A 496,260-nucleotide genomic window follows, 5' to 3' on the forward strand; every position below is an offset into this window, starting at 1 on the left:
ATATAAGAAATACAGAGAGAACATGGAACATAATCTTTGATGGAAACACCGTGGCAGCTGAAAGAACTTGGAAAATATTCCTGAAGACATGGGATTTGAGCTGAGACTTAAAGGAAGCCTGGGAAACTAAAAGGCCCAAGTGAAGGTACCCAGAGATGGGAGATGGAGTGCTGGGAGTGCCTAAAAGCAAGTAGACCACTGTAGCTGAATTGTAGTGTAGTGGAAACACTATAAAGATAGAAAAGGCCTGGATTTTAAAGAGCTTTAAATCTCAAACAAGGAAGTATATATTTGGTCCTTGGGGAAGATATTGAAATTTACCTAGTGGGTAGGGGAGGGGGTTGAGGAGAGCCATGATTAGAACTCAGGAAAATCACTACGGCATCTTAGCAGAAGATGAACTGGATTGGAAAGAGACTTAAGGAAGGGAGACCAATCAGGAGACATTTGTAGTAATCCAGCAAGAAATGTTTAGAGTCCTATCCAGGATGATAGCTGTGTGAACACAGAGAAGGGGAAGGGTATCAGAGCAGTTGTGAAGGGAGGAAAGGCAAGATTTGGCAACTGACTGGCTATGTGGGATGAGTGAAAGTGAGAAGTCAGGGATGCCAATGAGGTAATGAACATGGGTGAATGGAGAACAGTCAGGACATATGTAGCAATAATGAAGTATAGAAGAGAGGAAGGCCAATTGAATGAGTTCTGTTTTAGACATGATGAGTTTGAGAGATCGACAAGACCCTGAGTTTAAAATGTCTAAAAGGCATTTGATGATACAAGCCTGTAGTTTAGGAGAGAGATAACTTTGAGGTCCAACCTTTGAAGAAGAAGTGAGAAAATAAGCAATAGGCAAATACAAAATGAGAAGAAGACAAATCACTGAAGATCTCAGGAGGAAGGAAACTCAGTTCAAAACTTTGAGCATAAGGAGATAATTCATCAGGGAAGATGTTAAAACAAAAGTAAAGATAGCCTCCAGGTATCTAAATGAATTCAAACATCTCTGAACAAATATTTCAAGATGCATGGAAAGGAATCAATATCTGATGAGAAACAGGAACCTATGGCTTCCCAAAAACCATGGTACCACAGCAGTATTGTAACAAATAGTTCAAAAGAGAAATAAGAAATGTGGAAGCAGATTTTATGGATTACAGATGGGAAAAAGACAATAAAAACTCACCTTGAATGCACAGGAATGAGATTTTCCAAAGCAAAGAATGGATTGGGAATACAAATATATGGAAGTGAAGAACAATCTTGAAGAAGAGAAACAGAAAAACAATAATCCTTTTAAAAAATGTACCTGATCTCTATGCAAGCAAAATATTATATTTTAAAGATAGCGTGGATATGGACAAGAGCTATATGAAAAAAATTATAATGATGAAACAATAAACTTAAATTTCTAGGTGAGTGGTGAATTAGATCCCTAATAATACACTTCATCAGAACTGAAAAGGAGAGAATTAATGATATGAATATTCACTTTAACAATTAAAAATGCAATAAATATCCCAATATAAGCACAAAAGAGAAAAATAGACAAGTTGGAAACACATAAGAATAGAGAAAGAATAAACAGAACTAAAATAAACAAATGCTCTTTTTTTAAAAAGACTAACAAAATTGATAAATCTTTAGCAAATCTGATTTTAAAAGAGGAGAGCAGAAAACCAAATCAACAAAATAACAAAGGAATAAAGTGAAATCATAATTGGAAGATATAAAACTAATCTTGAGAACCTACAAAGCACATATATAAGCTAACAAAATAAAGAGATTAATACCTTCAAACATATAAAAAACTCGAATTAACAGAAGATCAAATAGAGTTCTTACATAATTCAGTCTCAGAAAAAGAAAGTGAACTCAATGTAAAGGAAGAAAGAAAAAAATTTTCCTGATTTTGATAAATTTACAGAAGAATTCTACCAAGCCTTTAAAGAATGAGCAATACTGCTACTACAAAAACAATTCTCAAAAACTGAAAAGAAAACATTAATCAGACCCCATCGATGATGTAAATATAGTCTTCATACCCAAACTAATGAAAGATAAAGCAAAGAAGAACTATGGACTACTAGCATTGAGGAATATCAAATCATCAAAAATCAACACATCAAAAAATCAAATTAAACAAAATCCTATCAAAAAGAGTACTGCAATTGTTCTAGGAAACCATGCTTTATGATTAAGATGAATTTTATATCAGGGACCCAAGTATGATTCAACACTAGGAAAATAATTATCATAATTAACCATATTAAAATGAAAAACATTCAATCCCAGGTGATTATGAAAATCTTTAACAAAATATGACTTACTTCTACTAAAATTCATACAAAGAATAGACATAGAGGGACCTTTTTAATATCATAGCAAGGATCCATCTAAAACCAAAAGTAAACATAATATACAATGGGTGTACACTAGAAGATTTCCAGAGAAATGCAGCAAGGAAGCAAAGATGCCCACTCTCCCTGCTATTATTTTATATAGTTTCAGACATGCTAGCAAAAGCAGTAAGAAAAGAAAAAGAAAACACAAGTGTGAAGGCATTCAAAGAAGGAACAAAATTATCCCTATTTACTATAATACATTGTTTTCTTTGGAAAATACTAGGCAATCTAGAAATATATTAAGATAATACCTTCAACAAATTTGTAGGCTACAAAATAAATACTCAAAAATCAGTATCATTTCTATATATAAATGACAAATCCAAGAGGCAATAACAGCACAAAGAGAGATTCCATTAGAAATAACTAAAACACACATAAGATGTTTGGGGATCAGTCTACAAAAACATGCAAAATATTGCCTAGATTCAATTATAAAGTCTTTCTTAATGAAAAAAAGAATAAAGGTCAACTTAACTGAATATGTCTTCAGTGATCGTGTTAATATAATAAAAATGACTGTACTACCAAAGTTTAATTACAGTTTTAATGTGGTACCAATTAAACTATCAAATAGATATTTTAATGAATTTGACAAAATGATAATGAAAATCATTTGGAGGAACAAAATATCTAAAATATTAAGAGAAATAATGAAAAAGGTAAGAATGGAGGAGGAGCATTCCAGATATCAAAGTATATCAAAACAGAATCCATAAAACCTTTTAGTATTAGTTTAAATAAAGGAGCAGATCAATATAACAGACTAGACAAGGGAGAACCAGAAACACTGGGACCAACAATCTGGTGTTTGATAAATCCTAAAAGAAAAATTGCTTAGGAAAGAACAATTTTGAACAAACCTTCATACTGTAATCCACAATAAGTTAAAAAATGGATATGTGACCTTAATAATAGATAATCATAATAGAAAAATGAAAGGGAAGCCAATCATAAGCTTTTCACAGCTATGGATAGGAAATGTATTTCTAAAAGTAGAGTTTGAGTAAAAAAAGATTAAATAGATCATTTTCACTGCAAGAAGTTGAAAAACTCCTACATAAACAATTTATAAATATGTATAAATATATGTACATGTGCAAATACATGCAAATATGTGACATTTGACCATGCACACATACAACATACAACATACACACATATGTATGTGTGTATATGTGTATGCATGTTTAGATACACAGATATTTAAAATAGTGCACCTAGGTGGTGCAACCACATGAAAAAAATATTCCAAAGCATTAATAATCAAAGACATGTAAATCAAAATAACCTTCAGTTTTTACCTCACACTCAGTCAATTGACAAAGATAATAAAAGAACTACTCAGCGTTGAAGGGGTTATAGTACAGTCCTGCCTTGGTGGAGCTGTGAATCAGTACAACCATTCTGGAAAGCAATTAGGAATTGTGCAAATGAAGTGAATATACTATCCATACTCTTTCACCCTGAGATTTCACTAATGGTCCTGTATTTCAAAGAGGGCACTGAAAAGAGAAAAGTCCCTATATATATATATATATGTATATATATACACCAAAATATTCATGGCAGTACTTGTTGTAGAGCCAAAGAATTGGAAACAAACATAGATTTCCATCAATTAGGGAATGGCTGAACAAATTTTGACATGAAAATGCAAAGGAATGTTACTATGCTGTAAGAAATGACAAACACATTGAATAAAGTAAAACATGGAAAGACTTATAGGAACAGATGCAGGGTAAAGTTAGCATAACCAAGAAAACAATATACATAGTGACTATAATAATAGAAGTGGAAGGAACAGCCATAAAAAAACAAAAAGTGAATGCTGCAAAATTACAAACAACAAACGTGATCCTAAAGAAGAGATATGGGAGGATACCTTCAACTCAGTCTTTTGCAGTGGTGATAGGTTATTGTGTGCAGAACACTGCATTCCCAACCTTATTACCCACCCCCTGACACTAGTACTTTTCAAGTTCTGCTTATTTTTCCCCTTCATCCTCTTTTTATTTGTTGTAACACATGAGCCTCTGAGGGATAGGGAAGGAAAGCATGCTGGGATAAATTTGAAAACAACATGTAAAAACAACATAAAACAAAATATTTATTAGAAAAAAAAAAACAAGCAAAGAAAAAAAGAAGAATCCTCCAAGATTACTGAAGGCATTGACGAATGTGCACAAAATCTCACCATAAAGTTTGAGGCAGGTTTTTCCTGAGACTGTTTCGACACCAAAGATGTTAAAGATGCATAAATAGCATCCCTCATCCTCAACTGCAGTTCTCAAGAAGGTGATGGTCGATTCACTGAGCCCTGGTTGGGTCATTTCTATTTTATCCTTGTAAGCTGATTGAATAACTATTCCATGTTGTTTGCTGAAGGTGGCCATATTTTCTGGTCTTCCATTAATGAGTTTCTGCCATGTGACTATTATGATCTCTTGAACAGTCTGCAGAGAACACTTTAATGACGCAGGCCTCTCCAGCATCACTGTCTCATTCTCAGTAACCACTTTCCCTGCAGAATCAGAAGAGTTTGTTTTTCTTTTTGGCATGAAATAAATATCACTTTGATTCACCATTACCTCTGTGAATCCTTCTCTATAAATTCATGCCTGGAGGGTGTCTTCTATTGCTATAGCCCTTTTATATCTAAAAATTGCTTCCAATTAGGAATAGATTTTTTTCTTAACTGAAAGAAAATAAGAAAGAGAAAGAAAAATCTAGTCTGTTCCATCTCCTACACCCCCAATTGTGAATCTATAGTTTTGGTAGCAAACAGCACCACAGCACAAAATCAAACAGCAAATAAAACAGAATGGAAACATTAAGCTAAAAGAATCTTAGACTCCAAAGTGCATATCTATAGTTCATCTGGCCTAGTATATACCATTTTAGAATTATGACCCTTAATCTCAACCTCTGGCTATTGAAATCTAAATCATTTTCTCACGTTTTATCCACAAAAGAGATAATATTCACAGTTCCACTTTAATGCAATGCACTCTCCACATATTATCACATTTTATCCTTTCACAATTTTGTGAGGAAAATGCTATTATTTTCTCCATTTGACAGACAAAGAAAATGAGGTTCAGAGAGGTTACTTTATTAGAATTATGAAGCTAGCAAATATGTGAGGGAGAATTTGAACTCAGGTCTTCCTCACTTGAGGTCCAACATTCTATCCACTAGGTGATACTACTTCTCTGATATATAGTTCATGATCATCATTTGTGCCTCTATCCCTCAGGTCCTTGAAAACCACATGTTGCCCTTCAATATCCTGTTCTCCCAGGAAAAAAAGAAAGTGAATTCATTTCATCTTTCCATATCAGTGTTGTTTTACTTCTATTCCATTTGGATTACTTGAAAATTCACTGAGTGCTCCTGCTCTAGTATTCATGTAAATAGAGGAATTATACCATCTAGACTCAAATATTTGAAGGGTTGGCATACAGAAAACGTCTTTACCTGTTTTGAGGAGCTCCAGGAAGATCCATAGAATTAGGCATAGCAGATCAAAGTTCTTTTGATCAATTTAAAGACAAAAATTTCTAATTTCTATCCATTAGGGATCCCTAAAGGGATCCCAAACCTAAATGGTTTGTCTTGATGCTAGTGTTCAAGGAGAAGGCAGATGACCATGAGTTAGGGACGGTATTTTTTTTTTTAAAGTGTGACAGTTTAGATGAGCTGATCTTTAAATTCCTTTCAAGTTCCCCCATCCCTGACCTCAGCGTAAGGAAAGAAATAAAAATTTATTGAGTATCTATTATGTGCCTTGCACATAGTAGGGCATTACAAATATTGTCTCATTTTATCTTCACAATGACCATGGAAGGTAGGTACTTTATGATCCTCATATTACAACTGAGGAAACTGAGACAGACAGAGGTTAATGGACTTAGCCAGTGTCATCTAGCTAATAAGTGTCTGAGGCTGGATCTGAACTCAAGTCTTCCTGATGCTGGGCATAGGTGACACAGTAGATAGAATGTCAGGTCTGGAGTCAGGAAGACCTGAGTTCAAATGTGTCCTCAAACACCTACTAGGTATGTGACCCTGGGTAAGTCACATAACCTTATTTTCCTCAGTTTTCTCAGTTGTACAATGAGCCACAGAAGGAAATAACAAACCACTCCACTATCTTTGTGAAGAAAACTCCAAATGGGGTCACAAAGATCCTGATACAGCTGAAATGACTAACCACAACAACTTCCCTACTCCATTCCCTCTTCTGTACCACTTAGCCTTCTGAATAAAAACTTGAGGAATTACATTGAATTGAATTAACTCTAAAACTTCTAGTGCTCTACATCACTGATGAAAACACAAAATTGTCCCACATCTATGAGTAATGAAGTATTGTGGCTCTACCACTAACAAGCTGAATCATCTTGGGCAAGTCACCTAATTTCTCTGAGCCTTTTTTTTCTGCAAAATGAGAGTATGATTTCTAAATTTCTCTCCATTTCTAACATTCTGAATCTACAACTGACCTAGGGCTATCACCAATCATCCTGACCTATGTCTTGCCACTCAATTCTCATGACTCTGGAGGAGGGGGTGAGGCTGGTGACCTCGCACAGCTCTGCCTCCTTAATTCCAATTCACTTGTAAATCAAGACATTGCCCTCCTGATGTCATTGGTCCTTCTCAAGAATGAAGGACAACCCACAACAACTGCTAGGAGTAGTACAATCACCAAGAGTTATAATTTTCTAGTATCATTTCCCTCCCAGTACAAATCTGAGCCATTGGGAACATTCAGTGTTTTTCCCCTTTGCTGTCTAATAACTGAAATAACCTGTGCTCACTTTCAATCATTTTCTCCTTTTCTATCTTCAGTGAAATTGGACAAATAGTTGAAGACTCATATTGTCTTTCTTTATCTTATCTTCCATTCCAAGTTAACCTATTTCCATTCCCTCTCCTGTGAATCTTCTAGAAATTCTCCATATTTCCCATAAAACTTGAAGTCTGTCTCTTCTCAAACAAGGTCAAGTCAAGGTCTGCACTGTACATTAATTTAACCACCAACAGATCGTGTACCAAACAGCAGAATGGGTCATTGAGCTGGTTCAATTCCATTGATTAGTTAGGAACTAAGTCACACTATTTGTGGGGCAGGTCTATCACTAGTCTTAATGATTTTACTGGATCTGCCATCTGGAAATTCAGTCTAATGCTCAGTTCTCAAGGACTATAATGACTAAAAACAAAAATTCTTCCCAAAAACATTCAAAGTGGTGAGCCACACAGACACAGTCTACAACATGGAACACAAAATAGTACCCAGGAACCTAGCTGCCCTGTTTCAGTGCTGACAGCTGCTAAAAACAGCAGGCAATTATGCATCTTTACCTTGTGCCCAGCACTGCATCACAAGAGACATGCTCCAAATCAGACTGCATGTGAAACTATGAGAGAAGAATTTTTCATGCACCTGGAGATAAAAAAGAAAATTCAGATGAAGCTTTGGGTTTCAGCAAAGTCACAATATCCTGTTTATGACAGGAGTTGTTTCAGGGAATGTTACACATATCACGCAATGACTAGTTTGCCACAGAACGTTGTTTGATTTTTGTGGCCAGTGTACCAGAGACCATGACTGCAGTGAAACACACTAACTGTAGCTTCAAAAAAACCTGCTCCAATGTAAAGACAGGTGAGGGACAAGAGTCCACCATGCACAGAGTAGTCAGTGACTATTTGTGAATGGCACATTATACCCCAGAAAATTTTACACGATTTTCAATTTTTTCTTTTTACCAGAAATCTGAGAGGCTGCTATTATTTGGAGAGTAATCTAGTAACAACCCTCCAACCTGACCCTTGAGATCTAACAAGCCCAGGATGCAATTAAGGACTTGCATAAATGCTGTAATATCAGTCATGTGTGACCACTTTCCTCATCTCTTAACCTTCACCTTTCTCACATTCCCAAATAGACTATTGAACCTGGAAGGGGATGTGAAAACTATCTAGTCCAATCCCCTCATTTTACAAATCATGAAACTCCAGTGACCTTCACACAATGACACAGCTGAAATTAATGGCTCTATCTCAGCAGTGACCTTGAAAGAAGCTGAGAGTTCTGTAAAGCTGGCTTCCCACAGGACTTAGGTCCTCTTTCTCTGAGATGAATAAGAATCATTTCAGCTTAAACACATTTAAATTTAAGAACATCTTTTCATTCAAAATCATTTCCTTCTACACTTCCACACTTGTGTCATTCTCCTAATCACCCAGACACCCATTTATGTTTGATATCTAGTCAATCAAAAGTCCAGTGCTGCTAGGTGGTACAGTGGATAGAACCCCAGGCCTAAGATTCAGAAAGACTCATTTTTCTGACTTCAAATCTGGCCTCAGAGACTTACCAGCTGTGTAACCCTGTGCAACTCATTCAGTTTCCTCATGCACAAAATGATCTGGAGAAGGAAATGGTAAAGCACTCCAACATCTCTGCCAAGAAAACCCTAAATGGGTTCATGAAGAGTTGGACATCACTAAAAGGACTGAACGCCATCACAAAGTCCTATTGTTTCCTTCCATCTCTATTACCTCTTATCACTTCAATTCAATGATTCAATTAAACAAATATTTGCTAGCCACACACTGTGTTCATGATGCAATGTAAAGAACACCAGATTTGGACTTACAAGACATGGATTCAGATCCCTGCTATGTACTAGCCATCATTTAACCTCTGGAGACTGCAACTTCCTCATGTAAAAATGAGAGTAATGGATTAGACAGCCTCTAAGATCCAGTTGCAGGGCCTATTATACTGTGACTGTCTGATTTGTTCATAATTCCTGATTTCTAAGGTCTATGATCACTCCTTTAATGTGTAAGATTATGATTTTCATTTTCAGGATTTTGTTACTGGACATAGTATCTTCCCTACTCTCCAGATTGTAAATAGATCAGTATGCAAAAACATTTATACGTAGTTATTTTCACTAATAGGGCTTTTATGCCCGTTGCTCCTTAGGATCTTTGTATTAGGAGGTTATTCATCCTGTATACTCTAGGTTAGCATTTTCACTGTAGAATACCAAGGCAAAAGAAAACCTCTATGAGATCTTTGTGTTCACAAGTGGAGATGTGCTTTTAAAGTAAAAACTAAATTTGCTTTTTAAACATGAAAGCAAATTTCACTGGACCTGGAAAAAAAAACTCCCTCTTGACTCATATTTTAAGAGCACTCTCTCTAAAAAGCACAGAAAACTTTTTTTATTTTGTTTTTCATTTTTAACACAGTTCATATCACATAAAATAATTCCAACTTCTGGTCAGGTAATACTTCTTTTAAAGAATATAGACCACAAAAGAATTTTTTTAAAACATTAATCAACTGAGACACAAATAATATTTATGTATGCTACCTTCACAAGCCCTTAACCTAATTGTCTTCACAGTATTACTAAGAATTAAAGGACCCTACCTTATTGTTGTTAGTCTAAAGTCCTAAGCTTAATAGCTTAATTTTAGACTTAACCTCGGATGTTCCCCTACCAACAATCTATAATTCAATAGATCTGGTATTAAGATTACAAACCTTTTGACTACAGTAAATTACCACTAAGAGTAGGGACATTGCAGGGAACCAATATCTTCCCAACATCCTGTCAGTTCCAGGCAGGATTAGACTGTCAACTTGCATTCAGTCAGGCTTAAAGTCTGCCAGGTGTCAGTGGGGAAATTGAGTCAGGAGAATCCTACCTCAGCCCAGGCTGAACAGCTGTTCTCCCACCCTTCCCATGAGATCACCTTTTGCAGTTCATACCAGCCTCTCACATGCTTACTGGCATCATAGATTGGAGGCTCAGAGTGCCTTTCTTCCTATCCATAGCTGCAATTAGATTCAGAAGAACAGTCACTTCATAGTCCCATAGCATCTTAAAATAGCAAGTGCCAATAACCAGGTTTCAGATATGCCTATAATTTCACTTTGGCTAAGGAACATCTTTTGAGACAAGTCTTAAGTGGCTCAGATGCCTTTCTACACATGCTCTAGTTCCTGATTAAATAACAATCATAAAATCAAATTTGCCATTAAAACCTTAACTTTTCAATCAATGCCAAATTTTACCCGAGGTTTCCTGCCTCTAGGAAATTTAGACTAAAATTCTATTCTCCAAACTAAAGATGTCTTTGATTTATTCTCAGTGATTAATTCAGTCAATTGTTTTAATACCAATTGCTTTTACATCACTCTATAACAATTTTTCTCCCTATCTCTACCCTCCCCCTACCCCAAAATACCTTGCATTCTGATTACCCCTTCCCTCAATGTAGCCTTCCTTCTATCACACCCCACCCTGCTCTTATCTCCACCTTCTCTCTTTTCTTGTAGGGTAAGATTAAATTCTATACCCCAATCCCTGTATTTCTTATTTCCTGTTCATATGCAATAAAAATTCTCAACATTCGTTTCTAATACTTTGAATTCCAACTTCTCTCCCTCCCTCCCTCCTTACCCATCCCCACTGAGAAGGCAAGCAATTCAATACAGACTAAATATGTGTCGTTTTGTAAAAGACTTCCATAGTAATCATGTTGTGTAATACTAAATATATATTGCCCTCTATCCTACTCTATTTTGCCCTTATTTTTTTATTCCCTCATTTGACCTTGTCCCTTCCCAAAACTGTTTATTTCAGTTACTCCCTTCTCCCATTTGCCCTCCCTTCTATCATTCTCCTCACTCCACTTGTTGCCTCCTCCTCCACTTTCCTCTAGTGTAAGATAGATTTTCGTACCAAATTTAGTGAGCATGTTATTCCCTCCTTCAGCCATATGTGGAGAGAGCAGCTTCACTTTTCCCCTCTCCCCTTCTCCCTTTTCTCCTCCATTGAACAAGATTTTTCTTATCTCTTTTATGAGTTATAGCCTGTCCCATTCCATTTCTCTCTTTCTCCTCCCAGTATTTTCCTCCCTCACCCCTTAATTTTTATTTTATTTTATTTTTTGTGTGCATATCATCTCTTCTGATTCAACACAACCTGTATTCTCTGTCAGAAAACATTTTAAAATACTATCAATAACTCTCAGTAAATAAGCTGCGTAATCATGAGAAAAATAAAACTTTTGATTTGTTGTTTCAAATCTACAATTTATAAGTTTGCTAAATTCCTGGAGGTAAAGATCTTTTGGCCCAACATTGTATATATACAATGTTGGGCCAAAAGGTCTACATATATATATATATATATATATATATATATATATATATATATATATATATATATATATATATATGTAGAGAGACAGAGAGAGGGACAGAGAGATAGATACACACACAAACATACACACATATTTCTCAGAACCAATCCACGGTCTGGTGTGTATTAATACTGTCCTTTAAAACAATGAACAAGTATCTATTAAGAAATTATCTACTAAGGTAGATATGGAGGACACCCTGGTGATATCTTAAATGTTAATTCTTCCAAAATAAACAAACTGATTTTAACAGAAAGCACATGCCAGATAGAAACATATTCATGTTTTTTAAAAATTGCACCTTTTATCTCCTGAGACTCAGAAACTCTGACTTCTATGGATTGGAAGAGCATTGCCACACATGCACACAAACACACACATGCAAGTGCACACACATTATCTACACACACACACACACACACACACACACACACACACACACATATATATACATATATTTAAGCATGGGAGATGGAGACAAAAGGAATTGCAAGTAACCAATATACAAAAAAATGCAGATTCAAAAAAGATGTCGATAAACTGAATATTTTCTTTGTCTTGTTTTTTGTGTGAGACAAAATGTCATAATGTGCCTTGCTTCCCTATTGTGTGAAAATATAGAGAGAGAATAGATGAACAATTTATGAATAAAAAAGAGACAGGGAGGAGTGTGATGTGTAAAATGGATGATTTCAATTACATTAAATTAAAAAGGATTTGTAGGAATAAAGCAAATGTAGCCAAGATCAGAAGGGAAGCAGAAAATGGGGGGGAGGGGGATTTATAGACAGATGATCAGATAAAGAACTTTTCAAAATCTTTAAGAATGAATCATTAACCAATTGACAAATGGTCAAAGGATATGAATATGCAGTTTTCTAATGAAGAAATAAAAATAAATTATAGCCATACGCAAAGAATGCTCAAAATTATTATTGATTAGAGAAATGTCAATTAAAACAACCTTGAGATATCATTTCATACCTATCAGATTGGCGAAAATGATCAAAGGAGAAAGCATCAAATGTCAGAGAAGACGTGGAAACATTGGGACACTAAGTAATGGCAGAACTGTGAACTGATCCAAACATTTTGGAGAGCAATCAGGAATTACACCCAAAGCGTTATTAAACTGTCTGTACCCTTTGACCCAGCAATACCACTACTAGGTCTGGTTCCCAAGATGACTGGGGAAAAAGGGAACGAACCTATATGTTGCAAAATATTTATAGCAACTCTTTACAGTGGTAGAGAATTGGAAATTCCAAAGATACCCCTCAACTGGGGACTGGCTGAACAAGTTGTGGAATACCACTGTGCTATAAGAAACCATGAATCTTATGATCTTAGAAAAAAAAGAGACTTGCACAAAATAATGCAGTGAAATGAGCAGAACTGAGAGAATACTGTATTCAGTAACAACAATAGTGTTTTAGAAAAAACTTTGAGGGACTAAGCCTTTTTGACTATTATAAATACAGAAGTTAGCTGCAAAGAACATATGAAGGAAGATGCTATCTACATCCAGAGAAAGAATTCATAAAGAGAAGAAAGTTGGGAATAGTTTTACATATACACAGGCACATTTATGTCTATTGGTAACAATCTAGGGGGAGGGAAAGAAAAAAGAAATGTACATGACAACTACTATATCTTTACAAGGAAAAGCAAATTGCACATAAGAGTTTTGCAGGGTCGTATCTGATAATCTTTTTTTTTCTATTCTATGTTACGGAAATGCTTGTTTTATTTCAGAATAAAATGAATGAATTTTTTTAAAAAGAGAAAATATAGAGAAATATATTCAGTAACTGCTGATCATGTTTTCATTATTTCCCTGGATTAAGTTCTTGTACTCTCTTGCAAATCAATTGTTTTAAAGGATCGGAATGGTTTAGGTTCATGAAGTCAATGTAAATTTTTTCCGCATTTACAAGTTTCTATTTTTTTACTAAAATTTTTACTAAATATTGTTTTCCACAACAACAAAAATTTCCAAATCAGGCTCTCTCTGCTCTCTACCAGAGACTGCTTTTGGGAAGCTGGGAAAGCCACTCACTCCCCTTTAGCCTCCAGGTTTCTCATATGTAAATTAGACGAATTCGGTTTTCTCCCCCAGCTCTAACATGGGGTTTATGCTGCTCGGTGGGGCGATCTTCAATCCTCTCTCCCCAGAGCTAATTAGTCGTCCCCCCTTCTCCGCCACACGCAGCAAAAACAGAAGCCTGCAATCTGCTTTACAACCATCTCTGCCTCCACTCCCCTATCCTAGGTCCCCACCCAGCCCAGCGCCCATCTTTTTCATCCCTGCATTAGAGTGGTCTTACCCGCTGCTCCATCAGCCAGAGGAGGGAAGCCCCCTACCCTCCAGTCTCGGTGGCTCCGGGGACTTCCAGACTAAAGAATTCGGGGGAGCAATCTCCAACGTACAGCGTGAGAGAAAATTTTTTTTTTTAAGAAAAAGCAAACATGGAGAGCTGCAGTGAGGGACTGACGCCAGGACTGGATGCAGATCTGTGATTGGTTATGAGCTAATAGAATCAGAGATGAAGCAAGGCTGGAAGCTCACATTGTTATACAACAAGGTACTAGAAAAGCAAGCCACACAATAAGCCAAGACAAAGAAAATTGAGGGAATAAGCAAAGGCAGTGAGGAAACAAAGCTATTACTTTTTGCAGATGATACGATGCCTTACTTATAGAGCCCTGGAGAATTAACTAAAAAACTCGTCAAAATATTTAGCAGCTTTAGCAACCTTGCAGGATATACGTTTCTAACAGTTGCCACCTATTCTTGTAGACTGGTATTTTACTGCTGCTATCTTTCCCACCTGCATTTGCAGGGCTGATTCTCAATCTATCAACCAAAAGAAAAGAAAGATGGAAATTGTGAAGCGGTTGTAGGAAGTCAGGTAAACTGATGCATTAAAAAAGAAAATAAATTTGTAGAATAAAACAAGCATTTCCATACCATACTATATTAAAAGAAAACATGATCACACGAAACTGCAAATCTAGTATGTACAACTTACTATTCCTTTTAAATACATAATACTCATGTAAAATTCTTTCCTTCTTGCCTTCCCAGATGACTACCATTAGAGACACACACACACATATGTACAACCATTGCATACACACTTCTGAGTTCTTTCTCTGAATGCAGATAGCATCTTCCTTCATAGGTGCTTTATAGTTTATTTGGGTACTTAAAATATTCAAAAGGACTTAGTCACTGAAATTTGTTCTTAAAACAATATTGCTGACATAACATACAATATTCTCTTGGTTCTGCTCATTTCACTCATTATTTTATGCAACATCTAGCCATGCTTTTCTAAGATCACCAAGCTCATCATTTCTTACAGCACAACAGTATGCCATCACAATCATATACCACAACTTGTTCAGCCATTTCCCAATTGATAGGAATCCCTGCAATTTCTAGTTCTTTGCCACCAAAAAGACAGCTGCTATATATATCTTTTCTTTTTTCCCCAGTCCTTTTGGGAAATAGATGTAGTAGTGATTGTCTGGATCAAAAGGTACAGGCAGTGTAATAACTCTTAATAACCAGATTGCTCTCTAAAAAGGGTGGATCAGTTCACAAGTCTACCAACAATGAATTAGGATCTCAATTTCTCTATATCCCTTCTGGCATTAGTCACTTCAATCATTTTAACCAGTCTGTTAGATGTAAAATAATATTTCAAAGTTGTTTCAATTTGCTTTTCTCTAAGTAATAATAATTTAGAGAATTTTTTTCATATAGCTATGAATTATAGAAATTTCTTCTGGAACTTGCCTATTCATGTCCTTTGACCAGTTATCAGATGGGTAATAATTCATATTCTTATTGATTCAACAAAGTGCTTTCCATTTGAGATGGGACCTTGATCTGAGAATATGTCTATAAAAGCCCAACCCTCCATTTTCTGCTTTCCTTTTGCACTTGGGTAATTTTGTTTTATTTGTCCAAAAACATTTAATATAATGGAAATTATCCATTTTATATCTCATACAGCTTTCTCTTTATTCATAAATTGTTGACCTCTCCACAAGTCTGTAAGTAATATGTTCTGTGTTCTTCAAACTATCCTACACTATCTCTCTTAAATCTAGGTCATAGATCCATTTTGACTTATCTTGGCAAATGATGAAAGATATTTGTTTAACTCCAGTTTCTGCCATACTACTTTGCAATTTTCCAAACAATTTTTACCAAATAATGAATACTTTTCCCAATATTCTTGTCTTTACACTTGTCAAATAAAACACTGCTATATTTATTTGCTGCTATAAATTATATGTCTACTCTGTTCCATTGATCCACCTTTCTATTTCTTTGCCTTTTAATATAGTTTAAGATCTGGTGCCACTAAACCTCCTTCCTTTCCATTATTAAAGTTAGTTCCTTTGATATTATTGACTTCTGTTTCTTTTTCTTTTCTTATTGTTATTTCCTGGATTTCGTAGAAAACACTGAATAGTATTGTTGACAGTGGGCATACTTACTTCACCCCAGATCTGACTGGGAAGGCTTATAGCTTATCTCCATTACAAATAAGGCTTGCTGATGGTTTTGGAGAAATACTTCTTTTTTCAATTTAAGGAAAAATCCATTTATACCTATACTGGAGTATTGTACTGAATCCTGCATTTCTTGATATTATCATGTAGTATTTTTAAATGTTTATTATTGATATAATCATAATGTTAATAGATTTCTTTATGTTACCATTCCTCATATAAATCCTATTGATCATAATGTCCAGTCTTTGTAATATATTCCTATAATCCTTTAGGTAACATTTTATTTAGGATTTTTGCATCCATATTCAATAATGAAATTGGTGTATAATTTTCTTTCTCTATTTTTTCTCTTCCTCATTTAGGTACCAATATTATATTTGTTTCATAAAAGGAGTTGGTAGTTCTTTGATCATTATTCCAAATAAATTATTTAGTGTTGGAATTAGCTGTTTTTTAAATGGTTGATAGAATTCACTTGTAAATCCATTTCATCTTGGTGCTTGTTGTCTATTTTTTTCACTTCTGTTTTTTTTTAATTTTTAGTTTTCAACATTCATTTCCACAAGATTTTGAGTTCCAAATGTTCTCCCCATCTCTCCCCTGCAACCACCCTAAGACAACATGCGTTCTAATACCTCCTTCCCCCAATCAGGCCTCCCTTCTATCACACCCTTCCCTTCTCTTATCCCCACAGCCTCTATATTTTTGGAGGACGAGACAGATTTCTATACTCCATTGCCTGTATATCTTATTCCCCAGTTGCATGTAAAAACAGTTTTTAACATTCATTTTTAAAATGTTGAGTTCCACCTTCTCTCCCTTCCTCCCACTGCATCCATCCCTACTGAGAAAGCAAGAAAATCTATAGAAGTTATACATGTATAGTTATGAAAAAAATTTCCATAAAAGTTATGTTGTGAAAGACTAACTATATTTCTCTCCAGCCTATCCTGCCCCCATTTATCCTATATTCTCTTTTGACCCTATCCCTTCTCCCATTTGCCCTCCCTTCTATCATCCCCCTAACCTCCACTTATCCCCTTCTCCCCTACTTTCCTGTAGTGTAGTGTAATATAGTTTCATAGCAAAATGAATATGCATGTTATTCCCTCCTTAAGCCAAATGTGATAAGAGTAAGGTTCACTTTTTCGCCCCTCACCTCCCCTCTCTTACCTTGCACTGAAAAAAAGATTTTTCTTGTCTCTTTTATGTCAGCGATAATTTGGCCCATTCTATTTTTCCCTTTCTCTTCCAAATATATTTCTCTCTCATTCCCTAATTTTATTTTTTTATATATCATCCCTTCCAATGCAACTCATCCTGTGCCCTCTGCCTATATGCACATAATCCCTCCAACTACCCTAGTACTGAGAAAAATCTCAAGAGTTATAAATACTATCTGTCCATGTAGGAATCTAATCAGTTCAACATTAGTAAGTCCCTTGTGATTTCTCTTTCCTGGTTACCTTTTCATGCTTCTCTTGATTGTTGTGTTTGAAAATCAAATTTTCTTCTCAGCTCTGGTCTTTTCATCAAGAATACTTCAAAGTCCTCTATTTCATTGAATGACCATTTCTTACCCTGAAGTATTATACTCAGTTTTGCTGAGCAGGTGATCCTTGATTTTAATCCCCATTCCTTTGACTTCTGGAATATCATATTCCAAGCCCTTATATCCCTTAATGTAGAAGCTGCTGGATCATGTGTTATCCTTATTGTATTTCCACAATACTAGAATTGTTTCTTTCTGGCTGCTTGCAATATTTTCTCCTAGACCTAGGAGCTCTGGAATTGGGCTACAATATTCCTAGGAATTTTCATTTGGGGATCTCTTTCAGGAGGTGATTGAAGGATTCTTTCAATATTTATTTTACCTATGGTTCTGGAATGTCCGGGCAGTTTTCCATGATAATTTTATGAAAGATGCTGTTTAGACTCTTTTTTTGATCATGGATTTTGGGTAGTCCAATGAGGTTTAAATTGTCTCTCCTGGATCTGTTTTCCAGGTCAGTTGTTTTTCCAATGAGATATTTCACGTTTTCTGCTATTTTTTTATTCCTTTGGCTTTGTTTTATAATGTCTTGATTTTTCATAAAGTCATTAGCTTCCATATGATCTATTCTAATCATTAAGGAATTATTTTCTTCACTGAGCTTTTGGATCTCCTTTTCCATCTGGCCAATTCTACTTTTTAGGGCATTCTTCCCTTCGTTGACTTTTTGGATAGCTTTTCTTATTTGAGTTAGTCTATTTTTAACACTGTTGTTTTCTTCAGCATTTTTTGGGTCTCCTTTAGCCAGCACTTGACACATTTTTCATAATTTTCTTGCATCACTCTCCTTTCTTTTCCCAATTTTTACTCTACTTCTCTTACTTGATTTTCAAAATCCTTTTTGTATTATTTCATATCCTGACACCAATTCTTATTTTTCTTGGAGGCTTTGGATGTAGGAGCTTCTGTTTTGTTTTCTTCTATTTGCATATTTTGGTCTTCCTTGTCCCCAAAGTAAGATTCTGTAGTCTGATTCTTTTTCTGTTTTTCCTCATTTCCCCAGCCATTTATTTGACTTTTGAGCTCTTTGTCAAGCTAGATTTGTGCTTCCAGTGTGGGTAGGGGTGTACTGTCATCTGCTCAATTCCCCCACAATCTGTGGGCTTAGAGATCCAGAACCAGTAGCTGTTTCTGCCCCAACAGCTGCTGTGGCTGCTGTGGGTGCCTCCTCCCACTTCCCCCTCTGCCACCCTGGGGCTCTGCCCAGACTACTCCATTCTCCCATACTGATGCCACAGGTTTTTTCCACTGATCTTCCAATTTGTCCTTTGCCTTTTGGAGTCCTGAAGTCTGGAAATTGACACACGTGTGAGAAATTCAGTCTCTCCAAGGCCTGTTTAGGTCCTGTCATTGCCTGCACAGCCCATATTGGACTGTGCCCTGCCCTCTGTGTGACCCAATAGACACTTCCCTGCGACCTTGCACACTGTCTTGGGCTGGAGATTTGCTTCACTCCATCATTCTGTGGGTTCTGGAACTCCAGAATTTGTTTATAGCCATTTTTTAAAGGTATTTGGCTGAGCTTGGGGCAGCACTCCAGAAAGTGCATGCTGTTACTCTGTCATCTTCTGTTTTCGTTTCCTTAAGAAGCTTATTTATGGTCTCTTCAAATTCTTTTTTCTGAAGTAGGCCTACTTAGATATTTTATTTCCTCTTCTGCTAATCTAGAAAAATTATGTTTTCATAAGTATTCTCCTATTTCACTTAAATTTTCAAATTTTTGGCCTATAATTAGGCAAAATAGCTCTTTTTAATTGCTTTAATTTCATCTTTGTTCATATTTGAAACTAATGATTTTCTTTTTTTTTTCAAAAAATCCATTTTTAAAAATGGATTGGTGCCTACAACACAAAAGAATGAAATTTTAAACAACAAACATACAATGAAATTAGAGTTCCTGTAAATTTAATCCATCATCTCTCTGACAAGAGGTGGGGAGTATTGATTGTCATCATACACATTTTTACATATTTTACAATTGTTTTCCTTACAATATTAAAATTATTGTATAAATTGTTCACCTGGTTCTACTCCAGTCTACATAAAATAATAGAAATCCTACCAAGTTTTTCTTCCCTCAGCCTTTTCATTATTTCTTAAAGCAGAATAATATTTTAACATATTCATATACTATAATTTGCTCACCCAGTCTCCAATTTATGGATACCCATTTTGTTTCCAGTTACTTGTTACAAAGAGAAGCTGCTTCAGTAAATATTTTAGAACACACTTAGGACAGCCCGTATTTAACCTTCATCATGAAATGAAGAAAAGCAAAACAATTTATATGATGACCACGATAATATAAAGAAAGAAAGTGTACAGAATTCTGGTCAATATAATGACCAGTTATGACTTGGGAAGAATTATGATCAAGCATGACAGAGAGGTAAATGACTACAGGTACAGAAAGAGATACATTCTTATACATAATCCCCATATTACATTTGTGACTGGAGTGCTTAAGAGAGTATAGCACTCTCTCCTCACTGGTGGAGGACAATATCACTAATCCATAGGAGGAGTGGGGAGAGCCAGTAAGAGCAAGAGAGGGGAATGTTTTGAGCATCTTAAGCTCTTGAGACTTGTCAACATTCTCAAAGTCACTTTGGGTTCTGCACTGTCTTCAAGGCACTTCAGGCTTCCAGTTTTGAGATAGAAGATTGGCAATGTCAACAACAGTGCTTTAGGTCACTAAAGGGAAAACAAGACTCTGCAAGCTGACATGAGAAGAGCTTTGCATCATGCCCTTAATCCTATTTTGCTACACTAGAAATTTGAGGGCATTTCCCCTCAGGTGAGATTTGGGGCTCTTATCTTGGTTGAGATGAGTTACCTCATTCCCAACAGGAAAGTTCCTACACACTGTATTGTCTACTATGTATATACATATATACATACACATACATATATTTATAGATTTTATTTATTTATTTATTAATAATACATAGATAAATAATGGAAATATTTATATTTACTTATACATATATTCTCCTATGTACCTTTTCCTCTGATTTCATTTTGCTATTGATCTGGAAAAATTATTTTCTTTGCTAATTGTTACTTGTATACATTATGGAAATGGTAGTTAGAGGCAAGAGAGACAAACCTTAGTTATAAAATATTTTCCTCTCCTTAAGAAATAGTAATCAGAAGTTCAGCTTCAGCCTGAAAGTACATCTTCTAGATCAGGGCTTCTTAAACTTTTTCTATTTATGACCCTTTCAATGCTTCTTAAACTCTGAGTGGTGGCCCTGTATGGGAGGTGGTGACTCACATTGTAAGAAGCACTGTTCTATATAAAGGAGAAAAGAGATATAATTCTAGCCCTATGTCTCTCTTTCTCTGAGGAGAGCAGAGTGGCAAAGCTTCTAGCTGCAGCGTCCTATTCTTTCTCCTGGCAAGAAATTAAGTTGCCCTTGGAGAAAAGGGTATGGGGAAAAGAAACAAAAGATTTCTGCTCTGTCTCCCTTTCAGCCACAAAAGGACACTCTCACATGCTGCCTGTGGGAAAAAACCCTGATATACATTGTTTTACTGGAATACATTCATTACATGGGATGGTTTCTGTGTGGAGAGAAGGATGTTAGTGGGTAGTGATAAGATAAAGAGAAAGAAATGAAAGAAAATCATCAACAAGCAATTTGAAAATGCATAGAAGAAAAAAGAAAGAAACTAAGAATGGAATAAAAACAAGGTAACATTGTTAGTACTGTGTTAAATTTGATACGTGCTTCTTTTTATAATGTACTGCAAAAAACTGGAGTTTACAGTTTCATATGCAATTTGCTTTTTTGTTCTTCTGATTCAAGGTATATCCTCCCCACAAAAGAATAAGACTCATAATCTGACCTGATATGAACTGGTTTCAGTCCTGGGTTTGAGGTTATCAAAAGTTTCTGGCTTTTTTTATAACCTTATTCTCAAGGTCAAATCCAGGGAAATTCTCTAAAATAAACCCTAGAGCTGTTTCTACAAAACCTACTCAATAAAGTAGACATAAGGTAGAGATGTCACAGAGTTGATAGAATTCCAGACCTGGAGTAAGAAGACTCATCTTCTTGAGTTTAAATCTGACCTCAGATACTTTCTAGCTGGATGACCCTGAGCATGCCACTACACCTCTGTTTGCCTCAGTTTTCTCATCTGTAAAAAGAGATAATAATAACACCTATCTCATGGTCAAAGCAGATAAAAATCAGAAGTCCCTGACATGCAGTAAGTGGCATATTAATATTAATTATTTTTATCAGTCTTATCACTCATATAACACTTAAGAGCTTCAAAGTTCTTTCACATCCATTATCTGACTTGATCCTCACAAAACTTTCATGAGAGTCAGGCAGTATTAGTATAATCTTAACCATTCTATCCAATCAAAAGATTCCATAAGGGGGGTTGAGCCAAGATGGCTGAGAGAAACAAGAAGTTGCCTGTGCTCTCCCCATTTTCCTGAGAAACCCCATCAAATCAAGCCTCTAAAATAATTCTAGAGTGCCAAAATCCACAAAAAGACAGAGCAAAATAATTTTCCATCCCAAGATAACTGAGAAAGATTTCAGGAAAGGTCTGTCTCACTTGGGTAAAAGGGGAGTGTACCCCAGTTTAGTTGGTTTTCAGGCAAACAAGCAGGAGGCTCTTAGCCACAATACAGATCACCAAGCAAAGCCCCACAATCTAGGATCGGAAGGCCAGTAGCACAGCAGGCCAGTTGTGAAGACTCCAGCCTAAGTGCAGCAGACAAACTGACACCCAGGACACAACAGGCACAATTAGGCTGGGCCAACCTAGTGCAATGCGCAAACCACCATCCCCAGAGGCTCCCATGCAGAAAGTCAGGGACCATGATAGGGTGCTTGGGTGCCTGTGCTGGGGCCCCAATTCTAAAATCACATTTCTCTCTAAAGATCACATTTCTCCCTAGTCTCAAAACACTATCCCGGGAGTTTTCTCCCCAGCCAAAGGACAGCCTGCCCTAGATTTCTCTCCCTGATACAGTAGCCAGTTGTACCAAGACAATTTATTAGTTTGAACCACTTGTGTACTGACTGAACTGGTTCTGTACTAGGTTATAAAGATATTTACTACGCACTGAGCAATCATATGTGTCTTAGACTTAGACATGTCTATACTGCCTTTCATTTATCTTGTCTAACAATACATTGATGGGGGTAGGCTGGGTGTTTCTCAGTCAACCCCGACCATTAGTTGAATTATTGACATTTCAAGCCTAAAACCATATCTCCAGGTAGTCCCCCACTTTGGATTATTTCCAAAAGAACTCTGGATAAAATACCTACACAGAAGATACTAAAAGTGCATGGTCCTTTAACAACTAACTATTCCTTAACCATTCACTAATGCCACCCTGAACCACCTAGTTAGCATTTTTGGCACATGTTTTACTATGGACTATCCTATATAAACTTTAACTGTACCCCTCCAAGTTTGCAGGTTCCTTAAGAGCTTTTGCCTGTTGAGAAGCTTAAGAAGTCTTTACCAACTTGACCTCAAGAATGCTGGAGTCTGCAAATTCTTTTCTAGACAGTCCATGTAGGGAACTTCAGTCTTGGGGGTTCATGCATCATTCCAGCCCTCATCAACCAGACCCCTGGCCTTGTGTGCAAGAAGCTTAGGATACTGCACCCTGTTCCCCAGGAGCACAGATCATCGTTAATAAAATAGGCAAAAATCTGAAAAGAACCCTGATCATAGAAAGCTACTACGGCAATAGGAAAGATAAAAAAACAAACTCAGCAATGTCAGAATGTTTACATGAAAAGTATCAAAGGGAAAAATTTTTCTCAAGCCCAAAAAGTCCTGTTAGAGGAGCTCCAAAAGGATGTTAAAAATCAAGAAAGAGAGGTGGAAGTAAAGTTGGGAAAAGAAATGAGAGTAATGCAAAAGAATTATGAAAAAAAAGTCGAGAGCTTGGAAAGGAAGCACAAAAATTGACTCAAGAAAAGAACTCCTTAAAAAATCAAATTGGTCAAATGGATAAATCTATCCACTGAAGAAAACAACTCCTTTCTGAGTAGAGTTCACTAGGAGAGGACTCTGGGAAAACAGCAGAATAGGCCAGAAAATTTCAAACTCTCAAGATTTTCCTCCACAAAAGAGATAAAATTGCACCTCTGGGAAGATATAGAGTTGTGAAAACAAATAAGAGTAGGGGGAGAATAGGGTCCTCTTCTGGCAATCAGAGAAGAGTAGATTATCTCCCTGTGAAGAATAAATACTTACAGGATAAGGTCTATTGTAACAGAAAGCCAGCAAGTTCTGGGGTTAGTTGGGTTAGAAGGTTCCCTAAGCCAGCCACAGGAACTTATACCTCTGGGACAGTGAGAAGAGATGGGCAGCTAACCTGGGAAAGATTAAGGGAACCTCTGCTGACAAGGTATGTCACACTCAACTGTGCTGCAAAGAGGGGCAGAGGTGAGAAGGAACCAGCACATGTCTGGTGAGTACAGAAGCAGTGGGGTGGGGAAGAAGATAATGTGGGCACTTATAAGAGATTGGAGTTTTTGTTTTGAGTTCAATGTCAGAGGGGAAAATTGAAGAGGATCAGAAGCCAGAGGCACCATCCCCCATACCCCAGAACTAAAGTTGATTATAAAAACTAAATTATTACAACAAGAAAATGCATAAGCAAACAAGAAAGACTACAACCATATAGAGCTACTATGGGATTAGAGAAGACTGGAGATCATCTTCAGAGAAGGGAACTGAAACAAAGAAACACTCTTCTATTCCAAAGAGTAATGTCAAATCGTCACCAAAAGAATTCACAGAAGAATTTCAAAGACTTTAAAAATTAAATTAGAGATTGAGGAACAATGAAAAATAAAAATAGTAGAAGAAAAACAAGATTATAACAGGAAAATCAACCCATTACAATAGGAGATCAAGAATCTTATGAAAGAAAAGAATTCTTGAAAATCAGAATTGGTCAAGAAGTCAGCAAACTTTTGAGGGATGAAGAAAGTAATATGTATATATATATATATATATATATATATACACACACATATAAATATATGAACACACACATATATAAATATACATATATGTATGTATATGGAAACAGAGGGAATGAAAAAAATGAAAGAATATGAAGCATTTGAGAATAAATGAACTACCTGAAAGTTCTGATCAAAAAAAAGAATCTTGACACAATAATAGAAGAAATAAAGACAATTGCCTCGAAGCATTAGAAAAAAGGGGGCAAAGCATAAATTTTCTATTTTTTTCTAAACCCACCCACCACCTATTGAAAGAAATCTGACAAGGAAAACTCACAGGAATATTATAGCTGAATTCTCAAAGCCCTAAATCAAGGACAAAAATATTATGAGCAACAGGAAAAAGCAGTTTACATATGATGGCACCACAATTGAAATCACACAAGATCCAGCATTGGCAACACAAAAATATGGCAGGTTTTAGAACAGTATATGTTGAATAGCAAAAGAACTGGGTGTTCAGCTGAAAATATCATACCTAACAAAACTAAACATCATTTTAAATGGAAAAAAATGAACATTTGATTGCCTTTCAGACTCAGGTCTCTTAAACAAATAAGTAACCCTGAACTCAATAGATGATTTGACATACAAGAGTCTAGATGAATATAAAGTATGTACCAATGACTAATTATTATAAGCTCCCCAACTCAATAAGGGTAGAATGTTCACTTCTTATGTATGGAAAATGTAGAACCTATATCTAAAATGCTTATTACCAATTAGGTAACTTATAAGAAATATTGGAGCAGACCTGAGTATGATATGACTTAAAAATGTAACACCATTAGAGAACAGCTAAAAGAGTAATTATCTTATACAAATGAGGTGCAAAAGCAAGAACCAATAGAGAGGAATTAGATTAGAGAGGGGGTTGTTAGCTGTGGAAACCTATTTCATAGGGAATGGGATTAAGGGGAGAACATATATATCTATAATATGTATGAGTATAAAAGTCTTCTAGATTAAAAAAAACAAACTTGAAGGAGATAGGGAGGGGGAGAATATAATAGAGGGATCTTTAAAGGGGAAGGTGAGGGTATAGGTTAAAAGGGAAGTATAGAAGAGTGTTTAGATTTAGGGGAATGGGAGGGTAAGAGAGATTGCTGGAGTGGAAGTAGGTTAAATAATAGAAGGACAAGGGAGCAGGTAGAAGTAAAGTAAAGCAGTTAGGAGAAATAGGAAAAGAGATGCGCAATCATAGAAAAAATTAGGAGTAAAATCTCTTAGGGTAAGTATATGTTTATATATATAAGAATGTGTATATATGGGTATGAATATATCAATACCTATACATAAATATATCCATGCTCATTTGTAGCATTGGTGTGGTGGGTGGAGGAAGGAAGGAGCAGAGGTAGGAGTAGAGTTAACCAAATGGAAAAGTAAGTAAAAAAGCTAACTGAAGAAAATAATTTCTTAAAAATTAGCACTGGCCAAATGGAAACCAATGATTCTGTGAGACATCAAGAATCAGTCAAACAAAATTAAAGAATGAAAAAATGAAAGAAAATGTAAATACTTCATTGGAGAAAACAGCTGGCCTGGAAACTACAAAACAGGAGAGAGAATTCAAGAATTATTCAGCTACCTAAAAGTCATGATCACAGAAAGAAATTGGATAGCATCTTGCAAGAAATTATTAAGTAAAACTTCCCTGATATCCTAGAACCACAGGGTCAAATACTCACCAAAAGAATTCACTGATTACCTCCTGAAAGAGATCCTAAAATGAAAACTATAAGAAATACTGTAGATGAATTCTGGAATTATCAAGTCAAGGAGAATACAGTGCAAAAAACCAAAACCAATTCAAATATCAAGGTGCCCCAGTCAAGATTACATGGGACTTAGCAGCTTCTACTTTAGAGGACTGGAGGGTTTGGAATATGATATTCTAGAAGGCAAAGGAGCTTGGATTACATCGAAGAATCAACTAGCCCCCAAAACTGAGCATTATCTTTCAGGAGAAAAGATGGATATTAAACGACATAGGGGACTTTCAAACTTTCCCAATGAAAAGATCAGAGCTGAAGAGAAAAGGTGATTTTCAAATAGAAGACTTAAGAGAAGCATAAACAGGTAAACTGTAAAAAATAATATTACTAAATAAGGGCAAACTTTTTACATCCCTACATGGATAGGGATACTTGTAACTCTTAAGAACTGTACCTCGATTAGGGCAGTTATAAGGATTATACTTAGAAGGGATGAATTGACTTTGATTTGATGACAAAATAATTAAGGGTAAAAAAGAATTTTGTCGAGAGAAGGAAAAAGGGGAGACAAAATGGGGCAAATTATACGACATGAAGAGGCATATTACAGTAGAGGGAAAGAAGGAAGGCAGTGAACATTGTTTGAATCTGATTCTCATTGGATCCTCTCAAAGAGGAAATAGTACACTCACTCATTTGGGTAAAAAACTCCATCTTCCCCTATATGGAAGAAGGGGAAAGGGAAAAGAAAAGGGGGAGACTGATGGAAGGGAAGGTTGAATGAGGTAGGTGGCAGTTAAAAGCAAAACACTGGTGAGGAGGGACAGAGTGAAAAGAGATAGAGAGAAAAGTAAAATCGGATGAATGGAAATACAGTCAACAATTATATCTGTGAATAGGATGAACTCTTCCATAAAACAATAGTAGACAGCAGAGTGGATTAGAAACCAAAATCCTGCATTATGTTTTTACACGAAACCCCTTTAAAGCAGCTAGATACATTCAGAGTAGGTATAAAGGACCAGAGCAGAATATATTATGCTTCAGCTGAAGTACAAAACAAAAGAAAACAAAACAGGGATAGGAATTGTGATATTAGACAAAGCAAAATAAAAACAGATCTAATTAACAGAGATAATGAAAGAAAATACATTCTCTTCAAAGATACCATAGACACTGAAGTAATATCAATACTAAAGAGATATGCACCGAGTAGTATAGCATGTAAATTCTTAGAGAAGTTAAGTGAGTTACAGAAAGAAATAGACAGCAAAATTGTACTACAGGGGGACTTCTACCTCCCCCTCTCAGAACTAGATAAACCTAACTACAAAATAAACAAGTTAAGAGAGTGAATAGAATTTTAGAAAAAATAAATATGATTGACCTTTGGAAAAAAATTGAATGGGGACATATATATATATATGAACCTTTTTTTCTCAGTGGTTCATGGCACTAAAACAAAAACTGACCATGTCATAAACACCACATAATCAAAAGCAGAATGGCAGAAGTACTAAATGCATCGTTTTCAGATCATGATTCAATGAAAATTATATCAAATGAGGGTTGTGGAAAAATTGATTAAAAATTAATTGGGAACTAAATGACATAATCCTAAGGAATCAGTGAGTCAGAAAACAAATAATACAAACAATCGAAAAAATGTATTGAAGTAAATGACAATAAAACCACATGCAAAATTTTATGGGATGCAGCCAAAGCAGTACTTAAAGAAGATTTTATATCTCTAAATGTATATGTGAATAAAATAAAGAAAGAAGGATCAATGAACTGAGCATGCAATTTGAAAAGATAAGAAAAGAATGAATAAAAAATCCCCAATTAAACATGAAATCAGAAATTCTGAAACTCAAAGGAGAGATTAATAAATTTGAACATAAGAAAACTATTGAACTAATGAATACAATTAAGAACTGGTTCTATAAATAATAGATAAAACTTTGGTTGATTTGATTTTTATAAACAAAGAAAACCAAATCAGCAGTACAAAAAGTGAAAAGCATGAATTCACCACCAATGAAAAGGAAATTAAAGCAATAGCTAGGGGCTATTTTGCTCAACTGTATATCAATAAATCTGGTCATCTGAGCAAAATAGATGAATATAAATACAACAAAAATATAATTGGCCCTGATTAACAGAAGAGGAAATAAAGTACTTAAATAACTCCACTGTAGAAAAAGCAACTGAACAAACCATTTAATGAATTCCCTGAGAAAAAAATCTCCATGCACAGATGGACTCACAAGTGAATTCTACCAAGTATTTAAAGAACAATTAATTCCAATAGTATACAAACTACTTGGGAAAATATGCAAAGAAGGAATCCTATCAACTTCCTTTTATAACACAAATGTTGTCCTGATACCTAAACCAGGAAGAGCCAAAACAGAGAAAGAAAATAATAGACCAATTTTCTTAATGAATGTTGAGACAAAAATTTTTAATAAAATATTAGCAAAGAAGCTTACAGTAATTTATCATGGACAGTAAACTATGATGACGTAGGATTTATACCAGGAATGCAGAGCTGGTTCAGTGTCAGGAAAACTATTAGCATAACTGACCATATCAATAAGAAATTTAACAGATGTCACATGATTATCTCAGATGCAGAAAAAGCTTCTGAGAAAAGAGAGCACCTAGTTCTATCAAAAACTTTAATCATACTAGTAAAGACAGTTTTCCTTCAAATGATAGGTAGTATCTATCTAAAATTATCAGCAACCATTATTGTGAGTGTGGATAAGTTAGAAACCTTCCCACTAAGATCGGGGATGAAACAAGGATGCCCACTTTGACCACTATTATTCAATATTGTGCTAGAATTTTGTATTTAGCAATAAGAAAAAGAAATTGAAGGAATTAGAATAGGCAATGAGGAAACAAAATTACCACTCATGATTTCACAAAAACTGCTGGGGAAAGCTGGAAAATAGTATGACAGAAACTAGACATAGACCAGAATCTCACAGAGTATAAAAAGATGATATCAAAATGGGTACATAATTTAAACATAAAGGGTGATACCTTAAAAAAATTAGGAGTGTAAAGAACTATTTACCTGTGAGATCTACAAAGAAGGGAAGAGATTGTAAATGAACAAGAAGTACATAAGATCATGAAATGCATAAACGATGCTTTTGATTATATTAAATTAAAAATATTTTGTGGATTTCTTGTTCTGGGAGCCAATGGCAGAGTGATCATTGATTGCTGTCTCCCTCCCCTTGCTCCCCTTAAAGACCTCAGAGAATATATCTCTGGGAAAAACCCTGGGACAGTGGGAGCAGCTGAGGGGGTAAACAGACTTTTAGCATGTGAGGGTAGGAAGAGAGCTAAGAAGGGTCCCTCTTACCCTGGCTTAAGGGGACCAGTGCAGGATCAGAGCAGTCCTAGACAGCCCCACCTCAAAAAACCAGGAGAAAACTCTGAATCCCAGTGGGGTGAAGCCAACAACTATCAACACCAGGATCCAGGCATGCCTCAGAAACCAAGGGGAATGGGGAAGACATTAGCACAGATGGGGTCACCAATGCTGAGCCTACCTATGCTCTAGCTCAGCAGAGGAGACCTCCTGTGGCCAGATCACCCCTCCCCCACACTTAATGAGCTAGCTACAGGATAACTGTGGGGACACATAAAAATACCTCAGCTAGCCTCTGCTTTACAACAGCAGCCAGTTCAGCAGCAGGTGAGCTGCAGCATTTTGGCTTCTAGCTGAAAGAGCCAGAGGCCACAACACACAAAGCATCAAGTTTTAGGCACATGAACTGTGGGACAGAGGCCCCTGTGCCCCAGACACAGGGATCTGCTTTGAAAGCCAGGAAAAGGGTAAATATCATCAGTAAGAAGCAAATCAGAAAAAACAAGACCATGGAATCTTTCCATGGGGACAAGGACCAAAACACAAATTCCAAAGAGGTCAGCATTGAGACTATACTCCCATCTGAAACTTATTCAGAAGAGAATATGAAATGGTCTGAAGCACAAAGAGATTTCTTGGAAAGGCTCAGGAAGGATTTTAAAAGCCAAATTACAGAAATAGAAGAAAAATGACCAACGGCTCTAAACACATGAAAAAAGAAATCACGCAAGAATTTAAAAGGACAATTGGACAAATGGAAAAGGAAGTACAACACTTAAGTGGTGAAAATAACTCCTTAAAAGGAAGAATTGGATGGAAGATGGAAAAAGAGATGCAAAAATTAACTGAAGAAAACAGTTTGATAATAATTAGAACAGGGCAAGTAGAAGCTAATGAATCTGTGAGACATCAAGCATCAGTCAAACAGAATCTAAAGAATAAAAGATAGAAGAAAATATAAAACATCTAATTGGAAAAACAACTGATCTGGAAAAGAGATCCAGGAGGGAAAAATCTAAGGATTATTGGTCTACCAGAAAGCCATGAGGAAAAAAGAGCCTGGACAATATCATGCAGGAAATCATCAAGGAAAATTGCCCAGAAGTCCTAGATCTAGAGAGCAAAATAGTCATTGAAAGAATCCATCCTTTAACTCCTGAATGGGACCACAAACTAAAAACACCAATCAGTATTGCTGCCAAATTCCAGAACTGTCAAGTAAAGGAGAAAATACTGCAGGCAGCCAGAAAGAAACAATTCAAATATCGAGGAGCTACAGTCAGGATCACACAGCACCTAACAGTTTCTACATTAAAAGATCAACGGAATTGGAATACGATATTCCATAAGGCAAAGGAGCTGACACTACAACCAAAGATTAATTACCCAGCAAAGTTGAGCATAATATTTCAGGCAAGGAGATGGACATTCAATGAAATTAGGGATTTGTAGACTTTCCTGGTGAAAATGCCAGAACTCCATAGAAAATCTGATCCTCAAACACAGGTCTCAAGAGAGGCATAAAAAGGTAAACACGGGGGAAAATATCAAACTTCTTACTCAATATGACTAAAATGTTTACATCTCTATAAGGGAAGATTATACTTGTTAATCTTCAGAATTGTATAGTTATTATGAAATATAAAAGGGATATATATATATATATATATATATATATATATATATATATATATATATATATATATATATATAGCTAGAGGGAGTGGGTATAAATTAAATGATGTAATGATAACAAATGTGATTTAAGGGTGGAAAGGGACTGAAATGGGAGATGTGAAAAGGAAGAGGCAAAAAAAATAAATTCCATCACAGGAAGAGGCACAAAAATATATGACAGAAGAGGGAAAGAGGAGAGGGAGATGAGCATTGTTTGATAGGTACTTCCTTCTGATTTTCATTCAAGGAGGGTGCAACAAACTCAGTTAAGTATAGAAATGCAAAGCTCTATAGGCAGTAGAAGGGGAAGGGGGAAAGAAAAAAAAAGATGAATCTAAAAGGGAGGGAAGAAGTAGTAAGGGGAATAAAAGGGCAGGGGGTTGAAAGAAGGGAGGCAGTGGTCAAAAATTAAAACTGTGTTGTGGAGGGGAAGGGAGAAAAGAGAACTAAAAGCATAAATGAGGGGAAAGGGGATGGAGGGAAAGATACAGATAGTAAAAATAACTGTGAATGTGAGTGGGATGAACTCTCCCATAAAATGGAGATAGATAGTAAAATGGATTAAAAGCCATAATGCAACAATATGTTATTTACAAGAAACATATTTGAAATGGGGGCATACACCTAGGGTAAAGGTAACAGGTTGGAGCAGAATATTTTGTGTTTCAGCTGTTGTAAATACAGCAGAGGTAGCAATCCTAATCTCAGAGAAAGCAAAAGAAGAAATAGATCTAATCAAAACACATGAGGAGGGAAACAATATCCTGCTAAAAGGCACCATGAACAACAAAGAAATTTCATTACTAAACATATATGTTCCAAGTGGTATAGCATTCAGATTCTTAGAGGAAAAGTTAAGGGAGTAACAGAAAGAAATAGACAGGAAAACTAAACTAATGGGGGACCTCAACCTCATCCTCTCTGATCTTGATAAATCTAACCTCACAATAAACAAGAAAGAAGTAAAGGAGCTGAATAAAACTCTGGAGAAGGTAGATATGATAGATCTCTGGAGAAAATTGAATGGGGATAGAAATATACCTTTTTCACAACAGTACATGGCACATATGCAAAAACTGACCATATGCTCAACGATAAAAACATCACAATCCAGTGCAGAAAGGCAGAGATAGTCAATGCATCCTTCTCAGTCCATAATGCAATAAAAATTATATTTAATCAAAAGCCATGGAATTATAAACCAAAAACTTAATTGAAAACTAAACCATCTAATCCTACAGAATGAGTGGGTTAAACAATAGATTATACAAACAATCAACGGTTTCATTCAAGAGAATGACATTAATGAGACAACCTACCAAATCTTATGGGATACTGCAAAAGGAATACTCAGGGGAAGTTTTATATCTTTGAATGCTTACATGAATAAAATAGAAAAACAGGAAATCAATGAATTGGGCATTCAGTTGAAAAAGCTCAAAAAAGAACAAATTGACTGTCCCCAAATAAATGCCAAATTAGAATTACTGAAAACCAAGGGAGAGATTAATGAAACTGAAATTAAGAAAACTGTTGAACTAATGAATAAAACTAAGAGTTGGTTTTATGAAAAAAAAACAATAAAACTGATAAACCTTTGGTCAAACTGATTTAAAAAAAAGAAAGAAGAAAACCAACTAGCAATATTAAAAATGAAGAGCGTGAACTAGCCTCTAATGAAGAAGAAATTAAAATAATAATTAGAAGTTAGTTTGCTCATAAATTTGGCAATCAAAATGAGACAGATGATTATTTTAAAAAATATAAATTGCCCAGGAAATTGAGTACTTAAATAACCCCATCTCAGAAAAGGAAATTGAACAAGCCATCAGTGTACTCCCTAGGAAAAAATCTGCAGGGCCAGAAGGATTTACAAGTGAATTCTATCAAACATTTAAAGAACAGTTAATTCCAATACTATATAGACTATTTGGGAAAATTGCCAAAGGAGTCCTACAAAATTCTTCTTATGATACAAATATGGTTCTGATACCTAAACCAGGAAGAGCCAAAGCAGAGAAAGAAAATTATAGACCAATTTCTCTAATGAATGTAGAGAAAAAAATTTTAAATAAGATATTAGCGAAAAGAATACAGCAACTTATTATGAGAATAATACATTATGATCAGTTAGGATTTATACCAGGAATGCAGGGTTGGTTCACTATTAGAAAAACTATTAGCATTACTGATCATATCAACAACAATAGATGCAGAAAAAGCTTTTGACAAAATACAAAACCCATTCCTATCAAAAAACATGGAAAGCACAGGAATAAATGGAACTTTCCACAAAATAATAAGCAGTATCTACCCAAAATCATCAACAAGCATTTTATGCAATGGGGACAAGCTACATGTATTCCCAATAAGATCAGGGGTGAAACAAGGATGTCCATTATCACCACTATTATTCAACATGGTACTAAAAATATTAGCTGTAGCAGCTAGAGAAGAAAAAGAAATTGAAAGAATTAGAATGGGCAAAGTAGAAACTACCTTATCACTCTTATCAAATGATAGGATGATATACTTAGAGAATCCCAGAAAATCAAGTAAAAAACTACTCGAAATAATAAACAATTTTGGCAAAGTTGCAGCTTACAAGATAAAACCACATAAATCATCTGCATTTCTATATATTATTAATAAAGCCCAACAGCAAGAGATAAAAAAAGAAGTCCCATTTAAAGTCACTTAGCAGCCTCCTGGTCAACAATTAGAAAGTGAGGTGATGCCCACCAACTGGGAAATGACTGAACAAGTTGTGGCATATGAATGTAGTGGAATACTACTGTGCTATAAGAAATGATGAGAAGATGAATTTCAGAAAAACTTGCAAAGTCTTACATGAATTTAGTGAAGTGAGTAGAACCAGGAGAATACTGTACAGGAAAGGTAGCATTGTATGATGATCACCTATGATTGACTTAGCTCTTCTCAGCAAACAATGATCCAAGACAATTCCAAGTCTCATCATAGAAAATGGAATCCACATCCAGAGAAAGAACTACATTGCCCAAATGAAGATCAAAGCATTCTATTTTCATTTTTTTGGTGGCTTTTCCCTTTTGATCTATTTCTTCTTTCATAACATGATTTATAAGGAAATATGTTCCCATGATTAAATATGTACAACCTGTTTCAGATTGCTTGCCATGTTGGGAAGGGGGGGGGGCAAGAAGAAAAATTTGGAACTCAAAATCCTATAAAAATGAAAGTTGACAACCATCTTTACATGTAATTAAAAGAAAATGCTATTTACATTAAAAAAAGAATAAAATAAAGTGATAACACCCTCCCCTCCACCTGAAGATTCCCTGATATACAGAAAACTACTCATCCTTCCCTATCCCTCAGCTTCCTCATATGTAAATGGAAAAAAAAACTGAATAGAATGAATTTCATGGTCCTCACCCACAGCTCTAAAATTCCAAGTTGTTAGTCCTTCCTATTCCATGTGGGCCAATGACATCACAGGGTGATGTCTCAACACCGCACCAGAATTGGAGTTAAATGAGGCTGTGCTGCTCTGTGATGTGGTAGTCAGTCCAGTATTTCCAGAGCTAATTAATCATCTTTTATTATTCCCCACATTGCAAAAACCCAAGCAGGGTCTCAGGTCCCAAACGCAGTCCTCCTAGAGCATTCCCCAGAAGCAAGCATCTAGTCTAACGATTATTTAATGCAGAGCAAAGAGTGGAGAGCAATCTGCCTTTAAACCCTAGAACTGTATGCCCATGAAAAGCTAGAGAAGTTCCAAGATCTCTCAGCTCTGCTCAGTGGTCTTTTTTGGGCTATCCCCTCTGCAGGTCACAGCTCTGCCAGCATTATGCTATCTCCATCTCCCACTTCACCTCTTCAATATCTGTCGCTCTTCAGTCAGACCTTCCATTTTTTAGGGTGTCAGAGGCCGTCGACATTGCTAGACGGCCAAGTTCAGGAGAAGCAACTCCATGCAATTTATAGCTCAGCCATAACCGAAAAAAGTTCGTTACAGATGGTTTATTGAATCTCTTCACATGTTCAAGTAGAGTGGTTATGGGCATGGTTCTTCAGAAGCGCAGGCAGATTATCATGTGCTTTTTCTTGTCTTTGTCCAAACTAATCTTTCTCAAACTAATATGTGTAAAGTGAACTCCAGAGTTGTTTTCATTTGAATTTCTCCTTTCAGGCATACTTTAGGGTTGTCAGTTCATCAGTTTTCAGAGGAAGAAATCAAAGCTATCAACAGTCATATGAGAAAAATATTCTAAATCTACATAATATTAGAAAAATGCAGCTTAAAAGAGCTCTTAGCTACCACCTCACAAATACTAGATTGACTAAGATGACAGAAAAGGAAAATAAATGCTGGAGGGGCTGTGGCAGAATAGGTACTCTAAATAAGCTGTTTATTGGTGGAGCTGTGAGCTAGCCCCACCATTCTAAAGAGCAATTTGTAACTGCTCCCCCAAAACTGCACTTTTCATTTGACTTAGCAGTACCAATCCCAGGACTATACACACCAAAGCAGCCAAATAAAAAGGAAGAGGACCCCTTTGCATAACAATATTTATCATAGCTCTTTCAGTGGAGGTAAAGAAATGGAAACAGAAGAATGACTGGACAAGTTATAGTATATGAATTGGTGGCATGCTATTGAAGTATGAGAAATTATGAAGGGAATAGATTCAGGAAAACCTGGGAATTAAGTATATAAAGTAATGCAAAGTGAGGTGAGCAGAACCAGGGGAAGTATTTACATAGCAACAACGGTATTATAAAGGTAATAAACTGTGAAAGACTTAGTAACTAATAAAATATAATGATCCACCATAATTCAAAAACACTCACAATGGAAAATGTTGTTTGCATGTTTTCTCCTCCATTAAACTTGGACACCTATGTAGTACTTACTTGGTCTAAAAAACCTCTGTGAAGGATTTTGAATGGCTTTAATTCCTCTATTGATATTTTTTTGTGTCCCCTGCTTGGGTGGTTGAATTGTTAAGCTTTACAGTGACTCAGGAGGCTCACAAGGATTGCTTCACGCTGCCATCTAGTGAAGCACATACTAATTCTTCATTACCACGTTGCCCTCTGGACTTCATCATGCCCCAGAAACCTTCCCTGGAAGCACACTCCAGCCCTGTGATCCTTACCTCACAAGGACACTTTTTTCCTGTTGACCACTCCCTTCGATTACATGGTTTCTTCTAAAATCTCCATTTCAGGAGGATTTCCAGGCCAGCAATCTCTTAATTTCTCATGAGGCTCCACTAGGTCTTCCCAAACATACCAGGTGCTAAGTACCTTCTCTTCCCCCTTTTTTCCGTTTTTTTTATGCATTCCCCCACCCATTAGAATGTAAAATCCTTAAAATCAGGGTCAGTGCTTTTTGCTTATATTTATATTCTCAGGTTTTAAATCAAAGTTTGTTGATTGACTAATATTAGAGTGTAAAGGGGAAAGTTGGCCTGTTAGATGAAATCTGCCAAATGTTTAATGCAGGGGTGTGGAACCTGTGGCCTGAGGGCTACGTGTGGCCCTCTGGGTCCTCAAGCAAGGCCTTTTGACTGAATCCAAACTTTAGATAATGTTTTGTAATATATGTGAGGAATGGAATTTACGGTGTGTGGTGGAATATATTATAATGACCATTCCCTCTTATTAGTTTCTTTCCCAATGCTTTTGTCTAGGGTCCTCCTCTTTTTCTTCTACATAATCTCTCTTGATCACCTCCTAAATTTTTATGGTTTAACTGTCATTTTAGGTTCATCACCCTCAGAAGTGTATATCCAGCCCAACTTTTCCCCCAATTCCCACTGAGCTTCAGTTCTATATCAGTTGTATATTAGATGTTTCAAACTGGATGTCCTAGATGCATCGAAACTCAACATGTCCAAACTTTAATCCACTACCTTTTTTCCCTAAACTTTCTCTCACTCTCTCTAAACTTCCCTGACATTCAAGGCATCTCTAGCCTCCTACTCTCACAGGTTTGTATCTTCGGCATTGTACTGGACTGTTCACTCTTTCTGACACCACACAGCCAACCAGTGGTCAAAATGTGCCATTTCTGCCATCATAAAATCTCTTACATACAGGCCATTCTCTCCCTATTCCATTTTACCCTTCATCCCTCCACCAAAGTAATTTTCCTTACATACTATATTTCATCATGTGATTCCCTTCCCATTCATTCAGCTTTAATAGATTCCTTTTGCCTTGAGTAAAAGATAAACTCTGTTTAGCTTCTAATGCCTCATACAATGTAATCTCAACCTATCTCTCTAGCCTTTTTGCTGCACCCTTCCCCATTCTGAAATCTAGTTAAATTGGTATTCTCTCTCTTTCTCAAACACGGATATTCCATTTTCTGCCCTGCCTTTTCTCTGAGTATTCCCCATGTTCGGAATGTATTTTCGGCTTTTCACTATTTCATAAAATCTCCTCTTCCCTTAAGCTACAATTTAAGCATCCCAGTCTGCATGAAACCTTACTTGACACCCAGCATCTAACTCACTGCCTGGTACATAGTGGCTGTTAATAAATATCTTTTGACTTACTGATTCTGATCTTGTTTTGCTTTTAGTATCATACATTGTATGGAAGACATATTTTAGGATGTTTACTAAATTAGAAAACAAAATTACTACAAATAATCATTGTTGATAACGAATGAGTAACCTACTTAAAAAAGGTGCTTTTCAGCACCTTTCTGGTTTCTGGAATGATTGTGTTCTAAGTGGCACATCTGACTACAATCTAGACCAGACAGATGTAGAGAAACAATATTAAAGATTAAGGAAGTAAGTCCTTACAGAGATTATGGCAATACTCTCCTGAAACTCCACTCCTCTTCTATTTTTCCCTCCCTTGGAGGATAAAACACCTATCTGGTTGACCAATGTCTTCATATTATACTTTGGGAATTGTGTGAAGAAATATTACATTGATAATAATTTACTTCCAACCAAGGAAAGATTAAAAGAAATTAGGCTCCAAGATATTAAGTATGTCTTAAGCAGAAACTCTTAACCTTTTTTTTGCAAAAGACCCTTGTGGCAATCTTGTGACTCTATGGATACTTTCTCAGAACAATGTTTATAAATTCCTAAAATACAAAATATTCCAAAAGCAGCTAATCATATCAAATACAGTTTATCTATCTATCCATCTACCTATGTTCACAGAACAGAGGTTAGAAACTGATAGTCTACGGACTTCTCTAGCTATCTACAAATGTAATTAACAAAGGGTGTGAAAAGATGTTACTGACTGAGGACGAGTCACAAATTCAAGGACAGGAAGTCCACCTCCAAGAAGTCCTTTAAAATATCATCAGGCCGTTATGGATCCTACCCAAAGTGTTATCTCATAAAAATGACTAAAAAAGAGAGAAAAGATAGCATTTCCACAAAACCAAACAACACCTCAGCCATGTCTTCCAGTATATGCCATATTTCAAACTCGTAGTAATCCCTTCTATGAAGAGAAAAGAAAACAAAATCTTGTTCATGTTTCTCCAGGGATAGTCTTAACCAGCATAACTGCATAACATTCAGTATTTTTTTTTCTTTTCATTCACATGATGTCATAGTAATTAGGTGTATTGTTTTGCTAGTTCTTCTTTACACAATATCAATTTATCTAAGTCTTCTAATTCTTCTGACTTTTTTATATTTCTCTGATTGTATTTTAAAATTATCCATTTTATATCCTGTGACGCTCTCTGTTTCTTATTTGGTCACAAATCCTTTCCTTATTCATAAATCTGACAGGTAAAATATTCCCTGCTCTCCTAATTTGCTTATGTCTTTATGTCTACTAAATCATGTACTCATCTTGATCTTATCTTTGCAGACAGAGTAAGGTGCTGGTTATTGCCAAGTTTTTCCCAAATTGCTTTTCAAATTTCCCAACAACTTTTGTCAAATAGTGAGTTCTTATCCTGAAATTCTTGGTCCTTGCATTTATCAAACACTAGTTTACCACAGTTATTGTAACTGTAATGGGCATGGCTACTGTATTTTGTGTACCTAATCTATTCTTCTGATTCACCAGTCTATATCTTAGCCAGGACCAAATTGTTCTGATGATTTCCATTTGGAAATATGGTTTGAGATCTGCTGGAGCTAGGCCAACTTCCTGATTCCATGGATATTGTTGACATTTTGTTTTTCCAGTTGAATTTTGTTGTTTTTTTTCTAGCTCTACAAAATAAACTATTGGCATTTTATTTAATGATAATAAATAAGCAAATTAATTTAGATAGAATCGTCACTTTTACTATATTAAATCAGCCTATACATAAGCAGTTAATTTCCTCCCCTTCCCCTCATTGTTTAGATCTAACTTTATTTGGGTGAAAAGTATATTGTGATTTTGTTCACATAGTTCATGGAATCATCTTGGCCTGTAGACTCCAAGTGTGTTACATTGTCTCCACCTATTTTAAATGGAATTTCTCTTTCTCTCTCTTGCTGCTGAACTTCATTGAGAACACATAGAAATGCTGATGACTATGTTGGTTTCTTTTATATCCTGCAACTTTGATAAAGTTGTTAATAATTTCAACTAGTTTTTTAGTTGATTCTGTAGGATCCTCCAAGTATATCATCGTACTAAACGCAATGACTGGTAATTTTGTTTCTTAATTATCTCCTCAAATTCCTTTTTCTTAGTTTATTTTTCTAACTTTATTTATTTATCTAGCATTTCTAGTACAATATTGAATATTAGTGGTGATGATGGACATCCTTGCTTCCCCTGTCATCTTTTTGGAAAGTCTTCGAGCTTATACCCATTAGAGATAATGCTTGCTTTAAGATTTAGATAGATTCTGCTTATCATTTTAAGGAAACCTCCCTTTATTTGTATGTTTTCTATAGTTTTTAATAGAAATGACTATTGCTTTTTGTCAAAAGCTTTTTCTGCATCTATTGAGATGATCATATTTTTTTTATTGATATGGTCAATTCCACCAATAATTTTCCTAATACACATCCAGCCCTGAATTACTGGAAGGAGACCTATCTGATCATTCTATATGACCTTTTTGATATATTACTGTAATCTCCTTGCTAGTATTTTATGTAAAATAAAACCCCAAGGTTTACTCCATCCTACTATGACTGGATGCTCTTCATTCTCTAAGAGGACCAAAGTGACATCACTCTGCTACAGTCAAGTTTCAATGTGTCCTACCATGTCTGACCAGACCAGTAGGAGCTTAGAATGCTCTACCAAAGGTGAGGCACAAATAGTCCCTGCGAGCATTTGGGATGGATACTCTGCATTTGTGAATCCTGTGTTTCCTTTGAACTGTTTCAATTCTGCTTTGCACATAGAGCACAGCAACTTTTCTAATGTGGACATGCCATGCTGAGCACCCAGAATTCATGACTTCGTTTCTACTAACCAAAGTGTATGCAACTTAAATGGAAATGTTCATGTGTTACTTTCTTTTTGTCTTAATTTTTTAAGGAGGAAAATTGCCTAAATGCACTCTGAGAGTAACTTTTGCTAAATTTCTCATTTAAGTAGAAGTTATCCTTTCTTAATATATTTTTTTTAAATATTAGCTGATGTGTTTCTAGAGAAGCAGGTACTTAGTGCATAGTATATTGTCAGTAATCCTGTACCTGAAGAGCAAAACAATGCCATTTCTAGAATGGGTTCCTCTCCTTTTGATTATTTGTAATGCTAGTTAATACTTTCCAAAGGGAAACTTGTAAATTATGATTTAGTTCCGATTTTCCACCACTATTAATTGACCATTATGTATCATTTACTTTCCTTGAAATGCTTTGATAAAATATTTTTTACCACCTACATAGGGGGAAAAAACTCAAATTAACCAATGGTTTATTTATCTTGTGGATCTTTTTTCGAAAATCAGCTCCTAATTTTATTTATTGGCTCAACAGTTTTCTTACTTTAAGATTATTAATCTTTTTGATTTTTAGGATTTTCAATTTGTTGTTCAATTGAGGGTTTTTAATTTACTTTTTTTCTGGTTTTTTTTTTTTTTAGTTGCGTGCCCAATTCATCGATCTGACCTTATTCTATTTTACTGAGGTATGCATTTAGATATAAATTTTCCTGTAAGTACTGCTTTGGCTGCATCCCATAAATTTTGGCATGCTGCTTGCATCATTGTTGTCATTCTACTTCGTGAAATTATTTATTGTTTCTATGATTTCTTCTTTGACCAAGTCATTCTTTAAAAGTAGAATGTTTAGTTTCCACATAATTTTTAATCTGTTTTCACAGCATTTCATTGAATGTAGTTTCTATTCCATTGTCATCTGAAAAGGATACACTTACTATTCCTGCTTTTCTGTATTTAACTGTGAGCATTTTATGTCCTGATACATGGTCAATTTTTTAGTATTCTATTCCCATTTCTATTTTCTATTCCCATTCTATTCCCATTCAATCTTCCACAGAGATCTGTCATATCTAACCTTTCTAAAATTATATTCATTTCCTTAACTTCTTTAATTTTTTGCTTAGATTTTTTTAGTTCTGAGAAGGGAAAGTTGAAGCCCCCTACTCCTATAGTTTTACTGTTTATTTCTTCCTTTGCTTTAAACATTTCCTTGAAGAATCTGGATGCTGTGCCATTTGTTGCATATATGTTTAGTACTGATATTGCTTCACTATCTTTTAGGAAAATATAGTTTGCCTCACTTTTCACTTTAATGTGCTTCATTACAATTTTCTCCATCACTTTCTTAAGTCAACACCATCAACAAAGCAATGAATCAAATTCTGATTGGTATAACATTTCCAGTTTTTAAGGTAAATTGCTCAAACTAAAACCTTAACAGTGGTGTCTCTGAAACTGAAATAAGCTGCGTCCACCACACCCTTGCTGACAGTAATCAATCAATCAATCAATACTACAGCAGTGGAAGTAAAGTCAACATGGAACGACAACAAAATGCTGGTAAAATACAAAATCAATGACAGTAGAGGTGGTGGTGAGAAAACACATCAATTCTTTCTGATAATATTAAATTAACCATCTGTTTGGGAGCATTCTATGAGGAGTTTTATTTGGATTTTTTGGGGGGAAGCATGCTCCAATTTATGGAGCACTTTATTTACATTATTTCCTTTGAGTCTTAAAAAAATTTCATGAAGTAGGTATTACAAATATTAATATCTTTATTTTACAGAAGAAAATACTGAATTTCAGTTAGGTAAAGGGCCTTGGCTATGCTCATATTTAGAAAATATGAGAAGCAGAACTGGAATCCAATCTTCCTTGTCTCCAAATCTAGCAATCAATCTACTATGTCAAATAAATAGTCTACTTCCTCCTAGTTTTGGGGGGAGGGATTGATTCAAATGCGTGGTTTGGTTTGGTTTTTTTTTTGAACACTCACATTTGTCTTTATTTATAAAAACAAAATTTTAATTGTCTTTTTTTACTTCACTAAAGCTTTCCCCTACATCCCTCCCTTTCCACCTCCCAGAGAATCATATAAAACCATATATCATTTAACCATACAGAACTATATACTACATACAAAAAGTATTTTAAGACATAAAAAGGGATAAAATCCTCATTTCTAAAATATATACAGAACTGAGTTAAATTAAGAATAATACAATTATTCTCCAATTGATACATGATTAAGGAATATGAATAGGTAGGTTTCAGATGAACAAATTAAAGCTTTGTACAGTTATATGAAAAAATGTTCTAAATCTGTGCTGATTGTAGAAATAAAAATTAAAATAACTCTGAGGTACCACCTCACACCTATAAGACTGACTAATATGACAAAAAACCAAAATTATAAATGTTGGGGAAGATGTGGAAAAATTGGAACACTAATGCATTGCTGGTGCAATTGTGAACTGATCCAACCATTCTGGAAAGCAATTTAGAACTACACACAAAAAAACACAAATCTGTACATATTTTTTGACCCAACAATATTATTTCTAGTTCTGTATCCCAAAGAGATCATAAAAATGGGGAAAAGGACCCATAAGTACAAAAATATTTATATTAAAAAATACAAAAATGGTGACTGAGAATTGGAAGTTGAAGGGATGCCCAAATTGGGGAATGGCTGAACAAGTTGTGGTGTACAAATGTGATAGAATACTATTGTTCCACAGGAAATGATGAGCAGGCAGACTTCAGAAAAACCTGGAAAGACATACATAAACTGATTTTGAGTGAAGTGAGCAGAACCAGGAATAGTAGCACAAGACTACATGATGATCCACTTTGATAGACTTAGCTCTTTTGAGCACTGCAATGATCTAAGACAATCCCAAAAGACTTGTGATGGACAATGCTATCTACATCCAGACAAAGAACTGTGGAGTCTGAGTGCAGATAGAATCATACTATTTTCTCCTTTTTTCTTTCTCATGGTTTTCCCCTTTAGTTCTGATTCTTCCTTCATAACATGACTAATGTGGAAATATATACATATGCATCTGTGTGTGTGCATGTGTGTATATATCTACATCTGTATGTATATAGATTTGTATAACGATACATGTCCTATTTCAGAGTCCTTGCTGTCGTGGGGACAGAGGTAGAAAAAAATGAAACCAAAATCAGCGGAAAGATGGGATGCAATAGTTTTGCATTTTTTTTAGTTCAAGAAGCTAGGGGGATTAAGAGGAAATGTCTCTCTTGCTGTGGTTAAAGAGAACCAGTACAGGATAGGAGGCATTCTAGCAAGCCAGCAGCAAGCTCCGCCTCAGTGAACCAACTGGAGATCCTGAGCCCCAGGGTGGTGGAACCTGCAAGGGCCAACACCAGGACGCCTTTGCACAACCAGACGGACACTGGTGCGGATGGGAGCCCACTAGCAGCTCAGTCTACCTTTCCTCTATCACTGCCCCAGGAGAGGAAGAAACCTCCAGTAGCCAGAACAACCTTCCCCACACTCATGCTGACACAGCTTCCTTCTGTGATTTCTTATTTTCCATACTTCTTATACATGTTCTTTTTAAGCTTGTTTCATTCTGTTTTTCCATTACTGCTTGAAAGCCTATAGAATTTGTCATGCTTTTTAAAATTTTATTTTTACTTATTTACCATTACTGCCAAATAATTATTCACTTGCTCTTTCTCTTTCTAGTTTTCTTCTTTCCTTCTAAGTTTCAACGTGCATGCCTTTCTGAAATGAAAAGAAAACATAAGGAAATGTTAATGAATGCAGTTGATCACTTATGAGCGATTTAGTTTTCAAAAAAAAGCAATTATTTTAAACTAAAATTTTTAATAATTTCTCAAATTTGCTATTGGTTTGTTTCCTTGCTAAATCTCCTACTCATTTTATATTTTCAAATATTCATTTAATATATAGTGAAATGGCCTAAATATCTCTTTGTATTTAGATTTTTAGTTCTCAAAATGTAAACTTGAGATACAAAATGACTAAGATGCTGCTCCATTTTAATTTTTATTAATTTATTATGAAATGAAAGTTACGTAGCACATTTTATCTTGACTGATTTCATTTGGTGATTTCTTTCCTATGACAGTAATTCATTGATTTACTTCAAGATATAAAGCAATTTCTCCTATTTTTATGTCAAATTCCCTCCCCCTACCCCCATTAAGGAAATGAGTCCAACAAAAAAATAATTTGTTTGTTTTGAAGGAATCACTGAATTATTGAATAAAGATATGTATTATGTAAGGGATGTCAGTGTCAAGCACTGGAGTATAATGAGACAAAGCAGAGCAGAAGGATCTGAATCAGACCTAAACTAGCCCATTGGAGCAGCATAGTAACCTTATGTTTTAACAGCAATGTCTAGGTCAGAGTCCGGGCTGTCAGATTAAACTGGAGGATATTAGCAAGCTTTGAAGTCAAATTAGGCTTGATTTGGTGATTAAAGGCCACGTTTCACTTGGACAGTACACAGAAATTCAAACAGGACAAAAAAATCCTGGAAAAATGGAGCCAGCAGAAAGATGGGGTGCAGCAGTTTGGTTTTTTTTTTTTAGTTCAGGGGATTGAGAGGAAGTGTTTCTCTTGCTGTGGTTAAAGAGAACCAGTAGGCGATAGGAGACATTCTAGCAAGCCAGCAGCAAGCCCCGCCTCAGTGAACCAACTGGAGGTCCTGAGCCCCAGGCTGGTGAAGCCTGCAAGGGCCAGCACCAGGACCCCAGGCGTGCCTTTGCACAGCCAGGGGACTTGACAGACTCCAGTGTGAATGGGAGCCCACTAGCAGCTCAGTCTAACAGTCCTCTAGCACTGCTCCAGGAGGGGGAGATACCTCCAGTAGCCAGACCACCCCTCCCCCACACTTAAGCTGAGAGTTTCAGTGCAACCCCAATGCAGAAAGACCTCACCTGGCCTTGGCACATACCAGCCACTTCCAGCTCAGCACCAAGTAAGTTTGAGCATTATATAGCTTCCAGCTGCCAGAATCTGAAGCCACAGCACAAAAAGCCAGAAACCAGCCTCCTAGCATGGGACAGAGCCCCCTGAGCCCCAGAAGCAGAGACCCACATGAAAAGCCAGGAAAAAGGTGATCACAAGGAGCAAAATGCAACTTACAAAAGCAAAGACCGTAGATTCTTACTATGGGGACAGGAGAGATCAAAATATGAATTCAGAAGAGGACAGCATTGACACTATACCCTTATCTGAAAACTTGAAAAGGAATATTCACTGAGTCTCAGACCTAAAAAGCATTCTTGGAAGGGTTTGTAATGCCAGTGTGATACCCACAGCAGCCACTATAGATAGGCATCAATATTTCCAAGGTAAATATGCAAAATATAAACTCTCTTCCTCAAAGATGAGACCAAAATATTTATTCAGATACCATGCTAACAATGAAGTTTGTATACATTGCCAATAAAGGTAGCACGGCCATCCCCAAGCATTTCCTCTGCTAGGCCTCCACACAAACAAGCTCCCCTAGGCCAAAATTCCCCCCTCTCCCACTCCCCCAAGCTGCTCTGACTCAGCTCTGCCTTGCTCTCTTTTACCTCCACCCTTCCTGTTCCAATCATTCAGCAAGCTCCTCCCACCCTGGCTAGGCCAGAGCTCAAAGCAGCTCACATGGTCCTGTTAAGGGGCAGGGAAAATCTTCAAATTCCCTTAACATTACAGAGCTCAGGAAGGATTTTAAAAGTCAAATTAGAGAGGTAGAAAAAGAAATTGATCAATTCGTTTAAAAATATAATCAATAAAATGGGGAAAAAAATCACTAACTACTCCCTAATCTCACCCTGAATGACACAGTTCACATGTTTTTGCACGTTTTACTACAGAATATCCTATATAAACTTTACCTGTGCCCCTTTCAAATTGTAGGTTCCCTAAGGACTCTTGCTCACTGAAAAGCATAATAGATCTTTACCCTGACCTCAAGAATATTTGAGTCTAAGAATTCATTCCAGGCAACCTGCCCCTGTGCTCTGGTCTTTGTTGGGATCTCATCTTCCCCAGGACCCCACCTTCAGCCCTCATCAAAATGACATCTACTTTCCAATCCCCTATCAGTGCTTGAAATGATCTTAGGGACCATCTAAGAACAACTCTTTTTTTAAATTAAGTTTTATTTTATGTTCAGTTGCAAATCCTCTGTCTCTCTCCCATTCTCCACCCCCACTTATTGAGAGGGAAAGAAAAATAAAACCCATTTCAAAAATAGACAAGCAAAACATATGACCATATTGGCCATGTAATAAGAGGACAAAAAGAACTTTTATTTTAAAGAGGAAGAAATTAAGATCCTCAAATAAAGGAAGGCATTTGCTCAAGCTCACAGAAGCAGACTCATGAACTCTCCTCCTGTCCAGTGCCCCTACTGCTACATTGTCCTCAGGGCCCTGGTTTCTCTATTGAAACACCGAATTCAAACTTCACAGAACAAATCTCCTTAATTAAAGGATTTGGTCAGTAAAACTTGGACTCAGTCAAAGGGCTGCACTCAGGGATCTGGAAGGCCATATGTACCCTAGTGGCAGCAAGTCCCCCACCTCTGGCCTAGCACTTAGTGGTAAAGGAGAAAATTGGGTCTTGAGGGGAACAGAAGATTTAAAGTTTAATAACTGAAATCTACAAATAAGAAGTGACTTCACATCACCGGATCATAGATTTTAGAGCACAGAGTGGGCCATTTAATACAATATCCTCATTTTAGAGGTGAAGAAACCAAGGCCCACAGAGGTTAAGAAACTTGCCCAAGGTCACACTGAGAGGAAGTAGAAAAGGCAGAATTCAAGCCCAGGTCCTTTGACTCCCAAGGCAGTGCTTTTCCTACTAAACTTTGTTGTCTCCCTCTATAGCTCACATGGATAATAAGGTGTAGACAAACACTGTTTGATGTTGAGCCCAGCAATCTTTCCACCTTCTTAGACAGCTGTATAATCTACTTACTTTAAGGTAAGCTTACTCCCACAGGCTCTTTTCTCTGCACCCTTAAGCCCCAGATCCTTCCATTTGATACCCTTTTCCATAGTTTTGCTGACTGCAAGACTTTGGTTCTTTTCTTTCCTTTTATCTAGTTATCTAATTCTTCCCCTCTTTTTCTCTCTCAGGTATTAATTAAAATCTTCTTCTCCTCCCCTTCAATATTTTCCATTTTTCATTTTCTATATTTTTTATTCCTAAAATGGATTTTGCCTTCATTCTTTCCATTACTGCACTTCAATTTCTTTCCATTCTGAAATTTAAAGCAGGCCTGCACAACTTGTGGCTCTTGCACCATGTCCTTGGGCTGCTTGTCAAAAGATTTCCAAAGCCTATAAGAAAAATTTGGAGGTAAACAACCTTAGTAAGCAGAGGAAATTCTTTGGTTTGTCACAAGTAGCTCAAGGGCCTTAAGCTGTCCACCTGCTTGTAAGTTGTGCAGGTATGATTTAGGCAGTGGTAGAAAGCCCACTTGCTCATCCTTTGGTCACTGACTGGCTGAGAGTGAGTGAAAATGGCAATTGTTTCTGTTTTGGCCAGAAAACCTGAGTGTCTTCTTCTCTCAGATTGATATTTTTTCCATCTAGGAGGTAAAAAAGTCATTCTTTGGCTCATTTCTTACCTAGACTTAATTACTGAATGGCCACTGCCTTAGTCAAACTGAGACCTGTTAAAGACCTTAGCTTGAAAACACCAAGGCCTCTCACTGCATCCAAGGCCATCTCCACTCATCTTGATCTATATCTTGTTGCTGGACCCAGATGGCTCCAGAGGATAGAGTGAGGATGGTGACTTTGCACAGCCCTTCCTCACTCAAATCCAGTTCACTTGCATGTCACATCATCACCTCCCTAATGTCACGATGCTCTTCAAGAACGAACGACAAACAGTTACAACAATTGTCTATCCTTATACTTAAGTAAAGGACGGACAGAGTAGTTATGCTGTTTGGTACCACAGAATTCAAGGTGGGGGTGGGAGGGAGTGACCTCAGGGACAAGGCAGGTTGACAGAAGCTAACCCCACAACAAGGACATTGGTGAGTGGATCCAAGAACACCAGCCTGTGGTTCAGGTTGTGTCACCATGCCAGAGCATGGTGACTAGTGGGAGGAAAAGACCCTCAAATGAGCATGCTCAGTAGTCAAGGTTAGCCTATTCTGCAGTTAGCTTATTGAATTGTTTCATGGTTAAATTTCTTGGTGTTTTGGCTTGTGGAGAATTTTATTTAGTTTCCTGAATATAGTTCTTATTTGGGGTAGTTTTATGGGTTCATGGGGACTGGAGCAAATGTCTAGTCTTCCATCATATGACCCAGAAGTCTCATTGAAATAATTTGAAATGAATACATAAAACATAACTCTGCCATCTCCTCAATATCTAATAGCATGCTCCCCCAACAACCTGAGAAGACAGCTTGGCTCTCCATTGTTTCCCACTGTCTCCTTCTTTTCTACAACCCCTCCCCCCACAACTCACCTCCACTCTGCTGGAGATATTTCCAGTACAGTAAGATAAGAATCAGGATGAGCAGGATCATTACAGGCACAAGAATACCCACAAATAAAGCCATTGAAAGGCTATGGCCTGTGGGGAAGCAGGGAGGGATGGAGGGAGAAGAAAATAAACAAGAGATACATGCTCAAAAAAACCTGGAGAAAGATACACATGAATGCATGAATGAATGGCTTTAATTTTATTGGAAACACTTCCTTCCTCACCATGTGTCTGTCTTCTAACTGAATATATTTCTGTGTGTGTATATATATATATAAGGTATATGTATATATGTGTATACATGCATATATATATGCTCACCCATGCACATGCATATATGTACCCATATGGATATATACATAAATACACATATACTTATATTTGAGATCTATTTCTATTTCAAATTTTAAATTTCTTGAGAACAAGATACAATTCAAGAACTCTTGTATGTAAAGATATTTTTCTATGGTCTTACTCTAAAACTATTTGACTGAGAAGACTAAAGGGGACACTCTACACTGCCCAGCTCTAATACTCTGCTTTGAACCTGAATGAAATATGGCAAAATTTTTATCCTTAACCATTTCGAAGTAAGTGAAGCTGAGGGATTTTCTGAGTGATATTCCAGGATGTCAAGGTCACTCACCATGAAAACTAGAAATGAGTCCTACCATGCTTCCATCACTTGCTAGTTATGTGACCTTGGACAAATCACTTATCTCTCCTAGGACTATTTGCTTGTCTGTAAAATGGGGGTGGAGGGACAATCCTTTCCAGTACTATGCATGCCTATGAATAGAGGCTCTATGGGAATCTTGTTCCAAATTTTATAATTTGAAACAAAACAGAAAGCTCTGTATTCATGTAAAGATACAGAATGAACAGAGGATCTTTTGGGGCATTAGTTCTAATTGCCAAAAATCCTGTGTTTTTGCTCTAGGGACTTCCCTGGGATCAAGGAAGAGGAGAATCATGAATAGACCCTGTAAGGGATACAGTCTGAAAGTTTAAAGGGGTCCCTCTGAAACTTAGCTTTTGGTTGACTCCCCCCTGTTCCTTGGAGAAGTCCTTAGCAGTGTTTGGTTTGGAAGAGGATCCTGAGTCTACACCTGGTGCTGTTTTCTGTGGAGAGAGGCTTACATCTCCTTCCAGGGCATGTCATTAGTGATGGGGTCTAGGTACATGGTCTATTTCACCAAATGGGGTGCAAGACAGAGTGAAATAGGTCAAAATAAAAGTCCTCCCAGCATCAGCTCAGGAGAACTAGGGATATGTGTGGGGAGGATGCCATTTGGCTGCTGCATTAGAGATATCTCTTTCTTCCCTCTTAGAATAGCAAATTTCCTTCAAAGCCCACCTCAGGTACCATTCATTGTCTGTGAGAGGCTTTATGATCCACCAGGTCCTAGAACCTCCCCCTTCAAATTACTTTGCATTTAATTTGCATATAATTGATATATACTTGTAGATGTCTATCATATCTCTCCTTGAGAGACTGTTACAAAAAGTAATATGAACTTTCTTACCTTTTTGGAATCAAAGATGGTTCAGTGGACAAAGTGCTGGGCCTGGAGTCAGGAATATCTGAGTTCAAATCCAGCCTCAGACATTTACTAGGTTTGTGACACTGGACAAATTACTTTACCCTCTTTGCCTCAGTTTCCTCATCTGTAAAATGAGCTGAAGAAGGAAATGGCAAAACTTTCCAGTTTCTCAGCCATGAAAACTCCAAATGGGGTCATGAAGACTTGCACAGGACTGACAACACCAGAAGTTCAGTAGTGTCTGGCATAATGCTCACACATGATTAAAGTATCTCGAAAGTGTCTTGTCATGCTCCCTCATCTTCTTACCTATCTCTTTGCTTTTCTGTGAGGGATACAGGCAAAAAGAATGACACTGCCTGGTTATGGGCCACAAAAACATCAGAAAAGGCATCTTTACCTGAGCCATCTTTGGTTGGGACCACACTATATTCCATGATGGTGTCCATGTGCTCCACATTACAGAATATCCTTTTCCCCACATGGTTCTCAGAGTCTGATGTGGAGGATGCTAGTGACTGATGTGGTACCATTTGGATGAGTGATGCTCTCAGTGCTATTCATCACCTCTGGCTCGATCTTCCAAGAGATTACAGGGTGTGGCCGTGTAGTGGCAGAGCAGGTGACATTCAGGTAGCCTTCAGAGAACTGGTAGTTCAGGAAAACTATAGGCTGTACTGAAACAAAAACTAATAATGATCTTTCATCCAAATGGATTCAGCATCTCTGTGCACAGTACTGTAAGGAATTTTTTTTTAAAGTATCAGAAATGGAGAAATAGGTTGATTCCTCAGAAAATAATAATGATGACTTGCATTTATATAGTGTGTCAAAGAATAAAACATGATTTTGCTGGTTATCTCATTTTACCCTCACAGCCTTGTGAGGGAGAAGCTATTATCAAAACTGAAAAGCAGAGAATTAATGATATGAATATTCACTTTAAAATTGAGAATACAATAAATATCTCAATATGAGCACAAAAGGGGAGACAATGAAAAATAGACAAGTTGGAGACACATAATAAAGAAAGAATAAACAAAACTGAAATAAAAAAAAGCTATTTTCTTTAGAGAAAAAAAGACTTACAAACTTGATAAATCTGTAGCAAATCTGACTTTAAAAGAGGAGGGCAGAAAACCAACAAAATCACAAAGGAACAAAGTGAAATCATAATTGGAAGATCAAAACTAATTTTGAGAACCTACAATGTTCATATAAAAGCTAACAAAATGAGAAGAGAAAAGAAAAGATTAATGCCTTCAAACATATAAACGATTCAAATTAACAGAAGATCAAATAGAGCTCTTAGATAATTCAGTCTCAGAAAAGGAAAGTGAACTGGATATAAAGGAAGGAAGCAAAAAATTGTGATTCTGATAAATTTACAGAGGAATTCTATCAAGCCCTTAAAAAATGTGTAATATTGATATTACAAAAATCATGCTCAAAAATTGAAAACAAAACATCAGACTCCTTTTATGATGTAAATATAGTCTTCATACCTAAACTAATGAAAGATAAAGCATGAACAAGTATGGATTATTATTATCAGGGAATCCAAATTTTCCAAAATCAATATATCAAAAAATCAATATAAATAGCATCCATTCAGAAAGACTATTGCAATTCTCTAGGAAACCATGCTTTATAACCAAGGTGAATTTATATCAGGGATTCAAGTATGATTGAACATTAGGGAAATAATCATCTTCATTAATCATATATGCCCACATGATTATGAAAAAGACTTTAACAAAATATAACTTATCTACACTAAAATTCATACAACATATACACATAGAGGCATATTTTTAATATCAGAACAAGGATCCATCTAAAACCAAAAGTAAGCATAATTTACCATGGGTGTACACTAGATGATTTCCAGATAAATGCAGCAAGGAAGCAAAGATGTCCACTCTCCCGGCTATTATTTTATATAGTCCTAGACATGCTAGCAAAAGCAATAAGATAATAAAAAGAAAATACAAGTGTGAAGACATTCAAAGAAGGGTCAAAACTATCCCTATATGCAATGATATATTGTTTTATTTGGAAAACTATAGGCAATCGATAAATATATTAAGAAAATAGCTTCAGCAATTTGTAGGCTGTAAAATAAGCCTTTAAAAAGCAGTATGATTTCTATATAAAAATGACAAATTCAAGAGACAATAACAACATAAAGAGAGATCCCACCACAAATAACTATAACACACAAAAGACGTTTGAGGATCAATCTACAAAATCATACAAAATATTGCAGAGATTAAATTATGAAGTTTTCCTTAATGAAGAAAAGACCCACTTAAAAAACTGAATACATGTTCAATGATCATGACTTTGACATGTAATATAATAAAAATAACAATACTACCAAAGTTTAATTACAGTTTCAGTTTCCTGGTGATACTAATTAAACTACCAAATGGATATTTTAAAGAATTTGATGAAATTCTTTTGGAGTAACAAAATATCTAAAATATTAACAGAAATAATTAAAAAGGTAAAAATGGAGGAGGAGCATTCCAGACTTCACAGTATACCAAAAGCAGCATCCATAAAACCTTTCAGCATTTGTTTAAATAAAGGAGTAGATCAGCATAATAGACTAGACGAGGGAGAACCAGAAACAGTGGAACTCAACAACCTGGTGTTTGATAAATCTCAAAAGAAAAATTGCTTAGGAAAGAGCAATTTTGTGCATAATCTAATACTATAATCCACAATAAGTTAAAAAATGGATTGATAATCATAACACAGAAAAATGAAAGAGAAGCAAATCATAAACTTTTCACAGTTATGGATAGGAAATGTATTTCTAAAAGCAGACTTTGAGAAAAAACATAAAATAGGTCATTTTGACTAAAAGCAATTGAAAAACTTCAGCAGAAAATATATAAATATGCATAAAGACATGCAGATACGCACATATAAAGATACGGATATATGACCTTTGACCATACACACACACAACATACACACATATGTATGTGTGTATCTCTGTATGCATGCTTAGATACATATATATTTATAACAGTGCAGCTAGGTGGTGCAACCACATGAAAAAATACTCCAAATCACTAACAATCAAAGAAGTGGAAATCAAAATAACTTTGACGTTTCACCTCACACCTAGTTAATTGGCAAAGATAACAAAAGAAATACTCAGTGTTGAAGGTGTTATAGGTATGTCCTTGGTGGAGTTGTGAATCAGTACAACCATTTTAGAAAGCAATATGGAATTATGCAAATGAAGTGACTATTCTGTCCATAGTCTTTCACCCTGAGATTCTACTAATGGTCCTATACTTTAAAGAGGGAACTGATAAGAGAAAAGTCCCTATACATGTATATACCAAAATATTCATGGCAGCACTTTTTGTAGTATCAAAGAATTCAAAACAAAGGTAGATTCCTATCAAATAGGGAATGGCTGAACAAATTTTGATGTGAAAATGGAATGGAATGCTCCTACGCTGTAAGAAATGACAAACACATTGAATAAAGTAAAACATGGAAAGACTTATAGGAACAGATACAAAGTAAAGTTACCATAACCAAGAAAACATTATATATAGTGACTATAATAATATAAATGGAAGCAACAGCCATAAAACAACAAAAAGTAAATGCTGCAAAATTACAAAGAACAAATGTGATCCCAAAGAAGAGATATGAGAAGATACCCTCAACTCCTTCTTCTACAGCGGTGATAGGTTAATGTACTTGGAGCAGTGCATTCCCCACTCCCTTCTCCATCCTCTGCCACTACCATTCTTTCAATGTATTGATGAATTTTGCTTACTTTTCACCTTCTTCTTCTTGTTCTTTTTTAAAAAATATTATTTCTTATGACATATGAACCTCTGAGGAATATGGGAGGAAAGCATGCTGGAAGAAATTTTAAAACAACATGTAAAAACAACATAAAACAGAATATTTATTTAAATAAAACAACAAGCAAAGAAAAAAAGAAGAATTCCCCACGATTACTGAAGGTATGCATGAATGTGCACAAAATCTCACCATAAAGTTTGAGGCAGATTTTTCCTGAGACTGTTCTGACACCAAAGATGTTAAAGATGCATAAATAGCATCCCTCATCCTCAACTGCAGTTCTCAAGAAGGTGATGGTCGATTCGTTGAGCCCTGGTTGGGTCATTTCTATTTTATCCTTGTAAGCTGATTGAATAAGTACTCTATGTTGGCTGAAAGTTGCTATATTCTCTGGTCTTCCATTAATGAGTTTCTGCCATGTGATTATCATGATCTTTTGAACAGGCTGCAGAGAACATTTTAATGACACAGGTCTGTCCAGCATCACTGTCTCATTCTCAGTGACCACTTTCCCTGCAGAATCAGAAGAGTTTGTTTTTCTTTTTGGAGTGAAACAAATATCACTTTGATTCACAGTTATTTTTGTGAATCCTCTATAAATTCATGCCTGGAGGGGATCTTCTATTGCTATAGCCCTTTTATATACAAAAATTGCTTCCAGTTAATAATAAATTTTTCTTAACTGAAAGGAATTGAGAAAGAGATAGAAAAATTTAGCCTCTTTCATCTCCTACACCCTCAACTGTGAATTTAAAGTTTGGTAGCAAACAGCACCATAGTAAAAAATGAAACAACAGATAAAATAGAATGGAAACCTTAGGCTAAAAGAATCTTAGGTTCCAAAATCATTTTCACAGTTCATCTAGCCTATTATATGCAATTTAAGATTATGACCGTAAATCTCTTATTCATTTTCTCATGTTTTAGCCACACAAAAGATAATAACATTCACAGTTCTACTTCAATGCAATGCACTCTCCATATATTATGTCATTGGATCCTTTCATAACTTTGTGAGGTAAATTCTATTATTACCTCCATTTGATAGACGAAGAAAATGAGGTTCAGAGAGGTTACTTTCTTAGAATTACAAAGCTAGCAAATGTCTGAGGGAGGATTTGAACTCAGGTCTTCCTCACTTGAGATCCAACATTCTATCCACTAGGTGATACTACTTCTCTGATGAATAATTCATGATCATCATTTTTGCCTCTATCCCTCATGTCCTTGAAAAACACATGTTGCCTTTCAGTCTCCTGTTCTCCAAGAGTAAAAGAAGCTGAATTCATTTCCTCTTTCAATCTCAATGTTGTTTTATTTCTATTCCATTTGGAAAATTTGAAAATTCATTGAGTGTTCCTGCTCTAACAGTCATGTAAATAGGGGAATTATAACAACTAGACTCAAATATTTGAAGGGTTGGCACACAGAAAACAGATTTACCTGTTTTGAGGAGCTCCAGGAAGGACTGATCCCTCCAATTAGGCACAGCAGATCAAAGTTCTTTTGAACAATTTAAAGACAAAAATGTCTAGTTTCTATCAATTAGGGATCCCGAAAGTGCAATGGTCTTTCCTGATGTTAGTGTTCAAGAAGGCAGATGACCATGAGTCAGGGATATTATTTTAAAAAAACAACTGTGTGACAGTTTAGATGAGCTTTAAATTCCTTTCAAGTTTTCTCATTCCCTGTCTCAGAGTAAGGAAGGAAATAAGCATTTATTAAGTATCGACTATGTAGTTTGCACATACTAGGGCATTACAAATAGTATCTCATTTCATCTTATCTGAGAATCTGTCTGTAAAAGCCCACATTCCCATTTTCTGCTTTCCTTTTGTTCTTGGGTAATGTTGTTTTATTTGTACAAAAATATTTAAATTTAATGTAATTGAAATTATCCATACCTTACATGGCTTTCTATTTACTCATAAATTATTGACCTATCTATACATAAGTCTTATAAAAATATGATCCATGTTCTTCAAACATTCCTACAATAACTCTCTTTATATCTAGGTCATATATCCATTTTGACTTACCTTGGCAAATAATGTAAGATGCTGGTTTATGCTCAGTTTCTGCCATACTACTTTGCAATTTTCCAAATAGTTTTCACCAAATAATAAATCCTTATCCCAATGTTGTTGTCTTTATACTTGTCAAATGCAATATTACTGTAGTTAGTTGCTGCTATAAACTTTATGTGTGCTCCGTTCCATTGATCTACCTTTCTATTTCTTTGCTTTACAAAATAGTTTAAGATATGGTTCCACTAAACCAATTTCCTTTACACTTTTAAAACTAGTTCCTTTGATATTATTGATTTTTTGTTACTCCAAATACATTTTATTATTTTTTCTAATTCAGTAAAATAATTTTTTGGTAATCTGGCTGGTATGCCATTGAACATATAAATTAGTTTAGATATAATTGTCATTTTTATTTTATTGGCTCTGCCTACTCATGAACAATGAATATTTTTTCAATTATTTAAATCACTTTATTTGCATAAAAAGATTTTTAAAAATAATTTTGTTTGTACAGTTCCTGGAATTGTTTTGAAAGTTGCAATCCCAGGTATTTTGCCTAGAATTATTTTCAATGGAGTACCGTTTCTTGCTGGGTTTTGTTTGTGATATTTAGAGGAATAATGATGATTTGTGTGGATTTACTTTATATCCCACTACTTTGCTAAAATTGTTGTTGCAACTAAGTTTTTAGTTGAGACAGGGATTTCCCAAGTACATCATCATATTGTCTGCAAAAAGAGATAATTTTGTTATCTCATTCCCTATTCTGATTTCTTCTGTTTCTTTTTCTTTTCTTATTGCTATTTCTAGGATTTCCAATAAAATATTCAATAGTATTGGTGACAGTGGCCATAATTACTTCACCCCAGATCGTACTGGGAAGACTTATACCTTATCCCCATTATTCATAATGCTCACTGATAGTTTGAAATACTTTTTTTTATCCTTTAATTTAAGGAAAAATCCATTTATGCCTACACTTTCAATTGTATTTAATAGAAAGGAGGGTTGTACTGTATCAAAAGCTTTTTCTGCATTTATTGAAATAATCTTGTAGTATTTTTCAAGGTTCATTATTGATATAATTATTATGTTAATAGTTTTCTTTATGTTACCATTCCTCGTATAAATCCCACCTGGTCATAATGTACAATCTTTGTAATATGTTCCTGTAATCTTTTACCTAACATTTTATTTAGGATTTTTGAATCCATATTCAATAAAGAAATTGGTTTATAAATTTTTACTTTGTTTATTCTCTTCCTGGTTTAAGTATCACTATCATATTTATTTCATAAAAGGAGTTTGGTAGGAGTTAGGTAGTTCTTTGCTAATTATTCCAAATAATTTATTTGATATTGGAATTAGTTGATTGTTAAATGTTTGATAGAATTCACTTGTAAATCCATATGATCCTGGTGCTTTTTTTCCCTTAAGAAGTTCATTTATGGTCTCTTCTAATTCTTTTTCTAAAGTAGGTCTGTTTAGATATTCTATTTCCTCTCTTGCTAATCTAGGAAAATTATATTTTCATAAATATTCTTCCATTTCACTTAAATTGTTAAATTTGTTTGCATATAATTGAGCAAAATAGTTCCTTATAATTGCTTTAATTTCATCTTTGTTAGCATTATAATCACCCTTTTCATTTTCCATGCTAATGATTTGCTTTTATTCTCTTTTCTAAAAAATCAAATTAACCATCTGTAAGCTCTTTCACCAAGTGGGCATTTGCTTCCCCCTCCTGCCTCCAGGTGTGAGCAGTCTAAGTACGTTGAAGGCAAACATCCCCCATTCTACAGTGTGTCTTCAGGAGTCTTATTGTACATTTGTTTGTTGTTTTTGTTAAATTGTCATCGCAAATATTGTATAATGCATTGGTACAGAGTTACATGCCTCTGTGAAGGCTGTCCTCTACAAGAGCAAAGGACCAAAATAACAAAAATCCAGATGGGGAGGGGGGGGAGGAAAGGTATTAGTATTGCTTTACATGTAAATTATATAATTCTTGAAAAAAAAACTTTTTGTATCTTCTGCCTTAATACTTTTTCCTTTTTTAAAAATTATCAGCCATATTGAATGGCTCCCCAAATTCCCTCCCTGCCCCCAACATAAACGTGAATGAAGACTTTACAGTTTCCCTTCAAGTTTTATGAGATGGGTGCCAGTACTTGGGGGAGGGGAGGAATTTTACCTGTGTACTGATTTAAGACCAATTCAAATAAAATTGCACATGTTAAAGAAAAAAATCAAATTAATCAAAAGTTAATCTATTTTATTATATTTTTCATAATACCAATTCCTAGCTTTACTTATTAATCCAATAGTTGTATTAACACACAATTTTATTAATCTCATTTTAATTTTTAGGATTTCTGATTTAATTTTTAATTGGGGATTTTTAGCTTGTTTTTTTCTAGTTTTTATAATTGCATACTCAACTCAGTTACACTGATATGAGCACTTAGGGATATAACTTTTCCTCTGATCTCCGCTTTTTCTGTATCCCATAGGTTTTGATATTTTGTCTCACTATTGTCATTCTCTTTAATGAAATTAATGATTGTTTCTATGATTTTTTCTTTAACGCATTCATTCTTTAAGATTAGGTTGTTTACTCTCCAATTGGTTTTAACCTGTTTCTGTGGTTCTTTATTAAATATAATTTTAATGCATTTTAATCTGAAAAAAAGATACTTTTGATGTTTCTGCTTTTCTGCTTTTACCTATGAAAATTTTATGTCCTAATATATGGTCAGCTTTTGTAAAGGTACCATGAAATTCTGAGAAAAAGGTATATTCTTTTCTATTTTCATTCAATTTTCTCTAGTAATCTATCAATATCTAGTGTATCTAAAATTCTATTCACTTCCCTGACTTCTTCTTATTTATCCTTTTGGTTAGACTTATCTAGTTTTGAGATGGGAAGATCAAAGTCCCCCCACTATTAAAGTTCTACTGTCTATCTCTACCTGTGTAATTCACTTAACTTTTCTTTAAACAATTTAGATTCTATAGTATTTGGTACATATAGGTTCAGTATGAAGTTTGCTTCATTATCTATAGTACTTAAATTTAGTACATATGGTAGCTATATTTACCAAAATGTAGTTACTTTATCTCCTTTAATTAAATCCATTATAGCCATAACTTTTTCTGAGATCTTAACTGCTACTGTCTTTTTTTTGCATCAGCTGAATCATAATAAATTCTACTCCACTCCTTCATTTTAACTCTGTATATAGATCTCATTCTATTTCTTGTAAACAGTATAGTGTTGGATTCTGATTTTTAATCCATTCTGCTATCCATTCCCATTTTGTGGGTGAGTTCATCCTATTCATGTTCAATGTTAAAAATTAATATTTGTGAATCTCCCTCTGTTGCACTTTTCCTATCATCCTTCTCAGCCTCTTTTTACCCTATCCCTGTTACCTTATCTTCTCATTTTATTATCCTACTCCTGATTCTACCCATTCCTTGAAGAGTCCTTCCCTTTTCTTTAACCACTACCTTCCTAAATCTTAAACTACACACCCTCAAACACTACAGTTTGTTCAGCCACTCTTTGATTAGTGAGCAGTTTGTTTCCAATTCTTTGCTATAATTAAAACATTTTAATATATTTAAAGTACAAACAAAAGGAAGAAAATGTATGAGTCCCTGGGACACAGAAGAATGAAAATTTTAAACCACAAGTAAGGAATGAAATCAGAGTTCCTGCAAATTCAGTGCATCACCTCTATGACAAGAGGTGGGGAGCATTGATTAAATATATATGTGTGTGTGTGTGTGTGTGCATATGTGTGTATACATATATGTGTGTGCATCTTTTACAATTGTTTTCTTTATAATAGTAAAATTATTGTATAAATTGTTCACCTAGTTGTTCTCACTTCACTCTACATAAAATTATACAAGTCCTATGAAGTTTCTCTTAGTATACTCTTTCCATTATTTCTCATGGCAGAATAATATTTTAATATATTCATACACTATAATTTGTTCATCCAGTCTCCAACTTATGGATGCCCACTTTGTTTCCAGTTCCTTGCCACAAAGAAAAGCTGCTTCAATAAATATTTTATCAGCTACTGTTGGGGGGCAGAACCAAGATGGCAGAGTGAGAGCAACTACTCACCTAAGCTCTTAGACAAACTCCTCTAAAAAGGATACCTCTAAAAAAAAGAATCTGACCAAATTTTGGAGGGGCAGAATCCAACAGGAGACAGACTGTGCCAGATTCACAGCCCAGGACAGACTGGAAGATTGACAGGAAGGTTCCGTTCTGCAGGGGTGGAGGAGTACACAGCACAGCTACATCCCTACTGTGGCAGGACTGAGCAGGAAGCCTTGGGGTGAACTGAAGCAGCCACAGTACCATGAAATCTCAGGCACAACAGCCCAGAATAGGATTCCAGCAGAACCAAGCCAATGAGAGTCATGGAGCCCCAGGTATCTGCAGCAACTGCTCCTGAGACTATAAGCCCACGGATTAAATGTCTGTAAGTAACCTACTTGAACTTCCAGGATCCAAAATGGTGGAGTGATTGACAAATGCTCTCTTCCCCTCCCATTGTTGACTTTGAAAGAGCCATAAAATACTTCCCCAAGAAAATCCTGGATCAGTGGGATCGGCAGAAGGGCAAACAATCTCGTAGCATATGAGGCTAGGAAAATAGATAAGGAGGATTCCCCTCTGCTGTGATGGAAGGGGAACAGCGTCCCAAACAGCCCCACCTCAGTGAACTAGAAGGAGATTCAGAGCCCCAGTGGGAGGAAGCCTCACAACCACCAACACCAAGACCCCAGGTGTGCCTTGAACCCCCAGGGGAAAAGGGAAGACATGAGGGCAGCCAGGATCATCAACCACTGAACTTGCCTTTGCTGTAGCTCAGCTGAGGAGACCTCCCCTGTCCAGATCACCATCCCGCACACTTAACAAGCTAGCTCCAGGGCAATTCCAGGGAAACACAAAAAGATTTCACCTGGCCTTTGCTTAGCACCAGGTTCTTTAACTTCTAGCTAAAAGAAACAGAGGCCACAACACACAAACCCTCTCATCATAAGTAAAAAGCAAAGCAGGAAAGAAAAGACCATAAAATATTTCTATAGGAACAAGGACCAAAAAGCGAATACCAAAGAGATCAGCACTGAGACTGTACTCCCATCTGAAACTTCAGAAGGGACTATGAACTGGTCACAAGCACAAAGAGCACTCTTGTAAGAGTTAAAGAAGGATTTTAAAGGACAAATTAGAGAAATAGAAGAAAAACTGGCCGATGATTGTAAAAGTATGAAAAAAAGAATTCACTGAAGAGAATAGCTCCTTACAAAGGAAAAAGGAAAAATAGAAAAGGAAGTCCAAATACCAACTGGAGAAAATAACTCCTTAGAAGGAATAATTAGAGAGATGGAAAAGGAGATGCAAAACTTAACTGAAGAAAACAATTTGATAAAAATTAGAATTGGGAAAGTAGAAGCTATGAGACATCAAGACTCTATGAGACATCACTCAATCAAAGAATCACTCAAACAAAATCTAAAGAGTGGAAAGATAGAAGAAAATGTAAAATATCTAATTGAAAAAACAACTGACCTGGAAAATAGATCCAGGAGAGAAAATCTAAGAATTATTGTCCTGCCAGAAAGCCAAGATGAGAAAAAGAGCCTGGACAATATCTTCCAAGAAAAAATCAAGGAAAACTGCTCAGAAGTCCTAAATCCAGAGGGTAAAATAGTCACTGAAAGAATCCACTGTTCACCTCCCAAAAGGGATCCCAAACTAAAAACACTGAGGAATATCATTGCCAAGTTCCAGAACTATCAAGTGAAGGACAAAATACTACAGGCAGCCAGAAAGAAACCATTTGAGGAGCTACTGTCAGGATCAAACAGGATCTTGCAGCTTCTACATTAAAATATTGAAGGAATTGGAATATGATATTCCATAAGGCAAAGGAGCTGGGACTACAACCAAGGATCAATTACCCAGCAAAGTTAAGTAGAATATTTCAGGCAAGGAAATGGACATTCAATAAATAAAGGAATTTTCAGACCTTCCTAATAAAAAGGCCAAAACTCAATAAAAAATTTGATCTTCAAATGCACATCTCAAAAGAGGCATAAACAGGTAAACAAGGGAAAAGAAAAACTTGTTACTCACTATGGGCAAACTCTTTACTTCCATATAAGGGAAGATGATATTTGTTAATCTTGAGAACTGTATGTTTATTGTGAAATATAAAAAGGATATACATAGATAGAAGGAGCGAGTATAAGTGACAGGATGATAAAAATGTGATTGAAGAGATTGTTACAGGAGTTGTGAAAAAGAGGAGGCTGAAAGTGGTAGATGCCATCACAGGAAGAGGCACAAAATTATATTACAGTAGAGGTAAAGAGGGGAGGAAGATGAGCATTGTTTGAGAGGTATTGTCATTTGATTTGGTTCAAGGAGGGAACAACAAACTTAATTAAGTATATAAATCTAACTAGCTCTATAAGCAGTAGGAGGGGAAGTGGGAAAGAAATGGGAAGGGAGGCTAAAAGGGAGGGAAGAAGTAGTAGAAATAAAGAGGAGTAAAAGGGAAGGGGGCTGAAAGAAGTAAGGGAAGACTGCGGGAGGTAGTGGTAAAAAATTAAAACTCTACTGTGGAAGGGAAGGGAGAAGAAAGAACTTAAAGCACAAATGGTAGAAAAGAGGATGAAGGGAAAGACACAAAGAGTAATCATAACTGTGAATGTGAATGAGATGAACTTTCCCATAAAATGGTGACAGATAGCAGAATTGATTAAAAACCATAATCCAACAATATGTTGTTTAGAAGAAACACAGCGAAAATGAGGGGATAATCATAGGGTAAAGGTAAAAAGTTTGAGCAAAATATATTGTGTTTCATCTGATGTAAAAAAAAGCATCAATAACAATCCTAATCTCAGAAAAAGTAAAAGCAGACATAAATCTAATCAAAAGAGATAAGAAAGAAATTATATCCTGATAAAAGGTACCACAGATAACGAAGCAATATCATTACTAAATATACATGCTCTAAGTGCTATAGAATCCAGATTCTTAGAGGAGAGTTTAAGGGAGTTACAGGAAGAAATAAAAAGGAAAACTATACTGGTGAGGGACCTCAACCTCACCCTCTCTGAATTTGATACATCTAACCTCAAAATAAACAAGAAAGAAGTTAAGGAGGTGAATAAAACTCTGGACAAGGTAGATATGATAGATCTCTGGAAAAAAATTGTATGGGGATAGAAAGAGATATACCTTTTTTCCAGCGGTCCATGTCACATATACAAAAATTGACCATGTACTAGGGCATAAAAAACTCATAATACAGTCCATAATGGCAGAGATAGTCAATGCATTCTTCTCAGATTACAATGCAATAAAAAGTATATGTAATAAAAAGCCATGGAAAGATAGAACAAAATTTCATTGGAAACTAAATAATCTAATCCTAAAGAAGGAATGGATTAAACAACAAATCATAGAAACAACCAACAGCTTCATTTAAGAGAATGACAGTAATGAGATAAGCTACCAAATCTTATGGGATATGGCAAAAGCAATTCTTAGGGGAAGTTTTATATCTTTGAATGCCTACATGAATAAAATAGAGAAAGAGGAGATCAATTAATTGGGCATGCAGCTGAAAAAGCTTGAAAAATAACAAATTGAAAATCTCCAAGTACATATCAAATTAGAAATGCTGAAAACCCAAAGAGAGATTAATAAAATTGAAATTAAGAATACTATTGATCTAATACATAAAACTAAGAGTTGGTTTTATAAAAAAAAAAAAAAACAAGAAAATTGATAAACCTTTGGTCAATTTGATTTAAAAAAGGAAGAAGAAGAAAACCAAATCACCAATATCAAAAATGAAAAGGGTGAACTCATCTCCAATGAGGAGTAAAATAAAACAATAATAAGAAATAACTTTTTCCAACTGTATGCCCATAAATTCAACAATCTAAATGAGATAGATGATTATTTTAAAAAATATAAATTGCCCAGATTTACAAAATACAGATACTTAAATAACCCCATCTCAGAAAATGAAATTGAACAAGCCACAATGAACTCCCTAGGAAAGAATCTCCAGGGGCAGATGGATTTACAAGCGAATTCTATCAAACATTTAAAGAACAGTTAATTCCAATACCATATAGACTATCTGGAAAAACTGGGGAAGAAGGAGTCCTCCCAAATTCTTTTTATGATACAAATATGGTTTTGATACCTAAACCAGGAAGAGCCAAAATGGAGAAAGAAAATTATAGACCAATTATCATGAGAATAATACACTATGATCAGGTAGGATTTATATCAGGAATGCAGGGCTGGTTCAATATTAGGAAAACTATTAGCATTATTCATTATATCAACAACAAAACTAACAGAAAACACATGATTTTCTCAATAGATGCAGAAAAATTTTTTGACAAAATACAACACCCATTTCTAATGAAAACATTGGAAAGCATAGGAATAAATGAAACTTTCCATAAAATAATAAGCAGAATCTACCTAAAACCATCAGCAAGTATTATATGCAATGGGGCCAAGCTAGATGCATTTCCAATAAGATCAGGGGTAAAACAAGGATGTCCATTATCACCACTATTATTCAATATGGTACTAGAAACATTAGCTGTAGCAATAAGAGAAGAAAAAGAAACTGAAGGAATTAGAATAGGCAAAGAAGAAACTAAGTTATTACTCTTTGTAGATGATATCATGCTATACTTAGAGAGTCCCAGAGATTCAAGTAAAAAACTACTTGAAATAATAAACAACTTTGGCAAAGTTGCAGGTTACAAAATAAACACACACATCCAATTAGAATAGGAGATCAAGAATCTTAAGGAAGAAAAGGACTCCATGAAAATGATAATTGGGCAAGGGGTAGCCAGAGAAGGTATAAGAGATGAAGAAAGTAATATATGTATGTATATATATATATATATATATATATATATATATATATATATATATATATATATATATATATATATATATATATATATATATATGTATGTATGTATATGTAGAGAGAGAGAATGAAAAAATAAAGGAGAATGTGAAGCATTTCAAAAGAAACAATGAACCTAGAGAACAGATCAAGAAGAGAAAACATGAAAATAATTGAACTACCTGAAAGTTCTGATCAAAAAAAGAATCCTGATACAATAATAGATGATATAAAGAAAATTGCCCTGAAGCAACAAGAGGGTAAAGTAGAAATAGAAAAAATCCACTGAACACCTCCTGCAAGAGATCTCACAAGAAAAACTCACAGGAATATTATAGTTAAATTCTTAAACCCACAAACAAAGGACAAAAATATTATGAGCAACAGGAAAAACACAATTTACTTATGATGGTACTATAATTGAAATCATACAAGACCTAGCACTGGCAACAATAAAAGGTCACAGGTCTTGGAACATGATATGTTGAAGAGCAAAAGGACTGGGCCTTCAGATGTAAATATCATATCTAACAAAGTTAAGCATAATTTTGAATGGAAAAAAATGAACACTTGATCAACTGTGAGACTTTCAGTACTCTTAAAAAAAAAAAACCCTAAACTCAATAGATTTCACAGAATCAAGAGGGATATAAAGTATATACAAATGACCAATAATTATAAGCTTCCTGAATCAATAAGGGTAGAATGTTAATCCTTTACGTATGGAAAATGTAGAACCAAATCTAAAATTGTTATTAGCCATTAGGTAGCTTATTAGAAAGGTTGGGGTAGACCTGAGACTGATATGAATTTAAACAGTAAAACCATTCAAGAACACCTAAAAGAGTAATTATCTTATACAAATAAGGTGCAAGAGGAAGAAGCACAAGAGAAGAATTAGACAGGAGAGGGGACTTTCATAGGCAATGGGATTGAGGGGAAAATACATATACATACGTATATATGTATATATATGTATGTATACATATATATGAGTATATAAGTCTTCTAAATTAAAACAATAAAATTTGAAGGGAATAGGGAGGGGGAGAAGATAAAGGAGGGATCTTTAAAGGGGAAGGTGAGGGAATAGGTTAAAAGGGAGGTGTAGAAGAATGTTTAGATTTAGAAGAATGGGAGGGTTAGAGGGACTGCTGAAGTGGAAGTAAGTTAAATAATAGAAGGACAAGGTAGCAGGTTAAAGTAAAGTAGAGGAGTTAAGAGAAATAGGAGAAGAGATATGCACAATCATAGAAGATTAGGAGTAAAATCTCTTAGGGAAAGTATATGTTTATATATGTATGTATGGGTATATATCTGTATGTACATATCAATACCTATACATAAATATATCCATGTTCAATTGTAGCCTTTAAAATTAGCATTGGTCAAATGTAAGCTAATGATTCAGTTAGGCATCATGAATCAGTCAAAAAGAATCAAAAGAATGAAAAAAATAGAAGAAAACATAAATACTTCATTAGAAGAAAGAAGTGACCTGAAAACTAGATCTAGGAGAGAGAATTTAAGAATTATTCAACTACCTGAAAGCCATGATCACAGAAGTTAGATAGCGTCTTTCAAGAAATTATTAAGTAAAACTGCCCTGATATCCTAGAACAAGAGGATAAAATACTCATCACAATAATTCACTGATTACCTCCTAAAAGAGATCCCAAAATGAAAATTATAAGGAATATTTTAGACAAATTCTGGAACTGTCAAGTCAAGGAGAAAACAGTGCAAAAATCCAGAAACAATTCAAATATTAAGATGCCACAGTCAAGATTACATGAGACTTATGAGCATCTACGTCAAAGGACTGGAGGGCTTGGAATATGATATTTTAGAAAGCAAAGGAGCTTAGATTACAACCAAGGATGAACTAGCCCCCAAAGCTGAGCACAAACTTTCAGCAGAAAAGGTGGACATTCAATGAAATAGGAGACTTTCAAATTTTCCCAATGAAAAGACCAGACCTGAACTGAAAATGTGATCTTCAAATACAAGACCCAAGAGAAGCATAAACTGGTTAAATGTTATTCAAAGAGAACAAAGTGTTTGCATCCCTACATGGAAAGCTGATACTTGTAACTCTTAAGAACTATATCTCTATTAGGGCAGATAAAAGGATTATACTTAGAGGGGATGAATTGACTTTGATACGATGACAAAAAAATTAAGGGGTAAAAAAAGAATTGTTTTGGGAGAAAAGGGGAGACAAAATGGGGACAAAGACCAAAACAGGAATACCAAAAAAGTCAGCATTGAAACTGTACTCCCATCTGAAACTTCAGAAGGGACTATGAACTTGTCACAAGCACAAAGAGCATTCTTGGAAGAGCTGAAGAAGGATTTTAAAAGCCAAATTGGAAAAATAGAAGAAAAACTGGCCAATGATTTTAAAAGTATAAAAAAAGGATTCAATGAAGAGAACAGCTCCTTAAAAAGGAAAATTGGACAAATGGAAAAGGAACCAGAAAACCTAACTGGGAAAATTGGACAAATCAAAAAGGAAGTACAAAAACTAACTGGAGAAAATAACTCCTTAAAATGAATAATTGGAAAGATGGAAAAGAAGATGCAAAACTTAACTGAAGAAAACAATTTGATAAAAATTAGAATTGGGAAAGTAGAACCTAATGACTCTATGAGACATCAGGAATCAGTGAAACAAAATCTAAAGAATGGAAAGATAGAACAATATGTAAAATATCTAGTTGAAAAAACAACTGACCTGAAAAATAGATTCAGGAGAGAAAAATCTAAAAACCTAAGAATAACTACCAGAAAACCATGATGAAAAAAAGAGCCTGAATAATACTTCCAAGAAACCATCAAGGAAAACTGCCCAGAAGTCCTAGATCCAGAGGGCAAAATAGTCTTCAAAAGAATCCACCATTTACCTCCAGAAAGGGATCCCAAACTCAAAACACCAAGGAATATCATTGCCAAATTCCAGAACTATCAAGTGAAGGAAAAAATACTTCAGGCAGCCAGAAAGAAATCATTCAAATATTGAGGAGCTACAGTCAGGATGGACCTTGCAGCTTTTACATTAAAAGATCAAAGGAATTGGAATACAATATTCTGTAAGGCAAAGGAGCTGGGACTACAACCAAAGACTAATTACCCAGCAAAGTTGAGAATAATATTTCAGGCAAGGAGATGAGCATTCAATGAAATAAGGGATTTCCAGACATTCCTGATGAAAAGGCCAGAACGCAACAGAAAATTTGATCTTCAAACTCAGGTCTCAAGAGAAGCATAAAAAGGTAAACGGGGGAAAAAAATCTTGTTACACAATATGGGCAAACTGTTTATATCCCTATAAGGGAAGATGATACTTGTTAATCTTGAGAACTGTGTATTCATTATGAAATGTAAAAGGGATAATATAGACAGAGGGAGTGGGTATAAATTAAATGATGTGATGATAGCAAACATGATTTAAGGGTGTGAAGGGATTGTAATGGGAGATGTGAAAAGGAGGAGGCAGGAAAAAAATAAATTCCATCACAGGAAGAGGCACAAAAATATATTACAGTAGAGGGAGAGAGGGGAGGGAGATGAGTATTATTTAGAGGTACTCTCATCTGATTGGATTCAAGGAGGGTACAACAAATTCAGTTAAGTACAGAAATATAACTAGCTCTATAGGCTATAGGAGGGGAAGGGGGTAAGAAAAGGGAGGGGAGTCAAAAATGGAGTAAAGAAGTAGTAAAGGAAAAGGGGATTAAAAGGGAGAGGGGTTGAAAAAAGGGAGGGAAGACTGAGGTAGGCAGTGGTCAAAAATTAAAACTCTATTGGGGAGGTGATGGGAGAACTAAAAGCATATGCAAGAGGACAGGGGATAGAGGGAAAGACACAAATAGTAATCATAATTGTGAATGTGAATGGGACAAACTATCCCATAAAATGGAGATGGATAGCAGAATGGATTAAAAACCATAATCCAACAATATGTTGTTTACAAGAAACACATTTGAAAAGGGGAGATACACATAGGGTAAAGGTAAAAGGTTGGAGCTGGATTTATTGTGCTTCAACTGATGTAAAAAAAGCAGGGGTAGCAATTCTAATCTCAGACAAAGCAAAAGCATGAATAGATCTAATCACAAAAGAGATAAGGAGGGAAACTATATCCTACTACAAGGCACCATAGACATCAAATCAATTTCATCAGTAAATATATATGCTCAAAGTGGTATAGCATCCAAATTCTTAGAGGAGAAGTTAAGGGAGCTACAGGAAGAAATAGACAGCAAAATTATGCTAGTGTGGGACCTCAACCTCCCCCTCTCTGAACTTGATAAATCTGACCTCAAAATAAACAAGAAAGAAGCTAAGCATGTGAATAAAACTCTGGATAAGGTAGATATGATAGATCTCTGGAGAAAATGGAATAGGGATAGAAAGGGATGTACCTTTTCCTCAGTGGTACATGGTACATACACAAAAATTGGCCATGTAGTAGGGCACAAAAACCTCACAGTTCACTACAGAAAGGCAGAGATAGTGAATGCACCCTTCTCAGATCATAATGCAATAAAAATTATACGTAAGACATGGAAAGATAGACCAAAAGTTAATTGGAAACTAAATAATCTAATTCTAAAGAATGAATGGGTTAAACAACAAATCACAGAAACAATCAGCAACTTCATTCAAGGGAATGACAATAATGAGACAACCTACCAAATCTTATGGGATACTGCAAAAGCAGTTCTTAGAGGAAGCTTTATGTCTTTGAATGCCTACATGAATAAAAAAGAGAAAGAGGAGATCAATGAATTGTGCATGCAGCTGAAAAAGCTGGAAAAAGAACAAATTGAAAATCCTCAAGTAAATATCAAATTAGAAATACTGAAAACCAAAGGAGAGATTAATGAAACTGAAATTAAGAAAATTATCGAACTAATAAATATAACTAAGAGTTGGTTTTATGAAAAAATGAATAAAAATGATAAACCTTTGGTCAATTTGATTTAAAAAAAGAAAACCAAATTACCATTATCAAAAATGAAAAGGGTGAACTCACCTCCAGTGGAGGAAATTAAAACAATAATTAGAAATTAATTTGCCCAACGGTTTGCCCATAAATTTGACAATCTAAATGGGATGGATGATTATTTTAAAAAATATGAATTGCCCAGATTAACAGAAGAGGAAGTTGAATACTTAAATAATCCCATTTAAGAAAAAGAAATTGAACAAGCCATCAATGAATTTCCTGGGAAAAAATCTCCAGGGTCAGATGGATTCATAAGTGATTTCTATCAAATATTTACAGAATAGTTAATTCCAATACTATATAGATTATTTGGGACAATTGAGGAAGAAGGAGTCCTCCCAAATTCTTTTTATGATACAAATATGGTTTTGATTCCTAAACCAAAACAGAGAAAGAAAATTATAGACCAATTTCTCTAATGAAGAGAGATTTTAAAAAAGATTTTAGCAAAAAGAATACAACAACTTATCATGAGAATAATACACAGTGATGAGGTAGGATTTATACCAGGAATGCAGGGCTAGTTCAATATTAGTAAATATCTATTCATTGTCTGATTTATTGGCATGAATTTTGGCAAAATAAATCCTGATAATTGCTTTAATTTCATCTGCTTTGGGAGTAATTTTACCGTTTTCATTTTTCATACTGTTAATTTGTCTTTCTTTCTTTAAAAAATATCAGTCCTTCCTCCAAGTTTAGTAGCAGTTCTCCAGTAGAGTCAAGATGTGATTGAAATTAAGTCATCAGATGTTATATGTCTTATCATGCACTACTTGAAGGAATATAGCCTTAGCCTTACAAGCCTTAGCCACTTTGCAAGAGATAATTGTGTCACTGAATACTGTGGACAGCATAGAGAGTTTTGTAGCAGATCTTAATGGTCATTGGGATACCATTTTACAAGCTATACTGTCCCTGAATTGCCAGACAAAACACTGATTGAACTCTATGAACAAGTTGTCCTAGAATTGATAGAATTTCATGAATTGGGTGTTGCAAGATCTCTTCTGAGACAGACTGGACCCATGATCATGTTAAAATAAACTCAGTCAGATAGATACATTCACCTTGAAAACCTCTTAGCCAGGTCCTATTTTGATTCTTGGGAAGCACATCCAGATGGGAGCAGCAAAGAGACAAGAAGAGCAGTGATTACACAGGCTTTACCTGGAGAAGTCAGTATTGTACCTACCACTGTTGGGACAGGCTTTGAAATAGCAGCAACACCAATGTTTGCTCCCCCCTGGTATGATTGGTTGTTGTACTTCATTCTCAAAGAGGACCAAAATCACATCACTGCGCTACAGTCAAGTTTCAATGTGTCCAGCTGTGGCTGACCAGCACAATACGAACTTGGAATGCTCTACCACAAGTCAGGTGCAAATAGTCCATATGAATATTTGGGATGGATACTCCAAATTTGTGCATCCTGTGTTTCCTTTGAGCTGTTTCAATTCTGCTTTTCTCATAGATCACAGCACCTTTTCTGATGTGGGTATGCCATGCTGAGCAGTCCTGTGCTCATGTTTCCCATGTCAAACAATCAATTCCAAAGTTCTTTAGGGAGACTTTGAGAGTGTCCTTGTATCACTCCTTCCGAACACCATGTGAATGCTTGCCCTGTGTAAGTTCTCCATTAAACCGTCTTTTGGGGAAGCATATGTTTTGCATTCAAACAACATGGCCATGCTTTTGAATGCCATTAAGCTCCTTTCATGTGGCAAAGCACCTGGTGTTGATTCTATTCCATCTGAGATTTAGAAGTTAGGGGGTCCATTGCTCATACAAAAACTGACTGAAATTTTCCAGGTTATATAGCAAGAGGAGATTTTCCACCAGGAGTTTAAGGATGCCTCCACTATTTATCTCTATAAAGGTAAAGGAAATAGATTATACTGTGACAATCACAGAGGGGGTCTCTGTCTTAGTCATTACTGGCAAGATTCTTGCCAGAGCCCTCCTTAATAAACAGATTCTTCACCTGGAAGACGGCCATCTACCTAAGACTCAGTGTGGCTTCAGAAAGGGCCGAGGAACAGTCACTATGGTATTTGCCGCCAGGCAACTCTAGGAGAAATGTCAGGAGCAGAACAGAGCTCCGTACACAATGTTTGTAGATCTGACCAAGGCTTTTGATACTGTTCGTTGTGACAGTTAACAGCAAGAAAACACAGGTGCTCCATCAGTCACCACCACACCATCCAGATGTGGAACCATCAGTTACAGCAAATGGAGAAGTTCTGAATGATGTGGATAAGTTCACTTACCTTGGTAGTTATATTTTCCAGGGATGTACTCACTGATAATGATGTTGATGCACTAGCTAAGTGCTAAGGACTAGCTAAGTGTTTGGGAGGCTCTGAAAGAAAGTATAGGAGAGAAGAGGTATTAGACTGACTACCAAACTGAAGATCTGCAGAGTTGATATGCTGACCTCATTGTTGTGTTCCTGTGAAACCTGTATAATAAACCAGTGCCATGCCAAGAAACTGAATTGCTTCCATTTGAATTGTCTTAGGAAGATTCTGAAGATCTCCTGTCAGGATAAGGTACCAGACACTGAGGTCCTTATTCAAACTAAACTGCCAAGTATTCACCCTCTGCTTCAGGGAGCCCAAGTCCAATGAGCCTGGTATGACTATTGATTTTTTCAGAGGTAAAGCAGCTGTAAAAGATGCGGAAGATGAGAAGTTTCCTACATAGTTAAATAGACACATTAAATCTGGCCAGAAATCACATGTGGAATGTGATCTCCAGATGGCCAGTGTCTTGTCACTGACTCTGTTGACAGATTCACTGAAGTGTAGAACTTTCCAAATGGAAAGATTGGGAAGTATCTCAAGTACCAGGCACAAGACAATTTTATGATGATGTTGTACTATTTATGTGTTTCAGCAGAGATATAGAAATGTTAGCACCTGGGGTCAAGATGGGAGAATGAAATTGTGAAAGATGCAGAGTGGACAATGTTTACAGAGATTTGAAAGGGCACATAGTAAAGGTGTCACTACCTCAGCTTCTCTAAGGACAGCAGTTAGATCCTTAGTGCATCCTTTGATGAGACAATCAGAATTCTCAGCTTAAAATCTGGGAAAACCATGAAGGAATTTTGTGATCACTATTCATTTGATAAGGAAGCCACTTTTACTCAAGACGGTCATTATATAATTAGTGCGTCATGTGATGACACTGTGAAGATTTGGAATATGAAGACCACACAAAGAAGACCATGCCATCATAGAAATCATGACATGACTTGCACTTGATAATTTCTCTGATGGCGTGGTCTTCTTTGGCAACGAAGGACAAAAACAGTCCTGTGAGTAGACACGGCTGGTTGAATGGGGATCCAGCTAGCTAGGTAACTCAGTTCCTCCTCTCCTGTCAGTCTCCCCGTCTCCTTCCTCCTCCTCTCCAAAGGAAGGTAAATTTGGATGGCCCAAAGATACCCAGTTGACTGGGTTTTACTGGCTAGTTCCTTTCCTCTCCTCTTCTCTACTCTTCTCTCCTCTCCTTTCCTCTGCTCTGCTCTCCCAAAGACTTAAACCTGTTGCACTCTGAAGCTGGCATGCCAATGGGCCCCTGCCTACAGACTCTTTTGGACACTCCTAGCTATAGAGTGATTATCAACAGTAATTGTTGCTGTTTTCCTCCCAGCCTGATGTCTTTCTTTTTCTTGGCGTCATTAAAGGGGCCATGCCCTGGCTACCTCTTAAACAGTCCTATTCAATGAATGGGCATTGCCTCACCCTAAGTGAGTACCTGCAACACTTTGGTCTAAAGGGGCCAAGGTCTCCCAGTGCATTGTAGGTCATCTCCAGTCATCCTGATGAATATCTGGTCACTAGATTCAGATGACTGGAGGACAAATGAGGCTGGTGACCTGCACAGCCCTCCCTCACTCAAAACAAAGTCAAGTGCAAGTCATATCATCATTTCTCTGATGGCATGGTCTTCTTCAGCAATGAAGGATGAACACAGTCCTGTGAGTAGACAAATCTCTTGGCAGCATTGCAGGAACAGACATCACAGTTGACACCTTTCCTTCTTCCTAAAAATCCTGAACACTTTGTTGTGTGTAACAGATCAAATACAGTAGTCATCGTGAACATGCAAGGCCGGATTGTCAGGAGTTTCAGCTCTGCTAAGAGAGAAGGTGGTGATTTCATATGTTGTGCTCTCTCAACATGTAGTGAATGGATCTACTGTGTAGGTGAAGATTTTCTGCTGTACTATTTCAGCACAGTAACTGGAAAACTGGAACAAACTTTGACAGTTCATGGAAAGGAAGTGATTGGCGTTGCTCACCATCCCCACCAGAATCTGATTGTACCTAGAGTGAAGATGAGTTCTTAAAAGTCTTGAAACTGATTTCATGACTTTATTTCTACTACTCTAAGTGTATGCAACTTAAATGGAGACATTCATGTGTTACTTCTTTTCTTTTTCTTTTTTAAGGAGGAAAATTGCCTAAATGTGCCCTGAGAGTAATTTTTGTTAGATTTCTCACTTAAGTAGAAGATCTCCTTTTTTTAATTTTTTAAAAATATTAGTTGATCTTCTAGAAAAGCAGCAATTCTGTGAAACAATGACATTTCTAGAATGGGCTCCACTACTTTTGATTATTTGTAATGGTAGTTAATATGTACTTTCCAAAGTGAAACCTGTAAATAATGCATAAGCTCTGATTTTCCATCACCATTAATTAACCATTCTGTTTCATTTTATTTCTTTGAAATACTTTGATAGAATGTTTTACCGCCTGCATAGGGAAAAAAACAAATTAACCAATGGTTTATTGATTTTATTGATTTTTTTCATAAATCAGCCTCTAATGTTATTTATTGGTTCAATAGTGTTCTTACTTTCAGTTTACTAATCTCTTTGATTTTTAGGATTTTCAATTTGTTGTTTAATTGATGGTTTTTAATTTGCTTTTTCTGGTTTTTTTTTAGCTGCATCCTAACTTTACTGCTCTGCTCTTACTCTATTTTATTGATGTAAGCATTTAGATACAAATTTTCCTGTAAGTACTGCTTTGGCTGCATCCCATAACTTTTGGTATGCTGCCTGCATCATTGGTGTCATTCTATTTAATGAAATTATTCATTGTTTCTATGATTTCTTCTTTGATGACTCATTCTTTAAAAGTAGAATGTTTAGTTTCCAGGTAATTTTTAATCTGTTTCCAAAGCATTTTATTGGATGTAGTTTTTGGTGCATTGTCATCTGAAAAGGATACACTTCATATTTCTGATGTTCTGTATTTGACTGTGAGCATTTATGCCCTCATACATGTTCAGTTTTTGAGTAGGTGTCATGCACATTTCTATTCCCATTCAGTTTTCTCCAGAGATCAGTCATATCTAACCTTTCTAAAATTGAATTTACTTCCTTAACTTGTTTATTTTTGGGGGGGTAGATTTTTCTAGTTCTGAGAAAAGAAAGTTGAGTTTCCCTGCTACTATACTTTTACTATTTATTTCATCCTTTAATTTACACTTTTCCTTTAAGAATTTGGGTGCTGTGCTATTTGTTGCATATATGTTTAGTATTGATATTACTTCATTGTCTTTTAGTAAAATGTAGTTTCTCTCACTTTTAACTTCAATCTGCTTCATTAACATTTTCTCCATCATTGTCTTAAGTCAAGACAATCAACAAAGCAATGAATCAAATTCTGATTTAAATAGCATTCACCAGTTTCTAAGGTGAAAAGCTCAAACTAAAACTTTAACATTTGTCTCTCCAGCTGATATGAGCTGGCTCCAGCACACCCTGCTGAAAGCAATCAATCACTCAATACTACAGCAATGGAAGTAAAGTCAACATGGAATGACAACAAAATGCTGGTAAAATACAACTATCAATGATAGTAGTGTTGGTGGCAAGAGAACACATCACTTCTTTCTCACAATAATAAATTAACCATTTGTTTGGAAACATTCTTTAAGGAGATTTATTTGGATTTTTTGGAAGCACATTAAAATTTGTGAATCACTTTACCTACCTTATTTTGAGTCTGAAAAAAATTTTGTGAAGTTGTTACTGCAGCTATTAATATCTTCATTTTATAGCAGAATGCACTGAATTTCAATTTCAAGGTAAAGGGCATTGGCTATGCTCATATTTAGAAAGTATGAGAAGCAGAATTGGAATCCAAATTCCTTGACTCCAAATCTGGAAATCAATCCACTATATCATACAGTCTACTTCCTTCTAGTTTCTTTGGGGAAGGATTGATTCAATGCTTGCTTTCTTGGTTTGGATTTTTTTCTTTGAACACTCATATTTGTCTTTATTTATAAAAACAAAATTTTAAAGATGCCTTTTTGTTTTACTTTACTATAGCTTTTCCCAATATCCCTCTCTTTCCACCTCCCAGAGAAACATGTAAAACAATATCTCATTGAACCATATAGAACTGTACATTACATACAAAAAGTATTTTAAGTGATAAAAAGGGATACAAGTCTCATTTCTAAAATATATAGAGAACTGAGTTAAATTAATAATAATATAACTATTTTCCAGTTGATAAATGATCAAAGGATATGAATAGGCAGGTTTCAGAAGAAGTAATTAGCTTTCTATAGTTATATGAAGAAAAGACTCTAAATCACTGTTGATTATAGAAACAGAAATTAAAATAACTCTGAGGTACTACCTCACACCCATCATATTGGCTAACATGACAAAAACAAACAGGAAAATTATAAATGTTGCAGAAGATGTGGGAATAGTGGAACACTAATGCAGTGCTGGTGGAAATGTGAACTGATCCAACCATTCTGGAGGGCAAGTTGGAACTACACACAAAAAGCTATAAAACTGTGCATACTTAGCAATACCACTTCTAGGTCTGTATCCCAAAGAGATCATAAGATGGGGAAAAGGACCTATATGTAAAAAATATTTATAGCAGCTCTTTTTGTGGTGGCTAAGAATTGGAAGTTAAGGGGACACCCAAACTGGGGAATGACTGAACAAGTTGTGGTATATAAATGTGATGGAATACTATTGTTCCATAAGAAATGATGAGCAGGCAGACTTCAGAGAGACCTGGAAAGACTTACATGAACTGATGCTGAATGAAGTGAGCAGTACCAGGAGAACATTGTACACAGTAACAGCAAGATTGTGTGATGATCAACTTTGATAGACTTAGCTCTTCTGAGCAATACTAACGCAGCTTCTTGCTTATGGAGGGGCATAAAAGGCACAGCCACACAGAACCTAGTTCTTTCAGACTTAGCAAGTGCCTCAGACCTCTCAAGTCTCCCTACTCTGTAGACCTGCCGATCAGATGCATTACTATGGGGAGATGAGGGAGGCTACATCTACCAAAGCCACAGATAGATGCCCACAGTATCTTTCTGTACTATGATAAGGCAATCTAATTTTAAATGATCAATGACTTATGAGTGCCTCGTTTCATCCACAAATCAAACCTGAACTAAGAGATTGCTGGTGTTAATAGCTCTGCCTTTAATACTGGGCATTTCGCCATTCAGCAGCCTCAGTCTCTGTCCCCAAACAGTTTCTAGGAAGGTAGAACTAGTACAAGTTGGCTTATGGAGTTTTCCTTCAGGCTTAGTGGGGAATCACACCAACACATCCACATGTCCTGACTAAATTCCTTCTATTTTTCAGTTTTCTGGATGGGCTCATTTCTGGTACAGGGCATTAGAACATTTTACTTACTCCACCAATGCCTGAACAAATTTATGCTCTTTGGATCTCTGAGGCAGCTGAGACAAAGGTAAGAGAGTGTAGAGCTGAGTTGAATTCTGTTGTAAACCTATGTATTTGTGCAGCCTTGTTCCTGTAGCATGGTGGGAGATAAGGGAAGAATGCTGAGTGAGTAGTTAGGTACAGGGTTGGGGAACATGCCACCTCGAGGTCACATGTGGCCCTCTAGGTCCTCAAGTGCAGCCCTTTGACTGAACCTAAACTTCACAGAACAAATCCCCTTAACAAAAGATTTATTCTATAAAACGTGGATTTAATCAAAAGGCCACACTTGAGGATCTAGAAGGTCACATATTGCCTTGAGGCTGCAGGTTCTCCACCTTTACACTGCAAGGAATTAAGGATTATTGCATTAGTTCAATGGGTTTTTGCTTCATTTGAGTTGTTGGTTTTCTAGGCTGTGGAGAGTTGAACTTGTTTTCCCTTGTGCATCATTCCTAATTTGGAGAAGTTTAAGAAATCATGAAGATCAGAGAAAATGTCCAGTTCTCCATCTTGTTGATCACATGACCCAAAAAAATAAAGTCATAATTTTTCATTGATGATTACATTGGTCTTTTCAGGGTATGTTCTTTTGTGGGTACATGCTAATCTTCTTTACTTTTTTTAGAATATCATATTTTAGTTACTTCGCTGATTTATCACACATGAAGAATTATTCTGGGCATTTTCATAATCCAAATGCATTTTCCTTGATAGTTGAAGGCCTGTCTTTAAGTGGCCTACAATATTTGTTGTTTGATCTTGAATTTTGAAACTAAATGGTTAGATTTCTTGGTGATGGAAATTGCAATCTTTATCACTGATCTTGTTGTTTGTTCAGTAGTTTCAGTCATTTCTGACTCTTGCAAAGATACAGGAGTGGTTTGCCATTTCCTTCTCCAGCTCATTTTACAAATGAGGAAATTGAGACCAACAGAGTTAAGTAACTTGTGCAGGGTCACAGAGCTACTAAGTGTCTGAGGCCAGATTTGAACTCACTTCTTCCTGACTCCAAGCCCTGCACTTGATTCACTGCACAACCTAGCTCCCTTATCAGTGATCTTAGATTCTTCTAGAAAGCACTTTGCCCTCTAGTTTTAATATATTTGGGGCCATTTTTTTTTTTTTTTTTTTTTACTATTTACTACTGTATTGGTCTTAGGCTTTTAAATTTGTCATGATTTTTCCTCCCATGATTTCTTCAGTCCTTAAATTATTTCGGAACATCCTGTCTTCAAGGTCAGTAACTTTGGTTTGCACATAATGTAAGTACTTCTCCAACGCTACTATATTTTTTGGTTATTTTTTTTAAATGTTCTTTCACTTTTCTATTTTTGAGTTTTAAATATGTTATTCTCTTTTTTCAGAGTATTCTTTTGGAGAGATAGTCCATCATGTATTCTAAAATTTCTACTCTCATTTATCTTACTGATTTTTTCCCTAAATTTCTTATTTTCCATAATTCCTTTACATGTTCTTTTTAAACTTTTCCACAGTTTTGTTCTGTTATTCCATTTCTTCTTGAAATCCCATAGAATTTATTGCCATGCTTCATTTTTCATAGTTATTTTACTTACTTCACATCACTGCAAAATAATTACACATTACGCTCTTTCCCTTTCTAGATTTACTCATTTTTTCTTCTAAGTTTCATTTCTCACATGCTTTTCTGAAATGAAAAGAAAAAAAGCAAATATTAATGGATCCAGTTGAGCAATTATAAGCAATTTAGATTTCAAAAAACCAACTATTTTAAAGTAAAATTTTTAATAATTTCTCAAATTTATCATTGGCTTGTTTCTTTGCTAAATCTCCTGTTCATTTTATATTTTAAAAATATTCATTTAAAATTTAGTAAAATGTCCTAAACCCCTTCTTTGTATTTATATTTGCTTTTAGTTCTCAAACTGTAAACTTTAGATATGAAATGACTAATATATTACTCTAATAAACTCCATTTTAATTTTTATTATTTTATTATGAAATGAAAGTTAAGCAGTACATTTTACCATAACTGATTTAATTTCATGACTTCTTTCCTGTGACAGTAAGTCATTGATTTACTTCTTGATATAAAGCAATTCCCTCTCTTTTTTTATCTATCAAATTCCTCCCCTCCATCAAGGAACTCACTCCAAAAATACAATAAATGATTTATATTTGTTTTGAAGGAATTATGGAATAAAGATTTGCATTTTGTAAGGGATGTCAGCATCAAGCTGTGGGCTACAATGAGACAAAGCAGACCAGAAGGACCAGGATCAGACCTAAACTGGCCCATTAGGGCAGTATAGTAACCTTATGATCTAACAGCAATGTCTAGGTCAGAGTCCAGACTGTCAGATTAAATTGGAGAGTATTGGAAATCTTTGAAGTCAAATTAGGCTATCATGAATTGGTGATTAAAGGCTGTGTTTTGCATGAACAGTACCCAGAAGTTCAAACAGGACAAGAAAAATCCTGGAACAGTGGAGTCAGCGGAAAGATGGGGTGCAGTGGTTTTTGGTTGGGGGTTTCTTTTTTTTGTTGTTGTTGTTTTTAGCTCATGAGGCTAGGGGGATTAAGAGGAAAGGTCCTTCTTGCTGTGGTTAAAGAGAACTAGTATAGGATAGGAGGCATTCTAGCAAGTCAGCAGCAAGCTCAACCTCAGTGAACCAATGGGAGATCCTGAGCCCTCAGTGGTGGACCTGCAAGGGCTAACACCAGGAGCCCTTTGCTCAATCAGAGGATTTGGTAGACTCCAGTGTGAATGAGCTTCTACCACAGGCTTAGTCTGTCCGTCCTCTAGTGCAGCCCCAGGGGAAGAGGAAACCTCCAATAGCCAGACCACCACTCCCCCACACTCATGCTGAGAGCGTCAGTGTAACCCCAGGAGAAATGCAGAAAGATCTCACTTGGTCTTGACACATACCAGACAGCTCCAGCTTAGTAGCAAGTAAGCTAGAGCATTATATAGCTTCCAGCTGCCAGAACCAGAGGCCAAAGCAAACAAAGCCAGATATCAGCTTCCTAACATGGGATAGAGCCCTCTGTACCCCAGAAGCAGAGATTCACTTTAAAAGCCAGGAAAAAGGTGATCACAATGAGCAAAAAGCAACTTAGAAAAGCAAAGACCATAGATTCTTACTATGGGGACAGGAGAGATCAAAATATGAATTCAGAAGAGGACAGCATTGACACTATAGTCATATCTAAAACCTTGAAAGGGAATATGAACTGGTCTCAAGGCCAAAAAGCATTCTTGGAAGAGCTTGTAATGCCAATGCAATACCCACAGCAGTTACTATGGATATCCATGCATATTTCCAGGGTAAATATGCAAAATATAAACTCTCTTCCTCAAAGATGAGACCAAAATATTTATTCAGATACCAGAAAGCCAATTCCACCATGGTAGTAATGAAATTTGTATACATTACTAATAAGGGTAGCACAGCCATCTCCAAGCCTTCCTCTGCTAGGCCTCCCCACAAACAAGCTCCCCTAGGCCAAAATTCCACCCTCTCTCACTCACCCTAGCTCTGCCTCAGCTCTGCCTTGATCTCTTTTAGCTTTACCCTTCCTACTCCACCCATTCAGCAAACTCCTCCCACCATCAGCTCCATGTGACTCAAGCTGTGGGCTAGGCTAGACCTCAAAGCAGCTCTCATGAGCCTGTTAAGGGGCAGGGAAGATCTTCAAATTCCCTTGACATTACAGAACTCAAGAAGAATTTTAAAAGTCAAATTAAAGAGGTAGAAGAAAACTTGATCAATTCCTTTAAAAATACAATTGATAAAGTGGAAAAAGAAATCACTGAAAAAAACAACTCCTTAAAAATAAAATTGGCTAAATGAAAAGGGAGGTACAAAAGCTAACTGAAGAAAGCAATTTATTAAAAATTAGAATTGGGCAAGTAGAAGCTAATAACCCTATGAAGCATCAAGAATCAGTCAAACAAAATCAAAAGAATGAAAAAATAGAAAAATATGTAAAATATATCATTGAAAAAAAAAGTGACCTTGAAAATAGTTCCAGAAGACATAATTGAAGAATTATTGGTCTTCTGGAAAGGCATGATGAAAAAAAAAGCCTGGACAGTACCTTCCAAGAAATCATCAAGGAAAACTGCCCCAAAGTCCTAGAATCAGATGGTAAAATAATCATCAAAAGAATCCACAGATCACCTCCCATTGATCAAATCTCAATCCTCATCCCCCACTTCCTTGAGTTTACTTTTATTGTTATATTCTTTTTTTCTTACCCATTCCTTTACCATATCAGATGAGTATGATACCCATTCTTCCCTGCCACTCTGAACTCTAGGATCAAATATCCTAGAGTGACCTGTCACTCTGTCCTCTAGAACTGTCACTCTGAACTCTAGGATCAAATATAAACTTCATTTTTTGGCATTTTCATAACCTGGCCCCAAAATAACTTTTCAATCTCAACATACATTAGTTTCTTCCTCTCATTTTCTGGATCCACCAAAGTGGCCTTCATGTTATTTTTCACACATCCTATACATCTCCAAACTTCATATGTCTGCAATATATCTCCTATATGCCTGGAATGCACTGACTCCTCACCACTGCATCTTGGAATCTCTGACTTCCTTAAGTTCAGTTCAAGCACAACTTTCTGTAAGAGTACTAACAGAACCTGAAAAGACCTTAACCTAAAAAAGACCAGGGTTTCCCATTATATCCTGGGCCGTCTCCTGTCATCCTGGTAAATATGTGGCCACTGGACCCAGATGGTTCTGGAGGAGAAAGTGAGGCTGGTGACCTTGCACCACCTTCCCTCACTCAAGTGCAAGTCAACTGCAAGTCTTGTCATCATTTCTCTTATGACATGGTCCTCTTCTAGAATGAATGACAAACACACAAACCTGATCCTTACCTGAAGCTACAAGTGCCTCACTTCCCTTCCCCACTCCAAAGTTATGATATATCTCATTTTGTATTTTACATATGGCTATATATGGTGATGTTATCTCCTCTGTTAAAATGTAAGATCCTTGAAAGCAGGGACTAATTTCCTTTTGTCTTTGTACTTCCAGGGCCTATCACAGAATCTGATAGGTAGCAGGCACTTAGTAACTGCTTCTCCATTAAATGATTGTCCTAGCTTACCTCATGTATTCTCTTCATTTCAATGTCATTAATCATCCCTTCTCCAAGAAATGTCTTTATTCTGACCCTTCTTACTCCTTTCCACTCACTGCTGGGAGACTCTAGACTGAGGATCTATGAACTTTTTTGTTTTTTAAACTATTTTGATAACCACATTTCAATATAATTTTCCTTTGTGCTCCTATGTATTTTACTGCCAAAGTAATTCATGATTAAAAAAATAATTGAAAAAGTCTTTTCTCTAACAGCTTTTCAGGAATGCTAATTTTTGACAGAGACCAAAGAATACAAACAGAAATGCTGTGTGAGCCAAGACAAGAGAATGTGATCTTGTTCTTGGCTTTTCCCCTCATTGCTTATCTTTTTTTGTGGCCATGCCTTCTCCTCTTTGAATGTAACATGCCCTACCTGTTCTACCTTCTCTAACCATGCCAGGGGATACCTCCTCCCTCCAGTGGGAAGGATAACAAGAAGTATAACTCTGGCTTGGAACAATTGTTTCTCTGAAGTGAGTATACTTCCTGCAGACATCTCTGTAAGATGTTATCCCCTTTTCCCTTACCTAGTGTCCCTCCCCTCACCTGCAAATTGTCTCATAAAGCTGCTACATATTCTCTTTTTGTTGAAGGCCAGCTGACAATCTGCTCCTGCGTGGAATTGACATGAAATTAGGGAGATGTTGTTTCCCTGCGATGTCCCTACTCTTATTGGCAATTTTCTATGATCAAAAGTTTCATAAAATACCAGATCTATTAAATAATAGACATGCTGATAGGGGAACATCTGAGATTAAGTCCAAAAATTAAGCTATTAGGCTTAGGACTTTAGACCAACAACAATAAGGGAGGGTCCTTTAATTCTTAGTGATAGAATAGAGACAAATCAGGTCAAGGGTTCGTAAGGTTAGCACAAATAGTTGTTATTATTTTGGATCAGCTGGTTAATGTTAAATTAATGTTAAAAGAGAAATGGTTTGTGGTCTATATTGTAAATGTTTTAAAACAAACATCACATGACCAGAAGTTGGAATTGTCTTATGATGTGATATGTATTGCATTAAAAATGATTATTTATTGTATTTCTGTGAGTACCAGAGCCTGGTATTGATTCCTTAGTGAAATCTCATCTTCCTGATGTGGAAAATGAATAGTGAATTAATGTAAAATGTAAAAACTGGGTTCTAATGTGAATTTCTTAAACATGACAATTGGTCAAAGTTCCAATTTTGATTTTATAAGAGTGATAAGTATATAAAGCTTAGGACTGGTCATCTAAAATGGTATTAAGGTCAGTTTTGTAGGAGAGTGGACATCTGGATTTCTACAAGATAAAGGAAAGAAGATGCTGAGATGTTGTGCTGAAGATGGCTTGAACAAGCATCCAGACCAGAAAACTGCATCATATGATGTTCCTCCTCAGCCTGCTGTATGAGATGAAGCCTCTGAATGGACTATTCATGAATTTACCCTTTCCTTTTGAATTTCTATATCTGTACTTATGAAAGGGGACTACCCCCTTGTAATCTGTCAATATGTCAGTCAACTTTGCTCCCTTCCCATATACATATGAAAGGGGGATAGATGAAGGGAAGAGTTCATAAGGGAAAGAATGTCAGGAGATATTTATTGGATTTAGGTGTGGAAACATAAATTTTAATAAAGAAAAAAAGGGGGGGATTTTGTGGGAGGCAAGAAAGTTCTGTTGTCCACATTTCTAGGTGATAAGGTGTGTGACCTAGCATGGATAGGTTAGAGGTCAGAAACTAATGCACAGGCCCAAGGAGCTACGTGAAGAAGGGCCTATCAGAGAGAACATAAAGTCACATGGCCAGGGTACGGTGTCACGGAAGATCCAAAGTTCAGAAAACAGTATAAGGAGTCCCATCTTTCTGTACATGTTGTAGTCATCCTGTCACCTTACTGGGGAGGCTACTCCTCCATTTAGCGGGAATAGACATAAAGATTAATAAAGACTTTCCTGATTTCACAACAGGCATTGTTCTTTATTTAAAGTGAGCATGTTTCTCACTGTTGGGGGCCTGTTAAATAGGCTCACTTCTAACAAAAGCAAACAACTTCTTTAGGTCTGGTTTCTTCTTAGGCATATTTTGAATGTCTCTTTTTATTGGAAATCCATTTTTTTCGTTAACGGTGAGGCATTTATGGTAAGGCAAGTCAATTTGCAAATCACCTTGAGTTGTATCTTGAGCTCCTTTGCTCTCCAGAATATTTTATTCCTTCCATTCCCGAGTAGTCTAGCGTTATTTGAATTTCCTTTCCCGTACATTTGAAAGTCTTTCTCCTGGTTGCTCGTAGGATTTATTGTTTGTTAGTGACACTGTTGAATTTTACTACATTATGTCTCAGATGCTGTTACTGTGTACAATGTTCTCTTGGTTCTGTCCATTTTGTTCATCATCATTTTGTGCAAATATTTCCATGCTTTTCTAAGATCATTGAGATCATCATTATCTAGAGCACAGTAGTATTTCATCACAATCATAGAACACAACTTGTTTCACCATTCCTATGGCTCACTTTCTGATTCCCTCACTTCTAATGGCAATTTTCTTGGGGACTGAATCTCAAAGCTGTCTCAACTTCCTCCCGCGTTGGACAATTTACTTTCTTTGGTCTTTGCCTCAAGTAACTTCTGGGGAGGTTGCGTAGGGGGGGCAGAATTGTGCCCGCTGGATGCTGGGCACTTTCCCTCAGTCTAGTGGAGTGACAGCACAGCCTCATACATGGATTCTTCCCAGTTTCCCATGTTCCTGAGTTCTCTAGCTCATCATCTTTAGAACATAGAACACTCCTTACTTGCACTCCTCTATCTTTGATGCTTTCATAGCCTGAGCAACTTTCTGCTATGTGGATTTTCAAGGCACTGAGAGGAAAGATGGGTTGTAGAACTGCATCGCAAGCTCTTGGGTTGCCTTGTGCAGCTCTGTTGCAACAGTTTGGTGAGGAATAGGATTCTGAGTGATCTCACTAAGGGTTAAGGAAGCATTGTATTAGTACATCATGTTTTTATCCTCTTGGGGGCTTTTGGTGTCTAATGGTTTTTGTTGTCCTTTCAGTTGTGTCCTACTCTACATGAACCCATTCAGGGTTTTCTTGGCAAAGACACTAGAGTGGTTTACCATTTCCTTCTCCATCACCATTTCCTTCTCCATGACCATTTCCTTCTCCAAGTATTGTATTAATTCATCATGTTTTAATTTGATTGAGTTCTTGGTATCTAGTAACATCAAACTCAAATAGAGAAGAATCCCTTAGGAACACACCTTGACTTAGAAAGTCACATGTTAACATTGTCCATGTGGTTGGTTGTTTGGTTTTTTTTGCATTTTTATTTATTTTGTTAAATCTTTTTCAATTACATTTTAATCTAGTTCAGGCCACACTTGGTAATGTTGTGGGTCACATGAGGCCCATGAGGCTCATGTTCAACACTTCTGTACTCAGTCATGGAGACAGCTTAACATGCTTTATCTCATATATAATTCCATAATTTTTAATAATTCTGAGAGTTCAGAAAGATTAGAGAAAATACTCAGTCCTCAGGCTTATTGGTAGCATAACCCATAAGTGTCAGATCAGAATTCTTAAGTCTTTAAAAGATCTTTGTCTTTACAATAATGTTGTTACTGCATAAAATGTTCTTTTTGCTCTGTTCACTTCACCTGGCACCCATTCATAAAAGTTTTAGATTTCTCTGAAACTACCTCCCCCATTTCTTGTAGCATAATAGTATCCCATAATATTGATATACTATAATTCATTTAGCCATTCTTTAATAATTATAAACATGAAAAAATCTCATGTTATCCTATTTACTTGTCTTTAGTATGCCAAAGGATTTCTTCTTTGCTGCCTTCAAAATTGGCTGAAAATGATGAAAATAAAGAATTCATAAAGGCAGAGTTGTGTGTGTGTATACATGTACATGTGTGAGTGTGTACTCATGCAGAATAAAGTAAGCACATACATAATGATTATAACAATGTAAATGGAAATAACTAAAAATGGAATCAAAGCATTGGAAAAATATAATGACTGTGATTTGTCCAAGAGAAAAGTTGAGAAAATGTATCTCTCTTCTTCCTTTTGTAAGGAATAATGTTTATGGAATGTCACATATCTGTTTGACATGGTTCATACCCTTTTAAAAGAAATATTCGTTTAGTTTGGTTTTCTCTTTATTCCTATCCCAGCTATCCACATCTAGATGATTCTGAACCATTCTTAATTCTATTCTCCAAGAGTTCACCATGTTTTTCAAGAGACTATTCACATCTAATCTTGATAAAAGTACAGCTCTACTCCCTGCTGTCTCTTGCTTCCCATCTCCCCACTTTATCTTCTTCTTTTAATGTTCTTATCAAAAACAATTCTTTTGTTGTGTCTTCCAATTGCTCTTAGATCTAATTTTTGCTTGCTGTTCCATACTGCTTCCTGTTTTTTAGTTGAAGATATTTTAGAATTATTCTCTTCTTTAGAACTGATAGAATTCACAGGGTATTGGACAGATTCTGAATGGAGCAAGAGGCTAGGATACCATCTCACTCCAGGACCAATATGCTGTCAGCATGCTCTAGGTCTTTGGAGGGATATTAGCCTCCAAGGCCAGAATCTCCTTCAGTACAGGGGACAAGGGTTGAGGGAGCTGAGCGGGCAGGGGAAAGTCTCCTCCTCTGGTAGAATAAAGAAACAGGGGGTCAGAGTTGTAGCCTGACTCCAAGGGACCTGTGTGGGGGGCTTCATTGGGGGGATTTCATCATAGCCTTGTAACGTGATAAGTAATTGACTGAATGACTTAAATTTGGGATTCATCCCTGTAGTATCCTGTGAATTCTGTCAATTTGACAACTTTTTCAATATATTGAGAAAAAAAACACTTATATTATTTCCTTTAATATAGTAGCCAGGTGCTTTTCTTTTTCAGTTTTTGACAAACCTAAAATATTTCATTATGTTGCTTACATGCCTCCTTTACATTTTCAAAGTATTGCATTTCATTACAGTATCTTGAGATTTCTTAGTTATATGAGTTCCTTCTTTATTCCACCCTTTACTAATTTTTAAAATTACGTACTTCCTTAAATGTTTTCATCGTGATCCTTTTCCATTTGATTGTATCTTGATGTAGCAATTCACATGCAGTTATTGGTGACATTTTACAGTATATTCTACTTTCCTTGTCCATGTTTCTTTTATTCCAAATTTTTAATTATGTCAAAAATCTCTTTTGTTTCTTTTCTTCTTTGAATAATTTCTTTCAATTTTTGTTTTTGAGTCATTTCACTTGTGTCTGACTCTTTGTGACCCCATCTGGGCTATTTTTGGCAAAGATGCTGCAATGGGGACGGAGCCAAGATGGCAGAATAGAAGGACAGACCTGTAAAACCCTCCCCCATAGCCTATAAAATACCTGCAAAAAATAACTCTAAACAAATTCTAGAACAGCAGAAGCCACAAAAGGACAGAGTGAAAGAGATTTTATAGCCCAAAACAGTCTGGAAGGCCGACAAGAAAGGTCTATCTCACTAGGCATAGGGTGGAGTACAGTCCACCTTTGGCCTCACAGTGTGGCAGGGACAGGACCAGAGCAGGCTTCAGGAGGTGGAATCCCTGGCAGCAGCTGCAGTTCCCAGATTGCTCAACCCACAAATACCAAAGACAGCTTCAAAGGTCAGTGAGAAAGCTTTTTTCCCTGAGTGACAAGGAAACAGGGTCCCTGGCCCAAGGAGGAGGCATCTATATCCATTTTTGGAGTCCACCACCTAAAGACCCTGGAGGAATCAAGCTGCCAATCTGGATATCAGCCCTGAGTCATGACCCTGGGGTGAGAAGGAGTGCTGGCATGGTGGAACTGGAGGCAGTTGAGGAGAGGAAATTCTACTCACAGATCCTGGGAAGAAAAATTTTTGGTTGCTCCTAGACCAGAGCACAGGCCAGAAGAGGAGTAAATTCCTCTCCCTTGATTGTGCCACCTTGGAGGGACTGAGAACTTACAGATCCCTAGAGTATACTCTCCTCTTGACAAAGAACTCAAAAGGCTGGGAAAATGCCAAAAAGGGGGGAAAATAAGACAATGAAAGGTTACTTTCTTAGTGAACAGGTATTTTCTTCCATCCTTTTGGATGAGGAAGGATAATGCACACTATTAGAGGAAGACATAAAAGTCAAGGCTTCTACATCTAAAACCTCCAAAATAAATATGCAATGGTCACAGGCCATGGAAGAGCTCAAAAAGGATTTTGAAAACCAAGTAAGAGAGGTGTAGGAAAAATTGGGAAGAGAAATGAGAGCAATGCAAGAAAATCATGAAAACCAAGTCAACATCTTGCTAAAGGAGACCCAAAAAATGCTGAAGAAAATAACACCCTTAAAAATAGACTAACTCAAATGGCAAAAGTGGTCCAAAAAGCCAATGAGGAGAAGAATGCTCTAAAAAGCAAAATTAGTGAAATGGAAAAGGAAGTACAAGACCTCACTGAAGAAAATTGTTCTTTAAAAATTAGAATCAAGCAGATGGAAGCTAATGACTTTATGAGAAACCAAGAAATTACAAAACAAAACCAAAAGAATGAAAAAATAGAAGACTGTGAAATATCTTATTGGAAAAACAACTGACTTGGAAAATAGATCCAGGACAGACAATTTAAAAATTATGGGACTACCTGAAAGCCATGATCAAAAAAAGAGCCTAGATATCATCTTTCATGAAATTATCAAGGAAAGTTGCTCTGATATTCTAGAACCAGAGGGTGAAATAAATATTGAAAGAATCCACCCATCACCTCCTGAAAGAGATCTGAAAAAAAAAAACTCCTAGAAATATTGTAGCAAAATTCCAGAGTTCTCAGGTCAAGGAGAAAATATTGCAAGCATCCAGAAAGAAACAATTTGAGTATTGTGGAAATAAAATCAGGATAACACAAGATCAAGCAGCTTCTACATTAAGGGACTGAAGGACTTGGAATATGATATTCCAGAAGTCAAAGGAATTAGGATTAAAACCAAGAATCACCTACCCAGCAAAACTGAGTATAATACTTCAGGGGAAAAAATGGCTATTCAATGAAATAGAGGACTTTCAAGCATTCTTGATGGAAAGACCAGAACTGAATAGAAAATTTGACTTTCAAACACAAGAATCAAGAGAAACATGAAAAGGTGAACAGGCAAGACAAATCCTAAGGGAATTACTGAAGTTGAACTGCTTACATTTCTACATGGAAAGATCATATTTGAAACTTTTCTCAATATTTAGGTAGTTGGAGGGATTACACACACACACACACACACACACACACACACACACACACACATATATATAATCATACATATATATGTATATATGTAGACAGAGGGCATAGAGTGAATTGAATAGGAAGGGATGATATCTAAAAAAAATAAAATTAAGGAATAAGAGAGGATTATATTGAGAGGAGAAAGGGAGAAATGGAATGGGGCAAACTATCTTTCATAAAAGAGGAAAGAAAAAGCTTTTTCAATGGAGGAAAAAAGGGGGAAGGTTAGAGGGAAAAAGTGAAGCTTACTCTTACTATATGTGGCTTAAGGAGGGAATAACATGCACACTCAATTTGGTATGAAAATCTCTTTTACACTACAGGAAAGTAGGGGGAAAGGGGATAAGTGGGATGAGGGGGATGATAGAAGGGAGGGCAAATGGGAGGAGGGAGTAATTAGAAGTAAATACTTTTGGGGAGGGACAAGGTCAAAAGAGAGAATAGAAAAAATGGGGGGGTAGGATAGAATAGAGGGAAATAAAGTTAGTCTTACACAACATAACTATTAAGGAAATCTTTTGCAAAGCTACACATATATAGCCTATATTGAATTGCTTGTCTTCATAGTGGGGATGGGTGGGGAGGGAGGAAGGGAGAGAAGTTGGAACTCAAAGTTTTAGGAATGAATGCTAAGAATTGTTTTTGCATGCAGATGGGAAATAAGAAATACAGGTAATGGGGTATAGAAATCTATCTTGCCCTACAAGAAAAGAGAGAAGACAGGGATAAGGGAAGGGAGGGGTGTGATAGAAGGAAGGGCAGATTGGGGAAAGGGGTAATCAGAGTGCACAGTGTTTGGGGGTTGAGGGGAGGGGAGAGATGGGGACAAAATTTTGAACTCAAAATTTTGTGGAAATTTGAACATTGAAAACTAAAAATAAATAAATAGACATCTTAAAAATATTGGAATGATTTGACCTTTCTTTTTCCAGTTCATTTTACAGATGAGGAAACTGAGACAAACAGAATTAAATGACTTGCCCAAGGTCACACAGATTTGGACTCAGAAAGATGAATCACCCTGCCTTCAGACCTAGAAAGCTATCCACTGTGTCACCTAGCTGGATATTTCTTAGGAATTTATTTCTCATTGATGCTTCAATATCTTTTTTTTTCCTAAGGAGGATATTGAAGAGATGGACTCTCTTGGGATCTCCATCTCTTCTTTATTCTGAGAAATCTGTGTTTAGAGAATTTCAAGATTCTCTAAGAATATTCAAAAGTGGAAGGGAACACAAGGAGTTGCAAAAGTATTAACAACTGAGGAGATTAAGATTGATCTTGTATTATTTATTTATTCATCCTTTTTATAAATTAATTTTGTTCTGTGACTGCTTATGTCATGGTTCTCTGTCTTTGAACTTAGTTCAGAATTAGCTGATCTGTAATGAGTTAAGTCCAGAAGTTCTGCTCTCCTGCTAGTCACTACTCTATTCTTGCCTTAAGGAATTTAATTTATCTTAAAGAACGCATGTGAACATGAAGGCATCAGGCCTGATATAATTACATCACCGAGCTATCCTTCAAGGATATCTAGTTTGCTGTCCAAAATTCTGGGCCACTGTCTTGTACTTTCATTTAAATAATGAGCACTTCTTAGTCTCATGAGAAAAGAAGAGGGCTTCATAGCTAGTCTCCCACACCAAACTTCCAATCAATCACATTGCTCCCTGTGCCTCAGCTTTTAACCAATTATGTTGCCCTCAACTATATGATGTCACCTATCCTATTCTTTATTTTGTTCTATTCTTTTTTTGTATTCCCCCAAACCTATAAAAGGAAACTGTCCTTTGGTTTGGGGTTTTTGGCATAAATGGAGACAAGTCACTGACTCTTTATAGATAGGCAGTCTGTCTCTGTTAATAAATTTCATCTTTCTCCAAGAATGGTCTCAGTTTAAAATTGTTAAAATTGCTAAAATTTAAATGCAACACAAATATCCTAAGGAACGCTGTGTAAGCACTAAATAAATATAAAACAAAAATGAAATCTTAATAAATGTTATTTAATTTATATTTTTAACATTTATGCATTTACCATGGGTTGGACCATACCAAACAAATTAGATGTGGCATGTTAACCAATGAGTACAAGATCTATTTCATTATTATTTAACTTATTTTTTTCTTAAAGTCAAAAGTCAGCTGATAAGTGGTGATGAAGTCCAATTTTCATCATTTCCCTATCCCGTGTCTCCTCTTGTCTACATCTTAAAAATTTTCTCTCCTTGATGAACTATACTAAAATTTTTTGGAAAAAAAATTATCAAAAGTTCAGAGACTGTATAGATAGAATTCCATTTCCTGAGGATGTCCTGGGGAAGTCAGAGGTAGATAGGAGGCTCTCAGGAATGAAATTTCAATGATAAAAAAGTAACAATTTTGATGGGGGAGTGGAAGGGTGAGAAATTTAAAGGTACTTATGTTAGTGTACCAAAATGTTACTTAACGAAATCTGATTTTTTTATTTTTAAATATTATTTTATGTTTTATTTTTGTGATTTTGGGTCTTGCTTTTGTTTTCTTTTAGTTCTCAAATGCCAGAACTCAAATACAGAATAAAGGGGAAGAAAGCATATCACAAACTTAAATGTTGAAACTTAAATACAAAGTAAGGAAAGAAAAAAAGCATGTCAGATGCATAGCAGTACATAAGAGAAGATTCAAAACATGTAGCAATGAATTTTATTTCAAGAAAGTTTGTATGATCAATACATTGTGTTGAGAGCTATCTATCTTTGCTTCTTTGTAAGTTATTTTTTTTTGTTCACTCCTGTGCTCTTTTTACTTTGTTCTTTCCCTATCACTCCCCAAAGGTTACAATTAACTGTGGATATATTAATATATAGATATATACACATATATACATACATACATATGTACATATATAAAGACATACTTTCCCTAACAAATTCTACTCCCCATCTTTGTTTTTATGTTTGTGCATCTCTCCTATTTCCTATCCCTCCTGACTCTTCTACTTTACTTCTACCTGTTATCTTATCCTATTACTTAACCTACTCCACTCCAAGGATCCTTCCCTTATCCTCTCATTCCCATAAATCTAAACCCCATTCTATAGCTCCCTATAACCTATTCCCTCACCCGCCCTGCCAAAGATCCTTCCCTTATTCTCTTCCCCCTTCCTATCCCTTTACTGTTTTATTTTCTCTGAATTTAGCAGCCTTTTATACTCAGGTCTACCCCAATCTTTCTTACAAATTACCTATCTGCTAATGACAATCTTAGACATCCATTTTATACTTTACATACATAAAAGGTAAACAGTCTCCTTATTGAATATCTTGTAATCAGTCTTTGGTATGTACTTTATGTTTCTCTTGAATCTTGTATATCTAATCTTCTATTAAGTTAATTTTTTTAAACAAAGTTCTGGAAGTTTGACTTGATCAAATGTCCATTTTTTTTATTCAGGATTATGCTTAACTTTACTGGGAATGATATTTTTGGCTGGAGCCCCAGTTCTTTTGCTCTTCAGTATAGTGTTCTAAGACCTGTGGTCCTTTAGTGTCTCTGCTGCTAGGTCTTGTGTGATTCTAATTGTGGCATCGTCAAATTTAAATTGGTTTTCTTCTTGTTGTTCTTAATATTTTATTCTTGAGCTAGGGGTTTCAGAATTTGATTATAATATTCATATGAGTTTTCCTCACAGGATCTCATTCAAATGGTTATAAATGGCCTTTTTTTCTATTTCTACTTTCCCCCTTGTTCTAATGCTTCAGGACAATTTTCTTTAATTATTTCTTGTATTATTGTATCAAGATTCTTTTTTTTATCATAGCTTTCATTTAATCTGATTATTCTTATGTTTTCTCTTCTTGATCTATTCTCCAAATCAATTGTTTTTCTTATAAGATGTTTCACTTTCCATTTTTTCATTCTTTCCATTTTGTTGATCTCATAACTTCACTGGCTTCCCCTTGCCCAATTCTAATTTTCAAATAATCATTTTCATCCTTAAGATTCTGGATCTCCTTTATTAATTGGTGGACTTTCTTTTCATAATCCTCTTGTTTTTCTTGGCTTGTTCTTTTTTTCAAATTTTTCCAAAATCTCTCTCATTTGATTTTTAAAGTTTTTTTTAAAGTTCTTCTATAAATTCTTTTTAGGCAGGTGACTATTTGACATTCTTCTTTAGTGTAGAACAGGGTTTCTTTGCTTCAATATCCTCCTCTGAAGATGAATCCCAGTCTTCTCTATTCCCATAATAACCTTCTATGGTTGCTTTCTTTCTCCTTTGCCTGTGCATAACTTAATTTTTATACTCACCTCTGGTCCTGGAGTCCTGGGGTCCTCACCAGCCCATGGGGGATGGTGCTTCTGGCGTTAGATCTTCAGCTCTTCCCTCTAGCCTCTAACCAAAGCCAAATCTCTAGCCTGCTGTAAGTGCCCACAGCCAGGGGCACCTCCCCACCTGCTTCCATACTCACCAAGCGTGTGCTGATTCCTTCTTGCCTCACCCCTCTTCACAGCACAGCTAGGTCTGGCATTCCATGTCAGCAGAGGTTTCCTTGATCTTCCCTGGCTCAAACACACTTCTCCCACCACTGTCCCACAGATAAAAGTTCCTGTGGCTGAGGCCAAAGCAGCCTCCCAACCCAGTTAAGCCTGGAGATGTTTACTCTTCACAGGGATAAAACCGCATACAGGGATTTTCCTTCAGGTCTTCTTGGATTGTCCCAGGAGGACCCCTATTGTACCCCTATTCTTATTTATTTCACACACACACAGAGTTTGTTCACCCTGAGGTGCTTTTGTGGGGGAAAATCTTGAGAGCTTGGAATTTTCTGACCTACTCCACCATCTTCCCAGAATCCTCTCCCAAACTCTGATTTTTTAAAAGGTATATACGAAGTTAGATACTGTAGACAAATACAATGGAATGGCATAATCCTATGCAAAATAGGAAGAGACTAAAGCTCAGAAACATTTGAGACATGGTAAATGCTAAGAACTGGTTTTAGAAGTTATATTGGGGGAAGATGGGGTTTAAAAAGAGGAAATAGTATGAACTTTTGGGGTTTGGATGGGAAGATTTGCCATTACTCTGGGACTGAAGGGAGTTTCTTTGCTTCAATATCCTCCTCTGAAGATGAACCCCAGTCTTCTCTATTCTTTCTCCATTGCCTGTGCATTTTTTTAGTAATAGCTTAATTTTTGTAATTATCTCTAGCCTTGGGGTACGGGGAGTGCTCTCTGGCCTCAGATCTTCAGTTCTCCCCTCCAGCCACTCATCGAAGCCAACCCTGCTCAATACGTATGTAAAGTGCCAGCCATGTCGGAGCAAAGGCACCAAGATTGAAGAAGATTGGGAAAGTCTTCTTAGCTGGGTCTTAAAGGAAGCCCAGGAAGGCAGGAGGAAGAGAGGAGGAGGAAGAGCATTTCAGGAGCATCCTTCCTAAGTGCCATCTCAAATGGATCACCATTTACCAAATGCAGTCTAAGGGTAATTATCACCCTTTCATTCTGCATGATGTGTTTCTCTTAACAAAACCTAAGATCACATTCCTTTCTTTGACTTCCATATATCACGCTGCTGACTTACACTAAGCTGGCATTTTACTATAACCTGAAATATTTATTAAATGACTCTTTTTCAGAATAACTGCTATTTAAACTGTGATGATGATTTAAAAAGCAAATATAGAAATGCCCATAATTAGTCTTAAATTTGCATGATTAAAGGAAATATTCTGACAGTCTAATCATATATGTCATATGAATATGATCTTAGAATAGAAAGAAATATCAGTAGATAGATAAAAATAGGTGAAAATGTAGAGATTTTTATTACATGTAATTGCAATGTAATAAATTTGTTATATTAGTTTAGGCAAATAACTTATTCTCCTTTGTGATTATTTCTTCTACTCTCAGAATCAAACAACAACAATTTATACCATACCACAACCGCAGTTGTGAACGTTCATAGCATAGATTAAAATCGTGTTCAACAACAGGACAGATCACACGATCATCAATTACCTCATTGTGACTGGGAATATTCTCTTTGTTGGAGTCTGGCTCAATGGACTTCTCTTTCTTTGGTTTCTCAGAGGAAAGATTTTGAGCAGAGCTGGGGTTACTTGTATTCTTTTTCCTGGAGATGGGTACAAACAGAACAATCAGAGAATGCCCTTTTGCTCCAGCATATGCAGACATTATTTCTTCCATCAGAATCATGAATATAGTATCTTTCTGGTCTCACTATTGCCCATGTGAAGTCCTAATACTTTCCCTTAATGTCATGATATGGATTAAGATGCGTGAAAGTTTGCCCTCAAAGGCCCCTTCATTATACAAATAAAGCAACTGAGGCCCAACAAGATACAGAAATAAAAATTGCAGATGCATTAAAAATGTGAAAATGCGTATGTTTGTTTTTGGATGTAGTTGCCATGTACTAACCTGATAGATTAGATAAATCACTTATTCCTCAATTTATTCAAAATCATATGAAAGGTAGGATTCAAACCCTAGTACTCTCAGTCCATAGGCAGGGCTTCTTCCAACGCACTACAATGTCTCCCATAGGTTGTTCAAAAAAAGATAGGGACCATCGCTCCAACACTCAAAAGAAAAAAAAAAGCAATCTTGGCATGTGGCCACTCTGCCCAGCTTTTGTTAGCTGGATCTGATGATAACTAAAGGTAGACCACCAGTGTGGCCTTTTGTGGTAAAGGTTTTCTAGAATTTCTCCCTCCCCGCCTTCCCAGAGCGAAAGCAGGTGGCAGAAGAGAAACAATGCCCAGCAGCTGGTGTCCGAGAGCAAAGCCCAATAGACACTAATCATCTTGCAGCTGCTGGAAGCACATCAATATAAAAAAAACCAGTATAAAAAGTTCCTGCAAAGATTAGAGGCAGTCAGGTATTGCAAAAGCTGCAAAGTGGCACTGTAGATAGAGGGTTGGGCCTGACGTCATGGAGATCTGAGCTCAACTCTGGTTTTTAAACACTTACTGGCCATGTGGCCCTAGGCAAGTCACCACTCTTCTCCGTAATAATTTCCTCAACTATAATATCCACTACCTTGCAGGAATGCAGTGAGGCCACATGAGATAGTATTTATAAAAGTGCTTGGATTGGTGCCTGGAACATAGTCGGTTCTTAGTAAATGCTTATTTTCTTACTAGCCCCTAGCAGGTAGCAGTCCTGGTCAGACCAGAAGACACTGGCACCCAGGCAGTGCTGGAGGCATGAGGCCATTGCACAGGTATGTTCTAGCTGCATGTATTCCCATGTGTGGCTCTCATATGTGATTTCTAAGCTTTTCTGCTCTCCCCAGTGATCATGTGTGTATTTGTATGAGAATATGACCCATGTTTATGGGGGGGGATTGTTCTTTTTTTCTGCCTTTCTACCTTTTTCAACCTTATTATTTTCATTGTTCAGTAGTTTTCAGTCATGCCCAACTCTTCATGATGCCATTTAGGGTTTTCTTGGCAAAGATACTGGAGTGGTTTATCATTTCCTTATCCAGCTCATTTTACAGATGAGGAAACTGAGGCGAACAGGGTTAAGTGACTTGCTCAGAGTCACACAACTGATAAGTATCTGAAGCCAGATTAGAACTCAGGAAGATGAGTCTTCTTAATTTCAGGCCCAGCACTCTATACACCATGCCACCTGGTTGCCTTTCAAGGCTTTTACTTCAAACAAATTGTTTCTGTAAGTAATAGATTCAAAAGTAAATGATAGTGTGAAGACAGTTTATGACCTGGGATTTCAAGTAGATATGGACTCATGGAGTACCTTGAACTTCTGGAGGGGCCATTTGGAGACTGGCACTATGCCTTAAATGTATTTGCTAACAATTAGCGCAGAGTGATATGACATCAATACTGAAATTATCAAATTCTCTCCACAGTGCAATTTTGAGATCGTCTATCTTTTAAATCAAACATTTTCCTCTCCTGCCAATTAGGCTAACTTGAAAAATATGTTTGCTTTTGGTCAGTTACTAGGCAAAGCTGTAAGCTATGAGTTAGGGTAGGCCTACCGCTAATTACCCTCTTTATGTAATGCTTTTGGCCACCTCATTGTCTTTTGTGACCTGTCCCCCATCATCCACGTGCTTTTATCCTATCAAATCCTACACATGAGAGGAGGGCCGGGGAAGAGTATGAGGGGTAGGTGTGGGAGAGGAGGGGAAGAGATGGAATAAGCATTTATTTAATACCTACTATATACCAACCACTGTGCTAAACACTATATCAATATTATATCATTTGGTCCTCTCAAAGACCCTGAGAGGTGAGTGTTATTATTACCCCCATTTTACAGTAGAAGAAGTCAAGGCAGACAGGGGTTAGTGACTTTCCCAAGGGTCACATAGCTAGGAAGCATCTGAGCCTGGATTTAAATTCAGGTCTTCCTGACTCCAAGCTCAGCAATCTATCTGCTGCACCATGCAACTGCCTGTTGAGAAAAGATCTGAAATATATTTGTACAAAACCAGTAAACAGTTAACAACAGCTCCAAATATACTTTTTCTCAGGAGTCTCCCTTGCATTTCCATCTAACTATGTATTGTTAGAACTGAAAGGGACCTTGGTATCATATAGATTAATGCCCAATATCATACAACTAGCTATCAGCACAGCAGAGACTTGAATCCTGGTCATATGATGCCTTTTCCAGTGGTTTTTTCAGTACAATATATTGTTCCCCAAGGCCTAAGTTTTAGGCATCAGAATGGAGGCCAGGATGATAACTTGTGCCTTTCCAAGGCCACTTGAAACAGGCTTGTCCAAATATGAAACCAGGCCTTAGTCTTACCCCAAGTTTTTGCTCTAATCAATTAATATTGCAACTTACCTTTTCATTATGAGAACTAGAAAACAGCTAAAGATCAATACACAAATAGAGAGTGATGTTATCAGGTATGCATGTAGCCTCAATGAAGAGTGATGGGAAATTGCTAGAAAACATAAGCCATAAATGCCATATATTAATCACCCTAATTTCCAATGCATGGAGTCTATTTTGTTTGCTATTTCAGGTTTACCTTTATATTCTGCTTTGGTCAATCATAAGGAAAACTTATCAGTACCTTTACCTTGGATCCAGTTTTGGTTTGCTTTGGGATATTTATTCCACAACACATTTTAAGAATTGAAGAAAACTTTCATAATTTCACCCTGAGGCAGAATCTGGACTACTTTAATAGATTCTTTCTCTGACAATGCTACCAGTCAGGTACAGGCCCTCATCACCTCATACTTGGACCACTGCAGTCACCTGCTAGTGGGTCTCCCTGTGTAAAGTCTCAGTCTACTACAGCTGCCAAGGTGATCTTCCTAAAGGACAGGACTGACTATGTCACCACCATATGAAAATAAACTCTAGTGGTTTTCTATTAATCCCAAATTCAAATATAAAATCCTTTGTATTTAAATTCCTTCCCAAATTTATCCCTATTTTTAAAAGTCTTCTATTTTATTCCTCTCCATGTAATCTATGATTCAGCAACACCCACTCTCTTGTCGTTCCTCACACATGATATTCCTGGCTCATGTTTTTTCACTGGCTATCCCCTCATGCCTGGATACTCTCCCCACTCATCCCCTACTCCTGCTTTCTTTCCTTACCTTCAAGATTCAGCTCAAATCCTACCTTCTCCAATCTCTCCCATGCCCCACTTTCCCCAGTGACAACCCTTTTGTAATTCACCCCCTTTGTCTATATCTTTTTGGTTTTTCAAATTTGATTCAGTTCTCTATATGTTTGAGAAATGAGGCCTTTATAAGAAAAATGTGCTGCAAAATTTTTTTCAGTTACTATCGCTAAATGCATTTCCCTCCATCCTATCCCCACCCCCCATTTATTCTATTCCAGTCCCTCCTCAAAAGTATTTTGTTTCTGACTACCTCTCCACCAATCTGCCCTACCTTCTATCACCTCTTCCCCTTCTCTTATCTCTTTCCTTTCCTACTTTCCTGTAGGGTAATTTCTATGCTCAATTGAGTGTGTATGTTATTCCCTCTTTGAGCCAGTTTTGATGAGAGTAAGATTCATCTTCCCATCTTCCCATCCACTAAAAGCTTTTTCTTCCTTCTTTTATGTGAGATAATTCACCCCATTCTACTTTTCCCTTTCCCTTTCTCCCAGTATATTCCTCTCTCACCCATTAATTTTATTTTTTTAGATATCATTCCTTCATATTCAACTCATACCTGTGCCCTCTATCTATATATGCTCCTATCTTGCCCTAATAATAAGAAAGTTCTTGTGCGATGGATCTTTCCTGCCCACCTTCTCAGCTGTCTTTGGCTAGAAAATTATTTCACTCTGTCCTTTTGTGGGTTCTACTGCCTCAGGAATTTTTAATGGCGTTATTTAAAGTTGTTTGGAGGGTTTGGGGAGAGCTCAGGCGAGTGGCTGCCTTTTCCCCACCCCTGTGTATCTTCTAAAAGAATAATTGTTTGCATGTTATCTCCCCAATTTGAATGTTAGATCTTTGAGGACAGTGACCATATTTATTTTTCCTTTCTTTAGTGCTTATGATAGTGTTTGACATATGGTAAGTACTTTATAAATACTTGCTCGTTGAATGGCTGACTCCATGAATGGGATTTTGCTCAGGTCCACATTTAATTCCACTTGATTATCTTTAGTAAAAGAGCAGAGAAGCAGCAGAGGTAATACAAAAATCATGAGAATTTTACTTTCTAATGTAGTCGGATAAAACATACTTGCTCAGAAATGCCCTCATGTTGAATTATGGCTGCAAGGATCCTTGGAAGTTACTGATTCCAACGTGCACATTTTACAGATCAGAAAACTGAGGCATACAGAGTTCTTTGACTCTAAGTCTGGGACTTAATCATTAATTACAATATGGCACCTCTCATACCTGATGGGTTATATGAAGGTATACAGACATACTCCTTCTTTGGACCATAATCACTTCTGTGCCTCCACACTATTGTCATCATCTCAGGCCACGACATCCCCAAATGTCATAATGGTACCTCCAGCACTTAGCATGGCACACAGTAGGTACTTCATGAATGTTTTTCACTAACTTGTGACAGATGGGCTCATTAAATGAGGAAAAGATGAGGGTGAACAACATCTTAACTTAATTTCCCCTCCTCCACTACAGATGGATGTCAATTGCTTTTAGAACTCTCTCTTTCTCTTCCTTTTCTTAAATTCTAACTTTTATCCTTTAAAGTGGCTGATAAACTAGGGAGAGGGGGTAAGAAAGAGTCAATCATGATTTAAGAGGAAGAGTCATTTGACTTCCCTTTCTTTCAAACTGCTTAGCACAGTGCTTGGCGCATAGTAGGTACTTCATAAATATTTATTTCTTCCCTCCTCACCTCAGGTTTTACTACAGATATACTAGAGTATGAATAATGCACTAACAGATAAGCAATAACTTTCCAGATGACACTGGTACTAGTGGATGGCTCATAGAAGAAGAATGGACACAAATACCTATGAATGTATATCATTTATATGAAGAGAGTTTGTTTAGATGACCAAGCTGCTATCCAGTAGCTTAACAAACTATATTATCATTTTCTATTGTTGATATACAGTTAAAATGAATGTTAAAACTTTGCTTTATCATCTACAATGATTAGTTTTGTATAGCTAAGTTTTCTTGATAATACAAGGCTTATTTTTTTTTAATCCCAAAAAATGTTTTATTTTGTTTTGTTTTGAGACTGGGTCTCTTGTGTAGGCCAGGCTCAAAGAGTGGCAATCATTTATGGACCCACCTCCACTGTTGAGCAGCAGGGAAGCTCTGACTACTCCATCTCTACCTTGGGCTGATTGGTCCCTCTTTTGGCAGCCTGGTGGGCTCTTGCTCCCAGGGATCACCATATAGGTGCCAACACAGTGCAGATACCCTATCAGCTTTAGTATTACCGCCGCTCAGAACTTCAGAGCTCTCAATATCCACCAGCCTCAACCTCCCAATATCAAAGATTAAAGGTACACATCACTATGCCTGGTCTCAAAAAAGTTGTGTGTGTGTGTGTGTGTGTGTGTGTGTGTGTGTGTGTTTTAAGAACTTAACTATTTTAGAATTTTTAAACATTGCATTACATCCTTCTTAACTTTCTTAAAAAGAGATTAATGAACACGATTCAAGGCTCCCAGGTCTTGATGAAATTTATATGCTTGGAATTATTTGTGACTACACTACAAAGACTTCAGACTACAGTAGTGTTTGAGGTCTTGGGTCCTAATTTTATAAATTTTCAGCCTCCTCCAAAACTATTACTTGATACTTTTTGCTTTGGTATGGCATGCCTACTATCTTTCTGTCTTTCTGATTTGCTATAGCTAACCTGTCCTGCCTTAAGCAAACAGATAACCAACCCCACTAGACTTTCATATAAAATAAAAGTACATCTTTACAGCAGCATTTTTGTAGTGGCAAAAAACTGGAAACTAAGAGGATACTCATCAACTGAGGAAGGGCTCAATAAATTGTGGCACATGAATATGATGGAATACTCATGCTGAAAGAAACTAGGAAATTGATGATTTCAAAAACACAAGGAAAGACTGTAGAACTGATGCAGAATAAAGTGAGCAGGACCAGAAGAACATTTATATTATGACATCAGCATTACAGAAATGAACAATCTTGAGGACTTTATAAACTGATGAAGAAGGAAATAAGTAGAACCAGAGCAATTTATGCAATAATAACATTGTAAAAACAAAGCACTTTGAAAGTTGTTAAAACTATGACCAATACAATGACCATTCATGATTCCACAGGACCAATGATAAAGTATGCTATTCATTACAAAGGCATGACAGACATAAGATGTAGAATGAGACACACATATGTACAAACATACGTGTGTATATATATATACATACATATATACACATATTTGTAGTTATAGTATATAGCTGCATTTTGTTTGACTGCAATTATTTCTTACAAGAAGAATTATTTCCCCAATGGGTAGGGGATGAGAAGGAGAAAAAATGGTTTTTTGTCAATTAAAAAAAATAAAGTTGTAGGGGTGGTATTACAGATGTGAAATGTCACATATACTTTCAGATAATGGCACTATAAGTTTTTCCTAACTGCTTTACTCAGTTACAAGAGACTTCTCACAAAGGGAGAGTACTAACCTATAAATTTTGTAATAGAAAAACAGACATATTGATAAGACTTTAAAAATAAAATAAGTGAAGGCTGGAAATATTTTTAATTTAAAGTGAACTAGATGATTTTGAAATAGCTGGTCTGGCTGCTTCCAAGGTGTTCTTGCTTTCCCGTTGGTTCTCAGTTATGTTCAGAATAGACAGGAATGGCAGAGAGACAAGCTCTATAATGAGGAAATTTAGTTGTCCATGGATGAGGAAGGATTGAAATAAAATCTGAACTCATGAAGAAAAATCGTCCTGACTCTAGGCCTAGTGCTCTATACACTGTGCCACCTACTACCCCCCCCCCCCCACACATAATGATATTTCATTTATCTGAAAGATATAGACCACAACAAACATATTAATTGAAATTTCTCATTTTACTCACATTCTGATTCCTGGGGAAAACAAAAACGTTTTTCTCTCTTCCTTAGGGGGTGATCCATGTCACAGGACACATTCTGAAGTTTCAAAGATCTCATAGCCTCCAGTGAGATGTTATACCATTTGGTGACATTAGTTATACCATCTGGGTTCTGATCAATGTGTTCCTTGGGTGATTCCATCAGCAGGCTCTCATAGGAGAAGTTGATGTGTGGAGCAGGTTTTCCTGTAGCTGAGCAGATGACTATAAGGATTTCCTTATTGGTGGGATAAGAATTGCACTCAATTCTTAGTTCAGACACATCTAAGTCAAACAAAAAAGAAAAATCAGAAATCATCCATATCCATACAGAATACAAATCATTTCAGTCCGGGCCTGTAATTTCATTGGTTTAGGGAACTCTCAAATAGTCCAGTAACTTACAGTCTTAGAACATTTCCTGGGGGCACAGAACGGTTCAACAAATTGCCCAGAATCCCACAATCAGTATGTGTTAGAGATGGGTGAGACATGAACCCAGGTCTTCCCATCTCCTAGGGCAGGCCTGAATCTATTAAGCCCAGCTGCCTTCCATACTAACAGTCCTCCCCAAATTTTTGTTATGAAGCTTTAAATGTACTGATAACAGTTTTCCTGAATGTTTATGGCCATGTACCCTGGGGATCCATGAACTTCTCCACATGCAACTTTTAAATTGACAATCCTTGACTTCATATATTATGACTGAAAAAGAAAGTTACCACAGGTAAAGAAACATCCAGGTGTGTGTGTGTGTGCGCGCATGTATAGTAGGGGGAATAGCAGTCACAATTGAACCACCGGTTGACTTTTTTGAGCAATTCTTTACACCACCCTACTCTTATCCTTCATTCAGATACTTTTTGCTATTGTTTAAACATAAGCATCCACCTTTATTAAATACCTTCTATGTGCTGAGCACTTTTGTAGCCTCTGTCTGCATTTCTCAACAAGAAATACTCAGACTTACTTCACAGAAATGTGTCATTTGACCTAGGAGATATAGCATGGCATGATGAAAAGTCTAGATGAAACAATTTCTAAACTACCTTGAGGCCTAATATTCTATAACTAAAGACCCCAACTTTAAGTGCCATTATTACAAAGTGTTACTATAATGTCTGCCCCTCCTCCTCCCCATTCCTGCTTTCGGTACAATCTGGCTCTTCTAGAAAACATTATGGCACGAAGACTGTTTTCCATTTACTTTGTACACTGAAGCACATTTTTCCTCCATGGATACCATTTGGAAAAACATTAAAGAGACATTTGTAACATGCATCATCCTGCAATGTCACATTATATAGAGTCATGCTTGACCATGTCAGTTCTGTACTGTTGTACTGGATCCAGGCATTGTATGATGGGAGAATTTTTCTGCCATACTGGTTGCTGTAGGTGCCTATGTTTTCTGGCACAGACCCTTGGACCTTTTGCCAGGTGATCTGCAGAACATCTCCTGGGATCGTCAAGTTACATCTCAGGGTCACGTTGTTCCCAAGTGGGGCTATATCAGTGCTTTTACTCTTCATTACAAACAAAGAATCTGAAACTTTAAAAAAAGCAACAATTAAAAGAAAAAAACATACAAACTGAACAAACATAGACATGTAGGATAGTAGGATGAGCATCGGGTGGGTTACATGATGAACAAGATGGAGGACTAGATATTTTTTCTGATCCTTACAACCTCTCAAACCTCTCCAGAACAGAAATTATGCATCAAAGATAAAACAACTCCAGGTGTCAACATGGCCTAGGACACCTAGAATCAAAAAAAAAGGAACTGAAACCTATCCCAAACTCACCTACTTTCTCCTACCAACCACATTACCAGGCTTGAAGCTATCCTAGCTAATCCAAGGACCCAACCCCCTGTTCTCCTCTTCCTCTTTCCAATGGACATCCAGGTTGCAAATTACAGAAGTTTGCTGAAACCTGGGTGTAGTTTGGAGGAAAAGAAAGAAAGGAGGAAGACATGTATGGACTTGAAATGGATCTCAACCCCATATGCCACTCCCTTCACTCCCAGAACCTTGACAATTCCAAATGTCAGAAATCACTTTGATTGTAATGGCTCCAGGGTGGCAGAACTCTGAACCACTGGGCCAGGGAACTGAGGAACCCAAGGGATGGGAAAGGACAATGTGGGAGTATATTCAGGAGAGAGAGGGCAGTATTCAATTCAATAAACATTTTATGTGTCCCTACTCTGTTCCAGGTCATGGGCTAAATGCTGGGGATACAAGTAAGAAAAGGAAAGGCAAATCCCTAACCTCAAGAAACTTACAATCTAATGAGGCGCAAGTAGTGAGGAGACAACACACAAAAGGAGGTAGGATGGTGGGGGAGACACTTGAGGGTACTTGGAGCACAGGCATCTTATTTTATGGAGTTAAGAGCAGGTAGAGCAGTAGATGCAAAGTGGAGTGAACTGAGAGTCCAGTTTCTGCCCTCTATAAGAAAGACATTGGGAGGAATTTGGTACTTCCCCCTCCAGCCCTCCAATCAGAGGAGAGAGGAGGCTGATGGAGAACATGTCCATTTACAGCATGGTGGTGAGATTAGAAGTGATGAGCTTATCCTGAAAGGAGCATCTTGTTTCATGGAGTTGAAACAAGGCAGAGCAGAAGATGCATAGTGGAGTGAGACTATGAAAATGGAGAAGAAATGAATGTTCAATAATAAAGGGGCATTTGAAACATTCCTAGAAAGAAAACCAGACCTGGATTATTTGTTTCTTGTACTCACTTGACAATAGAAATATAGGAGGAACGAATGAATGTACTAGCCAAAGACAACAGGAACAATGACATCAGAGGAAGTCCTACAATGCTTATTTCTAACATACACAGGGAGGCAGTGGTGAAGATAGAAGTCAAGTGGAGGTCACAATGGTGAAGCAGGTCTAAGACATTATGGACAGTACCTGGTGACACCCTTAATCATTTTTTTGTGGGACTGTATAACAAAATGGAAAGATGCATGAAAGGGTGAAGGTAAACAAGGGGAGAGACAGAAGTATTGGGTCAAGCTGAGCTCCAGCAATGACAGAAATGTGACCCCAGGAGCTGGCAAGACAGTAGATGATGTGGGCTGGGGGTGGGGGGAAATCAGACTATTGAAAAGGGGGGAAGAGGGAGTCCTTGCTTTGGTGGTGAAAGGAAGTGCTGCAGATGAATGCTCCTAAAGGTGAAAAGAAATGTTGTATGAAGGAAGATGAAGACCTTCCTCTGGGTGTTAGCTGGGGAATCTGGTACTTGAAAAGTCTATTCACCCTCACTTGGGAGTAGCTATAATAGTGACAGTACATTGGATGGACATAATAGGCAACTGCAGGAGATTATTGAGTGATAGAGTGATATATTCAGATTTGTGCTTCAGGAAAATCACCTTGGAGGAAGTGTGGATTGGAGAGGGAAGAGACAAGGTAGAGAGATCAAACAAAAACCTACTGTAAAAATCCAGATGAATAGTGATGAAGGCCTGAAGATATATTGTGAAGGTAGAGATGACAAGTTTTAGAAACTAATTGGTTATGTGAGTTAAAAGAGAATAAAGAGTTGGGGAGCATGTTGAGGTTGGCAACCTAAATACTAGATAAGTAATGTTGTTCTTGACAATAATAAGGAATTTTGGAAGAGGGAAGTACTTTGAGGAATGATGAGTTGTGTTTTGAATATGGTGAGTTTGAGATGCCTGCTAGATATCCAATTCAACATATCTAATGGGAAGTTGGAGATGCAGTTGGAGCTCACAAGCAAGACTAGGGATGTATATGTAGACATGGGACTTAATTTCATATAGAAAACAACTGATCCTGCTAAGGTCCATGAACCATAATGTTGAGGTTTGGGGTGCTTGAGACCCCAAAATATTGGGTCCTACCCAAATGAATTCAACCCAAGATTTGCCATATTGGATTGACTCTAAAGAAGCCTAAACATTTGTAATGATTGTATTAACAAGCAGGCCAGATAGAATCTCAGCTAGATTGAATTTGAGCTAAATTGAATCTGAGCACCTTTATGGAGGCAAGATTGAATCTATATACAGAATGACTGTCAGAGGTATCTGGGGAGGTGGTCTATAGTCTGGGGTGATGGGAAGAGGGGTTTAGGGAGGGTCTTGAGGAGGAGTCTAAGGAGGATCTTGATGGGACTGGGGTGACTAGAGGTCAGAATCAAAAGAGTGGGATTTTGATGTGATCAAAGCTGGGAAACAACTAGTGGCAATTGGGAGGTAACAGACAATGGAGGGTTAGGCTAGGTTAAGGGTAACAGATTTGGGCATGAAAAGCCAGATTAAGAGGGAAGATGCAAGGAGAGTTCAAGGGGGTTTCCAGAGCTGATACCCCATCAATCCCATGGAAGCTTGTAAGATTACCAAAGAAGATAGTGCAGGGAGAAAAATGGGGGGGCAGGCAGGGGAGCCAGCACACAGCCCTGGGAGACACCTACAGTCAGGTGGATGATAATTTAAGGGTAGTGATAAGGATGAAGATTCAGCAATGAGAGCAAACAGCCAAAGGTAGAAGAAGGACCAGGAGAGAAGATTGTCATAAAAACTCAGAGTGAAAGGAATATCCAAAAGAAGAGGGAGGTCAGCAGGGTCAAATGTTGCACAGAAGTCAAGAAGGATAAGAAACCAAAAGAAGCCATTAGATTTGTCAATTAAGGAGTTACCATAAACTTTTGAGAGAGTTTTAAATTGAATCGTCAAGTCAGAAGCCAAGTTATAGGTGATTCAGAAAAGAGTGTGAAAAAGAGGAGATGGAATTACTGAGAAAAAGTATTTTATTCTGAAAGTTTATCAGAGAAGGGAAGGAGAGAGATAGAGCAATAGCAAATAAGGATGATGGGATCCAGTGAAGGCCTTTTGAGGATAGAAGCAGTTGAAGAACAGCTTGCAGTTGGATGTAGAAAGAAGTCCATATCTTCATTAGAAAGGAAGAAGGGGGATGATATATCAGAGAGATATGAAATGAGGAGGGAGAGCTCTGGGTAAATAGCCTCACTTTTTTTTTTTTGTTTTGGTAATGTGATGAATAAAAATCCTCAAGAAAGAGAGTTTTGGGGTAATTAGTAATCAACTTATTAATTAGGTTAGCCTGATGATCAATAAATTGGTGGTCAGTGGTTTCTTTTGGTAACCAAAGATGGCAAAGAAGGCTCTGAAACACCTTAAAGAATTTTCCTGACAAGAGAAACTCAACCCTGATTGGTGGACATTTAATAAGGAGGTGAGCTAAAAGTCTTCATCTCTTCTTTCCTTGAGACTCAGCAGCCTCAAGGCATCCAGCTGGGCTCCAGAAGTTTTTCCATCCAAACCTCTCTAGCTAGTTTTCTCCATCATGAGTTAGGTTGCCCTAAACTCTTAATGGAAGGAATCAAGGACAGGGTGGGGTGGGTCCTCCACTAGTCAAAGGCAAATCCAGAAAGGAATTTATTTATACTCCAAACAGAAATTGGATTTCCTAGTTGGGGGCGTCCAGCCTAACCTAGTTAATGAGCTTGTGCCTTGAGAACTAGGAGTATCATCTCATCACTTGGAGAATGGCTGAAGAAGTTGTGGCAGGTGAATTTAATGGAATACTATTGTGCGATAAGAAATGACAAAGAGGTGGACTTCAGAAAAAACTGAAAAGACTTATATTAACTGAAGCTGAGTGAGATGAGCAGAACTAGAACACTGTACACAGGATCAGCCAGTGTGCGAGAACTGTTTCTGATAGACTTAGCTCTTCACAGCAATGCAAGGGCCTAAAACGTTTCCAAAGGACTCCATGCATCCACATCCAGAGAAAGACCTATGGAATTGGAAAGCAAAATGAGCCAGACTATTTTCTCTTTTGTTATGTCCTGGCTTGGTTTTTCTCATGGATTCTCCCATTTTTTTTTATTCTTCTATGTAACATGACCAATGTGAAAATGTGTCTAATAATAATGTATGTGTAGAACCCATGTAAGATTGCATGCTGTCTTGGTGAGGGAGGAGAGAGTGAGGAGAAAATTAAGACACATGGAAGCGATTGTTGAAAACTAAAAACATATAAGTTAATTTAAAAAAATCTCATCACTCAGCCATGCCCTTCAGAGACTGACTGACCTTTTTGGGGGTCTTAAACAAAAATAGAAGGAAAGGGGCGTAATATTAATTTTTGTCAGTTAAGAATAAGGTACGATTCTAATCACTTGTAAGGGTAAATGGAATGGATGACATAGGAGACTTGAGTAGGGAAGAGATGCTTTGGGACAGTTGCTAAGGTGAGAGAAATATAAAATCAATTTGCTAATTGCAGGTTATGTGACCAATATGATAGAGGATTAAATATTTTCTCTGATCCTCACAATCTCTCAAATCTCCCTAAAATAGAATTTATGCCCTTGAAATAAAGCAATTTCAGCTGTCTTCATGGTTTAGGACACTAAGAATATGAACAAGGTAAAAAGACTTGATGAACTAACAACAGAGAATCACTCAGCTCTCCAACCCTACCCCCATCCCCATGCTGATAGCAGCAGGGGCTATGTAAACTGACCCATGGGACTTGCAACAGAAGTCTATTGTAGACTTATTACAAGCAACAGGTCTGTTTACTTCTTATATATGAAAATGTGATCAGTATTCTTGAAACTGTCATAATTACTATGGTAGTTTGAAAGAAAGGTTGGGGCTAGGTTGTGTATGATGAGTGATTCTAAAAAACAAAATTGGGTGGGAAAAGTTAGAAAAGAGCAGTTATAAGAATGGGATGTGAAAGGAAGAACTGACGCAGAGAAATCAGGTCAGAGTGTTCTAAAGCTTCTAAAATTAGAACCTTGCTCTCCTCAGATCAGAAATGAAGAGCAAACTGCCTGCACTCTGAAGGGATATAGAAATCTTATGGGCTTGTAGAAAGATGAGAAAACTGGGAGACAAAGTAGGGGAGGGACTTTTAGAAGGGTGTGAAGATTAAGATTTAGGAGAGTAAAGGGAGAGGATAAGGGAGAGATTCATAAGGGAGTGGGTAAAATAAGGAATAGGAGGCTAAGAGGAGAAGATAAGGTACCTAGGATAGGGAAAAAAAGAAAATCTGAGAGGGAAAATAGTGAGTAAAATAGGATGGAGGGAATTAACAAATATTAATTATGATTTTGAATGTGAATAGGACAAATTCGCCCATAAAATGGTAACAGATAGCAAGATGGATTAAAAATCAGAATCCAAGAGCATATTGTTTGCAAGAAACACATTTAAGAATGAGACCCATACAGAATTAAAATGGCGGATTGGAGTAGAATTTATTACACTTCAACAAATGCAAAAAAAGTTATTTAATATATAATACAGTTTGAAAATTATATTCCTTTGATCTTTGGACAGTAAGTGACTTCTTGGGTCTCCTTTGCAATCTTACATCCTGATGTTGTTACCTTATATTGGCCACTTATAAACTTACTATACTAACTTGATGGGGAGGTAAGGAGGAAAAGTGATTGGGAATCAGAACAAAATACAATTTTAACAAAAAATTAAACTTAAAAGTATGTTATTAAAAGAATGAGAAATCTCCATATAATCAAAGCATATGTTCTTAAAGAAAGGATGCTGTATGTAAGGTGAATTTGAATGTAAGAGAGGTGGATTTTAGTGTGTGAAAAGTGAATATTTGTTATTATTTCTTTGAGTTCAGTTTCCCAAGATCCATAGTCATAACAATCTCCTGTTCCCAGGTGTTAGATACGAGTTCCCACAGTTATTGTTCAAAACGTCACCATGCTTGTGCAGCATTATAGAATGGTAAATAACATAAACAGCCACTGTGACTGCACAGTGAGATACAGGGATGAGGTGATGTAACCTTGTGAGGCTATTGCTGGCAATATGCCTTCTTTGTCTGTTGGTCTATGAAGCAGGTGGTGACTGGCCAGTGATTGGGGAACCCTTAGGGTTGAATGCACAAATGCTGTGTGTGCCTCAGCTGGCCCCATCGAGGCTTGGATGGATTTAAGGAATGCACAAGTTGTGCCTGTCTCAATTGACGCCATTGAGACATAGGTGTACCTCTCTCTCTTTCTCGCCCGCCCCTGGGAGAAGGGTGATTAGGGAGTGCTGTAGGAGTTTGTGCTCCCCTTATCAGCAACCTCTTCTGAGAAAACTAAAGAAAGATTATTAACCCCTTCTTACTGTCTTTCCTCTCTGACCAAACAAAGAGTGAACCTGTGCTAGCAGCCCTCCTATGTGCTGTGTTTATCTCTCTTACAGGCTGAATTTGAACTCAGGTCCTCCTGATTCCAAGGCCAGTGTTCCAGTTCTAAATCTATGATCAAAGAAAATCAGAGTGAGACAGACACCAAAAGGGCTATCCAGTCCAACTCAGACTTCCCTAGGAATACCTGTCACAACTCTCCCTCCCAAAAGGAAGACCTCATGGGAGAAAACTCACCCAACTTTGTGTGTGTGTGTGTGTGTGTGTGTGTGTGTGTGTGTTCATCCTTCAATGCCAAAGAAGATCATGCCATCAGAGAAACGATGACATGACTTGCACTTGACTTTGTTTTGAGTGAGGGAGGGCTGGGCAGGTCACCAGCCTCACTTCTCTTCCAGAGACATCTGAATCCAGTGACCAGATATTCATCAAGATGACTGGAGATGACCCAGGATGAGGCAGTTGGGGTTAAGTGACTTGCCCAAGGTCACACAGCTAGTGAGTGTCAAGTGTCTGAGGGGAGATTTGAACTCAGGTCCTCCTGACTCCTGCACTGGTGCTCTATCCACTGCACCACCTAACTGCCCCACTTTATATAGCTATAGCTGTTAGAATATTTACATGAGACTTAAATCTAACTCTTCGCTCACCTCCTCATTAAATGTCCACTAATCGGAATTGCTAGAGGAGTTCTCAATAATTTGCTTTCAGGACAATCAGAAGACACATCTAGAGATGAAAACTCCCTTGCCAGCTCTCAATCCTAGACTTTTGCCACAAAATAGAGCAAGTCAGTAAAATCCTTCTATTACCAGGCTTCATGCCTTTGCTAACAAAGAATATCTCACTTGAATAATTGTCTCTGCTTGCCTTTGTTAAATTCTGGACCCCATAGCACAAAAGAGAAGATCTTAAAAAATTAGAGGAGAAATAGATAAACTGGGAAATCAAAAATGACTATAGAAATGATAAATGAAACTTAAAAGTGGTTCTTAGAAAGGATCCATAAAATTAATAAACATTTAGACAATCTAATAAAAAGACAGAAAATCAAATCAACAAAATAACAAGCGAACAAGGTGAAGTCACAACAAAACCAGAAGTGAAAAAGAATGATCAGAGCCTACTATGCACAATAAATGCTAACAAAGCTGAGAACACAAAAGATATAAAGAATAACTTTAAATAATTACAAAACATACCAAATAGAAAGCTTAAATAACCAGGTTTCAGAAAAAGGATGAATAGGCTTTCAAATGGTAATGAAAATGATGATATAAACTGTTTCTTGAATTGTTAGTGGACACTTTTTCTTCCTCTGTTGATAACTCACCACCCTGCTTAGAATCTTACCCTTTTTGTTTCTCATTCTACTTGGCTGCATCTGTGTGATAAAATATGTCTTCCAAAGCACACCTTATTTTAGAGGATTATTGGCGGGTTTTTTCCCTCCAGCATGGGACAATAATACCTTTGGCTCCATATCCTTCTTCCAGTTTTCAATCAGTTGATTCACATTTGTAAATCATCTACGATGTTCTAGGCACTATGCTGGACATAGGAGATGGAGACAATGGTGAAATAGGCCCTGTGCTTGAGAAGCTTATAACCTCAAGCACAGATCCCCAAGGAGTCTGTGTATAAATTCCAAGGGGTCTGTGAACATTTTGAACGGAGAGGGGAAAAAATCTCAACTTTATTTTAATATAATTGGTTTCTATGGTAATCTCATATATTTTATTTTATGCGTTAACAACATTATTCTGAAATGGTCTGTAGGCGTCATCAGACTTCCAAAGAGGTCCATGACACACAAAAAAAGGTTAAGAACTCCTGATGTAGAGGATGAGGGGAAGGAGAGACACCATACATGCATGTAGGTATGTACGAAATAGATACATGTGAATAACATAACATAAAAAAATCTTCACCCATTTCACCTAAGTTCCTTAGATATATAAAATATTGGAGCAAGGCGGAATAATACCAACCAGAGTAAAGTTTCTAGAAAACACCTGTCTTGTTAGTTTCCAATAAAAGGCTACTCAGCTGCACAACTTCATGTTTATCTATTTAACAAAGTTCATGCTCATTTAAAGAAAGCTAGTGAGGGACAGGAGAGGATTCAAGTGTGAATGTTCGATTAGCAACTTAGGATTGGGCTCGTTTCCCTTTGCAGGAGTAACCCAAGATTTACACCCTTGTCGGCATTTGTTAGAGATCTCCCTCCCTTCAGAAGAATCTGGGACAAGTTAAAACTTCTTACCTGCCCCTTGTGTCCTGAGGAGGAAGAGGAGGAAAGACCAGAGCAGAGGCAGCATTGAAAAAGCAGTGCCTCACGTCTTCCCTTTTGGAACAGCTTCCCTGAATTGACAAACCGACGGATCTTTACACGTATTTGACTTCTCTTTATGTTCACTGCCCCACCCCAACCTCTGTCGTTGCTCCAGATGATCTGCTTTCGAACATTTATTAGGGTGAGACCGCCTTGAAAAATATCTTTCCAGATCTTTCTCAATATTAGGTGTCCTTCACCGCGTGTGTGTGTGTGTGTGTGTGTGTGTGTGTCTGTGTGTGTGTGTGTCTGTGTGTGTGTCTGTGTGTGTGTGTGTCTGTGTGTGTGTGTCTGTGTCTGTGTGTGTGTGTGTGTGTCTGTGTGTGTGTGTGTGTGTGTGATGAATCCCCCCTGGACAGTCTGGTGAAGCCTTTATTACAGACCCCTTCTCAGAATATTTCAGATGTATAAAATAAAATTCAATGAAGTAGCAAGGACCCTAATTACATTAAAATACAGTTATCTTAATTTTTAAAAAAAACTATTTCATAGATACCCTCCTCCCCTGCCCTAGGATAAGAACCCTTGTTAAAAGGGGCTTCCTATTTCATCTCCAAGTAAAAAACTAGCCACTACATTGCTCCTATGTTACTGACTGAGGAGACAAAGAGTAACACAGATACACACAGAGAGAGACGTACACATAAGCAGTTTTATTTTTACATAATAAACGTGTAGAGATTACTTCCTCTTGGAATTCTCTTCTAATAAAGTAAAATAATTATGTGAAACTAATAATGCAGTGACCTCACCTGAAAATACAGGCAATGTTTCTCATCTGTAGAACTCCCTACATCTCTTTAAAAAAAAAAAAATAAGAGAAATCTATTTTTTCTCCCTCACACTTTCAGCTCTATTGGGGGGGAAAAGTCTTGTAACAAATACACATGGACAAGCAAAACCAACTCCCTCGGTAGCTGTGGACAAGAAGTATGTGTCTCCTTCTACACTCTAAATCCATCCTGTCTATATGATGAATATCATGTCTCGTTGTTGGTCCTCTGGAATCATGAATGATGACTCCACTGATCATATTTCTTACAGCTCTCAAAGTTGTTTGCTTTTACATTTTTTAATTCAAAGCAATTCCTTTTGTGGTGGCAAAAACAAAGAAAACAAAACTGGAAACTAAGGGATGCCCAACATGTGAGGAATGGCTGAGCGAATTGTGGTACCTGAATGGATGGGATACTCTTGTGCTGTGAGAAATGATGAAGGGGATGGTTTTTAGAGATGCTTGGGAAAAATTAGATGAACTGATACAGAGTATAGTGAACAGAATCAAAAGAATGATTTGTAACATCAATATTATAAAAAATGAACAATTTAGAGGACTTTTATTAATTGATGAATAATGAATTAAGCAGAACTTTTTACCTTTACAGAAATAACCCAGGGTTTGCATGCTTTTGTTAATTTATTTTTTATTTCCCTCCCAGGGTGTGTGATGGCAAGCAAAGTAGGATCTCTTGCTGTTTTTGTTTTAGTATAATCAAGTGCCTCTGTCTGAATCTTGCCTTTATCAACCAAGAGTTTTTACTGGGAGTAAAATATAGAAATAAGAGTTTCTTTAACTAGGAATGCAGTATATGCATTTGTATTGTTAATTATTGTAATGTGATTAAAGATCTTCCCCAGCCCATTAATGGGTCGAGGAAGATTTGTAGGAAGGTCCATACGTTCATTAATGAGGCACTGGTTCTCAAGGGATGGTGTTGATTGTTAGGGCAATATTAGCACAAGCAACAGAAAAGCAGTCTGTTCTCTGTTGCATCTCAGCGTACAATCATCTGCAAAAAAAAAAGTTGTACACCAACTATCCCTCTACCTTAGTCTTGGTTTGTAGCCTTTGAGTGAAATAATTTGCCGTCAATGCAGTAGTTGACTTGATGTCATTTTTGTCCTCCTTGAAGGCATCAAAAAACATCCACTAAAAACTTCATGCTAAAGAGCATAGGAGCAAGTACACAGTCCTACTTCACTCCCTTGGTGAATGGGAAAGTGTGAGAGCATTATCCATTATCCAAAACCTGAGTAAGCATGCCATTATGAAACTGGCATATGACACTGATGAACTTCTCTAGGCAACCACATTGTGCCATGAGCTTCCACAAGCCCTCATGGTTGATATTCTCAAAGACCTTTGTTAGCACAATGAACATTGTGTACAGACCTCCTTTCTGCTCCTGGCATTTCTTATGGAATTGTCAAGCAGTAAACACCATATTGACTGTTCCACAGCCCTTTATAAAGCCACACTGTCTGTTAGGTAGATGACCACAATGAATGGAGCACCATGCTGGAGTGAGAAAGACTTGAGTTCAAACCTGGGCTCAGACAATTACTAACTGTGTGACCTTGAACAAGTCATTTAACCCTTATTTGCCTGATTTCCTCTTCTGTAAAATTTCCTTCTTCTTTTCACTGAAAAAGAAAATGGCAAACCACGCCAGTATTTTTGCCACAAAAACCCCACTGACATTCCATGGGGTGAGAAAAAGTTCAATATTTTAATTATTTGATATTTGATTATTAATAATAATATTATTAAATCATCATTAATATTAACTATTATAAAATATATAATAATTATATTATTGTGATTCATTGTTAATAATATTATTAAATACTAGTTAATAATAATTTGTAATATTCTTTTCTCCATAGAAAGACTGGCTTAGAGAGAAGCCTCTCCTGGTCTAAAGATTGTCAGACCCACGCCAGCTCTGCTCAAGGCATCCAGGCTGGATTCAACCCAAAAAGGAAACCTGATTTCTCTTTAGAGTATAAAGATAACCTAGTCTGGGTGAGTTCTTTCCCTGGGGGAATGAACTCCTGTTCTTGATCCCCTTCATTAGAGTTTAGGGTGACCCTAAGTTCATGAAGCCAGAGAGGTCTGGACAGAAATGGCCTACCCTGCCCAGATTTCTGATGCTCGCTGAGTCTCATGACAAAGCCACATTGTCTGCAAGAGGAGTTATGTATTTCTAGCCCACCTCATGCTCAAGTGTTTAACAATCAGTGTTGAGTTTAAACTTGTCAGGGGAGGTTCTTATCAGAAAGTACAGGTTATTTGAGCTCTCCTCCCATCTGAGTCAGGGGCCCTGACAAGGGAGTATGGCAGGTAAGGTCTGCATCTCAAGATCTGTGTAAGCACTTTCACCGCAAGGGAAAATAGAGGTCATATTGCCCAAAAGTGAAGAAAGAAAAACAAGGGCCCCCAAAATAAGAAAGGAAATGGCAGCAGATTTCCTATGGAACAGGAATGCATTAAGGGGAAAGGGGAAAGACTATAAATCTCAAAGCTAGATTTTCTTTTCCCCATTTCCCTTTACCATCTTCTCGTACCAGTTTTAGAAGCTGAATAACCACTCATTTGACTGGTAAGACCATGCGCAACCCTTCCTCCCTTAAATTAGATTCACTTTCATGTCATGCCATCACCTCCCTGATGTCATGGCCCTCTTTCAGAGTGAAGGACAAACAATCCAGTAGATTTAAGAAACGCCAGCGGACTAACTAAAGCTGCGGTTGGAAGGAAATGTTGTCTAATCCAGAAGCAGCAGCTAGAGGATAAATGTTTTTGAGACTAAAACTTTAATTGGTAAATGATCTTGAATACTAAAAGTTCATACATTCAGGTTTAATTGGATCCCAAACCTAAATCTGGGAAACAGTTTGGCTATGGTACTCTGTTCTCTACAATTGCCCACCAGATATCTGACGTGAGGGCAATGTGTTTAAAACTGCAAAATTAGTTGTTTGTTTTTTAAGGCACACTTTGATCAATAGAGGCCTAAAATGGAATAATTTTGGAATTTTAGCCACTTAATGTTTAAAATGTATGTTACCATTGTAAAAACTGTATAAGAAATATTGGTAAGAATTGAAAAATAGAACTCTCTCAATCTATGAATTGCAAAATATTAACTATCACCAGATTCTGAAAAGTTCAAGAGTAAGTAAACAGAAAAGAGAGTAAGTATGACTTAATTTGGAAAAATGCTTTGAGTTGATCTTTGTAAATATAACAAACCTTGATTGTTAAATGAACTGTCAAGCTTTTGGTAAAATGATCACTAGGACTGAGAGGGCCCCGGAACACTTTTCCTGTATTTCAAAATGAGCCAAAATCAGGCTTCCCCAAAACAAAAGTTTTTGTAATTATTAAGAATATCTTAATGGATTTTTGAGTGAACACTTGAATTTACAAGTAATCAAGAAACAGGGTTTAAGCATTATAGGTAAATTTGTAAAAAAAAAAAAAAAAAAAAAAAATTTAATCACCTAAGTTGAAATTAGCTATATACCTTGGGAAAGTAAGGTTTTAGTAAGTCATTTGATTTGTTTAACAACCATATCTGCTAAAATTATAAAGTAAATATTCAGTGGAAAGATATAGTCTGGGATAAGGTGGAAGTGGAGGATTTGAACAAGCAAAGGAAAGTTGTGTCATCTGAGTAAAGAGTTTTGAAGATTTGGAAAAAGGGAAGTAAGAAAGGTATGGTTTTTAAGAACACTGGAGGGATATAAATATATGTATATACATACATACATGCATGCACATTATACATATGTACATATGTGTATGTATATATGTGTGTATATATCTTATACGTGTATATGCATACACTTGTGTATATAAATTACATATGTATATACATATATATGTACACACACACACACACATATATATATGTACATATATATATATATATATATGGTAATAAGGAAGATTTGAGTTTTCAAACCATAGGAGAGATATATAAAAATGAAAAGATCTAAGCATGTTGAGAAGGTTTGAGGAAGTTTGGGCTTTGCAACTTCATTTCAATAGAAAAGAAGTAAATTGATAAGGAATAGGTTCTTTCTGAGATTGTAGAACCCAGATTTGAACTAAATTACAATGTGCTCTTAAGTGTGACAGTTGGGAGAGATTACTGCCACTTTTAAAATCTTTGGTAATAGTTTGACTGGAAACAGTGGACCACAGAATATATAAAACTAAATCATTGAAATTATTCATTGAAATTCTGTGTGATACAATATGGAAAGGAGATTCAGATGTGGTTGAATTGAATTTATTCTGGTGTCATTTTAAGTGAAATATGTCTCCCCTAATAAGATGCTTGTGATAAATCAGACTTTTATTATGCTATTTGGCATTAAGACAAATTGAGAAAATGCAAGGATCTGAAAATTTATTAACTTAAACCAAGTTAACTCAGTTTACCAATCTGTAAAGTAGATAAAGAAAATACCTCACATTGACTTGATAATTCATTGTATTAGGACTGTTGGTAAAATGGTAAATTCCTTTTAGGTCAGTATTCTTTTGGGTTATAGATTCAATTGTTAAAAGACTGATGGAAATATATTTTTAAATCTCTTTAGAAATATAGGAGACTAAGAGTTTGAAATAATTATGTTTGAGACTTGATTTTAGTTGAGAAATAGACATTACAAAAGGAAATAATTCTATCCCTACCCATTGTACAACACTGCCCTAAGAATTTTCTGCAGTTATTACGTCTTAGTCTCGTACCAGTGGAGGGAGATAAGTATCTGGGAGCTGTGCTCACTCACTAATTTCTGGAAGGGTTGTAGTAAGCTGCTGTTCATAGAGTGCTTAGCCTCAGACCTGTAGGTTATTGTGAACTGTCCTTGTATCCTCTTCTCTCTTCTCTCCTCTCCTCCTCTCCTCCTCTCCTCTGATATCATGCCCTTACCTAAGGGTATCCTGCTCAAAGGAAGTTAAATTGTGATGGCCAAAGTCTGCTTAGTTAACTTGGGGTTTACTGCTAGATTTCTTTCTCAAAGACCAAGCCTTAAACCCAATTCACTCTGGATCTTATAGGATTGGACAATAGGTCCCTACCCAAGCCCCACTTAATGGTTGTTTTGGGGCCCCCCTGGCTCAGAGTGAATGTAAATAGTAACTGTTTCTCTTTTGGCCAGAAACCTTGAAGGTCTTCCACTCACAGTTTGATTTATTATTACTATTTCTATTATTATTGAAGGAGACATCCCTTGACTCACTTACTAAAGAGGTTTATTTGCTGAATGGGTATTGCCTCACTCAAAGTGAGAACCTGAAAAGACCTTAACCTAAAAAGGCTAGGGTCTCCCACTGCATCCTGGGTCACTCAGGACGATGGACCCAGATGGCTCTGGAGGAGAAGTGAGGCTGGTGACTTTGCACAGCCCTCCCTCACTCAAGTCAAAGTCAATTGCAAATCATGTCATCATCTCCCTGATGTCATGGTCTTCTTCTAGAAGGAAGTTCAAAGGATAACCACACAACCTGTAGCCATTCCAATTGAGAATTATTTAATTAATTCTCTCTGTGAAAACTCTCAAAGATTTCTGCCAGAGGATTAAAGGACCACTTCCTATCAGTACCTAACCTAACTCCTTAGAACTGTTCTGCCTGGGCAGACTTAGCCCACATACTTTAAACTAATCTAATAACAGATGTGAATTCAAACTGGTAAAGTTGTATATGTATTTCCTAGTATTGTTAATATAAAATTAAATGCACATTGATATTGTGAAATTTTATAACATCAGTGTAGATATGGAAATAAATTGTCTTCTAATTTAGGTATCTAATTTAGGTATCTTCAGGTTATAAATTCATTTGTTAAAGAATTGTGAAAAGGCTGCTGCCTATCTTTGTTAAGAGTTTTTAATTTCATTCAGATCACAATGAAAATAAAAAGAATTCTTCATTGTTTTACCTATGAAGATGTTTGACATGATTGTGTTAGTTTCAATTCTGCTGGTGGTATGGTATTAGTTCTACGATGCTTGACCCTGAGAGCTACGGTGGTGAAAAGAACTATTCACATTAGTTGGAATTAGAAAGTTTGTAGACAGTTTATTTTTAGGAAGTAAGTTCCACTTAAACTTGCTCAGAATGATTTTCTGTGTAAAGTAATTCTGAGAATATATTCAACTGAATTGAGGTCACCTGATTGGTAATGGGTTTTGCTTTATGTTTTAAATCCATAATATTGTTTATGATATTGTGCAGATATGCTGTCAAGAATGCAGCTTCTCTTCTAATCTGGATAGTTGCTACACTGTGGGCTGAACTGTTAAAAGAAGTGAAAATATTTGAAAACCATTAATATTTCAAAGTACTGTAATTTTAAAAACTGGAAACTTCCAGTTTACCTAGAGTAAAGAGGAAATTTCATTGACTATCCCTTAGAAGACTATGTCCTCCTCCATTGCAAGTACTTCTTGATGAAGGGGGCATGGGGGTAATAATTCGGAATTTGTTTACAGTATAGCACGGTTTATTGTGAATTATGAAATTATATCTGGAATGGCATATACTGAAGTTACATTTTAACCAATTTATTCTTAACAAACTCCACTCTTAAAGGTTTATTTTTGCTTTAAGGGCTGAATAAAAGACAGATATCTCTCAGTCTGAAAGTTTACAGCTATCATATATTAACTCTCTCTATGAACTTATAGAATGGTATTATTTGTTAGATTCTAATGACTGCCTTTTTATATTAGGATGAGTTTTAAGCTAGTTTTAAAGAGGAATATTAGTGGAAAGGAATGTTAAGTAAAATCTCTTTTGTGATTTTTTTTTAGTGTACCTGCTAAATTTAGCATGCCAGATAAATAAAAAAATTATTTATTTTAACAACACAAAAGTAGTTTATATTCATCCCTAAGCATGATTAGTGAAACTTGTTATCTGAGGGAAAATCTCATGGGACCGTGGTTGATATTATTTTGATTCAGATTCTGGGTATGATCATCAAGAAATTCTATTGAGACAATGATTATTAATGCCAGTAACTCCATGGGGTGACATCTGGGAACTGCAGGTAGAATTCTGTTTCATGAGAATGCTGGGAGAATGGCTATTGGCATGCGCTAAAGTAGAATTATCCTAATGATTTTACCAGTATGATATTTCCTCTGGCTGCCTCTCAGCCTGACTAGGACATTTTCCTCAATATAATTAATTGTCTGCCTATGTGACTCTAAGCCAGAATTGCCATCGTTAGGAGAACATTTTTCCCTTACTATAAACTATGTCCCTATCTTCCTTTTATGGTAGATTTCTATGATCATGGCAAATCATCAGTAATAGATATGAACACAATATTTAAATCGTTTATCTTACAGGCTAATACTGGATCACCTCTGAGTTATTATAATAAGATACAGATGTATAAGATCTGAGCTATTCAGCCTAGAATTATAGTCCTTTCTATATCCTAAACAACTAAATAGATGAGTACTTAGGTTTGTCATCTGTCTGTTACTACTTATACATATATATGTACCATACATATACATACATATTCCTATCTAACAAATGTCATTTAAATATCTCACAATGGTATGGGAATAATTGGGCAACGATGTAGGGATTTGTGAAAACAGAATATAATTTTTTTTACTAGGTTTATATCATAAATATTTTCCATTCTTTGTTAAAAAAATAATTTCAGCACCATTAGTCACTATCTAGAGTTGTCATAAACTAAAGAATTAAAGGGTTTTTAAAATGAAAATTGTATTTGCCACCTCAAGTCTCAAGAAACAACAAACAGATGAATAGAGAATTCCTGACTTATATGACATTGGCCAATCAGGTGATGGATCAGGTACTGGGAGCCAATGGGTGAAGAGCAGAGGTGGGGCTTAGACAAGGTTCTGCAGGGTTCAGTTAGCCACCTCCATGTCATTTCCTCAGTGCCAAGAGCTCTTCCTCACTGGCAATTTCTCCCCCTAAATCTAATTTGGTTTCTTGAGAGAAGCAATTGCCTCTTCATACAACCATAACACCAGCCAGACTGCTGGAAATTGTCTCCTTTGCTCCCACCACTCAGGTTCCTAAATTGTTCTCTCTAGTTCTTCCCCTTTTTCCCACCTAACCTTTGAATGCTTGGGCTAAATTCCAAGTCTTTAGTTTTTTTCATTCCAGTACTATCACCTAAGATAGGACCCTGAACAACATAGCTCAGGCTAGATAATTCCCTAGTGCAAATAAAATGCAGTAACTACATCCCCAGAGAGGATGTACTGATGATGGTCTATTGATGTTCATCTCTGCAGGTGATGAAAGCTGGTTTCTGAAGCAGATGAAGGACTCATACCTGACCAACTATCAAGAATGAAGAAGCATTAAAAGTAAGGTAAATTAGATTGTATACTTGTTGCCCTATCTTCAGTTAGTGAGTAGGCCTGATGTTTTATTGTGAGGTAAAGATTTTACTGGCGGCAAACCCATCTTGCTATCTAGATGTTCACATCCACCAGTAAAAGGTATGCCTAATACCTTTTGAGTTGTCATTTAGATCTCAGTCCATTTAACTAATGCAAATAATTTGTTAAGTGCTTACTGGGAGCCAAGTACTATGCTAAGCACCAGGGATACAAATACAAAAGTAAAGATATCCCCTAACTTCAAAGGAACTTACATTCTAATGGGTGAGACAACACATATAATGGATAGGGACCAGGAAAAGGAATGATAGTGTGGGAAGTCATAAAGATGGTGAGTGGAGCAATGGGGTCAATTCATTCATGTACCTTTGTCAGAGACATTAATGGTATTTCACTTGACTATATGGTACACAGAACAAGAAGTAAGAAGAAGATTAAAGAAGGCAGTGACTCAAAGGTTGTGCCAGGGTAGAAAATGGTAGATAGATAAAGGAGAAAATTTTGCTCCTTTCAGGCATGGTCTCTGGTGGTCTAATTTAGTGAGTGGAGCAGCAAGCCAACCAGTTACTGGTAAATGCTAAAACTCAGAGGAAAAAAGAAATGATTATCTAATTTTTCAAGAAGGAGATAGTGTAACACATTTACCATGAGTTTAGTGTAACCTCTTAGGAGCTGCAATAGATAAAAACACAGCTTGGAATCAGGAAGATTCATCTTCATGAGTTCAAATCCAGCCTCAGACACTTACTAAAGGGGTGACCCTGGGAAAGTCACTTAATCCTGTTTAATTCAGTTTAGCCTCTGTAAAATGAGCTAGAGAAGGAAATGGCAAAGCACTTCAGTATCTTTGCCAAGAAAACCCTAACTGAGTCTAGAAGAGTTTGTTGACCTGAAAACTTTGTTAAAGAAGGCAACAGGCTGAATGCATACATTTTATGATTTAATTAATTAATTGATCAATTCCCCATAAAGAAAACAGTTACATAGCTCTATGGAGTCAGAGGTGACTCTGACTACCTAGTACAGAAAACATCTGTCTTAAGTACATTTTGCCATGAGAAGGAAACTCTCCTAATTAAGCAAATCATAAATTCAGTAAGACAAGACAATTAACAAAGCAATGTCAGTCAAATCTTGATATTCCAAGCTGGGTAAACATATGTCCCAGGTGGTAAGGAAATCCCACCCCTAGTAAGTGGCAGGCTTCCTGCCCCAAACAGATAACTGACACAGGAAAGGGCAAACAATGTTCAATAGAAACCCAGGATGCCTATTTTTTCTTTACCATTAATATGCCATAACATAGTATGTGTCTATAGATAATAAGATACAAAGGAAAGTCCCATTATTCAAGATATGTCATAGGTTAAAGGTCTCCAAGGAATGCAGAGTCAGCCCTGGCTGGCCTCTGCCGACACAGGAAGAGGCATTCTCTGAGTTTGCTTCAGAGAGAACAAAGAGATTATTCCAAAATGTTACATTAAACATTATCAAGTTGTACATGACTGAAAATGACTGATCAACAGCAGGTGTTTGCACTTGTATCTTACAAAAAAAAATGTAACTGTCTTCAAGGTTAACTATTGAAAACCACATGGTGGGTTCAGAAAGAATTGCATCTACACAGGTGAAAAGAATAAGTGAATTCAACAATTCCCTGGTGAATTCAATCAATATAGCAAGCAAGTACTAATTTGCTATCTCCCCGCCCCATACATCCTTTTCTTCCCTAACAAGATCTGGGTATCATTATCTAAATTTTTGATCTGTCAATATTCAAGTCAGTGAGCAATTATTAAACACCTACTTTGTGTAAAGCACCCATATTAGGCACTGAAGATACAAAGACAAACAATAAGGACATTGATAAATTCAGTCCTTGCCCTAAGGGAGCTCACATAATATTAGAGGGGTATGTCAATACAATAGAATCTGAGGAAGAAGAGAATGTGACAAATAAGGGGATCAGGAAAGGTTTTCTATAAAAGTGGCACCTAAAATAAAAGGCTCAGAGGTTGGAGATGGGATGCTTAAGGTAGGGTAGAATCAGACTTCAGCCTGTTGTCAGATAGTCAATAGACTTTTAGCATCTGCTATGCTTTAGGCACTGCGCTAAACACTGGACATATTTTTTTAAGTTTTTCCTGCAGCTTGCCAGCTTCCAGGCTTGGACTAGGACTGACTCGGCATCCTGAGATTCTAACATAGTAGAATAGACCACTTTCTGATGTAATCCATTCAGACAGCTACTCTTTTTCAGGAACATCCCATCAGGTTGAGGCATTGGTTTTAATCATAGGGAACTTGAAAGTGAGAGTTCTCTAGAGTTGTGTTCAGTATTACTTCTCATGAAATTTACCATGAGTAAATACTGTGTTTTCTCTTGTAAGGGAAGTATGTAATGGAGTTATTTCTTTTATGAATTACTTATTTCTCTGCATATTAGCCTGTGAATGATAGATGGTTGTTAGTCAATCAGTTACCATTCAGTAAACTCCTATGAGGTAAGAGGTGCTGTGCTAAGGTCTAGACAGAGAAAATATCCCCTAACCCCCTCCCCCAAACAAAACAAAACAAACAACAGTCCTTGTCTCAAGGAGTTCATAGTCTTGAAACCTGTTCTGGTGATTCCTCCAAAACCTTTTCATAAATTCTTGAACTTAGTCTGATACTATATGGTTTAGTAATTCATGTAACTATAAAAAAAATGGGGTAACAGACTGTTTTGGAAACTTGGAAGCTTTACATATGAAATCAGATTGTACTCATGGTCTGTCTATTGTTGACCTGAAAACTTTGTTAAGAAAAGGCAATAGGCCAAATGCATACATTTTATGATTTAATTAATTAATCAATTCCCTATTAAAGACAATGGTAACATAATGCATTATGGAGCCAGAAATGTTCTGGCTACTCAGTGCAGAAATCTTCTGGCTTACATACATTTTGCTGTGAGAAAGGAACTCTCCTAATTGAGCAAATCGTAAATTCAGTAAGACAGGACAATTAACAAAGCAATGTTGGTCAGGCCTTGGGATTCCAGGCTGGATAAACATATGTCTCGGTGATAAGGAAGGAAATCCCACCACTAGTGAGTGGCAGGCTTCCTGCCCTAAACAGATAACTGACATAGGAAAGGGTAAACAAAGTTCAATAGAAATTATGACCTAAGATGTCTGTGTTTTCTTTACCACTAATATGCCATAACATAGTATATGTCTAAAAATATTAAGATATGGAAAATGTCCCATTATTCAAGATAGTGTCTTAGGTTAAAGGTCTCTTAAGGAATGTAGAGTCAGCCTTGGCTGGCTTTGTTGACATAGGAAGAGGCACCCTCTGAGTTTGCTTCAGAGAGAACAAAGAGATTATTCTAAAATTTTATATTAAACATTATCATTCCCTCCTTTGGGTCAAAGGCAAGCGGAAGGCTTCGCCTGTAGACCAACAAAGATATGAAAAAAACCTCTAAATAACCAGTAGTGTGAGAGTTTACTCTTCATGCAAGTCTGGTCCAGGCTCTTGGGAAAGTTGTCTATGTCTGATGGCATCTTCTTCAGGCCTCTTCAAAATTGGAGGGCATGAGCCACTCAGGAGCAGGAGCAATGGAGGTGACAGATGGATCCAAGAGTCTATACAGAAAACTTGACAGGATCTCCCAGAAAACATGGGTTGATAATTGAGATGAAACAATACAACATAGTTAACATGGCCAAAGACACTTAGCAATAGTTCAGTTTCTCAGCCATGCAGGGCTAGGTTCAAACAGCACAATGAAGTTTTTTTTTTACAGTTCACAAATTGCATTTTTACATTGTCAGATACAGATTAAAACTTAGATGGCTCACAATAGACTAGTTTTGAAAGGGAGATTTACATGTCACCAATATAAACAAGAAAATTAAACATGAACCACACAAATCAATACAATTATTATTTCAGTGTTAATTAACATTAAGTTCCTTGTATCCCAGTAATCCATTCTTAATTTTCATTTAACTTTGTATCCCAGATTTCTCATGTAGTTATCTGATACCTAGATATCTTTTCTTTGACAATAGGTTTTATTCTTGGGACAGTTCAAAAAGAGAATTCTGCTTTTCTGGTTAAGATCTAGAAGTTCCCAGATACTTCTGACAGTATAAATTAGTACAATTACTTAAAATTTGTTCTCCATCTTTGAAATTTCAGAAAATTTCGGTTCACATTATTTGCTGTTTCTGTCTTTATCTAAATCTCGTACCTGGAATAAGAATCTTTTAAAATGTGAGGGTTCAACTACAAAATGAACTCATCTGCCTGTTAAATTATTGGACAGATATTTTAATGGAGAAGAAATAATTTCACTTACTTTTACTCCTATCCTGTAAAAATTTTATGCAAAAATCTAAATTTGAGATCTTATTATCCAAAGCATGACAAATTTTAGAAGTCAATGATATACATTTGCATATTTTTTCCTCAAAATTTGCTACTCTAATTAAGCATCTATCACATTATATCTTTGTCTTATTACCTGATCTAATCATTTCCTTGATGTTATCTCTATATTATATTTATTTATTTGGCCAGGAATATAGGTTAAAGTTGTAAGCTATTCATTCCTGCACCCCATTATAATAACTCAGAGATGCTCCAATTTCCATTTATTATTTGATAGACTTAGTATTATACTTTCAGAACTTCTTGATTATAAAGATTTGCTATAAAAGAAAAAGAGAGGGACAATGTTAACAGAAGGAAAGGATTTCCTTAGTTCTGGTTGATTCCAGGAATAAGCTATTATCTGACATGTGAGGTCACCAGGTGCTGAAAGCAGGGTTTAGGAATAATCAGGTGGGGAATTTCCTTTTTCAGAAAGGAAATAGCACATTTGGGAAATAGAGTTAGGAAGATCCTACCTCGGCCGTATCCAAGGTTGTCTTCAAAACCTTTCCAAGCATCCACCATTAGCCTGCAACACATGTCAATTGGCTTTATGATAACTTAGACAAGTATTCCTGTAATCAGAACTTCAAACAACAGTAAATTGCAGTCCCAGTCTTATATAGCAAATCAATATTGGCTGGTATCCCTCAGATAAAATACTTCCTCACTCTTTAAACCATCTGAAACTGACACAAAAGTGTCCAGAACAACTACAGAGGAGCAAGAGGGGTTTAGAAAACCCATATTTATTCCCAAATCTTATCTGCCTTTCATAGTTTCAAGCAGAACTTAATTTATCTTTCCAAATCTCTCAACCCTATTACCCAGATTATTCCATTTGCCTTTGCATTTTAACCCTAAGACAAGATAGCTCATAAGTTATTACTTTTTGCTAGCATAACTGCACTGGAATCTCATTCCAGCTTAAACAAAACAAAAAGATTAATGACTAAATTTATAGTTTGATGGAATTATGTCTTTGTTTCACAAGTTGTTATTCTTCCCTAATTATACTCAGTCTGGAAGAATGAGATACTTCAGGAATTAAAACTTTTACATAATAAATTCAAACGCAAACTTTAACTCTAACTTAGGCCATAGAATGACTACATATTCAGATCAAAACAGCTTAATTTAACAGCATATTATTTTGAAGCTTTAGTAGGCCTTCTAAGAATCACACATGATTTTTCAAAACATTTCTTCTAAAAGTATTTCCCTTCTTTAAAAACAGTTTAAAATTTACTCAAATGTTTACTAAACTCTTATGAAGAAAACTAGTTGGAAACTTTTAAAATGCTTGATATCTCTTTCTTTTTTCTTTCTTAAGCAAAAATAAACCTTTAAAACTGGAATTCATTAAAGCTGAGTTGTTACAAAAATGTTCTTAAGTAATATGAATTTCCAAAGTATTATAACAAACTGAATTCTTAATTACTGCAGTATTCTTAGATACAAGAGACTGACTCACAGAAAAACACTGTTGCTTTTTAAATCATTTTTTTTTAACAATGGGAGCATCTTAAGGTGAGTCTTAAGTAGTTTACAAAAATTTCTGCATATGTTCTAATTTCAGATAAAAATAATATTAGATTTTCCAGTAAGATTACAAAAAGGTTCACATGTTTTGTTGGTCACTTGTTATTGACCATAGAAATTTGCTATAGAAGGAAAAAGCAGGGACATATGACATATTTGGTATCATATATGACAGGATAAAACATCCCCTACTCTGTTTGAATTCAGATAAGAGTGAAATTCTCCAATCATGCAATATCTGTTTCATAGCCAGGCTCAGGAATAGACAGGTGAGAAACATTCCTTTTTAAAGGAACACAGTAGGGAAACTGAGCCAGGAGGATCCCATCCTAGATTGAGTCTAGAATTGTTCCCTCGGTGTTTAGTCAGATGAGAAATATTCCTTTGTGGCATGAGTCTCAGATACTGATTTAATGCAGACAACTGTACCCAGATTCATACTCAAAACCAAAAATAGTTATGGTCCCAAATGCCTTTTACCTTAAACAGCAAGTTTCAGTAATCACAGCTTAGAGACAGATAACAGTTATTTTCACTCTTATGGAGTTACAACAAGCAATAAAGATTTACCAGGACACACACACATAAGGGATTCCATTTAACATCTTTCCTTCTCAGATTTAAAACTTGTCCTGATGTAAAAGTCAATTATTATTACAACTTCTATGCAAGTAATATTCATTATTTAGAATTTACATTAACCAACCAAATTCCTTTACTAGGACTGATGATCTTACCCACAGGAATGGGAGGACTGTTCTGAATGAACAGAAGGAATTTAAATAGAGTTCACTCCATTCCCTCCTTTCCATACGTAGGAATCATTTAACAATTTTAGGTTTCAACATTCAAACAGTAATCCCAAATAACTTAGTTAACAATCCTACAACTTCATAGAAGACAGCCAAATTGTTAAGCTTTAACTTTTTTTTTTTAACAGATAAAGGTGAAAATACCTGATTTTCTAAATGGCAATTACAAAACATTATAAGACAAAGTTAGCAGGAGTGATAAAGTAACATAACTGGTGTTACACAATTTTCCCAACATCTTTTAGTTTCAACAAAATTCAAATTAAAAATTGCTTTGTCTAACACTATTTCTAGATTGCCATGGTCACTCAATTTTCACAATCTAAGAGAAATTCAGAAATACAATCCTAGAAATAGTTTTAACACAACAATAACTACAGATGATACCATCTGTATACAATGATACAATCTGCATTTCCAGAAATTATTGATCTTATTACTTTTAGCAATTAAAACCACTTCAAAGTTAACAATTACATTAGAGAGATAATAATGTTGTATGTAACATATACCAGTCATTACGTTAAGCATTTTACAATCATTTTATCATTTTGATCCCATAACAACAAGCATAATCATTTTTACAAATCAGAAAATGGGTCAAACAGAAATAAAATACTTTTTGCAACTGAACAGAGAAGTGAAGCTTACCAAGAGCAGAGAAACTGATGTCCCAGTGGTGACTTTCGCAGGCAGAGTAGAGAATGCTCGCTACAGGGCTGATTCATCCATCTCCCCCAACCCCCCACAGCAGCAGAATTTACTGAGCCCCTAAGGCGATATGCAGGTGCTGGGACAAGGTGGGTGGAATTAGGACCTAGAAAGATGGGCTACTCACAATCTTAGGAGTAATTTCAAATGATCAGTCCCCAAAATATTTCTAATTAATTTCACAACATACAAATCTGCTAAAATGATTTTACCTAAAATAATCTAACTTTCCATTGTAATTCCAGGTTGGCCAGACCAGAATGACAAGGAAAAGTCTCAAAGTTTTGTTTGTTAATTTATTTCCCTAGCTGCAGCCCTTGAAGTCTGGCTGCTTGCACTTAAATCTTACAAGATAACACACTCATTCACAGCACACATGATACGCACAGGGACATACACCAACAGACAAATTGACAACAGGACAAATACAAACGTAGCTCACAAAAAAAAAAAAACAACCCAGAGAGAGAAGGCAATTAGAAGCTTGCTAGAAATCCCCATCATGAATTGGCTATTATCATTCTGAGGAAAGGGGGTTGCAAGAATCCAAGGTCTGATAATAAAGGGGAATCCTGCAGCCTTTGCTCAGAACACCCCTGCGGTCGTTGGAGGGGTGGGGAGTCTTGGTGCCCCAAAGTTTCTGACTGTCTTAAAGAAACAGGCCCCATGGGAATAGGTTCAGGCCTTTAGTTCTTAGGTGGATTGTAACTATCCTCTTCAGGACCAGAGCCCTTACGGGAAAGCGGGGAGGGGGAATGGGGAGGAGAAAGGCAGCAGAGGCTTGAATAGAGGCTGCCTTCCTCAGGGGAATGGGGAGGAGGGAGGCAACAGAGGCTTGAACAGAGGCTGCCTTCCTCAGGTCTAAGGTAGGGGAAGGTGAGGGGGAAAGAGTGCATCTAGGTGCCATCGGTTTCCCCAGATCAGAGGCCTTCAAGGGGAGGGGGAGGAAGGAAAAGGGTGAGGAATAGGACGGGGAAGTGAAGGGAAGGACAGACTGGAGCCCTTGAAGAAGAAAGGATTTTTGCCAGGATACGGCTAGGTGCTGAAGCAGCTCCCAGCCTTAGAGGGAAGAGGCTACCTGTCTTTTGTTCTCGTTCAGTCAAGTCAGCAAGCCCAGGATGAAACGTTCTCACTGCTGGCTAGTTGTTTTGTTGGCCTTTCTTAATTTGGTTGTAAAATAAAGTAACTTTGACCGGTCCAAAAGAGCCCTGTGGTGGCCAACATAATTTAGGGCTGTCTTTAACTGATTGACACTAGTGCTAGTAATACCTGTGATCACCAGGTTGGTAACGGCTTGACATACGAGAAACAGGGGTCTTGTCAGCCGGATTTCTACTTCTAGTTGTTTTTTTTTTTTGACTGACCCATAGCTAGCTGATTTCCCTAGATCGATCTTCAGAGGAGACCTAATTAATACAGAGGCGTTTTCACGCAGAGTGGTCTCTGTCCTGCGGTTATCCTTAAAGGGAATTTTTGAGTCCTTTGGAAGCTGGGAATGGAAGGACTTACCCCGACCCCGTCAAGATCCAGGACTCTAGGAAAAACAGTTCCTACTGGCGCCGGAGTCCTGGCATTGGTGAGATGAGGCAACGTCCATTCGGTTCCTCAGTTCCAATCCACGTTTGGGCGCCATAACTGTTGACCTGAAAACTTTGTTAAGAAAAGGCAATAGGCCAAATGCATACATTTTATGATTTAATTAATTAATCAATTCCCTATTAAAGACAACGGTAACATAATGCATTATGGAGCCAGAAATGTTCTGGCTACTCAGTGCAGAAATCTTCTGGCTTACACACATTTTGCTGTGAGAAAGGAACTCTCCTAATTGAGCAAATCGTAAATTCAGTAAGACAGGACAATTAACAAAGCAATGTTGGTCAGGCCTTGGGATTCCAGGCTGGATAAACATATGTCTCGGTGATAAGGAAGGAAATCCCACCACTAGTGAGTGGCAGGCTTCCTGCCCTAAACAGATAACTGACATAGGAAAGGGTAAACAAAGTTCAATAGAAATTACGACCTAAGATGTCTGTGTTTTCTTTACCACTAATATGCCATAACACAGTATGCGTCTAAAAATATTAAGATATGGAAAATGTCCCATTATTCAAGATAGTGTCTTAGGTTAAAGGTCTCTTAAGGAATGTAGAGTCAGCCTTGGCTGGCTTTGTTGACATAGGAAGAGGCACCCTCTGAGTTTGCTTCAGAGAGAACAAAGAGATTATTCTAAAATTTTATATTAAACATTATCACTATAAAGACAATGGTGTAATTTAAGAGGGCAAGCAGGCAGTTAGGTGATACAGTGGATAAAGTGCTGGGCTCAGTCAGGAAGATTCATCTTCATGAGTTTAAATCGGGCCTCAGACACTTAGTAGATACTGTGACCCTGGGAAAGTCACTTAACCCCATTTGCCTCAGTTTCTTCATCTGTAAAATGAGCTGGAGAAGAAAATGGCAAACTGCTCCATTTATCTGTGCCAAGAAAACCCCAAATGGGGTCACAAAGAGTTAGACAAGACTGAAAACTATTGAACAACAACAATAAAAAGGGAGAAAGCAACAAATCTTCACAAAAACCTACCATCATCTGAAAACATAACAGTGTGGACATGACTGGAGATTTCAGGCATTTCAGTAGTCTTCAGTGGGGTTTCTGAATTCCCTGGCTTCAGTTTCCCCCTTTCAGATGGTTCGAAGTCACAGTCTCTCCAGGACAAAGATATAGGTTCTCCTCCAATGAGGTCTCTCTCTAGCAAATGTCAAGACTATGCAAGAGTCTTTGAATACAATCACAGAGAGAATTCAAAAATCCTTTTTATAAACATTGTGTGCTCACAAAAGCTGTTTGCCCTTTTTAATAATACCTACCTGCAACTTGACAGGAAAAGCCATCTTTTTACCATCCTTCTTCTTATAGTGATATTGTATTCTTTGGACATGCCAGAATTAAGGTTGTAGGTGACCCAACGAGCAATGGAGAAATGCATCCTGGACCTAATTAGCCTTCAACATATTTCTAGTAATGAAGTTCTAGGCAAGTAGGAAATGTGCTGATGAAGTCCTAGTATCATATATTTAGAGCTGAAAGGTACTTTGAATTCAATAATCTAATCCAATAAACATTTACTAAGTGTCTATAATGTACTAGACATTGGGCTAAGCATTAAGGATAAATTTAATAAAAAGATAGCCCCTGCCTTCAATGAGCTTACAATCTAAAGGGGGAGGCAACATATGAAAGGAAGAAAAAAGCAGGGGTAGAAGAACGAAGGATGGGATATCAGAAAGTACTCAGAGTGATGGCACTGTATTCCATGGAGTTGAAACTAGGCAGGGCAGCAGACGCTAAGTGGAGTGAGTTAAAAGCTCAGTTTCTGTCCTCATAAAGTAAAGTATGGAATGAATGTTTGATACTCCACCCTCCAAACAGAAGGGAAAGGAGGTTAAGTGAAGTGCAGTCAATCAATGCTTGCATTCGCTTCATGGTGATGAGATAAGAAAGGATAAGTCTAACTTGGAAGGGCCATCTTGTTCTATGCAGCTGAAACCAAGCAGGGCAGTCAGTGAAAGGTCTAGTGATGTACTTCAGTATCTTGACTTCAGAAAGTTTTGAGTCCATAACTTTTGTTTTATTAGTGAGGAAACTGAGGTTAAGTGATTTGCCCAAGTTCCCACAAGAAATGTCAAAGGTAGGATTTGAACCCATTGCATACCCACAAAATGAGTAGCATATGTGCATGCTATGGTGTGGAATGGCAGTAGGAGTGATCATGCATGACACTTGTGGTGTCCCCTAAACAACCTTAACACTCTATGTTATTTTTGCTATTTTCCATAAAAATAGTAAGATCATAGGATTGAAAATTAGAAGTTTGTTTATTCCAAACTACTCATTTTTAGGTGCTATTATTTTATTTATTTCTTCTTAGTTTTCAGCATTTACTCCTATAAGATTTTGAGTTCTAAATTTTCTCCACCTCCTTTTCCTCCTCCTCTCCAAGATGGCATGCACTTTGATATAAACTATGCATATGCATTCATGTTAAACATATTTTCACATTAGTTATATTGTAAAGAAGAATTAGAACCAATAGAAGAAACCACAAGAAAGAAGAAACAGCAACAAAAAGGAGAGAGAACAAATAGTATACTTTGATCTACATTCAGACTGCAAAGTTCTTTTTCTGAATTTGAATAGCATTTTCCATCATGAGTCTTTTGGAGTTGTCTTAGATCCCTGCATTACTAAGAAGAGCTAAGCCTATCTACATCAGTCATCAAAGACTGTGGATGTTACTGTGAACAATCACTTCACTGAGCATCAGTTCATGTAAGTCTTTCCAGGTTTTTCTGAAGTCCACCTGCTCATCATTACTTATGGAACAAGGGAATTCCATCACATTCATATATCACAACTTGTTCAACCATTCCCCAACTGATGGGCATCCCCTCAACTTCCAATTTTTGGCCACTACAAAAAGGGCTGCTACAAATATTCTTATACATGTGGGTCCTTTTCCCATTTTTATGAACTCTTTGTGATACAAACCTGGATGTGGTGTTGCTGAGTCAAAGGGTATGTGCAGTTTTATAACCCTTTGGGCATAGTTCCAAATTGTTCTCAAGAATGGTTGAATCAGTTCACAACTCCACCAGAAATGCATTAGTGTTCCAATATTCCCACATCTTCTCCAACATTTATCATTTTCTTCAAACTCCTTATTTTGTAAATGGAGAAATTGCAACACAGGGAAAGTGAAGCAAATTGTTCAATAACACATATTAAATGGTGGAATTGGAACATGAGCTCAGACACTCTCACTTTGAATCCAGAAGTCTTTCTGTTGCACTATTACTAGACTGTCAGATCATAGTATTTAGAAATAGAAGGAACTTTAGAGCCTGAATTTCCTCATTATTATAAATAATGAAACTTGGATAAAGTCTTCTGCAATCTTCAAAGTGCTATATGTGTGAGCTATTATTATTATTTATACCATCATCATCAATAATATTAATGCACATAACCACATAGCTAGTAAGCAACAGAGCTGGGTTTTGAACCCATATTCATTGATTTCAGAACTTTCCACTACACACAATTCTGCATTGTGGAAAGCACTCAATTTTGTTTTGATGGTTTTGTGGATTGTCTAGATTTAAGAAAGTGATGGAGAAAACACCATTAATGCAGATTAAGCTTAAAAATGTGTCCAGTATACATTTTTCCCCCTGGAGAGCCAATTTTTAAATATTTACTTCTTCTCCTCTGCCCTCAGACACATCCCAATTCCATACCAATGTCTCTAGGACTTGGTTAGAAGTTCCTAAACCCATCTAGAGACCTGCTGCTATTGATCACATTGCCCAATAGATGATGGAAGAATGAAGCCACTTGCCTTTCGGGTTGACCTGGCATGATAAGAAGCTGCTGCAAAATGGCTGGGGATCATTGGAAACAGTATAAAAGGAAATGTAGAGAAAATACTACAAGAATGATTTATTGGGTATAATGAAGGAAAGTCTCATGTTTTTCTTATTCTGTGCCATGCAGGGAGAAGATTTCACAGTGAGATTATCAAAGGTGGCAAGATGAGACTCCTTCCCCAGAATGCCTCCTGGATTTTTGCCTATTCCACTAGGACTGATGAACAACATTTGCACTGGAATGTGTATTTTAATCATATGTTATTCTCGCACTCAAGGTATCTCCCCAAAATCGTTTTTGAGTTATGCATAATAAATATACTTGGAGGTATGTATGCAATTCTTCTTCCTTAATATTCTACTCCATTTTCTTTTTTGTCTGCTATACCTCAAAAAAATTGTCCTTCAGAATTAAGGACAGCGTTGATTAAATAATTGAAAGGTTTTTTTTACCCCTCAGTCTAGACCTTCACACAATGAATGGTTTGAATCTACTTAGCCCCTGCTGGTGAAGCAAATCTAGAAACTTCTTTCTGTATTCTTTTCCCATAGAGAATTGTCTCACTGATGGAAAACAATGAGAGCATCATACTTATAACTCTTTTTCTGCCCAGCTTGAGGGTGGGTTTTCAGAGGATGCCCTGAAAATCTTGCACTTATCTGCGTGAGGGGACATGGCTCCTGATTTACTAAAAGAATGTTGAGCCATAATGCTGTGTGAATGGAGAAGGGACTTATTTCAACTTGTTGGATAGATAACTCTAATAGGGACTTCAAAGGAGACTTGTGAGAGAGGAAAGATGTGAACTATTGAATGGAGGACTGTAGTCAAGCTGGGGACCTGCAGGAGAAACTGGTCCCTATCATGTCTCTATACCTACACCTCCTACATCTCTAGATATTGCTGACAGCAGACTACCCTTTGATGAACTTGTTCTCTCTCCTGGCTTGAACTGAGATCCTATCTCAATTTACCTGAAGACCTTATTTACTTGTGCATTCTTTAATATGTTAGACAGCTAGGTGGCACAATGAATAGAACTTTGGACCTGGAATCTGGAAGACTTGAGTTCAAATTCAGTCTCAGAAACTGTGTGACCCTGGGCAAATCATTTAACCTATGTTTGCCTCAGTGTCCTCGTCTGTAAAATGAGGGTCATAACAGCGCCTACCTCAGATGGTTGTGAGGATTCAATGGCATAGTATTGTAAAGCCCTTAACCCAGGGCCTGACACATAGTATTCTATATAAATATTACCTACAACAATAATTATTATAGTCTAATCTGCATAAATTCTCTGGTTTCTTCTTGCTGTTTTCTTTGATTAAAAAAGACTAACTTCATTATAGTCATTTTGTAAACAGTGGCAAAAAAGGGCTAAGTTGTTGAGTGTATAAAATAGTAGTAAAATTTGTGCCAACAAATAGAAATTAACTGGGATGTTGTTTATGGTGCTTTAAAATCAGGTAAAAGAGTGAATAAAACACCATATAAACATCGAATAAAATTAGTGACTATGAACTTTCCTTACACAAAAGATTTCTAATTGAGTTTTCTCTTTAGTATTTACTTTGGCATCTTTCAGGAGACAGATCTAAAGATGATTAGTCCCTTTAGCAAGTACTACCTACAGGATTTCAGGGATGGAAAGGTAATACCCATAAGGAAAGAAAATGAAAAAGCAGTCATTAAGGTCTTACTGTGAGCAGTGCACTGTGCTAAGAAGAGAAATAAACAAGGCAGTCTTTGCCCTTAAAGAACTTACATTTTAACAAGGGAAATTATCCCTTTCACATCGTGACTTTCCCCATCATGTATCTCAGGTTGGCATAAGAAATTAAATGGGAATTTTGGGGAAGTTTTGCAAAAACCATAGATGACACTTACAGGCCAGCAGACAACACAGAAAAAGTTTAGAAACTCTGAAATGCATAAAATTTATGTATGGTATTACATATTTTATCTTTTCATACTGTAATAATTCAGACTTCTTCTCTAGTATGAAAGGAGGGTAAAAATTTCCTGATTTTACTGATTTGAGAGGTGCCCCACATCCCAGCCCCTGCAATGTGGAAGAGATTAATATACATCCAAGGAAGTAGATACAGGGTCTAGGAAGAGAGTTTTTAATGAAAGTCGGAGTGAATAGTAATAGGAGTCATAGGACATTTGATTGGCATGCTCTTAGGCTGGGGTTCAGGTGGAGACAGCCATCAGGTGGTATGAACCCTAAAGTGTCAAAATCAGTGTAATACTCAGGCAGCCAAGCACTAAGGGATAGAACCTTTGATTCTGAAAGCTCCTAAGCACTTGTTAGTGCAGGAACCTGTTTCACAGCCAGTGCTATGGATATTTGCCAAGAATTTCAGAAATGAGTCCATATTTGAGGAAGAACTCTTTAAATTTCAGGAATCTCATAGTAGAGCAATGCAAGAGTTTTAATGCAGGAAATTAAACACAAAATGTGACTATATCTATAAATGTATCACTGTTATTCCTAGCCAAATGTACCATCTGAAAGTTCGATGTATTCCCTTCCACTAATGACAAATATTTTTCTTTCAGCACTTTTGAAGGTCAAGTTTAAAGAACCACATTTTCCCCTCCCAATAATTCTGTTTTTAATAGGATGTGCTTTTGAAATACTAAGTTTTTCATCTTTTCAGGTTTGTATTATACAAATTATATTTTACAAAAGGCAGTAAACTGGGTTGAGAAATCTCCTGAAACTTCTGTGTGACAAATGTCTTCCTAACATGGCTTTGGTTTTAATAGATCAGTGACTTGAACTGGCAGAAGATGATAGAGCACAGAAAAAGGGGAAAAGGGGGTTTCTGCACTTAAGATAGTTCCAATGTGGATGCAGTTACAGAGACTTACTGTTGATGCTGGAGTCCTATGGCTATGGAGACAATATGACAAGAAAATGAAGGAAATCCTCCTTCTCCTCTCCCCCTCCCCCATCGTCCTAGAGGATTACAAGCAGCCTTACCCAGACCCATATATATAGTAAAAAGTGATTATCCTGGTCATTTACATTTTCATTTATACGTTGCTCAATTATTAGAGCAATAGTGGTAGAGTGAGATTTGAGATCTCTTAATTGTAATTGAGTAGTCTGCACATGTGAGAGAAAAGACAGGAAGATATTTTTGGGTCCTCATATTTGAGAACTAGAAAGAACCTTTCACTAGTTCAATTACATAGGCAAAGAATCTATTAGAATTATTGGTTATTAAAATAGTTAATTAACTGTTATTAGAATAGTTAAATGACTTGCTGAAATGCACTGAGCTGAGTAAAAGAACTGTCACATCCAGGCTTTCTGATTTCTTGTTCGGTTAGATTTATGAGGAGAGAAATTTTAAGAAAAAAAAAGGATATTAGATAAAGGAGTCTTGTTTTCTTTATTTCTTTATTTCTTATTTCTGTATTCAGTTCTAGGCATAACATCTTAAGAAAGATATTAACACTCTGGAGCATGTTTAGAAGATGGTAACTAAAATAACAAGGGAATAGGAGCACATGGTCTATCACAGCCTGCACAACCTATGGGGGTTTGCAGCCCACCAGAACGACCCATGTGTGGGATGTGGTGCAGGCCTGGTCTATATCCTCTCCATTTTTGGTGGATAAAATCCTATTGAGGTCTCAAGCAGGGTGCATGCCCTAAGCGACCCACGGGTCAAATGTTGTGCAGGCCTGTTCTATTAGAATCCAGGGCGATCATGGAGAAGAGAGAGCAGATTTTTTCTGTTGGGCATGAGATCAGGGCAAGGAATAATATAGGTGGAAGTTACCAAGAGACAGACTTAAGTTTGCTATGCAGAAGAACCATCTAACACTTGGAGCAATCCCCAAGTAGAATGGACTCTTCCGGAGATAACAGGTTCCCCCTTACTGAGGATGAGGTCTTCAAGTATGGCAGACCCTTGTTAAGAATATTGTGGGTCAAGAACCAGTGCAGGCAGGGAGAGAGGTTGGACTACATTGTCTCTGACTTCCCAACTCCTAGATTATGTTCCACATTTCAGCTCTTCTATTTATAGCTGTGACCTGAAACAAATCACTTAATATCTCTGGGCCTCAGGTTTCCTCATCTGTAAAATGAGGTATTTGGACTAGACATCCAAAGTCCCTATCAACTCTACATCCCACAATCTCAGTTCTTGGCCCAGATGACCAAACTTGTCAGGATTTAAGGGCGAGAATCAATAGTTTAAGAGATTTTATCTGAAGTGAAGTCATGGCATAACGCAGTGAACTTTTAATATATACATCTATGAATCAGAAATTTGTAAATATGGAGGGGTTATTATATAAATCTTTGCTTTGCTGTGTAAGCCTAACCACAGAAAATTTTAATTTTATTGGAAAGGAATACAGGCCCTATTCATCTGATACATTTTCTACCTCTTTTTTATATCTGAACTTCCGTTGCAGCTAACACAAGAGCAACTATTTTCAAGATGAATTATTTTCATGATTAGAGATAAAATACTTCAAACGTTCTGAGTTAAGATCCTGCCCTCTAATTCTTTCTACCCACATTACCTTGGACAAGTCACTTAACCTATAAACTTTCCTTAGCTGTAAAAATGAGTGGGTTAGAATAGATTGTTTCTGGGTCCACTTCCAGCTCTTACTCCATTTTCCTACAATCTCATGTATGAATTCACCACCCAAGTCAGAAATCTAGTTATAGATGAGGATTCATGGCTTGAATGCCTATCCCCATTCCCCAAGAGACTTGGGGAAGACTAGATATTAGGGCAGGCAACAGGAGCCATACATTGTTGAGCTGGCATCATAAGACCATAAGACTGGAGAGCTAGAAAGGATCCTCGAGGTCATTCAGTTCTTTGGGTGTATTTGAAGGATAATTTTGGGAATTATAGACCATAGGCCCAGAATACCATAGATGAGAATCTATGCAAGGAAATTTGTCAGTCTGGCCAGAAACCCAAGTGGAGATCAGGTCGATACTTGAGAGTCATCAAGAGTCAACAGAACTTTGATTCCTGTAATATTAGCACTATAATGATAGGAAATATTTAAAAAATATTCATATAGTGCTTTACGGTTTTATAATAAGGTTTACTTATGCTAACTCATTTGCTCTTCAAAATAAGTCTGTGAGGTAAAGACTGTTACTATTCCCCCCTTTGGGGGCAGCTAGGTGCCTCAGGGTATAGAGCACCAGCCCTGAAATCAGAAAAAGACCTGAGTTCAAATCTGACCTCAGATACTTATTAGCTGTGTGACCCTGCACAATTCATTTAACCCTGTTTGTCTCACATCCTTGTCTCCTTCCAAAACAAGCTGGAGAAGGAAATGGCAAACCACTCCAATTATCTTTACCAAGAAAATCCCAAATAGGGTCACAGAGAGTTGCACGTGACTAAAACGACTCAACAATCCCTCTTCTACAGATGAGGAAACTAAGACTGAGTTAGGTATCTGAGGCAGGATTTGAACCCAGGTCTTCTTGTCCAATGCTGTATCCACAATAACATCTAATTTCCTTCATTTAGGGAGTTTTTATATGTTTCTTGTTTAGAAAGTCCTTTGCTGCAAGTTAGCTAAAATCATTTTTTTCCTAGTTTGGGAGGTCTAACCCATCAGAGTAAATGCCCAAATCGTTTTGCACAACACCTTCTCTCACAATAGATTGCTACTCATAGTAACATTCATTCATTCATAACATCCAGCAAGTATTTATTCAGAGCTATTCCTGCCAGATACTACAGGAAGCTCTCAGAAAGCAAATTCAAAATAAATAAATAAAACCAAATAGTTTTTATCTTGAAGGTGTTTACGTTCTACTTGTCAGGGTGTGGATGTGGACACAACAGTGTCTAAAGACATAGACAGAAAATGTATACCAAGTAATTTCAGGGAGCATGCTGGCTCTGTGGAAGGGAGGGTGAGAAGGAAAGGGAGGAGGCATCTGGATGGGTCTTGTGAAAAAATTAGCACTTGAGCTGAACCTTGAAAGAAGCTAGGAATTCTCAGAGGTAGAGAGGAAACAGTGTATTCTAGGCATTGAGGAGAGATTATATAAAGGTACAGAGATATGCTATAGAATACTGGGAACCAGGAACTGGGAAGAGCAGTTTGGTCACCTTGTCTGAAAGTAGAACTCCTAAAGGGAAATAATATTTAGTGAACCTGGAAAGATAAGATGGAGCCGGATGGTGAGAGAGTTTGAGTGACAAAGTAAAGCATTTGTATTTTATCTTGGGAATAGTAAGGAATTTCTTGAGGAAGAGAATGGTCATCTCCATGCTTTAGGAATATAAATTTGGCAGCTCTGTGGACAATAGGATCAGAAAGGGGAGAGACTTGGAGCAAGGAGACCAACTAGCAGGTCATCACTATAGTCCAACTGAAGAAATGACAAGTGACTGACATTAGGGTGTTGACCAGGTGAGTAGAAAGAAGGACCCTGGTCCCATTCAATTAGCTAAAATAACTTGATATGCCTATGAGGTTTTCAGTAGTAGATTAAACTTTGAAAATGGCTTAGTTGTTGAAGTACATACTGACAAGCTAAATGTACTCTTTACATATTTTGTGGGCAGTCTGCATTTTATATAGATGTTATCATTAATAGCTATAATATGTAAAGCTGGCATTTGTTTGTGATGTAGAAATACTATACTTCCCTTCATGTTCCCAGGTGCAAAAATTTACAGAGTCGATACAATGGATGGATCCTGTCATATTTATTAATTTGTTTACTCCAATAATCATATTTTCAGTTTCATTTGATACAGATTTTTATATGCTTCAAAAACTATTTTGGCAGGTAAGCAATGTGATTTTCTCCCCTGTAATGTAATTTAATATAATTTAGCTGTATGGTAGGAGGTGGCCAGAGCCTATAGAATATCTCATTCCAGAAGTTAGCTTCAAATCCAGCTAAGATTCTTAAGGAGAAAGGATTTCTTTTTTCATTAGGTTCAAAGTTAGAGAGAAGCTACATCTGGAGAGTAAAAATTAAAGAAATAATTCAATTATTAGTCTTTACTTTTGATTTAATCACTCCTTTAGGTGACAAGTATATAGTAGCCACTGTGCTCAGTCCTGAGGATATAAAGACAGATGAAACATTTCCTGCCTTCATAGTGTTTAAATTCCATTGAGGGAAGCCAACATTAATTAATACAAAATATGCACTCCATAAAAAAAAATGAGGGTGGTCTAGCTGCTTAGAGTGAGAGGGGATAGTATCAATGAAAATTCCTTGTAAGACTCAGTATTTGACACATTTACTACCTATGTCAAATTGCTCCCCTTCTCAATGTGGGGGATGAAAGAGAAGGGGAAAGAAAAGAGAGAATTTAGAACTCAAAATTTGACAAAAGAAGGTTAAAATTGTTTTTACATGTGCTTGGGAAAAAATGGAATTTTAAATATAAAAAAATACAAAGGAAATAAAAAGATGAAAAAGAAAACAAGAGGTAGCATTTGAACTCACTTTTGAAGGAAGCTATGGATTCTAAAAGCAGGCAGAGGTGAGAAGGGAGTGATCTCCATTAATGCAGACAAAAGTAAATTTGGAGATTTAATTTCTTAGCTGAGGCTCAGTCTTAGAGTTATAGTGTGCTGTACCTCTAACACATACTAGCTGTGTGACTATGATTATGTGACCTGTCACCCTCCTTCAGCCTCAGTTTCCTCATAGCATCTACTTCACAGGATTGTGTGAGGATCCAGTGAAATAACATAGAAAAAGCACTTCACAAAAGTTAAAGTGTTATAGGAATGCTAGCTATTATTAATAGTCTTATTTTTCTGCAATCCTTCCTTAGATTCCACTTTCAATTGCTTGTGTGTCTACAAATTTAGGGAAAAGCTAAATTAGTCTGTACTTACCTAGAGCCACTCATTCAAATATTTTGGATAAACTGAGACCTTTAGTGTTTATCTCCACAACAGAAACATGTAAGTTTCTAAGGAAAAAAAAACTTTTTTTTTTATGAAAATAACATTTTTGTTTTGTTTTGTTTTTTATGCTCATCTACTAGTTAGTGGTCCTATCTTCTCAGGATTTGAATTAGTAGTAGAGACATCTAAATAACCGTGGAAATATGAAAGTTAACAGCTAAGTGCTTAAAGTGAACTAATATTAACATAGGGCAGCTAACAGGTGTCATTATGGAGAGTACAGTAGATCAGCAGCGAAGGGCCTTCTGGCAAAGGATGAGTTTAAATTCTCCAAGGCCTTGCCTATCACTTACCTCAAGTTCAGTTCAGGGTGTGACCTCTTTGTTCACTACCTTTCCCTCTTTTCCCCCTTTTCTCTCCTGTCTATTACACTGTTACAAAAATTAACTTACCTTTTAGCCTTGAGTCTTTAAGTTTATGTGGTCCCTTTCTCTTCTCTTTTATAGTGCTCATATCAGACTAAATGTTATTAATAAAGTCATAATAGCTCAGAGCCCCCAGTAATGAAAATTTCCAGGTTTTGTTCTCTACTCTAATTGAGATTTCGGTGTATTTCTAACCAATTCCTCCTGCCTTCCTCTTTTCCCAGCATTGAGCCAGTATACAGGTGAGCAACATAAACCTTCACGAACAGCCTTCATATGAAGCAAAGTCTGGATAAAGGGCTCAACTTAAAGTTTAAAAAATGAAGAAAACAGCCTATAACAGTGTCTATTAGTAGGTAGACATAGGGAGGGAGAGTGAGGAAAAATTACACCTTTCAGAGCTTCCTTCAGTCCTTGAAGTAATTATTACAATAAATAACTTTACTCAGAGATTTTCTGTCCCATGGCACCTGTAGAGACTCCATGGTGTCTTGTTATGGAGTAATGTATTGCTCATAACGCAGAGCTTTATCTGATTATTAATGGATCCATATCTTTTTATCTCTTCTTGCAAATCTTGCAGTAGATTATGTGTATAACTTGCTAACAATACTAATCACTTTCAAACTTTATATTTTTGGAAATTTTCCCTGCTTCAGCTGACTTGGAAATTGATACCTGAGTTCCTCACTTTCCCTCACTTTAAGCATAGGTTTCTTCTGTCCGTATTTGTTCTGCTTCAGCTACTCTCAACTTTTTCTCATATATTGTTGCTACTGCCTCACAGGAGGTGCTAAACTGATGAATTCCAAATGTGGTGGTTCCACTACCAGCATCAATGAGACAACGTTTCCCTTTAGAATCTCTTTCTTCTCCCGGTTTCATCTACAACTGACCTCAGTATTTCTGTCTTTTCTAGATCTTATGCTAACCTCTCAGCAGGCTTTTCTCTTCAACTTCTTTTTTGCTGCTATTTGAGACAATAGCCCTTGCAGTCTTTTGTTATTTTCCTTTGAGATATTTGAGATGAAACTCTGATCGTTCTTAGCTACCATATCTTTCTGCTAGCTAAAGATGTTGAGAATTTAAGGTTGAGCTGGTTTCCGGGCTCTTTTGGTCCCCTCTCTCTGTACTGACCAAACTTCTCTAAGAAATGGGAGATAGAAATGGTCAAGAGAGTTGATGTCTTTGCTTTTGGATATTTTTTTTTTTTGGTGATGGACAGATTCTCTTCATCATCATTGTCATCCTCCTTTTTCTCTTTTTTCTCTTCCTCCTCCTCCTTATTATTCTCTTTCTTCCTATTCTTCTTCCTCTTTCTCTTCTTTCCAAATTTGTGTTGGAGCTGCTGAAATTTGCACAAACATTTTCATATGTATCCTTTCTTCTAATCTGGTGTTTACTTGTATCTTTGCACTAATAAATTGAAGATATCATTATCAACAAGAAGCTGATTCAGAAATTACTGCTATGGCCCCAAACATTTATTCCCTGTCTTTTAGAGACATAATTAATTTTATTTTTATTATGTTGATCTTTGCTCACCTTGTCCAATGCTTTCTGATTTTTTTGGAAGGGGGAAAAGTATTCGTGAGATACAGACATAAAGCTATTAAGAAATCTCCCTGAATTTAACCTTTGTCATTTCTTGGTTCCAATTTTTATTTTTCAACAGAACTTTTGCTACCCTCCCCTTTACTTAGTTCTGTATTGAAGTCATCAAGTATCAAGGTATATAATGGCTTGATTTATAGGCTGTTATTCTATAATATCTTCCCCTTCATGAATAATATTTTTATGGTTGTGTTTGCTTATGATCAGCTTAGTACAACAAGGTGAGATAAGTAAATGGAATGGCAATCTTTCTTTAATGAGCTAATAAAAAGAGTGCTCTACTTATATCCCCTTCTCTTTTGGTGGATTTACATCTATATTTAAAACTGTTTTATTGATGCTCTTTTTCCTGTCATTACTCCTTAATCTACCTTATCCTCTTTCCCCTTACTCTCAAGTAGAAATCTTCCCTTGTAACAAGGATAGTTAAGCGAAACAAATCAATAAACTGGCCATGTTTGAGGACACATGCATCTCAATCCATCACTGCTCCGCTATGGTATAGAATTTATAGAGTTATTGTTATACTGATCTTTTGTGTTTCTCTTCCTACTTGTTGGATCAGTCTTGAGTCTCCTTTGGAGGTTTATCATTCCTATCTCACTCTCTTTTCATAAATGTACTCCAGGGCTCTATCTTGGACCCTATCCTCCTCTTGCTACCATCTCTCTTGGTAATCTCTATAAATGTGGCTCTCAAATATATATGTATATATGTGTATACATACATACATATGTGTATGTATGTATGTATGTATGTATGTATATGTGTATATATATACTACTCACCTCTTTTGTGAGTTCCAGTTCCAAATATCCCTCTGTCTTCTTGAAATCTCCACCTGCATATCTTACATGTATTCTAAACTCATAATACCCCAAACAGAATAAAACTTTTCCCTCAAGCCACTCCCTTTTTCTACTTCCCTGTTTCTGCTGAGGGTAACATTATCTTTCCAGTCTTCCAGATTGTTTGATTAATTGATCCTGGGAAATATGCACCAAATGGATGTGAGGTAGAGGCAAATTTTCTTACCCCATTGTTAGTAAACTGCCCTTTTCCATCTTCAGCCTTGATGTGGTGCCTTGGATTCTCAGCTTTAGTCACATGGTATGGAAAAGGAAGTAGAGATCTTATCAAAACCCTCTCATTGTGTGCTACAAGTTAACTCCTCCAGGTTCCTACTGTGTTTCCTATGAACTACAAGCATTGAAGCTGTCAGGAATTGGAAGTATTATTTTGTACTTTATTATTATATGTCTTATTATCCAGTTCAGTATAACCACTCATTGTTTTGTGCTCAACTTTGTTTTTCAAACAGTCAATCAGCAAGCAGTTATGAAGTGCCTACTCTGCATCAGTCACTGTGCTAGAAACTGAGGAAATAAAAATGAAAATAAAACAGTTCTATAAAAAAGAGCTTACATTTTATTTGGAGAGACAAAATATCTACCTGTCTACATATCTATCCTTTTATTTACCCATCTATCTATCTATCTATCTATCTATCTATCTATCTATCTATCTATCTATCTATCTGTCTGTCTGTCTGTCTGTCTGTCTGTCTGTCTATCTGTCTATCTGTCTATCTGTCTATCTATCTATCCACCTATTTACATAGATAGAGATATCTAGATAGATATAAATATATAGATAGGAATTTTGTTCTTCAGTTGTATCTGAGCTTTAGGACCCCATGGACCACAGCATACCAGGCCCTTTTATACTCCACTATCTTTCAAGTCGGTCCAAGCTCATGTTCATTGCCTCCATTTCACTATCTATCCATCTTATTCTCTGCCTTCACTTTCTTCTTTTACCTTCAGTCTTTCCCAACATCAAGATCTATTCTGTCTATATTCTCACTATGTGGCCAAAGTATTTAAACTTCAGCTTCAGTATTTGTTCTTCCAATGATAGTCTGAATCAATTTCTTCAAGTATTGACTAATTTGATCTCCTTTCTGTCTAAGGGACTCTCAAAAGTCTTTTCCAGCACAGCAATTCAAAAATATTGATTCTGCTGTTCTCAGCTCTCCTCAATTTTCCAGCTCTCCTCAATTCCTCCAGTTCTCACAGTCATACATTATTACTGAAAAAAATCATAGCTTTGATTGTGTGGACTTTTTTTGGCAAGGTAACGTCTCTGCTTCTTAGTATGTTATACTCTGAGGCCAAACCTATTGGTTATCCCAATTATCTTTTGAATCCCTACTTTAGCATTTCAGTTCCCTATGAGGGATGTGACACTTCCTTTCAGTATTATTTCTATGTTATAGGTCTTCATAGAACTGAGAAACTTTGACCTCTTCAGCATCAATGACTGGAGCATAGACTTGTATTATTGTTGTATTACTATATTACTTGTGTTACTGAATAGGTTTGAACAGATATCATTCTTTCACTTTTTAAATTAAATCTTTGAAATTAAAACTGCTTTTCTCACCCTTTAATTGATCATGAAGGCTGTTCCATTTCTTTGAAGGGATATTTGCCCACAGTAGGGTATGTAATGACCACCTGAATTAAATTCATTCATCTCCATCCATTTAAGTTCACTGACACACAAGATGCCAAAGTTTGATCTTTCCGTTTCCTGATTGACCGCATCCAGCTTACCTTGGTCCATCAATCTTATATCCTAGGTTATTATGCGATATTGATCTTTACAACATCTGACTTTCCTTTCATCTCCAGAGCTTCCTTCACCTTTGGCCCAGCATCTTCATTCTTTCGGGAACTCTCTGTAGTTGTCCTCTGCTTGGCCCCAGTAATTTATTGGACACCTTCTTACCTGAGGGGCTCATCTTTCTCATCTTTTTCTCTTTTTTTAGAAACCCTCTAATGGTGGTGGTATTCAGTCATTTTTGGTCATGTCCAACTCTCTGTGAGCCCATTTCAGGATTTCTTAGCAATGATATTAAAGTGAGTTGCCATTTCCTATTCCAGTACATCACTTTTTGTCAGCACTCTCCAGTATAACCTGTCCTTCTTGGGTAACCCTATACAGCATAGCTGATAGTTTCATTGAGTTATTATGGAAGCCCCTCCACCATAACAAAGCAGTGATCCAGGAGAGAGTTGGCCTCAGACTCAGGAATCAGTCTATCAACAAACATTAAGTAAGCATTTACTCTGTGCCTACACTGTGCCAATGTCTGTGATATAAAGAAAAAATGAAAAAAAGGCTCAGGAAGATGTACGTATATTAAGTTCTCCCTCTGACACATAACTGTCTCTATGATTCCAGTCAACTAAGACTGTTAAGTTGCAGAGCATAGATTTTTGGTATGAGGAGTTTCCTAATAGAGGAAGCTTACCTTATCCAGATACAAATAAAAAGCAAAATGATATGCCTAATCAAAGCATCTTGTCTCTTGGATTGGAGGGCCTGAGGGCAGAACAAAGAGCTCCTCCAGTCTCCATTTAAGGAAAGTTCCCCCAGGTCAGCCATCTCTTCCTTTCCTATCAGGCTACCCTACCTTCAACTCAGCTGGACTTCATCATGACTTCACCATTCAGGGGACCTTCCTCCCTCCCTATCAGCTTTTCAGCTTCTTTCCATTAGATTGTAAGCTCCTTGGAGGTTTTTTTATTCAAATAGAGTTTACCTAGACTATATTTCTCTTTTGATTTGTATCCTCAATTCTTGGCATAGTTCTAGGCACAAAGCAGGTGATTAATAACTACTGCCTGACTAACTGACTTCATGGAGCTGCCCCATCTTCTAGGCTGTCTCCCTTCCCAAGGGGATCATTGAGCTTTATTAAGTAAAAGCAACTTTCTCTTGTATAACTCTGGGCACTAAAGTCATGTGGCTTTAAGTGAAGGGACATGGAGTTTATTTTGGCCCAAACTAATATATATAAACCAGAATTGCTCTACATGAGTATTCATTTTGAAAAATTATAATTCCCCCCAAAGCCTCCGATTTACTTTTCAATTCAGCTGCTTCTTGTGTCTCTGGATCTGAAGGATTCAGATTTGTCCTCATAGCACTTTCATATGCTGATGAGATTTCTAAAATGTTAATAGGGTTGTTTCATCATTGAGTCACAAACAGTTCCGTATTTTCCTTAAAACACATTTTAAGATTTGTTTAATTAAATTGTATTGCATTGGATAGAAGAGTCAACATCCATCAGAAAAGCCACAAAGGTGGTTTTTACTTATTTTATTAATGGTTTCCTGCTGGCACTATTGTCTGGTCCATTGTTCTACGTTATTTTTTTTCTTCTTAAAAAAAGTCTTGTCTATCTAAAAATCTATCTAAATAGTCCATCTGCAAATAGTTACCATGAGTAGAGGAAAAGGTAGTCCTGGGAAAGCATTGTAAAGATGAGAGGCTTTGAAGGAGATTGTTTGGGTTTCAATCTCTTGCTTTCCTTCCCCATCTTGAATGGACGTAAAACCCTTTTGTCCTTAAACTGCTATAAAAATATCGTTTGTTGTTACTTTCTTTGCCCTGCTACTATCTCTTCTCTCCCTTTAGACAATATATTTGCAAATGTTAAGTGTCATGTTTATGTATTTAATGCTTCTTTTAGGAAAACAATAAATTCCTTTACTTCCTCACTTAAAAAGAATTTTCTCCTCTTTGTAATTCTCTTTTTATGCCTGACATTTCTTAGGGCCTTAGAATCTGATTCACTGAAACTCTTTGCAAGACATTTGTTAGTTGTGTGACCCTGGGCAAGTCACTTAATCCTGTTTGCCTTTGTTTCCTTCCTTCCTTACTTTTCTTACTTATCTGTAAAATGATCCGGAGAAGGAAATGGCAAAGCATTCCAGTATCTCTGCCAAGAAAACCCCAAATGGGGTCACGAAGAGTTGGACACTACTGAAAATGACTGAATACTACCAACATCAGAGGATTTCAGGAAATACATTCCTGGACTTACATGTTTATGGAATATCAAGTGCTAGAGGATAAGTGAGGCTTCCTTTGAAGGGCATTGTCCTATCTGCTTCTCTGAATAACACATACACACAAAACACACACACACACACGTATAAATAATTCATATATGCATGTGCATACACATGACACACATAATTCATATATGTACACACACACACACACACACACACACACACACATACTTTGAGGGGAGGAGAGAGTATGTGAAACTTTGATTTCATAGGTATAGAAAATTCCCAATGAGGAAACTCCCTCTTCCAATTCTAATAGGCGCCTGCTCTGTAACTTGGAGTCTTACAGTTACCTGAAGGTATTGCAAAGTTAAGTGACTTATCTAGGATCACACAGCAAGTGTGTGGTAGAGGTACAATTTGAAACCAGGTCTTTCTTGACTCAGAGGCTAACTCTACGCTGCACTGTCATTCTGTTTCCCTGTGTATCTACTTTTATAAAGGTGAAACATAAGACAATACAGATGTTCTGAGTTCTTTGTTTTATGAAATGTCTCTACAGATATTCATTCTTACAGTCCCTGGCTTTTTCCTGAATTATGCCTTAGTTTACTGGTATCTCGCATCTGTGAATAAATTAGTTTTGGAAAACACTTCCCGGGTATTATTTGCAATCATCCTAGTCTGCACAGATCCCATGCTGACTACAAGTGCCATAAAAAATCTTGGTAGGTCACATTTTTCTCCTTCCTTACTCATCTAGATTCTCCTGGGTTGTATTTAAATTCCCTTGGCTACTGATACTCATATTGATATTCTGAGTTTGGAGGTGGGAAGGGAGATGTCAGGATCATTGGGATGGATTGTAACTACTTCAAGCCAGTTTTGAGGTGGAGCTGAAAGTTTAGATTATTCTAAAAGGGTCCTTTGGCTAATTTTCAACAATCATCTGCTTAGCACATCCTTTTAGACAGCCATTTAATAATAACAATTCCTGCATTATTGTATAGTGAGTCCTGGCTTACAAAGCACTCTACATTATACGAGCCTCTCTGCAATTCTCTAAAGCAGGCAGGGCAAAGTTATTTATTCCCATTTTATAGGCAAGGAAACTAAGGGAAAATTAAGAATCAGAAAATTAAAAATTAGAATAATTAAGGGACTACTAAAAATCATACATTTATTCAGTGGCAGCTCAGAATTCAAACCCAGGTCTTTGGATTCCTAATCTGATGCAAAAACATAATGGAAACATTGCACTATGTCAGTCAGGCCTGAGAGTTTTGATTCTAGAGTTCTTATTATAGCTGCTATTATGCATTGTTTCATTGATCCATGCAAACATTTCTTTGCTTTTAAACATGATATAATTTCAGGATATAATCATTTTAAGGTTGTAATTGTAATGAGAAACATAAGAAGCCATAAATCAATAGAATTAGTCAAGAATGCAGAATTAGCCTTAGTATATTTGTTGGACTTCATTGGCTTTTCCTGTGACTGACCAAGTCCTCTTGAAATGACTTTTAGTTGAGGTGGGTCAGTGGGGCTATGAAGCAGACAAAGATAAGTGTGCCATATATCAGACTGCAGTGTACTGATAAATATGCATCTCTTCACTTAACATTATTTTGAAAATCAACTTCTTTTCTTCACAGGTCTTTCAAAGGGCCTTACACATTTAATTAAAGGACAATGCATGTTGATGGCTGCTTTAGCTGATAACACCTTCAAGATCACATTACAAGTTGCTGCCAATTATTATAAGGAACTTTCTACAACATTAAGTAAGAACCTGTTATTTTCTCCTTTCTTTCCTCCTATTCCTAGGCTTGCAACTTAGGCATCACGCTTAATTCCATATTATCTCTCCTCTGCCCTCCTCTCCACTACCATATTCAATTACCTATTGATTTCACTTTTGCAATATCTCTTGCAAACTCCTGGAGACTCCAAAATTCCAATCCAAAACAACAAGGACATTGAAGCATTCTGAGTGATTTCAATTTATTAGGGAGACTAGTAGTTCTTAAGAAATTGGATCTAAGACTCTTCTTTGAAGTCACAGATCCCTCTGCTTAGTTTTAAGGAATATTTATACAATTTGAGAGATCACTAAAAATAGAATGAGAAGGTCCAATGCATTGATTGGTTAATTCCAAAAGAGGGAAATCTTGTGGTTACCTAAGGGAAATGTCCATCAATCATAACCACTTCATCAGCAGACCTTTGACGGGTCATGAGACCGTCCACAGGTCATCAGCTCCAGGTCATCTCAGCAAGGGCTTTCTGGAATTTGGCTATACCATTCCTGGAAGTTTTCATTTTGGAATCTCTTTTAGGAGGTGATCAGTGGATTTTTTTCAGTTTGTTTTTTTTTTACCCTCTGGATCTAAGATATTGAGACAGTTTTCCTTGATAATTTCTTGAAATATGACATATAGAGTCTTTTCTTTAGTTATTGTTTTCAGATAGTCTAGCAATTCTTAAATTATCTCTTCCCAATCTATCATCCAAGTCAGTTATGTTTCTGATGAAAAAGTTCACATTTTCTTCCATTTTTTTTTCACTGTTTTGACTTTATTTATTATTTCTTGATGTCTCATGGAGTCATTAGCTTTCACTTGCCCAATTCTAGTTTTTAAGGAATTTTTCTTTGAATGAGCTTTAGTACCTCCTTTTCCATTTGGTTAATTCTGCTTTTTAAGGAATTCTTTTCTTCTGTGAATTTTTGAACCTTCTTTTCCATTTGGCATAGTCTGCTTTTAAAAGAGTTTTCTTCAGTGAATTTTTGTGCCCCTTTTACTGTTAGGCCAATTTTGATTTTTAGGTACTACTTTCTTCAATAATTTTTTGGGGACTTTTTACCAAGCTGTTAATTCTTTCTTTTCATAATTTTCTTGTTTCACTCTCATTTCTTTTCTCAATTTTTCTTCTATAAATTTTGTCTTTTTCTTTGAATCTTCCAGGAATTCTTGTTGAGCTTGTGTCCTATTAGCATTTTTCTTTGAGGCTTTGATTGTAGCTGTTTTTTGCATCATTGTTTTCTTCTGAGTTTATGTCCTGGTCTTCCCCGCCAGCGCCACCATGGTAGTTTTTTATGGTCAGATTCTTCTGTTGTTATTGCTTCCTTATTTTTCCAGCCTACTTATTGATTTTGAACTTTTTGTTAAGGTTAGGTACTGTTCACCTAGGGGAGTTCTAGGATTTTTTGTGCTGCTTTTTCAGAGCTAGTTCTAGGGGTCTGTAGTGTTTCCAAAATGATGTGATTATGGGAGAGGTCACTGTTCTCCTGGTCTGAACTCTGGTTTTTACCCTGAAAGTTTCCCCCCACCCTCTAGGGGCCAGGAACTGGTACCTGGGCCCTTGCTCCCTTGTGACCAAACACGTGTTTCTCTCTGCCCTGGAAAGGTGATCCAGAAGCATATGTGAGCAACGCAACAGGATCCTGCACCCTGTGTCAGCTCAGAGTTCCCTGTAATTGCTTTCTACCCAGTCAGACAACTGGGTTCAGAGCTCCTAGAGTGCTGCTGCCACTCTTAAGAAGCAGCCCAGTGTTGATCCTGCTTCCACATGGGCTTCCAGTTGGTCCCTACCAGGTATCATAGACCTCTTCTAACTCCTAAGTCATCATGGGCTGGAAAAATGTCTTATCCTGACCTTTTTTTGGCTCTGCTACTCCAGAATTCATTTTGAGGCTTTATTTTAAAGTTGGTTGGAGAGGAATGTTGATAGAACTCTGCTTCCTCCACTCTACCATCTTGGCTCTGCCCTTTGAACTAAAATATTAATAATAAGACTATTTTTGCTTTCTTGAATGAAATGTTTTTGTATAATCAAAAATAATAAGCATAGTAGAATCTCCATCACTAGCATAATGGTAAGGATGTGGTCTAGTTTGGAATATAATTTGTGAAAGCTTACCTGCCTCCATCTTACACTTTAATCAAGGATCCCCTTGATGAATGTGTTGTGGTTGTTTAAACATTTTCAGTTGTGTCTAACCCTTCATAACCTCAAATGGACATCTTTCTTGGCAAAGATACTGGAGTGGTTTGCCATTTCCTTCTCCAGTTCATTTCACAGATAAGGAAAGTGAGACAAACAAGGTTAAGTGACTTGCCCAGTGTCACGTAGCTAGTAAGTGTCTGAAGCCAGATTTGAACTCAGGAAGATGAATCTTCCTGACTCCAGGCCTAGTACTCTATCCACTGTACCCACTTAGCTGACCTGATGGATGGAAAGATTATTCTTACAAACATTTTACAGAAATGTAGAAGGAGGCATATAGCTTGATAAACATTTCTATTGGTTGTCAATTCCCTTCTTATTTTGATAGTGATGAGGTCCTAGAATTTTTTCTGTTCATCCATTTATCATGACCTCTGGTCTTTTCACAATTTTTCTCCCCAATTATAGCTTTATTTGCCTTTTGCTCAGTCTTGACCCCACTGTTTACAATTTTAACAATTTACTAGATACCATGCAAGAATTATTACTCATTTCCTCCCTCTACCTCAAATTTTCTGTCACTTTGGAACTGCTAGTCTCTGACCTATGTAAACCCTTATTGTGCAATCTCTTTGCTGTTCCCAGACTGTTGAATTAAAACCATAAAATCAAGATGGTTTCATACTCCATACTATCAGATTGGTCCTCTCTGCTATTTGTTAGTGTGTTCTATCCTTACTGACTTTTTATCTCATCCTCTACAACAACTATTCCAAACATTTTCCTCCTTCCTTCCATAAATACCCAAATACCTTCACCATCCACGTTTATAGCAGTTTTCTACTTCACTGACTGATAATCATGTGATCCTCAATATTTCTTCATATTATCTCATCATTTTCTCATTTCTCAGAGAAAGAAGTTCTCATTCTAGCTAAAACTAATCCCTCATTTCCTGTCTTTGACCCAATGTCCTATCTTCATGTCTTTATTCTAATGATTATCCCCTTTCTCTCATGCATCTTTAATTTTTCTCTGTACTGCCTTGTTTCTATTTGTCTACAAATATACTCAGTTCTCCTTTTGCCCTACTACTAGTCTTACCTCTCTCCTCCCTAAACTCAGTCATATAACTAGTGTCTTCAAACCCTTGAATTCTACTTTTGATCTCAATGTTTTACTGAATATCCTCTCTCAAAAGTCCCCTAAAATTTCTTTATCACTAAAAGTAATGGCAATTTTTAGTATTTATCTTCTCTGACATCTTTTTAATATTTTATTCTTTTGGGGGCAGAAAAGCTTTTGGTTTCTCCTAGACCAGTACACAGGCCAGGAGAGGAGTAAACTCCTCTCCCTTGATTGTGCCACCTTGAAGGAACTGAGAATTTACAGGTCCCTAGAGTATACCCTCCTTTTGACAAAGGACTCAAAAGTCAAGTAACTGACTGGGACAATACCCAAAAAGGGGAGAAAAAATAAGACTACAGAAGGTTACTTTCTTGGTGAACAGGTCTTTTCCTCCATTCTTTCTGATGAGGAAGAACAATGCATACCATCAGAGGAAGTCAAGGCTTCTGCATCCAAAACCTCCAAAATAAATATGCAGTAGTCTCAGGTCATGGAAGAACTCAAAAAGGATTTTAAAAATCAAATAAGAGAGGTAGAGGAAAAATTGGGAAGAGAAATGAGAGCAATGCAAGAAAATCATGAAAAGTGAGTCAACAGCTTGCTAAAGGAGACACAAAAAAGTGCTGAAGAAAATAACACCTCTAAAAATAGGCTAACTCAGTTGACAAAAGAGGTTCAAAAAGCCAATGAGGAGAAGACTGCTTTAAAAAGCAGAATTAACCAAATGGAAAAGGAGATTCAAAAGCTCACTGAAAAAAAATAGTTCTTTAAAAATTAGAATGGAGGAGGGGGAGCCAAGATGGCGAAGTAGAAAGACACACATACACATAGCTCCGAACCCACAAACCACAGAACGGCTAGAGGGGACCAAGCCAGTGCGAATTCTGCACCCAGAGACCACAGAATATTGGGGCGAGGGAGATATCTGCTCCGGAGAGACCTGCAAACCTCTCGCAGGGGGGTCCTCCGCGCCGTGGACTGGGCGCCGGGTCGGGGAGCAGAGTGCAGCCCTGCCGCAGCCACAACACCAAGAGGAAAAGATCCGAGAGGGCTACGGGGACGGGATCTCCAGCGGCCACATGGGTCCCCCCACCCACAGAGGGACCTGCAAACCTCTCGCAAAAGGTCCGTCGCGCTGCAGACGCAGAGCCCAGCCCGGACTTGCGGCGGCGGCGGCCGCGGCTCCGAGAGGTACAGATCCGAGAAGGCTCCAGAGATGGGTTCTCCAGCACCGGCACAAGCCCCCCCACCAACAGGTGACTGACGGGGGTAGGTGAGAGAGTCTCTTTGGCGGGTTGAGAGGGGAGTGGGGTGCCCCCACGGCTCGGGTCCCCCCAGGAGATAGAAGCTGAGAGGCGGCTACAGACAGGGGCTCCCCAAACGGGCGGGAGCCTGGATCCATTATGGAAGGTCTGTGCATAAACCCCCTGAGGGAACTGAGCCAGAGAGGCGGCCCTGCCCCTGACCTCAGCACCTGAACTTAATTTAACACTGAATAGCAGCCCTGCCCCCGCCAAAAACCCTAAGGCGGGAAGCAGCATTTGAATCTCAGTCCCCAAACGCTGGCTGGGAGGACCAGGAGGCAAGGTGGGTGTGAGAAGAACATTCAGAGGTCAGGCCACTGGTTGGAGAGAATGCCAAGAAAAGGGAAAAGAAATAAAACTATTGAAGGGTACTTTATCGGAGAAAAGACACTTCCTCCCTTCCTTTCTGATGGGGAGGAACAATGCTTGCCATCAGGCAAAGACACAGAAATCGAGGATTCTGTGTCCCAGCCCACCCAATCGGCTCGGGCCATGGAAGAGCTCAAGAGGAATTTTGAAAATCAAGTTAGAGAGGGGGAAGAAAGACTGGGAAGGGAAATGAGAGGGATGAGAGAGAAGCATGAAAAGCAGATCAGCTCCCTGCTAAAGGAGAACCAAAAAAATCTTGAAGAAATTGGCACCTTGAGAACTAGCCTAACTCAGCTGGCAAGGGAGGTGCAAGAGGCCAATGAGGAGAAGAATGCTGTCAAAAGCAGAATTAACCAAATGGAAAAGGAGATTCAAAAGCTCACTGAAGAAAATAGATCTTTCAAAACTGGAATGGTACGGATGGACGCTAAGGACTTTTCGAGAAAGATATCTCAGAACATACCGCGCAGATTCAAAAAATGGAAGATAATGTGAAATATCTTATTGGAAAAACAACTGACCTGGAAAATAGAATCAGGAGAGACAATGTAAAAATTCTGGGACTACCTGAAAACCATGATCAAAAGAAGAGCCTAGACATCATCTTCCATGAAATTATCAAGGAAAACTGCCCTGAGATTCTAGAACCAGAAGGCAAAATAAATATTCAAGGAATCCGCAGAACACCGCATGAAAGAGATCCAAAAAGAGAAACTCCTAGGAGCATTGTGGCCAAATTCCAGAATGCCCAGGTGAAAGAGAAAATATTGCAAGCAGCTAGAAAGAAACAATTCAAGTATTGTGGAAATACAATCAGGATAGCACAAGATCTGGCATCCTCTACATTGAGGGATAGAAGGGAATGGAATAGGATATTCCAGAAGTCAAAGGAACTAGGAATGAAGCCAAGAATCACCTACCCAGCAAAACTGAGTATTCAGGAGAAAAAATGGTCTTTCAATGAAATAGAGGACTTTCAAATTTTCCTGATGAAAAGACCAGAGCTGGAAAGAAAATTTGACTTTCTAACACAAGAATGAAGAGAACCATGAAAAGGTGAACAGCAAAGAGAAGTCATAAGGGACTTACTAAAGTTGAACTGTTTACATTCCTACATGGAAAGACAATATTTGTAACTCTTGAAACATTTCAGTATCTGGGTACTGGGTGGGAGTACACACACACACGCACACATACATAGAGACAGAGTGCACAGAGTGAATTAAAGAGGATGGGATCATACCTTAAAAAAAAAAAATGAAATCAAGCAGTGAGAGAGAAATATTGGGAGGAGAAAGGGAGAAGTTATATGGGGCAAATTATCTCTCATAAAAGAGGCAAGCAAAAGACTTATTAGTGGTGGGATAAAGAGGGGAGGCAAGAGAAAAACATGAGGTCTACTCTCATCACATTCCACTAAAGGAAAGAATATAATGCACACTCATTTTGATAGGAAAACCTATCTCATAATACAGGAGAGTGGGGGACAGGGGCACAAGCAGGGTGGGGGGAGGATGGAGGGGAGGGCATGGGGAGGAGAATGCAATCCGAGGTCGACACTCATGGGGAGGGAACGGATCATAAGAGAATAGAAGTAATGGGGGACAGGATAGGATGGAGGGAAATATAGTTAGTCCTATACAACACAACTAGTATGGAAATCATTTGCAAAACTAAACAGATATGGCCTATATTGAATTGCCTGTCTTCCAAGGGGAAGGGGTGGAGAGGGAGGGAGCTAAAGAAGTTGGAACTCAAAGTGATAGGACCAAATGTAATGTTCTTACCGCTGGGTAACAAGAAATACAGGTTAAGGGGTCAACAAAGCTATCTGGCCCTACAGGACAAAAGAGAAGACGGAGACAAGGGCAGGGAGGGAGGATAGAGGAGAGAGCAGATAGGTCACAGGGGCAATTAGAAAGCTCGGGTTTGGGGGGGGAGGGGATAAAAGGGGTGAAAATTTGTAACCCAAAATTGTGTGAAAATAAATGTTAAAAGTTTAATAAAAAAAATAAAAATAAAAATAAAAATTAGAATGGAACAGATGGAAGCTAATGACTTTATGAGAAACCAAGAAGTCACAAAACAAAACCAAAAGAATGAAAAAATAGAAGATAATATGAAATATCTCATTGGAAAAGCAACTGACCTGGAAAATAGACCCAGGAGAGACAATTTAAAAATTATGAGACTACCTGAAAGCCATTATCAAAAAAGAGCCTATATATCATCTTACATGAAATTATCAAGGAACATTGCGTTGACATTCTAGAACCACAGGGCAAACAAATACTGAAAGAATGCATCCATCACCTCTTGAAAGAGATCCCCAAAGAGAAACTCCTAGGACTATTGTATCCAAATTCCAGAGATACCAGGTCAAGGAGAAAATATTGCAAGCAGCTACAAAGAAACAATTTTAGTATTGTGGTAATACAATCAGGATAACACAGGATCTGGCAGCTTCTACATTAAGGGATTGAGGGGCTTGGAATATAATATTCCAAAAGTCAAAGGAACTAGGATTAAAACCAAGAATCACTTACACAGCAAAACTGAGTATAATACTCCAGAGAAAAAAATGATCATTCAGTGATATAGAGGATTTTCAAGCATTCTTGATGAAAAGACCAGAACTAAATAGAAAATTTGACTTCAAACACAAGAATCAAGAGAAGCATGAAAAGGTAAACACGAAAGAGAAATTCTAAGGGAATTACCAAAGTTGAACTGTTTACATTCCTACATGGAAAGATAATACATGTAACTCTTGAGACTTTTCTCAGTATTTGGGTAGTTGGAGAGATTTTACACACACACACACAGAGCACAGGGTGAGTGGAAAAAGAAGAGATGATATCTAAAATAAAATTAAGGGGTGAGAGGAATATATTGGGAGGAGAAAGGGAGAGATGTAATGGGGCAAACTCACTCATAAAAGAGATAAGAAAAAGTTTTTTCAGTGGAAGAGAAAAGGGAAGAGGTGAGAGAGAAAAAGTGAAGCTTACTGTCTTCACATTTAGCTTAAGGAGAGAATAACGTGCTCGTTCAATTTGCTAGGAAAACCTACCTTACACTACAGGAAAGTAGGGGAGAAGGGGACAATTGGGATAAGGGGGATGATGGAAGGGAAGGCAAATGGGAGAAGGGCATAATTGTAAGTAAACACTTTTGGGGAGGGACAAGGTAAAAAGAGAGAATAGAATAAATGGGGAGCAGGATAGGATGGAGGGAAATATAGTTAGTCTTGTACAACATGACTATTATGAAAGTCTTTTACAAAAGTGCACATATATAGCCTATACTGAATTGCTTGCCTTCTCAGTGGGGATGGGTGGGTAGTGAGGAAGGGAGAGAAGTTGGAATTCAAAGTATTAGGAACGAATGTTGAGAATTGTTTTTGCATACAACTGGGAAATAAGAAATACAGGTAATGAGGTATAGAAATCTCTCTTGCCCTACAAGAAAAGAGAGAAGATGAGGATAAGGAAAGGGAGGGGTGTGATAGAAGGGAGAACATATTGAGGGAAGGGGTAATCAGAATGCAAGGCATTATGGGGTGGCGGGAGGAGAGAGATGGGAAGAAAATTTGGAACTCAAAATTTTGTGGAAATGAATGTTGAAAACTAAAAATAAATAAACATTAAAAAATATTTTATTCTTTTCTTCCTTCATTCTTGCTAGTCTTTATTTCTTTGAATTCTGGTAGGTTGCAAGCTCCTCAAGAATAGAGACTGTCTTGTTTCATTTTTTCTGTGCTCATTGCCTAATACAACACATTTCACAAAGTAGCTGCTCTTAATCTCTTGGCTTTTTTTTTAACTATGACTCTAATTGCTCCTTTTTATTTTTGACTGTTTCCACTCCTTAATCACTTAAGATAAGTGTTTTTCAAGTGTCTATCCTATGACTATAGAATTATTCATATTTATACTTCGAAGACAATGGTAACTTTTTTTAAAATACCATGAACAACCTGCAGCAAAACTACCTTCCTAGTCATGATGCAGTATTGCTGATTTACCACGATGCTGGGAATTGTTTTATTAATGCCTCGTTTTCCTCATCCAAAAGTAATTTCCTTATAGGAAATTGGGATGGAGTCAGGATGGGATCCACATTTGGGATAGATATTTCAACTTTTTATTTCCCTACTCCAATTTTCTGCAGGTATTAATATTGTTAATGAAATTGCGAAAAAACTTCTGGGAAGTGTTGTTTTTGGATTTGTAAACTACAAAATTTTCCAGTTTTGGCTTGAGAAAATATTTAGTGATAATGTCAGTGAAGGAATGCTTGGTTTTTCATTAATGTACATCAACTTTTATGTGGGTAAGTGAAAAACTTCTTTATGACTCTTTATTCTGCTAGGCTATGGGCTTTATGAGGGAAGGAACCTTGTCTTAACTAAACTTTGCTAATCTCTCAGTATCTAGCCACTTGCTCTGCACATAATAGGTATTTAGTAGCTGTTCAATCAGATTTGTTTTCATTGAATTATTCAGAAATAATGATCTTCTCTCAGGGAAACTGGACGATGCAATGGATAGAGCACTGGGCCTGGAATTAGGGAGATTTGATTTCAAATCCAGTTTCAGATACTTATTAATTGTGCTACCCCTTGCCAAATCATTTAACTTCTGTTTGCCTCAATTTCTATAAATGTAAAGTGAGGATAATAACAACACCTATTTCCTGGGATTGTTAGCAACTCTGCTTATTAGCAAAGCTGATCATAAGTGACCACAGCTAGCCATGGGACTGGACACATATTACCCAGTACAAATGTGTAGCAGGCATTTGAAAACCTTGGGGTAACCCTGATGACGTGGAGAATTTCCCAAATACCCTCACAGTCACTGCACTATCTGAAATTCAAGTACAATCAGTCAGTAAGCATGTATTAAGCACTTACCACTTACCACACAGTGTGCTAAATAGTAGGAATACAAAGAAAGGGAAAATCAAGATTCCTGCCCTCAAGGAGCTAACATTCTTTAAAGAGAAGACATGCAAACAGTTATGTGCAAAATATATGCAAGGTAATTGGGAGGTCATTTCACAGGGAAGGCACTTGCATTGTGCGATGGAGAGGGAGAAGGGAAGGTAGAAAAGTTTTCCTGTAGTAGGTAAGATTTTAGCTGGAACTTGAAAAATGTCCTGGTAGCCAGAAGACAGATATGAAGAGGAGCACATTCCAGTCACGGGCAATAGCTAGGGAAAAGGCATAGATCTGGGAAATGGAGTCTACTTATATGAGTAACAGAAAGTTGGTGAGTATTCCTGGATTATAGAGCACATGAAGAGGATAGCAAAGGTGAAAGGCTTCAGGGTATAGAAAGCGTTAAAAGTCAGAGGATTTTATATTAGCTAAAAGTAACAGTGAACCGCTTCAGTTTATGAAGCAGAGGAGGGACACTGTCAGACTTGCATTTTATTTATTTATTTTTGTAGGTTTTTAAGTTTCTTTAAAACTTAAATACAAAATAAGAAAAAAAATTGCCATGTACATAGCAGAACATGAGGGAATTCAATAAAAAACAATAAATTTCCATTTCAAGAAAACTTATATAATAAATACTATGCATTGTTTTCAAAACTGTCTAGTCCTTTTTTGCTTCTTTTCGATTTTCTTTTCTACTATGCACTTTTAACTTTATTTTTCCTTCCTCCCCAAGAAAGCTACAATTAAGCACGTATACATACAAATGTATGTACTTCTGTATGCATATATATACCATATACATAGATATCTATAAACATACATGTATATACTAATACATATATTTATAAGACTGTACTATGCTTATTTCCACTTGTCATCTGTTTTTCTGAAGGTGATTGCATCTTCCTTCATAAATCCAAATCTTTCCATGTTTTTCTCGAGCAGTTCATCATTTCTTATGCCACAGAAATATTCCAACCAATCACATTCTATCTGAGAGGTTATCTATGAAAGTTTTTCCCAATTTTCTGCATTCCTTCTATTCTTGACTGCATAGGTTTATTTATGCAAGAAAATTTTAATTTAAAATAATCAAAATTATCCATTTTACACTTCAACAATGCTCTCCCCTTATAATATAGTTTAAGGTCTAATCAAACCTGCACTTTAGGGAAGATCATTTTGGTAATTGAATAGTGGATAGATTAGTGTGGGGAGAGACCTGAGAAAAGAAAACTATGACAATACTCTACCCATGAGGTGATAAGCATCTGCACCAGGGTGGTGTCAATGTTAGTGGAAAGGAGACATATAAGAGATTTTGTGAATATAAAATTGATGGAACTTGATAACAGATAAGATGAGAAGGGGCAGTGAAAGAGAATGGGGAGTTGAAGATGGCACTAAGGTTAGGAATGAGAGTGAATGGGATTGAGAGAAATAGAAAAGTTTATTGACAGAAATAGAAAAGTTGAGAAAAGGGTAAGGTTTAGGGGGAAAAGTAATTAGTTTTTTTAGAGTCATGTTGAAGTTAAGGAATCTATAGATATTCAATAGGTAGTTAGTAGTAGTAAGCAACTCCATAAGGTCATCATGCTATCAAGTCACTCTATGTGATTACAGTTATCCCTTCCACACTTCAACTTTCCCTATCACAGTTCAACATAAGAAATTAAACAGGAATTTGGGGGGAGTTTTGAAGAAGATGAAGATGACAGTCAAAAGCTTGCAGATGACACAGAGTCTATGACCAAATACTTAACCCAAATTTTAAAATAAGGTACTATAAACACCTTATAAAAGAAAAAGAAAAAAAAATCAGAGTTCTCTCTGGTATGAAGGGAGGGCTAAAAATTTTACATGTATTTTCTAGATTGTTCGAAAGGGTGCTGTGCCCCTAATCCCTGCAATGTGGAAGGAATAACTGTGTTCTGATGCAGAGACAGTTCTATCTCTCTCTATGTCTCTGTCTCTCTCTCTCTCTCTCTGTCTCTCTGTCTCTGTTTCTGTCTCTCTCTCTGTCTCTATCTCTCTCTCTCCATCTCTCTCTGTCTCTCTCTCTCTAAATATATATATATATATCACTGATATACACACATGCATATATGAATATGTAAAATCAATGATACATTAACACTTTGTTTGCTTTTTCAAATAGCTGAATGGAGTGGAATGTCTGGAATTATTTCTTTGTCTGTGTCAGCTCTTTTTTTAAATTCTACAAGCTTTAAACCAGGACTTGAGCTTTTCCTTTTCAAGTGAGTAACTGATATGTCTTCATATGAAATTATACTAATCAGTAACTCTGAATCATGTAAGAAAAGTAGTTTGCCAGTGGTCAGCAAATTAACATGAGGGCCACTTTGGCCTTCTAGTTATTTTTGTGAAGCCAATTTTAAATACAGTAAAACTTTATTTAAAATGTAAAAACCATTCTTAATTAGGAGTGGTACAAAAAAGATGGCTGTCAGGATTTGGTCTGGATGTCAGTTTGCCAACCCTTACAAAGTAAAGCATTGAACTGAACACCAAGGTCATTGTGGTTCTCTAGAACTGTCACAGTTTGGCCAAAAAGAAGGTAACTGCAATAGAGCAGACTTGACTAGGGTGAGGAGCCTGAGGCCTCAAGGTCACATGTGGCCCTCTAGGTCCTCAAATGTGGCCCTTTGACAGAATCCAAACTTCACAGAACAAATCCCCTTAATAAAAGGATTTGTTCTGTAGAGCTTGGACTCAGTCATAAAGCTGTACCCAACGACCTAGAAGGCCACAGGTTCCCCAACCCTGGACTTGACCATCGTGGCCTTTTAGTCCATATGTACAAGAAAGACAGTGCTGTTTAGACATAAAATGAGGCAGGTAACCAAAGTTTACTGGATGAATAAATCTCACTGGATATGATCCTGAATAATAGGACCAACTATTAGGATATTTGCTACAAAATAGTTTTCTGATTATCTTCTGGATTTGTTATTCTTTTAAAATATGTTTACTTTTTAATGTTTTTAGAGAGTTTATTTTTGTGAGTGTTATATTCATAAAATATTCCTGATGAGCTGGAAGCAACCTCTATGCCTCAGAGACAAAATGTCTTGAAAAGGAAATATTCAAGGAAAAGATAGGACCAAGAACATAGGCAAACATTTCTTCTCATGAATTAGTTTCCGTCCTAGATCTCCCCTTTAACAGAGATGTATGGAAACCTCAGCTGCATATAGAGTCATTAGAGGCTGCTAGTTTCAAAGTAGAATCTGGAAATGGGAAATAATGCAATTTACTTCCCTCTAGGTTGAAGAGACCTTAAATCCTTATACCATCACAAAAGCAAATGGGAATATGGAACCACAGCATAATACATCAGACTCTGGTGTAGTAGCTTCCAGATAAAATGGCAAAAGTTCTAGATCTCACTTTCATGAGTCAGATTAGGAATACTCCACAAAGCAGGCAGTATTTCTGGAATACCTACAGAGGCCATGGTGAATCCAATTTCTGTAATGTTTTAGTCCTAATCAATACTATAGATTAATATTTATATTTCTTTCAAGTTGAGCTAGAAACAAGTGATACTGATTCAAATAGTATGTAAAATTTTAAATATAAAGGAATTATTTTTAATTTTCAAATATGTTTTTCTTGAATATGCAGGTTCTGGAAAACTATCAGATTTATTGCTTCTCTGATGATATTTACCCTTGTTGGAATGTTGATTCCTGCACATGTCTATTTATCTGTATCATTCTCAGATATATATTATGCAGTGCACCTCTACTTCACACTGATTGTTAGCAGGTATGAATAATTGTAATTAATGCTTCATCTCCTTTTATATAGTAAAGTTATGATTAGTATTAATAAGGAATCCTCAGAAGTGCTCCCATATATTTGAATTCAAACTATTAGAAGTTAGAATTATATAAAATATGAAATGGAAACATGAAGTATGAATTCATAATCAATCAATCAACTAAACATTTATTAAAGGCAGTGGGTAGAGTGCCAGATCTGAAGCCAGGAAGACTGATAGCTTCTAATCTGGCCTCAGACACACACAGAAAGACAGAGACAGAGAGAGAAAGGAAGAAGAAAAGAGAGGAACAAAAAAAAGGCAAAAGAGAGAAATAAAAAAAGAAATTCCTATATCACAGAAGTAGTCAAGCAAAACATCACATATTGATCACATCAAGAAATGCATTCCTTATTCTATTGGAAGTCTAGGAATGGAACAGCCTATGAGCTAACTTTCATTCTAGGCTACTAACCAACTCAGTGACCTATTTTGTTGTAAATCACATGACTTTAATTCCCTCTTTTCCCCAATAAAACATGGAAAATAGTAGGGTCCCAGTGAGGGAATCCCAGTTTCAAGGCTATACAAAAGACAATGCTTGAGAAAGTTGCTACCACTGCGTGTCTGTTTCCTCATTTGTAAAACAAGAGTTTGCATCAGTTGATTGCTAAGGTACGATCCATCTACATCCTCCTATGATCCAGGATTTCATGACCTGCCCTAGGCCAAGGGACATAGAACCCCCCCCAAGCCACAAAAAATAGGATCAGATCACTAGACACTTCAAAGGTGAAGTTCCTCTTGAAATGATCAAGAAAGGTACCCTGAGTTTCAAGATCACAATCAGCCTACCAATCACAGCTGATTAGTCCTGAATGGGGTCCTGAGCCGCTACTCAGAGCTGATCCCTTCTATACCATTGCCCTGGCTTAATAGCCTTCAGTAATAACAGCTAATTCCTAGGAATAATTTGCCTTCCTAAGCAGGAGAACATTCTTCTGAGAGCTGACAATTGTCATTGAATACAATGGACCTGATAATTACAAGAAGTGATGTTTCTTAACTTTTTCAGAATTCTGGTGTTTCTAACACAGAAACCCATTTTATCTCATCTTGGCTATGGATTTCCCTGGCGCTGGGCATTTATAATTGTCTGGAGTGAAATGAGGGGGCTACTGAACATAAACATGGCTCTTATACTTTCTTATTCTGATAATTTCATTGGATCAGAAAGGGAAAAATCTCAGGTAAAGGATATTGTAAAACCTTTGTTTCATCTTATTTCAATATTTCAAGGATCTATGATTTTATCACTTTGGACTTTCCTTCACCAATACCATTTACAACCTCTCTAGATCTTGGTAGTTGGTTTCGTAGGTATTTATTTCCATGTACACAGCAAAACATCAAATGAGGATTCAGTATAAAACTATATGTTTTGATTTCAAGAAAACCTATTTAATAAATACTATACATTTTTTTTCAAAGTTACCCAGCCTTGCTTTGCTTCCTTCTAGGTTTTCATTTGTTGTCTGGTGTGCACTTTTTACTGTACTTTTTTTCTCTCTCCCTCCCTGTCCTAGATAAGACTACAATACATTATACACTGTATATATATACATATATATATATATGTCTGTGTGTGTATGTGTATATATACATATATATATTACACATTGTATATACATACCATATACACTACATATATAGTGTGTGTACATATACATAGAAATCTATAAACATTCATATACACTCATATATATATATATATATATATACGTATATATGCAAGACTGTACTACGCATATTTCAACTTGTTATCTCTTTCTCCGGAGGTGGATAGCATCTTCCTTCATAAGTCCAAGTCTTTCCATATTTTTCTAAGTCAATCAGCTCATTATTTCCTACAAGACAAAAGTATTCCAACAGAATCACATCCTATCTGAGAGATTATCTATAAAAGGTTCCCCCCTTCCAATTTTCTGCTTTCCTTCTATTCTTAGTTACATGTGTTTTATTTATACAAGAAAATTTTATTTTAAAATAATCATTATCCATTTTACACTTCAACAATGCTCTTGCCTTATAATATAAAGTCTGATACTGCTGATTCCCTTTCCCTTACATCTTTTTCCTCCTACTTTCTTTGAAATTCTTGACCTTTTGTTCTTCCAAAGGAACTTATTGTTTTTTCTAACACAGTAAAGTAATTTTAAAGTAATTTAATTGGGATGCCATTGAATAAGTAGAATCATTAGGTGAAATTATGATTTATTATATTGACTTTACCTATCCATGAACAATACATATTACTCCAATTACTTAAATCTGACTTTATTTGTATAAAATATCAATTATAAGAGACTCTTTATTGTTTATCTTGTATTTCTCCTGGGTCTTATATGTTGAATGTTCTATTAAGTTCTGCTGTTTGTCACAAATATGTGAAAGTCTTTCAGTTCTTTAAATGTCCATTTTTTTTTGCCAGGCCTAGAGGCCTGTGGGCTACCCGAGTCTTCTTACCTCACTTCCCGAGGTCTTCGGCTGGCCAAGCCGGATGCTCGTATGAGAGAAAGGAGGTTCCAGAGTCGAACAAGGGTTGAGCTTTATTCAGGGTTCTGGTTACAAGTGCAGGGGAATTCTTCCTTAGGAGGGAGCGAAGAATCTCCCAAGGAGGCAAAGATCTTACAATAAGAGATTGGAAGTAGAAGTGTAAGTGGGGAGAGAGGGGGAGGGGAAAGCAGAGAGAGGAAAAGCGGAGCCTTCTGTCCTGTCCGCTCCGCGCCCCTCCGCCCAAGAGAGCTTTCAGGCTTTCCTGATCCTACTTAAGCTCTCCAGCCGCATAGTTTGCATCTGAATACCGTGCTGTTAGGTAACAATAGTGTGCCCAGATCCGGGACAATCTCGAGGGCGGGGAGAGCTCTCTCCCATCACGTTTCTCACGGGAAGAGGCGGAAATACACGAGATAGCTTGGTTCACCTCGATTCCCAGTCGTTTCCTGGGGGGCCTCTTGAGAACTCTAAGATTTAGAAGTTCCCACCTTTACCCGCCCGAGACTCTCCACATGGAATTGAGCTTCCATCCCCAGCATTTTTTCATTCAAGATTGCTCTTAACTTTGCTGGGTAAGTTACCTTTGGTCATAACCCCAACTCCTTTGTTTTATGAAATATAGTATTCCAAGATATAAGATCCTTCAATGTAGTAGCTGCTAGGTCTTGTATAATCCTTATTGTAGCGCTATGATATTTAATTTTTTTCCTGTTGCTTGCAATATTTTCTCCTTGATGTGGGAGGTTTGAAACTCAGCTGTGATGTTCCTGTAAGTTTTCCTTCTGGGATCTCTTTCAGGTGGCTGTCAATAAATTTTCCTTTCTATTTCTGCTCTGCCTTCTTGTTCTAGAACTTCAGGGTGATTTTCTATAATAATTTCTTGCAATATTTTATCAAGATCCTTTTTTTATTGTAACTTTCAGGAAACTGAATCAGTATTACATTGTCTCTCCTCTATCTGTTTTCCATATCAGTTGTTTTTCTGAAGAGATGTTTCATCTTTTATTCTATTTTTTTCATTCTTTTGATTTTGTTTTATCATTTCTTTGTGTCTTCTAACATCATTAGCTTCCCCTTGCCCAATTCTAGTTTTCAAGGAATAATTTTCTTTCTTAAGTTTTTGATTCTCTAATGGTTAGCCCAAGTACTGTCCTATTACCATAAAATTTATAAGGATCTAAGAGAAGATATCCAGTACATGGACAAGAATTAGTTATGGATTAAAAAAAATATATAGCTGGGTAGTACTCTGCTTTGATAGAAGTATTTGAATATTTGATATCTCTATTTCTTCTCTATTTTGATTCTCTATTATTCAGCTAATTGACTTTCTTTTCATAATTTTCTTCAGTTGCTCTTTTTTTCTTATTTTTTCCTCAATCTCTCTTATCTTATTTTTAAAATCCTTTTAAAGTTTTTCCAAGAACTCTTTTTAGACTTGTGACCATTTGATGTTTCTCATTGAAAAAGGAATGTTGTTGGGGTTTTTTTTAACTCCACTGAATATGAACCCAGATCTTCTTTACTCTCATATAGTATTTCTCTGTAGTTGGGTTCTTTCTCTTTTGTTTACTCATTTTTATTTTGTTTTTAGCAGCTATTATTATAGTCAAGTTCTAGTTGTGAGAAGTGGAGTAGGATGCACCAAGCCTCAAGTCCTTCTTACTGTTATTTTCTGAACACTGTCTGGGGGCCCAACTTTGGGCACTCTTCTCCACCTCTAAGCCATGACTAGGGCTCCCAACCCCTCTCTCCTGTAAAAGCTCTATCTCCATGTGGTCATTCCAGTGGCTGCAAACTACAGCTGTCCTCTCTTCCCTGGAGCTGAAACCAAGGACTCTGATTTCCTCCAAGTGCCCATAGCCAGCATGGTCCCCATCCCTCTGCTACCATATGGTAGCTCCTTCTCCCCAACAGCCAGAGCACAGAACTGCATCAGGTCAGCATACTGGTGCTTGGTATCCCTCAACAATAGAAAGTCCTTCAAACTTACAGTACAGCCTTCTGACCCCCATCAGTCCTGTCCTGTGAAAGTTCCTGAGGCTGAAGCTGCCTACCAACCCAGCTGCCCCCAGGGCTTGTTATTTGTTGATTGTGCAGAGTGCCTGGAGGTGTTTGCACTTCACTCAGGCTGAACCTCAGTGCCAGGAGGTTCAGTTTTTCCTGGGGTCTTCTCAAGTTATTAAGAGGACTACTACTGTACTCTGACTCCTGTTCATTTCTGCTGCCCTATGTTCACTCTGAGGTAATGCTCTGTCTTTTGTGTGTGTGTGGAGGATTTGGAGAGCTGAAAGTTTTCTGACCTACTCCTCCATCTTCTCAGAATTCTCTCCTTGGCAAGGTTATGTGACATTCCCACAATTACAGTGATGCTTAGTCATAATGAAGTATTTTTAAAGATCCTGACTGCTTGCTCTCTATCATTCTCATCTCTGTCTCTGTCACTGTCTGTTTCTCTCTCTCTCTCCCCTTCTCTCTCTCTCTCTCTCTCTCTCTTTCACACACACACACACACACACACACACACACACACACACACACACCTTTTTAAACAAGAATATCTTCCTGCTGATTCTCTCACATTAGACTACAAATTCTGCAATGCCATCATCTTTGAAGACTCAAAGTTGTGAGAGTCAATGGAGCACATAAGTAAGCTGCAGCCTAATTCCAACAATGGCATACCTGCAAAAAGTGGCATAAGAAATCTTCCAGGAAATGGGTGATCTAAAAAACAACTGGGATATTTTTCAAATTAAAAAAGATGCACAGCACTTGAAGACACAAAGAGATGAATATGGGAGCAAGGAAAAGAATAGCAAGGCAGTCATATCCTACTACCACATACAGAGTTAAGGAAAATTGCCTTCCACTAAAGTTGAGTCAGCTACTTGTGCACAGGGTTATTGACATAAGTAAGAATGATCTTAGTTCTACATTGGTAAAGATATCATATATAGTTTGCCAGAAATTTCTCGTTTTGTTTTTTCTATTCTAGATATTACTTCATGGAGTGACAATATGTTTAATTACTTTATTGATTAATTCAATCACATTACCTCGAGCAGTTATCCACTTAGGTAAGCCATATTAATATTGTAGAGACAAAAAATATGCAGAGAATCTAAGAAAAGGGGTGGTAGAGGTTGTATAGCTAATACAGCCTATTAATTTTACCAGTAAGGAAATCAAGGTCCCAGAGAAATTAAATGAGTTGATCAAGATCACACAACAGATTAATGAAAAGACTGGACCAATATACTAGGTACCATTCATCCCAAAATGGTTCTGCTAATTAAGCTAAAAATTGATCATTGTGAACCCAAATAAGTTACATTCAAAGGAATATAATTCTACACAGGCAGAAGCAGAAATTGAAACAAACTGGGAAATATGGAAAATTAACATTAAGGTCAATTAAGCTATTTGTCCTTTGTCTTCGCTCGCCTATTTTATGGGTTTTCAAATGGCTCCATTACTTTGGCTTATAAAAGGTAATCAGTCAAAACAAACAAAATAAAATTTCTATAGAAGAAGTTCATATATAGCTACTGAAAAGAAAAAAGGTGAAAAAGCAAGAATGACAAAACAAAGTATACTAGTGAGAAAATGAAAACTAAATGTGGACAAAAATATAATATATAGTGGATTTGTCATGAGCTTAGGATCATGGATGTAGGCAGACCTGGAAGGGATCACAGACATGTTTGAATTCAACCACTTCATTTTACAGATGAGAAACTGCAGCCACAAGAAGTGAAATAACTCATCCTGGGTCACAAACTGTTAAATATCAGAGGCAGAGTTTGAACTGAGGTCTTTTTTGTTTTCTCTTTGACTATTTAGAAACAACCATTCAATTCAACAAACATTGCACGCAAGGCATGTGATATAGGGATAAATTTTTTTTTTTAATTTTACTATCATCCTCAAGAGGCTTATATTTTATGGGAAAGATACATGGTAGATAAGTAAATTAAAGGTTTTTGAGGAGGTAGAGAGTATTAAAAATTGTGTTGGAGAAGAAGTTAGGATGGAGAAAGACTTAGGTGTGATGAGATGGCACTGGAAATGAGTCATGAAGGAGGATGAAGATCTTAAGATGTCTGGACAAATGATAGAACATGGGGGAAATAGGAGAGAAGACAGAGTAGGATGGCAGTGAGATTATGTACTTGGGTAATTGGATGAATGGTAAGATCCTTAGGAGAAACAGAAGTGTGTAGGAAAAGAATGGGTTGGGGAGGTGAGAAGGTAATGAATTCCATTTTACATACGTTGAGTTTGAGGTGCTGACTAAACCTCTAGACAGAGATATCCAGTACTCCATTGACAATCTAGTTCTGGTATTTGGGCAAGAGATTAGGATTGGATATAGATATTGAATGACCCATCCATCTTCCACAAAACCACAAAAGGGGTTTTCCTAAAGGGAGGTTCTAACCACATCACAGCCCTTCCATGCCTCATCCCTTAATCCCCCACACTAAATAAAGTCAATGGTTCTTTATTACCTCTAGGATCAATATGAACTCCTCTGCTTAACATTCAAATTTCATCACAACCTTTCCCCTTCTTACCTTTCCAGTCTTGCTCATCACTTCATTCCATGCCCTCTAAAAGTCCAATCATATTGACTTCCTTACTATTCTGCATACATGCCATCTTGTTTTACTTCTCTTTCCCTTTTCATTGGCAGTCCCCCATGTCTGGAATTCTCTACCTTGTCACCTACACCTCTTGGAATCTCTGGTTTCTTTAAAGACTCAATTCAAGTATTGCCTTCTATATGTAGCCTTTCCTGATTCCCCCTACTCCAGTTACTAGTTCCCTACCTCTCAAAACTTTTATATATGTATGTATATAGTTATGTATATACACATATGTACACACAATGTATGCAGACATACATGTGTATATATGTGTGTGTGAAGAGAGAGAATTGTATAGACACGTATGTACATCTTGCATCCTCCAGTAAACAGCAAGCTTCTTGAGGGTAGGGACCATTTCACTTTTGTCTTTGTACGGCCAGAGCTTAGCCTGAAGTGAAGGGAATTGAAACAGTAGGAAGTTAGAACAAAGAGAGCTTTTATTCTGGCATATGAGAACTCTGAATTCTGTATGGAACTCTTACTGAGAACAAGGGAGAATGGGTAATTTTGTTCACAAACATTCTGAGACTGATTTTCTTTCTTCCAAGTAATAGGAAGTATGGAAGAAAAGTCATTCAAATTTCTAAGTTACTCCCACCATAAAACTGGCTGATTTGAGCCTCTTAAGTTTTCATTCCATTCGTATTTCTTATCAAAACATTAAAAGCCAAATGAGTGGAAATCATATAAACCTACAGAGGGAGGCCAAGCCTTCCATAATTTAAAGACTCATTCTTTGTTTGATAGGTCTTCGTGATTTTTCATTAACAAAACGCAAGTCACTCTATTACACAGTTGAACATTTTCAAGAAATAACCAAGACTGCAGCCTCTGCTTTAAGATTTGACAAAGATCTTGCCAATGCAGATTGGAACTTGGTTGACAAAAACATCACATTTCAAAATCCATATAAGGTAAGCAATTAATCTATATTGTCTTCCCTACAGAGTATGATGTGATTAACCTCAAGTAAATATAATTCATGAAATGAGTTCAGATTCATGATTCTTGATCTTTAGGATCAATAGACAAGTTGCAATGGTTCTCTAGTGTTTAGCATAATAGTAAGCGGGGGAAACTCTATAGATATTAATTAATCAACAAATATATAATAGGTTCCTACTTCTTAGAGTAGCTGTGAGGATCGAATGAAGTAATATTTGTAATATAGTACATAAATGCTAGTTATTGTCATTACCAATATTATTATTAATAACACAATAGGATGAATGTTGATTCTGACTTGCCCCCCACTGGAGTTTTAGGCCCCTATTTAAGGAGCAAAAGGTCTTTCCATCCCAATCTACTATATCAGGTACTATGGAGAATGCTGTCATAATCTTTTTCATTATCTTACCTAACAGCATCCCCCACAAAATCTACTATAGTGGAGTGGGATGAAATTACCTCGTGTTCCTGGTGTTAGCTGGAGAGAGGATATCAGATGAAAAAGTGTGCCAGTAGAAGTATGTCAAAACCAATGGTAAGTTCAACCCCAGTTCAGGGAACCTGGCAGTGGGATGAATGTCCTTGGATTCCTGAGTGATATCATGACCCAAATCCAAGGACTTCAGAATACAGTTCAGAAAAATAACTGGCTCCCTGAAACCAAATCTCTATAAGCTACCTATAAAGGTAGACCATTTCCATTCTGTTTGGAAAATTTTGGACATCCAGATAATCTGATTAATTCTGGAAATAGTTTCTTTGATAGCAGGTGAAAATTTTTTTTCTTCATTGTCTATCCTTTTTTAGTTAAAAAAAAAGCGTTTGCTAATTACTTCATGTATATACTAATACTATATTTATGTTAGTATATTTCATTTTTACAATTAGTTGACACCAGAAGAATCAGATCAGAAACTCAAATGTCCAAGCTGTTACAAGGAAATAGGAGAGGTCGGCATTAGCACTGAAATCATGGAACTGGCAAGACTACGCCTCTTATCAGCACAAATAGTTAGTATTTTGTTTTATTCTTTTTGTTTTTCTTTAAAAAATTCTAACCTCCTACTTTGCCTAATCTTGACTTATATTCAACTCAAATGTCCCTTTCTGTGGTGTCTGTATAAGTAAGGAAAACAAAACATTAAACAATTATCTGATCATATTTGACATTTAGGTAGTGCCGAAATCTGGATCTTAGTAACCGCAAGTCCAGTTCTGTATTTAGAATGTATCTCCTATATAATACTGCCTCTCTTAACGTACCTGGCCTCTGTAAAAACCAAGACCCACAAAGCACTTTTCACCCCTTGGTGCTACTTATATAGGCTGCCATATTACCTACAATTTTTGCAAGGTCATTAAGATAGTAGATCTAATCTCCACCAATTCAATGTATTTTGTACTTATGGATTAAGGTTACATTTTTTAAGAAAGGGAGGTTAGGCACCACTCCTGGGCTGACGAGACCAATCCAATCCAAACTAGCAAGCATTCACTAAATACCTGTTATGATCCAGGCACTGAACTGGGTATGGAGGAGCTATGTAAAGGCAAAATGAGATGAAAGCCCTTCCCTCAATGAGTTTACATTTTATTGGTAGGTATGGGGTAAGGATGTAACATGGAAACAGAAAAATATACATAATAATTTAAAGAGAGAAAATTTATTAACAGGAGAAGGTCCCTCCCAATGCTGTCTCTAGTTATTATTGTCATTTTTTTCTGACATTTCATCCCACACACTTTTTCATGTGTCATACACAGTCACTGAGAGTGGATGTTGGAGAAGCATGAATTTAGAAAATTCTAGGAGTGCTGATTTATTAGTATGCATGCAAAATCAAGATGCTCAATCTACAGGATCTCACAGATTGAATTCTATATGAAGGCCAAAATGTAGCAAAAGACAAAAACATGTTCCAATACTTATTATTTTTGCATGAAAAAATTGATTTCCCTAGAGAAAAGAATATTAAATCATCTTTATTGCCCTTCCTTATAATAATTAATTTCATTATTTCTTTAAAGGCAAGCTATGAGAGGCAATATAAAAATGAAATTTTGTCCCAAAATGCAGTCAAAGTCTTGGTAGGTGCTGCAGGGAGTTTCGGCGATAAAAAGGGAGAGTAAGTGTCTTTTTAATGCTTTCATTCATTGATTTATTCAACAAATATTTCTCTTTTCCTGGATTTTTTTATTAGTTAATTTATTATTAATTTTCAACATTCACTTCTACAAGACCTTGAGTTTCAAATTTTCTCCCCATCTTTCCCCTCACCCACCCCAAGAGAGCATGCATTTTGATTATCCCTTTCCCCAATCTGCCCTCTATTCTATCACACACACCCCCTTCTCTTATCCACTTCCCCTCTATTTTCTTATAGGGCAAGATAGATTTCTATACCCCACTGCCTGTATGTCTTATTTCCCAGTTACATGTATGAACAATTTTCAACATTGTTTTTTGAAACTTTGAGTTCCACATTCTCTCCCTTCCTCCCTCTCCACCCACTCCCATTGAGAAGGCAATTAATTTGGTATGAGTTATACATGTGTAGTCATGCCAAACACTTCCAAAATAGTCATAGTGTGAAAGACAAACTATATTTCCCTCCATCCATGCCTCCAATTTATTCTATTCTCTCCTTTGACCCTGTCCCTCCTCAAAAGTGTTTGCTTCTGATTACCCCTCCTCTTTTTGCCCTCCCTCCTATCATCACCCCCCTCTTATCCCCTTCCCCCCTACTTTCCTGTAGGATAAGACAGATTTTCATACCCAGTTGATTGTGTATGTTATGCCTTCCTTAAGCCAAATCCAATGAGAGTAAGTTTCACTCTTTCCCTCTCACTTTCCCCCTCTTCCCTTCCATTTTTGGCAAAAGGCAATTTGCAAAAGGCAAGCTTTTTCTTGCCGCTTTTAACCCATTCTACCTCTCCCTTTCTCCTTTTCCCAATATATTCCTCTCTCACCTCTTAAATTTATTTTTTAGATATCATCCCTTCATATTCAACTCACCCTGTGCCCTCTGTGTGTGTGTGTGTGTGTGTGTGTTCCCTCCAACTACAGTAATAGTGAGAAAGGTTTCATGAGTTATAAATATCTTCCCATGTAGAAATGTAAACAGTTCAACTTTAATAAGTCCTTTATGATTTCTCTTTCTTTTTTACCTTTTCATGTTTCTCTTGATTCTTATATTTGAAAGTCAAATTTTCTGCTCAGGTTTGATCTCTCCATCAAGAATGCTTGAAAGTCTTCTATTTCATTGAATGTTAATTTTTTCCCCTGAAGGATTATACTCAGTTTTGCTACATAGGTGATTCTTGGTTTTAATTCTAGCTCCTTTGACCTCTGGAATATCACATTCCCAGTCCTCTGATCCCTTAATGTAGAAGTTGCTAGATCTTGTGTTATCCTGATTGTGTTTCCACAATACTTGACTTATTTCTGGCTGCTTGCAATATTTTCTCCTTGACCTGAGAACTCTGGAATTTGGCTACAATATTCCTAGGAGTTTTCCTTTGGGGATCTCTTTCAGGAGGCAATCAGTGGATTCTTTCAATTTCTATTTTACCCTCTGGTTCTAAAATGTCAGGGCAGCTTGATAATTTCTTGAAAGATGATGTCTAGATTCTTTTTTTAATCATCACTTTCAAGTAGTCCAACAATTTTTCAATTCTCTCTCGGATCTGTTTTCCAGGTCATTTGTTTTTCCGATGAGACATTCCACATTGTCTTCTATTTTTTTCATTCTTTTGGTTTTCTTTTATAATTTCTTGATTGCTTCTAAAGTCATTAGCTTCTATGTGCTCCATTCTAATTTTGAAGGAATTATTTTCTTCATTGAGCTTTTGGGCCTCCTTTTTCATTTGTCTCATTCTGTTTTTTAAGTCATTCTTCTCCCTATTGGTGTTTTTGGACCTCTTTTGCCATTTGAGTTTTGAAGGTATTTTCTTCAGCATTTTTGGAGTCTCCTTTAGCAAGCTATTGACTAGTTTTTCATGACTCGCTTGCACCACTCTCATTTCCCTTCCTAATTTTTTCTGTACTTCTCTTTCTTGATTTTCAAAATCCTTTTTGAGCTCTTCCATGACCTGAAACCAGTTCATATTTTTCTTTTTTTTCTTTTCTTCTTTTTTTTTAAATTTTATTTTTCATTTTTAACACAGTTCATAACAAATAAAAGAATTCAAACTTTTGGTCAGGTGATACTTCTTTTTAAATTATTGATAATATAGACCACAAAAGAATTTTTTTAAACATTAACCAACTGAGACACAAATAATATTTATGTTTGCTAACTTCACAAGCCCTTGACCTAATTGTCTCCACACTATTACTAAGAATTAAAGGACCCTAACTTATTGTTGTTGGTCTAAAGTTCTAAGCCTAATAGCTCAATTTTAGACTTAACCTCGGATGTTCCCCTACCAACAATCTATAATTTAATAGATCTGGTATTAATCTTACAAACCTTCTTTGACTATAGGAAATTGCCACCAAAAGTAGGGACATTGCAGGGAAACAATATCTCCCCAACTTCATGTCAATTCCAGGCAGGAGTAGATTGTCCACTTGCATCCAGTCAGGCTTAAAGTCTGCCAGGTGTCAGTGGGACATTTGAGTCAGGAGAATCTTACCTCAGCCCAGGCTGAACAGCTGCTCTCCCACCCTTCCCATGAGATCACCTTTTGCAGTTCATACCAGCATCTCACATGCTTACTGGCATCATAAATTGGAGGCCCAGACCTCCTTTCTTGAATTAGAGTTAGACCCAGTAGAACAGTCACTTAATAGTCCCATTGCATCTAAAAATATCAAGCTCCAATAACCAGGTTTCAAATATGACTATAATTTCACTTTGGCTAAGGAACATCTTTGGAGGCAAGTCTTAAGTGGCTTACATGTCTTTCTATACATGTTCTAGTTCCTGATTAAATAGCAATCATAAAATCAAATTTACCATTAAAACCTTAACTTTTCCATCAATGCCAAATTTTACCCAAGGTTACCTGCCTTTAGGAAATTTAGACTAAAATTCTTTTCCCCAGACTAAAGATGTCTTTGATTTATTCGCAGTAATTCAGTCAATTGTTTTAATACTAATTGTTTTTACCTCACTTTGTAACATGTCCAGTTTTTTCTCTCCATCACTCCCCTGCCCCCTTCAAGTAAGAAGTTACTTGACTTCTGAGTTTTCTCTCCACAACTACCTCGCCTCCAGTTCCACCAACCCAGCACTGGGGGCTGAGATTCAGATGAGCTGTTCCAATCCCTCAGGGGCTTTAGGTGGGGGCAGGGCTGCTATTCAGTGTGAGATTAAGATCAGCTGCTCAGGTGGAGGCAGGGCCACCACACAAGGCTCAGTTCCCTCAGGGGCTTTACTATGAGGTCTTCAACAAAGGATGTAGGCTGCTGCCTGCCTTGGGAGCACCCGTCTACTGCTGCCTCCACTGCTGCCACCTGAGGAGGCCTGAGTTATGGGGGCACCCTGCTCCCTTCTCAGCCCCCCAAAAATGCCCTCTCACTGATCTTTAGCACCTGTGAGTTGAGGGATCTGCACTGCCACTGGAGATTCTGTCCCTGAAGCCTACTCGGTTCTGCTCCTTCCTGTGCCACATGGCCAAGGCTGGACTGGGCTCTGTTCCACATCCCCGCTGACAGACCTTTCCTGTTGGTCTTTCAGGTCACTCTGGGCTAGAAATCTCCTCCACTCCATTGCTCTGTGGTTTCTACTGCTCTCGAATTTGTTGAGAGTTCTTCTTTACAGGTATTTTATGGACTGTGGGATAAGAGCTAGTGTATGTACATCTTTCTACTCCACCATCGTGGCTCCCCTCCAGCTCACATTTTTCTTGGAGATTTTGGATATAGGAGCTTTGACTTCGTTATCTTCTTCTAGTTGTATGTTTTGATCTTCTTTGTCACTAAAGTAAAACACTAAAGTCTGATTTTTTTCCCCACTTTTTGCTTATTTTCCCAACCAGTTACTTGACCTTTTAGCTCTTTGTCAAGGTAGGACTCTGCTTCCAGTGGGAGGGGGAGGTGTACTGTGCCAAGCTTCAGGGATTTTGAGCAGCTGTTTTCAGACATACTTCTAGGGACCTGTAAATTTTCAATTCTTCCAAGGTTGTATGATCAAAGGAGAAGTGTTTACTTCTCTCCTGACTTGTTCTCTGGTCTGTGAGTGACTATAACCACTCTTTTCTGCCTTGGAACTATGAAGAGGATTCCCTCTCCACTGCCATCACAAGTTCTGCCACTCCAGCGCTTCTTCTCACCCTAGGACTGCCACCCAGGACTGCAACCCATTTCAAAGCATGGACAAAGCAAGAGAACCCTGCAAAGAGATTCCTGCAATCCCCCCCGATCAGCTCCTTGATCCCGCTCCTCCCACTGTCTGTGGGCTGAGAGCTCCAGAAACAGACATTACTGCTGCTGCTGCCACTGTTGCCACTTCCCTAGGTCTGGGACTAGGGCCAGAACTCACTCCTCTCTCACCCAGGTCTCACAGACCTTTCCTACTGACCTGCTAAGTTGTCTTTGATGTTTGGGGGTTGAAAAGTCTGGAAACTGCCACCGCTGCCAGTGATTCACTGCCCTGAGCCTCTTTAGGCTCCTTTTGTGCTGGTGCAGCCCATGGTGGATGGCACTCTTCTCTTGAACTGATGTGATAGACCTTTCATGTGGACTTTTCAGGTTGTCTTGGGCTGAAAATTTGTTTTATTCTGTCATTTTGTGGGTTCTACTGCTCTAGAATTTATTCAGTCATTTTTACAGGTATTTTGAGGGGTTTGGGGGAGAGCTCAAGCAAGTCCCTTCTTTTACTCCACCATCTTGACTCCAATCCTTCAAATTCAACAAATATTTCTTAAGAGTCCACCACATTCAAGGAACCATCTTAGACACTAGTGATACAAAGATAAAAAAAATAGCCCCTATTCTCATGAATGACATCCTTTTAGGACAATTGATCCAATAAATCCAACAAACATTGATTAAGGGCCTACTTTGGCACCTAGGTGGTGCAGTGGATAGAGTGGCAGCCCTGAAGTCGGGAAGAGACACTTACTGAGTACAAATCTGGCCTCAGACTTACTAGCTCTGTGATCCTGGGCAAGTCACTTAATCCTATTTGCCTCAATTTCAGCATCTATAAAATTAGCTAGAGAAGGAAAAGGCAAACTACTTCATTATCATTGCCAGCAGAAAACCCCAAATGGGGTCCTGAAGCGTCAGCCATCACTGAAAAACAAATGAACAACAAAAATGGGGCTACTAAGTGCCAGGCACTGTGTTAAATATTGGAGATAAAATTAGCAAAAGAAGATCTTGTCCTTACCCTCAAGAAGTTTGCAATCAAATGGTTGTTGGGGAGATAACACAGAAAAGGAGGTTGTTGCTGTTTGCCCTTCATTCTTGAATGGAGAACACTATTTACATTTGGGCCAATCAGGGCATGGAGAGTTTGGGTTAGCCAGTCTGTGAGAGTCAGAGTGAATTGAGTTTAAGGTGTGGCCTCTAAGAAAGAAATCTAGCCCAAGATCTCTTGTAAGATTTCCTTTGAGCAAAACACCTATAGGTAAGGGTATTCTATCTTATGTGGACAGAGGGAGAGGAAGGAGGAAAGGAGGGATGAGGAGAGGAGGATTGATCTCCTGTGGAGCAGCTCATGCTATTCACAGGTCATTGTTCTTCATTCTCAAAGAGAGCCATTACATCAGGAATATGATGCTGTGACTTGCAAGTGAATGGAATTTAAGTGAGGTAGGGCTGTGCAGTCACCAGTCTCACTTCTCCTCCAGAGCCATCTGGTTCCAGTGGCAAGATATAGATCCTGATGACTGGAGGTGGCCCTGGATGCTGTGGGTGATCATGGCCTTTTCACCCTCCAGCCCTCCAAACAGAGGGGAAAGGAGGTAGAAGGAAATCATGTTAATCAGGCTTGAGTTAGCAGCATGGTATTGAGATTAGAAGTGATGGTCTTATCCTGGGAATGGAGCAGATGGGAGTAATCTAGTTCCATGGAGTAGAGATATAGAAAGTTATTTAATGAATGGGAACTAACTAGTAAGCCAATTTGGCTAGAATTTAGACTGTGTGAACAGATGTTACGTCAAGTAGGTTGAGTGTATGTGTGTGTGTTGTTTTTGTATGGGAGTGACATGGTCAAACTTGAGAATATTAAAAAGTTCAACTGGAGAGGGCAGTTGAAAGCAGGGAAACCAATTGGAGACTATTACAAGAGATGATATTCAAATGACAAGTGATGAGATCCTACATTAGGGTGGTGGCTGAGTAAATGGAGATATTTGTAATAAATCTGTTATTTCCTTGATGAAGGAAATCCTTTCAATGATACTCTTAAATTTTTTTCCCCTATTTTTCTATTATGAACTTAATAAACACTAAATAAAGCAAGCATTTCCACATATAATGGAAAAAAAAAACTGTACATGAAGTTTATTGTTGTTCGGTCCTTCCAGTCCTGCCTGACTCTTCATGACCCCATTTTGTGGTTTGCTTGATAAAGATACAGAAGTGGTTTGCCATTTCCTTCTCCAGCTCATTTTACAAATGAGGAACTGAGGCAAAGAGAGTAAAGTGACTTGACCAGGGTCATACTTGACCAGCTAGTAAGTGTCTGAAGCTGGATTTGAATTCATGAAGATGAATCTTCCTGATTCCAAGTTCAATGCCCAACCACCTAGCTGCCGCACATGTAATTGTAGTTCACTTTTCCATACAGTTTTCTTTTCTTTTTTTTTTAGGTTTTTTTTAGTTTTCTTGCTTTTAAAGTATGTAAGTTGAACCTACAGCTTTTAAAGTTGTATTGTTTGTCTATACTTCTTTCCATTTTCTTTTTTACATTGCTAAAAATAAAAAAGATGCCTCCTTCCTTCTTTTTTCCCTTCCTTCCTTCCTTCCTCCCCACTTCTTTCTATTTCTTTCTTTCATCTTTTCTTCTCTACCTTAGTCTACCAGAATTCCCCTTTACATTCCCATCCAATACTTATAAAAAGAAAGAGAAAAAAAAAGCCCTTTTAACTTACATGCATAGTCAAGCAAACACATTCCTCCAATGTAGCTCCTTAACATTGAGTTTCTTTAGACTTGACCATGTGAGGAGTACTTCATCTTCTCATAGTGAGTGTTCATGCCTTGCTTTGGTGCATTGTGGCCCACATGTTTGATAGAGTCTTTACAAAACTGGCACTGAAAGATTTAGACCACTTTTTTCAGCCATTTTCCTCCTGACTCTTTCAACAATCATTTAGTATGATCTATCTAGCCAGAAAATTAGACTCGGCTTTCTGGTGGCCTTGAAGTCAAAATATCCCAGAAATACATTTGAAATTTCTTTTTTTTATTTCAGATTTATGAGTTTCCAGACAATACAGGATTATGTTGAAAAGAAGAAAATTTTTAATGTCTTCAGAAAAATATTACTAAATTGGGTTTATAACACTAGAAAAGAAAAAGGAGTGGCGCCAAAGTGAGTACCATAGAACTATAATGTAAATGTCAGTACATTTATGCAAATTTTTCCAAGTTTTCAAGGTTTGATTCCTTATTTACTGTAGAGTAACATAGAATAGCAATTTTTAAAGGTAGCCATGTCTTTAACCCAAACTCATTTCCACAATGCACTAGAGTTGACATAGTACCTTTCTTGCAGGTACCCTAGGACTTAGATTGTACAAGTAAGTCAGACAGTAATTATGGTTACCCAGATAGTAACTACTGACAGTCAAATGTGAACCCAATTTTTCGGGCTTCAAATCCTGAATTCCTTCCACTGTTCCATGCTGCCTCTCTGAAATGAAAACAAGTTAAAAATTTTTTCTTAAACTCAACTACTTTGATCCACAAAATTTTAATAATTCCTTCAGTTGGAACAGAACTCTAGCCATTAGTTTATTTTTTTTTATTAAATTGTTTTCTTAAAGCTATCTCTTAAAAATAAGATAAATAAATAAATAAGCTCCAGAAGGATGGCCTGAAGTTACTCTTTAGTTTGAGCCCTTTTATCATTTGCAAATGATGAAATTTAGGTACAGCTAAGTCTAAAATATTAAGCTAATGAATATCATCTTTTTATTTTTCATTTGTGAGGTCATATAAACAATAGGCATTTTTCTTTATTCATTTGGCATGTTATTTAATTGCGTGCCTATCCTAAGATATTTTTAGTCCATCAATCTTCAAAAATAATTTTTTTAATCAAAAAGTTTGCTATAAAATACATTATTACATTCTTTGCTTTTATTCCAAGGCAAATACTCATAGCCTGGGAGCAGTGGATTTAAAACAATTTTGATAATATAGTTCAGTATAATTTATTTCCTTTGTAATCTTAAATATTTTATCTTATACATTTTAAAATATTATTCTGAGGGGTCAGTAGGCTTCCCCAGACTTCCAAAAGGTCCATAAACCAAAACCAAATTAAGAACCTGTGCTCTTAAGAGGATTATGAGTTAAAGATGTTATATGGTTTGTAAAGCAAATGTGTCAGCACTAGCTTGCTAGTAGAATAGAAGGGCAAGAATTAGCCAGTCAACAAGCATTTATTAAGTGTCTGCTGGCACTAGGCTAATCAATAGGGAAAGAAAGGCAAAAAATAGTCCTTGCTTTTGAGCTCACAGTCCAATAGAGTATACAACATGCAAATGACTTTGTAGAAAAAAGCTATATACAGAATAAATTGGAGATTATCAACAGAGGGTACTAGCATTATGGGGAGATTGGGCAAAGTTTCTTGAAGGGACTGGAACTTTAGCTATGACTGAAGGAAGCCAGAGAAGCCAGGATATATACATGAGGAGGGAGAGAATTCCAGGCATGGAGGACAGCTAGTGAAAATTCACAGAGTAAGGGAAATGAATTGTCTTATGTGAGGAATAGCAAAGAGTTCGGATATGTTGGGGTGGGTAAGTTATAAGAAGACTGGAAAAATTGGAAAGTGGTCCGGTTGGGAAGGGTGTGGAATGTCAAACAGAGGAGTTTATAGATTTGATCCTTTTTATAGACTTGATATAAGTTATTGAATAGGGGATTTATATGGGCAGACCTGCAGTTTAGGAAGATCAAGGTAAGTTGAGGACAGACAGAGTGGGGGAAAGACTTGAGGCAAGAAGACCAATTAGTAAGATATTGCAATATGTCCTGCAGCATCAGGTGGTGAGATCCTGGGCCAGGGTGGTGGCAATGTCAGAGGAAAAAAGGGGGCACAATCAGAAATGTTAAGGTAAAGTTGACAAGACTTGGCAACAGCTTGTATATGAGTGGTTATGGGGAGGAATTGAGGATGACAACTAGGTTATAAGCCCAGATGACTGGAAGGAAAGTTTAGATGGAGCAGGGCTTTAGAGAAAAGATTAATAAGTTCAGTTTTAGACATATTGAGTTTAAGATGTCCAAAAGACAATTAAAAATTTTAGTGTGGAGGTTAAGGATGGATAAGTAGGTCTGGGAATCATTTGTATAAAGATGACAGTTGAATCCATGGGAGCTGATGAGATCACCAGATGAAATATATAATATATGTAATTTGTAAGTATAAATACATAACATAAAAACATTACATATGGATATGCATACATATGTCACAGAGGACAAATTCCTGGGGAATAGCCACTGTTAGTGGGCATGACCTAGATGAAGCCCAAGCACAAGATACTGAGAAGTTCTCAGAGGGATAGGAGAAGAATCACTTTTAAGTAGTGTCACAGAAACAGAGAAAGAAGAGTTGCAGATAGGTCAAGAAGGATGAGGAGTAAGAAAAGGCAGTTAGATTTGGGAATTAAGAATGTATTGTTAACTTTGGAAGGAAAGTCAGACTGTGGAGTTAAGAAGAAAGTTAAAGGAAAAGAATTGGAAACATCTTTGTAGGTGACTTCAGGAGTTTAACCATGAAAAGGAGGAATATATATGTGTGTGTGTGTGTGTGTGTGTGTGTGTGTGTGTGTGTGTGTGAAAAGAGCTAGTGAGGATAGATGGGTCAAGTGAGAGTTTTTTGAAGGTAAGGAAGATGCAGGTGTGTACAGGCAGGGGAGAAGCAGGGAGAGTGGGGATGATAGAGTAGGCAACATGCTGGAAAAGATGGGATAGAAAGGGATCACTTGTGAAGCATTTAATTTGGTAAGGGAAAAGGCCACCCCTTCATGTGAGATGAGTGAAGGAGGAGACAGCAGCAGAAGGCATGTAAGTGATGTGAAATGAAGAGAAGAGGGAGCTCTCAGCAAATGACCTCTATTTTTCTCAGTGAAATATAAGGCAAGGTTCTCTCTCACCTGAGTGAGGCCAATAGAATAAATTTACGATGAGGGTTACTTAATAGCAAAGTCAAAGCCCAGGGTGTCAGGCCAAAATGGGGGCTTATGGAAAAATTGTTGTTAATCAGAAGTCCAAACTAAATATGGGCAGTATTCAAACATTCCAAAAACCAAAAGAAATCAGAAGTATGGACAGAACTTCTGGGCACAAGTGAGGGTTCAAGTCATTAACAAGGAAACTAGGAAGGAAATGGATTTTAGAATAGGATACCTGGAACTGCAGCTCAAGACCAAGAGTATGTAGATGTGTCCACATAATAGCACAACTGGGATATAACTTTTGATCTTGGAATAAAGGTTTGTAGTCTTCATTTTAAACTACCTTTTTAGTATGATCAGATAAGAGCTGGAAGGTCTAGACTATTTTCTGGCATAAAAATAGGATTACACAGGTGCTGATGATGGCAACAAGGAACTAGGTTCTCTGGTGGGTCCTAACAGGTCTGACAAAGAGCTTAAGTATATAATAATGATATAATTTTTCTTCTATAAACTTTTTTTAAACAGAACTCCAATTATTTTATTTTGTCATAAGATCGTGTTTAGTGATGAATTCGAATACACTGGATATCTTGTGATCATATTGAGTATGGCTCCTCTTATAATTTCTTGGTTACCACAATTATACCGGCTGTATAATATAGAAATCAGAACCATAAATCATACATTCATTTCCTTTTACCTGATGGAGGCCGTATTTAAGGTAATAATCCTCTGTTGCCCATCTATACATATTTGTGTGTGTGTGAGTGAGTGATTTTGGATATGTTGTGTTTAAAGAAAAAATTCCCAAACCTAGTTTTGTCATACCACTTAGGTATCACCAACGACCTTGAGCGATATCAAAAATTCTTCCTCAAGTATCAATAAAAAATTAGTGTTAATTTATACACTTTAGTGAAGAGTAAATGTTAGACATTTACAAATGCAACTAGAAATGTGGTCCTATTTCAACTCTTGTCTTATGAGACTGAGGCTAAAAAGCCAGAAATTAAAAATAATGAAATTACATCTGTTGTTTGAGAGATATAAATGAAGTTTGAAGTGTTTTGGGAAAATTGAAAATGTGGTGTAGAAGAAACTGTTTGGGCTAGCAGAAACAATAATACTCAAGTTAGAGGCAGAAGACTTTATTTCTAGTTCTAGATTTATTAATTATTAGCTTTGTGAGCTCAGGCAAAACACTTGAAAGTATCCCACTTCATAGAGCTGCTCTGAAGGTCAAAAGAAATCATGTACATGTAAACGCCTCTAGCACCTAGCACAGTGACTAATAAATGCTTGTTGATTGATTAATAAGGTGAAAAGTATTTTGCAGTTACAAGATACCTTCATATTCATCATTATTATAATTAAAGTCATAGGATCATAGATCTACACTTTGAAAGGACCCTTGGAAATTATCCAGGCCAAAGCCTTCATTTTGCAGAGGGGATGTCTGTAGCCCAGACAAGGGAAGAGATTTTTCCAAAGTCCCACAGCAAATAAGCAAAAGTCTTGGGATTTGTACTCAAACACTACAATTCCAAGTTCAGGATTCTTTCCAAGATGCAGTAGAGGATCAATAAGGTCCTCTTTAAAGACCCCAATCCAGTGCCTTATCAAGATTTAAATCCATGCTGGACTCTCAAAGGTAATTCTAATGAAGTAAAAGTTTTGGCAGATCCTACCAAACTGGAAAGGATTTGAATATCAACATTCAACTATCATCTGAGGACCAGAAAAGTAAAACTCAGAAAGGCTAGGTATAAGATTAACCACCAAATAATGCTATCTATGACTACAACAAGTCATGAATATATCCACTAAGGTATAGAGAGGTTGTCATCTGTATTGATTGAGGGAGTACCCATACCAAGGAAATAATGGATCTCTAGAAGTATTTAGTTATTATTAAGGTACAAAGATAATGGAGGCATGCATTTGAAACTAAACCACAAACAGATGGAATTTTCCAAGGTTATTTTATAAGTTGAAGACATATTATTTGGATAATCATTTACCTAGAAGAAGATTAAGAAGTTTTAAAATATGTACATATATGTAAATCCATAGTTACTACTAAAAGAAAGGAAGAGAGAGAGAGAGAGAGAAAGAAAGAAAGAAAGAAAGAAAGAAAGAAAGAAAGAAAGAAAGAAAGAAAGAAAGAAAGAAAGAAGCAAGGATGGAAGGAAGGAAGGAAGGAAGGAAGGAAGGAAGGAAGGAAGGAAGGAAGGAAGGAAGGAAGGAAGGAAGAAACAAAGAAAGAAACAAAGAAAGAAAGAAAAAAGGAAGGAAGGAAGGAAGGAAGGAAGGAAGAAAAGAAAGGAAACCAAATTTTATCACCTTAAAAAGTGTACTGGAATTTGATTAGGATGCCTGTGTTCTATTCCTAGCTCTGTCACAGACTAGCAATTTGATCCTGGGCAAGTTCCTTGGGGTTGCTGGCTTCAGTTTCCTTATCTGTAAAGTGAAGGGTTTAAATTAGTCATTTCTAATCTCCTTCTAGCTCTATAAGTCTATGACAGCATACAGTTGGAACAAAACTTAGGATACTTGTAACATTCTAAAATAATTTAAATTACAAATCAATGTATCTATTTTAGATATATATATAGTATATATTTTATCACAATGTGCTGTATATCCTCTATATCTTCTCATGAGAAAGGAAGAAGCAGTGAAAACCAGTAAATAATACTTGTGGCTGACATTGATGAAGCCATTTCGTTTTACAAAGTGCTGAGCTGAATTGAATTGCAAAGGTGCTTAAGGACGTTTGCGTCCCAAATTTTCCAAACCTTTTTTCAGTTTTACCCACAAAATATGTTCCTACCCAATTTGTTTCACATTTGATGTCTGCTATCTATCCATTTGTCAAGGAAGTCTCCCTGATAACTTAGATAAAAATGGAAGAAAGAACTTTCTAGTTTTTGTTCCAGGACCATTTGAAAATTCAAATTAAACCTTACTATCCTAAGCCAGTCATATACCTAGTAAGAGATTGTGTGACGTATGAGAAAAAGAGAATTTTGTCCTATACATGTAGTAGTAGAAGTAAGTTTTTCCTCTTGTAAAAGATTCCAAGTCAACGTTCTAAATTAACTAAAGGACAAGTGCAGATATCCTCTAGCAGTGCTCAGTTCCATAGCAGTTGAGAAAAAAAAAAAGAATAGTCCAGAAATATAAAACTTAATAGTATAAAAATAGCACTTTTACATGAAAATTTACCTGAAAATGACTGTAGAGTCTATACAGATATATACAAATACGAAAGGCTCTAAGATCAATTCAAGTCATGATTAGAACAAGCCCAAAAGGGAACTTTGATCTACAAAGTGTGCATTTGTAGGTTCTAAATGAGGAGAACAGATACATAAATATCATGAGACTACAATGACATGGCCAACATGAAATGGAATATTTTATAATCATCTGCTTCCTTCAGCCATCTTGTTTGAATAATTCACATGTAGAAATCCATCCAATAAAGTCACAAATGTACAAATTGTCCTCTACTTTGTTTTAGTTGTGTAGACATGAACAATAATCTAACATTCCATGCACCTCCTTAGACAGCTGCATGTATGAGTACAGGAGGGAGGCAACATGACTTGGTGTTTAGAAGGTCTGACTTGGCATCAGGAAGACCGGAGATTAAGTTCTCTCCTGGGTACATGCCAGCTAAGTGACCATAAACAAGTCACTTAAGCTATCACTGCCCCCAGGAAACAACTCATGGAAGAGTTTTATAACTACATTGGTGGAGTTTTGATATTCAGAAGTTCTCTATGCTGATTAAAATCCCAGATATAGACCCTTATACTTCTACCTCTAATCCTACCCCACCCCCACCAATAGCAAAAGTTTGATGTAATTATCTGTGTAATTCCTTGTGAGAGTGACTTTTGCTAAAATTATCAAGCTCTAACATACCTTACAACCTCACATCATCTTGTATATATTTGTATATCTAAGTATATATTTTTATATCTAAGTATATATTTGTATATATCAAATTTTCAAATGGACCGTTTTAATGAAATTAAAAATACACACACACACACACACACACACACACACACACACACATTACACAGTTACCTGACTTCACAAATAGAACCTACTGTAGAAGACCACAATTTCTAAATTACTTGAACCCATAATAATGAATGTCAGTAATTATACTTGTCTGTAAAGAAAGGATACAAGTCTATTGGTGGGCAAACAGCAATATTTTCCATCATTCTTCCATTTCCAACTTCTGGTGTCTCTTCTCCCCACTGTTCATATATGTCCTTGGGCTATAGGTCATACATTCCTCCTGTAAAAGATTCCAAGTCAACGTTCTAAATTAACAGTAAAAAATCTGTAGATTTTTCTTTTCTTGTAGTCAGTCAGCTGTCAAGTCTCAACTGGTAAATTTAAATATTTTTGATGAAACAGATAACAGCAATGAGGAAGAGATTTTTCCTACATACCTGGAACATATTTGAGTTAGTAATAACATTGATTGCCATCATTGAAGACATATTGCTTGAAGCAGACTATATTGGAACTACTGACCAACTGAGTCGAAGTATGATCTTTCTAAGAGTTGTGAGGTTACTTCGTATATTTCGCATCTTAAAGGTAAAGAATAATCAAATCACATCATTTTGGATCTGGAGTATTGAATATAGATTTTTTTCTGACTGTTTAGGCTAAGGATCAACAAGCATTTATTAACTGCTTACAATGTGCCTAGCATTGTGCTAAGCACTAGAGTTATAAATACAGGTAGAAAGAAGGATAGTTCTCGTGGCAGAGAGAATAGATCTGGAGTCAGGAAGATCCGAGTACAAATTAGCCTTGGATACTCATTAGCTATATAACCCTGATCCAGTTGTTTAACTTCTGCATGCCTCAGTTTCCTCAGTTATAAAATGGGGTTAAAAATAGTGCCCATCTCCCAGGGTTATTATGATTCCATATATACATATACATAGATATAATATATAAATATAAAATATACCATATATTAGTATATATATATTTATGCATGTGATTCCATATATATATAATATAAAATTTATCATATATTATTTTTATGTATATTTATATATATAAATATATGTGTGATTCCATATATAATATATGATATGCCATATATCATATATTATATATAAATATGTGTGTATGATTCCATATATAATATATCATATATTATTATATATCTATATATTTACATATGTTTATATATATTTATATTTATATATATTTTACATATATTTATATATCATATATTTATATGTAAATATATGTGTATAATTCCATATATATTTGTAATACATGTATATATGTAATATATGTAATATATAAATATATAAATATGTGTGTGATTCCATATATAATATATATTTATATGTATGTATTATACATTAAGTATATTATATATCATAAGATATTATAATACATGTGACAATTATATCAGATAAGGTTTATAAAGGGCTTACTACAGCGTGAAGCACCTTATTTTCTTCCTGCCTGCCTTCAAAGAGCTTAAATTCTAATGGGGGAAGACAACACATAAAAAGACACTGAAAAAAGAGGGGGAGAAGAGAAAGGAGGAAAAGGTACCCATTGCAGGGGAATGATAGAGGAAGCCTGGAGTGCAGCCCAGAGAAGAATGAAATATGGTTGGCCTGGGCACTCCTCGGATGGAGCCCATCAGAGGGAGAGCTGTCAGGAGAGGAGGATACTTCCACTGTGTGAGTTCCAGAGATGTAGAAAAGCTCCAGAATGAATAGCTATGGAGTGGAAGATGTTCATAGTCTAGTTTGGAAAGGAATGATTATGGAAATCATCTCCCTTATTCACTGATATTAATGTTAAAGTTAATGGTATATTAGGAAGCCTTGACTTTCTCTTTGATGGTGTTTCGCACCATATTGTTTCTGACATTTATTTGTAAGTAATGTTAATTTATTTTTCAGACAGCATTCTAGTCTACAAATGTACTCTACAAATATAGAAGCCTTATTTTAAAATTCCTTTTTAATATTTACATATAATCCCGCAGATTACTTGAGAACTCTACTAATTTTTTAAAATGCTTCATTTTGTCAATGTCAATCAAATGATCTTTTAGGTTAAATCAATTTCTGGATGAAGTATTATTTATCTTTGTTTTCAGCTCATAACACCAATGTTACTTCGGTTAATGGATAGGAGAATGAGCCATCAATTGTCCTTTAGATATGCCATCTTAAAAGGATACGTACAAGGTGAAGCAGATATAGCATGTATAATTGAGCAGATTTCTAGTTGTAAATCAGTGGCTCAGGTGAGAGAAACCATAAAAAATAAAATTATTTTTGATTTCTTTCTGCCCTCTTATTCTCAGACTCATGTTGACAGATATTAACACATAAAGTCTATGTTTCCAAGACTGTTATTATGACCTTAGGTAATAGAAAAGCAGTGGTTCTATATTTAAGTTACTAAGTTAGCCTCTCCACATAAGACTTGAGGTTTCAAAACCCTACTGACAAGAAAAGAGGTTGTTTAGCGTATACTGATATAATTCCCCTATTCTTATCATTTCGACAGCTAGGTGGCTCAGTGAATAGAACCTCATCCATTGAAGTCCAGAAGACTCATCTTCCTGAGCCCAAATCTGACCTCAGATACTTACTGGCTGTGTGACCCTAGGCAAGGCACTTAACTCTGTGTGACTCAGTTTCCTCATCTGTGAAATAAGCTGGAAATAGTAAACCAGTGTCTTTGCCCAGAAAACACCAAATGGAGTCACAAAGAGTCAGACACAACTGAAAAACAATGGACAATAACAAAGTCATTACCTTTTATTGATTCAAGTTGCCAAGTCCTGTTAATTCTGTTTTCATAATGTCTCTCACATTCATCTCCCTACCCCCCCCACACACACACTTTGGACTATTAACACCTCTAGCACAACCTTGTAATTGAACCCTAGGTTGCCAATCTCTCCCTAAATCATTCTCCACATGGCTGCCAAAATAATTTTCCTAATGTATATAGTTGAGTATAGAAATGGCTTCCTCTTATTGTTAGCATAATATTTAAATTTCTCAGTCTGCCATTTAAATCCCTCCATGACATGGTTTTCACCTATCTTTCCAGACTAATTTCATATTACTCCAAATCATGTACTCTAAATTTAAGTCAAACTGGGCCAACTAACTTTCCTTGTCCATTATATTCTGTGCTCTACCTCTGGGCCTTTTCATTTCCCATTTCTGGAATGTATTGCCTCCTCGTTTCTGCCCCTTAGAATCAGTTTAAAAATATAGATCCAACACATACAGGCAGGAGGCGTTCCCTTTTAAATTTAAGTGGCTTCCTTTTTCCTCCATTTACAGTACCAGACTCTTAATGCTCTGCACCTCTTGTTGAGATGTCTTGCTTTGTTATACACTTGTGTTTATATCTTCTCTCCCCCAGGAAAATGTGAGGCATTTTGTGGGCAGGGGCTTTTAAAATCCCGTCTTTGTTTACCTAGTTCACTGTATTATATGTAGTAAAGCAATTTATAAAGTTCTTTCAGTTGAATGAATTGAATTGAACAGAAGTGTGTTGAAGGCACTGATTCCTTCCCTCTTTTCCCTGGACTCAGGCTTAAGCATAACGTTGTATTAAACAAGGAAAAGAAAGAAAGGAAAGAAATAACAGAAGTTGCACCCTAAACAGAGCTTCAGCCCTGTCCCCCAGTGCTCAAGTCCCCTCGCAGCTTCTTCTTGCCTTCTTTTTTCCAGACTAGCTAAACAAAGAAAATGAGCTGGCACGTTGAAAAGGGGGAAGGGGAGGAATCTATCATTCTTCCCTAGAGTTCACATAGTCTAGCTACTGTATAGAAAAGACCCAGAGAAATGAAATCCAAGATCAACTAGCACCTTAGTACTAGGGGGAAAAAAAAGCCTTGAGTCTGGGCTCCCCGACTCCCAGTCCACCATTCTTTCTTCTACACTACAAGGAAATATTTTGGTAGCTTACAATTATATAGCACCCTACAGCTTACCAAGTGTTTTACCTACATTATCTTATTTGATTTTCACAATATTGTGAAGTATGTACTATTGTTACTCTCATTTTACAGATTAGAAAACTGTGGTTTAGAAAGCCTAAATGAATTTTCCAGAGTCACACAGTTGGTATCTGAGATGAGATTCAAACCCAAATTTTCCAACACACTATCCACTCTACAATACTACGTCAATTTTTTGCTACCTTTATACCAAGATATTCCAGATGGTTAAAGATGAGAACTGGTTTGTGCCCATGGACAATAATTCTCTAGTTAACCCAAAATATTTTACCTCCTATTAAAAAAATCTAACTATTTACACTGGAGCAATGGATCCTAGGTACTAGAACTGGCAGAGAACATCAGACACCATCTTAGCTAATCCCTTATTTTAAAGAAGAAGAAACTGAGGTTCAGAGTTACCGTGATTTGCACAAGTTCTTACAAGTAGTAGGCAGGAGAACAAAAATTTGAATTCATGTCTTCTGACACTAATCTAGTGTTCCTTTCATAATACCATATGCTTCTTGTGATGAAAAAATATATCAGCCTGCTTATTTCATTGGCAGTCAGGACAATTGTACCTATGAATTGTTTTGAAACAATTCCTATTAGAACAAAAAAAATATAGATATTATCTTTTCTTAAGCTGTTTATATAAACCTAAGAAAAAAATTGGAATGATTAATGTATAACTTTTATCCTGTATGGTAACTCATACTGCAGAGACTGAAGTTTTCATAATGGAATAATACAGGAAGACTTTAGCCTCTAAAAGAGTTAAAATACTCTTGCTCTAGTCCATTAAATTGAAGACCAGATACCCTTAATTCAGGTAGTTAATATTAGTGGAATTAAAAATGCAATTTCAGAAGCATTTATGTGATATATTTAGTAGGCAAAAACAAAAACCTACTCAACAAAGGCAAAGTGTAATTATTTACCCTACAAACCACCAGGAAAATACCTGATTCTCCTTTGAGCCTCTTGGAAACATCCCTAGTAAATATCATTGTGCCTTTTTAAGTTCTCCATAACTCCAGTAAACATCATATATTAAACATGCCCACAAAGCAGTTTAGGTCTACAAAGCCATAAGTCATCCTTCACTGAGTTTTGCTTACAGTTGTATACATAGGCTGTGAACTTTCACCCTTTTTGTTTGACAGATATTACGTAATCGTGTGTCCAAGAATGCAGAAAATGCTATGAAAGAGCTGGGTAGGTAACACTGGGGCAGATTTTATTCTCAATATATGGTTAGTATATTATAAGCACATTTCAAAGCCCTGAGTTTCAACAGGTTCAAAGATAGTATAGGTTCCACAATAAATTCAAATTTTGTCTGGGACATATTTAGAGACAAGAATCTTTTCCTCTCAAGAGAATTATAGTTACAGGAAAAGTTTCCGTTTCCAAAGTTTTTAGCCTTTTCTTTGTTTATAATACATCCTTCTAACTGTAATTGCTTTCCAAATAAGCAACTGTTCCCGAATCAGCATAGTAGGTTTTTCTCTTTTTTTCAGGTGAGGAACTTGAAGGACTGAGAGAGTAACATGATTTGGCAAAGATCACGTAGATACTAAATGATGGAACCTTGACATTGCTAAGTATTCTGATTCTAAATCCAGTGTTCTTTAGATTATATTATGCTGCCTCTAACATTTTGTTAGGAGGCCTTTAAGGTTCCTTCCAATTACAAAATCTCACTGATCTATAATTCCTAGCTATTGTTATAAATAGCAATATAATTAATAAATTTTCCGGTATTGCTTTTTTTTTTTTTCAGATGCTTTCTATGCTATTATCTTAATTGCAACCTGGGTATCTTACCATTTTATTCATAAGATTTTGGGAACAAAGGCTAAGAGTTAGAAGGGATCTCAGAAGCCATCCATTCAACCCCCTAATTTTATAGGTGAGAAACCTGAAACCCAAGAAGACTGGCAGTGAGGTAGTCAGAGGCAAGATTTGAAACCAGGTGCTCTGACTCTAGAGCCATTTTTCTTTCCATGTCCATCCCTTCCTGTGTTTTTGGCCATGTTTTCAGGAGGATTTTGTGATTTCTAGTTCTGTTATTATGCAAAAGTAGACCCATAATTTCATCAATATGGATTTTCTCACCAGCTATGCAAGTCGAAATTTTTTCATGCTTCTCATTCTACCCATATTTGTCCATTCTCTTCCAATGATATTCCACAGAGGACCCGCCCATCAGTGTAGAGGATTCACTTTAGGTCTTTGTGTATTTTTGTGGTCACCAGAAGAGGTCCTTGACTATCCATGTTTTATCCTTCATTCTCACCCCATAACTGGCCCACTTCCATGTGCTTAATAATATTCTTGATTCCCAGACAAAATTTTAACCAAATATGACATTAAGGCACTCATGGGAGGGGGTTGGCCTAGTTTTCTCAAAGGCTATAACAGAGAAGCATAAACTCTGGCAGTTTCTACTCTGCTAGAAAGTCTCTGAGTACAGTCCAAGTGACAGCCTGAATCTGCAATTCAAGGACCAACCCACTTAAGAACAAAGAAGCATACTCCCTCTAGTTAGTCTGGTCAGTAGGTGATGGAGTCTTTTTACCATGGCAACCCATGAAATCGAGTTCATTCCATTACCTGTTCTTTATGTAGTAGAGGAAGAATTGATCAGGACACCCCTGATCAATTGACTTTCCCTTAGTCCATTTAATGTCATCATAAAAGATTAGAAACAGTGTGGAGTAAAAATCTTAAATGAAATGCAAACATATATCTATGCCCTAATACTCCTTGGCCTGGGCCTTTTTGATCTCTATGATCAGGGCCATTTTCTTCTCTTGTAGTACTCAGGAGGCTTTTGCTCTCTGCTGGGCACAGTGTTTCCTACAGAGCAAGTAACAAGATGCTATGCCCAGCAGTGGGGAGGAAGAGCAGAGAGAAATTCTACCACTCTGCCTCGAGAGACAACTCTCTCAAAGATAAGGTTCTTTTTCCATAGGTTTCCAGAGGTTTCTCCTTGCTAAAGGATCTGTCTCCCTTAATAACGTGCTGTGTAAAGGGTCATTAGGAGTATAACTGCTCCTTGGCAAACCAGTAACTAGATGCTGTCAAATTCCATCAACATTTGAAAGAGCAATGCTTTCACACCTCTCAAGGGGCAACTGCTGGGTGCACTCTAACTTTATGTTACACTAAAGATTTTGCAGAGGGGTAATAGAGTATAGGGCCAGTTAGGTGGTACAATGGATGGAGTGGTAGGCCTGGAGTTAGGAAGACTCATCTTCCTGAGTTCAAATCTCATCTCAGACACTTACTAACTGTGTGACCCTGGGCAAGTCACTTAACCTCTTTTGACTCAGTTTCCTCATCTGTTAAATGAACTGGAAAAGAAAATGGTAAATCGCTCCAGTTTCTCTGCCAAAAAACCTTCAAATTTGGTGATGAAGAGTCTGACATGACTAAAATGACTTAACAACAATGACAAAAGCAGCAAGCATAAGGATTGTACCACCACCCCTGGTTAAAAATAATGCATTTTACAAAACATAAAGATGGTCAATATGGCTCAGTAGAATGAGCATTGGATAATGAGTCAAGATACTTGAATTTTGTTCTTGAAGCTTATTCTTTCTTTATTTATATGCTTATTCTTAAATTTTTTTTCTTAAAACACTATATAAAACACCTGTCCAAAAATGGGGAAATGATTTTTCTTTGCAATAAACCAAGCAAAAACTCAGAAAAACAGACCAATACATAGTCTCTGATGAATCTTATTTAAGATCATGCCTACACTGTTCTAGTGACCCCTTCAAATCTACTTTCTTGTGACTTGAAAATCTATTATTTGCTCCTCAATCTCCCTGGTTTGTAAGTTATCCATAAGTAATCTTTGAAGGGAATTAAAATGATATCCTAAAATGATGAGTTGAAGAAATGTTTAGTCAAAGGAAAAGAGAAGAGCTATGTAGGACAGGAAGGGAGACAGAATGGTGTAGCTATTTTGTTCTACTTTGCCCTGGAGTGCAAAATTAGGGACAATGATTGGAGACACACTGGACACATTTCCTAACATCTGGAAATGGACTTGTCTGACTAAGAGCAGAGTCTTCAGTAGAAAGCTAGATGACTATTTCTTCTTGTTGGAGATATAGAGAGGATTTGTGATTTGGTTGGAGGTTGGACGAAATGATCTTTAAGGTCATTTCAAGTCTAATATTTCATAGCTCTTTCCCTTTCAACTCTTCTATCATCACCTTCTATAAGCAGAACCTGAGAAACTTTGTGATGAAATTTTAATAAACTGATTGAGTTAATAGCTGTAAAACTCAATAGTGGCTTTTAGGTTCCATTTATGGTTGAATTAACTCAGTGCAACATTTTGTTCTGAATCATCCCTTAATAGTCTGCATCTGTAAAATATAAACTGGGATTATCTATCTTTGTGGTTTTGGTACCTATCATAATGCCTTGAAACTTGTAGGTACTTTGTGTACTGAATTTCATAAAGTTAACATGCCAAAGACCCATGATGCATGTGTCAATGTGCAACCATGGGTTTTAGGGGAAATGGGAGGCCAGATGAGGCCCAAACTGGGAAATTAGGATCAATGTCAGATCAGTGGGAGACAGAGGAGCAGCATGAGATTGTAACTGGGGGAATCAGTTAATAGAAAAGAGAATGTGCAAAGAAGAACCTAGAAAGAAGAAGCTGGGATGAGAGTCTGGATAGGTACCAAGTCTGAGGAGGCAGACTCTATTGAATAGCCAGAGATACAAAATAAATAGGAGACAGCAGGAGCATTATCTAAGCATAGAAAACAGGAATCGGTTTTCAAAGATCCAGACCAGGGTGGAAGGCATAGGTTAGATTATAATCCAAGTATTTTAAATGAATTAGTGTTCAGAAATCCAGAGCAGGCCAGAGGGCATTGGAAAAATCATAGCGCAAATATACAAGAAAGAGTTTGGGTCCAGGGTACAAATTGGTCACAGAGGAAGAATCAGAGTAAAGTCTCAATGGCTCTGTACAACAGCACAAGTAAATTGTGATCATAGATCAAGAGATGGGGCTGTTTTCCTGTCATCCTGACTTTAAGCATTCTTTTTTAAGAATAAACAAGAGCTGGCAAGTATGGCTGCAATGAGATAGAGGTCTCTGCTAGTATTTGTGACAGAGGCAGAGAACTATGTCAGCCCCTCTCATTCCTCAACCTCCCTCACCCCAGTCCCAGTTCTAAAAGGGGCACAAGCTATTCTCCTTCTCACATAAACCTGTAGAATTTTATAGCAAAGACTTGGGCTTTAACAAGCTGACTGATGACATAATAGAAACATTATCTGTTTCTTTTCAGGCTATTTGGAGTATGATCATCCAGATATTGTCATCCCTATGAAAACCAAGGAGGAAATTAACAGTTTGCTCAGTATGGCTTCAGAGATTGTTAGGAGCTTAGAGTCAAAAGGAATAATTAATAAAGTTGAAGTTTCTGAAATACACAAGGTAATAAGGATAATTCTATCAGTATTTATTAGATTGTAATTAGATTAAAGTAGTAAGCTCCTTGAGGGCAAGGTCTTTTGCCTCTTTTTTGTGTCCCTACCCCTTAGCATGGTACCTGGAACACAACAGGACCTTAATAAGTGTGTATTGACTGATGGTTATTGTCTAAGCCTGAACTTAAAACTTGTACTGTGTCTAACAGTTATCTGTGAGATAAAAATAGCTGACTTAACATCATCCCTTGCATAAAATCATCTAACACACTGCCAGAGACTTCTTTTGTTGTGCCACCACAGTAGGTAGACCCTCTTCCCTTCTTCTCTAACACTACAAACTGTGCCTGGGAGTTATGTGTGGGGAAGTAAAGCAAAAGGCTACAGGAAGAGGATATTCTGGACATATAGTTTGCATTAGATCATAGTGGGAGAGTTGAGTTTGATGTCTGCAAATGTGGTGCTTAGGTGCCATGACAGTGCACTTAGGAGTTCGCAAGAGAAGTGGCTTGAGAGTATGAGTGTGGCTGAGATCCTGAGAAGCTGAATTTCATTGAGACTGATAGCAGCATAAGTACAGAAATTCAGGGAGAGAGGCACTGGGGCGGGGGAAGGTCGGGCTGGTCAGGATTGTGAAGCAACACTTGCCATGCAGTATATACCAGTAGGAAGTGAGCTGATCTTCTGATCTCCCTACTGGGTTGTGTTTCATATAAAGATCTTCAGGGTCACCCAAGGCATGAAGCATCATGACACATGGTAGATAAGACAAAGGGAGAATAAAGTTAGAAATCCTGAACAGGAAAGCCAGGCAAATACATCAATGGGTTCAATTATCTTCATATGGATGATTGTCATATATTTATGTAGGGAGAGGCCATCCCTACCTCCAGCCGTGTCCCCACCCATTTGCAGGGTAGATGTCCAGAGAATAGTTTACTCAGGTTCAAAATTTTCCATGAGTCTGCTATGTACTGACCATGGAGAGAGTCATTGTGCATTTTCACTGTCTCTCTGGATCTCAGCTTCCCTTTATCTCTTTATTTTCACTGTCATACTTTTACTAGACTTCTTTCTTCTCTATTACTAGACTTCTTTCTTCTCTATTCCTCCTCTACCTTCATTAGGACTGTTCACCCAAGTCTCATATGACCAGTAATCCTTATAATTTTATCATATTTCTTACCAAGTAAGCAAGACATAGTTAAAAAGCATAGAAGTAGTCATAGTTTTCCTTAGTCTGCCAGTTATCTTACCAGTCTTCACATTCTGGGATCCAAACTATTTCTTACTGAGGCTTACTTCAATCCCTTCTTTCTATTATTAACAACCTATGCTCTATAAATGCACCCATTATACATTGTATTTATTTTCATTTCCCCTAGTTTTCTGGTAAAAATTATTTCGGAAATGTCAACCTCAACCCTGTTAACTAAGGGGGACAGGAATCTCATATTTCTCATCTAGAAGGGCAAAGAAAGTGAGTGCATTCCCAAATGTCAGGCTGTGATCGTTTAGAGCACAGGGGAGAACCAGTAGAACAGGGATAGAACAATTGTAGCTAAGCTAAGGATATCTGTTGTTGTTCAGTCATTTTCAATCATGTCCAACTCTTTATGTCCTCATTTGGGGTTTTCTTGGCAAAGATACTGGAGTGGTTTGCCATTTCTTTCTCCAGCTCATTTTGCAGAGGAGGAAACTTGGGCAAATAGAGTTAAGTGACTTGCCCAGGGTCATAAAGCTAGTAAGTGTCTGAGGTTGGATTTGAACTAAGGAAGAGGAATCTTTTTGACTCCAGGTCTGGCACTCTATCCACTGAGCCACATAGCTGCTCCAAGGATATTTATTCCTTCCCATCTATGATTTTCCCTTACATGGAATTTGATCAAATGTGAGGCATAAAGGTAAAAAGCAATACTCACAAAATGCCTTTCCATCACAGTTTATGATCAAATATGAGATGAGGAAAAATAGAACTTGTTCAGCAATTGAAATCAAAATGAGCAAGCCACTGGGTATTACAGGGTTAAACATAAAAATCACCATCAACAACCAAAAGATAAGCTAGCTCATTATTCTGGCTCATCACAAATAGAATGTAGACCTGAGAAAAGCCACAAACACTGGAACATTCAGTATTATTCATTAATGAGGATGTTCATCAATACCACTGACCGAAATGCATATAAAAATGTTTAGGATGGGAAAATTCTTTGAAATTATAACATTTTAAGCAATTATCTGTATTAAATCATGTTGGAGAAACACAATAAAAAATCCATCCATCTAGGCAATCACAACATAAGGAAGTAGTGGGAGAGGAAAATCTTATTGGATGGTTAGGTAAAAGGAAAGGGAATGGGGAAATTTTGGAATAAAAAACACAGGAAATGTCCTTTTGTTAGCAATAACTGTTTTAGAGGTTCCATCAAAGCTCGCCAAGACTGAGTCTTTTTTTGGTTTGCTTCATAGATGATTATTAACAAAAAAAGAGATGTGCTAGATTTTGAACCTGTTATCAGACTTCCTTCTCTCGAAGAAATGTTATACCATGTTCCATGGCTGAATAAATCAAATATCCACATAAATTTCATTAAGGTAATATTTTTACTAATACTTATTTTTATCTCTCTTCTCACTCTCCCCAGTTTTGTTTTCACCCTTTCATTCTGATTTAGTTTCTGAAATGATTTAATTTTGTTGTTATTATTTTATCTTGACTTCCCTCAAACAAAAACATCATTCTTATCTGAGCATTTGGTGATTTTTAGAAAAAAGTCGAAGTCTTGACCTTTGATTGTGGGAATAATATATTTGAAGAAGGTGATAATCTGACAGGAATATATCTGATTATCTCTGGCATGATAAAGGTAAGAAATCCATAATTGCAAAATTTGTACTAAGGTAATATCCTTCAAAACTTTATAACACTAAGAACTTATTAAGCTTTCCCTTGTTGCTCACTGTCTGTATTACCTTGGTTAAATCATTTGGCCTAATAGGTCTCAGTTTCCTCATCTGTAAAATGAAGGAGCTAGGCTAAATGACCTCTAAGGTCTCTTTCAGGTCTAAATCTGTGATCCTACAATCCAATGAATTTGTCCATCTTATCCTACACAAATAGATATGCATTGGGCTAGTGTTTAGGAAAGCATCTTAGGAAAATCAGTTCAGAAAGAAGCAGGCGATAGAAGTAGTGATAGATTATGCAAACTATGAACCAAGTATTAATAACTCATATCCACAGAGTTTATAGAGATTAAATAATTTATTCCCAAAGCTGCTTAGCTGGTCTATGTAAACTAGGATTTGGACCCTAGGACTTGGTGCCAAGTTCAAAACTCTTTCAATTACATCAAAACGCCTCCTCCAGAGGCACAATTTTGACATCTGTGTGAAACAGAGAAGACTGATGACCACATACCAGTCTTTTCAGTTATATTCATAAATGGGTACAACAATCAGCACCAATAGGCACACTCCATTAAATTTAGTTGAAGAAACATTAGATAACTGGGGTTATAAAGACAAAAGCAAGATTTGTCTATCCTCAAGGAGCTTCCATTCTTCCAAAGGTATATAGTTGGTACAAGGTAATTTGTGGAGGGAAAAAATATGAATTTCTGGACAGATCAGGTAAGGTCCCATAGAGGAGGTGCCTCAAGCTGTGCCTTAAAGAAAGATTAGGATTCAGAGCAGCTGAGCTGAAGTGAGAATGCATCTGAGGGAGAGGATAGAGATGATGAAGAGAAAGAAATTTCAGCTTGGTATAAAAAAAGTTTTCTAGCAATTGGAACTACCTAAAACAAAATGAATTGTCTCAGGAATTAGTTGATCCTCACTTACTAAAGATTTTAAAACAAAGACTGTTGGTAATTACACTTGCAATGAAAAATTCCAGAAGTCAAATTATAGGAAAGTATTAGGATAAATATTCAGAGAACAGGGGGTAGGGGTAAATGAACCATGAACTGTATGATTATTTGGAAGGGGCTTTTGTTGGTTAATTAAGAGGTTTGGGTTTGATTGGTTGGTTGGTTATTTTTGAGGGGGCAGGAGGTAATAAAGGACAATTGTTTGTTTTATCTTATTTCTTGTTTGTGAACAGCGAAAGAGTTCCAGACCTTATTTTGGAATTGACCAAATGCTCTCGGAGACAGAACAAAAAAATCATATCATTTATGCAGACTACCTCATCAGTGGGGCAATCATAGGAGAGTTGAACTGCTTAACCAATGAGCCTGTGAAATTTACGGCCACCTGTAAAACTGTAGTAGAGGTCAGGAAACATTTGGATATGGCTTCCTCTTCCCCTGATAATTGCTTCCTTTTATTAGCTATTAAGTTTAAATCCATTAATAAAGATGCTTCTATATTTAACACATTTATATGAGGGCTGAAGATGAGGGCATACAAAGGCTCGTGAAGGGATGAAATCTGCATATAGCAGACACTTATAAAGGTCCACATTTTTTCCAACTTAATTGTTTGATGAAGCTGGCCTAGCTATAATGAAATTCATTATATATCATCATACCAAGGGAAAGGTTTCAAACAAATTAGTTAATAGGTGGTACTCATTAAGACTTATTATGCACACTACTGAGGTGATTACTTCAAAATTTATCCAATTTTATGTAAATACACACAATAATAAGTTTTATGCATATATAATATGTTGCATATAATATGTATAACATATCATATGTAATGGATGCACCTGGAGTCAGGAACAACGGAATTCAAATCTGGCCTCAGACATACATGAGCTGTGTGACCTTGGGAAAGGCATTTAACCTCTGTTTACCTTAATCCACTGGAGAAGGAAATGGTAGACCACCTCAGTGTTTTTGCCAAGAAAACCTCATATAGGGTCACAAAGAGTTGGATACAACTGAACAACAAAAAATTATATAAATATATGTAAATATATAATATGTAAATAAAATAACATAAATACACAATATATTTAATTACATAAATATATAAATATGTCATAAAATAATAAATACACAATTATATTAATATTTTAATAAGAATAATAAATATATTTAATTATATAAACATATATAATTAATACACGTTCTAACTAACTGAAACATAACGGTCAGCTTTTCTGAGGTTTTTTTCTTTTCATTTAGACAACTAGTTGCTTAAGCAAAGCAGGACTGCCTCCAGAGAGAGCAGAAACACCCTGTCTGCCTCAAGTCTCTGTATTTCTTTTTGTACAAGCAGGGATTGAGGGATGTGAAGGTTCCCAGGCTGGTTTGTCTGTCCCTAAACCAGATGTGGCAATTTACTAAGTGACAATCATCTTAGAAAGGGGATGTGGCACACTGCATAGAGTGCTAGATCTCACAGTTCAGGAAGACCTGGTCTCCAATCCCATTTCCAGCATTGCAGGACCACAGGCCAACTATTTAATTTCTCTAAGGCTGTTTCTTCATTTGTGAAATGGATAATAACAGCTGCATTACCTACCTCATAAGTGAAGAGATGAAATGAGACTGAAATGAGTTAATGTATGCAAAGCACTTTATGAACCTCAAAGTGATTCCTATATAGATGTCATAGAAAGAGAAAAAGTATATAATCTTTCTCAAAGTGTTCGGTAAAATAGAAGAGTTCCTGCCAAGGCTTGTTTGGCTGACAGGCCCACAATGCATTCACATCTCCTTCTCAAACGAGAGACTACATTCTGGGTCAACAATTAAGTCATTTTTTACCCTCAAAGAAGAGCTGCTAAGTGCCAGGTGTTTCCAGCACTGTCAGAGATTGTGACAGATACAAGGTAGTGAAATGAATAGTCTTCCCTCAGAGAGGTCACCATCAAATTAAGTAGACGAAGAGAAGAACGTTAGAGATGTCACAAAGTAATTTATGATTAAATAGAAAACAAATAGCCTAGACGTTAAGTGCCAGAGATAGAAATTACTGTCAACGATAATGCTTGGGGTAGAGGACAGAGGGCTAGAAGAAAACTTACCAGTCATTGTGTCCAATTCAACCTCTCCAGTTGTTTGATGAAGAAAGAGGTCCCATGAGTTGACTAAAGTCATACTGATAGCCAAGTACTGATGTAGGCATTTGAACCCAAGTACTCGGACTCCAAATCTGGTGTTTTTCCCCTATGCCACACTGTACCACAGACCTACATTCTACAAGAAAATGTGAAGACCTCGAATAGGCTTTCCCTAACTTACTTTCTTGCTTTGCATATAAATTTGACCACTTTTGATGTTCAGTTGTTTTCAGTCAAGCCTGATTCTTGTGCCCCATTTGTGGTTTTCTTGGCAAAGATATTGGAGTGGTTTGCTGTTTCCTTTTCCAGTTTGTTTTACAGATGAGGAAACTGGGTCAAGTGGGGTTAAATGACTTGCCCAGAGTCACACGGCTACTAAGTGTCTGGGGTCAGATTTAAACTCAGGTGTTTACGACTCTGGGGGTCAGCGTTCTATCCACTGTGGCGCTTAGCTGCCTCCAGTTTGACTGCTGCTCATGTAATTTAGCTATCCTTCTGGATAGGCCTCTCAGAATCTATCTGACTACTAGATTTGGGTATTGTTTTTAAATTTGTTTTTGAAAGTGAGTGTTTCAGAAGGCTGGGTTTGAAGGCGCTGGACTTGGGCGGTTCAGTCATGTCTTACCTGAATGACCCTGACCAACTCACTTCATCTCTTATGGACTGGATATCTTTGAATCTATAAAAATGAACTAAATTATTGCTAAAGTTCCTTTTAGCTCAAACTCTGTGATCCTGTCTAGGTATATACAGTGTGATTGCTACACTGGAGTAAAGTTTTATGGGGAACTTTTTGCTTGTTTTTTAAAATCTCCTAACAAGCATAAAACAGTTCTGGGGAGAAAAAACACAATCACGTATAATACAAGATGTTCCCTGTCCATCCTCTATATCCTTCTGTAGCAGAGCTGTGTGACCCTAGGCAAGTCACTTAACCCTATTTGCCTCAGTTTCCTCATTTGTAAAATGAACTAGAGAAGGAAATGGCAAATCACTCCACTATCTTTGCCAAGAAAACCCCAAATGAAGTCACAGAGATTGAGACATGATTGAAACAACAACCCCCACCCCAGCTCCCATCATCACCCCACCTCCCCAAAAATTCACCACATTGCAGCAGGAAAAATTTTGGATTTGGAATCAGTTGTAGAGATGGGTTTGGTGCCCTGGTTCTAATGCTAATCTTTCTGGACCTCAGTTTTCTCATGTGCAAAGAGGGGAAAATAATACATGTGATACTTACCTCAAAAGACTATTGTGAAATTTAGTGTCACATGTCAATCATTTTGTAAACTTTAAAAATGACTTTCCACATCACAGTGGAAAAATCATGTCTCGAGAGTGAAAGGACCTGGGTCCATATCCCAGTTGTGAGACTTTGGGCAAATTACTTAACATCCCTTGTCTTCAGTCTCCTCATTTGTACAATGGCTTCTGAAGTAACTTCCAGCTCTAGAGTTTTGGTTCAAAGTAAGTGCCAGCTACCATCATCATTTCTGCTCCCTTTAGCATTACTCACCTTTCAGAGCAGAGGAGGATGAAGAACCATTGGAACATAGCAAAGAAGCAATATTGAGCCATCTTAATGGAGAAGAAAATTTAATTTGACTTCTAATAAGTATGCTAGATATTATTCTTTCTCTTTGTGACCTCATATTTTTTGAAGTTTTCATAAATTATTAATCCAAATGTCAGGCTCTTTTCAAATATGCTCATGAATCATTTTAGTTTCTCACTCAAATTTTCTGGGGGTCTGCCTTAAAACAGTATAAATTTCCAAAAAGGCACATGTAATTTTCTCTATTGAGGGGGTTATTGTTAAAGAACTAAAGCTATTCAAAACCAAAATACATGAAGAAAATTTATTAATAAAATGAAATAGCTCGAACTGATGACTTTTTTTTACACTTTATATCTTAATGCCTAGAATTCTCAATTTGTTTTAAAAAAAAATAAAGGTTCATAAACTTGGTTGTTATTCTAATACATTGGTGGCACAGTGAATAGAGCCCCAGACCTGGAGTTGGAAAACCCTGAGTTCAAATCTAGCCTCTGATGAAATCAGGCCGTATGACCTGGGGCAAGTCCCTTAATCTGACTCTTTGCCTCAGTATCCTCACCTGTAAATAGGTGATAATGATAGTACCTACCTCCCAGGGTTGTTGTGAGGACCAAATGAGAAAATATGTAAGTACTTAACGCGGTGTCTCACACATAGAAGGTATTATATAATTGTCAGATATTATAATGATGATTGTGGTGTTTTATCTGAAGGTACATAAACACAATTTCAAAAGGGGCAAAATTTCCTTTAACTAGGATTCTTACTGTTCCTAGGAAGAACAGAATTGGCTTTTATCAATGGAATATCTGTTTCCTCTGTCTACTTCTTTAAAACCTGTGTAAATAATAGCCAAGATACAAAATAAAATGTCTCATTAGTGATATGCTGTTTAAGTGACTAAAATTAAAATGAACATAAAGAGATAAAAATGAGTTTTCTTGATAAGTCAAATGATAGGTATCCTCCCCCTCCCCACCAGTGACAAAAAGAGGTAACATACAAAAGAAAGCTTTGGACAGAGGTTTGATTAAAGAGAATGGCAATAAGAAGGCTTTCCTAAATGAGCAATAAAAAGAAATAGAAAAAAAATAGACTGGGAAAGATGAGATTTCATCAAGAAAATTAGAGATGTCAAAGGAATGTTTCATGCAAAATTGGGCATGATAAACAAAAATTAACAGGAGCAGATGAGATTAAGAAGTGGCAAGAATACACACAAAACTGTTCGAGAAAGATCACTAAAAACATCACTAAAAACATCACTAAAAACCACAATAATGTAGTTATTGATCTAGAGCCAGACATCCTGGAGAATGAAGTCAAATGGGTCTTAAGAAGCATTGCTAACATTCAGGCTAGTGGAGGTGATGGAATTCCAGCTGAGTTATTTAAAATTCTAAAAGTTGATGCTGTTAGAGTGCTGCACTCAGTATGCCAGCAAACTTGAAAAACTCAACAGTGGCTACTGGATTGGAAAAGATTAGTTTAGGTCCCAATCCTAAAGAAGGGTAATGCCAAAGAATGTTCAAATTACCAAACAATTGCACTCATTTCACATGCCTGTAAGGCTACACTTAAAATTCTGCAAGCTAAACTTCAGCAATACATGAACCAAGAATTAACAGACATGTAAGCTGGTTTTTAAAGAAGCGGAAGAGCTAGAGACCAAATTGCCAGCATTCTCTAGATTATGGAGAAAGCAAAGGAGTTCAAAAACATCTACTTCTGCTTCATTGACTATACTAAAGCCTTTGACTATTGATCACAACAAAATGTGGTAAGCCCTCAAAAAGATGTGAGTACCAGATCATCTTATTTGTCTCCTGAGGAACCTGTATGTGGGCCAAGAACAAACAGTTACAACCAAATATACAACTGATTGGTTTACGATTGGAAAAGGAGTAAAACAAGGCTATATATTGTTACCTTGCTTATTTGACTTATATGCAGGATATATCATGAAATGCTAGAATGGGTGAATCAAAAGCCAGAATTAAGATTGTCAGGACAAATATCAACAATCTCAGATATGTAGAAGATACCACTCTGATGGCAGAAAGTGGGAAGGAATTAAGAAGCCTCTTAAAGAGGGTGAAAGAAGAGAGTATAATAGCTGGCTTGAAGTTTAATATCAAAATAACTAAGATCTTGGCAACAGTCTCATCACTCTGGCAAATAGAGAAGGAATGGAAGCAATGTCAGACTTTATTATATTTGAGGACTCAAAGATTACTGCAGAAGGCAACTGCATCCACGAAATTAAAAGACCCCTTGGAAGGAAGCCTTTGGCAAAGCTGGAAAGCACACTAAAAAGCAGCGACATCACCTTGCTGACAAAGGTCTGTATAGTCAAAGTTGTGGTTTTTCTAGTAGCAATGTATGGCTGTGAGAGTTGAATTATAAGGAAAACTGCACCCCTATGGTTTCCATAAACTGGAAAACCCTTTTTTTCAAACCATGATGGCAAAGAATATTTTCACCTTTCTTAAAAGTGTGAAGACTGAAATGATAAATTTCTGCTTTTAGATGTGACATCTTCCTCCCTTCCTTTTCCAGACCTATTTCATCCCCAAATATCATTTGTATGATACATTTAAAGAGTGCTGTCCTTCCATAGAATATAAAATATGGCTCAAGTTGGCGCTTGGTGTTGGTGCTCAAAAAGTCAAGGAAATGTTGACTTATGAGGTGAGATGCTAATTGCCCTTCCCCCTTTCAGCTCATCTGAAAACACTGAGTGTACTTATACTTCTTAAATGAGACTGATTTCCACACACAAATAACATATGCTGTTTCCTTTTTCTTCCTTATAGGATTGGACATACAACCTGCAATTGCAGCTCTGTAATGTGTATGTGAGAGATGTACCAATAGATACCAAAGCTGATATTTATGACGAAACTGTGAGCTATGTTATTCTTGTTTATGGAAGTGCAAAAGATTGTCAGTTACAGAAAATGTATTTTGCACCCAAATTAATTCCTAAAACATGTCATCAGGTAAAGGAATAATCTTATGTGACCTCTAGGTAATAATCCATATGTCTATTATAATATAATATTTCATATGTAACATGATTTCTCAAAAAGTAAATATTACCTTAGACTGTATTAAGAGAAGTATAAGGTCATCCAGGACAAGGGGTATAATAGTGCCATTCTTTTATGTCCTGTTATGTCCGAGCTGGATTTTGTGTTCTGATCTTGATGTCACATTTAATAGGTATAGTGACAAAACTAGACAGCCAGTAGAATGGAAGTTCCTTGAGAATAGGGACTATTTTTGGTTTTGTCTATGTGTCTCTGGCACTTGGCAAAGTACCCTGCACATAGTAGGTGCTTAATAAGTGCTGATTGAATTCAACTGAGGAAAACCTGAATAGTGAGGAGTTCAAGAAACTATGTCATGTAATGACTGGCTGAAAGAATTTGTAATATCTAGACTAGAAAGAAGAAGATTGCCTTTTATAAGTGATGAATTCATTGAAGTCACAACCTTCAACTACTTGAAAAGTTTCTGTGTAGATGAGGCAAGAGACTTTTTTGCTTAAGTTGAACAGGTAGAATATTACAGACCATCAGATACAGTTTAGTAGAGAGAAGAAACCTCTAAAAATTAGATTTGTCCAAACATTCAACAGGCTAATTTCTCAAGTAGTGAGTTCTCTATCATTACGAATATGGCTGAAATTCCTGCATTAGAAAGGAGATTAAATGACCTCTGGTGTCCCTTTCAAATCTTTATCTCTATGGTTTATGTGTTTTCAAGCTACTTTTGCTACTCTATCCTCCATAGTTAATAATATTGATAAATCAAGGATTTGCAATTTTGTGGACAGGAAAAAACCAACTCAAATTCCCAACTATATTTAATTTAGTAAAGTTTTATTGAATCTCTTGGAGCTTGGAGTAGTTAAGAGACTTATCTCTGGTTTAAATGTCAGAGGTAGGAGTTGACCCCCGATTTTCCTGTTGCTCACAAGCCCTAGTCCATAAGCTAACTAGTTGAATAAAAACATTAAATCCAGTAACTGAATTTTGATTTGTAAAGTGTCCTCCCAGACTTGATGTTGAAAACACATGGATAATAAACCAAATTTTTCAATTGTTACTCAGGTTATTTCGTTAATACCTAAGAATACCAATTGGAAGCATTAACTAACCTACAGGAAGTGTGCTCTGAGGAGAGAAGCTTAGAGTTATAACTGAATATTATTGTATTTTAGTGTTAATCAGTCGTTAATTTGTAATTTTTGACCCTCTAGATACAAGGCACTGCAACAATAACAAAAATACTAGTGATTCAGACATCAGTTGATCTAAAGAAATGCAGGGACAACACTAATCGATATGTCCCTGTGTGCAAACATGTAGTAAAACGTAAAACTCATGGTGAGTTAGATATGTTTTTTTCTCCTCCAGTTTTCTTACTACAAAAAGAAATGTATATCAACATGGACATTTCAATTCAATTCTACTTCTCAAATTAAAATGAGAATTTGAACACCAATCTTCTTGACTCCAAGTTCAGGATGCTATCTGTGATCTCTCTCTCTCTCTAAAGAACATTAGAACCTCAAAATGCTCCAACTTCTGTTCCTTCATACTCTTTACCCCCATTCTTTTGTTTGTATGTTGCATCCCCTCCACCCAGCCATTTTCCCAAACCCTGTCATTTTCTTATAATATTCCAAGAAGAAAGAGAAAAGAGAACTGGACAAGAATTATGGCTATTATAATACTTTCACTTTCCTATGTCCTCTCAAGTACATCCTCTCTCAGACTTCTACAAAACCCTCTGCAGAAATCGTTCTGCAATAACTATGACAGATTCCAGATTTAGAACTTGAATCCAAGCTTAAACTTTCTTAAACTTATTTAATATATTACTAGTCTTAAAACTGCACAAAAATTTTTGGGAGAGCATGTAGTTTATAGTCTATCTTCTTCAAAAAGTTATTTCTACATCTCTTTCTGCCTTCATTGCAGTTGCAGGTGACTATAAGCATGGAATATTACATGTACTATCAGACATAGTTGGGTGATATATTGGTTAGGCTTTGCAGAATTGGTATTTTTTAATTGGTAATTTAAAAAATAATTCTTTCAAGGGACGGAGGAGGGGAGGAGAAAAGATTATAATTAAGCAATGAATGTGATGTGAAGTGCTGTCAATTCTATCTTTACAGCATCTCTTCTTTCTATTCCCTTGTCTCCTGTGATATCACCACTACCCTTGTACAGGTCCTCATCACCTCATCCATCGACTATTGCAATGGCCTTCTGGTTGGCCTCTCTGACTGACATCTGTTCCCACTCCAGTCCATTCTCCATTTAGTTGTCAAATTGACCTTCCTAAAGGTCTGACCATGACACCCCACTCCTGTTCAACTAGGTAGTTGTTTCCTATTACCTCCAGGATCAAACATAGACTCCTCTGATGACTTTTAAAGCTTTTCTTAACTTGTCCTGCTCTTCCCTTTCCAGCCTTCTTACACCTTCCTCCTCTCCATGTATTCTATCATGTAGTGACAACCACTTCCATATTGTTCTTGTATAAGACCCTCTGTCTCACAATTCTACTTTTTCACTATTTTGTCCCCTATTCCTAGAATACCCTTCTTCTTCTTCTTTTTCATCTCCCAACTTCTTTGGCTTCTTTCAGGTCACAGATAAAATTCTACAGATCTCAAGAGGCTTTTCTCAATTTGTTTGAAGGATACTTCCTTTCTTCTGTTGATTATCTCCAATTTACCCTGTCTATATGTTTTTTGTACATTATTCTTCACATATCATTTCCTCCATTAGACTGTAAGGTCCTTGAGAGCAGGGACTAGATTTTTGTTCTTATTTTTGTCCTTTTTTGTATCCTGAGCACTTAATACAAGGCTTGGCAAGTAGTAGAAGCTTAATAAATGCTTGTCAGCTTGATTTGATATTTAAAAAATGGAATCAATAAAAATTAGATTTTTAAAAAGTGATTTCTGACCCCTGAACCTAAGGTTCCAATGCAGCTCTAAGTCACTATTTGTGTGAACTGGCTATTATTTGATTATTTTGAACTGATAGAAAGTGTAAATTATTTCTCTAGTTGGTCTGATATGATCTTATCTTTGTATCAGGTTATATGAAATTTCCATCGGATTCCATTTCTGAAAGGAACCTACCTACGGACACCACTGTGGTAAATTAAGACATTCTTTTGTTGTTAAGTCATTTCAGTCATATCCACTCTTTGTGACCCCTTATGGACTTCTCTTGGGCAAGATATTGGAGCAGGTTTGACATTTTCTGCTCCAGCTCATTTTACAGATGAGGAAACTGAGGCAAATAGGGTTAGATGACTGGTCTAGGGTCACATAATTAAAAAATATCTGAGGCTGGATTTGAACTCAGGTCTTCCTGACTCCAGACCCAACATTCTAACCACTGTGTCACCTAGCTTAGTTTATAATTTGGTAGAAGGAAGTCTGGACTATAGAATACTACCCAATTTATTTTCCTCATTTTGGGAAAAAAATGCAATCTACTGAATTTTTTACAGGTCCACATCTTTGAAGATACATTCAAAAATGTGCTTATTATTTAAAAGATTATAGCCCAAAAGCCAATGTAGCGACTCATGGTGGGTACAATCAGTTTGCAATAATCCTTCAAAGGGGCTTCATAAAAGAATTAATGAGCCAGTCAATACTGAAAGCAATAATTTCTTTTAATTTATCATATTTAAAGGAAAGTCTTCCAAAAGAAAGGCAACATGACTTACCTGGAGATAGCAGAGGAGAAGGCAGAAATGACAGGGAACAGAGACTGGGGCAACCCAGAAAATAAGAAGGCCAGCAGGGAGTCTCAGGCAAGATGATCTCTAAACCATGGTGGAAAGAGACAGTCAATGATAACCCATGCTTCAGGGAAGCTTAGGGGTCAAGGAAGTTCAGGCATTGAGACTGCTTCAGGAGCTTTAGGGGGAGCGGAGAAATGGATTTGATAAATTTCCCACCTCTGCAGTCATAGTCAAAGTCATACCAATCATCCAGGAAACAAGGAGTTTCTAGCTCAGAATGTTCCAAGTAAAGACACTTCAGAGAATCTGGAGTTCCAAAGAGGGAAGGGGTAGGGAAAAAAGAGAGGCATATGAAGAAGCCTCAGGAAAGGACAAGACTCAGGTTGGGTCAGTTTCATAACCCCATTGACCGACTTGAGTTGGGGGAAGAGTTGGAGTACTTGAATGAATTAGACGATTCAGATTCCTGAAGTCCACCAAAACTACAGCCAGAAGTTCTCCAAATCAGGTACCATTGAGAACTTGCAACCTAGCTCTGAAGGGCTAGTGAGGAGCCCTGAGCCAAAGTGGCAATCAAAGGTGTAAGGTGAGGGTACAACATCACCTAATTTCAACTGCATGCTGAAACGCAGGGTACTACACATGCCAAGGATTGTTTTTGTTCTAGAATTGTCTAGGCTGATTTTGTATCTCATCTCTCAGGCATGCTGAAATAGACAAAAAATGAATATTAGTATTTCCAGATTCACGTTAACTACCAATAGGAATAAACAATCAGTAAATGTATATGTTTTGATTTGGGGAACCACAATGTTCCACATTCTACCAATCTGAGAGGTAGTTAGGTAGCCCAGTAGACGGTACTGAAATCTGGCCTCAGATACTTTCTAGCTATGTGGTCCTGGACAAATCTTTTAGCCTCTGCCTGACTCAGTCTTCTCATCTGTAAAATGAGGATAAAAATAGCTAATTCCTCCCAGGTTGGTTGTGAAGACAAAATGAAATGCCATCAGTAAAGTAATATTAAGGACTATAAAAATCCTAGCTAGCAGTAGTAGTAATAGGAGTAGAGCTAGTAATTAGCAATTTATTAGCATTGCTATTATCAGGGAATCACGGATTTCCTATTGCCTACCTTATGGTCCAACCTTTGGAGAAACTGAAAATACAACTATCCCTTCCACATCATGACTTTCCCCATCATGGTTCTGATATATCATGGGTCAGCATAAGAAATTAAATGGAAATCTTGAGGGGAATTTGCTGAAGCTTCAGACAACATGCAAAGGCCAGCAGGTGACCCAGAAAATGTTTAGAAACTAAGACATGCATACAATATATGCATAGGATAGTATCATATGAACATATTTTATCTTTTAATACCATAATGATTCAGACTTCTTCTTTGGTAAAAAGGGAGGGCCAAAATTTTACACAGGTTTTCCAGATTGTGGGGGCACTGTGCCCCTAACTCTCACAATGTGGAAGGGGTAACTGTAGTAAGAAGCTAGAGAACTCCAGGAAACAGAGGGTACCTGACTGGCTTTGACATCCTAAGGAGTCAGGGGTGATAAAGAATATGGGACTTGGTAGGACTGACAGCACAGGAGTGACAACACAAAGAGTGGTGTTAAAAAGGGTCCCAGAAGTTGGTCACTATATACCCTTTCTCACTTCCTAGAATCTTCAGGAACGTATGAAAGAATGTCCCACCAACATCAGGGTGAACTTGGAAGCACTTGAGAATTTCTGATTTCCTAGACCCATCTGTTCTAGAGGAGAAGGTAAAGAACCCCTTCCTTGAATCATATCATATCCTACCATTAAGTTGGTTCTCCTGAGTTTCTGAGTATCAGTTAGCTATTATCTTGGGAGAGCTTCTTTTCAAATAAAATCTTTGGTCCTGGTTCCTGAAAATCCTTTCATTCTTACTGACAACATATGTCCCCTAGTTCTCCTTTTATGTTTCTCTTAATTATTTTCATGGGTATAAACTGACCAAATCAGTTCCCAATCCAACAAATGTTTATTGAGTTCATTCTTTGCCCAGTATTGTGCTAGGGAGAATATGAAATAACTGTAAAATATAGTCCCCAAATATCTTTAGGAAGTTTACAATCAAGGTCAGGAGGTATGACATACATACATGAAACAGTGGTATTGAAAGTCACCTGAGTGATAGAGAGGAAGTCCTAGAGGAGGGAGTAGAAAGTCCTTTGGGCAGAGTGGAAATGGGACTCTAGTCTGATCTTGAAAGATGAGCAGTCTTCAGATAAGCAAAGAAAAACAAAATAAAACAAAGTATTCCAGATAGGGGAAAACTGCCTTAGCAAAGGTCCAATGTTAAAAAAGGATCAGTGAATAGACCCATAGATCAATCTTCCTAGGGGAAATGGCTTCATACATGATAGTCATGAGCAATAAGGTTGGCTGTGTTGATTAGGACCAGACTGATCGTGGAAGGCTTTGAATACCAAGCTCAATCTAGAGCAGATGGGTGAAAGTGGTGCTTTAAAAAAAAATTAATATGGATATAGTATGAAAGAGAACTTGGGATTAGGTAAAACTGGAAGGAGAGAAGAGATACATTAAGAGAAAATTGAAACAATCTGAAGGTGAAAAACTGTGGTATAGATGTATGTACATAAAGGTATATATAGACATGTATATATACATGCATATTTGTATACATACACATATTACACATGTGCATATTTGTTTTGATCTTAAACAATCCATTTTTCTGATCCACTAGGCCTTTCTTTACAAAGTACTACGTGTACCTTTTAAAGGTTTATAGACCACCATGCTTGACTCAGGAGAATTGAGAAAATGCACCTTCCTTTTCTCTTTGCAGAGGTGGGGGGGGACTATGGATATGGTATTACATATACTATCAAGTATACAGTATTGTATATATCTGTCAGGCGTAGTCAATATGTTGATTGCTTTTGCTTTTTTTCTCTTTTAAAATCTTTGCTCATTGGGTATGGAGGAATACTTTCATAAAAGAAGGTGATAAGAGAATGTTAAGAAAAATAAAATAAAAACAATTTTTAAAGATTTATGGCTTTTAATCAAAATGCAAAGTTTTAAACACTTTGAACTTGAAAAAGGGAATAAGGAGTCACTGAGGACATAGGAGAACTCACTTTGATATGCCCCAAACTTACCCATACCAGTCAGACAATAACTCTATAGAAAAAGCAAATGAGTCCGAAAACTTCAAAGTTAGATACCATAGTATTGTTATCTCAACCACTCCTTTGGTTAATTATTTCCTTTACCATCCAAATAGCTTTGGCAGCAACATCAATTTACAACCTATGTCCCCCAGTTCTCCTTTTATATTCCTGTTAATTATTTTCATGAGTGTAAACTGACCAGATCAGTATTGTGCTAGGGAGAATATGAAATAGCTGTAAAATATAGCCCTCAAATATCTTTAGGAAGCTTACAATCAAAGTCAGGAGGTATGACATACACACATGAAACAGCAGTATTGCAAGGAAGTGTAAGGGGTTATATAACCTGAGTGATAGAGAGGAAGTCCTAGAGGAGGGAGTAGAAAATCCTCTGGGCAGAGTGGAAATGAGACTCTTGTTTGATCTTGAAAAATAAGCAATATTCAGATAAGCAAAGACAAGCAAAACAAAACAATCTATTGTTGCCCAAAGTTCTAGGAGTTCAATCTATATGCTGCCCAAAGTTCACTAACTGATAAACTGCTTAGACTTCTTTCTGTTCTCCATCTGCATTCGGCCTCTGACACACAAAGGCTGAGTAACTATGGGGAAAGTCAAGCTCTCTCAGTACTATAAATGGCATAAAAGGTGCCAACCTGTATTAGCAGAGAGAATTTTCTCATCCAGTGGTTCCCTATCCTAATGAAATTATACATCAGGTTCCTGCCTTCTTTCCCTCTTTGCTAGGGAATGGATTTGGCACAGTGCTCCAATTACTCACCCAAATGTTCGGAAAGCTCTCCTCAGAACCTGACCTTAACATTCTAACATGTAACAGTTGTCACATACTTTAAGAATTTTTTTAAAATGGGTGATCTCACCTATCTCTCCTTCTTTACATTGCTTTGTACAATATCCTTTTATTAACTACCTCAAGAAATGCTAATGTGCATGAATTTGATCTGCTGTGATTACTGTAACAGTTGTAATTTTCAAAAATGTGTCCTGATATCTCAGAAGTCTTTAATATCTTGAAATTTATTTTTTCACCCTTTCTCATAGGATTGGTTAACAAGGCTACCTTCCTTTTTTCTTCAAAGAATCCATTTTTTTTTATGTGTACAGTATTTCCTGCTATTGGCTATTGCCTCATTGTGGAGAGATGAAGATACAAAACTTCAATGATCCCACCCTAACATCCCTTGGCAATGACTTCAGTAAAACGTAGATTTCATTCATAATACTTTTCTTGAAGACATTTTTAGTAATTCCTTATATGTAAATTTATGTTTTGTTCAAAGATCCCAGTGTAAGTTTCTGGTTTAATTTCTTACTCATAGAGATATGAAATAAGCTTATGTCACATAGTTAATATATTAATGTTAGAGTTAAATTAACTATAGTGCTGTGTTTAAAAATTAAAGTATCAATATTTGAATTTGAAACTACTTCTGGACAAAGAGTCTTATTATTCTGGTTAGTGCTGTCCATGTGTTTTTCCTGTCTTGAATTTCATTCAGGATATTAAAGTGTTAGAAAACAGAAATTATTTGAAGGGGTAGAAGAAGTGCTGAGGATTAGGTCTGTTGTTCACTTATTTTCAGTTGTGTCTGACTCTCCTTGACCCCATTTGGAATTTTCTTGGCAAAGATCTTGGAGTAGTTTGCCATTTCCTTCTCCAGCTCATTTTACAGATGAGGAAACTGAGGCAAATAGTTACTTAATACTAGTAAGTGTCTGAGGCCATATTTGAACTCATGAAGATGAGTCTTCCTGACTCCAGGCCATACCTACTTTATATTCCATGGAGTGGAGCCAGAGGTCAGGGTAGACCCCTATATTCCAGGACCAACCTGCAGGTGCTCATGCCTGGGGCATTTCCTGCTACTCTCTTCCTCAGGGTTATCAGGAATGGTGCCAAAAAGAAAGGAGGGAGAAACAAGTAGATAGTTGCGTTCCTCAGGAACATGCTATAGTAGTGGGAGAGTAGGAAGCTCAGGTATCTGAGCTACCTATATATTCAGTAGAGAAGTCTTTCCTATGTTTGTGTCTGGAGTTTAACTGAAAAATGTTGGAACTACATCATTTATGAGCTGCCAAATAGTTTGAATTGTATTTAGTAACTGGCTTAGAAGTTCCATTTGAAATATCCAAACTTAAACTTTGAAAGTCCTACATTGAAAGTGGAGAGTTGACTTGAGTTACTAATTGAACAACAGAAAAAGATTTTTTTTTTAAAAACTGAACAGCAAAACAGGACAACAATAGATAATTTCATAATCAGAACTCCTTGAAAGCCCACTCTCCCCAAAACTGGACACTATATTTTTAGAAATCACAAATGAAAGACAATCAGATTCATTAGAACCAGAGAATAAAGTGTAGGTAGAACCTACCAATCACATCCTCAGGGAAATTCCCAAAGGAAAAGTTCCATAATTGTCGTAGCTAACATCCAAAGGTCTCATAGGAAAGAAAAAATACAAGCAGCCAGAAAGGAGCAGTTTAAGATCACAAGTAGGAGCAGACAAAATGTGAAAATGAGAAGAACATAGTATTCTAAAAGGCAAATTATATAAACTTATAAACAAGAATAACATCCTACCATGCTACATAATCCTACAGCGGGGGAAATGGATCCTTAATGGAATAGAGGACTTTCAAGAATTTCTGAAGAAAAGGTTAGAAATTGGTAGAAATTTTAAAAACAGATGGATGTCTCTTTAGAACAGGAAGAGGTTCTTAATCTGATGTGTGTGGACAGATTCCAGAGGATTCCTGAAATTGGATAGGAAAATATAACTTTACTTTCGCTAATTTCTGAATGAAATTTAGAATTTCCTTCAATTATTTAATCATTATATTGAGAAGGGGTCTATAGTATTCAATACTGGGGGTGAGAAACCTATGGCCCCAAGGCCACCACCCTCTAGGTCCTCAAATTTGAATCCAAATTTCACAGAACAAGTCCTCTTAATAAAAGGATTTGTTTTGGAAAACTTGAACTCAGTCAAAAGACCTCACCCAAGGACTTAGAAGGCCACATGTAGTCTTGAGGCCACAGGCTCCCCACCCCTGCCTAGATGGTGAAAAAGGTTCATGATGCAAAGTTTAAAATCCCTGGCTTTCAAATCTAAATATTTTCAGAGTGCAAAGTGGGTTTTAAATAAGAGAAAACAGAGGTCTTAGAGGTTCTGTTTTGAGGGTTCAAAGAGAGAAGAGAAAAGAGATCAAAAGGAATATACTAGTGTAGAAAGGGAGAAAAGGGCAATGGAATTGATTTCTGCTAATTGAGGTATATGAGAGTAGGAAAACATGGGTGAAAAAAAGAAAACAAACATGGGAGTAGGGGTGGACATCAGAAAAGCCTCACTCATCTGAAATGGACAACGGAAAGTTGAACCCTCACACAAAGTATTTTTTAAAATATTTGATGCAGTTTTATTTTCTTAATTAAAAACTATGTGCTTTTGACATTTAAAAAATTTTGAGTTTCAAATTCTCTCCCTCCCACCCATCCATTGAGAGGGCAAATAATATGATATCCTAAAACTGATACATGTGAAATCATGCCAAACATTTACATATTGGCCATGTTGTAAAAAAAAAAGCAAGAAAATGAAAGAATTGCACTTCAGTTTGCACAATATTGCTGTTATTACGTACAGCAATCACCTGGTCACGTTCACTTTACATGTAAGCATTCTCAAGTCTTTCTGAGACCATCCTGTTTCTCATTTCTTACAGTACAACAGTATTCCAACACAATCATCTCCACAACGTGGCCAGCCATTCCTCAGTTGATAGGCATCCCTTGTTCCCAATTCTTTGCACCACAAAAAAAAAAAAAAACCTACTAGAAATATTTTTGTATAAACAGGTCCCTTTCCTTTTTCTTTGGTCTCTTTGGGATACAACCTAGTAGTGGTATTGCTGGGTCAAAGGGTATGTACAGTTTGAATGCCCTTTGGGCACAGTTCAAAATTGTGCACCAGAATGGTTGGATCATAAAATACTATTAGAGAAAAAGAAAGCACAGAATGATTGGAACAGTCCACAAGTCCACCAACAGTACATTAGTGTCCCTGCTTTCTATATCCCCTCCAGCATTTGTCATTTTCTTTTACTATCATGTTTAGCAAATCTGATAGATGAGAGGTAGTACTTCAGAGTGTCTTGATTTGTATTTTTCTTATCAATAGTGATTTAGAACATTTTTTCACATGACTAGACTGACTTAATTTCTTCATCTGAGAATTGCCTGTTCATATCTTTTGGCCATTTATCAATAGGGGAGTGGCTCTTTTTTTTTGTAAAATTGATTCATATTTGAAAAATAAGACATTTATCAGAGAAACTTGTTGTAAAAATTCTTTCCCAATTTCTTACTTTTCTTTAATTTTAGCTGTATTGATTTTATTTGCAGAAAAACTTTTTTAATTTTATGTAATCAAAATTATCTATTATAATTTCCATGATCCTCTCTATTTCTTGTTTGGTCATAAAATCTTCTCTTATCTGGCAGGTAAAATTTTCATGCTCTCCTCATTTGCTTATGATATCACCCTTTATGTCTAAATCACATATTCGTTTTAACCTTATCTTGGTACATAGTGTGAGATGTTGGTCTACATCTAGTTTCTATCAAAATACTTTCTGGTTTTCCCAGGAATTTTTTGTCAAGCATTGAGTTCTTGCCCCTTAAGTTTGGGTCTTTGAGTTTTTCAAACACTAGATTACTGTGGTCATTTTCTACACACAATGTGTTTTGTGCACAAATACATCAAACTCAATAAAGAAACAAGCAGACCTTGAGTAGAAGCACGTTAAAAGGAAGGATAAAATGAGGTAGGGAATAACACCTTTAAACAAAAACAGATTTCCCACTTCTAGAAAGGGACATAAAACCAAAACTGTAATCTTAGGTGGTGCCTTAGATTTCTTCTTAGACAACTGGGTAATGACTGAACAAATCATGTTCTGTGAATGTAATGCAATATTATTGTACTATAAAAAAATGGAGAAAGAAACAGTATCAGGGAATTCTGAACAATCTGAATGGTTAGAACAGAACCAGGAAAGCAAGTTAAAAGGACAACAACATTACAAAAAAACAACTTTAAAAGACTTAACTCTGATCAGTGCAATGACCAACCATCCCCAGAGGACCTATGATAAAGCTTACCTCCTAACAGAAATGATGGATACACAGTGTAGAAAAAGACAACATATTTGGGCATGGCTACTCTGTAGATTTGTTTTGATTGACTGTGTTTAATTGTGAGGTTAGTTTTTTTCTTTTTTTTTCTCTCAGTTTTGGGGATAGAGAGAGGGGACACAGGAAGTGCAGGGGCAGAGAGTGATGCTCAAGATGAGGGCTTTTTATTATTAGTTCCTTGGAATTGTGTTAGATCAATAGCTAAGTCATTCACAGTTGATCATCTCTTTATACTGTATATATATGTATATATGTCATATATGTACATATATATATATATATATATTATATACACACGTGCGCACACACACACACACACACACACACATTACTGTGTATATAGTTCTGGTTCTGCTCATTTCACTTTATACCAGGTCATGTAAATCCAGGCTTTTCTGAAATCTGCCTGTTCATCGTTTCCTATAGCTCAATAGTTTTCCATTACAATGTTCAGCCATTCCCCAGTTGATGGACTTCCCCTCAGTTTCCAATTTTTGCTACTGATAAAAGAGCTGCTATAAAAATTTATGTACATATGGGTCCTATTCCTTTTTTTTTAATCTTTTGTGAGATTTAGGCCTAGTAGCGGTATTACAGGATCAAAGGGTGTAGCACCAACTGGATATTCACAGCACCTACAGCTGCCATAAATATGTTGGCACAATTCTGAATCACAAAATACAGCAGACTCTCCACATGGAAGACAGAACCAAAACATTTATCCAGACACCAGAAAGCCAAATCCATCATAGTAACAAAGAAATCTATACACAGTAACAATGCAGAGGACAACGGCATCCCCAAGGCTTCCCACAAACCAGCTCCCTTACACAAATCACAAACAAGCTCTCCCACTCACGGTAATTGTTGCCTTTCCCAGCTCTGACTGCTCTCTGACCAACTTCCTCTCAGCTCTGCTCTAGCCCTGACTCTTCCTGCTCCACCCCTTCCTACTCTATTGTGACTTGACTCATGTGACTCAGGCTTCCATGTGACTTAAGCAGGTCACATGGGCCTATGAATGGATCAGAAAGCTCTTCCCATTAAGAAGCAACATTATGTTAACAATAAGCAGAAATACATAATCAATTCAAGGGTGGGTATGGTGTTATAGACTTTTGGGAATAGTATTGAATTGTTCTCCAGAATGAGTCAGTTCACAACTCTACCAATAATACATCAACCTCTCAGTTTTCCCACATTCCCTCCCATACTTGTCATTTTCCTTTTCTGTCATGTAAGCCAGTCTGATAGGTTTGTGGTGGTGTTCCAGAGTTAATTTTGGTTTCTCTGACCAGTAGTGATTTAGAGCATTACCTTATACATAAGGCAGTGTAGGAATAAAGAACAAATCCTTCTTCCTGTTTCTTACCTTCTTTCTCCGAACAGTTTTTACTGAAAACAGCATCAGATTTGGCCATTCCCAGCATCTGTTGAGCTGGCTCCCCAAACACATAATTCTTCTCATAACTCCACTCAAGGAAACCAGGTAAGATACCCTTCTCTGCCTCAGGAAGCCAAATTCAACTCCTGGGGTCTGAGAATGAACTCTTTCTATAGAGGACTGATTTTTTTCCCTCCTCACGTGTTCCTTTTCGCCCTTTATCCCCAATGTGCACAACCCAAGTTGGACCCCTTATGTTTAAATCAGAGCAGAGGGTGTCCAAAGTTATACTGTAGACCTTGAAAATATGCCAGTGATAGATGTAGGATATCTTTGACATGTTTGCAGACTCCCTTGATCCGCCTGTCACTTCTGCATACATGCAGTTACATTCACATCCCTCATAAATTAGTATGCCTGTGTTTCCACAGATCTTCCAACACTGATTATTCCTACTTTTATATATACACACACTCACTATAAAGAGAGAGATATAGATATAGATGTATATTTTCTAATACATAGGGCACTTACTAGCTGTGTAACTCTGGGTAAGTCACTTAAGGATCATCTGCCTCAGTTTCCTCATCTATAAAATTGAGTAATAATGACACCTACCTCCTAAGGGTATGGTAAGGACCAAATGAGATATTTCTTTTCAAATATGTTTTCTTGTATTGATTCATTTTATTTAAATATAACCTCTGCTTCCCAACAAGCAAAACAAAACAATGTATGTTCTCTAAAAATAAGCAGATTTATAGTAATAATGACTGTTGGTATATATCACTTTCAATTTCATAGTTCATAGTTTATTGGCAGATGGAAAAGATGATTTTTACCTTTAATAATATGATGTCAGTATTGTCTATTATATTTAACATAAGGGTTACTGCCTTTTAGTATCATATACTTTTAGACTGCTGTAGTCATTACATATGTTGTTCTTGTGATCTTTCTTTACTCAGCACCATAGCATACACTCCAGATTTTTCTGAATTATTCAAGTAATCATTAAGTACAGTACTTATTACATTACATTCATATACAATGATTTGTTCAGCCATTTCCCAATAATTGGGTTCATATTTAGGAGATGATATTTGTAAAATACTTTGTAAATCTTAACGCACTATATAAATGCAAGCTATTATTTTTTAAAAGTAATTCATTGATCAGCATAAGTGAGATTTCTACACAGTTTAAACTAGTTTGATAACAATATGTATTGATTAGTGTAGCAAATATTATGTTCAGATACTCTGCTTAGGCAGATCAGCAACTTGTCGATACATTGCTGGTCTTAAAAGAGTTTCCTGGGGCACTAAAAGGTTATATGACTTGTCCATGGTCTCTCAGTGAGTACATCCTGAATTTAGGCCTTCCTAGTATGATGCTGGCCCACTATACACTTCAGTACACTGTCTCTGAATTCTCTACTAATGCATCATAATACCTGTCATAGATTCAGAGCATTAACAGATGGACCTTCTAGTCAACAACTTGATTTTACATATGAGGAAACTGAGGTCAAGAGAGATAAACTCATGTATTTGTTGTTGTTCAGTTGTTTCAGTAATGTCTGAACATATATATTTATATACATATACATATATTCTCATCATTTATATATATGGGTGTCTTATTGCTTGCTGTCTCAGTGCATAGAGCAGTGACTAAATGGAGGGAGAGAACTTGGAATTCAAAATTTTTTACATGAATGTTAAAAATTAAGTATTTAATTGATTGATTAGTTGATTTTTTTCAAAAATAGAGATCTCTCAAAGACACAAGGTAAGGAGCAGAGCCAAGACCTAATCCCCTGTTTTCTGAATCCAAGTCCAATATTTCACTGTACTGTGCTTCGTTAATAATTATTGGATAATATTAATTAGATTAATAAATAGTAATAAATTTTGTAAAATATATTAATGAATATTTAATAACATTCTTATTACTAACAATTGAGTGTTAAGTCGAATAATAGCCAAAGTTCATTTCCAAATTCTTATTAACACTTACATCCTCTACCTGAAACACTCCCAGCTCAGTTTCCCCACCTAGTGACCTAATGAGAAACTTCAGCTCCTAAATTTTAACTAATCTCCAGTACCGCTCTTGATCAGAAAGTAGCATCATGAATATGTTTATAGATGGCATTGATCTCAAGGTACACGAGTTCAAATTCCAGTTCTGCAACCCATTGCCTGTGTAACATTGAACAAGTTACTTTACTTCTCTGGGACTTAGTTTCTTCATCTGTAAAGTAAGAATGATAATTTTGACATTATCTCACCAGTCTGTCATATAAAAAGTACTTTGAAAAATCTGAAGTGCTTTGTAAATATTATTACTCACTATGATCCAAGACTCAGGATTCCCTTCCTGAGTTCAGGAACTCTTCCAATCACATACTGACCTAGTGAAACAACTGGCCAATCATAATGATGAGATCCCAGGCTCAGTACCTAATCTGATATCATCCATTGGTTCAGAACACTTACCTGTGCTGGAGGACTAGAGACTAGCTCCTTTTCTCTTCTTAGTTAGTCTTCAGTGGTCACATAGGCACGCACACAAACTATCTATCAATCTCTCATTATTTAGGATTTAATAAAAGTTAATTTATTCCAACTTAGAAAATGTATGAGCATACATGCTATTATCTACATACACAGAGTAGATACAGAATTTCTCAACTGTGTGCAGTTTGGAGATGTCTACCTTAAAGCCCTTGAGGTAATTGCCTGATTCTTCTGCTGGATCCCAGTCAGTTCCACACTATGATTTTATCAGAGTCATAACTGGGGTAGGGAAACTAGGTGGTGCAGTAGATAGAATGCTGGCCCAGGAGTCAGGAAAACTTATCTTCCTGAGTTCAAATACAGCCTCAGGCACTTACTAGCTCTGCAACCCTAGGGAAGTCACTTAACCCTATTTACCTCAATTCCTCAATTTATAAAATGAATTGGAGAAAGAAATGACTAGTATCTTTGCCAAGAAAACCCCAAATGGGGTCACAAGAGTTTGACGTGATTGAAATGACTCAACAACACCGACAAATATCTAAAGTGAGGCAATCAGAATTTTGTCTCCTGGACCCTTAAAAAAGGGTGTGATCGCTAATATAAATATTTTAAATAATAATTTAAATATTTTTTATATTTGTACTTTAACAGCATTTTCATTCCTCAGGAATATAGAAACAGTCATGCTAAAGACCTAAGTAGTTAGAATATTTAGTTAAAAGGAAAGGTACCAGAGAGCAGACGCTTCCTTCCTCCAAAAGAGCTTCTCCTCCCTTGACCATTTTCACTCCTCAGTGGCATTCTCTTCATCATAGGTTTCCTGGAGTCCTATGAAGACACGGAAATCAAACTCTCTCCTTGGCCAAAGGTTTTTTAGATTTCAGTGTCTCTCTTCACTAGGAACAATTTCCTGGGGGTTTGCTTCATGGTGCTGGTGTCCTAAGATCTTCATTGACATTCCAGTGAATTATCTCATTTACTTCTTGTATTATTTTTACTTGATGAACTTAAAAACTTGAGGGACTTACAAAAAAGTGTGTTTTGTGCTGCTTGCTCCAAGAAGCAAAATTTGCTGTTTTATAACGATCCATTTCAGGATATTTGAGAGCCTCCCTACCCCCAAATAATCCCAAATAATTCTCAGAATCACAGAACATCAAAATTATAGAGCACATCAGATTCCTCCTACTCTTTTTTTTCTTAATTAGAAGCATTATTGTTATCTCCTGTCACTTCCTCCCCTCCTTTCTAGAAAAAAAAAAGTAGGAAAAAAAAAAAACCCTTGTAACAAAAAAGCAGTTAAGCAAAACCTTTTCTACCATGACCATGCCCAAAACTGGATGTCTCAGAATGCATCCTGAATACATCACCTCTGTCAGGAGCTAAGTGGCATCTGAGTTGAACCTTGGAGGAAGTTGAATGTTCTAGAAGGCAGAAGTGAGAAGGATTCTAGTCCAAACCTGGGCAAAGATACAGAGGTATGAGAAGAAATGTCGAGTTCAAGAGAATCCAGGAAGGAAGATGATGGTAATAACACAGGTAATGATGGTAGAAGTACAAGGGAGAAAATAGTTATGGTACAAGTGGTTACATAGGCTAATTTGCCCATAGATCTGGGGAAGAGAGGGAAGGGAGGGAAAGAGGGAATGAAGGCTCATTAACTTGTGAAGGGAGAGGGCTAACACAGTTCAAGGACAAAGGGGCTGGGGACAGAGAAGCAAGAGCAGGAAAAGGCACATGCAGGCCAAGGGAAGAAGGTGGGGGAGAGCTGACACATGGGGGCTGACAGGAACACAGACAGGAGAGGAGAGGTGGCATGGTGGGAGTTGGGGACAGATACACGGTACCTGACTGCCAAGTGATGGAAGACAGAAGTGCAGCCGGTGGATCAAAGCTCTACTCCCTCAATGCTGGAGGTCTCAAGTCAAGCCCCCAATTCTGTGCTGTTCTGCACTCACTTGGAGGGGGAGCGGGCATGGGTTTAGGGTGTGTGTGTGTGTGTGTGTGTGTGTGTGTGTGTGTGTGTGTGTGTGTGTGTGTGTGGCCAGGATACGGGCGTGGGGGGAGGAAGCTGAACTGAGGGAACAGGAGCTGAGAGAACACAGTACTGTAAAGTTAGCCTTGGTGGGTCTTTTGGAATGCAGATTTCTTCCGGAATTCTTTACAAAAAGTTGAATTTGTGTAATGGTAATTTATATAAAGTGACAACTATCTCACTCCATTCTGGTCAAATAGTCTGGTTAAGCAGGTCCCTAAACAGGATATTCCATTGGTATTCAAAGCTCTTCCTAACTAGCCTCCTCCCCACCACCTGCCAGTCTCCCTGTCACACAACTCTTTGATCTAGGGACACTGGTCTCCTGGCTGTTGCAGGAAAAAGACACTCTATCTCTCAGTTCTGGGCATTTTCTTTGGCTGTTCCCCATGCCTGGAATGCTCTCCCTCCTCATCTCCACCTACTGACCTCCTTAACTTCCTTCAAGTTCCAGCTAAACCCCTCCCACTACAGAATGCCTTCCCCAATCCCCCTTAACTCTCAAGCCTTTGCTCTGTTAATTATTTCCTATTTATCCTGTCTATAGCTTTTTTGTACATACTTGCTTGCTTGTCTTCCCCATTAGATTATGAGCTCCTTGAGAGCAGGAACTGCCTTTTGCCTGCTTTTGTAATCGCTAGAACATAGAATAGTACCTGGCAAGTAGTAGACCCTTAATAAGAGCTTATTGACTGACATCACTGGAATGTATTCCCACCCCACCTCCACCTCAAAGAATTCCTAGTTCTCTTCCAAACATAGTTTAAGTGACTTTTCCTTGGGGTTTAGTGGAGCAAACACTGGACTTGAGTCAGAAAGTCCTGGGTTCAAATCCTACCTCAGACATTGACTAGATGTTTGACTTTGGGCAAGTCAGAATCTCTTTGGATTCAGTCTCTACTTCTGTAAAATGAATGGGCTTTATTTGATAACCTCTAAAGTGTGTTTCATCTCTAAAATTTTTTGTTCAGTCATTTCAGTTGTATCCAACTTTTCAAGATCCCATTTGGCAAAGATACTGCAGTGTTTTGCCATTTCCTTCTCCTTCTTCTTTTACAGATGAGGGGCTAGAATAAATAGGGTTAAGTGACTTGCCCAGGTTCACACAGCTAAAGTCTAAGGTCAGATTTGAATTCAGGGAGATGAGTCTTTCTAACTACAAGCTTGGCTCTCTATCCACTGTGCTACCTAGCTGCCTCAATTTTTAAATCTATGTTCCTACAAAAGGTTCTTTCTGATTCTTCCTCCCCTGTTCTACTGTTAATCCTCTCTCCATCTTGAAATTACTTTGTATACAGAGAAAAATAAATTTGAAAGACTTAAAACTTAGAATAAAGGTGAAACACCAATTACCTCCTGAGAAGGGAGATAACAAACTTCAAACTGAATTTTAAAAACAGTACTCAGACATTTTAGGAAAGGACTAATGGGGGAACTGGTTTTGCTGGACTGGGCATGTAGGTATTAAAGCCTCTTTTTTGTTTTGACATTTGTTTTGGAGCTTGGGTGTTCTCAGTGGAAGTTAGGGGTGGTAGGGAGGAATATTACTAAAAGAACAAAAGCTATATTAAGAAAAAAAGAAGTGACTTTATATTTATTTACTTGTACATATGTTTTAACATCAAAAAGAATGTAAGTTCCTCAAGGGCAGGGATTTTTATTTTGTACATATTAGGTACTTTAAAAGGGCTTGTTTAATTTATTCAATTTATTTAATATTTAAATTTGACCCCTATGCAACCAGAAGCCAAACAAGTCGCTTGTTATTGTTATTCAATCATGTCCGACTCTCTGTGACCCATTTGGGGTTTTCTTGGCAAAGATACTGGAGTAGTTTGCCATTTCCTTCTCCAGCTCATTTTACATATGAGGAAACTGAGGCAAATAAGGTTAAATATAGGTAACTAGTGCTCAGGCTCACTCAGCTAGTAAGTATCTAAGGCTAGATTTGAAGATGAATCTTCCTTACTCCTAGACCTGGCACTCTATTCACTGTGCCACCAAGCTGCCCCCAAAACAAACCATACACAGGTGCTTTGATGGACCCACTGGAGTGGCCTCATTACATACTTGGTGAGTAAGTTATTGTATTTCTTTGCAGCTGAGTCAGTGACTCTGAAGCCATGCCAACTGCTGATTAATAGTGTACCACAGAAAATTATCAACAAAACCATCTTGAACTCTGTGACAATGATGATGAGAGTGATATGACCCCAGAAAAAGGTTTCTAAGATGGTACAGAAAAAAGGGCGCTGGATTGGGAGAAGTGGTCCTAGATCCAAATATCAGTTTTGCCACTTAACTAGCTGAGTGACCTGAACATCAATTTCTTTCTCTGTAAAATGTGGTTGAACTCAGTGATGTCCAAGGGTTCCCCAAGTCCTATGATCCTTTGTTTCCCTTCTCATGCTTTATAATCAGCAGGGTGATCATTTCTGAGAATTGGTTACTTCCTTCCCCATCACCCCGCTTCATTTCATGACCCCTCCCTTTCCCAGTCTCATCCTGTCTTTATCATAGGATGGTAGACTTAGAACAATGATGAATTTCCAATGCCCTTTAGTCACAATAGTACAACTCTCTCATTTTACTGACCAGGACTTAAGGGCCCAAGAGGTGAAGTCAGAGAAAGAGATAGTAAGTTAGAAAACTAGGATTCAAACCCAAGTCCTTTGACTTTGAATCCAGTGATCTTTCCACAAAGTTTTTGATAAATTGAATCCTCTAGCACCAAAAAAATATAAATAATGTTGGGAAATTGCATTCTTTGTCCTTACTGTCCCCTACCCCTTAGGACTTAAGATGATCCAGCCAAAAAGAAAGAGTGCAATTTTTCTTCCCTTTTCTTTCTTAAAGAAATATATAACAAAGCTGAAAAAAATAAGTTTGGGATAAGATTGCGCAGGGCGCTAAAAGCTAACCAGAGGAGTCTAGATTTCATTTTAAAGGCAACAGAGAACCACCGGAGCTTACTGAGTAGTAAATGACTTGGCCAGATCCGCCCTTAAGAAAAACTTCTTTGGAGCAGAATCAGAACATTGTACACAGTAACAGTAACATTGTACAATGTCATACTTACTTACTTACTTACATACTTAGCCCTTCTCAGCAATGCAAGGATCTAAGACAATTCCAAAAGACTTATAATGGAAAATGCTATCCACATCCAGAGAAAGAACTATGGAGGCTGAATGCAGATCGAAGGATATGATTCTCTATTTTTTTTTTCTTTCTCATGGTTTTTCCCTTTTGTTCTGATTCTTTCACAACATGTCTAATGTGGAAATACGTTTAATATGATTGCAAAAGTATAGCCTATATCAGATCACTTGCCGTTTTGGGGGTGGGGGAAGGGAAATCAGAGGAGAGGAAGGGAAGGAAGAGGATGGAGAGGGAGGAAGGGAGAAAAAAAATTGGAACTCAAAATCTTATAAAAGCTAATGTTGAAAACTATCTGTACCCGTAATTGGAAAAAAATAAAATACTATTAAGTGGAAAAAATAAAGTAATATTTATCAGTACTGAGAAAAAAAAGAAAAGAAAAATCACTTTGGCAGCCGTGTGGAAGATGGACTAGAGCAGGGCAAGACTTGAGGCAGAAAGCCCAACTTGGATGCCATCTAGGACAGAGATGATGGGGACTGGACTGTGAGATTTTACACTGGCTGGCACTATGGCACACTATGTCTCCTCAGGCCTCACTGGAACACTGAGGTGAGGACCACAAGCTTCATTATCTCACTCTCTAGCATTTCCGGAAGTCACAAGCAGACCCAGGCACCCACAAAAGTACACATGCATTCCTTTCTTCTCCTCCCTCTGTTTCCGCCTTACCGTGCTCCTCCCCTTTTTTTAGAAAACTCCCTTTTCCTCTAGATTGAGCCCTGGACTAGCAGTTCAAGAATGATGCTGCCCTCTTCACATTAGGTTTCCCTCGGTCCTGAGGTCTGGTACAGGGCAGATGAAAAGGGAGGCGAAACGAGGAGCTGAGTTTACGAATCCTAATGAAAGGATGGGGAACTGTCTCCGAAGCGGACTCAGGTGAGTCCAGGCAGTCTCAGATGTCTGCCCTGTCAGGGAGCTGGGCAGGGGCCAACAAGACAGCTGTCATATAGGAAGAAACTTTGCAGATAGAAAGGTGTTACACCTTTCCATCTGGGATGGGTACAGGTTGGGGAGGTTGGTTACAGAAGAAACCCCTATAGCCTAAGACAGACCTGGGCTCTCAATAGGTTCCATATGTGGCTGAAGAACATAGATCGAGAGGGGGAAGACACCTTATAGACCATCAAATCCAATTTCTTCATTTTGCAAATAAGGACCGTGGGATCCTTGAAGGCCAGGTGACTTTCCCTGTGTCACAGAGCTAGTAAATCGCTGAGAGTGAGATTATTTGGATTTGATCCCTGAATCTGATGTTTACTAGCTGTATGATCTTGGGAATGTCAGAGTCTCAGATTCCTCTCTTGTAAAATGATAGGGTTGGTCTGTGTGGCCTCTGAGGTCTCTTCCTATGATCCTGTACTCCAAGTCTCACTCTGACCACTACAGCAGCTCCTTGACTCAGTGGATAAAGTGCTGGGCCTGGAGTCCAGAAGACTCATCTTTCTGAGTTCAGATCCAGTCTTAGCTACTTACTAGCCCTGGGCAAGTCACTTAACTTCTGTTTGCCTCAATTTCTTCAACCATAAAATAGGGATAATAATAGCACCCACCTCACAAGGTTGTGAAAATCAAATGAAATAATACTTGTAAAGCACTTAGGACAGTGTCTGGCACATATATAAAAGGTTATTCCCTTCCCTGATCGTATACTCCAGAAGGTACTCATTTTCTGTGGGACAAATTTACTTAAGCCTTTTTGTGTTTCAGGTTTCTCATTGGTACTTAGGAATTGATGAACTCATCATTTGGATGTTTGGAAAAAATAAGTCCTTGAATATGAAACATTCTGATTTACTTGAAAATGTAATGTGCCAATTTTTCCTTTCTTTCACAAGTGATTTCACTAGAGTAAAAAATTACCAGTGTAGCTGGTCAACAACTCACCTGAAATTTATCATCTTAGAGCAGGGGTTCTCAGCTTGTGGTCCAGGGACACAGAGAGGGGCCATGAATAGATTTTAAAGGATCTGTGAACTTGAATGGGAAAAAAAATCATCTTTATTTTCACTAACATTTGTTTCATTTATAATTCTACGTATTTTGTTTCATACATTTAAAAACATAATTCTGAGAAGGGATTTAGAAGTTTCAACAGACTACCCACGGGGTGTGTAGTATAAAAAAGGTGAGGATCCCTTGTTCATAGAAAGTTAGTTGTCTAGCACAATGAGAGATCTAGTTCAGTTGAAAGCAAGACAGGAAGGAGTAGGAGTTGGATAGGGGAGAGAGGGAGGGGATGGGGTGGGATGGGGAAGAGAGGGAGGGGATAGGGTGGAACATCACACAGGTCAAAGGCAAGACTCATATAATGTCTACTGTGTGTCTGGTGCTGTATTAGGGACTGGGGATACAAAACAGGTCTTTTTCTAAAGTTGTTTCATTCTATTAGGAGATTACACACATGCACTACAAAAGCTTTAGTGTTTTTAAAAGTTTTAAGTTACTAAAATTTAATCTCTGCTTCTTCCAGACACTTGTGAGATTAGTTTCTTTGTCTGAAGGTGAACAGAATGAGTGGCATTTCTGTCTAGATAACCTCTTTTGGTGTTTGGGAGTTCAAAAAGAAGGTTGAGGAGTAGTCCAGGGTACTGAATGAGGGATTTGTGTTTAGGAAGAGCTATTTAATTAGATATCAATGGTGCAGGATTCTGGAAAAGGAAGAGAACTCACAAAAGTTCTTTCTCCGAAGTTTTGTTTTTTAAGTTGCAAAAGGAACTGGCTGGGAGGACATTGAAACTATTGACCAAAACAATTGGGGACTCTGTGGGAGGACATTTGTCTTTAGTTCCTCTGAAGGCTAAGTGTCATTCGTGAAATGATGAAGGCTAGTTGATCATAGATCAGAGAAAGAAGAATGGGACTATTTAAAAAGTCAGAGCTGGGAGATCCCTGGAAAGCCACACTATTGCAGGATAAAGTAAAGTGATCATTTTTACTTGAAGTTCACAGCTTCTCTTGTATAGCCACCTTTGGCAAAGAACCAGCTGTTCTCTGCAACATTTTACCCAATTGAAAAAAAAAGAAAGAAAGAAGGAAAACATAATACACAGAAGCCCAGTTCAAACCTAGGAAACGATGGTTTTTAATAAGACTTTTCCCACCCTAAAGAGGTTTTCTGTCTTTCCCAGAATCCCATATATTGTGTCTGTCTCAGTATTATCTTTGAGGCAGAACTTTGTGTCTGTGTTTTCTTCTATGCTAGCCATTGCCTGATTCAAAGAGGGGTGTGTAGGTAAGGAGACTTTCTTCCTGAACTGGGTTTGGCTTCCAACCCTGGTACTTAATAGCTGTGTGAATCTGGGTCAGTGTTTTTACCTCTCTGGGCTTCATCTTCCTTATCTATAAAATGAGGATAAGAAGACCCTGTATTGCTTGCTTCACAGCTCTTGGAAGAATCCAACAAGATAATAAATGGAAAGTAATTTGTAAATTGTAAAACACTAGATAAGTGTAAGTCACTATTCCTTCCCAAATGGGAGGGTGATTCAATACAATTGAACACGTATTCATTAAAATCCTATTATAAGCCAGGTACTAGTCTAGGCTGAGGACAAAAAGATAAAGATGGCATAGTTCTTGCTTGTCCTCAAGAACTTTATATTTTCTCTGAGGCATAAAATACGTATAAACGTAAGCTAAGCACAAAACATATGCATTATAATTACAAAGTTTATCAGCTATTAAGAGGGTGTGGATATGTAATATGGCATTAACTCAACTTGTACTCATGTCAGCAAGTCTGGGAGCTTTCCTAGAAAGGGGGTCAGCCACAGCTGCTGCACTGGTACAAGTCATTCTTTTTTTTTTTTTAATGTTTATTTATTTGTTTTTAGTTTCTAACATTCATTTCCACAAAATTTTGAGTTCCAAATTTTCTCCCCATCTCTCCCCTCCCTCCACCCCAAAACACCAAGCATTCTGATTACCCCTTCCCCCAGTCTGCCCTCCATTATTCCCATCTTCTCTCTTGTCTTGTAGGGCAAGATAAATTTCTGTACCCCATTACCTGTATTCTCTGTTTCCCAGCTGTATGCAAAATCAATTCTCAACATTTGTTCCTAAAACTTTGAGTTCCAATTTCTCTTCCTTCCTCCCTCACCACCCATCCCCACTGAGAAGGTAAACAATTCAATATAGACTATATATGTGTAATTTTGCAAATGACTTCCATAATAGTCATGTTGTGTAAGACTATATATTTCCCTCCATCCTATCCTGCCCCCCATTTATTCTATTCTCTCTTTTGACCTTGTCCCTCCCCAATAGAGTTTACTTCTAATTGTTCCCTCCTCCCATTTGCCCTCCCTTCTATCATCCCCCCCTCACCCTGCTTATCCCCTTCTCCCCTACTTTCCTGTAGTGTAAGATAGGTTTTCATACCAAATTGAGTGTTCATGTTATTCCTTCCTGGAGCCAAAAGTGATGAGAGTAAGCTTCACTTTTCCCCATCTCACCTTCCCACTTTTCCCCTCCATTGAAAAAGCTATTTCTTGCCTCCTCTATGAGAGATAATTTGCCCCATTCCATTTCTCCCTTTCTCCTCCAAATATATTCCTCTCTCACCCCTTAATTTTATTTTTTTAGATATGATCCTTTCCTATTCAACTCACCTTGTGCTCTCTGTATGTGTGTGTGTGTGTGTGTGTGTGTGTGTGTGTGTATAATTCCTCCATCTACCCAAATATTGAGAAAAGTTTCAAGAGTTACAAATATTATTTTTCCATGTAGGAATGTAAACAGTTCAACTTTAGTAAGTCCCTTTTGATTTCTCTTTGCTGTTTACCTTTTCATGCTTCTCTTGATTCTTGTGTTTGAAAGTCAAATTTTCTTTTCAGCTCTGGCCTTTTCATCAAGAATGTTTGAAAGTCCTCTATTTCATTGAATGACCATTTTTACCCTGAAGTATTATACTGAGTTTTGCTAGGTAGGTGATTCTTGGTTTTAATCCTAGTTCCTTTTACTTCTGAAATATCATATTCCACTCCCTTCGATTCCTTAATGTAGAAGCTGCTAGATCTTGTGTTATCCTGATTGTATTTCCACAATACTCAAATTGTTTCCTTCTATCTGCTTGCAATATTTTCTCCTTGACCTGATAACTCTGAAATTTGGCTACAATATTCCTAGGAGTTTCTCTTTTTGTATCTCTTTCAGGAGGCAATCAGTGTATCCTTTCAACATTTATTTTCCCCTCTGATTCTAGAATATCAGGGCAGTTTTCTTTGATGATTTTATGAAAGATAACATCTAGGCTCTTTTGTTGATCATGGCTTTCAATTAGTCCCATAATTTTTAAATTGTGTCTCCTGGATCTATTTTCTAGGTCAGTCATTTTTCCAATGAGATATTTCACTTTATCTTCTATTTTTTCATTCTTTTGGTTTTGTTTTGTAATTTCTTGATTTCTCATAAAGTCATTAGCTTCCATCTGCTCCATTCTAATCTTTAAAGAACTATTTTCTTCAGTGAGCTTTTGAACCTCCTTTTCCATTTGGCTAATTCTGCTTTTTAAGGCATTCTTCTCCTCATTGGCTTTTTGGATCTCCTTTTCCAATTGAGTTAGCCTATTTTTAAAGGTGTTATTTTCTTCAGCATTTTTTGGATCTCCGTTAGCAAGTTGTTGACTCACTTTTCAAGCTCTTCCATGGCCTGAGACCATTGCATATTTATTTTGGAAATACTGGATGAAGAAGCCTTGACTTCCTCTGACAGTATGCATTGTTCTTCCTCATCTGAAAGGATGGAAGAAAATACCTGTTCACCAAGAAAGTAACCTTCTATAGTCTTATTTTTCCCCTTTCTGGGCATTTTCCCAGCCAGTTATTTGACTTTTGAGTCCTTTGTCAAGAGGAAGATATACTCTGGGGACCTGAAAGTTCTCAGTTCCTCCAAGATGGCACAATCAAGGTAAAGGAGTTTACTCCTTTCCTGGCCTGCACACTGGTCTGGGAGCAACCAAAAACTTTTCTGCCCAGAATCTGAGAGTAGTAGAATTCCCTTTCCACAACTGCTTCCAGCTCTGCAATAGCAGGGCTCCTCCTCACTCCTGGCAGGGCTAATGGCTGAGATTCAGATCTATTGCTCAATTCCCCCAGGGGCTTTAGATGGAGGGCAGGGCTGCCACTCAGGGCTGAGACCTAGATCAGTGGCTCAATTCCCCCAGGAACTGGGGGTAAAACTTCACAAATGGATGCTGCTGCTGCTGCTGCTGCCACTGCTGATGCCACTGCCACTTGGGGCCAGGCTGGGGAGGACCCTGCTCCCTTGTCAGGGAGATGAAAAAGCTTTCTCACTGACCTTTGAAGCTGCCTTTAGTGTTTGTGGGTTGAAGAATCTAAGGGCCACAGCAGCTGCTGGGGATTCCACCCCCAGGCATCTTCCAGTCCTGCTCTTCCCGGTGCAGCGTGGCCAAGGCTGGTCTGGGCTCCATGGGCTGGGTTCTGCTTTGTGCCCCTGTGCAACAGACCTTTTTTATCGGCCTTCCAGACTACCTTGGGCTGGAAATCTCTTTCACTCTGTTGTTCTGTGGCTTCTGTTGCTCTAGAATTTGTTGAGAGTCATTTTTTACAGGTATCTTATGGGCTGTGGAGGAAGAGCTAGAGTATATGCATCTTTCTACTCTGCCCTCTTGGCTCTGCCCCCACTACAAGTCATTCTTAAAACCACAGGGGTAACCCTAGGGTGGGAGAATATACATCTGTGCTTGTCAATGCTAGCTACTGAGCTTCCATTGATATACTTTCCACTACACAAATCAATATCAATAACACCATTAACTCTTAAGCATAAAGCATTTGCTAAACAAACAAAAAAAAAACAAAAGCAAAAATAATATTTACTCAATAGAAGTAAAAATAATGATCAAAACATACTAGTCCTCCATAAACCTGTACCATATAATCCCACCAGTGCACACAGGTTTTTGTTATTATTTTGTTTTGTTTTTAATTTGATGAGGAGAGATGGAGTTCATACTCACTTAGAAAAACCTGGCAATGAGGAATATGAGTAGGGAAAATGATATGTCTGGACATCAAGCTTGGGTATCTATGGTCTCTTTAGAGATCTGCCTCACCACATTTCACCTGCTTCTCTTCTGATTCTCTCCACTCCCCTATTATTGTCTGGCTATTGAAACAGTGATAAGCTCTTTTAGCTAATAGCAGTTTTAAGTTTGGCATCTGCAGAGTCTCTCAGGTGTCTGTTCCTTTAGCTAGTATGGCACTCTTTCAGTGAAAAGCATTTGTCTTTAATAATGGAATCTATAAAGCTATTTAGGTTTTGTTTTTTTTTAGTTTTGAAGGATTTCCCCTCTCCAGCCATAAAGGTTAATAAAAGCAAAGTAAGCATGTGTTTGAGGGGGATTATCCTCTCTCATTCCATAGCTGTCACTAGAGAACAAGGAAACTAGGTCTTCATCCACAGCAGAGGATCCTCCTTTCCATCAATCAGCTCTTTCAATCAGAGGAACTTTTCTCCAAACAGATCAGCTCTTCGTATAAACGGCAGACTCTCTAGTCAGCTGGGCTCTGCTTCCAACAACGTTTTAGCTCTAATAGCTTCTGATTTCTGACTTATATCTTCAGCTTTCTAATGTTTCAACTTTTCTCATCAGCTTCTCTTATCAGTGTTTCTTATCCTTTATTCAGCTTCTTTGGTTGCTGATTCCTGATTGTCCTCAAATCAGAATGGCTTAATATTCTTGTAATTCATATCTCCTGGGCAGCTAGGTCACATAGTAGACATAATGAAGGGCCTAGAGTCAGGAAGAGCCTGGGTTAGACTTAGGACAATTAAGGAATGCTTACTTGGGCAGCTAAGTGGTGAAGAGGATAGAATGCAGGGCTTTGAGTTAGGAAGATTCATTTTCCTGAGTTCAGATATGAACTCAGATATTTACTAGCTCTGTGATCCTGGGCAAGTAATTTCACCCTCTCTGCCTCAGTTTTCTCCTCTGTAAAATGAGTTGGAGAAGGAAATGGGAAAACACTCCGGTATTTTGGGGTCACAAAGAGTTGGACACAACTGAAAAATGACTCAACAATCTCTCTCTCTCTCTCTCTCTCTCTCTCTCTCTCTCTCTCTCTCTCTCTCTCTCTCTCTCTCTCTCTCTTTCAATAAATACCTAGAGATGATAATGGTCGTGATACACAAAGTATTTGTAATTTCACCACTATTACAGAAAATGAATTGATATGAAGTGACCATCTCAGAAAGGTACCTTAATACTCCTTAACTAGGAACCTTAGATGTTATCTTGTTCAGCTCCTTCCTTTTACATATGGGGAAACCATGTACCAAAAACATGGGGTGATTTGTCCAAGAGTACAACAGATAGTAAATAAGAGAGGCAGAATTTGAATCCAGGTTGCCTCTGATTCCAGATGAAGAACACTTTTTGCTATACTATGCTGTCTCAGAAGAAGGGTTTTCTCTCTGGAAATACATTTGATTTGTAAGTAATAAATAGAAAAGGATTTGGATATTTTGGTTTGGGTGGTTGTTTGTTTCTTATTTTGTTTTGTTCTGGCTTAAGAACCCAAAGTATAAATACCACCAGAGGATGTTTTTTGATTTGTTTCTCTTCAACGATCACACCAGAAGTGGGGCTGAGAAATCTCCTTCCCTGGTTACTTGAGTCACATGGGCTAAGATTAAACCTGCTTCATCCCAGCAGAGAATCTCTCCAGGGCACCCTGCAAAAGTGAAGGGTCCCACTTTATTCCGCATAAGGCCCTACATGTAACACTGTGGAGCTTTTACAAAGAGAATATTTACTACAAAAGGTATAATCAAAAAATATACAAATTTACTCCCAACATGTGGGAGGCTTAATCTCCCTACTTATACTACCTCAGTTTCTAGGGAGGCGAAAGGGATTAGGTTCATAGTTTATTTTGGTTCCTTTAGAGCATACTATCAGGTTCAAATCCAAAATCTCTCCCTTTGAGCTAGAGTCCCAGACAGACTGGTTTTTCTGGGTGTTAATGCAGATCTGTCTGGCTGCACTACCTGTCCACAATCTGGCCCTAAGGTTGCCTTGTCTCAAACTTCCAGTAGGGGATACCTCCCATCCCTGAAACAGAGAATAAACAATATGGAACAGAAACAAACATCTCTAGTACCATTTTTCAGAGCCAGGGGTAAAAAAGGGAGAGCAGGGGAAGGAATTTCCTTCTCCTCCCACAGGTTCAGCTCATGGCACCCAGGCACACTAGACACAGCAAATATGAGTCATTGGAAAAGAATAGACCCCACAAGATGGTGGGGGGAAAAAAGAGTTAATGACTCAGTCTTTCCACCTCTAAAGATTTAGACATCCAATCAAAGGAGACCACGCTAGTCCATAAGATAGGGGATAAAGGGGAGCTCTGTCTCAACCCACATTACATTTGGAACAAGTGACAGAAGCTCTGTGACCCTGGGTAAGTCACTTAACCTCAATTGCCACCAAAATAAAAATAAAAGACTGGGATAGTGTAAGAGGGTTGGGAAAGACTACAAGGAACATGGAAATTGGTATATTTTATTGTAGGTGGCCAAAGAACACCCAAGAGGAGCACAGGAAGCAGAAAACTGGAAACCTACAACAGAAAAAGTTCAGGTGAGAACTGCTCAGGTGAGCAGTATTTGCTGCCAAACTGAATGCCATGTTATAGGGTCAAAGTTTGGGGGTCTATTAACTTCAAAGAATCTCTATGGAGGAGGTGTGGACACCCTGCCTCAAGTCTCTCCTCTCTCCAGTCCTTTTACATAATTGTGAAACTAATACCCAAAGCACAGGTCTGCTCACTCACTAGATCAAAAAACTCCTTTAGCTCCCTATTGCCTAGAGGATGGAATAATAACTCCTTCATTTGGCATTTAAATCCCTTTATGATCTAATGATAGCCTAACCTTTCCTGACTCATCACACCTTACTCACCTTTACGAGCTCTTCTGGCAAGACAAATTGGGCCTCTTGCTATCCCCCAAACAAGACATTGCGTTTTCTGTTTTCTTGACTTTGTACAGGCTGTGTGCCCCATGCTTAGAATGCCTTCCCTCCTCCTCTACAACTCTCAGAATCCCTAGATTCCTTTAAAGCCCAGCTCAAGCATCATTTCTTACATAAAGCCCTTTCTTACTTCTCACCCCCCAACTAGTAGGCTAGTACCCAGGTGGGCCTAGACTCAGGAAGATCTGAGTTCAAATCTAACCTCAGATATTTACTAGCTGTGTGACCCTGGACAAGCCACTTAACTTGTCTATCTCAGTTTCCTCAACTGTAAAATAGAGATAATTTGCTATATTGTTATATTGTATATTATTACAATATATTATATATATTGTATATTGTATATATGTATATATGTATATATATATAACAATATATTATATTGTTATATTTTATATTATATTGTTACAATGTATATTGTTATATACACACATATTGTTATATGTGTAACAAATATTATGTATTTGTTATATCACAAAATAGTAGGTTGTAAAGATCAAATGAGATCTTTACACGGTATCTTACTTTTTATAAATACTTAACACAGTGACTAGCACGTAGTAGGTGATTAATAAATTCGTATTCCTTTCCTTTCTTTCCCCCAAATTATCTCATATTTCCTCTCTATATTTTGTTTCTACCTACATTATCACTCCTAATTGTTTTATTTTGGTTTTTCATTCCACAATATACCATATCTATCTTATAACAAGTGTTTAAGAAATGCTTATTGATGACTGATTGTCCCCTTTGGACTCACCTTCAAACAGTGACTGACTGAAGAAATGGGAGAAGGCAAGAGAGATCTCATGTGCTTTGAATACTTTTGTCCTGCCAGGACCAAGTTGAACAGAAACACATTCTCCTCATCAATCATTTCATCTGTAGCTCTTGGTTTCTGTTTTTTTGAGGCGGCCACTTCCTTTCCTTCCTGCTTCACTGATATTATTTTGAGGTTTGTGGGAAAGGGCCTCTGATGTCAGTTGTTCTGAACTGGATCAAATTCTTTCCACCCACCCCTTTCACGATGGCCTGGGTGTGAAATACCAGCAGAGAATGGGAGCTCAGGGCCATACAACCTCTAAAGACAAAACAGTCTTTGCTGATGATAGAGTCTGTGGGCCAACTTGTCCTTGTATTTTTTTAAGAAGGAGGACAAGAAAGAGCAATGAATCAAATATCCACAAACATTTAACAAGTACAAATGTATGCATGGTGTTGGGTTATGCCTAGTGGTTTAGAATCTCACCAGAGAAATAGAACCTGTCAGAGAATTGCAGCATTTCATAGTTGAAAGGGACTAAGGGACCATCTAATCCAACCAATAACTGAAAAAGAATTTTCTTCACAATGTACACACCTACGATTCATCAAGTTTTTTTTAAAAGACCTACAGAAAGGCCAATACTTCCTGAGGAAGTCAACACCACTTTTTGGACAGCTCTCATGGGAGGGTTTTCCTTACATGGAATTTAATCTGCTTCTCTATAACATCTACCTTTTGCTCCTTAGTTCCTTCTCTAGAGCCAAGTGAAGGAGACTAATTCCTCTTCAACAACAATTATTCAAATGTTTCACAAGATTTCAGTAAGAATCAAATGAGGTAATCTATGTAAAGTGTTTTGCAAACCTTAAACCAACATATAAATGTTAGCTTTTATGATATGGGTCCACTGGTGGATGTAGTTCTTGGGCTTAGAATCAAGAAGTCTCAAGTTCAAATTTTGCTTTAGATACTTAGTAGCTGTGTGACCCTGGACAAGTCACTTAACCCTGTTTGCCTCAGTTCCTCATCTATAAAATGAGTTGGAGAAGAAAATGGCAAACCACTCTAGTATCTTGGTCAAGAAAATCCTCAAAATGGGTTCATAAGGAATCAGACATGACTGAAACAACTGAACAACAACAAAAGACAGTCATCTTGTTCCTTTGGTCTCACTTAACTGTCTAAAGCCCTTTGAATGCTGTATCAAGGTAACTACTATCTAGTGAATAATGCTCATTCAAATCCTCTAGGGTGAAGGTGGTTATGTTCATTGTCCACAAACCTTCCCACTTACTAGTGGAGAAAAAAGTGGGTCTCAGTTTTCATATTTGTAAAATTAGAGAGTTGGGTTAGATCAACTCCACAACACCTAGTTCTAGCTCTAAATCTGGGTATGATTCAGACCCCTGGTTGGGATTAAAGCTCCTAGTTCTGTCCAATAAGAGCTAGTTATCTCAGAGTAACAAAGACCCTTCAGATACTCCAGGGCCATTGTGGATTTGAACATCCTCTTCTAGGTTGGTTATATAATCTAAAAGGGGGAAGCTAGGTGGTGCAGTGGATAGAACACCAGTTCAGGAGTCAGGAGGACCTGAGTTCAAATCTCTCCTCAGACACTTGACACTCACTAGCTGTGTGACCTTGGGCAAGTCAATTTAGCCCCGTTGCCTCATCCTGGGTCATCTCCAGTCATCCTGATGAATATCTGGTCACTGGATTCAGATGTCTCTGGAGGAGAAGTGAGGCTGGTGACCTGCACAGCCCTCCCTCACTCAAAAAAAAAAAAAACAAAGTCAGGCACAAGTCTTGTCATCATTTCTCTGATGGCATGGTCTTCTTCAGCAACAAAGGATGAACACATGAACATGGACAATCTAACAAGAGGACACTCATATCTAGAGAGCCATCTCTTCTGCTTATCCGGAATGATTTTAGAGACCTAGAAAGAACTCTCCCCTCCCCTCCACATAAAAAACATTTTTCAGCTACCAGACACCTGAAATTCCTGAATAAAACAAACCCTTTTATTCTCTAAATAGAGAAAATGAGCTTAAAATACAAATGCAATTAAGAATGCTAGCTCATTTGCTTAAATTCACTCTGAGGTAGAAATGATAGATAATACATAGGTTCTTAAATGAGGGCAGAAGAGACAATGCCTGATACTTGAAGAGTAGAAGAGGGAAAGTCACCTTAGAAGACCTTAGGATCATAGATGTAGAGCTGAAAGGGACCTCAGTCTAGTCTAATCTACTCAATTTATAGATGAGGAAACCAGTTCCCAGGGAGGTCATGTGATTTTCCCCTTGTTATCAATTCAAAAAGCATTTATTAACCTTTTTCTCTGTGCCAGATACTGTGCTAAGCACTGGAAATACAAATATAGGCAAGAAGGAAGAAAGTCCTTGCCTTCCAGAACCTTCCATCCTAATGTGAAAGATAATGCATAAAAGGGAAATGAAAATTAGGGAGTGAGAGAAAATGCCCACTAGGCCGTAATGGAGAAAGTCCAGAGAGTAAAGAAATCCAGAAGTGAAGCCCAAGAGTAATGAAGACATGGCTTTCCTGAGCACCCTTCATCCTTGTTATGGTAGTAGAATTTGTAGGGGGCAGCATAATGGATAGAGCACTGGACCTGCATTCAGGAAAGCTAATTTTCCTGAGTTCAAATCCAGTCTTTGACACTTATTAGCAGTATGACCCTGGGCATGTCACTTAACTCTGTTTACCTCATTTTCCTTATCTGTCAAATGAGTTGGAGAAAGAAATGGCAAAGCACTTAGTATCTTTGCCAAGAAATCTCCGGGGGGGGGGGGGGGGGGGGGCGAGGCATGAAAAGCCAGACATGACTGAAACAACTGAACAACAAGAATTTGTAGGACAAAAGGAGAAAATTTTGAGTGACCCCAGAACCCAACTGAAGAATGGAGAAGACCCTCCTGCTTCCGATGGTGTTGACGAGACCTGTAAAAGGTTGGGAGCACTCAAGGAATTGTGAAGGAGCATAAGACAAGTTTAATATTAAAGAACAAAGCACATTTATGATATGTTTCACTATAGATGGCCCAGGTTCCACAGAGTCTGTGCAACAAGTAGTTAATCTTGAAGAATAAGAGAAAGAGGTAGGATGTGAATTCAGATCATCTGACTCCTAAGTCTGTTCTCTTTCTTCTAAACCACAAAGTCTATAATATGAAATCGAGGTCAAGAAGAGAGATGCTGGAGAAATCAAAGACATATTTTGTGTCCTTCATATTTTTCCCTTCCCTGTAAAGAAAAGATTATCTTAAGTATGATGAGGCAAATGTGAGTTTGAGGATTCTACTTTTATATCTGTCAAACCGTAGTAGTGACTCTAATAATATAACAGTATAATTAAATAAATATAAGTAAATAATAATAGCACCTTCCTCCCAGAGTGGTTGTGAGGATCAAGTGAGATAATCTTGCAAAGCACTTAGCAATATAAATTCTTCTCCTCCTCCTTCTTCTTCTTTCTCTTCTTTTTTCTTTTCTTTTTCTTTTTTTTCCTTCTCCTCCTCCTCCTCTTCCTCTTCCTCCTCTTCCTCCTCCTCTTTCTTCTTCTTCTTCTTCTTCTTCTTCTTCTTCTTCTTCTTCTTCTTCTTCTTCTTCTTCTTCTTCTTCTTCTTCTTCTTCTTCTTCCTCTTCTTCTTTTTCTTATTTTATCAGTGGAAATTTTAGCCCAGGAAGGACAGTTTTGCAACACCATGATAGATGGATTGAAAAAGATATTTTTAGATGATTGACAAGCTTTTTTGGCCTCTCAAATAGCCCACATAGAAATGGCTAGCCACTTGGTCTGCCAAAAAACCTGGTCCTAGATGATAACAAAACTTTCAATTTAGGAAAGAAATCGAATAGCGTATGTTTTAACCTAACTAGTGGAGCTGTGCTAGAGGCTGGTGATATAAAGACAAAAAAGAAATGACCTGTTCCCTAAGGAGTTTGACTTCTACAGGAAAAGTTTGATTGTCAGAATAATAACAATAGTAATAATAATAGATAATGACAAATGTTTATCTAATCCTTTAAAGAGGTAGAAGAGCACAAGGACCAGAGAGCCAGCCTTGCAGCCAAAACTTGGCTGTGTGATCCTGGTCAAGTCTCTTGACTTCTTAGTATTCTAACAAACTCTCTGAGTAGAAGAAGAAATACTGACATGCTTTGGAAGAAAGTTTCCTCATATGGCAGTTCACTCTACTAATGGAATCCAAGTCCTGGCCCTATCCATATGCCAGTGCCTTAAAAGTTTGTGAAATACATTATTTCATTTGATGAAACCTTATGAGGTAAGCAATAAAACTATTCCCATTTCACAGATAAAGAAACAGGAGCTCCATGAGGTAAATTCACACACACACACTCATGCACACACACACTCACACACAGTCACACAGAAAATGAGGTAGCATTCAAACCCAGTTCATCCTGGTTCCAAATATTGTTCCTCTGTCCACTCTGTCATCTTGCCTCTAAGGTGAAATCCACACTATGGTTTAACCATGGTGAAGTCCACCCTCTGTTTGAAGGCCATGGACTCAACGTTTCATTTTGTCATTATGGCAGTTAAAGCTTTGGGTATATTAAAGAGATTGAATCTAATCTCTTACTGGCATTATAAAAACCTTTACAGATGTAGTAAATATTGAGGTTTATACTTTGTTTCCTTTCTTTTTAGACAAGTAATAAAGAGAAGAAAGAAAGAGGTCCTCAAGGAAAGTAAGTCCTTAACTGCTTTTTTTATAGCGATGCATTTCTTTCATGAAGATTAAATTGATAAAGGATAAATATAAAGTCCTACACGTGAATCTATGAAATTGACTAAATTAGTACATGATCTGGCCAGACAAGCACTGAAATGAAAAAGAGCTGTAGTTTTAGAGAAATTTGAGCTAAATATGAGCTAACAATCCTTAAACTGCTCATCTGAATTTAGACTGCATTAATAGAAAATCATCTAGTGTTGAGAAAGTACTCAGTATTCATCCTTGATCACACATCTAAAGTATTGTGATAAAAAACTTAGACACTGTATTTTGTAAAGGATATTAATAAACTAGAGTGTATTCAGAAAAGATTAACTAGGATAGTGAGGGGATAACAGATCATCAGAGGAGAAATTAAAGGAAACTGGAGATATTTATCCTGGAGAAGTATCGGAAGGCATGATGATGATGGTCAAAACTCTGAGATGTTGACTTTTGAATTAATATAGATAAAAACTTCTTAATAATTAGTGCTGTCCAAAAATGGAATAGACTGTCTCAGACAGAAATGTACCTATCACTAGAGATCATCAAGCAGATGTTGGATGACTACTTGTCAGGGATATAAATAAACATTGTGTGTACATGTGTGTGTGCAAGATAGATTCCAATGGGGGAAACAACACAGATAGGAGGTTTCCTCTGTCACTAAGATGGAAAGGCTCCATCGTCCTTAGGATGCAGCAGCAAAACATGTTAATACATTTTTGCTTAACATCATTTCCACTGATCAGAGCATATCTGCTCCTGATATTGAATCATTTTATGATGTCAAGGATTTTATTACTATCTAAAACTTTCTTTTCTGGGTCTTCAATAGATGCCTCTGCTGAAGAGATAGGAGCTAAAGCACCATCAGAAAGGCATTGAACAGGCTGCATCTCCATAGAAGTTGCTACCTGAGATAATATTTATGGAAGCCAGAATAGAAATAGGACCAATGGTCTTGGGGTGCTATTTTTCCTACTACTTTTAGGTTCTTGGTACTAGGTTGAATTAGATAGGATGGGTGGACATGTCTGGTTCATGATCTACACTGCATAGACAAGATCACAGATTCAGTGAAGTATTTGAATTTAAAGCAATAATTTCTTCCCAGTCTCTTTCTTTCCTTTATATTCTACAGTTTGCGCTGTTATTGTTCATGAATTCTTTATCTGACTCTGGCTAATAGTAAAATCCTTCTATCTTTATCTCTTGTAACTTCTTCCGTTTCTTGAACAGATAAGAGTTCTTCATCCTCTCCCCCCAACTGCAATATATTCCATTAGCTTACCACATTTTGCAAACTTATTGGTTTCATCAGAAGACATGCAATTTTTCCTATTTCATTAGTACTAATCTCATCACAACCATAACACACACAGACACTCATTTTACCCTCTTGCCTTGCTCTTTTCTTTTTTTCTCATTCTTTATGATCCTCCAAATGAACATTTTCCTTTCCTCCTTCTTTCCCTCTTCAAATTTTTTTGTGTCACTCAATTATTTATTGAAACAACATGATTATTTTGTGTAATTTGTTGGGCATGTTTCTTCCTTTTTCTTCTGTTTCTGATATTGTGTACTCCAGTAAAATAGTTCTGATTTTCACTGAGTTTATTGTTCCATTTATATTTCCATTTTATATTTCTTGACTGCTGTTTCATTAACATTTTTAATTCTTAGCACAGTGGCTGGCACATAGAAGGTTGTTAATAAATATTTATTGATTGAATATTTATTGATTCTCCCTAAGATTTCTTTTGAGTACTCAGTTCTTTATCACATCTTATGATTTTTTGTCTAATTTCATTTCTTCTTTTTTTCTTACTTCAGTGTATTTATTATCTGTTCTGTCACATCTTTAGAAAATTCTAATTTTAGTTCTGATATTTCTGTGGTTTTTCTGCGATATTTTTCTTCTAGCATTTCTGCCTCTTTTAAACCATCAGTGTGTCAGAAAGCTTTTATCTGTTCATTTTTTTTTTTTTTTTAGTTTTTTCTACAAGCCAATTTCTTTTAATGGTTTCTGCTAATTTGAACCCTTTGGAATTCTGCTACTATTTGTTTGAGAATGCTACTCAGGAGCTATTTTGTCTGTAACTTCAGGCCATCATGCTCCTAAAACTTCTCTTTGTTTTATATATCCTGGTAGAGAAGTATTCTACATATGGCAAGTAATTGATAATTTTTTAATTTTAGTTTGACACCATTTAATTAAATTCATGTCAATTAAGGATTGCTTTAAAAAGTATATGGCATTTCCCCATATAGTCTGTGGAGATACTTCAACTATTCAACAGCCTAATTAGTAGTGGTTGGTTATTCTGAACACTGTCTGCTAGTCTAACATCTTAGGGCAGTGTAAAGGCTGTCTACCACTTTAAAATCAGAGTATCCTTAGTATCCTTTTGTTGTCTTTGTGTGTAATCCATAAAAAATTAGGTTTTATTGATTCTTTATTGGACTTATATATCCCTTATTTGATTATATATTACTCAATCATTGATATAAGATGAAAATACTTTTTCAAATTGAGCAGATTAGAAGGCTCTCCATTATCCTCCATCCACTCTTTAATTTCTACCACTGGCCATAAGGAGTTGTAAATAATCCCCCAAATAGATCACTTCTATCTTCATCACTATATATGTTTTGCTTAGTATTAGAAGTCACACCCACAGTTGTTTTTAAATAACCATGTCTAATAACTGATGTCACTGGTATGGTTTGATGTCAAACTCTGGCCACAATGCTAGATCAACCCTATCAGTTGATGATAAAAATTTTCTTTCTGCTATTGTAGTAGCAGAAGCCTGTGAATTTTATTTAATATAAATATATATCTCTATATAGAATCTTATAAATTACTGAGTAGTATATGAGTAACTGACTCTTTCAGCCAAAAACACTTCTGAGTTCAGGTCTGCTTCCTCAAGTAATTGGTTTCAGAGGTAAAGGAAGAATGTTTTTTCTCCGTTCAAATATGCCCAATGGCAAATTTTCCCCTCTACTCAGTTCTGTGCCAAACCTTTTCCATCAATCTGATCTTCCAAGCAGCAGATGGAAGTTCAGGTTTTTAAGTATGTATGTGACTTCTTAGACCCAGGACCAAGGATCCTCTGACCCACTTAGAAGTCTAATCTCGACCTATTCCTGCTTTAAAGCAGGATCTCTTATATCAAATGATTCCCTTCTATCTTGTAAGAAATCAAAATCTACATTTCTAGCTGCACTTTCAAAATCATATATAGGATGCATTGGAGTGTAGAGATATTAGAGGCAGAAAAACTAATTAGGAGGTCATTGCAACAATCCAGGATAGAAATGATAATGACATGAACTAAGGTGGGGGCTATATGAGAAAAGAGAAGGACTCAGATGCCAGGTATTTTGTGGAGGTAAAAACAATAAGATCTGGCAATTGATTGGACAGCGGTTGAGGAATCTTGGATAGTGCAGAGATTACAGACTTGGAGACTGGACAGATGAATATACCATTAATAGAAATAAGCAAGTTCAGAAGGGACTTAGACTTGGGGAAATGCTCCATTTTGGACACTATCATTATCATCTTATTAATTAATATTTACATATCACTTTAACCCTGTAAAATAACTATTATTATTATTATCCCATTTTACAGATGAGGAAACTGAGGCAAACAGAGGTTAAGTGACTTGCCCAGAGCCACAATGCCAGTAAATTTCTGAGGCCTGATTTTGAACTCAGGTCTTCCTGACTCCAGGTCCACTACTCCATTTGTTGTGACATGTAGCTGCCTAGAGGGACATTTTGAGTTTGAAGTATTTATGGGATATTCAACTTGAAATATCCAATGGTCATTTGATTATTTGAAACTGGAGAAATATGAGTTTGCAAAGAGATAATAATTCAAATCATGGGAACTGAGAAAGTCAAACAAGTAAAAGATTATAGAGAAATGAGAATGGGCCTAGTATGGAATCTTAGGTTACACCTTTAATTAGGGGGTAGGGCATGGATTTATAGTCAACAAAGTACCAAGGAAGGGGCAGACAGGTAGGAGAGCCAAGAGAGGGCAGTGTTACAAAAGTCCAGAGAAGACAAAGACCCAGGTGAACAGAGAAATGTCAACAATGTTAAATGTTAAAGATGAGTCAAAAAGAACTGAGAAAAAGCCATTAGATTTGCCAGTTAAATAAATGGAAGATCAAATTGAGTGAGGAAGCCAGATTTCAAAGAGTTGTGGAGTGAGAAGAGAGGAAATGGGGGCAATGATTGTAGACTGTCTTTTCTTGAAGTTTGGCTAGAAAGGGAGAAAAATATAACTTGAGAAGATGAAAAGGACTAGTGAAAGTTTCTTAAGGATAAAGAAGCTTGGACATGTTTGTGGCCAGAAGGGAAGGAACCAGTAGTGAAGAAGAGATTGAAGATGGATGAGAGGGTGGGAGGATGAGAGAAGGAGCAATCCCTTAGAACTGATGGGAGGGGATGGGATCAAGAATACCTGGAGAAGGTTTGGCCTTGTGGAGGAAAAGGACCATCTTATCAGAGACTAAAAGAAGAATGAGAGATTATGTCCAGGGGTTCTGAGAAAAAGAGGAAGAGAGAAGAGGAAGTCACAGTGAATGTCCTCTATTTTCTCTATAAAATAATAGAAGAGGTCATCAGCTGAAAAAGTGGGGAGAGAGAGAGAGAGAGAGAAGTGTGAAGAGAAGAGCTTTTGTGGGGAGTGGGAACAAGAATCGTTTAGGGAGAAGTAAAAGAATTGCCTTGCCACAGTGAAGTTAAATCACAAGGATTTGGAATGAATCCCATCACCTCTGTCATGACATCCATCTCTGTTCAGCAGCTCGTGCTTGCAGAGAAATAGGCAGTGGGTCTCCATAGGATAGGCTTCTGCTCATTCATTTCCTCATCTGTAGCTTCGTGCCTGTCCCCCTCAATCGTACACCCCTAGAGGCCTGACCTGTAGTGACTTTTTCACTTTTCTTCTTCTAGGTGAAGAAGCTTCACCTTCTTACTATCAGGTAAGGAAAAACTCATTTTGCTTTTCTGAAATAGACCTGAGAATACAGATCGAGCAGGCTTGTGCACCTCAAGGACATGCCGGGGGTGTATATTCAGGGTTGGCCTCCTATATGGCATCATCCAGAGGGCATAAAAGGAAACCCCTCTCTCTTCCAGCTGCCACAGAGCTTGAGACTATTAGAAATCCATGAAATGCTGTCCTCTCAAGTTTGAGAAAGGCAAGGAAATTGAAGAGGAACATATTAAGCTGTTATTTGTCACAAATCTTCATTGAAATGTTTATGGATGAAACTTTCCTCTATGATAGCTATCTGAGAACAGAGCACCCTAGCAAACTGGGCACCACAGGGCAGATCTGGCAAAGCAGAGCAGGGGAGGAGGAGGCATAGTTTAGGGGGAGAAGAGGAGAAGGCTCCCCTGGAGGAGGGGAGATTGGAAAGCATCTCAGGCAAACATGGCCTTTTGTTTTTTTTACACCAACTGGCAGGAAAGCCATGAAGACCATGCCAAGGAGCCATTCTATGCCCTCATCGTGCACATGCCCCAACGAATACCTTCCACAAACTCCGGAGAGGGTGACTATGAGAATGTTGGCCCCAAACATAGGAAGACCAAACAGCCGGCTCAAGGGCATGAGACTGAATATGCTGTCCTTCGGGTCCCTTCTAGCCCCCAGCCTTCCCACAACTTCCAGGACGAGGAATATGAACTTGTCATGCCTGTCACCCATCCCACTTCAACCTGGGAACCTGAATAATCTCTAAGAAACAGAAAGGAAGGCAATTACCCATAACAATAACAGTAATAACCGTAACAACCAGTTCATTGCATTAGTAGAATGCTTCATAGTTACAGAGTGCTTTCACACACTTTCTCTATTTGGTATTTGCAACAACTCTATACTAAGGCTGATATTGTAGGGGCCATTTTACAGAGGAGGCAGCTAAAACTCAGGGAGGCAGCCTGGTGTGATGTGCTATGAACTGGGAGTCAGAAAAACTGGGCTTCATCTCCTGTCTCAGAGACTTATTAGCTAAGAGTCTGGATGAGTCAGTTAAACCACTCTGTGCCTCAGTTTCTTCACATATAAAATGATAGGGGGGTGGGGTTCAATGAGATGTCCTTTAGGGTCCTTTTAGCTCAATGATGGAATGACTAGCCCCCAAAATCCAGAACTTCTGACTCCCAACTCCCAGGCTTGGTGCTCTTTCCAATATACCACACTCTCTTCTTTGAGGCCATAAAGTCACCAAGAAGTCTTACCTGAAAGATGACATTCCCAGGCAACAGCTTAGGGATCCATCTCCCCAGGCATACAGAGCCTACTCCATACCCCTAACCTCCTTACCCAACCTTCCTCATTTGAGGGAGGGGGTCTTCCTGTACAAGAAAGAGAGAAGTGAAAGATGGGGCAGGATCCTAAGTTGATTTGTTAGTTCCATGGCCAATCAGCCAATGTTTGTTGTCTGCCTTGCCATTTTGTGTATGTGGAAACATGAAAAACTTCAGTCAAATTCTCAATTCTCTTCTCTCCCTTTCTCCTTTCCTTCCTTCCTCATCAACAATTCCTAATCCATAATGTTAGAGACCAGCCTAGTAATTATTTTTCTAATTTATTTTTCAATTAATTATTTTCCCTCCTTCCCACACACTCACATTTAAAAGAAAAAAAAGGAAGACAAAACCCTTTAAAAAAATGTGTGCAGTCAAGGAAAACAAATTCTTACATTGTCTATGTATAACCTTTCATTTTGCAGGTGAAGAAATTGAGACCCAGGGAGATAACATGACTTGCTTAGGGTCACATACTAGCGGAGCTGGAACTGTAACTCTGTTCTCCTGACTCCTGACCCAGAACTTTTTACAATCTATTTAGAAAGTGTCCCAAGTGTGCTGATATCCAAGAACCAAAAGAAAATCATGCACAGGAAAATTTTGAAAAAACACTAATGAAAATACTTGTACAACTCCTTTATGTCTGATTAATTCCCTTTTATGGTAACAAGGTAAAATCCTCTGCCCTTAAAGTGTCTTGGAGTTACTTAGTCATCCCGTGGGATGAGAATGGAAGTATCTTAGAATATTTGCCGAAACAGGTTGCTCAGAGGGCAGGAGTTGAAAGCTAGAGTAATGACAGAAATAAAATCTGATATGTTGAATGATTAAGTTCATTAACTAAGGTTTAAGAAAGGAGGAGAAAGATTCTCAGTTTTCCACTGTTGCTACATTGAACTGGTGGATGACAGATCCATTTAGGGATGTTATATATAGTCTTGGAGGATTTTTTTTTACAAATTGGGTCAGGAAGGGAGAGGTTGTGCTAAAGCCAACTCTAACTGGTCATCAAAGCAATTGTTAAAATTTTCAGCATGAGCATTTACACCTCAGAAACCAGTAAATGCCAAAAATTATGACTGATTTATTGTTTTATTTGTTTTTAGACTTAAGAAAGTGATGGAGAAAATATTATTAATGCCAATTAAACTTAAAGTGTGTCATTCCTACATTTTTTTCAGAGAGGCAGTTATTAATCATTTGCTAGCACACCAATACCCCTCCTTATAATTATGCTTTTGTTCTAAAATGTAATTCATTTAAAATAATGTGCCTACTGGTAGGTCTATATCCTCAATACATCAAAAAAGGAAAAAAAAAGGAAAAGGACCTATTTGTGCAAAAATATTTATAGCAGCTCTTTTTTGTGATGTCTAAGGAGTGGGAATTGAAGCAATGTTTGTCAATTGGGGAATGGCTAAACAACCTGTGGCATATGATTGTAATGGAATAGCATTTTGCTATAAGAAATGACAACCAGGATGATTTCAGGAAAACCTGGAAGACTCATATGAACTGATGCAAAGTGAAGTGAGCAGAACTGGGAGTATGTTGTATGCAGTCATAGCAATATTGTATGATGATCAATTATGAGTGATTTAACTATTCTCAGCAATACAATTGATTGAAGAGAATCCCAAAGGACTAATGATGAAGCATACTATCCGCCTCCAGAGAAAGAACTGATATTGTTTGAATACAGATTGAAGTATGCTACTTTTCAATTTCTTTCATTCTTTTTTTTCATTTGAGTCTTTTTGTGAAAATTTACCAATATGGAAATGTTTCACATGATTGCATATGTATAATATATACCAGATTGCTTACTGTTTCAGGGAGAGGAGAGAGGAGGGGAAAGAGGGAGGGATACAATTTAGAATTCAAAACTTTAAAAACAAAAGCAAATGTTCAGAGCCAAGACAGCAGACTAAAGGCAGGGACTTGCCTGAGTTCTCTCCTAAATCCCTCCAAATACCTTTAAATAATGACTCTAAACAAATTCTAGAGTGGCAGAGCCTACAAAAAGATGTAGTGAAACAATTTTCCAGTCTAAGACAACTTAGAAAGTTTGTAGGAAAGGTCAACAGACTCATCAACACCAGGGTAAGAGTGAAGCACAGTCCAATGCAAGTCATGCCAGTGTAGACTAGACCCCAGCAAACCAGGAGCAGGCCTCAGGAGCTGTTAAATCAATGGCAGCAGTGGCAGTTTCCAGACCTCTCTGTCCATAGACAGTAAGGAAAATGGATAATGGAGTCAGAAGGAGATTTACAGAAGATCCTTTGCTGGAACCAGGGGCAGGACTATATTGCATTGCCTATACTTGGATCTGGGTCACAGTTCTATGTCTTAGTCCAGGTGAGAAGAGGAACACAAGCAGAGTAGAGCTTACAGCTGCAAGGGAGCAGTATCTGGTCCACAGTTCTAGGCTGAAAAGAGCGCTTGTGGTCACTGACAAACCAGTGTACAGTACAGGAGAGTAGTAAACACAACTCTCCTTAGATCATACCACCTTGGAAGAGCCAAAAACTTATAGGTCCTCAGAATTACCTCTGAAAACAGCTGCACAAAAATCCTCAAGCTTGGGACAGTGCCTCCTCCACTTGGGAAGCAGAACCCCACTTTCTCATGGAGTTAGAAGTCAAGGAAGAGTCTAGAAAATGAGAAAATAACAGAAAAAGTTCTGACTGTAGAAAGTTACTATGATGTCAAGGAAGATCAAAACACACACTCAGAAGAAGACAACACAAGATTCTTGCATCCAAAGCCTCAAAAAAAAGAATTGGTCTCAGTCCATGGAATAGCCAAAGAAGAATTTTAAAAATCAAATAACAGAGGTAGAGGAAAAAATTGGAAGAGAAATGAGACTGATGCAAGAAAATTATGAAAAAAGAGTCAACAGCTTAGTAAAAGAAGCATTAAAAAATCCTGAAGAAAATAACATCTTAAAACACAGAATAGGTTAAATGATAAAAGAGGCACAGAAATCCTCTGGAGAAAAAAAAATGCCTTAAAAAGTAGAATTTGCCAAATAAATAAGGAGGTACAAAAGCTCACTAAAGAAAATAATTCCTTAAAAGTTAGAATTGGACAAATGGAAGCTAATGACTTTTTGAGACATCAAGAAACAATCAAACAAATTAAAAGAGTGAAAAATAAAAGATGATATGAAATATCTGATTGGAAAAATAACTGAGCTGGAAAAATATATTCAAGAGAGATAATTTAAGAATTATTAGACTACTTGAAAGTCATGATCAAAAAAAGAGCCTATCATCTTTCAAGAAATTATTAAGGAAAACTGCCCTGATATTCTAGAACCAGAGGATAAAATAGAAATTGAAATAATCTACCAATCTCCTTCTAAAAGTGAGACCAAAATGAAAACTCTCAGGAATATTATAGCCAAATTCCAGACCTTCCAGATCAAGGAGAAAATAGTATAAGCAATTAAAAAGAAACTATTCAAATATCATGGTGCCACAGTCAAGACAACACAAGATTAAGCAGCTTCTACATTAAAACATCAGAGGGCTTGGAATTTGGTATATTGGAGGGCAAAGAAGGTAGGATTGCAACCAAGAATTACTAACCCAGAAAAACTGAGTATAATCCTTCTTGGGAAAAAGGATATTCAATGAAAGAGAGGACTTTCAAGCGTTCCTGATGAAAAGACCAGAGCTAAATAGAAAATTTTACTTTCAAAGACAAGATGCAAAAGAAATAATAAAAAGGTAAACAGGAAAGCAAAATCTTAAGGGACTTGATAAGGCTAGACTGTTTATATTCCTACATGGAAAGATGATATTTATAACTCCTAAAAACTTTCTCACTATTAGAGCAGTTAGAAGGAATAAACATTGACAGAAAGCAGAGATATGAGTTAAATCTGATGGTATAATTACCTAAAAAAATAAAATAAAATTAAGGAATGAGAAAGAAGAATGCACTAGGAGAAAGTGAAAGGGAGAGATAGAGTTGGGTAAGTATCTGACATAAAAGAGACCTGAAAGAGATTTTACAGTGGAGGGGAAAATGGGGGAAATGGGGAAGGGAGCACATGAACCTTACTCTCATTGGAATTGACTCAAAGAGTGAATAATATACACACTCAATTGGGTGTAGAAATCTATCTCACCATGCAAGGAAGTATGAAGGGAAGGGAATCAGAGAAGGGGGGTGCTAATAGAAGGGAGGGAAGTTTGGGGGAGGTAAAAGTCAGAAGCAAAACACTTTTGAGAATGGAGAAGGTAAAAAGAGGGATAAATGGGAAAATAGGATGGAGGGAAATATATAGTTGGTAGTCATTACTGTAAAAAAAATTTTATGTTGTTTCTCTAATAAAGACTTCATTTCTCAAACATATGGAAAACTGAGTCAAATTCATAAAAATAAGAGCAATTCCTCAACCGATAAATGGTCAAAAAATATTGACAGGCAGTTTTCAGAAAAAGTAATCAAAGCTATCTATAGTCATATGAAAAAATTGCTCTAAATCACAGTTGATGAGAGAAATCCAAATTAAAACAATTCTAATTTACTATCTCACGTCTATCAGACTGGCAAACATGACAGAAAAGGAACATGACAAATATTGGAGAGGATGTGGGAAAATTAAAACACTATTGGTGAAGTTGTATACTTATTCAAGCATTCTAGGAAGCAATTTGGAACTATGCCTCAAAGAGCTATAAAACCATTCATACCCTTTAATCAAGCAATACCACTACTAGGTCTGTATCCAAAGAGATAAAAAACAAAAAGGAAAAGGATCTATATGTGCAAAAACTTTATAGCAGCTCTTTTAGTGATGGCAAAGAATTGGAAATTGAGGGGATGTCCATCAATTGGGGAATAGCTGAACAAGTTATTGTATATTATTGTTGCCAGGCCTAGAGGCCTGAGGGCTACCCGAGTCTTACCTTACCTATCACAGGTCTTCGGCTGGCCAAACCAGATAAACGTATGAGAGAAGAGACTTTCCTGAGTCGAACAAGGGTTAGGCTTTATTCAGGGTCCTGGTTACATGTGCAGGGGGAACTCTTCCTTAGGAGAGAGAGAGAAATCTCCCAAGGAGGCAAAGATCTTACAGTAAGAGAATGAAAGCAGAAGTGGAAGTGGGGAGAGAGGGGGGAGGGAAGAGTGAAGAGAGGAAAAGGGGCCTTCTGTCCTGTAAGGGCCCCTCAGCGCTAAGAGCGCCTTCAGGCTTCCCTGACCCTACTTAAGCTCTCCGGCCGTGTAGTTTGCACCTGAATACCATGCCTGTTAGATAACAATAGGTATGCCCAGATCTGGGCCAGTCTCGAGGGCAGGGATGCTCTCTCCCATCACATTTCTCACGGGAAGAGGCGGAAATACACGAGATCTCACTCCTCAATTCCCTGCTGTTTCCTGGGGGGGCCTCATGAGAACTCTAAGGTTTAGAAGCTCTCACCTTTACCCGCCCGAGACTGTCCACATGGAACTGAGCTTACACCCCCAACAATTGTGATAGAATACTATTGTGATTTAAGAAATGATGAGCAGGATGCTCTCAGAAAAAAAACATCGAAAAATGTACATGAACTGCTGCAAAGTGAAGTGAGTGGAAACAGGAAAATATCATACACAGTAGCAGTAACATTGTATGATGATCCTCCATTAATAACTTGGCTGTTTTCATCAATACAATGATCCAAGACAGTTCTGTGGGACTTTTGATGAAAGGTGCTGTCCATCTCCAGAGAAAGAACTAGTAGGTCCTGAATGCAGATCAAAAATACTTTTCTTTACTTTATTTTTCTTGTGTGTTTTTTTTGCCTGTGTTTTCTTTCACAGATTGATATGGAAATGTCTACATCAGATTTCTTGCCTTCTCAATGAGGAGGGAGGGGAGAAAGGAAGAGAATTTTGAACTCAAAACATGGAACAAAAAGAATGTTAAAATTGCTTTTACATATAATAGGGGAAAGTAAAATGTTAATAAGATTAAAATAAATAATGTCAAATGTGTAAAAACTTGTTTTAACATACAATTGGGGGAAAATAAAATATCATATATTTAAAAAATAAAATAATATGCTGAGCCCCCAATAAGGACCTTCAATAATTTATTAAATAGAAGAAAGTGTTGAGTTGAGAATAGACCTATCAGCAGAACTGCAATTCACTAAACACTAATGAACTTTTGAATATTTCATAAACACAAAGACTTGAAATCTTGTTTCTCTTTTCCTTAACAACTCCTCTTAGTTACTGTACGCCTCACTTTAAAAAAAAATATTTGTTTTATTCTGAACTTAAAAAACAAAACAAGCATTTCCATAATGCAGTAGAATAGCATACAAAAAGTGATTATATATGAAACTACAAATCTGTTATGTACAACGTGCTATTCCTTTTAGAGTTAAAATAAAGTTATCATGTAACTTTTTTCTTTTTTCTTACCCCCCAAAAGATGACTACCATTGGCAAAAACATGCATGTGTCTATGTACATATACATATAGATACACGTATATGTACATAGACACATATATACATATGTTAAACCATTCTGTACATAATTCTATTTATCGCATCTTTCTCTGGATGCAGACAGAGTCTTCCATCATATGCTAGATGCTTCATTGCTTGCCAGGCAGGAATGAGCCCCAGGTAGATGGTCAACGAGGCAAATATGGCACTGCCCTGCAAAAATAACATGTACTGAATTTATATTGTTTTCTTTTTGTAGCATCTACAATTTATTTCCTTTGTAAGTTTAGGCAAGTAACTTTTCTGGGACTCAACTTGCTGATCTGCTATGATGGGATTGAACTAGATGCTGGTTAAAGTCCCTTCCAGCTCTCAATCCTGAGTGCCTTTATTTACCCATTAAATTCCAGCCATTCTTTAAAACTTATATGCTTTTCCTGTCTCTAAGGAAGCCTTTCCTGTCCTTCCCTTACCCTTCACCATTCCCATCATTGCAGATAATCTATCAGATCTTTTGTAACAGTGTTCTGTAACTCTTTAAAGCATTTTCTCTGTTACAGTTGTTGTGTGTGCTGAAGTCTCACTCCCTGTGGGACTGTTATCAACTTGGTGTCAGACACTGTCTTGTTTAAACTTTGTCTTCACCAGTACCTAACACAATGCTGTGTATACCATAGATGCTTAATAAATGCCTGTTGTATTGGACCATACTACATGAATCAATGTCAACACATTGCTGCCTGCTCACTCACCTCTCTGTTTTGATTCAATGGGGCAAGATCTCCACACAGGTTGAGGGATCCCTTTACCCAAGACCACAGCATGAAATTACTGTCTGGGCTGTTATTTGAGGAACATCCCAGGAATGATCTGTCTTTCTTTAATGTCTCAAGAGTCACAAGTAGGATACATTTTTTTAAAAGTTTCATTCTGTTTATACTTTAGAGTTTGGGGGAGAAAGAGAACCAAAAAATCCACTCTTGACATCTACTTCCTATGTGATCTTGGGCAAGTTGCTTAATCTCCCTGGGTCTCACTAGACCCTTCTGTAAAATGAGACCTGATTTATATATTCACTAATTTCCATAAAATGATACCTAATTATATGAAGACTTTTTTTTACCAAATTTTAAGTTACTAAATAGTATGTTTACTAATTTTCATAAAATAAGACCTAATTTACTGATATGAAGACTGTTTCCTAAAATTTTTTAAGTTTTAAATTACTAAATTTACTAATTTGCATGAGACCTAATTTGCTGATATGAAGATTTTCAAGATTGACAGCCTTCCTCTACAATCCCTTGCTGCCCTAGATCGACATCTATCATCTTACGAACGATTGTTCCACTCAGGTATATGCTAGATCCAGCTCTACTGGCTTGGAAATCTAACTGTAAATCTGACAGTAAATTTTCAGTGTAAGCATTTATACCTCAAAAATTGGCAAAAGACTACAAATCAGGGCTTGATTTTATTGTTTTGTTGTTTAGAGAAGTTATAATGCAGATTAAAGTTTGAAGTGTGTACATTATTTTTGAGGGGTTTTTTGTTTTGTTTTGGAGAACTAGTTGTTAAACATTTACCACATGTGGTCCTACCACAATACAACAAATATTGATTGTGCTTAGAATATGCTGTACCCTTCTCTGAGCACTTGTCAAAGCCTTTTCAGGGCTGCTCATCCAACTTGGGTGTCCAGCTGGTCATCCCACTCACTTGAGGCTCCAAGCAGCTGTAGAATGTACAGTGGCCACACCCCAGTAAACCATCTCAGCAGATGGGCTAAACCAGGTTGGTAACCCACGGGCCTTAAACCTGTCCATGAGTTAGGGGGATGTCTACCCCAAGCATGTATGGGCAAACAAGAACAATTTGTTTCAGTAGCCACAAAGATGGCTAACGCAGGCAAATATGGAACACTTACAGCCTGGCCAGACAACGAAGATGCCAAGGTCATCCACTACACTTAAGCCATCACCAGTCATCCTGATTTTTGTCTTGTTGCTGGACTTGGATGACTCTGAGAGAGTGAGGCTCAGCCTCACTGAAATCCAATTCACACACCAATGATGACATCACCCCATGATGTCACTGGTCCTCTTCAAAAGCAAAGTAAAACAACAACACACAGGTAATATTTTCATTTTATTTATTGATGATGTCTGCGACATGATGGTTTCACCAAGGAAAAATGCTAAGTATTGCAAGATGGTAAAGAAGGGTATAGGGGCCCAGAGAAGGAAATGACTTGTATAAGGTCACACACAGTTAGTTGTTGGCCAGATTGTAACTAGAACCTGGACCTCCCAATTCCCCATCCAACACATTTTCCCTAGCAGGGTTTCAAACACCATGACTAACAAGGGAGTTAACTTTGGATATGGAAAACCTTCTTAGGATCCCCCAAACCACATTTTTATAATTAAAATTGATTCATTCTGTCAGTTGAGAATAATCTTATTATACAAATATGTAAAAAGCTTAAAAAAACACAAAATATTACAAAATAAAACAAACTTCATTACTTAATAAATATGACAAAAATGATTGTAATTGTGAACAAGATACTTTTTAAGTTGCGAACACATGACCCAGCAAACCATACAAGCTCTTTTCAGATATCTTTACCTAATCCATGACAATTCCATTTTACCCCTGAAGTAGTATCTCCTACTCTGCACAGAATTTCAGTTTTCTTCTCAACTCCACCTTCCAGATGAGTAAAATGGAAGCTGAGTTTAAAAGACTTTGTCAGGGTCATAAACATATCTCGAACTGGCGTTTCAGTCATTTTGGCAACATAGTTAAGTGGAAATAGCCCTAGATGTGGTGTTTCAAATGCCAGCTCTCTTATTTGCTAGTTGGCCTTGACCAAGTTGCCTCTCCTCTGGGTCTCAGTTTCTTCATCTCCAAAATGATGGGCTGGACTAGACTCGTCACTAAGATTCCTTCTGACTTTAGACCCTATAATTTTCACATCAAGGTTCTTTCCCCAAGTTCTTGTAAATGCAGCTATGGAGCACACAGACCCACTCGTGGTTTCCTTTCTGGTTTCATACTTAGAACATAAGTAACCACATGTTCACAAATAAATAAATCTTTGTTTTAAACACAGTGCAAAGAAGACAACCAAAGCCAAGTGAAAACAAGGTAACCTACTGCAAATTTTAAAGCTTGATCCAACATTTCCAAGCCCAAACAGATTGGGTGAAACCCATTGTGTGCAGTGAGAGACCACTGAAGGTGAATCACGGAGATTGTACCCACTTCCTAAGACAATGAGGACTGGTATATGTTTGTCTGTGGTCATTTGACGGCTGACTTGTTCTTCTCCTGGCTTAGTATGAGAACCTAATCTGATCACACGGTCCCTCTTGGTATTTAACAATGTTAACAACCCACACTCCTCTCCCTAAATTTCCTTTCGAACGTTTTACAAACTTCTTTGTGCAACTGTATATCTAGCATCTCCTAGACACAGAGAGCCACAGTCTCTCTGCTCACCGCTTTACTTTCCCTCAGTCACTCTTGTCATGGGGGACCAAGTTTAAAGCATTCATAACCTTGACATTTCTGGGCCAGGATGTTACAGTTGGGGCATTGATTGTATAATACTTTTACTAATTAACATTCGTAAAGCTCTCTAAGATTTGCCAAGCATTTTACAGATATCACATGTTATCTTCCAACAACCCTGGAAAATAAAGGCTATTATTTTCATTTTACAGATGAAGACAGATACACAGAACTTAATGACTTGCCCAGAGTCACTCAGCTAGTAAGTATCCATGACTGGATTTGAGCCTAGGTCTTCTTGATTCCAAGCTCAGGACTCTACCTCACCACCTAAAGAACCTTCACACTTGATTTTCAGCCTCTAGCCTGGGAATCATGAGATCTGGGCTCCTAGCTCTATTACTAATTTGCTGTGTAATCTAGAGCAAAGCACTTGAACTTGGTTCTTCCTGAATCCAGATTTGGTCTTGTTTTTTTTTTTTTTGGAGGCATTTGGAGTTAAGTGCCCAGGATCACACAGCTAATAAGTGTCTGAAGCTGAATTTGAACTCAGGTCCTCCCAAGTCCAGGGAGGACTATCCTCTACATTGCCTAGCTGCCTTGTTCTAATTGTAAAACTGGGACAAAGCTCTAGGAGTCCCTCTATAGATGAATGTGGTAGGAATAGTGATGAGAATATGGCCTTCTCTTCTTCACAGAGGTGCTATCTATCTGACAGCAGAGTTCCATTTGCGCCAGGGTTCAAGGGCAGGACTTACAAAGACAGCAAAGCCAATGTGAGTATCTTTGTCAGTTCTGTTGCCCATCCCAAGAGTAAGGAGAGGATAAAACTGTGTACACTTAAAATAGATTTAAATGGGTCCTTTCCCCCAGCCACAGCTCAGCGAGAAAGCTCACAGATACTGACACTGAATCACAGATCTAAGACTATTACACTGTTACCATATTCTTAGAGGAATTTGTTGCTGAGTTGTTTTTCAGTTGTGTCTGTTTGTAACCTCTTTGTGGGTTTCTTGGCAAAGATACTGTAGTGGTTTGCTAATTCCTTCTTCAACTCATTTTATAGATGAGGAAACTGAGGCAAACAGGTTTAAGTGACTTGCCCAAGGTCACACAGCTAATAAATGTCTGAGGTCACATTTGAACTCAGGAAGATTAGTCTTCCTGACTCCAAGCCTGGCATTTTATCTACCATATCCCCTAGCTGCCCTTAGAGGAATTTACCTGGCAGGGAAATTAAGGCAATGATTCTAGTATGCTCTTTGTAGCATGAACACATTCTCTCTCTCTCTCTCTCTCTCTCTCTCTCTCTCTCTCTCTCTCTCTCCATCTCTGTCTCTGTCTCTCTCTCTCTGTCTCCGTCTGTATCTCTGTCTCTCTCTGTCTGTCTGTCTCTCTCTCTCTCTCTCTCTCTCTGTCTCTCTCTGTCTCTCTCTCTCTCTCTCTTTCTCTCTCTCTCCTCAAATTCCAAACTTCTAAAAGCTAAAAAGAGGGGGGGAAAGGAAAGATGACTAGGATTATCACACAAAATAATTTACTGCAAGAAATACTTAAATCATCCCCCCTTTAAAAAACAAATTTCATCTTCTAAAATTCACACTTTGCTCTTTATATATAAGACATACAAAAACATGACAAAGCAAGAAAACCCCACAAAAACACCACATAATAATAAAACATACAAAAACATGTCAAAGAAAGAAAACCCCACATAATTTAATTAAGGTGCTGTCCCAGAAATGATAACTCCAAATTAAAGTAATTATCTTCTTATGGTTAAAAAAGAACATTCACATTCCATACAGCCTTGCAAACGTACATAAATAGGGATAGGAACTGGACCTGTGATTTCACTTGTGTTGGTAAGTTCTCCTGTAAGAAAACTTCCTCCAACCAATGTGTATATTGTTACCTTTTCTTCTATTTGCAATCCTAGAGTATTACCTAGAGCACCATGAGGTTGTGACTTGTCCAGGATCACACAGCTAGTATGTCTCAGGGTGGGAGTCTTTCTGACCAAGACCAGCCATCTATCCACCACACAATGCTGCTTTTAATGTGCATAAAAAGCTGCCTAAATTTGGCCTCTGTTTTGCAGAGAGAGTATTGTTATATCTATTACAGAGAGAGGAGAGAAGAGATTTTCACACCCTGTCCATCTCCCTGACTTCTGCCTAAGGTTCGACTTAACTCTAAGACAATCAAGACCAAGGATTCTTCATTTTTTAACCATGAAACATTTCTTTGTGGAAAACACTAAAGGAATCTCCTCAATAATATGAAATCACAGTGAGATTGGAGACCCTGTTTCTAGTGGCAACCACCAGGTGGTGCTGCTGAGTCACAGGCTGATAAGCTTATAAAGTGAATCTAGTGCAAAAGGAGAAAGCCTTCTAATTTTACGATGGCATCAGTTTACCTCCTCGGGGCAATGCCAACACCTCAGTATTTGGAAGTATTGAATAATCAATCAATTGATGTATTTATGCGAAATTCTCCTTCAATCAACAATAGCAAATCTTCTTTATCAAATACTTCAAGTTTTTCAAAGCTCTTTGCATATATTTACCCATTTGACCCTCAGCACAGCTCAGTGCTGTGGTTGTTCATTCATTTCAGTTCTGTCTGACTCTCCCTAACCCCATTTAAAGTTTTCTTGATAAAGATACTGAAAAGGTTTGCCCTCCCTTTCTCCAGATCATTTTATAGATAAGGAAACTGAGTTAAGTGACTAGCCCAGGGTCACACAGCTAACAAGGGTCTCAGGCCAGATTTGAACTTAGGAAGATGAAGCTTCCTCAGACCCAGCCCTCTCTCCACTGCACCACCTAGGTAACCTAACAATTTAGTGAGGTAGGTGCTACTGTCTTCATTTTACCAATAAGAGAACTAAGGCAGAGTTTTGCCCAGGGTCACAAAGCTAGTAGGTATGTGGTGTTTGAACTGTCTCCCTCACTGCCTAGTGTTCCTTCTGCTATTATCATCCTGCTTCTTATAAATACATTTGATTATTCAATACTCCAAAATTATGAAAAATTGGGCTGAACATGTAAACTGACTGAGGCAAGGCTAGCACTAAGACACAGAAGTGAACTAAAAACTTCCCATGCAAATGCCAGGTCCTCTTGGTGGTCTCTGTTTAGTTTTTTTGTGAGCCCAGTTAGAGTTTCCTTAGCAAAGATACTGGAGCGCTTTGCCATTTCCTTCTCCAACTTATTTTATAGATGAGGAAACTGAGGCAAACAGGGTTAAGTGACTTGCCCATGATCACTCAGATAATAAGTGTCTGAGGCCACATTTGAACTCAGGAAGATGTCTTCCTGATTCCAGGGCTAGTAGTCTATCCACTGCACCACCCAGCTGCTCACAAATTAACCCAGATACTAGAGTCAATATACTGAAATATATTAGAAAAAGAAGGCTGTGTTATAGAACAAACACAAGGTACCATAAATTAGCATGGCAAACAGTATGCTGGAATCTCCTCTCTCAGGCATGTGATCATAGCTTTGTCACTCAAGTTTTGCACCACTCCAAACAAAAACACATCTGTGCTAAGAGGTAGAGCATATCGTCCCCATCTGTATCCAGAAACCTACAGAGAAGTAATTGACTCAATTTATTCCCTTTACCAATAGGAAATTTCAAGCCGACTTTCTCCCATCAGGGGTCCAGTGGAGGAGTAAGCTACCAATTGCCTACAAGGGTTGTTTCAAATGACAATTGGAAATGCAGCTGCCATGTACTAGGGGGAAAATGTGCATGAGAAATGCACTTCTTTGATGAGGAGACAGGCCACTGAATATATGTACAAGAGCTTCCTCCCACTTCCATCCGCTTTTACAAGATTGTACAGCTGGAGCTATTCTGCTATGGAGCAGGACCCAGTGTCCTGAGTAGGTGCAGGAGATGACGTTGTCTTTATCATCCACATAGCCAAGAGGATATCTCTGTGGCTGTACTAACAGCCTGTTCTTCTGCCTCACATATGACAGGAAGAGTCAAGTGGACTGCTCATCTATGGCAGGATAAGGCTTCCGAGAACAATGTTTGAGTCTCTAGTTAACAGTCTTCAGAATGATGGTGTTAGCAGATTTCTGTCTCTGAAACGAAATGAGTTTTCCCTTTCCAGAAAAGTAACAGACACTTAGAAAACTTCAGAAACCAAGGGTGTGATTCCATTTCACTCTGGAAAAGAAAAAGTTCCATTATTAAAGTTCTAGTATTTTTTTTAAGAAGTCAGGGTTTTTAAAAGTTATTTCATTTTTTATTTACTCTGTTTTTCCTAACTTCAACTCTGGAACAAAAATCAAAAGTTTCTTCTCCACTCCACACACACACACACACACACACACACACACACACACCCCTCTAGTATGCTGAGTGTCCTAAAAGTTTCTACATAATTTTAAGCTTTTTTTTAATAACAGAAAACTGCATTAAGACTTTTGGGACATCCTATGTATGTACCAAACAGTCTACAAAAGTATAACAGTGCATAAGGTAAGACCTAGAATCTAAATCACAGCTGTTTTTAAAATATCTCAATTTGGTCAGTTCCCAAATGGATGAATAAACTAGATGATGAAATTAAAAAATAAACTCTAAAAGGAACCAAACAATTTTACCACGTGGCCGATGCGCGTGGTATTTTATACGATAGATTAAAATATTTAGATTTATATATTTTAAATAGTCAACTAGCATTTACTAAAGGCCTGTTATGTGTCAGAGGTACCTACTAAGAACTACATACATAAAGAAAGGCGAAACACAGTCCCTGCTCTCAGGAAGCTCACACTGTAAACCCCTAATATACATAATAGGAAGCAGCTAGGTGACTCAGTGGGAGACTGCAGGACCTGAAGTCAGGAACACCTGAGTTCAGATACAGCCTCAGACAACTACTGGTTGTGTGATCCTGGGCAACCTACTTAACTCTGTTTGCTTCAGCTTCCTCCTTTGTAAAATGAGTCAGAGAAGGAAATGACAAAGCAAGAAAATCCCATGGACAATATTACTTGAACCATAGGGTCATGAGGAGCCAGATATGATTGAACCACAACAACTATATATGTCTGTAGGTATGTATGTGTATATGTGTGTATGTATATGTATGTGTATTTATATGTATAAATACATGCACATACATATATACAAACCACATTCATATAGACACATATATACAAATACATGTACGTATCTGTACATACACACATGTATAGTAATTTTCCTCAATAAAGAACATTTTGATTTATATAGTGCCTTGCACCTTATAAGGTATATTTGTAATACAACTGAGGTAGGTAGTGCAAGTATTTGCCCATTTTACAGATGGGAAACTAAGATTAAGGGAAGTTAGCTTACAGACTCTTAGTAAGTTGTCAGAAGTGGTTACCCAAACCTAGGTCTCCTTACTCCCAGCTCCACTTCTCTTTCCTCCATTCTATAGTGCCTCATCATCATTTTTTTCATCAATCTTCAGAGATACTCTTAATAACATTTTTTGTTACCCTAGAATTTTATATTTCTTTTGCTTAAGGCTTTCTAGACCGCCTCCAATTTTTTTCTCTTCCCTTTGTTCTCATACACAAAATCTTGATTCATTTTTAATGCATAAATCTTTTGTCTCCCCAATGAGACAATCACAAAACACTGCTATTTCATCCATAAATAGATATTTAGTGGATTTTCTTCCTCTCATTGGTCTCTCATGATTAAGCTCCAAACCGCTTCTCATTTTTGGCAAACCAGATTCACCACTCTGTAGATCAAGTGGCATTTTTGCTGGGCAGTATCATGATGCTTGAACATTAATCAAATTAACATGTTTGAGCATCTGCTATATACAATGCACTCTATTAGGCACTAAGAATATACATATAGATAAAATGAGGACTACACTCAAGAAGTTTAACATCTAAGATGTGAGAAAGGAACACAGACACATTAATTACTAAAGAGAAGAAGAAGTACCAAGGATTATGAGAGCAAGGACTGTCACTGAACTTTCTATGTCCAGGTGCTAGCACAGTGCTGGGTACATAACAAATGTTTGATAAATGTTGGTTGATTGACTATTGTCTAAATGTAGGTTCATAGGACCAAGGATTTAAAGCCAAGAATTTCTCTTATAACCAGGGAACTTTTGGTTAATGTATAATCCTAACAGGCCTGAATTTTCAGGCTTTCCAATATGTAATCAAAAACCTCTGTTTCAATAATATATAAGTAGAAGATAGGAGTCATATTTCCATTAAAAAAAAGATTCTGACACAATGGCAGAAGAAATGCAAGTGGAGGTAAAGGAGTCATTTGTCTATAAGGAAGATGAATTTTAAATTTGTGGTAGAAAAACCAGAGGATAATGTTGTAGGAAGGACTAGAAAAGGATTGTATTGATTAAAGTGACAAGGAAGAAAATTTTAAGAGAATTGTTGGAATGCAAAGAAAGAGAGGCAGCTAGGGGACCCAAGCGGATAGAGTACCAGAACTGAAGTCAGGAAGACTCCTCTTCCTAAATTCAAATCTTGCCTCAGATTAACCAAGAAAATCCCCAAAAGGGTCATGAGGAGTCACACATAACTAAAAATCAATTTAAAAACAAAGAGGTTGAAAGGGTTTTGTTGTTCAGTGGCGACTGACTCTTCATGATCTCATCTGGGGTTTTCTTGGCAAAGATACTGAAGTGGTTTGCTGTTTCCCTCTCCAGCTCATTTTACAGATGAGGAAGCTGAGGTAAACAGGATTAAGTGACTTGCCCAGGGTCACACAGTTAGTATCTGAGCTAGTAATTGAACTCAGGTCTTCCTGACTCCTAAGCCTGGTGTTCTATCAATTTTGTCACCTAGCTTCCCAGGTGAAAGGTTTACAGATTATCAGAGCTGAAAATAGCTCTCCCCACCATCTCTCTTTCACATACATAGGAACTAAGGACTAAAGGGGTTACGTGACTACAGATCATAAAGTTCATTCATCACAGAGCAAGGGCTTGATCCCCTGGTCCCCTAGATCTTCACACTCAGTTTTTAATAAGTTTCCAGGACACTCTCTTAACTTTAAACACTGTCTAGGAGAGAAAGGTCTGTGTTTATCATCAATCAATTTGACTATTCACAGATGTGAGGCTGTGTCAGTGTTTAGATTACTGAAGAGTAAATTAAATTAAGCCTTTGCTAAGTTAACCCAAACCAGCTGGAATCTAGTGGTCCAGGCTGTGCACAGTGGCTTAATTTAAAGCAGAGATAAAATAAGCTTTTGCCATGATATGAAGACATTTCCACTTGGATAGTGTACTAGCACCTCAAAGAGGAATTGACCAAAACTGAATTCTGCACCCTCTTTAGAAAATAAAATATCTCACCCTCACTCTAACATTTGTTTTAAAATCCACCATCACTGCTCATAACTCATCTAAACTCATAACTTTTTATTTCATTCCTTCTCTCTCATCCCACACATCTAAAAGGTGACAAATCTTGTATAATTTGTCTCTAAAATATTTCTAGCAGCTGTTCCGTCTTTACAACTAAGTCTAGTTCAAACTCTCATTTCTTCTTGTTCAGTAATTTTTCAATGATCCCATTTGGGAGTTTCTTGGCAAAAATACAGGAGTGGTTTGCTATTTATTTCTCTAATTCATTTTACAGATGAGGCAACTGAGGCAAACAGGGTTAAGTTACTTGCCCAGGGTCACACAGCTAGTAAGTGGTTAAGGTCAGATTTCAACTCAGGAAGATGAGTCTTCCTGACTCCAGGCTCAGCACTCTATCCACTGTGCCACCAAGCTGCTCATCTTCATATCTGGATTACTATTATTAAAGCCTCCTAATTAGTTTTCTTGCCTCTAGTTTCTCCTCTTTCCAATCTACTTTTCCCACTATTTGCCTAGAAAAGTTACTGGTGATATTAAATCACGGATAACATAAGTGACTTTGTTAATGTCTTATAATGACTTGGGAACAGAATTTAGGTCTCTGTGAGACAGTTAAATGGTCAAGCATCTACCAGGGGTGGGGAACCACAGGTGGCCCTCCAGGTCCTCAAGTGTGGTCCTTGGACCGAATCCAAACTTCAGAGAACAAATCCCTTTGAGCAAAGGATTTGTTCTGTAAAATTTGGACTTAGAAGGCCACATGTGGCCTCGAGGCTGCAGGTTCCCCACACCTGGTAGACCACTGATCAGCAAGACCCAAGTTCAAATATGGCCTCAGATACTTACTAGCTGTGTGACCCTGGGCAAGTCACTTAACCTCTGCCTGCTTCAGTTATTTCATCTGTAAAATGAGGATAATGACTGTATCAATGCCCCATGGTTATAAGGGATAAAATGAGATATTTGAAAATCTTAAAGCACTACATAATGCTGGTTATTAATTATTAATGTTTAATCTCAAAATGCATATTTTTTCTCTGTACTTTTCCACACCTATACTCTGTGATGGACTATACTTACAGGAGAGTGAGAGAGAAGTTGGATCAATACCCAGAGTTTCACAGTCTGATAGACTCTCATCATGAAAATCTTGACGTAAAATGCCCAGCACTAACTCCTCACTCATCATGTACTTCATAAAGATGTCATCCTCTGATGGAACTGCAAAATGGAGGTGGTATGCCACAGTGGAATTGTCACTCCTGAATAACAATTCAAATACAGAGACAGTAATTACACAGAACACTAGAATCACTTTTCATTTTTCTTATTATTTCTTATTTCTAAAATGTCTTATACTTGAAAAAGTGCTTTATAAATATTATGCCACTAGATTCCCCTTCATTAAACCTTGTGAGATATGTGCGACAGCTATGAGGTTCCCCATTTTAAATATGGGGAAACTGAGGGGTGGGGAGTAACTGACATTCTTATGTTTATGCAAATTGGAAAACTGTCTTTAGAACCCAGATTTTTCCTGACCTGAAGTCCAAAGCTTTTTTTTTTTATCCCATGATGCCTTCTTAGTGGCGTGTATATGTAGGAAAGGAGATGTTAAAAATGCCTTTTCTTGAGAAGAAATTACATTCATCATGTATGTTATACTATTCATGCTCCATCTCTACCCTAGTTGGGTTGGAGTAGAGGTGAAGTGGCTTAGCTTATTCCTGTATAATAAGTAAAATATATTGAGAGAAATTATTATTATTTTATTATATCAATAACTAATTATTAATTTGTGATCCAGGCTTTTTTTCTGTTTCCTCACTAAGGCCCAACTCTTATTAAAATCAATCTCTAAAGAACAGATTGATGAGATTACTCCCAACCCTCAAGAAAGTTGCTAGCAGACCTAATTTCAGTTTAGAGTATAAACAAAATCCAATCTAGGCAAGCCCTTACTCTGAGGGAAGGAACCCTTGTGCTGGATCCTCTCCATTAGAATTTAGGGTGACCCAACTCATGAAGTAGAAAACTAACCAGGGAGGTCCAGGTGCAGGAGGCTGCTGAGTCTTTACCAAGTTTCCTTCTCAACAGGAGAACCTGAAAACTTCTAGCCTGCCTCCTCATTAAATGTCCACCAATTAAGGCTGATTTTCACTTGTTGGGAGAATTCCCTTTCAGAAGGTATTTAAGGCATCTCTAGGTCTCCCTGGGTATCTTTGGTTACCAGAGAAACCACTGACCATCAATTTATTGATTGCCAAGTAGCCTAACGAATAAATTGATTACTAATTACCCAGAAACTGTCTCTCAGGGTTTTTCATTCGTGTCAATATCATGCATACATATTATTAGCCACAATACCCCCCAATCTCTTTCCTCTCCATTTTTCTCCTTAATGTATCTTTTTTGGGTAAAAAATTATTATTAGCATTCACTTTTTAAAATTCTGAGTTTTGGGGAGGAGCCAAGATGGCAGAGTAGAAAGATACACATATGCTAGCTCCAAACCCACAGCCCATAAATTACCTGTAAATAAGAACTCCCAACAAATTCTGGAGCAGCAGAAGCCACAGAACAATGGAGCAGAGGAGACTTCTGTTACAGAGAGCCCTGAAAAACTGACCCGAAGGGTCCCTCGAGCACCAGACCCTGAGCAGAGCCCAGCCCTGCCTTGGCCGTGCGGCACCAAGAGGAGCAGATCCCAGAAGGCTTCAGGGACAGAATCTCCAGTGGCCGCACAGGTCCCTCCACCCACAGGTGACAAGGGTTGGTGAGAGGGTCTCTTTGGCTGGTCAAGAGGCGAGTGGGGTGTCCCCATAACTCAGGCCCCCTTGGGAGGCAGCAGCAGAGGCAGCAGCAGACAAGGCCTCCCAAAGCAGACAGGAGTTTGGATGCATTGCTGAAGGTCTCCTCGTAAAACCCCTGAGGGAACTGAGCCCTGTGTGGTGGCCCTGCCCCCACCCCAGCACCTGAACTTAATCTCACACTGAATAGCAACCCTGCCCCTGCCCAAAGCCCTGAGGCTGGGAAGCAGCATTTGAATCTCAGACCCCAAGAGCTGGCTGGGCAGATCTGGAGGCATGGTGGGTGTGGAAAGAAAACTCAGAAGTCAAGTCACTGGCTGGGAAAATGCCCAGAAAAGGGAAAAAAAATAAGACCATAGAAGGTTACTTTCTTAGTGAACAGATAATTCCTCCCTTCCTTTGTGATGAGGAAGAACAATGCTTACCATCAGGGAAAGACATAGAAGTCAAGGCTTCTATATCCCACACATCCAAAATAAATACACCATGGGCTCAGGCCATGGAAGAGCTCAAAAAGGATTTTGAAAATCAAGTAAGAGAGGTGGAGGAAAAACTGAGAAGAGAAATGAGAGAGAGGCAAGAAAAGCATGAAAAGTAGGTCAACACCTTGCTAAAGGACACCCAAAAAAATGCTGAAGAAAGTAACACCTTGAAAAATAGGCTAACTCAATTGGCAAAAGAGGTTCAAAAAGCCAATGAGGAGAAGAATGCTTTCAACAGCAGAATTAGCCAAATGGAAAAGGAGGTTCAAAAGCTCACTGAAGAAAATAGTTCTTTCAAAATTAAAATGGAACAGATGGAGGCCAATAACTTTATGAGAAACCAAGAAATCACAAAACAAAACCAAAAGAATGAAAAAATAGAAGATAAAGTGAAATATCTCATTGGAAAAACAACTGACCTGGAAAATAGATCCAGGAGAGACAATTTAAAAGTTATGGGACTACCTGAAAGCCATGATCAAAAAAAGAGCCTAGACATCATCTTTCATGAAGTTATCAAGGAAAACTGCCCTGAGATTCTAGAACCAGAGGGCAAAATAAGTATTCAAGGAATCCACAGATCACCGCCTGAAAGAGATTCAAAAAGAGAAATTCCTAGGGACATTGTGGCCAAATTCCAGAGTTCCCTGGACAAGGAGAAAATATTGCAAGCAGCTAGAAAGAAACAATTCAAGTATTGTGGAAATACAATCAATCAGGATAACACAAGATCTAGCAGCTTCTACATTAAGGGATCCAAAGGCATAGAATATGATATTCCAGAAGTCAAAGGAACTAGGACTAAAACCAAGAATCACCTACCCAGCAAAACTGAGTATAATACTTCAGGGGAAAAAATGGTCTTTCAATGAAATTGGGAACTTTCAAGCATTCTTGATGAAAAGACCAGGGCTGAAAAGAAAATGTAACTTTCAAACACAAGAATCAAGAGAAGCATGAAAAGGTAAACAGCAAAGAGAAGTCATAAGGGACATACTAAAGTTGAACTGTTTACATTCCCACATGGAAAGAAAATATTTGTAACTCTTGAAATTTTTCAGTATCTGGGTAGTGAGTGGGATTACACACACACACACACACACAGAGCACAGAGTGAATGGAATAGGATGGGATCATATCTATAAAAAATGAAATTAAGCAGTGATAGAGAAATATATTGGGAGGAGAAAGGGAGAAATGGAATGGGGCAAATTATCTCTCATAAAAGAGGCAAGCAAAAGACGTTTTAGTGGAAGGAAAAAGAGGGGAGGTGAGAGAAAAACATGAAGTTTACTCTCATCACATTCCACTAAAGGAAGGAATAAAATGCACACTCATTTTGGTATGAAAACCTATCTTACAATACAGGAAAGTGGGAGAGAAGCCGTTAAGCAGGGTAGGGGGGATGATGGAAGGGAGAGTAATGGGAGGAGGGAGCAATTTGAAGTCAACACTCTTGGGGAGGGACAGGATCAAAAGAGAGAATAGAAGCAATGGGGGGCAGGATAGGATGGAGCAAATATAGTCTTACAGAACACGACTATTATGGAAGTCATTGGCAAAACTACACAGATATGGCCTATATTGAATTGCTTGCCTTCCAAAGGGAATGGGTAGGGAGGGACGGATGAAGAGAAGTTGGAACTCAAAGTTTTAGGAACAACTGCTGAGTATTGTTCTTGCATACAACTAGGAAATAAGAAATACAGGCAATGGGGTATAGAAAGTTACCTGGCCCTACAGGACAAAAGAGAAGATGGGGACAAGGGAAGGGAGGGATGATAGAAGAGAGGGCAGATTGGTGATAGGGACAATTAGAATGCTTGGTGTTCTGGGGTGGGGGGAGGGGACAAATGGGGAGAAAATTTGGAACCCAAAATTTTGTGAAAATGAATGTTAGAAGTTAAATAAATTAATTTAAAAAAATAAAAAATTTTGAGTTTTGAATTTTCTCCCTCTCTCTGAACACTCCCCCACCCATTGAGAAGGTAAACAATATGATATTGATTATACACATTAACTTAATGTGTATACTGATCCATTGTTATAAGTGTACTGGAGGCAGGGCCCACAATGTGAGTTAACCCAGCCTAAACAGGGTCCATACAGTTTGGAGGGGTGTGGTATGAAGATAAGGGAGAAGGAAGTCCTCCAGAGGAACTGTACATTCTAAACTCAAAACAGTATGGCAGCATCTAACATACTGAGTAGTCTGTTTCAAAAGAGGGAACTCCTTGCCAGTGTAATAATAGATTCCTATAGTTTTTCATATGGTTCACACTGGCAGCAAATATGAAGTGTGGTTCAGTGGGAAGAGCTGTGGATTTGGACTCAAAGGATCTGGGTTCGAATTCCCAGATCTGCTACATACCTGCCTGTGTGACCTCTTAAAAGTTACTTAATTTCTCAGGGCTTCAGCTGCAACCTGTAAAATAAGTAGGTTGACACCTTTACAGCCCCTTCTAGCTCTCAATCGAGGACCCTATCACCATGAACTCAGGTCATATCCCTTAAGTCAAGCATCTCAACCTTTCTTCCACCTTTTTCCCCTGACTCTAAAATAAGGGTACGTATATGAGTGTTCTCTGAGAGATACTGTGGGGAATGAATTAATGAATGGCTTGAAATCCTCGTTAAATACAGCCTAAATATTTAACCCTAGCTACAATTCCTCTCTTGTTCCATTGGTTCAAGATGACTCAAATAGTAACAGCAATGACAATTAAGAAAAGTACAGAGGCTCCCACGTGGGAGTATCCTCTCAAGCAATATCCTGTAGAAATGAAAGCAGTGTTTAAATTCCCATAAGAAGGGATTTGGGGTTTAAGATGACTAGATAAATGGCATCCTCTAGTGGTCACATTCCCACTGGCCTTTTACGAACAAGGCCTAAACCAAATGACTACACAGAATTACAGCATTAGGGGAAAAGATCCTCCAGCTTTATATTTGTTGGAAGAGCTGGGAGCAGAAAATAGCATTTTCCTTTTCCTTATATAGTGCCTGCCACATTGTGGGGGCTTAATCAATTTGTACTGACGCAAAATTTGCTTCTTTGTCCTTTGTCACCCAGGGCTCCTAAGCTATGCTCTGCTTTGGACTTTGGAATTCAATGTTTCATGAAACCTCTTCCTTCCTCTAATTGTTTTTCATAATAACCATCCCTTTAAGAGGAGCTAGCAGGACAGTCATTCTTGACTCATTTACCTCAGGGGCTGCCTGGGGCATCAGATGAAATAATGGTGATGACATGATAAAGCAATAAAGAAATGGGGGCTGATGATACTGCTCTCTTTATCAGGGGCTTGGCCAACTAGGAGACTCTTGCAGGCCAGGGAGAGATGAGCTAACTAGAGAGTGGGAGTAGCCAGCTTATTCAAACCCCAACCCACCACCTACTTAGCATTATTCAGGTCCCTGACCTTATCATTAATTCTCCAGGTGGACAGTGAGTGTCCTACTGGACAAGACTAGCATAATCAAAAAAGAGATCTAGATTCTACTTTAAGCACTGCTGCTAACTCTGTCCAACTATGAGGAAATCCCTTCCTTTCTCTGGGTCTCATTTCCTCATCTGGTCTTAGACTTGAACTTTCACCCACCAATGGTACAGGCTGAGTTATGAAAAGGGTTGGGCACTAAGCAAAGCAATCACAAAAGCAAGGCTTTCTACCTTGAAGATCAGCACAGACTCTGGGAGTGTCAGGGTACCCACTCTGGCATAATTCAAATTCCTCCAAGGGTAGGTCATTGAGTAGAGCTTCAAGAAGGCAGGACTCCCAGAGAAGATGGAGCAACAATAGTGATGGAGGAGGATCAGGAATCAGAGATTTAGAGGTATAAGGGATCTTAGAGGTCATTTAGTGCAATGCTTTCATTTTACAGATGAAGAACTAAGTCCAGGTGAGGTTACATGATTTGCCCAAAGTCACCTACGTAGTAAGCAAATAAACAAGCATTTTATCAAGTACCTACTATGCTCTAAGCAAACACTGGGGGTACTAAGAAAGGCAAAGAGAACCCTTGCCCTGGAGGAGCACACAACCTAACGTGGGGATTTAACATGCAAACAACTATGTACAAACAAGATTCTATGTTGAATAAAATTGGAGGTGGTCTCAGAGGGAAGGCACAAAGTTTAAGGAGGACGGGAAAAGGCTTCTTTCAGAAAGCAGGATCTAGCTGGAACTTGAAGAAAGCCAGAAGACAGATGAGGAGGGAGAGCATTCGAGGCATGGGAGTAAGGGGGCAGTGTAAACACCCATAACTGGGAGATGGGGTGTCATAGGTGAGGAAAAGCAAAGAGGCCAGGATCACTGGTTCACACAGTACATAGAAGAGGGAGAGGGGTAGGAAGCCTGGAAAAGTAAGATAAGGTCATGTTAGGAAAGGCTTTCAAATCCAAGCAGAAAATTTTATATTTGATTACAGGGATAATAGGGAGCCATTGGAGTTTACTGAGTGGGGAGTGAGTGACATGGTCAAACCCGTATTTTAGGAAGATCAGTTTGACAGCTGAGTAGAAGATGGTCTGGCATGGAGAGAGACTTGAGGCAGCAAGACCACCCAGCAAGGTATTGCAATAGTGCAGATGTGAGGGGATGAGGGCCTGCACTGGAGCTGTAGCAGTGCCAGAAGAGAGAAAAGGACATTTGTGAGAGATGTTGCTAGAAAGAAGCAAACACAGATCCTTTGACTTCAAACCCAGCCCACTTTTCACTATGTCACACTGCCTCTAAATGAAGCAGTCTTTGCTTTCAAGGAAATTACGTTCTGTTATTGCTCAGGCATTTCGGTTGTGTCTGACTCACCCCATTTGGGGTTTTCTTGGCAAAGACATTGGAGTGGTTGGCCAATTCCTTCTCCAATTCATTTTTACAAATAAGGAAACTGAGGCAAACACAGTTAAGTGACTTGCTCAGGGTCACTCAGTTACTGTCTGAGGCTGGATTTGAACTCAGGAAGATGCATCTTCATGACTTCAGGCTTGGTACTCTACTACATCACCTTGCAGCCCCCATGTTCTATGGAAGACAGAACGTGTGTGTGTGTGTGTGTGTACGCACACATAGCTATATAACATATGTATAATATACATATATATGTTTATCACACATATAGGCCTATGAAAAATATAATGAACTATTCAAATATCTATTTCATTGATTTGAACATTTCCTTGAATGATATTGATATGTACCAATGCTCATCCATTCTTGCCTTTTCTGTGTGCCTCCTGTCCATATCTTCCCATGAATGCAGAAGAAGGTCCATCCAACAGGCTGGGGGCCCTCCTTGCTTTCTCCTGACAGCAAGAAGAGACATGTGGAGCATTCTGATGGCTCGCTCCATATTCCTCATGACATGCCAGTTCATCATTTTCTTGAGGAGAATTTTTACCCCCTATCCTTCTTCAAAGTTCTTCCTTAGTTATGTGATGTAGCCTATTCATACATGCTAAACACTGTCTGTATGACATTAATTTTTAATTCTTCAGAGACTTTGTTGCATCCTTTGCTCACTGCCATGATTGTTGTCTTTCGTTCTCAAAGAGGTCCAAAATGACATCACTATGCCAGAGTCAAATTTCAGTGTGTCCAATTGGCTGAGCAGACCAATACAAGCACAGAATGTTCTACCACAAGTCAGGCACAAATAGTCTGTGTGAACATTTAGGGTGAATTCTTTAAATTGAACTATTTCAATTCTGCTTTGCTCACAGAGAACAGCACTTTCTCTGATGTGGGCACACCATGCTGAATGGTCCTGTGCCAGTGTCTCCCATGTCACACAATGAATTCCAAAGTTCTTAAGAGAGGCTTTGAGAGTCTTTGTATCACTTCTTCTGACCACCATGTGAGCACTTGCCCTGTGTGAGTTCTACATGAAATGGTCTTTTTTGTGACTATACATTTTGCATTTCAACAACATGGCTGGTCCATCAGAGTTGCACTCTCTGAAGAAGAGTTTGAATGCTTGCCAGTTTATTTCAAGGAAGGACTTCAGTATCTGGTATCTTATCCTGCCAGGTGATCTTCAGAATCTTCTTAAAACAATTCAATTAAAGGTAAAGGAAATAGATTGTCCTGTGACAATCATTGGGCTGGAGCGGGGCAGGGTCTCTCTCTTAGTCATTGCTGGCAAGATTCTTGCCAGCATCCTCTTTAATAAGCTGGTCCTTCACCTGGAAGACAGTCATCTACCCAAGAGCCAATGTGGCTTCAGAAAGGGCAGAGGAACTGTCAGTATGGTTTTTGCTGGCCAAAAACTCCATTCACAGCCATATCACACTGACAGAATGCTGTTGTTAAAAACTGACTGAAGAAAGTTCCAACCCTGTTATTAAAAATTCCAGGTAATTGCTCTTATGAGATGTTTGACTTCAAGCTTCTCATGTGAAATGTAATACAAGCTAATTTTTTAGTAGCTCAAGGAAATTTGGAGAGATTTCATCTAGGTAGTAATGTTTGAGCTGTGCTTTAAAACGTATTAGGCTTCCCTAGAAGGAGAGGTGAAAGGAAAATATATCTTGGATATAGAGAACAGTCTTTCCAAAGGTATGGAGGCAGGATATGAAATGACATGTATAAGAAATGGAAAGGACAGTCTGGTTGGACTGAAGATGGCATGAAGAGAACAATGTACAAGTCTAGGTAACTTGGAGCCAACACAAAGAGAAGCAGCCTTGAAATAAGAGGACCACTCCATTTCCTAATACCTCTGTGGTTTTAATAAGTCACTCAAATTCTCTGGGTCTCATCTCCTTGTATCACAAAAGGAATCAGAAAGACAATTTCTAAGTTTCCCTAAAATTCCAAACCTATAATTTAATTTGTATTTTGATCCTAGACTCAGAGGTATGTCACAATGGTGAGTGCTAAAGGGCAAGGCAATTATTTGCTTCTGATTGTTCCTCACCCTAGGAAAGGTACTAATACCTCTCAAAATACCAGCCATTTGCCCATTTCTTGCTCAACAAGAACAAGAGTATGGAACAAGAAATCACCATCCTACTGGTATTGTATTTTAAGACTTCATGCAACCAATGTTGAAGAATTGAAAATGAAATTACCCACAGGGCAATGGAAAAGGGTAGAGTATATATGAACTAAGACATATGATCAACATATGAACTTTGAAGACCATGAGTAAATGATGTCATTGGGGGAAAGGTGTGATAGGAAGAAGAAAGTGAACAAGGAATGATAGAGTTCCATGAGCACCCTCTTGATGTCAGGAAGGCCTCTAGCATACTGGATAGACCCCTCTGTGGAAGTCATAGCTTAGGTCTTAATGTCTGGTGAGAACATCTTAATAGAGGATGAGAAGTCAAAACTCACTTGAATATTTGTGCAACAGTAGCAACATATCTGCAGTATTCTAAGATTTACAAAGTGGTTTTTCTCGTGACCATCTCATGAAGTACAGATGAGGAAACTGAGGTATGGAGAGATGACAACTAGTGGGTGCCAGAGTCAGGTTTTGAATCTAGGTCTCTTGACTCCAATTCCAGAGCATTCCTTTGGGAATATCACTATCTCAATGCAATTGCTCATTCTGCCCATTTGGATTAGATTCTCAAGAAGTTTCTTTCTTGCCTTAAAAGTCTTCTTTTCTTTTTCTCCTGTGTCTTCATTTGTCATATCTTAGAGAAGGCCATGAATAGAGGTTACTGAAATATTGAGAAACTAGGACTATTGCTATTAAAATTTTGGGGGTTTCCATTAGTCCTCCAGGAAAATAGAAAGTCATTCCTACCTCCCTCACTCCCTAATCTACCATATAGAACTTGAATCACACTTCTTCTCTGGGGCCAGAAAAGGAGACAAGCCTTTTGATCAAATAATATTTTTCACTCTATAGATCTCAGGAATGTTGAATAGATTTGTTGAATAGATAGAGAAATGCCTGAGTCCCTCAAAAGTACATGTAATTACCAGAATTACACTGCCTCTCCAGTGCTATTACTATTTTTGCCCTTCATAAACACATCTGTTAGGTGTGAAAGATGAATGACTGTTCACATCCCTTACTTAATCATGTTTCCAAAACCCTTGGATGATCACATCTGCTTTGTACTGCAAGAGACCTCATAGTCTACCTTCCTGACAAAAAATAATCTCAGATAATCTAGTAGCTATTTCATATTTTTAAATTTCCAGGAAAAACTCAAGAGTCTTCTTCAGAAGACCCTTGTAAAGAGGAAAACCTTCCTTTGGTTGAACTTTGAGGAAACATACACAACAATGCCATGGGGAGTAGGAAATAGGGACTAGATTTTCAGTGTTATAGGGAACTTCTAGATTTCGAATTCCTACTCAGGTCAGTATTCAAATTCTATGTACTTTATTAAATTGCCTGGGATACTGAAAGGTTGGTTAAATGACTTGCCTAAGGTCACACAACCAACACGTATCAGAAAAAGGTAGGTCTTCCTGACTCCAAGGCCAGGTCTCTATCTACTATGCCACCATATCTTTACAGAAAGGTATTATGAACCCAAAATTTCTAAAGACTGTTCCACATTCTTACCTGGAGTCATCTACTTCAACTGAAACAAAATATCGGCTCAGAGCTGGAGATGAACTGTATATACTTGTGAGCTGTGGAGGAAAGAGAAAGGATAGATTATTTACTCCTCCTAAAACATAAAACTATTTCTTCCAAAAGAAATTCTCAGGGGAGGAGCCAAGATGGTGGAATAGAAAGACACATATGCTAGCTCTGAACCCACAGCCCATAAAATATCTGTAAAGAAGAACTCCCAACAAATTCTGGAGCAGCAGAAGCCACAGAACAATGGAGCAGAGGAGACTTCTGTTACAGAGAGCCCTGAAAAACTGACCCGAAGGGTCCCTCGTGCACCAGACCCTGAGCAGAGCCCAGTCCTGCCTTGGCCGTGCGGCACCAAGAGGAGCAGATCCCAGAAGGCTTCAGGGACAGAATCTCCAGTGGCCGCACAGGTCCCTCCACCCACAGGTGACAAGGGTTGGTGAGAGGGTCTCTTTGGCTGGTCAAGAGGCGAGTGGGGTGTCCCCATAACTCAGGCCCCCTTGGGAGGCAGCAGCAGAGGCAGCAGCAGACAAGGCCTCCCAAAGCAGACAGGAGTTTGGATGCATTGCTGAAGGTCTCCTCGTAAAACCCCTGAGGGAACTGAGCCCTGTGTGGTGGCCCTGCCCCCACCCCAGCACCTGAACTTAATCTCACACTGAATAGCAACCCTGCCCCTGCCCAAAGCCCTGAGGCTGGGAAGCAGCATTTGAATCTCAGACCCCAAGAGCTGGCTGGGCAGATCTGGAGGCATGGTGGGTGTGGAAAGAAAACTCAGAAGTCAAGTCACTGGCTGGGAAAATGCCCAGAAAAGGGAAAAAAAATAAGACCATAGAAGGTTACTTTCTTAGTGAACAGATAATTCCTCCCTTCCTTTGTGATGAGGAAGAACAATGCTTACCATCAGGGAAAGACATAGAAGTCAAGGCTTCTATATCCCACACATCCAAAATAAATACACCATGGGCTCAGGCCATGGAAGAGCTCAAAAAGGATTTTGAAAATCAAGTAAGAGAGGTGGAGGAAAAACTGAGAAGAGAAATGAGAGAGAGGCAAGAAAAGCATGAAAAGTAGGTCAACACCTTGCTAAAGGACACCCAAAAAAATGCTGAAGAAAGTAACACCTTGAAAAATAGGCTAACTCAATTGGCAAAAGAGGTTCAAAAAGCCAATGAGGAGAAGAATGCTTTCAACAGCAGAATTAGCCAAATGGAAAAGGAGGTTCAAAAGCTCACTGAAGAAAATAGTTCTTTCAAAATTAAAATGGAACAGATGGAGGCCAATAACTTTATGAGAAACCAAGAAATCACAAAACAAAACCAAAAGAATGAAAAAATAGAAGATAAAGTGAAATATCTCATTGGAAAAACAACTGACCTGGAAAATAGATCCAGGAGAGACAATTTAAAAGTTATGGGACTACCTGAAAGCCATGATCAAAAAAAGAGCCTAGACATCATCTTTCATGAAGTTATCAAGGAAAACTGCCCTGAGATTCTAGAACCAGAGGGCAAAATAAGTATTCAAGGAATCCACAGATCACCGCCTGAAAGAGATTCAAAAAGAGAAATTCCTAGGGACATTGTGGCCAAATTCCAGAGTTCCCTGGACAAGGAGAAAATATTGCAAGCAGCTAGAAAGAAACAATTCAAGTATTGTGGAAATACAATCAATCAGGATAACACAAGATCTAGCAGCTTCTACATTAAGGGATCCAAAGGCATAGAATATGATATTCCCAGAAGACAAAGGAACTAGGACTAAAACCAAGAATCACCTACCCAGCAAAACTGAGTATAATACTTCAGGGGGAAAAATGGTCTTTCAATGAAATTGGGGACTTTCAAGCATTCTTGATGAAAAGACCAGAGCTGAAAAGAAAATTTGATTTTCAAACACAAGAATCAAGAGAAGCATGAAAAGGTAAATAGCAAAGAGAAGTCATAAGGGACATACTAAAGTTGAACTGTTTACATTCCCACATGGAAAGAAAATATTTGTAACTCTTGAAACTTTTCAGTATCTGGGCAGTGGGTGGGATTACACACACACACACACACACACACACACACACACACACAGAGCACAGAGTGAATGGAATAGGATGGGATCATATCTATAAAAAATGAAATTAAGCAGTGATAGAGAAATATATTGGGAGGAGAAAGGGAGAAATGGAATGGGGCAAATTATCTCTCATAAAAGAGGCAAGCAAAAGATGTTTTAGTGGAGGGAAAAAGAGGGGAGGTGAGAGAAAAACATGAAGTTTACTCTCATCACATTCCACTAAAGGAAGGAATAAAATGCACACTCATTTTGGTATGAAAACCTATCTTACAATACAGGAAAGTGGGAGAGAAGGCGTTAAGCAGGGTAGGGGGGATGATGGAAGGGAGGGCAATGGGAGGAGGGAGCAATTTGAAGTCAACACTCTTGGGGAGGGACAGGATCAAAAGAGAGAATAGAAGCAATGGGGGGCAGGATAGGATGGAGCAAATATAGTCTTACAGAACACGACTATTATGGAAGTCATTGGCAAAACTACACAGATATGGCCTATATTGAATTGCTTGCCTTCCAAAGGGAATGGGTAGGGAGGGACGGATGAAGAGAAGTTGGAACTCAAAGTTTTAGGAACAACTGCTGAGTATTGTTCTTGCATACAACTAGGAAATAAGAAATACAGGCAATGGGGTATAGAAAGTTACCTGGCCCTACAGGACAAAAGAGAAGATGGGGACAAGGGAAGGGAGGGATGATAGAAGAGAGGGCAGATTGGTGATCGGGGTAATTAGAATGCTTGGTGTTTTGGGGTGGGGGGAGGGGACAAATAGGGAGAAAATTTGGAACCCAAAATTTTGTGAAAATGAATGTTAGAAGTTAAATAAATTAATTTTAAAAAAAAAGAAATTCTCCTTTAGTTATGTATCATCATATTTGTAAGCTGGGTGATACAGTGGACAGAGCAATGGATCTGAGGTCAAGAAGACCCACATTCAAATCCAGTATCAGACATTTAACAGTTTGACTCTGGGCAAGTCACTTAAACTTTCTCTGCTTTAGCTTCCTCATCTGTAAAGATAGGGATAATAATAATAGCTCTTACTTTTTGCAAACTTTACAGCACTACACAAATGCTAATATTGCTATATTGTTGTTATTAATATTATATAAAGTCAGAGAAAGGGAAAGATGTGATCCAAAAAGCAATTTTTAAAAAAATTCATTTCCTGCTGAATCCAACATGACCTCCTTTATACAGCACAATGACATCTTATCAGCTTAGTAGTGTTGTTGATTAGACTTGAGAGCATCCCATGACCACAGGAAAAATAGAAATTTAGAGATAGGATGGAAAGTCACAAAAGGGTAGTGATACAGATAACAACAGACTTCAGTCTCCCTCACTCCCTAATCCACCATATAGAACCTGAGTCACACTGCTTCTCTGGGGCCAGAAAAGGAGACAAGCCTTTTGATCAAACAATATTTTTCACTCTATTGGAAAATTCCCTAAAATTTGAAGGAAAGGAGCTACATTAATTATATTTCTATCTCTTTAGCACCAGAGCATTTTCAGATCACTACTTTAAAAAAAAAATGAGTTTAGTGTTTTTCAATACTTGTGGCAAAAACATTTACATTTTATTTGGTCTAAATTTGCACATAAGCCCTTCCTGGTTGGTTCCTGGATCCAGTCTAAGCATTCCCTTAAACCCTGCACTTACTATATGGCTATTCCCAAGCTTCTCCTGAATAGTTTCTGCCTCCAAGACATAAGTAGACCCATAGCCAAACTCTGGGAGCAATCATGATGAGACCAGCTTATGTTTATCTGGCCCTCTAAAGTACATTTCTATACAGTCAGTCTTTTCTCCATGAGCGACCAGGTTAGTTCCCAGACTTGGCTCAGCCTGCATCCACATCTCTGAGCTTTTTCTGGAATCATCATCCTAGCATCCATAGATGTGCCTGTGGTTGAGATAGGGATACCTGGATGGGATGGCCTTTATCACTGCATGCTGTAGACTCTGCTACTCCATGAGAGCATTGAAGAAACTACTAGGGGAAAGAGAAGAATCTGCCTCATTCTCCATCCCCAGTCTAATATAGAATATCATGGGACATTCCACTAACTCCCCAGAATAAGAGATCATCACAGTACCTGGAGTTATTAAACTTCTTTAGCTGTCATATTTGTAGCTGAAATTTAAGCATATTGGTATCTTGGAAGGGGAGTAGTTGATAAACAGACATATGGGATAGGGATAGGGACTAAATGTATGATTTCATTGATAGAGGGAACTCCCAAGTAAGGAAACTCTCTCTACCAATGAAGACTGGCAACTTTTCTGAAACTTATAGTACTAGGAAGTTGCCCAAAACACCTAAAAGTTAAATGATTTCCCCAGGGCCACACAGTTAGTACATATGTCAGAGACAGTCCTTAAATCCAGCTGTCACTGGCTTTGAGGCCAGCTCTCTAATATACAATGCCAGCTCTCAAATATATACACGTATATGTGGAAATCAAAACTCTCTCAGTTACCTAACCAAGAGTGTGAAGCAAGGAAATTAATTACTCACTCTGACTCAAAGGATAATTAGAAAACAACCCCAGGACTCTGGTTATCAGAAATTACATCACCAGCTTTATAGTCAAGGCAGAAACAGGTTGGACTTTGCCTTAATACAGGGAGCACAAAGAACTGGAAGGGAAATTAAGCTGAACTAATTTTTTGATGCCTTATCTTTAAAATGGTGTATGTATCTGATTGAATGTTAAGAATAGTGTCCAAAATGATATAAGAATCTTAGATCAAATCACTAGTAGTAGAGGGAAGAAAAACCTGGCAGGTAACTGGGAGAAAGGTAAGGAATATTGTGTTTTGCAATATATGTCAAACCAGGAAGGGGATACTTCCCACATTCCCCTCAAACTCCCATTAATCATCTATCTCCAAGAATATCTAGAAACTAGCATAAGAAGGAAAAGATGGTAACAGAAGAAAAAACCAAGACTTACTTGGAACTATGCCCAAAGGGCTATAAAACTGTGCATAGCCTTTGACCCAGTAATTCTGATACAACTAGGTCTGTATCCTATATCCCAAGGAGATGAAAGAAAGAAGGGAAGGAAGGAAGGAAGGAAGGAAGGAAGGAAGGAAGGAAGGAAGGAAGGAAGGAAGGAAGGAAGGAAGGAAGGAAGGATGGAAGGAAGGAAGGAAGGAAGGAAGGAAGGAAGGAAGGAAGGAAGGAAGGAAGGGAGGGAGGGAGGGAGGGAGGAAGGAAGAAAGGGAGGGAGAAGAAGCAGCTATATATATATGAAACCATTTATAGCAGCTCTTTTTGTGTAGCAAAGAATTGAAAATTGAGGGGATGCCCAACAACTGGGGAATGGCTGAACATACTGTGGTACATGAATATAATGGAATACTATTGTGCTATAAGCAGGATAATCTCAGAAAAACCTGGAAGTACTTACAAAGGAAGTGAGTAGAACCAGAAGCGTGCCCACAGTAACAGCAATATTAGATGGTGATCGGCTATGAATGACCTAGCTATTCTCAGCAATAGAATGATCCAAGAGAGTTCCAAAGGACTTAGAGTAAAAAAATGCTATCTACCTCCAGAGAAAGAGCTGATGGAGTGAAAATGCAGAATGATGCAAACTTTTTTTTAAACTTTAGTTTTTTTGGTTTTTTGGGAGGAGAGGGGGCCCAGGTTTTCTTTCACAACATGACTAATATGAAAATATAATTTCCATGACTGCAAATATACACCCTATATCAAACTACTTGCCTTTTCAATGAGGGAGAATAAGGAGAGAGGGAGAAAATTTGAAACTCAATTTTTTTCTTAAATGAGTGTTAAAAATTGTTTTTATAAGTAATTGGGGAAAAAAATTTGAAAGAAAAAAAAACAGAATCATAGTTAAAAGCTGGAAGGGCCTTCAGAAGTCATCTGGTACAACTCCCTTCATTTTACATAAGAGCAATGTGAGACCTATTGAGGTAAAATAACTAGTCCAGCATCACTCAGTTAGTAAGTGGCAGAGCCAAGATTTGAACTCATTCATTGCTGCCTCTCCACCCCTGACCCCAAATCTAGGGAGCTTCTACCAATTTTCTATTCCTTTCACCTCTTAGGCTGGGACTATAAAGATTTCCTTAGACATTCAGAAAGGTAAACAAGGTCAAGTTCCCTTCTGTGCTCCTGTTTCACTATTGGTATGAAGGGAAATGTCCCTGGGCCTCAGCTTCCTTTTCTTTTCCCATTTATAAACTAGGAATGATGATATGCCCCACCCATCCCCATCACAGGGATGTGATGGCAATAAATGAACTGTTCCCATGGCAGTGCCAGCTCTCTGGATCAATGAGATAAGGTATGACACATCTTCACATTCCTTTTGCCTTTAACCTGGAGTTATCAGTCTGAGGCAATTTACTCTTAGAAGGTAAATACTATGGGTGTGTCTCTGAATTCAGTTTCTACCAAGACTTTTCAGATAATAGAAGCTTAAACTAAAAGAGTTAACAACAGACAAATGACAAGGAGTATTTTATAGTGAATACTATTAACAGGAAATATAAAAAAAGAGAAAGAAAAACAAATCACCCAAAGAGACAAACATTACCACAAAAGGAGACACAAAATGTCTTCCTTAGGAGCACAAAGGGGTTGTCTATAGGCTAATCTGAAAGAAATCACTCTCTAGGAAGCCTCACATGGAGTCAAATGGAAGTGAAATGATAATTCAATCTTACTACATTCTCAAATCTAGCCCAGTTTTTGTTTAACTTCTTAAGTGACTACTCAGGAGTGGATACTGGCCAAAACTATAACTTTCAGGAAGAATCTATTCTTATAGAGATGATGTAGATACCTGCTAGAATTCTGGAAATTCCCCATCTTAAGAGGACTAAATCAATGTCAGTTTTGATGTTAGGTTAGATCAGGGGTAGGGAACCTACAACCTCCAGGTCACATGTGGCCCTCTAGGTCCTCAAGTGCATCCCTTGGATTTGCTCTGTAAAACTTGGACTCAGTCAAAAGATGTGCACAAGGCCTGGAAGACCACATGTGGCCTCAAGACTGTAGATTCCCCACTCCTGGGTTAGATCAAAATATCAAAAATTTCAAATTATTATCAAGGAAGAAAAATAATTGGATTGTAGTCTAAAATCAAATATGGCTCCTCACTGAATTCTGCATAATTATAATAACCAAACCTGGCTATATCTCCAGCCTCCTTTTTTCGCAGAGATGGTGGGGTTCATGGACAGGAAAAATCACAAATACCATCAGATTCAGTTCCTATGTTACTTAATTTTGTTGAAAGTGATTTTTTTTCTTCTTTTAATCTTTATTACAAGGGATGGCTTGCTGAGTAAGGAAGGGGAGGGTGATATATAAACAAAAAATATCAATACACTTTATAAAAATCTGATTTCCTTCAGATCTTTAGACCTAGGAATTTTCTGGAATTAGTCCAGAAATAGCAAGGGTTCTCAAGAGAACAAATCTCAGGCCAGTCCAATACCAATTCCAATCCCAATCTATCAAGGCAATGTGATGCCAGTCTTGATGTATTTGGTTATATATCAATCACTTTTATTCACTATTCACCTAGTACTGAACAAAGGGAAAAGGAAAGAATGAAGAGAGATTATTGGGGAAATTCATTACAATAATGACAAACTTACTTAAAGAGGATTTTAAAATCTTCTAAACTTCTAAACTTTCATTTCTGCTCAAATCAAGGAAAAGTTCGAGACCAAAACCAATTTCATAGTTATGAAGTTATGGAGCTGCTCAATGTTAACTATTAACAGCTAAATTAGAGAATATGAAAAGGTACAATTACCCTTTTACTGAGCTCATTAGATAATGTGTCCTCTTCAATCATGCACTCTTCTGGAATCTTTAGTGTGACTAAGAATGTTATATTAGATGCTAATTCAAGTATTTCATTTTCATCTTCATCTCTGTAGCTTGCTAAATGAAAAAACAAAAAGGAAATCAATTCAAAATTGTCATTGAGAATAAATTAAAAGAACCTACATATATATATTCTAATGGCTATTGTAAAGAAGGAAAGTAAAGTATTGCATTATGATGAAGGAACACAAAGCAAGGCCACAGTTTGTACATAGTAAGAATAACTAGAAACACAGGTAACAGAAATAGGTTTAAATCACACAAATGAGCCTAAAGACCATCAGGAAGGCTCACCCATAAGTTCACTTTGTAAATGTTGAGCCTTATTCATGCTAATTCTCAGATACCCTCCACACAACAGATTCTGGGATGAAAGGCATAAATTCAGCTTAGCTAATGAATACCCACAGCATAGGCTGAGTTCAAAGTTGTCCAAAGGTAGGATGGCAAAACCAGGGTAGAGTCTCACGGGGCCAGGATAGGAGCACCTATATTTAAATGTTATGTGTCACTAATACACTGGAGATATGAGTTAGTCCAACCACTCTGAAACAGGATTTGCAACTTCACCCAAAAAGTCAATAAATTGTTCAAATCACTAAAGTTTAAGCCAATGACTACTAGTAGACTTTGATTTCCCAAACAATCAAAGAAAAAGGGAAATTGGAGAAAGATCCATATACACCAAACAAAAAAAAACAAAAAACAAAAAAAACCCAAATAAATAAAAAAAAAAAACCACCAAACACCTTTATAACAGTACTTTTTTGTTGCAGGAAGGAAATGGATGCCCATCAATGGTTAAACACATTATGGTATATGAAGGTAATGGAATATTACTGTGTCACAAGAATATAAAAGAGGTGGATTCAGAGAAACATGAGAAGATACCAGAGCAAAGTAAACTGAACCAGAAAAATAATCTACACAATAACTACATTGTAAAGAAAAAAATAGGGCAGCTAGGTGGCACAGTGGATAGCCAGGAAGACTCATCTTCCTGAGTTAAAACCTGACTCAGACACTTACTAGCTGTATGACTCTCACCAACTGTTCCTCAGTTCCTCGTCTATAAAATGAGCTGGAGAAGGAAATGGCAAATTACTCTAGTACCTTTGCCAAGAAAACCCCAAGTAGGGTCACAGAAGGTCAGACACAACTGAAACTTTAACAACAATAAAAAAACCAACTTTGATAGAATTAAGAACTCTCATCAATTCAGTAAACCATCATGACTCTGTAAGACTGATAATACACAAATCATACTTCTCACACGTTAACAGAGAAGTGAGGGATTAAAAGTGCAGAATGAGACAAACACTTTCTGACATACACATTTGCTAGAATATGCTTGTAACAAAAAAAAAGGCTTTTAAGGATTTTTTTTTCCTGTTTTGTTTTTTACTTAGGGCAGCAAAGCCATGAGGGGAAAGAATAGTAATAGTGATTAAAAATTTTTTAAAAAGAATCTTAAACATTTGTAAATATATATAGTAGAGAGAAGAAAGTTCTGAAAGTGACAGGGACAGGCAGAATAATATAGGAATTAGAGTGGACAAATTATTATATATACATAAAACAAGTTGCATATAATTCAGTTTCACAATTTCACATGCAATGTTCTTTTCTGTTGTTTGCATATGGAAATGATCATATTTGTTCAAGGCTGTCTACATTTATCATAAAAAAATTAATGTTATATGACTCACTTTGGTATCATTAGGGAGTCAGGACAAAGAAGTTACTTTGACCAACAAAATTAAAACAAGAATGTAGGTGGAAGGCTGTTTTATAAAATCTGTCTACTCCACTTCATCCCCCAACGCATCTTTAAAAATCCAGAGGGTTGTTTTGTTTTTTCTTTTTTGAAACCAGTCTTTACCTTGGATTGATATCTAGAATTAGAATGTTGACAAAATGTTTGCCAAACAGAAAACAGACTTTGAACTTGGCCTCTGGCTCAGCAGTGTTTAGGAATGATATTCTTGTAGACAATGAGTTTTGTGTTTCTACTTATGTTCTAATGAGCTCTTGCAATTATTTAATTGCTTTTTAATCTGTTCAATTTAAAGGAAAAACAAAGCTTGAATCTGAGAGCTGCCACTGTGGTTGAACAACCAGTTATTCACCCTTAGCTCAATGCTACCCCAGTGGAAAAGGGTACTATGGGTTACTTTCCCTTGGACAATGGAAAATAAAGATTTAGTAGGAACTCAGCTCCTGCTTATTGGTGACCCCTGGGTTCATCTCCAGTCATCCTGATGAATATCTGGTCACTGGATTCAGATGGCTCCAGAGAAGTGAGACTGGTGACCTAGGACAGCCCTCCCTCAGTCAAAACAAAGTCAAGTGCAAGTCATGTCATCATTTCTCTGATGTCATGGTCTTCTTCAGCAATGAAGGATGAACACAACAACAACAGAGATGACCTCATTTAACAAAACCCAGTCATCATACCTGGCAATGATGCAGTGGCCACTGAAAATTCAAGTTGCCCATAGTAGAATAAACCATAAGGGCTAGTAAAGAAACCCAAAAGAATATTTTAATTCTTCCCTAGAAAAAAATGGCAAACAAGAGACATAAAAAGGAGGAATGATAACTTTGTACCTTTCTTGAATCACATTGCTCTAATAGGAAAAGCAACGAACATAGACTATGGGCACTATTCCAATGGATTTCAGTGAAAGGCAGTGTGATAGAATAGATGGCATGCTGAACTTGGAGTCAGGAAGGCTTGAGTTCCAATCCCATCTCTGACCCTACCTAGCTCTAAGATCTTGGGTAACTTCATCTCTCTGAAATTCAATCTTCTAGGCATTGGATTCAAGGACATTTAAGGTCCTTTCTACTTTTATATCTAGGAACCTCTAATCCTATGACCTTAAAGGTCAAATGCAGGCCCAAGGTTAAGGAGGAATCTCCAATAGGCCCTGATTATATGCCTTCCACACTGAATGGCCCACATATATATGACTTCATGTATTCATTCAGCAAATATTTATTAAATGTCTCCTATATGTTGGGAAATGTGCTAGACACCAGCTCAGAGAATACAACAAGTTGTAAGACATAGCCCCTGTCCTGGATGGACTCAAAATCTAGTAGGCAAGATAGATCACTTGCACAAAAAGATGTTCAGTGCTAAGTGCCCAAAGAATGTAATGGACAAATGACACAGTAATGAGAAGAAGAGGAAATGGGTGATTGAGAAAGATTTCATGGAGGAAAGGGGACCCTAAATAACAATGACAACGATGATGATGATGATGATGATGATGATGATGATGATGATGATGATGACGACGATGATAGTAACAGTAAAAAGGTAACTAGCATTTATATGTCACTTAAAGGTTTGCAAAGTGCCCTACTTAAATTACCTCATTTGATAAGATGGACCTTAGAGGAAAGCTAGGGTTTAAACAAGCTTAAACAAGCTGGGAGTGGAAAGGAGAGAGGAGGAGGGAATGGAGGGGAAATTACATTGCAGGAAGGAGAAAGTTTGTGCAAAGGTATAATGGCACCATTTCAAGACAAAAAAAAAAAAAGAGAGAGATCAGTTTGTCTAAAGTAAAGATTCTTAAAAAGACAGTAGGGGGAAATAAGATTGAAGACTTAGGTAGGGGTCAGACCAAGTAGCGTATCCTTCAGGCAATGAAGAAGCACTTACAATTCATGAGCAGCAAAATAAAATGTGCCAAGTGAGGTCTTAGGAAAATTACCTGGCAGGGACACGTAGAATGCATTGAAAGGGGGAAGAGATTAGAGGTAGAGATAGATGCCAGTTTGGAGCCCATTGCAAAAGTACAAACATGAGGTAATGAGAATCTCAACTAGTCTGCAGCAGAGATGGAAGAATAAGAATGGATGGGATGAACATTGCCAAGGAAGGAATAACAGGACTTGGCAATTGGCCAACACAGAGATGTTTAAAGAGGAGCCAAGGAAGACAAGAATGATGGCACCATGGACAGAAATTTAGAGGCAGAATTTTTAGAGTTGGAAGGAACCTTGGAGATCATCTAGATCATTTATTTTGTAGATGAAACTAATCTCTCAACAAGTTAGAGGATTTATTCATAGTTACTCAGCTGAGATCAGAACCCAAATCTCCATAGTTAATGGGAGTAAATAAGGTGATGGAAGAAGAATAGGTTTGGGAGGAAAAGATGATGAATCTGGTTTTGCACATGTTTATTTTTCTGTAGTGATGGGACACTGAAGCTAAGATGTTTTGCGTAAAATTGGAGATTGGGAATTGAAGTGCTTGGGAGCTAGACAGGTGGTAGGTGAAGGATATAAGCATAGATGACATTTACGAGCAAAATAAGAGTGAAAAGAGCTGAAGGGAGAGTTTAGAAGAAGACCAGTGTTCTTGGTAGGTAGTTACCTACAGAGGAAACAACATTAGATCTGGAGTTAGAGGATCCAAGTTTAAATCTAGCCTCTGATGCTTACTATGGGTGTATAAGAGCCATTACCTATATTATCTCATTTGATCCTAACAATAACAACCACAAAATTAAAAAAATTATTATCCCCCATTTACAGATGAAGAAACTGAGACTGAGCGAGGTAATTGACCCAGGGTCATGGTGCTAGAAGGTACTGAATAAGGTATAAACTTCTTAACCTAACATTCATTGCCTTTCAACATCTCATTCCAACATACCTTTCCCAGCGTATCTCACATGGATCTTCTTCACATGCTGTACAATATCTACAAACTTGATGCTGGTGCTAATTTTGTGTACAGTCCCTTTTTTCTGTTTTTCCATGGATATATAAATGCTTATTTTATTGGTATTTGTTAAAATCAGAATTTTTAAAAATGATTATAAAAAGGATCATTTGCCCTCTCTTATTTTTATCCTACTCTCTCCTATCTCTGTTTGCTCTTTGTTCATGCCATTTCCCATGATTAGCATGAACCCTCACCATCATCACAGAGACACATAAAATATACACTGAAATCTTTACTTTCCTGGGATGACATATTTAGAGTTGGAAGGGACTCAAGAGACAATATATATCTAACACTTTATTTTACAAATAAGGAAACTGAGTCCCAGAGATCATATTAGTTATCCAAGGATCATCAAGGCCCAACTCAGGTTTCATTCATATCAGTTGGACTTAAGTTTTTAACTGGAATTCTGTTTTATTTGTACATATATTTATGAATATGCATATATGTGTGTGTGTGTATAAATATGTAAATATGCATGCATCTGTCCCAAAAGCAGTTTTAAGGCTAAAACTACACTAAGAGTTCTGAACTGGTATTAGTTATTTGAATATGCCATATGTCTTCCACTAGACTATAAACTTTTTCAGGGCAAAAACTGTGTCTTATTTCATCTTTATTCTGCAGCACTTATCAGCATGCCCTGTATATGACAGATGTTTCATAAATGTTTGCTGAATTGGAATTATAAAACTGTCCAAGTAACTGGACATGGTGGCACATGACTGCCCCCAAAGAGCCTGACACTGGTAGATTCTCTGAGCTCAGGAATTCTGAGCCACAATAGGATTAAGACAACAACATGTCCACATAGATCCAACACTGAGGATTGGAGGGCCACCAGGTTACCTAAGGAGGGGAAACTGGTCCAGATCAGTAAGCGTGGGTCAAAACTCCCATGCTAATCAACAGTGAGATCAAGTTCAAGAGACCCAAGGAGAATATGTTCTCCCCAACAATGCCTCACAGATTGCCCTATACAGTAGATGTTCAATAAATATTTGTTGAATGAAGGAAGGAAGGAATGGAGTAGTGAGAGGGGGGATAACTGATACAATAGTAGAGCACAGTCCAAGAGAAGTTGGGGTAGGGATTAGCCTTGGAAAGAAGACCCAGCTTCCTGCAACAGGTAGGAAAGAAGAAAGTTGCATAATATTATTGAATGGAGAGGATGGGTAAAAATCATTACTCATTTATATAGCACTAAGATTGACAAAGACCCTCAGAGAAAGACAACCTGATTCTCTGAGGTAATATGTTAGGCATGACTACAGAAACATCTACAATATGTGAGATATTGTGCTGGGGGCTATGGAAGCTCCAGAGATGTATAAGACCTGGTCCCTGTTATCCAGCATCTTAACCGTCTGCCATCAACCTCTGTCAACAGACTAGAATTTTTCCCATGACTCACCCTATACTAGGAATGTTAGACTTGTGAAACTTGTCTATGTACTAATAAAACATGACGTCATAAGCTATCTTCTGTGACTCACTCCCTCTTTAGGAAGAAAACAGGTCTATTCCTCATAGTATCATTTAACATGTTAAAAAATAAAATCCCCAAATCATGCTTTGGGGTGAGGAAGGGAGCACAATTTGGGATGTATGACATCATGAAATCATTTTTATTCAATATCTGCCTACACTTTAAATTATACAGTGTTAGTTCTCTGCAGTGACATGATCAGTTCTGTCCCTTATATAGACTGGGGAGGATTTTTTCTGAGGCAAGAAAACAATTGCCTCTTATGCAAAGTGGAGATAGGTTACACAGATGTTTCCCTAAATTGACTGAATATTCTAAAATAAATGGATCTTCCAAACAAGAGTCCAGTAAGACCCTCCAGGCACCATCCCAAGGCTTATCATGCTTCCTCTCTGTATTTTCTCATGCTTTTTATGAGTATCTGAAAGAAGATAGTCAAGTACCTCACATCTCTGCCTACTCCAATTTATCCTCTAAATGCTCCAAAGTAATTTTCTTAAAGCACAAATCTGACCATATTATTCTCATCATTCCCCCACTCAATAAACTTGAATGACTCTATGTTAAAAAATAAACTACTCTGATTGACATTTGAGGCTTTACAAAACTGTCCCCTTCCCTATCTTTCCAGTCTTCTTACATAGGATATTCCCAAAATCTTGGTACAGTATTACTTCAAACTTTAATTGCTGAAAACTACACTAATACTTTTGGAACACCTCGTACATTACTCACCTCCACCTGCTCTTGGATCCAACCATACTAGCCCACATGCCATTCTTCATGCATGGAGCTTTTCCTATAACCTCCAAATTGTTGCACAGACTCTCTCTGATGCCTGGAATGCTCTCCTTCCTCACCTCCAGCCTCTTAGAATTCCCTTCAGGTTGGGTTTGTCCTTCGTTTTTGAAAAAGACCATGACATCAGAGAAATGATGACATGACTTGCACTTAACCTTCCTTCAAAACTCAGCTCAAAGATCATCTTCTCCAGTTCCCCCAACTACTAATGCCTTCCCTTCTAGGAAAAAAGTATATATGCAGGCATGTGCTATTCAGTGTTTGGCAAGCAGCTCTCAAAGGATGGTGGGGTACTGGGGGGGGGGGCAGGGGGAAATGTGTGTGTGTGTGTGTGTGTGTGTGTGTGTGTGTGTATACAATACACTGTTAAGTTTAATCAGCATTATTAACATTTTCTCCATCACTTGTTTTAAGCTAGACAATCAACAAATCAATAAATCAAGTCCTGATCTGCAGCTGTGATTTTTGAAGTGTAAATGACTACACAGAAAATTTAAAGATTAGAACTCGTGGTTCAGCGCATCCCTATCTGTAGGGATCTTGTTCACCTATATATGCAGACATTGACTCTCCCATTAGAATGCAGGGTCCTTGGGGACAGGGACTGTTTTGGCTTTTGCTTTTTACTCCCAGCACTTAGCATAGTACTTGGTACAAAATGAAGACCAATGAGATCAGAAGGGTAATATACTGATTTGCAAGGGAACTGAATTTAAGTGAGGGAGAGCAGTACAGAATCACCAGCCTAGCTCTCTCCTCTGAAGTCATTGGAGCCCAGTAGCAAAACATAAGTCAAGATGATTGGTGATGTGTCAGAATGCAATAGGAGACCTTGGTCCTTTTAAGCGAAGATCTTTCCCAGGTCTCAGTTTATTTGACACGCATTGGTGTCACTCACCCGTTCAGTAATTAAAGGCTAGGGTAGAATTGAGACAAAAGAGGGCCTCATTTGCTTTCCCAAAAGAATAAATCTGGGAGGGGAAGACCCTTAGAGTTTCTGGCCAGAACAGAAAACAATTGTTATTTGACCTACTCTGAGCCATCCAAACAGTAAACAAGTGAGGTTTGGGCTGGAACCTATTATTGGCCAATTAGTGAGAACCACAATGATTTGGATTTCAAGGCATGGTAGTAGCTCCATTTGAATCACAATGGGCTCTTTCAAAGCCTGTTTTTTCCTAGCCGTATTTCAAGAAATCATAAATGAAACTCCATGAGGCAAACGAGTACATAGTAAACATTTTTTATAAAATGCTTATTGATTGGTTGAAGTGCATCATGATTCCTAGGGACAGTCAGTGATTCTTAGGAAATCACAACACTTTTTGTGAGTTCAGTAAACATGCAACCAGCTTCACAATAACATGCTTAACCAGTGGTCACCTAGCTTCTGCTTGAAGATTTCTGTAAGGGGGATCCCATCAAAGTACATCGGAGAGCTTCAATGGTTAGGAGGTTTTTCCTGAAATCAAGCCAAAATTTGCCTTTCTACAACTTTTGCTCATTGCTCTAGCTCTGACCTCTGGGGTCAAACATAACAAATTAAATTCCCCTTCCTTATGAGGACCCTCTGAATATTTGAAAACAGCTATTATGTCCCTAAGGAAAAACAGAATGATTTTGTTACTCCTCCCAAAAAAATATTTATTCCTTTCTACGTTAATAGTAAATTGACTGGTGACTTGACATGCATTTGTTCACCATCCTCATTCTTGTTATCTTTTTAATTCTTTGGTTTTTACAGTTTTGCAGTTTTCAAAATGTTTTCACCTATTACATAAACTTATCCTCTCAACCACCCTGTGAAGGAGGCAGGACAGATGTTATCATCCTGATTGTACAGATGAGGAAATAATTTCAGAAAGTTTAAGTGACATATTCCAGGTTACACAAAGAAAGAGCTAGAGAATTTCTAGCTCTTCCTCTGGTGCTCAAATCAATCATTCAAACATACTTTACATGCTGATGCCAAGTCCCTAACTTCCTTTCTATCCCATCATCCCCTCCCCCATGGCATACTTTATTCTTTGTTTTTTTAAAATTTTTATTTCTAGTTCTAAATTCTCTCCCTTCCTCTAGTCCCTCCCTTACCCACTGAATACACAAGAAATACCATATCCATTATACATATAAAATCATGCAAAATGTATTTCCACATTAGCTATGTTGTGAGAAAAATAAAGCGGAAAAATATGTTTCAATTTTCACTCACAGTTCACCACTTATCTCTTTGGAGGTGGATAACATTTTTCCCAGTCCTTTGGATTTGTTGTAGATTACTGTATTGATCAGAGTTGCTAAAGTCTTTCATAGTTGTTCATCATTGCAATATTGTTGTTACCATATACCATGTTCACCTAGTTCTGCTCACTTCATTTTGCATCAATTCATATAAGTCTTCCCAGGTTTTTCCTGAAACTATTCCCTTTGCAATTTCTCACAGCACAACAGTACTCCATGAACAATCACACACCATATCTTTCTTGTTCAGTCATCCAGTTGACAGGCATCCCCTCGCTTTCCCATTTCTTTGCCATCACAGAAAGAGCTGCCACAAATATTTTTGTATAAATTGGTTCTTTTCCTTTTCCTTTGATTTCTTTGGGGAACAAACCCAGTTTTGGTATTTCTGTGTCAAAGGCTATACATAGTTTTATAGTTCTTTGGACATAGTTCCAAATTATTCACAGAGTGGTTGGAGAAGTTTACAATTCCACCAACAGTGCATTAGTGTCCCTATTTTCCCACATCCCCTCCAACATTTATCATTTTCCTTTTCTGTCGTATTAGTCAATCTGATGAATAACTTCAGAGTTATTTTAATTTATATCTCTCTATTCATTAGTAATTTAGAGCATTTATATGACCACTGAAAGCTTTGATTTCTTCTTTTGAAAACTGCCTGTTCCTATCCTTTAACCATTCATCAACTGGGGAATGGCTCTTATATTTAGGAATTTGGCAAGCCCCTAATTTCCAAACCACTTCCATACCCATATTATGTAGCCATGAGCTCCATTTCTTGGTCACTGGAAACATAGGACAACCCAACCTAGATGAGTAAGAATTATGCACACACACACACACACACACACACACACACACACATATACATGTACAAGTAGTATGTGTATGGATACAGAGATATCTCTCTGCATATATGAATCAAATTATTTTTTTAAACTCTTACCTTCATGGATAATCACGCTCATAACAATCATTAAAATGAAGGCTAAGATAAAAACAATTGCCATCCACAGTTTACACTTCCCCTTCACAGGCCTATTGCAGAATTCCCGGAGGTTTTGTCGCGTAGCCTAGAAAACAGATGGGCATGATCAGCTAGGATTGAACAAGGTAGCAAAGCAGACATTTAAGAGTCTTCCAAAAATGTACCTATCTGCAAAAATGTTTAGCAGACCTTCCCATAGTTTAGACTTAACTAACAGGAAATTTTCACACAAAAAATTCACATCCTGCAAAATAAACATCTCTGACAGAGTGCCAGCAGCCATATTAGGATTACTGCCATCTCTCAGGTTCTTGACCATTTGGGAAAGGGATCATCTTTGCAGCCAAAATCATAAGCAGGGCAAGGTAATCTGTGCTTTACTCTAGGACCCTGAAATGTTGAGAGTACACAAATCCATACCAAGCGAGCTCCTTAACTCAACCTGCTGATAACTTGAGATCTTCAATCTTCCCCAAAATGGAAGTATCAGAACATGTATCCCCAACCACCTTCACCAGTTGATTTGAGGATGTATCTTGTATTTCTTGCTTTGGGCACCAATGTTGCTAGTTATGGTTCTGCCACTGATGATAATCAAGAATGGAAAATATAAATGGTGGAGGACAGCAGCAGTTTTAGGCTTGAATCATTTCCCTTGACTGAAAAATTTTCTCCTCTCCTAACTATCCAAATTCTATCTAAACTTCAAGGTTCAGCTCAAATTCTACCACCTTAAGGGCACATCCTTAACCACTCAGTCCTAAGAGCAAATCCCTTCTGAATTCCTAAATCACGGAGAACAACTAGGTCCTTGAAGGTAAAGATTGTATGCTATACTTTTTTGTATCCTTGCCTCGCCTTTTCCCAATGCTTACCCCATGTAGTAGGCATTTAATATTTCTTGACCCTTCAAAAGAATATCAGAGGGCCCTCCAAAAGTCCCTAAAGTCTCTCTACAAGAAACTACCCACTGAGTTTGCCTCATCTTGGCCTTAAGTCACAAAGTGAAGCCTGAAGTAAAATGTGGAATAAGAATGCTGGACCATGGGAGTGGGGTGGAATGAATACAGGGAAACTCTTCTGTGCTAAGAATACTCCTTGGAGGTTGTTAGTGTTATGCCCCTACTGCCCAGTACTGCATAGGGATCCTGTCATAGAAATCACCATCTAAAGAAATAAAGTGGTAGATTAATCAATAGATTAGGCACACAATACATAGTAGTAAATGACCATAGGATCCTAGCGTTTGATAAACCCTAATCGTCAAGCTCTTGGGACAAGAACTCACAATTTGACAAAAACTGCTGGGAAAACTGGAAAACAGAATGGCAGAAACTAGGTATAAACCAACACCTTACACTGTATATCAAGATTTAGATACCATAAGGAAATTAGGGGAGCATGGAATAATGAACATATGGAATGATATTTTTAAAAGGTATTTATAAGCAAGAGTTATTAAGTAAAAAAAAAAAAAACAAAAAACAGTTGTAGACATCTACTCCTAAAGGAGATAGCAAGAAAATGCTCATTAAACAAAAAGCACAGAGATTAAGTTGATCACTAATGCTAAACCAAAGCTAGTTACCCAGTTAGAGGCAGCCTTATTTTTAGCAGAGTGTCTATGGGTTGATATGCTATGATTTAAGGGTCCTTCTTCCTCCTGTTTAAGTTCATTCATTCATTCAATAATGATTTATTAAGTGCCTCTTGAGAACACAATCCTGCATTAAGAACAGAGAAAGATGCAAAACTCAATTTATTTTGCTTCTTCTGAAACTTTCTCAGTTTCTATCAGGAGCAGCATTACCACTCATTCAGTTTCCCAGGTCTATGGATAAGGAAAGAATTTATAACCAAACAAGAGAGAAGGCATTACAAGATGTAAAATGGATATTTTTGATTTTATTAAATCTAAAAGTTTTTGCACAAACAAAACCAATGCAACCAAGATTAGAAGCAGAAAGCCAGGAAAATTTTTTTGCATCAATTATCTCTGATAAAGGCCTCATTTCTCAAATATATAGGGTCAAAATCATAAGAATACAAGTCATTCCCCAACTGATAAAGGTCAAAGTACATAAAGAAGCAGTTTTCAGATGAAGGAATCAAAGCTATCTATAGTCATATGAAAAATACTCTAAATCACTACAGATTACAGAAATGCAAATTAAAACAACTCTGAGGTACCACTTCATACCTCTAAGATTGGCTAATATGAGAGAAAAGGAAAATGATAAATGTTGGAGGGTATGTGAGTGTATGTAAGGTGAATTTTAAGGCAAATAAGGTGGAATTTTTGTAATTATTTCTCAGAGTTCAGTTTCCCAGGATCCATGGCCATAACAATCTTCTGCTCCCAGGTACAAGATATGAGTTCCCATAGTTATGGTTCAAAACATCTCCACCACACTTGCACATAGCTATATAATGGTAATAGCATAAACATCCACTGCGGCTAAGCAGTGAGATACAGGGATGGGCTGATGTAAACTTGTGAGGCTATTTCTGGCAACATGCCTTTGTCTGTTGGCCTATAAAATAGGTGGTCACTAGACAGTGAATGGGGAACCCTTAGGGTTGAATGCACAAATACTGTGTGCCTCAACTGGCCCCTATTGAGGCTTGGGGGGGAACCTTAGGGGTGAATGCACAAGCTGAAATGCTGTATGTGCCTTGATACGCCCCCATTAAGGCTTGGGGGAATCTGTTGCCTCAACTGTCTCAACTCTCAACTGAGGCTTGGGGATTTGGGGAAGCACAAGTTGTGCCTGCCTTGATTGGCCCTATCGAGAAGTAAAGGTGGTCGCCCTCCCTTTCACTGGCCCCTGTGAGAAGGGTGATTAGGAAAGGCTGTAGGAGTTTGTGCTCTCACTATCAGCAACCTCTTCTGAGAGAACTAGACTAGAATAAGGTAGGATTATTAACCCCTTTTTAGCATCTTTCTTGTCTGACCAAATCAAGAGTGAACCTCTCTGCTAGCAGCCCTCTAGTGTGCGATGTTTTATCTGTCTTACAGTGAGAAAGTTGGGACACTATTGCACTGTTATTGGAGTTGTAAACGAATCCAGCCATTCTGAAGAGCAATTTGGAACTATACCCAAACGGCTACAAAACTGTGCTTACCCAGCAATACCATTACTAGGTTTGTATCCCAAAGAGATCAAAAAATGGAAAAATTCCTACTTGTACAAAAATATTTATAACAGCTCTTTTTGTGGTGGCAAAAAAAAATTGGAAATTGAAGGGATGTCCATCAGTTGGGGAATGAATGAACAAGGTATGGTATATGATTGTAATGGAATATTGTTGTGCTATAAGAAATGGCAAAGGGAATGGTTTGGGGAAAAGTCTGGAAAGACTTACATGAACCAATGAACACCGAAGTGACCAGAACCAGAAGAATATCACACTTGGGAAAAAAAATATTATTCAAAAAAAAGAAATCACCTTCTAGATCCATACTACCTAGAACTATGGACAATTTGCTAGACAAGAGTCATCCCAAAGTGGAAATTTTTGTACATAAGTTCTTATATTCTGGGAGGATCTAAATAATATCTTATAGAATACATAAGAAGTCAAAATATCAGGAAAGATGCTATTGTTTTTGGTTCTTGAATAAGAGAGACCTGGGGTCATTAAAATCAGAATAGACCCATAAGATCTTGAGCCAGGGAGGTCCAAGATCTTGAAGATTATATAATTCATCTCTGTGATTCCAAATAATAATTTACCTTCATTCTCTAAGGTTTAGAAGAATTTATTCATATCTTTCCCAATTCTCCTGCAGAAATAAATAAGGGTACCCAGAAATATTCACATGAGGAGATCACAATGGCAACTCTAACTGCCCTTCGCCGGACTGTGCCTCCTGCAGTCACTGGTATCACCTTCTTCTCTGGGGGTCAGAGTGAAGAGGATGCCTCCATCAACCTCAATGCCATCAATACCTGCCCCTTGCACAAGCCATGGGCCCTGACCTTCTCTTATGGCCGAGCCCTGCAGTCATCTCCCCTCAAGAGATGGGGTGGAAAGAAGGAAAATGTCAAGGCTGCCCAAGAGGAATATATTAAGTGGCCACGGCCAACAGCCAAGCTGCTCAAGGCAAGTATACTCCAAGTGGAAAGTCAGAAGCTGCAGCCAGCCGAGTCTCTCCTTATCTCTAACAATGCCTACTAACTAAAGTCAAGGCCTTCCGCCTGGGTATGCCCTAACACTCCAGGCTATCCCTCACAGTCCAGGAGGAGGATGAGATCCCAGAGCTTTGTGCTGACCTCTGCCATCACTCCTAATTTATGTGATATTGTTGCTCTCTGGTGAATCTAGTGGCCCCTCCTCAGCCCACCTTTCCCAATAAACAACTATTTAACAAGGAAAAAAAAAAGAAATAACTAAGGGGTATACAGGTGTAGAACATTACACATCTGTCACCTCGTTTTGCTGATTTTTTTCTCTTTCTCTTTTTTCTTATTTGTTATAAGAGATAGTTCTCTTATAAAGCAGAGGGAGACAGGTAGAAATCTAATGGATATAAAAAATGTTAACCATAAAATGTATTTTTAAGTGAAGGAGAGACTTGTCTCACTTTAAAGACATTCACTTGATAACTTCTGTTTCCTTTTGTCTTATTTTGTTTTGTCTTTGTTTCCTTGGAGTAGGTAAGAGGTGTGGCATCTGGGCCTAGAGTTAGGAAGGCTCATATTGCTGGCCTCAGACACTTACTAGCTGTGTGACCCTGGGCAAGTCACTTAACCATGTTTGCCTCAATCTATAAAAGGAACTGGAGAAGGAAGTGGTAAACCACTCTAGTGTCTTTGTAAAGAAAACCCCAAATGGGGTCATGAAGAGTCAGACACAACTGAAAAAACAACAGAAATATGGACCCCAGATTTTATCAGTATGGGAATTTTCATTCTGGAAGCTCCCTTCACCAACAGAGGATATGATATGATATGATATGATATGATATGATATGATATGATATGATATGATATGATATGATATGATACGATATGATACGATATGATATGATATGATATGTGATATGATATATGGTATGATATATACATATAAATGTGTGTCAGCAACTTGTCTATACTCTTGGCTAAATTAATCTGGGAGAGTTGCTAAGGGCAAGAATGACTTACCTACAAACACAATAACTAACATATGTCAGAGGTGGTACTTCAATCTGGGTCTTTTTGCCCTCACCAAAAGGAACTCCTTCTGTTCAATTTAAATCCCTCATGATACAGCTTATTTCTTTGTATCTTGCCCTTAGTTGAAAGAGCTGATAATGAGCTTTAATTTCATCCTGTTTTCAAATCCAGGAAGGTTTATTATGCAGTCTCTGAGCTTTCACTTAACTAAATAAGTCTGTTGATATTATTTTCAATTTTCTTTAAGCCACTTAACTTCTCCCTCCACACTGGGGATTGCACAGTTCTAGAAAATCCAGAGAAGAAATATCATTTCCTTCCTTCCTCCCTCCCATCTCGACTTTTTCCCCTCTTAGCTTGCATTCTAAGCCAATGCAACAGCCACAAGATGGTATTCCACTTTATTGGGTTTGGGTGATAGGAAACAAGAAATCCTCTACTACACTCACAAACTTTCAAAGTATTTCCCTCTACAAATTTGTGTAGACTGGTTGTGCATCCTGGGAGAGTTGTTTAATCATCATGGGGTCTGGCTGTCCTCTGAACGTCCTCCAAGTTCCCCACATCAGACTTTAGTTAGAATCAAGTCTCAGTGTCCTGGATATTCTAACAAAGGCTGAATAGGAAGGTAGGATTACCTTTTGGCTCAAACAAGCTATCCTGTTCTGTTTACCCCCTCAGAAGTAAACATTAAACAAGTGAGTTTCTTGACACATTTCCACATCAATCTTGCCAAGTTTCAACCTAGCAGCTTCTTTATTTCTTATCTCTAGTTTACAGTATTGTCTCCTGGTTGGACTTACTCTCCCAACTTTTCCACCCAACCACGGAGAAACCTCTTCTCCTGATGGGTGAATCCCTAGTCCAGACCACCATTTCATGAAGGGCACTAACCACAGTCACATCACTCCTGGCTTGACTTTCTCTTCCCCATTCACCTTGCCCCCTCTTTCCTCCTCCCCACCATAGTCCCTTCCCCCTTCCAGATTTATTTATTGTCTTTCCTCATTGGAATGTAAGTCCTCTAAGGGTAGAGACTATCTTGTTTGCTTATATCTATAACCTAGGACATACTGATGTCTGACAAAGACTGAGCACTGAATAAATGCTCCATCTATCCATTTATCTCTGTGTAAACTTAGAAATTCTGACACCTACATGAGGTGTGACTATGACATTATGTGATGATATTTTAAAATCAAAGAACATCAGAATATTTATTAAAAAATGAATGCAGAACAAAGGGTTTTATTTCAGAGGATTTGGGATTAAATCTGGAGCCAGGAGAATCTGAGTTCAAATTTACCCTCAGACCCTTAGCACTAGCTGTATGACCCTGGGCAAGTCACCTAACCCTGATTGCCTCACCTCCCCCCCAAAAATTTTGCTTCTGCTGTTTATTAATAGTGTGACTTAATTGTTTTGTGCCACAATTTCCACTTCTGTATTTTTCCAGTTCAACAATATTTATTAAGCACTTCTTATATATAAGGCATTGTTAGGTACTGAGGATGGAAGGACAAAAATGAAAGCATCCCTGCCCTTAAAGATCTTACTCTCCATAAAGGCAGTCAACAGGAGATAAGTAAATTCAATTAATTAATAAGCATTCATTTAGAGGGGTATTCATTACAAGGTGGTATAGTGTATACAGTGCTAGCCCTATAGAGTCAAAAAGACCTGAGTTCAAATCTGACCCTTGCATCAGACACCTAACCCTGTTTGCCTCAGTTTCTTCATCTGTAAAAGGAACTGAAGAAGGAAAAATACCACGTCAGTATTTTTGCCAAGAAAACACCAAACGGTTGAAGAGTCAAACACATGTTGTTGTTTATTGTTCATCCTTCATTGTTGAAGAGGACCAATGACATCACAGGCAGGACATCTTGACTTGCTGTGAAGTTATACCTGAGTGAGGCAGAGCTGCTCAAATGACTGACCATGTGCCAGACACAGGGCTAAGCACCAGGCATACAAAGAGAGGCCTTATGTATGGAAGGTAATCTCCAAAGGAAGATGTTAACAGCAAATGGATCAAGGGATGCCTACTGCAGAAGGCTGGATTTGAGCTAGTCCTGAAGAAATCTATGGAAGCTAAGAGACTGAGAAGAGGAAGGAGAGCCTTCTAGGCATTGGGGACAGTAAGAGCATAGAGTTAGGAAATGGATTACCATGTGTGAGGAAAAACAAGTAACTGGATCATAAAATGGGTAAAGGGGAGTGGTATAAGAAGACAGGAAAGGTAGAAGAGTCTAGCTTGAAAGAGATTTAAATGCCAAAGGTTTTATATCTGATCCTGGGAGTAACAGGGAGCAACTGAAACTTTAGAGAGGCAAAGGAGAGATCAGGAAAGAGTTCATCTGATAGAAAGTACAGGGCTGGGATATATGTAAGATTAGAGAAGGTATCACAAAAGAAGCAGAGGCTAAGTGAGCTTTGAACAAATTGAAGAATTCTGAAGTCATAGATGAGGATAGAGAAGGTAGCCTCTATGACTTTAAATGCCTGGCTAAGGAGTTTATATTTTATTCTAGAAGCAAAAGGAAGTCACAGAAGCTAGTTTTCTGAGCAGGGGGAATGAGGAGGAGAATACAAAATGCTCTTTCAGAAGATAATTCAAGTAGCCATGTAGAGAAGGAATCTTAGAAGGGAGAGTTCAGGTGGCAGGCGACCAGTTAGTAAATTATGAAACAGCAGGTCAGGGATGGCAAACACACAGCCTACAATACTCCCCAGGGCAGCCCAAAACAATGCTTAACAAAGTAAATATAAATACAGTACAACGATCATTTGTGGTTTTCTAAGTCAATATACCACTGTAGGGATCCTTATATATAGCCTAGCAGCCCACTTCTATTTCAGTTTGATTCATCTGGTCTCGATGAGAGATAACAAAGGCCAAGATTAGTATGGCATGGATAGGGAGGACATTAATGCTAGGGATATTGTGATAAAATCAAGAGGAAATTGTAATTAAATGAATATTTGTCTGAGAGTGGAAAGGGATGAAAAATGAAATAAAAATTACAGTAACATTAGGTATACATATGGACAGGAGAATAGTTGATGGTACCTTCAATGGGATGGATAAAATTTGGAAAATGAATGGGTTAGGAGAGAAGCTGAGTAGATGAGTTTTAGACATATTGAGGTTGAGGTATCAATAGGACATTGAAATGGGAAAATCTTTAGGAGTAATGTGCAAATGTAAAACTGGGCTTCAGAAGAGAGATCAGGGCTAGCTACACCTACACACACACACACACACACACACACACACACACACACACACACACACACATCCATTGTGGAAAGATACCCATAAGAGCAGATGAGTAGAGAGGAGGGAGCTGAGGATAGAGCTGCGGAATAGAAGTTAGGTAATAATTCCAAAAAAAAGGAGAGATTGAAAAGGAATGGTCAGAGAGATGGGAAAACTAGAACTGAACAATGCAACAGGAAAAATAAAGCAGGGAACTAAGCAGATGACAAAGTTAAAAAACTACAGAAAGTTCAAGGAAGACAAGAGTTGAGAAAAGACCACCAGATTTAACAATTAGGGTAGTAAGGTGGATAGAGCACCTGGGCCTGGAGTCAGGAAGTCTCATCTTCCTGGGTTCAAATCCAGCTTCAGACACTTACTAGCTATGTGAGCCTGGGCAAGGCACTTAACTCTGCCTTAGTTTTCTCATTTGTAAAATGAGCTGGAGAAGGAAATGACAAACCATTCCAGTATCTTTTCAAAGAAAACCCCAAATGGGGTGACAAAGAGTCAGACAGAACTGAAAAATAACTGAACAATTAACAATGAATTGAGAGAACCTTATCAATACCATGGTAGGGTCTGAAACCAGCTTGCTTGAATATTATCAGTGAAGGAAAACCCACTATTTCCTTAGGAAACGCCTTCCATTTTTAGACTGCTCTAAATGTTAGAATGATTTCCTGACATCAAGCCAAAATTTATCTCTTTGTGAAGCATTTGAGGAACTAAATGAAGGCCATAAATTAAGATGACTGCATGAGTTTAACAGTGAGAGAGAAGAGACATGAGCTAGAGGAGAGGGTGAGGTGTTTTTGTGACAGAGGAAACCACCCTATCTGCAAGCAATACAGAAGGGGCTGGTACATAAAAGAGGCTGAAAATGGCAGTGGATTGGACCAGAGCAGGGGTGAGGAACTTGCAGCATGGAGGCCACATGGGATCTTCTAGGTTCTCAAGTACAGCCCTTTGATTGAATTCACAGGACAAAATTTGTTCTAGACTGGATTAGAGGGTCTTTGAGGAATGATGCAAGTCTATATCTATGATTCTGTGATTTCAAGAAGTTATAAGCTTACTTATCCTGTTATACAACCATTGCTTTAAAACATTTTGGGAATTCCTCTTTTGGAGTGGTCTTAAGTAGTTTGAACATTCCATGATATCACTTTGTGGTCATACTTGACCCAAAGTCTCATTTCTTAGGGAAATCACCCACTTGGTTCACTAGCTCTGTATCTTCTTCTTGATTGCCTAGAAAACATCAAATCTTCCCTCAAAGTCTGAAGATTTTGTACCACTGAGGTTATTCCAAAAGACATACCACAGCTTTTTGGAAAAGAATCAGAAAATTCTGGACCCTTATGGCCTCGGCAGCCATGCAATCCAAACCAAGAAAAGTTCCCTGAAAGGGAATATCCCCAATAAGGGTTTGTCCAGCCTCTGCCTGGAGACTCCAATGAAGGAGAAACCATTGCTTCCTGGGAAAACCACTTCCATTTTTAGTCCTAAGCATTAGAAAGTTCTTACTGACATCCAATCTCAATTGACTGCTTTGCAACTTTCTCCTGTCATTCCCGGTTCTGCCCTCTGAGTTCAGACAGAACAAGTCTAACTCCTCATTACAAGACAAGCCATCAAATACTTGGATAGAGTTATCACTTAAAGCATCCCTAGGGAATTCCCAAAATGTGCAGAGGAGTGTCAGAGGAGTGAGCATAACCTAAGAATCCTAAGGTAAATAGTTTGATGAACTTACTTACTTGGAAACAAAAGTTCATGTACAAAAATAAAAAGAAAATCAGTCTCATGTCCTAAAAAGTCTCACTTCTTACAGAGGGACTTATAGAGGGTTGACTGGAAAAAGGAAATTACATCTTTTATATCCCCTTAAGGTAGTATTTTTAAAAAAGTGTTCCCTGAAGGGAATGAAGAAAAAAGTTCTATGATGGTTAGAGGGATGGTCCTTGTAGTATAAACAAGCTGAAAGAGCATCTCAGGACAGATAAACAACGTACACAGAATGGTAGCAAAACCATTAGCTCTCATGAAAGAATTACTATTTGGGATGGTAAACAGCATGATAGGCATTGCTTATTTAAATGCTTCCCCTCATTAAATAAAAATACTAAACTTGATTTTATTGGTCTCTGTGTGACAGCTTAGAACAAAGAAGTGGAGATCCCTCCCTCTTCTCAATGACCTAGAGATGGGTGAACATGCTGGCATATGACCTAATATACTAATATAGAATGTACAAGGTGAGGCTGTGGAGTCAGGAAGACCTGAGTTCAAATTTTGGCTTCAGACACCAGTTGTGTGACCCTGGGAAAGTCTGTAAAATGGAGATAATAATAGCATCTATCTCAAAGGATTATTGTAAGGATCAAATGAAATAACTGTAAAGTGCTTAGCATGGCACCTGACACATAGTAGGTGTCTTGTAAATGTTAGCCGTTATTATTATTAAATATGAAAGCATAGATTTTGAAATTAACAGCCCGTTTGAAACTGACCTATCACCATTTCAAGAAATTTAGACTAGATACACTCATGGACATTTCTTCCTCTAGTGAGGTCACAATAGGAGTGTAGTATATCATCCAGTTAGGAGTTCTCTCAAATAATGCCACGCCTCTCCTGGGGGGATAAGCCTGCCACATACCCCACAGTCATAAATACCAGAATTTGCAACTAATGGGACTCCATTCGTGCTGGACTTGGTTTCAGGAAGGCATAACCTGAGTTCAAATCTGACTTTAGACACTGACCAGCTATGTGATCCTGGGAAATTCACTGAATTTCTCAGTCTCAGTTTTCTCCTGTATAAAATGGGATAGCACCCACCTCCGAGGATTGTCATGAGCATCAGAAAAATAAAATTTGTTAAGTTCTTTGCAAACCTCAAAGCCCTTGACACACACCAGCTGCTGTCATTATTGTAATTAAAATTATTGCTTACTGTTGTAGTTATTATAGCTATGTATCTAAAGAAGCAGTGTGGCAGAATAGAGAGGAGTACTCTCAAAGCCAGGATGACCAGACATTGAATCTTGCCTCCAGACACTCACTAGATGTATGATCCTTAGCAAATCACTTAACCACTTTCAGCCTTGGTTTTATTCTGTAGAAGAGACACAATCGCACTTTCCTTACCGAATTGTTAGGCTCAAATGACATTATACATATACATATATACATATAATACATACATACCCATAATACATACATATAGACATACACACTGACTACTTTGTGACTTTCACCTGTCACTCCTGGGTCTGCCTTCTGGAGTCAGAACATACACACACATACATATACACACACACATCATATGCATATACATACATATATATATATGTGTGTGTGTATGCTTCGCAAAATTTAAAGCAGTTAATTAATATTAGCTATAAGTAAGCATTGGCTCTCCTTCCTTTATCAGTCAACAAGTATTTATAAATGCCTGTATGTCAGGTGGGGCAGCTAGGTGGCAAAGTGCATAGAGTGCCAGGCCTGGAGTTAGGAAGACTCATGTTCCAAGTTCAAATCCAGCCTGAGATACTTATAGTTCTGTGACCCTGTGCAAGTCATTTAACCCTGTTTGCCTCAGTTTCCTCATGTGTAAAATGAGCTGGAGAAGGAAAGGGAAAACTACTCCAGTATCTTTGCCAAAAAATATATGAGGTTGTGAAGAGTCAGACACAACTGAAGAAACTGAACGACAATATACCAGGCAACATGCTAGCTGCTCAGAATGAACAAAAATATAAAATCAAAATAACAATTATCCTAAGGAATCTTGAGTTCTCTCAAAGGAGACATGTGTATATGTGTATGTAAGTATGTATAACATGCATGTGTAACAAAACAGAATAAAAATTAATTATAAGGTGATTAAAGAGTAGGGAAGGAAAGAGACATTTACTGAACCCCTACTCTGTGCCAGGCCCTTTACAAATATTATCTCATTTGACCTTTGCAACCCTGGGAGGTGGATGTTATTATCCCCAATTTTATAGATGAAGAAACAGAGGCAAACAAAAGTTAAGTGACTTGCTTAAGGTCACACAGCTAGTAAGTTTCTGAAGTCAGACTTTGAACTCTGGACTAACACTTTTATCTACTGCACCATCTAACAAGCCTCTCAGGAAAAGGCACTATTAGGAAAGACTTTGTGTAGAAAATGGCAAAAGATTTGAGTCTTTAAGGAAATTGCTAATTTTAAGAGTCAGAGATAGGGAGGAAATAAATTCTATTTTTTCTATTAATTGTCTCAAACCTAGAATGAGTATTCCAAATAATCCTCTGTGAACCAAGAAGATATCTGGTCCACTGGATCAATACAGCTAGGAAACCACGACACACACATACCAGGAGACAGACAGAAAAACAGAGAGAGAAGCCAAGTTTATACAGTGTTTGACATGTACACACAATAAATATTGGACTGAAGTTTCAGACAATCTTCTTTTTTAAGATCCAGAGTCCCAGTCACTGGCACTGGCCTAGATTACTGACACACTAAGTGCATACTTGTAGCCACATGTAGTAATAGTTAGAACATTCTTAGAATTCTCATTATTTCAAATACAAGAGAGAAGCCAATTTGTTCCCACGCAAACCTTTTAACAGAATTATGTGTTCCTAGAAATATAAGCACCAGGACATCAAGTATATGTTGCTAAAGGAAATTCCACATTGAAATTCCCTGCTTGGGGGTTCAGGAGGTGGGGGTGATGCAAGAACCAACGAAAGAGAAAGTGACCATTAGACCTATATGTGGAGAATTCTCTAACAGCTCTTTTTTTCTCTAAGATGGCATTTGGCACAAAATTCCATCATGGTTGTCTTATAATGAGTTATTGAAAACTAACGATGTATCCCACGCAATTAAAACTGAATTCAAGAGAAAGACAAGTCCTGACTGAAAATTGCCAAGGACTAAGATTGGAATGGAAGACTTCAAATTCATTTCAATTCTTCTAAGCAGGTGAAATGCTTGCTCTTCCAATTCCCTCTCATCTCTCCCTCTCTTCTTCTGGGGGACTGTGTGGGGAAGGAGATGTGGATTGGTCTGAGGATAGAAAGTGTTGAATGGCCTGCTGTAAGTGCTTAATGAAAATTTGCTGAAAAAGCTGGGGTGGGAGTCAAAGTAAGTGGATGGAATAGAAAGAAAATCAATCCTTAGCCCACAACCCTCTGGTTTCCCTTTTGGTTGGCGTTACTGGGTTATTTCTTGCTGTAGCTCAGTGTAAAAGATGATGATTTATTTTCTATTCTATTTAATATTTACTTACCATAGAAATGAAAATGTCATTTTCCAAGCAATTCTCAAAAAGAAAAATTCCATAGTTTATTGATAATGTTATAAACAATTATGCTAAAATGGCAATTATCTGGCACCCATAGTTTCAAATACACACTTTAAAAAAATGTCTAGTAGCTCTAACAGAGAGTACGACAATAAAAGGAAAACATTTGTTTTAGTGACTGTAGACAGCTACATTGCAAGGCACATCCGCCAGATCTGCCCTGTGGCATCGCCTTTATTTCCAAATAGACAATTATCCAACCACTTTGAGGAAACATTAAAAATGCTCCCGGATACTACACAGAATGCAATTCAACTACAAAACTGAGGAAGAAAAGAGTTCCAAACCTCAGACTGCTGGTCCGTAAGCCCTAATCTCCCTCAATCTTCTTAGGGAGATCAGCCAAAAAGAAGCCACTTCCTTGTCCATTTAAACCTGGAGGCAGTGGGACGTCTTAGACGTGGTCCCTGTCCAAAGAGCTCCAACTTTTCTTCCTCCGGGTTTCCAATGGCACTATTCGAATACTCAACGTACTCTATATTCGCTTGGTTTGGGTCAATTAAGCAAAGTTAAACTTGTTTAAAAGCACTTTACAGGCTTTATCCTAAATCTGTTACCTTCACCGTCAGGAACTTCACATAACCGCTTTAGGCAAAGCCCTTCTCCCTACCTGGGCTGGCGCGGGGTTCTCCACCTGGACACGAACCTCTCGGGTCTCTCCCGTCTCTCGCTGAATCGTCCCGTTCAGAGGCTCTGCCTCGTCGGGCTTTCCTTCGAGCTCGGAGAGTTCAATCATAACATCAGCCGGGCTGGCAGCCTCCTCCTCCACTCAGTGGGAGAGCAGACGAAAGCTATGGGCAGCAGAAGGGAGAGCGACACACCAGGAAAACTGAACCGCTCTGGCCGGAGGTCCGGCACTCACCTGTGCAGGTTCCTTCCCTCCCCGCCCCCAGGAGTGACGTGATGGGGCCGGGTGTGAGTTAGGCTGGCAAGGGCGGGTCATACAGACTAAACCTGGGGCCAACAGGAGGGCAAAGTCTCTGTCTTGGGAACTTGTGCTGTGCCCATCCTGGGGAAGGGAAAGCTTGAAGATGTCGCCTCCTCCCTAGGGCTGTTTTTCTGGTTTGCTCTATGTGCAACCTAGGCTCCAACCGAACCCTGGACAGTCAGATTACCCGCCCTAACCGGCGGAGGGAAAGACCTGGTAGTGCTGAAAGAACCAGAAAAACTGCCCGGGGCAGACGGAACCTGAATGCTTGCCTTCCTGAGGTAGGGTCGCGGACCTTGGCTTCATTTGGCCCGTTGTGACAGATAATCAACAGGCCCTTATTCAGCACTTACTATGGGCCCAGTAGTGGGTGAGGTGTTAGAGATAGAAAGATAAAAATTCTCCATTAGGTTTATCAGGCTTAACAACATATGCATGTGTAACTCTATAAGGGATAGGAACTGGAGCACAGGAACTTCTGTTTGAGGAAAATCTTGCATCAAATACACGTTAGCATCTTCTCAGCAACTTACAGATCTTAGAGAATTACTAGAACACCAAACATTCATGTGACTTGCAGTCACATAATCAATTTGTATGAAGTGGGACTTGAACTCAGGACATTCTGAGGCTGAGGTTTAGGCTTTCTATTCACTAAACCACACTGCCTTTAAGAAGCATATATGAATTAAATAAAAGTTGGGTTTTGAGGAGATGGCACTAATAGCAGCTGGGGTTATGGGAGAAGGGCTTTATGTAGAAGCTAGCATTTAAATTGGTCTTTAAAGGAAAGGAAGGATTCCAAGAAGCAGAAATGAGAAGAAAATGACTTCCAGGTGTGGGGAGGCAGTTTGTGCAAAGACATGGAAATAGCATTGAAATACATAAGGAACCACTAATAGGCCAATTTGATCCCATAGTCTGTAAAGGGGAATAATGTATAATGAAGCTGGAAAGGTCTGTTGAGGCAGATTCTGAAGGACTTTAAATTCCTAAAAGGAATAGAGACCGTGTGTGTTCGTCCTTCGTTGCCAAAGAAGACCATGCCATCAGAGAAATAATGACATGACTTGCACTTGACTTTGTTTTGAGTGAGGGCGGTGCAGGTCACCAGCTTCACTTCTCCTCCAGAGCCATCTGAATTCAGTGACCAGATATTCATCAGGACAACTGGAGATGACCCAGAATGAGGCAACTGGTGACTTGCAAACAAAAAGTGACTTGCCCAAGGTCACATAGCTAGTGAATGTCAAGTGTCTGAGGTGAGATTTGAACTCAGGTCGTCCTGACTGCTGCACTGGTGCGCTGGCACCACCTAGCTACCCAGTAGAGACCATAGGGATTCACTGGGGTCTGTTAAGCAAAAATGACATAGTGCAATCTATGCTTCAGGAAAAACACTTGGACAACTGTATGGAGGATAAATTAGAAAGGGGAAGGGCTTGAGGCAAGGACATCAATTAGGAGACTGTTGAAATAGTGTAGGTCAGCTACTATGAGGACTTGAACTAGAGAGATTGTCTTATGGGTGGAGAGAAGGGGGCTAATATGAGAGTTGTTATGTAGAAATAACTTGGCTATGTGGGACAAGGGAAATCCGAGAATCAGGTATGACTCCAAGGGGTTCAGCCTAGATGACCCTTGGCTGCATGCATATGCAGCATCCCTGATACATATAGTAATGTTCAAAAGAGGACTGAGTTTGGGGGAGAAGGTAATGAGTTCTGTTTTAGACATGTTTCATTTGAGATTCTTTAATTGAACAGGACAACCAGTTTGAAATACCCAGTAAGTAGTATGTGATGCAGAAATGAACTTTAACAAATAGAACTGGAGTCATCTACATAAAAGTAATAATTAAACCATGGGAGCTGATGGAGCTACTGAGGGAGAGTGCTATGCTTACATGTAGAGACAAAAGGACTCAGGACAGAATCTTGAGGCATATCTCCAAGTCGATGTGCAGCTCAAAATCTACATTGGATGGTATTCTCAGTAAGTGGGTAGGGCAGCCTGGCACAAATACTGCCCTACTTTGCTCTCTACCCACTCAGTACTTCTGTTTCAGACAGGAAGGCTTTTATCTCCAGCTGGGGGGTAAAGTCCACCTATATTTTGACATAACTTGTGTCCCTGGTCAGGTGGCATAGCTGGGTGATAAAGCCCTACCAATATCAAATTCCAATCCCCTTGCCTAGATTCAGTTCCAAATTCTTGACTCTCCCTTACCTTGGTTTCAGATCACTAGCAAAGGAATTTTTTTCTTTTTTTTCCAAATTTTCTGGAAGTTTCAGGTATCAGTAGATTAAACAACACTCAGACATGTGAGTCTGAACCTGTAAGAGCAGTCTGATCTCTGAAACACTGTTGAACTTTAGTCAGATCATCTGAATCCTATCACTGAGGATGGGAGTTTAATGCCACAGATGTGGGGCCCATAAAGAAAAAAAAAAGGGCTAGAAAAATGTGGAAAGGACAAGTTTCTTCTAGCTATCTTCTAACCAGGATGTGATGCCATGGGCCTGTTACAGGCCTACAGGTTTCATAATGCTACCACCTCTCTCCCAAGTTGGATTGTTTGATTCTCAACTTTGCCTGCAAACTTTCCCTCCTCACTCATTAAAGATGCCTAATCATTCTTTAGTGCTTTGATATCGTTGATATGGCAGGCTAGCCAGGAGTCTAGTTTCCTCATTCATCCTCAGTTTTGATCACTCTGAGCCTATTTAAAGTCCTTTCCTTGTTCTGACCCTTTGTTAAATAACCTTCTCTATCTGACCACCATATTGTCTTTTTCTGGGCTTCAAACCATCTGGCAAGTGACCAGCTTTGAACTCAACACAAATTACCGATTGGATATACCAAATGCCAACAACGGAAGATGCTTTTAAAAATAATATGGTTAGAGCCAATTGTCATATGAAGGAGTTCCTTTTATAAAAAATCATAGTCAGAGATTGAGAATTTAGAATACTTAAGGTATAGGATAGCACTTCTGGATACCAGGTTTACAAACAGATTTTTGCCTCAATAATAAATGATTATATAATTTTCTTCATTAATGCTCATATTTATATAATGGCTTAAGTTGAGACTAACAGAACAATTTAAAATGAACATGGTATAGTGTGAAACAAGGTCTGGATTGAGGGTCAGGAGATCTGGATTTTCCCCTTTACCACTTCTAACTCATCATATGACCTTGGACAATTCACTCTGAGTCCCTCTCTGAACTTTACTTTCCTCTTCAGCAAAATGAGGAGTTGGATCATATGACTCCTGTCTCTCTGGGCTCTTTCTCATTTGCCATATTCTACTTTTCTAGGTATATTCTTTGGGACCATTTCTTACTTACCTTTATATCTGCTCTAATACCCAGAATAATATATTTGTCATTGTTCAGTCATGATTCCACTTGGGATTTTCTTGCCAAAACACTGGAGTAGTTTGCCATTTTCTTCTCCAGCTCATTTGACAGATGAGAAAACCAAGAGAAACCAAGAAACAGTATTAAGTGATTTGCCCAGGGTTACATAGCCAGTCTGTGTCTGAGGTCAAATTTGAACTCAGGTTTTCCTGACTCCAGAACATTCTATCCTTGTGCCACCTAGTTACCCCACACTATATACAGTAGGTATTTAATAAATATCTGCTGAATGAACAAATGGATAAATCTTGGTGCTGACTAAGTCCCAGAATTGACACTATACTGAACCTAGTTCCTAAAGAAAGACCAAGTTAAGAACACCAGAGGTTTTTTCCTTGGGCCTGCTGACCAAGATAGCCATCTTAAGAACTGAGTTACAGATCTGTAATTTAGAGAAAGAAGGCTTGTTCCTGGCCTGATTTCATCTTTGGTAGTTCTTTACCTAAACCTAGTAACCCAGTCCCAGCAATATTGCCCTGGACAACAAGACACCACATTTGGGTACCTTTTCCCTTAGATGTATGCCAAATCTGCTGCCTTTGAGATTTTGTGGAAACCCTCCAGAATGCCCCAACTCTTTCCATGCAACCCCCCTCCATGTCACATGAGTTCCATAAACCAGGTCTCTAAATGCTTTCAGAATTATGTGAACAAGGCCTTTCTGTCTTCTCTAAACTCTGTAAATCAGGCCCTGAAATGTCCCCACAGTTACATAAATACAGCCCAACAATATCAGATGTACATCTCTTTGTTTTGATCACTGATGCTGATGTTAAATGGAGCTGCTGCACAAACCTGGATTCCTAATCTCTTTCTTGCTCCTAATCACTAGTACTTATTTGCTTTTCCTAATTTTTCTTGACTTTTCCCCAGTGAGAAAATCCCATTCCAGCTGCCATTCACAAGCTTAGTGTGATAGGGGCAAGAGAGGAGGGGTATAGATAAAGATCCAGAGTGAATTAGAAGAAAGTATTCTACACTAGCATAAAGAAACACCAGTGTTAGAGAATCAGTCAGATTATTTACTAATGCCAGTGACAATCTAATCTAATCCTGCCTTTTCTCCACATTAGTGAAGGATTATTTGCTAACATCAATGATTACGTAATCTATTTCTGTTTTTTCTCCATGCTAGAATTGAATACTTCTTTTAAAAATTATATAATATACATATGCATTTGTTTATTTTTATCTATTTAACCATTTATTAATCTGTTATCCATCCGTTATTCTTTTATTTGTTTATAAAAACTGAATTCTTAATTTTGCCTAGGCTGGAAATTCAAAAATTATTTGCAGGCTCTATACTCCTCTGGTTGGCATGGAAACTTTGGCCTCTTCATTCCAACCTGGGACCAATCATCCTTAGATAACCTTAGAGAATCACATTCCAGAGGGCTCACCAAATTAATGCCAAATAGAGATTAGACACCTGATTATCTCAGACCTCTGCTGCTTGGAAATCCAGAACTCAAGAGATCTTCAACCTCAGCCTTCCTGACTTCAGTGATTTTAAAGGCATGCCACCATACCTGGCTTATAATGTTTGTTTAAGTCATATCTGCATGTGTTTTTCTCTAAAATCTTCTCCTAAATGAAGCCTTAAAAAATCTTGAGTGTGGTTATGCATGTCATTTTTTTTCAAAAGAATAATGAGAACCCTTTATTAAAACAGCCAGACAAATAGAAGTTCATATCCTAGTCCTATGGAAACCAAGGCTGAACTACTCACCTGGTAACAACTTCCTCTAATTACAAACCAATTACTTAGAAATATTGACCTTTCAAATCTCAATACAAGAGAACAACAGAGAAACTGTGACTGGAGAGAGAAGGAGTAAGGGATCCTCAGGTCCCCCAATAGGCATGTGCCTAGAACAGAAATAGTAGTTTGCTCCAATTTGGTCACATTTCTATTGGGAGAAACATAGAATCAGAGAAATGGCTTCTGATAATAACATGGTATTAATTGACCAGTACATCAGTACTGGTACATTTTGTGGGGATAAAGGACATAGGGACATAGCACCCCCGCAATCTGGAAAATCTGTGTAAAACTTTTTGGCCCTCCCTTCATACCAGACAGGAAGTCTGATTTTTCCTTTTTCTTTTATGTGGCACTTTATTACAGTACCTTATTGTAAAATTTGAATTAAGTATTTGAGTTAATGTAAGTCAATGTTAAATAAAAATATTGTATGAAAAAGAAATACAAAATACAAAATAAATATGAACATTTTAAAAAACGAAACAAACTTGAGAATAGCATTGACCATACTGCATATATAACAAAAGATGTGTTAAAAAAACACAATATAATTTGAAATTCCCTACTAGTACTCACCATCTGCCTGTGCTACATCTCTACAATCTAACGAAATGAAGAAGTTGAATGCTGGTTGATGAGAATGACGACAAGAACTCATGACCACATGCATACATGTATCAAGCATACAATTATTACCTGATAGTTAATACACACAATATACATATACAACATACTTCTCATTTATTTATTATACTGCACACTGTATATGGCACCATGTTACATATTATCACTAACCTATCATTAACATTGTCACTAAATTAATATTAATTTATTAGCTGTACAGTATTCTCATCATGGAGGTGGATCATCACAGAGGTCTTCATCATCATCATCTTCCATGACCTGAAAAGAAGGAGAATGAGCAGGAGTGGTAGGGATTGATGAAATGGCTGGAGTGATACCAGAGGTAGAAGGGGTGTCTTTATTATGAACCTTACAACATTAGCACAAAAGACCAGGGTTGCTCTGTCCCTTGCATCTTTAAAACCTGGGATTCACTTCTCTTCTTGGTTGATGCATGTCCTCTGAGGCATTTTTTTTCCAATTAAAGGACAGTTTCTTTAGCACTGAATATCTATTCCAATTTGTAGCCTTTCTCGTCAATTAGTTTGTTCAGGGTTTCAGACAACTCCCCAGCTGCCTCTTGATAGGCTGCCTCTCTGATTACTTTTACATTGTGTAGGTTAAGCCATTTTTTTTTTAAATTTTCGAAGCAGCTTTTGCTGTCCTAAAAATCTGTAGGGATAGACCCTTCACCTTCATTTTCCTTTAGGAAATCATATAAGATCTTAGCCTTTTCTTGTATAATGCCAGTCTATCAGAATGCTTTATTTATAACAATCCTACACCCAAAAAAAATGTTGCACTTTCTTGAAAACCCAGATGCTGGTGCTTCTCTCTCTGGTAGCAACATATGTATGTACTGGTCAGACACTTGGATCTGTCTGTTGATCTGTGATGTATGTATTGCTTATGGTCAGACAGTTGGAAGCCCTGTCTGTTGATCTTTATTTCCTCTGTATTTTCTCTGAAGTTCAAGGTGCTGACTTTTCCCCCTGAACTAAGTGAATGATATATGTGCTTGATTAAGGTTACTGTTGAACCTTCAAAAAAAAAAAAAAGAATGTTTCACTTTCTACATGACAGAGATGTGGATCTCATGGTTTATTGCAGATGTTAGTGTAGCTGCAATATAGATTTCCTTCTTTTTTTTCTTGATATGCCTTAGGGTTGACTCATTAACTCCTTAATGCCAGTAACCACAGCAGATGTTTTGCCAGAACAAAGCACATCTACCAATTCTACTTTTTCCTTCAAGTTCATCACTTTCCTCTGTTTCTTGGGATCATTTCCCAAACCACTAGAACATCAGGCTTGGGACCTATAAGCTTAAAAGAATTTATGTTGTTGAAATGACAAAAGATACAAGAAATTCAAGATGTAAAGACTGAGATCACTGTGAGATGTCATATGAGAGATTGCCGTAAACAAGCTTGATATTCCCAAATCAATGAATAGAACCACAATTCTTTAAAACAAATTTAATTTTAAGGAAAAAATGCGTAGCTGTTCATGTTATTAAGCAGTAAAATACATACTGTACAAGTAACATTATACATAGCATTACATACATTTTATGCACTTGTGAGTTACTGAACTTTTGAAGGTATCTACATTTCTAGCCTTTGTGTGTTATCTGTTGGCTTTCACATTCTTTTCACAAACTTTAACTTTTTAATTATTTTAACCTTAAAAAAGAAATTGTGAATATTTGTTATTAAAAGATAAAATGTTTTGATATTATACAATATTTTATACATTTCTGAGTTTCTAAGCTTTTTCTGTGTTGTCTGCTGGCCTTCACATATCATCTGCAGCTTCCACATAGCTCCCCCAAAATTCCCTTTAATTTCTTATGCCAGCCAATATAACAGTTGAAACCACAATGGGGAAAGCCAAATGTGAAAGGGATAATTGTATATATTGTATATAATTATGTATATGTATAATATATGTAAATATATGTATTACATTTGTATATTATATCTAATATATCATATATATTATGTGTATATACACACATGTATATATACTACATATAATTTATGTGTTTATTTTTCAACAATTTATCTATTATCCACCCATCCATCATTCTTTTATTTATTTGTTTGTTTGTTTATAAAAACTGAATCTCTTAATTTTGTCCAGACTGGAATTTCAAAGTCGACTTGCAGTTCTATACTACTCTGGTTGGCATAGAAGCTTTGACCTTTCCATTTCTGACCTAGCGTCAACCTTCTTCAGATAACCTTGTGAAATCCCGTTCCAGGAGGCTCACCATATTAATGCCAAATTGAGCTCAGACACCTGATTATCTCAGTTCTCTGCTGCTTGGAAGTCCAAAGCTCAAGAGATTCCCAGCCTCAGCCTTTCTGACTTCAGTGATTTCAAAGGCCCAACACCACACCTGGCTTAGAATGTTTAAGTCATACCTGAATGTACATATTGAATAATAAGGAAACTGAGCCCCCAAAGACGTCAACTGCCTTCCTTAAAGTTGTAAAGTGAGTTTACTAGAAAAGTGAAGACCAGCTGTCCCGACTTTCATTTTAATGGTATTAAACTCACTGGTATAAAGCTCACTGCTCACACCAGAGATCATGCACCAGAGGCATTTTTACCCTCAGGTTCCAGTTCACCTGTTTGGTGACTACCTCTCACAGAACATTATTTCAGACTAGCCCCAGCCACACTTCACTTCCTCTTCTCCAACTACCTTCTCTACAACCTCCTTTACCTTGCCAAGGCTCTTCCTCTAGCCCTGGAATTCACACATTGAAAGTATCATCCACCCCTTTGGCCTTACTCTCTTGTTTGACAGCTCCACTCAGAACCTGTATTTATGGAGGACTCCCAGTACAGCTATCTCTTCATTTCTCTCCAAGTTCTCAAGTGCAGCCCTGTGACTGAATCTGAACTTCACAGAACAAATCCTCTTAATAAAAGGATTAGTTCTGTAAAATTTGAACTGTCAAAAGGCCATACCCAAGGACCTAGAAGGTCACAAGAGGCTTTGAGGCTACAGGTTCCCCACCCCTGTTCTAGACTTCCTCTGCCACACTCCCTTTTCCTGGAAGTACCCATAACTTTTTACTCATAACCTCTATCTTTCCCCCTACTCCAACCCCTTTCTAGCTTCCTTTTTTATACTGTGTTCCCCCATCACAATGTTAAGTCCTTTGAATGTAAAGATTGTCTTTCTACTTGTATTCATATGACTAACACTTAGCACATGCCTGGAATGCACTAAGCACTTGACACAATGCCTGGAACATAGTAAGCACTTAATAAATGCTTATTAACTGCACCTCCCCATCAACTACTGCCCCTTATCCTCTCACCTACTCACTCACTCTCTGTTTCAGAAACCATGAACCATGGTCATATCAACATTGTTCCTGAAGAGGACGTGCAGCCATTTTGACTAGATCTACTATAAATGTACGTTACATAACATCAGTTGGGCTCTCTCGGTTGTTAGGCAATACTTCTGTACCTCCTTGATGAACTCATTATCTCACTCACTATAGCAGGACTTCCAAGCCTTTTCATTCCTCCTCTAAACTTACATGACTTTTCTTCTCCTCACCCTCTCAACTGAATGCCTTGCTTCATATTTTATTGAAAAAATTAAGGCTTTTCACTGAGAACTCCTTCTCCCTTTCTCCTCATCTCATATCACACAGATGCTTTCTACTATTACTTTCTCCTTCACCCTTGTCTACATGAAGAGGTAGCCTTACTCCTTACCAAGGCAAACTTCTTTACCTGCACAAGGGATCTCATTCCTTCCCATCTCTTCCAGCAAATTACCCCTCTCTCACCCTTACCCTATTACTTATCTTCAATCTCTCACTGTCTAGTAGATGTTTTGTAATGCTTACACATATGTCAACATGTCTCTCATCCTCAAAAACTTTCATCACCAGATATCATACCATCTTTCTCCCTCCTTTTGTGGCTATACTCCTTGAAAACGCTTTCCTAACTCTATATGGTTTGACTTCTGACTTCATTCAACAAAACAGGTCAGAGCAAACAAAACATATGTAAGGAGCTACACAGGGAAAGAATTCAGCATCCAGCTGAGGCTAGTTATGTCCCCACAAAGGTTTCTTGGGGCAGAACAGTGGGTTGGTGAACAATGAATTGTCCAGTAAAGGTGGAGGTGGAGAAGCTCTGAGATCTAGTCCCAAGGGAAAACATTATGACAGAGGAAGGAGTCAGGATGTGAGTAGTAGGGTAGGGAGAGACTAGAATTTCCAAACATCTCAAGAGGAAGAAAAATCAAAGAACTTGAGCATAAGTAAATGATAAACAATACTAAGATAAGTAAAGATAAGATAAATAAGTAATAAGATAAAATAAATAAAACAAGAAAAGGAAATAAATAAAACAGGAAAAAATGGCCTCTATATCTAGTAAAAAAAGCCTCTATGAACAAATACAGCAAAACAAAGGAAAATGAATCAACATTTGATGAGACAGAGGACCCTGTGGAATACGAGAAGAACATGGAACCACAGCCTACTGCAGTCTAAAAGAGCAGTGAAAATTATTAGAGCAGAATTTATGGCTTTCACAGTAGAAATAGTGGCAGAATAATACACTTGAATTTGTAGTGGAATCACACCAAAGAAACGGAAAAGAGAACAACTGATTGGGAATGCACATATGCAGAAGTGAGAGCTAATCTAGGAGAAGAAACGCCAAAAAAGAATAACATTAAAAGAAAAGACAGTCTCTTTTCAAGCAAGAAAGGATGTATAAACACAGTTTAAGGATTTTTGGTCTCCCAGATGATCTGGTAAGTCCAAAACCCTGAAGAACAGGTCACTAGATATAATAGAAGAAAACTGCCCAGAACTTGTGAACACAGAAATGGAAATACCAATTGAAAGCACGGATAGATTGCCTCCAGAAAAAAAGCCCAATGCTTCAAACTCCAAGACATATGGTGGTTAAATTTAACAATTCAATTCAGAAAGAACAAATTCTACAAGTGAGAAGAAGAAAGACCTTCAAATACAAAGGAAAGGAAATTAGAATGACACAAAAATTGTTCCATATCCACCAGAAAAGGCAAGAGGAAATGGAATAATATGTTCCAAAAAACAGTGGAACTGAGAGTGTAAGCCAGGGGAGAGGAACCTGTGGTCTTGTAGATCCTCAGGTGTAGCCTTTTGACTGAGTCCAAGTTTTACGGAATAAATCCTTTTATTAAGAGGATTGATTCTGTGAAGTTTGGATTCAATCAAAAGGCCACACTTGAGGACCTAGAGGGCCACATGCAGCCTTGAGATTGCAGATTCCCCACGTCTTGTATAGGCCATGGTGAACTACTCTATAAATGTGAGTTTAACCATAAAGGAAAAAAGATAGATGTTCAGTAATATAGAGATATGTAAAATATTCTTAGAAAGAAAACCAGGTCTGAAGAAATTATTTGCTTTTTGAACATCTCAGACAACAGAAATTCAGGAGAGATAAATGAATGCACCAGCCAAGGGCAGTGGCAGCAACAGTGACAGCAGAGAGATCCACCAAGAGACTTCTTTCTAAATGTATACAAAGAGAGAGGGTGAAGGCTGAAGTCAGATGGAGGTAATATGAAGAGGGGGGCACAGGGCATTATGGAAAGAACATTACAACACTTCACCAAAGGTGAATCAGTGTCTTTTGTCTACCTTACAAAATAGAGGGTACATAGAAGGGGGGAAGAGAGGAGGGTAATGGAGCGGAATCTGTGATATGCCTAGGTCAAATCAAGGGTTAGCAGTGAGGAGAGTGTGATCCCTGTGAACTTTCAGGAAAAGAAGAATCTAAAGATGAGAAAGAGGGGTGGGAGAGAAATTGGAAAGGGAAAGAGGGAGGCCTTGTTTGGATGGTGAAAGGGAGCTCCACTGTTGGATGCTCCTGTGGGTGATGAGAGATGTTCTGGGAAGGGAGATGGGGACCATGTACTGGGTATTGTCTGTGGGCATTTGGTACTTGAGTAGACCATTTGACCCACTTCCAGAGGGAGGGAGTGGAAACTTCTGGCTGCAACTAGAGCCTAGGAGAATGAGAGGAGAAGCTCCAAATAGGAAATTTTAAGAAAAATAGGGAAGAATTTATCAACAGTAGGGCATAGATCAGAGATAGGCTGCATAATCAGGGGTGTGGGGTAGAGAGGGCCTTCCATGGAACAATGCCGTCTTTGTCACCTGCAGGAATTGGATTTTTTTTTTCTGGGAGTGAGGCACAATATAAAAGGGAAATTTGTGAGATAAGCTCTATAAGGCCTGAGAAAGAACTGCTTGAAATTTACTATGTATCAAATCATGGATACCTCAGAAGTTTTTACTTCATAAGGAATGTAGAGAACATAGGACTAGATGAGTGTGAGGTCATGAACCAAAGAAGGAGAGTCCAGAGTAGACAGAAAGAAGGTGGAAAAGGAAGAGGGTAAAGGAGAGGAATCCTTACTGGAAGCATGTGAAAAAAATGAAATTTTAAAAACTAATGAACAGGACTAGTTGACAAGGATGAGGAGAAGGGGATATCTATCTGATTGACAGGAAAGAAAGGGGGGGAAATCAGATAATCAGATAAAATGGGGAAAGACAAAGGAGCTAATAATCAAAACTCCCAAGAGAAAGAACAGCAAATCAGTGGGAAGGATTGAGCAAAACAAGACTAAAATATATTAAGTGAAGAGATGTAGTACTGTATTTTCAGCAAATGGGAGGAAAAGTGTAATGAAAAAAATATTCAAACAAATGGAGGAAAATATAAACCTAACTCTCATAACTTTAAATGTGAATGGATTAAATAATCTAATAAAATGAAAAAGAGAGATAGGTTAAGAAAACAGAATCCTGCAATCCATTGCTTACCAAAAAAAAAAAATTTCATTTGAAAAACAAAGACATATAAAAAATAAAACAAAAGGGATAGGAAAAAGTTTGCTATGCATCCAGTAAATCCAAAAAAGTAGGAGCTGCAATCATGCTATATGAAAAGCTAAAGACAAACAATAAAAAAGTATAAACAAGGAAATTATATTGTACTGAAAGGAACCATAGACAGCAAACAAATATCAGTTATACATTTAAATGCCTTTTTATAAAGGGCAAATTTATAAAGGAATTATTAACCGAGCTACAGTAAGACATAGACAGTAACAAAACTGTAATGAAGACTTCAATATCCCTCTCAGTTTGGGCTAAATCAAACAGAAAAATAAACAAAACAGAAAATGCAAAACTAAATTGTTGGAGAAACTAGAGGTAAAAGTCTTTTTGACTTTTTGTTTCTTAAGTAAGACAGCAAAAAAAAAAAATACACATTTCTCAGTACCACATGGAGCTTTCACAAAAACTGACCATGTATTAGGGCACAGAGATATTACAAACAAATGCAAAAAGGCAGAAATAATTAATGCTTCCCTTATAGACCATAACACAACAAAAACAGTCATTGATTCAGGGACCACAAACAAAAAACATGAACTCCAATTGAACTTTACAGTAAAATCCTAAATAATGAGTCAAAAAACAAATAAGGAAACAACTAATAATTATGTAAAATAAAACAATAATGTCGAAACAGCATACTAAAATTTCTGGGATGCAGCTAACACATTTCTCAGTGGAAAAATCATATCCCTACAAACACAAGAATAGAAAAAGCAAAAATTAATTACCTGAAGTTGCATTTAAAAAATAAAAAGTCAATAAACAAACATAAAATCAGCACAAAAGAGGAGATATTGAGAATTAGAAGAGAAATCAATTGGAAACAAAAAATAGAAATGACAAAATAGCTGGTTCTTTGAAAGACTAATAAAATGAATAAACCTTTAGCTAATCTAAACCAAGAAGGCAGCAAATCAGATCAATAAAACAGGAAATGAACAAGGTAAAATCTAAACAAAATCAGAAGAAATAAAAAATAATCAAAACACTTCCTACATAATTATATGCTAATAAAACTGAGAACATAAAAAAAAAAAACAGAATACTTTCAAAAACTGAAAATACACACTATCAGAAGACCAGATCTTTGTTATTCAGTCATTTCAGTCTCTTCATGACCCCACTTGGGGTTTTCTTGGCAAAGATACTGTCATAGTTTGCCATTTCCATCTCCAGTTCATTTTATAGATGAGGAAACTGAGGCAAACAAGGTTAAGTGGCTTGCCCAGAGTCACACAGCGAGTGTCTAAGGTCAGATTTGAACTCAGGAAGACGAGTCTTCCAGACTACAAGCCCAGCACTATCCACTGTACCACCTAGATGCCTTCTTCCAGTTCTATGACAGTTAAATGATTCTTCTTCTCTGCCTACAAACATGCACATTATCCTAATGAGGATAATGACAATGATGATAAGAATAATTAACATTTATGTAGCGCTTTGCTTCCAAAGTGTTTCACATATGACAGCTCATTTAATCCTCACAACAACCCAAAGAGATAGGTGCTATTTTTATTCCTATTAAGATGAGGAACCAGAAGATGAGAGAGGCTAAATGACTTGCCCAAAGCTAGTATGCGTCTCAGGCAGGATTTGAAGTTGGGTTTTCCTGACTCTAAGTTCAACATTCTACCCATTGCACCACCCAGCTGCCTAAAGAAAGGAAAAAGTTCCTTTGACCTTGCCACCCTAAAGTTGTCAAATCTCTCTTCTCCATTTCACAAATGAACTTCTAGAGAGAATAATTGACACTTATTGTCTTTACTTCCTCACTATTCACTCTTCAAAACTCTTCACCTTACAATCTGGCTTCCATCCCCTCCCTCTCCCACAATGAAACAGCTCTCTTGAAGGTTCCTGGAAAGCTTATCATTAACCCCAATAGGTCCTTTTCTGTTCTCAGAATCCTTGATCTACGTAAAGCATTTGACATAGTGAACCATGTCTTCTCTTTCCTGATACCTCTTCCTTCATTGGTTTCTCACCTTCTCATGACTTTCCTCTTATCTTTTTGACCACTTTTCTGTCTCCTTTGGTAATTTCCTTGAGTAAGGATATCTTCAAGATTCTGTCTTTGGTCTTCCTCCTCCTCCTTCCTCTTCTTTGTCTTCTTCTTCTCTCTCTCTCTGTTTCTCTCTGTGTGTCTCTGTGTATGTCTCTGTCTCTTTCTTTCTGTGTCTCTGTGTCTCTGTCTCTGTCCTCTGATTCTGCTTCTCTCAGTACAGGAAAAAAGCATGGGAGCAAGCACATGTATTTATGGGTACACAAAGAGGTGAAAGGTTCATTGACAAAAGGTTTGGTGTTCTATTTATCATTTTGGCCCTGGTCTACCATAGTGCCTCATACACAATAAGTGCTAAATACATGTTTATTGAATGAAAGAGTTAGTGAATGAATGAATGAATGAATGCTGACAGGAAAATTCTATCTGAATAAAACAGCATAAATAAATGAATAAAACCCTCTATCTGTAATCCAGCAGTGTGCATGTGAACTATAACATTTCCTGAGGAAAAATGGACGTGCACTGTTAGTAATTACTAAATCATTTTAATGGTTTTCTCACGTAGTGCACATTCAAAATTTCAGGGCAATCATATCCAGCATTACAAAAGAGAAGGTACATATCTGTGAATCCAGGGAACAAAATTTGACACCCTTGTGTAAACACCAGGAAAGTCAGCTCTTCCACATCCACGTCCCCAGCTAACAATGCCAGTCAAAATCCATTTTCCATCACTTTTTCTTTGACATGATAAAGGTCCACCGGAATCTCCCTGCAATAAGATCATGTCTGTATCAGCCACATGTGTCCCACAAACAATTAATTGTTTTTATTAATGTTTTAAGAGCATTTATTTCAAAAGTAATCTAGTTTAGGCATTTTTCTGACCACATTTCTCTTGGCTAATACAGTTTTTTGATGTGTCACTGAGATATTGAGAAGGAAAATGAGCCTTTAAATGTCGGCTCACCTTTGCTTGTGACATTGATGACAGACTTCCTTCAACTGAAGATGCTTGATGTTTAGGAGGTTTTGAGTTTCCATCTGCCCAGTATTAAGGTGCAGGTGGTTATGAATCTATGAACTGCTTGCTCTCAGAGGCATCATGGAATAGTGGATAGACAACTGATCTCAAAGTTGGAATGACCTGGGCAAGTCACCTAACCTTTTAGTGCTGGGGACAGCTCCCTAAGATTAAAAACGGTAGAGATAATGCTGATCTGCATTAGCAGGGGGAGTTCCCTATACCAGTGAAATCACGGGTTCAACCCTTATTCTGGAATGTTTGTTCTAGTATCGTTTCTTTGAATCATAATTGCATTTGATTCTTTTTATGACAATGGGTTATTGTAACTCTGTGGGATCCCAAGGTTGTGAAAACTCAGAAATCAAACCTGTCTCACTAGCATAAGGCAACTTTTCCTCCTATCACTCATGTACCTGATTTATGGTCACTGTGGATAGTGAGACAAATAGGTTTAGATTAACTCAGGGATTTTCTTCACACCAAATTACTTACTTGATCTAATCTGCTGTCTGAGCCATTATCACCTTAAATTTAGAAAGTAGGAGGATTTAAAAATTTTGAAGGACTTTGGAGAAAATTTGATTCTTTTACAGATATAGAAACTAAGAATCAAAGTAGTTTAAGTGACTTGCCCAAATTTCCACCAATAGAAACTGGCAGAACACCTATTTGAATCCTGGTCTGATCCTGCGCCCTTTCTCCCAGGGGTGGAGAACTTGTGACCTTGAGCCACATGTGTCCCTCTGGTTCCTAAAGTGAGACCCTTTGACTGAATCCAAACTTTACAGAACAAATCCCCTTAATAAAAGATTTGTTCTGTAAAACTTGGACTTAGTCAAAAAGCTGAACCCAAGGACCTCGAACACCACATGTGGCCTCAAGGTCACAGGTTCCCCACCTTTGTAACATAGACTGAGGCCCTAGATTTGGGGTTAGCAGCCCATTCCTTGTATGCCAGAAAAGGTATCTAAGGTGACTTTTAAGAACGTGGCAATTGGAGTTGTGCAGACAAATGAGTTAAGGCACTGTGAAAAATTCCCCTTTCCTTCTGACAACTACCTGGTAGGTCTTCTCTTCTCTTTTCAGGTCTCCTTGGGCACTAACCAGGAAGGTAAGGGTCAGGGGACTATTTTTCTGATGTGCCCCCAATGGCATCAGTGCCCATGGGCTCAGCCAGGTTGTCCTTTCATTCCCAGTGACAACTACCACCTATCCAATTGTAATAAATGGGATGAATGAATGAAGACCTGGAGCACTACTTTGATTCTGTCTGACCTTGGGAAAGGGAACCATATTTTATCAAGAGGAGCAACATTAAAGTGGAACCTTATCTCGATAAAAGGAACCTTATCTCGATATAAGTCAATCACCTCATTCTACAAAGAAAGCAAACTGAGGACCAGAGAAATGAAGTGACTTGCCTAAGGTTACACATTTAATTTTGAAAAGTTAGCACACAACTCTCTGCATTAACCATGATTCAGAGTTGAAACAGAACTGTGTTATTTAGTATAAAGAGCACTCTGGCACCAAGATGCTTCTAATAAGGGAACACATTTCCTTAAAAGCATGCTAGCATGTACGGATAATAGCCCTTTTCTACCCTGAGCTGGGTGGTGAGAAAATCAAAGTCTCATACTGCCAGTCTCTCCAGCCTCCTAGCACCCAGTGTTTGGCACATAGTAGGTGCTTAATAAATATTATTGATTGATTGATTGATCAGAAACAATGTAGCATAAAGGAAAAAAAGAAATGTCTCTGTACTTGAAGTTAAGAGACAAGAATTCTAGTCCCAGTTCACTATTAAGATGTGGGACATCCAGCAAATCATTTGATCTTTCTGTATCTTAGATTTCTCCTGTCACCTCAGAGCAGAAAAAACAGTTAAGGTATAAAGCTAGGTGATTCAGTGGATAGGGAACCAGGCCAGGAGGATCTGAATTCAAATGCAGCCGCAGATACTAGCTGTGTGACCCTAGGCAGGTCACTTAACCCTGTTTGTCTCAGTTTCTTCATGCATAAAATGAGCTGGAGAAGTAAAAGGCAAATACTCCAGTATCCTTGCCAAGAAAATCCCAAATGGGGTCACAGAGTTGGACATGACTAATTGACTAAACAATAAAGGAAAACACATTGAACTAGACAAAAGAAACTCAGATTCTAGTCCCCAATAATATGAGTCACTCTTGCCCAGGTCACTTCATGGACTTCGGAAGGAGGCTAGAATATGCTAACATGCCTCAGAAAGTATAGTGTGCTCTGAGACAAAAGAACTTTGATTACTTACTTTGCAAGCATCTCTCTTCCCAGACATTACACCTGCACAAAGCATCCGGGAAGTAACAATTCCATATGTGGAAACACATATAGTTTGGTCTATAAGCTCAACTTCAGCTTGCTGCAGAATTGTGGAACCTTTGCTATCTAGGAAGAAAAAAGTGGGAAGTAGAAGACAAGAATAAAATACATACACACACACACACACACACACACACACACACACACACACACACACTCCTCTTTCTCCACTTTAGAATTGTTGATCAGAATCACTTATTGACCTGTAAGTTAAGATGGCAGTTAGGTGGTCCAGTGGATAGAGTACTAGAGCTGGAGTCAGAAAGCCTGAGTTCAAATCTGCCCTCAGATTCTTAGTGTCTACGTGACCCTGAGTAAGTCACTAAACCTCTGTTTTCCTTAATCCAGTGGAGAAGGAAATGGTAAACTACTCCAGTATCTTTTCCACAAAAATCCTATGTGCTGGTCCACGGGATCATAAAGAACTGGACACAAGTGAACCATTGAACAAAAAAAAAGTTAAGAAGGGACCATGAACACAATGTCCTCATGTAACCATGGAATAGAGTTGGGAGCATTCAGCAGCATGGATTCAATGGAGAAGGCAGAGGGTTCAAGGGCAGGAGTTTGAGGTCTCATTTTTGAAGTAATATATAAATACTGCCGTTGGTGGTATTGTTGGGTTATTTTAGTCATGTCCAACTCTTCATGACTCCATTTGGAGTTTTCTTGGCAAAGATACTGGAGTGATTTGTCATTTCCTTCTCTAGCTCATTTTACAGTTGAGGAAACTGAGGCAAACAAGGTTAAATGACTTGCCCAGGGTCACACAACTAGTAAATGTCTGAGGAGAAAAGGGACATGACTGATATGTTCTATGTGTGAAATGAAAGTATAGGTTATGAGAAGTGAAGAGATTGGTCATCTGGAGGCCAGATGTTTGAAGGGACATCGATGGTCACACATTATCTGTATGCTCCCTCATGTATGGCTTCTATACATGAGCATTCTCTTAACTGACATACATTTATACAAATATGGATCGTAGGTTGATGGGACAAATGTCCTATTGAGATTATCTCCAATTTATTCTTTGCATATCTTATTTGTAGATAGTTTCTTTTCATGTTGTCTCTGTCATTAGACTGGTTTTTTGAAAGCAGGTATTGTGTTTTACTTTTCTTTGTATCCCCAGCATTTAGCATAGTGTCAGTTGCTCAATGACTTGAAGAAAAGTAAGAAAAGAGCATCAAAAACTGAGAGGATCAGGGAAATGACATGATTAAATATGTGTCTTAAGAAGTTATTTTTGCAACTATACGAAGGATGGATGTGATCCCCAAACAAGCCATTTAATGTATTTCAGGTTGTTTTTTCATCTCTAAAGTGAGTATAATAATACCTACAACATCTACCAGGACTGTTGTATGATATAAGATGATAAACTGCATGCTAAGTGCTTTGTCAACCATAATACTTTATATAAAAAAATGTCAATTACTATAATTCTTAGGAGAAACCAGAGAAGGTAGTGCCCCAAAAGCCAAGGAAGGAAAGACTATCCAAGACAGGGGGTATACAACAGTGTCAGAAGCTTAAGACTAAGAAAAGGCAATTGGTTGTAATAGAACTTCGCCAATCACATTAGAGAGAGGAGTTTCAGTCGAGTTATAGGGTTCAAAAGCTAGATTGAAAGAGACTCAGAAGTGTTTGGTAGGTGAGGAAGTACCCTCAAGGAGAACTTTCTAGGAGTTTAGCTGAGAGACTGAGTGGAAGGAATATTAAAGAAAAGGTTTTATGGTTGTTTTAGCATACAGGAGGGGGATGTGTTTATAGACATCAGAAAAAGAAATAGTAGGCAGAGCGAAGGATGGAGAAACCAAATGATCGAGGGAGCAAAGTTCCTTGAAATGATGCAAGCAGAGGAATTTGCTTTAAGAAAAAAGAAAAAGCACATCTTCTAATGACAGGAGCAAAAGGGAAAAGAAAGGAGAATTATTGTGTGAGTTTTGAGATATTGAACAGAGCATAAAAAAAATTTCACAGCTCATGGCTTCAATTTTTTATAAAATAAAGTAGGACATAAGATCATATGCTGAAAGGAAATGGACAGTGGCATAGGGGGTTTAGGGAGTAAAGAAAATCTTAGAATCATAGACTTTGATACTTGCAAGCAACCTTAGAGGCTATCTAGTCCAACCTATGTGTGAAGGGAATCCCCACTATAACACACTTGAGAAGCAGTCAGAAAGTTTGGAATATAAGGTTTGGAGTGAGAAGGTGCACTGGAAGAATTGCTATGCAGTCAGTAGTGAGAATTCAGTTGAGATTAGATAACACAAAGTTGAAGTAGATCAAGATGGCATTGTTATATGAATTCAGGATCAAAGATTTAAACCTGAAGGGGACCTAAGAGGCCATTTAGTCCAAATCCCTGATTTTACAGATGAGGGACTGAGGCCAAAAGAGGATGCATAATTTGCTCAAGGCCATACAGCTGGTTATGAGATTTGAACCTGGGTCTTCCTAACTCCAAGTATAGCACTTCATTCAGCTACACCATACTTTTTCCAGCAGTACTGAACAACGAATAATAACAGAGAAGGTTAATGGTGGAGAACTACGTCTAGCACTTAATAAATGCTCTATTACTCTGTCTGTCTATCTATCTATCTGTCTGTCTGTCCATCTAGTCATCTATCCATCTATCTATCCATCCATCTATCTATCTATCTGCATCTGTCTGTCCATCTAGCTATCTAGCTATCTACTTATCTGTCTGTCTGTCTATCTACCAGAGGTAACCCAAGATTAAGGTTTGAGAAAACAGGAGTAATGATAGTAGAGCAAAGAGGCCAAAGACTCAAGGATAAAAGACTATATTAAACTACAGGGTCAGGACTGTAAAAGACAGCACAGGAGTGGTGATCCAGGAATACAGGGATGAGTGAAGGGAATTAAGGTAGTGGTGATGATGGAGAATAGCTTTAGGAGGAGTGAACTGATAATTAGATCATAATATTATGAAATAGGGATAGGCACACCCAATTCTTTGGGTACTCACCAGGCAAGACTACGATTGACAACGGGAAACAGACAGCAATTACATTTTAATGAGGCATAGAGACAAGCAGTGAAATGGCACAGGGGCAGAAGGCAGCTCAGAAACAGGGGGATGGGATAGTGAGGGCAGATTGCATGGGGAAGAGAATAAGGATAGGGAAAGGCAGAGAATATCATTCACAGAACCATGGATTAGAATTGGGAGCGGGGTGGGGTGGGAGGAGAGGCACAGGAGTTTGAGGTCTCATTTTTGCAGGATTTTTGGAGGAAACAGACCAGCTCTTATCTGTGCCACCTTGGGGGTAAGTTCAATAAGATACATAAATCTTCTCAAAGCTATTGGTAAAACTTCAAAGTCATCATCTCAAAGTTATCAGCACCTTTTTGATATTCTGCTGATCTGGAGCTCTGGAGGTCTAGGTTTTGTATGGAATCTACATATCACAGGACCAGAAGCCTTGACAAGCAACATCTAGGTGGTTTCCCCTGATTCAGCACATATTATTAGGATATGCATGTTAGTTGATATATGATGCAATTTGTGAATTATGTTCTTTTGGTCTTAATCTTAAGATTCCTCTTAACAGATCTTATTTCTTGCTAAAATTTACCGACTAGAAGGAGAGCAAGTGGTCAGGGGGACCAGAGCAAGATACAATTTTAATACAATGAGTAAAGGAAAGGAAGAGTGGATACATAAATTATTATGAGAGAAAGAACTTCAGAGTTGATCAAGGAAGTGGACATTATGCGAGATGGCAATATCTAATGTATAATCATCATTGTGGGAGGCAGAAATGAAATAGAAATGTAGGTCATGGGATTTGAGTAGGCTGATGAACTGGGAGGCGAAGGTATTAGGAAGGCTATCAGTGGGTTTATTAGATCATCTTGCTCAAGGTACTAAAGGACAGCTAGGCGGGAGGGGCAATGAATGAGTGTCTGCTCACCTGCTTCATTCCTTCTTCCCCAGCCTGTTATCCAACACTTCTCTCCACTGTGTACTTTCTGTCCAATGGGAGGAATACATATTGGCTGAATTAACTGCTTCATGGTTTCAGGCCAAGCAGTGCTCAGCTGCAGCAGGGCAATATCATAGTCAAAGGTTTGGCTATTATAGTACTCATGAACCACAATTCTTCTCACTGGAGAGACAAACTTGGCATTACCTTGTATATACATCCCTAAGTGAGCAGTCCATGGCCTGGGGTCAGACAACCTGGCAGAAAAGGAGCAGGGTGCAAGAGTATCAATTTCTAGAAGCAAAAACAAGTACTAGATGAGGTATTGAGGACATTGTCTAAAGGAAACCCAAAGGATAGCATACTATAGTCATGGCTACTGTTGTCCGAATAAGATTTTTGTATCTCAATGTCCTTGTTTTTAAAATGGGGCAGTCACAACTGTGCTGCATCCTTATTTTCTTGACAAAAAAGAGAGCCATTGACTTCAATATTTTAATAAGTCTGTGATCTAATCCATCTGATGACTCCCTCCTATGATACAGAACACATCCTAAGGCAGTAGAATCAAACCAGATCCCTTCCCCCAGAAGAAAAAGTAGAGAGACAGCTGAAATAACTGATGAACATCACTAATGAACCCATAAGTGAACCAAAGCAATTTTAGCAACTCCTGTGATCTTTAACCATCTTATACATGATTGGTATATTCAAAGTGAGTCTGCTAAACACAGACATAAAGAGCCTTAAAGGGTTCCAATTTTTCTTCTCCTCCCTCTTTCATTACATAAAACATTATAAGCTCCAGCATTCAGGAGATATTCAAATTAATCTGTAAATCATTAGTAGTTTTATCCTACTCCCTAATATATACATATATATATGTATATATTCTCTCTGTTGACCTTTGAGTTTCCTATTCTTCAGATACTGTGGTATTCTATAATTCATAGCCATATAAAATCCCTTTAAAAAGTGTTGGAAAAATATGGGGTCTGTGTCAGGAAAACATCTTGGGATTCTAAAGTTTGTATAATCTTCCCAAATGCAATCCACCCCACTTTTCTTTTTAATTCCAGTTCTGATTAATTGTCTATCCATAGTGTCTGTCAAGGACAGATGTGAAAATAATTTCAATATTCCTAGTCAATCAGTATTTACTCAGTTCATCATGATTTACTAGTACCAGTGATTGTCTACAAATAAGATAAATATGATAGAATTAATTGTTAGAATAAGAATTATGTAGGTTGAAATTAATTGACCCTCTGTCTACTGATGATAATATCCATGTATTGATGATTATATTGCCTTTAACTGATAGATTTATATTATATAGATTTATAGTTTGTTATTTAGGCCAGTATTAACCTGTGTTAGGAATAAAGATAGATTTGCTTTCCTCCCCCCAACTCATATGAATATACTTTGAGAGCTTCTACCTTCCAGAAAACCAATTTCCCCTATTATTTTATTTTTTTGTACCTAATATTCATAAAATGCTAGTGCAAAGTCTTAGAATCTTGTTGCCTAGTCACTGACTACACACTCATAACTGATACATGTGAAAAACCTGATGATTTAAGTTTGGCAGTTAAGGGACATTCCCCTTTGGACAATCATGTGGATTTCCCCTTTTGGAATTGGACAATCAAACACTTGTACCACCTCAATCTGTTTTGGGCATCCCTTCAGGTGCTATGAAAGAAGCAAACTGTGGGGTAGAGGGATCCTTGACTGCAGAGGAGAGTGTTGGATCCAGTTTCTTAGGGACCACCAATTTCTCTAATAAATTAAAACTACTTCAAGTCTTGCCTCAGTTTCTCTTTGTCGTGTTGGAATTTGGGGGTCACAATGTACTGATGGACTAAATTAATAGAAAGCCGACCTCACCACATGCCACATTCTGTACAACCAGGATCAGTGTAATGGCAAGCAAAGTATGCTTTTGTTGTTTTTGCTTTAGCATAATCAAGTGCCTCTGATTGAATCTTGCTTTTGATTGAATTAATCAAGAGTCTTTAACTAGAAACAGTGTATGCATTTGTATTGTTAATTATTTTAATGTGATTCAAGAAGATCTTCCCCACCCATTAAGGGGCCTTCCCATTAAGGGGAGCTTGATTAGGTGAGGCCCACATCTTTTGTTAATTTTCTAATGAAGCACGGTTCTCAAGGGTTGTGATGCCCTTTGGCTCTGAAAAATGTGTAAATACTCCGAGGTGAAGTTTTATTTTGGGGCTTACTCATTAGAAGTGTTTGTTTGGCCAGACTCTGGAAGCTGCTAAGGAGCCCCCTCCCATACCCAGCCCTGAAAACTCAAGTATTGGTGCTTCTCTCTCTGCTAACTATGTGTGGATGGTCAGATAGTTATCTGTCTGTTGACCTGTATATGTTTTACTTATGTCAGGCAGCTGGAAGCACTGTGTTGATCTGCATTTCTCTATATTTTCTCTGAAGTTCAGGGTACTGACTTTTCCTCCTGAACTAAGTGAATGATATATATATGTGCTTGATTTAAGAGATTGTTGACCCCTCAAGAGTTGCCTTTCCTTTTAGAAAAGCAGATCTAAGAACCTGGGATAGCAGGTCCTCTGATTTCACCATCTATAGGGAACCCCTTTTCAGTTAGGTACTCTGTATTAGACATCTTCGCTGACAAAGACAAGCACTTTTCATAAATCTTTTTGTTCTGTGAGTTGTGATACTGATCATTCAAAAAAGTCATCATTGTGGTTGCATCTATCAAGGAATATTGTATGTTTTCAATGTGCATGGGGACATGTTGTTGGAGAAGAACCCTGAAGGGTATGTTTTGCTATACCAAGTCAAATTACACACACACACACACACACACACACACACACACACACACACACACACACACACACACACACAGTGTGCAGGAAGATTTGCACCTCTGATGTAGGGGCTTGCTGAACCCTTTTCCTGAATGCTCATCCTCCTTTGGCCCACCTAATTCACTCATCTCTTAACTGTGGCTCCAAAAAGTTGTAGTATGTGCAGTGGTCACACTCTGTAGATGGGCTAAAACAGGTCAAGGGTAACCAACAAGCCTCAAATCCAGTGGTGAGTTAACAGGGGTAAAGAACCTGCGGCCTGGAAGCCACATGTGGCCCATTGACTAGATCCAAACTTCTCAGAATAAATCTCCTTAATAAAAGAATTTGTTCTGTAAAACTTAGACTCAGTCAAAAGGTCACACCAGGGACCTAGAGGGCCACATGTGCCCTTGAAGGCCACAGGTTCTCCACCTCGATGGGGGATGTCTACCCCAAGTATATGAAGACTTTCCCCAGTGGAATGGGAGGATAAGTCATTTGTTCCAACAGCCATGAAGGTAGCTGAAGCAGGCTCTATGGAGTGCTTAGAATTTGTTTAGGCATCAAATATACCAGGATCATGCATTGAATCCCAGGCCATCACCAATCAACCTGACTTTTGTCTTTCCACTGGATTCAGAAGGAGAAAGTGAAACTGAAGACTTTGTGCAATTCAGCCTCTCTTAAATTCACATACAACATCACCCATGATGTCATTGGTCCTCTTTGAAAATGAAGGACAAAATATACATATGTGTGTATGTATGTATTCATGTACATATATATGCATAACCAACACAGAATTTCAACAGGATCTTGTATTCTTGGTGCCTTTCAGTCAACTGTGGAGATGAGACAACATGCTAAGAAAATCAAAGAATCGTAGAATCTCAGGGTTGGATGGGATGTCATACCTAAGGAGGAACTCTCTGTGACTACTCATTATTAATGATGATCTTGCTTTTATTTGAAGACATTCAGTAATGGGGGAGTCAATACCCCCTCAGCTAGTTCATCCCAATCTAGACAGTTCTAATCATTAGAAAATGTGTCCTTAAGTTGAGTTAAAAAAATCTACCTTCTCCTTGGAGTCCAAGCAAAACAAGTCTTGTCCTTTTACATTACAGTCTTTCAACAACTTGAAGTCAGCTATCAAGTCTCTCTATACTTTTCTTCTCCAAGTTTAATATGTTCATTTCCTTTAACTGATCATTTTATGACCTAGTTTTAAATTCTCTCGCCATGTTGGGTGACACCGTCTGTACATACTGCAACTTGTAATGAAAATCTCCAGTCACTCAGTACTCACAAGAAATATGTTTTATGATAGAAGAAATACAGTCCAGAGCTATGGTTCCTAACAAGAATTCATAACTTATTTATGACATTTAACAAAAAATGGCATCATCTCATTGGTAATTCACATAAAATGCTACCAGTCTTCTCATTCATTCTGTCAAGGCTGTGTCGTGGTGACAAACAGAAACAGGTGAATTAATGGTTTTCAGGGGCTTTGGCCCTGCTCAAGTGATCAAGGAATATTGAGAGCTAAAGTATAGGTATTATTTTATTACAAATAGGAATATTTAAGAGGGAGTGTGTGGGGTGGTGAAATCAGTACTGAACTAGGAGTTAGGATATGAGTTCAAGTATACCAGAGTCTCTATGGATCCCACTTTGTAAAACAGTAAGCACCATTCTGAAGCCAGAGTAGTCCAGTCATCTTTTCTGTGCCAAGTGGTAAAAATTTCTAGTCAGATCCTGCTGAATCCTAAGTCCCAACACACTAAGGCATTGAGCAAATCATTGAATCACAATATTAGGTGAGGTGTGTAAGATGGCCATAGGCACCATCTTAGCAGCCTCACTCTAGATGTTGGCAGAGAAGCATTCAAAGCTTTGGAGTGTATCTAGCATAGGGCCTTGCCCCTCTCCCCCTTTTTTCAGTAGGACTTGTTATTTCATAACTGTTGGGGAATTCTTGATACAAAACCTTCATCCAATGCTACAGATCATAAACTTGAATGTAACTCAAAGTCTCAGAGTCACTTGGGGACTGAGAAACTTGCTGATGTTGCCTGCTATATGCTACTGGTGCTTCTCATGCCTTGCCCAATTAATAAATATTTGTTGAACTGAATTAAGTCAGCAAAAATGCTTACACAAACCAAAAATGTATGATTAATCATTTACCTAACAGACTGGCAGGCATCTGGTTAGAAGATATGATTTGGAGAATTTGTTTAAGGAAAACTTGGGGTTTAAAGAATTAGACAGAAAGACACTTATTTGAAAATAAATAAAGACTACAATTAGGCAGGGTACCTAAGAACATTTGCACTAGGGATAACAAGTAGCTAGAGCTTTTAGTTTTGTTTTGAGATTGAGTTTCCTTTCTCACCCAGGCTGAAAGTATAGTAGCCTCAGTCCCACTACTAATGAGCACAGCAGCTTTTGACCGGCTCTTTATCCCCCACTGCTTAGGTAGCCTGGTAGCCCTCCTCTCCTAGGGGATCAATGATGCCAGACTTAGTGTGATAAAATTTAGCCCTACTACAGCTCAGAACTCCTAACCTCAAGGATCCTCCAGCCCCTACCTCTACCACTATAGACTACAGGTGTGTGCCACTATGCTTGACGATTTACATGCTATTAGTTGTTTGGAAATCCTTTTCCTGACAAAACTATTCCTAATTGCTCAGGACAAGATCATTTACTTAGAAAATCCCAGAGAATCGGCAAAGAAACAGACACTATAGCTTCAGTAAATTAGCAGGTTATAAAATAAACACACATAAACCAATAACAGGCAGTTAGGGCACTTACTAGATAGAACCCTGGACTTAGAGTCAAGAAAATTTAACTTCCTGAGTTCAAATCCAGCCTCAGACACTTTTGCGTGAACCTGGGCAAGTAAGTCACTTAACCCTGTTTGTCTCCCTTCCTTATCTGTAAAATGAGTTGAAGAAGGACATGGCAAACCATTCTAGTTTCTTTGTTAAAAAAGGAAAAAAAAAAACAAATGAGGTCATGAAGAGTCAGAGAGGACTAAAGCAACCAAATCAACAAATCAATACCATTTTTATCTATCAGAAACAAAATCTGGGGAAGTTCCATTCAAAATAACTGCAAAATACATAAGGCATCTGGGAGTCAACCTACTGAAGCACGTTATTTACCTGTATAAATACAACTGCAAAATGTTCCTTAAAGAAACAAAGAAAAACTTAAGTAGTTGGTCACATTAAGTGCTTGTAAGGTTAATGTTGGAAGGTGGGGAGAAGAGTTAAAGATCTTCCCAACCCATTAATAGCTCTGAGATACCTTTTGTCAATTTCTAATGAGGCACAGGGTCCTGCCCTTCAGCCCTGAAAAGACTATATATACTCTGAGGTGCGGTTTTTCTTTGGGCATATTTTTTGGAAGAAGATTCCTATGTCAGATGAGACTCTGGGCAGCCATTTTAAGAAGATACCCTGCTTTGAAAATTCAGGTGTTGATGCATCTCTCTCTGGTAATATGTATTGTCTGTGGTCAGACAGTTGGAAGCCCTGTCTGTTGGTCTGTTTGTAATTTCTACTTGTAATTTCTGTTTGTAGTTTCTCTGAAGTTCAGGGTGCTGACTTTTCCCCCTAAACTAAGTGAATGATATATGTTCTTGATTAAAGTAGATTGCTGACCCCTCAAAAGCTGCTTTCCTTTTAGAAAAGCAGATCTAAGAACCTGTACATCAGGCCCTCCTGTGTAAGCCAAGGTCCTTGCTAATACAGTGTTCATGAGCAGGCCATGCCAACATAAGAACTTGACAAAGATCAGTGTACAAGTTTAGTGCTATGCCAACCTAAATACAACAGAGCTAGAAAAAATAATAAAATAAATTTGGAAAAATAAAAGTTCCATACAAGAAAGCTAATATAACTTTGGGTTGCATTCAGAAAGGCATATTTTCTCAAATGAGAGATGTGCTAGATCTACCATACTCCATTCTGATCAGATCACATACAGAGTATTAGGTTTGATTCTATGCACTACATTTTAGGCAGAGAATTGGTAACCTGGAGAACTTTCAAAAAAAAAATGACTAAAATGGTGAAGGGACTTAAGATCATTTCATATGACAATCAGTTAAAAGAACTGGGGGCAGCTGTGTAGCACAGAGGATAGAGCACCACCCCTGGAGTCACGAAAGACCTGAGTTCCAATCCCACTTCAGATACTAGTTGTGTGATCAGGGAAGGAAGAAAGGGTGGAAAGAAGGAAGGAAGGACTGGTGATATTTGGTCTTGAAAAGAAAAGGCTAACTATGGAAAACATTACAGCAGCCTTCAAATATTTGAAAGTCTGGAAGAGGCATTTGGCATGTTTGACTTGAACCCAGAGGGCAGAATTATGCATAGAAATTGAAAAGAAGCGCATTAGTCTTGATAAAAGGAAAAATTTTCTTAAAAATAATGCTATGTAAAAGTAAAAGTTCTCTACTTACTAGTTGACTGGATGATACTCTCGTTGGGGATTTTGTAAAGAAATATGATACTGACTGAACTAGGTGACCTAAGAGGCCCTTCCAAATCCGAGATTCTGCAGTTCTTTCACCTGAGGAGATGTGAAGGCAGCAAGCATTGCCACAGCAGGTTAGGAAAGGGGTTTCTGTCTTACCTGCTTCCTTGGAAACAGTGGGCTGCAGAGAGAAGCCACTCCCTGGAGATTACTGAGGCACCGCAGTAAGCAGACCCAACAAAATGGAGGCTGACTTGCCATGGCCACCCACCTTCCAGAGTATCAGAACCACCAATGATGCGGTGGAGAATAGAAGAGAAAGTCCTGCTGCAACCTTCAATAGTAAAGAGAAATGAAATCAGATTTGTCCTGGAATTGGAAATCTACCACTGCTGTAAATCAGTGTCTGTTTCTTCCAGAGGAGAGTGAACGTTTGGGTTTTCCCTGAGTCTGGTGCTACCCAAACTACTTCCCCTCAGCTCACTTCTACACATATTCTTTCTTTCTGTGTACAAAAATACATTCCATCTATATAGGACAGGGCTTGGGGAAGAGGAGGGAGGCAGCAAAGATACATTGAGAGGGATCAACCTGAGGGAAGGGCTGGTGGCTAGAGGTGACCAAGTGACAAAAGAAACCAGAAGAGTTTTAGAATATATGAGTAGGAAGTCAAGATAAAACCCAAATAGAACAAATGCTGAAAGAGTTTCAAAATGGAGGTCATTGTAAGCCTGGAGGTGAATGAGGGGTGGAGAAGAAGAGGTGCAACCACCAATTAATGATTAAAATACCACAAGGAGATTGTAAGCAATATTTGTTCCAAAGATGGGAATGATACTTGACAAGGATTCACAATAATGGTTGCATCCATTCTGAAGTTTTATGTTGCTCTGATGAGTTTCAATTGTGTGAAATGTGATGAATGTACCTATGCAGGATGTTCCAAAAATCTTAGGGCAGTTTTAAGCCATAGACCTAGCAGCTGGAGTGGACCCCTAAAACTTTTTGTCCAACCTCCTTATTTTACATCAGAAGCAATGAGACCCAGGAATGTTAGGTGACTTGTCCAAGGTCAAACAAGTAGCAAGCATGAGGTGTATACAACATATATACATGTGTATATGTGTATGCATGTGTTGTGTGTATAATGTTGGTGACTACAAAAGCCACTCTTGGGGTAACAGCTACATAATGAGGATACATATGTTTGCATGGATGTATACATGTGCATATACATATATCTTGCATGTATACACACAGTGAGGACACACATATGTATATGTGTGTATTTATCTCTACAATGTGTACCTGCTACTCCAAGAGTGATTTGTAGACACAAGTGTGTACATATATGTATGTGTGTGTATGTGCATAGGTGTATAAATGTGCACATGTAAAGAAAGAAATCACATTAAGCTCATTTACATGCATGCAAGGTATGTTTGTGCATTATTATTACTATTATATTAATAATAACATTTTCAGTCAGCGAAGCTTAGTTAGATGGAGATTAAAATTTAAAATCCAATAAACTGAAGAAATAAAGACCTCATCAGTTGAGAAGATCCTCCTTCATACTTACTACAGCCCTTCTCATCACTCCCATCTGGGCAGTCTACAATCCCATCACACTTGGCATTTTGTTTTCTAAAGCAAACATCATCACCACACTTAAAAGTCTGGTTGTTGCATGGAATTCCTAAAAGGAAACCAAAGGAGAAGTTTATTCTGTTGTTACCTCACCAAGGAACGATAAACTTGAGTCATCACAAATGTCATTACTCAGTACACTTTTGCCAAATGCTGTGTTTTGCTGCTGTAGGGGAAAAAAAAGGAAAGTAGAAATGAAATGATCTCAGCTCTCAGGCCTCATTTAAAGACAGTGGTGCAATTAGAGGAGGGCTGCTGGAAATACACGATGCCAATTGCTGACTTTTCTGATCAGTCTATGATAAAAGGCAATTGGACGCTAAGGACTTGAGTCCATAGTTTACTCTGGGAGGAAAAGTTATAATATCGCATTTATACAGTGTTTTAAGATATATAAAGCCCTTTATAGCTATTGTATTTGCTCAACAATTCTAGGTGGTAGGTGCTATTATTATTTCCATCTTACAGATGGGGAAACTGAGGTTCAGAGAAGTGATTTGCCCACATCACACAGATAGTAAATGTTTATTGCAGGTTTCAAACTTAGGTTTTCCTGATTCTAAGTCCAGCTCTCTATCCACTACAACGCTGGCTGCTTAAACAAACAAACAAAAAAAGACAGAAGCAATCACTAAAATCATTTGCTTCCTGTCAGAAGTAAACCAATAAAAAGGATGTTCTTGGAAAACCATAGGACATTTCATTCAGAAGAGGCCAGATTTGCACATCCTTAGAGAGCATAAGATGTTGAGTGGCATAGAGTAGTGCCTTGTGCCATTGCTACTGGCAGAGTCTTGTCAATCAAATGACTTTAGGGTCTTAGTTTCCCTATACCTCTGACCTACAAGAAAAGCAAAAGGATAAAGAGCATTGCATACTTAATGGACACGTATGTCACAGAAAGAGATTTAGGGAAAGCCCTGCAGAAAAGGAGGCAGACTGAAGATTCCTTACTCTGAGTACAGTTCTGTTCATCTTGGCCATCTTCACAGTCCCTAAAGCCATCACAGACCAGAGGGGCCTGTGATCTGAAGGCACTGACATTACAAGCAGGCTTGAGCATGCCTAAAACAAGAAGCAGAGAGCAAACGAGTGAGTCTGAGTCAGTGTTGGGAGGCTTTAAGGATGAGAAATGCCACTCTTCAGGCAGCAGCTGCACATTGGGCATGCAAACTTGGTGAAATTTAAAAAACCTTTAGCCCATCACTCCAAAAACCAGTGCCCTCCTGGTGCCATGAGGCCCATCTCAAATGAAGGCTGGCAAGCTATAGACACATGGTTTGTAGGGGAGGATGTCCATTCTTAAATGTTTCTTCTTGTTAATAAAAGTAATTATTCTGTATTCAAAGATGCAAAACCATGCGTTTTCTTCAGTACTCCCATCCTAATAATATCCCATGAACTTCCTTTGGACAAAGATAATGCCTTTTGTATCCAAAACAGTGTCTACCCTGAACCTAGCAGCCAAGCTAAGTTACTGGAGACTTAAGAGAATGCTTTGGGAAAATGAATTAAATCTTCGAGGCATTCAATCCAGTGCATAGTGGTAGATCATCTTTGGTATTCTGTAATGCCACCATCATTATACAGACATATTCACATGTCTTAACAAATTCAATTCAATAAACATTTATTAATCACCATGCTAAGCGCTGAGAATACAAATTAAAAAGAAAAAAGAGCCTAGGATCAGGGGGTACCCAGTATGGGCCCTAGAGGAGAAACCAACCAAGCTGCCAATGGAAAACAGAGTTACCTTGAAAGTTCCGAGCCCTTTGGGAGGAGTTTACTTCTCCACTCTCTATCCCTTCAGTCACAGGGGTGAGGCAAATGAGGGGATTGAGAAGGTGTTGAGTATTAAAAGAGATCTCTTTTGAGTGTGGCACCAATAATCCTTAAAGATTTCATTCAGTTTCTGATTTACTCTCAAAGAGTAACTCAAGAAAAGTGGGTGGATACTCACTAAACTAAACAGCAGTAATTGTAGAGGTGATAATGACATAATTAAGCCTTTTGCTGTAAAACATTTGTTGCAATAAAGAAAAAGAAGAGTTATCCCTCCACTATCAGATGATGATCAGTAGTGGGAAGTTACACCAATTCATTAGATGATTATTTAAACCAAAATGATTAACACTGTATATCTATGTAGTGTATGTTGATTCATACAAATTGATTTTAATTTTTCTAGGGGTGTGTATTATGTTCAAAGAGGCCTAACTCTAAGTAACATTTATGGCAGACCCATACAACATATGGCTACTTGAAGCCCACCAAAGGATTTCTGGCAGCTCAAAAAATATAAGATTACCACTGTGTACTCTGTCTTGTTTGTCAAGTGACAAACCAACCATCTGTCTCTAGTCTAACCTATCTGTGGCCCAAAGTTTAGCCTATTTTAATTTTGGCCCCTACTTACTGCCAAGTTATATAGGTCTGCTTAATGGTATGTAGAGCAGGGTCTAAATCTCTGATTTCCACAGGGTTAGGAACTCCCAGAGAGAAGGTATGTCTACTCTCTCTACAAAAGTAGATTATTCTCTACTCTGAAAATGATAGTCACTGAGAGATTATGTGATTTATGATTACATAGTCAATTTACTCATAGTCAGCTACACTTGAACTCAGGTCTTCCTGATTCTGAGGTCTGAATCCTGTTCAGTAGACATCATACCATTGCTGCCTCTCAACTATGAGTTAATGAAAAAAAATAATTACAGCAAGCTGATGCAACTATATGCAAGCTCAGCATCTAGGGCGTTTGGGAAAGGGTAGAACCAGCATTGATTTATGGATTAGTTTCTCAAGGCTTCTCCCTTAGTCTATAAACATAATGTTGCCAGCAACAAAAATTCCCCAAAATGAAACTATTCTCAGAAAAGGGGAATTTCTGGTGGTCTTTTTCAATGTGCTTTAATGGCAACCTTTCAGTTATGAAACTGAGTCTTTCCTTAATGAAAATATATGTGGATTTCAGTGTTTTATAGCTTCTGAGTAACAGAGAGCACATAGCCCCCTCTAACTCTTCTACCTACAATCTCCCACTCTTGACATCAATGTGTGCTTTCCAAGATCATTTTGCTTTGGTGAAAGAATGCCCTCTTCTGCCTTCTTGTTTTTACAAATCAGCAAACTGAACTCCAATTATGGGGATTGGAGAGGCTGGTGGGCCAGTGAGGAAATAAGGGTGGATACAGAAGAGATCGATAACCATGAGCAGCCCAGGAGTGAGAGGCCATAGTGAGGAGGGGGCAAAGGGAAGAGCTGGTCCAAACTGATATGAGAGGACTGAACAGGAAGTCAAGCAGACAGGAAGTCAAAGTCAGAAAGTAACCAATGCAATTGGCCAAGAAGACTAGGCAGGAAGTCAGAAACGAAGTTTGAGTGTCACTGTGAAACATGACTAAAAAATAGTCTACGGTTAAAAATACAAGAGTGTATATTCAAGGAGCTTTTTATTGACAAGAATCAAGTTGAAAACCCAGATACTAACCACAATAAAGTTCATCACTTTCATCAAAGCAGTCATTGCTGCCATCACAGCGCTGAGCCTGGGGAACACATAAGCCAGTAGAACATCTGAAGTGATTTGCTGGACAAGCTAGAGACAAAAAAAGTAGAAAAGTGAAGTACATTCCTAAGTGGTATAAGATCTCTTAAGTCAAATGCTCAAAAGGAAGTTGTCAAGCTAATTATTCCTATTTCCACAGCAAGCTATGGCTATAGGAAGCCTGTAAAATAGGAATTTTAATTTCATGTCACCATAATTTCTTCGCAGAATCACTGGTAGAAATTTTATTGTAACATTCTTATTCTTAGAAATTAATTTAAAAAGGCGGTGTTGATGGAATGAGGAAGAAAGCAAATGGACAGGAATTTTGGGTTAATATTCCATCTATAGTCATGTAGACTGTAGGGGCAGCTAAGTGGCACAGTGGATAGAGTGCTGGGTCTGGAGTCAGGAAGACTCATCTTTCTGAGTTCAAATTTGTCTTGAGACACTTACTTACTAGGTTTGTGACCCTGGGCAAGTCACTTAATCCTGCCTGCCTCAGATTTCTTTTCTGTAAAATGAACTGGAGAAGGAAATGTTGAACTACTCCAGTACCTTTGCCAAGAAAACCCCAAATGAGATCATGAAGAGTCGGACATGACTACAAAGACTGAACAATAAGAGTTATATGGAGATAAAGAATGACAGTGAGTACTGGTTCTACCTACTAGCAAAGCTGTGTGGTCTTGGTTGAACTACATTACTTAGACTTTCTGGGTTTCAGTTTCCTCATCTGTAAAATGAAGCAGGTTGGATAAAATGGCCTCTGAGGTCCTGTTGTTGTCAGTCATGTCTGATTCTTCACAACCTCATTTTGGGTTTTCTTGGCAAAGACATTGCAGGGTTTACTCTTCTTCTCCATCTCATTTTACAGATGAGGAAATTGAGACAAACAGGGTTAAGTGACTTGCCCAGGGTCACACAGCTATTAAAATTTCATGAAGATGTGTCATCCTGATTCCAAGCCCAATGCTCTATCCACTGGTCCACCTGGCAGTCTTGTTCAGCTCTAGATCTTCTAAAGGCATGACTGGAGATCCTTTCTGGTTCTGACTTTCTAGGATTCTAAGGCCACACTGCCTGCTGCCACCATGCTAATGACTCTGCTTGTAATCATGGCTCTCAGGGTTGAGATTAGAACATGTAATTACGAAGCCCAGGGGGTGGCAAACTATACAGCTGGACAGCCAAATCCTGCAGTGGTCACCTATGAGCAAAGGATTGTTTTTACATTCTTAAATATTATATACATACATATATACTATAAATATAATAAAACTTTATTTTAAAATGTAAAAATCATTCTTAGCATCCTAGGCTAGGTGTTTTTTTGGATTTTGTTGACCCCTGATCTAGTCCAATTGACTTATGAGTCATCATATTACTTAATTGTCCAGTCTAATTCTCATTTTATAAACAGGGAGATTGGGGTCCAGAGAAATAAAGTGACCCCATTTGAACCCTGGTTTCTTGACTCCCAGTCGAAGATTCCTTGTACTACGCTACCGGTAATCATTTCTCTACATTAACCCAAACTGCCACCTCCTTAATTTAAAATCAAATATACCAAACAAAAGCATTATAGAGAGCCAGCGCTCTCTGTTTTTGTTCAAGGAAAACAGGTATAAGGCTACAGTAAACATATCAGGTGAACTCTCAGTCAAATATGCTAAATAGACCTATTTAGTGCTGCAGAGTGCTGGAATCAGTTTGTACTGGCTAGTGAGAGCTGATTGTTAAATGTTCAGTGTAAGTATTTATACCTTGGAAATTGGCAAATACTGCAAAGCAGGGTTTGATTTATTGTTTTGTTGATTGTCTAGAGTTAAGAACGTAATGGAAAAATATTAATAATAATGCAGATAAAACCTAAAAGTGTGCCATGCATACATTTTCCCCTCTGATGAATCAGCTGTTCAACATTTACCTATATTCCTGAAACTCATCCTTGGTAAAAAAAAAAAAAAAAAAAAAACAAACCAATGTTTATGATATAGCTATATCAGGGAGTGGAACTGGAAATCTATCGGCTCTTTCTGTTAATGGTGAATCTGAACTCCTAACGTTCAGGAGCCAAAAGGAATTAGTGTATATTCCTACACTATTAGGATCCATAGAAGTATACCTTCACTTTACAGATGAGGAAACTGAGGACTGGGAGGTAAGGTGACTTAAGTGCCCAGAGTTGCACAGCTGGTAAGTGGCAGAGCTGAGATTTGAATTCAGGTACCAAAATTCCAAGCTCTGCATTCCAATTTCAATACCTTTCCCTCAGTGCTTAGAAAGGGCTTGGTGAAGGAACGATTGTGTTTAAAGGAGCTTTCTGTTTCCAACCAAAAGTTAAATAGGTAAGATAATTTTAATATTAAATAATGATGATTTTTTAAAAAATCTGTCAAATAGAAGTTCACAGGATTATAAAGTTAGAGCTGGAAGGGATCATCTAAGTTATCTCATCTAACTGCCTCATTTTTTTTTCTTGGAGCGGGGCAAGGCAAGTGGGGTTAAGTGACTTGCCCAAGGTTACACAGCTAGTAAATGTGTTAGGTATCTGAGGCTAAATTTGAACTCAGGTCCTCCTGACTCCAGTCACACTGCCTATCTAGCTGCTCTTTAACTTCCTCATTTTAAACTGAGGAAAATGAGACTCTGAGAGATAAAATAACTTGCCCAAGGTCACACAGTTATTAAGTAATAGAGCCAGTATTTCAACCCAGGTCCTCTAAATCCAAATCTATCACTCATTCTACTATACCATAATAACACATTTAGATGGGAATGAACCTCTAAGGTCATCCAGACCAGTTTCTCATTTTTTACAAATGAGGAAACTGAGACCCAGAAGAGTTAAGTGACCTAACCAAGGTCACACAAGTAGGAAGTGGCATAGCCAAAGTTCTTCTGATTCCAAATTCAATGCTTTTCCTTTGGTTTAATTTTTTTTCAGTTCCTAATTTTGTCCCTCCTTCCAGCCTCTCCCCTACTCATTGAGAAGTCAAAAAATATAATATTCATTATACATATGAAGTGATGCAAAACTTATTTCCATGTTAGTCATGTTGAGGAGGGGAGGGAAGGAGAGCAAGGGAAAAAAAAGGAAAGTGAAGAAAATACGCTTCCATCTGCGCGCAGAGTTCTTTGGTTTTCTCTCTAGAGGAGGATAGCATTTTCCATCATGGGCGTTATGGAATTGTCTTGGATCGTTGTATTTGATTAGAATAGCCAAGTCTCTCACAGTTGATTACCATTACAATATTGCTGCTACTCTGTACAATAGTCTCCTAGCTCTGCCCACTCCACTTTGCATCAGCTTATATAAGTCTTCCCAGGTATTTCCTCTTATCAATTTTTATAGTACAATAGTATTCCATCACAATCATATAACACAGCTTGTTCAGCCAGTTCTCTAACTGATGGGCTTCCCCTCAGTTTCCAACTCTTTGCCATCATAAGAGTTGCTATAAATTTTGTATACATATAGATCCTTTTTTTTCCCTTTGATCTCTTTGAAATACAGATCTAATAGCTGTATTGCTGGGTCAAGGAGGATGCACAGTTTTTAGCCTTTTGGGATGGCTTTTATGTTGATAAATTTGATTCAGTTCCTTATATATTTGAGAAATGAGGCCTTTACCGGAGAAACTTTCTATATTTCCCCCCAGTTTCCTGCTTTCCTTCTAAATTTGGCTGTATTTGTTTCATTTATGCAAACTTTTTTATTTTAATGTAATCAAAATTATCCGTTTTTCTTCCCACGATCCTCTATTTCTTGTTTAGTTGGAAATGCTTCCCTTATCCATAGATGTGAAAGTAGATTTTTCTTTAACTCCTTTAATTTGTTGCTTTTGCCCTTTATGTCTAAATCATGTAGCCATTTTGAGATCTTCTTAGTAAATGGTGTGATATCAGCAACAACCACAGTGCACAAGGAATTTTTCTGATTGATAGACTTAGTACTTCATTACAATGCAAGGACTTGAATAATTCCCAATGGTCTCTTAAAATGCCTTCCACATCCAGGGAAAGAACCATGGAACTCCGTCGCAGAATGAAGCAGATCATTTTCTTTTGTATTATGTATTGGTTTATTTTATGATTTCTCCCATTCATTTTAATTCTTCTATGCAACATGACTAAGGTGAAAATGTATTTAATAGGAATGCATGTGTAGAACCTATATAAAATTGTATGTCGTCTCAGGGAGGAAGTGGGAGGTAGGAGGGAGGGGAGGGAAGGGAGGGAGGAGAAAAATCTAAGATATATGGAAGTAATTGTAAAACACTGAAAACAAATAAAATAATAATAATTTTAAAAGTATATGGTGTGATATGTTGGTCTACGTTTCTGCCAGAATGTTTTCCAATTTTCCCAGTGGTTTGTTGTCAAATAGTGAGTTTTTGTCTTTAAAGCTTGGATCTTTGGGTTTATCAAACATTAGATTACTGTGATCATTTAGTTCTATATATTGTATGCCTAATCTATTCCACTGAGCCACCTCTCTATTTCTTATGAACTACCAGATTATATTGATAAATTACCTCTTTCTAAGATACTGTATGGTTAAGCTGTCTTCCTTCATTTTTTTTCATTGATTCCTTTGTTATTCTCAACTTTTTGTTCCTTTGGAGGAATTTGCTATTATTTTTTCTAGCTCTAAAAAATAATTGTTTGGTAATTTGATTTGTACGGCACTGAATAAGTAATCTAATTTAGGTAGTCTTGTCAATTTTATTATATTGACTTGGCATACCCATGAGCAATTAAGATTTCTCCAATTATTTAGATTTGTCTTTATCTGTGTGAAAAATGTTCTGTAATTGTGTTTGAATGGTCCTTGTGTGTATCTTGCCAAGAAGACTCCCAAATCTACTATCTGCAGTTATTGTAAATGAAATTTCTCTTTCGATTTCCTTCTTCTAGGTCCAATGTTCTTTCTTAATCACAGAGAAAATAACAAGTCATTTGTTCCATACTTATCTAACCAGGCAGGCTTATAGGAAGAGCATCTGGGAGCCAGATCAAAGTGTCAAGTGGCCTAACTACTAGAGGAGTAATAGAGAACAGGGGAAAGAGCCTTAGGATGTGGCTCAGGAACATGTTGGAGCCAAGACTTTGGCATCAAACTTGTGTTCTCTTCCTTCCTTTGCTTCAAGACACTCAAGGCCATTGAGCCTAAGAGACAGTCAATCAATACAATATGGGCCATGGAAGGGGAGAAATATGCCAAAGGAGTCATGCCTCATGGTGATTACTAAGTCTTGAATGTATCCATCAGGAATGGCTAGTTAAGGATCCAATCAGTAGTTTTAGATGGATTGGAATTGGAGCAATTGCCAAATGGGGTTCTGCTCCAGGGAGATATCAAAGGGATGTACTGATTGGCATTTCAGATGAGGTACCAGACCTGGGTCCAGAGACTTCTCTCCACCCAGCCAGCATACGTAGAGGGATAAGAGACATGTGAACACTGGGGGCGGTCAGCCTCAGAAGTACACTGAATTCTCTCTCTCCAGCTTCAACAATTTTCCTTAAGAAGGTTGGAGGTTAATATTACTTGCTGTAATATACAGCAGTACTTGCTGCCACTGTACTGAAGTCCTGCTGGTAGCAAAGTTGATTCTGTGAGCTTTAAGTTCCAGCAGATTTAGGACAAAAGTGACTTTGCCCAGACCTCCCTAGTTAATCTAGACCAAAATGAGCCATATAATTTAAGTCTATATGCAGTCTAACTGTACACAGAAAATTCATCACCAGATCAGGACTTCGGAAAAATTTTAGTGGACTGGCAATTTGGGACTTCAGTTCAATACTAGACCTCAAACTCTACTACAATCCATCAAGAATCAGCTAGGGGCAAGTAGGTGGTACAGTGAGTAGAGTAGTGGCCCTGAACTCATAAAGGACGTGAGTTCAAATCTGGCCTCAGATACTTGTGAGGTGTGTGACTCTGGGCCAGTTATTTAACCCTGTTTGTCTCAAAAAAAAAAAAAAAAAGTCTACCAAGTGTTTCAGAGACTGGAATGTATGTGTGAGTACAGAAATCAAGTAATTTTCTGAAAGTCTTTCTAAAATCAATTGTGTAGTTTCCTTCCTGACTGCCTTTAAGAGTATGCTGAAATTTAAGAATATACCGAAAATATTATGAAAAAAAGAATCTATTAAGTACCTAATACTTTTTGAGGAACTGTGTTGGTCTCTGGGGATATAAAAACATAACTGTCAGCATAGTCTCTGTTTATGAGAAGCTTCCATTTTATAGGAATGCTTTCCTAATGGGTTAATAACCTGAGCTGGGTGTCACAGAAGAAAAGTATTTCCACAAGCAGAGATAAGAGGGGAATGCATTCCAGGCATGGAGCCAGGCAGTGCACTTCTAGACTGAGAAATTTTCAGGGTGACAATATAATCCTACTTATTAAGAATAATATGAGAAGTAATTAATCTACTGTAAAACACCACCACGGTGGGGCACCTATGGTGAAAAGATAAATAAGCAACAAAAACTCAGCAATTTTTAAAATTCTACTTTAAAAAACAAAATAGTAACTATGTAAGTTACATTAAAATTCAATATTTACCATTTAAACTCTACAATGCTAGTCACTGCAGAAGCAACTGCATTTGATTATTAAGGTTTTAAAAACAGGATAGAGGCAGTGTACACATACTGGTGGACAGAGAGAGGCCTTAAAGCTGTAAAACATAAGCTGCTGTATGGCCCTGGGCAAGTCTTTAACATTTTCACTGAACAGAGGAGTCAAACACTCAGCTTGCAAGGCAGCCCATACCAGAATCAGATTGTAATGTAATTGAGAAATATTTAACAAAATAAACAAATAATACCAGGGCAGGGAGGTGGTGCAGTGAATAGAGTGCCTATCCTGGAGTTATAAAGATCTGAGGTCACATTCAGGCGCAGACACTCACTATCTTCGTGACCTTGGGCAGGTCACTTAAACTCTGTTTGCCTCTGTTTCCTTATCTGTAAAATGGGAACGTACTGGAGAAGGAAATGGCAAACCACTCCATTGTCTTCTCCAAGAAAATCCCATGTACAAAGTACAGGGATTCAGCTACAGTCAACTGCAAGACTTAGCAACAACACAAGAAAAGTGAACAAAAATCAGAATAATAGAATTTAAATTAAAAAGTAAAAAATCAACAAAATTGAAACAAAACGTAGATGACACTCCTTTTAAAAGACTCAGTATGCCACCTACAGGGATCCTTACGCAGAGATGAGTAGCCTGTTTCTACTTGAGTTTGATACCACTTCTCTGATCAGATTTCTAGGACTCTCGCAGGAAAAGTGCAGGCCTGCATTGGTAGAGGGCATTTCCCTACCTGAGATAGCTCCCTATGCTAAAAAAAATCACAGGTCCAGTTATTCTCCTCTAGCCCTTTCAGCATACTGCATGGAATCATGAATAACCATCATCTCAGAAGGATCACATTTGCAAGGGACGCCAAGGGCAAGTGAAAGCAACCTAGTAGGTTGAAGTAGTCTGCCTCTTAATGACAATAATTGGTATGCAGGAAGTGTCATAAAAATATCACTAAGCTGGTGAGAGTGACAGAAGACAGGATAGCCAAATTGCTGCACTGGCACCCACAAAAATGTCTATAAAAAGATCCGGAGAGTCACCTCTAGCACATTCTGGGGAGGATGGATGAGGATCACATGGGATGAAAAGGCATCTGTAGACTGATTGCAACTGGATCTATCAAAAGTGGGAGGAAAATCTTACGTTGGCTGATGTTGTAACTACCATATTCCACCAAAAGCGGTTTGTCTGAAAGTCTTGAGCTGCACTGAAGTTGAATGTGAACTACAGAGCTGGCTATTCGGAAAATTGTCTGGTGATCAATGTAAGAACCACAGTACCTGAGGAGAAGAGAGTGACAAAGGGGAAAGACAAAGGAGAGAGATAACTAGGTCAGACTATTGGACACTGGATTTAGCTTCTCCTGGACAGTGGCCTCCCAACTGGCTCAATTCTTTCCCCCTCTCCAATCCATCCTTCCCACAGTTTCCTAAAGTACGTCTATCTATGTAACTCTCCTGTAGCCTGTGGCATCAAATCTGAAGATCCCTTCACAGCCCAGCCCCAACCTACCTGTCCAATCCAATTATTCACTCCTCCCCTTCCCAGCTTCCAAAGTCCAAACAAACTTGCTTTCTTGATGTTCCCCACAGGTTAGATCATATCTCATCTCTCACTGTTTGCACTGGCTTCCCCCATGCCAGGAATGCATTCCCTCAACACCACTTCATAAAATCCTTTCTTTCAAAATTCTGCTCAAGGGCCACCTTCTATATAAAGCCTTTCTAGCTCCTCCCCAGCTGTTCGGTGTTCTACCCCATCCTCTACACATACTTATTTTGCATATGCTTCTTTATGTATGAGTTGTCTCCCCCAATAGACTTTGCTTTTTGAGGGCTGGGACTGCTGTATTCATTAGCTCAGATCAAGTATGTACACTGAATTCACCCATGAGATGGAGTTCAGACACAAGAGAATGTAACTTCACACTGAAATCTCACTCACTTTTACTTAGTCAGTCCACAAATATTTAAGGGCCTACTTTCCTTTGCTTCTCAATTGATTAGCACTGCCAGAGGAGATTGGAAGTTTTTGTTTTTATTTCACCAAAATCTAGCTTAGTACTATACACATAGTAGGCATTTTAGTGAATACTTGTGGATTAATTAAATGATTGGAAGCGTACTGGGTTTTATGGGTTCAGCTTTGGTTTGAATGTTCACTTGAAAAGTTCACTTACATTTTGGCCGCTGCTATCCTTTATATCCCTCCTGATACAAATAATTAGGCTTTTCTTCTTCTTTTGAGTAGTACAGTGGAAAGAACACTGGATGTGGAGTTAGAGAACATGGATCCAAATCTCAACCCTGTGTGACTGGGGGCAAGTTACTACTCTGGGCCTCAGTTTCCAGATTTGAAAATGATGTGGCTAGACAAATGATCTCTAAGGTACCTTCCAAGCTGTGAGTTAGGACATATATATATATATATATATATATATATATATATATATATATATATATATATCTCCTTAAAATATACATACATGTACATGTATGTATATATATATATATATATATATATATATATATATATTTTGAGCACCCAGGATTGATTTAACTCCTCCATGACTCAATTTTTTCCTCTAGTATAGGGACTGGACCTATGATTTCATTGGTATGAAACTCTGTCAATGCAAGTTACCAAATTCTTGTTAGAGAGCTGTCCAGAGCCCTGAAAGGTTAAGGGATAGTCAATATATGGCAGAGACAAATCTTGAACCCAGGACTTCCAGACTCCAAGAACAGTTCTCTATCTGCTATACCATGCTGCCTCTCCTATATAAAAAGCACTGTTTTTGTTTTAAATTTTTGGAGGCAATCATGTTGAAGTGACTTGCTTAGAGTTACACAGCTAGTGAGTGTCTGAGGTCAGATTTGAACTCAGGTCCTTTTGACTCTAGCTGCCCCAAAGCACTTACTGTGAAATAGCTGCTCAGACACTCAATTATCCATATAGGGATGGGGGAACTTGAGAAACTGGAATCCATCAATAATCCTGAAATCTCACTTGAAATATTTATTTTAACTTCTTTCTTTACTTTCTCTTTCACGAGAAGAATTGTCTAAGAATTGCCCAATCCAACTTCCTATGGCAGTACTGATCAACTGTGATGCTGTCAAAGGAGAAGCCAAAATGGAAAAGAAGCACCAAAGAATCCTGGGTAATCCAGATGCTGGCATCCGGCGAAACTAATTGAGAGGTAACTAATTAACAGCAATTCTCTTGGGAGGAATGTAGAGCCAGAATTCATTGGGTCAGATCAAGTCTGTACATCGAATTCACCCCATGTGATGAAGACATATTGATAGGGTGTAACTTTAAACTGAATCCTCGCTCACCTTCAATAAGTTAACAAACATTTACATGTCTACTGTGTGCCAGGTACTGTACCAAGAGCTGGGGATACAAAGAAAAGTAAAAAACAGTCCATGCTTTAAAGGAACTCACAACCTAATGGTAGAGAATAATTATGTGCAAACAGTAAAGTAGGAAATAATAGAGAAAATCAATAGACAAACACTAGAATCAAGAGGGCTCAGAAAAGGCTTCCTGGAGGAGGTGAGATTTTAGCTGGGATTTGAAGGAAGTCAGGAGGAAGGGATGAGGAGGGAAAGCATTCCATGGGTGGGGGATAGCTAGTGAAAATGGGGTGGGGGGAAAAAGTGGGGAGGCAGACAGCTAGGTGGTGTGGATAAAGTGCTGGGCCTGGAGTCAGGAAGACCTGAGTTAAAATCTGTCCTCAGACACGTACTAGATACATGACCCTGAGCAAGTCATTTAACCCTGTTTGCCTCAGTTTCTTCACCTATAAAATAAGCTGGAAAAGGAAATGGCAAACCACTCAAGTATCTTTGCTAAGAAAACCCCAAATAGGGTCACCAAGAGTCAGACATGACTAAAATAACTGAACAACAAAAAAAGAGGGTGATATAAGGTTCAAGAAGACTAGAAATGTGGGGGAAAGCAAGTTATGAAAAGGAAACAGTAGATTGTATATTTGATTCTAGAGGTGATAGAGACCCAATGAAGATGGTCAGACCTGATGCTTTGGAAGACCCCTTTGACAGCTGAGAGGAGGATGGAGTGGAGTGGAGAGGCTTTTGGTTAGGAGACTAACTAGCACACTACCATAGTCCAGATAGGAAGTTATGAGCACTTGCTTCAAGATGGTGGCAGGGTCAGAGGAGTCTAGGGGCCCTACAGGAGAGTTGCCAGGGAATTAAAATTGATATGTCTCAGAAACAGACTGGATTTGGAAGACAAAAAAGAGTGAAGAGCTGAGGATGACCCCTATGTTGTGAGCCCGAGGGACTAGAAGGATGGTGTTTCCCTATTAATACAGAAGCTTGAAAGGCAGAGGTTGGGAGGGGACAGATGGGAAGGGAGGAAATAATGATTTCTGGTAATTCAAGACAAGTCCTGGGCCTCAAAGGAGGTAAAGTTTGCCTTTCACATGATGTCTCTTCTCTTTCTGAGCTCTTCTCTGAGCTCTCACATGTCTCCAGGCCTCTATTTTTTCAAATGACTCACTAAGCTCAGAATGCTCTTACAGGGAGGATCTGGCTATCCCAGGCCTTCCACTCTATTGCTTCATTCAGGACCTGCCCAGTCCTTACAACAACAATCCTTCAAAAACACCTCTCCTTACTTTAGTAAATACTTGTTTTCAGGGCAGTTTCGCTCTGTCTGAAGGAAGAAAGATCTATTTAAACGAATTCCCTCAGGGGCGTGAATGACCAACCCCTCCCAAGTTGCATTTTGCATCTGCATTTTAAAAGATGTTATTAACGCAAAAGGCAGTCAGAACCAGTAACTTTTCCAGAGTTGTCACAGGAAGAAATGCATTTAAGGCTACTGGAGAGATAAAAGTATGAGCCACAGACCTTCAATTCAGCAGACATCTGACTACTCTGCTGCCCGCTGAGCCAAGTCTGGGAGCAACTAGCAAACAAATACATGTTCCGGATTTTAAAAATAAAGAAATAAATAACAAGCAGGTCACTTTTTAAAGAAATCACTTCTTGGAAAACACCACTTAACAAAAAGGTTCTTTTTCCCACCCATAGGCCAGTTTTTAAAGCCTCTGTTTTTGCTGAGTGAAGTGAGAACATTTGTACACAGTAACCAGCCCCTGCAGGCAGGGACTTACTTTGATAGACTTAGCCCTTCTCAGCCACACAAGGACCTAAAATAATTCCAAAGGACTCATGAGGGAAAATGCCATCCTCCTCCAGAGAAAAACTATGAAGTCTGAATGCAGGTCCAAGGAGCTCTTTTCTATTTCTAGTTTTGTTTCGTTTTTTCTTTCTCATGGTTCCTCCCATTGGTTTTAGTTCTTCTACCCAACATGACTAATGTGAAAATATGTTTAATGGGAATGTGTATGTAGAGCCTATATCAGATTGCATGACTTCTTGGGAAGAGGGGCAGGAGGGAGAAGGAGAAAATTTAAAACTCATGGAAGTGAATGTTGAAAACTAAAAATAAATAAATTAACTTTTATAAAAAAGTCTTTGTTTTTAGGTAGATTTTAAGCTCTTAAGGGGAAGGCTATTTTGTCTTTTATTTTGTGTCTACAGTTTGTATCTGCAGTTCTTTGAAAGTAATAGGCAATTAATAAATAGTTGTTCAACTAAATTTTACAAAGAAGTTCCAAATTAATGTCAATGCCAGAAGGTATAACCTAGGTCATATTCTACATCCAGTAGATATAAAAGCAGTTCTGATCAGAGATTCAGAGTGAGAGGGGAAATGAGAGACCATCTAGTCTCAGTACCTCATTTGATAGATGAGGAAACTGAAGTCTGTGGTGGTGAAGTGACTGGTTTAAAATCACATAGGGGGTAAGCCTCAGAGCTGAGATTTTTAACCCAGGTCTCCTGCCTGAGAGGGCAGCTAAGTGGCACAGTAGATAGAGTACTGGGCCTGGAGTCCAGAAGACTCATCTGCTTGAGTTCAAATGTGGCCTTAGACACTTACTAGTTGTGTGACCCTGGACAATTCACTTCACCCCATTTACCTTAGCTTCATCATCTGTAAAATGATCTGGAGAAGGAAATGACAAACCACTCCAGTATCTTTGCCAAGAAATGGGGTCACAAATTGGACCTGACCTGGCTCCAGAGACAGGGGCCAATTCTGCTGCTTTTCCAACATGGTTCATCACAGCATTGTAGAGATTGTGGCATCATAAAATGGAAGAAGTCAAAGAAATAATCTAGTCCAACAACTTCATTTTACAAAAGGTGACAGATGCCCATAGAGGTCTGGTTCAAGGTTACACAAGTGACAGGGTCAGAATTTGAATCCAGTACCTCAGATTCCAGATGCAGCATTCTTTCCACTGTACTCTGCTGATTTCCCAGTAATGCTATGATATCCTCTAAGGACATCTTCAAGAATAATTTTGCCTGAATTTAGTAGTGAGGATCATCATTCCTGAAGTTCAGAACATTAGTAAGCAAAGATCTCACCAAAAACACCATTATGACAAATAATAATCCATTGTTTTAACTTCAAAGCTTAAACTTGAACTAAAGTTATATTACCTTCTCAAAAAACAGTTTTTATCCATTCCTTCAAGCAAAGTTCCTTCAAACAAAGTATTTGTGCACCCCTACACAACTAAGCCAACAATCATTTATTAAGTACCTACGAGGTAGTAGTCTGAGACAACTAGGTGGTTGGGTTGACTTGGAGTCAGGAAGACCTGAGTTCAAATTTAAGCCTAAGCAAGTTACTTAACCTCTGTTTGCTTTGTTGTTATTTGTCCTTCCTTTTAGTTTTCTTTTTCTTCTTTTTGGAGGGGAGGGGAGGGAGGCAATCTGGGTTAAGGTCCTCCTGACCTGAACTGAGCCAGTACTGTATCCACTTCCCCACTTAGCTGTCACTTGTCCTTTATTTTGGAAGAAGATCAGCAACCTCATTGGATGATATCTTGACTTGCATATGAATTGGATTTAAGTGAGGCAGAGCAGCCTTAATCCACTGGAGAAGGAAATAGCAAACTGTTCCAGTATCCTTCCCAAGAAAACTCTCTTTGTCTATTTTGAAATAGCCCCAACCTACATATCCTAAAAGCCAAGCAGTGAATCTTACATTTGATCCTAAAGGCAATAGGGAGCCATGGGAGCTGATTGGCTAGGGGAATGACACTGTTAGATTTGTACTTTAGGATGATCAATTTAATAGCTGAATGGAGGATGGACTAGAGTGGGAAGAGACTTGAGGCAGGGAGAACCGACCACCAGGGTACTGCAGTAGTTCAGGTTTAGGGTGATGAGGGCCTGCTAGAGAAAAGAGGAAGCATATATGAGAGATATCTCAAAGATACAAAAAACAGGACTCGATAACTGATTGACTTTAGGAGGATGAGGAGTTAAGGGTGACACCTATTTTGCAAGTATTAGTGACTAGGATAATACTGTTACCCTCAATACTGAGAGAAGTTAGGAAAAGGAGAAGATTTTGGGGGAAAGATAACTAAGATAATAGAGGTAGTTGGTGGCTCAGTGGATAGAGTACTGAGCCTAGAGTCTGGAAGATCTGAGTTCAAATCCAGCTTCAGACATTTTTTAGCTGTGTGATGCTAGGGAAGTCACTTAACCTCTGATTGTCTGACAAAAGGATCCACTGGAGAAGGATATGGCAAACCACTCAAGTACTTTTTCCAAGAAAACCGTTCAGACAACGGATCCATTGTTCATGGAGTTGTGAAATGTTGGCACGTGACTGATCAACTAACTAAAATTCAGTAAAAATAAAGATTTCAGTTTTGGATATGTTGAATTCATGTGTTAACCAGTTTGAGATGTCCAGTAGGCAGCTAGATAAATGAGACTAAAGGTCAGGAGAGAAGTTAGGGCTGGACAAATGAATCTGAGAATAATCTGCCTGAAGTTCATAGTTAAATCCATGACAGCTAATAAAGTTATCAAGTGAAATAACATAGTGAGAAGAGAAGAGGACCCAGGACAGAGCTTTGGAGAACACCCATGATTAACAGCATAACCTGGTTGAAGATCCAGCCAAGGAGACGGAGGAGTGGTCAGGCAAGTAAGAGGAGAACCAGGGAAGAGCAGTGTTCTGGAAAACCTAGAGAGAAGAGATCAAGGAGAAGAGTATTAAAGCAATTGTAAGTGGTCTCAAGGAGTCTACCCATAAATTGGAGGAGAGATACGGGGCAATAGCTAGGGAGGATGGACAGATCAGGTGAAGAGTTTTTGAAGCTGAAGGAGACATAGGCCTATTTATAGGCAGTAGAGAAGCATCCAGTAGACAGAAAAAAATGAAGATAAGTGAGAAAATGGGCATGAAAAAGGGAACAACTACTGGCAGAAGGAGAAATGGAATAACTAGGATCAAATAAAGGAATGTTAGAGTTAATTAACATGGAAGCAGAACACTTGTGGGTCGTGACAAGATCAAGAGCCTGACCATCTATGTGTGTAGCTGAGGTAGGAGGAGAGGGAAAAATAGGCCATGGGAAATAAATAAATGCCTTTTCTTAAATAGAAAAAAGAAACTAAAGCACAATTTTTTAAAATGGGATCTAGAGATGACTTAGTCTGGCTCAGGACTCCAAGACAATCTATATTTCCTTTGTCCCTTTTGAAATAGTCCCAACCTACATAACCTAGCCTAGTGAGTGGTATGGAGAACCCTACTAGCTGGCTGCTCTCCATCGGTAATCATTTGTACCTCAAAGAAGATCATATGTGTAAAGAGTTTTGTAAAACTTAAAGCACTTTATAAATGTTAACTGATAGCTGTTTGCAAAGCCCTTTAGATGTTATTTCATGTAACACGTTGTTGTATGAAAATCACTTACATGTGCTCATTGATTTCCCACCATCCATGATCACAGCCTTTCACATTCTTCTTGGTTATTGTGTAGTTATGAAATTTGAGTGCTATCCCTAGAGTAGGCAGGGGAGTCTGTGGAGAACAAACAGAAGTCAGGAAATGTCTTTTGATCTGAGTGCATATTCAGGTCTCCAGTGTTTTCGTGATTCCCCAAAGGCCCAATAATACTTTACTACTATTCTTCTGAGATGGTTCTTGGAGGAATGGGATATTATTTTCTGTCCCCCTTGCTCTTTCTTTTAGAAGATTCTGTAATAATGCCTATTTGGAATGGGATTGTTTTTTCTTGCTTTCTCAAAGGGGTAGGAGAATGGAGGAGAATATGGGAGAAAGAAAATATGACATGAAAACAAAATAAAATTGAATTTCAAAAACTTGAAGCTGCAGTAATAGCCAGGGTAGAATGATTTGAGGTTTTGTAAATAGCAACTAGAAATGAGCAAAGCCAATTAAAGACTGAGTCAATAACAATAAACGGAGTGGAATTGTAGAAGACACGCTGGTCTGTGAATCAGGAGACTGGGATCTCATTTTTGCTTTGCCTTAGTCACTGTCACTTTCAACTGCATCATGTTCCTGCTTCATCTCACTAAAGGAAAGAGAAAACAACCTTCTCTGAACTCTCCATTCAGGTTAAGGGAGGCATCTCCAGGCTTCCTGATCCCTATCTGGCCACTGGACCTAGATGACTCTGGAGGAGAAAGTGAGGCTGGTGACTCTGCATAGCCCAGCCTCACTTAAACCTAACTCACTTGCATGTCATGGTATCACCTCCCTGATGTCATGGTCCTCTTCAAGAATGAAGGACAAAAAACAACAATTCAGGTTCAACTGTGGCCTAGAGGTCAAGAGTTTACATATTTACCTTGAAAGAAGCTCCATCTTCCTTCAAAGCTTAGCTTAGGTTCTACCTCCCCTGGAAAGCCTACCCTTATCTCCGTGAGTTGCTACCTCTCTTCTCACATTTCCTTGCACATCTATTCCTTCTGGTAGAGAGAGAGGTCTTTTCTTTTTGTTTGTATCCCTGGCATCTAGCACAGTACCTTGCATTTATGGGTGTTTGTTAAAGTCAATTTATAATGAGAGAAATGAGTATTTTTCTCTCATATTAATAACCAATTATTGAATTATGACTAAGGTTTTTCCCTTTCCTATTTCCTCATTCAGAAATCAGCCACTGTAGGTTATCCAGTCAGCCTTTGAAGAGCAGGTCTGATAATAATATGAAATCTTGGGCAAAAGCAGAAAAACTTAGATCTGATCACAGTTACCATTTGAAATTCTAATTTACATGGATTGGTAGATTCCAGTCTGTTGTATTTTAGTCAGATAGGTCCATAGGGAGGATGGGATAAGTATAGATAAGTCTCTTTGTCCAAGACTGACTGATCAGAGCCACATCTACAGATCCTCATTAGAATAAACCCACCTGTCATTATAATATTAATTCTCTCATTACTAGTTAACCAATCAGAGTCTCTTTTCACCCTCAGGCACACCCACTCTTCCAAGGACTTGAGTAGGCTCCATAACGGGTCTTTGGTTTAGGAGAGATAGTGAAATGACCATCATTTTTATTAATTTCTTGCTAGCATAATTGATAAAATGATTAATTACCCAGAAACTATGTCTCAAACTTTTTATATGTCACAATATACTCCTTCCAGAGTAAAGGGTAAATCAATCATTCTGCCATTTGCATAAGGGAAACCATGATAGATCTGGAGTCAGAAGACTTAAGTTCAAATACCAACTCTGATACTTACCAACTAAATGACCTTGGGCAAGATAAAACCTCTCTGTTACCTCAGTTTCCTCATCTATAAAGTGAGGGATCCAAATTAATTATGTCTAAGGTCACCTCCAGCTCTAAATTTATGATCCAAAGAATAACTCCCTCATTTCAATGTTCCTCTAAGTGCTTTGGGAGATAGAGAAATCTAAAATGTGGCCCCTGACCTCAAGGGAATTAGACCTAGTTGAGAAAAATAGAACACATATTATATGTAACAACAATGAATAATCATGCAAGACAGAATGTAACTCAATGTGAGATTATAATCTAGACTTATATGAATTGTAAGAAAAGAACGAAGGAAATCAATAAAATTTAGAAAATGATTTTCATAGAAGAAGTGAGATTGGAAGAGTGTCTTGAAGGATATAACATGGAATTTTCCCTAGACAGAGACAAAGGATGAATATTCATGGGGCTCTGGTCATATTGATGTGATGGAAAGGAGAATGACCTGCCTAGAGCAAGGATACATAGTAGCCAATAATGGAAGCAACAATAAAAAGGTAGAATGGGTCCCGATCATGAAGGGTCTGAAAAGTCTGAGATGACAAATAACAGGAGTCCATTTATTTATAGGTTCCTATACCAAAGAAGTCATAGGTCTGGACTCCATCCCTGCCATCTAAACAATCTGAAAGCCACCTTGGCAGCAAGATGGGATAGTGCATAAAAGATCAGGAAAAGATTGGAATCAAGAAGACCTGAGTTCAAATCCAACTTCTGAAGGGAAAGAACCCTCTAGGGACAGGATAGAATGAGAATAGTGTTGTAGGAAGAATCATCTGCAAACAAATCTACCAGGGTAAACCAATAATAAACAAAAGTTTATATTTGGAAACGAGGAGATTTCTCTTTTTATCTAAATATTCCAAAGTTTCCATTTCTCTTCAGGGTACCAGGAAAACACAAAGTAATGAGCATTCTCTAACAGTAGCTGGAGTTACAGTCCCAGGTTCTCATATAGAATCTTGGAGCTGGAAGGAATGTCTGAGAGATCATTCCAATCATGCAAATTACATGCAAGCACATATACAGATGTATGTATACATATGTACATATATATATACACATACATACATGCATACATATATCCTCTCTACAGCATCCCTAACAAATGGTCATTCAACCTTTGCTTAAAAACAAATGGTGATGGAGAACTGTCACTTCCTAAGGCAGCCAGCTGCACTTTGGGACAGCTCTGGTCTTAACCTTTTCCTTCCATGAAACCTATACCTAGCTCTGACTGCTGAGGTTAAGCAGAGGTGTAGTGCCCTCAAACTTATTTGGTCTACTACCCCCTTTAAAAAGAAATTACTCAGCTCCACCCTGGAAATCTACTTTCTTTAACCCCTTACTTTTTGTAATTACATCATTAAAAAATTTTTTTAAAGACTCAAATTTAATAATTTATTGTAAATTTGTTTTTTTCTGCATTGAAATTTTAATGCTACAATATTATGTCATGTAACTGTATAGTATCATATTGTAAACAAGTCATTACATGAACATATTCCTGCCAATTCATGTTGGATTTCCTAACAATGCCCTACAAGCTTGCCTGCCAACACTTGCTTGTTAAGACTTGGTGGTGGTTGTAATGACCACTGATCAGTTATAAATTGCATTTTCTGTGTTTATTTGGAAAAGAATATAGTCACTATGACTTTAACTCTGTTCCACAACAGCTGAAACAGATGAAAGAACAGTTTTTCAAAATTCTCTTCTCTCCTTATGCTTCGACCACCCTGTTCTTTTCATTCAATGCCCCCCAATTGCCCCAGAGATTACTATCACCCCCAGGAGTCAGTATGGCCCACTTTGGAAACCTATGGTAGGTTTTTTTCCATATGTTCAGTCATGTCCAATTCTTTGTGACCTCTTTTTGGCATTTACTTTGCAAAGATACTGGAGCAGTTTTGCCATTTCCTTCTCCAGCTCATCTTATAGATGAGGAAACTAAGACAAACCTGGTTAAGTGACTTGCCCAGGGTCACACAGCTAGTAAATGTCTGGGGCCAGATTTAAACTCAGGTTTTCCTGATTCTAGGCCTGGTGCTTTATCCACTCCGCCACCTATCTGCCTATCTGGAATGTAGTAGGTGCTTAATAAATGCTTGTTACCTTCACTTCTATCTCAAAAAAAAAAAAATACAAGCCATGGGAAGCATAATTTTCCAGGCTTAACAATATGTTTTAAAAATAATATTAAAACATGTCCTATGTTTCACTACCCTCCATTAATGTTACATTCTAGTCAGTTACCTGCTTTGCCTGTGTTTAGTTCTGATTCAGTTATGGTTAGTAACCTGGCAAAATAGTAGTGATCAGAAAACCTAATCAAATTACTGTAGAACCAGAAAGAACAGCTATGTATCTTCAAAACTTGTCTCTGTCTGCCTTAACTTCTCTGACTCTATGCTACAGATGGGGAATCTTAATCCAAATCCAGTATCTTTCCCAAACCAAACTCATCTATTATTCCTATTTCCAGTTTTATTCAGGAAAGAAAACCTATCTTGGGTTCACCACAAACATAACTTTCAAGACAAAAACTCTTTGATCACTGGGAACCATATCTCCCAAAGCAAACAGAAATGAAATGGACTGAGCCACAGAAGTCCTGGAGCATTCATTCCCTCTTCTCTCTCTTCCCTGAGCTGGGTAACCCTGAACTCAAGGTCAAGATCTAAGCACTACAGTGAAGGTGCCCAACAGATGAGGATTCGTTTCATCACCTACTCTTAAGGCTGTGTCTGAAGGGATATGAAACAGGGGAAAGAGGGGGAGATGCAGGAATGAAAGAAATGCTTTAGAAATATCCTAGATCTGTTCCAGGAATGACTAAGGAGCGAATTTAAGATGACATCATGGGTGTCTTTTCCAAGGGGAGAGAGGATATATCCCTTTCCAGTATGATACAGTATATATAAAGAATTACACAGTTCTGCATTTATACATCATCATCATCATGGATAGCTCACAATTATATAGTGCTTTGAGGTTTGCAAAGTGCTTTAAATTGTCTAATTTGACCCTTACAATAACCCTGGGAGGTAGGTTCTAGTATGATACCCATTTTACAGATGAGGAAACTGAGGCAGACAGAGCTTAAAATGACTTTCCCAGGGTCACGCAGCTATTAAATCTCTGACGTTGGATTTGAACTCAGGTCTTCCTGATTCCCGGCCCATCCTTTTATGCACTGTCCCATATTGCTGCCAAAGTGGCTTTTAGATTGTTGAGATGGTAGGGATGGTGTTCAGACCTGTTACTTCTTTGGTATAGGAAATTTTTAGGTAAGGAGACTCCTTCTATTCATGTAGGTTGGAAACTCCTCTGTAACTTGTGCTGAGTTGCCCAAAACATTGAAAGTTTAAGTGACTTTTCTAGTTCATATACATCCAGGGTCCAAGACTAGCTCTCTATCCACTATAAGAGTAATAAGTCACATTTAAATAGTGCTTTAGAGGTTGCTAACTTTACATATGTTATCTCACTTGATCCTCATGATAACCCTGGGAGGCAGGTGCTCTTTTCATTCCCATTTTACAGATGGCGAAACTGAAACTAAGAGAGGTTGAGAGTTGTCTAGATTTACACAGCTGGTAAATACCTGAGAAAGGATTTGAAGCTGAGTCTTCATGGCTCTTATGTTCAGTCTCTATCTACCATGCTGCTTGACTGCTTCTTTTAAGAGGCTACATCTTTGATATACCCAGAGTGAATGGTGTCATGAAATGGTCCACATGAACTTGCACTCTAACGGTTTTTGGGGGGCATCTAGGTGGTGTAGTGGATAGAATGCCAGGCCTTGAGTCAGGAAAACTTATCTTCCTGAGTTCAAATCTAGCCTCAGACACTTACTAGCTGTATGATCCTGGGTGAGTCACTTAACCTTGTTTGCCTCAGTTTCCTCAACTGTAAAATGAGCTGGAAAAGGAAATAGCAAAGCACTCCAGTATCTTTGCCAAGAAAAACCCCAAATAAGATCAAAGGGAGTCAGATACAACTAAAATGACTGAACAATAACAAGAATTCCAAGGTTTTAGGAACCCTCTTCCCGCTCCCCACACAGGTCAGGACAACCCTTTAATGCTGCGCAACCACATTCTACTCAGGCCATAAAAACCTATGAGCCTGCTTAGCAATATTGCTTAAAAGTTCTGTGCAAATAGACGAAGCAATAAACATGTTCATTAGGTTTTTATTTGCTCATGTGATATCCTCCAGCTCTTGCTACTTTTTTAAACTTAATCAAAGGAAATCCAGATCTTATTCTGATGCAGAACTGCTGGCTCCTTGACTCTGGGCATGTTAAAAGTTAAAAATTGAGTTAAAAGGACAACAGATGTTTATAAAGTACTGAATTGGGTGATAAGCACTAGGGAACCAAAGATGAGAAATGATGCAGGAGATTATAATAGCATCTGGAACCAGAAACTGAAACCTAAAAGAAGTTAGATGACAAGATATATGCTTACCCTTTAAATTTAAAAATCTCCTAATTTTTCTCATCTTATTCCCAGTATATAAAATCATGGAATCTAAGTTAGAAAAGGCATTAGAGGCATTTTGTCCAACTTCACACATAGCTCATTACATGAGGGGGATGACTGGTGACTGGCCAGCCTCTGCTTAAAGAAAGCCAGTGAGAACTCAAAGGCCGTCTTTCACTTTTGAATAGTCCTAATTTTTAGGGAAAGGCAGTTCTGTGGCTCAGTGCTTAGAACACCAAGTTAGAAGTCAGGAAAACTCATCTTCTTGAGTTCAAATACAGCCCCAGACACTTATTAGCTGTGTGACCCTAGGCAAGTCAGTTAGCCCTCTTTGCCTCAGTTTCCTCATCTGTAAAATGGATTCATGTTTATTTAATCTATTATTTTACGACTAACTGATCAAGAATCTCAGTTGGGATGAGTCAGAGAAAGGAAACTCCAAGGACTGGGGAGTAAGACAAAAGATTTATCTTTTAATTCTCATGGATGTAAAGGCGTTTGTATGATCTCATTGATTAAAGGGTGCCTGGTATTAAGAGAACTCCTGATACTGATGCTAATTATGAATAATTCATATTTCTAGTGTACTTTCCCCTACTAGACCTGTCATGTACTAAGCACAGGATCTCTCAGTGATGAAACTGATCTACCTTCTCTGAGACTGGTAGTCTTAGGGAGTTACTTTAGAGGGCAGGAGGAGGTTAGATGACTTACCCAGGGTTACACACATAGTAAAGCTTTATATTTCTATTTATAAAAGAAAACTGAAAAATAAAAAGAGGAAAGCTAAAAAAATTGTTTAGGCTGTGTAAAAAATATGCTAGTTACAACCACAAATGAATGAATGAAAAATCATTAAGGAATCTAAAATGCACAAAGTACTGTAAGTGCTAGAGATACAAATAGAAAATTAAGACAGTTTGTGCTATCAAGGAGCTCATGTTCAATTGTTTTTGTTCAGTTATGTCTTTGTGACGCCATTTGGAGTATACTTTGGCAAGGATGCCAAAGTGGTTTGCCATTTCCTTCTCCAGCTCATTTTACAAATGAGGAAACTGAGGCAAACAGGGTAAAGTGATTTGCCCAGGGTCACACAGTTAAGTAAGTATCTGAGGCCAGATTTGAACTCAGGATGATGTCTTCCTAACTCCATGCCCTTGGTGCTGTATCTATTATGACAACTAGCTACCTTTCACCTTCACTTAGGGGGAGATAATTCATCTGTTGTAAGGCGTGTTAGGTGCAGGGCAATTGGAAAGGCAGGGTGATCTTTAGATGGCAGCAAGGAAGTAAGGTGGTAATGGCAGTTAAGTGGTGCAGGTAGTAGAATGAAGACTGAAAACAGAAAGAATCTAATTCAAATCATGCTTCAGACACTTGCTAGTTGTGTGACCCTGGGCAAGTAACGTAATCTTTCTATGGTTCAGTTTCCTCATCTGTAAAATGAGAACAATAATGGTACCTATCTCCCAGCATTATTATAAGGGTAAAATGAGGTACTGTTTGTAAAGCATATTGTAAATTGTAAAGTGCTATATAAATGCTAGTTATTATCATTTTTGTGTCATTTCTATTTTTTGCTATTTCAAATATATTTACTTATAATTTAATATTTAAAATAATTGTTACAATATTATATTAAAATAGAAAATATATTAATATTAAATGAAATATTAAAATAAAAATTGAAATATTAATATTTTATTTTCCCCTAATTGCATGTAAAAACAATTTTTAGCATTCTTTTTTTTAATTTTGAGTTTCAGATTCTCTCTCATTCTCCTCCCTTACCTATTATGTCATTTCTATTAATAAAATCATGTCAGTGTCTGATGTTGAACTACTTCACAGTACCAAGGCAAGTGACGCTTTCTTTTCTGGATCTTGAATATATGTGGCTGCTGGAATTTGGGGGCTTCAATGCTTACTTGTGGAGGCATTCTCTAGGAAGAATCTCCACAGGGGTTGCTCGCCTGGCTAATTGCCTCTAGGGTCATCCCAAAGCTGGGCCAGTGGTCTGGAGGGTTTGGCTAATACAGGGACGACTGGCTGCCTATTGATATTCACTGCTATGAACTGCTTACCATTTAAACTTACCCAAAGAGCAATATGATAATTCTTAGCCACTTCTTTACACTAATGAATGGACTGAGTTTTGAGGAGTGCTTAATAACAATGCTTAATAACAACAGTAAATGTAATTTTTTCCTTCATGGCTTGAAGCAGAGACAATTTTTTTTGTGTCTCTACTACCACCTAGTGGTAATGTATGCATCTGTAGTAATGATACCAAAGGAAACTAAGTAATTCAAATCTCAGATGCTGAACATACAAAGCAAAATTTAATGGTAGGCTGATTCCCCAGACAATATTGTATAAGAATGACTAGAAATTCAGAAGCATGGGGGAACCAATTCAAAAATGAAGATATGTGGAAACCAACAGAACTACTTAGAAAAGGGTACCCAAGATCACTAAGGGAATATTGCTATCCTAGTACAGTTGAAGGATCCATCAACCAATCAGCAAGCATCTATTAAATGCCTACTATTTGCCAAGAGAAACAAAAAAAACAAGTCTCATAGAATCATAAACCATAGAATGTTAAAGACAAAAGAGATATTAGCTGTCATCTTGTACATGGTCATTCCACACAGAGAATCCAAGTGACATCAGTCAGGACTAGACTTCTTGTTCTTCTAGTCTCTTGTCTTGTTCCTCAGCTATATCTGACCTGGGGTAGCTAGGTGGTGCAGTGGATAGAGCAGGAGTCAGGAGGACCTGAGTTCAAATCTTGCCTCAGACACTTGACACACTCACTAGCTGTGTGACCTTGGGAAAGTCACTTAACCCCAATTGCCTCATCCTGGGTCATCTCCAGTCATCCTGATGAATATCTGGTCACTGGATTCAGGTGGCTCTGGAGGAGAAGTGAGGCGGGTGACCTGCACAGCCCTCCCTTGCTCAAACCAAAGTCAAGAGCACAAGTCATGTCATCATTTCTCTGATGGCATGAGCTTCTTCGCCAGTGAAGGACGAACGCACACAGATCCGATCAGCTCCTACCCCCTTATTTTCAGTTTCCTTGGGCAAAGGCATGTTTGGTGTAATCATAATCTTGATATCATCTACTCAAATTACTCAGCATTTACTCAGTTTATTGTGTTTTGATGGATATCAGTGATTATATCAGTGAATTAAACAGAATGGGATTAAATTTAAGTTAATAATGTATGTTAATGCTATTAAGATAAGAATTACATGTGTTAAGACAAAAAAACCTCTTTTATATTAGTGATATTGATATTATATATTAGTGATATCCTTGTAGATTATAGATAAAATCATATAACTGTCTGTTAGGGAGAATTACATTACATTAACCCTGGAGTTTGTCATAGCAGCATCAATACCCCCACCCCTGTGAATCATTGTCACTGCTACCTCTCTCACCCACCACTTCCTCAACATCTAAGATACCACTGACCAAAATACCACGTTTGACTTCCTAGGAAAACCCCTGCTGGGGTGGCAGGTAGACTGCTTTTAGTGGTGAAAAACCTGTAGTTAATGACTCAAAAGCCCCTCAACCTATCATAGAGTTTTCCCTTCTTCTACTGTTAACAAGAAATTGTACTGCCTCATTCTATTTTTAGTGCTCTCCCAAATCTGTAAAAGTAGCTAACACCCAAGGGGAGGGGTCATTGATCATGAGGAAGATTTTGGACCCAAACTGATTAGTGACCCTCCTACTCCCTAAAACATTGAAAATACTTGGAGGACCTCAGTGTCCTTTTGTTGCATTTTGGATCAGAATTTTGGGGTCACATTGGGCAGAGGAGAAAGATAATGAGAATTAGTCTAAATACCGAAGGGCTCCAGGTCCTCAGCTGTCTAGTTTCTTCTTCCCTCAAGATGCTGTCTACTGCCATCAGATCAAGAAGCTAGCTCCAGGAGCTTTGAAAGAGTGAGGCTACACTAACCCTATATGGGGTTCTTATCTCATCTTTTTTCCCATTGCCACCAAATAAGAGATCATACCAGATAATATTTGGGGGAGGAGGAAGTGCTGGATAGTGATTTGAATTTTATTGCTTTAGGAAATTCACAATAAGGAAATTCCTCCCAATGTAGAGTGATACCTTTTATGAAATTAGTAAAATTAGAGAATTGGCTGAGGTACCAGGAAGTTAAATAACTTGCTCAGGATCATGCAACCAGCGTATGTCAGAAGCAGAATCTGAATCATCTTGGTGCTTTTAGAACAAGGCATGCTATCACCTGACTCCAGGCATTTTCCATGCCTGTAATTCTCTCTCTCCTGGTTTCTCTGGCTTCCTTCAAGTCCCAACTAAAATCCCACCTCCTACAGGAAGCCTTTCCTAATCCCTCTCGATTCTAGTGCCTTTCCTTTGTAGATTATTTCCAATTTCTTTTCTATATAGCTTGTCTGTACATAGTGGTTTGCATGTTGTCTCCTCGAAGGTGAAGACTGTTGCGTGGGATAGACTTGGTGAAGACTCCTCAGATTGTGGTTTTCTCCCAAGGGTGAGGTGGGGCCTGGAGGCTCGGGGCTGCAGTGTTTTTGGAATAGAATAGTTCCATATAAGGTATAAAACTGTGTGGTGTACTGGGGTCTCAATGATTGGACAAAACTTGCGTAATTCTTCGATGTCTTCATTTCAAAGGGATTGGTTAGATTTCGTGTCTAGAATGTAAGACCATATCCTCAGCTAATGAGGATAATGGTCAGTGGGGGGGAGGAGGGACTTGCGTTAGGGTTTATAAATCACTGTCCTGATTTTTATCTTCGGCTTTCCTACTCCAGGTGAACTGCTGTGGGATTGTCCAGATTCTCGAGAATCGAATAAAACTCTTTTCTGTCATCACTTTGAGAGGCCTCTGAGTAATTGATTTATGTAGGGACCTGAGCCATCCCACACACTGTCTTTTACCTTTTATTGCATCCCAGCTCTTAGCACAATGCCAGCATTTAGTAGGCTCTTTTTTATATTCTATTAATTAATTTATTTTTAGTTTTTAGCGTTCACTTCCACAAGACTTAGCAAGCTCTTAATAAATGTTTATTGATCGCCTGAACAAACCTATATCTTCTTGTCTCTGAGGCCAGCTTTTCTGTCCACACTAACAAAAACATTGACTCAATGATCTGCCTTCCTCTGAACCCAGAGAATCGTTACTGAATACTTCTGCTTAAAAACAAAATGTTAAAGCTCTTTCTTTATAAACATCTCTGCCAAAGGCCTCCTTTGATAGCTCATCGTGGAATGGAGATAAAACTAGATTCTGAAGGATACTGGCTTGTGCCTATACTATTTGTTTCCTATTTATGTGGCATAACCCATAAACCCCTGCATAGATATCTTGCAAGGTTTTTCAGAGATTTTTTTTTCTTCTTAAGGGTCATACCTTAAACCCAAATCACTCCACCTCTCATTGATTGGCCAACAATAGGTCCCAGCCCAAACAACTCTTGGTCATCATTTAGGCCCTGATTGGCTCAGATTGAAGGTAAATAGCAAATGTTTCTGTTCTGGCCAGAAATTCTGAGGGTCTTCCCCTCCCAAGTTGATTTTTTTTTTTGACTAGATGTAATGCTATTAGAAAATCAAAGATCTTCCCTACCCATTGATGGCCTGCCCATTAAGGGAAGCTTGATTAGGGGAGGCCCATACCTTTTGTTAATTTCTAATGAGGCACTGGTTCTCAAGGGTTGTGATGCCCTCTGGCTCTGAAAAGTGTACAAATACTCTGAGGTGAGGTTTTACTTTGGTGCTTACTCATTGGAAGTGTTTGTTTGACCAGATGAGACTGGGCAGCCGCTAAGGAGTCCTCTCCTTCCCCTCCTTTGAAAACCCAGATGTTGGTGCTTCTCTCTCTGCTAACTATGTATGTATGGTCAGACAGTCGGATGTCTGTTGATCTGTGATGTATGTATTGCTTATGATCAGACAGTTGGAAGCCCTGTCTGTTGACTGATCTTTGTTTCTGTGTATTTTCTCTGAAGTTCAGGGTGCTGACTTTTTCCCCTGAACTTAAGTGAGTGATGTATGTGCTTGATTAAAGTGATTGTTCACCCCTCAAAAGCTGCTTTCCTTTTAGAAAAGCGCATCTAAGAACCTGTACAGAAGGCCCTCCTATATACGTAGGGGTCCTTGCTGTTACACCAGGTAAAAAAAGCCATGCTCTGCCTCACTTCTTATCTAGCTGAATGGGCATTGCCTCAGTCAAACTGAGACCTAGGAAAAACATTAGCTTTAAAAGGCTGTGGTCTCCCACTGCATCCAGGACCATCTCTAGTCATCCTGATTGATACCTTACCACTGGACCCATTTGGGGTTTTCTTGACAAAGTTACTGGAGTGGTTTGCCATTTCCTTCTCTAGTTCATTTATCAGATGAGGAAACTGAGGCAAATAGGATGAAGGGACTTGTCCAGGATCACACAGCTAGGAATTAACCATATAGCAGTGAAGGCAAAGTTTCTTCCATGTCCTGTCTTAACAGTTCCTCATCCTAAAGCTGGCCTGGTGATCCATTTCTAGGTCCTCCCCCACCAAATACACACTCCAGAATTTCTATTGATGGATCTTATGTGATCTCAGGGCAGACTACAGGTTGTAAACCAGTTTCAAAGAGGCAGCTTTGATGACACTATCAACCCCCCCGACACCCACCCACCCAAACCACCTCTCTCTACTAAGCAATAAGGTTGAAGTTGTATGTAAATCGGTACCAAAGATTACCTGGGAACTGGTGATTCCAACTCTCTCTTTCCAACCCAGTTGGGCATTCATTACTGTACAGTGGTGAAAGTAAGTGTAAGCAGAGAACTCACAATGCAATGAAAATGACTTCCTGAAAGTCAGAAGACCACTTCAAATACAATGCAGATGCTCAGTATTTTGGCCTCTGGGATGGCCCCAAACTAGACTGTTTAGTGGCTCTTAAGCATCACTTTGTACCATAATAAAAATGACCTCATAGTATTTTTACTATGTTTCTCATAGAGTTGTTCTGACTGAAAGCATTGTTTAGTTTTAAAACACTACATAATTTCAGACTATCATTATGGAACGAAGAAAACTCAGATTTTCTTCTTGGGTGGGGTCTGAGCAACAGAGACTCCCTCCTCCTTCCCTCAGGTGATTCCAAATTCTTTTCCTATAGGCACTTCCTCCAAGAGAATTTCCAGAAGATGGAGGTCTATACTTTCCCTTCCTGGACTTCTGGATGAACTTCAATAAAAAGACCTCAGAGAGCATGAGGAGCAAAGCAGTGGAGGCCTAGATCAGGGAGTTCTGAACTCTCAGACCCTACTCTCCTCTAGCCTCTCCATCCTGACTTCTCAACTCTTTTTTTACTAGGCCCTATATTCTAGGAGCACCTAGGTGGTACAAGGCATAAAGTATCAAACCTGGAGTCAGGAAGGCCTGAGTTCAAATACAGTCTCAGACACTTACAAGTTATGTGACCTTAGCCAAGTCACTTAACTCCTATTTGCCTCAATTTCTCTTCTATAAAATGGGAACACAATGGAGAAGGAAATGATAAACTGCTTTGCAAAGAAAATCCCATGGACATTCACCTACTGGAGTTGTACATAACTGAACAGCAATAGCCCTATTTCCACAGCTGTAGTCACTTGAGCTGCTGGCCCAAACAGAAGTCACCATTGGAATACTGACCTCATAAGTGTGCAGATACTATATAAAAGATTCACCTTAAAGGCATCACTAAAGTGTAGGACTAAGGGGAGAGGATCCTGCCATCTTGAGGCCACGTGACCCTCTAGGTCCTAGCATTCGACCTTTTGACTGAATCCAAACTTCACAGAACAGTTCCTTTTATTAAACATTTAGTGAACAAGATGAGGAGATCAGTGTTCCAGGGATGAAATCATACTTACTCTGAAGAAGAATGAAATCAGTCTCAATCCAGAGGCCTGATCAAGAATTTATTCATACACATTGGGTCAATGGACCTAAGAAGGCTCCCTTATGGCAAAGGAAAGACTACTGAATTTGGAGGGATCAATTTGGAATTATAAGAACTAAGTTCAAATTTGAACTCTACCTGTAGAATCATGACCTAATCACTTGGGGACAGCTAGGTGGTGCAGTGGATAGAGCACTGGCCCAGGAGTCAGGAGGACCTGAGTTCAAATGCAACCTCAGCTACTTACTAGCTGCGTGACCCTGGGCAAGTCACTCAACCCTTATTGCTTCCAACAAAAACAAGGTAGCCTAGTCACATAGCTTCTTTAGACCTCACTCTTTTCATCTATAAAATGAAGATGTTGGAGTAGATAGCCTCTGAATGAGGGTATCAAACTAGATGACCTCTGAGTGTATCCTGAACCAGATTAAAATGTAATTGGGAAATGTTTAATGAAATTAATTAAAATGCAATAAAACAGATAATGTTACTATGTGATTTTCTAAATCAATATTCAGCCCTGGAGGGGTCTTTATATAAGATATGATGGCCCTCTTTTCTATTTGGGTTTGATAGAATTGCTCTGGAAGAATATTTAGATTTCTTAGAATCTACAAAAGAATGGATTTTTATCCTAATGATAATGATTTGTTCTTCATAAAGTACTAACTTCAAGGGACCATTAACCTAAATTAATAAAAATGCTTCTGGAAGGTTTGTACAAACTATGGCCCACAGGCCGAAGGCCTGGTTTTGTATGCAACCTCCACTAGAATGATTTTTACATTTTAAAATAACATTTTCTTGCATTTTAAAATGTCAAAACCCATTTTTAGTTCACAGGGCATTCCAAAACAAGGTGTCAGACGGGATTTGGTTCTCTGCAGTCGTTTGCCTAGCCCTGACGTAAAGTACTGATTTTTCTTCCTCACTTTTCGAGGTGTTACTATTAGTCTAGTGTGACACCTCAAACATTGAAATAAACAATAATAGTAGGCAAAATAATTAGTATTTAGAAATAGAATTGGTTGATTCCCCATTATTTGTTGTTGGCTGATATTAAATAGCAGGATTTTTGCTGTTGTCCCTAAGAAAGAAGGAAAAGTTAAGGTACCTATACCTGAAATTTCCATGTGCACTTGCATTTTGGAGGATAGTAACTTGGGTAGTATGGACTTGAAAACTTCCCTTCAAATCCAGTGTTCTCCTTGGCTAATATGGTGTTCCCACACTCTGCCAAAAAAAATGCACAGAAATGAGAATTTTTTATAGAGACAAAACAGAACAAACACTTTTAAGGCCAAGGCATTTATCAAGCACACACTAAATTTAATCAGTTCAGGTTTGAATTCTAATTCTGCTTTTAAAAGCAAGTTTATGGTATCTTAAGGACACAACATCCTGAGCTTACAGCACCAATACTGGTTTCTCACAGAACATGGCAGGTGAAAGGAGCCTTAGAGATCATCCATTCTAATATCCTCAATTTTGTTGTTGTTATCTAGTCGTTTCGGTCACATCCAATTCTTCATGACCCCATTTGGGGTTTTCTTGGCAAAGATACTGGAGTGGTTTGTCATTTCCTTCTCCAGTTCATTTGCCAGATGAGGAAACTGGAGCAAACAGGGTTAAGTGATTTGCCCAAAGTCAATTAGTTAGTAAGTGTCTGAGGCCAGATTTGAACTCAGGAAGATGAGCCCAGTGGAGAGAGTGCCAGGCCTGAAGTCAGGAAGACTTATCTATATCTATATTTATCTATATCCATATCCACACACATACACATATATGTGTGTGTATATATGTATATACACACATGCATGTGTATGTGCATGTGTGTATGTGTGTATGTGTGTGTGTATATGTGTATATATACACTCATTTTGGTTAAAATAAAACTATTGAAATGTATCTCATTTTTGTTACAGTCACTGTCCTTATACATATAATAGAAAAAAAATTCTCTGAATCAACCTTTTATATATATGATCCTGGTGACAAAGTGAGCCTAGTTTATTGAAGCAGGTCAGAATAAACCATTAGCCTTTCTAGATTCACTCCATCTCCTGTCTGCCCCAGGAAGATTATCTAAATTTGTCTATACATTTTACCCAGAGCATCTGAGATTTATGGTTAAAGTAACTGTGATTATCCATATTTAAGCAATGCATTTTTTTTTTACACCTGATTATACAAAGCCTTCTGTAAATTGGATTGACTGGAAAACATACATATTGATTGGTTGTGACTAAGGATTCAGGAAAGTTCAATGATCATCTTTATACTCGTTTGTAGTGTTGTAGACAAAGGGCATTAAAAAAAGACACACTCCTCCCTTCCTCTTCCAGGAATACACTATCGTAATTCATCACCCTAAGAGCTTCATTTGGATACAGAGATTGCACTTCTGATTTCTCCAGTAGAGAGAACTAACTCCCAGTTGACATTCTTTTTTCTAATGCAAGTGGGCACTTTCTTTGCAACTCAGAAAGCTGCCTAGAGCACTGAGAGGTTGAGTGACTTGCCAGAGTTAAACAGTCAGATTGTATCAGAGGCAGAAGCTGATACAGAACCCAGGTCTTTTGAGGTTCCAAGGCAAACTCCCTATCCAATACACCAAGCTGCTTCCCTAATACAGGAGTATGCGTACATTTGCATTTTACTTGTGCATATATGGAGTTTACATTTGTAAACATTTGACAAGAGACTTACTTTCTTCTGGAATGACCTCAAAATATCCCCGAATTCCTGACAACCTCCGCACTCGTGGTGATTTAAAGGTCACCAACATGAGATTGTTTGTTGAAACAAATGACATTAATGATCTGGTAGGTTCACAAATTCTGAAACCAGATACAGAGTAAAAGCATGAATAACAGATTATTGAATGACTAGGAATTCAAAAACCAATCACTCGTTGCACAGGCTGTTCCAAAGCTCTTAAGGTAGTTTTAAGCTACTAAGTTCAAACTTGTTCAATCACTTCAGTCAGCCAACACTTCATGTCCCCATTTGGGGTTTTCTTGGCAAAGACACTGGAGTGGTTTGCCATTTCCTTCTCCAGCTCATTTTACAGATGAGGGAACTGAGGCAGAGTTAAGTGACTTACCCGGGGTCATAGAGCTAGTAAGTGATTTGAACTCAAGAATCTGAGTCTTTCTGACTCCAGGCCTGTAGCTTTATCCATTTCCCCGGCTCAAAACAACCCTAAGACTTTTAAGACGTCCTTTATTAATTCTGTCATCTCCAAAATGGAAATGTTGTGCTTATCTTATAGGGTTGCTATGAAAATCAAATAAGACTTAAGTTTTGGAAATAAGAATTCATTATTCAGTAAAAATTGCTGGGAAAGCTGGAAAGCATTCTGGAAGCAATATCTTACAGCACTTAACAAGATAAGGTCAAATGGTTACATGACCTAGATAGAAAGGGAGATAGTACAAGAAAATTTGAAGATCATGGAACATATTACTTATCAGACTTATGGATAGGTGAACAATTTATGAATAAACAATAGATAGAGAGCAGTGTAAGGTGTAAAATAGATAATTTCAATTATATTAAATTAAAAATATGTTTGCACAATAAAATCAATGTAGCCAAGACCAGAAGGAAAGCAAAAAATTAGGGAAAAAAATTTATAGATAGCTTCTCAGTCAATCTCAAATATATAAAGAACTTTGTCAAATCTATAAGAATATGAGTCATTTCCCAGTTGATAGTCAAGGGATATGAATAGGCAGTTTTCAGATGAAAAAATCAAAACAATTTATAGTCATATAAAAATGCCTGTCATTATTAATTAGAGAAATGCAAATTAAAATAATCTTGAGATATCATTTTATGCCTATCAGATTGTCTAAAGTGATAGAAGAGGAAAGTGACAAATGTTGGATGGGTTGTAGAAAAATTGGAAAACTAATTCACTGTTGGTGGAACTGTGAACTAATCCAACCATTTTGGAGAGCAATCTGAAATTATGCCCAAAGAGTTATTAAACTGCCTATACCCTTTGACCCAGCAATATCCTTACTTGGTCTGTTTCCCAAGATGATTAGGAGAAAAAGAAAAGAACCTACGTGTCCTAAAATAGTTACAGCAGCTCTCTTTGTAGTGACAAAGGACTGGAAATTGTGGGGATGACCATTGATTGAGGAATGGCTGAATAAAGTTGTGGTATACAATTGTGATGGGATATAAAAAATTATAAGCTTGATAATCTAGTCTTGTATGACATATTAAAGAGTGAAATGAACAGAACCAAGAGAATATTGTATACAATAAGAGTAATGTTGTTTTAAAAACACCTGAGTGACTAAGTCATTTGGACTATTATAAATACCCAAATTAACTACAGAGGAATGTCCTGTGAAGGAAGATGCTATCTGTATCCAGAGAAAGATCTGATAAATAGAAGGATATATAGAATGCTTTTACATATATGTGTGTATAAATAAATAAATATCATATCATATTATATATATATATGTTGGTATCATACAATATTATATAATATTTAATTTTTCGAAACATCTCAAGATAATTTTTAATTAGCCTAAAACTCTGGGTTCATTACTTCTGCCTTCATTTTGCTAACTCAACAGGAATTTTCTTAGCCTTCTTCCTTAGGGGTCCCTAAATTAGACATCCAATGTCCCTCTAAACCAGAGCTAACCCTTCCAATCCCACCTTCTTCCAGGCCCACTTTCCTAGGGGATATAAGTTAATTTGACCTCAGAAATATGGGGAAGTTGCACAGTACCTTCTAGTCCATCGGGTAACACTTGAATGTTTTCTATAATGAATTTTTCTTTTTTTTTGCTTTTTGTGAGGGAGCTGGGGTTAAGTGACTTACTCAGGATTACATAGCTGCTAAGTGTCAAGTTCCTGAGGCCAACTTTGAACTCAGGTCCTCATGACTCCAGGGCTGGTGCTCTATCCACTGCACCATCTACTTGTCCCTTATAATGAATTTCATTGGACCATGAAATACCCCTATAAAGTCATCAATCCATTGGGCATTTCTTGGAATCGTATAATATTACACAGATTTTTAACTGATGTATAATATTGTCATATTATACTCAGACCATTATAATAAACAATTCATTATAAGGATACTTTGTGATATAAGAGAAACTTTACCTAAATTTAGATAAAAATAAAAATTAGACAAGAAAACTATTGGATCTCTCCATATTCTTGCACTTAGCAAAATCGCTGGCAAGGTAGTCACTTAAAAAATGCTTGATGAATTGAATTGATTTTAGATATGGCAAATTGTAGCCTAGTTCTTGGGCATATTGCACCAGCACTGCCAGTAAAAATTGGCATTGCATCTGACTGGTGCCTACTAATGGCATTTGTGAGTGAATCATAGCAGATAGAATATAATAATTGGAGCCAGGAAGGCCTGGACTCATATTCTGTCACTGGCACTTAGAGGCTGTGTGACACAGAGCAGACCACTTTACTTGACACTGCCTTAGTTTTCTCATCTGTTCAGTAGGAATAATGACAGCTGTTGTGTCACCTCACAGGGCTATTGTGAGCATCAAATAAGAAAATATGCACAAAGTACTTACATAATTTTTCAACCACCATATAAATGTCAGAAAAGCAATTTTGTAATAGTACCCAGAAGATGACTGGGTTCAAATTCTGCCACTGGTACTTATTAGTTGTATGACACTGGAAGTCATTTAATCTGCCTGTGCCTGCATTTTCTCATCTACGAGTGGGGTGAATAATCCCTGTTATGCTGCTTCACAGGGCTTTGTGAGCATCAAACTAGATGACATGTGCAAGGCGTGCTGCAAATTTCCAAGAACTATAACTGTAACTAGAAATGACAGAGAGGTATTTGCATTGTGACTGAAGGAATGGCCTTAGAGTCAGAAGACCTGGGTTCCAATCCCATCTCTGACATATACTGGTTGTGTGACCCTAGACAGGTCACTTAATATCTCAAGTGCCTCAGAAACTCTAAGTGACAAGAGCAGGTGCCAATGTACATTGGTAGAAGTTTGTTCACCCAGAATTTCCTTACACATTGAAATCACAGGTCTGGACATAAATACCAGTTATAATGATAGTGATAATACTGATGCCAGGGTAAGTGTTATCCTTTCGCATAGAAAGGCGTCCCTCCCCTCAAAAAAATAAATCCCAAGAGAATTAGTAAACAATGAAACAAAAGACATCTTACAAAAACATCTGTCAGATCAACAAGTGTGCCTCCAAACTATGTCCGTACCGATATAAGATGGTGCTCTTGATAGGCATGAGAGAGTCATAGATGGTCAGGGAGTCACTGACGCAATTGTCAGCTTCAATTTGCAAGGACACGACAGAGAGGCGAATGAGATAGCCCACCGAGGCAATCAGTTTGAAGTGGCACATCAGGTGTCCCGAGGTAGCAGAAATCTCCAGAGGAAAGTGCTGAAAGGGGTGATCTGCATATAAATCCTGAGCACAGCTTTTATCTGTGAAGACAGTACAATTTACTTGAACATTAAAAATTTGCTGGTGGCCTGTGAACAGAATGAGTGGATGGCAAAACGGATTGTTATTCAGGGAAGGAAAGGATGTAACAAAAAAGAGAATTGGGATATCGAGCATGAAACCATTTACCTATTCCAATAGTTGAAGAGTAATCAGACCTGAGTCCAGCTGCATCAAGAAAACAAAGAGAAAACAGTCCTTTAGGGTCAGCATTTCCATTCAGGTTGATTTAATCAAGGGAAAAGCTTTCTAGTCCTTTCTCATCCAGCAATAACCAATGCTGTTCTGTATAAATGCCTGCAAATTGAGTTTAAGAATTTTCCACTGCAGATTTTAATCCCCAAATCACTAGGAAATGGAGTCTGCAAGTTTCTGTAGAAACTACACTGACTTCTTGAAGGAGTTTGGAATTTGATGGAGATACTATCAGCTGTCAAATTCATAATGCCAACTGGGGAGTATGGTGGAAGGAATAGGGAAACTTTGTAATACTAGCTAATTCTGGATGGGTTGGGGGTTAGATGTTGTCCTGACTTTTCTCTCCAGGATTCTCAGATTGTCCTTTAAAATGAGTGGCCTGAGACAAAAAAGAAGTATAATTAAGTTATAATGAATACAGGAAGTCAGTAGGTTAACTGTTGGCCTGGGACTTCCATGTTTGCAGTCTGGTTCCAGTCAATGCTGTTCAATCTCTACATGCATTTAGGCTAGTTGCTTCACTCATCTATGCCCCATTGTTCTTATCTGAACTTTCTTCATTGAGAAGGGAACATTAAGTTCATTAAGATGTTGCTATAACTAACAGCAAACAGCTTAAAGGAGAAGGACACACCATTTAGTACCACAGAATCCATGTCGATAGCCAGGCCTTGCAAGTTTCCCACAGAGGTCCGGTTCACAATACTCGTCTGAATAGAGTCCTTCAAGACGGCTGCTACACATTCTTCACAGAAGACCTTGGCATGTGGTACCACAAACACAAGCCAAAAGTGCACAAGGAGGCCACCTTCATTATTGTTGCTGAAGCAAAGAAATAAAGATGTTCAGGGAAACTCCTAGGATGACAGCATTTCAGGCATACACTAATAGTGTCCAGACACAAATATGGGACTTCTTTTAATAAAACAAGGACACATTCTTGTTTTGTGCATCATGTTCTCTGTGTGGGGGGCAGGGGAGGAGAGGAGGGAGGAGATCTTGATATTTTCAACAGATAGTGTCCATGCTGATCTTAGAAGCCATTGAATCCAATCTCCTTTTACCATTGAGGAAACTGAGGTTGAAAAAAAGGTGACTTGTCTAGGGTCACACAGTTATTTAGTATCTAAGGCAAGATTCAAAGTCAGGTCTCCCTGACTTGAAGTCCAGTACAATATATCAAACACTTGTTAGGTTCAGGAAACCGTGTTAGGAAAAGGGAAGCACAAAAAAAAAGAGTGAAATAATCTCTACCCTCAATGAACCAACATTCTTTGAAGGGAAATGTAACATATACTTGGCTAAGTAAAAACAAAGTCTGTCTGTCTGTCTAGGCATATGTATATGTGTGTGTGTGTGTGTGTGTATGCATGTGTGTATATATGTAGGTGGATATATATGTGTATATATATATATTATATATATATATATACATATATGGAGAGAGAGAGAGAGAGAGAGAGAGAGAGAGAGAGAGAGAGAGAGAGAGAGAGAGAGAGAGAGAGAAACAAGTGGCAAGGAGTGGCAATTAGGAAAGTTTCATGCCAGGTGTGATACATGAGCTATAATTTGAAGGAAGTCAGGGCTACTACAGGGCAGCTAGGTGGCACAGAGGATAGAGTTCTGGGCTTAGAGTCAGAAAGACTCATCTTCCTGAGTTCAAATGTGGCCTCAGACACTTACAAGCTGTGTGACCCTGGGCAAGTCACTTAAGCCTGTTGGCCTCAGTTTCCTCATCTATAAAATGAGTTGGAGAAGAAAATGGCAAATCACTCCAGTATCTTTGCCAAGAAAACTCCAGATGGAGTCACAGAGAGTTGTACATGAGGAAACGACTCAATGACATACTGACATCAGTCCACAATGCAACACGTAGCTTTAGGGCACATGGGTTACTGAAACAAGCTGAGACGCACCAAGGCAAAAAGAACCTATGAATGATGCAAATTATGACCAGCTTAAGATGTTACCTGACATCTGCAACCACAGACTTCTTATAAAATTTGGAGAAGGCAGATGTTGTGTATACTAGGTTCATCTGAAAAGGAAAGTCAGGATGCCAGATTAGGTGGATTCATGTTCAGTTGTAGTTGATGAACACAATGTCTTTGAAGTTTGGTTGCCTGTAGGAAAGTGGTTAAAAAAATCACTTAGACGGAAGCAGAACCAGAAGAACATTGTACACAGTTACAGTCACAGTGTGCAATGACTGACTTTGATGGACTTGGCTCTTCGCAGCAATGCAAGGTTCTAAGACCACTCCAAAAGGCTCCTCGTGGAAAACACTGTCTACATCCAGAGAAAAAATTACAATCTGAATGCAGATTAAAGCATACTATTTGCTCTCTTTCTCTTTTTTGTTTTGTTTTGTTTTGTTTCTTGTGGTTCATTGCATTGGTTATAATTCTTCTTTACAACATGACTAATATGAAAATATGTTTAATATGAATTTATATGTATAGCCTATATCAGATTGCACACTGTCTTGGGGAAGGGAGGGAAGGGGAGAAAATTTAAAACTCAAAAGCTTGTGGAACTGAATGTTGTAACTAAAAATAAACAAATTTTTAAAAATCCCTTAGTCAACAAGTGTTCACTCATTTAATAGATCTGGATTTTGTATGCTTGATCAAACTGGTATCTACAAATTGTGTAATATGTCCTATAATCCTTTTTTGTTAATTCATTTATTTGCTTTTTCTAACTAGTAAATAAATATCTATGGAACATCTATTACATAGACAAAGTATGCAGTTAGATTCAGGAAAGAAGGATGCACAACCTCTAGGAAAACCAATAGCATTTCCCTCCTACCTCCATCTCTCTTTGTATTTCACAAGTGGTGGGAAAGCTAATGGGAAATATCTAAAACATGCTGAGGGCCTTGGAGAAGGGCTATATGAAACCAACTGTTACTTTATAAAGGTCTTCAAACTACTCCAAGTCCAACATCCTGCATCTTAGAGCTCCTTGGCTTCCTTCATTTGCCACTGATTAAAACAAGTGTTTAGTAAAGGACAAAGATAAGGTCACTTCTCAAATTTCAGTCCTGACTCAATACTCCTAAGTGTGACATGAGGTACATTTGTATGAATAGACTCTTTACGATGCCACTCTATTTTCATAATGTTTCAGGGTCCGCAAGAGAATCAGCCATTGAGGAAATGTTCTCAGGAGACTAGAAAGTCAAACAGAAGAAGAGGGAGAGGAAGGAAACAAGCATTATAGAATGCCTACTTTGCAGGGCAGCTGGACAGTGCAGTGTATAATGTGCTTGTCCTGGAATTAGGAAGACTCATCTTTCAGAGTTTAAATCTGGCCTCAGACACTTACTAGCTGTGTGATCCTGGGCAAGTCACTTAACCTTGTTTACCTTTAAAATGAGCTAGAGAAGGAAATGGCAGTATTTTTGCCACAAAAACCTCAAATGGGTTTATGAAGAGTCAGATACAATTGAACAACAAAAATAGCTATTGTGTGCCAGACATTGCGATGTTTTTAAAATAAATTTTATGTCATTTGATACTTACAACAATCCTTTGAGGTAGATACTAGTATTACCACTGTTTTACAGGTAGGAAACTGAAGCAAACAGGGGTTAAGTGACTTGCATAGAGTCACACAGTTAGTAAGTGTCTGAGGCCAGATTTGAGCTCAGGCTTTTCCTGACTCCAGACACAGTGCTCTGTCCACTGCAGCACCAGCTTCCCCTAAAAAGAGAACAAGTGAAAGAAGAGCAGCTGCTATGTAATAGAACTTTGTGGGCCACCTCCCCATCTTTTGAGGATTTGGCAATTATTTATGGGTTCATTGGCCCCCAACCCATCCCATTCTACTAGTTTTGGAAGACTGATGGGCTAAAACTCCAGCAGCCCTGTGAGACTTATCCCATATTTACCAGGAAGATTCCAGTCAGAAGAAAGAGAGAGAGAGAGAGAAAGAGAGAGACAGACAGACAGATAGACAGACAGACAGACAGACAGACAGAGAGATAGAGACAGACAGACAGACAGAGACAGAGAGGGAGAGACAGGCAGAGACAGGCAGACAAAGATACACAGAAAGACTGAGAAACAGAGATAGAGACAGACAGATAAAGACAGACAGAAACACAGAGAAACACAGAAAGAGACAGAGAGAGTGAAGAATTTCCAGGACCAAGGAGGAAAATTGAGCTAGAAAAAAGAAACACCAGATGGACGAGAGATTGTTGTTAGTTGTCCTTCATTGTCAAAGAGGACCACGACATCAGGGAGATGATGTCATGACTTGCAAGCAAATGGGATTTAAATGAAGAAGGCCTGTACAAAGTCACCAGCCTCACTTCCTCCTCCGGAGCCATCTGGGTCCATTGGCCAGATATATATCAGGACAACTGGAGATGCCAGATGGACAAGAGAGAGTCTTCACAAAGGATAATAAGATTACAACTCTAGAACTGACAGGCACCTCAGAGCCCATCTAGTCCAATGCCCTCATTTTACAGATGGGGAAACTGAGGCCCAGGAAGAGAAGATGACCTGTCTAAGGCCACACCGGTAGCAAGCTGTAAGAAGAAGGACAGGAATCTAACCTCCCTGGCTCCAGACTCAGTGTTCTTTCGCTTTTTCCCCATGGTACCATGATGTCTCCATCCTCTATATAATTGTTGTGTCACAGGAAAATCACAAAGCTTTCTACAATGTTTCCCAGTCCCTATGCTGACACCCAGGAAAGAGGGCCTTCAGCCTGTTATGTTGTACTGTGATGGCACTTACTGATACACATAGAGGAGGTAATTTTACTTTGTGAATGTTGGGAGTCTTTTCAGTCAATGCATTTTTCTAGTATTTGCTTCACATTTTATTTTAAGTAAGTTTCTCTTCTTGCACAAGATGTGCAGTCAGTTAGTACAATTATTTGCCATCAGATTACCTGGTTCAGATACTTGCTTTACCTCTAATACTACCTGTGTGATTTTTGAACATGTCACTTTATGCCTCTGGACCTCAGTTTTCTCCAATGTAAAATGAAGAGATTAAACTCGATGACTTCTGAGGTTCTTTCTAGTTTAGTGCCTAGAGCACCAAGAGGTTAAGTGACTTGCTCAGGGTCACTTAGTCAAAATTCATTAGAGGCAGATTCTGAACCCAGGTCATCCTGGTTTCTAGACCAGCTCTCTATCCCTATCCACAACACCATGATGCCTCTCATTCCACTCTAAGATAAAAACAAGGTTAAAGTAAATAATGATGGATAAAAGTTGGTAATTTTGTGTTATTGTATTCCTTAAAATCTTGATAGAGATTACATTAATGGCTAACATTCACATAGTGCTTTACAACTTGTAAATCCCTTTCCTTACAACAATCCTGAGACACATGGTTCAAATATCATTATTACTGTTTTACACCTGGAAAAGTCTAAGCTTCAGAAGGAGTTGGTGACTCACCCAGAATCATATGAACAGCGGAGGGCAGAGCTAAGACTTAATCTTTTGCCAATCTATATTAATCAGATATAGCTATATTTTAACTAAGCTATCAATTTTAATAGAAAAAGAGTAAAATTAAATACAAAAGTATACAAAAGGGACTTCTGGCACATTGAATGACAGTACCCAAAACAATCTTAACTAGCTAGAGTAATAGGCTAGATCTAATAAGATGAATTTTTAAAGGAAAAATGTGGAGTCACTCCCTGGTTTAAAAATCAGCTATAGCGGAAGAGCCAAGATGGCGGAGTAGAAAGACACACATATGCTAGTTCCAAACCTACAGCCCATAAAATATCTGTAAAGAAGAACTCCCAACAAATTCTGGAGCAGCAGAAGCCACAGAACAATGGAGCAGAGGAGATTTCTGTTCCAGAGAGACCTGAAAACCTGACATGAAAGGTCCGTCACACAATGGACCCAGCAGACTCCAGCCCTGCCTTGGATGCGCGGCACTGAGAGGAGCAGATCCGAGCAGGCTTCAGGGACAGAATCTCCAGCAGCCGCGCAGGTCCCTCCACCCACAGGTGACAAGGGTCAGTGAGAGGGTCTCTTTCACTGGTCGAGAGGGGAGTGGGGTGTCCCCATAACTCAGGCCCCCTCGGGAGGCAGCAGCAGGGGCAGCAGCAGACAGGGGCTTCCCAAGCAGGCAGGAGCTCAGATTCATTGTTGAAGGTCTCCTCATAAACCCCCTGAGGGAACTGAGCCCTGTGAGGGGGCCCTGCCCCCACCCCAGCACCTGAACTTAATCTCACACTGAATAGCAGCCCTGCCCCCACCCAAAGCCCTGAGGCTGGGAAGCAGCATTTGAATCTCAGACCCCAAGAACTGGCTGGGCGAATCTGGATGCGAGGTGGGGGAGGAAAGGACACTCAGAAGTCAAGTAACTGGCTGGGAAAATGTCCAGAAAAGGGAAAAAAAATAAGACTATAGAAGGTTACTTTCTTGGTGAACAGGTAATTCCTCCCTTCCTTTCTGATGAGGAAGAACAATGCTTACCATCAGGGAAAGACATAGAAGTCAAGGCTTCTATATCCCATACATCCAAAATAAATACACCATGGGCTCAGGCCATGGAAGAGCTCAAAAAGGATTTTGAAAATCAAGTAAGAGAGGTGGAGGAAAAACTGGGAAGAGAAATGAGAAAGAGGCAAGAAAAGCATGAAAAGCAGGTCAACACCTTGCTAAAGGAGACCCAAAAAAATGCTGAAGAAAATAACACCTTGAAAAATAGACTTATCCAATTGGCAAAAGAGGTTCAAAAAGCCAATGAGGAAAGAAATGCTTTCAAAAGCAGAATTAACCAAATGGAAAAGGAGGTTCAAAAGCTCACTGAAGAAAATAGTTCTTTCAAAATTAGAATGGAATAGAAGGAGGCTAATGACTTTATGAGAAACCAAGAAATCACAAAACAAAACCAAAAGAATGAAAAAATAGAAGATAAAGTGAAATATCTCATTGGAAAAACAACTGACCCGGAAAATAGATCCAGGAGAGACAATTTAAAAATTATGGGACTACCTGAAAGCCATGATCAAAAAAAGAGCCTAGGCATCATCTTTCATGAAATTATCAAGGAAAACTGCCCTGATATTCTAGAACCAGAGGGCAAAATAAGTATTCAGGGAATGCACAGGTCACCGCCTGAAAGAGATCCAAAAAGAGAAACTCCTAGGAACATTGTGGACAAATTTCAGAGTTCCCTGGTCAAGGAGAAAATATTGCAAGCAGCTAGAAAAAAACAATTCAAGTATTGTGGAAATACAATCAATCAGGATCACACAAGATCTAGCAGATTCTACATTAAGGGATCAAAGGGCATGGAATAGGATACTCCAGAAGTCAAAGGAACTAGGACTAAAACCAAGAATCACCTACCCAGCAAAACTGAGTATAATACTTCAAGGAAAAAATGGTCTTTCAATGAAATTGGGGACTTTCAAGCATTTTTGATGAAAAGACCAGAGCTGAAAAGAAAATTTGACTTTCAAACACAAGAATGAAGAGAAGCATGAAAAGGTAAACAGCAAAGAGAAGTCATAAGGGACTTACTAAAGTTGAACTGTTTACATTCCTACATGGAAAGAAAATTTTTGTAACTCTTGAAACTTTTCAGTATCTGGGTAGTGAGTGGGATTACACACACACACACACACACACACACACACACACACACGCACACATGCACACACACAGAGAGACAGAGAGCACAGAATGAATTGAATAGGATGGGATCATATCTTTAAAAAATGAAATTAAGTAGTGAGAGAGAAATATATTGGGAGGAGAAAGGGAGAAATGGAATGGGGCAAATTATCTCTCATAAAAGAGACAAGCAAAAGACTTTTTCTTGGAGGGAAAAAGAAGGGAGGTGAAAGAAAAACATGAAATTTACTCTCATCACATTCCACTAAAGGAAGGAATAAAATGCACACTCATTTTGGTATGAAAACCTATCTTACAATACAGGAAAGTGGGGGAGAAGGGGATAAGCAGGGTTGGGGGGAGGATGGAAGGGAGGGTAATAGGAGGAGGGAGCAATTTGAAGTCAACACTCTTGGGGAGGGACAGGATCAAAAGAGAGAATAGAAGCAATGGGGGGCAGGATAGAATGGAGGGATATATAGTTAGTCTTACACAACACGACTATTATAGAAGTCATTTGCAAAACTTCCACAAGATTTTGAATTCCAAATTTTCTCCCCATCTCTCCCCTCCCCCACCTCAAGACAGCGTGCACCCCAACAGCCCTTTTCCCCAATCTGTCCTCTCTTCTATCACCCACCTCTTCCCATCCCTCTCCCCTCTATTTTCCTACAGGACAAGATAGATTTCTATACCCCATTTCCTGTACAACATATCTCCTAGTTTCACACAAAAACAATTTTTAACACTTATTTTTAAAGCTTTGAGTTCCATATTCTCTCCCTTCCTCCCTCCCCACACACCCTCATTGAGAAAGCAAGCAATTAGATATAGGTCATACATGTGTAGCCATACAAAATACTTCCATAACAGTCAGGTTGTGAAAGACTAACCACATTCCCCTCTGTCCATTTATTCCATTCTCTCCCTTGACCTGTCCCTCCACAATAGTATTTGTTATTAATCACCCCTTCCTCCAATCTTCTGTCCCTTCTATTATGCTCCCTCTCCTATTCCCTCCTCCCTGCCTTCCTGCAGGGTGAGATAGATTCCCATACCCAACTGAATGTATGTTGTTCCCTCCTTAAGTCAAATCCCATGAGAGTAAGGCTCACTTATTCCCTCTCACCTCACCCATCTTCCCCTCCATTGTAAAAGCTCTTTCTTGCCTCTTTTATGTGAGATTATTTACTACATTCTGCCTCTCACTTTCTTTTTCTCCCAGTACATTTCTCTCAACACTTAATTTTATTTTTTAGGCATCCTCCCTTCATATTCAACTCACCCTGTGACCTCTGTATACATATATGTACACATACACATACCCACACATATTCCCTCTAACTGCCCTAATGCTGAGAAATGTCTCATGAGTTACAAATATCATCTTTCCATGTAGGAATATAAACGGTTCAACTTTAATGAGTCTTTTATGGCTTCTCTTTTCTATTTATCTTTTCATGTTTTTCTTGGTTCTTGTATTTGAAAGTCAAATTTTCTATTCAGCTCTGATTTTTTCAAAAAAGAATGCTTGGAAGTCCTCTATTTCATTGAAATTTCATTTTTTCCCTGGAAATATTATATTCAGTTTTGATGGGTAGGTGATTCTTGGTTATAATCGTACCTTCTTTGACCTCTGGCATAGCATATTCTAAGCCCTCTGTTCCCTTAGTGTAGAAGCTGCCAGATCTTGTGTTATCCTGATTGTGTTTCAGCAATATTTGAATTGTTTCTTTCTGGCTACTTGTAATATTTTCTCCTTGACCTGGGAACTCTGGAATTTGGTTATAGTATTCCTAGGAGTTTTTCTTTGGGGATTTTTTTCAGAAGGTGATCAGTGAATTCTTTTCATTTCTATTTTATCCTCTGGCTCTACAATACTAGGGAAGTTTTCCTTGATAATTTCTTGAAAGATGATGTCTAGGCTCTTTTGTTGAGCATGGTTTTCAGGCAGACCAATAATTTTTAAGCTATCTCTCCTGGATCTATTTTTCAGGTCAGTTGTTTTTCCAATGAGATATTTCACATTGTCTTCTATTTTTTTCATTCTTTTGGTTTTGTTTTAGAATTTCTTGATTTCTAATGAAGTTGTTAGCTTCCATTTGCTCCATTCTAATTTTGAAGGAATTACTTTCTTCAGTGAGCTTTTGGAATTCCTTTTCCATTTGGCCAATTCTGTTTTTTTAAGGCATTCTTCTCCTCATTGACTTTTTGGACCTCTTTTGCCATTTGGGTAAGTCTGTTTTTAAAGGTGTTATTTTCTTCAGCATTTTGGGGAGTCTCCTTTAGCAAGTTGTTGGCTCATTTTTCATGATTCTCTTGCATCTCATTTCTCTTCCCAATTTTTCCTTCCTTCTCTTATTGATTTTCAAAATCTCTTTTGAGCTCTTCCATGGACTGAGACCACATTTTTCTTGGAGATTTTGGATGTAAGAGCTTTGACTTTGCTGTCTTCCTCTAGTTGTGTGCTTAGATCTTCCTCAAGATCAAAGATCAAGATTCCTTTGATCTTCCTAAGAAAATAACTTTTCACCAAGAAAGTAACTTTCTATAGTATTATTTTACCCCTTTTTGTATATTCCTATATTTTCCCAGGCAATTACTTGACTTTTGAGCTCTTTGTGAAGTGGAGGTTTTACTGCCCCAAGTTTCTGGGGTTTTGTGCAGTTGTTTTCAGAGATATCTCTAGGGACCTATAAATTCTCAGTTCCTCCAAAGTGGTATGATCAAAGGAAAAGTGTCTACTCCTCTCCTGACCTGTGCTCTACTCTGTGAGCAACCACAAGCACTCTTTCCTGCCCTGGAACTGTGAGTAGGATTCCCTCTCCACAGCCACCACCAGCTCCATTATGCTAATGCTCCTCCTTGCCCCAGGACCACCACCAGAACTGCAACTCAGATCAGCCATTCAATTCCCCCACTGTCTGTAGGTTGAGAGCTCCTGAAGCCACTGTCACTGTGTAGAGGCTGCGGCCACCCTGGGCCTGGGATGTTCCTCCCTCACCTAGGTAAGAGAGCTTTCCCACTGACCTTTGAAGCTGTCTTTGGTGTTTGTGGGTTGAGAAGTCTAGAAACTGCTACAGTGACCAGTGATTCAGTGCCCTGAGGCCTGCTTCAGTTCTGTCTATGCCAGCATAGTCCACGCTGGGCTATACTCCACTCTAAGCCTGGTGTAATAGAACCTTCCTGATGGCTTTTCAGATTGTCTTTGGCTGAAAATCTGTCTCACTCTGTCATTTTGTGGCTTCTGCTGCTCTATAATTTGTTTAGAGTCATTTTTACAGGTATTTTGAAGGGTTTGGAGGGGAGAGCTCAGGCAGGTCCCTGCTTCTACTCTGCCATCTTGGCTCTGCCCCACCCCCCTGTTTGACTTTTAACTCCCTTGCTACCTTGGCCCCTTCTTGCCCTTCTAGATTTCTTACACCTTATTCTCCTTCACATATTTTACAGTCTAGTAACCTTGCTGATCTTCACACATGATACTCCACCTCTCAATTCAATGCATTTTCCCCAACCTAACCTCTTGGCTGCTCTGGTTTGCCCCTAGTTTCAGCTAAAATCCTCCTTCTGTCAGAAGCCGTTCCTGGTCCTCCTTATTAGTATCTTTCCTCTGAGACTACCTCCAATTTATCCTGTATGTATCTTTTTACATATAATTATTTGTATATTGTCTCTCTCTGTTAGGTCATGAGCTCTTTTTGGTGGGGGAGAGTGGACTGGTTTTGTCTTTCTTTGTATCTCTAACATTTAACATGATGCCTGGTTTAAGGAACTTAAAAATGCTTATTGATGATTTGATATGAACAAGATATACAGATTTTAGCAGTCTACTAAATTGAATTGAACTACATGGCAGGTAAATGGTCTCTGTAGAGGCCTTAAGCACACTATAATGGAAATTTTGTTTTCCTTTCTGGGTACCACACTTTGGGAAGGACATTGATAAACAAGATCATGTTGGGAAAGGATGATCAGAGCGGTGGGAGAACTAGAGGGCACACAAAATTCATTTGAAGAAAGTGGGGATGCGTTGCCAGAAGAGAAAATTCTGGGGGAGGGAAGAGAAAATATGACATTTGTCTTCATACATTTGAAATTATGTCACTTGGAAAATGAATTAGGTTCATACTGCTTAGCCTCAAAGGACCCACATCTTGAAACAATAGAAAAGGTGTTAGGTTTGGATCCAAAAGGCCAGGATTTGAATCACAGTTCCACTATGTGATATCTTTGATCTTGGGCAAGTCACTTAACCATTCTCTTTCATGCCCATGACAAACTCTTTTAAAAAAAGGCAGTCTATCTTTCTGCCCATAAACCACCATCAGAATCTATTGGGAAGTAGGTTTAACAATCTCCCTTCCTAATATGTCCCAGTGCTTAACAATAATCCTTGTAAAGACATTTTTCCTTGGTTATAACTTAGTTCTCACTCCATGTGGCATCTTCTCAGACTATTTACTTTCTTTTTGTCCCCAAGAGAGATAAACAATAGTCAGTCATCCCTTTCCACATGTATCTCAGTAAAAGCTCCTGATTAAGCTTAACTTCTCCTTCCAAGGTTACCTTCTTCTAAGATGAGTATCCATTAACCCATCCTGATAGTCCTTTTCACCAATCTCCATGTGTAAAAGTAGCAGTGAAATGAAGGGACTGCCTATGATTTCTCTGGTAAAATGGTCAATGAGAATGACATTCCACTATTGACCATTAGGTGGCAGGTAGTATCTGTGGTTCAGACCCCCAAAGGCCATCTGACTTCTCTTATTAAAGAGAGACTAGTAATTGTCTTTTTTCCCCTTTCTACAAGGATAAAGATTTGACCTTTAGGTTCATTAATATAGAGAACTCCCAGATAAGGAAACTCCCTTTCTTCATGAAAATTGGCACCCTTTGACAACTTATTGCCCTGGAGTACTGAGAGATTAAGTGACTTTCCCAAGGTCACAGAGACAGGATATGTCAGAAACAGGGCTTGAACCCAGGGCTTCCTGGCTTTGTTACTAGATCTCTCTGTTCAGATCTGGCTTGAGATGCTTACTAGCTGTGTCATCTTGGGCAAGTCACTTAACCCTGTTTGTCTCAGTTTCCTCATCTGTAAAATGAGCTGGAAAAGGAAATGGCAAACCTCTCCAGAATCTTTGACATGAAAACCCCAAATAGAGTCACAGAGAGTCAGACACAAATTAAAAAAAAAACTGAGCAACAAGCAACAACAACTTATCTCAGAGGACTGTTGTGAAAAGAATATTTTTTAAACACTATCTAAATGTGAGGTCTTAATGTTCCCTATATGGGAGACATCCAGCTCCTTGTTTGACATAGTTGCAATTTTATCCATCCTTTTGCCTCATGGTATACTTAGTACTTGAAAGAAGCTAATAGTTGTAACAGAAAGAGAAGGCTGGTGTCAAACAGAAGGCACATCTGAAGTGGAAAAGATGGAGAATTAGAGACAATGGCAGTCAAAGTGATCACACAAACATACTTTTTCAAAAGTTTCTGGAACACTTTATTTCCAGTCCCAATGCAGGTCACTAGTTTTGTGTTAACAGACTGCTTTACTGGGTAGTGGGAAGTATACAATATGTGTGTGCGTATGTGTGTGTGTGTGTGTGTGTGTGTGTATGTACATGATACAAGGCACTAAATTTCTGGACTAGCTATTTTATTTATGTTCTATACCTGAGAAACTGACAAAGGAAGAACCAGTGTGAAAGGAGGGATTTTGCCTAGAGGGTGGAAATGTGTCCTTTGTTCTTAATTTTACCATGTTTCCAAGTAATCTTAAGGAAGGTAACTGGCAGTTTGCTGGATTAATAAAGGAGAATATGTGACTATTAAATAAAGGCAGAGACATAAAAGTGACACATCATGATTCAACCAATCCATCAATCAATAAGCATTTGTTAAATGCCTATTATGTGCCAGGCACTGTACTAGACACATATTTTCAGTTAAAGAGTTGGGCGCATGGAAATAGGGGCAGAATTCTGGGTGATTAACAGCCACCTGGCCCAAGGCCCAGATTACTGACAGGTCCTGTACATCAACACCATTACAGAGATAAGTAAATTGAGCTTCAGAGATGTGAAGTTACTTAATTAAAGTCACATACTAACTCATGCCAAAGCTACAACCTGAAGAAAAAAACTAGATGTCATGACTTACTGTCCAACGTTCTTTCCACTATATCTCATATATGATACAATGCCTCTATCAGCTTCCTATTATACCTCCTACCCTCTGGCATCATGATATCTATTTACTTCCTCCAGATAAGGTTACATTTACTGAGAGGGGGCTTGTAGTGGCAACCAATGCTTCCTAGTCTCATTTGTACCTCAGACAGTAAACCAGATTAACCATATTCCAAACATGGAAAGTACTTGCTTTCTGTCCTTCTAAAGATGAGTGATAACCATTAAATCTATGTTAATAAACATTGTAATAATCTAGAAAGGAAGATACAAAGTAATGCGATCCAATTTTACATTATTAAATATCTACTATATACAGTTAGCTTGAGTTGATGAATGGATAATCCCTAGTATGTTTCCTGTCTATGTCTAATTGTTAGTGGTTGCTGCTGGCAATAAACTCCCCAGCATGGAGGAAGAAGAGAGTGTAAGGAGGGCTGACTTAAAAAATGCTAGTAGCTCAATATTGGTTCAAACCAATGACCCATGCAACCAGCTGCATCAAAAGTTGTGCTGGGTAGGGACATGTAAATTCCCTCCATTACAGTGACCTCAGGATGTGAGGAATCCTGAACTTTTCCTTGTAAATTAAGGTTCTATCTTTGTATTTATTTTTTAATTACAATTTTACTGACTCATATGATTTAGATCTGGATAGGACCTTTTATGTTGTTTAGTCTTTTGGGTCAAGTCTGACTCTTTGTGACCCCATATGGGGTTTTCTTGGCAAAAATACTGGAGTGATTTGTCTCTTCCTTCTCTAACTCATTTTACAGATGAGGAAACTGAGACAAACAGGGTTAAATGACTTGCCCAGGGTCACATTGCTAGTAAGTGTCTGAGACCAGATTTGATCTCATTGATTCTTCCTGACTCCAGGCCTGGTACTCTATCCACTGTACCACCCACATAGCTCAGAAAGGCCCTTAGAGATCATATAATCTGACTGCCTCATTTCACAGATGAGGAAACTACATGACTTGCCCAAGATCACACAGGTAGTGACAGAACTGACATCTAAATCCAGGTTAAAATACAATATTCTTTCTATTGCATCACTATGCTTTCATCCATTAAATGTATGTACATTTTTTTCTTAAATATTCACAAAATTCCTGTCTCTACCATTTCTCGGAGTTAGGGAAGTACACACACATATGTATATAAAATCTGTGCATGTGTATATATATACATGAACCCTATTCATGTTTATGTTCTTCAGAAATAGACAGCCTAATACCTGGGCAGCACTTGACACATCTACTGTACTTCCTTCTTTCTCTTTTCCATTCTTTCATTTCCATTTTCTCTTTTTTTTAATCCTTCCTATGAATTCAGAGTATACATCACATGCTGTGCTATGTATACTCTTGTGGAAATGTCCCCTTGACTATTTTAACTGATCTGCTCTGATATTTTTGTTACCAAAAAGTTGCTTTTTGGGGAATGTCTTTGGACATTCCCAATGCCTTAGGGACATACCTAAAACTAGAAAAATTGTATCAATGGAGATTTCTTCTTGAATAATATATTAAATGGTGATGTTTTCATGTATAGTTTTAAAGATCTCTGCCAGTTCTGACAGGCTTAGATTTTTATTGTAACCACCCATATTTCTCCTGCTCCCAGATTTAAGAAGTTCATCCATTTTTGCCACACTCATTTTCTGGGACAAAATATTTTCATTTCAATCATGTTCAGTGTTCCTAAAAGCATCATTATAATTTGGATGTTGAAACCTAGTTTTAGGAGAATGGAACTGAGCTCAGAACAAGGCCTGTAGCAAAAATGTAACCAAAACTGTTTCTGAAAGATCTCTGCACAGACTCCTCCTTTAAGAGAAGGCATATGCCTTACCATTCAGTGGTAGTATCACGTACTGCTACACGACACCAGTGGAGAGAGACACACAGATACAGACACACTCCCCCAGCCATTTCTCGGCTGGTTAATAGTTGGATAAAAAGATGCAAACACAAGACTCATGATAATACATTGCTCCTACAGTAATCCAGGGAATAAAACAGTTTTCTCTCACCCCAGAGGCTCACCTAGATCTTACTCTCATACTGTGAGCATTATAAACCACCAAACCCATGAAGGTTGTCCAATATATTTCTCCTTAAATATACCTAATACCATCTGCACTCACTTTGTAGCAATGGAGACAGTGGTGCTATCCACTGTCGCAGTGCTGAAACAGCAAATTCCTTTCAGCTGGAAGTAATGGTGCTGCCTGCCATTCTGATTGTACTACAGTTTAATTTGTTTGTTCAGTAGAAGCAGATCCTTTATTTACTTCTATTTCTCTTTATTGCTACTTAGCTCCAGAAGTTCAATTTTGCATTCATTCTTAATACCAGTACAAGTCAATGCATTATTTTTCACATCATTATCTCACTCCCTGAAGTCAGCTTTATGATGTCTCCAGACTTTTCTGGTGTTGATGAGGAATGGGAATAATAGTTAGCTGCACCATCACTCACCTCAACCATACACCTATGGTTCAGTATAGAATGCCTGCATATTACGTAATCATTACAAGAAGCAAGAAGAGAAAAGTGCATGTTCTTTTGATAGGAAAAGAAATGTTTATTTCTATCTAGAAGAGAGTATATATAAATCCATCTTTTTATAGATGTTGTTTTAATCCTACAAACCTTTATTTCCTGAGCTATGAGGATTTTATAATCCCTGCTGTATTTTCTTACCACTTGCTGTACATTTTGTGCTACTGAAAGGAATTCCCTTGATTCTTTCTGCCGATGTTCTGGGAGAAATTCAATGTTGGCGATACGGAACAACCCAACAAAGTAAAAAGCATCCTTGCTTTCAGCCTGGCCTGTGAAACAAAAAGAAGACAATTAGGTAGCTGCATCACACTAAAGTAGTGTCTGATTTATGCCAACATTGTGCTTATGAATTCATTGCTTTTTATAGCAAATAAATATTTTAGTAGTTCATAAACTGGGTTGTGCTCTAGGTAGTTAATAGCATCTCTTTCATGAGTAGTAAATGATGGCACCCCTGAGAATATCCTTTTCTCTTTTGACAGAGCTATTTAGAATAAAGTAAAAATATATTTTTTTCAATTCATGGACCCCCTGAAATTGAGGTTGTTGGGGAGCAAACAATATACATGGTACACTCAGAAGGAAAGTCAAGTGGGTGGAGAAGGAGAAGTTTATAGGGTTAGATATCCTGTAATGGGATAAAAGTAAAAGAAGAAGAGGACCATAGACCCCTGACCTCTGGTCAGAGTGATATGTCTAGCCTTCAGTGTCAAAGGCTTGCCCCCATGCTGTCAGCAAAAGTACTGCATAAGAGATAAAAGAATAAGTAATTTAGAAGACCTAAATCTGAGTCCTAGATCTACCATTAGCTAACAATGATCTTGGAAAGGTCAGCTCACCTTTCTGGACCTCAGTTTCCTTATATGTAATGTGAGGGACTTGGACTTGATGACCACTAAGGTACTTCCAGATTTAATAATCTGTAGTTCTAAACTAACCAAATGTGGCAGAGAAACAGGAAGAGTAACTTAGCCATTGGTCTATTTTTCAAAATATCACATTCCATGTAAGTGGTCATCTACTCTGCCCACCTATAAGCCTAACTTAGGCCAAATTTTCCTTAAAAATATAGTTAGTACAATTTGGAACCAGAGTAACAGGACAAACTCCAACTTTATGTAAAGATTGCTCATATTCCTTAATGTGCCAAGATAAAGAGGTTTCTGGGTTAAATAAAATTTTCTGAAGTAGCTTTCAGGGGTTTACTTGGTGCCAATACCTTTCTTCTAGATACTTTCTCCTCTCTAGTAATTTTTTAAATAACATTGCCCTTTCTTGGTTCTCCTACCTATCTGACCATAAAAGCATGGGTGATGTCTTTTGATTCATGAGTAAATTGGATTTAAGTGAGATAGAGTTGCACAAAGTCATCAGCCTCCAGAGTCATCATAGTCCAGTGGCAGGACAGAATCAAGACAGCTGGCAATGTCTCAGGATGCAGTGGATGACCTTGGTGTCTTCGATGTCTAACCAAACTCTAAGCGCTCCACATCACCTGCTCCATCTGCCTTCATGTCTGTTGGAACAAATTGTTCTCATCCACCCATTCCACCAGAGGAAGTCTTCACATGCTTGGCATAGACATCCCTCTAACTCACGAATGGGTTTGAGAACCCTTGGTTACCCTCAACCTGGTTTGGCCCATCTGCCAAAATGGTTTACCGGGGTGTAGCCACTGTGCATGCTACAGCTTCTTGGAGCCACAGGTGAGAGTTAGGTGGAACAGGTGGACACCAAAGGTCGAAAAAAGCCCCGAAAAGGGCTCGGCAGCCATTACACCAAAGGTACTGATCCCACCTGAACATGTTCCAGCTGATATTTACAAGGTAGGGGGCCCATTGCTCATACAAAAACTGACTGAAATTTTCCAGGTTATGTGGCTAGAGGGGGTTATCCCCCAGGAGTTCAAGAATGCCTCTATTGTCCATCTCTATAAAGGTAAAGGGAATAGATTGTCCTGCAACAATTACAGGGGGATCTCTCTCTTAGTCATTGCTGGCAAAGTTCTTGCTAGAGTTCTCCTTAATAGGTTGATCCTTCACCTGGAAGATGGTCATATACCTGAAAGCCAGTGTGGTTTCAGAAAGGGCCGAGGAATAGTCCATATGGTGTTTGCAGCCCAACAACTCCAGGAGAAATGCCACAAGCATAACAGAGGTCTGTATACAATGTTTGTAGATCTGACCAAGGCCTTTGACACTGTTAGTCATGAGGGCTTATGGAAAATTATGTCAAAATTTGCTTGCCTGGAGAAATCCATCAATATTGAACATCAATTTCATGGTGGCATGTTTGCCTGGGTTCTGGGTAATGGACAATGCTCTTGTGCCTTCCCAGGCACCAATGGAGTGAAACAAGTCTATGTGCTTGCTCCCATGCTTTTTAGCATGATGTTTTCAGCCATGTTGACAAATGCTTTCAATGAAGATGAACACGGCATCAAGGTCAACTACTGTACTGATGGCAAGTTCTTCAATTTGAAAAGGCTACAAGTCAAGACCAAAGTGGAGGGAGTGTTGGTGCATGATTTTCTTTTGCAGATGATTGTGCACTCAGTGCAGCCTCTGAAGCTGAGATGCAACAAAGTGTGGATCAATTCTCTGCTGCCTGTGCTGATTTTGGTCTAATAATTAATACCAAGAAAACACATCAGTCACCACCACACCATCCATATATGGAACCATCGGTTACAACAAAAGGAGTTTTGAATGCTGTGGACAAGTTCACTTACCTTGATAGTGTACTTTCCAGGGATGTACACAATGAATGAGATTGTTGCATGCATTGCCAGAGCTAGCTCGTGTTTGGGAGGTTCTGAAGAAAAGTTTGGAAGAGAAGAAGTATTAGACTGACTACCAAACTGAAGGTCTACAGAGCCATTGTGCTGACCTCATTGTTATATGCTTGTGAAACATAGACAGTCTACCAGTGCCATGCCAGGAAACTGAATCGTTTCCATTTGAACTGTCTTAGAAAGATTCTCAGGGTCACCTGGCAGGATAAGTTGCCAAACACTGAAGTCCTTGCTTGAGCTGAATGGCCAAGTATTCAAACTATGCTTCAGAGAGCAAAACTCTGATAGGCTGGCCACGTTGTCTGCTTGCCACGAAGACTATTTTATGCAGAACTTGCATGGGGCAGGCGATCACATGGTGGCCAGAAGAAACGATCCAAGGACACTCTCAAGGTCTCTCTCAAGAACTTTGGATTTGACTGTGCAACATGGGAGACACTGGCACAGGACCGCTCAGCATGGCATGCCCACATCAGAAAGGGTGTTGTGCTCTTTGAGCAAAGCAGAATTGAGACAGCAAAAGTAAATGCAGGATGTGAAAATGTGGGATATCCACCCCAAATATTCACACGGACTGTCTGTGCCCAACCTGTGGTAAAGCATTTGGAGTTCGTATTGGTCTGATCAGCTACAGTTGGACACACTGAAATTTCACTTTATCACAGTGATGTCATTTTGGTCCTCTTCGAAGATGAAGGACAACAACCACCTATCTGACCACTCCTTCTGATTCTCCTTTGCAAAATTATTTTCCATATCTTAATTGCTATGTGTAAGTGTGCTTCAGGGTTTCATTTCTGGTTTTTAATCTTTTATTTCTCCCTAAATTTTGTCTTGGTGATCTCATCAATGACTATAGATCTCATTATCATCTCTGTGGAAATCCCAGATCTATATTACTAATGTTCATCTCTCCCATGAGTTTTTTCCAAGTAGTGCTTTATCCACCATACCACACTAGTTTTCTAATATTTTAATACCTTGTTTCTATTAAATGCTTTAATAATCCTTTTATTCTCACTGCCTTTGCACTCCTAAATCACAATTTCAATTTTGAATTTTGAATTCAATAATTTAATAAACTAGTGGGAGCTCTTCTAACTCTTCTGATATGGTAGACACTAGTTTACCTAAAAAAAAATGCAAACAAGCAAACCCTCACCCCTTTGCTACTAAATGGTGGGAAAAGTACACAGACGAGCTGGATTCCCTCTTCTAACTCCCCAAAAGCCCTTGGGAACCACCTGTCATGAGGTCCTGTGAAGATTTTTATGAAATTTAGTCACATGGAAAAGTTTATCAGCATTGCTATGTCAGTTTCATGATGGCATGTTTGCATGGGTTCTGGATAAAGGACAATGATCTCAAGCTTTCCCAGTCAGCAATGGAGTGAAACAGGGCTGTGTGTTTGCTCTTATACTTTTTACCGTGATGTTTTCAGCAATGTTGTCAGATGCTTTCAATGAGGATGAAAACAGCTTTAAGGTGAACCACCACACTGACAGTAAATTATTTAACTTGAAAAGGTTATAAGCCAAGATTAAAGTGGAATGAGAGCTGGTGCATGACTTTTTGTTCACAGATGATTGTGCATTCAAGGCTGAGATACAACATAGTATGGATTGATTCTCTTCTACTTGTGCTAATTTTGGCTCAACAATTAACATTAAGCAAACAGAGGCTCTACACTAGCCAGCACCACACCATCCATGGAACCATTGGTTAGAGCAAATAGAAAACTTTTGAATGCTATGGATAAGTTGAAAGTGAACATAGATGATAAGGTTGATGCACACATTGCCACTGCTAGCTCAGTGTTTGGGAGGCTTCAAAGGAAAGTATGGAAGAGAAGATGTATTAGGCTGCCTACCAAACTGAAGGTCTCCAGAGCCATTGTGCTGACCTTGTTGTTTATATGCCTGTGAAACCTAGACAGAGTACTATAAAATTGAACTGCTTCTATTTGAATTGTCTTAGAAAGATTCTGAAGATCACCTGGCAAGATAAGGTACCAGACACTGAGGTCCTTTCTTAAACTAAACTGCCACGCATTCAAAGTCTACTGCAAAGGGTGCAATTCCCATGGGCTGGACACATTGTTCAAATGCCAAACACGTGTTTTAAAGAGAACTCACACAAGGCAGGCATTCACATGATGATCAGAAGAAGCAATACAATGAAATTCTCAAGTTCTCTCTGGAAAACTATAGTCTCGATTGTGAAACATGAGAGACACTGGCACAAGATCATCCAGCATGGCATGTCCATATCAAAGAAGGTTCTGTGCTCTATGAGCAAAGCAGAATTTTGACAGCTCAGAAGAAATGTGCAATGAGCAAATTTAGAGCTATCTTCCTCCTAAATGGTTGTACAGACTATTTGTGCCCAACCTGTGGTAGAGCCTTCCAAGTTCACTGAAATTCATACTAATGCATTGTTGGTAGTACCCCAAGTAATCCATTGATATAAGTATCCCTATATGCCTCATTGGACTGAGAAGAGTGAGGCATATAGGGAGATTTGTGGTACAAGCCTAATAGCTGAATTTCTGTGCCAAAGAACATGAATATTTTAATCACTTTATTCGCATAATTTCAAATTGTTTTCCAAAATGCTTGTACTGATTCACAGCACCACCAACAGTGTCTATCTTGACACAATCCCTCCAACATTAACTATTCTCTTCTTTTGTCATCTTTGACAATTTTTAGGAGTGAGGTAAAACCTCATGGTTGTTTTGTTTGCTTTTCTCTTAGTAGTAGTAAGTTGGAGCATTCTTTCATATGGTTGTTAATAGTTTGTAGTTTTCTTTTGAGAACTGATTGCGCAGATCATTACTACCCTTTACCTTCTTCCATGATCATTTTTTCCTATTTGCTATAAAACTTCTCTCTCATTCCATACCTTTCCACTTTTTTTGGATGCTCCCAGGAGTTCTGATTCACCTTCTCCTGAGACATAATGAGTGGTGTCTCTAAGCACCAAATCCCTGTAGTTTTCCTACATATATATCCTGTAACCTGAACTGGCCTGTGCATGACCAGTTCAACTAATGGAGACATCCTTGAATGGCCTTTGGAGCATGTTTAGATTGCCTAAATGGAGGCTTCTTCATCACTTACCTCAGGAGTGGGGGTAGACTCCTTTGTTTGGTTCCCTGTGCATTTAAAACTGGTAAGACTGAACAGTGAGAGAGGAATCTCCTTCCCTTGCTCTAGGCTTGGGTTTCTTTGTTTCTGTTCTTTGTTGCTGTCCTCATTTCAGGTTCCAGTCCACTGTGGAAACCCTTATAAACCAAGGTGTCTGAGACTCAAACCCAAGGCAGGTTTTGAATTTGGAGCTGAAACTGTGCTCTATGGGAACTAACCTAAACTATGAACCTAATCTCCTTTTCCTCCCCAGAGAATGAACTGGTACAGATTAGAAGGAGAATTTGGTACATAGTTTAGTTTATTTCCCATAGAGCACAAGTCCCAATTCCAAGTCCAAAACTCCCTTACAGTTCTAGGCGCCCTGGCTTCTGAGGGCTTCTGTGCAGGCCTGGTTTGCTATACCACTCCACCTGCAGTACTGGCTCCATGACAATCATGGTTCCAACTTCCAGTTCCATGAAAATCACCTCCTCCACCTTAAACCGAGGACAAAAAAAACACAGAATAGAAGCAAAGAGCCCAGATCCATTTCCCCAATCTGGGGTAAAAGAGTAAGAGCAAGAAAGAACATTTTCAGTTGGTTATTTATGAGTACAGCAGATAAAAGAGCACAGAACAAAAAGGGCAGTAGAAAAGAGCATAACTATAAAGTGTGATTGGCTCAATCTCACCAATTCTAAGGATGTAGGCAGTCAGTTAAAGAGGCTACCCCACCCATGTTGTGGGACGCAGGATTCAACGTTACCTGAACTGGGCTATTGCAAGGTCTTCATTTCCATTTATAAAATATTTCTCTTCACCATGGGAGCATTATTCACTGGGACCTTCTCCAACCACTGAAAGAAGACTTCACCCTTCTTCTTCCCACATTTCACTAAACCAGGTGGTTCAGTAAATAGTGCTGGGCCTGGAATCAGGAAAGTTCATCTTCCTGAGTTCAAATCTGACTTCATAGACTTACTAACTGTGTGACCTTGAGCAAGTCTCTTAATCCTGTTTGCCTTAGTTTCCCCATCTGTAAAATTCTCTAACTAGAGAAGGAAAGGGCAAACCATTGCAATATCTTTGCCAAGAAAACCCAAATGGAGTCACGAAGAGACAGACATAACTGAAATGACTGAACAGCAAAATCTTAGTCCCTCCTTTTCCCTCTTCATTCATTTGCCTTTAGGCACTCTTCTTCCCTAGAGTTCAATTTCAACCTTTTACTTGATTAGGGTAGATTACATGTTTCCTTAGGGCAGATAGATGGCTTAATAGATTGAGAGCTGACCCTGGAGTCAGGAAGAACTGAATTCAAATCCAGCCTCAGACACTTAATAGCTGTGTGACCCTGGGCAGGTCACTTAACCTTTGTTTGCCTAAATCCACTGAAAAAACAGACAGCATGGTCCATGGGGTCATGAAGAATTGGACATGACTGAACTACAACAACATATTCCTTTCTGTCTTCTTCCTTCTTCCTCCCTTTTTATGTACGCTACTATTTTGCCATTTAGTGCTCTCCCCACAAACCCCGCCAACATTGATCAACTGTAGGTCTAATGCTAGGAGTTAGTCCATGATGTTTCAGTCCTGTTTCTCAATCAGCACTTCTGTTTGATTTCTGTTGTTGCTTTGAAAATTCTTATTTCTCTTTAACACCATTTGGAAATATTCTGCTGCAGTTCCATGATCTCTTGATAATCCATCAGATCCTCTGCTTCATCAGGCATTGATTCATTTTTCTTTGTCTTGCAATATTTATTCAGACGTGTCTCGGCTCATTTAGGAGATCTGGAGAAAAATTCCGTTCTATTACTATTTTCCCTGTACTATTTACCTGCTTATGCTCAAGACTATTAAGTGAGGTTTTTTTCCACCTGAAATTTTAGGTAATTTCAATCTTTTCTCTTATAATCTCTTATGTTCAATTTTTGATTCCTTCCTCTTTGCCAATAGTTAACTCAGAGATCAGACCTCAAAGTTGCTTTACTTCCCACCCCTCACTGATGAATTCACATTTTGTCATTATTGGGTTGTTGCCTAAATGACTTCTGGGGCTACAGAACTGCCCCCAGCTCAGTGTCAGTCTTCATTCCCTCAGGTCTGATCGCATCTTGCCTCACTTACTCATGTTCCTCTGTTCTCAAGATGAGTCCTATGGTAGCACAGACCTCTACCACGCTGGAGTCCCAGCCAAAACAAGCTTCTAACTTTTGGATTTCTTCCACAGAGAAGAACAAAGGTAGAGTGAGGAAGGGTTGAGTTCTATTGTAAGTCTGTGATTTGACTTGTGCAGCCCTGCAGGAACATGGTGATTGGCGAAGAAAGAGAAATTAAGTGAACACATTAAGGGTTAGGGATTAACTTTCCCTGGTGTTAATTCCCTTGGCTGATACCTTTTTAGAGTTCTTGGTGTCTTAGACTGTGGAGATAGAAGAAATGTATTCATCTCTAGTGCATAATTCCTATTTTGGAGAAGTTTGAGAGATCATAAAGATTGAAAAAGGTTACAAACCATCACTTTGTTGGTCACATCACATTCTTATAAATGCTCATTGACTGATAATTATTGAAAAGGTGCAGAAAATACAAGTTTCCATTGAACATATCTTTCGTTGACTATTAAAAAAACTTATGATTCAGTAGAGCAAAATTTCACCTTAAAAGCTTTTCTCCAACTACACATCTCCCAAGCATATAAAAAAATCATACAAGATTGCAGGTATTAGTTACGAGATCAGAATTGTGAGACAGGTGAACTGAGATTATCTGGGTAAAACTTACAGTGAGGAGGAACATTAAATCTAGATTGATTAAGTCTTAACAAAATAGAATTAAAAATCAATTTTCAATTTCACAATAGCAAGGACATGTCTGAGATTGGATTTGAACTTAGGTCTTCCTGGCTCTGGGTCCAGAGAACAAAGAGAATAATGATGTTTCAGAAGGAGGGGATTAGTGGATACAGAGAGAGGGGGTCAGGAAAAGTTTCATGTAGAAGATGGCAACCTGAGCTGTGTTTTGAAAGAAGAGAGGGATTCTCTAAAGTGGAGGTGAGAAGGAGTATACTTCAAGCATTGGAGATAACTAAGGCACAGACATGGGGAAAGGAGATGGAGAACAGTATGTGAAGGATAAAGAGAACATTAAGTTGGGCTGGACCTCAGGGAAAGAGGGGAAGAAATGTACAATAAGGCAGGAAAGACAGATTTAGGACAGGTTGTGAATGACTTTAAAAGGTATTTATGAGCATGTTGTCTCTCCTCATAGAGGGTAAACTCTTTGAGAGTAGGGATTATTTAACTTCTTTATTCTTTGTGTCTCTGATGTCTTACACCTAGCAATTCATTGAAATGTTTGTTGATTGATTGCTATTATATTATATAGACAATTTATATGCTGTGTTTCTGCAGATGACCTATATATTTGATTCTGCACACAACCTGTACATGTTCTATGTGTCATTTATTACAAGAGACCTGTATTTTTTGCTTTAAATGTGAAACATTGTCATTTATGCTATGATTATGCACAGTGAATTATAGTTATTCTGGTTAGTTACATGAAATTCTAACGTAGTTATAGATTTATGGCTTGCAAGCGATTGCAATATTTTAACAGCTGATAAGAAGACTAGCTATATTAACTATATTGAATGTGTTTTCTATAAATTTCTTTAATTATTTGATATGCTATGCTACATATATGCATAGGTATCTTGGCACATCCCAATAAGATTTTCAAAGATTTTAGATTCTCTTTAGGGAAGTATGTAAGGTAACACTTAGCACAGTGTCTGGCATCTAGTTAAGTGTTTAATACATTCTTGCTGACTTGATTTAATATAAGTTTTCTCATTATTATGGCAAAAATCCTTAAAATTCCTAGTTCAGAGGGCATAGTAATATGAATTTGTAAAACACTTGAGTTTCAGAACATGTCTTTCTAAAAGAAACTATTATATATCCATATATATGTATGTATAAAAGTATTATATATCACCCACTACACCCCAGGCCATTGTCTTGATTTTTTTTCTTGCCAGTGGACTTTGATGATTCTGGAATAGAAAGTGAGGATGACAACTTTGTGCAATTCCACCTCATTTAAATCTAATTCATGCAGAAGTCAAGACCTCACCCTGTGATGTCGCTGATCCTTTTTTCAAGAATGAAGGGTGAACAAGAAGACTCCTTGAAAGACGCAACGCAGACTATCTTGTTTAATGACCCTCTCGCTAGCAATCAAGTGGGTTATCAGAGATAAATATTCAAAGATATTGCCACTGTCATGGAAAATATCCAGCATAGAGTTCAGATAGAAGGTGGATTCCCAGATGTTCTTGTTGTATATGACATCATGCTAATTGCACAAACCCCAGTAACACTACAGTCTCTTAAATGAGATGCATATTCACTTAAAAGCTTTTGGCCTAACTAACCACACTGGAAAAATAAAATGGTTTAAGAATAAGCATAGTCTAGGCAGCCCACCCCTGTCTAGACTGTACTATGGGTAACTAGAGTGCCAGTCTGGGAGGCAGGAAAATCTGAATTCAAATCTGGCCTCAGACACTTACTAGCTGTGTAAAAAGTCACTTGGCCCTATTTATCTCAGTTTCCTCATCTGTAAAATGAAGGAAATGGCAAACCCATTCCAGTATCTTTGCCAAGAAAATCCCAAATGGAGTCATGAAGAGTTGGACATGACTGAAAAAATGTGTGAGGAACTATCTTTGGCCTTGTTGTTTGAAGGCAAGATAAAATATTACCTACTGATTGGAAACATTTGACTTATGGGTAACATAATTTGTCTTTTGCTTTTTTTTGAGGCAATGTGTTGTTATAGTTAGTAACTGGAGTTCTAGATTTGGAATCAGTCACTCAGGTTCATATGCCTCCTCTGATACTTAACTAGGGGTATGATCCTGCGATCCTGAGCATATCAGATAGTTATTCTGAGTCTTGGCATTTTTTTATCTGTAAAATGAAGATAATTATAAATTTTACCCCTACCTCACAGTGTTCTTGTGAGACTCAAATAAGATGATGTATATAAAATGCTTTGCAAGCCATGAAGAGCTATGTTAATGTCAGCAATTATTATGAATACTACTTTGTTTTATGGTCCAACATCTTATCATAATCAGAACCAAATGAACTGTGATGAGAGGAAATAGATTCAAAAGTAATATCCTTATAAAACTTAAATCATTTTTCAAAAGTAGCCATTAAAAGATAATGAAAGTCCACCTCCATTTGCAAAATTCTTTCTTTTTTTCCCAAATCCTGAGTATGCACCAAAACTCCAAGGAAGCCTAATGGTGCCATTTTTAAAATCCTACTCCAAGTAGACATATAAACTTCTTGATGAGTTACTCTTACTGACAGAGAGAAGTACATGATGTCCTATTGTCTCCCCACCATTGGGAAAGGGATTAAAAGGACATTCTCTGGCACTCAAGGATCCCATCTAAGATTGGTAGTATCTAAGTAGACATGTGGTAAGAGGAGATAGAAGCTTGGGCTCTTCCTTTCATCCATCTCTCATTACTCTGATGTAATTTATTCAACCAGAGTCCCAGTTTTCAGCGTCTAAGGGGAAAAGGGATCTACTGAGCAAAACCTGCTGTAAGTGCTAAGCAAAGCAGCATGGGAATTCCAGAAATGGAGCATATAAAGCTCCTAAGTTTTGAATGAAGTTTTTCTTTAAATACCAACAACCTCAAGGATACCTCATGCTCTGCTTGGTGACCTCTTGCCACTAAGACATCTGTCCAATGGAAAACAGCAATCAATTTCATTGGGCACCAGCCCACTTTCTATTCTTTTTCAGCCAACTTAAACTCCCCACTTTACCAAGGTGATCAAATTTCAATTACCAATCAAAATTCCAAAACATCTCAAGCTGAGTAAATCTAACATTTCCTCCTATCAATTCTATTTGTGAGATTGTTAATGATGAAAAGTATTACACAATCTCTTCATCCTAGTAGATTCAAACTGGAAAGGGTCCAGCACCAAAACTCCTTTTGCTTCTTCTCTGGCAATAACTACAAAATTATCTTGAAACCTGAGTCCTTTTCCCTCCTCACTAGTGATTCTTCCACAACTTGCTGTTTTCCACCCCTCTGGGTACCCAGCATTCTCAGGTTCTCCTCTCTCCTTACTTTTGACTGTTTCTCCTTTACTAGGAAAAAAACTCCTAAAACTTACACAATGAGGTAGAAATAACTGAGATTCAAGTTATTTAAACCAGCCCTTCCAGGGTTATTTGCTTTAATAGGAATAAAGCCTGAAAAACAAGGGATGATGTTTTGAGTAATATTTCAGAAATCAGCTAAGCGGATAGGGGAGATATAGTTAGTTGGTGGTGCTTCTTTAGCATGCGTCCACAAAGTAATTATCAAGACTTCCCATGATAATGATATTTAGACAAATGGAAAGGTGAAATTATGAGTGACTGAAGCTTCTCTTTCTGAAGGACTTCAAATTCATTCAGCTTATCTGAGTAGGTAAAAACACTCTAGAATTTTCTTTCTCTTGCCCTCATTCCCACATTCATCACATTTCATAAAATTGAGATGGAATAGGGTTCAGATTATTCCAATACCTCCTCTGCCTCACCTCAAGGTTTGCTTAAGGGATGAAGGCATGCTATAAGGAAAACACATAGAATTTTACAGGACACATAATGGAACCCACATTTATAATGTATCATTAATCCCAATGCATTCAACTTCCATGAGCACACAGTTTAACTCACTGATATGGAGCCATAGTAATGTCCAGGTGATTACTGCTAGGATGACTAAAAATGCTGTGAAAAGAATGATTTTATTCTGGATATTCCAAAAGGGGGTTTTCTTGGCTTTCTTCTTGGATTTGACTTTTCCAATAGGTTTTCTGTGTGGCTTTCTAGGTGGTTTCCTTACTGGTAGCTTCTCTGGTCGGGTTACCATTTGGACAGAGATATTAGATACCTTAAAGAAAAAATATATATATACATATATATATAAACATACAGAGAGAGAGAGAGAGAGAGAGAGAGAGAGAGAGAAATAATTATGCATCAGAGGCAGATGGAATAATAAAAGGAAATATCTATACAAGGAAATTTTAGCACAAAACTTCCAAAGTAAAGGACCAAAAGGTGAATATTCATAGGGGTATATTTATTTTCTTTAGGTAAGTGATCTAGGATCATATATAGAGCTGGAAAGAGTCTTCAAAGGCAAGTAAGTCCAACCTAATCATTTTATAGATGAGGAAACTGATGCCCAGAGAGGAAGTCTTTTGCTCAGTATCACCTAGGTAGTAGTTAACAGCTGGTATATGAACTCAGGCACTCTAATTCCTGATCTAGGACTCTTTACATGGTACCACTTGATATTTGGTCTGTCCTTGGATGCATAAGCATGTCTCAGTCAAGAAAATTAACAGCAACAAAAAAATTCAAATCTTGTTCTCCAGTGGAATGGGTAATTTTTATTCCTAGTTAGAATGTTTTGCTACTAGAAAAAATAATTTATGGATGATGTTTTGTTTGGGGGAGAAGACACATGTAGCTTGCTCACAACTTTATTTCTAACTATGTCCTTTTGAGGGACTGCATTGCCTTGGTCTCTCAATCAATAAAATGGGGATAACAAACAAGAGACTGGCAAAGATTACTTTGGGAAAAAACCACTAGGTAAAATAAAAATATTCAGTTTGCAAATAAAAAAAATGCAGTTTATCACTTAGTGTTGTCCTTCATCTCAGTTTTCTTCTCTTTGCTTTCCTTACCTGAAAATATGTGAATTATAAAATAATGTATAGAAAGGACTTTGAGCTCCTTGGACAAAGAGATTCATACACATCAGTATAAATAAAGATGAGGTCATTTCCATCTGCAACACTTTTAATGATAAATGAGTGAAATGCAACAGTCTAGAACCAAGACTAAGCCAAATGAGAATAAAAATTCTCAAGAAATAATGCATTTTTGTCCTTTTAATAAGCCCAGTTCTTATAACATATATTCATACCAATTAATGGGCTAATTTGCAGCTCAGTATACTCTAAATTATTCATTGGTGTCTCATTCTTCCTGCCAAGCAACCTTGTGCAGTGGAATGTGGACTACAGTCATCCAGCTGAAATTTAACAAGAGTAGACAATCTAATGCTGTGCCTTGGAGGAGGTGAAGATACTGTTTCTAAAGAGAAAAATAGCCGTTGTAGCATATGGAGTGGACTCATTAAAATAAAATTCTCTTACAAACATTTTCTAAATGATCCAAAGAAGAAATCCTCCCAAAATATATACTTGTGATGCTTTCAAAACGTAGGCTGAATCTCACTGCTGATTTTCAGTGGAATGACATTAAAGATAGGCTTTGCCCCCATCAGTTTACCCTGGCATTTATTAAATTCAGTTTGCTTAAAGATCAGTACACATTCAGTGACATTTTCAATGCACATCTGTTGAACAAATTGCCACTGACAAAGCTTTGGCACAAGCTAACAGCAATTCAGAAGGGTGGTGCAGCCCTCACTGATGAGCAGAGAGCAATGACAAACTGACCCTGAGCAGCTAAGAGAGCAAGGTTCTCAAACACTACTTACATTCAAGTCAGCAGGTTTGGCTGAATCATCACTGTTGGGTTTCTCCATCATGGGGGGATTCTTCTTGAGTTTGCAGGGAAGGTTGTTCCAAAGCCAAATTTGCCCCTAACTCTTGTACAGTGTCCCCAGGTTCCTGTCCTGGGGAGAATCAGCAGCAGCATTTAAGAGATCACTCAGGGCAGGGCATCAGTTTACATCCAGCAGTTTCCAGTTCTGTAATTGCATCTGTCCTTACTGCTCTACATGAGGTGTTAAAGGGACCTGGCAAATTGTGTCCCAAATTGAACTTCAGTCAACTTGAGGTGGAGGGAAAGAACATGACTTTACTTGGCTACTGCTCATGAGAAAACAAGCATGAAATTGACAAACTGAGTCCCTGAACGCTTTGCATTTAATTTAACTTGAAACCTAACAGTGCTGCATTGACCCATTATACTATTTTTTAAAGTATATTTTCTGAATTTAGATATGGTGCAGTAAATTTAATGAGATTTCCAACATTGCTCCAGATTTTAAAATCAGAGTTAGAAAACGTGAAAACAAAATAACTTTTCTTACTCTCTCATCCACATAGGACACCTTGTAATAAGACTCCTCTTTGGAAGATTGAGAGGAAGCACAGGGTAGTGGGTAGAAAGCTAGCCTTGGAATCAAGAAGGCCTGGGTTCAACTTCCTCTTCTGACAATACTGGCTGTATGACCCTGTTCCAATTAACTCCTTAGGAAGGAATTCAATGAACACCATAGATTCAATCCCTCCTTCCCTTGACAGATCACCAGGGACTGGCTCCTGTGGTCCAATACAAAAACCATTCACAATCCACTTCCAATCTCTCATTCAGTCTTTGCTTCCCTTTCTCTTCATTACCACCAAATTAACCTAATACTGTACTTACTATGTTCATAGTATGCACATGATAAATATTTCTTTTACAACCTGATTAAACTATTGTGATGGGGTGAGGGGGATTCTCAACCTAATAAAAGGCAATAATTTTAAGTACTTTAACCACAAAATAAAAAGTAATTATTTGACTTTCATTACATTTTATTAAGGCTACTAGATCCCAGAGGACAATAAAAGTCAACATTCAAAAGTCAGGTTGAAAACATCAAGAGACAAAATAGAAGTGATGTTGAAAAGGTGAGAACAATGACCATAGATTGAATGAGGTAAAAGAAATTAGTCAAGATTAACCCAGTATTGTGAGATTTGAAGAAAACAAAAGAAGAGAAAAAAAAGGAAGAGGAAAAGAGAGATGAATAACAAATCTTTTAATATTACTGTATCCTCTCATACTTCTCTTACAGCTTAAATTGGCCTGTGGGAACATTTAATTTCTTGGCAGTCAGAATTACAGTTTACACTAGGGAGGTACAACTCGTAGGCTTCTGTCTGTCTTCCCCAACAAACTCCTTCATGTTGTCCAAGTCTCTTAGCTCTATGATTATTTCTTCCTCATATTAATAAAACACATGGTGTGTAGAAAAAAGAACACTGATCTTGGAATTAAAAGGCCTAGTTCCAAGCAAATCTAAGCACTGTGACTTAGCTGTCAGCTATTAGACAATGGGCAAGTCACTCTACCATTGTGAATGCGTTTCCTTATCTGTAAAATGAAGACAATTATAATTATGCTGTCTATTTTGAAGGATTATATTGAAGATTTATAACCTTTAAAGTTCTGTATAAATGGATGTAAATTTTCACTAGACCTCTGAGCTAAATATTATTAACTTGGGTCTCTTTCTTCCCAAGGCACCACACAGTTATAGATTTACACACACACATATGCACATAAGCATACATACTCATAGATACCTACATACTATACACATAGGCATATGTGTGTATTTATGTATACACATATACCTATGTGTATAATATGTGTATTGTAGAGATTATAATTGCCCAATCTGCAAGAAAAACCACTGAGGCAGTGCTCTGAGCCAATGGCACTTTATTAAAGGGTCCACGACCTTCTCTAATGAAGTAGACCTTAGATCTTCCTCATGGTCTGAGATGCCCCATTCCTCCATGGCCTTAGTTCTATAGTGCTTGATCTGGTGAAGCAGATTAAAAATACAGAATCTCACTGGCTGATAGACCTTGCCCTTGGCCTTCTAGGAGGGTCTATACAAAATACAGAATCCCATTGGACAAAATGAGTTAATGAGCACACCTTAACAGACCTATCTTGATCATTCTGGAGATCCTACCAAGGTGATGAGCAGGCTCATGGGGCTGAGCTGGTAAGTGGATGTCAAAACATTCACATAGGCTGATAGGTCACTCACTAGAAGGGCAGACTATACAGTCCAGCAACAAGGGTCACTCATTGGCCACTCATAGCCAAGTCCCCACATTGGGCAATAGAGGGATGACAATGGACAGAGGGACAACAAAAATACCTGAGGGGTTTTCCATGTAATTGAGTCTCTAGTATAGCAGGTTGGGGATAGGGACATGATAGAGACTGCCAGCTCTCCTCATGTTGGCTTCCTCCTAGAGTCTTATTCAACATCCTAAAGAGAGGTTGGCATTCTCTGCTTTGTCCCTAGAAAAGCTAGGAGCCAGAAGCACTCAAAGGAACTGCAGAGATTGAAGAGATCCCTTTCTTTTTAATAGATGTGCCTGTCCAGAGCTGTCTTTCAGGCATGGGTATTACATTACCAGTCTTAACAACATCTAAAAGGCAAATAGACTTCCTTGTCTTAAGATCTAAGGTTCATCTTGTTTGTTACCTATAGTAAAAGGCTATAAGAATAGCTTGGGTTGCTTTCTATGTCTGTGTAAAGACATCCAAGATCATAGGTTTTACTACAGGTTCGTTTAATTTTGTTGCCTGTAAACTTTTTGCTTTCTTACTACTCTTACTCTTTGATAGTGTTTAACTTGGTCAAGTGATATAAACAGATTTCTTCCCTCAATTTTCTTTTCAGTTTAAAGCCCTTTTGATATATAGTGCTGCAGTGCAAGGTGGGACATCCCCACTCTCAACTCACAAATGTTTTTACCTAGATAAATACTTTGGGATTCCAAAACATATGTAGGTTTGTATACACTCAAAACAATAGCTCACTCCTAGTATATTGACTTTTGCTTTTCAGTCAGATGGTGCAATTAATTCAAAACAAAGTCATTTACTAAAATAACATAGTAAAAAAAAGTAATAATAAAATATTTCCTCCCTAAATCTGTGGCACACACTCCCACAGACATGCTCATTATTAGTGGGAAGAGCTGACACTTAGAAGGAACACACTTGGAAGAGTACAGTCAGGGAATCCATGTTACCAGGGCAAACATATGGAGGGGGTAAAATTCTATCAGCATCACTGACAAGCTACTAATGCCTTCTGGTGATAACATCCTGCTTCTTCGATTGCACCTGGTCCGCATTAGTCTTCCTTGGCATTCAGTCTCTCCTGGGTTTGTTGGTATCTTCCAGCTTCTGACTTTAGCTAGAACACTCAGCTAAATCGTACCTCTCTGCTTGAAGAGAAAGGATGGCCATCTCTGTTTCAGATTAAATCCTTAAACTATACCCCTTTTAGTAATGTAGGGCCCTCACAATTTCAGTCGTTATTGTGTTTATCCTTTATTCTCGAAGAGGACTATGACATCAGGGAGAGGATGGCATGATTGTAGTTGACTTTGATTTGAGCGAAGGAGAGCTATGCAAGGTCATCAGCCTTATTTTCTCCTCCAGAGTCATCTGGGTCCAATGGCCAGATTTTCATCAGAATGACTAGAGATGGGCCAGAATGTAGGGAGACCTTAGTCATTTTAAGCTTTTCAGGTTCTCACTTTGAGTGAGGTAATGCCCATTTAGTGAGCAAACCTCTTCAAGAAATGAGTCAAGGGATGGTCCCTTTAATCCAAGAAAAATAAATCAAGCTAGGAGGGGAAGACCCTCAGGGTTGCTGGCCAAAAGGGAAACAATTACTATTTTCTAGACTAAGGGAAGAAACTTAGCTTTGTTTTTCTCCTTATGCAGACTCTTCCAGCTCTTGGCTATGATAGGCTTTTTTCCCCCAAAAGAAGAGTCATCAACTCTTGAAGCCAAGGTCTTTTGAACACAGAATAGTCAGGAAAATAAGTCTTTTTCATTGGCATTGTTTATTTTTTAACCTGTACTTTCTGCTAACATAGGGGAGTGTCTCTACCTGAAATCTCAATTTAAGATTAGAAAATCTTTTAATTCCTTGCTTAATGCTTGATTTCCAAATTGCTCCTAATCAGAATTTTAAGGCTACCCTTCTAACAAACCACAAAATGCTGTCTGAATCTGAGGCCTCCTGGTAAGAATCTTTTTGGTTTCATAGATAGGTGTTCAGTCATTTTTTTTAGTCATGTCTGACTCTTTATGATCCCATTTGGGATTTTCTTGGCAAAGACACTGGAATGTTTTGCCATTTCCTTCTCAGGTTCATTTTATAGATGAGGAAACAGAGTTAAGTGACTTGCCCAGGGTCACATAGCTGGTTAAATGTCTGAAGTCAGATTTGTACTCAGAAAGATTAGTCTTCCTGACTCCAAACCCAGTGCTCTATCTATTGTGTCACCTAACTATCCCAATAGCTAGGTAAGGACACATTGATGTGCCAATCACTGAGATAAGTTCTATATGTTAATATAATAAAACAAGATGACCCTAGTTCTAAAGATTATATTCCAATATTGGAAAATAAAATATAAAGAAGAGCTTGAAAGCAGGGTATGAAGGAAGTAAAGTTGTTGGTGAGGAGGTAGAGCAATCTGGAGAGTGAATTGAACTAGGAATGAAATGAATATGAGTACTCATTCCCTCCTCTACATTCCCCTCCACCCCACCCCATCCCACACCCCCATGGGAATGAATGAAAAGGAGAAAGGCAAGGAAAAAAACAATCCTGAGGTTCAGGCCCTCCCCTCAACCCTTTGTTTCAAATACTTGCTTTTATCACATGTATGTGCCACCCCCAACTTCTACCTTTCCAGGTTTTAATCAAGGCCCTAATAAATTAGATTTGCAAAACTGTATTCAACCTCAGTTCAAATCTAGTGTAAAAGGAAGGACCCTGACATACACAGGAGAGCCTGCTGTACAGGTGCTTAGGCTGCTTTTCTAAAAGGAAAGCAACTTTTGAGGGGTCAACAATCACTTTAATCAAGTACATGTATCATTGACTTAGTTCAGGGGAAAATGTTAGTACCCTGAACTTCAGAGAAAATACAGAGAAACAAAGATCAACCAACAGACAGGGCTTCCAGCTGTCTGACTATAAGCATACATACATCACAGATCAATAGAAAGATAACTGTCTGACCAAAGAAACATAGTTAGCAGAGAGACAAGCACCAATATATGGGTTTTCAAAGCTGGGCAGCTCCTTAGTGGCTACCCAGAGTCTCATCTGGCCAAACAAACACTTCCAATGAGTAAGCCCCAAAGTAAAACCTCACCCCAGAGTATTTATACACTTTTCTTAGCCAGAGGGCATCTCAACCCTCATTACCCAGTGCCTCCTTAGAAATTAACAAAAGTTGTGGCCTTCCTACAAACAAGTCTCCCCTAATCAAGCTTCCCTTAATGAGCAGGCCTATTAATGAGTGGAGAAGATCTTTAATCTCATTAGCATTACATCTAGGCACTGTCATTTGCAGATGTATAACTATGGGCAAGTACTAGCACTATTTAATGCAGCTATTATGATGAAAGCATTTGTAAAATAATGTCTCATAGAAATGTATTATGCTCAGTGTTACCTGGTGTCATTACCATTTGTATTTGTATTCAGCATAGCCAAGAAATCTGACTGAGAGGATCCTGGTCCAGGTTTTCCCTCATGTTGTCTCTGAGGGTGGCAGTTTTAAGCATAAATGGGGCCACAGCAGTGTGGCTTACTTCAGTCTTCCAAAATGTTCTAAGGGTTTTCAGGAAGCATGAATTTTAATTCAGTTCCTACCATTGACTGGATAGATGACCATGGCCAAGTTATTTTAACCTCTCTTGGGCCTCAGTTTCCTCATATGCAAGAGAAAGGTAGGGGGACAATGTTATCTTATCCTTTCCAGTTCTAAAATTCTGCAAGGTAGTTTCTGCTAATACGATTTCAAGATCCTACCCTTGTTAGGAGCAGCTAGGTGCTTCAGTGGATAGCGTGTGGGGCTTAGAATCAGGGAGACTCATTTTCCTGAGTTCAAATCTGAACTCACTAGATGTGTGAGCCTGGGCAAGTCACTTCACTCTGTTTGCCTCAGTTTTTTCCTCTGTAAAATGAACTAGAGAAGGAAATGGCAAAATCATTTTAGTATCTTTGCCAAAGAATCCCCAAATGGGATCATGAAGAGTTGGAAATGACTGAAACTATTCAAATATATGCATGTATACACATGTCCTCATACATATGTATATGCACACATAAACACATATACATTTATACACATGCACACATATGATATATGTTTAGGTGTAATATATGCTTACATATATATACATATATATGCATGCATTCCTGTGTATATATCCTTCTTAGGGAAATGATAATTTGATTAAATTATATCAGCATGGTGAAGTGGAAAGCACACTAGATTTAGAGACAAAGAACCTGTGTTCAAATCCTGGCTCTTTCATTTACAATTTGTATGCCCTTGGACAAGTGACTTCACCTCCCTTTCCTTTGGTTTACTCATCTACAAAATGATGGGGTTGGCCATGAAGTTCCCAGAGAGCAAATAATAAAATAAAACTCTGTCTTCATGACAGAAGCAGGGACCTACTAGGATTGAAAATGATCACATGTGGTCAGTGTGTCAGATATGCTTGTGGTAGTGTTTTAGTTTGTCAGAAAGAACAGTATATTCCAGAGGTGGTATAGCGGCAAGCACCTGACACACATGCAGGATGACCTGCTAGCACAGGTTCTTAGATCTGCTTTTCTAAAAGAAAAGCAACTTTTGAGGGGTCAACAATCTCCTTTAATCACATATACCAATAGAGAAAATACAAGCAGAGAAATAAAGTCCAACAGACAGGGCTTCCAACTGTCTGACCATAAGCAATACATACATCACAGATCAACAGACAGATCCAACTGTCTGATAATTACGTACATACATAGTTACCAGAGAGAGAAGCACCAACATCCAGGTTTTCAAAGTGAAGTGGGGAGTAGGAAGTGGGGAGTGGGAAGGGGGGGGGGCTCCTTAATGGCTACCCAGAGTCTCATCTGGCACACCAACCTTCTTGCCCCAAAGCAAAGCCTCAGAGTATATATACACTTTTCAGAGTCAGAGGGCATCACAACCCTTGTGACCCAGAGCCTCATTAACAATTAACAAAAGGTGTGGGCCTTGCTACAAAACAAGCCTCCCCTAATCAAGCTTCCCTTAATGGGCTCTACCTGATGTCTATTAATTTACCAGGGAAGATCTTTCATTAACATCACAGATGGGCAGAGTTAAAATAACTGCAATCTACAGACAAAAAACCTCACTGAAATACATTTAAATTTTTTTTAATGATGAGATTAAAGGCAAAGGGCAATGGATGAGCAACATTGCATGTAGTATCAGAGTTGTTTGGTACATTGGATAGTTTTCCTGAAGTGTTTTTCTTTCTTATCTTTTGTTACTCATGAGGCAGTGTGATACTGAGAACAGAGAACTGACTTCAGAGCCACGAGGACCTGGGTTCTAGTCCCACATCTGACATATTCTGGCTAGGTGGCCCTGGGCAAGTCACTTAACCTCTTATTGCTCCAGGCATGCTCCTAAAAGCATAAATTTCAGAGAAGCTGGTAATTTGAACTGACAGAAATGCTTCATGGGAGGCCAATAGGTCCAGTCTTTTCCTTACACTTGTAACAGCTGGCTCCTTGGGTAAGGGGGAGGGGACTCTGTGCAGAAATGAATATTATTAGAAACAATATACGTCAATAAAATTTAAAATTACAAAAATTAGGGTATGAAACTAGAGGACCCCTAAAGTCCCCTTCCAACTTTAAATCCATGATTCTGTCATTTCTCATAGATCTGAACCTTGCATTCTCTCTTGACTGTGTCTACTTTTCCCCTCCAAAGCCTTTGCAGTATCACTGCAGCTGCATCTCCAGAATGATTACATTGTCCATGGATTTCCATAGGTTCTGTTTTTGGCATCTACAACTGACTGAGTCATTTATCTGTGCTTGCTCCAAGCCTCAGCTTATTAAACATACTGTAAAATAGGAACTTACTGGGGAAACAGTCTCCTGGCATTACAGCAGTTATTGATTTTATTAGAATATTTTAAAATGTGCTGGGTCATTTTGACAGACTCAGCACAGGCTCTAAAATACAGTAAACAGGATGAACTTTCCTGCCATTTCCCAAATCTTAGCATAGCATTTTTTATTTGCTTCTTGCCCAGTGATTGCTGCTGATCGCTCATTCTTACTTGAAGCGTAAAGGGCAAATGAGTGAATGTATCAGAAAAGCATCTATTCATTTCCTCAGCATACTCCAATGACCCAGAAAAAGTAATATCTCCACCCCAAATGGTTCTCTCCTCTCTCTTGTCACCAGTAGGGTGTTATTCCACATCTATATTTGCTCCAGCTGGTAGTCAAGCATATCTACTAAGGTTCTCTTGTTTAAAAGCTTAGATTGTCACGACTCTTTAATTTGCCTGAGGAAGATAAAATAAGTCAAAACAATCGAAACAAAATGGTGGCAGGTCAGGGGGCAAGGCTAGAGCAAGCAGGGCTAGATAAGGTGAGGTATTAATTCTACTCCCTTCTCCACAGTCCTTAGGCTGAGCTCTACATCTATGAAGACAGAGTAGCATCTCCGACATCAGCCCAGGAGATCTCTTTTGCCTTTTCCCAAGGCCAGGTTTCCTAGGCCTCAGGCTATGGGCAAAGTGACAAGTACCACAAATAATATTGGAAAGTGCTATAGGTTGTTTTGTTACCTGTCATATCCCTATGTAATCCACCTATAGAAATATACAGCTTCTATTTATTTATATGGAAGGTCCCTTTGACCTTTAATCAGAGTGATTTCTTCTGGAATTGTCCACACCCATGAAATCACAGGACTATACACAATCAAAAACAAAACATAAAATTCTTCCTATAAGGTCTATTTCTAATGCTTCACGATGCCAGGGAGGTGACCCTGAATTCACAATGCCAGATTGTTCAGGCAGATCAGACCAATCCAGTAAACATATAAGTATGCTTCCAATGACCTCTGTCTTCTGCACCAGCATGGCTAAATGTAGAGAGGCTGTCACCAGAAAACTGGTCAACAGGGAATAATTTTCTTGGCCATATCACTTAATAAAGACCATCTACTAATATGTGAAGAGGTCATACAGACTATGAGGGCAAGAATCATTCATTTAGCTAAAGTCCATGACATTTGTTAACTCTTGGCAAGGTTTCACAAACCTTGCAGTTTTCTTGCACTTCTCTATGTTGCCATTTGCTTTGTTTTTTGTCATCTTGGGCCTTACTCTTAATAACTTTAAGTGCAGAGAAGCTCTTTCTTCACATCTAAACTCTGGATTTTCAATTACTTTATCACCTCTGGAGAGACAGAAACAGAGACAAAGAGACATCACTATCAACCTGAAAGGGTCTATTCCCAGTATGCAATAGCTTTCAGGAAGAACACAGCATGGAGTAGCATTGTACCTATTTCCCCTAGTCCCACACCTGCCACCCTATTACATGCCCTCATTACCACCAACCTTGATTATGATAATTGCCTCTAATAAGCATTCTCACTTCTGTTCTCTCTCCTACCCCAAAATCCTTCATAACATTGCCAGACTTCTTCCTGAATGTCACCTTTCTCACTCTTCTGCTCAACAATTTTCAAAGGTGGAGAGAATCTAAGAACTGAAAGAGACCTTGGAGCCACCTCATCCAAGCATGCATGACCTGGGATCTTTTCTATCATATTTTAAATAAGTGGTCATCCAGACTCTACTTGACGACTTCTAATGAAGAGGAACTACTAAGTTTGTCTATCTTATTTGGGGGTAGCTGTAATTATTAGGAAGCTTTATTTTCTTTTTCATGAAGAACCAAAATCTGTCTCTCTGTGATGTCCATCGCTCCTAGTTCCATACTTTTTCCATAACAACTTTTCACATACTTGCAAAGTAATCATTTTCTCCCAAGCCCAGTCATAGATATTGACTACCTCTACAGATTATTTATATTTTCCTTTACTTTAGAAAAATTGTTTTATAGTTATATTTATGTAAATCTAGTGTGTTGATAGACTAATTCACAAATATTTGATATATTTTTTCATTTTTTAAATTGAATTTCTGTATTTCTTCCTGGTTCTTGTTATAGAAATGCTACTGATTTTTAGATTTATTTGTAACCAATGATTTTATTGAGAAAGCCATCATGTCTTCCTAAAATAGAGTAAAGTCTGTCTTGGTATGTTTGTTTCATTTTTTTTCTTTATTGCTTTCATTTACATTTCTAATTCTCTGTCAGTCATTATGGAGACAGTGTTATACCCTTGATCATACTGGGAAAGCTGCTGTTTTTCCATCATAAATGATTATTATTCTTGGTTATAAAGATTTTTGATCAATTAATGTAATTTCATTTCTATGACTCTTTGTGTTTTTTATCACAAATGATTTGGGTATTTTGTTGAATGTGTTCATTCAATCTATTGAAATATTCATGTGACATTATTTTTGTCATCAGTATAATTAATAATGCTAATAGCTCTTCTAAAGTTACTCTAGTTGAAGTCCAGCTTAGTCAACATTGATATTTTTATACATTGCTATTTTTTTCATCAATATTCATTCATGATATTGGTCTACTATGTCCTCTTTCTCTGTTTTCTCCCTCCCTGGTTTTAGAATCAGGACCATAAATGTCAAATAAAAGAAAGACTTTTTTAAAAGACTAACAAAATCCATAAGCTATTGGTTGATTTGATCTCATGTATTTTTGTAATACTGTGCAATGTATGTTCTTTATTTGCACCTTCTTTCTCTCTAACTTTGATGGTAAAGATTATGTCCATTTAAACTTTCCTCCCCTGGCAATTAGGCTAGAGTTCTATACAGTGTAGGAACTTGACAAAATGCAAATGAAATGGAGAAAATATCCCAACTCATCCTAAATAAGGTCTTCAGTCCTTTATTACTTTTGACACTCACTAGCTGTGTGACCTTGGGCAAGTCACTTAACCCCAGTTGGCTCATCCTGGGTCATCTCCAGTTGCTCTGATAAATATCTGGTCACTGGATACAGATGGCTCTGGAGGAGAAGTGAGGCTGGTGACCTGCACAGCCCTCCCTCACTCAAAACAAAGTCAAGTGCAAGTCATGTCATTATTTCTCTGGTGGCATGGTCTTCTTTGGCAATGAAGGATGAACACACACACACACACACACACTTTGCATGAAGTGAATGTCCAGAATTATCAGGCAAATTCATATTCAAATATTAATACAGAAACTTATTCTTAAGCTATTACTTGTGGACTTAAGCTAATACTCCTCTTCCTCTTCCTTCTCCTTTTTCTTATCTCCTTCTCTCTCTGTCTCTCTCTATCACTACAAGTAATTAAGATTTAATTGTATAGTCTCATTTCTATTGTATACTAAAGTCTTTTATTTGGGTGCCTTTGTCAGTGCTGCCTGTTCAATAGTATCTTTTTTCGTAGAAGGAAGACAATGTAACTTACTTTGAACAAGAATGCACATAAATCCAAACTCTCAAGTATGTCAGAATAGGCAGCCACTCCTACGGGGTGATCTAAAGGGTAGAATGGAGAAATCCTTTCTTATGTTCTACATTATTTCCTTTACAATCCTTTTATGACCCAGAGGGCATAAAAATTCAGTTGATAGTGATTTTGAACCATGAGAAGTTAAGCCTAAATGGAGTATCCCAGAAAGCTAGTAGGCAGTGTTAAGTGCTTGAGGGACCTGGTATGAGAGCACTCAGCTTGAAGGAGGTGGCCAGATTCAAGCTGACAGAGCCACAATCCCTTAAGACATTCGAGTGTATGGGGGCCACCATGTTAGTGCATGCTCCATCAAAAGGGACCATTCTACCCCCATCACTTCATAACTTATCTCTGCAGTGACTCATTTTCTTCTTCTGAATCTAGTTTCGTCATGATTCTCAATCAAGCTACTTTTCATTCTCAGTTTTCATTTCTCTGTGTCCTACTTGCAATAATTTTATCAACTCAGACTTGAGTATTTAGTTATGCTCATCTCCCTATGTCAGTCTGATGCTGTGGTGCCTTCTGTTATCCTGACACTCAGCCAGGCAATCTTATATCAACACACACTAGTAAATTATATTCCCTTTTGGGTTCAGCACTGTCCCCAGTGGTCTGTGCTACTTCCCGAGCTGAGTGAATTAGTATCTTGAAATGGTACCTGCTCTGGTTTTTCTTTTAAATTACAGATGACATTAATCTGACCCCATTCTTAGTTCTGATTGGTAGAGTCACTAAAGATAAATGATAGTCTCAATCCTGCCTCAGCACTGGACCTGCTAGCCTATCCCTAGGAACTTTGGAACACTAATTAAGTAGAGGATTTTGCCTTTATGATGACGGCAAAAATAGTTACTAATCATGAACAATTCCTCCAATATCCTAGCTGTTACACTCTACAGAGCAGACAAAAGAACAAATGTGGTCCTCAAAGAACAAGAAGCTTGCCTTTTATGCTTGTTTTGTTCAAGATTTGAAACAATCTCAGGCAATGATAAGGTGATCACTTTTATATATATTAACTTTGCTGTTCACAGGGCATGGGGGACTTGTGGAAAAGGAAATAAGATTTAGGCATGGAATTAATGGTAGTTTCTAAGACTCTTAACTGTTTCCAGTTCTAAGGACCAGAACTCACCAACCTCTTCATGTATATAAATCTGAATAGATCTGATTTTTTTAAACCTTCTTTTGATCATGAAATGGCTTGACCTAGGGGGTACAGTAGACAGTGTTGTACCTTGAGTCAAGCAGTTCAAATCCTGCCTCAGATACTTACTAGCTATGTGACTCTGGGAAAGTCACTTAGTCTCTATCTGCCACATTTTCCTCATCTGTTAAACAGAGACAGTTTTTAGGTCTTAAAAGTGCTGGTTCCTAAGACACCTATGCCAATCATTTTCAAATAAGCTTTCAATAATATCTCTAAAAGTCTTCAGAATGTCTACAAGTTTCTCTTATAATTAGTTTAGGTTTATAACATGAATTGACTGGTTAATGCCTGAAACAAATATAGATAATTTACTTATATGTACTGAAAATCATGAGAACAGTGTGAACAGTAGACAGAGGACCAAATTTAGTCTTCTGAAAGGAAAGTTTCTCCAGTTTTATCTCTATCATGTACTAGCCATGTGACCATGGTCAAATCATTTAATTTTGGGTGAAAAATGTGCCACCTGGATTGGAGGACCTGATTTAAAATCTTGCCTCTGATTTTCTATCCATGTGATCTTGGGCAAGTTTCTTAACCTCCCTGGACCTCAGTTTCCTCATCTGTAAAATGATAGGGTTGGATGAGAGGATATCTTTCAGCTCAAGATCAACAATCTTATAATACTGTAAATTGTGGAGTTACTGATTTGCACCTGTGAAAGGAATTTCCATAGCAGAAGTTCTAATACTCTATACTAATGAGATCACAGGTCTGGACCAAAAAGAAAAAGAAGCAAAAAGAGATCCTACCCAATGGTACCTCAATCACAACAAGTCCATTTTCTTTTTTCATTGTAGTGAGGTTAGCTCAATGTAGGCAGCTAGGTAGTACAATGGGCCTGGAGTCAGGAAGGCTCATCTTCCTGAGTTCCAATCTGGTCTCAGAAACTTACTACCTGTGTGATCCTGGGCAAATCACTTAACCTTAGACCTCAATTTTCTCATCTGTAAAATGGGCTGGAGATGGAAATGGTAAATCATTTCAGCATCTTTGCCAAAATAAAACAAACAAAACCCAAACTGGATAACGAAGAGTTGAATAGGACTAAACAATCAAACCAGGCAGGTTGAAAGATCCCTGGGCCCTTTTGCCCCTCTGAAGGGCAAAGAAGTTTAAGTATCCATGCTGAAGAAAACAGAAAAAACAGTCGGTAATTGAAAAATATCTCCTACAATGCTGTTCGAAGCAAATCTGTTTTTTCCTAGATACATCGTGGGACAAAGTATATTCTTCTATTCCCCAATAGCTGCTCCTGAAAACATACTGTTTCCTTGCTGCCACTTTGAGAATGCTGCCTCTGTAGGGTTATGCACTGGTTACCCATATATGCCCAGCTCTTTGTTATCTACAGAGGGAAAATAGCTTACAAAGGCAATCTAGATGCGAAAATTATGACTGCAGATCCATTAGCTTGTTTACCCATCTGAACAAAACATCTTTTTTCTCTCTATCCAAAAGTAAACATTTCCTTGTCAACCCACATTCCCTACTCACTGACCTTGCAGACAAATCCATTCCAATATAGAATATTTGGACCAAAGTCAGAAAATCCTGTCAGAAAAAAAAGTTAGCGTTGAAATCAAGGGAAAGAAAAACTTTAAGAAAATTAAAATGATGCAATCTTACCAACAAGGGGAAGGCTTAAGAGTAATTATTTGATAAGATGCTACTAATGTGATTGCCTTTAGCATTTGCTAAGGAATTCTGTTTTCTTTGATTTGGTTCATTTCTAAAGGAGGTAAAGGCAAGTCCAGGCTGCAGCATCTGTTTTTCATACTTACTCTCCCTGGAGGCTTTAGGCATCTGTGCAATGGAAGAGAAAACTATGATTATGTTGCTTAGGGCCAGATGAGACCAGCCTGCCAAACAAGCAGCCTTGGACCCAAATTTTCAAACAAGCTTAATCCGTTTTATTTTCCCCAAGTCTTTTGAGTAACATGGTATTTAGATCTAACTCAGAAATAAAAGGAGATTAAAATAGATAAATCAATTCAGTGTCATTAGATGCGAAAAGTAGCAGATCAGCAGCTACTGACAGAAAGAATACATTTGGAAAAATTGATGCAATTTTCTCAACCCCACAGAAACAGCTCAGTCACATGAATGATCTTAATATTTCAAATTGGGGAAAAATATAGTTTACAGGAAAATAATGCCTATTTACATGTATTTTCACTGCCTTTCACTTTTAACATTAGTGCCAGCTTCTTATTTCCTAGTGGAATTCCTTCATTCTGTGGTACAATGGTTAAGACCGTCAATTCTGAATTCACTGATATAAATTCAAATATTGATGAGATTTTTAGTGTCTTCTCGGTACTGTGCCACAGCTGCACTACGCAGGCACTCTGTAAGGGCTGCTGGTGGTTCAGTGGATAGAGCAATGGCCTTGAAGTCACAAAGACCTGAGTTCAAGTCCATCCTAAGACACTTACTAATTCTGTGACCTTGGGCAAGTCACTTAACCCTGTTTGCCTCAGTTTCCTCATCTGTAAAATGAGCTGGAGAAGGAAATGGAAAACTATCCAGCATCTTTGCCAAGAGAAGCCCATATCAGGTCATAAAGAGTTGACCACAACTAAACAAGAACAAGGAACTCTTTAGAGAATTATTGAGTGAACACTAACCTCCTAATTTTAGAACTTGGTGATTCTATGTAGGTGTTAATCATGAAACACCATAATTCCAGAGGAAGCAAAATTGCAAGTGATATGATGGGACATGGGTAGCATACTAACCGTGCTGACTTAATAATAATAACAAACATAATAATAATAATAATTCATTTCTATAACATTTTAGGACATACATAGGTTATCTTTTGTTACTCTTCACAACAATCCTTTATGTAGTTGCAATTACTATCCCCATTTTCTAGCTATTATAAGAAAATTGAGGCTCAAAGGCCAAGGTCACTCAACTGTTAAGTTTATGAGGCCAGATTCAAATTAAGGCCATTCTGACTCCAAGTCTGTTACTATGTCTATTATTCATAAAAGACATTATAATGGACGTGTCTGACCAAAAAAGGAGTCAGATGAGTGACATAGCTAAAATGAGGACAACCTGAATTCTTTTTGGGTATCCATTAAATATAAAAAGGAAGCCAAATCATGAATGTTCCAATTTATTCTATAATGTTTGTTATGACCCTTCCTATAACGGAAAAGGCTTTGAGAAGTAGGGTATGTTATGGACAGAGTTCTGGCTTCTAGGAGTATGGAAGACCTGGATGAAGATTTCACATGTACTGGCTATGTGACATTAGACAAGACATCTAACTTCTTAGGGTGCCAGGAATTTCCCTAAGGGGCAGAAAAAGTGATGAACTATACTGTTAGAGGACATTCTTTATGAGGAGATTCTAACAAGGTGGAAGTCCCCATTACTACCATATGTCAGGTCTTTAGAGCCTGGAGAAAGGCTTAAGATGGTCAGATTAAATCAGGAATCCAGGCCATAAACAGTCTTGATGGCATCATTGTTCCTTGATTCTCCGTGATGTCCTTTATAACCTAATGGCCACTTGTAGGAAGGAGGAGCCTCTGGGTTAAAGAAAACTTAAAGGTTAGAGTTTCCTAAGGGTCAGTCAAAGGCTTCTCTATGACAGTTGTCCTCAAACTTTTTAGTCTCAGGACCCCTTTATGTTCTTAAAAACAATTGAAGACCCCCTTCCCTGAAGAGCTTAATAAGGAAAAACCAGCCCAAGTACAAAAACCAGAGTGGATTAAAGCTTCTGCACTGACCATTTGTTAGATCAATTCATGAGTGGTTACTATGCTTTCAGTCTGGATGAGATGGGAAGACCTGGTCAAAAGGAAGGAAAGAGAGAAGGAAGGAAGGGAGAACAGAAAGAAAGAAAGAAAGAAAGAAAGAAAGAAAGAAAGAAAGAAAGAAAGAAAGAAAGAAAGAAAGAAAGAAAGAAAGAGAAAGAAAGAAGGAAGGAAAAAAGAAAGAGAAGGAAGGAAAGAAGAAAGGAAAGAAAAAAGGAAGGAAGGGGAAAAAGAAAGAAAGAGAAAAAGAAAGAAAGGAAAGAAGGAAAGAAACTGTGAAACTAAGACTTGTGGAACCAGAACAAGCATGTGTAATATTTCTTCTCAAGAGGGTCCACCAATGTGTGTTTCATTAATGGTAAATGTCAGAAAGATGCTATTCTTCAAAATCCATTTGCTCTATGGCAAGAATATATTTGCCATTTAAGACAATTTTTCATTCTCAGATTAATGACATGAAAATTGGCACTATTATTTTAAGGGAAGAGAAATATAACAATAAGAAAATAATGTCATGGAATTATCATCTGGCTTCCTCCAATAAATCCAGTCATTGTCAATTACTGCAATTATAACCCATGTTCCCTCTCTGTGTCCTTCTGTGGACCTCCACCCTCTGCCATGAATACATTTTCTCTTCATTCCTGTCTCCTAGAATGACAGGCTTCCTTCTGAGCTCAACTTAAAAGCCACCTCTGACAGGAGGGCTATCCTGATCCCCTTGACTCCAGTTGCTAGTCCCCCCCCCCCCATAAATTATACGTAGATTTTATATTTAATTTTCTATGTGTATGTGGTATTTCCTCTAGTACCATGTGAGTTTCTTAAGGGCAGGATCTATTTCATTTTTCTTATCATTTCTAGTACCTAGCACAGTACCTGTCACATAGTATGTGCTTAACAAATGCTTATTGAATTTAATTTAATCAAATCATTGCATTTTGGAAACAAGTAAAACAAGCAAGAAACATTTCTGGAAATCAGGTAAGCCTGCTCTATAGACACTCTAAAGTTAAAATGTTGGTAAAAATCTATCTTATCTAAAAAAATGTTAGTCACATACTAAATTTAGAAAGACAGGCAATTTTGCATATAAAGAAAGTAAATGAACAGATGGTGACAAATATAACACCTAGAGCTACCTGTATCTCCTGTAGTATGAGGAACAAATCAGATAGTAGAGGTTACAAATTAAGAATTTACTTACTAATTGATTTATAAACATAGCAACAGTTATTGTTGTTCAGTCATATATGACTCTTTGTGACCAGTTTGAGGTTTTCTTGGCAAAGATATTGGAGTGATTTTCCATTTCCTTCTCCAGTTCATTTGACAGATGAGAAAACTGAGACAAAAAAGATTAAGTGACTTGTCCAGGGTCACAGAGCTAATAAGCATCTTAGGCTGAATTTGATCTCAGGTCTTCCTGTCTCCAGGCTTGGAGACTGCACCACTTAGCTGCCCATAGTATTGATAGCCCAGATGAAGAGAGAGAATGTAGCTTGACCTTAAACCTTTTCGGGGGAAGGAACAGGCATTCTTAAATACTAGCTATATTCCAGGAACTATTTTATGCACTTTACAAATATTAACTCATTTGGTCCTCGCTACAACATTATCCCATTTTATAGATGAGGAAATTGAGGCAGACAGAGATTAAGTGACTTGTTAAGGGTCACGTAGATAGTAAGTGTCTGAGGCCAGATTTGTCTTCCTGGCAAAGGCTTCCTTGACAAATGGTCAAGTGCTCTATCCACTGTCACAACCTGGACTGTTTCTATACTTAACTACTGGTTGGACTAAATTCCTTTGAAAGTCTAGTTGCATTTAGTCACATTTTCTTTTCTGATCTCAGTAACAAAGCATAATGTGATTGCATCATGTAACTGGTTTGATTGAATTTTTCATATTTCAACTATTTTCAGTTTTGGACATCATGTTAGAAGTGGTTTTGGAGTCATAGTCATGGAAGAGATAATTAGTCTCAGTTCCTGCCTGTACACAACCTTTTTTTCTTAAATTATCCCTTTGGCAAATTTTGGCAAATCCCTTTGCCAAAGCAAATATCTAGATGGGATATTGGATTCAATATATCTTTTTTTGATTACATGAAACAGTAACACTAGAGATCTAACACTATTTGGTGGCCTATCCATGCAACAAATATTTCTCCTTAAATAATCTACAGGCATCTGAGCCTTAATTTCTGGGCTGAGGCAACAAGATATCCACAGCCAAGAAAGAGGACAGCACATGATTACACAAAAGCTTCACATTTTTCTGCACTGGTCTCAGTTCTATGGTCTCTTAAGCCCTTTGAGTAAACAATTAGCCTAATCTTTCCCTTAGATGCATAGTAAAGAAGTTTTCTCAATTGTAAAATGGTGATAATAACACCTTGCTCCGCTGTTGTGAGGATCGAATGAGATAATGTTTGTAAAAGCACTTAGCACAGTATCTGGCACAGAGTAGGCATATGGAAACACTCATCGCTTTCTCTTTTGCCTTGCATTTACCCCACTTCTCTGCACTCTTTTATTACCCAGCCTAAAGTGCCACAGATTGCTACCCATTGTCTGTGTACTCTAAGTGGGCCTGAGAAATTACAAAAAGCAAATTGTACCCTAAAAAACTGAAGCATCAACCAGCAAACAGTCTTCTTTAGCATGGATAATAAATATTTTTTCTTCTCAGTTTGGCTCCTCAAGTCATTTGACCTCCAGTCAGTCAATCCAGTTGGTGGCTGAGATTCTCCCTAGGCTCTTCAGGAAGGCAGACTGAGAAGTTCCCCACCAAAATAAAGTTCTTATCCCTCTATCTCTCTATTACCCAAATGAGATAGTATATGTAAATTTCAAACCTTAAAATACGATATGAATTTCAGTCTTTATTACTATCATCCTCAACAAAATACCTCATCAAAGTTCTGACTACAGCATCACTAACTGATGTGTTAAACAAACAAATGGGGCTATATTCTATTTCTTTAAAAGTAGTCTCCTTGGGAAGCTATGCACTTTTTTCCAGTGACACTACCACTGGTCAAAATATTTCTGGAACTCCTTTCAGGAACTGCCTTCAAGTCCACTTTACCAACCATGGAAGAAATTGAGTCTCATTATTTTCAAATATAAGGTAATGTGATAACATATTATACAATGTTACAGAAGACCCTTATTTGCCATTTTTTAAAGATCAGGATGAACAAATAATCCGTAACCTATGACCTTGCTAATGTGAATCAAGGTTACTAGGCAGGTTCTCCAAAGATCTTATTTAGAATATAATTATGACCTTTGTGTGCATTATTCAGACTGTCTCTTAGGCACCTGGCTTTCAGTTCCAATAAAAACCTAAAGCTTGTTTAATCAATAACACCATCCATTTTGAAAACCTCAAATAGTTTGGGCTAAGACCAGGATGCATTTGCGAACACCTGGCTTTGATTTTTCAGGGGGCCTCAGCAAGATTTGATTGGGACACCTTACAAGATAAGCACAATCTATACGGTATAACTAAGATACACTAACAATCCTGTTTCTGTGCCATAGCTAAAAAAAGTCCGGTGCATTGCCTGCTTCTTTTCATGTCCTACTTTATCCACCAGACTCTGTCCAGTATTTCCAAAGAGACATCCCATTATGATTCAGGAACTTACAGTTACTATACCTGGGATCACCTGTCCGCATTCTGAATCTGATAATGGCACCAATAGGCAAGTCACTTTACTTTTCTCTCAGTGTCCTTATGTTGGGATAAGGAATGGAGATGAGTTCACTGATTCCATTCTAATACTTTATTCCCTTTCAAGTATTCAGTCACACTGGCCTTATGACTGTCCCTTGCACACAATGTTCCATCTCCCAACTCCACGACTTTTCATTGCCTATCTTTCATGCTTAGCATACTTTCCCTCCTCCCCTCTATCTCTTGACCTACCTGACTTTCTTCATGATCCAGCTCAAATCCCACCTTCTAGAAGAGACCTTATGTGCCCCAGCTACCTCAGTTCCTTGTTCCATGCCTTCTCTCTGAAGGATTTAAGACACATGTACAAAATGCATAGAGGATTTTTTGCATGTTGTTCTCTATTAGAATGTCACTTTCTTGATGTTGTTTTTTCTTTTTTAATCTTTCTTTCATTGTCTCCCAAGGATTTAGGGCAGTGCCTGGCACATCTGAGCATTTAGTAAACATTTATTGGCTGACTGAATCTATCATGAGAAGGCTAGAAACCTAGGGAAACAAAGAGAATCCCCTCACAAGTGAAGAGCAGGGGTATTGTCCTATTCCTGAGATATAATTTTAAAATACTGAAATTGATGCTTTTGAATAGCTAGTAAACTTTGACCCATGAATCAATGTAGGTTGTTCAGTGTAATATAAGGGAAAAAATAATTTTAAGGATTTGTAAAAACTTATGCATCCTTTGTGCAATAACACACACTAACAAGAACTAATAAAGGTTAAGAACACTAACCTGTTACATGTGTGCTGTTTGCCTTCTCTCAAATAGAATATAATTCTATTTAAATATATATGTATGTATGTATTTGTAATCACTATGCCTGTAATTCATGTAGCTACCAGCAGTTGGACAGAAGTACCTCATAACAAGGTTTTTCAAATTATATTACACCAGAAATTTCATAAATAGAATTTTACTTCAGTTGTTTTGTGAAATTATTGATATCCCCCATCTATGGAGTTTCAAAAATCTGACCCTGTAATTGATCCCTTTACACCCTTATACTTGATAGTTCAAGGAATTCCATGACCACCAAAATCCTTAACTCCAAAGTCCCATTTTCAGGTCAGGAACACCAAGTTTTTTGACTCTCTCAACTTTCACTCACACTAAACTTTTTCTTTATCTTTATCATACAGCTTCTCCAAATTCTTCTGGTCTGTCCTCTCAACGTGGGCTTCACTTGCCTTCTAACAGGCCTATACCTCATGGCCTGCCGCATCAATGGTTCAAGAACCACCATCCTAGAAACTCTTCTCCCCAATGCACTCTGACACCAATCCAGCTTCAGATTTGCAGATTCTCAACTCTAGGGAACCCCCACCTTTTGATTTCTCCCCTCCTGCTCCAAAATGGATAAGCATCACTAGAGAAAATTATAGATTTGAGCTGATTTTGGCGTTTGGTAACACTAACCCTTACCCAGTGGAATGCCCTTCTCTGCCTTACCCAGAGGAATACCATCTCTGCCTTTACTTCCCCAGTTTATTCCTATCTACCCTTTACATCCCAACTTAAGAGCCACCTGCCTTAGGTAATTACCCAACCCTAATTCCCATAACATTTTTTTCCAATTCTCTTATGCACTTATGCTGTTAATTTTTATTATACGTATCTATGTTCTATATTCCTCCTAGTAGAATAGGTTCCCTACGCTATCCCTCCTGGCTCCTAGGCCCAGAGGGGCTGAAATAATTGTTAATGAACGTTGATTGAATGTATTGATTAATTCAAATTTCCCAAAGTAACACAATTGCTTTGTGAATAATTTATTATATCTTAGCAAATAATCATCTTCCTCTTTTCCTTGTTGTTAAGTCATTTTTCAGTTGTGTCTGACTCTTTGTGACCCCATTGGAAGTTTTCTTGGCAGAGATAGCTGAATGGTTTGCTGGTTCCTCTTCAACTCATTTTACAGATGAAGAAACTGAGGCAAACAGGTTTAAGTGACTTCTCCAGGGTCCCACAAATCTGAGGCCAGATTTGAATTCAGGTCTTCCTGACTTCAAGCATGGCACTCTATCCACTTTGCTGCTCTAGAGTCAAAGGTATCAGTTCATTAGAGTCACACAGTACCTAGGTGAGACCCTCTGCCACTAGCCTCTACCTCTGCTGCATAGGATTGTTTCTCTCCATTTGTACCCAAAAGTCTAAGACAACTTATTACTGACTTATGAACTAGCACCTCCTCTCTTCTTTTTCTGCAGTTCTCAACTCCAGTCATAGTAAAGGGAGAGACACAAATTGTTTTCTTATGCCTGTGTTCTCTGAAAAAAGCAACTGCTACAAAAACCTAAAGGAAAATATAAAACAAAGTGGGAGTAGGGAAGGTCGAGTCAGTAACAAAAGCCAGAAAATCTTTACCATGTAATATAGGTATTTTTATTCAATCTCAGGCTCTGTGTACAACTCACTAGGGAAAGGCTTGACAATCCCAGGCTATGGAACACTTAAAACAAGAGTCTGTCAACAATATCAGGCAGAAATGTGGCAGACTGAAGGACAATTCTACCATACGCACACACACACACACACACACACACACACACTCACACACACACACGGCACTGTTCTGAGGCATTCATCATTCTAAAGATGTGAATCTAAACCATAAATTCCTGGTATCACAGAATTAGAGCTGGAAGCAGTATCATGATGGAGCCAATTCAAACTGGTTCTGGAGAGGCCATTGTTAAATTTTCAGTGTGAGTATTTACAATCAGCAAACCTCAGAAATCAGGAAAAGATACAAATCAGGATTTGATTGTTTTGTTGAGGGTCTAGACTTAAGAAAATGATGGAGAAAATGGTAATAATGTATTTTAAACTCAAAAGTTTGCTCAAAAGGTAAGTTTCTTCCCCCACCTAGAGAGCCAGTTGTTAAAGATTTATAAGCAGACCACTTGCTAGAAGGTACCTCAGAGGCCATCTAATCCAACTCCTTCCTTTTATGGTGGAGAAAATAAAGGCTAAGGGAAGTTACATGTCTTGGCCAAGGTTACATGGGTAGCAGGTAGAGAAGACAAAATTTCAGCCTGGGTAGTCTGACTCCATAGTCAGTACTTGTTCCACTGTCTTGTGATTGCGAACCATGAAATCATGACATGAAGTTATGTTTGGGGAAAATGCAGAAGAGAGGAGATCTGATAAGAATCTCTCAATCCTCAAAGGCCTCTCTTGGTTCTCCAAGTCTTTTCAGAACAGAACATTAACAGTTCTGAGAAACGTGTCTCTCTTCCTGACTTGATCCTCCCTGACCCTCCCTCCCCCAAAAAAATAAAAAGAAAAAAGAAACCTAGCCAATATAAGAGACTCCTGTCGATGTCAGGGGCTTTGTTTTTGATGGGTTTCGTTTATACTCCTCAGATCTAATGGAATTTCTGTTCTTACCCCTCTAGCACTGGTACCACATCTCCTATTAGCCCCTACCATTAGCTGGAGCCTGATATTAAATAATAATAATAATAATAGAAAAATAAAAGCACCTTACAAAGACAACTCACGTGCTTTTTAATGTTTCAAGATTTGTGACATTCAATTGGAGTGGAGGCCACTACAAAGACCTTGATCCCGATATGACTTAGTAGATGATCTTCAAGGGTTGATGTGGGCAAAAATATCCATCACCCTGCAAGCAGCCAGACTGATTCTGGGCCTCTCCAAAATTAGCTAAGCTCTTCCTCAGACATCAGACATACAATTCATCAGCAGGATTGCCCTTGGTGCCTTTCCAATTTAGTAAGACATACTAGAGCTTGTGCTCTGACACATCCTGCAAGAACCCAGAGTCACCTCCCAAAAATGATGAGGACTTTGGCGAAGGATTTGAAGAGAGACAGAAACAGAAAGATAGAGATTCAAATCATCTGCTTAAGTCCTCAATTTACCCTCAGAAAGGCAACTGTTAAGATATGTGTATATATGCATACACGCATACATATACACCTCTAAACACACACGTACACATACACAAACCTTTACTACTAATGGATTTTAATCTGATAGACAGACAGATAGATAGACAGATAGATAGATGGGTGGATATGCATATGTTTGCAAGAATAAAATGTGAAACATGCATATTTATATTCATATGTATATCTATACCTTTTATTTATATCACTATCAATGTCTTTATGAGAGAAAACTCAGTCACCTTCAAGAACTTTAATGATGGATTCTCTCTCTGTCTCTGCCTCTATCTCTCTGTCTGTCTCTCTCCCTTTCTTTTGTTCTTCCTATCTTTCTTTCTCTTTCTCCCTCTTCCTCATATCTATCTATGTCATATCTATCTATACACAAATATATGTATATATGTATAATATATATAGCTTATACTTATCTTTATCTGACCTTCTTGAAGGCAAAAGGACGACCTTCCTGGAGGATCTGAATCTCTCTCTCTCTCCCTCTACTCCCCCGACACAAACACACAAAAACTTATGTGTATGTGAGAGTGCTTAATGGGAGTAGTCAGGGGAGCAGCCCACCTCCTCCAGCAGCTCTGACTAGAGCACACCCATGGAACATGGAAGGAGCTGAGCTGAGTTCCCCAGAGAGCTCAGGGATAAAGGACTTTAGAATGACACAGTTCCCTATGATGACAGCAGGGGGGAAGGGGATGAGTCAAAGAACATTGCCAGCTGACTGAGCCAGGAAGAGTGGCACACTCAGTGGACTCCACCATCTGGCGCTATCTCTTTTCCCCATTTATTGATCTTATCAGGACTCTTCAAGTCTGTCCTTTAATAGCAGTATTGTAAAGATAACCAATAACTAATTTTGAAAAACTTGTAACTCCAGTTGACACAAAGACCAATCACAATTCCAAAGGGTGCAGGGTGAAACATGTTCTCTACCTTCAGATAAAAATGATGGACTCAGAGTGCAGATTAAAGCATTTTTTCTTTTTCTTTTCTTTGGAAATTGCTAATGCTGGAATTTGTTTTCCATGATTATACATATTTGTAATGGGGTTTTGTTTTTCTTGCCTTCTCAATAGGTGGCATAGAAAGAGGCGAAGGGAGAGAATTTTGAATTACAACTCAACTAGAAAACACAAAGCTATTCCAACAATTCAGAGAAACCTAGGAAGACTTATATGAACTGATGTAGAATGAAGTAGAATGATAAAGATGTTTAAAAAAACCCCAAGGGGGTGGAGTCAAGATGGTGGAGTAGAAAGACACACATACTTTAGCTCTTCCCCCCACAGTCCATAAAATACCTGTAAAGAATGACTCTCAACAAATTCTAGAGCAGCAGAAGCCACAGAAGGACAGAGTGGAGATTTCCAGCCTAGGGTGACCTGGAAGGTCAATGGGAAAGGTCTATCGCACCTGATGTGGAGCAGAGCCCAGTCCAGCCTTGGCCCTGTGGCACAGGGAGGAGCAGGACGGGAGCCAGTTTTGGGGTGGAATCCCCAGCAGCAACGGTGGTTCTCAGATCCCTCAACCCACAGGCATCAAACGTACTTCAAAGGTCAGTGAGAGACCTTTTTCACCTATGTGACAAGGGAGCAGCATCCTCCCCGAGCCCCAGCCCCAGGCAGTAGTGGTGGCAACAGCAGCAGGCAGAGGGGGCTGCAGCTGCAGTGGTGGTGGCTACACTCTTGGGGAGGGACAAGGTCAAAAGAGAGAATAGAAGAAATAGGGGGTAGCATAGGATGGAGGGAAATATAGTTAGTCTTACACAACATGACTATTATGGAAGTCATTTGCAAAACTACACATATATAGCCTGAATTGAATTGTTGCCTTATCAGTGAGGATGGGTGGGGAGGGAGGTAGGAAGAGAAGTTGGAACTCAAAGTTTTAGGAACAAATGTTGAGAATTGTTTTTGCGTACCACTGGGAAATAAGAAACACAGGTAATGGGGTATAGAAGTTTATCTTGCCCTACAGGACAAAAGAGAAGATGGGGATAAGGTGAAGGAGGGATGTTAGAAGGGAGGGCACATTGGTGGAAGGGGCAATCAGAAAGCAAGGTGTTTTGGAGTGGGGGGAGGGGAGAGATGGGGAGAAAATTTGGAACTCAAAACTTTGTGGATGTTGAAAACTTAAAATAAATTTTAAAAACCTGAAAAGATTCTCAATAGAACATCTTGAAGCAGATAGAAGAAAGCAAAAAAAGAACTCAGAAGAGAATTTTCTTTTGTGTTTCATTTATTTTAATACATGGTTAAACCTTTATGTAATAGAAGTTCATCTCACTCCAACTCTTCAAGAAAAGGCTGGATGACCACCTGTTGAAGTCAGTGTAGAATGGATTCTCAGTCAGGCTTGGGTTATATAGATGAATTCTGAGATAACAAATCTAGATTCTGTGGTTGTATGAAGTCACGTATTCTTGATTTACTGAAGAATAGATATCACTCCTGAAACTCATCATTCTCCAGCCTTAAATGGCATCTCCCTTCTCTTCCATCTATAAAAATCTTGCCTAGTCTTCTTTCAAAGCCCAGATCAAATCCCATCCATCCCCTAATCAATCTAATCCTACATAATCTCCCTCCCTCCTCTGATCCCTGTGGCACTAATTGTTTATGTCACAGACTTGGCACTTTACATATACTATCTTGTAACCTTTCTTGTGGTGTCTTGCATTATTAACTTTTTAATCTCTGTTTCTGTTACTCATCTCTTCCACTGGATTCTAAGTGCCTTGAGGTTATTCTAGCTTTTCGTATCCACCACAGTACTACATGTAGTATGGGATATACACCCGGTTTTCAGCAAGTGCTTTGTGGTTTAATTGATTACCTGATGAGATTGTTAAACACCTTATTTTGCAACTATTTAAAACCTAGAAGGAAATTTGTCACCAAAGAGTCAGGCACTGGGTAAAGGGGATGTGGAATAGGCTAAGTCTTGAGTAGGAGAGGAAGGTAAGAATGGGCTGGGGGAGCGGGGGGGAGTGGGGCAGGTAGGATATGGGATAGAATATCCCTTAGCTGCCTAGGACAATGGGTATCTGAGAGCCAGGAAGATTAAATAGGCAGTTAGGTGACCCAATGGATAGAATGCTGTGTCTGTAGCTAAGAGAATCTTGAATTCAATCTATCCTCAGATATTTGCTAGCTGTGGGACTCTGGGCAAATCACTTCACCTTTTTCTGTTTCACTTTTCTCACCCGCAAAATGGAGGTTATACTAGCTCCCACTTTCCAGAGTTGTTCTGAGGATGAGATAATATTTATAAAGTGCTTAGCAATCATAAAAGAACTATGTAAATGCCAGCTATTATTGTTAAGTGACTTGCTACTCAAACTCTCCTCGTAATTGAGACACAGAGAGACAGAAAGTGTAGACTTCACTGGGTTGAGATCCAGTTCTGTGAATAAATCTATAACCTGGAGATCAAAGGTGAAAGAACACAGGACCATGAGTAAAGAAATCTGGTTCTAGTCTGTGTCTAGCTGTGTGATCTTCAGCAGCATTTTATGTTTCTTCACGTCTTAAGTTTCTTTACTTATAAAACATGAGAGTTGAATTAAATGGCCTTCAAAAGTCTCTCAAGTTCTAACATTCTCATTTTTGGTGGATTTCCAAGGATGTCATTCTGAATGAATTCCAAGCAGGAATCAGATCAACCTGACAGCATTGATCCTTTTAAATAATTCATCTTTTAAAAAGAATAGACTGATATATGTTGAGAGGAATGAGCAGATCCCATCTAATCTGCCAGACAGATCATTCTTCACTGTCTGAACCATTTGTTTTTGTTTTCCAAATGCTTTGAGGGTGTCTGACAGTAACTGTAGTTTTGTCTTGGACATGAATTAGTGATTCATTTAGAACATTTACAAAGCAGTTATCTCTCTATAGGCCTTTCATCCAAAATAGCATCCTTCTTTCCACTCATCTTAAAGAGGTATTTTTAATTGCTATTTTTGTTAGAAGTGATCGAAAATAGGTGCATAGGTATCCCTCCAGAAGAGTGGTTTAATGGTGAAGATATACCTGACATATGTCAGATTTCTATGGGGTTTGTAGTGTTTGTTTTTTAAATTAACTCTCCAGGGAATAAGATTTTCATAGGATCAAGGACCAGATATTTAAAAGTGAAAAAGACCCAAACCCTAGAGAATATCTAGTCCGGGTAGTTTTCACTATCTAGTCTGAGGACTGACCCCTGAGAATTCCCAAGACCCTTTTAGGAAGTCAGAACTAATTTCATAATAGCATTAAGATGTTATTTATCTACGAAAATTCTTCCTTTTATACATCCATATGAAGCTGGGTTTCTTTCATATACTTCAACTAAAACAATAACTCACGTAAATTAACACTTTTTGGGGTCCTCAATAATTTTTAAGAGTATAAAGGGGTCATGAGACAAAAAAGTTGGAGACCCACAGCCTCTTCCGCCCCCCTTAATTTTGCAAATGAGAGAAGTGAGACCCAGAAAGGGTAAAGGACTTAGCCAAGGTCACACAGGTAAGTAAGACTTGAGCCATGTTTTGGGTTTGGGTTTTTTTTTTTTTTTAGGCCATTGAGGTTAAGTAACTTGAGCTGAGTCACACAGTTAAGCAGTGTCTAAGGCTGGATTTGAACTCAGGTCCTCCTGACTCTAGGATTAGTGCTCTGTCCACTGTACTAGGTTTTCTGACAAAAGTCATTGCTTTTCCCCTTGTGCCATGAAGCTTCCATTCCAATAGTGAAAAAACTGCCTCAGCCTCCGTTCTAAATGGGGTGGCTCATTTGCTATAATAAAGAGAGGATCATAAGATTATAGAATACTAAGAAAGTTAATGATTTTCCTAAAGTCTTAAGGATGGCAAGCAAAGGCAGAATTCCAGCCTAGACCTTCTGACTTCAAATCCAGGATCCATTTCATGATAATGATGCTGGTGGTAAGTGTGAGAATTATTTGTTCATTCCACACTTTTATGGAGTGTCTCCTAACTGCACTAAGCTATTCCTGAGCCATCTGTCAGTTGCCAAGCTCCAAACTGATTATTCGGTATATATCGAGTTACTTATTTACACCCAGTACTGTTGAATGGAGAGTGGAATATTTGTCTTTTACTTCTGTACTTCTCCCCACAGGGAATTCTGGTTTTACTTTCTCTCTCAGAACTTCTGCTAAGTGAAGGATCACACTCCACACTGCAGTGCTTGAGAATTGCAAGACTGAGGGTATGAAATATCATTCAGATACATCTCTCAGGCGATCCATATCAATTTAGTCCTTAGTTGGACCATCTCAAGGCACTGGTGTGAAATAAGGGTATCATGGAGATGCTTCTCATTGATGAATTTACAATTAGAGCTGTCCAAAAATGGGAATGGGATGTTTCTTAAGGTAGTAAGTTCCCCAACCAGAAGTCTTTTGAACAGAGTTTGGGAATGCTGTATGAGCTGTAATGAATGCTGTAATGAATAAGTATGAGAATGCTGTAAATGAATTCTTTCATTTATAGTCTTTCATTACACCCAGGGTATGGATGGAACTAGGTGATCTTTGAGGTTTTTTCCAAGTCTAAAATTCTATCATCGGTTTTCCTTCTGAAGAGGAGCTATTTCAATAGTTTATTTTCATTTAAACCCATTTCATTTTGGTGATTTATATCCATTTCATTCTCTCCATGTCCCTACATATGGAAATTCCTCTCTTCCTTGAAGACTCACTTAATATTTCCAGCTCTTCCACAAAGCCTTCCTCAGCTAAAAGTAGTACTTCAGTATTCAAATTTCTAATACTTTGACAGCTAGGTGACTCAGGAGGTAGAACCCTTCACCTGGAATCTGGAAGATCTGAGTTTGAATCTTGCATTAGGCATTCACTAGCTGTGTGACTTGGGCCAAGTCATTTAACTTTTCTGTGCCTCACTTTCCTCATGTATATATATAGTGAAAGGTTTAGACTCCAAAGGTCCATTCCAGCTCTTATTCTATGATCCCATGACCTTTTCTTTGTCTTTATCATATTTATTTGTGTACTTGTCACCCCTTATGTTTGATTACAAACTCCTGGAAAGCATGTAATGTGTTGCTTTTCAATGTTGTATCTCCAGCACCACAGAAGCAGCTTTGAGCAACTAGTAGTGGGCCTCCTTTGGAATCAGGTCTGGCTTCTGACACATACTGGCTGCCATGGCTGTGGGTGATTGACTTCACCCCTCGGGGCCCAGACAAGTCTTTAACACTGTAAGTTCCAAAATTACTGTATTGAAAGCAAAGACAAAATAATAATACTTAGCAGCCAGCACAGTGTCTGACCCATGGCAATCACCTAAGAATAGCATTCATTGAATTCTTGTCTTGGGAAAGATGCCATCCTCTCTCTGGACCTCAGCTTTCTCAAGTATAAAAGTCGGGGCTATACTCGATGATCTCTAAGGCTTTCTTTCAGTTTTTATTCCTATGATCTTATGAAACAACCCCGGCCTAAGCAGAAGTTAAAATAACGAACGTGTCCACTTCTAGATGCAAGATTTCTTTTTTTTTTTTAATCAGGTGAATATCTAAGAACAATAGGGGAATTGCTGGCAAATACATAGACAACCAAATAAATAAAGTACCAGAAAGGAAAGTAGGGGCAGGGGAGTGCTCCCAGGAGAGGCAGGGATATCTTTGCATAGTTCAGAAATGAACACCGGGTGGCAGCAATTTGAAATATGGATTCTCAGCAGAAACGCAGCATTGGCAAAAACCAAGAAAAGGGAGAAAGATTTTGAGGAAGAAGAGGAGCAGGCTGGAAGGTGACTAACTACGTCTTTTTTTTTTTTTTTAACAGAGATCGTGCTGTGAACCTTTCATCCTCTCTATGGGGGAAGAAGAACCGAATGTTTTACATGATCTGCCTGGGCATCCCATACCCAGTCATTCCAGACTGAGATGCTCCCTTGTTGCTACCCATCTGCAGGCCTATTACATTCTGTCCTTGGCGAAGTTGCTCTTCAGAAAACCCTCTCCGGTTCTGCTGAGCTTTCCTAGACAGAGAAAAGAAGGTGGAATGTCATTACGACCAATTCCCACGGTAATATGAAACTTATTACTTTGACCATCTCAAGATAATGTTGTTGGATAAGCTATAACAGGACTTCCCAGCAGGTATATCAGAACCTATTGGCAGATCCCAAAGATTTACCCGGTAGACCTCCCAGATGGCTGTCATCACCATCCTCTCTCTCCATCCTACCCCTTTCAAAATTTGCCCTGATTCTTATGAAGGAGGGCAGTAAAGCCTGATGCAATACTCACTACTCCCTGTCCCTCCTCTCTATCTCTCATCAGTTCAAGAATTTCATTGCCATGGCTACCCCAACTCAAGTCTACCTCTATTCACTGTAGCAGTAAGGAAACAGCTAAGTAGTGCAGTGGCTAGAGTGCCAAGCCTGGAGTTAGGAAGAGCTGAGTTTGAATCTGACCTCAGATACTTACTAGCTGTGTGAGAATGGGTAAGTCACTTAACCCTATTTGCTTCAGTTTCTCATTTGTAAAATGAACTGGAGAAGGAAATGGCAAAGCACTCCAGTATATTTGCCAAGCAAACCCCAAATGGGGTCAAAAAGAGTTGAGATCATATACTTTATTAAATAGAAAGTTTAAAAACATTTAGCAAGAGGTGCTAGTTAAGTCATGATCAAAATACATTTTGGCATTCCAACCATGCCCCATATATGCCACACCATCCCTATCAACTCTAAGAGAGGAAAAGGTTGGGATAATACTTGAGGATTCAAGAAATGTGATGAGAGGAAAAAGGTAGAGGGAATCATTGGAATCAGAGATGTTTAGTCATTGTTCCATCATGTTCCAGTCTTCAGGACCCCATTTGAGGTTTTCTTGGCAATGATACTGGAGGGATTTGCCATTTCATTTTCCAGCTCATTTTACAGATGAAGAAACAGGCAAACAGGGTGAAGTGACTTGCCCAGGATCACACAGTTAGTAAATGTCTGATGCCAGATTTGAATTCAGGAAGATGAGTTTTCCTGATGCCCAGTCCAGCCCTCTATCCACTGCAGCACCTTGGAATCAGAGTACTTGGGTTCAAATCTCAATTTCACTTCTTAATTACTAAATGACTCTAGGCCTCAGTTTCCTAATCTGTAAAATGAAGTCCCTTTCAGTTGCAAATAATGATCATACATATCCTCCCAAATGGCCAGTATGCATCTGATTCCTTCATTAGCGGCTACACTGGGAAAGATGAATGTAAGGTCCCTTCCAATGATGCAGTTCTATAATTCTGGGATCCTTGTGTGTTAGACAGAAGGAAGCACACTGCTGGGCCTAGGTAGATATCAGTAGATATCAGTTAACATTGCCAGCCTCCCAAGCTTCCCTCTGAGCACCACTGTTGACTTCAAGCATAGTAAGTTTGAGATTTTTAGCTTTTTACCTGTGAAACCATGACGGTTCTCCTCGGTAGCAGCCATCATCCTTTGTGACAGCTAAGCTGCCCAGTGCCATCAAGGTCCTCTGCACAGCAGCCATGTCTTTCCCTAAAAATCAATCCATCAACAGAAGGATCAGGTTAAAATACCTTTCATAAGAAGAAACAAAGATTTGGGGTTGGAACTCTAGATGGATCCCTAGGAAAAAAGAAAGCTTTGACTGGTAGCGGTAGATAGTCCTAGGGAAGGTCCTATCAAATACACAAGGTGTTTCAAAAGTCTTAAATCAGTTTTAAACTATTAGGGTTGAAAACTGATATGTCTTATCACTCATTGTAAGTCAATCAAGACACACTGATTAAGTGCTTACTGTTTGCCTGGCACTGTTCCAAGTGATAATACAGAGAAAGGTAAAAATACAGTCCATGCTCTAGAGGAGCTCTCAGTCTTATGGCAGAGAGAACATGCAAACAGCTCTGGATGAACAAGCTATTTTACAAGATAAATCGGAAATAACAGAGGGAGGGCCCTAGAATTAAGAGGGATTAGATAAAGCTTCCTATAGAAGGTACGATTTTAGCTGGGACTTGAAGGATACCAGTAGGTGGAAATGAGGGGGTGGGGAGCATTCCATGCATGGGATAACCAGTAAAAATGTAGGGAGAGCTAGCAGTGTCATGTCTGAGGAATACAAGGCGGCCAGGGTGGGGGAAGGGAGGAGGCCTAGGAGTGTAAGAAGCTATAAGACAACAGGAAAGATATATTGGGGGAGACAAGTTATGAAGGACTTTGAATGCCAGTGGATTTTATATTTGATCTCATATTTATATTCTTTTTACTTACATACAGTTAAATCATATATATTTTATATTTGTATCCTATATTTTATCTTATATTTGTATATTACATGTATGTTCTTATATCTTACTTTTGATCTTCTATGTTTATATTTATGTGTATATTCTTATTATTGATATACATTTATATCATATCTTACATTTGATCCTGGAGGTGATAGGGAGTCATTGCCTTTCTTGGTTGGGGGGGATGGGGCAGGAAGGGGAACATGGCATAGATTAGCACTTCAGGAAGATCACTTTACCAGGTGAGTAGAGAATGGACTGGCAAACAGAAAGACTTGTGACCCCAGACCAGTCAACCAGCTTACTGCAACAGTCCAAGCGAGGTGCCAAGATGAGAGCCAAGCATGAGGCCAGTATCAGAGGAGAGAAGGGAGAATAAATTCAAGAGATGATGCTGAGGTAAGATCAGCAAGTCTTGGGGTAAAAAAATGGATCTGGAGGGTGAGACAGAGAAAGAGGAATCGAGGACGATGCCTATGTTGCAAGATTAGGTGACTGGCAGGCCCCCAAGTCCCAGGGAGATTACCAACATAAAGTGTTTCTGAGGTTAAAAGCTTCCATAGATGGACAGGATGGCCCAGATTGAGCAGCACATTCCAGTCACTGAGTAAGAAATCCTAATCAGTTCACAGTCACTAGGTCCTTCTAATTAGTTCAGTCACTGATTCTAATCAGTTCACAGTTGTGGTGTGGATAATACATTCCAGATAATTAGCAGGTGGCAGGGCTAACACATCCCCGTTCCTTCCCTGAGCACAGGGCCTCCGCTCATTTTGACATGTTTCTAAGACAGTAGATCACAGATTAAGAGCTAAAACAGACCTCAGAGGTTGCCTAGGCCAACCCTCTCATTTTAGAGATGAGGAAATTGGGGCTCAGAGAAGGTGTGACTTGGCCTAAGGTGGGGAAAAAATCTATCCATCTGGTGGCAGGCATAGATGCCTCTGGATGACAATTTAATAGTAATTAATAGTAACTGCTTATTAGGTCAAGGTCCCCAAAGAGATAAAAGGGACTCATATGATAATAAGACCCATGTAACAATAATAATGTTAGTAAATATAACAAGTAGCTTTTATCATGGTGGCAAAGAGCCAGAAACTTAAGGGGGCTCCCTTCAGTCAGTGAATAGTTGAACGAGTAATCCCGTATGAATGGAACAGAGTACTATTGTATGGTTTCAAAGAAACCTGAGAAGACTTATAGGAATTGATGTAAAGTGAAGTGGGCACAACTGGAAGAGTTCATAGTACAACCACAGGATTGTAAGAATGAACTTTGAAAGACCCAAGAGCCCTGCTCAATACAATGACCACACATGATTCCAGAGAAGTGTGAGAAGAAAGGTGATGGACTAAACAGACAGGAAGAGACACAAACTTTTGGATACAGACAAATGGGGAATTTGTTTTGCTTAACTATATTTTTCTTTTCCCAATGGAGGGATGGGGAGGTAGCAGAAAGGGAAAATAAATGCTTGCTAATTGAAAAAAAAATTTTAGAAAGGACACCTGAAATACTAATACTAATTAATAACTCATCTTTATAAACTGTTTTAATGTTTACAAAGCTTTTTTCTCACCCTGAGTGGTAGACAGTGAAAGGCTTGTTGACCCCATTTTACAGATGTGGTAATTAAGTCATAGTGAGGCAAAATGGTTTACTCATGGTTATACAGCTATGAGGAGCAGCTAAGAGATGCAGTGGATAGAATGCCGGGCCTGAAATCAGGAAGACTCATCTTCCTGGGTTCAAATCTGCTTCAGACACTTACAGACTCTGGGCAAATCACTTAATCCTGTTTCCTCCTCTGTAAAATGAGCTGGAAAAGGGAATGGCAAACCACTCCAGCATCTCTGCCAAGAAAACACCAAATGAGGTCATGAAGAGTTTGACAAGACTGAAATGACTGAACAACACCACCACCAAGACATCAATTAAGTGTCAGTGGTATGATTCAAACCCAATCTCCTGCCTCCAAGTACAGTACTCTTTCTACTACTACAAGGTATGTCTCCTGCCTTAAAGAAGGGCACTTCTCCAATGATGGGTAATGGGGAGAAGAAATGGAGCTGAAAGGATTGGCTCAGCTCACACTGTATAGAAAAATTCCAGAAGGCTCCTGGGTTTGGCCTGTCTTGGGTTAAACTTTAAAAGGTTCATCCATCTATGTACATGAAACTGAGCATTTATTTTGTTATTCTGTGAAAACACTTTGGGGTTTATAGAAATCCTGTGTGTGTTGGTAGGTTAATTCTTAGATGTTTAAAGCATTTAGTTGTTATCTTAAATAGGCTTTTAATTTTGTTCATCTGACTCTGAGGCCAGATTGGACCAGACAGAAAGAATTCATTGGGATCCAAGGATTGACTCCTCTGGTTCATGTTGTTTCAAGAAAGCTGAACAATGGGGACAATAAATAACAGATGCTTGTATGTGTGGTGAGGGTGGAGGAGGGAGGTAATTTGAGAAGCTGAGTGACCTCTAATCGGTAGAAAATATGGTTGGACAGAGTAGCCTGGGCTCCTCTCCCCACCCCCTCTCCTTGCTTTCCCCAGTGACAGATGGGCCCAGTGTTGGAGGAGATGTATCATGAAACTCATGTGATGTTTACAGCAAAGTGAGAAGCACAAAAGAGGGATGAAGGCTGCAGTGGAAAGATGAGGAGGACAAAGGTTGAAAAGGAAGGCCTGTGTCTACTGTTGAAAGTTTAAAGGCAAGTATTAAAATGCCCTCTTTATATCCAAGGTTACCAAATCTGGTGACTGTGGCTCGATCACTTGGGAATACAGAACTACAAGGAGAAAGTCGATGGATGGGAGAAATGGAATTTGGAGTTTGAAATGCGGTGGAATAAACAAGGTAACATACAGGAAATCTAGTTCAAGATTCCCATTTATTTAAAGAGAGACAGTCTCCTGTTCCAAATAGTGGATCCTGAGGTCCAGTGACATTAACACCTGCATGTTGTCTACAAAAATGAAAAGTGATCTCTGAAGAGATATTGAAACTTGAGAAAGTGCTAGGATGGCAGAGAAAGGACTGTGTGGGAAGTAATGGAAAGAAAGGAAAATCCAAGGGTTAACAAGGTAACATGGAATAGTGAATACAGTGCTAGGCTTGGAGTCAAGAAGATTTGGGGTTCAAATCAGCTTTTGATAGTTTCTACCTATGTGACCTTGGGCAAGTCACTTACTCTGCATGTGCCTTAGGAACCACCCTCAGATTACTAGATGAGAGCTAGCAGGGTAATCAGAGGTAGATCATGGATCCTCTCCATGGATCCTCTAGAGATTAAGTAATATGGCCCCAGACTTTTCTAAGTCATAAACTTTTCATTGGTGGAAAGAGTCTTCATACTGTGAGTTCCCCACACTGCCAAAAATCACAGATACTTCCTGTCTTTGTATGAAAATAAAGGAGGAATATAGGGACGGAAATTTCCTAAAAGAATGCCCAAAGATAACAAACCTGACTGAATGTTGGGATGTTTGTTGCTACAGGGGCAAATAGTATTAAAACAAGAAAGAATGAGACTGCTAAAGGCAGAGACTTGTCATGTGATGATTTGACACCTGGGACAAAGACAGAATCAAAAAGATTTGAGAAGGTTTTAATGAAAGATGAGGAGACAATTTTAATTACTAATTTGTCTACACTTAAAGCAAGACCAAATTAGCTATGTTTTAATTGAACTAGACTTTCCCATCACCAAGGCAACTGATTTAGCCCGACTGTATATTTTAACATTCAAAAAAGTTGCCTCACCCAGCTGGTCATAGCCAAGAAGAGGAACTGGCTATGTACTCTTGAGTAGAGGGTGGCTATCCCTGACCTGGCTATCCTCAGTGTAACCATTTTAAATATATTTTAACTAGGAATATATAAGCTTATGAGACCATAGGTTTAGAGCTGGATGGGACTTTGGATTCCATCACATCCAAATTTCTCATTTTACACATAAGGAAACTGAGGTTCAGAGGTAAAGGAGCTTGCTTAGGTCACACATCTAGTTACTCTTGAAGGTAGCATTTAAACACAAATCTTTCCAGCTCTTATTCACTGCACCAAGCTGATTTGTTCTTGTCATTGTTTTCCTCCCACTTCTGACATACGTTCCACAATGCATTTGTATAGTCAAGGGATTGGAAACAATGGAAAAAAAGAAAGAAAAAAGCAAAAGACTCCTGCTGCATCCAATTTTCCTATTTCATATTGGGGACCAATCCGTTCAAATAAAAACCCTTAGTCTAAAATGTTTGATTTTGGGGCTACTTATTCTATTTTAGATGAATCATGCATGATTCATCTTCTTAACTCTTGGACGACTAGTTGTTTTCATCTTCCATGAACTACCAATGGGAAGCAATAGCACTGCTGGGGCAACATAAAGACAACAAAAGGAAATCTCTAATTTCTTGCTTGTTTCTGAAATAGGCATAGGGACTAGATCTGGGATTTCACTAGTATAGGGATTTCCCAGAGGGAGAAAACTCCCTCTACCAATACTTCCTCTGCAACTTACAGTCTTAGGGAGTTGTCTAGACCTGCAGTTCTCAAGATATAGTCCTACTACCCCTGAGGTTCCCCAAGACTTTTTCAGGGGGCCTTTGAGGTCAAGCATATTTTCACAATAATACTGACATTTTAATTTTTAATGTGGCAAATGCTGATAGACATAACATATAAACAAAAGCTACTGGAGGCAAACACATTAATTTTTAAGAGTGCAAAGGAATCCTGAGACCAAAAAGGTTGATTACTGCTAGTCTACAATACTGAGAGATGAAGTGATTTAGCCCAGATCACACAGCAAGTACATGTCAAAAGCTATATTTGAACCAAGGTCCTCCTAGCTTCAAGGATGTCTCTCTATCCACCATGCCACACTGGCTCTCTGAAATAACCCTGGAATTATCCCTTAGGGTGTGTATATAAAAGAGTAGGAGTGAGAGAGGAATGAAATATCTAAAAATGTAGGGTTCACCCCAGGCCATTTTGTGTTTTGCTATTTGCCTCACTGAGTTTTTTGAGGAAATCCTACAAAGTGGAAAAACAACAAAGGATATATGCAAAATATAGTCATATTTCCCTGGAAGGCTATCCCAAAGCACAGGGGGAATTGATGGGGAAAAAAACTGAAGAATAATGGAGAACATGCTAGGCTAGAATAACAATAATAAAAGCTAGTAGGAGACAAATATTTCTAGCTCTGAAAAAAGTATAACAACCAAGATTTATAGGGTATTAGCTCAAATGCATAAGACCTAAGCCATTCCTCAGTAGATTAATGGACACTGCATATGAACCGAGTTTTCAAAGAAAAAAGGCAAACTCTCAACAATCGTATGAAAAATGCTCCTGGTCACCAATACTAAGAGAAATGCAAATTAAAAGAATTCTGAGATTTCATCTCATGCTAATCACAGAATGAGGAGTTGGAAGGGACCTCAATGACCATTTAGTCCAACTGATACACAAAAAGGAACTCCAAGCACAACATATCTGACAAGTGCTCCTTCAGCCTCTGCCTAAGATCACCAAGGTAGAACATACCATTTTTTGAAGTATCCCATTCCACTTTGGGACAGCTCCTATTATTAGGAAGTTTTCCTCATGTTGAGCCTAAATTTGTCTTTTTGAAACTTCTATCCATTGTTCTAGGCTCTGGCCCTCTGAGGTCAGAAGGTCCAACGACTCCTCCATACATCAGCCTTTCAAATCAAATTGTCAAAGACAAATTTTTTCAAAAGGAAGTAAGTGTTGCAGAAGCTCTGAGAAATTGGACGTGTTGAACCTATGAGCTGATCCAACTGTCCTTGAAAACTATTTGTAATATATGAAGAGACTAAAATGTACTTGTCCCTCATCCAAATACTGAGCACATAAAACAAGGAAGTCAAAGAAAGAGAAAATAATCCCAAATAGACCAAAATGTTCATAGCAGCAATTTTTGTGCTAACAAAAAAACTGAAAAACAAAATGGGTGTCCATTGATTGGGAAATGGTTGAATGAATTGTAATACTGGAAAGTAATAGGATTTTCTTGTGCCATTCAAAACAATGACTATGAGTAGATTAAAGAAACTTGGGATGAGTTGGTCACTATTGTTTCAAGTGATTCTGAGGGGGGGAAACCCACAAAAAAGTGGAGAAAAAACACCAAGAAATCAATAAACACAAAGGACTCAAAAATATAAAAGAAAAGAGTACTAAAAACCATCAGAAAATAGATTAATGCAATGATAAATTTTGGTCCCAGAAGACAGATGATGATATATATTTCCTTCCTCTCTATCAAGATATGGTAGATTACAGATGCAGAATGATTTACACTCTCTCATACATGGTGGATACATATAGTTCTTTTTGTTTCTCTTTGTTACAGAAGGAGGAGTTATTGGGAAATAATAATGTAAAAATAACTCCCAAAACATAAGTAAAATTTTTTTAAGGGAAAAAAGAGATGATGGACTTAGTGTCTGAGGGAAGCCATGTTTGAATTCTGATTCCAACTTTTTTTTTTTAGCAGTGTGGACCTGTGTAAATCACTTAGACTTCATGAGTTTCAGTTTCTCCATCCACAAATAAAGGGAAAGATCTCTGATTTCTTCATTGTGCAGCTCTAAATCTGTCTCTGATTTTAGTGTATAAGTAAAAGGGAGTTGCCAGAGGCACAAAGAAATTAGATGATTTGAACTGGGTCACATAGCCAGAAAATGTCAGTCTGAATTTGAAACGAAGGTCTTCCTGATGCCATTTTTAGCACTTTTCCCACAACAACACATTGATCCTTCTCCACTGGTAAAAAGAAAATTATATGAATACTTGTAGTACTCATCTCCAGGGAGGAAGGGTATTGAGAGTAAAGTACTCTCTAAACTGTAATAGTGCTATATTAAAGTGAGCTATGGTTAGGGATGCAGCAAGCCATCCCCAGTCTTTCTGTTGGTCAGAAGACTTAAAATGATTGAGTTAATTGCAATGCCTAAGGTAACTTGGAAACATCTCCTAGGCAGAACCCTAAAATACTTCACAAACTGAAAGGCTTTCTCCTCCATGGAAATACAGCTAAGCTGTCACTGGCATTAAGTGCTGCTACTGCTGCCCAGGAAGGCACCATGTGACAATGCCCACTTCCTCCTCCAGCAGCCTGGGGATAAACATGGGAAGAGCACATTTAAACTTCCCTACCACTCAAACTCCAACTTAAGTCATATTTTCATGTATCTAGTGAGGGTAGAAATGACAAAATGAGGAAGAGACAGAGCCATCTTTGCATATACTTAAGAGCCACATTTGCAACTCTTCTGTGAATTACAGATGAAGTCTGCCCATTTAGTTTCTTCCTCCCCCCACACCAAAGAATTGCTTCAGCTCATTACTCTTATGTCCTAGAAACTGTCAAGACATAGGACTCTTCATCCTCTCCCAACACCACCACACTTTCCATCTTTTATTCCAAGAATTCTCAAAGTTTTCAGTCCCCTTAATTCTTGACTTTTTAGTAAAACTTCTTAGACTTCTTATTCAATATGAAGGGAAATACATTTTAGAGTTTACCATGCATAGGCATACAAGAAATGTAATTAATTAATTCCAATAAGATTAGTAATTAACCAAATATTCTTCATACCTTCTTGAAGCCTTGGGACTTGATCACCCCGGGTTGGAAATCCCTCCTCTACACTCAAGTTACCATGTGCTTCAGACACTTAGCTCAGGCTTGGGGAGGGGGACAGGGATCTTAGAGATGTTCCAAGGCTTCCTCTCTAAGGTCAGGAAAGCTTTTGCACTGGAGAATCCTCTTGGAATTGGAGACCCCTCTCTGTGTACCATATCAAGGGGCCGTCCCTAAAGGGTTAGTATCTGACAAAATCCTGGCATAATAGACAGAATATCATACCTAGAATCAAGAAGAAATGAATTCTAATCCTGCTTCAAACATACTTATTAAACTGTGTGACGCTGGGCAAGTCACTTAACCCTGTTTGCCTCAGTTTTTTCATCTTTAACATGATCAGGAAAGAAATGGCAAACCACTCTAGTATCTTTGCCAAGAAAATTCCAAATGGGGTCACAAAAAGTCAGACACAAATGAAAATGACTCAACAGCAACACCCACCGCACTGATCTAGTTCACAGGGTTATTATGTATAATTAGCCCATCCTGGTGACAGTCAGCCATGTTATAAACCTGTCCCAGAATTTTCACCAATAGTCAATCAATAAGCATTTATTTATTAAGTAGCTCAATGTGGGATGGGGCAAAAGACAATGCCTGACCTTGGGATGTTCATACTCCAATGGGGGAAGCCATCATGTAAACAACTAAGTACAGGGAAGAAAGACAGAGAGTAGTTAGGTGATCTGAAGGGGCAGCTGGGGGCCAGGAAAGATTTCCTGCAGAAGGTATGAAATGAACTCAGCCAGCTCATATTACACATTTACACTAACTTTTGGGAACAAAAGTCAGGACTGACTCCATGAGAACCATGAAGATGACCCACTGCCTCTACGGGAGCTTTTGTCTAAAAGGGAAGAGGGAATGGTTTTCCCTCCGTAAACAGAGCCACTACCCCCATCATCACCGCCTTGGGGAAGCACCAGTAACAGCTGTACAGCTGAAAAGAGGACCAGATGCTACAAGAATCAGGGTGCTAGAAGCAGACCACAGAGTGTCTAGGAGATCATTTCTCCCCCTACCAGCTAACAGTGGTTGAGGATATGGTTACCATAATTTGTCAAAGGAAGAAGAAAGAGATAATAGGGAAAGGAGGAGAGGAGACAAGGGGATAAAAAGGAGTGAGCTCCCACCCTGTTAGTATGGCAGGACATAATAGATGGGGTGGGGAAGGGGAATCTCAGAATAAAATACAAACCTATTAGCCTAGCATTTGACCTCCCCAATTGTTAAAATCTGACTGCAATCCATGTTTCTAATCTTATTTCAACCTACTTGGATATCTCTCTTCCTCATATGGTTGTCACTCTAGTTTAGACCTTTGTCACCTCTCCTATTAAAAATGAAGTTCCTCTTGGCCTCTCTTTGATCCCTCCTTTTTCTGATCCATTCTCTATAAAAACAATCTTTCTGACACACCAGTGTAAGCATGTTTCTCCTTGCTCAGATATTTTCTATGCCTCTGGGGTAAAATTCAGAGTCCTCCACTGAGTGTCCCTTACAAATCCAGCCAAACTGGATTACTAGTCACTGACCATCTCATCCTGCCTGCTCCCACCTCCATACGTTTGCCCCTAGTTTCTCTGCATTGCCTGAAATAAAATCCTACCCATATCTCTTCCTGCTGAAAACCTCCTTTTCTTTCAAGACCCAGAACAGATGCTGCCTCCTGCATGAATCCTTCCTTCATATCCTCCGTTAAAAGGATTTCACTCTACAGCATCCCTCAGGCCACTTTGTTCCTACATATTTAATGATATTTTAATTTTACATGCAACATGCCCTTCACTCTCAATAAAAATGTAAAATATTAAAGACAAGGACTATCATTTATTAACTTTCTGTCCTCAGAACCTAGTATATAGATATGGGACCTATGATTTTGTTAGTATTACTTGAGGAAACTCCTTCCAACAACACAAGTCTAGGTCTTCTTTGAAGCTTATAGCCTGTCTGGGTCAATGAGAGGCTAAGTGACTTACCCAGAGTCACACATTCAGCATGTGTCAGAGATTTGAACCCAGGTCTTCTCCACCTCTAGGTCAGTTCTCTATCTGCTACACCACATTACCTTTCATAGAGCTTAGGAGAAGGGATATATTCATTTAACTAAGATAACAAGTACAGTCTAAGGCTTGCTCCAAAGAAGGGTGAAAGCCAGCAAGGCAATTAGATGTTAACTTTCATGAGATTTTACTTAATAGAAGCTATTTGTTAATAGATGCAATTTGAAAAGCTTTCTCAGTTTTTATTCTCCTTCCTGCTCCTTCTATTAGCTACAAAAAGGAGAGGATAAATTGCTTACACATTTTGCACCATTCATCTCTTTCTGAGCTAAGCACAGTTGATAGGATCAATGAGGAGGAAGGAGATAAAATTCACCACATAGCATACACTTTGGTCAAACAAGTCATTTGATCTTCAAAATCCAGAGAGTCAGCAAGGACTGTGTTAGTAATCTATCGTCCCAAACAGATAAGCATATTATTCCACAAAAACAAAAGCAATAGAATTGAATTTAGAGGAACTGGGTTCAAATTCAGCACTTCTGCTTAGAGCTTATGTGACTTTTCATAGATGTTTCTTCACCTATAAAATCAGGTGTTGTACTAGATGACCTCTGAGATCCTTTCCAGCTCTAAATCTATTTTCTCATGATTCAGGAAATTGTTTTTCCAAGAAAATGCCCATATAATCTATCCTTAACTATCTAAGAGGTCAGGATCAAAATCTATTGTCTGAAATGATCCTTTGACTTTTCCATGTTGGAACTTTGAACAACCAACTAGCCAGTTCACTTGCCATGCTCCTGCTAGTGCCACAAGGAAGAGATTTACCAGTATTCCCACAAAATACAAATTGTGGTGCAGGAATATAATGGAATGTTACTGTCTTACAGGAAAAGATCAACATAAAGAGTACAGAGAAGCATGGGAAGAATTATATAAATAGACAGCAAAGTGAAGTAAGCAGAACCAAGAGAACAACATATACAATGCTTACAACTAAGTAAACAGAGAGAGCAACAAAAACCCTAAATGTGGTGAAATTATAATGGTCAAACTTGACCCAGAAGAAAAATAGAGAAAATATATCCCCTCTCCCCTATTTGTATAGATGAGGGGAGGGTGCCTATGGATGTGGATGATTAGATATACCATCAGATATATTGGTAAGTTTTCTAGAACTGCTTTGGGGTTTTTTCCCTTCTATTTTTCTTTTGTATTTTTTGTTGTTGTTACAAGGGATAGCTTGATGGGCAGAGAAGAGAAAGAGACCTATTTGGAAATGAAAGTGATAAAAAAACAAAAGCTAGCAATAAAAACATTTAAAAAACAGTATTGTAGATATCATGATGCATCACCTATTTATATCGTCTTGCATGTTTCATTCTCATTGATCTTAATTTTACATATTGATATCTCATGCTGTAGTCTGCACAAGGCAGAGAACACTGGGGACCTTTTTTAAAGCAGTGGATCCTTCCTGATTGCTTCACAGTTCATTACAAATATAGAAACGATAATGCTACAATAATATAATTTCACAAATTATATAACACTGTAACGTTTACAAAGCACTTTCCTTACAATAAACCTATGAAATAGAGTATATCTTATCTCCATTTTATAAATCCAGAAACAGAGGTTCAGAGTGAGTTAAAGTCACATATCTAGCAAGTTTTGGAGCCAAAACTAAAACATATATCTTCTGTTGCCTCAGTTTCTTAATCTGTAAAAAGGGCATAATAATAGCACCTTCTTCCCAGGGTTATTGTGACCATTAAATGAGATGTTTGCAGAGCACTTAACACAATGCCTGGTACATAGTAGGCACTATAAAAATGCTATTATATGGTTATCATTACCATTATTCTGACTCCAAAGCTAGTGCTCTTAAGATCATGCTTTTCCAGCTTCTCTGCCAAAAGGCGTTTTCAAGTTATAGAATCCTAAATGCATCTAGAGTCCAATTCTGCCTGAATAATTGAAACCTCAAAATGACGATGCATTTGGCCAGTCTTTCCTCCTGAGTTTCTGTGAACACACGCAGAAGAGCATCACCTCGGGCCAGGTTTGCTGCAGCCCCCAGACCAGAGGGAGGTAAAGAGAAGCAGACACCAAGGACAAATGTATGTGAGAAACAAAGCATCCTGAGGAGAGACAGTGCAAAGAGTAGGGATTTGGAGGTTGGTTTTGCTCATTCAGTCATGTCCAATTCTCTGTGACCTCATGGTCTTGTCCATGGGGTTTTCTTGGCAAAGATACCAGAAGTTTGCTATTTCCTTCCCCAGTGTGCCCCCCTGTTACAGATGAGAAACTGAGGCAAACAGAGGTTAATTGACTTGTCCAGGGTCACAGAGCTACTAAGTCACACAGACTACAGCATAAGATAAGACTCCAGGTCTGGTGCTCTGTCCACTGTACCACCTAACTGCCTAAAGGATTTGGGTTCAAATCCCATCTCTGATCCTTTCTATCTGTACAGCCTTTTGGGCAAGTCATTTAATTTCTCTATGCCTCAGTTTCATCGAATATAAAATGAGGAGGTTGGATTGGATGACCTTTGAGGTTCCTTCAGGTCCTAACTCCATGTTTCTTTCATCACAATGGCATGGGGCAGGGCAGTATGACCAAGACAAGCTGTTAGTTTGGAATGAATCTGAACTGGAGGGTCTGCAGAGGAGGAAGGAGAGGAGAAAAGGGATGGAAGAAGGAGGAGGGAGGTACGTAGCAGAGAATGCATCTGGGGATTTAAATGACCTGCAGCGCTGGGATTGGCATTGAAACCAGAGGGAAGACTGAAGACAAGGAGGGATATTTGTGAGCAAAAGGCCAATAGGGCCAGCCTCTAGCTGATGTGATCATTCTGTACACATACACAGAGACACGCACACATACAAAAACACACGCACACCTTGTATTCCTGTCCTGCCATCCTCTCTCTAAGCTGAGAGCTTTCACACCTCAGTGATTCTCCTACACCTGTTCAGCTGCTCCTCTGAACAGATGCCTCCTCATGATGCCTGGCTCAGCTCCTGCCCCTGCTTCCTGGGCTTTGTCACTCACCATCGTGCCAGCTCTGAGTCATCCCTCTCCCTTTACTCACTGCTCTCTGGGCATTTTACCTGAGGCTCCATCCTGTCTCCTCTGCTGTTCACCTCCTGGATTACCCTCTCCTCTCCCCAGAGTCCTCCCTTCTTCCTGCCAATGGTATAATCAATAGTCCTGGCTTGAGCTCCAGGGGGTGACATCCACAAGTCTTCTGTGTTTCAATCATCTTTACCCAGCACTAACAAGCTATATTTCAAATAATAACAACTGCTGACATTTCAATAGGCTTTGCAAAGGCATTTTACATAGGAACATAGATTTTGGTGCAGTGGGTAGAGTGCCAGCCATGGAATCCAGAAGACCTGAGTTCAAACCCAGCTTCAGACACTTACTAGCTGTGTGACCCTGGATAAGTCACTTAACCCTGTTGGCCTCAGTTTCCTTATCTATAAAATGAGCTGAAAAAGGAAATGACAAACCACTCCTGTATCTTTGCCAAGAAAACCCCAAATGGGGTCATGAAGAGTTGGACACAACTAATCAGCCAAAAAAAATTGATTTTAGCAATAGAAAGAGCCACAAAGATCATCTAGTACAATCCCTTCATTTTACGTATGAGGAAACTGAGGCCCACAGAGATGAAGTAACTTGCCCAAGGACACACAGGCAATAAAATAGGAGAGCCAGGATTCAAGACTAAATCTGATTCTAAATCCAATGCTTTCTCCATGGTACTATGCTATCTTTCAATCTATTATCTTCTTTGTTCTTCACAATACCAGGAAGCAGGTAATTTTTTCATGCCTCCTTTTAGATGAGGAAACTGTGATTTATCTCCATTTTATAGAGAGGAAAACTGAGCCTCACAGAGATTAAATCAATTGTTCTAAGTCACAAAACTAATAAGTGGTAGAACCAGAATTTGAATTTGGATCCTCTCCCTCCAGAGTCACTTCCACTATGCCTCAAGGCAGCCGCCTTGTCCATTTTTCAGGTAATCCAGGTCCATGGCATGGATGTCTAAATCAATCATTCATTTGGACCTCAGTTGCATCCTTATCCCCTCCACCCTCAGATACACATTCTGACCCTGATTTTGCCTCCTGTTCTTCCTCTTCAATTCATGAACTGAGAGAATCTCTTCAGGCATAGCCCTAGAAGCAGGATTTTGCTTTCTTACCTCCCACTAGTGTCTTTCCCCCCTCCCTCCACCTCTTCTATTACTGAGAATACATTTTGAAAGAGATGGGCACATAAGGACTAAGGCAACAATGTTGACAAGCTAGAGTCCTTCTAGAGATGGGTAACTAAGATGGTGAGGACAATGGGAACTATGCCTTGTAATAATTAGTAGAAGGAATTGCGGAAGGTTAGTATGGAGCAGAGATGCCTAGGTGTAGTATGACAGCTGTCTTCAAGGATTTAAAAGGCTATTGCATAAAAGATGAATTAGATGTGTTCAAGAAGTAAAATTGGGAATGATGAATGGAAGTTATAAAAAGATTTAGGCTTAGTATAAGAAAAGGTTCTAATAATTAGAGCTAATGAAATGGAAGAGGCTACCTAGGAAGTAGTGAATCCCTCTCAGTAGTGGTCCTCAAACAGACTGGAGGACCATTTGCCACGGATGTTGTTGAGAGGATTCCTATTCAAGTATAGGTTGAACAAGATGGCATCTGAGATCATTTCCACCTCTAGGTTTCTGTGGTTCTGCTATTCTATATTCTGAATCTCTCTGACTCCATCTTTCTCTTTTGTTGTTTAATATTACCCTTTACTGCTGCTGTCTTATTTGCTAGTCTGAGTTCTAGGTCACATTCATAATACCATCAGCCTCCACCTACCTTAAGAAAGACTTCAAAATGTATAACAAAAGTAGAAGGGCAGAGTACAAATCAATCAAGGAAGCAGAATGATGCAATGGAAAGCCTGGGGGATCTGGATACAGAGAACCTGGGTTCAAGTCTTGGCTCTCTTGGCCTCAGTGTCCTCATCTATAAAACAATGGGGTGAAATAAATGGCCCCTGAAGTCCCTTCCTCCTCTAACTCTTGTTGCTCAGTCCTATTTGGGGTTTTCTTGGCAAAAATACGGGAGTGGTTTGCCATTTCCTTTTCCAGCTCATTTTATAGATGAGGAAACTCAGGCAAATAGGGTTAAGTGACTTATCCAGGGTCACACAGCTAGTAAGTGTTGTGTCCAACTTTTCATGACTCCATTTGGGGTTTTCTTGGCAAAGATACTGGAGTTGCTCGCCATTTCCTTCTTCAACACATTTTACAGATGAGGAAACAGGAAAACAAGGTTAAGGGATTTGCTCAGATCAGATTTGAACTCAGGTCTTCCTGACTCCCGGCCTAAAGCTGTATCTATTGTACCACATAGTTGCTAAGGTACCAAAAAAAAAGATTTCAATAAATCTTTGATCTCATTAATGTGACTATTCCCTCTATCACTGCAGATGACAGTTCTTTAATGGTCTCTTACTCTGTGTAATTCTAATCCATTTTCCCAATAGATCTTTCAAAGGGGGTGCTATCCAATGTGCTAGAAACCTTCCAGATCTTCCCTAGCTATTAAAGCTTCAAACTGCATCAAGACTTTTGGATCACTCTGTAGTTCTTGGGTGCCAGTTATAGCACCCAATCCTTTCCCTCACTGATAGAACATGACTATCCACCTCCTTTTCTGATCATACTTTTTTTTCAATGATGTCACTGAAAATAATTGGTAATAATCATCAACAAATATTTAATTTGTTGCAATTTATAAGGTATTTAGTAGAATTTGACAAAACGTAGAAAGATATTCCTTCTTTAGCTTCTTAAATAAATCTACAGTAAAGAACACATAAACACAGTCTTTACAGACCACCTGCCTCCATCCATCCTTCCTCCAAGTGCCTTCTTCTGTATTCTCTGTACTTTAATTTGTGTTAATTTCCCCTTAAAAAAACCAAGGTTGCTGTGCTGGCTCACTCTGTCCTGCACAGTATCCAAACCTACTCATGCTTTCTGCCTAAAGTAGTTAATATTAGTAGCAGTTTTTAAGCATCCAAGAAAGCTGAGCATCTAGGCAAAGAATGAAACACAAAATGACTACCTGGTACCATCATCATCATCATTGTATCTAATTAACGGAAGCCCATAATCTAAATCTAGGGCCTGACCTTACATAGTGATTTTGTATTAAAATATATCATAATCCAGAGGATATGAATGAAGGCTAGAATGAGCACTGCCTCTGAAATCAAAGGACCTGAGTTCCAATCTCACCTCTGATGCTTACTGCCTACGTCATCTTGGACCAGTCACTTAATTTCCCTGGCCCTCAGTTTTCTTATCATAAAATTAGGGGGTTAGACTAGATGGTCTCTAAGGCCCCTCAAGATTCTAATCTATAATCCTATCGTCTGTGCTTTAAAAGATTTGGGTAATAAGTACCCAGATATTGGGTGTCCTTGATAGCCTCAAAGACCTGGTTCCTCTCCACTGTGGCACAGCAGAAGTACTCAACTCTGGGACTACTTTGGGTTTAAGGGATCTGATTCAAATCCTGATATTCTTACTTCTTTCCTATGTGACCTTGGGCAAGTCACTTCATGTCTCTAGGTCTCACTTTCCTCATTTCCGTTGCAAAATGAGGAGGTTGGATTGGATGGTCTCTGGGATCCCTTCAAGCTGTAAAGCTATCATCCCATGAAACTCTTAGTTTCTGTGATGATTCTGCCATATCTGAATCTCAGCTACTCATTTCTTTTTTTCTTCTCAGGAAGGTAACAATGATATCTCTGTCTCTTTTTCATAGAGGTGTTGCCAAGATCAATGGTAGAAATCATTTTTTGTAAGTTAGGTTTCTTTGCAGGAAGAAACAATTCAATTTAGTTCAATTTAAGGTAGTATTAGCTGGAAGGCTGTGTCTTTTAAGCATTAACACTCAATACACTTTAAAATACTATTATGTCTAATAGAGAGAAAACACTTATCATCAATTAGCTCCATGTGATAACAACCCATTTGGATCACTGCGTCATTGATTTGTTCCAATGGGCCTTTTGAGACAGCCAATAACAATAAACAGATGAAAGAACAGTAGATTCAGTAGCCATTGTCTGTCTCTTAGTGACTCAAGCAAGCTTTATAGGAACCGTAGTCAAAACCAGACATGTAGGTGGGGGATGTAGTGAGCTCCTAAGTAACTGGTAACTACAAGTTAGGGTTATCATTCACTTCCCAGATGTTGTGACAAAAAGTAAAAGAATCATTTTTGCATTAATCCCATTAATGATGGAAGGTGTATCCACCTTCCCATACCACTTTTCTATTAGCTGATGTTTCTTTGGAAAAAATACATTGTGAGTGAGGCAAGAGAAATAAAATATATTTAGTTTATATTTTTCTTCCAAATGATGCCTTTTGGTTATTTGTCAAATTGAAAAGGTTCCAGGATATCCTCAGTGTGAGACCTCTACCACAAAAGGGATCTAACATACCACTGACAGAGCATTATGATAACAGAAAACTGACAGGCAATTGAGATAATGGCACTAGAGAAGATGTCTCTGAGTGGAAGAAAGAATCAAAATGAGAAATGGTGAGAAGGAGACAGACAGACACACAGAGACAGAGGAGAGTGAAAATGGGAGAATAAAAAGAAAAAGATGATAGAAGGAAGGGGGTAGGAAAAAAAGGAAAGAAGGGAGAAAGAGAAGGAAGGAAGAGAAAGAAGGGGGAGGGAAAGGAAGAAGGAAATTTCTTTTGTTAATATACACATCAGTTGTTTGCCCACAAACACTTCAATTGTTTACCTTCCCATAGATCCACAGTCTGAAAAATATCTGTGGTCCTGACTCCATAGATTTCAGCAGCCTTTAAAAATTGAGAGATTTGCTCCATCTGCTTGAAAGCCATTTTTGACTCTGAGATCTTTGGGATTGGCTCTTGTCCTGTTGGATGTAAACTATTTATCAACTTGCACAGCACCTGAAAAAGGGAAGCGGGAGTGAAGAGTCTGTCTAATATTGTTAGCTACAGGTCACTAAAAGAAAAAACAAGTCCTAACCCATGCAACTTGCACCATGGGCAGCATGGACGGGACAGGGAAAGGTGTGGCAGTTTGCACAAGAAAACGAAATGATCCAACTCCTGCTCCCAATGCTGCAAATGATTTGCTGGGCAATCACAAGCAAGCCACCTACCTCTCAGAACAAGGAAGTCAGTTTACAACTGGGGAAACCAGGACCCAAACTTCATAAGATAGTGCTGATGAGCAATTAATTACTGGGGATGGCTGCTGCAGAGAAGTTATTTCAGTAGCATTTATCAACATATTTACTTATTATTTTTTTTAAATTTCTATCCAAAGACAGAAATCAAGCTTGGTGATCAACCAAGCACATGCTATTGCTATGACAAAGAACTCAATTAGAAAAGCTACTTAGCCCTCTTCCACAGCAATACACACACACACACACACACACACACAACCCATAAAAAGTCCAAATCAAAAAAAAAAATGAAGTGAAGGTAAATGCTAAACATTATGTAACAGTACATCACAGCATGAGGGCAGGGCTGGTAGGATTGCTTGAGTCACAAGCTCATGTATGCAACACTATCTCCCTGAAAGCATCTGGTTGGAAAACAATCACTAAATAATGATCTCCTTGGGATCCACACTAGCTTCAGCCCTGGGTCTCCTTAACAAAACAATAGGACCACGACAACACAAGAAGGAACCCATCCATAGGGGAAGTAAACGAAAAACAAAACAAAAAAAAACATTCGGAAATAAATTAATGCACTATGCGTGGCTGGCGGGGGGCAGAGGATTTATCTTTGAAATTGTCTGAAATTTCCACCAAAGCCATCAGAAATAACTGGGAGGCATGGGAAGCCCACCAAGCTAGCTGGAAAGGGAATTGTCCAGGAAAGCCAGCGTGGACCATGGAGAGACCAGCAGATTGTTAATTCCCGAATGCTAAATCCAGCACTGCAACACAATCCAGCAGCCTGTCTGTAGAGAATAGCTGGGAGATGTGTTTCTAGGATGCTAATTTATCTCGGCCACCAGAAACAAAAGCTCCATCCATCCTTACCGTGCCATCCATTAACCAGTTCTGAAAATTGGTCCGGCCAGGCGGTGGGTGCTCTAAGTCCTCTCCACATTGCAGAATAATCCAGTCCACTAGTCTGTTCTCCAAGTCCTGGTCGTACTTCTGTTCGATCTTCTCCTGCACCTCCCGGCTTAAACCATAGCTTGGTCCCCTGTTAGCCATCTCTGAAAGAGAAGAGATAACACAGCCGTCATTCAAACAATAGCAGCCGCCGCCGCCTCCCTAAGATCCCAGACCAAATGCAGCGGTGGCTTCGGTTTAAAGGGCCAGGGAGAAAATGTAAGGAGTCTCAGCCGCAGCTGCAGGGGCAGTAATAGCAGGAGCACGTATAAACGGGGAAGGGAGGGGAACGGGGGGTGCACTTTAAAGCGAGACAGTGAGCAGGGCTTCTCCTGAATCGAGGAAAGAAAAATGCAACAATATTCGGATGGAGTTTTAAATTCAATCCCCAGCAAATTCAAAAAGGGAAGGCAGGACCCCTGAACATTCCCCATTTGTTGGAGGTGGGGGTTGGGGGGCTGTGGGGAAGGAGAGAAAGGGGTGGAAAACAGGAGGAGGGAGGGAGGGAGGGAGAGAAAGAAAAGGAGGGAGGATAGAGAAATACTGTACATGGTAGCTCAGTGGAACTTGAATCAAAGCCAGTCAGCAGGGGAAGTTTGGTGGTGTTTTCCCCCCAGCTCAGTCTCTCTTCGGGAAGCCTGAAACCATGGGATCTAAAGGAGCTGGTAATTAACAGGCAGAGCAGGAAACTGACTGGATGCTGTGCTGCTGATGCTGCATGGTGATCTGGAGGATACACTGATTTGATTTTCTCATGTATGAGGAGGGTCAAACCAGGGGCGTTGCTAAGAGCCCTAGTAGGGGCCAGCCCACTTCTACCAGAGTCACTCAAGCCTGCACTACGCATCTCTCTTACTGTATAATGATTTCCCCTCCCCTTGGGAGAAGGGATGAGAATAAGAGGCAGGCTGTGGTCTAAAGGAAGACAATAGATCTGAGGTTGGGGCAGAAGGGGAAAAATGGGGCAGGGTCGGGGGATGTTGAAGGAAGGCATATATAAATCTCTAGACAGCCTTTTGTTATCTACTGCCCATCTGGTATAAAGAAACAAACCCTTTCCTCCATTATCCACCACGGCAATAAGCATGGGGGCTCATTGCCACTGGCTTTTGGTCCCCATTCCAAACCTTTCACCCTTGTTGGAAACTAGTCTGCTTCCAATAATTTTAAATTCAATTCAGTTTTTTTAAAACAAGTATTAAGCTTCTATTAACCTTGTTACTTCACAATTCTTGTAATATAATGTTTAAAGAAAGGGATCTTAACTTTTTTTGGCTTAACTTTTTTTTTGGCTCATAAACCTCTCTGGCAGCCTGGTGAAACCTATGGACCCCTTCTCAGAGTAATATTTTTAAATGCATAAAAATAATGCATAGGAGTACAAAGAAAATCAATTATATTAAAATACAGTTATAAAAATATTTAAAAGTTCACAGACCCCAAGTTAAGAACCCCTTGAACTTTAAAGAACTTACTGTCTACTGAAAATCAGATATTATAAAACATTCATACCTCATAATGTGAGCTATTGATATTTCAAACATACTTGGACTTCTTTGCACCATTGGTTTTGATAAATAATTGTGTTCTGTGAACTTATGGATGCTATTGACATAAAAAATTAAAGTTTTTAGTGGTTTTGCAATCTCTGACTTTCTCAGAAGTCTAACTGATGGGTTTATGGATTTCTCAGCTGGTCATGTACAAAGCTGGGGGAAAGGAACAATGACCCATGAAAAATAATCATTCCTTGGTGTCTTGTCATCAGTAAGTGATGAAGGGATTTATCAGTCTTTGCTAAGTGCACTCCATCTCTAGCCAAGAATCTGTCAACTCTGTAATGTAAATCACTGAATGTCACAGTGATTAGAGAGCTGGACCTAGAGTCCAGAAGACCTGAGTTCAAATCCAGCCCCAGACATATTTACTAGCTATGTGGCTCTGGGTAAGTCATTTAGCTTCCTCAACTGTAAAATAGGGATACTGGTAGTCCTACTTCTAAGGGCTGTTGTAAGGATCAAATAAAAAAAATTTATGAAACACCTAGCATGGTGCTTAATAAGTGCCTGTTTCCTTCTTCCCTTCTAAAAATCCAAATTCCCTTCTCAATACCACGTTCTTAACCAGCTCTTCACTTCTCACATTAAATTTTCTCTTTCACATGCCTTACCTTCAATGGGCAACAGTGAAGAAAAAATATCCTTTATCCTTATGGTCTTCAGTTTCTTGCTCTAGACTTCATACTCTTTAGGAATGCTTTTTTGGGGGCACCAGAAATAAGTAGATGTCTTGAGAAGTTTTCTGTTGCACTTTGTGCCTCAGGAAGACAAGCTTTTCTATTATTATCAAGGTTAACAAATAGCTGCTTCAGTACCCCTGGGCAGGGAATCACCAATCCTACTGTTTTTTTCTTCTTCCCTATGCCCATCACTGGAAAATCTCACCCAAAAATTTCTGTAGCTCTACTATTTCTGTCCAGGGAGGACAAGAGGTTTCTTTTCCCTTAGAGCATCCAAATCTTTCTTCCTCAGAAAGAGCCCCAAGACTGTTTCTTAGCTTTAATTGTACAGGTGCCTTTTTCCTTTCCTCTTCTATGTGACACTTTCATTTTCCATCATCCTGACATCCCAGTCTTAGGGCCCCCCTTTTTTCCTGTTGAAGACTGGCATCTATCTCTGAACATATTGTAGTCCCATTACATCCTCCTCCAAGAGGGAGATTAGCTTATTCTTGAAATGCACTCACAGGTGGTAGAAACAAAAATATCTCACACTCCAGGAAAGTCACTGCATAATTTAACTCTCCATAATGGTTGAGATTTTCAGCCTTATTTCTTGAAACTACTCCTGGGTTGGTTGTTTTTTTTTTAACAGCTCAACCCAAAACCTTCATAAAAGGTTTGTTTCCAGCTAATTATCACTTCCTAATCATTTGATAGCTCCACTCAAAATCTTTTCCTTTGTCTCCACAGCCCCACAGCCACAGCTACACCCACCTCCCTTTAAACTTTCCGGCAGTCTCGTGTATATTGCATCTGTTTGATTCACTCACGAATCCACTGTCTCAATTTGCTTAACCTTTTCATTGTTCTACGGACAGCTAGATGGTACAGTGGATAGAGTGCTGGCTTCGAGTCAGAAAAACTCATCTTCTTGGGTTTAAATATAGCCTCAGACACTTACTAGATGTGTGACCCTGGCCAAGTCACTTAACCCTGTTTGACTCAATTTCCTCATCTGTAAAAGAAGAAGGAAATGGCAAATCACTCCAGTATCTTTGCCAGGAAAACCCCAAATAGGGTCATGAAAAGTCAGATGCAATTGAACAACAATAATTAATTGTTCTACTTACCTTTCTTTACCTTACCTCGTCTTGCCAACTATTTGCTCCTTATCCTTCATCTTCAGGTTCCTTGATCTATTCTTCTATTGTCTCCTTATTTTTCTTGATCTGGACTAATTATCTGAATTTTTCTTTGTCAAATTTCTTCTCCCAAAATGCAACCTCTGATAGAAATATAATATAACTATTATATTATTAATATAAAAGTAGCATTAATATAAATCCTTCCAATTCACTGCCAATTTTTTTATCTTTATGTTAGACTCAAGTTTCTCTTCTTCTGATTCTTCTTTTACAACTGGCTCCCGTGAAAGCCAGAAATAGTAGTAGTAACTACAGAAAGGATTTTTTTGGAGCTACATTGGTAGAAAAAGGAGAATCAAGAAAGGATGAGATGATTATGAATAAGAGAAGGAAAAACTACTTAATTCTTTTGTTTCTGTTTTCTCTGCTAAAAATAACAGAACAAAACTCACCAAAAGGTGGTTTATACCAAAAAATATATAAGGAGATAACAAGAGACCAACTAGCTGACCTTGATTAATTCAAGTCAGATCCTAAAAAAAAAATAGGGTGATTGCTGAGCCACTGTCAGTGATATTTGAAATATCACAGAAAATGAGAGAGATACAGTAAGATTAAAGAAGGGCAAATGTCTCTGTTTTATAGGGCAGTGAGCATGAATTAAATCCCTGGGAAATTTTTGGAGTGGCTCATCAGTTCTCATGGGTTTAAATATAATTTTTGCTGTTATGAGTCATATTAATATATACAGTCCCTCTCTGTCACCTGATCTTTAGTTTCACATCAGCAAATGTCTATTGAATATTTCAAACTAGATATCCCACTGACATCTTCAGCTCAAAATGCCTAAAACTTAACTTATTAATTCTCCCTAACCCTCCCCACCCTTCTCAAAACTTCTCAATTTCTGGTAAAGGTACCACTATCCTTCCAGTTTCTCAGGTTTATAATTTCTGCATTTTGCTGAACTTTTCACTTTCCTTCACTCAACGTATTCAATCAGTTGCCAAATATTACTATTTTTGTCTTAGTATTTCTATCATCTCATCCTTTTCTCCATTCACATAACTACTACCTTAATTCCTGCCTAGATTATTTTAAAAGCTCCTAATTAATCTTTCAATTTAGAGTACTAAGATGCAATTTTAACTATTACTTTTTTTGACCTTAACTATATTTTAAATGATGAGTCTTTGTATTTTAAAAATAACACTTTTAAATGTATTTTCTGATATTTGTAAGCATTTCAAGATTTATAAGAAGATGAAACAATTTTTTTTAATAAAGTGAAAGTTAAACCTTTTAATTTATTGATTTCATTTGGGGGAAAGAAAACATTTTGAAGCCTTGTTAACTTATTGTACACTAAATCTAAGGAAGTGTGGGGCTTTATTACCAATGTCTTACAACAGGCAGACTTGTAGAGAAGGGTCACATTAGTTTTATGCATATTTAGTGGCATAATTTCAGAAAGAAAAAGAAAACACAATATTATGGCTATGTGGGGCAAGTAGGTGGCATGGTGAATAAAGCACTGGGCTTGGAATCAGGAAGACTCATCCTCATGTGCCAGCTGTGTGACCTTGGGCCAATCACTTAACCCTGTTTGCCTCAGTTTCCTTGTCTATAAAATGTGTTGGGAGAAGGAAATTGCAAACCACTCCCGTATTTTTGCCAACAAAACCCTAAATGGAAAACTGGGACACTAATGCATTGTTCATTGACTTATGAACTGATCTAGTCATTCTGGGGAGCAATTTGAAACTATGCCCAAAGGGCAATCAAACTGTGCATAAAATTTGATCCAACAACACGAATCCTAGTTCTGTATCACAAAGAGTTCATAGAAAAGGTGAAAGGACCCACATGTACAAAAATATTTACAGCAGCTCTTTTTGTAGTAGCAAAGAATTGGAAATTGAGGGGATGTCCATCAGTTGAGGAATGGCTGAACAAGTTGTGGTATATGTAATGTGAAAATGTGGTGAATAAGACTGTATGTGTAGAATAGCCAGGGCATGGCCCCTTTAATGAGGTCAAAAAAAAGAAAGACATCGGTTGGGTGGGAAACAGCAACAGTTGCTATTGATAATCACTCTCAAGCTAGGAAGTTCCAGAGGAGCCCTCAGGCAGGGCCCCAATGCAGTCCCAGTTTCAGAATGCAGTAGGTTTAAGGTTTTGGGAGAAGACAGGACAAGGGACAGGACAGGAGAAAGGAGAGGAGAGGGAAATAGGAAAGGAGCCAATAAAACCCAAGTCAACTGGGCATCTTTTGGCCATCCAAGTTTACCTTCCTTTGGAGAAGAGAAGGAAGGGGAGCGGGAGGCAGACAGGAGAGGAAGAGCTGAGTTACCCAGCTAGCATTCAGCCAGCTGCATCTGCTGACAGGATTGTGTTCATCATCCTGAGGAATATCAGGTCTCTGGATTCAGATGGCTCTGGAGGAGAAGTGAGGCTGGTGACCTCACTCAAAACACAGTCAAGTGCAAGTCATGTCATCATTTCTCTGATGGCATGATCTTCGTCAACAAAGGACGAACACAGTCCTGTGAGCTCATATTGGTCTGATCAGCCACAGTCAGGCACAACATACCTTTACTCCAACATAGTGATATCATTTTGGTGCTTTTTGAGAAAAAAGTACAGCAACCAACCAACCAATATGTTTATGCTTATAAACTTCATGTTTATGCTACATACGTATTTTACATAGACTTGTCTCCCCAAGAGGCAGCTGGTGATGCAGTGGACAGAGTGCTGGGCCTGGAATCAGGAAGTCCTGAGCTCAAGTTTGACCCCAGACACTTGTTAGCTATGTGTCCTTGGGTAAATTACTTAATCTCAGTCTGCCTCAAGTTCCTGAACTGTAAATGGTGATAATAATAGCACCTAACTCAGAAGGTTGTTGTGAGAATCAAATATGAAAATATTTGTAAAAGCATTTAACATGGTGTCTCTCACATAGTAGGTGCTATATAAATGCTTACTCCTTTTCCCTTCCCCATTAGAATGTACCATCATTGCAAGGAGGAATTGTTGGAATCTTTTTACTTGCATCCCTGCTGTCTAACACATAATAGGCACTTAATAAATTTTGTTGATTTTTCTTGAAGAGATTGCTGTCAAGCATATAGAAAAAAATAATTACAAAGAGCCAGCATGGCTTCAAAAATAGATCATTCTTGACTAACTACATTTTCCTTTTTTGGCAGGACTGCTAAATGAGTGGATGAAAAGAATGTAGCAGACATAGTTTACTTAGATATCTAACAACCTTTGGATGAAGTATCTCATTATATGATTTGGTAACTTTGGAGTGATATAGATTAAACAGCAATACAATCGGATAGATTCAAAATTTGTGGGATGGTTCAACTCAAAGAATGATTGGTTCTGTGTCAACATGGTTGGAGGATTCCAAAGGAGTATTACAGGGATCTGTGGTTGGCCCTCTGCTAACTAATATTTTTACCAATGATTTGGATAAAGACTTGGATGGTATGCTCATCAAAAGTGCAAAGGACACAAAGCTGGGAGGGATAGCTAACACATTAGATGACAAAGTCAGTATCTAAAAGTCTCTTGCCTGGGTACAGCACTGGAATGAATCTTATAAGAGTCTTCTTGACTCTAGGCTCAGCAATGCATCCACTGTGACACATGGCTGCCCCAGGAGAAGGGTGACCAGTGCAGCAAAGGGCCTTGAGTCAATATCATATAAGGTTTTGACAAACTGCATGTGTGCAGCCTAGAGAAGATGCAGGAAAGACATGATGGCTAGCTTCAAATACTTGAAAGAAGGATTAGACTTGTTGCCTTTGGCCCACAAGAGGACAAAACCAGGAAAAATGGGTAAAAATTGTAAAGCAGAAAATTTCACCTTAATATAAGGAAAAACTTCCTAACATTCCAGAAGTAGAATGACCTTGAGCTTTAGTCATATTGCATTTGCAGTCTACCAGAACCCCAAGTTAATTTTCAGTATGATGGCTCTCTATCCATTTCTCTTCTACTTTCTATTTTTGAGTTGATTTTTTTCTATCAAAATATAATGATAAGGGTCAGGTTGCAATGAAGTGAGATGTCTCAAAGAATTTCAAAAGTCAGGCCAACTCCAAGCCAATTAAAGAGATTTATTGTGGATGTAAGGTTTCACACTCTAGTAAGTGGCTGAGTTCCTTAGGGAAACTTGCAATTTCAGTAAGATAAGACAGATAATTTTATGGGGGATATGATGCTAATTACACAATCAAATTTATTAGAATATAGGAATATGAATGATATTAGAAAAGCAGGAGGGATCTGTTAAGAGATTAGGTAATAGGAGAGGGGGTCCCTTCTATGGTTCGGTCATCAAATATCCTGGTTGTACTTCTTTCTGAATGGCTAGCTATTATGGTCCTGTCTGGTCAAGATAGTTAGGTATTGTGGTCCTGTCTCAGGCTAAATGAATGCTGTGATTATGGTTGGATCAAGAACATACCTGTTCAAATATGTGGATTAGCAGTAGCTAAGTAGGGGCAGTGGACATTCTGTTCAGTGTGACCCATAAGAAAGTTAGAATACTGGGGCTGAAGGCAGCTTTAGGATTCTGTCAGTAGGACTTTACATTTATCCCTATTGAATTTAATCCTATAAGATTCTGTCCAATGCTCTACCCTTTTGAATACTGACTTTGTCATGCAAAGTGCTATCTGTCCCTCCCAGCTTTGTGTCCTTTGCACTTTTGACGAGCATACCATCCAAGTCTTTAGCCAAATCACTGATAAAAATGTTAGGTAGCTAAGGGCCAACCACAGATCCCTGGGGGTACTCCATTGGAGTCCTTCAGCTGTATTGACATGGAACCAACCACTCTTTGAGATGAGCCATCCAATAAATTCTGAATCTTATCTGATTGTATTGATCTTCAAATCACATGATGAGATACTTAATCCAAAGGCTGTTAGAAATCTAGGTAAACTATGTAGGGCCATCTCCAATCATCCTGATTTATATCTTTTTATATCTATTTATATCTTGCCACTGAACCCAGAATTTGGAGGAGAGAGTAAGATTGATGACTTTTTCACAGCCCTGCCTCACTTAAATCCAGTTCACTTGCAAGTCATGACATCATCTTCCTGAAGTCATGGTCCTCTTTGAGAACAAAGGATAAACAACAATAAACTATGTAGAAAGGGGTCAACCAGAGATCCCTGGCATGCTCCATTGGAGTTTCTCCTTGACAATCTTCAAGATGAAGCTGTACAACAACTAGTCAGGAATGTCAAGTGTGTAGGTCAGATTAAATGACAGCTTGAAGTCCGTTTCACTTCTCAAATTCCACAATTCTATGACTTAGAGATGTGCCCAATGAAATTTTAAATTAGAGAGCAGCCCTTATAGTCTCTAAGTGCTTTGCATACCCTCATCAATTAGCATCAATTTATTCATTGAACAACTATCTATTAAAGACTTACTGCAGACCACATATTGTGCTAGATGCTAGAGACACAAAGGCAAAAATAAAGCAAGTTCTGACCACAAGGAGTTTGCATTCAATCAAGACAGCATTTTCGAAGATGATTCACAGTCTACGTATATATGAACCATAAGACTATGATGACCATGGTGATCATAAGATCATAGATTTAGCAGTAGTTTTGTGGCATAGTGGACAGAATGCTAGACTTGAGATCAGTAAGGCTGAGTTGTAATCCTACCTCAGACACTTACTAGCCATGTGACTCTGGGCAAGTCACTGAACCTCTCTGGGGCTCAGTTTCCTCCTCTGTAAAATGAGGACATTAGACTCAATGGCCCATAAGATCCCTTTTCCACTCCAAATCTGTAATCTTATGATCTCAAACAACTCTTTCATTTTACAAATAGGGAAAACAAAGGTTAGAAAGTGCGTTGCCCAAGGAGACACAGGTAATAAATAGCAGAAGTGACGAGCATCATTTCTGATCAATAGAGACACTGAATAAAAAATGTGTTCATGGTAGTTAACTATGGAATGTTTTTTTTTCATTCATCCTTATGGGAAACCGAGTATAGGTTATGGCATAAACAACAATAACAACAACAATAAATGTCTTCTCTGAATAATATATGATAGCTGTGTGGCATAGAGGATAGTGTACTGCATTTGGAGTCAGAAAGAACTGAGTTTGAATCCTGTCTTAGACACACTGAGCAAGTCACTTAATTATTCTTAGCCTCAGATTCATGTTAGTACAAGGGGGATAATAGCCCCTGATTCACAGAGTTACTGTGATAATCAAATGAGATAACAATTGTTAAGCACTTCCCACAGTCTGGCACATAGGAAGTGTTCTATGAATGTTATTACTTTCATCAACATTATTATTATCTCTAACTCACAGGATTGTTGTGATGGTCAAATATCTGTGAAAAGTGTTTTGCAAAACTGAAATATTTATAAACTATTAGCTATTATTATTGAAAGTAAACCTCAGGCTAGGTATGATGACACACACCGGCAGTTCCTGTTGCTGGAGAGGGAAAAATTGTTGGATCACTTGAACCTGGAAGTTCTGAGCCATCAATACTATATTGAGCCACCAGGTTCAGGATGCTACCAGGCTGGTCAAGGAGGTCAAACTGATCCAGGTAGGAAAAGCAGGACAGGTTGAAGCGCCCATGCTTATCAATCATGGTATTGGGATACCAGTGGCTACTGCACTTGTAGCCTGGTCAAGGTAGGTAGACTCAGATAAAAGAGGAAAAGAGAGACAGACAGACAGAGAAATAGAGGGAGACAGAGATAGAAAAAATAAGGAAGGAAGGAAAAAAGGAAGGAAGAAAGGAAAGGAAGGAAGGAAGGGAGAAAGTAAAAGGAATGAAAGGAAAGGAAGAAGGGAGAAAGGAAGAGGAGGAAAGGAGAGAAGGGAAGAGAGGAGGAAGAGGGAAGGGAGGGAGGAAGAAAGAGAGAGAGGGAGGAAGAAAGGGAAGGAGGGAGAAAAGAAGGAAGGGAAGAAAAAGGGAGGGAGATACAGAGGGAAAGAAGGAAGGATGGAGGGAAGAGAAGAAGTGAGGGAAGAAAAAGAAAACTTCAGAATAAATGAGTACCATGGTAGTAAAAGTTCATTTAAACAAGAGAAACTCTAACATCAATGTGAATATACTGCATTCAGCTGTACTCCAAGCAACCATAAAGAACGATTAAATGTACCAAGTTACCACAGTAAGGGTGACAGAAAGGCTCTTGGATCTAGGGTCACCTGGAAGCTTCTAATAAAAATCAGAGGTGATCTTGGAATACAAAATTTCAAAAGGCAAAGGTGATAGACTTACAACAAATAATAATTAATCCTGCAACCCAAGTGTCATTCTATGGGGGTAAAAAGTAAATCTTTAATGGAAAAGAGGACTATCCAGTATTCTTGATGGTAATATCAGTGCTGAGGAGGAATTTTGAAATGCAAGCTTGAGTCCAGAGAAAGTTACAAAGATTAATTTATTTGAGCAGCTGGAAAATGGTTGTATGGTCGTGCAGTGTAACATTCTAATAGGAAGAGACACAAAAAATATCCCTTCAGTACCTTAATGTCTTTAAAGGCTATCAGAGGAGTTAAAAAAAGAAAAACAAAGGACCTGGAGATTGGTTGGTTCTGTGGATTCTAGGAAAGGAAATAAAAAGGAAGGAAGAAGGAATATATTAATATACAAAGGAAGAAGGGAATTGATCTTGATACTCATAATTGGGGTGCATGAGAGGAGTATACAAACATGGAGGAAGTAGGTGGAGAGTGGGTATTAGGTGACCCTCATTCTCAGCTGAACCAGACAAAGGAAGATTGAATGCACATACGCACAAGTATTTAAAGTAGAAATATATCAAACTCATCTGGGAAATATGTGGGAATAGGTAGAGGAAGTGTTAGAAGGGATAATAACACAGAGAAAGAAATGGCCTCAAGTAAAATTGACTTTTTAATCCTAAAGCAGAGATAAAAAGAAAAAAAGAACTGGAAACTAACGGTGTGAACATTATTTGCGGAATGCTAAACAAATGGTGATGTATAGATATAAAAGAGCATTAGTGCACCATTAAGAAAATTTCAGAGAATCCTGGGAAAGAGGAGCAGATGCAGAATTAAGTAAGCAGAACCAGGAGCACAATTTATAATAGCATTGTAGAGAAAAACAACTTTGAATGTCTTAAAAACTCTTATCAAAACAATGACCAACCTCATCTCCAAACAATTAAAATGAAGCATATTATCCATCTCCTGACAATAATGGATCCAAAAAGTAGAGAAAGACATCCATTTTAGGCATGGCTACATATAGATTGTTTTGCTTATTTATTACAAGTGCAGTTTTTTTTTTCTCCTTTTAATGGGGGTGGGTGATAGTTGAGGAGGGAATGGTTACCAATAGTGAAATCAAAGCGGGAGTAGAGATGGAGGAGTGGTGGATGGAAGAAAGAGGGCCATTGAAATGTTTCTAAAATGCCCAGAAGAAAACTCAGAAAGAAGTATAGACAAGCAGGACAGTTTTGAAAACAATATGCTGAATTTATTATATAGGTTTAAAAAAAACAAGCAGAATGAAATGAATATCCACAGTCCTCTTTTTGTGTACATATATATGAAAAAGTATGTTTTGGTGTTTATGCTCAGAATATTTATTTTTAAGTCACCCGATTTAAAGCTAGAAAGTATCTTACAGATCATCTTGTCTAACCATCATTTGAGGGATGAAAAAAGTGCATCACAGAGAGGTTAAATCAATTGCCCAAGATCACACAAATAGTTAATGCCTGAAGAAGGATTTGAATCCAGGTCTTTCTGAGACTATCTAAGACCCTGTCTAATACAGGTGGGGAACCTGTGGCCTTGAGGCCACATGTGGCCCTCTAGGTCCTCAAGTGCAACCCTTTGGCTGAACCCAAATTTCACAGAGCAAATCCCCTTAATAAAAAGATTTGTTCTGTAAAACTTGGACTTAGTCGAAAGGCTGTACCCAAGGACCTAGAAGGCTACATGTGGCCTCCAGGCCACAGGTTCTCCACCCCTACTTATCCATTATCCTATACTGCTGCTCCTAACTAGATAGAGAGAAGCATTTGGAAGACTGTTAATCTTTATATTATATAACCATATAGACTGATATAAACTAAAGCAAGCAATACCAAGAAAACACCATATGCACTGACTACAAACATGTAAATGCATACAAAAACAACAAAATAATTGAAACTGAATTTTGTGGACCCACAAGGGTTACATATTTTCTGTAGTTCTCCAAACCTCTCAAGATGCCCCCAAATAGGAATTAAGCACAAAAGGTAAAGAAATTGCTGCTGCCTCTTCAGGTGAAGATATCAAGAATTCTAATAAGGCAATGAATTAAGAGCTAGATGGCTAAACTTTTAATTAATTTAATGCTAGCTCAGTACTCCTTTCTCCCACTAGCCCAGGGTGGTACAACCTGACCCATTGGCTTGTGCTCTCACCCATTCCAGCATTTCCTTGCTGCTACAACGGGTCTCTGCCAGACATTTTGCTCCTGCCCTTATCCTACCAATCTGTGGCAATAAGGAGCATTGTCCAACTCTTCCCCCTCCCCTTTTGGTGGAAGGGGAGGTAGAGGAAAGCAAAAGCAAGTGCTATCTGTGGTAGTAGTACATTATAGCTGTGCTAAGTTGGAAAGCAATAGAACAGAGGGAAGTGACATTCCATTTGGAGCCAGTTCCGACTCCAAAGTCACTTGTGACAGGGTTTGCTGCCAATGAAAAGTGAAGTCCCCAATGTGAGAGAAGACTGAGGCAGCTTTGAGGTCTTGCTTCTCTCTGAGGGATTTGATTCAAGAGAGGAAAAGTCAAAAAGTGAGTGATAGGGGAATAGAAGAAAGAATAAATTAACCAAAGATCTCATAAGAAAGAAAACTCAGAAAACTCAAGGAAAAGGAGATAAATCAACAGGGAAGATATTAATAACAGAAGGAAAGGGGGCCTGTGACCCCACCTAATTTGTACATTGTTGGTACCCTGAAGATTTTCCCAAATGGACTTCATCTGTCTGGACCTTAGTTTGCTCATCTATGAAATAAACGTTTGAACTAGATAATCTCTAAGGTCAGATAATCATCCTCTAGAGTCTATGACTAATATATTATTTTTTCCCTCTTGCTCTAAATAATTTGGCTATTGCTCTTTGACAAACAGAATGTAATTTCCTTAAGGACAGGTACAATTTCATTTTTCCCTTTGTATCCCAAGCACCCAGAAAATTGTCTTGCATCTAATACGTGCTTAATAGATGCTTGTTAGACTGAACTACATCGAGTAAAAGAGTCTGTGTATTATAAATGGGTGACTTGATATGTGCTAGATTGGACATAGTAGAGGAGACTTCTGTTTGATTGAAGAAACAATGCTGTTTGTTTCTTTTTCTTGAAAACAATTACAGATGCTCAGAAAAAAAAATGACAAACACAAAGGGTACATTGATAGTGGAGTCTCCTCTTAGAGTCTTTATTCACTCAAAGTGAATTAAGTCATTTGCACCTGTTATCCCTCCCAAGGACATCTACCTCTTAACTCATAGCCTTAGCTAAAGGCATGGGGCTTTCATAATGAAATTCCAGGCATCATCCAGCCAATGAGAGATTTGTGAGGGTTAAGGAAGAATCAGTCTTGTCTTCACCCTTGAAATCACATTGACTAAGGGTAATCCCTGGACTTCTGGCTATTCAGCTCCTGCCACCACCAGATTCTCTTAAGGATGGGGATCCAGGATTGGAGGCAGGCTAAGACATATGAAGACTCAAGTTCTTCATAAATAACTAAAATAGGAGAGGTTACAGGACTTGCTTATCAGCATACAGCTAGTAATGATAAGGTAGAATTGGAATCCAGATTTTCTTGACTCTAAACTCAGTGCTCCATTTACTGTTTCACATTGTCTTTGAACTATGCTACCCCTAATAACTCAACTCACTCCCTAAGGCATCTTGTCATACTTCCCCTACTTATATTAAATAGCACTCCCAACTCTCCCTATCATCCAAACTCGAAATATTTGACTGTTCACTCTCCTTTGATGCTCAAACTCAATGTGTCCAAATTCTGTGATTTCAACTTACAATGTCTCTCATCAGAGGTGCTAGTCTTTCATGAACACCCCATACAAAAAGGCACTTATCTGCACTGGGAGATCTAATTTCTTCCCTGGGATTTCCTTAGACCAATCAAATAACAGGTCCAGTCCCTATCACAGCCATACTTATTTGTGTACATGTCACACCTTAGATTAAAAACTCCTTGAGGCCAGGGACTGTGCCATTTTTCATCTTTATGTCTCCATCTCCCAGCACAAGTCTCTGCACCTTGTAGGCACTTATTAATGTTTGAATGAATTATAGCTAAGCAGGATCTGTTTTGACACTAAGCTAATTCAGATGCTCACAGATTTTTTTTTAGCTAATTTTTTTCAAGTAACCAAAATCCTCTTCTCTCCTTTCCATCTTCCTCCAATTGAAAACAAACAAATAAAACCTTTGTAACATATGTATAGTCAAGCAAAGCAAATTCACACATTGGCTATGTTCATATATGTGTATCTCTCTCTTCTTTTCTATTATACATATGTATATGTATATACATATATCACATATACATAAAATTTATATCTATCTGTGAATAGATATGCATATACATACATAAAAATACATCTCATTTATGTATATGACAGGTGATGTCCATGTTCCTACAAATTGTTTATTATATAACCCTTTATAACTAAATTTCGTACCTATTTGGAATTTATCTTGGTATGTGGTTTCATATGGCCCTTCATATCTAGTTTCTGCCAGGCTGATTCCAAGTGTTTTCCAACACTTGATAGTGATAGTTCTTTCCCCAGTAGCAAACACTAAGCTATTGTGCTTAATTGCTTCTTTATATTATGTACTTAATCTGTTCTAGTGATCAGTCTTTCTATTTCTTACCTAGTGCCAAATTCTTTGGATGATTACCACTCTGTGGTACATTTAAGATCTGGCACCACTAGGACCCCTTCCTTTCCACTTTTTTTTTCATTATTTTCTTAAGATTCTTGATTTTCATCCGTCCAAACGAATTTTGCTATTTTTTTCTTGCTCCAGAAGGAATCCTTTGGTAGATTGATCTGCACAGCACTAAATAAGTAAGTTAACTTAGTATTGTAATAGTTGTTATACTGTTTTGGCCCACCAATGAGCAATTAATATTTCAACAGTTATTTAGATTTGTATAAAGACTATTTTGTAGTTCTTGCCCAGATTTAATTAATAATTTAGTTAATCATTTCATTATTATTATTCATTATTCATTGTTATTTGATTAATTAAATAGATATGATGAGGAATGTCTGTGCCTGGGGAACAATACCCTTAGTTTGGGAAGCAGGATGTAAAGCCCCCAGGAAACCGAAATGGGGCAGGAGAAAGGAGGTAACATAGGCAAATCTTGTGGAAGCTTCCAATCCAATATAAAATGCTTCATAGCACTTATTGTAATATACATGCTAAGTACCTTATATGTGCAAATCACTATGCTATGTATTGAAAGTACGAAAACAGAACAAAACCATTACCTTTAAGATTCTTGCATTTTGCCAAGGGATAAAATCTTTCAGTTAGTAAATAAACATAATACAAATTGAGAAGGGAAGGAGCACTCATAAAGAAGATGATTAGGAAGACTTCCTATGGTCTTCTGGTGACTCTTAAAAGAAGTTAAGGATTTTCATAACCAGAGGTGAGACGAGAGGACATTTCAGGCATGGGGAACAGACTGTACTAAAGTAGAGGCAGGGGAGGGGGAAGGCTGAATTCAGGGAATAACAAGTTGGTCAGTTTGGCTCAACTGAAGAATATACGAAGAGGAATAGGATGAAATAAGTTTGAAAGGTAATCTAGAGCCAGACTGTGAAGGGTTTAAATGGAAAACTGAAGAGTTTATTTTTATCCTATAGGTAAGAGGGGACCACTAAAGTCTAATAATATTATTTTTAAATAGATTAATGAATAACAAGTGAAAAAATGGTTAAATAGAAAAATAAACCATTAACTTTACATGGTACTTTAATATTTGTGAAGTGTTTTGCAAATACTAACTCACTTTATTTCCTTAGTCACCCTAGGACATAGCATGCTTCATAGATAAGTAAACTGAGACTGGAAAAGGTTAAGTGACTTGCCTAGGATCACACAGCATACAAGAGTTTACAGCCAGATTCAAACTCAGGTCTTGTCAACTCTAGCCCAGCATTCTATCCATTACACCATGTAGCTTATCCCCGAGCAAGAGGGCGACATAGTCAGACTTTTTCTTTAGGAAGATTATTTTTGTAGCCACATTGGAGAATGTATCAGAGAAAGGAGAGACTAAAAACTAACAGTCCAATTGGGAGTTTGAAAGATGGTGAGGGTTAGAATTATACTAGTGGTCATAGGAGTGGAAAGAAAATAATGAATGAACGAGTGTTATGGAGGTAGAAGGGAAAAGACCAAAACTTGACAAATGATTGGATATGACAGGTAAGGGAGAGGGAAGAGTCAAGGATGTCCCTGGGGAACTGAACTCAGATGAGTAGTAGGATGATGGTGCCCTCAATAAAAATAAAGAAGTACAGAGAAAGGTTGACTTTTTGGGGGGGACAAGGGCAAAAAAAGTAGTTAAATCCATTTGGAAATGCTGAATTTAAGATGCTTAAAGGATACGTAGTTGAAAATATCCACCAGGTAGGTGATTAATATTAGAACTCAGGAGAGAGACTGGAGCTGAATATATAGATCTGAGCTTTATTTGTCAGGACAGTTAAGTATTTATTAAGTGCTTAGATGAACCCATGGCAACTGATGGGAACTATCCTTGATGATACTCTTTCCCGGGTCTCCTCCTACCTCTCATCAACCTTTCTCAATATCATTTTGTAGACCATCATGATCTAAATGTGAAGTCATGATGAATGAATGACTTTCATAAGCATTTATAAAACACTTCTTATGTGCCACATATTTTTGCTAAGTACAAGGGACACAAAAATAAGAAAGCACAACAGTCCCTTTCCTCAAGGAGCTTATATTCTAAGGAGTTACATATTCTGGTGGTATAAAGCACATAAATGGAAGCTAGAGTTGGAAAGGGTGGTGAATACATACATGAGATGACATGAGTTGGAAGTGATGTAGTGGCCTCATCCTGGGCAAGACAAGGTAAAAGCCCACCTATCAGAGATTAGGGATCTAGAACCATCATCCAAGTTCTGGTGGAAGGTGAAGGAGGGCAAAGGAGCAGCTCTCAAGGTTTGGAAATAATTGGAGAAAGGTATAGAGACAGAAAAGAAGGCTAAGGACAGAGCCTCAAGACACATTCACATGAAAAGAGTGGGAGACCATGGAGGACTACAAAAAGATATTGAGAAAGAATGATCAGACAGGTAAGAGAAGACTCAGGAAAGGATAGCATCAAGAAAACTACAGAAGGAGAGCATACCCAGAAAGAGGTGGGTGACCAACAGTATTTTTCAAAAGTTACATCAGCAGAACAAGAAGCAACCCAATTTAGCAACTAAGATTTCTTGGATAGCATTGGAGAGAGCAGCTATGGTTGAATGGTGAGAATGGAAGTTAGATTACAAAAGTCTGAGAAGTGAGTGGGAGGAGAGAAAGTCAAAACAAATAATATAGAGACTTTATCCAGGAGTTTGGCAGTGAAGGAAAGAGATAATAGTGCATTAACTTTCTGTTTTAAATAATTATTCTTGTTGCCAGAGGTGCTAGTTAAGCTCCATGCAGCCTTTCCAGAATTAGGATGGAAGGGGAATCTGATACCCTTCTCCACCTGCCTCTCCCCTCCTTCACCTACATTTGCATCTGTATGCAGACTCAAAGTTGCTTATCCATTTCTCTTCTTCAGGATGATAGTGATTGAGGACCAGTCCCAGGTGGTGAGACCAATACTTGCTGAGCAGAAACACAGTTTCACATGTACTTTGCTGAGTGAGGATATAGCAGAATGCACATTCTTCCGAAATACAGTCCTCAGATCTTGGCCTCCACTCATTCCCTCAGGGAGGTCCCAGCTGGAAGAGGACCTGAAGGCTAGAAGACAGAAGATCCTTTGGAGACCACCTATTGGAGTCAGGGCAACATCTTGATTTTTCCCTCTCCACTTCTATACCAAGCTTGACCCTGGAAGGAGATTTAAAGATTGGGAGTCATCCACCAATCCTATTCCCATCCCCACACATTTCTCTAAGCCTGGGACTGAGTAGGAGATGCCCAGAAAATGCATCATCTAAGGTTACTAAAGTAGATTCACCCATATCACCCTCTCAATTCTGAAAAAGAACTCCCTCCTCCATCAAAAAACCCCAAGAGACCGTCAGGCTGCTCTCCTGATGAGACATTTCTTTGACCTTTCAATCTCACCACCCTGTCACAATCTCTGCTCAGTCAGTTCTGCCCATCATCCTCACTTTGTTTCTACCTTCTTCCTTAAAGGAATATAGGCATTTTCAGTCACCCTTTTAAAATTCCTGCTCTGTTTGTAAATTTCTGCTTTTGGAGAAAGACTCTTTGCCCCATGCCTGTTAAACTCTAGATACTCAATTATTATTATTTTACTTATCCCTCTTATCAACAAAAGGGAATGGAAGGAATAACTAACATTGAGGTCCTTATACCACCCTGATCACCCTCTACCTTCAGTAGACCCAGAAAGGAAGAAAGGGTCTTAGCACTGGCTCCTTTCAAGTACCAAATTTGGAAGCCTCATTTATTCAGAAACTAATACACAAGGACATAGTATAATGTGCCTAGGGGTCATCAGACAATCTGAGAAAACAATGCCTCAGTAACCCATAACCCCTGAGCCTCTCAGACTCCACATCTTCATAGGAAATAAGTACATTGTGCTATGGGCAAAGTGAATCATCCTCTCTTCAACTTCACTTTAAGATGTAGCAAAAGAATTGGCACTGATTTAAGTGGTCCCACAGATTAATGGATATTTACTTACCCAAATTTCTTGCTCTGGTCTCCCTTCTCCCTTTACTCCCATCTCAACAATGTCTGGAGACAGAAAAAGCTAAGACCACTGTCCTAGAATAAAATTGGCCCCCCATCCTCACAGAACCCCAGAGAGAGACTCAGTCAACTGATGGTGTTGAAAACTTTAAAGTGCTATATACATGTTCTTTGCTATTATAATCAGTTATTGTTATCAATATACTACATCTCTGATCACCCTCTCCAGTAGGGTGTGTTTGTTGTCTCTTTCTTTCCCCATTACCCTCCATTTTCCCTTACCTCTGACTCTCTGAAAGAAGGAAGAGAAGTAAGCTTACTCCGTACTCTTCTCTGCCACCTACAGATGTCCCTTCTGTTTCCATCACTGAGTCATCTCCTTTGAGGCTCTCTGGCTGAGTGACCTTGGATAAGTCACTTAACTTCTCAGGGTTCAGGGCTCCTAAGGGCTTCTAAGACAGTGGTGTGAAACTCAAATAGTAATGGGGGCCTCTTATCTATACATAAAGATCCCTACAGCCACATATTGTCATATTTAATGTTACCTATTTTTCATTTATTTTGTCAAATATTTCCTAATTATATTCTAATCTAGTCCAAATTGTACTCCACAGCATGTTTGATATTTGCTGTAAGATACTCTGTATTGGTCAATGAGAGCTCCTTATACCAATGAAATCAATGGCCGGGTCCAAAAGAAAAAAATAAGGAAAAGAAAAAGTGCCCGGCACTGTGAACTCTGCTAGGTGCTTGATATTTGTTAATCTTCTTACTCACTTTCAGGTCACTCTTCTTCCTTTCTCAAAGATTTCCATAACTGGCTCACAGTCATCCAAAACCTCAACCTCTTATTGGAGGGCTTTAATATGTATAATATATAATATACAATAACACCTCCCTCTCCCCACAAATACCCTGGCCTCTTAATTCACTAACCTTATCAAATCTCATGATATCCACCTCAGCCACTGGCAGGGAGGCTAATACTATTTGTGTCATTTCAATCATGTCCAACACTTCGTAACCCCATTTGGGGTTTTCTTGGCAAAGATACTAGCATGGTTTGCCATTTCCTTCTCCAGCTCACTTTATAGATGGGCAAACTGAGGCAAACAGGGTTAAGGGACTTGCGCAGGTCACACAGTTAGAAAGTGTCTGAGACTGGATTTAAATTCAGGATGAGTATTCCAGATTCCAAGCCCAGTGCTCTGCCCACTGTGCCACCCAGCTGCCCCTATGCTAATATTGTAGATCTTATCATTACCTAGAAATAGGTTCTCTCAGACCTTTGGATCATAATCCCCTTTTCCTCTATATCTGTCCCTGCTTCACTCCCTTTAAACTCAGTTTTTCATGTTCATTGTAATCCCTTCACACTTGCCAATTCTCCCAGTCCATCACTATGTCCCCTTCATACTCTTGATTCTAGAACTGACCAATTCAACAAGACACTGCAATCTATCCATAAGAGTGCACTGACCATGGGCCCAGTGTACTGCCATTCCCACTAGTCTTTCCCTTCCTTTAAGAAGAAGGAGAAAGTCAGTATTTTGTTCTTTCCTGAGGCCACACTCTACCAATCCTCTAAGTAAGCCTCCGTCCTTGAATCCCTTGCCTTTTGTCCTTTAGCCCTTACTCTTTACCAACCCAAGGTTAACCCACAATCTGCCTTCTCTGCACTTATACCCTTTTCCTGAAAGTGGTAGTCTCAGAACTGTGCCAAATGGCTCACTACAAATTCATGTTATCTAATCTCAACTGGACCCTCACTGCTACTTGACAATCCTTTATTTCTTCCATGATTGACTCCCATTGCACTATTCACAGTGACAATTCCAAACCTTTTCCTTATTCTTCAAGACTCCTACAAGATCCCTTCCTTTCTCCTTTCAGCAAATGAACTTGCCTCTAACTTTACGGAGAAAAGAAAAACCATCAATTGTTAGTTGCCTCTATACCATACCTCAAAATTCTTCTATATCATCCCCAATTTCCTCCTCCATTCCAGTCTCTGAGAAAGAGGTGGCTTTTCTTCCTTCCAAGGTCAATCTTTTTACTGGTGTCTTTGATCCCATCCCTTCCCATCTTGTCTAGGAGCTTGCCTCTTTAATCATCTCCCCCCACCATTTTAAATCTGTCCTTGTAAACTAGCTCCTACTCTACTGAACCCCAGACAGAGATCCAGTCAACTGATGGTGTTGGAGTTTTGTTCACAACCTTGAAGTCATCCTAGATTCTTTGAATTCCCTCCCATTTCCCTCTGTCTCATGTCAGATTCATTGTTAATTTTTGTTTCTCTTTCCAAAACACTTCTCAAATTAATCCCCTTCCTTCCACTCACATGCCAAACTATATCTAGGCCAAGGGGTGGAGAAACTGGGGCCTCAAGGCCACATATGGCCCTCCAGGTCCTTGTGTGCAGCCTTTTGACTGAGTTTCACAGAACAAATCTTTTTAAGGGGATTTGTTCTATGAAGTTTGGATTCCTGCCTTGAGGAACTAGAGGGCCACATGTGGCCTCAAGGCCACAGGTTCTCCACCACTGCTCTAGTCCCTCATGATCCCCCCCAATTATCCTAAATGATTTACTTTTCCAGACTTTCCTCTCTCTCCAATCTGTCTTTTATAAAGATGTCAAGTCACCTTTGAAGATTTAGGTTTGACCAAGTTCCTCCCTTGCTTGAAAATGTTCAGGGGTCCCCTCTAACCTCTTAAACAAACTCCTTAGCCTGGCATTCAGCACCATCACTCCAAACTACCTTTTACCTGACATTTTAGATGTATTTAACATTATTGCCCATCACATATTGAACAGTTTAGCTGAATTCGACTATTAGTCATTTACTAGTCAACATTTTAAGGGCAGCAAGGAGGTACAATAGATAGTGTGTCTACCCTGGAGTCAGGAAGACTAATCCTCCTGAGTTCAAATCTAGCATCAGGAAGTCAATAGCTGTGTGACTCTGGGCAAGTCACTTAACTCTGTCTGCTTCAGTTTCCTCATCTGTAAAATGAGCTGAAGAAGGAAACAGAAAATCAGTCCAGTATCTTTGCCAAGAAAACCCCAAAGTGTCACTGAGCAGCAATCTCAAAAATCAGCATGTTATACAGGCAACCTCCTCTCTACCTCTCCAAATTCTTATCTTCCCTTAAGGCTTATCTCATCTGGGAAGTCTTCCTTCTCCAGTTCCCTCAGTTGTTGCTTTTTCCTTCTTCAAATGACCTTCTATTCATTTGTTTCTTGTTGTACATCCTTCATTTTCAAAAATGATCAATGAGGACATGTTTTATCCCTCCAGTAGAATACTCTTCCTTCCTTCCTGTAGCTAGGTGATACAGTGGATAGGGCACTGGGCCTGGAGTCAGAATGATCTGAGTTCAAATCCAACCTCACATGGTAGCTGGGCAAGTCATTTAGCCTCTGTCCGCCTCAGTTTCCTTAACTATAAAATATAAACATACAATATATATAATAGCACCTGCTTCACAAGGTTGTGAATGAAATATTTGTAAAGTACATGCCTAGCTCTAAGTAGGTCTTTAATAAATGTTTTGTTCTCCCCTCAAGGCAAGGACTGTTTCATTGTTGTTTGCATCCCAGTGTCTCCTTTCTAATAGTTACTTAATAAATGTTTGTGTAAGGGGGACAAGGGTTTTGCCAAAGAAAGTTGCCAGTTTGTGTTCCTGCCCAACTTTGTTTCCAATGTATTCTGGAGACATAAAAGTTTTCAAGACAATTTATATGGTTAAGCACTAGTGACAAAGAGGCATGATGCTAATTTAAAGGGTCCATAGAAAAGGGTCCCTATATTTGTCTTCAATTTCAGAAAGACTCACTGAGAGGTCTTCAGCACATGTGGGTTGCCTCTATACCATGGGGCCCCTGCCTATACCCTGAGATAGGGAAGAAGACAATGGAATGCAGTTACCTTAACTCTGCTAAGAATCTTCCAAGTCTGAGGACTTTCCTTTGAGAAAGTCTTGGAGTAGATGGAGCTCTTTTATTTGTTTAGCCAGGAAAGAGCTGTGAGGCTGACTGACATGGCTGAAAAATGTCTTGACTGGCCATGTTGGTTCTCACTCTGAAAAAGCAAAGGAAACAAAGCATCAGAGGAGGTTACAATACAGCAGAGGAGTGGACACAACTCTAAAGAAAAGGGAGATGTCGTGATAGACTAGGCACAGCAATCAGAAGACACTGAAAATGTCAAGGGAATTGTGGGAATTTTTTTGTACACTTCTGGTGAGTGACTCTACAGTTCGAAATACTATTTTTATCAAGTTTTACACAAGTGCCGAATTTTGTTTTAGTGAACTTTTGTTTGGCACTGGGTTTACAAATATAGAAAAAAAAACCCCAAACTGTCGCAAAACTCAGAAAGAGCTGATTTTCTACCAGACTGATGAATTTATTCATAATCTTAATCCAAGTCTTCAATCAAGATTTGACATCTTGAATGAGTTTATCAATGTGAGTGCAATGATTGAGTGGAACTTAAATAGGTGACAGCTATTGAGTCAGAGGAAGCAAGGGAGCTTGGGGGCCATACTAAGAAGCAATGAAAGGCAGAATCAATAGAGTGAGACCAGCTGCTCTTCAGCAGCAATGACAAAGGCAGGAGGACACAGGCAGGAAAAGTGCGTCTCAATACAGTGAAAGGCAGATGCCCCTAAGGCCAAAACCCTTCCTCATCTCAGAGCATAAGATTTCCAGAGATTTCTTTCTCCCTTCCCATCAATATTTGAATATGTAGGAAATTATACTCATCTGTTTATGGGCTAAAGAATGATCAGAGAATGATAGATTGAAAGGGTCTTA

The 496,260-nt window shown here is 38.0% G+C and overlaps 8 protein-coding genes, 1 long non-coding RNA gene and 2 pseudogenes across 17 annotated transcripts in view; 4 read left to right on the forward strand and 7 right to left on the reverse strand.

Annotated features, from left to right (window-relative positions):
* Positions 1-14,171, reverse strand: part of CD200 (CD200 molecule) — a 41,186-nt gene extending 27,015 nt beyond the window's left edge. Inside the window, exons 1-3 of one of the 2 annotated variants that reach the window (XM_072614012.1) lie at positions 13,973-14,171; positions 7,776-7,857; positions 4,600-4,926 (exon numbers count right to left, since the gene is read on the reverse strand). In XM_072614012.1, the coding sequence (XP_072470113.1) occupies positions 4,600-4,926; positions 7,776-7,857; positions 13,973-13,984 (421 nt within the window). In that variant the 5' untranslated portion in view covers positions 13,985-14,171. The remainder of the gene's footprint in view (positions 1-4,599; positions 4,927-7,775; positions 7,858-13,972) is intronic. The other variant, XM_072614013.1, reaches the window with a different exon arrangement.
* A 28,755-nt stretch (positions 14,172-42,926) lies between these two features.
* LOC140506650 (OX-2 membrane glycoprotein-like) lies at positions 42,927-55,415 on the reverse strand. Of its 2 annotated transcripts, XM_072614014.1 has the most exons (5): positions 55,014-55,415; positions 50,964-51,658; positions 49,420-49,527; positions 44,602-44,683; positions 42,927-43,695 (listed from the first exon to the last, which is right to left on the reverse strand). In XM_072614014.1, exons 1-2 carry the CDS (start codon positions 55,306-55,308, stop codon positions 51,471-51,473), a joined length of 483 nt encoding a protein of 160 aa, XP_072470115.1. In that variant the 5' UTR covers positions 55,309-55,415; the 3' UTR covers positions 42,927-43,695; positions 44,602-44,683; positions 49,420-49,527; positions 50,964-51,470. The 2 variants fall into 2 exon arrangements, 1 of the variants encoding a protein (XP_072470115.1); XR_011968024.1 differs by lacking the exons at positions 49,420-49,527; positions 55,014-55,415 and having other exon boundaries at positions 50,964-53,850.
* Positions 55,416-61,561: 6,146 nt separating this feature from the next.
* On the forward strand, positions 61,562-73,499 carry LOC140507945 (WD40 repeat-containing protein SMU1 pseudogene; annotated as a pseudogene).
* On the forward strand, positions 73,496-74,127 carry LOC140507946 (WD40 repeat-containing protein SMU1 pseudogene; annotated as a pseudogene).
* A 2,658-nt stretch (positions 74,128-76,785) lies between these two features.
* On the reverse strand, positions 76,786-133,806 carry LOC140506652 (OX-2 membrane glycoprotein-like). Of its 3 annotated transcripts, none has more exons than XM_072614021.1 (6): positions 133,311-133,806; positions 105,789-106,133; positions 104,567-104,866; positions 99,865-99,967; positions 97,033-97,147; positions 76,786-80,264 (listed from the first exon to the last, which is right to left on the reverse strand). In XM_072614021.1, the coding sequence occupies exons 2-6, from the start codon at positions 106,111-106,113 to the stop codon at positions 80,253-80,255; spliced, it is 855 nt and encodes a 284-aa protein (XP_072470122.1). In that variant the 5' UTR covers positions 106,114-106,133; positions 133,311-133,806; the 3' UTR covers positions 76,786-80,252. The 3 variants fall into 3 exon arrangements, with proteins under 3 accessions (XP_072470122.1, XP_072470121.1, XP_072470120.1); XM_072614020.1 differs by having other exon boundaries at positions 131,742-133,806; XM_072614019.1 differs by lacking the exon at positions 133,311-133,806 and adding an exon at positions 115,039-117,607.
* SLC9C1 (solute carrier family 9 member C1) lies at positions 123,807-220,621 on the forward strand. Of its 3 annotated transcripts, none has more exons than XM_072614016.1 (30): positions 123,807-123,974; positions 124,201-124,280; positions 137,362-137,562; positions 139,801-139,901; positions 143,918-144,046; positions 152,601-152,766; positions 153,697-153,825; positions 162,961-163,122; positions 165,894-165,993; positions 167,384-167,527; positions 168,598-168,772; positions 173,077-173,158; positions 175,481-175,647; positions 176,570-176,692; positions 177,710-177,807; positions 185,056-185,175; positions 188,525-188,720; positions 192,443-192,628; positions 194,172-194,321; positions 197,210-197,261; positions 201,380-201,528; positions 203,994-204,119; positions 204,293-204,391; positions 205,630-205,800; positions 211,664-211,795; positions 211,921-212,106; positions 213,372-213,498; positions 215,229-215,290; positions 217,572-217,674; positions 220,138-220,620. In XM_072614016.1, exons 3-29 carry the CDS (start codon positions 137,400-137,402, stop codon positions 217,641-217,643), a joined length of 3,567 nt encoding a protein of 1,188 aa, XP_072470117.1. In that variant the 5' UTR covers positions 123,807-123,974; positions 124,201-124,280; positions 137,362-137,399; the 3' UTR covers positions 217,644-217,674; positions 220,138-220,620. The 3 variants fall into 3 exon arrangements, with proteins under 3 accessions (XP_072470117.1, XP_072470116.1, XP_072470118.1); XM_072614015.1 differs by having other exon boundaries at positions 124,201-124,275; XM_072614017.1 differs by lacking the exon at positions 205,630-205,800 and having other exon boundaries at positions 124,201-124,275; positions 220,138-220,621.
* On the reverse strand, positions 185,084-225,213 carry LOC140506653 (uncharacterized). The gene is made up of 5 exons (XR_011968025.1): positions 225,153-225,213; positions 215,873-215,971; positions 192,185-192,320; positions 190,343-190,459; positions 185,084-185,496 (listed from the first exon to the last, which is right to left on the reverse strand). It is a non-coding gene; the product is annotated as an uncharacterized lncRNA (long non-coding RNA).
* Positions 225,214-234,123: 8,910 nt separating this feature from the next.
* On the forward strand, positions 234,124-261,225 carry GCSAM (germinal center associated signaling and motility). 2 transcript variants are annotated; one of them, XM_072614023.1, is made up of 5 exons: positions 234,124-234,281; positions 242,941-243,009; positions 248,868-248,908; positions 253,921-253,949; positions 261,103-261,225. In XM_072614023.1, exons 1-5 carry the CDS (start codon positions 234,202-234,204, stop codon positions 261,145-261,147), a joined length of 264 nt encoding a protein of 87 aa, XP_072470124.1. In that variant the 5' UTR covers positions 234,124-234,201; the 3' UTR covers positions 261,148-261,225. The 2 variants fall into 2 exon arrangements, with proteins under 2 accessions (XP_072470124.1, XP_072470123.1); XM_072614022.1 differs by lacking the exon at positions 261,103-261,225 and adding an exon at positions 254,438-255,623.
* A 2,650-nt stretch (positions 261,226-263,875) lies between these two features.
* Positions 263,876-317,506, reverse strand: C5H3orf52 (chromosome 5 C3orf52 homolog). The gene is made up of 6 exons (XM_072614024.1): positions 317,099-317,506; positions 302,651-302,777; positions 292,347-292,477; positions 284,459-284,529; positions 273,715-273,896; positions 263,876-269,447 (listed from the first exon to the last, which is right to left on the reverse strand). Coding segments are annotated over exons 1-6 (639 nt in total). The 5' UTR covers positions 317,225-317,506; the 3' UTR covers positions 263,876-269,445.
* A 15,252-nt stretch (positions 317,507-332,758) lies between these two features.
* On the reverse strand, positions 332,759-419,491 carry TMPRSS7 (transmembrane serine protease 7). Its single transcript, XM_072617033.1, has 18 exons — positions 419,444-419,491; positions 417,601-417,817; positions 405,043-405,173; positions 390,484-390,551; positions 389,148-389,335; positions 388,445-388,483; positions 388,068-388,296; positions 384,524-384,654; positions 382,935-383,047; positions 367,528-367,634; positions 359,838-359,974; positions 352,030-352,137; positions 349,491-349,601; positions 348,469-348,585; positions 347,046-347,220; positions 339,535-339,803; positions 335,511-335,647; positions 332,759-332,968 (listed from the first exon to the last, which is right to left on the reverse strand). Exons 1-18 carry the CDS (start codon positions 419,489-419,491, stop codon positions 332,798-332,800), a joined length of 2,496 nt encoding a protein of 831 aa, XP_072473134.1. The 3' UTR covers positions 332,759-332,797.
* A 30,861-nt stretch (positions 419,492-450,352) lies between these two features.
* On the reverse strand, positions 450,353-472,910 carry TAGLN3 (transgelin 3). Of its 2 annotated transcripts, XM_072614025.1 has the most exons (5): positions 472,596-472,910; positions 471,969-472,150; positions 470,679-470,853; positions 452,277-452,379; positions 450,353-450,861 (listed from the first exon to the last, which is right to left on the reverse strand). In XM_072614025.1, exons 2-5 carry the CDS (start codon positions 472,146-472,148, stop codon positions 450,720-450,722), a joined length of 600 nt encoding a protein of 199 aa, XP_072470126.1. In that variant the 5' UTR covers positions 472,149-472,150; positions 472,596-472,910; the 3' UTR covers positions 450,353-450,719. The 2 variants fall into 2 exon arrangements, with proteins under 2 accessions (XP_072470126.1, XP_072470127.1); XM_072614026.1 differs by lacking the exon at positions 472,596-472,910 and having other exon boundaries at positions 471,969-472,591.
* Positions 472,911-496,260: the final 23,350 nt, after the last annotated feature.

This window comes from Notamacropus eugenii, chromosome 5 (assembly GCF_028372415.1).
Source record: "Notamacropus eugenii isolate mMacEug1 chromosome 5, mMacEug1.pri_v2, whole genome shotgun sequence".
NCBI lineage: Eukaryota > Metazoa > Chordata > Mammalia > Diprotodontia > Macropodidae > Notamacropus > Notamacropus eugenii.

What these genes read in the sequence shown, in the direction of transcription:
- LOC140506650 (XM_072614014.1), bottom strand. Translation starts at nt 55,308, where the DNA reads ATGCTGGACAGACCTGTGTCATTAAAATGTTCTCTGCAGCCTGTTCAA. An exon ending in AATCTGCCTCAAACTTTATG is followed by an intron (nt 51,659 to 55,013) that starts GTGAGATTTTGT and finishes TTTTTGTTTCAG; the next exon opens with TACAGCCTATAGTTTTCCTG.
- LOC140506652 (XM_072614019.1), bottom strand. Translation starts at nt 115,093, where the DNA reads ATGCTGCCTCTGCTCTGGTCTTTCCTCCTCTTCCTCCTCAGGACACAA. An exon ending in CCTCAGGACACAAGGGGCAG is followed by an intron (nt 106,134 to 115,038) that starts GTAAGAAGTTTT and finishes CTTTTTTTAAAG; the next exon opens with TTTCAGATTCTTTGTTTGTA. An exon ending in AATGTGCTTCAGTGTACAAA is followed by an intron (nt 104,867 to 105,788) that starts GTAAATGGAAAA and finishes TGTTTGACTTAG; the next exon opens with ATGTGTCTGAACTAAGAATT.
- SLC9C1 (XM_072614016.1), top strand. Translation starts at nt 137,400, where the DNA reads ATGAGACTCCTTCCCCAGAATGCCTCCTGGATTTTTGCCTATTCCACT. An exon ending in GTATATTTCGCATCTTAAAG is followed by an intron (nt 192,629 to 194,171) that starts GTAAAGAATAAT and finishes CTTTGTTTTCAG; the next exon opens with CTCATAACACCAATGTTACT. An exon ending in TACCTACGGACACCACTGTG is followed by an intron (nt 215,291 to 217,571) that starts GTAAATTAAGAC and finishes CTCACTTCCTAG; the next exon opens with AATCTTCAGGAACGTATGAA.
- GCSAM (XM_072614022.1), top strand. Translation starts at nt 234,202, where the DNA reads ATGAAAAGGGAGGCGAAACGAGGAGCTGAGTTTACGAATCCTAATGAA. An exon ending in CTACAACAGAAAAAGTTCAG is followed by an intron (nt 243,010 to 248,867) that starts GTGAGAACTGCT and finishes CTTTCTTTTTAG; the next exon opens with ACAAGTAATAAAGAGAAGAA. An exon ending in GAAAGAGGTCCTCAAGGAAA is followed by an intron (nt 248,909 to 253,920) that starts GTAAGTCCTTAA and finishes TTCTTCTTCTAG; the next exon opens with GTGAAGAAGCTTCACCTTCT.
- C5H3orf52 (XM_072614024.1), bottom strand. Translation starts at nt 317,224, where the DNA reads ATGATTGAACTCTCCGAGCTCGAAGGAAAGCCCGACGAGGCAGAGCCT. An exon ending in GAGCGTGATTATCCATGAAG is followed by an intron (nt 292,478 to 302,650) that starts GTAAGAGTTTAA and finishes TTTTTCATTTAG; the next exon opens with CAAGCTACAGAGATGAAGAT. An exon ending in GTTGAAGTAGATGACTCCAG is followed by an intron (nt 273,897 to 284,458) that starts GTAAGAATGTGG and finishes ATTGTTATTCAG; the next exon opens with GAGTGACAATTCCACTGTGG.
- TMPRSS7 (XM_072617033.1), bottom strand. Translation starts at nt 419,491, where the DNA reads ATGGAGAAACCCAACAGTGATGATTCAGCCAAACCTGCTGACTTGAAT. An exon ending in CCAAACCTGCTGACTTGAAT is followed by an intron (nt 417,818 to 419,443) that starts GTAAGTAGTGTT and finishes TTTTTCTTTAAG; the next exon opens with GTATCTAATATCTCTGTCCA. An exon ending in TAGTTACAACATCAGCCAAC is followed by an intron (nt 352,138 to 359,837) that starts GTAAGATTTTCC and finishes TTTTGTCTCTAG; the next exon opens with CTTGTCCAGCAAATCACTTC.
- TAGLN3 (XM_072614025.1), bottom strand. Translation starts at nt 472,148, where the DNA reads ATGGCTAACAGGGGACCAAGCTATGGTTTAAGCCGGGAGGTGCAGGAG. An exon ending in ACTGGTTAATGGATGGCACG is followed by an intron (nt 470,854 to 471,968) that starts GTAAGGATGGAT and finishes TCCCTTTTTCAG; the next exon opens with GTGCTGTGCAAGTTGATAAA. An exon ending in GACTGTGGATCTATGGGAAG is followed by an intron (nt 452,380 to 470,678) that starts GTAAACAATTGA and finishes ATTGATTTTTAG; the next exon opens with GGAAAGACATGGCTGCTGTG.